General features: G+C 39.9%; 4 protein-coding genes and 3 pseudogenes across 36 annotated transcripts; 3 read left to right on the forward strand and 4 right to left on the reverse strand.

The window, feature by feature from the left end:
• Nucleotides 1-5784: 5784 nt before the first annotated feature.
• On the reverse strand, nucleotides 5785-15498 carry Ccdc110 (coiled-coil domain containing 110). Its single transcript, XM_040731953.1, has 8 exons — nucleotides 15411-15498; nucleotides 14965-15069; nucleotides 11030-11085; nucleotides 10742-10807; nucleotides 9347-9457; nucleotides 9167-9226; nucleotides 6346-8458; nucleotides 5785-5843 (listed from the first exon to the last, which is right to left on the reverse strand). Exons 1-8 carry the CDS (start codon nucleotides 15418-15420, stop codon nucleotides 5794-5796), a joined length of 2571 nt encoding a protein of 856 aa, XP_040587887.1. The 5' UTR covers nucleotides 15421-15498; the 3' UTR covers nucleotides 5785-5793.
• An 8322-nt stretch (nucleotides 15499-23820) lies between these two features.
• On the reverse strand, nucleotides 23821-51506 carry Pdlim3 (PDZ and LIM domain 3). 3 transcript variants are annotated; one of them, XM_005066659.4, is made up of 8 exons: nucleotides 51311-51506; nucleotides 43514-43665; nucleotides 42276-42360; nucleotides 34151-34218; nucleotides 29104-29367; nucleotides 27632-27762; nucleotides 25721-25832; nucleotides 23821-24560 (listed from the first exon to the last, which is right to left on the reverse strand). In XM_005066659.4, exons 1-8 carry the CDS (start codon nucleotides 51401-51403, stop codon nucleotides 24371-24373), a joined length of 1095 nt encoding a protein of 364 aa, XP_005066716.1. In that variant the 5' UTR covers nucleotides 51404-51506; the 3' UTR covers nucleotides 23821-24370. The 3 variants fall into 3 exon arrangements, with proteins under 3 accessions (XP_005066716.1, XP_005066718.1, XP_005066717.1); XM_005066661.4 differs by lacking the exon at nucleotides 29104-29367; XM_005066660.4 differs by lacking the exons at nucleotides 29104-29367; nucleotides 34151-34218 and adding an exon at nucleotides 34557-34744.
• A 17054-nt stretch (nucleotides 51507-68560) lies between these two features.
• On the forward strand, nucleotides 68561-68674 carry LOC121134205 (annotated as a pseudogene).
• A 34636-nt stretch (nucleotides 68675-103310) lies between these two features.
• Nucleotides 103311-404205, reverse strand: Sorbs2 (sorbin and SH3 domain containing 2). 31 transcript variants are annotated; one of them, XM_040731910.1, is made up of 28 exons: nucleotides 403981-404205; nucleotides 379544-379636; nucleotides 265538-265676; nucleotides 197717-197766; nucleotides 191327-191419; nucleotides 187725-187751; nucleotides 187357-187481; nucleotides 167730-167868; nucleotides 163920-164092; nucleotides 158090-158156; nucleotides 157358-157402; nucleotides 155280-155454; nucleotides 152761-152875; nucleotides 146554-146721; nucleotides 145877-145960; nucleotides 144230-144286; nucleotides 138540-138589; nucleotides 135304-135491; nucleotides 131958-133541; nucleotides 129408-129496; nucleotides 128308-128354; nucleotides 125763-125877; nucleotides 125549-125677; nucleotides 124602-124802; nucleotides 111939-112028; nucleotides 111177-111226; nucleotides 107347-107453; nucleotides 103311-105512 (listed from the first exon to the last, which is right to left on the reverse strand). In XM_040731910.1, exons 4-28 carry the CDS (start codon nucleotides 197724-197726, stop codon nucleotides 105451-105453), a joined length of 3990 nt encoding a protein of 1329 aa, XP_040587844.1. In that variant the 5' UTR covers nucleotides 197727-197766; nucleotides 265538-265676; nucleotides 379544-379636; nucleotides 403981-404205; the 3' UTR covers nucleotides 103311-105450. The 31 variants fall into 31 exon arrangements, with proteins under 31 accessions (XP_040587844.1, XP_040587845.1, XP_040587843.1 ...); XM_040731911.1 differs by lacking the exons at nucleotides 379544-379636; nucleotides 403981-404205 and adding exons at nucleotides 233136-233191; nucleotides 294187-294745; XM_040731909.1 differs by lacking the exon at nucleotides 379544-379636.
• LOC121134162 lies at nucleotides 117887-122482 on the reverse strand. The gene is made up of 2 exons (XM_040731937.1): nucleotides 119804-122482; nucleotides 117887-118450 (listed from the first exon to the last, which is right to left on the reverse strand). Exons 1-2 carry the CDS (start codon nucleotides 120200-120202, stop codon nucleotides 118241-118243), a joined length of 609 nt encoding a protein of 202 aa, XP_040587871.1. The 5' UTR covers nucleotides 120203-122482; the 3' UTR covers nucleotides 117887-118240.
• LOC101843560 lies at nucleotides 315442-316491 on the forward strand (annotated as a pseudogene).
• LOC101827898 lies at nucleotides 328220-388860 on the forward strand (annotated as a pseudogene).
• Nucleotides 404206-467280: the final 63075 nt, after the last annotated feature.

Genomic DNA, 467280 nt, shown 5'->3' on the forward strand with positions numbered 1-467280 from the left:
TTTCAACTAGAGCAGGATAGGAAGCTCTACTGTTCCTCACTAGCTGCCACAAATTCTCTCGATTGTAGCATCCTATGTCAGCTCTAACCCGGAGTTCTGCTTTAAAAGATACAATTGTAAGCCAGGCATTGGTGGTGTATGCCTTTAATGCCAGCACTGGGGAGGCAGAGGCAGGCGGGTCACTGTGAGTTCCAGGCCAGCCTGGTCTACAGAGTGAGTGCCAGACAGCCTCCAAAACAATACAGAGAAATCCTGTCTCGAAAAACCATAAAACAAAACAAAACAAAAAAAAGAAACCCCAAAAAAACAAAAACAAAAAAAACAAAAAACAAAAAGCAAAAAAAGATACAACTGTAATTAGCTGTAGCTCACAAAGTTAGGTGAGTAATTGTACTTAGATTTTAATAAAATCTACAAATACAAACCTATTATATCAGTAGAACACATATATGTGTAGAGCTTATTTGGAATTATCTATTAATATGCAACTACAAACTTGTTCCATACCGTTGGCTGTTTGGAACTAGTAAAACCATTTCTGTTTGAAGATCAATGTCACCGATGAATCACATTACATTACATTACATGCATAGGGATGCCTTTAAGATATTTATCATGAACTATTTCAAAACAAATTGAATAATGGTAAGATGTTCTGCTATTTTCCTCCCCCTGTGAAAGCCAGATACATATCTGGCTTAATGTAGCTCTGCCACTGAGAAATATAGATTGAAAGAGGAGTCCTGACACACCTGTGCGGGGTGATTTCCAGCTCTCAGACAGGTTAGTCAGGTTGAAGGTCAAGTACTCAGAAAACACCTTTGTTAGGAAATACTTAATATTTAAAAATATTAAATATTTAGATATTTAAAATTTCCCTTTTCAAATGCAAGCATCAACTGGAACCCATGTTGAACAAAAGCTATTGATAAGAGACCTGACTGTGGTTATGGTAATACGTTTAAACTCTGGCTCTCAAGAACACGAATCTTTAAAAGGATGAGGAGCATGGAAGAGGTCCTATAGCCTCAGAACTCAAGGAAAGGGCAGGGATAGGGCGTTGAAAGGTATAAGAAGTAATGAGACAACTAACAGATTTTTAGAGTTTGCATTATTTTATCAACTTATAGTACAACAAATGCTGAAGCCAGTGACAGGAGCATTAAAGAATATAAAGAAATTCAGATTTTCATAGTATTGGGATAGAACACAAGTTTAATTTGAGGGCTACACTGTTTTCTTCTGATGCTTCTTTCTCATTTTAGTTTTGAAAATACACATATACAGCATTTTGTAGTTTCCTGCAAAACAGCTTTGCTGTTCATTTTTGGACACAAATAACTCAGATATGATGAAGTTAGAGGCAATCGGGACTGATAACTGATGCCCTATTTCTGGACAACTCATACTACCTTCTTTTCTATTATGATGTAGGTATGACGGGTAGTTTTCTTACCCACCATTACTGACTAAGGGATGAGATAAACATTTCATCCTATTAATCTCAGCTACAAAGCATTTAACAACATCATTCAATACTTGAAACAAGGTTGGTAGATGTTGACCAGACTAATATAGAATTAACCAATCTGCCAAAAAAGAAAAAAAAAAAGTAGGGACTAGGCTTGAGCTCATTGACATAGGAAAACACTTCCTGAACATTCACGACCCTGAAAATGCAGGCATTAAACAGACCAACAATTCGTAACTGAGACTTCTTCGTAGCCAAGGACTCCATCATTTGAACAAAGAGGCAGCCCGCAGGATGGGGAAAAACACTTAATTTCTCTCAGTTCAGGTTTAGAAGAAATTACAGAAGAGCAATGGACTGATGCCCTGCTACTGGCACTTAAAATGGTTGCCCACAATGTAGCTTAGAACATTCCCACCAATGGGAGAAAGACTGACCTCCCCCAACCCCATAGGAAAGGCATGTCTTGAACCACACTATGCTTTGTGCTTAGGCAAGAGTGAAGTACCGAAGACGTTTTCTTTTCCTGGACACTTTAGAATTCAACTTCTGCTTGGAGAAATCTTCTTTGCTCCCTTGGACATCAGGCTTGATGGCATCACCAGCAGGTGTTACCAGTCACCCTTCATCACCTTCTGTCAGTGAGCTACAAGACCTGAACTAGTCCCAGAATCTCACCCACAGGGAGGCCAAGAGGAAGATCACTTGAAGCTATCTGTCAAAGGACACCTTGATTGTGGATGATAAAGAGACCTCTGAAGGAGATGCCTTTAAGATTCATGATCCTGAGCTATGGTGTGCTTGGGAAATAATGCCAAAGGAACACCCATGGGTCCCAGACCCTCTTGTTTATTTCATTTGATCCATGCCAGAATCCAGAAGTGAGGAGTCACTTGGTGTGTTTCTTAAATTCACCTATCCTGTCCCGAAAGCAACGGTCTCCATGAGGCACACAAAAGAGAAGCCAACAGGGCAAAAGAACTCACACGTTTTCTTTTGAATTTTCCTCTCATATCTTTGAATGGACCATCTGGCATAACCGGAGCTTGGGATTTTGGCATTTTTTTAAAGTCATTTTGCTTTCAGCAGGGCAAATCCACAGTCTCTGAGAAAAAAAAATCCACCACAGAAGGGCAGACAGAAGACCAGAAAGAAAAAGATCTTTACTAATCAAATTATACATCCGACAGAGGATCATTGTACCCCCTACTCCTCCTCAGAGTAGCTTCTGGCTGTAGGTAGTGAGTAACAATGTGTAGAGACTGAGAGACTTGGGATTTCTTGGCCCTGAATGAGATGTCTCTATCACATCCCTCCTCTCAGGATTCAGGGACTTACGCAGAAGAAGAAGCAGAAAGATTATGAGTTCTGGAGGTGGTGGATGACTCTAAGGAAATGTCCTCCAGACACAACAGGGCAGAGGCACACATGAAATCACAAGACCTACACAAGCTCAAGCCACTCAAAATCTCAGCACATTCCCACTGTAGCCAAGAAGCCATTCCCTAACAGATGCTGGGAGAGGGGTGGTCAGTTTCCATCAATGATATGACACTGGGTATCTCAGACACATTCCCAGGAAGGTCTCATGTTCAGGGGCAGTTGGCCAACAAATTGGACTCCATGATTTTTAGTGGCTTTTTCCTTTTGTGTTTTTGTTTTGTTTTGTTTCTAAGAGAGAACACAAAGCTAGGTGGGTAGGGAAGGGGATCTGGGAGGACTTGGGGGTGTTTGAGAGAATGTGACTGAGAATAAATTTTAAAAAGAGCAACATGAGGAACAAGACATTATAAAGTCAGCTGCAAAGTTCAGCCCTGCTTTTTTTTAATGTGTAAAGGTTGCAGCTCATACCAGTTACTTGCATATGCTTGTGTATAAATGGTCTGTGCTAGCTATGTATAGTGGAACAAGTTAACCTTTTGAGACTTTCTTTATCTGCACTATTTACCAGAAGAAACTACCATGAAGACTGAATTAAAAGCATTTCCCAGGCTGTAATGTGTGCTTAAGCAGTCTATATCATCATTATACATCAAATAATGTGTTATAAGTTAATTTGTTAATCTGAATTTTATTATTTATCACTAGATTTTCAATTATGGTATTTCTAAATAAAAAAAGATAAAGGAGTAGTTAGTGATGATATAATGCTTACTATGAGCCATTCCATGTACCATTCTATTTAAATGTGTTTGTGGTTGTTAATCATTTGTTGTTCTTTTAACAAAAAAAGAAATGGAGGCAGAGAAAGGTTGAATCTCATGTTACAACCAGCAGGGGAAAGCCAGGCATTCTGTCTGCTTAGAACTATTAATTTATCATTATATACATGTTCTCAGGCAACTTCAGCTTTCCATAATTAAGAGGGTTAGCAAATGTCTTCAAGTTACAGTATCCCCTGTACATCCTTTACCAAAATTACAGAACAGGGTAATACAATGTATTTACTTGTAGACAATCAAATATAGAATGTTAACTAGTGACCACACACACACACACACACACACACACACACACACACACACACACACACAAACTAGGAAGGCCTACTTTCAGTTTTCCCTGTGGTGTGTCTTATCAAGGACATTTTTTAGAAACCTCTGGGAGGTGAGTAGAAAACAATAATTATTTCACTTAAAAATCTTTAAAGGAAATCTACAATCCTTACTCTTTAGGAAAAGACTCAAAATTCCATATTATCTAAAGTTCTTGATGTTCAAGTTCTGTGTCTCTCTTACTAGGGAGTGTCCACCTGAGATTCTCCTGTATGAGGGCAAATTATTTGTTCATCATTCATTTACTGCATTCCAGGCACAGTTGTGGCACTGAGATGTAGCAGTAAATGTGGAAGCACATAGCTGGCATTTTAGAGGACAACATTTTCTTAGTAATGAAGCCAGACAAAGTCATTGCAAGAAAATACACAAGTCAATGGCCAGGTGCAGAAGGGGTCCTTAAAGTTTAGCCCAGAAGTATACATTAAAATAATAATAATAATAATAATGATAATAATAATAATAATACAGCCTAGAAAGGTTTATTCCAGGAAAGGGAGGTGTTTAAAAATTAACATCACAATATATATGTGAAAAATCATTGATTCAATAAATGTGTAGTGATATATTATTTATGACTTATTAAGTCTTGACTGAAGATTCAGAAAAAGCAAAGTCAGCCACAAGCCATAGAAGTCAGGCACATACCTTTAATTCCAGCAGCCAGAATATAGGACTTAGTGGTACACACTTTTAATCCTAGGACTCAGGAATAAGAGGTAGGTGGATCTCTGTGAGTTCAGGGCCACGCAGATCTACACAAGAGTGAATCAGTCTAAAAGAGTATCATAACTCACACCTTTAATCCCAACATTAGGGAAGTATGTAAGACAGAAGCAAGGTCTCAGTAGAGGCATTCATTCTCCAGCCATGCTGAGGATAGGTTACAGTCTGAGGCTTGGTGAGAGCTCCTGGAGACAGGACCAGCACATTCAGCCTGAGGCAGAGGTAAGAAGCTAGTGGCCAGCTGCTTTGCTTTTCTGACATTCAGCTGTAAGCTTGAACCCCAATGTCAGTTTCTGGGTCATTTAATTTTTTGTGTTACATCAATGCATAAACAGCATTTGATAAAATTCCACATGGAATTGCAAAGCCAAGATGAGATAGTATGGCCCTGCACAGCAAAGGCAAATTATTCTTATGGAAGACTGGGTCTCATTTGAGACAGGGCAGGGTTCTTCTCTACAATGTAACCTGCTGTGTGCCTCTCTAAGTTGTTTGTGGGAATCATTTGGTGGACCAACACAAACATGAAGATGCTCTGGCCATTGCTTTGAGTAGGAAGATGCTCTGGCCATTGCTTTGAGTAGGAAGATGCTCTGGCCATTGCTTTGAGTAGGAAGATGCTCTGGCCATTGCTTTGAGTAGGAAGATGCTCTGGCCATTGCTTTGAGTAGGAAGATGCTCTGGCCATTGCTTTGAGTAGGAAGATGCTCTGGCCATTGCTTTGAGTAGGAAGATGCTCTGGCCATTGCTTTGAGTAGGAAGATGCTCTGGCCATTGCTTTGAGTAGGAAGCTCTCCTTTCTGACCCGGAGTTTCCTTCTTCCATTCACTTCCACGAAACCACAGAAGAGTGACACATAAGCTTAGAGTCTGAGGCCAGATTTTTTACCGTTCTCGACAATCTAATTCTAGTATCTATTTTAAAGCTAGTTTAAGCATGTATAAGGTCTTTAGAATCACTGGTAAAAGTTACTTTAGTATTATTTTTGTGGGGGGAAATTACTTGGAAGAAAGATTTTAAAACACTCATTTCTTTTGAAATTTATTTACATATCTTGGATGGAAGCCGTTGATACAGTTTATGTGGAATTCCTGAAAAAGAAAAGGAAATGTCTTAGAGATGTGAATGCTAAGAATATTTCTGATAAGGATTTAAGAGCACTTCTCTCTGCCAAAGATGCTGTGCACACATTCAGTGTAGGTAAGTAATATAAGCAGAATATGGATTATATCTACAGAACAAAATTCCTACATGGTTCCATTTTATAACCCATCATATAAAATATCTTACAAGACTAAATTGTGTTCATCTTCATGTTCTCTTATTTCTTTTTAAGGAAGATTTATTTTTATTTTTTTGTTATGTGTGTCTGTGTGCAGGTTTGCAGGTGTCTCTGGAAGATGATGTTGGGTTCACTGGAGCTGCACTTGTGGATGGGTGCTGGGAACCAAACTTGGGTCCTCCGAAAGAGCAGTACACATTTAAACCTCTGAATCTCCTCTCTAGGCCTCCCTTCTTTCTATACTTTGGCTAGTGCCATTAAGCTTGAAAGAGTCATAAGGGTGCCTCTATTTATCTGTAGAGGGTACGCACCTTTCAAATCAGGAGCCAAATGTCTACTCCCAGGACTGGCAGCGTCTTCATAGGTGTCGTAGTTGTCAAAGTAGAACTTCTCTCTTCTTGAAATATAAGCCGACTTTGGTTGACTGTTGTTGTGACTGGAGACTTTGTCACTTAAATTCAGATACTCTCGCTGAAGGTTCCGCATCTCAAATTCCAAGGTGTCTCTCTCATTTTCTATGCTCCGGACGTAGTTTTCCAGAAGCACCTTGTCTTCTGTGAGCCGACTGATACTGTTTTCAAACTTGGTGTTTTCTTGGCTGTGTTGCTTAAGCTCCTCTTTCAGGATCTGGTTATCCGTCTTGATCTCCACGACCATTTTGGATAACATCTCACATTCCTTGCTGATCTCTGCCAAGTTGTTTTTGTAAATGCTTGCCTCTGATTTTGCACTTTTTATTTCTTCCCGGAAATTCTCTTCTGCCGCCGACTGGTAGCTTTGAATGGCCTCCAGTTCTCTTTCCAACGTCTGCCTGGCAGAAACCGATTCTTGTAATGCTGCCTCGAGATTCCGTTTTTCGGTTTTAGCTGCTTCAAGTATGTGCAGAAGGGACTGCTGTTCGGCTTCCGCTAGTCTCTCCTTCTCCTTTAGCTGTAGCATCCCCAGCTTGCTCTCCTTTAGGTCACTCTCCAGTGAGCCTTTGTCTTTCAGGAGTTGGTACATGTTTTTCTCTAGCACTTCTCTTTCATCTTGTAGTAACAGCATGCTTGTTTTCATTGCTTCTATTTCGATATTCATTCTATTGTTTTCATTTTTGAGGATGGCCATGTCATTTTGGGACTTGTGGTCCTTGCTTTTTAGGTGATCTACTGTTTCAATCATCTGTTGCTTTTCCAAAGAAAGTTGACAGTTTTTTTCCTCTAGCGTTTTATGTTGGCCTTGGAGGACATTATACATACTGACGATTTTCTTCAGTTGCCTGAGGCAATCATTGTTTTCTTCTTCTGCTTTGGTTAACTTGGCCTGGAGAGCACTCTTTTCTTCAACCAGAGACTTCAGTTGCTTTTCATAAGTTTCAATCTTCTGTATCAGGGACTGTGTGGTGAAGATGAGGGGCTTCATTTTGGTCCTAAGGGCCAGGTTTTCATTCTCCAGTTCTGTCACTTTTTTCTGGTTCTGCATGGATTCTCTAAGGTAATTCTGTAGGTAATGAATTTTGGCAACACACTGCTCAGTGACACATTTGGCTTTGGGTGTCTTCTCACTTTCAAATGTTACTGCTCCTTGGTGTACCACAAATGGTTGCTGCTCTTCGTCTTTTGCTTCCTGTTTCACTGGGTCAAGGAATGACAGAGTGTGCCTTGGAGCTCGGGAGTGGGATTTTAAATCCATAATATTCTTGCTGGTGATAGGGATGTCTTTATTTTTCTCATTCCTTCTCCCCCGGCATATCTCACCCTTAGATAATTTTTTACATTTCCTACAAAAATGCACATGCAATTTTGACACTGTCTCCCTGAGCGGGAGTAATTTGCTTACTAAAGCCTCTAATTCAGAAATTCTCTTTGATTTGAGGTCTTCACTTAAGTCACCTTCCATGCTTGCTTCCTGAATAAAGTTCAGCTTTGAGCTGCGAATGGGAAACAGCTCATGTCTACCGTGACCCTGCACATTTGTGTCAGCCGGGAAAGTGTGAAGTTCCTTTGTCAGTGCCAGCTCCCTGTCGTTCGACTTTTGAAGTTCTTCTTTCATGTGCTTAATAGAGTGGCAGATGTCATCTAAGTTGTCATGGAATTCATGCTTCAGAAGAGGCATGGTGATTGTGGATTTATCCAGAGTCACAGGGGCAGCTTGGGGTGCCGCCGTCTGAGGAACAGGGGGCAGAAACAGATGAAGACTGAGACCCTTCACGGCGCTAGGCTGATCTGAAGTGCCCACAGCTTTGTTGGGAGGGGAGTTACCTGCTGCAGTTCTCAGGCTCTCCAGAGCTAACCTGTCCTCGCCCTGTATCTGGGGTGAGATATTTGTGCTTTGAGAGAGACCATTATTACTACTAAAGTTTTCTCCCATTGAATGAAGAGTCTTAGGGTCCTCAAAATGATGACTTTTCTCAATAGAAAGTATTTCTTCTTGCTTCTCATTAGGCTAGCAGCAATAGAAAGTGTACTATAAATACATTGTCATTTGCCACATGACCAAGAAATTAAGATAAAATTTCGGGAATATTTATGTGTACAACCATATTGAGTGTTTTATCTACTAATCAAAGAAGGCCCCCTCTCTCTCTCTCTCTCTCTCTGTGTGTGTGTGTGTGTGTGTGTGTGTGTGTGTGTGTGTGTGTGTGTCCATCTTTCTAACAGGGCAGGAACAAAACAGCACCAATGATCTTGAGATCCGAAATTCTGGCTTTCACAGAGTGCTTCCTAATTGCCCTACCTCCTTTGGAGGGGTGAGATACGTGGGCCAACCTCTTAATTTCAGATGTAGAAATGTAGTAAATGCTTTATACTTCAAGAGACTACTAGGTAGATAGCCACAAAAGAACACAAGGAAAACAAGTGTTTCTGCTACTGGGCTATTTGTTAACTTTTGCTTTCATTCCTGGTTTTGAAAGGGTGATTTTAGGGCCACAAGTGTCCTGGAAATGTGATTTCCCAGCTAGCATGAATAACCTTGGCTACACTGGAGTTTTTCTGCAGAGTACAGCCCTGGTTTGTTAACCCCCTCTGGACAGGTAGATTACCCAAGCTGCCTTGAATTTGCTTTGTAATTTTCAGCATCTAGATGAAGTGAGATGCCTCTCATACCCCCCTAAAAGAATAGTCAAATTCTACAGTACAGGGATAAACACACTTCTTTTAAGTTTTTCAGGGCAGGTATTTCCTTATTTTCATCTCTGTACATCCATTGTTCCTGTAAAAAGAGAGAGGACAGAAAGGTGAAAACAAACCAGTTATAGAGAAATGATCTCTAGTTTATCTTAAAAACTTTTAAACACCAGAAGAGAATGATTTTTTTTAAAGAAAAACATACCAAATCCTTTTCAGGATGCATGCTGAATACTAGATTTTTTTCTGAGTTAAATTGTGGGTTTTCTACTTCAACAATACTTTTGTTCAATATTTCACTGATTTCAGACTGTACCTTTGAAAGATAAATTGAGAATGTTAGAATTTGTATTAAGATATGTGTTTGTATATGTACAGAAACACACAGAAAGACACCTTTGCATTTCCTGCTCATAAAAAGTTCTTGGCTGTTAAGAGAATAAGTTAAACTTATTTATTGCAATATCTGCCATTAAAGAAATTTTCAGAAAAGAATGCGGAAATCAGAAGCATTTGTTAAAGCAGTAAAATCTTATGAATGACGTTTCGATAATTTTAGAGGCATTACTTTTTACACTATGAGGAAAGTAAGAAATCCTTGGCATCCATCATCAAGACAGACTGCATTGTGTCACCCATGGCAGAACTTGGTCCTCTGCTTCACTGCAGTTTCTTTCAACACAAGGACACCGAGTCACAGTTGATACTAGGTTGAGTATGTGTTGTGTTTGGTACACCTGACATGCACACTCTATTCTGTTCACTCTGATTTCTCCAGGTGAAGTCTGTGTGCCTTTGATGATGACACCAGTTCTGCCTTTAGCTGCATGGCTGGGTCTGTGATTCAGTATTGAGTCTCTCTCTAAGAGAGTGGTGATTGTGGATTGCTTCCGAACCAACCTGTGGCACTCAGAATCAGAGTAAGGAACCTTAGTATAACCTATTATGAGAATAAAGTGTTCCCCCCCCTCTCCATGTGTCCCCCTTCCCCTCCCTACTTCTCCTGATTTGAGTTTAGAAGAACAAAGACTTGGAGCTCCTTCCAGCCCTTTTACCAAGGTGTGGAATTTGACAGCCCTCTATCCTGGAAAACAGAACAAGGTGTGTTGGAGACTTGTGCTGATGACCAGACTTGTGGTCATATGAATCATATCACCAGAAGTGAGCTGTCCCTAAGCTCTTCAGTGACAGGACGTTATAGAGAACTTCCCCCAGAGCCACCTTGAGCTCTAGTTTAAATTTTAGCATCTATATTTTCAGACTGTGTGTGTACATATGTATGTGTGTGTGAGCGTGTGTGCATGCATGTATTTTCAGTGCCAGGATTAAAACCCAAGGCTCTGCACATGCTAGGCAAACATTCAACCAACAAGTCACATCTGCCCCAGGTAGCATTTAAAATATGAGTGCCTTTTCTTTTTGCCTCACATCCAAAAAGATAGAACATAGCTCACTCCAAATAAATTTTGATCCTGAAACACATTTCACTTCTGATGCATTAGACTCAGCATCTACTTAACAATTGGCTACTGGTGAGTTTAGAGGATGGGTTGGTACCTTAACCTGGACATTTCCTACATGTGGATTACAACAATCATACCATGCTAACGTTCTGTAGAGTCTGAATCCGCAGAGCCTGAAATGACTGCAGCTGGTGCTGAAGGACCTATAATGAGATGTAACAGTGTCAGAAGCGACACTTTCCGGTGACTGACCATAGTCTTCAATTGCTATGATAATAAAGAAAATTCCCCCAGCAAACACCATCCCATGAGTCAGCTAGCTCATCCTTAGCGGTGCGGGCTCATGGAAGGTTTTGTGAGGCTAGAGTGGGAGACCCGGTATTTGCTTAGGAAGGATTTTTACATAATGAATGAAACAGACTCACTTTAAGTGCTGACTGTGGTTGGATTTGGTTTCCTGGTTCTGATACACAGCCACATTCTAAGGAGCAAACAAATAACATTCATTGTTTTATTTCCAAAATTTTATCTTGCAGGAGCTGCTACGGAAAGGACTCTTTTGACTCAGATAAGGAGACAGAGAGGTAATGAGAAGACTTAATTGACACATTTTTTAAAGTCACCCATTAAATTTAAGAACGGCTCTCACTTTAAGAGGCACCTACCTGTAGGGGCAGGGAGATGACTGAGCCAGTAATGATGCTTGCTACTCAAATCTGACAGTATGCGTTTGATTCTGGAACCCAGGTAAAGATGGGAGGAGAGCACTGATTCTGCAAACTGTCCTCTGACCTCCACAACCAGTACTGGTTGGTGTGAGAGACCTGCTGTAGGGGGTGGGGGTGGGGGTAGGGAGTAGGGGGGAGTCTGCATATATGTATGCCCTTACTCATGTTTCCACATATATGTGGTTAATGGGGGGTGGTTATAATTCATGACAATTAATTATTTCAAAATAGCTGGTGAAGAATTTAAATGTCCACGACAAAAAAGAAATGATAAACATCTGATGGGTTAGATACAACAATTATCTTGATATAACCATTATACTGCATATATATAATTAAAGATTTTGATGTATCCATGAATATACGCTAGTCAAAAATGACAATGTATTAAAATATTTAAGAACTTGAAAATGTACATTTCCAGTGTATTCTGAGTTGATTTACTCACCAAGAAAGATAAAATTAGTACGTTTCTTTTGACACATACTAATTTTCTACTTTCTGTACTTGATACTAAGATTACTTCCACAGTGGAGTTTTATAAATTGCAATTCTGTTCTAGAGCCGTAGTTGCCACAAAGTTCTCCATTAAACACAATAGTGTTGTGATTAAGTTATATACAATATATAGCATATTGTGTAATACCAAAGGGGAATAGTAAATAATAGGTTCTTAAGAAAGAACAATGAGATTTTATATACATTGCTCCTCTATATAGCTTCTGTCTATCTCTTCCTCCATTTTTGATCCCAGTATAATTGCATAGTTACTTGTCCCACAAATATCTATTTAAATGTGACTACTCTGTTTGGAATTGCTATTTTTTGACATAATGTAGATGACTTATTTTTTGAAACCTATTTACATGTATGGGTGTTTTGTCTTCATAGATCTCTGTGCACCTTATGTGTGGTTGGCACCCCAGGTCAGATTAGATTCCCTGAATTGGAGTTGTAGTTGTAGATAGCTGTGAGCTACCACGTGGGTGTTGGAAATAGAACCCATGGAACCTCTAGAAGAGCAGCAAGTGCTCTTAATTGCTCTCTAGCCCCTGTAGATGATTTCTTATGGCAGCCTTTCCCAATACACAGTGATGTATTACCTGGAGATATAGATCCAGGACCAGCATAGAAATTGGTGCAGGTGTGGGTATTTTTTGGGGAGTATATTGAAAGCCTTTGTTGGGCGTACGATCACTTTGTTTAAATTTTGAGAGAGAGAGAGAGAGAGATCTCTTTTAGTGGTGAATGAGTAGGAGCAGTTTTGCTTTTTGTCCATTGAAACGGAAATGTGATGGGTAATGTTGAGGGAATTTTGCTCTGGTTGTGCCTACATTTTCATAGGCCATGAGATCGTGCTGTGGGTTGAGAGGATGTGGGGGAGAGAAATGATGTAGTTACCTTGGGGAGGGAGCATTTGAAAAAATTTATTTTGGCAAGAAAGCAAGTGCTTCACATAGCATTCAGCGGCTCAGTTTAGTTAGCTTCATGGTATGACTCAAAAATGAGTATTTTCTTCAGCAGCACTCTGATGATTCAATCGAGCAGCGAGTAGGCGGGAAACAGGACTAATCTTTTATAGGAGTAATAATAGAACCTTTTGTTTTTCTTATGAGTCTTTGACTGTTACTTGTTCCATGGGAAGGTGTTTTTAAAGTCCAATAATGCTTACAGAGTGATATGGAACTCTATGATTCTTGAATTGGAAGGGAATGATCAGAGATCCACGGGAGTCAGCACAGAAACACTCAGCATTTACTAAGTCTTTGCTAAGTGCATGGTCTTGGGAGGCACAGAAAGGGAGGGAAACTCACAACTAGCCCCACCCTTGATGAAGCTTATTATAAGAAATATTATTTATATCCAGATCACATTTTCTGTTTTACATGTAAATGTTGAAAATTTTAAAAATGACTTAATTATCAATGGGATGACCTTTTTATAATAAAGACAAGGGGAATTTATTTCCAAGCCTGCAGGAAATTATGCCATATTCACTATATGCAAGAAGTGTTAAGTGTGTGCTTGTGACTAAAGATGGAGGAGAACAAGGTGATTTTTAAAGTGCTACATAGAGTGATTTTCAAATGCAAACATTAACTTGACTGAGACAGTATTAGTGAGTTCTGTAGAATCCCTGTGAGTTAGAGTGCACTTTGCTGTTGTAGAATATTAGTTTAAGATGTTTAAGTTATATTCGTTTATGCTGTGGAACATTTGTTTAATGATATGAAGATGTGTTGCCTTCTTTTATATTGCATTTGTTTAACTCTGTGAAGCTTTGCCTGCCTAAAGCACCTGATTGGTCTAATAAAGAGCCAATAGCAAAGCAGGAGAGGGATAGGTGGGGCTGTCAGACAGAATAAATAGGAAGAGAAGTGGAGGAGAGAGGACTCAGGGATCAGCCACCCAGCAACACAGCCAGCCACGGAGTAAGAAGGAAATAAAGGTATATAGAATAGAGAAAGATAAAAGCCCAGAGGCAAAAAGGTAGACAGGAAACTTAAGATAAAAAAGCTGGCTAGAAATAAGCCAAGCTAAGGTCAGGCATTCATAAGTAAGAATAAGACTCTGTGTATTTATTTCTTTGGGAGCTGGGTGGTGAGCATCCAAAGAACAAAGAGTAAAAACAAACAAACAAACAAAACAGCTACACTTGGCCATGAAAGTGAGGATATCAGCTATGGAATCAGGCTGCCTGGACATTAAATCATGACCTTATAACATATCGTGATGTATACCTATAAGCATGCAATGGATTTGTAGGGGGCACCCTTAGCATGACACACAGCATGACGTAAGTACTCAAAAATGTGTTCATGATAACAATTCCAGTCAGAATGGAGGGGGTCATATCCTTCCAAAGCTTCCAATTTTGTTCAGAGTAGAATCCCAAACCCTTGTGAAGTTTCTTCTCTACCATACCAATACAACCTTTGCCGTATTGAGGCAGCTCTGTCTCTTCTGACCCTTGGTGACCTCAAAGCTGAATACTGGGCCAGTCTAATGTCTAAACTGTCTGTGATGGTCTTTTGCCTCCTTCCCTTTCCATTTCCTGGTTGCTCAGGGAAGATTACAGATCGTCATGGCTGGTGACAGAGGAACACAGCCGGTGCTGGTCCGTATCCTTCACCTTGAATAAAGTTGATTTCTATCGATTGAGGTGTGGCCTCTCTGGATTCTTCTCTCAGGGTCCCTGTTCAGGCATTGTGTAGGTACTGGAATGACCAAGTTGCAGAAGGAACCCCTGTTCCAAGCCCAGGTTGCTGATCCATCATTTCTTCCATCCTGCTACCTCGCGCTTTACACAGGGAACCCACAGCTGGGTCCTACCCATCAGTATAAAAGCCACCTTACCCATGAGCTCTGGCTCCTTCCCTTGGTGTCCCACAGTGCACCAGAGGGGCGTTGTCACCTTGGGCTTCTCTGAAGGAAGTGAGGTTCCTCTGGCAATTCTACACATCTAAGTCTTGGTTTATTGGAAAGTGCGGCTATTTCAATTCTTAGATTTTGATAGAAAACTCATGCAACTTCTAAATGTCTGTCAGAAACTGAAAAATCAAACCAAACTAAACCAAACCAAACCGAAATAAAACAAAACCAACTTTTTTTTTTCCACCCATAGATTTTACCTGGTCCACTGACTCCACTCTCCTTTCTCCCCTCAGAGGAATTCAGGATTTTGGATGCTGAAAGGAGAACGGAGTCAACTTCATCCTCTTCCTCAAGATGCTTTTCTGGAACAGAATCGAGCACAGCTTTTGGCGTGGAGCTGGAAGGTACCCTGGGAATGTGAGGAAGCGAGGCAAGGAGATTCGGGTCGCCCACACCCTCGTTGGCCACCTGAGGGCGCGCTGGGTCAGGTAGAGACACCGACTCTGCAAGTACGGCTGGAGGTGGTAGCTAGGGGGCAGGCGGGGCCTTTCCCAATGTCTGACTGAGCAGGGGATGTGAGGTCAGGAAGATCCACACTCCAGACACCCCAGAGGCTTGCAGGTGAAGGGACCCGGGTGTGGCTCCACTATCCTACACTTTCCACAGCTTCCCCCTCGAGGACAGCTTCCTGGATCGCTCTTACCCCGGCTCATTTCTGTTGCTTAAGAACTCCCTATCAACAGCCTGGCCCCAAGCATTCAGCTCTGCCGCTTCAAGCCACAGCATCCCGTTGCCTAGTAACGGAGTGGTCAGGAAGCCGCGCCCAACCCCACCCCTTTCCGTGAACTGATGCGGAGGATGTGATTGGTCTTCATTTATCAAAGTACGCTGATTTTCCTGTGCACTTGATAAACCACTTGTAAAAGGCGGATGTTGCCCTGGGAAGCAGAGGTTGCTAAACTGATCGATTGGAAAGCTTGACCTTAAGTAAAAGTTTTCAATTAGTACATATGACTTATTTTGCAAAATCAATTATTTCTGATAGAATATAGTCACTGAGAATTAAATTTTAAATTGCAATGAGTAGAAATTGACAGCCGCTACGATATAATAATTTATTACCTTAAATAAATTATACATGATTTACTTTCAGGGAAGGAAGTTCACTAGATATAATTTCTTGTTTTCTAAAGCAGTGTTGGCAGTCTTTTTGCGGCATTGTGGACAGTTTTAATGAATTTTAATTCTTCAATCTAATACATATCTTAAAGTACTATTCTAAAGAAAATGAATAATATAGTTCATTTAATGCTATGTGTAAGTATCCGTATAGTAACAATGAAATATTATTTGACAACTTTTATTTATGTGCAGTATTGTGGGTGGTGATCGTAAGTGAAATTACTCAGAAATTTTCATGTGATAGCTAAGTCAGAATGGGTGGCATTGAATATATAACACAAATGATAGGTGTTTACAATTTAATCTGTGCACAAGTCTCAACAAAATCTACTTTTATTTTAAGATAACTTCTCAATTAATTAATCTATCAGAAAAATGCCTCCTCAGTAAGGAAGGTTAGTTTTAATTTTTAACATTTATTTATTTTGTGTATTTGTATATAGTATATGCACGTGTGTGTGTTTGTGTACATATGTGTGCTCATGACTGTGGAAGTCAGAGGTCTATGTTGCATGTATTCCTTTATTGAACTCTACCCTATGTTTTTGAGACAGTCTTTCTCTGAACTTGGCATTCACAGACAATCTACACTGACTAACCAGTGAGCCCCAGTGATCCTCAATGCACTGGGTCATAGGCATGTCTTGTTGCTCTTGTGTTTTTATATGTGTGCTGGGTATCAAACCCAGGTCCTTGTATGGTAAGCTCTTCACCGGCTGGCTTCACATGCCATCTCTCCTGAACACTTGTGGGTGTATCTTATAAGAATGCTGAAAAGAAACATAGATAGCCATTAATATTTAGAGATTAACTAACGTTGATGCACAATTACCCTATAGTCCTCAGACCTCATTGAAGTTCTAGCAATAATGCCTTAGGTAGCCGCAGGTCCCAGCCCAAGAGCCTGCAATACATTTAATTTCGATGATCTGTTTGTTTAATATAGTTTAGCCTGATTAGTTTGGTTTACCTTGAACTTCTATGATCTTAACATTTTAGATAATTCTAGACCAGTTATTCTGTAAATTTTTCTGTGTCTTTTGTGGATGTTTTCTAGTGGGTGAATTCAGGTCACGTACCCTTGTCAGGGTGTCAAAATGACTGTCCTCATGGTATTCTATCAGGTGTCAAGCACCTATCAGTGTGGCCTTCATATGGTGACTACTAGTCTCTGCTGTAAAGATATTTAACCTTTTGTTCTTTTTGAACTAAGGAATAGTTGGCTAAAATACTTTGACTTATTTAATATTCCATTCTTCATAAACTTTTGGCTTGCCAAATTTACTTATAATTATCTGTATGGGTGTTTCTTGAGTTATTTAGTAGTCAATAATGGGTTTTATTTTGTTGCTAATATTACTTGCATTATTCAGGAAGAGTTTCTATATTTAATTCAGCCTCACATTGCATAGACAGCAAAGCGTGTTTTGTCAGGATATGATTTCTCTGGCCCAGTGCTTGGATAATTCCTCCAACCCTCCCATAAGTAGTCTGACTTTTTATCGTGAAGTTCATTCCTATAGGATAGAATTAAAATCTACATTGTCATTTTTTTGAAGCTGAGAGTTACAATACTTCAAAATCTTCAGATTTTCTTTTATAAAAATCTACTTTTTTCTGCTGACCAACAGCTGCAGGTTCAAGAATTTGGAATGAACGTAAGAGCACTGCACAAAAACAAGCTCGTCAGATCTATTCTTAGCGATTTCTGACCAGACTACAAGACGTCTGGGGTTTTCAGCTTCATAAGATCTTTTTTTAAACCTGGGATTACAGGGCTATCACTAGGCATAGATGGAATCTACAGCAGTGTGACACTCACCGACTCACTCTGAGGATATACCAATATGATAGTTGTTCCTCAGGCTTGTGATTTGATGGAGAAGGGAGCCTTAAGAAGTCTTTGGTGGTTTTCAGAAGTAGCATTTATCACTCAAGGCTCGATCCAGATCAAAACATCTCTACACGCAGTTCTTACTAAGTTTCTGGCAGTGTTGATTTCAGCAGGACTCTGTCTACTGAGAGATGGGATGCCATGATCTACAAAGGATAATGACCAGCTCTGCCTTGTAGGCAGCTGGTCACTGCTTTTCAGTGGCCTTGTTTAGAGACAAGGAAGTGGGACTGGGTGAGTTGAGTCGGGTTGAATATAGAAAACGTGGTATGCTAAGGGTATTGTTAGAGAAGATCTTGGAGATGGATGGTTGTTAGGGAAAGAGGATTTTTTTGATGAATTAAGTATGTGAGCATGTTTGTATGTTAGGAAGAACCACAGACGAGACTGAGTAGATACACTAAGCTGGAAAGAAATGCGGGTAACAACAATAGGTACGATTTGTGTGGGGAAGTGGAGAATGAGGAACTGGGTTGAACGTGGGCTGCTTTGTCCATTTGGTGAAGATGATGGAGGTGATAGTGAAGACACTGTCTCTGTAAGGAGGTCCTCGGTTCAGGCAGATTCTGTCTGTGGCCTTGTCTGTGGATGAAGAGGCACTGGTCTGTGTGTGAGTGCACACAGAGGCAAGTCATCCCCGAGTTCTTCACCACCTCCCAGATCTTGTCCCTTATCTCCTTAAGTTATTCCTGTGCTGGGGAGTCCTTCACCACCTCCCAGATCTTGTCCCTTAGCTCCGTAAGTCATCCCTGTGCTGGGGAGTCTTTCACTGCCTCAAAGATCTCAACCCTTGTCTCCTTGATCATAAGCAGCTTTCTACTTTTTGGACACTCAAGGAAATCTCCTGCCTTAGTGCACTCTGCAGCATGTTGATTAAAATAGCATATTCCCCGTGCTATATAAATGGGCCATTCGTGCATATGTTCAATGGAGCTAATGCATTTTTAAACAACAAAGCCATGCTCCTGGTTTGACTTCTATCATGAATCACGGCAGAGCCAGAGGCGGTGTTTGTGAGTAAGGACCAGAAAGAAACATCTAAACTGAACCAGGAACCTGGCCACATTGTCAAGGGCAGTCCAGTCTGGAATGATAAAGATGATATCAAATTCAGGTCATTGAATGAGGAGTGAACTAGCAGGGGCCTCCAGCATTACCCAGTCTTCATCTCCCATTCTGCAGATAGGAAAGTTCAAGGCCAGTGGCAGAGTAGCAGTTAGAACCCCAGTCCCAACTTGGAGTTCTTTCCATGACAATCTCAATCATTTCATTACTCAATACCATTGCTTAATATTTTTTATTATTCACACTATTTTCCCTAGCACTTTACTCACAGATGAAATGATTATTATTGCAAAGATAGTAAGCATGGCTTCAGCTTAATAGTGGCATGAATATAAGTCAACCCAACAGAAAGGAATAAAATTCATAGGTTCAAAGGTGTCGCAACATTAGAGCAGTGCCTAAGAAAATAAACACAATTAAATTATATAGGCAGCAAAGGTCCTTGATTCCACTTTCCTTTCTGTTTTTATATTTGTATTGCTTTGCAGTTTTAATTATGATCTAGTCATCATCAGTAATACAATCTTTGAAAATAAAGGCACTAAAATAAAATAATTGCCATCAACATGCAAATGTTTAGAGCAACATTAGCTGTTAACAAAATCACAAAAAACAAAAAGCAATAACAACCTATAGAACTCCCCCAAGAGACAGATTATAGGGTAAGCAAAATAAGGGATGACTTATACAATGGAGTATTACTTACCTTTAAAAAGGAATGACATTTTCTTCCATGCTACAGCATAGATGATATTTCAAAATACTATGCAACAGTGAAAGGAGTCAGGAACAAAAAGACAAATATCGCATGATTCCATTCACAAACAGGTGTCTGGGGTCACAGAGTATAATGGAAGTTGCCAGGCACTGATGCGGGGAATTGAGAATTACTGTGTTTAATGTGGACACGGATTTTGCTTTAGGATGATAAAGACATTCTGGAAATGACTATGATGATTGCTCAGCACTGTAAGCACATTTGAGGCCATTACATTAAAAATTGATGGTTTTATGTCATGTACACCTTACCACGATAAAAAAAAACAGTAAAAAAGAAATGAAGAAAATTGTCAGCTTAGGTTTCGTTAGCGATTGAAGCAACATTCCACATATGGCAATGGAGTAAAAAGGTATCAGAATGCCCCAGAGAGTAAAGGGCACTCGGGGGGAAGGCGGAAACCTGGAAAGGCGAGCATCAGAGAGGGTGAATGTGCGGGTCAGGAGATAGAGGCTAACGTGTCTCTGCTACATGATTCTATTTACATCAAGTTTCAGGTGAAGTGTTTTTTTTTGTGTGTGTGTGTGGCATGATGCGGTGTTCTAGAAGGTTCAGCTGCTTTAGGAGCAACTGGAGTATTTGCTGCAGGGAGAAGTGGGCGCAGCAATCCTGGAGGAGCCTCACTAGCGTGGCTGTGCACAGTCAGGTAGCTGTCTGTGGCGGCGCTGGCAGATGTTCAGGACTTAGTGAACCGCTGGGATGCACAGGCCTGTGGCTACACCTGTGGCGGGAAATCTACGCATACATTCACTCTTCTCCTCGCTCGCTTCATAAAGTGGCGTGGAATCGGAGCGTGACCTGGTGAAAGTTAGTCCTTAAACTCACACCATAACTTTGCCTTTGCCGTGGAAATAGACCACCTGTGTACTTCTTTGCTAGGTGAATAATCAAAGAAACAAAAGAATGGATGGCAACTCCCTATCAAGGCCTCTCTCAGCCACAGGGTGGCACCTCTTTATTTCTCAGTAAGCTTTGCTTGTTTGGCTTTCTTTGGAAAAAGAATGGAGCAATTTTCATCTTAAAATCATTTATATTTTATATAGTATTTTAAAACTATTTTAAAACATTTTATACGATTATTATTATTTGTGTGTGTGTGTGTGTGCGCGCGCGCGCACGCGTGTGTGTGTTCTTTTTAAAGGGTATACACGTGGCACACTGGATGTGAAGGTCAGAGGATGTGCTTTAGGAGTCAGTATCTTCTGTGTGCGTTTCGGGCATCTGACCTCAGGTCATCAAGCTTGCCAGCAAGTGCCTTGACCCGATGGGCCACCTCAGTGGCCCCCGATTTTACGTTTAATTGTTTGCAAAGTAAATCAAATAAAAATGGTTCATAATATTCCCCCAATCTAAAAGTAATTATGATAAAGTGGCCCATCTTAAAGGTACGTGGTTTCACAAATCACTCACAGGAAGCCCTCTCATGAGCTCTGAAGAGCTCTGCAAACAGTTGGCCACAGTAAAATGACTTGCCCTGTCTGGTCGCCAACGCTTCTTGCCTGTCAGTGCCCAGGGAGTGTTTATTGAAGCGTCCCCCACATTGCCCTGTGTCTCCCATCCTGAAAGTGCTATGTAGCTGACGATGACCTTGAACTTCTGATCCTCATGATTTTGCCTCCTGAGGGCTAGGATTACAGATGTGCATCCCACACTTGAGTTAATGCTGAGGATCAGCTCTGGGGCTTTGCGTTTGGGAGGGAAGAACGACAGGAATTGAGCTGTGTCCCTACTCTTTAAGAGCATCTTAAGTAAATTCCATTTATTTCTCCTTTGGTGGCCCCATATTTAACCTCTGGTCCAGGGATGCCTGGTCTTGTCAATTCTCCCACTTTTCAAGAGTCTGGAAAGCAAATCCATTTGTATTTCTATTTTCTCAGTTGCTGTTTTTGGTTTTAATTTTCTCAGATTTTTAAAGTAAGTTACCATTCATTTACTTTCCACCATCCAAAACTTTGTTTTCAGGACAAATTCTTTTTTTAATTTATTTTATGTATGTTTTTTATTTAAATTAGAAACATGCATGCTTCAAATGTCAATCCCAGCTCCCCCTTCTCCCTCCACCAGCCCCACGCCCCCACCCCCAGCCCAAACTCCACATCATTCCCCAGGGAGGGTAAGGCCCTCCTTGGGGTGATCTCCAGAGTCTGTCATTTCATCCAGGGCAGGACCTAAGCCCTTACCCATGTGTCCATGCTGAGAGAGCATGTGCAATGGGCTCCCAAAGATCATTCATAAACCATGGTAAATACTGATCTACTACTCAAAGTCCCAGAGATTTCTGAGTCCTCCTCACTGACACTACATTCATGGAGTCTGGATCAGTCCCCTGTTGGCCTCTTAGTCATCAGTCTGTGGATCAAGAGCTTCCCCTTGTCCAGTCAGCTGTCTTTGTGGGTTTCACCAGCACGGTCTTGACCGCCTTTCTCATCACTCCTCCATATCTGTTACTGGGCTCCAGGGGCTCAGTTCAGTGTTTAGCTGTGGGTATCTGTCTCTGCTTCCAATAGTCACAGGATGAAGGTTCTAGGATGTCACATAAGGTAGTCACCAACCTTATCATCAGGTAGGGGCTATTAATGTAGTCTCTCCGCTATTACCTAGTTTTCCAGTTGGCATTATCCTTGTACATCTCTGGGAATCTCATTAGTGTTAGCTCTCTCCTCAAAGCTATAATGACTCCAACCATTATGGTATCTCTCATCTTGGTCTCCTCTATTCTTACTCTGACTCAGCCTTCCTGCTCCCCCATGTCTTCTTCTACCCTCCTCTTATCCCCCTCTCTTTTTCCTGGTTCCCTCTCTTCTCCCCCCATGTTCCCAATCTGTTCAGGAGATCTTGCCTCTTTCCACTTCTTGAGGTATAATGCATATCTCTTGGGAACTTCCCTTTTTCCCAGTCTCACTGGCCCTGGGACTGTAGGCTGACACTCCCCTGATCCATGTCTAAAATCCATATATGAGTGAGTACATACCATGTTTGTCTTTTTGTGACTGGGTTACCTCCCTCAGGATGGTTTCTTCTAGTGCCATCCATTTGCCTGCAAATTTCAAGATTCTGTTGTGTTTTTCTGCTGAGTAGTTCCCCATTGTGTAAATGAACCACATTTTCTCTATCCACTCTTCAGTTGTGGGCATCTAGGTTGCTTCCAGGATATAGCTATTACAAATAATGCTGTTATGAACATAGTAGAACAGACATGCTTGTTGTATGAATGGGCATCTTTTGGGTATATGCCTAAGAGTGGAATTGCTGGGTAGACTGATTCCCATTTCCTGAGGAATCTCCATACTGATTTCCAAAGTGGCTGTACAAGTTTGCACTCCCACCAGCATTCAGCATTGGACGAGTGTTCCCCTTTCTCATGCTCATATACATATAATAAAATAATTAAACCTGAAAGATAAAAAAGCGCCCAAGGCAAAGTAAAAATAACTGTATAATGGGAAATGTATCGAATTACCGGAAACAAGAAAATTTCAATACTCCTCCAATCAGGAAAAACTTAGGGCCCATAAGAAACAGTGAGGCAGTCTGGGCAGTGTGGGGAGACAGAGGCAGGCTGGTCTCTGTGAGTTTGAGGCCAGCCTGGTCTGCAAGAGCGAGTTCCAGAACAGAACAGCCTCCAAAATCACAGAGAAACCCAAACCTTGTCTCGAAAAACCAAAAAAAAAAAAAAAAAAAAAAAAAAAGAAAAGAAAAAAAGAAAAAAGATACCATGAGGGAGCCAAGGAAGATATTTCAGTCAGCAAAGCACTTGCCTACCAAGCATGGAGGACAAAGTTCAAAGTTTGATCATCAGCACTCTTATAAAGAGACAGAGACAGAGGTGCAGATAGCTGCTTGTAATGCCACCTGGGGATGCAGAGAAGGGCAGATCCCCGGGGTTGCTGGACCAGTCATCCTAGCCAAATTGGCAAGCCCTGATGACTCCCCGAGAGATTGCTTGTCTTCAAACCCAATGTTGATGGCTCCTGAAGGATGACAGGAAGGTTGATCTCTGGCCTCCACAAACACAGTCACACTTGCTCAGCCTCCCACCCCCCATGAACACATCCCGATCCCTACCATACACACAAAGGACTGAGCTATGAAAACTAGCGAGGACACAGATTTCTTAAAATGCTGGTTAGTTTACGTGCTAAGATAGGAGTGGGTTCTCTTGAGGTATCTTCTGATTGCCAATTCACTATGAAATGAAAACCATCCTTCGTGTATTTATTGTGCCTGTGTTATTCAGTGGTACAGCTGTTTGCATATACAACAGAGAAATCCTGGAAGTGTCTTCCTGTCCAGCTCATTGGGAAAAACAGACACAGGCACCTGTGGATTTTGTCAGAATACAAGATTGCTATTTGGCATTACTTACTACAGTTATCAAAAAGCAATTTTGAAGGAAAAACAACTTGACTGCCCCAAATATCCACGTGTTGACACATCCAATGGTTGTATAATGCATGGAAATTGTGGAGCATAACATCGAAACATTATTGCTTTAAATGTCCCCATTGCTGTCCCCAAAGATAAAGAATTGCAAATCATAGATAGTGCTCGTTTTTTGCCACTAGGCGGGCCTTTGCCTCCCCATTTCTTTCCCCCACTACACAATAAGATGCATGCCTAAAAGCCTTGGCTTCAGTTTGGGAGGGGACTGTTGGTGCGCCTTCTGCTAAAGCCGTCCATATCATCCGCCAGTGTAAGTGTGCGTGGGTGCGAGCATGCATGCTTGTTGTTGTCTGCAAAGGACTTAAGCTTTCGGGTACAGAGTGACGGTGTCGTAGCCTTCTGGGGGTCTTGTACGGGCTCTCGCGTGGGTCTCACAGTACAGCTCCCCCTCCACGAAGAAGTAGCCCTTCTGCTTGAGGTTCAGGTTGCAGTCAGCACACACAAAGCATTCAGGGTGCCGGTACTTATCCCGGGCCTTGACAACGGCACCTCTGTGGGGAGAAGACACAGGTACAGACACAGGTGAAACCAGTCCAGAAAGGGAGAGGATGCTGCCATGAGCTCGGCAGTTTCACAGTCAGGATCCACAGTGAGCAGCAGGCATTCGCATGACCTTCCCCTCCCCACCACCTTTCTCTCGATACTGAGGTGTGCAGTCTTCAGAATCTTAAACGTGTACCTTAAGAGAACAGGAGGCTCCTGTCTCATGTGCTGCCCCCAGTTTCCTTACAAGTGGGGGCCATGATGTATGCAGTTACTTTGAGCCATGCCACGGGCTGCACAGTTGGGAGTCGACTTTCTATCCCCGGTCTAGCGTCTACTCTACTGAACAGAGATATCTCACCCCCTGGGTAGGCTCACCTTCACCACAGACATCCGGTTTTTTGTTTTTGTTTCTTTTTTAGGAGCAATAATTACTTTTGGTGATGCCATAAGTTGTATGTTTTCAGAGGCCCTGTTAAACCACCCCCCCTTTTCTTTCTGTCCCCCCTCTGTTCTAAGCAGGATCCCCTCCTCTCATCGCTCTCCTGGATACTGGGAGAATTTTGTCTCTGCTTGTGCTGGGGGAACAGGAAAAAGGGATGGGAGAAGTGGCCACATGAAACACATTTCAGATGACAGGACTCATCTGAAAAATCTGAATTTAGCAAAGGTGACTGTTTACACGTGAGGTTTCTTGATGAAGGAAGTCAACTGTATTTTAAAAATTTATATCTGGATATTTGTGTAATTAAAATAATTGGTCACACAATTGGGTTTAATTCACAACCCAATGGTTCTTGCGTTTGTTTCTCTTCCACAGAGAAAAGTAAGTATTCAAAGAGTATACAGTAATGAAACTAAACCTTTAAAATGGAAATCGAGATTCTTGGATATTGTTTTCATATACACATTTGGGCAGAATCTTTTTTCGCAAAAGTATTTCTGAAGGCACAGGCTGCCTGCTCCCATTCCACGTCAATTTAAGGTTATGACTAAGGCACCCTGGCCAAATAGGCTAGAGCATTATAAATATTCTATTTTTAAGTCAACGAACAGAAATTTAACTTTTCCAAAAATTGCCTTTTCTACCTAAAGGTTTAAAAGAACAAGAAAGGGAAAACCGCCAACAAGACTCAAAGTGAATTCCCGCGTTAAAAGTCAGACGTACACAATGCCACTGCCACACTTGTCACAAAGTGGCATCCTCGGGGCGCTGCCGGCTCCGCCGTGGACTTTAGTAACCGGAGCCCTCACGCTTCTGGTTCCAGCAGGGCGGTCATCTGAAAAACAGAGTGTTTCCATTTACGGTGGGGAACAGCTGGCTCCAGTTTGGACTTGGAGTCTATTTTAAAGTGAGTACTTTAATGTCTATTTTAAAGTGTGCACTTTAGCCCAAGGAATTCTTCAGCTGCATCTGCACCGTGGTTTCAAAGGGAGCAGGGCCCATTGGTGCAGAAGAGACTTGGTTTTGAAACAGGCCCCATTGAAATGAAATGACTTGCTAAATCTGCGACTGGGGACTGTTGCAAGAGGCCTGAAAGAGCAGAGGGTAGCTTTCATGTCGTTTGGGGGAAAATGTCGTAAAATTTACCATCCCAATGACTTTGGAGACTGGGGTTCACCTGCTACCTATCACTACATACTTTGTCACTTTTTCATCGCCTGCAGACAGAAACTGGGGACCGTGCAATCGCCCAACAGGAAGTGCTCTTCCCCTCCCTTTCAACCCTAGACACCTCTTCTCCACTTTCTGTCTATGAATTTGTTTTGTATAGACAGAACCATCAAGATCTCTCCTTTTATGTCCGGTTTCTTTCACCTAGCAGAATGCTTTCAAGGTTCATCATATTCTTGCCTGGATCAGAACTGCATACCTTTTAAAGGTGGAATAACGTTGAGTCCCAGGTATGTTATCACGTCGTGTTTATCCACTCGGGTCTCAATAGGCATCTGACCGTTTCCACCCACTCAGTCCTTGTGAATAACCGGGATACCGTTGTACAAATGTGTGTTTCCATTTCTGCTTTGAGATGGCTGTCTAGGCACGGGATTGATGGCTCATTTCTTAAAGAACTTTCTAAGGAGAAACTGCCCTGCTCGCCACAGTGGCTGCATCGTTTACATCCACACTATGGATGCACACAGTTTCCGATTATTTCTAGAACTTCACCAACACTTAATTTCCATTTTTGTACCCATTCCAATGAAGCATTTTTTGCCCTTTGCGTGACTCTAAAAGGGTAGTACACGTCTTTTGGGGGACAAAAAGCATGGGCAGAAGTACAAACCGGAAGACAACAGAGGCGGGAGAGGGATCAGCTCTGCTACATACTGGTTGTGTGACCTTATCCAAGCCCACTTTTCTTCTGCCTCTGTTTCTCATTTGCCAACTGGAGCAAATAACTTTCTCCCTTCCTGAGTTACCGTGAAAACTTAGTAATACTATATGCAAGGTACTTTGCACAGAGGACGGAACATAGGTTTCATTTCGTGCTTTTTTTTGTTGTTGTTGTTCTTCTAGTTTTTCAAGACAGGGTTTCTCTGTACAGCTCTGGCTGGCCTGGAAAAATTTCCTAACATTAATCCTTTCTGCTTGCTTGTTTGTTTTGAGATAGGGTTCCTCTGTGTACCCCGCCTGTCCTGGAACTCACTCTATAGACTAGGCTGGCCCCCAACTAAAAAATCTGCCTGCCTCTGCCTCCTGAGTGCTAGGATTAAAGGTGTGCCTCACCACAGCCTAGTCATTTAGTGCTTTTTTGTCTCGAGGTTGATAATACTCTAAGGAGTTGGGAGGAAGAGGCTGAGAAATCTTCTGGTATCTGTTGAAAACTAAGTCTTATGATTAATAAGCTATGCTGGCCTTTGACTATGAATAGAATTTTATTTAAATGAGTGGTCTCATTTCATTAATACTTGACTATGTCCTGAAAGTTCTTTCCCTAAATCCTTCTGAGCAGAGACTCACTTGAATAATGACTAAAACCAGTATCCAGACATCCATTCCCTGTTGCTCAATTCTTCTTCCCCTGCCATCCAAGGGTCTTTACAGATACGTCAGTAGATACTAGGAGAAGCTCACCAGGCCCGTCGTTCACCAGTTCCTGGAGAACCCTGAAGGAGCCTGACTGGCGGGGAGGAGTTGGTTCATCCCGATTGTCATGGAGCATACGGTACACATCCGACTGAGGGGGTACTGAGGCTGTGGGTTCACTGAAACACAAATAGAGCTGGTGATGCATCGTCGGGAGTCCATGAGGTGACGTGACAACAAGTATCATCTACCGCTACAGGAAGTGCTGAGCAGGGATTACGCTCAAGGGAGTCTCCAGTGTAAGAATACTCTGTGAATTCACATAGGCATGTGAATTCTATGTCTGGACATCGTAATTTAAAAGTAAGACCTGTGTCTGATTTAATTACAGATGTAAACAAAACTGTTCCCCCTTTTGTTTACAGAAAAGAGACATCAGACACACTAAGGAGTGAGCTCATTTTGGTTATTCTCACTCATAGAAGTTTAAATATTCCCTCTTTTGATATAAAACCGAGTTCCATATAACTTGTCCGTTGACAAAATTCACCTGACTGTGCTTCCAGTAACACAGGGCAGGAACTTCCATCAGTGTTTGCTAAACTGACTAGTCTATTTTTAATAGTCATGAGAGAAGTTTTATTTACTATGCTTTCAGTAAATATATTAATAATGAACAGTTAAAAATGTTGTCGTATTACTTGCTAGGCACTAAATACTTTGCTATTCAACTGTACCACCTAGAAATTTATCTGTGTATATTTTCAACATCTGATATATTTTAAAATAATCATATATCTTTACAAAATGGCTTTCATATTAACTCACTGTGTAAACCCTGAGACAACTCTGAGATATTGCTACACAGCATTCTCAAGTATCACAATAATTTATAGGAAGTGATTTTGTAATACTAAAAGAAGCAAAGGGATTTTATTCCATAATAAATTTCTTTAATTGGAAAAGCTTGGTGGCAAAGGTACTTGGAACAGACATTAATAACAAAGAAGAAACTAGTCAAAATAAAGACTGACGGGAATTGAATACCTTCACTAATAGCTTGAAGCATTTGCTTATAAAAACTTAATGAAATGCAAACATTTTAAATGGCGAAACAATCCTTTCCACACACTCCAATTAGAGGAAGAGAAAGGATCACCCCTTAATAGTGTTTGGACTCCCCTCCTCCACACCCCTCTCCCCACCTTTTCACCTGCAGGAGACAGGGGTAAGATCATAAGCCACTTCTGAGAATACTAAATCAGGCATTTGTAAAGCACAGTACAACTTGCAAAGACACCCATTTGGTCTTTATGCAATTTCATCTAATTTATCACTATCCTATTATCCATGGAGATAAGGTTTATCACCAGGCTTAAATGTTTGCAATAAGTTTTTTTTTCCTTCGAAGCTTTTGCATGGCTTTCTTTGCACCAAGACAGTGTTAGAAGACACCATCAAAGCCGACATCGCCCACGCGTTTAGTCGATAGGCCCACGGTTCAAAAAGACTCATATTACCTCATCGAGGGTGTCTCCCCTAGAGCTGTGGAAACCTGACCCTGAAGTGTTTCCATAATATTGTCATCTGAGTACAGCTGCATGGGTGTGTTAAACTGAGCATGTACAATCTTCACACCAGGAAGTTCCATTTCCAAGGGAATGTTAGGGGCCATCTTAGCTGCGACTTTCAAGTCACCTGGGCAGATGGTACTAACGGTACTGACAGAAGAAGGAGTGCTACGTCCGCTGCCACAGTCAATACCGGAAGGCGTGCTGCAGCCACTGTGTTAATGACAAGGTTACACGGAGGGGACACAGAAAACAAGGACAGACAGGTTAGAAGGAATCAGGACAGAGGTGGTGATCACCTCAGTCTAAACACTGGCTACCATGTTTCTAGAAGGGGCTATGAGAAAAATAAAAACACTAGAAAAACGTAACAAAAGGTTGCAGGTGATGCGGCGTTTGTTGGCTTGACCGTGTCAGGTTAGGGTTAGCGTGTAGAAAATACACAGAGCAGGTAGGAAACAAATACCTACTCTCATTAAAAAGCAAGCCAGTTAATTTAGTTTTTGACAATATTACAGGTAAATGGTGGAGGAAGATTAGCTAGATATCCTTTTGTGTCTCTCAGTTTTATAATTAAGAGTATAAAGAATGGTATTTCCCAAATAGTAACACACTGTGTAGCATGAAGATTTAGGCTAAACATTTCAAAATTAGCACGAGTCAGTCAGAGAGCTAAGCCTTGACTGAATAGTAGTTGGAAACATGGGTGAGGCTAAATAAAGATTATGTTTTTGAGCTATTTTATCAATATCTATTATTTCAATACATTATCTTATTGTTCTCTTATTTTTTAAGAATATACTTTTAAAAAAGTGTTCTGTAACTTAGAACAGGAGCTGGGAACAGTCAACAAATGCTTATCACCGTGAAGCTGATGATTACAGAACAAGTAGCTCGTCTTGGATTATTTGGGTGCTATTATAGGCTAAGGTTTGTTTCCTTTGTGCAGAGGTGTTTCATGCAAGATTTTGGACGCACACATATTTCCATGCACACTTTTATTTCCTTCTAAGGACAAGGTTTAAGGACTTCAGAAATATTACAGAGGTTGGTCCTCCTAGTCAAGACCTGAGGTACTCCTTATGAAATTGAACTGGCAACCAGTCACAACTGACATGCATTTGTTAATTAATTAATATTAATTAACTTGGTACTGGCCTCAGGCATGTAAGTAATCACTCCATCACTGAGCTACGTTGAGCTGTTAATGTAAACCTCTGTTATGATTGCCTGTTAGTGTTGCTGCGACCCTGAGACACATCCATGGAAGTGATGTGATTGTCTTAGAGTTAACAATCCCAGCCGTGAAGCATGGAGCCCCATCTCTGCATTTACTTTAAAAGACTACTGTATTTAACTACAGTCTCACATACACACCAAAACCAAAGGATGCTGGGCAGTGATTTTTTAAAAAATTAATGTTGCACTATGCACACCCCCATGGAGGGCCTCACCCTCCCTGGAGAAATGAGGGGATAACGGGGGGGGGGGGGGAGGGCACGGGAGGAAGGGAGGGAATGTGAGAGGGACCTGGAACTGACTTGTGAAGCAACCTTGTTTCTTATCTAAATTTAAACTGGAAAATAAAATTAAAAAAAATTAATGTTGCAGTTTGGTTAGTTTGGACAGTACTGTCAATAAATAAGTCAAGTTTTTAGGGTCTTGTGTTGCACAATCCTACTTCCTACACCATCCCTTACACTCTGCCTATTGAGAATTTGTTTAAAACCCAGCCAGGACATTAGTTAGGTCACATACCAAAATCCTGTCTGACCTTCACCGTTTTTTTTTCCTTATGCTTGGCACAAGTTCCTAAAATTGACTTTAAATGCTAAAAGAAAGGAAGAAAATTTTCTCTTGTAGAGCAGTTTGGTTGGGATTAAATGCTTTGACGTAAGCGTAATGAGACTCATGGACTTGAAAAATGGGAGGTTGAGACAGTGAGTTAAATCTTGAGGGACCAACATAATGGACTCATTCAGGAAAGATTTAGAACTTACATGGCTTTCTGTACATTAGGCAGGATGCTAGATGCTGGGTAAACTATCATTAACGTGAACTTACAGTTATGCTTTATTTTGAGTTGTAATTAGCAATCCTTTTCTGCCATTAAGGATTGTATATTGATGTATGTGTGCATATGGTTTTAATTTGTCAAAGATTGTGTCTTCTATTTCTCCTTCCATTATCATTTGAATTGGGGTCCTGTGACTAATAAATTAGGGGCCTGTGTCTACTAAATGGAGGAAATGATGTAACGCCAAAAAGAGTGGCCTTTTTATAAATGTCTAGGACAATGTTAAAACAGTTCCTGTGCTGATTTAGCTAAAACAGTTCTCAGGAACTGTAGGCACTGTGGAATATCCTCATGAGTCTAGGGACTCATTCTTAATGACCTAGAATGCAGATGCTATTGTGATCTCTTGAGGCTGTCTTAGCAATGTGGCAGTGTCACCTGTAAAGGGGATGGTGACCTCAATGACTTCACAACCAGGTGGGCTCTTCTACGGACAAGGAACTTCTCTGGGATTGTGTTCAGACTTCTAACGAGGAGGGCAGATTTCTGGATGTAACTTATTTAAAACTACCCAGAAACATTTCATTTTTACATCCAGATCTATAAAAATACCTTGTGCATATTTTGCGTTATTGCTTTGGCTTTAAAATGTCACATCTTTCAATACAAAAATGCGGCCTCTTTAAATGGCTTTGGCTGTGATGGAGCAGTCACATGGAGCCAGAGCTAGTACTAAAACACCAGGCATATTGACACATAAATTCACTACACTTGTTTTATCTCAGATTAAACACGTTGTTCACAGAGCTGTGGTAGCTTGGTATGGAGCCTCTGAGAAAATTCTACCTTGATGAAAGAAATCACTGGGAGGCAACAAAAAGTTCTGAGGCTAGAGCAAGTAGTGAGGGGCAGAGGGAGACAGGAAAAATAGAGAGGTATTTCCTCTAGTCTTTAATATCTGTATTCAGGTACCTGCTATTTATTTATTTACCCATGTTTAAAAGATTCCTTTCTTCAAAATTCTCTTGTATTAAGAGGTATCTCTAAGTGACAAACTCGTGAACAGTTTGAACTACATTAAAGTTAAGATGAGAACATAGAAAAATGCCCCTCTGACTCTTTAATTTTGTACAATCAAATGTGTCCTAGGCCTTTATTAAATATATTTAGCTATAAAGTATTCAATAATAAATGGCATTTTAAACTTTTGTTTTTCAAGACAGGGTTTCTCTGTGAAGTCCTGACTGTCCCAGAACTCGCTCTGTAGACCAGGTTGGCCTCGAAATCACAGAGATCCGCCTGCCTCTGCCTCCTGAGTGCTGGGATTAAGAGTATGTGCCACCACTGCCCTGTGCATTTTTTACTTTAAATGTGGTGTTCTATGTGAGTGAAGGTGGAGTGGTGTAGAGGTAGTGTCCGGGGAAAGGGAGAAGATGGAGGAGAAGACAGGATGGGGAGAAGGTAACACAGAGGACGGTGTAGAGATGAAGATGGACAGGGAACAGTGGCTTCTGAGGCTTCGTGTCTCACAGGAGACACTGAGTCCTCAAGGCTTCTATTCCTTTGTCCAATGCACACAGGATGAGCGCAAACTGTGATGTTCCCGGCTCATTTCTAGGTGTTGGGATGAAACATGGGGCCAGTCTGACAGAGACACTTCATGTGGAAACACAGTTTTCTTAGCATCTTTCTCCCATTCACGTTTCTTTCTGCATCTGACATTTTGAAAACTGTGAGGTCTATTTGGGGACAATCTTCTGACCTTTCCTGTGGCTTACTGAAGGGCCTACACTTAAAAATCATATATTAAGGATTTACTAACCATAGGAGTTACTATAGGGCCAGTCATGTAATTATGAAATGTACCAGTTAACATGCACTTAATAGTGATGAAAATTTCAATAAGTTGGCATGTGAAGATATTTAATTAATCCTAATAAAACAAACAGTGTGAGGGCTAAATAAATCATGCTCATGGAATGAGTTCACCTATGGGGCACCTGGTGCAAACCATTCAGCAATATTTCTTATATTTTTGGTTGTGAGCCTAGCCTTTAACAGCTGAGCCATCTCTCCAGCCCCCATCCAGCAATATTTCCAACCAGTTAGGATCCACCTGTTCTGATCAACAGCTTCCTTGGGTTAAGTAACCAAAGGTCAGAGTGATGGGTTTGAGGTTTCCTAAAGTTGCTATTTTGGTATTCCTTTCAACTGAAGTTCAAGTTCAGTTTCTAGAGAAGATTCTGGAAAAGATTGTGCAGCTATAATCACGTTTCTGATCGACAGATAAAGAATTCGGAGTTTGTTCATTATTATTATGTTTTTTAATGCAGTGTATTCCATGAGAGTCAGCAATACCCACAGTGACTGCTTTCCTTCTCCATCTTCTATTGATTTTCACCAGAGAGAAAAAGCTTTTGTCTCAAGGAGTCTTTCTTCCTTTGCAAGGATCCATACGGATGAATAGTTAGTTGTCTTTATCTAAGGGCTAAATGTGGGTTCGAAGGTGCAAAGAGAAGCAGGCACTGAGGTGGGACAGCCAGAGTCTGTCACACACACCCAGCAATCCCGGCTTCTGCTTGCTACCACCTGGGTCTGGTTTCCTTTTTTTTTTTTTTTTTTTTTTTTTTTGTCTCTGCAGGCTGGGCTTTGCTGACCTGGGACAGGATACTTGTGCCTGCCTCAAAGGTCACTGTGTTCCGGAGGGGATCTGCTGAGCTTCTAGGGCGCCAGTTATAAATACACACGGTGATGGCATAAGATTTCACAGCCCTGCCATCTAGTCAATATTTACCCTCAGTAATGGATGCTATCTGGCCCCTGATCGCTGCTGAGTGAGTTGTTCCCTTCTGCTTTTGAAATAGGCTTCACAATTTTGAAAAGCCACTCCAAACATCTACAAGTTACTTTTCCAGGAGGTTAGTAAGAATTGATTAAAACAACATGCATTTCAAACTTCACAATTTCGGAATTTATGACCTGGTTCGGCCTGGAATTATGAAAGGTTTGGGCCGAATATTGTGCTTGTGTTCAAAGTAGTTCACATCCTGTAAAAAACAAAGGATTGAAGAAAATCCCTCAGTGGTAGCTTGATCTTTGCAAGAGAACTGTGTGGAAAGGATGATTTACCATCAAACATTGACATGACTAAGAAGGGTGATGACGGAACCAGATATATATATATATATATATTAGCCTCGTAGCTACTTAGCATTCAGGAACTGGTGGACCCGACTCCAGAACAATTAGAACCAAGTTCTTCTCTTTGAAAACAAAAGTGTGATAGTACCTTCAAGAAAGCCAAGGAGGAGTCGGTAGGAGCTGGGCTTCTGGAAAGAAACCACGTCATGAAGAACACTGGCCAGGCCTGGGTGGCAGTACTTACTTTTGAGGTGAAGTGGGGATGAGCCCCCGCAGCTGTCCATGTAGCGCATCTTGGATATTGCTAGTTGAATAGAGCCCAATTGGTGAGTTATAGGAAGCGCTCACTACCTGTCTTTTGTCATCAATGTTTGCTGCTGCAACGAAAGGCTGGGCCCTTCTGTTGTGCGCGGTACCAATGGGTTTGAATTCCTGTACATGGCAGACAAAATACACAGAGCCACAGAGCGCACAACACAGCTGTTAATGAACAAAACCGGCAGCAATGCTGTTGTTAATTAAGGCATCGTTACCCACTATAGGATTAGCGAAATGGTTAGCAGAGGAATTCAGGCTCATCTTTCTACCACGTCTCTGCAATTTACACATGCTACATTCATCTACCAAACGTTTGATGCAATGGACTGGTTTCTCATTGGCTATCTCAAAATTCAAGCATTGTCTGACCTTCTCCCTTTCTGGCTTCATCTACTTCTTTTATGAAACTCAAAAAACAGTGTATTAGAAATGAGATTTTTCTTTTATCTTAGAAAATAATTTACTAGATTTAACACCCTCTCCAGCTGAGGTTTCGTGTGTTTTCACCTCTATAAATACCTTTACACTTTTATGATGGTGGTGACAGAACCCAGGGCCCAGCACACCCCAGGCAAGCCTGCTCCCACCACATCTTAAGGGATTTTCTCTCATTTTAAGTGAGAGGATAAAATTCAGCAGGCAAAAGACTAGTTGTGAATAGCTACAGTGAATCATTTAAACTGATCTAGGCACAAATTATTTTACTTTTAAAAATATTTGCAACAAAACCCAAATCATTTATTTGAGTGTGGATGTACTTTGAACAAGCAATGAGAACGAGAAGACTTTATGACAGCAGGAACACCATATGCAGAATTCCTTTTATTGTGATAATTTCACGCATGCATTTAAGGAACTCTTCATGGTTGTCCCTTTCTTGGAGGACAAATGAAAGGAATCCAGAGATGTGATATATATATATTATATTATATATGTATATATTATATATCTCATATATGTGTGTGTATAATTAAAAATAGATTTTTTTACTCTGTTGCCCAAGGAACAGGACCACACAGTAGCATCTCAAACCTTGAGTTTGAAACATGCCCAAATGACTCAATCTCAGTGTAGGAATAAAGTTTTCTCATTTTGAATACACGGATAATTCTCAAAGCTGTTAATTTTTGTCTTAGGAGCACCAGAGGAAACTGGTAGGAATGCTGAAATACTCATGAGATTGTGCTGTGTACAATGATTCCATTTGGCAGAAGTAGCTACATCCATCTTTACAATCTTCATTTTTTTTTCTGTGAATATGCAGTCAGTGTTAAGCACAGGTTTGAAATAATGCATAATTATTTGAAATGTTTCCATAAGTAGGCCTGTTGACCATGTTAAAAAACAGTTATGATGGTGCAAATGGGGCACAGTTTCAATTACTAGCTACCAAGTCGTTTCTCCATCTGCCCCCAATGTCATGACTCCTGAGAACTTGTGATGATACGAAGGACAAGGGTCTTTGTCTCCCCAAGCTGGACACATGTGTTAGCCATATCCTGAAGCTCAAAATGTTTAAGTTGGGTACAACGTAGCCTATGATTGTAGCCTTTTAGACTGACTAATACCTTGTTCATATACCTCTTTTTCCTCTACAAGAAAGCTTGACGCTGAGGCATTGGCTGGGTAAGGTTATTCTTGCTGCCACTCGGTGGAAGAGTATTGAAACCACAAAACATAGTTTTAGAAATATCCCAGCTTTGAGTCACATAAAACTGTGTGCAGACACTTACATAGCTGTACCATCCAAGGGTGTTGTGCTGGCTTTAAATTCGGATTGATCCGGTTTTGTGATTACCATCTTGATTAACTATTATCATGGCTTGAAAAAAAGTGTGCTGGAATAATTGTGAGTAATGACCACACTCAGGGCTTGAGCCTTTGTAGCTCTGTTTGACAGGAAGAAGACAGAGGATAATTGCTCAATTTAGCTTTGATGGACTTCCTTGCTAATTGTAGAGTAAGTCAGTCAGGATAAAACAAGTCAGTCAAGCTTTGTGGAGCCTCATTGATTTTTTTTCACAGAAAGAGGTATATCATATCTTTGAGTTACCCAGCTGATATTAAGTGTGAAATGTCTTAAAAATCTTGGTGAATAGTATGACATTTATACTAGTAAATTTACATACTATGATTGCTTGATTGGGGAAAACTATCTGCCTTCAAGTTTTATTTTGTAAACCTTCAAATAATGAATAAGCATGGATAGTGATTGTTCTACAAATGGACCAGCTCATCTGAAGACATTTGTGCATTCAGAATCCCCAGTCGGACTTCCAAATGGCAGTACACATGTCAGTCAGCTCCAAGCTTTTCCTTTGTGACTTTTAATTTTGGTTTCTCTTTGTCTCTCTGTCTGCCTCTCTTTCTCACATTAGAAATATGTGATTGGTTAAAAGAAAAATCCTCTTACTTTCCACTCACGTCATAAAAGGAGGTCTTTCTAACTCCAGCTTAAAACATTCTTGTTTAGGCTTTGCAAAGCATTAGTTTCTAGGCTTCTAGAGTCATTCCCCAAAGCATAATGAAGTGTATACACCAAAGTTAAACAAGAAATTTAACGATGGTACAAGGAGGCAGCATTCTGTCCAAGTATTACATCATTGTTGATGGTCAAACAGAATCAAAAGACAAAGCCAATTAGACTCCTGCTAGTCCACTTTAATTCCCTTTTTCTCTTTTCTTGGAAAAGCACATGCAACACAAAGTTTTTATACAGCAATCTCTATACCCCTGTGTTTGTGTTTGTTCTACACAGAGAACACCATCAAACAATTCTTACCTTCACAAAAACTAGTCATTCAAATTAATTCTCAAGCTTAAAATCAGGTTTTTAAATGTTAGGGGCTTATGTTAAGGAGTGCTACATTGAAGGAGTGAAATGTTAAAACAGCTGGGGTGAATGTTATGCATCTGATGGAATGCCACCGATGCCAGAAAAATGGGACTCTGGGCAGAAGCCTCCCAAGTCCTAGAAATGACCTCAAAGTCAGTTCCCCTTCAATTTCTTACTTACTGACGTTGTGCATAGACAAAGGATCAAGGCCATTGCCATCTTCATCTGAAGCGGTGTGTCTGACTCATACACTTCATTTCTCTCGTTTACCTACTATTCTCTACATCTTTCATATGAAAACCACCGGAAGGCAAGAAACCAATGTGAGTCAAGCACACATTTGATGGAGTCAAAGTGAGGCAACAGATTGGTATTGTTGCACCTGGAATGTATGAAGCTATCTGCTCATGCCCACCCTTCAAATGGAAGACAAAGCCACTCTGAAACCACTGTTTTCCTCTGGTGATGGACTTCAAGTGTCTCTACGCCCCATTAGAGGAGCGCCAGGGGAAATGTTTATGAGAGCTTGCTTTGTATAGCTCCTTCTAGTTGCCAAAACATTGGAGATTGAAGTTAGTTTTAGGAAAACAAACTGCGGCTGAACATGTCAGTACCTCTTTAATAGGAGGACACAGTTCTTCACAAAGACATGGGCATAATGTTCTTCCTGCTTAGAGAGAGCAGTTTCTTTGTTTCTAAAAAGCATCTCTTTTTGCTTTGAGAGGTATATCTTTGAGTTACCCAGCTGATATTAAGTAGAATGAAATAACAGTTTGCTTGAGAAAGAAAGCTTTGGAGAAGGACTAACAACATGTCCATCTAGAGCAATGCCTTGTTTAGAAAAATTCTGGAACCTTCCCTCAGACTGCCAGACTCATGGGGAGTGAATTCATTAAGTTGCTGGAAACTGATCTGAACAACTTCTAAGGTCCTTTAGAAGCCTGAGACTCAAATCTGAATCTATAAACACAAAACTTCTTTATACTTAGTGATAGCATGGAAAGATTTAAAAAATGTAGCCATTAAAATTTTATATCAATTATTATAATAGTGTAAGGAAGTTTCCCAAGTCTAAATTTACAGGGAAAAACACTGTATATCTCAACGTGCTATTTCTTGGCCCTGGTCTTAAATAATGGAGCATAGTGTTTCACTTTCAGTAAATAGATAGCATCTTTAAAATAGGAAAGAATATTTTATACCATCCCAAGGGTCACAATACTTACTGTAACAATTTGGGTTGAGAAACAAGACCTGGAATTTTCTATCCTTTGTTGGCATTTTTCCATTCACCCATAGTAGCATAGGTCAATAGTAGCCTTGTAGTACACTGATGCCATTTGTTTCCCCAACTGAAACACCTCTGCTTTCCAGAAAGTTGCTCTATTTACATAGTCTCATTAAAGGGGAAAATGTAAATCTTTTTGTAAGGCAGTGTATTACTTCAAAATCAGTGTTTTTCCTCTATATTCAAAGGCCACAAATGTATAATCTGTTAGGAGAAAGTCTCTCTACGTTGTAACCAGGACTCTCAGATGGCAGAGCTACACTGAAATTAAGCTGTCTTGTGGACCAAATGCTTGTGCCATGTGAACTAGTCATGTTGCAATCTGGCTGAAGAGCAGCATGCGGGGAAACCCTTTGATGATTACAAGAGTTGAACTTGTTCTTATCTCTGAGCCCTTCAAAGGCTGGCTTCTCGGGGAGGGGGTCATTAAGAACTAGGCATGACTCGAATGAATGGAATTTTAAAAGACACCATCAGAATGCCTGCTACAGTTGTTAACCTAATCGTCACCTTTTTCACTTAAAAAAAGAAGAAAGAAATTCATTTCCTTTCATTTACTTTTCCCTATTTGAAGAATTGTAAAAAAAAAAAAAAGTATACTCTAACCCTTAAGTTCAGGATATCTGGACTAGTAAAATGATTAACAAGAGGCCAGGGTATTTCAAATTAGAATTATTCCTTAGAAACTAATTCTTGAAAAAGTGATAAAAGTCATAAACTAATGCATGCAGATTTGCAAGCCAGATTTCTTTTCTTACTTCAGCTCAGGAATTATCATTGATCCTTGATTATAAAGAGATGGTAGCAAAACACAGACTCCCATCATGGCTTAAGTACATCTTGGTTTAATAAACCCTTACTGGAGTAGGAGTGAAAACTGTGGTTAAGTGTCACCCAGGGTTTGGCCCATTGATCGAACCTGTTTAGTTCCCCCGACCTTACACCTCATATTGGTGAGGCAGAGTTTTAAAAAATGAGGATACGTTTGGGATAGGAAAGTAATTTGCAAAAAGGTGCATGCAATTCAGTGGTGTGTACTGTGAGTGGAATGGGGGAGTTCCATTCAGTGCATCCTAAAGACTCCGTATTTGGACAGTCAACAGATGTACGCAGAAGGGCCACACAGGTCTCCTTGTCACGTCTGTTGCCTCTAAATGATGAACTGGTGTGTGTGGGAATTAAGCGGGCGTCCACATTACTGCCAAGGGCTGCGTATACACGGCAGTGATGCATCTAGAATGCTGTGTTTCATCCAGTCTCTGCTTGTGCCAGATTAAGTGCTGATTGAGGTATTGCCAGTTAGCAACATGCAGGACCCCACCATGCCAGGGTGAGCCACCAATGACTTTTAGATCTTTTCACTATGTTTACAGGTTGAACATCTCTAATCTAAACCGGGAAATCCAAACTGCTCCCAAAAGAGAAACATTTTGAGCAATGATAAGTGGAAAATTCCATGCCTGGTCCCAACTAAATGGGAGGGCTCATTACTCTGAGCTTATGTGTCAAGATGTAAAAGAGGCAAAAATGAATTTTGTGTTTATACTTGAGTCAATTTGGTAAAGTATCTACTGTGTATATACAAATGTTTCAAATTAACCTAAGGCTTCTGGTCCTAAGCAATTTTAATTTGGGATAGTGGATCTATATTACCTCTCCCATCTTTTTCATTGTTTGCTCAGTTACTGTGAAGAATGGAAGTTTTCTCTGACCTAAATATGCCACTCACCTTCCAAGATCACACAGAACTTAACAGTTGGAGGCAGTAGCTGCTCTGAGAACTGGTCCCGGGGACCATTCCTGGTCATTGCTAGGAAATGCAGTTTACCCTCTATCCCTGTCAAGCATTAGTCTGCAATTTACTGGGTGCTTGCTGCTGGCTATGCCTGCAGAAGTCTCAGTAAGGAGAACAAGAAATATGACCCCTGTCTTGAGAATATCCTATATCCTGCTTGCTTTCTTTGGGACACCTTTTTCTCTTCTTTGGGCTCATAATTTTTAGGCACAGACTCTTTTCCCTTTTAGCCAAAAGCTAGGTCAAGAATCTTATAACCCTTCCCTCTAAAGAATACAAGCTGTGCTCCCTTTTCTGTGTGGGCTGGGGAGGGAGCTCTATGTTAACTGAAATGAAACTTTGAAGATGCTTGATTTATAATGAGCTTTGTAATAGTCATGAGGAAGGGACTCTTCCTTGTCACACAGTGGTGCATACTGCCAAGAAAGTCGGGGAAGCTTCTGATCACCCCTTGGGGATCTAGGGGATAAAACACTTAACTGTAAGCACTCTCACTCATTTGACTAGTCGGGCTTTTGCCTATATTGTTTTATTTAAATCTTCGAGTAGCCCATGAGACGCTTGTACTTGTGCTGGGCTATGTCTATTTAATGAAGAGATAATAGAGGTTTACTGGGAAAAGTAGAAGACACAGAGTTGATGAGTCTGCCAAGAGGAGGGTGCTGATGTGCGAGTTATAAATGTGTTCTCAGACAGTCTTCATTAGGTCTATAGAAAACTGCACACTAGCAATAGCTAGCATCTTACTAGGAAAACTTGTTTCAAAGATGATACTAAGCAGGTGTCTGCATCTCTAAGCCTTGGCAGCTTCTAAGTAGAGGCTCTAAAGCCCTGTTCTTAATTAGATTTTTCCAGTGTCTTATAACTGAGGTTTGATTCGATTTCAGTTGAGGGGGCGGGCAGTCTGAAAGTGGCCTTAGCCAGATAAGCCTTGGTTGATTAGATTAATGTGGTTCAGGAGACAGGGATGCCTCAAGGGAAAAATCCTTTATTTCTCATAAGCCAGCTGCATGAGCAGCATATCTCTGTGATAACAAAATTCAATTCTTTTTGGATAAGGTGACTTTAATTATAAAATGTCAGAACTGAGAATTAAAGAAGGGTGTCAAAATAAGACCCAGGCAAAGACCTTACAGGATTGAAGATTGCAACACCTATTAGATTAGAGTCACCTGTTTCATTCAATGACCCAGCCTGGTCTGTGTTTGCTTTATTTAAACAATTTAAAGTTATTAGATTGCATCATGGCCATTTATTCAGCAGAAATCTTATCACAAGAACTGAAAAGAAAGGAAAAAAAAAAGAAAAGGAAAAGTGGACTCCATGCAGTCCAATTGTTCTGAATGAGAACGTGTGTTTTCCCTCATTTTGTGTGTGTTGATCTGTAGCCCTGGCTGGCCCGGAACTTCCAGTCTATTTCAGACTGGCACTGGCCTTGCAGGCATCTTGCCTCTGTCTCTCAAGTTCTGGGATTGCAGACGTATACCAACACGCCCAGCAGAGAATATACTTGACTTTTAAAGAGGCTATTTGCCTAGGCACTCTCTCTCTCTTTCCCTGGATGTAAGAAAACATGAATCATACAAGTTAACCTCAGAGAGTAGAGCCCAGTTGAAGTTTCGCAGGTGACTTGTGCTGGCTCTTAGGGTTGTCACCCCCCCCCCAGGAAGCTTCCCCACTCTTGAATGAAAATGCTGTGTGATAGCATTTCCTCTTAACTTCATACCTGTGGTTCTGCTTCTAAGTTGATTTTGAAAGGGTGTGCTTTTCCATCTTCAGACACCTGTGGAGACCATAAGCGGGTTTCTGCCCTGCAAACAAAACAGTTTGCAAACTCTAAATCCAAGTGGCACTGCTTTTTGAAAATATACATTATTTCCCACTCCATTTGCAAAAAATACTAGCAACCTTCACTAATTTAAATAAAAAGAATTTAGTTTTTTTTCTTATTCTGTGTATCTCCATTCTGTTAGTTTTATATTTTTCAGTGTCTTTTTGAGGACTTGAGAATGCATTAAGTGCGTGGTGTGGCTTCTGGAGAAGGTATGTCTCCAGTGTGTGTGGGAACAACAGAAGAGGAACACTTGGGGACATACCACAGATACCAAGAGGCGACATCCATGGATCTCTCCTCTTCTATCCTACTAAAGCCACAGCAGGAATCAGGGAGAGACTGGTCACACAAATAGCCATGGCTTGTCCATCTCTTATGCATCTGTGCCTCCGAAGCATAGGCACAGGTAGAAAAGAATCTATTTTACTCCATGAAGGTTATCGGTGGCTAATGAAGTGAGTCTTCTATGCCATTGGCGATGTTTGTGGGTACAACAGCAACATGATAATCACATGAGAACAACCATGCTCTCATATTATTACATCATTGTTTTCAGCTTCATATCAATGCTCTCATACAAGAAGTTGGCTTCAAATTTTAACTATGGGAGGCAGGCTAGACATATCTGTGTATTTACTATATGCACATATATTCTGCACACCTTGTCCCTTGGGATACATCTGTACAACAGGGTACAGTACAAAGGATATTAGCAACCAAACTTAACATGGCCACATTGGGGCAAATCAAGAGATTTTTCTAAGCAGCATCTTTCAATCCTCTTCCATCCCACAGAGCTGTGGTCCAGCTGTTCATTCTGCTTTGTGTTCTCATGGCTATAATTATTCTCATAGTCAAGTCACTGGACTACCATATGAAGAAGCCATTCTTTTGTACTTAATTTTGACATTTCAGAGAAGTTTTTTTTTTGAAAATTGGTTCATCCACACATGCTACATTGACCAATTTCAGTGAATATAAGAACAAAGTGACTTATTCCTTAGGGAAAAAAAAAACATCAAAATTCTAGGTGTCTGGCATGTCTCACAAGAAGATGAGACCATTTAGAGCTCTGGTTCGGGTTCTCCTGAAAACCAGATCAAGTTCTGACCCCATTAGCCGAGGCACACCTGTCAATCTTGAGACACAGTTGATACCCTGCTGCTTTAATTCTGTCCTGTGCATCAGCATGGGTCATGGACTCCGTACCAAAGCCATCAATAGCCAGGATGACATCTCCAGGACACAGGTTGGCAGCTGCCGCCTTGCTTCCTGGGGTGATCTGGAAGATACATCAAGACACCATTTAAAATCCAATATCCAGCAGTATCTTGAGCTTCATACTTAACATTTTTGTATGTTATCCTGGCAAACTTTTCAGTGTTTCATTTGTTGCAAAATCTTAAACCTAATTTTAAAATAAGTTTTAGTTTATTAGTTATGTTAGTGATATTTTATAATGTTAATTTTGTTAATTTTCTCTCATTCTAGCCATATTTTAAGATTCATTCTATCTCTTGTTATCTTTTAAATATTTTCTATAACTACATCTGTGAATATTTCCTTTGTTGAAAACCAATACTTTTTTTTGTTGTTGTTAGACAGAACTTTCTATTTGGAGACAGAGTTTTCTACATTTCTACATTTTCAAGTCACCTGAATTGAAACTACTTAAGCAGCTTTGATATGTTTTCATTTTGACATTATCATGAGGGGGGTAGCATGTATTCGATATTTATATTCCCCAAATTCATATGATGAATTTCTTTCAGAGTGATGACTTCTGGAGGAGAAACTCTAGAACCATCATGACTGAGATGAGTGCCTTTGCAAATAGACCTCTGAAATAGCTTTGTTGTTTTTCTACCTTTTCTGTAGGTACACAAGAAGCTGGCTATGTGAAATCTGGAAGAGAGCCCTTGCAAGGACCCAATGATGTTAGTACCCTAGCTTCAGATTTCCAGGTTTTAGAATTGTAAGAAATGATTTTTCTTGTTGAAAAGCCACAAAGTTTTAATAGTCTATTTCCTGATGTTTATATTTAACAGATGAAAAACTGAAGAATGAGTGCAAAGGTCATTTAAATCAGGGTTTTTGAAGAAAAATTGTGTGTGTTTGTGTGTGTGTGTGTGATCTCTTCCTCTTTCTGTTTGTCTCTCTTTGTCTGTCTCTGTATGTGTATATGTGTGTGCACATGCTCATGTGTGCTGTGGGTACAGAGGAGGGCATCAGGTGGCCTGCTTTATCTATAGCTTCCTTCCTTACTTTGAGACTGGATTGCTTACCGAACCCATAACTGGCCATTTTCCTGCTAGGCTGGGTAGAAGGCCTAGTGATTGTCTTTTCTCCGCCACTCCACAGTGATTGGGTTACAGATCCAGCTGTGACTGAACTTTTCTCGGGTGCTGGAGATCCGAACTCAGATCTTCATGCTTGTGCAAGTTCTCTTCCTACCGAGCCATCACCCCAGCCCAGTTTTTGTTTATTATTATGAGCTTACCACTGTTATTTTGGAAACTGGCAATTGTAAATCAGAATTACCCATGAGTCTTATTTTAAAATTCAAATTGCTCTAGAATAAGTGGCTCATAATATGCTACTCTAGGGTTAATAGTCAATTTGCTGTTTTCTATTTGCTTGTTCTATTCCATTCTGAACCTCTAGAGAGATTCAAATTCATTTAAATAAGTAAAATTACAGAAATAGTATGTTCTCACATACCTTGGTCCCCAGTACTATCACTAAATTGTTTATTGTTCTTACTTAGTTTCTGGGTCATGAATATTTTCTAGCGGGAACCATTGATAAAGCTTGGTGAAGACAACTGGGCTTAGTACATCTTAGTTAGTCCTTGGAGGCTATTTTATAGCTACTTTTCATTTAGAAGTTCCTCTAATCATTTAATATTCTTTCGGTACAGAATGTAAGGGCAGTGCTTTCTATTTTTAAGCTTCTGAGGTCAGAATGCTTCATTTGATTTAAGACATTAAATGAGGCTTAGTGTGTTTGTTTGTAAAGCCTCTCTTAGGTTTAATAATACAGTAGAGCAGACTCAAGTGTAGAACACTAAATCCTGATCTGGAAGTGGCTAACTTTTTGTTTTGTTTTGTTTTAGCTTTGGTTATTAAGAATGGAAAACAGAGATGTGTATATATGTGTGTCTACATGAATCTGTGCTCGTAAGCTGTGCTGTTGGGTAGGTTCAATGTTTGTATTCATTTAAGAAGATATCAGAACTTAAATGTTGAACAAGTAATAAATATGACTTTATATATTGAACAGACATCAGATATCAAAGTTGAATATTTTAGAAAGGACTAAAATTTGTTAATGGTAAACACTAAAGTTAAGAACTTCATCATATCTTTATATAAAATGCTGCATTTTAAAGCTGCTTTCAATTGTTTTAGCAATGCTCAATGATAGACTGAGCAGAAAGGGCTGTTTCGTTTCTGCAAGAAAGAGATCTTTCTAAGTAATCCAGGGCTTCCCGCTGAGCTGAGGGGAGCTACAGGACCATGTCATCAGGCATTTCACAGCTGGCTTGGTTAGCTTTAGGGGTCATCTTGACACAGAGTGGTCATCGAAAGGACAGCCTCAATGGAGAAATTGCCTGGTTTAGATAAACCCATGGGCATGTCTGTAGGGGATTGTCTTGATTGTTGACTGGTTAGGAAGGACCAGTCATTGTCAGCAGTGACATCCCTTTGAAGGTGGTCCTGAACTGGGTCGGAAAATGAGCTAAGTACCAGCCGTCCAGCTAGCAAGCAGCTTCATCCATAGTTCCTGCTGTATGTCTTGGCTATGAAATGAGTTCATAATGCTGTGTGAAAAAGAAGAAGGCTTGCCTTGGCTCCCTCTCCTTTCCTGAAGTGATAGACTGTGATCTGGAATTGCTAAGCCGAGATCCTTTTCCCCCTCTGTTGCTTTTGGTCAGAGTGTTTTATCACAACAATGGAAATGAAACCAGAACAGAAGTCAACTAGGGAATAGGGCTTGTCTGTGAGAATAAATTCACTTCCTGGTTGGTCAAGAAACTTCCAGAAGAACTCTTAGGATCTTCTTTCAAGAAAAACCAAAGAAACTCACAGAGACATGTGAAATAACCACTTTTTTTGTGTCATTGTGTGATAGGATATCTGGAAGGATAATCCATAGAGGGGGCAAAAGGCTGCCTAGGTGAGGCAGAGGGTGGGGGTAGGAGGTGGGGATGTATAACCTTGAAGGCTTGGCCCTCCTGACTGCCTCCATGAGCAAGACTCTACTTTCTAAAAGCGCCTGTAACATTCCACCATGAGCTAAGACTCAGTCTTCAAAATACAATGCAGTTCGAGGTGTTTCGGATTTGAACCATAATTCTCTCTTAAACTGAACATGGCGAGCCTACATTTTCTCTTATACAAAATATAGTGCGTGTGTTGTCTAGAAAACCTTGGGTCTGGTGGTTTATTTTCCTGCCTTTTGATGTGTGCATGTGTTTCTTCAAAGTATACTAAAAATTATTGCATTGATTAGTGGGTTTGTGAAAATTATGGGACAGAAACTCTTTGTCTTAACTTTGGGAACTGCAATTTCTGTTGACGGAGGGAGTAACATGTTACCTTGAAGCAGGAGAGCATAGGAGACAGTTTAGCAGCCTGGGACCTGAAGTCTGGTCATGTACCCCCGCTATCCCTGCTGGCAATAATGCACTTGGCAGCCTAGTTCCTTTACCTGAACATACTATGTACCTCCACCATTCAAAAGAGTGTATTTAGCAACCTTAGAATCTTCTAGAACCTCCCTCCCTCTCTATACCAGGCTTTAGGCCTTCTCATCTCTAAGAATTATATGAGTTTTCTGACCCCCAGTAGCAACCAAATTTAGACAGTTTCTATCTAAGTATATTTCCATCACAAATGTGTGTGAATATAAGGGCTGATTCACCTTGATCTGGCTTTGGATACATGCACAATAAGGCAAAACTGTGTTTCCTAGTAAACTTTTAGGAGTTTTTTACTTACCATCTTAATTGACTAAGCATACAATTAAAACCAGCTACATTATGGGAAGGGACATACACAGCAGGAAAAATAAGTATATGTCCTAACCTATCAATCAACATGGAGAACTATCCAAACTATACCTCTCTTGGTAACCAACTCCTTCTAAATCCTATAAAAGAGGCCCAGAACAATGATTGGGAAGAGAGTCCCTTGTGTAGTCTCACTCATGTGACTCACTGTCAGCTTTGACAACGTCTCCCTCTCTAATCTGTACGTAGAATGAAGTTACTTTTGCAAGTTCATGTGAGCTCCTATTTTCAATTATTTGGATAAGAGACCAAGAAGTTGGCAGTCCTGACCCAGACCCTATCCACTAGCAGCCTTCCCACAAGCTCTGGTTGGAGCTCCATCATCTCCTAGGGAGCATTGCTATCTGGAAGCTCCTTGATACAGGGTGAGGTTACAGCCCAACCTACTGCAACTTCTTTATGCAGTTGAAAACACCTTAAATAAACAAACATTTAATATATCAAACCTACTGAAAAGCCTAATGTGAGCAGTGCAATACACTATGGAGGCTCACTGTTGCACTCCTGGTCATGTGGTTTACTCCAGCTCTGCCACCATCCAGCATCAAGACAGAGTAGCACACTGTCAGTTGCTAGCCCAGGCACAGATGCCAAAACTCTAAGTATAGTCTGAAATGAAGGTGTGTCACTTTCATACCATTGTAAAGTAGCAATGTCATGAATCAGGGACCCTCTGAAGTCTGCATTTATACAGAGCAGGGCAGGAAGTGTACATACAACCTAGCTTGTAGGAGGACAATATCTGACTTAATTGTCTCATGAAAATACTTCTTGTGTATGGAAGGATCATCTTGTGACAGTAAGTATGTTGTTTTTTTTGGCATTTCAGTCTTTTGTGTCCTCAAGAATTTAACCAAACAGACAGTTTCCTTTATTGTAAAGTGATGTTTTGAGAGCACAATCTATCTGTGTTTATGACGATACAGTTTATGTAAACAGTGAGCAAATTAGTCATTCATATTATGACTGTATTTATTTTATAGCATATATGATGTACCAGATAGTGCTATGTATTTTCCAGTGTAAAAGGATCCTGCCCTCAAAGATCAAGCGATGGAGTGGGTTATGCTTAAGTATCTGTGATATAGATATGATAATAATAGAGGATAAAAGGAAACCTGTGATGATACAGTAAATGAAATGACCATGGCTAGAGGAGAGCTTGGGGGAGAAGTTTTGAATAGGTTTTCATAGATAGAGAGGACGGTGGGGTGGTGGTAGAGAAAAGAATTCTGGGAGAAAGTGAAAGTGATGTGTATCGGAAGCTCAGCCATGCTAGGGAGGTCACGAGCAGCCAGAACTGTGGCATCGCTGTCCGTGTACGGAATGAGAGGCGGAAAGGCAGCGGGAAGGAAGTCGCAGCAGATAGTAAAAAGCCATGCTGAAGAACACATCTTCTGTTCCCTACAAACTGGTGATGTCACCGAAGGATGTTGAAGGGGAGGATGAAAGGCCCCTTGTGCTTTTCAAAGATGGATGGTAAGAATATGCAGAGTGAACTGGAGAAGGCAGGCAAGCTTCTAGGCAGGAAGTTATGAGATCTTGAATAAAGATAGCAGCCAGAACAACAGAAGGTAGATTTGAAGGAGAAGAGACAGGACCATTGACATATTGGATGTCACAAGGGACAGTGAAGGGCATTTTTCTCATGTGTAGACTTAGTACGGGTGCTGGAGCTGGGTGGACCTGGTCCTCTACTTGTGATCGTTAATGGTCTGAAGACCGCCTTGAAGCCTCATTCCTCTAATCTGTGAAAGGGAACCCTTTTCTTTTTGCTTTCATAGGGATGCTGTGAGCTTGAAGTGAGTTAACAAAATAAGAGTCTTAGAAGAATGTATACTAAACAAAAAATATAACACTATACACAGTGTTAGCCAATATTTTCTAGAATAATGTTAGTTGTAAAATAGAATGATTCTACAACACAGTAACAGCAGTTATTTTTGACTAACTCCTTCTAGGTTTTTATCCAAATGATTTCTTATGTCTCTGTAATTTCAGTGGACATATTCTTAATACGTTTCAATGAAGTCATAAAAACCCAAGTGAGTGGCCATGCATTTATATCAACAAGAATTCCTGATATACATGACTTTAGAGACAATTAGGGTTGAACAGTTCAGTGTTATCTGTGACCTAGAAGTAAAAGTAATTGAAAAGGCGTACTTTAAATAAATAATGTCTGGTCTATTGTTGAATCAAGTGTCTAGAGTTGTGGTGCAGATTAGACATGAGTTAGAAATCCAAGACAGAATGGCTCTTCAAATAAAATTGTAATTACATCAAATCCATTCACCAATAGCCTTCATAGTCCAAAAGCAGATGTAAGATTGCTTTAAGATAATATTGCTTTTAGTGTCAACAAGCCCAAATTTCAAACACAATGACTCATTAGACAGCTACATTACAGGCTAATTGTAGAATAATTATTTTCTAAGTTTCTTCCAGGGTCTTTATGACATAATTCATTCTTTAGGATTTAATTTAAATATGATTTATTCTTTGTTAGGATTCAAGAGCTCCTGTTATTTAATATGAGCAAGTGAAACTGTGTAAACTAAGCATATTTCTTAGTAGAACTGTTTTCTTTGGTAAATCTATAAAAGGAATTGCTTGGCCCAGACTACGGAAGTATTTGCTGCTTAATTTACTTAAGAGCATTTCTGGGGGTATGTTTTCATGTCTCATATAAAAACACATGTCAGACGTGTTTATATATTGTTGAAAAATGTAAAACAAATCTTCAAATGACCCGTTGCATGCATCCCTATGATACATGCTCTGAGATTTTAAACATGCAGAGTGCTTCCCAAATGATATTGACATACATATGTTGCATTATTCAAAAATATGTTAGTGGTCAGATTATAAAGCATACATTTGTAAGATATAGTATGAGCAGTAAGAGAAGTATAACATTTAGAAAATAAAATCATAATATTTGAAAGTTTATGCCTTTATGTTTAAGATGGCTTGCATGTGGTAACTGAAATGATTACTTTCAAGCAAACGGAGGAACTATCAGCTAGACTAAATAGTGCTTTACAATTATTCTCGAGATTGGCTAACAGAGAAGGAACCCCAGGTTTATTTTCACACCCCTCTTCTTTTTGGGTTCTGCTTTAGATGACATGAAATCAGGCAGTTTGCTTTGCTACTGAAGTCTTATTTTCAGTTATTAGCCTGACTGTTGTTCTCTGTCAGGTAAATTATCGCACAGGTTTTCTTTGTAGTTTGAATTATAGGTAATGCTTCCTCAGCCAAGTTCCCAGCTTTGGAAAATATTTATTCAAAATGCCTGGAAACGGAGGAATACACATTAGTAATATTTTCCCTGTCTGGGCTGATATGAGTGGTTCCAACTTGGCCAATCCATGCAATGCCCTTAGAACAGCACCCTGCTGAAGTTCTCACCCAGGGAAGAAAATTGCTCCGGTGCAAGTTTAGCAAATATCTGCGAGTTCTTAGTACCTCGTTCTCTCTCCTGCATCTATCTGATATGAAAAGAATTGGGGAGGGGAGAGCCCAAAGCATCCCAACCCTGGCACCCTCCTCTGAGCCCAGGGACTTGCACTGTCAGTTGCTCTCTCCTGGAAATGTGGCTTGGGGACCAAGAAAAAGGGATGCAGGGTGTGCGAGCTGACTTGGTCAAATCTCAGCACTGCTTTGCATCATTTCAGCTTGTTGCTGAAGTTCAACCAGGAGCCAGAAGCTCACCTCTTTCCCTGGCCCCTGTGCTACCCTGCCTCCCTCCCCAGACTTCTTGACTATTCTCCTCTAGTTCCAGGGCTACTTGCAGTGCCTCGGGAAGCCAGGTGACCTGTAGCAAAAAATCAGAACGGAAAGCACCTACCCTGGTGATGACCAAAGGCTGGTTGAAGTCTATGCCCCCCGAGAGTCTGAAACCCCAGGGTGCAGGGCCCGGGAGGACCACATTCTGGGGCATGGTGCCTTCCTCCGAGTGGGTCGAACGATGGGTGCACACTGCGTGTTTCGGAACGGGGCAATCCACTTAGTTCCCCAGGCTGCGACCTAGCTGGGAAAGCTGTCGGAGAGTTTTATCCCCACTGCGGAGTGACGTCACTGGCCTCCCCTCCTCCCCGCCCCCTCCCACCAAGGAGAGCTCCAACTTTGGAAGTGAGAGACAGCGCCTGGCCAGAGGAACTTCTAGCTGGGTGCAGTCGTCCAGAACTCTCCCCGCCCAGAGAGGCTTCAGGTTTCAGCTTCCATAGCTCCCTTAAGTAGCACCTGTCCTGTTTATCGTCTACTCGCTCAGCAGTGCACTTTACTGGGAAGTTACAAGCCTTCAAACCACAGCCTCCGTGCTTTCAGTGAAAATAAAACTAAACACAAGCACATCCAGGCAGTTTTGAGTGCGTTAGTATTTTCTTACGTTCTAGCTTTTGGTCAAGTAAAAGTCTTCATTTCTTCATCTGTAAAACGGGAGTAACTGTTCTACTTGTAGGAGTATTGTGAGAATTAGGTGACAATAAAATGAAATGTTTATGAGTACTGCCCTGCACAGCATTAAAAATAATCAAGTAAATTATCTGTGCCTAACCAGACATGTCTCACCTTGTGACATAGACATTTGCTATCTGTGATGTTTTATGCTTGCAATTACCCGTTCTAGTGCCCTGTTATCTCTCTCCCCAAATCTCACAATAGTGGGTTAGGCAAGTTTTGCATTTGAGTTTGGGCTACATTCATAGCTGTCTTCAGCGACAGGTGGACAGCCCAGGGTCTGCAGGTTGGACACGACCGTTTGATACATAGGGGCAAGTGTGAGAATGTAGCAGTTGAAGCTCTCAGTCTGGGTGCTAGAACCAAAATGAGGGTGTCTACAGGAATTCGAATAAAGGGACCCAAAGGACACTCAGACTGGGGGGAAGGACAGAAAGGGTGACTATTCATTGACGGCCTCCGAAACAGGTCCTGGTATGGTAAGTATTGCTTTACCGATGTCTTTGTTTGTCTTCACAAGTTCAGCAAATTGCTATGGTTAGTGTCATCTCTTAGGCTGTGGAATAAAGTCTCTGAATCAGACTAGCTCCCAGAGGATCACATAGCTAACAAACGGAAGAGGAGAAGGAAACGATCCAGATCGGCTCAACTCCAGTCTGCCTGGTACAGAGGTAGAGGTTGTCAGGGGAGGGCAGGCAGCATCCTGCACCGGTTGCAGGATGGACTCAAGCACATCTGCCGCTGTGGGTGCAAGGATGTGGAAAGAGAAGCATGAGATGCTCAAAAACCCAAGGAGGGTCTTGGACTTAAAGTTCAATAGCATAGGGCCACAGTGCCACAGGAGAGCAGGGCACTTTCAATAGAGCGTTCTGCTCGGATACACTTGGAGAAAAGAGAAAGGAAAGTCAGGAATCTGTAAACAGAGTGGCACAGTCTGAGAAAGTGTGGGTCCCAGAATCAAGAATGGCATCACTTTACCCGATATTGTGGGTTGCACAGGTCTCGGGATAGGTGATTGTTCTGTTTTAGGTGTTTCCCAGTGCCCCACCTATGTTGAATTATCAGTAAAATAAACAATATATTCTTTTGATTTTTGTCTACTTTGGATGGGCTAATGATTGCAGAACACATTTCCTCTGTCAGTCACTGGCTAGGTTTTCACATAAACACACACAGACACAGACACAGACACACAAACACACACACTCATGCACACACAAGTGTGCACACTCACCGTTGTTGCAAAAAATGAGACAAGTTGATATTGTGTAATTGTCATTACCATTTGTTTATACCTATCTAATGAACTGGGGTATAGGACAGGTTGGTTACACTCTACTTCTTCATCTTTGTAGCAAATATTTGGTGCCATTGAATCAGAGCTTCTTAAACTCTTTCACTAATCACTCATTTTTTGTCCAAGAAATTTTATATTAATTTGAATATACATACACACATACACATACATATCCATACATGCAATATACATATATATAACATACATACACATACATAATGATATGTAAAGTAGGTATAAAAACCAAACATTTATTGATAATAAATCATAAAGTAAAGAAATCTACTTGTAAACAATTCTTTGGTGTGCATACACTCTTAAGGAGAAAAGCAAGTTTACATGATAACGAGATGGATGTACTTGTTTATTTTTTACATAAACGTTTGAACCCAGCTTGAATTTTTGATACTGCTGGGCATAGACTATATGTTTTTCATAACACCATTTTGCTTTTATAATTGTTCATGCTTAGAACATCACTTCCTATGAATATGTTGGGTTGGATGACACAAATGTTCTGACACGTTTAGGGCCATGCCAGAAAGTATGAACATTCTGTGCTAATTTCAAGCCAAAAATCATTTAGTACTTTTTGTGTTGTTTGAGCCTGTGACTTAGGCGACACACACACACACACACACACACACACACACATATGTATATATATGTTAATTGGTGTTTTTACTGCATGTATGTCTGTGTGAGGGTGTTAGAAGCCCTGGAATTGAAGTTACAGACAGGTATGAGGAAAGGACAGAACAGTGTTTTGTAGTGATAGACTAAGAATGATGATAGAAAAAAATTAAAAGCTTTTGTTTTCTGTGATTCGATGCTTCTCTAAAAGCAGAAAGTTTTTTTGTAGAGTAAAGACACTGCAACTGACAGCACACAATACACTCAAGCTGAGCAGAGGTGTTTCAGGAAGCCTTTATTAGTGTTGCATGGCATGATGGCATGTGTGTTCAGACCCAAGACTATTGTGCAGTCAGGAGTTGCAACACAGAGCAGCCCTTCCAGAAACACTTCAGGTTCATGACATGCTCGCTTTTTCACTAATTTTGGGGCATCAAGTATTCAGATACCTTTAATGTTGCTTTCTTTGATGATCTGCCCATTTCATCTCATGAAACCCATATGAGGTTACAACACATAGCTTAACCAGTTGTGATTTGAGATGAGAGAACATTGGACGGAAGCATTTGCTGTGCAGTCAAGAGGACTGGAGTTCAGGTCCCAGCATCCACTTAACAAGTTGGTCATCGGCTAAGGCCTGCAACCCAAGCTCTAAGGCAGGCAGAGATGAGAGAATGGCTTGCTTGAACTTGTTGGCTCTGAGCCTATCAAGTAGACATTATCACCAGGTTCAGGGAGAGACTCTGCCTCAAAGGAATAGGAAGAGAATTATAGAGGAGGACACACAACACCATCTTTTGACTTCGGTGTCTCTCACTCTCTGCACATTGTTTGGCTGTGGGTCTCTGCATTTGTTCCCATACACTGCAGAAGGAAGCCTCTCTGGTGGTGGCTCAGCAAGACACTGATCTATGAGAAGAGGACAATGTTGTCAGGAGTCATTATATCGCTATGCTCCTTTAGCAGAACAGCAGTATTCCATTTTCCTTAGGCCCATGGCTTATCTGGTCTCAGGTTCTCAGCCACCCAGGTAGCGTCAGGCATGAGTTTCATCTCATGGAATGGTCCTTAAGTCCAATCAGGTATCTGTTGGTTTCTCCCACATCTTCTGTGCCACTATTGAACCAGTGTGATGGAATAAGAGCGTCATAATCAACTGTCCTTGGGAAAGATGTCAAGACATGCTCTGTCAGGCTCGCTGTGGGTGGGCAACACTGTTGGGCAAAGTCTTATTCTTTTGTTTCTTTTAGCTTTTTGAAATGTAGTCTTGTATGTACCTGGCTGACACAGGTATAGCCCAACTCCCAACAACCCTGGGCCTCAGAATCCCAAGTACTCAGATTGCAGCCTGTACCACCATGCCAGGATTCTCCTCAGTTCTTGTCTTTATCAAGGAAATAATTAAGCCAAGAGACATAGGCAGTTTAAGCAGATGTCTATTTGGCAAAGCAAAGCAAAGCAAAATATTCCAGGGAAAGATGAATGGAGCTGACTTGAAAGGTGATAGTGACCCGATGAATCCTGCATTGTAGATTTTAAAAAGATTTCTGTGGTTCCTTCCTTCTTCTGGTGTCATCACTAAGTTCTTCCCCTTGGGTACAATATTTGCCCCACACTAGGATATATGCTCTGGGGTGAAGATATCCCAGTGGTTTTTCTTTCTCTGACTATCAAGATGTTCTTTGATGGGTATGGATAGTCATCATGAAAGTGCCTTGGAATCTGAATTTACGATATGGTTGGAAGAACCTAATTGTAGCTATCAAGTCACACAGGGTAATTTTAACCATCATAAGACAAAGATACCAGGATGTACTATGATTTCTCTGGTTACCTGACATCTGCTTCCTAACCCAATCGTATTGTACACAGTCTCAAAAGGGGAGAGTATCCTCAACCACCTCCTCCCTCCTGCTCATGTCTGCTTAGCTATCTATTTTAAAAGTAACAGTTTTCCAAGTGGCTGAACTGGGACAAGATTAGGAGGGAAAACATAGTATATATATGGGGAGGCAAGAAGCATGGTAAGTTAGGAAGGTGCAAGTCATTTGTCATAGCTAGCGGTTGACAAATGTCAGAGACAGAGCACAGGTGGTCAGTTACCCAGAGGCCACATCAGAGGGGATTTTGCATGGTGCACAACATTTTTAGTGTATTCCATTAGAAGTCTTTGAAGAGTTTTAAGCAGTGGGTATAATGATCAATTTTATACTTAGATATCATCAGAGAAGGAGATAGGAAACATGTCTTAGTTAGGGTTTCTATTGCTGTGAAAAGACACCATGACTATGGCAGCTCTTATAAAAGAAAACATTTAATTTGATAGCTTACAGTTCAGAGGTTTAGTCCATTACCACATGGTGGGACATGGCAGTGTGCAGGCAGATACGGTGCTGGAGAAGGAGCTGAGAGTCCTACATCCTCACTTGCAGGCAACAGAAAGTGGTTGTCTCACTGGGCATGGCTTGAGCATATATGGGACCTCAAAGTCCACTTCCGTAGTGGCACACTTCCTCCAACAAGGCCATCCTAACCTGACAAGGCCACACCTCCTAATAGTGCCACTCCCTTTGGGGACCATTTCATTCAAACCACCACAAAGCAAGTGTCCAGATGAAACTCAATACATTAGTACAGGGGTCAATGTTCATGGGATGCCCACGATGGGAAATAGTGGGAGACTGGGAATTCTTAAGAGGTCTATTGAAATAGTTTGGGGACAAATTTCACATGGGGATTTGGATAGGATAGGAGATTTGGTTGGTTCTCAACCTGTTGTTTGGACTTTACATGAATGGTAGAATTTTCAGTCAGAAGAGAATATGTAAGAAATACAGTATGATATTTCTATTTTAATTGGGAAATATTATATTAAAACTGTTTTGATTGTACTGATTGTGAAATGCCTTTGGAAGATCTGTGCCAGGTAGTTTCCTGGTTAAAAGACTAAGATTTGGAAACAGATTGCTCAGGTCATAGAATAGCTTCATTGTGTTTTCTGGGTGACCTTAATGTGCATTTTTAACATCTATTTAAAATTGATGACAAGTATAGAAAGACAATTACCATATGTCCTCACTCAGATGTGGAAACTATATAGGCTGACCTCATGGAAGTAGAGAATAGAAGAGTAGCTTAAAGAAGTTAGGAATGGAGAATGGAAATGGTGATTGGGTAAAAAACAAACAAACAAACAAGAGAACAAAGAAACAGATAAGGAAAGAAGTTCTAGTATTCAATAACATAATTGGGTAACTACATTTAATAATGGCTTATTATATGTTTCAAAATAGCCATATGAAAGGATTTTGGTGCTTCCAAAGCAAGCAATGACTGTTTGAGATGATCATTATATGTTGAAAACATACATACATTACAGTCTCTTGTAATTGTGTACAATTATTATATACCAATGGAAATAATTTAAAAATATTTTCAAGTAGCAATGATAATAGTTTTGGCCTGCTAGTATTATTGTGGGGTTTGTATGATTTAATACATATCAATACTTAGAACTCTTAACAAGTGTCTTCCTCTTAACGAGTGCCTATAATTCTATCCTGTTTTTTAAATAAAATAACAAAAACAACAACAACAATAATCAGTTGGAAATATAAATCTAGAGCCAAGCTTGAGATGAATATTGTGAAGTCATGTATGCCATGGATGTCAGATGTCTTGTACAAAGCTGTTGCATATTAATCTTCATTTCAAGGGATGGTGTGTATGTCCCCTCACTTTGAACTCACATAGATGTGTGACTCATATGTTACAGGTAAAAATGATACTGTGTGACTCTGAGGCTAAGTCAGACGATACCATGCAGCTGCTTCCTGTTAATTATAACATCCCTGCCTCCAGTCCCAAGCTAGTGAGCTTCAGGGAAGCCTAGGCTGCATGAAGAGATCACATGTTGGAACACATCTTGGTCACTCCAGACTAGGTACTGAACACCAATAAAGATTCCTCTCTCCAGTCTGTCTTAATCCATTTGGGCTGTTATGACGAAAATACCATTGACAGGGGAACATAACAAAATACTAAGTTCTATTTCCGGAGTCTGGGAGTTCAAGACAAGGTACTTGAATATCCTGTGTCTGTTGAGGGACCTCCTCTTGGCTTGCTTTTGCTGTACTGTAACTAGAGGTTCTTGTCCTGCCAGGTCCTGCTGCCCTTCTTAGACTCAATGGCTAGGGCTTCTTATTGGCTAACTTTGTCTTAATTGTTAACCCATTTCTACAAATTTGTACATTTTCACGTGGTCTTATCTTACTGAAGAAGGGTGCAGACATGATACTCCTTCCTCGGCTACATGGCGTCTCCTTGAGGTCTCTCTCTGCTTACCTTTCCCAGAATTCTCCTCATCTCCTAGCCCTGCCTATCTTCCTGCCTCCAGATTGGCCAAACAGTGTTATATTCAGCAACCAATAAGAGGAACATATATACAGAAGGACATCCCCATCACTGTAACCTGTATCTTTTGCTCTACTCTCTCTTTTTCCAAGGACACTAATTTCAATGTGATGCCCCCCTACATCCACAAACCTAATCTAAACTCATTTTCACCTTACAGTTTCTATGCCTTAGTACTCTTAGTACCACTACATTGAGATTAGGGTTTCTAGATAGAACTATCTGGGATTGCACACATTTTGTCCAACACACATGGCTTGCCTATAAGTTGCTCAAGCCTTGAGTCCCCTTAGCTTAGTTTCAGATGTTTTGAATGAAGAGGACCCATTCTTGCTGTGTACTCTTTCCAGATTCTTACCCCATAGTGTGTGGGAGCATAATAAAATGGGTGTTTTCAAGCTTCTAAATATTAGGGTAATTCTTGGACCCAGACAATAGTAGCAGATGCTGAATGAACTTGCTCACAGAAATTAGGTATTCAAGGCATGAACAGATGTTCATTGACTTTGAAAATGAGGAACAATAGAGTGCATTTAGAGTACAGGAAAATAAGAGGAACTCGAATGAGGTTTACAGTACTAACCAGTAACTTCCAGAAGAAAAGTTCAAGGAGAGAAGGCAAGCACCACAGAATGATTGACAGACCAGGCAATTACGAAGTTACTGGAGGGTCCAGAGCCCTGTCAACAGTGTGGACAAAGCGAGTCTGCCATGGTTTGAAGGCTAGTAGATGGAGAGGTGAAGTAAGAAATGCTTTTAAGGATTGTTAATGACAGGAAGGGGAGGGGCTGGGAATGTCAGTGATGGAAATCCTGTCCAAAAGGAATCCCCCTCTCTTCTATGGGTACATGGTAGGCTGAGAGGTTGAAACAGACAATGTCTTTATTAAGAAGCTACACTAGTGTTTCATTGTTCTTAGGATAGAGCCAAACTGCTAATAAATGGCTTTGAGAAACTTCAACTGTTCGACACAGTCCACAGATGTCCTATTTGGTGTCAGCACAGTTCAGCAGTCACTGCACAGAGGAGCAGGTAGAGAGGACTCAGAGTCCTTTACTGAAGTCCTCTATATAGTACTTAAAATAACTTCCTTCTTTCCATCTTAATTTTCTTCCCCTCTCCCTACCTACCATTTGTGTGTGTGTGTGTGTGTGTGTGTGTGTGTGTGTGTGTGTGTGTGTGACTGCTGTTAAGGAAAGAGTATACATTTGGTTAAATTTGTCTTTCCCCTTAGCCAGATCAATTTTTATATACATTAAAACAGATTAGATGCTTATTAGAAATGTAAATTTCTGGGTCCTCCATTCAAGAGATTCAAATTAAATTGTAAAGTCAAAATCCATTGTGGGTGGTCTGTAGACCACACATTAAGAAACTGTAACTCAGATCAACACATGGGGTTCTAATTTCTTTCATACTTATACACACACAGTCTTATACTGTCCCTTCTCTCTGGAATATTTTCTTTTGTCTATAACATCCTATTATTTTTTTAAACTTTTTTTCTGGGAAAACTCAACTGTCCAACTGTTTCTACATTAATCTTTCTCCTTATTTAACTTTTATTATTTTTTGTCTGATGGTAGGGAATCAAACCAGGTCTTCAAATGCCAGGGGAAGTGTTATACTTTTGATTTATATGCTCTGACCTCAGATCTTACATATGGTCAATATAACATTATTTTGAATGTAACTTGCCTTCTACTTAGCCAAACACCTGGCAGTGGGTGGCAGGTCCTGGAGACTAAACAGTGAACAAAAACATGTATCTCAATTTTGAGAGACACGTATTTCCATTAGGATGCCTTTTCCTGAGGATGACATTTACATTCCCTATGAGACACTGGGCTCATTTCAGGGAAAGGATGTGTTCTTTAAAATCTACCATACCGAGCGGGGCACTAGGCTGTTTGTCAGTGATTTTGGGTCTGAGATCTGTTGGACTGGGAAGCCAATACTTCCTTTCATCCTCCTTCTTCAACAGTAGACTGCGAAGGAGAACCTTCCATCCCTATTGTTTATGGCTTCATCTCTCTTAGCTCTGCTTTTCCCTGTAACTGTATTTGCATGTACTTGTTGGGCTGGTTGGACAAACCAACACATTCAGTAGCCTGGGCAGTCAGCCAATACTCCCAAGCCCTTCCCTACATTGTGTCTGACTTCCTCTTTGGTAAAAGCCCATGTGATTCTCATGCTTTGGAAGATTTGGGCCCTTGCGAAATCTCTCCTGGGGAATTAGCCACACTGAAATCCATGCTTTGTCTACCCTCTGCCTTGGCAGGAGCCTGGATTGTTTTGCTCCTTCACCCTCTCACTCCTTGAGACAGTGGGATGGTTCACCTCAAGTTCATTTGGTAGTCTGCTCTGAATTGGCATTGAGTTTTCCCACTGTTTGTTCTGAATTAACTAATGACAATCAAGGGGATCATTAGGATGCTGGGGAACATGAGTTGAAGCTTCGTGGTGGAAGCAGGGCCCTCTTCTGCCCACCAGATCCTGTGCTGAAGTGGCTGCCGCGTTAATACCAGCTCACTTGCTGACTGCACAGTTGTGATGTGTGTGTGTGTGTGTGTGTGTGTGTGTGAGAGAGAGAGAGAGAGAGAGACAGAGACAGAGACAGAGACAGAGAGAGAATTATAACATAGAGAGAAGAGACCAAGGGAAGAAAGGAGAGAAAAGGAGAAAAAAAACAGAGAGAAACTAAGTTTTTAAAGTCTACTTTCCCACTTAAGACTACCAAGGGACATTTGTGTTTTTATCTTTACTGGATCATCCTCAGGTTGGATTTCATGTTGAAGAGAGTATGTCATATATTGCCACCAACAATTTGAGAAATGCTTATTACTAGTAGAACTATTGCTGAGTATCTGATTTGGTTCCAGAGTGATAGACTAGATTAGGAGCTACCATGAACTCTCAGGCAAAGTGCTAAGCAGTGAACATGGCCTTTATTTCTAATTATTAAAACAATTCTGCAAAACCAGTGTTATAATGCCAGAGAACAGGGACTACGGGGAGATCAGGGATCCCTTGCCAGTTGGATTCCAGCATGGCTCTGCTGCTGTCTGCCATGCCCATTTTTCTAGGTCTCCTCAAGCTGTGTCTTGAGAGTACATATGCCCTAGGCTCATTGATCCTAGATTCCTCTAATCTTGGTTAGCATTTGGTGTAACGGTTTGAATTTATGAAAGGCTGTTAGAGCGATCCTACTGAAGTCTTATTTTTCCCCAGGGTAGAGCAACAAAATCCTGGAGGAGGCTGCTCTGAATACTGTTGTATCAGCCTCAGTGAAACCCATGAAATCTGTGGGTAGGAGCCTGGAAATTCCTGCCAGAATGGGTTTCAGACAATTAGAACATACCTGGTCTTCCATTGAATGGTGTTTTACTTGCTGGGGTTAATCAGCCCTTGACTCTCTCTCTGTCTCCATGTTTCTTCATGTGCTTTTAATGACCCCAGAGAACAATAAGAAGAACCAGGGTGCATATTTACAACAGAAACACATCTGAACGTACTCCAGTAACAGAGACCATGTGTTCTGAAGCCTTTCTATTTGGAGTCCGTTTATCATTGCTATAAAAACATTTCAAATGAGAACATAGTGGACATAAAACCCTGGGGAATTCTACACGGAGCTCTGGCTGTAGATGGCTGCACGCCTGGCCTTGGTTAGTGAAGCATGAATGCTAGCATTTCATCTATCATAGCCCTTGGTCGGCTTGCTCCTTGAGCATTTCCACCTGTGTCACGACCAGACCCATGCTGGCCTCTGAACAAATCAAGCGTCGGTGTTCTGCACTAGATATGTCAGTTAAGTGGAGAAAGAACTTAGTTTCACACAGAATGTTGTCTGGTTCTATTTTTTGAAAAAGTCCCTTAACTGAAGATGATAAATGGGTACAATAACTTGTGACTACTTTATGCAGTACACATGTAAATTACATGGAAAATTTATTCTTAGAATAAATATGCCACAATGTCTCATGAAATGCAGGCAGTTTTCTAGTGGTATCAGGGCAGGAAATGAACATTTTAGATTTATATCCTGGTCATAGTTGGAGGGACTATTTTCTGTGTGCTCATCATTGTGTGCTCATCATTGAATTTTAGATGCATATTAGACATTCACGGTATGAATTAAAGGCAAAGTCAGTGAAGGCTTCCAGGCTTAAGTATCCTGTTAAACACATCCACCTCTAGACTTCTGGTCTACCAGCATGGTCTAGATTGTCTTTCTGACATTATCTCCAGGTACTTCTTTGATACTTGTGCATTTGCCTCCTCTGTTACCACACTCATATCATGGCTTAAACTCTCACTGGCATTTCTTAAAAAATCCACCAACTTTCCCCTTGAATATAAAGCCTGGTTCTCCAATCAAGTCCTCCTGTCCTGTCCTGTCCTCTCTGCTCCTTTTCCCTCCCTCCTCTCCCCTCCTCCCATCTTCCCTCCCTTTTTCTTCCCTCCCCTCCTCTCCTTTCCCTTTCATTTCCCTCCCCTCCTCTGTTCTCCCATTCTTTTCTTTTCCTCCCCCCTCTGCTGTCCTCTCCTCCCTTCCATTCCTCCCATATCGTATCTCTTTCCCTTGTCTTCTTTCTTCCCCATTTTCCCCCTTTGGCTGGATTTGAGGTTCATATACCTACTTGACTTTTAATATCATGAAAACATGAAGCAAGCTCTTCTAGAACCCAAATCTTATTCCTCCCCCCTTTCTCCCTTTTCTTCTGGTGAACTGCAACACTATTTTTTGACAAGGCTCAGACCTTAGTGCGGTTTTTTTTCACTCTGTATGTCTTGCACTTTGAATATGTGCTGGGTCACCAAGCACACCTGGGATATGTCAGTCAGCAAGCACCAGGGATCATTTTGTTGCACTATCAGCTCTGTGCCCAAGTCCTTCTCTTTCTTCTCTTGTATTCACAGTTATTTTCACATCTCTTACTCTGATTTTTGACTTTTAGTCTGAACGTAGCTGCCTTTGTAAAATCTCATCAGGTGTAACTACATATTTGTTTAAAATTCTCCAGGGTCTGGTGATACAACTGTAGCTTTCAAGATGAACAGAAAAGCACTTAGCTAAGCTCACAGGAACTTGAATCTGTGTCTCAAGTTTGCTACCCATTTCATACTCCCACCACTCCCTGAATAAAGTCCCACCATCTACAATTCCTTGTGTTTAGCATGTATGGTGTCTTGTGCCTATAATTTCAATACTTAAGAGATTTGGGGGGGCACCACCATGAGTTTGAAGTCAGACTGAGTGCTACAGTGAGTTCTACAATGAGATCCTGACTCAAAACAAAACACATCTGGTGCCTAATGGAACTTAGTATTTACATTCATGACCCACAATCTTATCTGGGTCTGGGATTCATTGTTCACTCACTTATTAAGTCATTGATCATGAGTGATGAATGTGTGTATTTATTCTGCTGCAGACACTCTTTGGTGACTGGAGATGTAGCCGTGAGCACAAACATGACATAAGCCCCACATCCACGAAGCTCACATTCTAGTAGACAAAGACAGTACATGTGTATACAATGAAGTTTTGATCTGAAGGTTATGAAGGAAATGAATTTAACTGATGAGATTTGGGGTGTTAGAGGGTGTATGTGTGACTCTCTAGGCCCTTTCTTTCTCTAGTATTCCCTGGAAGATTCTCCCAAGCATGTCTATTTTAACAGAGATTTTTGCTGGCAGGAGACAAGCCTGAGCTCCAAGGTAACAGCAGGTATGAGGTCTCTTGTACTCAGAGTGCTTTTAATATTAACAAGGACCTGTGCACTGCTTCTTAGAGTCTGAAGGAAGGGAGTGTTAGTGGATAGAGATGAGAAGGCAGCCAAAGAATGTTAGACCTTGTAGGCATGGCAAAGGATCTTTTTTTTAACCTTAAAAGGTTGAGGGACATGTCTTACTGGGTTTGCATTTTCAAAATATTATTGTAGAATGACAAGTTTCAGGATGTAGAGAAACAGAAAGGCTAGAATATTGACTGTGGGGATTTAGCTGCTGTGGAACAGCCTGGCAGGCATTTCTTTTTTCTCTCTACTGATAATTTCACGCATGCATATAATGAATGTGTTTTAAACAAATTCTCTCCTCTCCGTTTCCTCCCTTATTCTCCCCACCACTTGGCCTTCCCAATTCCAGATTCTTTATCTCTCTTTTTCCCACCCTTTTAAACCCACAGAGTCCTCTTAACACTGCCAGTATGTACATGGGCATGGGACCATCTCCTGGGCATACAGAGCCTCACAGGCACAGCATCCCTGAAAGGAACTTTCTTTTCTTTCCCAGTCAGCAGTAGAGTTGCCGCTGGGAGTGAGACCTCAAGAGCACCTCCCTTGTCCCTGCTGGGATTTTGACTGACTTGTTTTTGTGTAGGTCTTACACATATAGACATAGCAGTTGTAAGTTCATGTGTGCCATGGTCCTGTCCAGTAAATAGTGTTTCATTGCAGACACAGAGACAATGAAGAAGCCTTCAAATATTGGGTTGGATCCTGACAGAGATTGAACTTCCAGTTTCCAAGTTCAATTTACAGAATGAGCCCAACAAGGCAACTGAACCTATTTTGTGCTTTTTTTTATAAACTCATGACTATGAAATTCAACTGGAGTTTGTAAACTTCTTTGAAGATTTTCTAACTCCCCATATGCATGGAGAGATAACTTCTTGGGGCTGATTACCTGAAAGTCAATGATATATGCTAAATTGATATGTGTTTTCAACTCTTGGGACAATAACAAATAGTGACACAGTTACTTCTATTCTCTGAAAGTAGGAGAAAGTCAATATGTTACATATATCTGTACATGCAAAAATGATCATCCATTACAAGGGCATTTGTTTCCAGAGTTCTTTTTAAACTAACTTCATTGAATTGTGCTGTCTGCACATACATTTTCATCTAGTTTTTCTATACCTAAGGGGCTTGCATGCCATCCATAGTTGTCTGGGCTTCTGGCTATAGTCTATTTTGGGAATAGGTTGAACTCAGCTTGTTAATATTGTATTTAAAACTTGTGGTTTGTGTTTCTTTAATATTTTTGACTATGGAACTGGCTTGTTGCAGATTACAAATCTCCTAAAAATTAAATTGTAAAATGATTTTAAAGCTATTTTGAGATATTCTGGACAGCTTTCAAAATGCATCCATTGAGTATGTCAGCCGTTCTCAACCTTTCTAATGTTGTGACCCTTTAGTGCAGTTACTCATGTTGTAGTGACCCCCAACCATAAAATCATTTTATTGATACTTTGTAACTGTAATTTTGCTAGTCTTATGAGTCATAATGCAAATATCTGATATGTGATCCCCAAAGGGGTCACAACCCACAGGTTGAGAACCATTACACAATGCATTTGTTAAGGTAGTTTACTGCTTAAAAAGACAAGCAAAAAGCTTTAATGTTACGTTTGTCTACAAGTGAAATATACATGATGAATTGTAAGTTTCCCAGGAAACATGAAATTTGAATGGAGCCCAACTGAAGAGGAGATTTACATCATGACTGCCAGGGAAAAGCAATCTTTAGGAATGCCCTCTCATTCATGTAACACATTTGGTGATATGCTCTTTTGTTTAGAAGAAAACGATATATTATTCTCTCATGGATTTAACTCTCTAACTTACTTGCATAGTTATGTAGGAATGGAGAGATTTTTGAACTAATTTTTTGTGGGTTATATCATTTTAATAACATAATTCTTCATTGATTCCTTGGGAATTTCACATCCTGAACCCTAATCCCACTCACCTCCTTGTTCCTCTATATCCTCTCCTCACCCTTGCAGCATTCCCCTCAAAGGACCCCCCCAAATCAGTTAAAAATGAAACAAAACCTACTTCACTCATCTGTTTTTCCAGAACCTCTTCATTCATTCTAATGGCATTGGGTGCTGACGTTTGTCACAGAGTATATCCTTTTGGCCAACCAGCCTGACCCACAAAATGTTCATGGCAATGAGTCATTGGTTTGGTTCAAGCCTTCTGCATACCATCATCACTGGATCCTCACCAAAACTCTGGGATATCCTGCTGTTGCCCGAGATCCTGCAGTTACTGTTCCCCAGGACCAGTCCCTTCACACACTCCAGCAGGTCATAGATGCAATAGATGTTAGGGCAGAACAGCCCACGGTCCACAATGTGGGTCTGAATGGTCGCTGAGTTGGTTGGTCTTGGCCATTGGTACTGCTCTCCTCAGGCAAGTGGCAGTCAGCTCTCCTAGACACATGCCATCTGTGCCCCTCTCCCATGCCCATGGGGAGGAGTGGGGCCATCTCTTCTGAGTGTGTGGAGGGCATCTCTCTCATGGGTTCCAGGGTCACCTCTCTACTGCAGTGACCAACAAGCTGCCAGGACAGCTATCCTAGGGCCAGTGAGGGGCAGGGACAGCACGGTAGGGCCCTTGGATTTCAATACACATGATTCCTATGATCCTCTTGTGGTAACATGGGCCATAGACATCATCACAGACCCTGGCTACAGCAGGACCACAGATCAGACATGAATGTTGGTGGCAGCTTGGCCAGGACGTCACTATGGCTCTGGTGGCAGCACAAACCACACAGATCAGTACGACCCCAGCTTCAGCAAGGCCTTTGGACACCAACATGGTCTCAGGTGACTGTACAGACCCCAGGCATTCGTAAAGAACTCAGTGGTAACAGGAGGTACAAACATCAATACAAACCCTGGCTGCAGTAGAGTCACAGACTAAGACATTGTGTTTGGCAACAGCCCTGGCACAGATGACACCATGGCGCCAGGTGACAGTGCTGGCCACTCAGATTGGTGTGGCCCTGGTGGTGGCATGGCCCTTGGGCATGAGGATGACCACAAGTTGTGGCCTAGACCCTGGACATCTGTATGGCCTTTGCTGGCACCATAGGCTGTGGACACCAATATAGACCCTGACTATGGTAGGATCATGGACCCTGACTTGGTCCCCGGCAGAAGCCCAAGCCAGGATGTCGTCTTGGTCCAGGGTGGCAAGCAGACCACCAACGTCAGCCCATTCCTCTCTGCCCTCGGTTTTCCAGTTCTGCCTCTTACCACAGCACACGAACCATTCCGTATCTCTTTCTTTCTTTCTCCACCATATACTTGCTCATCATAATGGCACCCACCCGCCTTACACTGCAAGGCTCTGAGCAGGCCATGGATGCCATGAGGACCCAGGCTTCCCTGTAGATGTCTTTCACCTGCCTGAGCTGCAGAAGACACCCATGCGTCCTCACCTTCTGGGGGTCCTAATTAATTTTGAAGGTGGATGAAATGGTGATTGACTTGAAGGACTGGTAGGAAACTTAGTAGGCGTTCCTATGGCTGGAGTAATTTCCAACTTCATTTTATAAAACAATTGAAAATGGAAGCCACAGACCTTATGAAACTCAGTACTATGTACAATGAATATGTACCAATAAAAATACTTCATAAACACATCACAAGAGAAAACAAACAAACAAAAAAAGAAGACACAGAATAATCCTCCCCAGGCCCTTTAATACTGCTTTGTCATTCAACTGTGACAGGAAGCCAGAGCAGTGGCATCAAGGACATTCAGAGTCCTTGATATGTGTCTTCTTCTTGCTGCTGTCCTCTGTGGCCCTCACATTAGAAACAGTATCACCACTGAAGTTGCTTAAGAAAGAACTGAGATTTCCATGTTGTTATATCCTGTCGTGAAATCCAACTTGGAACTTCTTTTTTTTTATTTTTCAGTTTAAATTTAGATAAGAAACAAGGTTGCTTCACAAGTCAGTTCCAGGTCCCTCTCCCTTTCCCTCCTCTCCTCCCGTGCCCTCCCCTCACCCCCCATTATCCCCTCATTTCCCCAGGGAGGGTGAGGCCCTCTGTGGGGGTGTCCATAGTCTGTCATTTCATATAGGGCAGGGCCTAGACCCTTCCCCAAGAGTTCAGGGTGAGAGTGCACCTCACATTGTTGGATGGGAGTCCAAAGTCCGTGTGTATACTCGGGATGAGTACTGATCTGCTGCCCAAGGCTCAATAGATTACCTAGGCCTCCTCACTGACACTCACATTCAGGGGGTCTTGATCAGTCTCATGCTGGATTCCCAGGCTGATGCCTGGGATTCAAGAGTTAACCTTTGTCGGGTCAGCTGTTTCTGGGGGTTAAACCAGCCCACCCCCAGGAACTTCTTTTATTATTATTTTTCTTTCTTCCATTAAGATCTTTATGGGTCCTTTTGGGATTAGTGAACATACTTTAACTTATTTAAGGAAGGCTATGTTGTGTTGTAGAAGTAATTTAGGGAGGTCACGGTGTGTTGTATAAAAGGTGACTTCTCCTTAGCACTTCTCTTGACAAGGATGGAAGGGGCCCTCTGGCCTTGCAACACCTTGATGATTAAGGCATTGCCACTTTTTTTTTTTTTTTTTTTGGTTTTTCGAGACAGGGTTTCTCTGTAGCTTTGGAGGCTGCCCTGGAACTCACTTTGTAGACCAGGCTGACCTCGAACTCACAGAGATCCGCCTGCCTCTGCCTCCCGAGTGCTGGGATTAAGAAGGCTATTGTAATGTTTTATGTAACACCAAGGGGGGGGGAAACAAAGGTCAGAACTGAGATAAATACTTACGACTTTTGAACCTCAAATTTTGTACTAGTCAGAATAAATAAATGAAAGGGTATTTCTTACTATCTTCTACAAACAATTTCTCTTTTGAGGCAAATACTCCCAGTGAAAAGAAAAATCATATTTGCAACTTGGGTGCCCTGTAATAGAGGATTGCTGGACACGTGGGGTATTTCAATAAAGGGTGTTATCATGAGCAAGTACTTTTGGATGCACTAGTCCTAAAAGAAGAGAGAACAAGAGGTTGGGTATATACTCAAAGGTTGTAGCAAGTTAGCATAAACAGGAGAGGTAATTATCAGTGTAGCAGATAGGTGTCATTTAAGAGTAACCATGGCAATGCATGTCTGAATCCCAAGGCTGTAACTGAGAATAAAAGAGGGACAAATAGTGACTTCATGAAGATATCTGTGGAGTTTAAGCACACATTCTGCCACTTAAAATAGTTTCAAAAATATGGTGACTCCAAAGGACAACTTCCTTCACCAACAGTACCTTCATAAATGGCATAAGCAACTGCTGGACATTACTGACCTTAGAACATTAGTAGTTAGACATGACAGTGACAGCATAGTGTCTATGTGGGCAAGCATATCATGGAGTTGATTTAGTCAGGCAAACTGTTTTCCTAGAAACTGTTAGTGTCAGTGCTTTAGTAGATATCAATAGGAATGGTGACAGTGGTTTTGACTTCATGCCCAGATAGCTAATTAAGCATGATCTTGGGGGGGTGTCTTTAAAGGTGTTTCTGGAAGAAATCAGTATTTGAGTGGGTGGGTCCAGCAAAGTAGATGACTTTCCAAATGTGAATAACCAACATTCAATTCATTGAGGGGCTAAAACTTAGAACAAAAAGTCAGAGGAGGATTGGATGTACTCCAACTGCTTAGGCTGGAACATTTATCTTCTACTCTTTAATTACTCATTCAGATCTTCAGATCTGATCTGTGATATCATCATTAGCTGGTCAGTGCTCAAGTCTTTGAGGTATGCTGCTGACTTTCCTGTGTATTAAGCATGTAGATGAAAATCATGGAACTTCCTCGCTCCCACATTATACAAACCAGTATTTTATAATAAACATCTTTCACCCATTGGTATACTCACATGTATTAATGGACATATCTGCAGATTAAATGTGTATATATTTTATGTATAATGTTATTTGAAAATGCTGAAAAATCCAGATATCACCTAGTATATGTTGCCACTGTTGGTATGAACACGTGTGAGATTCACCTGGGAAATTAGATGGGTGTTTAAATAGAGTTGGAATTCCTACAAAACTGAGGTTGTAGAACAAGCATTGTAGTTTTCTGCTTTTAATTGTGGTTCTGTTTTTATTTCAAGTTCGAATTACCTGAGAATGGAATTTTACAAGTGTGGATGTGTTATTCAGCTTAAATTTTAATGTTTGGGAGATGTAGGTACTTAGGAAGAATAGTTCATTAAGAGAGATGGTGGGACATAGTAGAAATCTCAGTACTTGTGAGGCTAAAGGAGGATGATGTTGTCTGAGATCAACCTTGTTTATCCAGTAAGACCATTTCTCCAAAGAGAAGAATAATGAAGAAATAATTATAATTCTTTTCTTTTGTTTTGTTTCAACCTTGCTTGTATGTATCTTAATAATGTTTAAGATCTCTTAAACTTCAAGATGCCCAACGTATTTTATGCCAAGGGTCTTTCATAAAGCAAATGTTTCATTAACATTCTTTCCATAAATGTAGAAGAATAATAAATGGATATAAGTTTTATTGATGTCCTGCAGGCCAGAACCAACTAGATAGATCCTAGGTTATGTTATGTTATAAATACGTAATAACTGTTACTGGAAAATCAAGCATCATCAATTTCCATTCCATCATTCACTCCCAGGGCCTTAGCTCCATGTTGATCATTAGCATCAAACATCACTGCTGAGTTTGGCAAACAGCTGCCTGGTTTGGTTTAAGGCTAAGACCTACTCTGGCAAAGATGAAACTTTACTTGTTCCAGAAGAGATGGTTTGGATTGAAGCAGTGTGGAAGTCTTCCAGAGCGGCAGGGATCAGAAGGAAGGTTGGCAATACATGTCTTGTGAGTTATACCCTCTGGGGCTACAGTGAAATCTCTAGACTCTGAATACTGGGTGACAAAGTGCAGGGTTTTAATCTGTGGGCCTTGACTGTGTATGGGGCTGTGAAACTGAATGTGGACTTTGCAAAAGTTTGATGATGGTAAAAAGTTTCTGAATCTGCAGTGACCACAAATTAATTCAAAATCAAAGGAGAATGAACAAGAGGTGGTCCTCACAGTGCTCAACCATGTTGCATCATGTGACCTCACTGCAGCCTTGGTTCTGAACACACAACACACAGACACCTTGCACCATGCATGATGATACCCCAACAGCTGCTGTCTGAAACATCTAGGCTGAGATTTGAGAATTGACTGCTATGAATTGACTGCTTTTACCGTGTATGCAAAGTTTTTCATTTTTATAGAAACACAATGGATTGATTATAGAAAATGAAGAATTAATATTTTTGCCACTACTCCTCAGGGTGTATTACATCTGTATATACTTGGAATATAGTGTGTTAGAACAATTGATTTTAGAAATTACCATTTGAGTGACTGACTTGAGTTTCATAGAACATCATTAAATCATGATGTGAGTTTTTGCTTGAGATCAACACAGAATTCCCATCAATTTCTGAAATGATCAGTAAAATAATTTGTACTATTTGATACTACATATTTACATAAAATGATTTTTTCTCAGCAATAATGATTATAAAACCCAAATAACATTCAGTATTGAGAAATGCTGAAGCTCTATATCCTGCAGGATCAAATATTCAGTCAGCATTCACATTTATATGAAAAATAATAAAACATATCATATTATTAGTATGTGCCTTATTCTTTAAAAATAGTAAAAGTTCTGGGCGTTGGTGGTGCATGCCTTTAATCCCAGCACTTGGGAGGCAGAGGTAGGCGGATCTCTGTGAGTTCGAGGCCAGCCTGGTTTACAGAGCGAGTTCCAGGACAGCCTCCAGAACAATAAAGAGAAACCCTGTCTCGAAAAACCAAAAAAAAAGTAGTAAAAGCATACACATATCAAATAATTACTTTTAAATAAGCTAGTTCATGATTTATCACTAAGTGATTTGTATACCTATTTAGCACACTTATGTACCCAGGGTTGAATTACAATTTCTCAGGTGAAGAGAGGTCATGAGTAGAAAACATTTAAGAAATTCTGTACTATAATATCAAGATAGTCAGAATTTAAGCACAAGTTGGATATGGTGGTGCATGCCTTTAATCCCAATACTCTGGAGGCAGAGGCAGGCAGGTTTCTATGAGTTCAAGGCCAGCCAGATTGAGTTCCAGGACAGCTGGGATTACAAAGAAAGACACTGTCTCAAAAACAACAATAAATTCCAGCAAGCCTGGGAAGATGCTCCAGCTCCTTCTGAGATGGTATCAGAAGCTCATGACTGCTAAGGGAGGAGACTTACTCTTCTGCAGGGACTTGGTTGGTGGTAGGTTGCTCATGCCCTCATGAGTGGACATGTGCCCAGGTGTGTGAGGTCAGCAATTATTGGACTCAGGGGTTATTAGTAATATTAGAAAAAATATAAAGATTTGAGGTTGTGAGGGAGATGAAATGAGAGGAACTAGGGGGATTTGGAGGGAGGTCATGGTGGATAGGTATGACAAATGTACATACTATAAATGTATGAGACTTTCAAAGGATAAAAAATACATTTTCTTAGGAGCTGGATTTATGATTTAGCAGCTAAGATTACTGAATCCTCTTCCAGAGAACCTGTATTGATTCCCAGCCCCCACATGGGAGTACACAAGTGTCTGTAACTCTAGTTGTAGTTCCAATGCCCTCTTCTGACCTCTGAGGGTGCTAAGCACACAGGTGGTATACAGACATACATGCAGATAAAACACACATAAAGATAAAATTAAAGATCTCTGGGATCTCCTGCTCTAGGGACTGTGGGCAGGTAGACTCACTCCCAGCTGATAAAGCCATCCAGAGTCTACTGACATCACAGTGCTAGTCTCACCTCCACCCACTGGGAGAGAGAGAATCTCAGACTTGCTTGCACCCATTGTGAGATCCGTCGGAGTATTGGACCTGCATGTACCCACTGGAAGAGAACCTTGCATGCGTACCCACCAGAAGAGAAAGAGACCCCACCTGCACGCAATGGAAGAAGGAATGGGAAGACAACAATATAAGAACATATTCAACAACAGAAAAACCAGTGTGATGCCACCAGAGTCCAGGGACTCTACACCAGGAAGGCCTTGACATCCCTATATAGATGAAGCAGAAGAAAACTACCTTAAAAACAGCTTCATGAAGATGATACAGACCCTAAAAGAGGAAATGAGAAAATCCTTTAAAGAAATGAAAGAAAGACAAACAAAAAATTCAAGAAATGGAGGAAAACAGAAACCAAAAATTGCAAGAAACAATTCAAACAATGCAAGGTTTGAAAGCTGAAATAGAGACAATAAAAAACACAGTCTGAGGGAATGCTGGAACTGGAAAAGCTGGGTAAATGATCAGGAACTACAGATGTAGGCATAACTAATAGAATACAAGAGATGGAAGAGAGACTCTCAGGCATTGAAGCGACACTAGGAGAAATAGATTCATTGACCAAAGAAAATCTTAAGTCCAACAAATCCCTAACACAAAATATCCAGGAAATATGGGACACCATGAAAAGGCCAAACATAAGAATAATAGATATAGAAGAAGGTGAAGAAACCCAACTCAAAAGGTTCAGAAAACATATTCAACAAAATTATAGAAGAAAACATTCCTAACTTAAAGAAAGACATGCCAATGAAAGTACAAGAAGCTTACAGAACACCAAATAGAGTGGACAACAAAAAAGTCCCCATGCCACATAATAATCAAAACCCTAAAGATACAGAATAAAGAAAGAATATTAAGAGCACAAAGTAAAAATGCCAAGTAACATATAAAGGCAAACATATCAGAATTACACCTGACTTCTCCATGGAAACTCTGAAATCCAGAAGGTTCTGGATAGATATTCTACAAACACTAAGAGATCACAGATGCCAGTCCAGACTACTATACTCAGCAAAGCTTTCAATCACTAGAGATGGAGAAAACAAGATATTCCATGACAAAACCAGATTTAAATAATATATATCAACTAGTCTAGCCCTACAGAAAGTACTGGAAGGAAAACTCCAGCCTAAGGAAGTTAACTACACTCACAAAAACAGAGGTAATTGATAATCCCACTATACCAAAAGTAAAAAGAAAAATCCACATACCAAATGCCACCACCACCAAATCTAAAACCAACAAGAATTAACACTCAATGGTTCTTAATTTCCCTCAATTTTAACGGTATTAACTCACCTATAAAAAGACACAGGCTAACAAAATGGATATGAAGACAGAACCCATCCTTCTGCTGCATACAAGAAACACACCTTAACTCCAAAGATAGATATTACCTCATAGTTAAGGTTTGGGATAAAATTTTCAAATCTAATGGACCCAAGAAACAATCTGTTGTAGCTATCCTAATATCTAACAAATTAGACGTCAAACTAATATCAGTCAAAGAGATGAAGAAGGTTATTTCATATTCATCACAGGAAAAATCCATCAGAATAAAGTCTCAATTCTGAACATCTTTTATGCCCCAAATACAAAGGCATTCACATTCATAAAAGAAACATTACTAAAACATAGGACCACCAGACAGAAAATTAACAAATAAACAAAAGAACTAACAGAAGTTATGAACCAATTGGTTTTACCAGACATCTATAGAACATCCCATCCAAACACAAAAGAATATATCTTTTCCTCAGTGCCACATGGAACCTTCTCTAAAATCGATCACATATTCGGTAACATAGGAAACCTCAACAGATACAAAAAAATTGGAACAACCCCCTGTATCTTATCAGATCACCATGCTTTAAAATTAGAATTCAACAATGACACAAATTGCAGCGACCCTACAAACTCATGGAAATTGAACAATGCACAATTGCACCATTCCTGGGTCAAGGAAGAAATAAAGAAAGAAATTTTCATGAAAATAAAGACACAACATATCTAAACTTATGGGGTACTTTGAAAGCAGTGCTATGAGGGAAGTTCATAGCACTAAGTGCCCACATGAAGAAACTGGAGAATAGTACACTGGAGAATTAACAACACAACTAAAAGCTCTAGAACACAAAGAAGCAAACTCATTCAGGAGAAGTAGACGCCAGGAAATAATCAAATTAAGATCTGAAATCAATGAAGCGGAAACTAGGAAAACAATACAAAAAAATCAATGTAACAAAGAGTTGGTTATTTGAGAAAATCAACAAGGTAGATAAACCTTTATCTAAACTAACCAAAAGGCAGAGAGAACATGCAAATTAACAAAATCAGAAATGAAAAGGTAGACATAACAACAGACATTGAGGAAATCCAGAGAATCATCAGGTCATACTTTGAAAACCTTTACTCCCCAAAATTCAAAAATTTAAATGAAATGGGCAATTTCTGGATAGATATCAGTTACCAAAATTAAAGCAAGAACAGATAAGCAATTTAAATAGACCTATAACCCCTAATGAAATAGAAGCAGTCGTCAAAAGTCTTCCAACCAAAAAAAGGTCAGGACCAGATGAGTTCAGTGCAGAATTTTACCAGAAATTCAAAGAAGAGCTAACACCAGTACTTCTCAAATTGTTCCAACGACAGAAGCTGAAGGGTTGTTGCCAAACTCTTTTATGAGCTTTAATTATCTTGGTACCCAAGCCCCACAAAGACACAACTAAGAAAGAGAACTACAGACCAATATCCCTCATGAACATTGATGCAAAAATACTCAATAAAATATTTGTAAATCGAATTCAAGAACACATCAGAAAAATCATGCACCACGATCAAGTAGGCTTCATCCCAGGGATGCAGGTATGGTTTAATATATGAAAATCCATCAATGTAATTCACCATATAAACGAACTGTAAAAGAAAAACCACATGATCATCTCACTAGATACTGAAAAAGTCTTTGACAAACCCAAAACCCCTTTATGATAAAGGCCTTGGAGAGATTAGGGATAACAGGAACATACCTAAACATAATAAAAACAATATACATCAAACCATCAGGAAACATCAAACTAAATGAAGAGAAACTCAATGTGATTCCTCTAAAATTAGGAACAAAACAAGGTTGTCCACTCCCTCCATATCTCTTTAATATTGTACTTGCAGCTCTACCCAGAGCAATAAGACAACAAAAGGAGATCAAGGGGATACAAATTGGAAAAGAAGTCAAACTTACACTATTTACAGATGATGTGATAGTTTATATAAGTGACCCAAAAAACTCTACCAGGGAACTCCTACAGCTGATAAACACCCTCAGCAAAGTGGCAGGATACAAGATTGACAACAACAACAAAAACCCCCAATATCCCTACTATATACAGAAGATAAATGGGCTGAGAGAAACATCACCCTTTACAATACAATATAAGCAACATAAAATATCTTGGAGTAACACTAACCAAACAAGTGAAAGACCTGTATTGCAAGAACTTTTGAGTCTTTAAAGAAAGAAATTAAGGAAGATACCAGAAAGTGGAAAAATCTCCCATGATCTTGGATAGGTAGGATCAACATAGTAAAAATGGCAATTTTACCAAAAGCAATGTACAGATTCAATGCAATCCCCATCAACATCCAAATGCAATTCTTCACAGACCTTGAAAGACAATATGTAGCCTTATATGTAAGAACAAAAGACTCAGGATAGCCAAAATAACCTTGTACAATAAAGGGACATCAGGAAGCATCACCATCCCTAACTTCAAGCTCTGTTATAGAGGTATAGTTCTGAAAGCAGCTTGGTATTGGCACAAAAATAGACAGGTAGACCAATGGAATCAAATTGAAAACTCTGATATTAACCCACACACATACAAACACCTGATTTTTGACAAAGAAGCTAAAGTTAAGTTCAAATGGAGTAAAGACCTCAACATAAGTCTAGCCACACAAAACCTCTTAGAAGAGAAAGTGGGAGGTACCCTTGAATGAATTGGTACAGAAGAGTGCTTCCTGAACATAACACCAATAGCTTGGACACTGAGATCGACAATTAATAAATGAGTCTGCCTGAAACTGAGAAGCTTTCATAAGGCAAAGCATACAGTCAACAAGACAAAACAACAGCCCATAGAATGGGACAAGATATTTACCAACCCCATATCTGACAGGGTTGATTTCCAAAATATACAAAGAACTCAAGAAGCTAGTCACAAAAACAAAATAATCTAATTAAAAATTGGGGTATAGAACTAAATAGAGAATTCTCAATAGAGGTATCTAAAATTGCTTAAAGATACTTAAGAAAGTGCTAAACATCCTTATCCATCAGGAAAATGCAAATCAAGACAACTCTGAGATACCATCTTACTCCTGTCAGAATAGCTAAAATCAAAAACACCAATGGCAGTTTATGCTGGAGAGTATGTGGAGAAAGGGGAACACTCCTCCACTGCTGGTGGGAGTGCAAACTTGTACAGCCACTTTGGAAATCAGTATGGTGGTTCCTCAGAAAAATGGGACTCAGTCTATCGCAAGACCCAGCAATTCCACTATTAGGCATGTACCGAAAAGATGCACATTCATATGACAATAACATCTGTTCAACTATGTTTATAGCAGCATTATTTATAATAGCCAGAATGTGGAAGCAACCTAAGTGCCCCTCAACTGAAGAATGGATAAAGAAAATGTGGTACATTTACACAATGGAGTGCTATTCAGTGGGAAAAAAACCAATGGAATTTTGAAATTTGCAGGCAAATGTATGGAAATAAAAGAAATCATCCTGAGTGAGGTAACCCAGTCACAAAAAGACAAACATGTATGTACTCACTCACATATGGATTTTAGACATAGAGCAAAGGATTACCAGTCTACAATCCACACCGCCAGAGAAGCTAGAAAAAAGGAGCACCCTAACAGAGATATACATGGTCCCACAGAGAAGGGGAAAGGGACAAGATCTCCTGAGCAAATTGGAAGCATGGGGGGAAGGAAGAGGGATTTAGGAGAAAGGGAAGGGGAGAAAAGGAGGGGAGAGGAGATGATGAGGGAGCAGAAAGTTTGAGTTGGAGAAAAAATAGAAGAGAGCAAGAAAAGATATACCATAATAGAAGGAGCCATTATAGGTTTAAAGAGAAATCTAGCACTAGGGTAATGTCCAGAAATCTACAAGAATGACCCCAACTAACAATCTAGCAATAGAGGCGATGTTACCTTAAATGCCCTTTCCCAATAATGAGATTGATGACTACCTTATATGCCATCCTACAGCCCTTTATCCAGTAGATGATGGAAGGAAAAGCAGACACCCACAGCTAAACACTGAGCCAAACTCTTGGAATCCAGTTGCAGAGAGGGAGGAGTGATGAGAAAAGGGGTCAAGACGAGGCTGGAGAAAACTACAGAAACAGCTGAGCTGTACAAGGGGGAGAACATGGACCCTATTCTGATAGCTGGGAAACCAGCATAGGACTGACCTAGATTTCTTTATTGTGGGTATCAGTTAGGAGGCCTGGGGCATCTATGGGGTAGTGGATCAGTATTTATTCCTAGTGTATGAATGGATTTTGGGAACCCATTCCACATAAAGGGATACTCTTTCAGCCTATACACACAGGGGAGGGCCTGGGCCCTGCTCCAAATGATCTGACAGCCTTTCAAGATCCCCCATGGAAGGCCTTACCTTCCCTGGGAAACAGAAATGGTAAGGGATAGGGCATTGGTGGGGGGCAGGGGAGGAGGAGAGGGAGAGGGAACTGGGATTGACATGTGAAACAAGCTTGTTTCTAATTTAAATAAAAAGGAAAAAATAAACCATCTAAACAGAAAAAGAGATAATATTAAAGTAAAAAACACAATATCTTTTAAAAGGCAAAAACTTCACAATCTCAGAAAAGGATTGAAATCATAGCACGTTTTAGTTAGGGTTTCTGTTTCTGTGAAGAGACACAGCTTTTATAAAGGAAAACATTTAATTGGGCCTGGTTTACAGTTCCAGATGTTTAGTACATCTTCATTGTGGTTTTCAGGGGGACCTGATGCTGGAGATGAACCTGGGCATTCCACATCTTGATTTGCATGCAGCAGGAGACTGTGGGCCACACTTGTCATAGCTTGAGCATATGAGACCTCACAACCTGCCCCAACAGTGACACACTTCCTTGAATGAGGCCACACATACTCCTACAAGGCCACACCTCGTAATAGTGCTACTCTCTAGGGGCCAAGCATTCAAATGCATGAGTCTGTGGAGGCCATACCTATTCAAACCACCATATGGTATTTTTGTAGTCATGAGGGTAAGATGGGGCATCATATCCTAGGAATATTTGTGCATGGAAAAGGTCAGGTCCAGGCTGGCTCCTCATAAAACTCCATGGCTATGTATACTGACATTAGTCAGATATAATATCGTTACTAGAAATATTTTGTATAATGTCATCTCAAGCTGCTATTAACTTGTCAAAGGGAACCCATTAGCCTCTTATTTGATTGTTTAATAAGCTTATCCCCTGCCTTTGAGAAGCCAGAATATGTTTTTATAAAGTAACAGAGGGCAATTCAAGGAAAAACTGAGTTCTGAAAGCTAAATAAATTCTAAAAAATAGCAATGTAAATATCTAGATAAAGATCGTAAACATTTTTCGTGTCATAAACAAAATAATGGATTTTTTGGTAGCAAAGATATGACTTAAATAGCAAAGCTTGTAGCTAATAGCAGCAGTCAAACATCTTACATAGATTGAAGGGCGATTGAAGAAGCCATGGAAACTTAGTGTTGGGATGAATGCTAGAAGGAGGACTATTATGAAATTTTCTTTTTGGGAGTACTGAAAGAAAATGTTGCACATGTTGGGTAGATCTGTTGTGGAGAGCTTAAATGAGTTTATGAGTCAAAAGTTTAAGTATTAATTAGGCTTTGGACTAGACATAAGAAATGAACAAGAGTATTGCTCATATTTAGAAAGAGGGAGAGAAAATGAAGGAGAGACCAGGAACACAAAGAAATAGGCAGAGGGACACACACACACACACACACACACACACACACACACACAAACACACACACACACACACACACAGAGAGAGAGAGAGAGAGAGAGAGAGAGAGAGAGAGAGAGAGAGAGAGAGAGAGGGAGAGAGAGAGAAGACATCCTTTTATAATTTAATAATGTGGTCTGCAGAAAGTAGCTTGGTGAGAAGGATTAATTGAAGCAGATGGATTCTTTTTTGCCTGGAGTGGAGGGAGGGCTAAAACATCTTGGAGAAAACAAATGGCCCTCAACAGATGGAAGTGATGAAACAGGCTTGTAAAAAGCCTTGTGGAACAATTCACACACAATGGGAACTGAGAGAGTATTGTAACATAGAGGGCCATTGAGCAAGAGGACAGCAGAAAGGCCTTGAGGATGCAGCAAGGCTCAAATGAACAGTAGACATGTGTTTGGTCTGCTGCAAAGAGGACCTGCTGTTTAAAAAGCAGAACCTGCTGGTATTGTACGTACAGATGAGTCCCCAGCGTCACTGCAAGTAACAATATGAATTTTGGGAAAGGACTTTCAGTCTCAACCAAGTTATCATCATGGAGACTGCATTCTTGGTTAAGTTTTGCTGATTCTCTATGCAAGTGGTTCTCAATCTGTGGGTCCCAACCCCTTTGGGGACCAGACGATCCTTTCACAGAGGTTACATATCAGATATCCTACATATCAGATATTTACATTATGATTCATAACAGTAGCAAAGTTAAAGTTATAAAGTAGCAACAAAAATAATTTTATGGTTGGAGGTCTCCACAATGTGAAGAACTGCATTAAAGGGTCACAGCATTAGGGAGGTTGAGAACCACTGCTCAATGCAGCCATGTTCTATCTGAGACCCAGGGCTTCCACTTACTGCTCCCATTGCACTTGTAGATGACCATGTAATATTATAATGTCACCTCTGATACTTTTTCATGCTACGGAATCTGGATCTTACTATTTCCCTGCCACTATAGACAAATGCACTTTTTTTGTCAAGGGAGATTATTTTCATTTTTCAGTTGTTACTTGTCTAATGTGGCAAGAAATGTCTCTATTGTCTGGGAGCATATTTCTAGTTGGTCACTGTCCATGGCTCCTAATCTCTTCTTAAGTTTAGTCTTCACATACAACACTTTCATCCTCAATGGTTCTTCAAGGAAAGGAGCTGTCTTACAGATGGCAAGTACAGGGACTAAGATTAGTCATAGTTTGAAATCTCATACTCTCCCAGAGACCTTACATTCTTTTACCCCACACACCTCAATTGTAACATTTAATAATACATGCTCAATAAAGTTTCTGATGGATAACTAATTCAGATAATGAATGAAAGCATAGATGATAGTGATGGGTTCATAGAAACTCAAATGTTAATTTTCCCCTCTCCCTTTTTTGATTTCTGTATTTTCAGTGATCAGTGCAGGCCTGATGTCTACTGTAAACTCAATGAACTTTCATTAACTCCAAGTGTTGATGTATACTATAGACTTATTGAATTCCAGTTATATTTCTACGCTCTGAAGATGCACTTTAATTCATTTATGGATGTATTTAAATTCCCATTTTATTGATGCAGAAATTAACTCAGAAACTGTTAGATCCTTCCTTAGAAAAGCTTGTTAAATGATGATGGGCCTTCAGTTATTTGTAACTCTGATATTTGTGCTTGATATTAACCAAGATTCTACATGTTCATTCTACAGTTTATAGAGGATGCTGAACCTTTGGAAGTTTCTTTTCAGTGCTGATCTACTCCTCTCAAAGAATCCTAAAGTAGGTTTTCATATTCCCTGTACTTCAATAGCGTTGTAACATTACCATGAAAACTTAGTTCCCATAACAGAGTAGAGTTAATTCTGTCCTGTGGTCTGCTAGTGTGAACATTCATTCAAATGTATCTCTGAATTGACTGAGAATCATTTATCCGACATCTACTCAATTTTTATTTGTTGTTAAACTGAAAGTTTAAAGCCTGTAGCCACCCTTGACTTGATTCCCACTACTACTACCAACTGCTGTTTCATGAACTCCTATGTGGTTACTCTAGATATGAAGTCCTGCAGAAGCCACGTTCTTCCATGGACAGACATGGAGTCATAGAGGTGACTAATTTGCACGTGGTCGGACAGTCAGCTTCCTAACTCAGATCCTACTTGGAAAAACAAGAGCAATGTGATGAAACAAACAACAAACAAAAAAGTTCTATAGTAGCTGCTCCTTCGTTGTTCTCATGAAGTAAAGAACTCTGTTAACCGTCCCCTTCTGAGCATGTTCATCAGCTGTACGCTTAGTGCCCTTGGGTACTGTATTTTGTGGAAAAAAATTATAGAAACTTTTGAAACGTTTTTCCCAATCTAAGAAAAGACCTTTCTAGTGAAAAGGCACAAAAGCACTCTATGGCAATTTCCATTTAATTATTTCTGATTTAAATAACACCATTGAGTTTTGCTTTGAGCGAAAGAACAATGACATGGCCAAAAACTACTGTTACTTGAAAGTGGTATTTTTTTTAAAAGAAGATGGAGCGCCGAGATAAAAGGAGACGTGTCTATAATATATTGTACTTTAAAATTAAACAAAGAAGCATCCTCCCTCCCTCCCTAGCTCCCTCTCCTCCTCTCTCCCTCCCTTCTTCTTTCCTTCCTTCCTTGAATCACTATGTAATTTTTCACTGTGTATAGAAGCTGGAAGATGAATTGCTTTGCAGGAAACAGGAAGTTAAACAAATACTGTCTTAGACTGAGTGTCATAAACAATATTAATTATAAGTGAAGAAAATGCAACTCTAAAACATCCAATTTGGTTGAGTTATAGTGCATTGATAGATGGAATCCAATTTCCCTTTCGTTTTATTTAAACTTATCTTGTGGTTCCTGAGCAAAAGGCCTTGAATTGAGCAAATATGATAAGGAAGAATAATGCATACAAAGTACACATTCTTTCCAAAACTGAAAAGAACATGCATTCCTCCTCTTCTCTATCTCTCACAACTTGGCCAACAAAGGATGGATTGTACTTGGGAATAAGTCAAGAATAAAAATCATAAACTTCAAGGATGCTATGTGGAAAACTAATCTTTTTATACTCCAGTTTTCCCTTAGAAAAGCTAATGTTGATGGTAAACAAAGACACAGCTATCTCCCCGCCCTGATCAGGGCTTTCCTTACCATCCTTCTCTCCATTAGCATCCTGTTGTGGGCAAATGATGGTGAAATCTCCAGACTTCTGCAATTTGGGGATATGGTGAAGGGCTAGCTGTAAACTTCTGATTAACAATAATCCAGGGATGTCTCAGAAGTGTTCAACCCAGAAAGAAGAACAAATAGAATCCAATTAGAGCACTTGGAGTAGAAATAGTTACCTATAAGTAAATGGCATCATGTATGATATACAGTCCTTAGCATGTGGATAGAGTTCCAACTGCTCACTATTCTCTCATTGGAATATTAAAGGATTCTGAGTCCTGTGCACTTTGGGGAATGGAGATAGATGTCCCCTTCCATCAACATATCTACATGCATGCCACCCACTGAAGCTCTTGAGTGCTGCCTTACCCTATGTTTTATTTTACAAGAATGAACATACAAAGAAGCAGAGGACCTAGAAGAATACAGATTAGGGTCTGGATCTTTTTGCTGAAGGATGGATGATAGCAAGCAGACTTCATGGAATAGGGTAGCTATGTGTGAGAATGTAGTATCATTCTAGAGATTTCCATGTTGGCATCACTTTGATAGCTGAATTCTGTCTCATTCCCAACTCTAGGGTGGAGTGACACATTCCTGGAACCCTTAGTCATTGTCTCCGTCATGAACCTGCTGCTCTGAGAATCAAATTCAAGTTAGCAGATCCTAAACACTGAACACAGTGTTGTGTTTATGCCCTATGTCTCTGAGACAGAGCCCATTCTGGTCCCAAGTCTACACAGGTGACCACACCTTTCCCCTATATCAACAGGGGAGTGTTTGCTAAAGCTTGCTCCTCAGGACTGGGGATGCTGGAAATAAAACATTCCACAGTGGAGTTGACCCAGACAGTTGCCAGACACCTTTGGGATGGAAACACTCTCCAACAACATGGTTACTTGTGAATCACAGGATCCCAAGTTAACTGTATCACAGGAGTGCTTTGAGATAGTGTTTGATGTTCTGTCTCTAACATTAATAGCCTTGCTTGGTGTTCCCCACTGACCAGCCTCCATCCTGGCTTCAAATGCTCTTCTTTAATCAGTTAACAAAGATGTCATCAAGAGGCCCCTGCATTGGAAAGTTTACATCCCTTTCAAAGGTGCAGAGAGGACCATTATTTTATGTTGTTAGACTCATGTGAAGTAAAGGGTATTCAAAATGTTCCAGAGATGTAATGAGATTCCATGGAGAATGGATCCTCACATAATGAAAAGAATGTTGCCCAAATATAAACACTCACTTAAAACCTAACTAATATTTTGCATTTGGTTTTATTGAGGTAAAATTTAAATACAGTAAAAGGCATCCACTTAGAGAGTGCTCTTCAATTTATCCAAAGGGAACAATGAGCTATGCCTTCACTTTAGTACAAGCCCATGAAGTCACTGTTCAGATTTAAGATGTAGAACATTTTCATTGTCCCAGAACATTCCCTTCTGTCCTTTTGAAGCTCTCTCCTCCTCTCTCTAGCCTCGAGCAGTGGTTGATCTGCTTTTTGTCACTGCTGACTTGATTTGCATTTTCTGGAATTTTGACCAGATAGTATCCGGCAGTGTGGACATTTCTGTTTCTCGTTTCTCCTATCCATTGGTGGGTGGCACAATGATAGAGATGGCTAGTCTTCATTGTCAGTGTGACTGGATTTAGAATTGCCTAGGAGACACAGCTGCAGGAGTATCTTAAGGGTGTTTCCAGAGGAACATAACTGAGGAGACACACCCTGGATATGGGGAGCAGCATTCCGTGAGCTGAGGTCTCAGGCTGAATAAAAGAGGAAAAGAGAAAAAACCCAAAGAACTCTGGTGTTCATTTTTCTTTTCTTCCTGATTGCCAGCAGGATGTAATTAGCTACCCAGCTTCCCCTTGCCATAGCTGTGAGCCATTCCCACCCTCTTCTAAAATGGTGGACTGTAGCTCCTAAATCATGAGCCAATATAAGGCTTTTTTGTCAGGTATTTTGTCACTGCAATGAATATATTGAAAATGCAGTGATTTTAAGATTCACCCATGTGGTGAATGTATCAGTTGTCTACTATCCCTACTGTCCTGTAGTCTTTCATTTTTGCCAAGTAGTGGCTGTTATATGAACACACCAACACTTGTTTATCCAGACCATTTGATGAGTATTTGGTTGGTTGATAGATTTATTTTAAATTGTGTGGCTGTGAACATTGATGCATGACTTTGTGTGGACTCTTATATTCATTTCTTTAGGCCAATATCTAGGAACGGAGTGACAAGATTCCACACATGTATATTCCTCTTTGCAGACTACCACATAGCTTTCCAGGGTGGCTTAAGCATTTAAATTCAGTGTTTGAGTTCTAGTAGCTCCGTATCTCCACTATCATTTGGCATTTCCCTTCTTCTCTATTTTTTTGTTAATGTTTTAACTTAGCATATAAAATATTGGGTTTCATTATGACAGCTATATAAAACATTTGGCATTATAGATATACATCACCTTTTCATTCATGTAGAATGATTATTGTGGATGTAGATTGATTATGTATATTCTAAATAATCCTATAATTTTTGGCTGTTGGTGGATGAAGAGGGTTTTTTTAATCTATCTTTTCCTTTGCTCCTTTATGCTAAGTTAAATCAGACACTAGGAATGGGAAGTAACATTCCCCAGTTGCCTGGACACCTTACAACTCACTGTACTTGTGGTTAACCAATGACATGATATTTTTAGGATTCTAATCAGAAAATAGTATTTACTAAGTACATGAATTAAAACTAGGGAGGGATGAAGAGGAAAACATATTAAAAATCACGTATGAGATAGGGGAACTCAATTGCAATGTGACAATTCTCACGATGATGCTAATGATGTTTACCACACCACCATCTTCAAACCATGGCTGCACCTACAGATTTCCAAGGCTGCAGGCAGAGTGAATTTTAAGCTAACCTCTAGCATGTTGTCCTCTAGGTTTTATATGAGACTAAAAGTCGTGAGAAGTAGCAGCAGATGTGACTAACTTTCTTTTTTTGCATCTATGTTCTGTGCCTGTTTTGTTACTGTCTCTACCGGGTAGTAACAATCAAATACATCAGAGGAGAAGTGAGACATGAGTGGATACTGGGGTCCCTTCTGGCCATAGCAAAGGCTCTAATAAGTCTTGAATTCTGTGTGGATTGGTGCTGAAGAATCTGTGAACTCCAGTGGAAGGAGCACATGTAAGCATGGAGGGGTGGGGTGAGGAGAGAGAGAGAGAGAGAGAGAGAGAGAGAGAGAGAGAGAGAGAGAGAGAGAGAGAGAGAGAGAGAGAGAGAGAGCTATTAAAGACTAAGAGCAAGGGAAAAACTTTCTAAAAATGCAAAAATGTTGAAAGGAAAATAACCTCTCCTTTTCAAATCCCTTATTTTTGTAATAAAAATAGAACAGGCTAATTATTATAATTTGTATCATAGATGTCCCCTAAAGCCCACAAATGTGGTAAAATCTTGATCCCCAGCTTGATAGCCTTGCAAAGCAGTGGATCCTTAAGAGTTGGGAGAACCTACTACAGTTGTTCTGCCGAATGGACATAGTATCAAACTGCTCTCTAAATCCCTCTATACCCATAAGTTAGTGCAGCTCCCAGAGCCCATAAGAGAGTTCTTTGTGTTGTGGGCAGTGGTTAGCACAGAACCTCACAGTGCTCAAAGTGCAGAGAATAACTGTGTGCTCAGGATCTTCTGGACAGGAAGGACTGCTGTGGTTGCCTACACAAGACCTGTGCAAGATAAAGCCAGTCAGCATTCTGGCATGCAGGTGGGAAAGGCTCATGAACCCTGTGCTGTTTTATGTCATCTTGACACAAACTATAGTCATCTGAGAGGAGGGAGCCTCATTTGAAAAAATGCCTTCATAAGACCCAGCTGTAGGCAAGCCTGTAGGGCATCTTCTTGATCAGTGATTGATATGGGAGGGTCCAGCCCATTGTGGGTGGTACCAAGTGGGGCAGGTGGTTCTGGGTTCTATAAGAAACCAGACCTAGCAAGCCAGGGAGTAAAAACCAGTAAGTAGTTCTTCTCCTTGGCCTCTGTATCAGTTCCTGTCTCCAGGTTCCTGCCCAGCTTGAGTTCTAGCCTGGCTCCCCTCAGCGGACTGTGATTCACGATAGGTAAGCCAAATAAATCCTACTCCTTGAGCTGCTTTTGGTCATAGTGTTTCATCACAGCAGTTAAGAACCCCAATTAAGACAGAAATGGGTACCGGGATCATGGGGTATTGCTGTGACAGACCTGACCATGTGTTTGGGGAAGGACTGTGCAAGGACTTTGGAACTTTTAGGTGGAGAAGCCTTGAAGTTTTTAAAGCTAGGTGAATTGTTATGAGAACTTGGACGATTAGAAGATAATGTGGAGAACAGTGCAGGCGATGGAGGCCTGACTTGTGAAGTTTCAGAGAAAAGCAAAGACTCTGTGAGGGATATTAATATTTTGAATCTGTGATTCTGGTCAGCTGGGACTGGAGAATCAGCTGTACCAGAAGTACTACTGAAGTACAACAGTTGCTTTCCTAGGGACAGTTGATGCTGGAGAGCTGGAGCTGAGAAGTTAGCTGTGGTTAAGAGATCAGCGTCACTGAAGTGAAGTTTTCTGAAAAGAAAGTATTTCCTTGGGGTCAGCACACAGAGCTGTGTTCCAGACATGGTCAAGGCTGTACTCCCCGTCCACAGCTGAACTTGGTAGTGTGAGAGTCACCCAGGTGTTACTGGCTTTGAAGGCATGAAGAGGTCACGGGAAGCAGCTGAGGCTTGTCACTTTGAGAAAAGGCTGGCATTCCCAAAGGTGCAGCCAAGTTGCAGTAGAAGACCCCAACATTATGGAGAGGCCAGTACCATGGGAGGACCACCAACAACAGCAGCAGAGTGGAGTGGAACCAGCCGGAGCCTAGAAGACAAGCTGTGCGTGTTGCTGAGGGTTGAGCTGGAAATGACCCAGGCTTTTGGAGTCCATAGATGGTGAGTCTCAGACATTAGATGTTTAGTAATTTACACTGTTGGAATTTGGCTTTACTGTGATTTGATTGAGACTATGGCCTGGCCTGTTCCTCTTGGAATAAAGTATTTCACTGATTTCGATTTTATAGGAGCCCACAGCTGAGAAACTTTAACTTTTAAGTGTTTGGATTTTTAAAGTCTGTAGGAATATTTTATATTGTGATGTTGATATTAATATGTGATCTTGATGATGAGCAAGAAAGGAAAGGTTATGGCTTAACAGTGATGTGTTTGCATTTCAAGTTGACAAGGGATAAATTGTGCTGGCTAGTTTAATGTCCGTTTGACACAAGCTGTAATCATCAGAGAGGCAGAACCTTAACTGAGAAAAATGCCTCCATAAGATCCAGCTGTAGGCAAGCAAGCCTGTAGGATATTTTCTTAACCTGTGATTGACATAGTAGGGACCATTCATTGTGGGCAGTACCATTTTTGACTGGTGGTTCTGGGTCCTGTAGGAAATCAGGCAGAATAAGCCAGTAAGTACCATTTCTCCATTGTCTGCGTCAATTCCCTGCCTTCAGGTTCCTGCCTAGTTTGAGTTCCTGCCTTGGCTTCCCTCAATGAACTGTGACTCAGGAGATATAATCCAAATAAATCCTACATTCCCTGGAGTTGCTTTTTATTATAGTATTTCATCACAGCAGTATTAACCCTGGATAAGACATCTGCAAATGAGGATGTACAGACAATTTCTAGCTTCTGGAAGAGGAAGAGCCCATTTTTTTTTTGGTTTTACTAGACAGGGTTTCTCTGTATTGTTTTGGAGGCTGTCGGTCCAGCCCGGCCTCGAACTCACAGAGATCCGCCTGCCTCTGCCTCCCGAGTGCTGGGATTGAAGGCATGTGCCACTACCGCCTGGCCAGAGTCCATTTTCTTTTAAGGGTGGGACTTCTGTTGGGCTTACCATGCTGCAGTGGTTGGCCTCACACTCAAGACTATCTGGGCAGCACAAATTAGACTACGGGGTTGGTGAAAAAGGAGTAGAAATTGGGGAGTTGGGAGGCAAGGAGCATCTGGGAGGAGTGGCAGGTAAATATAATCAAAATATGTTGCATGAAATTCTCAAAATTATTATGAAATGTTACATTAAAAAAGAGGTTGGGCCTGGAAGGAAATAGTGTGGTCATCAGGTGCATCCTCTTCAAGGAGGCCCTCAGCTCTTCTTCGTTCTCTCTCTCCTGTCTTGGCCACATGGTTAGGTTAGGTAGCTGCTTTTGTTTTGTCCCACACTTCCGCTGTGTGATGCTGCCTTGCCACGGGCCCAAGAGAAACGAGACCAAGTTATCTGGGGGCTAGAATACATGAAACCATGAGCCAAAACAGCACTTTTTATTTTTATAAGTTGACTAGCTAATGCCTCTGCATGCTATTGCAGTGGCATTTTTTCAGGCCAGTCCCAGAACTACATGTGTACCCTGTGGTGTCTGGTGTGCTGGTGCCATCTATGCCTTCTTAGCTAATGCTCAGCTCATGTGGGATGGAGCTGGAGAAGAGGAGGGTAAGTCTAAGGGTAGAAGCTGTTCTGCTGTTTCCTGAGGTCTGTTTCCCTTGGATTCAGTTACTTCCTTGCAGGTAGTAACTCCAAAGGGCAACCATGGAGATCCTAGAGTTGTGAGATGGGACACTACATAAGGGATCTTTCTGTTCACAATTCTTTGATGAATTTAAACAGTCATGCCTTCAAGGACATAGCAGGGAAACAGGATGAAAAATCCTTCCTGATGTCCCCACTCTGATTTTTGGCAGCCTCAGTGCTTGCAGACAGGCATCTTGAAGGAGAAAGATGATGGCCCATAAAAGGTTAATTGTTTCCATTCAGTCATGAAAGTTTAGCAAAACATAGTTTTCCATGTTAGCTTCCATCCTATCTGGCTTCCCAGAATTGCACCAAACTTAGCTTTCCCTCTTGAAGATTCCCCACTTTTTTTTCTCCAGCAAACCCTGTAGTACGTTTTGTTACCAAGATCCTCGAGGTTTCCATGCCTACCGGTCCTGTTTTCCCAACTAGCTGTTCTCAGGCTGGCAAGAGGGAACTGACTTAAGAGCAGAAGCATTGCAACTTCCCAGAAGATTAACTGGCCATGAGCGCTCCCACAAATCCTCGGCTGTGTTCTCTGTTAATGTCAGAGCCATGGGCGCTCTTCGTAAACGTGCTGGTTTCCCTGCAGCTCTCCACCTGAAATGTCACATTCATCAAAACCTCGCCTGCAGCCACATCTTCCCAGGTCTCCCTTCTGACCACCCAGGCACTCTGGGCTCCAGCTGCTCTTTGGGTGAGTGTGATCTCCACTCCTCAGAGCTGCCAATGAGAACAAATGATCTTCGAGCTCTCTTGGTGATGATGCTTCCCATGGTGTTTGACGCTCAAGACTAAAAATAGCAAGACGAAAGCCTGGCGTGTTCTCCAAGGAGATAAAGTCGAATAACATAACTGGATTATTCTTGGTTATCTTGCAGATATCCGTGTGACCAGACGTCTGCAAATGGTGGTGAGGTCACTTCTTAGTCGCCTCCTAATCTGTTCGGCAGATGGCCTCTGAAAACATTTTAAGAGGGTCTTATTTATTTTTTTTAACCCCTCAAGGCAGCCAGCAGTGTTAGAAGCTTGCACATTGGATTGTCGTTTTTTATTTTCCCAAGTGACTTCCGGTTGCTTCTTTCCCCCCTTTCGTTTCCCCATCTCAGGCTTTTCTCTTGGGGGAAGGGTAGCTGTGCTCTTTCAAAAGTGGTTGCTAAGAAAGACTCTCTTCTGTTTATAGGCTCTGAGCAGATCCTGGCAGCTCAATGACAAACATGGTGCTGTGTTTGCAGGGAGGGGTGGAAGGAGGCCAACCATTAGCAGCCGGGAGCACAAAGGCCCACAATGAGGCCTTTGAGAGTGTTGGCTGGCATCGTGGGTCCACAGATGCTTGATAGAATTCAAAAAGGTGCTTGCCTCATGCCCTCGGTGACAAATTTATTTCCACAAATCAGCCAGGCTTGTATAACTTGACTGGACCATCAAGGAGCACAGCAGGTTTTCTTGTTTGTTTGTTTGCTTTTTTTTTTTTTTTTTTTTTTTTTTTACATCTCAAGGAAAATTAGGTTGCACAGGAGCCAAAACTCAGTGTTGATTTTATACAGTTTCAAAACAAGTGTCTCTTGCTCTTTGGGGCAGAAGTTGGAATGTCACAGTCTAATTCAGGCAACCTAAGGATAGGTGTAGCCTTGTTTGCCGTTCTTGTCTTTTTGCTTAGAGGACTTAATTCCATTTTTCCTTTTTTGAGACAGGGCCTCACTTATGTAACCTTGGCTGACCTGGTACTCACTATGTAGAGCAGGCTAGTCTTGAACTCATAAAGATCTACCTCTGCCTCTGAAGTTCTGGGACCAAAGGCTGGTGCTACCATGCCCAGCTTACTCCACTTGGTTGTTTGCCTTGAAACTGGTGGTCCTGATGGTGTTGCAAAGAAGAGAGGAGGATGGTGTCTTTCCGTTTAAGGCCATTGCGTGAGTGAACGGTGTGGTTTGTTTCCCAGAGTGCACATTAGAACTCAGTTCCCAACTGAATGTGTCAAGGTGGGACTTGGAGGAGGTGGATAGGTCATAGGGGAATTTGACCTTGTGAATGGATTAATGCTGTCACTTTAAGGTCAGCACCGTGGGAGTGCATTAGTTATCCCAGGAACAGGCTTCCAATAAAAGGACAACTTCATGTGTCAAGTCCTCCCTCTCTCCCTCCTTCTAGCTCCCCTTCTCTTTCTTCCTCTCTCCTATCTTCCACCAAGAGATGTCACAGAGAGAATGACCTCACCAGGTATAGTCCTTGATCTTGGCTTCCCAGACTCTAGAACCATAGACAACAAACCTCTGTTCTTTATAAATTCACTCTTACCTTAAGTATTCTGTTATAGCTTCACAAAATGGACTAGGACTGTGGACATTTGGGTTCATTTCACAATTACAGTACAAGTGGTTGCCTGAGAGAGGAGCCAGGGGCCTATAATGATGCTATTTGAAAATGAGGTCCAGTGGGAATGGGCATCTAGTCTTCAGTTGGAGAGCATCACAAAGCCTGGTGATGGCTGAGGTGAGTGAGGAACAGGGGTAATCAACTGGGTACCAGACATTCTGTTTGTGAATGTCAACTCCTTCAACACTCATGTAGTCCTAACACGAAGGATTTATTTTCTGATTCTCAAGACTTTGTTGGATGCACACCGGATGCCAGGCATCAGAACAGGTGGAGAGTATATAATGGTAAAACCAAACCAAAGCATGGCCCAATCTCATTCTCAGAGTAGATACGTGTGCAGAGAGATCATGATATTGCAAAGCCTAGACTTGACTAGATCAGACAGCCACAATCTTAGTGAATCAGGCAGTACAGGGCTCAGACATGAGATGCCATCACTGACCAAGAGTCCATCCAGGATCAGTTGTACCTCAGGAGCACTGATCCAGAGACCAGAGTTGTCAACCCACTCCCCTGCGGAGGCTAGAAGAGATGCCATTTCACCTTTCTGTCTTCACACCACCACCTATGTGTCCCTTGTGCTGAGATGAATTTGAGAAGGAAGAGAATGAGTCCAAGTGAGTGTACTGTAAGCTTTGTGAGTGTTTACCAAAGCTAAATTGTCCTAAACTGGAAATATCTGAAGAAATATGATTGCTAAATTCACTGCTGCCTCGCTGAATGGGAGTTCAGAGGGTCACACGTTATGTTTACATTTGTGTAAGTATCTCGTGCAGGAAATCCATGGAGACAAAGTAGATTAGTGTTTATCAGGGCTGTGTGGAACGGAAGTGGGAGTGACCGCTAATGGGGTTGTGAGGTTTTCTTTTGGGGGTGTTCTAGAATTAGATAATGGCAAAGACTGCACAGATGTGTGATCTAGCCTGTGACTTGTAGCTCAGTGGAAACAATAAGTAGATTGGTTAATGAACACAGAGAAGCCAAGATTTCCTTTGTATGTCTGAAAAGTGAGATGAATGAATCCCACTATATCTGACAGTTGTTAAGCAAGCAACTGTCCCAGAGTGTCAGATAAAAGTCCGTGATTCCATTTACATTATGTCTACTCAGAAAGTAAGCTGACCATCCTGCTCCTTCCATGCCCTAGTGGCACCCCGCTAAAGCAATCTCCCGACTCCCACCCTGTTGTACTCTGGTTTAATCAGGGCTTCCTTATTTAAGCACTTAACGATCTTTATTTGAAAAAAGTCATCATTTCCAAACTTTCCTCATTTAATTCTGCCCTATCTTTATAAGCCTGAAAGTTTATGATTATTACATGTCTTTTGTAAAAACTGTTTTGTCTAAGTCTTTTGATCTCTCGCTGATCAGAACCCTGTTGTCTGCCTGAGGTTCTTTCTTGAACAAGTTGGACACTGGTGTTTTTGTTATTTATCCTATTATTCTGTAAGTTTTGTGTCCATGACAGGGGACCTGCATGGCTCAGGATGGCCCTCTCTGAAGTACTCAAGTATGTGTAGAGAGACACACAATTTACAAGTAAAAACACACAAGATACTTCCATTTGTATCTTGAGCTTTCTCTATATTTTGTACAGGTTTTTCTTAATCCACTTTGTGAGTTTTCAGAATCCTTCTGCTCTCAGTTCAAAGTGGTATCCCCCTCTTCTGCTCTTTCCTGTTTTAGCTAGACATGTTTGATGATTCTTTTTTTCTTTTTCTCATTTTATTTTTTTTAATTTAAATTAACAACAAGCTTGCGTCTCCTGTCAATCCCAGTTCCCTCTCCCTCCCCTCCTCCTCTCCCCCCATCACCCCCACAATCCCCCACCCAATCCCCACTCCATTCCCCAGGAGGGTGAGGCCCTCCATGGACCCCCAACTGATGACTGGGAGGCCAGCGTGGGACTGATCCAGACACCCTGAATGTGGTTGTCAGCGAGGAGGCCTGGGCAATCTATGGGGCCTTGGGTAGTAGATCAGCATTTATCCCTGCATTCAAATGGACCTTAGGTGCCCCTCCCACAGTGAGGGATGCTCTCTCAGCCTGGACTCTTGGGAAGAGCCTAGGCCCTGCCCTGAACGAAATGATAGATTCTTTCTTTTCTTAAATGACACTTGAATGGACACAAGGTTCCATTTTTTTTAATGAGTCAAAAACTCGGTTTTTCTATTATCATTATTCAGTTAGATATAATTTTAATAGGAGAATTGCAAGGATAGACCAAAGAAATTTTGGCTGGAACTATATTGGGAAGACGTATAGGAGGGGAGTGTCCCTCCTAGGGAAGACTTGGTGTTGTATTTCCATTATTTCTTAAAATGAATAGTGCTTTAGACTGCACTAAAATTTTGATTATAGATATTCATTATATGCATTTGGTGTGTGTGTGTGTGTGTGTGTGTGTGTGTGTGTATTTGTCGTATATAACTTCTGAAAGCCAGGGTAATTAAATAGCTGTATTTTAGGCTTTTGGGGCATGTATGCAACAAACATTTTACTTTTTTGATATTAAAGTGTGTCTTGATTATAAAAGTTTAAAGTTATAAACATACTTTAATCACTGAGCACAAAACCCCATGATTTTTGTGAAATTTTAGTCTATATTAATTTTGTATATATTCATTTGCTCAGTTGTAGCCTATGAAATTACTGGTATTTTACAGTTTTTTATTTAAGAAATTGCATGTTTCCTGGGCAATAATGTCTGGGGGATACCTATACACACAGCACACACACCTTCATGTTCTATGTGCATATGCACATAGTAAACACGCATTCCTATTTATAAAAACAGGAGATATTATTTGTATTTTTTGACTTAACAATGTATTGAGAGTATCTTTACACATCATTACCTTACAATGATTAAATTTTAAAATGTTAATGTAGTATTCTGCTGCCATTTTATTACAAAAATAATATCAAAATATCTACCAGTATTAGGGATTTTTTGGTAGTTAGACTTTTAAAATAAGCATGTAATAACATGTAACATGGAAATATATAAACTTATAATGAAAATGTGAAAATTTTTGTTCCCTGTATTTTATTAATTTCCATTCCTGTAAACATGGTATAAAGCCAAATTTTTGCCTATCTGCCAGTTTTCTAGGTGAAAAACTAATTTATTTCCCCTTTTGTTCCTAAGGCTGGATAGTTTTTCAGATGCTTAGTGGTTTTGTGCTTCTTTAGATTTCGTCTTTAAAAACATGCTTCTTCATTCATTTGTTGCTTACACTGGATCAATCTAGCCTATACAAGCATCTAAACTTGCAGTCTGGCCTCTGGTTACTCCTCCCCTCCTCTCTCCCTCCTTTCCTTCCTCCCTTAATTTCTTCCTTTTGAGATAGGACTCATAGTGTAGCCCAATCTTGCTTTGAGCTAACCATCCCCTGTCCCACCTCATAAGTGCTGGGACTCTAGACATGTACCACCATGTGTATTTCTGGTCACTAATTCTAACATCGAGTTTCTGTTCTTAGAGTCAGTTATTAATACATTTCTTTTAATCTCCTAGTATCGGTTTTCCACACAGTATTTCTAACAAAGAGTTCACAGACAGTTTAGAGTGGAGAGATCTTGATGATTTAGTTTTCATCACATAACCTGAGGATGCTAGCATAACTCTCTAAAACTAAAAAAACTTTCTCAATGTTACAGCTCTCATGAGGGCAGAATACAGGATTCCATAAGGTAGGTTACTGGCCTCCATAAACCCTCAGCCTTCCACAGCCTCTTATGGACCAGATCTCTGTGGAGTAACCATCAAAATAAGGACACTGGCCAATAGAACAGTATTCAAATTTCCTTTTAATTTTTTCTCTATGTCTGAATTCTGTTTCAATGTTCCTTCTTCCGTAAGAACTGATTGGTTTACTGTAAAAAAATTGCAGTGTATTTTTCCTACAATATCTTGCTTAAAAATCTCTTTGGCTTTTGACACCTTGAAGGTCATATTCTAATCCCACTTTTCAATCATCCAGCCTGATTAAGCTGGCTGGTGAGTCAAGAGGATCTAACAGCCAATGTAGTAACTTCAAAAGGAAAGGATAGGGATCTAGCCTTCAGTGCCAACTGTGTGTTGAGTTGTTTTTGTATTTTATCTCATCTACTCTCAGATGTTATCTTTATTCTACCCATTATACAAGCCAACTGACACTCTTGCCAGTTAAAAAGAAAGTCAGATCAAGTTTGAAATCTACACTTTTCAGGTGGTTAGGAGGCATTATGTTGATAAAGTTAGAAATTCATTGTCTTTCTCTTTTAAAACTTCTTTGAATTTAAAATAGAATTTTGCAAATGCCAAATTCTAGGATAATCTTCAAATTATACATCATCATGATCCATAAAAAAGGAGGTTTTGTATTTGAAGCTTGTATGATGATCCCTTGTTGTTGCTTTAAGATGTGTCCTACAGAGAAAAACTGTGGCTCCTGAAGTAGAAATATTATCCATGATTCCATTTAGAAAGTTGGCCACCTCATCTATGTATCATCTGAGTCGAGAAGTTTGCTGTAGTCAATACAGCTGTCTAGCAATTTGTCTTTGACAGTGAAGGAAATACCATACCCATGAATGCATGAGCAGATGTCTGCTAAGCTTTTTGCCGTATCATCATATCATCCGACAACTGACCAAAGGCTTAAAAGTGCGTGTGTGTGCATGTGTGTGTGTGTCTGCTGTGTATGTGTTGAGTGTCCAGGAGCTCTGGATAAGACTGAAAATTCCTAAGCATTGTGAAACGTAGCCATTAGTAAGTAGAAAGGGGAAAAGCATGGTAGAAAGAAAGAAAAAATATTTGAGGGACCTAATTACAAATTTGACCTATTATCAGTGTGTTCCTAAGGAGTAGGGTAAAGATAACCTACCAGTTACCATTTATTTATATGTGACATCAGCTACCTTTTTGTGCTAAAGGATTAGGAGAAAATGCCAATAATTCTAGGAGAAGCATGTTATCAGCAACTCTGATAAGTTTTAGCAACAAGTATATAGAAGCAGTTAGTGGAGGGCTTTCTTATTAAAAAAAAAAAGGGTAAGAGATTCTCACGTCCCCAGTATGACCTATAAGGAATAGTGGGTTGTAAATAGATAGGCATTTATGTGTACTTATTTTCATTTTGAATTGTACATGCTTTATTGATGCTGAGTCATCAAGATGAGGATTATCCTTGGAATTGCGGGAAAAAATGTTATGTCTTATTGTATCTACACTTCTGAGTCTCAGCACTTAGTAGATGCCAGTGGCATTCAGCCAGGAATTGTCAAGGCAGAGAGCCCTGAATGCAAAGTTGTAGTAGAATTTTAGTTTTAGTGACCCATTCTTTGTATGAAAGTTCATCTTAAAAAAAAAAAAAGCAATGGCATTGTTTCAAATCTAGACTAATATCTTTAGATAGTGATAGTAGAAACAAGTGCTGTCCATTAATGGTGTTTCATAGACGCCCTCCAAACAAACCCAGAATATTTATGCCTATCTAATCCTGAGACCAGTTTTCCCTGGTATAATTAAAGAAGGGCCAGCCAGTAATCAAAAATACATACAACTCCTTGCTATTTTCTCCAAGGCAATGTTTTTAGGACAAGAGTTTAACTCCTTTATATTTCATCATGTCCTTAGCTATGTTTTCACATGGGTAAGGAATACTGATATTTTACCATTATCCACTGTCATGCTTGTATACAATATTTGTAATTACTTGTACTATTTTATCTCACCTTAATGCTTCATATGGGGCTCAAAGTCACACCTCTGAATGGGATCATTCATAGATGATCCAATGTTTCTGTGCCATCCTCTGTTCCTTGTAGAATGGAAATTTTGCGCGCCAATAGTCCCCTCTGGAGTCCCTTCTGAATGCTTATTTGTGTTCACATTTTAAGCAAATGATCAAGCACACAAGATGAAATGAGGGGGAACAAATAGTCTGAACTTATGAGATCAGGGGCAGACTAAGGAACCTGAAACAACCTGAAGTGTTATGGGAAGAGCTCAAGGTTCCCATTTCCTGATGGGTCTTTGCCTCTTCAGCACACAGCCCTTTAGTGTGTGTGTGTGTGTGTGTGTGTGTGTGTGTGTGTGTGTGTGTGTGTGTATACACGTACACATGCGTGCATGTACCTGTGTGTATTCTTCGTGTAGAGGCTCAGGTGTCTTCTCCTTCAGTCAGTCTTTACTTAGCTTTACTTCGTCATGCTTTTCCCTTCCTTCCTTCTTTCCTTCCTTCCTTCCTTCCTTCCTTCCTTCCTTCCTTCCTTCCTTCCTTCCTTCCTTCCTTCCTCCCTCCCTCCCTCCCTCCCTTCCTCCATTCCTTCCCTTCATTCCTTCCCTTCATTCCTTCCCTTCATTCCTTCTTCCTTTCTTCTCTTTCCCTCCTTGTATCTCTCTTTTGAGAATCTCTCGCTGAACTTATAGCCTAGAGCTCTCCAACTGGCCAAGCTTCGTAAGTTCCAGGAAACCTACCTCCCCAACTTTCAGCACAAAACCATGCTGCCTTGTGGACGCTAGAGATATAAACTCAGGTCTTCCTCTTTGGACCCACGATCAATTTCCCACTGAGCCGTCTCCATAGCCTTCCATATGCTCAATATGTCTTTTCTTAGTTATGGAATTATGACTTGGAAATAGATGTGGTTCTCGTTGAGGGAAAGTATGAAGTGAAGCTTGGTGCAGTAAATGGAATGCCCATGTCCTCCATCAGATTCGATTGTTAAACCCCGTTATGATGTTATATGGACAGGGAGCCTTTTATAGTTGGGTGAGTAATAGAGTAGAGGTATTAGGAATGGCATTGGTGCCTAATAATAGGGGATCTGAGAGCTCGGTTCTTCAACAAAGGGCACAGAAAGGAAAGAGTTATCTGTGAGGAAGGGTGCTTTCTCAAACATCACATCCACTGCCACTTTGATCTTGACGTTGTTCTCCTCTAAGAGGAGATGAATTTTACCTGCAGACATCATTTAGTTCCAGTTTCGTCATGTCTCCTGACTTATCTTCCCTTTCCTGACCATATTCCAGCCTCCCCCCAAGAATTGGGGAAGATGGCTGTTTTCTGGTAGAGGATCTGGGTATGTCAGTTATTGGGCCGAAGATAGTAACTATTACATTTGCTAATTCAGGATTAAAATAACCTCACCTAGTATTTTATAATACAAATCTCCCTTAAACATCAGAGTTATCCTAGGGCAGAATTTATGGTCCTCAATAGTAGAGATAGTTAGCTTGATGATTTGCTGTAGAAGCCTTTCTAGTCATCGTGGGACATTATTGGCATCCTTGGTCTGATGACACACTAGATGACACACTAGTGATGACACCAGAGGACAAGAAAATTCCCATTCTGATCACCACAAATGTCTGCCTACCTTGCCAAATATCCCAATGGAGGGACAAAATATTCAAGTGAGATGAACCATGGGAACACATAGAAATGTTTTATTTCTAACTTTTCTATGATATGTTATTTTTTCCAAAATAAGTTGTTATCTGTTCTGGCAGTGTTGATTCAGAACTTGTGCCCTTTGTACCTTCCAGGAGGGTTTGGCTGTTAAACCCAACTGCTCTGCAGTTTCCACATTTATCAGCTTAATATTTTCCTTTAGCCACCATTAATCTGGAAAGATGCCTAATGTGTTTAGGGGGTGATAAATAGTATTTTATTTTTCCTTCCCTTCCTTGGTAAAGTCTTAGGATTCCATTGGGTTTTACTTCTAGTTATACCCAAGAAATTCTTGGCCTTGGAAATTTGAGTTGATTATAGTTTCATGAATCCTGGGTATCAAAATTGACTTTTCCTTCTTAAAAAGGCTTTGTTAATGTCAAATTCAGTTAATGAATCAACTCTAGAGTCCCACTCAAAGATAGTTGCAGACTATAAAAGAGTGTGTTCAGTTTGGTCCCAGCTTGTCTGCACATACATGCGATCAGACTGGATGTACAAGCACACCACACACACACAGACACACACACACACAGACACACACACACACAGACACACACACACAGACACACACACACACAGACACACACACACACAGACACACACACACAGAGACACACACACACAGAGACACACACACACAGAGACACACACACACACAGAGACACACACACACAGAGACACACACACACACAGAGACACACACACACACAGAGACACACACACACAGAGACACACACACACACAGAGACACACACACACAGGGACACACACACACAGGGACACACACACACAGAGACACACACACACAGAGACACACACACACACACACAATAACCTCTGGATAGATAAATTTCAAAGCACAATATTCACTCAAGTGGGATTTGTAATGTTTCCTCCTTTTGAACATTACTATTTACTTTTTTTGTACAAAAGTGTCTAATGATAAGTTTAAAAAATTAAAAATGCTCTAAGGAGCCATCCTGGAGCTCTCACAATGTAACACAAGGCTTGGCACCTGTCTAAGAGTGTTAATAGTAACAAGAGTTTGACTGAAATGGCATTTATTTTTAGAAGACACAAGGATGACTGAGTCACCCATCATATTTTAGGGGAAAGGTTGAAACAAGAAACCCCAAAGGAACAGGTGAGGATTTGCTAGGCTGATTTCTGTCTTGTGCTCCAAGTTTTATGGGTCAAGATATATGTATGTGTATGAGCTCAGATGGAACTTTCCTGAGCTCCTGAGGGGCTGAATTTAGCAGTGAGCTAAGGTTGTGAGCCTCAGACAGTCACCCAGCAGAGAATGGCTAGTGTATCCGGGGACTGTGTATATTTAAAAGCTGTCCAGTGAGCACTCTGTGTTCCTAGAGCATGTTGGGCTTGCCTGTCTCCAAGTAGCTTGAATACCAAACACTTCCCTGAAACTCCATTGGCTGCTGAGCTGACTCATAGGCCCTGTCCTCTGGAATCTTGGTGAACCAAAGCTCACAGACACAGTTCCTGTGTATTTTAGAAGCCCAAGTGAACTTTCCTTGGGGAGTTACTCTAGTGCTGTATTGGGTGCCTACTCTTTTTTTTTTTGAGATAGGGTTTCTCTGTATTGTTTTGGAGGCTGCTCTGTAGACCAGGCTGGCCTTGAACTCACAGAGATCCACCTGCCTCTGCCTCCCAAGTGCTGGGATTAAAGGTGTGTGCCACCAACGCCTGGCTTTGGGTGCCTACTCTTTCTCATCACATGTGCTTAGGAAGATGCTTGTTAAGAGGAGGCTGCCGTAGCAGAGTGTCTGTGAAGGGGAAGAGTGGATGAGTGGAGAGGGTTAATTCTGGCTGCATTGTCTGATCAACGATGTGCGTATCACAAAGTTTGGGTGATGCAGAAGGCAGCACACAGGCTTGGGAGACAGGTACGTCAGGCCCTGAATCCAACTTCTACCATGCCACCACATTTACACAGCAGAAGCCATTGAGCCTCTCACAGCAGCTCTCACTTCCGCATCTGTAGAGTGGGCACAGCACAGACTTCCTCCTAGTTTCACTGTGAGGATAAGGACATAGACCATACGTATGAATGGCTTGGTGTGTAGCAGTCACTTAACTTTCCTCTCTCTCTGGTCATTTTCCAGATCTGTGGCTGACGATTAGCATCAGTCACACTTTTTCACAAGCCAGTTTCTGTAAAGGGACAGACAGCACTTCGGTAGTGGAATTGGAGTGAAAACCAAGAGTGTCACAGCTAAATTTACATTACAAAGATACAACACATATCTGTCAGTTTTCACTGATGAAAGTAAGAATGCCAGCATAAAAATGATGGATAATTTTCTTCTAATATAACATAAAATGGAAATAAAGGAATTTGGGTGAAACAACATTTCATTTAATTAAAGCTAGGGATCCTAGCATCAAATTGATGGCTGCTGTACAAACCATTCTCAGCTGGTAGGATATCCAATACCACAGAACAGACTGAATTTGTTCCATAAGCAAATCCCTACTGTGGGACATTCTATTTCCAAGGTCAATTTGAACATGGGCTCTGACCCTCATTATTAGTGAGGAGTAAATTATTTGAAAACATAATTGATATATAAACAATCCTTAAAGAGTTACCATCTGGAGAGGAGGCTGAAAACTCCTTTAAATAAATGGACTCTGAGATGTTGCTAGAGTCCTTAATCGTTTGAAATAAGACAAGTCTCTAAATAATATCCTCCTTTGTGGCCGAAATCTGGAGAAGAATGGGAAGAAATCATCAGGCCACACAAACTGACCACCTACAAAGAGAGATCAGGCAGTAAGTAGATATGAAAACACATGGTCACTTAAACAGATTCTCCCAGCTTTTGAGCAAGTAAGAACAGAACCGGCCCGTTGCCAAGGGTGATACAGTTAAAGCAGGGCTCAACATTTGGTACATAGACATCAGCATCCCTTCCTGTTAGCCTTCCAATGACCTGGGTGGACAGATTCAGATGCTTAGACTTCAGTGACCGACCAGTGCTCGGGTGAAAATAGTACTGCAAAAGTTTTGTGAGGTTTAGTCTTCCCACAAGGGAGTGTATCTCAGTGGAGAGCTAGGGACAGTCAGAAATTACCCAGGGGAATAGAGGAGACCAGAGTGGCTGTTGAGGGCAATAAGACGTGTTTAATACTAAGGACCGTGAGAGGACCATGTTGTTGAATATTTGACAGATATGGATGTGAGTTAAAATAGAGGGACTCTATATTTTACTTGTGTGACAGAAAAGCATGATCCCTCTGCAGCAGCAGCTTTGAAATTCATTCAGAGACCAATGATGGTAAAGTTCTTTAGGAGAAGTACTTAAAAGTTCCAAAACAGGTGCTCATAACTTACAATGTTTGTAACTAACTTCTTGGAAAATAGCCAGGTTTGAGGCAGGGGTATTTTGAGATGTTACTTTAGCTGAGGAGCAATATTTAAGTAAACAGGATTTAGCAAGTGGCCTTTGGTGGTAGATTTTTAAAGTTCTCCTCTTAGTTGATGCAACCATGTATTTCTCCATTTGAACTCAGGACCCCTGGAAGAGCAATCAGTGCTCTTAACCTCTGAGCCATCTCTCCAGCCCGTATTTCTCCATTTGAATATCAAGAGAACATATTCCAAATGTTTTAACTTATTTCTAACTAATACATTTGAATAAAACACAGAGTTTACATAAATGCCAAAGAAAAGTGGAAGTACTTTCAAGCAAAATTTATTAAGTATCTACTCAAGAAAAACACAATGACCTTTGCTTGTAAGAATTCAAAGTCAGTGACCTTAAAGCCAGGTAAGAATATTTTTTTCCTTTTAAAATCAGATACAGAGAGTAGAAACAGCAAATTTTCTTAAATATAACAGGCAACAGAGTTGAAGATTTGTTTTCATAAATGGTATGAAAAAGTAGTGTTCATTCATCAGCAAAGCTGTGTGTGGCCGACTGATTTCCAATCCCAAGTTTTTCTAATACAAAGCTGACTGTGAACTGGACAGTTAAGTGGGTTTCTCAAAAGTATGTTCTTTTTTCTCCCCCGAAATGATGTTCCTCTGTAGCCAGGTTTATGTGCGTTTTAGATTGGCTACAAAAAGATCTTTTCAATTCATAGAATTTTGTGTAGCTGCTATCTTCCAGATTCACACTTGCCTGTGGTCTGTCAAGATATCACAAGGGGAGATCTGCTGAAAGAGTTTAAACTCAGTTTAAGTGCAGGGTAAGACCAAATTGGGAAATCCCTGTTTCCTGAACAAGTAAATAGTCTTTACAAAAAAAAAAAATTCAACCACGTATTTACAAAATGCTAGTGTCTATATGTTGTGGGAGATCAAGCATTGCCCACAGGAGGAAAGCCATAAAAAGTTTTGTCTATAAGGTGCTAAGGATTCAAAGAAGAATAGGTATTATGCAAATTCATTTGAAATACAAAGCTGAGTCTCAGGGTGTGGTGGAACACAGGCACTGTGAACCCATTAAATCTTTCAGGTTTGGTATCATTTTGTAGAGCTGTTTGGGGGCAGAAAATACAACCTGAATGATTTAACCATTATATCTAAAAGTGCCTAATTTATTATTTCTAGGAAGTATTTTACACACACCAGAAAAATCAGGCTCAACGTATATATTCCTGTCTGTAAATAGAGTCAGGATTCTGGGTTCCATAGAAGAAAAATAATTATTGTAGTAAAAATAATTGTATTGATCATAATCCTTGCTAAAGCCAGCCTTAACACTTCAGGATGCTCCTGAAGTACTCTATAAAATAATGTGGAATTCTTTTACATTTCCATAAAATGTACAACACAGCATATGTTTTATATGTCCTTATACAATCTAACGTATAAGTGTACACACAGTGAAACTTACCTATGGGTATTACTTTCATCTCTTTGCCCCTCTTACTAACACTGCTTTTAAGTTTTATCAGATAAATAAACACTAAGAGCTCATTGTCCACGATGCTGATGATTATATTTTAATATAAAACAGCAATGCAAATTTACAACACGATTTGTCCTGCAGTGTGGCTAAACCTTCATGATAGTCATGACAGTGACCAAGGGATAACTTAATCACTCACTGTTTGCACTTCTAATAAGTACACACACAAAAATGGGCAGAAAAAGACTCCTATGTGAGAACTTAATGCAATTAACAAAAATCACACCCATCCCAATTAACTTTCCTACTCATTCTAGATTTTATGATCACTGTGCATAAAACAATATATGAGAAGTTCAGGCAAACAATAGCTGAAGCATAGTTGTCATATAGTGTAAACCAGGGCACTAGGCAAACTCGTGAAAGGAAAATATACTGCAAAGCTGAGGGTGAAAATGCAAGCCACAGCATTTGAGAAAACAGTCTTCAGGCTTCCTGAGGACAGAGCTCCTTCCAGAGAGGTGGGAATACAGCCATGAGACCAGAAAGCCTCTGGAGAGTCTCCCTTCCTCCCTTCCTTCCTTCCTTCCTTCCTTCCTTCCTTCCTTCCTTCCTTCCTTCCTTCCTCCCTCCTTCTCTCCCTCCCTTCCTCCCTTCCTCCCTTCCTTCCTGCCTTAACTATTCCACTTTTTAAAATTATGACGACTTTCATTCTGATTCCATACCACAAACATTTCAAAGTTCAGGGCAGAAAGCAGGAAACTGCATTTATAAGTGTAAGTTTGCCACATTTCCCTAAAGCTCCCAGAGGCAGTCACTGCTGGTGATGTGGTGGCAGCAGTTAGAGATGGCGATGGCCTATTGGAAACCATAAGGCATGACAGCGACTGGCCTGCTGGGATGTTTCAGGTGAGTCCTGCAGATGTGTTGTTGAAATGTGGAGTAAGTAAGGAGCAAGGTGATTCACAACCTCTTGACATAGTTTCCGGGAAAGGTACCAAAGAATTTGGTTCTTCTTGAGGTTCCTGAAAATAGAAGCAATAAATGAAAAGGTGTGTAACAGCAGGGAAATGTCAGTTACTATGTCTGCTCAAATACTTTCTGTTTACAAGGGTTCACCGAGGGAGCAAGCCCTAAATAGTGTGGAAAGGAATATAGAGAACTCACTTGATGACAATAAAAAGTGGGCAATTTAAGTGTCCTGCCTGAGGTTGTCGTTGTTTCATTTGCATAAGTGATAGATAATCCATCACATGGAACTAAATGGGGACGTCCAGCCTCCCAGTCTAGAGAGAAAGACAACTGTGCAGAGAGCTGGGTGGTAGGACTCAAATCACCACAATGCCAAACAAGGAATAAGAGGTAGCTGTAAGGCTTGCATTGGGACAGGATGACTGATGAGCAAGGGATCCATGCAAGAGTAAGGGTTGGTTCAGGAGCAAGAGGCCCCCTCTGTAGTACACATGGCCACTACATGGGACACCACCCATATCACAAGTGTTGTAATCTCATGCTCAGTGCTACCTCACTCACTACAAAGGCACTGCTATGCTTCTTAACAAAATACAGAATTCTGAGCAATTTAAAAAAATCTAAATTTTTAAAAAGTAGATTGATTACTACTTGTGTAGGCATGTGGAATGGAGTTCACCCACTGAGAATTATTTCTAACATGGGCAGTTACACCGAGAGCACGCATGGCTATTCTCATTGCCCCCTTTGGTTTCATATGCCACAATTCTCTGGATGGTTTCTGCAAAGTCTGTTTAAAAATTATTTTGTGTTTTAGCATAGCAGATTGGGTAGGGCCTCTGAAATTTCATTTCTCATTAACATTCTATAATTTATTGGTTTGTTTACAACTCCCTGAAAACCATATATGTAAACTACTTCTTTTTATGTGGGGATTAACGGAAATAATACAACCTAAGGCATGTGTCTGCCTACCTGGTCTCAGTTCTTTTATTATCTCACTACTGCTGGACTAGTGTAGAGAAAGATTTCATCCCCACATTTTAATTTTATTTTTTGAAAATTTTATGTATATGGGTGTTTTTCCTGAATGCATGTTTATGCTCCAACTGTGCACAGTGATTATGGAGGTCAGAACAGGTGTCAGATGCCTGGAAAATGGAGTTATAGATGGTTGATGGAACCCAGGTAAACTTAACTCTCTCCAGCCTCCCCAGTTCTCCCCACACATTTCCTTGTCACCTCTTTCCTTTGTGTCTGGGTGTATACTTTTGTCTAGCAATATTTTCTTAGAAGACCTTATGTTGTCTCTTCCTCATCTCTTCCTCCCCCTCTTTTTGTGCTGGGGACTGGACAGTTAACAGTGGGGGATGTCAAGCATATACTCCATGGCTGAGCTTTCAGTCTCCAAGATGGTAACTCTGTGGTCTTGCCTTTGAAGTGGCAACAAAGGTAGTTCTTCCTTTTGCTAATTGAAGCTGAAGAGGGTACCTAGACATTTAGAATTGGCTACATGAGTCCTAGCAAATGGGTCAGCTTCCTTTTCATCTTGTTCTCCATCAAATGACATTTCCCCTGTTGACAGCTAATGTTTTCCATCAATCAGAGCAAAGCTTATTCCCACCTGGGAACATTTGGTGTGCTTTTGTAATTGTTATTGTGACATCACAGTCATTGCTTATTGGTGCTATTTAAAGAAATTTTCCTGGTTGGGTTCAAATAAAACTAGCAAAAAATCACATATATGTATCACAATAAGTGCTACAATTTATTAAAATGCAGTGTCTTTAGGACAGATAGTAGAGAATGAATTCAAAGAGAGATTGGCTGTCTCAGGGAACCGTACAAGTGAGCAAATGTAAACAAACTGAATAAATGAGCACATACCCACGAACCATCCATCATCGCACTTCTCCATCACATCAATGACATCACTTTCTCTGAGTTCCAGCTCGTCTTCATTCCTAGGAGTATAGTTATACAGAGCCTGAAACCTTAAACAGGACAAACGGGCACATTTAATTTGCTTCATATCTTCATGAAGTTATAAAAGTTAGTATAACATTCATTTCAGCTCTAACATTCCTATCATTAATATACTGTGGTAGGAATGTTAAGTCTTTGCTAAACATGTAAAGTCAATGGAAACAGATTCTCACGGGAATCACCCCCACTTTAATGACGTCTCAAAACCTACAATGAAAGATATTCAGGGAAGATTATAATTTTTATGAGTTGGGCAATACCATTTTTATATTTGTAGGCTAGACCTGCATTTAAATTGTCTATACATATAACATTTGTCATCTGGGTGCCACATAACAAGATAAATGGTATTTGTATTATATTATAACCCCATTAAGAGGGATTGCAGAGTTAGCTAGCCATAACCATAAATGAATAATGGAGGCTTGGAAATGGAATTCTCAAATGGTTCTATATTGAGTTGTACAAAATATTTCACACATACATTTTTAAATGGTGTAGGAATTATTACAAAGGGAACACTATGCATTTATCATAGGAAATCCTTTAAAGAAGCCAAGCTTTACAATAGGAATCAGGATTTGAAATGTGAAGACTTCATGCAATTCACCTATGACCTTGAATCATAGGTGAGGCTTTATGCCTGCCATCCCTGACCTGGCCCAACTAGTGGGTCATATTTAAAAATGTGTCTGGAAAAAGAAACTGTGCTTGAGTTAAAAGTCTCAATTATTGAAAGGATGTCACCACTTTTTTTCTTGTCTGAACTCTGATAGAGAGATGGGGACATTGATCTGTAATGTGTTTGAACACTGACTCTTTTGACATTGACTTTTATTATTATTAAATTTAGTGGTTATCAACATGGACCAGCACTTGGGAATGTAAAGACTGACATTTCAGAGGTTAAGAAGGCCAGGAAGAGTTTGATATGCAGTTAATGGGAAATTTTCATGATATCACTTATCTGTCATTGGTATAATCAGAGGATTAAAAGGATTGGTAAATTTGTTTCTATTGCTTTTTATAATTGTCATAGTTGTGCCAATGTAAGAAAACATTAATAACATTCTGGGGGCACTTTGGATTTATTTTAGACCACCATTAAAAAAGTAGGTAATACTGAATTCTACTTTAGAACAAGAATACTTTATTTCTAATTACTTTATTAAGCTAGAAAAATCATATTTTGGTAGAATATTCTGGTACTTGAATTCAAACATTGTGCTGTAAATGTACAACAGCTTCACTGGCTCCCTCTCTGTTCTTGAGTGTCTCCTGACCATGGGGATACATATAAAGTTGACTTCAGGGAGTTGTAGGAAAGAGCTTTGCCTTTCTGTAAAAACCACCATCTTCCATAGCTTGGTACCCAACTCAGAAATCCCCACATTAAAGATTTCTTCTCTAGGTAATAATGTTCCCTTCTAGTGGACAATTTTAGCCACTTATATTCTCTGCACCCTTTGCAGTTTCCTGAGGTCTTTTGTTGGGAGGAGCTTCTGGTCATCGATAGAAACAGAGCCAGACCCTAGAAGAGGTGGCAGGTAAGACTGTCAGAGGCCACTTCACTAAGATGTTTGCTTGGAGCCAACCTTAGGAGAAGAGGAAAACCATTTTGCTGTTTGTGTTGGCTAGCATCTGAGGCTGTTGGTGACAGACATGGAATTTCAACAAGGGTCCTTGTCCATTTTCAAGCTAGAGTGACATGCTCATCCCTGGCTGCTATGTTGATGGATGTACTCTATAGTCGCTTTGGGATTCTCTGAACTCTTCTTGTCAGTCTCTAGCCTTAATGGGGCATAACTCCAACCACTTATAGGCATATTTAAGACCACAAACACCAGGTGCTTAAAGACTCAGAGGGTCCTCAGAGCTAACAAACCAGAATCGGCATAGAGGCCCAGCTCATTTTTATAGAATGAAAGCCAAGTACACTTGTCAGAATTTATTTACCATAGTGATTTAATTAGATCACACCAAAAAAGTTTTTATGGAAATATAAACAAACCTTCTTGGAAATATTTCTACCTCTGCTGATTCTTAAAATCAGTGTTGTATGACAGGAAATGCAGTCCAATTAAATAAAAAATACTGCTTTGAAATTTGTTGGTGAAATGGTGGTGGTGGAGAGGTCAAGAATGCCTCAAACATAAATTTGTCTCTTAAGAAATGCTGAGTCAAACTCAAAACTATGGCTCGCACCTTTAATTATCCCTAAACTGAACCATAGCAACTTGACTTAGGTTTCTACTTTTCTTCACAGAATATTTTTCTAAATGTATGTGATGAGCTAACCTTCCATAATCCCTCTAATTAAGGCAGCAATGAAACATAAATTTGATAAAGAGTAAGATCTAAAGAAAGGCTTGAAAAAGTATTCTACGTGTGGGCTCTGTGATATTAGAATAGTCCAGTGACAACAGTTGCCTATGACACAAGAAAGTACAACAGAATACAACTTGTTCATATGCCCTGGACTCTGTTTAATTGAACATGCTACCAATGTGTCATCACTCTAAACAGCTCTGGAGTCTATTTTTTGTGATTTAATCCCGTCATTCTTTGCACATGTAAAGGAGCAACAGAAGCCTTATTACAAGTCATTTTTAAATTTTTCCAGTTAGGTGAGGTTTGTTTGGGATAAAGACATGTTCATAAGAACACCTTCCTGGTCACACTGTGCGAGAGGTGCCTTTGGAGTGGTGAACAAGGAGGGACTCTTTGGTGCTGAAAACACCATTTCCACACCAAAGCCTCCCCCAAAGAAGAGTCTTGGTCAGCAGGTTTCTGGAGAGAGAAGAGCTTGAGCAGAAGGCTCAGTCAGAAGCACAGAGAAAGGCTGAGGACTCAGGCCATGGCTTCCAGAGGTCTCTTTTGACTCAGCATAGGCAGGAGCCAATAGGAAGTGGATAACCTGAGTATCTATTGTAAACTGGGCCCGAGAAAGACAAATGGAGCTCTTAGAGACAATGTGTGATACCTGCAGGTTGGTTTCATGTATATATCGGGAGAGGGGAGTTTGGAAGGAACATTCAAAAAAGGCTCATTCTCCGTGTGGTGGAAATTATATCACGTATCTGAACAGCAGGGAGTGCTTTAATACTGCTACTTTCAAAAGACATTTTGAAGCATGGGTTATAATTTTGGAATTATACTAGTAAGGTAGAGCTTGGGCATATTTTTGAAGTATTCAAATAGGTGGGCAAACAATGTTAGCACACAGGTTGTCTGCCGTTAAAGTTGAGGTTACCAGTTAGCCAGCCAGTGGATGAAGAGACGGATTTATACATTGTAGGAGTCACTACAACATTGGAAGGTTTCCCTTTGTTATTTATTCATTTTATACGTGTTTGGTTCACATGTGTGTATCTGCACCCTGTGAGTGTCTGGAACCCACAGAGGCTAGGAGAGGCTGCTGGGTCTCCTGGAACTGGAGTTATAGTTGGTTGTGAGCCCTCATGTGGATGTTAAGAATTGAACTTAGGTGCCCTGGAAGAGTAGCCGGTGCTCTTAATAACGAAGCCATCTCTGCAGACTTTCTGTTTTCTTTTGAGCATTAGCATCTGATCTGACTGACAAGCAGAACAGTGTGATTTCTTGTGCTGGACACCTTATGTTCATTGTTGGATCCCTCTCACTTACAAAGTCCTATGGTCTGCTGTAGGTACACCTGTTGTCCATCTTGTGGGTCAAGGTTAGTCTTGGATTTAGAAGAGAAGGATACTTACGGTTCCCCCCCACCTTGAATGTTGTCATGAGTGAACGCAGGACGATGTGGCTGAAATGAAATGATTTTCAATGTCACCAGTGTCTGAACAGGTATTGTTAAAAGGCAATTTGGGTAATAGCATGATACTATTCTTGACATTTAATATTTCCTGCTGTAAAAAAACCAAGAGGAAGTAAAAACAATCCACCAAATAAAGGGTTTCTGTACGCTTAATAATTGAGTATTTTGAAAGGTGCTTTCAATCAGAATACCCAAGGTTCAAACTTTTGAATGCATCCACAATCTGGTCTCTTCAAGCTTTAAGGGAAAGTTGAGTCCCATTGATTTTTCCAAGGTCAGGAATGTGGCAAGAAGGAGGACATTGATTCACAGGGGCAGGGAGGCTGGACCCCTTCATTCATCCTCACTCTCCAGCTCGCTCTCTCTCTCTCTCTCTCTCTCTCTCTCTCTCTCTCTCTCTCTCTCTCTCTCTCTCTCTCTCTCTCTCTCTCTCTCTCTCTCTCTCAGACAAGCAGGAGGAAGCCACATCTAGCAATAACCACACTTGCTCCGAGCTTTTCCTTCACAGACGACATTGGCACATATGGTACAGATGAAAAGGTCAGTAGCCAGACATCCCATGCTGCATTTGGATTTCAATTCTCTGCTCTCAATGTGGTAAGGGTTAGGGGAGGGAAGCACATGCAGTTTTCAAAAGGGAAGACAGAGAACTTTAAGAAGACTGCAACGGACAATTTCCAGGTAACATATAATGCTTTACCTTAGAAGAGAAATATTGGTAGAAATCCCCAGTGCACTGAACTCTCAAAAGAGTTTCCTTTCTTTTTAAACTAAGCATCAAGACCAGTATCTGTAATAGATACTTATAATATTGGAAATGACGAGCCTTAGCATCCTGCATAGCCACACAAATACTTCAGAGAATGAAATTGAACACATTTGTTGAAAATGGAAACTCAGTGTGATTTACATTGATCATTTGCATGTTACATTTTTTGGGAAATCTACACATTTGACCCAGACACATTTCAATCGTTTGCTGCTAACTGATAGCTACCTGCTGACAAGTCAGGTCTGGGCTCTGATAATAACAGAATTTAGTTGTATTAGAGCTGTCTTCAGAGTCCGGATCAGAGCTTGGATACACACAATGATAACCTAGAAAGATTCCCCCTGAAGTTGTTTATAGACACTGGGGTTCCCTCCAGAATGAGTCTGTTGATCAGGCCCCTTCCTAAATTTATCTCCCGTCTCTAATCCACATTCTATATTTAGTGCAGATTAAGTATTTTCACTACCAAAACTTGAAGCTTTATTAATTGGTAGCATTTGTTAACAGCATTCCTATAGTTTTTTTCCGACATCTATGTATGTATAGAATATGCAAATTTAAACCTAAAGAATAGATAAGCATTACTGAACAGATGGACGATTTATTCCTATAAATCGATATAAAATTCATAGTATTTAAAATTATAAAGTGATATTATTAAATATAAAATATTACAAGTATAAATTATAATCGTTTTAAGGATAATGAAGACTAAGCTGGGTGTGGTGGCAGAGGCAGGTACATTTTAGTGAGTTGAGGGCCAGTCTACAAGAACTACATAAGGAGTGCCTGTCTAAAAAAAAAATAATGAAGACCAAACCATCCTCTATTTTTTGAGATTTTTTAATTAAGGAATTTATTAATCAGTTTAAATATATGAAGAAGCAAGTGTAAATCTTCCATATGTGTGTGTTACATTTCCAATTCCTCTCTAAAAAAATTGAATACCACTTAAAATCACCCTGTTAGTTAACTTAAAGCAACCTACAATTTGAAGTTTATAGTCCATTATTTATTATCATCTTCTGATAATCTTACATAGTGCCTTTGATTCTTCAGTCTTCAAAATAATTTAAATGCATTGTCTCTTTGTTGGTTAGTAAAGCTGGGGTTTAGCTCTAAGTGTGAGGGTCACTTAGTTCCTGGGGGTGTGAGCCTGCAATTTCCTGGATTTTAATCATCTTTCAAAACATGTCTTTCTCCTTGCTTCCCACCCTCCAAATCTGGCCTTCCCTTTCCCTCCCGAATCATCAGTTACCCCCATAGTATTCACATTCTCAGGCCAGAATATAATCCCTTTATTACAGAGAAGTTGTATACCTCATAAAACTGTGACTTCTGAAAACAAAGCCCTTCTTTAACAGGAGTCGTCTTTGGATGAACTGCTAACTAGTGTGGCATGTTTCTGAGGAACATTGTGTAATCCCAGTATTGGAGTTAATATGTTTTACAAGGTCTTGGCCACTAGAGGAATAGTAGTGTTAATGGTCCCTTATGGATGTGCATTTGTTGCTGTTGGGGACACTGTCTGCTATCGACCTTGGACATTCAGCTCAGGTTCCTCATTCTAACATCAGAGTGAGATAAAGGCGAATATTGCCCCCTCATGGAGTCCATAAAGCAATAGATATTTCATCGGCTAGCTTTCCTTTGCTATGAAAAGATTCCTCTCCTCAGACTTACACACTGAATAGTCAGAAAATCACTTCCTATTATGTATCTTAGTCATGTGAAAACCACAGTGGCAACATTTCAACCTCACTTTGCACATTAGTTAAACCTGAAACCTAAAGACGTTGGATGGTTTACTACAGCAAATGACAAAAAGGGATGGTAGGAGAATTTTGATTCCCACGTTGAATGAAGTATTACGATAGACTAGATAGACTAGCTTGGTCAAGGTTAGCATCTACATTTGTCCTTAGTAAGGATGTTTGTGGTTCCTGTGGGATTGTATTCAAGCAAAGTGCTTCCAAATGCTGTCTTTGCTACTGTGTTTGCACTCTATTGCCACCTAATGGTAAGCAGTGGTGGTAACACGTTAAAAGTTGTTTTTGCCTTTGGTTGACGCGGGTCAAATTCCTTCAGTGTTGATAAATCGTGGAAGGATATTCTGAGACCCACCGGGTAATTTGAAGTAGAAAATGATCTGCTTTTCCTACCATGCCCTTCCCTCTCCCTCATTCTTAAGTCTCAGAAGAAATGATCGTTAGCCACCAGTGTGTTAGGTCTGTGTGCATTTCTATTTTAACAGCTTAGGAATTTTTATCCCGCATAGCGTCTCAGCACAGCTGAGGTAAATATAGAACGGCACACACTTGCAGCATTTGGAGAGGCTGACACAAACTGAGTATAAGAAGGCAGCTTTCAGTTAACAGGTCGCCGTGACCATATAGGACATTCTGAGCAAGGATTATACTATGATTATATTTCCTCGGTGAATCTCTAGCATTCAATAAAATTCTGAAAATCTGATGATGCGTCATGCTATTTCCACATTCTAATCATTGAACTTTTTTCTTTTATTTTCTCTTTTTGGTGTCACTGTGTGTATTAACTGTATGAAAACAGCGGTTTCATTAAGAAATTTCTGTACATATTACATCCTTTGATTTTTCTTTTTTAATCATTGTAAAATGGATACAATGTAAAATGGACACAAAATAGGCAGGTTTTGAGCACATGCTATTTTTCACAGCCAGGAACAATCATAAAATGCTGCTTATAATGAAGCTGGTTGGAAATCTACCCTGGAATCTGGGATCAGCAGACTTCACACACCACTGCAGATGGGAGTTGAAGGCCAAGTATTTATTTATACTTCTCTCAATCTATCCCAGGAGAATCCGCTATATGTTAGAGACTTCTTTAAAAAGCATGTGTTGTTACTTTCAAAACAAATGTGGAAAAATCTCTGCAAGCATTACAAGCTGTTACTGGGTTCCCAAGTCATCTTTTCTCAGAAAACGCTAGTTGTAGTACATACCAGCCAGAATTAGCTGGCTGTAACTCCGATAACTAACAATCCCATGCTTATGCTGATTGGCTGTTTTCCCTCTGAGATTATGAAGGTGAAACACAATTCTGCATAAATCAAAAGAAAGGAGAACTTTCTGCCCTCAAACACATTTATAAGATGGAAATATTGGCAAGGTGACGCAGAACATGCCATCTTACCCATGGGAACTTATGGATGAGATCCATCAATTTTTATAAAACTAACTTAGTCTCTGTCTATCCCTGTCTGCTCTCTTTCCTCTACCCCCAAGTTTATGTGTCAGCTCTGGAAGGCTGTTCAGTAGAGACTTAAGGATCTCTACAACAAACTGACATTTCCCTCTCCCTATAGCAATACAAGTCTTCTTCGACAACAAAAGTAGGTCTGACTATGCAAAGCAATGAGCGCAAGATGCCTTACGTAGAAAACGCTATCTACATTTAGGAACACTAAAAATTAAGCCCGGAGAACTGGAAACGCAGAGCATAGCTGTGTGGCAGGCAGGCCAAAGCTAAATCAGGGTTCATTAACTTAGACATGGTGAAAGGAACCTTGAAGTATGCATAGATGGAAATCCCCGGATTCCTTGGCTGCCTTCCCCAGAGCTCAGGGTGCCATTTAGAAACCATCATTCTCAAGTTCTGCAGATGTTACAGGACTGAATAGTTAAAGGGGGGGGGCGTGCAACTGACCTCAAAGCTCGGTCAAACCTGTGAGGGAATTGTGAGCAGGCAGACTCCAGAGGGCCGCCTTACGGGGGGCAGTGTGGAGAGAATGTGGCATGTTACCGCCTGAGCAACAGAGTCTTTTTGAAATGGCTCGCAGCTGAAAACAAATCCATAGCAACTAAGAGACATTGGAGCTAACGTGACTGAAAGCAGGTCAGCTTGGCAGACCACAGGCAGCCCTTTAGCTCTCCACACTGAAAACAGTGACTGGAAAACAGCACTTGAATATGAAAATGAGACAGATGTGAACTCCTGTCTGTGTAGTGAAGCATCTATCTGAGAGTGCCATTTTGGAGTTGAGAAACTTGACACATACAATAGGGAAGCACACAGCCCATGGCTCCTCGATTGCTAGTCATTGAACCTCAGGGGACTCCTCCTCAGCCTCACTTTACTGCCCAGTCACAGCAAAGCCACCTAAGGAAGAGGCGGGGTGGCCAGGATGACCATTGCAGGTGGGGGTGTCCGACCCTACCCTGGTAACAGGTGTACTGAAGGGCCTCTTAGACATCACTGGGCTATGAGGCGGCTTGCCCGGGACAGATGTCTTGCTTTTTAAATCAGCCTAGAAAAGCCATAAAAGTGAGTTAGTTCTCAATTTCCTTATGTGGCCTGCGGGAGGAACCTTCTTGGTTGGCTGTTTTCCATGCACACACAGTATGCCAAGCTCATGACTTACTGGCACAGCAGGGGCAGGGTGGGGGGGGGTTGAACTGTCTGCACACAGCTGCTGTCTGCTCCATGCAGTTGCCACCCTCTGGGCTCAGCTGCCACTCTGGTAGGGGACTCATGAGCAGAGGGAAGCTGGCAGGGTAACGTGTCTGAATGTAATGTAGGTGGCTAAGAACACACGTCAGAAATATTATCTCCTTATTAGGGGAATGCTTAATAACCGCATCCAAAACACTCTTCAGGCCATCTGTTTTTGTATTCACCAAGTGGCAAGCAGTGATGAACCAGGTGAGATAAGAGAAGACTTGGCCTAATGACTATCAAGTTTTCTGGAAAGCTTTAGGTTTTTTAGAGGTAAAAATGTCCTAACGAACTTCCTAAGAAGAAAATGATTTTTTTTTCTGGTGAGGGTGGGGTACTGTGTATTGCCCGGCTCCAACTACTTTTAACATGCTCTCAAAGATCTTCACTATGACAGTGGACAGGAGAGTCTTGCCATGAGTTTGCTTTATTTTTCTTTCCAGGGCAGTCAGGACCTAGCAATGCAGGGTCTAGAATTTGACTGGAATTAAGATAACACTAGCAAGACTAAAAATACTTTTGAGTAAAAGACTGTAGCTCTAGCTTAGACTAAAATTTCATGGTCATTAGTGGTCACAGTCTTATTCTCTTGGGATGATATATGGTTATCATGGCTGTCTAAGGCTGTGGAAGAGGATGTTTGATGCTCCCCTGTGTCCATACCTGTTTTTGTCTTCACTCATGCATATGGTCATTGAGAATAGACCATTGTTTCTAAACTTCCTTTTACCTGGCTGTGTTCATGTGAGTTAAAGAATAGTTGATATGGGTTAATAAAAATGTTATTATAATGATTTTATAAATACTGTTCTATGCCTATCAGAACATTATTTTCTTTTGTGTCAATGCTTTCTTTCCTTGTAGTGAATGAGAGATCCAAGACCAAATCACAGCTTTTTATATTTACAAGCACAGATGTGTTCAGTCAACTTATACTCTTCTTATGAGAGTGAAATAGATTTACAGGGCTTAGGAAACTCAGTGGGGGGATTAATGTACAACAGTTGTTCCTAAATATGAGATAAATATAAGAGACAAAAGTTTGCTTTCCTGAAATTAGTCATTTCATATATATATTAAAATATTCTTTTAAATTAAAGTTATTGTGAATACTTCTAGTCATACATATTATTCTAGACACATTGATCCCAAAACACTATATGAAATGATCTTGGCTCTCATGGTAGAGATAAACCTCTTTAAATTTTAGTTTTTTCCTTGTTACTATAATGATGGGCTCAATATCTCTCTAGTTTGGAGAGGTAAGATTCTAGAGCAGTGGTTCTAAACCTGTGGGTCACAACCCCTTTGGGAGTTGCATATCAGCCTGAATATCAGATGTTTACATTACAATTCAGAACAGTAGTAAATACAGTTATGAAGTAGCAATAAAAATATTTAATGGTTGGGGGTCACCACCACATGAGGAAGTGTATTAAAGAGTTGCAACATTGGAAAGGTTGAGAACCACTGTATCAGAGATGGCTGCTTTGTGGTCAACACCAAAGAATCATCCTTGGTGTATCCTGTGGAAGACGGGGCTCCAGACAAGTAATGTTGAGGACCACCTGATCTTAGGCTCTGTGAACTGGCTGATGGGTGGCATCATGTCTACTGAGAAGTGGCTGGATTTGGCCATGCTGATAATGTTAAAAGTTAGCAGTCACAATTTGCATAACTTTTTAGAGCTTGTCAGACAACATGAATCTCAATGCATATGCCTGCTGAACATGCAGTAAATTGAGCCACACTCAAGATGCAGTTACCTTTGATTCTGGTGAACTTATCTCCTGTTGATGTGGGTATTTGGGGAGGAGAGGAGGTGAGGAGGCCTGGGTGGGCTGAAAGAGCTCACAGGCCAGGTCAGAGACAGAGGCCAGAGGAGAATAACGCGGAGGGGAGGGAAACAGACAGCTGGGGAAAGGCGTAGCAGTTCGATCTTCCGAAGCAAATGAAGGTGGCTTAAATGTTGAGGAAAGACAAGATGAAGGGACATGGTCTTAAGACAGTACCTTCCACAGCTAATAACTTGAAAATGTTGTGAAATATCTTGGGGGAAGTGGTATTAATGTATTTTTGCTTTGAAAGCACTGACCTAGCCTATTAAATTTTAATTTCAAAATTTCAGTGGGTATGATTTTAGGAGTGTGGATGGTCAGAGATAACAATGCCTGTGCCCCCCCCCATCATGAAGGCAACAAAGTACCTAAAATTCTGCAATGACATACAAATTGCCTATAAAGTTGGTTAAAATAAGGTAAACAGTCACACAGCTAAGGAGTTGGAATTTCTTGGAGTACAGAATGAACTGTCTGCTGAGCCAACCTCAGAAGGATGAATGCTATGCCTAGGATACTGTCTGAAACAGGCAGATAACACATCCTGCAAATGAAACCACATGTCTAATCACACCTTCAAGATGGTAATATTGAAGGGGAAATTTGATGTTTACACAACAGACTTAGCTGCACACTTGGCTTATGACAGTGAATTCTATCTATCCTTCAGCCGTGGTTTCCTTCCTACAAAGTTGTGGCTAGTTATTTGGAAACAGAGGAATCATGGAAGGAATTACTTGTGTAATACCACCAATACTTAATGTACTACAAGCTTTTCTTTTTATTTAAAAATTTCAGAATTTCTAGATAATTTTTACTTGCTCTTGAATTTAGACAATTCACATTTGAGAGATCAACTTATTTTTGAGAGAAAAGTTCATAAACTTAAGGTTCAGGTCATTACCTCCCTTTATTGATGGAAACTCCTGGCCAAGGTCCTATGTAAGACCAAGTTTCAGGACCCAGGACTATAAGTAGCTACCAATCTCAAGAAAACAACTATTTCAGTTGTGTGACACTTTATTTACTTCATTGTTGTTTTGAAGACTGCCGTGTGCCATCTTGGAATTAGTCAAACCTGTCTATCCATCAGCTTTTCACCTCTAAAGTGGGGATAACCATATTTCCTAGCTCTCTGAAAATTAAAAATGTTTGGCTCTGAGAATAGCCTGACACTAAGAGTTAATGACTAGCTATCATTATGAATATTAGAAACATGATAAGCTTCAGTACATAAAAGTTAAATTTATAGTGACAAAGGAGTAATGGAAGCGTAGAATTGTACTATACAAATCCCCATCATTTCAATGAACTATGTTGTCCTTGCATATTCCTTCCACCCTAGAATTTCCAATGCTTCTATTCTGCATGAGGAAGCCCGTTAAGGCATTGTCAGAAGTAGATATTTAGTAATATTAACTTTTCTGGCTAATTCCAAAACTGGTTAGTCCTCAGTAATTAGGCAAAATTAAATACCTCATTACTGGTTTTTGCTGCACTGATGTCTTCCTTGGGGGTCCTAGGATGTGTGTGAATGCCTAGTGAATATTTTAAGCAGTCAGGGTCCTTATCTTCTTCCTCCTTGATGTGCAGTTGTGACGTCACCTCTGCGCTGCTGTGGTCACACCATGTGACATCTTGCTCTTGAGATCCTGGCAGCCATCTTTGGCATGTAAGCCCCTCACAGATTTCCTCATCTTCCTCTCCAATGACAGGAAGAGTTATAGGCAAGGCACCCACATGGGTGCATGCAGAGGCCACAAATTTATCACCTGGGACTTCACGGATTTTGGAAGGGTTTGAAAAGCCCCCTCTCTTTTTATTCAAATCTGTAAGTTTTCTTTGAGTGTCCTCTGTGGAATCCTGGAGAGACATCGTATCACCACGCTGGGCCCCAGCTGAGGTGGTACTTGAGTGAGGAGAAGGTGACAGACAGTGGGGTGACTGGAGTGGTACAGATGCTGGAGCCAGTGACAGGGGGAGATGAGAGGGCTCCTCCTTAATTTCAAGGACGACCTGGTGTAGGATGTTTGGTTTGGCCTGGTCAGATGGCAAGGTTAAAGTACTAAACTTCTCTAATTCAACCAAGAAACTGTCGAGGAAAGAGGATGGTGTCGGGGCCAATTGGTTTGCTGGTGGACACCATTCTGTGAGGGATAGTGGCTCTCGGGCAGTTCCCTGGAGGGCTCCTTTCTCTGTGCCGGGCAGAGCATTGTATATGGGAAGACAGGTCTGTTCACTGGAAGCCGACTTATAAATGAGCAGGAGTTATGAAGTAAAACAAAGAAAATAACAACACGTGAAAATACAACAGAGAAATACAGGAGAGGTGGGGTGGTGAGCCTAATTTTAACAGACATAGATGGAAGATGCTTAGATGTCTACGCTGGGAGAAATTACTTGAGATTTAAATGCATGAAATCATTTAGACTAATTGTGTTAGTTAGTTTGTTTGTTTTTAGAGACAGGGTTTCTCTGTATTGCTTTGAAGCCTGTCCTGTAACTCGCTCTGTAGACTAGGCTGGCTTTGAACTCACAGAAATCTACCCGCCTCTGCCTCCCAATGCCGGGCCTATTTAGACTAATAGTAAACCTTACTTGAGCAACTAATCTCTGTTAGTTTGGAAGGTATCTTAAGCATCAAAGGAGGAGACAGAGCTTCCTAGAGATCAAGAGGGCAGACAATGGAACCCCAGGAGGCCCAATGTTAATCAACCTCTCTGAGACTGCATCGACTCTTATCTTTATTTCAGATATAGCTGGGCATTGTTAGCACAGAGAAGTATCAAGTAACTCAGCATTGTTTTAATCTCTGAATTTATTTACCGTTCTCCCTCCCTGGAGAGGTACTCACTCCTTTGATTTTTACAATTGTCTCATATACATGGCATAAAGTATTTTAGATTAGTATGCATGAACACATGTTTAAGGGAATAAGTGCTAAAAACATATTTCTTAATCCTAGAGTCCCCTGTGATCAGAATGAAGCCAATATTGCAGAATTAGATATGAGATGCTGATGCAAACTCATATTCTAAGCTTGATATTTTATGTAAGCATAAGAATATAATTTATGAGGCTGGATTTTATGAAGCCAAATATATATCATTCTTTATATTTGAATATTACTGATACAATTTGAATATTTAAAATAAAACAACAAATGCAAATTCAAAAGGAGTACTTCCGGAGGGGCTGCCAAGTAATTGATTTATCCTGCTCTCCCCTTGCTGGACAGGAGGAACAATGCTGCATGCTGTGCATACAAAGGCCATGAAAGAGGCTGTAGATGATCTTTAGTTTAGTGCTTTCTAGATAGCTGATTTTGCTTTATGAGGCAAACAGTCTTGCAGAAGAGGTTGCTGGAAATGCATGTTCTATTTGACTGTTCAGGATAATACTTCACACACGCAGCCTGTGCTCTTTTAGTCATGGGCTTTGCTATAGCTAAGTGCACAGTATTCCCCACTGAAAAGTTGACTTAATGTGTTCTATTGGAGGATAGAGCACTTATTTAAGTTTTAAGGGAAATATGATGGAATGTCACCATAAGGTGTCACAAATGACACCAAGTATGACACAACCATGTGTGCCTATTACATATGATTCAAGTCTGCTTAGCCATTGATCTGAAGTCATACTGTACATGTGTTTTGTGATGAGCTGATTGCCGTACTGGTCCTGTAGATGAAGTTTCATTTGATAGTCCCAAGGACTATCAAATTCTCTTACTGGCTAAAACTCGATTTTATACTTGTTGTTGCAAGATTTGATCTTAGTACTTAGATTTTGGAAATGAGTGAAACTGATAGTAACTCAAGGTGAATATCTTTTTTTCCTCATTTGGACAGAAATATTATGTGCACAATAAATCTCTAGGTTTCACTATCATCATTGTGACTATAGTCTCCATTGTGATCTGCTACTATTGACTTGACTGTCAATGCCCTTTGAGCCACCTCTATACATGTTAAAAGGCCAAAAGAGCAAATGCTTTAAAATGGACTTGATAAGACCAAAAGTCAAATTAAGTGTTAATTTTGATTAAGGAGTACTTACATCACAACACATACTTACAACACAAAATTAAAGTTATTCTTTTAAAATATAACTTATTTCTTTTTATTTCATTGCATTGGGGTTTTATTGTGTATGTCTGTGTGAGGGTGTCAGATCCCCTAGAACTGGATTTACAGACAGTTGAGAGTTGCCATGTGGGTGCTTGGAATTGAACTGACGTCCTCTGGAAGAGCAGCCAGTGCTCTTAACTGGTTATTTCATCTTAAAAATGGGGGAGATGGAGGGAGGGGAGAGGGAAGTGAGGGAGGACTGTGGTTGGTATGTAAAATGAATTAAATTAAATAAATAAAAAGGATTGGAATTGAATTCTATTGTGCCAAAATCAGAAATAAGCAAAGTATAGTTGAGTCTTTCTCAAAATAGAAATACATCAAGTTATGTAATTTGAATTTGACAGAGTGATTCAAAACTCATCAGCATTCCTTTTCTCTATTTGCACATATAGGTTAAAAAACAGGAGCTGTGTCTTGTTGCTGCTTTTGTATATCACTATTTCTTTTTCCTGACCAGGGCAACACTACAGGAATTTCCTTCATTAAGTCAGGATATCCATCATCGGATAGATAACCAGTGGAGATGAAACTAGAATTTCTTTCTAATTATGGATGAAAACTTTGATATACTTTTCTTTTGAAACAGAGGAAGACAATTAGTTACTAGTGTAACTAATACATTCCTCTATTAAAATTTGGTATTTGTACATTCCTTGATTCAAAATATGGTATTACAACAAAAAACATGAATGGCATTTAAAACATATTCAGAGCAAAGACCACAAACACTGACTTAAAATATTTGCTTGTCATTGTTAATTACAGCATATGGGAGAAGTTCTTCAGTGCTAAGAAAGCATTTGTAGATACATGCTGTTCTCTTCTGCATAAGTTTATTTAAAGGTTCGGTCACTTGAGAGTCATCTGACAGTTGTTTTATGAAAAATGAATGATGGGTAAAACTTATGCGTATTGATGAAGATTCTCCCCCCCCCATTACCAATAGAAACTACTGAAGGAAGTATGTTGATCTCTAATCTAAATGCTAAATTTTAGAACCTTCATAATCAAGATAGTGCAAACTGCTCAGTTATCCAGTGATAGAGACATTAGGGTAATTAATTACCCATGACTAGAACCCATTTTTTGAAAAGGATTAGAATGAATAATGCCAAATACTAAGACTTTTTTTTTACGAGACAGGGTTTCTCTGTATTGTTTTGGAGGCTGTCGGTCTACTAAGACTTTTTAAAGGAGGAAAATATCTCAACTGAGACAGATTCATAGGTAATTTATTTACTATACAGAATAGCTTAGGTCCCTGGAGACCCTGACTGAAAATTATCTTGACTTTATCCTTTCACAATGTTTAATGGTCTGGTTTTACACATCCTTGCCTTGATCTCAACTAAAATAGTTAACATTATATAACCCAATACATCCCTTTTCACATTGGGAGGCATTTGACAATATTTTGGAAATAATTCACTGGTGATTTAAAACTTTTATATTTTAATATAACTGTAAAGGTGAAAGAAGCCCATACATAAACCCCTAAAATAGCTTATAATTCAACAGAAAAATGAGGAAAAATATTTTGTGACTAAAGGAATTAGAAGGATAGTTTTAATCTGATGGACCAATTCAAGAGGGAAAGCCCTTTTCCAAATTGTATTGAGAAAGATAATCATTTTCAGCTGGTGAATTAGTGGAATTTTGGCCCTAAAGCTAATGAGAAAAAAACTGACTATTTTTAATAATGTATCATAATTTTGTGCAAAATTATAGACCTCAAATTAAAAATGTCTTATGCTATGTAGAAAATGCCTTAAGACTTTCATAGACTATTGCACACTTAATAATTACATAATGATACACAATTTAGGGGTAGATTTTTCTATGTGTAATGTATATACACCAAAATACAGAGATGTATCAAGAAATGCTGATAACATTTCCTTTCTCTTTATGCACTTAAACTTGAAAATGGAATTAGCAAAAATGAATACTAAGTCTTTATCCCAGAATCTACTTGAGGAAAATTAACTTAGATTTTCTGATCTGGAACTCATGAATATGGACATAATATGAGTTTGTTTCTTTTCAATGACATGCTGTTATGATGGTCCCCCAAATCACCCACTGATAACAATATCCTGAGAGCCCAAGTTCAGAGTTAACATGATAGAATGGCTGCTTACCTTATTGGAACTTAGGCTGTGAATTCTATCACTAGAGTAGCTGTGGGGTAGAGGAGGGTCAGGGTAATCGTCAGCACCTTTTGCGTTCTTCTTGATGACTTCTACATAGGAGACAGGGAAGATGCCTTGCCTGCTGCTTCCTGGAATTTTACCTTCATACCAGTTTTGATCGACTCTTTTTAGAAGAATAATCCTATCGCCCTGTAACAAGCATTGGGAAATGGTGTTATAAGTAGAGACACTTAGATTGTCAGCATGGATGCCTGTTAAACCTTCCATTCATGACATTAGAGTCCTAAGGATGCTTGGTTAATGGGAATGGGATTATACTGATAAAAAATAAAATGATCTGCGGAAGTTATTTCAAAAGGCAGATGTTGTGAGAGATGCCACCTCAATGAGAGTAGACTCATCTACCAGATCAATGTGATTTGGAGGAAGAAGGAAGTGTTTCTGAAATGGGTTGCAGCAGCCATCCCCTGGAAGCCATGAAGTGGAATGGCATACCGCTTTCCTTTAATTTGCATGTCCTGAGAATTGACAAAGAGTGAATAAAAAGCAAGGGGCAAAGATGGTGACCTAGAATAGCTGTGGAGTGGGCTAACATTCCCCTGCTCTCACCAGGACAGGCTAACACCAGCATCCATTCTGATTGATGAGTGGCTATGCCATTCAGGCCATTTGAATAGAAACGTTGACTTTTGCAATAGTAGGCATTTCTAATCACTATTATGCTTCCTGCAGTGGGCAGGCTAAAGCCAGATAACTTTATTTAACTCTTTACTCAAAACTACAAGGGGGGCAGAACAAAGTTAGCAAGCTGTTAATTAAAGAGCAAACCTAGAAGGTACAGCTAGAAGGACGTTCTAGAAAACAAGTTAATCTATCTTGTGTTCAGAATTGTACAGTCTGTGAAAAAACCCCAGTGAAGAACACAGCCAGGTCACCTTTCGCAGGGAGAGTTCCACATTTGTGTCTGCATTGAAGTTGTATTTGGCTATGGCTTCGCCAATCTCTCCAGGCTGGACCGGGGGTGGTGGTCTGGCAGGTTGTGCTTTTTCTGGAGGTGTTAGTTTCTGTAATGGAGAACAGTTACTGGTTCTTAGACTTGTGATGACCTTTGGAACAGCATCCTTCTGGAGGTGAGGAGAAAGGACGTACCTCTACGTATGAGATTGGAAAGATGCCCACTCTGCCGTAGTGTTCCCCCTCATACCAGTTCTGGTCGATTTTCCTGAGGATGTAGACAGTATCTCCTTTCTTAAATGATAGCTCCCTGGAAGAGACATGACCAATGGACTCTTTCTGTATGAGTAATAATCTCATGATTGACATTGCATAATTATCTGAGAAATTCACTCCCCACATGAAAGCATCTGCCAAGCCCAGTTAGATAAGGATTTTCCTTACAAATTTTTGGAAGTCACTTATGTAATCTTGGAAATGATTTTGAAGAGCAAGTATCTGGATCACACCCTGTATAAATTGCCTCCTGCAATGACATGATATTTGAAAGAGGGGACAGATTATTGTGACCTTGCTAGTCTATAGTCACATACAATGTTTATAATCTAATATTTTGGCTTGTAGCAGGAGCATTTCTAAACATCAAGTTAATATTTTTGAATGTGTATGGAAATTACAGGCAATTAATTTTAATATGAATATAGAACTTTTCTACTTAATATAGGCATGCATTAAGGATTCTGGATATATCCAGTAAAGAGAAAGTTATATTATTCTCTAGTTTTCAAAGCTCTGCCCCTCTTATGTCAGAGCTAGAGTCCCATTTTGATAAATTGGCTGTATTTTTATTGCGTTTAAAATACTGGCTACTGTGGACCTATTGGAAATGAGATGTCATCTCTTCTATCTAAAATTGAGACATTTTGTTGGGTGAGTTAGTTAGCTTTAGTTTTAGAATGATTAGTTTTGAGGTGTTAAATAATAAAGATAGCTTTCAATGCATATTTAATATATATCTTGTTCATATTATATCTTTTTTGCCACTTAAAGGGACTAAAACTGGCCTGTTATGCAGTTTCAGAGGTATTTGGGTGTGTGAGTCTTGAAAGTTACACAAGTTGCCCATCACCCTGATTTTTAGGTCAAATGCAGAGCTACATTGGAGGTGACGGGTGTTCTCTTTATACCTTCTGAGAAAAGAACAAGAGGAGGACCATTAAGTTATAATAAGACTAAGCTATTTAAGGATGAACAGACCCACTTTCTTTTTGGGCTTCTGTGGGGGTTGGCGAATCTACTTCCCCAAAAGCTCTCATGGAGTTCATTAGACAGACCACCTCATGTTTTCAGTGACAAGTGGAATGGTGCAGACAGAAAGGCGCCTTGGCCTTTCTCTCCACAACAACATGGGAGAGCAAGGTTCCCTGACTCTCCATCAGGGAACCCCAGAAGAGGATGGGGTCCATGGAAGAGGGGCGTGGCATGTGGGGCAATCTGAAGTCAGTGATGCCGCCATAGTCCTGGTCTCTTCTGTGATGCATGTCATCTTCTCTTTGAAGCTCATTTTATTTATTTTGCATTTATCTGAGTGTGCCGGTGTATGTGCACACACATAATACCATGTGTAGAGATCCGACAACAACTTGTAGGTATTGTTTCTTCCATTATAAGAAACTAGAGGATCAGGTTGGCAGTCTTGGTGTCAAGAACCTTTACCCACTGAGTCATCTCATTGATTCCAAATCTTGTGGGCTTTTTTACTTTTATCATTGATGTTTCAAAATACTTTTTTATGCATGTATACAGTGTATTTTGATCAAGCCAACCCCCGCTCCTTCCATTCTCCTGTCTACCATACCCTCCACCTTCCCTTTCAACTTCATGGAACGCCCTTTGAGCTTTAGGCAGATACCCTTCTGGTAGGACATATTAGGAAAATTTCTGATGGCCTCTCACAAAGAATAAATTAAATGAATGTCTTTGATGTCGTTTTCTCATAACGTCTTACAAAATGTCACATCATGACCTAAGAACAGTAACTGGGACTGGAGTACAGAGGAAACAAAATGCTGTTATGCTGTGGTTTGTGTCTCGAATGCTTCACGAGGGCCCTTTGTTATAGGCTTTTTCCCCAGCTAAGCATTACTGTGAGCTTGTGATAGACACTTTGAGGTGAAGCCAACTGAGAGGCTTTCTGGTGATGGGGGGAGGGGCATGCTTTGAAGGGACATCCCCCTCCATGTAGATCTACTGTGTGCTTAGCACTAGTCTTCCTGATTTACCTGCCTTGCCTTTCAGGTGAAGACGTTCCCAAAGAAATGGGCTGAAAGAACACAACACGGGACTAGGAAAACATCAATGTTCAGGGAGCACAGAGCAGGAGCAGGGTTTTCCTTAGACGCTCTAAGCTAAGAGACTGGGCAGTCACTACAGGACCATCTGTGCGCAGGTTACCATCTATGGACTGTCCTTGATGCAGCTGAACAAGTAAATGAGGTCAATCTCCTCTCTCTAGGTAGAGATAGTTGCTCCCTATAACTTGTAAAAAGAATTCATTTTTGACAGGAAAAATCCTAGAAAAAATAATCTTTATTCCTTATTTTCCTATTCTGAATTCATTGTGCTCCATTAATGTGAGTCTTATTTGTAACACATCTCAATGATACACACACACACATATATACCTCCCTACAACAGTAACATGAAATTCAAACACATAGTGAGTTTTTATTCTACTTACTTAGATGTCTGAGCTTTGAAATCATAGACAGCTTTTGCAGGCAATTTCTGAAAAGAAAGGTAAATATTTAGCACTAATTTAAACATTTTATATTTCATATAAACAATATAACACATGTAAGTGATATGTACAAGTTACAAATGTATCAGTTAGTGCTACCCTTAGACTAGTGAGCTACATGGGGATACGGTAGCTGATTTCTTCATTAGCATTTGCTTCAGGAACTAAAGCAGATTAATGCCACAATAGGATAAAATGCCCACCAAGGATTCTGTCCTAGGTGTGTCATTTTTGAATACCACAGACATACAATTGTGGAGGGCCAGCTGCTCTAACCTTTGTGGGTTGGTGCTAGTCTGTCTCAATCATGATAAAAGAAACAAAAGAAACAAAGGGAGTTTTACATTCTTCACTGATTATCTAGGAAGTAGTAGCCCAGTTATCAAGAGGTTAATTAGCCAACAAAAGAGGAACGGGAGGGTTCAGGAATCCTTTGGCTTACCTTTTAGTTATGAAGTGATGCCCATGCCTACCCTCAAACTCCGGGGCCCACAAATATACTTGAGGAACAACATAGTCATATGAGTTCTATTTTTCCCACCAACCAGTAATCTCTTCACCCCTTCTCTCCCCATTGTGATTCTCATGACTTCACAGAGGTCCCACAGGGTATGTCAGACATCTGTCAGTCGGAGCTCGGTTTTTAGTTTCCTTCAAGCCCTCATGGTCCAAGGCAGTTAAGAGTAGGTGGTTAAGCTCTGGCTTAAGGTGATGGACCAGGAGCCGGTGGTCTATAAGAGCTTCCTCTCCAGCAAAAGTACTTATGTAGAAACTCTCCTCCCTCCACAAGGTAGGCTAATCAGAACTCGATTAGTTCATGGCTATCAGGCCAAGACTCAGAAAGGCCTCATTGCCCAAAGTACATCCCAAGTTGGGAGTGACTGGAGCTCAGGCCCTAGACACAGGCTCTAAGCAGAACTCCTTCTAGACTCTTGTTGTTGCTGTCAGGCCTCATTCTGAATTCTCCCCTTGTCTGAGGTACACATTTGACTGGTAAGTGCTTTCTCAGAAGGTCTTTTACAAACTGTTAAACTAAGTACCTCTTTTTCTGGAGTTCCTCTTCGTTCCCGTGATGCACTTCTGCCCAAGTCAGTCAAAGTAGATGAGTGGCTTCTAGGCGACTCGTGGTCTGTTGGAAATGATAAGGCGAACCAGAATGACATGTGGTTTCATTGAAAGGTTAGCCACTTTCCCCTGGTGGCAATTACTTTACCCCCCAAGTTTGGAGAGGTGTCACTAGCGAGAACATGGATGGAAAACTCATAATTAACTGTAAAGTATGATATAAGACACACATGCACATTGAAAATGTGAAACAAACAACAGAAATATTATAATCACATAGAAAATACTATCATCATATTGCCAATTGCACTGCAATCCTTGGTGTAGATGATTCACAGTTGTAGGGGTTTTCATACTCTAATTTTATCATGCTTAATATTTCTATTCCTTTTTTGGTTCCAATATAAAATTATTATCATAAGATATATAAAGAATTTAAAAGTTACACATTTGTAGAAAGAAACGTTATATCAAATGCAATTTAAGAAGTAATGATGAAATGAAAGAAAGTGTAAGCATGACAGGACTATGGTCATATTCCCCACCCTCTGTGTATGTGTGTGTGTGTGTGTGTGTGTGTGTGTGTGTGTTTTTCTTTCTGTTTGTAAATTCTCGTTACTGGGTCTTATGATTTTATATCCTTTATGCCTTTTCCTTGTACATGAATGTTCAACTAATCAGAAAGTAAATTATTACAGAAAACAAAATGTTAACCAGAAAGTCTTCAGATGAAATTGCCAAATTGCTTATGGTATATTGAAGTCTTGTTCACATTAAAGCAAAGTATAAATAATTACATTTGAAGATTATGACTGTGAATTTCCCTCTCTTTCTTAAAGCTTGCATAGTTGTATGACTTGCATGAGGGAATGTAACTAAAGTTTGCCTATATTCTGGCGGCATCATGGAATTTTATCTGTGTACCTGGGTCTAAGTTTAAAAAATATTTATTCTCTTTAGCACATTTAAGTGTGTTAAATAATACAAATAATTAAGGTAAATTTTATTTATGTACAGTATAATTTTTTCAGTGTTTCAAACTCATGTTTTGATAACGTACTATGCTTATGTGGAGGATCATAAAATTGAAGAAGGTAGTTTAAAAGATTGGATGAAACTTTAGTATAAATAGAAACTAATTAGAAATTCTAAATAATTTATTGAATTTAAAATTTATAAGCCTATTTATAAAACAAATTAAATTATTTTACTATTATGCTATTCTATTTCTCAATATATCATTTTATTATATATATCTTTGTGTATGGGTTTTTAGATTTTTGTCTGAATGTTGTCTGGCACCATGTATGTTCAGTGCCCTTGGAGGTCAGAAAAGGGCATTAGACTCTGTGGGATTGAAATTATAGACAGTTGTGAGTTACCGTGTGCACACTGGGAATGGAACCTGGGTCCTCTGGAAGAGGCAGGAACAAGGGTTCCTTACCACTGAGAAATCTCTCCAACCCTACTTACTCTAATTTATTGTTTTCCAGCATGTTGTACAGTATAAATTAAAGTGAAGGTAAATGGTAATAAATAAAATATCCAGTAGTTACTATGTTTTGTTTTCCTTTTCCCTTAGAAATTATATTTTACATTATATATTTTGAGTTAATGGGGTCTTGAATTCTCTTGTCATTATTGTAATCTGTGTGACACTGAGAAATTATGTGCTCTTTGCCTATCAATTCCTCTGCTGTAAAACAGCACTTAGAATAATACGTATCCATTGACTTTTGGGGGTTTAAATTAGGTGATGCCTGTGGCAAAAGCTCCCCCCATATGTATACACAGACACACACATGCTGAGTGGGCCCTATATGTGTATACACACACACACACACACACACACACACACACACACATACACACACACGTGCTGAGTGGGGACGCATTTCTTTGAGTGAACAGGTACAATGTTCTAACGTTAATATGGAAATCAAGAAAGAGGCTGGGAAACTACTAACTTTGATTAATAATCAATCAAAAGATATCTTAGGGATGCAGATATTGAATTATAGGATGTTAGATAACTGAGGAAAATGTCTATTTTGTTAGGAAGTTGGATTCTGACATAATTTAATGTGAAAATGCCCAGAACCGGATTTTAAAACCATTATAATTTCCTGTTTGTGAAGCATGTTGCATAGCATCAGTGCAAATACACGCAGGCAGTAATGACATATGACATGAAGACTTGACATCTCATTTGTCTTCTCAAAGTCCTACTTGCTTTAACCCTAGTATTAAGTGACAAACTAGGCCTTTATTTTGAAGTGAGCAAATGTGTAGGAATTGATGATTACTGTCAGTCAACACATGAACATCAAATACCACACAGGCAAATGAGAACTACCGGGTCAGACACGTCTGCACAACACAGGTTTGCTTTGTAACACATAATGACGTCAAGTGGTCTCATGGCTCAGTAGCGGATGAGAGGTGCAGGATGAAAAAAAAAAAAAAGAATGAGTGGGAGGATGGCAGCTGAACCACAAGGGAAAGAGAAAGAAAAGTTCATCCACCTTGGAGACTCAGTGCGCTACCATAGTCCTGTGCGTGGTAGCCGCTGTTGACTGTGTCCACGTCTGGGAAGGAGGCACTGTGGGCCATCCTCACACAGTCATTTTGGTAGAGTGGACAGTGAATAGCACCATCTTGAGGCAGTGGGTGGAAGGGCTGGTGCCCGGCGCTCCTTCTCAGAGCGTTAAGGGATGAATTCCTTTCAGGGATCTCGGGCAACAGTTCACTGATAAGCCTATGCAATATACTGTTGTCTGGAAGGCTCCCCCTCCGTTTCTCAGCCTTGATTTGGTCGCAGATGTCCTTGAGGGCAGAGTCCAGAGCCTCAACTACAGAGGCTTTGCATTTGGCCTGTTCAGTCTGTTTTTTGGGAGTCACATTCTTTTTCCTGCGGAAAGGCACGGGGCTGACTAGAAATGCAAGTTTAGATAGGCCAGGGTCCATGTCTTGCCTTCTGGGCTGGTCAATGTTTTCATGCTTAGCTCTTTCGTGTTTTAACATGGTGGTAAATCGAGTGTAAGAGGCTGGGCATCGGCCTTTGCAGGAACTGATGAGGTGCCGGTGGTGGTGATGGTGGTGGTGATGGTGGTGGCTGGATCCATAGAAGCTTTCAGAGGACGTGAATGAGAAATGGTCAAAATCACTTTCACTGCAAAAGGATGACCCTTCAACGTGCACATAGTCACTATGGTCAGACACAACTCCATCTTGGTCACTGTCGGAAAACTCTATGTGTGTTCTGGGATGCTCGTCGCTGGTGACTTCGATGTGGATGGGCACTAGGGTTTTAGATTTGCAGTTTCGCTGACCCTGAGAAGGCTGTCTACCCTGAGTTTCTTCCTCCAGCAGAGACTCAATAGAAAACCGCCTCTTGGGACACAGACCATTTTGTTGGGGTTCTAAGGTTACAGGAGACAACATCTCATCCCCCAGATTGGGCATAGACTTGGACTTCTGTATCAGTTTTTCAAATTCTGAAATGCGGGTGGGTACCATGTCCCTGGGCACCTCCTCAGTGGAAGATTGGCTCCACCCATGCAGCAGACCCCTGTGCTGCTGTTCCTTTTCGTATTGCAGTATCCTGGACTTTACAGAGCAAATTACCTCCGAGTTCATCAAATCCTTGCGGTTGATGCGATGCATTTTCTTGTACATTTTGAGGAAGCCCGGGGCATTATGGGCTGACCTGTGTTTGATTCTAGATCTGCTGTTACCGCACACTTCCTGGAGGTAGGGGGAAGTCCACATCATGGGGCAACCTTCTTTGGAGTCGTCCTCGCATAACAAGGAACCCATACTTTCTGACTTGGTTTTAGGGTCTGGGAAACTGTCACAGTCATCATTCAGGAGATCATCACAGCTACGTGATTTGATTTTTGGGGACACGGTCTCTTCGGTGCTACTCCAGATCTCTGCATTTTGCCGGGCCATTTGCCATCCATTCTTGAAGGTGATGGCCCTTTGAGAGTCCCGGGGGACATCCAAATGCTGTCTATAGGCGCTACAGTACTCTAGCTCCCTAGAGGGGGCGCCATTGAGCCCTGAGTAACTGCAAAGGGGTGGACATACTTTGCTATCATCCCCACCTTTCAATCCAGAGCAGCATGGCAGGAGAAAGACATTTGGAGAAGTTAAAAGGTTCGCAAAGAGAGGAAAGCATGTCAGTCTTAGCACAGCAAAGAGAAGGCAGTTAGCATGGTTTAATCTAGGCACCTTCACATACATAGTTTCAATTAAAGAGGAATATCTGATGCTAAAACACAATCATAGTTTTGAGTGCAACTTTGCAGATACTACAGTAAACCAAGCCACACAGGAAATGTACTTGATGTAGCTAACACATTCCTACTACATAACTCGACTGTCTTTTGGGCAACAAGACATGCCCAATACATAACTCTTATCTATTAAGCTAACAGCGTGGCTGTCTCTATGACAAATTTTTTATGAATTACAATATCCCCTGAATTCTCCAAAAATTGGTAATTCATTCAGTTGATATGTGATGCTTTGGAAAGGAACTTGATTTAACTCTCTATGGTAAGAAGAATTCTTAAACTTATCAGGATCCTTTTTCATTTTGGATTGTATCCAAGAGTGATGGATCCGTGGCATTTCACGACTGACTTGTTACTTAGGTTATTTGCGGTGTAGATGAGTAGAATATAGATAGGATGAGAGTTAGGTCCTAGGCAGCCCAACCGTCCACCTACACAGAGACCAGTCATCGTAAACAGTCTGTCTTTTGCACACCAGCTACTGCTTTGCTTTAACCACCGTATGGCAACAGGTTCAGTGCATACTATTGTTAGATGTCCCCCACTCTGTCTTACTTCATGGATGCCTCTATCACAACTCATTGCTTTTACATGTTTTGAAAAGCTATTCTCTTCTATTTTAGCTCTCAAAGACTAGAGGAGATTATGGGGCCCCAGATTTGGCATGCTACTGAGTCAATAAATCATGGTTCAAAAGAAAAAAAATACCCAAATAGTCTATCAGAGACCCAAACAAGCAACTGTGTCCATTTGATGCTTAGCTTACTGCATTTCCAAAGAGAAGGCCATCTGAAGAAGTGGCCAGCCTTCCTTCCTTCATCTTTTTCTCTCTCGTGTATGTGTACATTTAAGTAGAGGTCAGGAGACAACTTGTTGGGGGGGTTTGTTATCTCTTTTACTATATGAGTCCTGGTGATTACACTCAGGTTGACCAGCTTGGTGGCAAGGACCTTAGCCCACTGAGTCATCTCATTAAGGCCTCTCATTTCTAAATTTTGTGTTTGTGACATCAAGCCAATATGTATTTATTGTAAACTATTGTGGACCACTGTGTTGCTTGATAGAATGTTATACTCTACCATACAAATGAAGGTTGAATGAAATAGAGCAAATGACTAAAGGCATGCCTTAAATAAATTACTTTCTAATCCAGAATTTAAAGTACCCCATTGCATGTTTTAAGCGAAATTTTTCTGTTGCTGTTTGTAATTCTTATTCTACAAATTTAGTTATCTAAAATAACATTAGAAAAATTGCCTACGTAAAAGCCTATAAATGAATTTCTACAAAATGACAGTAAATTATTTAATACTTTGAGTTTTTAAAAAAATAATAAATTCAATATATTTTTGAGAAAATAGTAACAAATGTTAGTTTGAGCTCTTTAAGACACTAAAATGGTTTGCCAACTTAAATTGGATTAGGTAGGAGTAATGGCTTTGCTGCAAGATGGCATTTGCTTCAGGACACAACAAGTAAAACATGTATAAGTCACAATCATGGGATTGACCCTCGCGTACTCTGGGCTAGATTGTGAACTAGCAAGCTTTGTTCATTTACTGTGGCTCACCTTGGGCTCTTGAGGGAGAGGAAGGAGAAGAACTAATGAATGACTTTGTAAATGTGGAGCTTGATCCTGGGAGGTCTGCCCGGCCAGGGCTGGTCCTGCTCACGCTCTGATCCCCCAAGCCTCTGGGTGGGCCCACTGCAGGTTCACTCTTCCTCCGTTTCCTGAAGTCACCAGCCATGCTTGCAGAACTGCCAGAGGGAATCAGTGTCACTTTGTTAGGGACCGGAAGAGGTTAACACATTGTGCAAGAAAACCGAAGCTACATTAGATAAGGGCTTAACATCCGACCTACACACAAAGCTGCGTGGTGAGAAATTTATCCCTTTACATTCACAAACTTTCCTTAGATTCATCTTTAAAAAGTGTATTAACTTCATTTTTAAAGGGAAGTTTCAAGTTACAGAATATCTGATTGGACTGTATAGGCTTTTCTTATCTATATGTTCAACTGACTGTGTACTGGAAATATTAAGAACTGGATGGCTACTGAACATGTACAGACTTGCACTTTTATTCCCCATGTGATCCATTATATTAGCCACTTATGTAACATTTACTCATTTTTATCCATGTGTATGAGTGTTTTACCTGCGTATGTGTCTATGTGCCATACCAAGTGCCGGGTGCCGGTGGAGGACAGAGGAGGGCACAGGATCCCCTGAACTACAGTTACAGATGGTTGTGAACTGTCAACTGGGGTCTTTTTAGGAGCAGCAAGTGCTCTTGCTCACTGAGCCCTTTCTCTAGTCCCAACAACTCGTTTTAATAGCATTTGTGTTTCATTAGGCATTGTACATATTTCAGAGTATATAGGAGACCACGGGTAGGTTATATATAATTGGTTTTTTTGAGACAGGGTTTCTCTGTGTAGCCTTGGCTGTCCTGGAACTCACTCTGTAGACCAGGCTGACCTTGAACTCACAGATCAGCCTGTCTCTGCCTCTTCAGTGTTGTGATTGCAGGTGTGCACACCACTGTCTGGCAGTGTAAATATATTATGCCATTTTTAAGACATTTCTGAGTCAGTAAATTTTGGTATCCTTGGTGAGTTTTAGAACCAGTCCTCTGCAGAGATCAACAGACACTTGAGCAGAGAGCTCCTCTATGCCACTCCTTCCTTCCTGAGCATCTTTCTCTTTACATCTTCTATGGGCATGAGTAACAGCTAATGATCCTATCTGCATATGCCATCTCTCAATCTATCTTTTATATATAGGGTTCCTGCTGTCTGTGACACACTTTAGGGGTTTGTAAATGTGTAATGGAATGCATCCATCATGAACGTGCCTTGTAGAATACTTTTACTCCTACCAAAGATCCCCTGGATATTGTTTTCTCTTTGTCTCTGTTTCCTAAAAACCATTGATCTTGTTTCTATGATCCTCTGTCTCCAAATGTTACATGGGATCAGATAATATGTAATCTTTTCAGATTTGTTTCTTCCATTTAGTAATGTGCCTTTTTATCCAGCTGCTTTGTGGGGTTGGAGAGATGACTCAGTTCCTGTACCTACACTTGGCAGGTATTTATATATTTTGTCACAACTATCTATAACTCCAGTTCCATGGAATCTAGTGCCCTCTTCCTGCATTCAGACACCTGTATGCACCTGGTATACATATATGCACTCAGGCACACATATATAAAACAAATAATGTAATCCAGGCTGACTTCAAACTCACTATGTAGCCAAGGATGACTTTGCGTTTCTGATTGTCCCGTCTGTACCTACCAAGTGCTGAGATTACAGGCCTCTTTCACCATGCCTAGTTTTTAATGTGGTATTGGGGAATGAACCAAGGGTTTCATGCATCCTTGATGAACATCCTCCCAGCGGCACTATGTCTCCACATTTTCCCATGACTTTTTGTCACTTGATAGCTTATTTCTTCTTATTGATGAATCATATTCTATAATACAGGTGGCCCAGAGTTGTTTACTCGCTTACCTAAGAAATAACATCTTTGTGGACTCTAGGACTTGGAAATTTTGAAAAACAATTGTAAACATTCATATGCTGGTTGCACCCTCTCTTTCTCTCTCTCTCTCTCTCTCTCTCTCTCTCTCTCTCTCTCTCTGTGTGTGTTCATAATTACCCTTTAAAGTAAAAATTGCCCTGCAGTGAACCTACTGTTCTTGGTAATCTGGTGTTATGATTCTTATTTGTTTCGTATATATTTCGTTTTATGTATTAAGGAGAGTTAGTCATCTAGCAAAAAGTCTCTTTTACCTAAAAAGATGATCTTTTGCTTTCCTAATGTGTTTCAGAATTCCAATATTTTCTATTTAAATCATGAGTGATTAAAAATCTAGTCAGCAAGTAAGCTGTTAATGACATGTGAAGCAACCTTGTTTCTAATTTAAATTTAGAAAGAAAAAAAGAAAAAATTTCCATTAAACAATTGTAAAAAATGATGTTGGTGGTTTATAAAGAAAGGGAGATTTTTTGATCATAGTTTTGAGTAGGGTAGTATTTAAAAAAACATTTATAAATAATTGGATACATGCTACATACTGTCTTCCAAGTCACTGTCATTATGTAAACAACCATGATGACACTGTGCAATATTAATTGCTATTGAACTATACCTGAATTTTAGTGATAGTTTCAATTAACATATGTGCAGCTGAAATGAGCATGATAGTTTCAATTAAGTATGATATTTAGAACCCATCATAGGAGCTTAGATTGGTCGGTTCTGAGGTCAGTTATGACTAGTGGTGAGAAGTTGTTTTAGTCTGTTTTCTGTTTCAATCTGTTACTGAAGCTTAGTGTCTTCAAAGATAAGTTGTTGACTAGTTTTTAACTCATGGTGTTGTCAATGGGTTGAGTATACTTATGGACATGGGATGCCTTGAAATATAGTGAAAACATTTATTTGTGTGATCAAAGTATAATTAAATAGCAGTAGTTTTTAATTTATAAAATGCTTCTAAAGCAACATCAAGACTTAGTTATTTTCAACCCTCATTGGAATAAAAGAGGTTGTGGGAAGCAAAGGCATCACTGGGCAGAACTGACCCCTGTGAAGGATGACATTGTCAAGTTTTAACAAACTCTTGGATGTGATCATATAAAGTGATATGCAAACATATAAATCAAACATGAGGTCTGGTACTTAAATAAGAACAAGAGTTATGTGATCTTCATCAGTATTTCACTAAGGAGGATTACTATTGAGGAAGTGACTGCTGGCATAGAATATTTTGTTAGCGTAATGTCATGAGATCCTTACCTACTGGGTCTTTCCAGGCTTCTGTCAACGGAGGACTGATAGATGGAGGCCTGTTAAGATAGGACATCAGTCTCAGGAAAAGAGTTACAATAGCAATTTTCATTTATTTGTCACCATTGAGTTTTTCGTTCTAAAAAGGATACTCTAAAATTAGAGTCTAAATGTAGTGATCAAAAGAGTCATTTATTGTGATTACAAAAAAATGTCTTTCCTAAAGGATAACATGTCTTTGAGTTCCCTTTTAACAAGCTACACTGCATTTCGTGATGTAACACAATCAAGACATTCATTTCATCAGGAAGAAAAAGAAAAGAGCAGAACCAGTCACATTATCATGAGGAACACTGAAGTGAATGAAGAACCAAAGGTATCTTCAGCATTGCATTAACTTCAGGCTCTCAACAACTGCTGAGATAAGTAGGCTCTTTCTACATGAAGGATTGGCTTTATCTGCAAGAAAATATTTGCAGTTATCATTAAATCCTTATAAAATGTGAAGTTCTTTAAAATTTCATTGCTATTGCCAGGTATTACCTTGAAAATACAGCATATAAGTGAAACTTGAATGTCCTTGCTCTATAAACACACATATTCATAAAATGCACAGAATTTGATTGAAAATTAACCCAAATTATGTGGGACTTCAGCCAGGTACAGACTTATAAATCTTGAGCACTTGAGTTCAGAATTAATTTAAAATACATGACTGAGTGACTCAAGATACACTCCTTTAAATGGTATGCTTTACCTGTCTCATTCTGAATGTACACTACAACCGATCCCACGCAGAAGCAGTAGATAGAAAGCTCTTATTGTGCATGGCTGTTTCTGAGACACTTGCTGCAATGTCTACATTACAAGAGAGGACTGGTATTGAGTTACTGAGGGGACACTGCAAGGTAGAAGCAGCTGTATTGTAACCTATTCCCAAGGAATATACTTTTGGCTTTGGTCATGTTCATTGCTTAATTCATTATCATAGATGAACTTTGGTTTGTTGAAAAATCAAGGTTATATTTTGAAAATGTTTGCCTAAAATGGTCAACTATAAAGGCAAGAGTTGATTAATTTTATCTTAAATTCCTATATAGAGAATTTTAAAATCAGGATATTAAAAATCTACTTAGATGGAACGGTAGCTTAATTTATAAGTGATTCCTACTATTCTTTTTGATTGACTGGTAAATACTATCAGTTTCCCAATGAAACACTAGATTATAGCTTTATGAATTTTATGTAGATCAGCTTGACCTGCCTCATGCATAATATTTTGCTTTAATTCTGTATTACTGATTGAGAATGGAATCTTACCCATAAAACAAAGGATTTGTTGGCATGAAAACATTCTTTCCTCATTTTGAACAGGAAAAGCATATTTAATATTTATACTTCTTAGAAAATTCTTACATTCCTATGTTCTTACATTCCTATGTTCTCAACAGATATGAGAGCAGAAAATTGCTCTACTATCTGACAAGTTTACATAATTATTTGAATTTGTCTGAATTGGATACTAGAAAATAAGGGAAACATAGTAAGGAAGAAAGAAAATAAGTAAAATAATATTAGATAATTCTACATGTTTGCAGAAGTGGTATCAGAGGGCCTCAGAGTATCACTACCTGTGGGTCACAGGTTTTTTTTTTTTTATGAGACAGGGTTTCTCTGTATTGTTTTGGAGGCTGTCGGTCCAGCCCAGCCTCGAACTCACAGAGATCTGCCTGCCTCTGCCTCCCGAGTGCTGGGATTGAAGGCGTGCGCCACCACCCGGCTGGGTCACAGGTTTTATGGGACAACCTGACCACTTAAAGGGTCAGATTCTCTCAGATTACTCCTAATAAGATCACAAATATGAGCTCCCAGTTATGATACACTTGGAAAATACTGCAATATGAAATAAAACTGTATGAAAAATTGATAATGTATGTTTCTGAGTTAGGACAAATTGATCACTCTTCCTTGTCCTGTTTTTCATAATCCAAATAAGTTAAAACAAGTTTAAGCCGGGCAGTGGTGGCGCACACCTTTAATCCCAGCACTCGGGAGGCAGAGGCAGGCGGATCTCTGTGAGTTCGAGGCTTGGCTGGACCGATAGCCTCCAAAACAATACAGAGAAACCCTGTCTCATAAAAACCAAATCTGGGTGTCAGTGAGGAGGCCTAGGGAATCTATTGAGCCTTGGGCAGCAGATCAGTACCCATCCCGAGTATACACATGGACTTTGGACTCCCATAGAACAATGTGAGGTGCACTCTCACCCTGAACTCTTGGGGAAGGGTCTAGGCCCTGCCCTATATGAAATGACAGACTATGGACACCCCCATGGAAGGCCTCACCCTCCCTGGGGGAATGAGGGGATAACGGGGGGGGGGGGGTTTGGGGGGAGGGCACAGGAGGAGGGGAGGGAATGGGAGAGGGACCTGGAACTGACTTGTGAAGCAACCTCGTTTCTTATCTAAATTTAAACTGGAAAATAAAATATAAAAAAAAAACAAAAAAAGTTTAATTTTTTAAATATTTAGTGTGTATGTGTTTGGGGTGTGTGTGTGTACATACCATGGTGTGTGTGTGGAGGTCAGAACATGAGGGAGTCAATTCTCTCCTTACACAGTATGGGTTCTGGTATCAAACTCATGTCACAGCTGAATCACCTAAAAACTATGCTTTGGTTTTCTGTATCGTAAGAGGAACTTCAATTATAAGGTAATAGAAATAGGCCAATAATGAAGGCAAAATAATTATGGCACTCCAGATGAGAAAAAGAGTCCCAAGAAAAGCACTAGTCCATTTTACCAAACACAATCTGTTCACCATTTGCATCCAATCACTATTTTAACAAGTAAAGGTCATTTCAAGGGCAGACAGACATTAACTCATTCTTTCTGCTAAGAAACTATTGATTCAATTTTGAAAACAAGTTTCTTAACTAGCCTTTAAAAATTTGTTTCAAATTAGCAAAGTGTAGGTTTCATTCTGAATCTACAAATATTCAGTTATATTTGATTTGAAAAATATGCCATTTGTAACATATGCTTGATTTGATCAATGATAGCTTCAGTATTATCAAGCAATTACAGTTTTTACTAGAAATGTCATATAAATGTTATTAGAGGCAGAATCAAAATATTTTATGGGAGTATATGCTCTTACATTTTGAAAGGCCATGTTCTGAAAGGCCATGTTCTTAAATTAATAACCTAGTTAACTATGCTATTAAAGTCACTAATGTCTCTCAGTCCCCCAAAATAAAGAGACACAACTAATTTAGCTATCAAACTGTTTTTTTAATGCAGTGTTTTGGCCACTACCATAACAGAAAAAGTGCATTAAATTTATTTCAAAATTCAATGATTACAAAAAAATAGTTTCTAAAAGAGCCAAGCTTTAAATACATCCATCAGGGGTGGTAAAAAGTGTGGTTTAAAGGAAATAGTTTTGAAACAGGGCTGAACAATTAGTGATTTATTCTCTTGGCAGCCATCTTAGTAGGTGACTATATATATAGTCCTTAAAGTTATTCCCTTCCATTTTTCTTAACTAGAAATCCAATGAGTTGAACATGATGTTTCCTAAATTCTGTTTCAAAATCAATGAGTCAACTACTTTGAAAAAAGTTCCAGAAATATTTGATCAAAATACCTGAGGAATATTTACAAAATGTCGATTCATTTATCTAAACACATCAACATTGAATTTAAAAAATGGAGCCAGGTGGTGTTGGTACACACATTTGATCCCAGCACTTGGGAGGCAGGTGGATCTCTGAGTTTGAGGCCAGCCTAGTCTACAGAGAGAGTTCTAGGACAGCAGGAGCTGCAAAGAGAAACCCTATCTCAAAAAATGTAGCTATATATGATAAATAATATCCCTCTCCCCAAATGGATTATAAACCAAAGTTCATCAACACAGTAACATAATTTTGGTGTGGAGAATACAAGAAAAATATTTGATTGAATTGAATTTCAAAATAAATTCTTAGGATGTCCATATGCTGCAATGGTAAAACATACAGAATAGAATTATTTGTTTTATTTAATTATCTTTAGAGAGCTGGCTTAGCTATAAAATATGCATCTTGAAAAATTACTGAATACAACACTCCCAAAAGTTTCTGATTTCTAGATTTTGATTTTTATTTAATAAAAAATTTCAGTCTTGTCCCTGTTGTGACACACACAATGATGGTTATTAGATAATCAATAATTTGAACTTGCAGATTAAATCTTTGGAAATTTGAGTATTTGCTCTTCCAACTCCCTGACTGCAATCTGTCATCCCTGTGTGTCAGGACACTGTGTGTCCTCAGCTTGAGTTCTTGGCTGAGAGCTTTACAATGAAAGTAAGATTCAATGCTGCATTCACTTAAGAAATCACAGCCACTACTGTGACAAAATCAGTTGACTGTGTGCTTCTCTTCTGCCTGGCTTCTTTGGAGTGTGCCCACAGGAGGCTTTTATCTGCCTGATAGTTAACACAGCAATGACATATCTATTGTGTCTTCTAAGTGCTTCTCAAAATAACCTTCTGGTTTCTTTGTAGAGGGCCAAGTTTGGCTTAGAATCCCTTCTATTCCTTTACATACTGTATTTTCCTTATACAGGTTAAAATTTATGTGACCTGACATAAATTCTTCACCTAGGTATCTGACTGAATTTCATAAACATTATTATAATTGTTTAAAAAAAAAGGTTGCCTTAGTTTTAGTTCAGTGTTTTGCCTGCATGCATGCCTGTGAACTACGTGTATGACTGGTGCTTGTCGAGGCCAGAAGAGGGTATTACAAATAGAGTTGTGGATGGTTGTGAGCTGTCCTGTAGGTCCTGGGAACCAAAGCCAGGTTCTTCTATAAGAGTTAGTAGCCAGTGCTCATAAATCACTGAGTCATCTTTCCAGCCTCACCCATAAGCTTTTGTCAGCAGAGAGTTCAACTAAGTCTTATTGCACATGGCAGTGATTATCTGCTGTAGTGGCTGCCTGATTTACAATACCAAGAGTTAGTGATATCTGTTAAGGCGTGGAACTGGGAAACTGGAATACCCATGCCAGGTATTCGTTATCTCTATTCTTGACCGATAGTAAAATCCACAAGTCACAAGTATCTAGTGAAACACAAGATTAAGAACATTTATTATAAATATAAGTAATAAGTGTCTGGTCATGTAAGAATCAAAACTTTGTTTTTAAAAATACCATGTTCTTCTGTCTGTGTGGGTGTAGCATGCTTGCCACAGCATGTGAGGTCATGCTCTCTTCATGAACAGTGGGTGGGTTCCAGGGTTTAGGTCAGGCTATTAGGCTTTCACAGCAAATACTTTTACCTAAGGAGCCATCTCCAGGGCCCAAGAACCTCAACTCTTGAGTCTGCACCTCTAAGCCTTCTAGAAGCCCTTTAGGAGTACCTTTCTCAGTTTATGAAAACGGGCAGTCAATACATGCTCAGGTTCAAGAGCTGGGTCTTTCATGCTGCTAAATATTTTAACTGGAAGTAACAGTTGGAAAAATCCATCACCTGGAATTCAGAAACAGTCAACCCCTTTGCGCTGACTAGATAAGGGTACTGCATGCAACACAGTGATACAGAGGGTTTTCAAAACCAGCTTGAACAATACAGGAAACTATTCAAAACATGCACGTCCAGACTGACGGGAATGGAGGGGGAAAGCTGGAAGGAGAGAAGAATTTGTCTTTACCTCATTGGAAACACCGGAAGAATGATCTTGAACATAGTCCAGAGCCTTTTTAGGAGGCTGGGGGTAGATACACCACATAAGCAGAAGTGGAGAGATGGGATGGATGGAGGAGAGTCAATGGCAGCGAGGAATGACATGTGGAAAAGGTGACAACAGTTAGAAATCGAGTGCTGATGGCATCGCATACACATAAAGAGTGACACGAATGGGAACAAAATGGCAGCCTAGGAGGAAGAGTGCAATGCTTGTAAATATTCCCAAGCACCGTGAAAAGCTGCTTGTGTCCAATTAGTAGATACGTAAACTTAATTCGTCAAATCCAAACGAGCACTCTTGGTCTTTGGCCACAGCAGATTGCAGGTATAATTAAGGAGACATCAGAGGAGTAAGTGAGAACATGCAGGTGGGTGTTCTTGTGTGGCTGAGGGGGATTGCAGAAAGTGATGGTAATTTGCGCTCAACACAGAAATCAGTACAGTCTCTAGAAACTCTTCCCCAATAATAGCAAACACATAAAGCAAAACAAGAGAGCATTTTCCCAATGAAGTAAATTACATTTTAATAAGAGGAGACACCAGAAAAAAAATAGGAGGAAACAATCCTCTTATTAGGTAATAGAAATGTCAGGAAATTTTGTTTTATATTCATTTACAGTCACATTTGATTTAGTTCAATAAGAAATACAATGAAGCTACTTAAGACTACATTTTAATGGATTAAAAGGGCTCTCACAGCCATCCAGTAAGGAATATGTGATCGGTATATTTATAAATCCTTATGTGACATGGAGAAAGAACAGATTCTGAGTTTTTATAAAATTGCTGGGCAGTGTAACTGACATGCTGTTCAATAGCTTAGGGTTTGTAAAGATGCATGTTCCAGAAAACATGAAACCCACAATCAATTCCTCAATAGAGATTCAATGATTAAAAGAAATAATATGAAACCTGAGTTGACCCTGCGTCAAACAGATCAATCAGATCCCATGGGGGCCAAACTGTGGGTTTTCAACATGGGAGTCTGGCAATCAGAGATCTATTGGTGGCTCAGGAACAAAACTATCAAGGTACACAGGGCTTTTTAATTCTTTCCTTTTGTTATATCTCTTCCTTTCAAAGAATCATTTTTAGTGGAGATATTCTGGCAATACTTTATAGTGGAAACTGCCCAAAGATTTTTATTGTTGTACAAAAGACCTAGATTTAACTTTGACTATTTTGGGCAAATTCCTTGACCTTTTTGGTCCATTTTCTCGTTTTATTTATTTATTTTTTTGAGTTGCATCAGGAAGATGCACATCATTGGCTTGGCACATCATTCTTGAAGATGGCAGGTACTTGTTACTGTTAAACTAGACCAAAATGCACTGTGCACAATGCAGCTTTCCCCTAAACTAACTCAACACGATAGACATGCAATGAATTAGATGTGATTCTAGTGCATGATTAGGAGAAAACATACGGGAAGCGAATGAACACCTTCAGGCATTTGGTACAAGAGCGAATTTGCACAAAGCCGGAGCACAGGTATTTTACTCATCCAGCTTTTGTCCTTGACGTGACACGTCTCCCTCCTGACATGATTATGCTTTAGAAACCAAACAACATCCTCCTATTTGTCTTATAGTAATTGTCTAACCTCACTTACCGGACGTCCAAACTCCAGTTCTGAAAAGAATTTATACCAGGGCTCATTTTCTAAATCTATGTCATCTGGATTTATGCGACCAGTCTAGAGCAGATGTGAAGGAAAAGGGAAGGAAAAGGCATACTGAGCGAAGTGAGGGAAAATGCCGTGTGGTATGAAAACACACGTGCCCGCATCCACACGCAAACACGCATCGACTCATCCAACAAACCTCAGCAGGACAGAATGGAGAAAGTGAGGTACGATGAGCAAAATGAGGATATGAAAATGAGGGTCCGTGGCATCGCCGGGGTCCCTATTGCCACCATCGGCATAGCCTGATGCGTGAACTAGGGGAAGTATCCTCGTAGTGACAATGGGGAAGGGTGGCAACACTAGACTGTGAAGATAGGTCCAAACAAGGTGCCAAGGGGCTCTCCTGGATTGGTCAGTCTGCTGTCCCCGAGGTCGCTGGCAACTATCAGTGGCAGCCATGGTCTGCAGTGTGCAGACATTGCAGATGGGGAGGGCTGGGAGCATGGAATGGTGGAGATGAGGGTGCCTGGGAGAAAGGTCGGGGTCTAGGAGCAGGAAGAACCCCCAGCAGAGACAGGATCTGGCCATGTCTTGGCCTCGGGACAAAGGCTGAGCTCTGCTTCCCCACAGCATGAGAGGAGGTGAAGAAGGAAGGAGCTCACCCGGGTGGGAGAGAGAGCTGGGGCGCTCGGAGGACTCTGACGGGGTGCAGGGACACAGCTCCGGGGCGGAGGGGAAGGGCTACGCAGGCCATCTGTTGAGGGTGACACTGAGAGAGGCTTCCGGTTGGGCTCCTTGGGAACAGATGTTGGAGTTGTTGGGAGAGGGGGCTGTAAGAGAGAGGGATGAGGAAACACTGGTTCGTTAGACAGGGGCTCTCGATGGAACCTGGAGGATACCAGCTGCCATTAGTCCTGGAGACTGACAACTTCAGGAAGGGGCTATGGCTGGGCTGACCACAGAGACCAGATTCTTTAAAAATGGCCTACCACAGCAAAAAGATCTCAAGGTCACAAGTTTCTCCAAAACTGAAGAAATATCCCATTTTTTATTTCAGTCTCCTTATGCTGACTTGGAGCTAAAGGGAGGGTATGGGTAAAATTAGGGTTTTCACAGTAGGTAGGGAAGGGAAGGGAAAGAGGGTATGGAGTATAATTGACTTGCATCTCAGGTAGTTTATGAATGTTGTGTATAAGATAGAAATGCTAGGGGTGTAAACAAACAGTTGAGAAACAAAAACAAATACAATTACTTTAGCAATAGAACACAGATAACCAGTCCTTCCTTAACCCAGGGATACCCTTAATGTCTTTTTACAATACATACCCAGCTAGATGGTGTCATGCTGATTGATTTTCTATAAAAATGATACTTGAAGTACCATATATGTGCATAACTACTTCTTTGATATATCACATGTCCCTAATTAAATGTGTATAGTTGCATGGTACAATATATTGAGTGAGAAAAAATTCTAAGAAAAGTTACTTGGTTCCTTAAAGGCCACTTGTTCTATCCAAGAGAAAAGCTCTGATGCCCACACTACCGTCCAGGAGGTCTGCTGAATACCGACTACCCAATCCCATATTGTTCTCTTAGAATTCTTATGGATCTCAAAGATTCCCACTGAATATAATTCGGGGGGGGCATTGAAATATTCCACATTCCAAAAATGACTACTATTTTGTCATGAGCTTATTGTAGTGTTTCATTGTTATAACATTTATAATGGTTTTATTAACCCATCTTGGCCTATAGTGAATGGCACATTATTACCATGGTATTTTCAGTGGTGTAGTTTTAAATTTTAATATTTTTTATGGTAGAAGATAGTGGTATTATAATAACCACACACAATTTTAGAAAAAAATTGAGGCCTCATAGCAAAATAGTGCAGAGGCCAAGCTTATTGTAGGTAGGGTAGTGATGACGAAGGCCACAGAGGAACTCTGGGATATGCTTGGGACAGATGCTGAGTAACACTCTTGTATAGTGGTTGATGGCATCCCAAAGTGTGTGTCTGGATGGGCACGTGAAGGAATACATGTATACACAAAATCCTACATTCTTGGTCAAGAATTGGAACTGTCCTTTTCGTGTTTTACTTTTGGTTATGAGGTTACTTTTTTAGCATAAATGAAAATTAAGCTATGCTATTAGAATGAGAAAATGCAGAAGAAACTCTTGAGATATTTACCCCAATATATGTCAGTGTTACTTTTGGTTTCCACTTTAAAGTTAGCAGTGCAGTCTGTAGAAAGAACACCTTCTAGTAACCTATTCCGTTGATTAAAAAAGAATTTACAGTAACTATTTTCCATTGAATTAAAATTTTTGATTCAATAGTTATGAGTGTTAAGATTTTGTTAGTGATAAAGTGTTACTTTTCTCCAATTATTTAGATGATGTCAGCTGCAGTGTGTAATTACTTCATGACATAACTTTTTTTTTTAATCTTTGAACAGTTAACATTAGAGAGAATTTACCAGTAACTTTGTGCTGTTTGGAGGGGTGTACTATTTTCTTCACAGGAAAGAGACCTCTAATCTTCCAAGCTCTGTAGTTCCTGGTGCTGCACACTTAATGGCTTTGAGTTCTCAATTTTAAAACCTAGGTATTCAGCTACAGTGTTTTATTTTGCTAGGGGAAGCTAGAAACTCTGGAAAAAGCTTCAAAACACTATGAACAGTAGGGGGCAGCAAATCTACAAAACAAATAGAAAACAAGCTATTTAACTTCACCGTAACTTGGACATAAAGAAAATCTGTAACAAATGAGTAGACTGCATTCTCCTTTGTAGAGACATATTTCTATAATAGAATCTGGGGAAAGGGAGGCTATATCCATCATTCTTCTACAAACCTTAAAATAGCAATTTCCCATTATTTAATTAAATAATTGATAACATTACATAATTATAAAAATTAATAAATCCCACTGTTTAACAAAGCTTTAGTCTACAGTCACATTGAGCAGCTTGCTAGAATCTGTGCAAACAGGGACAAGTAATCCTCCATAATTCCGGGATGCAGTGGGTGGCATACATTTGAGTAGAGCCTTTGTTTTACAGGCTGGGTGTGGTGGCACACACTTGAAATTACAGGCACTCCGGAGGCAGGGACAACAGGGTGAGTTTGAAGTCAACCTGGGCTACACAGAAAGACCTTGTATCAAAAGAACACAAAATAAAACATCAGCAAAATCACCCTCAACAAATAGACTCCCTTCCCCCTATCCAAAAAGAAAAAAAAGAAAGGAACATGGCAGACTTAGAACTGTCTCTTTGCTGTGGTTGATCGATTGAGTTCCTTTAGTTACAGTCAAATGTGTCCTGTTACAATCTAAAGAACACAGAAACACTACGATGGCTGCTAACACACATTTAGGCAGTCAGATAACGGAAGCATAGGCATACTAACAATGTCACTACTTCATCATGTTCCTCAGGTCAGGGGAATTCCTCTGTGAGTATGCACCCTTAGGAATCCACCAGATGACAGTTACCCCCCATGTAATTCTCACATTGGCAGAAGCAGCTGGTGGCTCACAGTGGCAAAAGGGAGTTGACGGGCATCCTGTTTTATTTCAGGCCATTTTACAAACCTAGCAACCTTCTGCTTAATAAGAACCTTATCTCTGGCGTGAGACAAAGTGCTTCAGATATGCTAAAACCAGAGCTTACGTGTGATTGTCCTTAAAAGGCTCCCTAGAATGGGTAATTTTTAAAGCTTCCCCAACCCAACTTAAAAGGCTTTAGATGCTTTTGAGGTCAGAGAGCCTCTCTTTTCAGTCTTCTCACTGAGCACACATTCTCTGTTATCCTAAACACACTGGAGAACCCAGGGGTTTGTTCTTGTAAGTGCTTTCAGTGGCTGTTAAGCTTCAAGGCACTGGCCTCTATGCTTTTCAAGGGGTTATTTATTGCAGAGGTACCACATGCTGGGCATTGGGTTAGATGTGGAGGATAGATAAATGCTGTGCTAGGTGAGGAGCCTGCTTTCAAGGAACCTAAACTTCATAGTGAGGAATCCAGACAAGTGAACAGGCACATGGTAAGGATGTCGAAGTGGGATATCCTGCATGTATCCAGCAAGGAGAGCTACAAACCCACTGCTGAGAGTGAACAAGCCCCTAAAGAAAGTGTACCTCTGATAAACCTGTGTGTGTGTGTGTGTGTGTGAGAGAGAGAGAGAGAGAGAGAGAGAGAGAGAGAGAGAGAGAGGAGAGAGAGAGAGAGAGAGAGAGAGAGAGAGAGAGAGAGAGAGAGAGAGAGAGAGAGAGAGAGAGAGAGAAGCTTTCTACAAAAAGAAGAGAGGTGATGAGAAGTGCTTCCCTTGAAAGAACAGAACATGTCAAGGTCGGATGAGAGGGGGCTGAAAGCCCTTTGTATAGTGGGCAGGGAGTGGGCATAGGATTTTGATAGGTTTTATTTGTTATTCTTTTGTTTCTTAACAATTATATTAATAGTTAGATTTTGCTCTAGGGACAAGAGAGTCAGGAGAAAATTTGGGACTTAAAGGCTTCTTAAAAATGATCTGGAGACTGGATTCACTAATCAGGGAAACTGTGTTGTGGTAATACAGACAACAGACAATTGTGGACTAGAAGGGATACTTGGCCATGACATTTCTCCTTGTGAGTAGGAATATAAGTTCATAGAGAGTGAGGGGGATCCAAGAAAATAGAACTGAAAAGAACAAAAGGATGCTCTCAGAATAGCTCTGAGTAAAAAGATAGGAGATGCATTCCTAAGACCTTGAAATCCATTTGATGTTATGTCAGTTACTCTTAACTAGCAAGCCAACTCTTTCCTACAGCCTGAGCCTTCAGAACCCTTCACTGCTCTTTCAAACACCCTTGCCCAATTTACCCTTTGGGTTTTTTTTCATGAATTTAAAGTGGAATGAATTCAGGGTTGATTTTTTTAAAGTAAGTCTCACCCAATGAAAATGATATTTTAACAAGGCTTGCCAAAATTCTATCTTTGACACTCTTATATCATTTGTGGCAACACTGGCTTCCAACAAAATGGTTTAGGAGGTATAAAAATGTGAGCCCTCCTTTCTTATTTCTTTCAAAGCTACTACTTCCTTCCACTCATCTTTCCTGTGGCTGAAGAGATTTATCTCAGCTCACACCCCTGACATTCCCATCTCCTAAGACCAGTTAGAATACTGGGCTTGCACTATACTTACTCTGAGTCCAGCTTTCCCATAAAGTAAGTACCACTAAGTTATTATAAGCTAGCCACTAATTATATTATTCTCCAAAACAATCAAATTATGGTGATGGTGACCAGTAGATGATGGTTTCCTGCTCATAGGAGCCAACACAGTAGTGATGAAGTTTGCCTAGGCTGAACTGGTTGCAGCACATGCCAGCGATCTGGCCACGTTGCATTCAGTTAATGCTGTTTCAGTCTCTTGATCTGTAAAATAGGAAGTTTGTGCATTTGCTTTATAGGGTTGTTGGGAACACTACATAAGATAAAGGGACTATTACTAATTGTAGATACTGGAAAGTAGTAGGTACCCACTTACAGATGCTGTTATTACTATCACTGTTGCTGATACTTTAAAACAAAGTGTCTTCAGTGCTCTCAGTCATAGTGAGGGAACCCCATAAATGAGCTCTAATGGGGAGAATTCTTTAGCTATGCTTGCATTTTAGCCAATAAAGGGTTTCTTATCTTCAGTCATATCATCACCCCAAGAGCCCCATAAATCACTAAAGCCTCTCTATTATAATTTAATATGAGATTCATTATTTTGCATTTTTCAGGATTAATATTGTATTCCATTGAATGGAATTTCACTGTCTTGCTATTTAATCAGACAACTTAGTGAATGGGTTATAGCCCAGAGCCTAGAACCAATAATGTTCCCACCTTTTCAGTTTCTCTGTTGCTATCTTACCATGCAAAGAATTTTGAATTATTTGAAGAAAGGCAGTTGAATTATGTGATCGGAAGAGTTTTGAACACACTGCTCAAGAAAACAACCATGAACACAGGGTTTTAAACTCTAAATCAAGGATACTCAGGTTGGGTGTGGTGAGGCAACAGGGTATCTAACTAAATCTCAGGATTGCCCTTGTAGTCTATGTACTAGGGTGATGCTCTGTTGGAGGAATGCACAAAGAAAACACCAATGGTTTATCTGGAAGCAAGTTTGGACACACAGAGGAATTGCTGAGTTTTAAAGTGGTCTTGAGGGCACTGATCTCTGGGGAGGAACAAGGGAAGCCAAAATGATGGATGAGAGGACTCAAAGAGAAGAGGGCCACAGAAGAAGCTGCCGTTACCTTTCGTGGAGGCAAGTGGCCTTTTTCAAGTTCATACATCGTTTAGTTTGTGTATGAACAAAATAAACAAAAAAGACTGTAAAGAAAAATAAGATCTTGATCCATTAAAGTGGTAACCAATCAGGAAGCTTGAGGTTTGGTAGCCTGAGAGGGATTTAATAAACACCAATTAAACATCTTGTTAGGGAAAGTGTGGTTTGGGAAACTTTACTCTTAAGTGAAAGAAATAAGAAGAAAGCAACATAGAAGTCAAGGGATTCATCTGCCTAGGTCTGTACATCAGAGACATGGATTCATGGTTTTTCTCACTGGCAAGCTAGACTAGCAATTATGTGTTTCATGTATAAGTGCTGTGACTCGGCACAGTTAGCTATATGCCAATGATAATGAGTCCTACATATATATGCTACTAAAGCGCCTCTTTCAATTCAGAGATAAGACACAGAAATCATGATCAAACACAAGTACAACTCCTCAAAAATACATAGAATGGGGTGAAATTCAGGTTTACTCAGAAACCCTGGAGGCCTAGCAAGCTTGCTTTTTGATCAATGACAAGTGCTTACGGGTCTTTCATGCTGCAGAATGGATGACTTTCCCGGCTCGTATTCAAAAATACTCCTTGGCTCCGATCGAAATTTTCTGGTGTCCACCTTTCTGTCTGGAGGGTCCCAATCATGCCTATAAATGAATAGCAAGCCACATGTTGAAGCAATTTTCTGTGCATAAAGTACCCATGATATATTACTTATAGTTAATTCACAAGGTTAACTTCAGCAGAATTTATTTATTGATTGTGTGTATGTATGTACTGTGAGCATGCACACAGAAGAAAAACTTTTGGGAGTCAGTGCTTTCCTTCTATCTTGGGTTCTAGGGATCCATGTAGATCTTCAGGCTTAAGTAGCAAGCAATTTCTCTTGCTGAGCCATCTCTCCTACCCTGGGAGAGTAAAACAAGCAAACCAAAACAAAACCCACATAATCGAAAACATATCTCTGGATAAAAATTGTTTTACTTTAACAAATATGTTCAATAAATAAATTGCTTAAATTAAACTATCCCTACTAGTTTATTTTTCCTTCTATTTTTTAACCTGTGTGACTATGGCTGTAAAAACTCACAGAAGAGGTTTGCAGACACATGGATGGGGGCTTGTTGCTAGACCCTTGGGTCCCTAATGACAGTTGTGTGTGTCTGAGTTTAAAATAAGCGACAGTGTGCTCCATGGAGCTTTGCCAATCTAACCACCTGGTGGCCCAGCTTCCTTGATCCAGAGGGACAAGGACTACTAGACATACCATGTTTGATCTTAGTTCTTGTAAATGGCATCTGAATATGGGTGTGAGAGTTACAACTGCGTCACTTGGGCAGGCATGCATAGGGACAAGCAGAGTAATGTGGGACACCCCTTGGTATGAGTCTTGCAAACACTCGAGGCCAACATCTCTCTCCCTGGGAGCTGATCTTTTCCTTGCCTTGATTCCATCAAGAATCTGTCAAGGACTCTAGGCAAGCACATTTTTACAGAAGGACTCAGGACACCAAGCTTTTCCGGGCAGCTACAACTAAATCAGAAAACTTCCTCCAGAGAGCAGGAAGGATTATTAAGTGCATATTATTACTTATATTTGAGAAAAAGGAGGTTTTTTTTATCTTTTGAGTTAGGAAATTGTGATTCCTAATGGAATGGGATGATATTCTTTCTCCACAGAATGGTAGACACAGAAGGTCTCTAAGAGAAAATGAGAACCAAGTCCTAGGTGCAGAGTTAATCAACAAGCTCTATCCAGCAGAGTCCCACACCTTCCCATTTCAGTTTTCTTGTTTGTGTGAAACTGTGTCCTGTTTGCAGTCTGAGCAGCAGAACAATAACTAAGATGGCATGTCATAGAAAACACTTGAAAGCCCTGTATAGAAAAACCAGTAATTATAAACACCCTTTCCATTACTGCTTATTAATTACCAGTAGAGGTAGCATAGGATTTGTCTATTGGGGAAGCTGAGGTTGAATCTTGGCTTGGACTCTCTATCTATACAAGTGGAGCAACTTACTGCAAAGTTCGAGCCTGTTTCTTTCCTGTAATGCAGAACATGTCCCATTGGGTTGTTATCAGAATAAAATGATGTAGCATAAGGAATGTGCTTAGCCCAGTGTTTGTCTCATAATCAGCTGTCGGTGAAGGTTACCAAGCACTAGGACCGTGAGCTACAGTCCAACTAATGTGACACAATTGAAATGTGTTCATAAAAATTTCTTTGGGTGTGAACAGGCTATTTGAGAATATTTCAGTGGAGAAATAAAAATTAGAATCAGTTAAAATAACTGACAGAAATGAGTCACAGACACTTGTTAAAGATGCCTTATTTAAGAATATTCAAGAATAATTTTTCTTGGTTTCTAAGACACCTGAAATTTTAAATTGGTGAAAATGAAAAAATTAACAACTTAGTCTCTCTCAAATGTGGGCCAGCAAAAGGAATCCATGTCAACTATTTCTAGTTACTTTATCTAATTTTATATGTATTTTTATTTTGAGGCATAATGCTAGTGTGTAGCCCAGCTCTGGCTTAGAAGTTACGCAGCTCAGTGATCTTGAATTCTTACCTCATCGCTATAAAGACTGAGATTACATGAATGATGTACCACACTCTACCCCTTTTCAGCTCAGCATTGGAACTGGACTCGGAGTCCAGGGTATGGGGAGCAAGCTGCTACCATTGAGCCACATCTCCAAGGACTACACCATTGTGTGTGTGTACATGTTTTACTATTTGTAGTACTCAGACAAATGCTCTATTTAAGAACTGTATCTGTGGCTTCTTTATTTCCTATATGCACTTATTGAACAAAAAATAGAGTTTGTGCCCCTGATAAATCAAGGCTAATTGTGAGCACTATGAGAACATGGCCAAGACTTCCCGGAAAGTGTTCAACATGATCTCAGTAGTGATATCCCCTATGGACTAATACAATAAGTCTTTGCATATATTTGCTCCACAACACTGGGCTGATTCTTCACCGAGTGCCACTATGGGTTGGTTTTTATCCTAAGAGAAGCCATTTGGGGGGAAGGAACCTTACTTTTCTGCTGAAGATTGATCTCTTGGTCGTGGCGGGACATGTGGGGGAGGCACTGGGGAGGATGCCTCCTTAAAAGCGTCGGTGCCATTGTCTGAGTGACTTTTGGAAAGAGGTCTGTACGTCTGGGTCTTCGCAGCAGGGTGTGACTGAGCACTGTAGGGCGAGTTGTACAGACCTACCATGCAAAAGAGAAAACCGACAAGACAAGCAAATGACTTAAAAGGTGCATTAAGTTGTTGGGCTCTGCAAAATAGCCCATGGTTTTTCAAAAATTATCAACAAACATATTCATAATATGTACATTAGGTGGTACACTGTTTATTACCTTATCAACATTACTTTATGAATTATCACTTATTAATTAAATGCCAATTTATTTTGCATGCAAGTACTGATTATAGTAAATTATCCATTATTGTAGAATTAATGAAAATTCAGGCTATTCAGTAAAAATAAACTTACAGGTGCTCAGCAACGTTTCTTCCCAATCATAGAAACTAACGCCTTATGTAAACTTTCAGAGGAAGATTAAAATAGCAGCTAACACCTTATAATACTGATGTACATAAGACAGTTGATATGTTAATTGCAGTCCAACAAATATAGAACATGCTGTTTGTATGAGATGCAGCTCCCACATGGGACAGGGGAGTGTGGACCCACCTGAACAAGTTGATACAAGAAGACATGTGATTGAAAAGCATTTGGGGCAGTTAATAAAATTCAATGGAGAAAGACGGAAAATATATTGGAGATCTTAGGGCACTAGAATTGGGCTTGAAGGATTAGTTTTGGTGAGTAGAAAAGGGTGGCAGGAATAGCATGCAAGACACAAAAGTCGTGACTTGTTAGAAAATAGAGGGTGGGTATAGGTGTTTTGTTGATTGACTGAGTGATAAATCTCCCCTGGCTTATAGCGTAGCATAACTGAACTTCAGCTTATTAATTACCAGTGAGACAGACCCATTTCAATATTTAAAAAGTATAGAAATTCTGAGTCTCTCTGAGTCTCAATCTTGGCCTAAGTCTGTCTGTGCTTTACTGCTTCTCTTAGGGGTCTGTGTGCATTTGTTTCTGTGACAAGTGACTTTAGATAGCATCTGCTCGGAAGTGCTTCTGGGTCAACTCCAGTCAGACCTGAACTTGTGAGGTGAATCAAGGAGGTGAGTTAGTGTACCAGGACAGGATGAGAGAATGTATTTTAGGAGACTTCTGAAATAATATGGGGATACACAGTCTAACTCAGAGGTCACCAGCTTGATATTTTTTAAGCCATTTTTCTTTCTCATTTATCTTTGGAGTTGAGCAGCAAAATCACCTGTTAAAGGAATGGTTGCTGGCCATTAGGTTTTAGGGAGGAGAGAATCTCATGGAGTTTTCTTTGAGGGTGATAAGAGGACCCTAAATGAAGGCACAGTGGCTAGGTTGGATAGAATCTCCTGATGTGATATTTAGGAAAAACTGGAGAAAGGGGACATATTTTAGGGATCTCTCACACAAGCACGAAGATCACTCCACAAGAAACCAGCACATTCAAATACAACTGGAATGCCCGGAGCTGAAGTCATTCCACTGTGAGCACTGGCATCTCTGAGTCAGAAAAGTGACCCAGCCAGAGGGAGACTTTCACATCTTTCAATGAATGGTTCCATTTTGGAGTGAAAGCCTGGACATGGTTGTAAAACACTTTGCTTGACTTGTTTTGGGGGAATAATATCTGAGAGGTCTTATGCAATTATAATCACCCTTTCTTCTGATAAAAAGATCTTTATTTTGTTGTGTAACCAGGTCACAGTCTGTTCTTTTACCCTGTCCCTTCACGCTGTGGTTAAACATTCCTGAAGCTGAGAATAAACCAACAGGGTGGGGGTGGCTGATGCAGAACAGTGTTAGTTCCCATTTCCAGGAAAAAAAAAAAAGGACGAATCTTTTGTTAGGCATGCTCTGGGAAAGGAAACAAGCCATCCTCCTCATCACAGGAACTGACAACATGGTGTGGGGGTGGTATGACGAAGGACTGGGGCTCTTCCCCACGGTGGAGTGTGACTAGTCATTGCAAGCAAGGAAAGCCATCCTACCTGCGTTGTATGTGTAAGGAGTATTATACATGTCTGTATCTTCATCTAGAAAATGAAACATAAACATGATAATCCAGATTCTGCCTCCTTGTCACTAAGGCAGAAGGTCAGAGAAACAACAGAAACACAACAGCAAAAAAGCAATATATATTTTTTCTAGCATATAATAGCACTTTGTATTTCCAAACGTTGCACTCTGGGGCTCCGCAGAGTGACCGTGTTGTCTATAGAGCAATGTCCCTTTCTGACCGGGTCAGACATGCAAAACTGGTCCCATTGTCCCCACTTCCCTAGGCAGATTCTGTGTATGCTGTATCAGAAAGTGCTTTTAAGGTCTCTTGCCAACTGTTCTGAGTGGGGATCAAGAGAAGTCACCACATACTCCTGTAGTAGGAAACAGACATGGGCAGAAAGGAGCGGTAGGGGGTCTGGAAGTGAGCAATATCCCAGTGTGGATGTTAGAAAGAGATGCAGAGTGGTGGGCTGAGGCTTGAACATCTGGTAAACTCCAAGGATGCCTCTTAGGAGGCTTCTTGATAGCTCATGGTTAAGGCAGAGACACATATCTGTGATTTAGGGATACAAGGAGAACAGGAGACATGATGAAAAGAAGGGGCCATCAACTACTGACGTCTTGGTGTTTTTGCGTGAAGAAAGTCTATACAAAAGTTGAGTACATATCCTTCAGCCCATAAGCACTTGATGAAACAAAACACAGAAGAGCATACATACCCGGCTTGTGTACCATGTGAATTTGCTTAAACATTGTCTTGTACCAGTCCTTTGGCCGGTCAACCGTCTGTCGAAGAGAACATCCAAGAATCAATCACCAACCCTGTTAGGTTTGGGCTTAAGGCTGCTCAGGCTATGATTCACCTGCTGCAGTCTCTCTCTCTCTCTCTCTCTCTCTCTCTCTCTCTCTCTCTCTCTCATAGCTGATGTAAAATAAAAAAAATAAATGGCAGATATCCTACTGTGACTGCGAGTCTATAATCCTCACTGGCCCCAAAGCATTTTACCTAACACCCTAAGTAATCAGGGCTATAGGTGGCACATTCTGAATGATAGACTCACATAACCAAAGGTTTGAATATTGAATCTTTCCCCCTTCCCCTGCTATCGACTAAGACAACTTGACTCCAAGCACGTGCTATAGGCTACTCATCAACTGTGTGGCATGGGACTGCCTTTTCTCCCTGAAGCCTGTAACCTTGTGGGCCTTACTTGTCTATAACTCTTATAATAAATCCACCTCAGTCCCAGACCTCACACTCTCAAGTCATTACCCCAGAGGGAAGTCTGCACTGTTAATATTTGATATTTCCATCGGTAGATTTGCATTTCTATTATGACTTGATGGCAATTTCAGCAAAATATACTGATGCTTATGCAGTTTGTAAGTAGAGTATCTCATATTTACTGAATTGGAACATTATATGTTATGGTTTTATTCATTCAATTCAGAGTAGTAGATAGTATTTGATGAAAGTTCAGCTCCTTTTGATGATTAGAATTAGTGTTAGTATATGTCTGAAACAGGGCTTCTCTATGTATCTTTAAGTGGCCTTTAACTCCTTAGTCTACCATGTGCTGGGATTGCATGGATACACCATGGACCCAGCTTATTACTGTGTGTGTGTGTGTGTGTGTGTGTGTGTGTGTGTGTGTGTGTGTAGGACAGAGGTAAATCTCAGATGTTGTTCTCAGAAGAGATCCTGGACTTTACCAATGAGTGTAGGCAGCCCCAGGGATCATGCTGGGTCCACCCTACAGTTCTGGAATTAAAGTGTGTGCCACAATGCCATGCTTATGGTGTTATGCATGGAACCCAGGTCCTCATGCTTGCCCAGCAAGAATTTAACAGTTCCATTTTCCTAGTCCTTATCATTAGCATTAAAATATTCTATTGAGTGTTCTGTGAAGACATTTAAAATTTTAGCAAGGGGATATTTTTTATTCAATCAGTAGATTTTCTGATTAGCTTCAATGAAGAAAAAATTAGCATTTACTAGTCTAAGTGACTAAAATACCAAATGTTTCAGACAATGCAAAGTCACACACACACACACACACACACACACACACACACACACATATATATATATGATTTCAAAGCTTCTATTATAAGACATTGGAGTATATACAACTTTTGCCTTGCTAAATTATAAACACTATGAGAGTAGGTATTCTTTATGAATGCCAGGCTTTAGGTGTGTTAGAAGCAGCATATTACAGTACAAATAGGAAATTAATATCCAAATACTAAACAACATTCAAATCCTGGAGCCTTTAGTTACTACTTAATGCTTTCTAGAACTAGGAATCTGAGAAAGTTATGCAACTCTTCTTTCTTTGGGTACATGTGGGGGTCATGTATGTACAGGTGTGCATGACCATGTGATCATGTAGATGATAGAGACAGATGTCAGACACCCTCTGCTTTGATTCTCTGCCTTATTCTCTTCAGTAAGGGTCACTCACAATGTATGTTAAAGAGCTTACAATAGTACTTCTGTCATAACAAATCTCAGTAGCTAAAAACAGCAGGGAAACTCCAACATCTGTGGAGTGAAGAGCTGAGCAAACCCAGCTTATTGGATACAACTCTGTCTCACAGGCGGTGAAATGTACATTCTCTTTTCTAACTGTAGCGCAACGATTTGCTCAGCGAGATCTTCATTTCAACTATATCAGTACTAGTTGGGCAAGAAGTTAACCATTTTGTGTATAGGTAATTTAAGAGCATCAGATTTTCCAAGGCCATTGTCCTTATTTAAATATTGGTTAGATTATGCTGTGTTTGGCTGATGTCCCTGGGAACCCTGTTCATTTCTGAGGGGAAATGGCGGCAGTGGGGGGGGTGTCTGTTGCGGGAAGGGGAACTTCGGTTGATTTGGGATATAATATATGAGAGCGGAATATAAAAACAAACAACAAAACATTGGTTAGGATTTGTAAGAGTGGAAACTGTTTGGTGTTTTGTATTGACTTTTATATATGTGGTCACTGAATTTTTCACCTAGAAACCGCTAGGCAGCATTGGCATTTATTTTGACGTCTGGAAGTAGACAATTCTGACAGTCATTAGGGATGTAAATGAACATCTGTTCTGTTGAGAATCACATATGCCTTGTAGGCCTCTTCTACAATGGGGGCTTGATGGCATCATGATTAAATATATGGCCAAATGATGGGAACTGGTGTCAGAGTTACCTACAAAGAGGCAGGAATCTGCTGCTGGCTGCTTCAAACAGAATAGTGGAACCTGAGGGGGTGGGACTTAAGTCAGTGTGGCACCTGCCATGTAAGTATGACAACCTGGGTTCCATTAAAAAGCTGGGCATGGCAGTGGGCTCCTGTAAACCCAGCTCTGGGGATGCAAAAACAGCTTCGGGTTGGTGAGAAAGGCTGGGCAGCAACTGAGGAATATACCCAGTTTTCACCTCTATCATTTCTGTGCACACCTGTGACCCGTGCACACCCATGCACACATAATGCATATACAAATATATATATATATATCAAATATCTGTACATATATCTCTAGGGGACCATTTATTTTTCTGAAGGCAGGCTTAGCTTTCATTAGCTTCATTTATATGATACCTTTATACTATTAGAGCAACAACCACAAAAGGAACATACAACTGTAGATAAAACTGGTTTCTCACTGTACCTGGACACAGCCAATGGGGACAGGGAGGCCAAATAAGGAAGTTATGTTGCTGTATATGGCAATGCCTCCTGACAGACAGCATTGTTGTCTGCACTTGCCAGAGGGCCTATATCAGGCAGGATCTCACAGTTAAGCCATCTGTTAGCTTTATATGGTGAGTACAGAGAAGCCAGAAAATGCCCAGTCGCCTGGCAGAGACTGAAGCTGTTAAAGCAGGGACTTACAAAGTCAGGGTCCCTTTCTAAAAGGAGTACTATGAGCACTTTCGTCCCTTTTGCCGATGCCATTTGGGAGCATGTTATATCTCACATTGAGATTAGGAATGCAGAAGTCCACACTTGGGAAATTTGCTTTTGGATGTGTCCTTCAAAAGCATCTTGCATAGACTAACTCCTGGGACTGTGCTATGCAACTGTCATCCATGACCTTATCAGAACAGGCTTCAACTCCCATCTTCTTCTAGCTATGAAACATCAGCACTGTACACTCACTTAATATGCAGACATGAAAAAAGACATTTTCTGCATACCACACAAGCATAATCCTATTCTACTTTTGTCCCTGATAGCTCTAAAATAGCCAAACAACTGTTATATTTGGATTAGAGAGAAATGTTGCATGCAACTTAACTAGCCAGGCTCCTTACACAGTCCCATGGGCTCTGAGCCCTGGAGATTTTGTTACTGTTTTTAAGACTATGGCAGTAAAAGGCTGATGTAGACATCCCAGCCATAGAAGAGGCACTCTGTAAAACTGTCACCCATCATCACAAGGACTCAAAAGTATTGAGTATTTCAGTTGTTTTACAATATCCTGTTACCATGGTAACAGTTATCTACGAGGATACCCCGACATGGCACACTGTGACAGTGCTAGTTTTAATGTACATACCGAGCAGGAAGCTGAAGCAATTTGAGTCTGATAATCATTATTTTTACATGAATGAGGAAAGAAAATAACCTTGGATATTCTTGGCCCAGGCATGGCAGGATTCAACATTTATAAATACAAATCTATACTTGGATGTGTGATTCGTAAGGCTGCAAAGCAGTAAGCACGAACAGGATCCTCCTTGTAAAGTTTTAAAGGTCTGAGCAAGTGACACAGAAAAGGCCAGGGTTCCTTTTAAGGAACTTCTGCAGTGGCTAATAATTCTCTTTGAATTTTCTATAAGGGAAATTACCACACATGCTTAGTGGATGAATGTGGTTGCTTATCATTTGGCAGCAGATAACATAAACCTTTTAATATTAAGTTTTGTCTATCATCTCCAACATCTTAGTTTCCCCCACCCCCTGGAAACCTAACAAAGCAAAGACTTGTGAGTCAAACACACCAGATTAAAAATCCATAGATATAAAGAATGGGCCAATTACATGTCCATTTTTACCTATCATTTACTAACTTAAAAACACAGTCAAAGATTTTAGAGAGAATCTTTCAGACAGGCTCTATAACTGCACAGAAAGCAATGATCTCTTAGGTTTTGAGTACACTGTGTCTCAGGGCTAATAGGCAAAATCCATGACACCATTCCTGTCTGAGTCACTGTCCCTTCATTATCATGGGAAAATTCAAATTTAGTCATTTTGAGTCAGAAACTCTGAAAGGAAAACAAATGTCAAAACACTGCCACCAGAAACATACAACTGTCATTAAATGGAGCAGATTAGTCACAAGCCCTAGGATTTTCCTGTCACTTAAATATGATCATTCCAACACAATTTTTTCGAGCTTTATTTGTCACATTCAACATTCTTAACAATCTGAGAAGTCTAAATCCCAAGTGCATACTAAATGGATATACTCTTTTTTGGATTCAGCTACAACACCGAAGCCAAGAATAATCAATTCTAAACTCAACGTCTGTATATAAAACATGATCACTGCAAATTCAAAAACAGCTCGTACTTCACTCTTTCCAAGTTTTCAAATGTTTTCTCTCTTACCATTACATCTGTCCCAATATCCTTCACATTCTTTTGCTAGGTCCCTTACTGTCCCTGGCTCTCTGCGTTTCCATTCAGCAGAAGCTACTCTTGGTAGCACCGCAGCCCCTTCTGCGGGTACACAGGCGACGTCTGTCCTATGCAGCCCCAGCTCCCTCTTCTCAAGCCCACCGAGTTCACCTGCAAAGACGCCATGGCTCTCATCCAGGCTCCACGGGCTGCCTTCTCCAGTACCACAGACCTCCTCGTGCAGCGGACGTGGCCAGCACTCAAGCTGCCTGCATAGGCTCTGGCGCTGCGGAGGAGCCTTGCCAGAAAGGGCTGCCCCTGCACACTGAGTAACGCTTTGGCAGAGTTTAAAGGCTAAAAAAAAAATGCCCTCAACACTTCGACTTATCATCCAGGGAGCTCTCAGCCGGCTCAGCTGAGAGGGACATGCAAATGTTCCCTTTTTCTTCCCATGATATTACCTCCCTTTGCTCCAATCACCTCACCGCCCAAGTCCCAGTTCAGTTTCCCATCCCCCTGGTGTGAACTCACATCCATTTCAAGAAACAAATCACTTTTTTTAAATTTACAGTGCATGTGGGAATTGTATGCTGTGAAAGGACTTACTCCCTTCACCCCCTTTCTCTTTTTCTCTCTAGGCTTTGCCTCTCCTTGATAGAAAGCTAAAGACAAAAAAACCCACAAAGTCGTTATTTAAGACGACCCGCATTTTCATGATTTCCAATTCAAACGGAAAAACAGATTGAGCAGTTGTCTTCACTCCACGGTTTCCTCCCTCTGCCACACAGCATGGTATTCATGGGAGCTCTGATGGCTCAGACAATCCTCATGATAGGCCCTAGGAATGCAACACAGCATGCACAATCCGTCCTTTGTCAGGCTCATGTGCAGACCCAGAAAGACACACATGCCGGCTGGCATGGCTTACCGTTCTAATGGCCGTGGGGATGCCAGACTCGTCCACAGGGCCGATCCCTGGGTAATGCGGTGCCTTGATAACTGTCACTCTCTTCTCTTCCTCTGAGGATCTGTAGAGTGGGATGGAACTTCCCATGGTGCCATCCAGAGACTGGGTATGCTGGGAATACGCTTCTGCAGAATCTGTGTGGAGAGTACAGTGACTGGATGCACAGGCTATAAATTAATGGTGCCTCTTGTACATTGATTGTCACCCATAATAGAACCCCCATTCTACCTCTATGCCTTTACCCCATCCCATCCAGAAGAGGATTTTACACACACACACACACACACACACACACACACACACACACGAAAGCATATATATATATATATATATATATATACACACACACACTATATGTGTGTGTGTATTCACCATTTTACAAAGAAGTGTGAGGGGAAAAATATTTGCTAAATAATGTGTGCAGCCATGTTGGGGGGACACTGAATGTGTCTCACCTCACCTTCCTTGCAGTAATTTTGAAGGGATAGGTCGGGGTGGGGTAAGGGTCACCTCTACAGATGAGGGGCAGAAGTTGAAAGAAGTGAAGCCTTACGAGTAAAATACACGCTTTTCAGTTATTACAATTTATTGAATTTTATTTAATATTGTTGATTTTATTGGAAAATACCAATGCCATGGCTTTTGTCCTCCGAGACTGACAATTGTCCTAAGGACTAAAGTTACATGAGGCTTATTAATTTTCCATCTTCATGTTAATGTTACAAACATCTGGAATACTGCCAGAAGTAACAGAGAACATACATGCGCACTACCTAGTCTGCTCATTCCCAGTTAAAAATACAGTTTTGAAAAAAGTCAACATTATTGGCAGTCACATCATACAATAGTGATGTGACTTCCTACTGCTTTGAGATTTCAGCACTGGGTGAACAAGGCTGAGCCTTCATTTAGGTTCTGTATGACCTGTTTTAGCTGGTCTGCCTCTGAGTTCTTTTCTGTGGAAGTTGAACATTTTTTATGTTTCAGGATAGCAACTGCTGATTTTATTCATTGTGTGTGCGTAATTCATTTTCAAATATGTTTTACAATTAATATTTTATTCTATATAGATAGTATAATGAACTTTTATAATATACAATAATGAATTTTTATAATATACAATATCCTGTATAGATAGTATAATGAACTGTTTTATCATGCATATAAATGTATTTTTCACAAAGACATGTAAATCATTACAAATAAGCATTTTATGACTTTGACTCATTTTCACAAAAGTATTTAGTGTTACACTCTCTCTAGGCCAATATCCATTATATCATTATAGATGTTATAATTAAGATCATTTTCAATTTAATTTGCAACATAAAAGCATTTTAAAGCATTTTTGAACTGAATAGATGAGTCTAGGAATGAAACTGTTTCATGTGTCAATGGTTACTCATACAAATTCTGTCTTCCCAAGCTATTCTAAATGAAGTCACAGTGTTGACTTTTTAGTTCACCCTGGTTGACTTTTTAATTTAATTCCTCAAAGGCTTTGAGATAGCCACAGTGCTAGGATTTTTGTCAGCAGCCAATGTTTTCTGAACACATAGGATTGCTACAATCCTAGCCTAAGAAACAGTATCAAGTCTGTCTTCATGGATAGTTCATATGACTGTACAAACACACAGATTGTGCAATGAAAACAAGTTATTTTTATTTCTCTTATATGGCCTGCAGACTGTTACATTTGCAATCCTTTGTCTTTGACTAAATCTAAAGTTCACCTAAGGTAGGGTAGACTTGTAAATTCCACTCCCATCATTGCCGTGGTCAATTGGAATTTGTTCAACGTTTATACAGGAAATTTCTTTCCATGTTAAACAGTTTATGTATAAAATCTACTCACTGCTTAGGTCTAAAGTAAAAGCCTGTCTATACTTGAGTATATATATATAATTTTTTTTAATCTGGTAGACTGGGAAAACTGTTCACTAAGACAGACAATGGGAAAAAGAGTCACATTTAATATTTAGTGAAATGTTATGGTTGAAACAATTTAGAAAGTTTCATTTTCATGTCTAATAATGCATAATTACAGTACAAACCCTTGAGGTACTGGAGTCTCTTACAAAACTGAGCTGTGGACTGGTTGTCAGAGAGAAAAATTTGGCACAAGCAAGCTCTTCTTTCTTACACTCTAAAAGGAGAGCATTACAAGCTTCACAAATGGCTCCCAGGAGTAGCATTAGAAAAGGCACAAGTATAACTAGATTCTTCTTTAATGAGTCCCGTGACTACACTTAAAACCTTTTAGAAGTTTTGTTGGCCATGGATGCTGAGTTCTACAATAAGTAGGCTTGACATTGACATAAAGTGTTCTTTAGTAAACTTCTGGTGTCATATTCATTTAGAGTCAATGTGGGAAGAGGGAAAGGTGTCTGCAACCATCTACAGAATGGTATACAGTTCTGTGTTCTAGAGTTTTCTCTCTGTTGTTGACCTGCAGTGGCTGCAAGATGGGCCCTCTCTTTTTGCCAGGTTTGTGTTGGTATGTTCTCCTTTCTGCTCTGTTGTTCTGAAAAGTTTTAGGCTGTTTATATCATGGACATGTTTTCAACCTAACTTCACATAATGGTTCAATTTGGTAAGATTTTTTAAAGAACATTTTGGAATTTTTTACATTGAATTTTTAGCAACTAAGAAATTGTTGTTACACTATTTTTAAACTATGCTAATATATTTGCAGGCGGCTCTAAAGAGTCCACAAGACCCACAAAATTATATGCTTAAAGTTTTGAAATGAACATTTATATGGTCATTATTTATATAAAACATGTAAAATCTATTTACAGGTTAGGTCTAAAGTCAAGACTGGTCTATACTTGAGTATTTATATATTTTTATTTGCAGAATGGGGAAAACTGTGTCTACTAAGACAAGCAATGGAACAAAGAGTCATACTTAATGATTATTTAAGAAATAATCATTTTTTGGAGAACTATAACAAAATTTTTAATTGGATTTATATATTTTATTTTATGTAAGGAGGCTTTGCTTGTGTGTGCTTGGTGTCCTTAGAGGCCAGAGGAGGGTGTCAGATCCCTTGGAACTGGAGTCAGAAGGTTGTGAACCATAATTTGGGTGGTGGGAATTGAGCCTGGGTCTTCTGGAAGAGAAGCAAGTGACCTTAACTACTGAGCCATTTCCTCAAACCAAGGGCCATGTCTTTGTCTAATTTTTAATCTCTCAATGGTTAAGAACTTGTCGCAATAAACTATAGAATCTTCATGGAAGGGAGCTTTCTTTTGTTTCCTACTGCCCCAATGCAGACTGGTGGCCTTAAAACCTCAGCTTGATAATTTGTGATGGTGTGATCCAGGACTTCACTGTGTTACTGTAACAGATCCCTTTTACACTGTTTTAATTGTTAAACAATTTTCCTACAGCTGTAACTGAAGAATATTCTAGAATGAGAGTTCTTACACAAAGGAACAAGCCAGCTCAATAGGAAAGTGTTATGTAAGTGTTTTCTGGGTCCTATAAGCTCCTCCTTCTCTCAATAGGTATTTTCCTGTTCTTTCTGCTCTGCCTCTTAACACCAACTACCATTCTTCTGGCTTGCCTACAGATGGAACTGTCACCTCCAAACAGCAAGGGACTTTTTTCTACAATGTATGCCCTTCTGTTCCAATTCCTCTGAACTTAGGGTCACCAGAGGGAGTGGTGTTGGTCACTCCTGCCTCAACTTCGTTACTTTATTTCTCTTGTGATATATAGTTGTCTTGCTAAAGTTGTCATGGAAACGATGATTGTAGTACTTACCAAGTGATCTGCCATGCTGCATGATAAGGCTGGAGTTGAGTGAGGCTGGAAGGGAGTACGCAGAAGGGGAAAATGGCCTTTGATAGTAACTCACTGGACTCACAGCACCACCAGAGTTGCCATTGATGGTTATCTGGCTCTGAGAAAAGCACATGGACACTGTTATAGCACATGATTCCCTGTAAACATCACCCCTTTACTTGGCAGCAGGAATTTCTAACTATGGGGCAGTCATCAACTACAAAGTTTTTATTTAGTTTGAGAACTGATGCCAGAGGGACAGAGAACTTTTTTTTGTTTGTTTTCAGTTTTCTCCATCCTGTCTTTTATTTGCCATTCTTCTATATTATCAGAGGGCATGGGAAGTGATTAGGAACAGTGAGAGCAGCTGGCCAGTAGGCAAACCACTCTGCCTTTGGAGATGCCACCAACAGGGGTCACTGCCAAACAGACGAGGACAGCCTGGCCTTAAGTAGTCACAACTCTCTCTCACACAACTCTCTGCTTGGTGGGTTTGAAATGAATGCTCTCTGAACATTCATTTCAGTCAAAACACCCTCTAATGAATCAATGTTTCCAAAACAAGGTGACTAACACAGAAGACAAGTGTTTGGATTTGTGAGTCATGAAATGACCTATTGTAGCAGTCACATACCTAGTAAACCATTGTACGGATGTTAAAACACTGACTTCTCCCTACTTCAACTTTACCTAGCATTCTGATTTCCTAATAAGTTCAGTTGACTTGTTTACATCTGAGTATTTTGTATTTCTAGTGCTACACGGAGCTTTTCACTGAGACAGCTACACTTATGCTACTTTTGTGGTTGTTAAAACATGCAACTTGGTATTGGTGACCTAGTAAATAGTGAGAGGACATGTGTGTGGCTGAATTGAATCAGCTTAGATCATAGAAGTGGAACTCAGGAATATTTTTACACAACATACCACTGAGCATTATGCAAACTGAATAATACATGCAAATGAGTTAAACATTAGTAAGAATATTTAGTTAAAAGAACATTACAGATAAGTACATATAAGCATGAATAGGCACAGACATAGAGACTCAGAATTTACAAATTTTTCTACTTTTTAAAAAACAAAATAAGCTTTGATGATAAAAGTATGAAACATAAAAGGTGGCTGTATATTTATGACCCCATTCTTAGATTATTATGCTTTCAAATGACACAGAAGAAGGGTAATTTACTTAGAAGTCATGTTACACTGGGTGGTAGTGGTGCATGCCTTTAATCCCAGCGCTTGGAAGGCAGAGGCAGGTGCACTCTATGTATTCAAGGCCAGCATGGTCTACAGAGTAAGTTCCAGGATAGCAAAGGCTACACAGAGAAACCCTGTCTCAAAAATAAAAAAATCCTATCACATAAATCCTAAAATCATTAAATATTCAATTATAAGGACTGGACTCAAATATTCTTAAGCTATTAGGAAAATGTTCTTACTTTCTAACTAGGTATATGGTAAGGACTTTGGACCAGTACTTCAGTACATAACTCTGATGCCCAAGCTACAAATACTTTTGTCTTTTTTTCTAAAACAACTTTGACATGTTATGATAATGAATGTAAAAAACAGAATAATTTTTATTCAAAACTAAGGTTTCTAGTATAGTTGAGTATCCCTTATCCAAATTCTTCGGGGCAGAAGTAGTTCAGACTTTATATGACTTTGACTGTGAGATATTCATAAATACATATGACATTGCTTTTTGGGGGATAGAACCCAAGTCTAAATATGAAATTAATTTATTTTAATAGACAATTTATATGTATAATCTGAAGGTAATTTTATAAAACGTTTTCAGTATACTTGAGTTTCTTTTTAATCTCTATATATTTTATGTATATGGGTACTTTGTCTGAATGTATGTCTGCACACCAGAAGAGGGTATCAGATCCTATTATAAGTGGTTGTGAGCTACCATGTAGGTGCTGAGAATTGAATCCAGGTCCTCTTTTAGAGTAGGCAGTGCTCTTAACCACTGAGCCATCCATCTCTCCAGTCCCTGAGGGCTTTTTTAAAAATCACACATCAAGTCAGGTGATGCTTAAAATGTTTACAGTTTTGAAAAATTTTAGAATGTGGATATTTGGATTAGGGATAGCAAACCTACATAATGCTTCTGCAATGTGAATTATTTTGATGTTTCAGTGGCACCAATTACAGATAAAAGAATAAATATTGAAAGATTTAAAATCATGTTAACTTAAATGCCTTATAGAAAATCCATGTGCAGTAAATTGATAATTTGTACTAGCTTCAGCTACAGCACCTCTTATGGTGTACAGATGATATGTAAGATGTATAAATGAGGACCCAAAGGGGCCTTAACTAAGAAACTTTTTTTTGTTGTTGTTTAAAGTACTGATAAAATTTCTTAACGTTGTTAAAGATGTAACAAAAAACCTGTTTCCAACTCAGTGGGTAAGACATGGGAGGGACCCATACCTGAGACCAGTGACTGGTTATCTGTGGCCAGGGGTTTGTTCAAGTTATTTTCAGAAAACAAATTTTATAACCAGCTACTTGATGAACAATTAAGTCACCCCAGACAACTGAAAAGAGGTATTTTTAAAAATTTTTTCTGTAGTTGTAGAACTTAAAAATAAAGATGACTTATGGCATTTCTCTGTGCATGCAAATTAAAGTTTTAAAGTTTTAGGTCTTAATAGTATCTGACAACTATGTAGCACAGATATAGTTTCCCCTTGACAGAACCAATCAGGAGTTTATGCTGGTAACAATTTCAGAAAGTCTCTTTCTCTCTCTCTCTGTCTGCTCAAAGTTGTACATCCTTCAATGGAAGTCACAATCTCTCCATTTTCAGTGACTGAGAATCTGCATTATAAAAATTAGCATTTTAGCCACACATTAGCTACTGATTAGTGATTGCTAAATGAAATTACATATTTCAATAATGTATATATATATGAGAACTAGTTATATCTTGCATAAATGAAAGATAAATTGTTGAGATATAAAAGAAAAATGTTTCATAAATTTCAAGGCTCAGGAAAAATATTTCAAAACAACCTCAGGCCAAATTTCTATAAGACCGGCTAAGATTGTTTACTTCATTCATTCCCATAGTGACAGAAGAGTTCATTAGAGGTGGCGGTCATCAAAAGAACAGAAAGAACAATTAGTGCTGTGCAGTCAGTCAGAGTCTCTCATGGGAGAAAGACAGTGCATAGACTATTAATCCAAGACACAGTGGTGCGAGTCTCAGAGGAAGGGTCCTGTTCCGGGTATTAATGGTAAGTTACAGTGGTTGAGCCATTTTGGACTTTGATCATCATCATTCATTACAGTTAATTTACAGCTTATTTACATTTCTGATACAGTGCCTTATAAGTAAACCACTTTACAGCCTACAAGAAAAACAACAAACCAGAAGCAGACCATTTTAGTGTTACCATAAATAACACCTGTGTACAAGGGAATATCAGTAAAAAATTTAGCATCAAGTGAGCTTAATGAGGATAACTCCAATAGCTTTTCCTAACAGATGGTACAGAGTTGGTTTGCTAATCGACACCTATGCAAATAAAAATGTTCAGCTACAAAACCCAGATAGCAAACAAGTGCAGTACTTTTTAAAAAAAATGGTGGAGGCAAAGGAAGGAAGGATAATTCCACGAGTGGCAGCAGGGATTGCTAAGGTGATGCCATGTGTCACAGCAGATCTCTGACCCCAGGTTGGGGAAGGTGTCTCAGAGTAATCAGTAGTGTCAGAGTTTCCCAGCTGTCGTTCAACCAGAATGGCTGTGGAGGACTCACTCTCACACTGGGAGGAGTCTGTGACATGGCTGTGTGTAAGGCTGTTAGGGTTGAGGGCTCCAGATCATCTGGTGGTGGTGGGCTGGAGCCATTTCCTGGTGAAAAGGGGGTTTGGGAAAAAGCAGTCACAGGCAGGATGATGACGGGGCATCTGGCGTGTTTACTCTGTGTGTCTGTCAAGCTTTTACCTCCAACACATCGGCACTTAAGTGCTGATTTTCAAGCTGAGTTTGAGGGAAAAGAATAAGAGGGAGTATAGCTCATTCAAACCAGTAAGAATATCTGTTTTGCACCATGACAGAGAGGGTGAATCATTGGCTTAATGTGAAAACACTAAAGAAATACATTCACGTGGATTAGTTAGCCAACACGCAGTATGGGAAAAAGCGAGGAAGCGTGAAGAATAGGCATCCAATGCTTCGGGGGAAAGGCCCTTGTTCCTGTAATACTGCAGTGCAAGCTTTGGTAAGGACGAGAAAGCCTTGACAGGATGGCACTTCCTCTTCATAAGTTCTCGGGGTTCGTCCTAGTGACAGTGAAATGATATCAGGTTGTCCGTTGCTTGGCAGAACTTTAAGAAAAATCTTGGGGCCTAGTTCTTCCTATTGCTTCTCCACTGTCAAAATAGACCCCCAGTAAAAGTCTATTTGTCTTACTTTTTTCCCCTGGCTTCCTATTTAAGTCGGTTAAACTAGAAACAACTACATGGAAAGGGGATTTCTGTTCCATTTCTACTCAGCAAGTCTGTTCATTGGTTTCACTAGGAAATACAAAAACAATTGTATTTTTAAATACGCTAGCAGTATTAGCCTTAGTGCTAATGTACAAAGATAATTGAAAACAAAAATTGGCCACTGACAATGGTTAGTTAGTGTGGACATGGGTTAGTTGGAGCTGTCTTAGGAAAGGAGAAAGAAATTGAAGAGGAAATTGAACGTTTAAGAACTCTTAACCTGCGTGAAACCCATAAGTTTGAACACCAGGAGAGAAACAACCAAGCAAGGAGAGAAAAGGTGCACATGAAAAGTTTTTGTTGGCAGCTGTCATATATGATGTCAGATGTGATGAGCATCAGACTCAATGAGAGTACAAGGAAAACAGGAGTGTTTTACTCCTTTTCCTTCTTACCTAGAGGACACTTTCTCTTCCTTCTTTTGTTGTGTGGGGTGTCTGAGGTATATAAGATGGCTAGAAATATTATGGGATACTAGCACAAAGATAAGAGAGTGAACAGGACTATATAAACTCAAATGGTCTAGTAAAGAGTTTAATGACACCCATTGCTATTCATGGCCAACCATAATTTTCCAAATAACTGATGTCATGCAGCCTGTTGGATTTATTAAAGTCATATTTTCTGTCACTTTTAATTAAATACTGAAAAGTCTACTATTTTAAAAGGTTGGGTCATAGATCACTTAGGAATTTGCTGAAAAATATTGGCTCTTAGAAAAATATATTCATTCATATATGCATAAAGTTTTACACAAACTCTAGGGGCTCATGGATATGTTGAAATACATCTTTAACTGAACAAAATTAAGAAAAATCTAAGGGTGTATTGGAAGACAAAATTTTTCATTCTTGTTTTACCTAGGCTTAATGATGTTTTTGTTTGAGCAGATCCACTTAAAATACAGAACTTTAAAAGCCACATTTTTTAAATCTCTAGATTTAACTGATAGAAATCTTAGTTATCATGACTTAAAAATTTCAATAGAAATGAATAGTCTGTATTAGTCTATGTTTATAATTATAAATTTTATTGGAAGTGAAGTATGATATGAAACTATAATTTTTTATTTAATACATAAATGTTTCTTCATGTCAGAATGGAATTCAGTCTCAAGCAGTTTTGGAAAGTACCAGTAAAATTGCTTAATGCAAAAACAGTTCCCTTAGGACAGTTTCCATATATCACGATCTTTTCAGTTTTGCCTCTAAGCCAAGAGACAATGCATGTTAAATAAGGGAAATCACAAACAGTCCTTAAGTTGTCCATTCAGAATGAGACTGTTTTTCCTTTATGATCAGAAAGACTTTGACTGTCATTGAGTTGACTTGTTCATGTCTTTCAACCTGACACATCAAAAGCTGAAACATGTTCTTCCTTACATGGTCATTGATAATCTCAACATGACTGATTGTATGGACTCTCACACAGGGGATGTTATTTATGCATTATTAATCTTCCAAAGAGAAAGACCACAGAAAACAGAACTATTCTCCACTCTTTCACTGCCTTCCATCATGTTCACAATTTTGAATCTTCATAGGTGTGTACGTGTGTGCATGTATACAGGTGACATGAAATTCACCCCTCTTATGAATTATCACTCTTGAAGTTTCTGTAACTGAAATGACACAATCCAACAGTTGGTCAGCCCCGGAAAGCTTTGAAATACCATCCTGTAAAGATGTCAACAACTTTTTAAAATATTAGCTGACATCCTTTTACAAGACCCTGACCTCCATGTTATGAAACACCCTCTAGACATGAGAGGAGAGAAAACTATGCAATGTGTGACACTATTCCCGGGGAGACATGAACAGCCCTTTATTTAGCCTAGACAGGGACACGATTACATATCAAAGTATGGGCATCAACTTGGTGAACCAATGAATTTTATTGAGGTTACTTAAAGGAGCAGAAATGACTCAAAGACACCTGCATCATCCAAAACCCACGGAGCATGGGTGACAGTTCAGGAAAGCTAGAAACATGGAGTGCCCTGCACAGCCTACAGGCAACTCAACATGTTGGACAATGTCAATTGGGCGGAGTCTCTTCCAGGCAGAGTGGCTGGTTTCTGTGTCTTCCACGTGGCCCAGATTGTCTGAGAGTATTCTTTGCAGCTTGGTTACCTGAGCCTCTCCTAGGCAGCTTGGTTTGTTTGAGAGTGACACGGTAGTCTTTACTGCTTATATAATCTTGGGGGAGGGTGGGGTTTAGTAAAACTTGCCAGTTTTAGGAACTTCCTGATGTTGTTTGGAGGTTTTATATCCTGTCTTAGTGACTTTCCCCTGCAGGATAAAATGCTTCACTTCCCTTTAGAACACCACCCTGTTGTCTTACCTATAGACACTGTCTTAAAATATCCTGTTTTTTTTGAACATCCCTTTCACCACCTATGCCTGAAGGAGTTTCCCTTCACAATAAAAGGTTTTAACATTGGAGGAAACTGTACAACCTCATCTCTTACATGTCTCCCCAGAGGAAAGTAGGATGGCTGGTATGGTTGTGGACCAGAGCCATGACAGGTCTCCTAGTAACCCTGACAGAGACCAGACCTTAGTTTCAGTTCCTTGGAACAGGTCAGAGCTGAGCAAGCAGTTCTCAGGAAAACCGCAACTTAGGGAGAACCAATCAGCAGGCACCCGTGGCCCTTTCTGGTTCAGCAGGCCGCCAAAGCCCCTTTCCTGGCTCAACAAGAGCCCCCAGTCTTCTGCTAGCTAAAGAGAGCTTTTTCTACCTTGGCTCTGGAAAGTCACTAACCAATCAGGGTTCCCTACCAATCAGCTCCAGATTAATTCCTTCTCCCTAGAATCCCCCTAACTCTACTTAAAAGGACCTTGCGACCTTCTTTGGGGGTGGCCATTTGCTACCCCAACACTGGATAAATCATTCTTGCTTATTGCAAATGTAACTGTTGGTCTTTTCTTGGGGGCTTCTCTCAGACCCTAATAGAAAGCATGACAATAGAGAGGACCAAAAGCGTGTGTAAAAGAGGGAAGTAAGTATTTTAACATTCTGGATTAGCTTGTACTAGGAGAAAATAGCTTCAAACAAGAATGCTTTTCCCACTATCTACTGTATTCTGTGACATGCAGTTGACTTCATAAAGATTGGTCAAATTGCTTTGTGTCTTCTTGTGTTCAGGACCATGTAAGGTGAATGCATTTGAATTGCTTGATAGTCTAAATTCATGGATGTCATAGGTGAGAAAAATCAAGGTTGTGGCTCTATAGAGAATTAATAAGGAGGCTAGATAATTGATGACTCAGTAGTGGGAAAATCTGATGGATGGGAGCACTATTAACCTAAGTGCCTATCTATAGCAGATAGGCAATCCAAATATGCAAACCTAGTGGGCATTAAATAGCAGGGACTGTGACATAAGTTTACATTTGAGAAGCTGATATTGTATAAGATTAATACTGAAGGAAAAATGGGAAGGAGAACCTACCAACTGTGGATCTGCAGGGACTTGTATAAGCTGTTTAATTTCCCTTAGCCTCTGTTTCCTCTTATGTCAATTATAAGCATTAACAAAACTCATCTCTTACAGTGAAGAGTGAGATATTAAGAATGGACATACATCATGCTGCCTCGTGTGCCATCATAGCTGTTCACAAACATCACAGTTTGAAAATGATCATACTTAGAAGGCACAGTAATGCTCTGCACAAAGCCAAGACCAAGAGAGAGGGGACAATGTAAAATTTGTCATATAGAAGGAGAAGATGGGTCACCTCTTTTGCCCCCTGGGTTAAACATGTGGAATTTAAAGAAGGCAGATTATGACTCCATCTAGCAAATGCATCTAGTAATTAGATCTCAGAATTACTTAAACCCTATATTGCTGCCTTATAAATTAATAGGGCTCCCCATTATGTATATTCAGGAAAGTGCTCACTGCTCATCTAGTAGAAGACCAAGTAGAAGTGCTTATACAATTTCTAAATTCATACTGATCTACCACCATGCTAAAATGTTCAATTATTTTAACACACACACTCACTTAACTGGAAATTTGCCAAAGACTTGTTCAAGTATAAATATAACAAACCTAGAAAGACATTCCAGGATACTGACTGGTCATATAATAGAAGACATCAATGATTTGGCTGGCCGTGGTGACAGTGTACAGAAGTGTGCTCTGCATTTCTGTGTTCTATCTCCTAATGCTGCTGACATTTATGCATTAATGTCTGTGTCTTACTTAGGGTTTCATCGCTCTGATAAAACACCACAACCAAAAGCAACTTGGGGAGGAAAAGTTTATAGTTCATCATCCAGAGAAGTCAGGACAGGAATACCAGACGGGAATCTGGAAGCAAGAGCTGATGCAGAGGCCATGGAAGGGTGGCTCTTACGGGCTTATTGCTCTCTTTCACTTGCTCAGTTTGCTTTCTTCTAGCAGCCCAGGGGTGGAACCACCTACAGCGAGCCAGGCCCTCCTACATCAATCATCAGTCAAGAAAACACACCACAGGCTTGCCCACAAGCTGGTCTGGTGGTGGCATTTCTCAATTGAGGGTTTCCTCTTCCAAAATGACTCTAGCTTGTGTCAAGTTGACATGAAAGTAGCCATTGCACTCTGTCTTCCTTAATTCCCATATATTGATCTTAGGAGCAAAAGAAGAAATTTGTATCTCTTCTGTATGGCACTGATAGAGACTCGTTTTTGAATTCTCAATGTTTGTGTAGTAGAAGTGATATGTTCTGACAAATGGTTGATTATGTTACCCCACAATGGAAGGGCCAAGTTTATCCTTCAGAAGCAAAGGGCACGGCACTTACAAATAGCATAGAAATCCTGAGTGAGGCTGTTTGTTTTCTTTACTATGCATCTGGCTTATATTTGTATTAATCTGACATGAAGAAGAAAGACAATTTTAGCAGCAGAATATTTGTTTACATTAAAGGGAAATATATTTCATTGTGGTCTTTCTGTATATAAACTGTAGGAGCTATTATTTAAAACATGTAGTCTATGAAAGTATATGTCTAACTTGTCAGGTATGGGGAATAGCCCTAACAGTAGTTTATAATCTTTTTAAACTAATTTTCAGAGTTTAACGTATATGTAAATGAAACTTCTAAAATATTGAGATTTACTTTTCATTTCTTGGGTCTGTTGATTTCTTGGGAGACCAATTCTGTATAATTGTATATGTATCGCTGATTCATAGAGTGTAGCTTACACGCCTTGACATTTACTATGACTTCCTGCCAGAATGTTGAGTGTGAAAGACCATTAAACAGAAAATGAAGTACATCCTGATAAGAAAGACATGAAAACTAAATGTCCACTGAAGGAAGACTAGATTAAGGAAATATGATGTATATTATTATGGCCTATCTTTCAGTCTTCAAAAGGAAGGCAATTTTACCATGTATTTTAACATGGATAACCCAGAGGGCATTATGTAAGTGAAATGAACCAGTCACATAACAAATACTTCACTATTCCACTTACATGAGGCATCTGAAAACAGCCAGGAGAGATATAGTGGTCAGGGGCTGTCAAAGGGGACATGAGCTGCTATCTGAGGTGTAGAGTTTCATTTAGGCAAGACAAATTCTAGGAATTTTCTATATGAAATTATGTCTAAAGTTAACAATAGCTCGTGGAACACTTACAATTTGTGAAGAAAGGCCTGGGGAGAGGACTCAGTGGATAAAAAGTACTTGCTGTGAAAACAAAGACAAGAGTTGGGATTTTCTGAACCCACACAAAGGCCAGCACTTAGGAGATAAAGATAGGGGATCCCTGTGGGAAGCCAATAGCTATACTAATATGAGTTAGCAAGCTCAAGGTTCAGTGAGAGATTCTGCCTCAATAAACAAAGGGAAGGATAATCCAGAAAGACTCCCAACACATGCCAGCATATACACCTGCCACATATATGAACTGCAATAATACTGTGAAGAAAGTAGATCTTATGTTTTCTTGGCAAAATTAAAAATTGCAACAAGTAGAGCCACATTTTATAAGGTGATATAAGACAACACAATATAGCATACTGCTAACCTGATGAAATAAGCTTTCATTTATCTGTTAAAAAAAAAGTTACTGTTGAAAACATCAATTTACTTTCCTAAACTGTTACATAGTTTGGAAAACATTATTTTAAAATAATAACAGCTTCTGCATGTTGGGGAATTACTATGCAGAAGGCAGTATGCCAAATTCCCCACACATATTATCATACCTCCTGAGAAACCCCCCAAGATGAATGTTGTTATTAACCCTATATTATAGATGAAGAAACGAAGTTCAGGGAGGGACATAATAGCACCTTGAGAGAAGCCATGACCTAATGGGTCTCCTTCCTATCTATGCTAAGGCCACACGTACATAGACTCCTGTCTCACTTCTAATCTGTAGCGTGCGTTCAAATCTCAACTTACTTGTCCTATCAACAATATTTGAAGTTGCTTTTCCTATCCTCCCATGATTGTCTACCCTGGGTTTTCCTCTCCTTTTGGAGATACCAATGTCAGTTTGCTTGACTGGTTCTTCCTTTCCAGATTTGCATAAGCTCAATTCTTGGGTTTCCTCCATCCATGTTGACTTCACTGTCTATTTGCTACAAAAAGCATCTGTAAGTGGGCCACTTTTTCTCTTCAACCAGGACCTTTGCCCTGAGACCCCAACCCTCTCATCCTACACTCTGCTACAACTTGTGGCCATCTTGCCGACACCAGTGACTTTTCCCTAAGCCTGCTTCCCCTGCTGTCTCTTGGTCTCAGTTAATGGCACTAGGCTCTTCTCAGCTGGGGTCTAGCTTGACTGTTCTCCTCTCCTACGTGATTTGTAATCTGCCCCAGAAGTTCTATTTGCCCTACTTTCAAAGATTGCTCCGCTTTCAAAATAATATTCCCATGATTGGATTTCACAACATCTCTGATGCCTCCACTCAACTTTGAACTGCCATCTTTCCTGGACCTAGTTATTGCAACAGCTTCCTAGCTGGCTTGCTTGCCTTCCTCCTACAGTTTCTTCCTACTTGAGATGCTGGAATGATTTGGTTAAAATCTTCATTGAACCATTATAGTGGCAGCCTCCACATCTTCTAAAGAACTCCCATTTTTAACAAGCCTATGGCCAAAATCTTTACAATAGTTCACAAGGACTTCTGTAATCTGGTTTTTGTTACCTCTGAATCAATTTCCTGCAACTCCATGCCCTACTTATTCCCATTTTCCTCCTCCCACAGACTCACAGCTTTTATAATGCAGGTTTCTTTGCCCAGAATATTTGTCTCCCAGGTTGTTTTATCTCTTGAGTGGTTTCTATATGACCATCTTGTTTAATATGGCATATGCTTCTCACACCACAGTTTAGCACAGCGTAATTCCTGTAATAACTCTTTCGTGCAGGCAAATTTACTTGTTTTATCACTTGAAAATTACATAGCAGACATTAAGCATCAGTGGCTTAACATAGAGATTTGAGAATAGAACCTTGGTATATCAATAAATCAATAGTTAGTGAATGAATAAGAGTGAGGTCTTAAATCTTAACTTTGAAATCAGACTAATAATGTGGGATTACTTAATGAACTCCCATTGTCTAGTCTGGATAGTGATAAAATCATTGAAAAGAAAAGTATCAAAGCTATATTTTGAAACATTAGAATAATCATTTTGAAGATCCAAATCTTGGGTAAATCAAGTAGTTAGGAATGTTCTTTGTGACTTCTCTCCCTGCCTCCTGGATAAGTGTACTGTTAGAACTAGCACAGTCCTCCATTAGGGAATTAGGTTGATTTTGCTTCTTTAGACCTTCCTGGGCCCCCAAGTCCCAACTAGACATACATGCTCTTTTCTGTGTATCACAGTCTCATGTATTCCCCTTGTCATCAGTGAATGGTCATGGTGTCTGTGCTCCCTACCAGACGGATGCTACAGAAGTAACTGTCTGTGGTATCTCGGGTACCTTCTCAATAAACTGTAGGCAGTAATAGTACTCCTTGTAACAGTGAAAATCACTAATACAAATGCATTAGAATAGTGGCTGCATACTGTTGAATCTTTTTTTTTTTTTTTTTTTTTTTTATTAATATTTTTTTATTTTCCATTTTAAATTTAGATAAGAAACAAGGTTGCTTCACAAGTCAGTACGAGGTCCCTCTCCCTTTCCCTCCCCTCCTCCCGTGCCCTCCCCCCATCCCCCCCCGTTATCCCCTCATTCCCCCAGGGAGGGTGAGGCCCTCCATGGGGGTGTCCATAGTCTGTCATTTCATATAGGGCAGGGCCTAGACCCTTCCCCAAGAGTTCAGGGTGAGAGTGCACCTCACATTGTTCTATGGGAGTCCAGAGACCGTGTGTATACTTGGGATGGGTACTGATCTGCTGTCCAAGGCTCAATAGATTACCTAGGCCTCCTCACTGACACCCAGATTCAGGGGGTCTTGATCAGTCCCATGCTGGATTCCCAGGCTGATGCCTGGGATTCAAGAGTTAACCTTTGTCTGGTCAGCTGTTTCTGGGGGTTCAACCAGCCCAGTCTTAATCCCTTTGATCATCAGTCCTCCCTCTCTGATACTGGCTTTCTTGAGTTCAGCTCAGTACTTAACCAGCCAGTAAATGAAGTTTCTGTTTCCCAGACTCTCTGGCAATAGGATTGTAGGCTGGCACTCCCCAGATCTATGTCTAAAATCCATATATGAGAGAGTACATGCCATGTTTCTCTTTTTGTGACTGGGTTACCTCACTCAGGATGGTTTCTTCTAGTGTCATCCATTTGCCTGCGAATCTCATGATTCCATTATTTTTTTCTGCTGAATAGTACTCCATTGTGTAGATGTACCACATTTTCTCTATCCATTCTTCGGGTGAGGGACATCTAGGTTGCTTCCAAGTTCTGGCTATTACAAATAAAGCTGCTATGAACATAGTGGAACAGACATCTTTGTTATATGAATGGGCATCTTTTGGATATATGCCTAAGAGTGCAGTTGCTGGGTCTTGTGGTAGGTTTATTCCCATTTTTCTGAGGAATCTCCATACTGCTTTCCAAAGTGGCTGAACCAGTTGGCACTCCCACCAGCAATGGAGGAGTGTCCCCCTTTCACCACATCCTCTCCAGCATAAATTGTCATTGGTGTTTTTGATTTTAGCCATTCTGACAGGAGTGAGATGGTATCTCAGAGTTGCTTTGATTTGCATTTCCCGGATGGCTAAGGATGTTGAGCACTTTCTCAAGTGCCTCTCAGCCATTTTAGACTCCTCTATTGAAAACTCTCTATTTAGTTCTGCAGCCCACTTCTTAATTGGGTCCTTTGCTGTTTTGGAGACTTGCTTCTTGAGTTCTTTGTAAATTTTGGAGATCAACCCTCTGTCAGATGTGGGATTAGTGAATATTTTTTCCCATTCTGTGGGCTGCCTTTTTGTCTTGCTGACTGTGTCCTTTGCCTTACAGAAGCTTCTCAGTTTCAGTAGGTCCCATTTATTAATTGTTGAGCTCACTGTCTGTGCTACTGGTGTTATGTTCAGGAAGCTGTCTCCTGTACCAATTCTTTCAAGGGTACCACCCACTTTCTCTTCTAAGAGGTTCAGTGTGGCTGGATTTATGTTGAGGTCTTTGATCCATTTGGACTTAAGTTTTGTGCATGGCGATAAACATGGATCAATCCGCATTTTTCTACATGCCAGTCTCCAATTATGCCAGCACCATTTGTTGAAGATGCTTTCTTTATTCCATTGTATATTTTTAGCTTCTTTGTCGAAGATCAGATGTTCGTACGTGTGTGGGTTAATACCCGGATTTTCAATTCGATTCCATTGGTCTGCCTGTCTATTTTTGTGCCAATACCAAGCTGTTTTCAGGACTATAGCTCTATAATAGAGCTTGAGGTCAGGGATATTGATGCCTCCGGACGTTGCCTTGTTGAACAGGGTTGTTTTGGCTATCCTGGGTCTTTTGTTTTTCCATACAAAATTGATTATTGTTCTTTCAAGGTCTGTGAAGAACTGTGCTGGGATTTTAATGGGGATAGCATTGAATCTGTAGATTGCTTTTGGCAGGATTGCCATTTTTACTACATTGATCCTACCTATCCATGAGCATGGGAGATCTTTCCATTTTCTGAGGGCTTCTTTAATTTCTTTCTTTAAAGATTCAAAGTTCTTACGATACAGGTCTTTCACTTGTTTGGTTAGCGTTACCCCAAGGTATTTTATGTTGTTTGTGGCAATTGTAAAGGGTGATGTTTCTCTGATTTCTCTTTCAGCCCTTTTATCATCTGTATATAGTAGGGCTACTGACTTTCTTGAGTTGATCTTGTAACCTGCCACTTTGCTGAAGGTGTTAATCAGCTGTAAGAGTTCCCTGGTAGAGTTCTTTGGGTCACTGATATAAACTATCATATCGTCTGCAAACAGTGAAAGTTTGACTTCTTCCTTCCCAATTTGTATCCCCTTGATCCCCCTTTGTTGTCGTATGGCTATAGCTAGAACTTCAAGTACCATGTTGAAAAGGTATGGAGAGAGTGGACAGCCTTGTTTTGTTCCTGATTTTAGAGGAATTGCGTTGAGTTTCTGTCCATTTAGTTTGATGTTGGCTGTTGGTTTACTGTATATGGCTTTTATTATGTTTAAGTATGTCCCTGTTATCCCAGATCTCTCCAAGACCTTTATCATGAAGGGATGTTGGATTTTGTCAAAGGCTTTTTCAGCATCTAGTGAGATGATCATGTGATTTTTGTTTTTCAGCTTGTTTATATGGTGGATTACGTTGATGGATTTTCGTATGTTGAACCATCCCTGCATCCCTGGGATGAAACCTACTTGATCGTGGTGAATGATTGTTTTGATGTGTTCTTGGATCCGATTTGCCAGTATTTTATTGAGTATTTTTGCATCAATGTTCATGAGGGATATTGGTCTGAAGTTCTCTTTCTTGGTTGTATCTTTGTGTGGCTTGGGGATCAAGGTTATTGAAGCCTCATAGAAAGAGTTTGGCAAAGACCCTTCTGCTTCTATTGTGTGGAACACTTTGAGAAGAATTGGTATAAGCTGTTCTTTGAATTTGTGGTAGAATTCTGCACTGAGGCCATCTGGACCTGGACTTTTTTTGGTTGGGAGACTTTTGATGACAGCTTCTATTTCCATAGGGGTTATAGGTCTATTTAAATTGCTTATCTGTTCTTGATTTAGTTTTGGCAAATGATAGCTGTCCAGGAAGTCATCCATTTCCTTTAAATTTTCGAATTTTGTGGAGTACAGGTTTTCAAAGTATGACCTAATGATTCTCTGGATTTCCTCAGAGTCTGTTGTTATGTCCCCCTTTTCATTTCTGATTTTGTTAATTTGCGTGTTCACTCTCTGCTGTTTGGTAAGTTTGGACAAAGGTTTGTCTATCTTGTTGATTTTCTCAAAGAACCAACTCTTCGTTGCATTGATTCTTTGTATTGTTTTCCTGGTTTCTACTTTGTTGATTTCAGCCCTTAATTTGATTATTTCTTGGCGTCTACTCCTCCTGGGGAGTTTGCTTCTTTGTGTTCTAGAGCTTTTAGCTGTGATGTTAATTCTCTGGTATAACTGTTTTCCTGTTTCTTCATGTGAGCACTTAGTGCTATGAACTTCCCCGTAGCACTGCTTTCAAAGTGTCCCATAGGTTTGGGTATGTTGTGTCTTCATTCTCATTGAGTTCGAGGAAGTCTTTAATTTCTTTTTTTATTTCCTCTTTGACCCAGGGATGGTGCAGTTGAGCATTATTCAATTTCCATGAGTTTGTAGGTTTTCTGCACTTTGTGTTGTTGTTGAATTCTAATTTTAAGGCATGGTGGTCTGATAAGATGCATGGAGTTATTCCAATTTTTTTGTAGCTGCTGAGGTTTGATATGTTGCCAAGTATGTGGTCGATTTTTGAGAAGGTTCCATGTGGTGGTGAGAAGAAGGTATATTCTTTTTTATGTGGATGAAATGTTCTATAGATATCTGTTAATCCTAGTTGGGTCATTACTTCTATTAGACCCTTTGCTTCTTTGTTGAGTTCCTGTCTGGTATTCTTGTCTAGTGGTGAGAGTGGTGTGTTGAAATCTCCCACTATAACTGTGTGGGGCTTTAGATGAGATTTAAGTTCTAATAATGTTTCTTTAACGAATGTGGATGCCTTTGTATTGGGGGCATAGATGTTCAGGATAGACACTTCCTCTTGGTGGGTTTCACCTGTGATGAGTATGTAATGACCTCCTTCATCTCTTTTGATTGATTTTATTTTAAAGTCTAGTTTGTTAGATATTAGGATTGCTACCCCTGCTTGTTTCTTGGGTCCATTTGATTGAAAAATTTTTTCCCAACCTTTAACTCTCAAGTAATGTCTGTCTTTGAGGGTGAGGTGTGTCTTTGAGGGTGAGGTGTGGGAATCTTTTATTTATAAGTTGCTATTATTGTAATTGTTGCAATTAAAAAATCCATTTGGGCTCTCAGACTGAATATGCTGGCACACACCTATAATCCCAGCACTCAGAAGGTAGAGACAAGAGAATGGTGACTTCAAGGCCAGCCTGGAATACACAAGACAATATTTACAGAACAATTGTGCTATGAAATGAACTTTGTATAAAATGAGTGGTGTGAGGGAATATTTTAATAGATTTGTCCCAGCACTCAGGAGGCAGGTGGATCTCTGTGAGTTTGAGGCCAGCCTGGTCTACAGAGTAAGTGCCAGGATAGCCTCCAAAGCAATACAGAGAAGCCCTGTCTCGAAAAAAAAATTCTTCACTGTGGGAAGGTGAGGGGAACCTTGGTGTAAGTCCTATTAACTGTTGAAGGTTTTCTACTAGAAAATGTTTGTCTTCAAGGACGTTTGTGTGATCTCCAGTAACTCAGATACCAGAAAGCCTACATAGGCAGCCGTGGCTTCAGTCCGGTCACTGTTGCTGCCAAGATCCCCTTAGCAGTAGCTACTGTGTACTGGTGTCTTCTCTATTCTAAAGAGTCTCTTGTCTTTCCTCATCCTATGAATAAAGAATTAATTAATTGCTATCCTGGATTCTATTTTAGACTCACAGAGGGGTTATTATTGATGCTTCATCAAATAGCAATAAAGCCTGGAGAAAACTGTACAGTTTTTTTTTAAGTTTATGATGTCAACACAGTATCACTCTGTGAAGAAGCTGAGGGAAGAATTCTTTTCCCTTTGATAGAGATGGTAGGTGTGTCATTAGAATTTTACATATGTGGAAAAAATGACCCCCCAAAATAAGTCTAGGTAATAAAATTGGGTTAATGTGCTTTCTGAAATGATCAAGTGATGAAATTTTAGAGAAAATTAATGTCAATTTGCAATAGAATCAATACTGCTTGAAATTAAGATAAATCACATCATGATGGAGAATTATCTAAAGAGATGTATGTTTAAATAAGGTTAACCTGGCTTCCAACGTTCTGACATGAAAAATCTGTCTTTGGTATCTGCAACTACTTTAAGCTTGGATGTAGTTTACAGTGCTTTAAGTGATAGCTTCTTAATCAACGATTTCCAAGAAAAATATAGAAAGAACATAATTTTTGTATGAAAATTCTATATGCATGTATTTAAATAGAAAGATGCAAAGAAATTGGCTAAGTTCAGCCAGGTTTGAAATAGTTTCTTTCTCCTTTCCCTTCCTGTTTAGAAACTAATAAAACATTAAGTTCAATACAAAGCTCAAACCCAGGGAGTCAGGGGCTCTGCAACACACACAGAGGAGACCGGCAAGTGTAATGTACCGATGGGGACTGACAGGTCTCGGCATCTGCAGACGTTTGTCTCTCTTGCTGAAGAGGCATCTTTTCACTCTCTGGAGGCAGTTCGGGGAACTGTTGGTGACTTTCAAGCTCATGTCCTGAATGGGGAGCTATGTGAATGGAAAGAGATGCTGTGTGTGTGTTAGGTCCTGGGTTAGGGGTTGGTGAGCAAGACCTTTTCAGAAAAGATGGAACATCAGTGGGTTTGGAAAACTGTAGTGTTTTAGAGGGGGGGCTACTCCCTGGGTCCTGGTTATGGGTTAGTTTCAAGGTAGAAATTCTTCGACTTTGAGAATCTTGCATGTAGTCCTCTTGTAGAAATGGGGTGTTAATGTCTCCAAATAGTGCAGGAGCGGGGCCAGAGGCTGCTGGTAGGGGATTAGTGATTTTCTGTGTGTACGATATAGTGGTGTTGGATTCCTCAGAATACACTATTGTCTGGTTAGGATCTTCACTGGAATGCATAGCTCCCTGGAGAGGCTTAAGGTTAGGAAGGCTCTCTGTACACCATAAGCTTTCTGTGTTAGTCACTAATGAGTCTGAAATGTCACCCTTTGTTTGATTGGTTATCAAGGACCGGCAAAAGCTCTCTTTCCTGCTTGGTGGAAGGGGTGCCTAAATGGCCAAGAGTGTTCAGAAAGAGAAATGACATTGAAGGAAAAATAGAAAGTCCAAGTTAGTCATGAGAGGAACATTGTCAAACCTGCCCTGAAGAAACCCATACACACTATGTGCCCTCAACAGGCTAAACTTCAACAGTCACTTTAGTCCTGGAAGAATGCTTTATGTATTATTATCAATATTTTCTCCAAGTTGGAAAAGCTATTTTAGTTTAGAATACATTACAAAGATATTACTTCCATTCACACTTTTAGAAATGATTCTAAAAGTGAACATATTTTATCTTGTCCTGTCTTTAGAGGTCCACAGTTTGTTTAGTCACATGGTTTTCAGAATATTTTTCAAGTCCAGTTGTTACTAACATCTCAAAGGCTCAGTATTTGAATGACTTACATTAATTCAACACATAATGTATTCCTGACTCTCAAACTCTGGGATCCAATATACCAGCCACCAGAGCTTTAATAATGAGAATTTATCTTAAACATTATGGTAGAAACTGGCCTACTTTTATAAGCTTAACTGAAGACTAAATCAACAACAACAACAAAAGAAAACCTACCTGTGTTGAGCTTAAAACTCATGCCCCATGTTGTACATGTTAGCATGCAAGGTAAAGCGTATGGAAAAGGCAGAGGTATTTTCAAGCTAGCACACTAGGAATGAGGCCCCCGAGAGGACGAGGAAACAGAGGTCTAGGCACTAGACACATGACAGGCAATGAGCTTTAATTACCTGGGTTGGTGACTTTTTGTCTTGCAGGTTTGGTCTGACGCTTCTAAAACCTTTTGCTGCAAGAGAGGAATATGTGGCATCTCCGTTCAGTGTCTCTGGGTTTCGATCATTGTAAGATCTCCACGCTTTTATCAGGGGAAAACAAATTGGACACAGAAATATCTATGTTCACTTACATTTTTTTGATGTGTTAGAAAATTGATTTGTCTTTCTAAAATCAAAATGGTCTTGATAGGATTGTAATTTAGTATGCATAACAATGTATGAAATTTAAATCGAATATGAAGTCAATTGATGTGGCTATGACTACGTTAAAAAATGTCCTTGGAACAAGCACAATAGTTATTCACAATATTTTTTTTCTGTACCTGAGTCTGGAGACTGAGAATCACGCCCTGAAAGAAAAACATTGTTGAAATTAATATGAATGTGAAGCAATTCAACCCTCCAATAAAAACACTCGGCAAGTAACAATATACATTGTTTTTGCTGATATTATCTCAGTCCTAAGACAGGATACACTCAATGTAGTAATGATACGTTTGTGAGTGATTTTTAATTTCAAGGGGCTTATCATTTGTTAAATATCTACAATCTATAACTAGAACATATATCAAATACTAATTTTCACCCTTAACACTATTGCAACTGTGTGATTTTTAAGATGATTGTGGCCCAAGGTGGGTGCATGAATTCTGAACACAGAATTAAAGGACTGAAAAGAACCTGGTCTGCAAACAGTGAGTGCTTTTTAGACTTTTAAAGGAAGTCACCAGATCTGTAGCTGCCTGAGGCCCACCTGTAACTCACTGTGTTTAACTGCTACTTTAGATAGAGACTAATGTTTCAGTAGCTTGTTTTTTTTGTTTTAAACTTTTACTAAAGGCAGATATATCTACTGTACAAGGTAATATTTTCCCATTGTACTTTAGAATTAAAATTTTCTTAGTGTCCATTCCAAGTCTTTCTTTATACAAACATGAAAGCTGTTAGTTTGTTTCATTGTCTTTTAGCTCATAAGCTATGGAAAATAAATCATAGTAAATGATTTATTTAACCATATACCGATGGTCAATTGTCTCAGAACTATATATGAACAACTGGGCGAATCCATTTGCATTGTTTTTGGTCTATTGGACCTATAAAGCTTTGTTCTTGGAAAGGATTGTACGAATTCCTTAGTTTCACTGCTGTTCAGCTCCTGGATTTCCTTTCATATGTTCCCTGGGACCATTAGTAAGTTGTTATTAGTCAATGACTCTTTATTTTCTTCCCAAATACTTCAGAAATATCAATTTAAAATTTATAAATACACATTTGTAATAATGCTTAGTGGGTTGAGAAATGCAAAGTTTGTTTTTTATAAAATATTTAAGATCGAAGAAAAAAATGTGGATTGACTCTAGCACAGGTGAGTTATAGAAGAGGGATGTATTCTTACCCATTTCATCTGATCATAAATTAGAATAAAAATGAGTGTAATCCAGTAAAAATAATTTGTAGAATTAACTCGTGTCATGTTTTCTGGATTCTACACCCAGAGTTTAATAGAGCCATTAATTCAGTTAAAGAGAGCTTGAGAGTAGGAGGTTTATTTTGCTCTTGGTTTGATAAGACTAAGCTGGACAAAAAAGACATGAAAAAAGTGCCAAGGAGGGAGGGCCATGGCAGTGAAGCAAGAGCAGCCACGTTCGTGGAGGTGCCAGGGATGTAGTTGAGTTAGGGGAGAAAGGGTGCAGTGAGCTACATTGTAGGACACTTGGAATACAGGTCCTCTGCTTGACAGTTTCTAGACGGCCAGTTCGGTTTCCTCACAACAGTGACCACACTGTGGGATTATAGAACCCTAAGATATCAAGTGGGGGGACCAGCAGACAGTTCATCCTGACTGAACCACATGATGTTGACAATGGCAAACTCTACTGACAAGCCCAGGGACGAAACATCAAGATGAGGCCATGTCTTAATAAAGGCTTGAGTTGATGATTTTAGCATATATCGCAATGAATAATTAACTCTCTAGTGATGTTGAAACATTCGTTATTTTTTTCCCCACATAAGTTCTTGTGAAGGCTGCTACGCAATGGGCTTGGTCATGCAGGATCCTGATTCTTTTCTTTAAAATGTCATTAAATGTTTTTCAAGAGTTTGCATCAGTATATGCAAAAAATTCTTTTAAAAATTCAAGGGACTGTTAAAAAATTCTTATTTCTAGGCAAGAGCTACTAATTGTTCATTATTTAATCAACGAACCAACCTTCCATTCTCTTGCCCTTGGGTGCAAGGAATTGAACCAAACGGCTGGTGCATACTAGGCAAACACTGAGCTATACCCATCCCTCACTCTCACTTTAATTATCTTAAATTTTGAGACAGTGTGCTCAGATGCATCTTAAACTCACTGGGTAGTACATGCAGCCTTGAACTCTAAGTAGCTGGAGTCATAGGCTGGTGCCATCAGGGTTGGCTCAGCTTGTTTTTCTACTTTTGACTGTGAAACATTTAGTCTTTTCCCAACAACCTGAATGGTATGAAATTGTTTTTTAGTACAGTTTTGGCTCTTGAAGATGCAATCTGTAGTTCAATCCTATGCTATCCTTTTTTAGGTTATTTTTTATAAATAATAATATGAATTGCTAACATGGTGAGTCACTTTCTAGCATGTGCATCAGTGGTCACACCTGAGATTTTACTTGGTTAAAATGCCAATGAAATCCATGGTTCAGGCATCCCAATATGATGTTCCTGCCTTTTATTTATTTTACTTTTCATCATTCTCATGAATCTAGTGTAAATACATCTTTTCATATTCATACATGCATGAACAAACATATTCACAGTGTTTTTAAACCCAAATGAGATCAGATTACATACATTACAATGATTTTATGGAAAGAAGGGTAATATGAGACTCCTGACTTGACATTTAAATTTGGACCTCCAAGTCCATTTGGGAGTTGGGGAAGAAGGTAAAAGTCACCTTCAAAAATTTGTTTTTCTTTAACAAAACTGGGTAGGACATCTTCAATACCAATTGACCACTAAACTGCTTACAGAGGACTGAAACACAGAATGAGATTTAAAATTATTTAGCAAGACTATCACTTTCCTCCTGTTGCTATATAACTAATTAATCTTGAAAATAAACCCCAGAAAATCCTAGACTGCAACCACATCAGCCAGTTAACTAACCAGTTAGCAGGAGGTTTGTGCTACTCCCTTAAGGGTCTAGGGACAGGCTGGATGCCAGTTGATTTTACACAGCTGAGACTCTCTGGATGAAGTCTGTGTCACAGGTGTAGGCCAGTCATTACAGACATTTAGTGAAAAGAGAGCTACTTCAGGGAATGCTGGCACGCCATATCCTCAATTGCATTCTGGAGTATTTTTTTATCCGTGGGTTCATATTAATCTAAATTGATCAAAGTATGTATTAGAGAGATGCAAGAAGGTCTGTTTTCTGTTTGCAATTTTTGTGGAGAACCATATTAATAAAGATCTATGCTGATCAAGTCTTTTTTCCTAACCCTGAATTCTCAGTTACTTTAGTTAATGAGATAACGAAAACAATTATTAGCAATTGCAGTTTTACATAATTTTGGGAAGAGACTGATGCTTTCCATTGTATTTTTTTTGGTTTTACAAGACAGGGTTTCTCTGTTTTGGAGGCTGTCGGTCCAGCCTGGCCTTGAACTCACAGAGATCCGCCTGCCTCTGCCTCCCGAGTGCTGAGATTAAAGGCATGCGATTCCATTGTATTTTTAAATGTTTGCTTTTAACAAGGTTTTGGGTTCCTTTGGTTTTTTAGTTTTAGAACAAAACTATTTTTGGGATTAGAAAAAAATAAGATTGAGTGGGGTATTTGAGAGGCATTTAAACTCTCTGTACACATCCTAACAAGATGGTTTTGGAAAGAGAGAGGTGAGGCAAAGCCGTTCAAATGTGACACTGTGAGTTAGTGATGTTATACCTGCAGCCAATAGGTTTGGAGAACTTTGAACTCTCTTCACAGATGTTAATGTAACAGACATGGCGGCACGTTTGTGAGCACACCCACCGCTATCTGGAAGCAAAAAAAAACGATATAGCAGAGGCCAAGAAAACAGAGAGCACATGCAATATCATGCATTCTAAGTGAGATGTCTCAGATGGTCATGAGAAAGGTGAGCAGTGGAGCATTAGTAATCATGGATCAGACCTGCAACTTTCACTCCCAAACTAGAAGAGACAAAGTGAAACAAATGTGAAAAACCAGGCATCTGCTCAGAGATGGACAGCAACGCTTTACAAGGAAATAAAATGTTTTATATATTTAATGTTCGACATTTTTACTTAATGATATCCTAGAGACCAAGCTCAGTTTTGTTTGCACCATTAGTATTTAATGCACAGTAAATCTAGAAACAGCACAGCTAGATTTTGTAGTTATGGGTTATCTGCATTTCAGCCTAAAGTGCCATGTTACATATATTCATGTAAATAATTAGCAATCATAACCAGGGATGAGTTACTTCATATACACAAGTCATAAGGAGACACACAGCATTATGCAATCTCATGTCTTCCCACAGTTCTGAAATAGTTATTATAATTGAAATCAAGGGCAGCACTGACATACACGGTGAGATGAGCTCATTTTTCAAACAAACAGAATCTTTTGAATAATAGCTAGGGCATAATCTATATCGGTGCTAAGAAAATCAAGATGTGTAGTGAGAAATGTGTAAATGCACCAACCATTTTCCATGCTATGAGAAATTGAGACTTCTAAATCTGGATGCCCAGTCTCCAAGATTGAAAGGTTAGAGTTCTATTTCTGAGTAGAACTCTGACTCCGCCCACATTCCTTGGTAATATAGCATGTGCAATAAATAGTTCTACATCTTTCCCTGCTGCTCATCAAAGCAACCTCAGCTCTTTTTGAAGGTGAACATACACGAAAACAAATCAGATAACCAACACTGTGAGAATATTATTGTGAAAGTATAATTGTTGTATCTTGTCATATGCTTTCATAAGTCTTCATAGGGAAAATACCCAGCCTACTGATTAAACATGAGGAAATAGAGATTTATAATTATGTGTTAATTACTGGTAAAAATCATAAGAGTGAGGTCAATAGACCACAAAATTGGTATAACTATTCTAATATAAAATCTGACTTCAATTTATGATTTTTTAAACACACAAACCATTAGACAGAAAACCTGAGCTGAAACACAAAATGCAAATAAATGAAAAGAATAATTAAAAATAACTATAGCTAGAAACCAAGAAAGAAAGACACAAATGGTACAAAATTACAGCTGAAGATACCTTCAACAGAACACCAACAGCTAGTTTAAATTTGCTAAAATCTTTTTTTTTTAACATACATTGTCTGGTACTATATTTTAGGATATAGTTGGGGAAGACCATAATGTTGAAGAACATTGTCAAAGTTACAGAAGACATTCAAGGTAATTTTCATGTCAAGCTGATACAAATGTGCCACCGAGGAAACTGTAATGTGTCTTGTAAGTTTTTTTGCTGTTATTATAATTTTTTTCATTTTTTTAAAATTTAAATTAGAAACAAGCTTGCTTCACATGTCAATCCCAGTTCCCTCTCCCTCTCCTCCTCTCCCACATCCCCCATGTATTGAGGCTGAGACAGCATCCCTCCATGTGGAATGGGCTCCCAAAGTCCATCTGGATGACAGGGATACATGCTGATTTATTGCCTGAGGCCTCCTCACTGACACCAGGTTCAATCCCTTATTCAGGTTAGCTGTTTCTGTGGGTTTCGCCCACCAAGTCTTAACCCTTTTGCTCATCACTCCTCCCTCTCTGTAACTGGGTTCCAGAAGTTCAGTTCAGTGTTTACCTGTGGGTGTCTGCCTCTGCTTCCTTCAGCCACTGGATGAAGGCTCTAGGATGGCATACAAGAAAGTTGTGATCACAATATCGGGAAGGGCATTTAAGGTAGCCTCTCCACTATTGGTTAGGTTGCCAGTTGGTGTCATCCTTGTAGGTCTCTGAACATCTCACTAGTACCAGATCTCTCTTCAAACCTATAATGGCTCCTTCTATTATGGTATCTCTCATCCTGCTCTCCTCTATTCCTCCCCTCTCCTCTTCATCCCCTCTCTTTTTCCCAGCTTCCTCTTATGACAAAATATTTGGGAAAATGTATCTCATGCCATTGGACATCAGGTAGGACACAGGATCTTGTCACTACTGGCTGGTCTAAAAGGGCTGGGTAGTCAAGGGTGTTGAAAATAAAAAGTGACATCACTTTTAGGATTTTATTTCCTGGTTCTTTTAACTTTTAGTCTAAAAATGAGCAGAGATGAAAAGATAACATCTCAGAATGAGAACAGGAGAGACATGGTTTAAGCACAGGATTTCCAAACTGAGTGCTGAGATGCTCTGTGCCATCTCCATGAATCCACAAGGATGTCAGAGAACATTGAAAAAGCTTAAGTAAACAGTGGGGTACTTTAGGAAATATTAGATTGAAGTAGTTCAGAGTTTCAATATTATAGGTTATTGTTGGGGAAGTTCTGTGTATATGTCAATAAAGCACTGTTGGCCAATAGGGAAGCAAGATAGGTGGGACTAGGAGTCCAGGAGGACTCTGGGTAGGAGAAACACAGGAAGTCAAGATGTAACCGCCATAGGAATAAGAGGTCCGGAACTTTGCTCTGGTAAGAGAAATACTTAGATAAACAATTATGGGATAAATACTCAAGTCAGAGCTAGCCAGTAAGAAACAAGCAAGGCCAACAGCTTCATAATTAATACAGCATCTTGTGTGTTATTTGGGGACTACAACGTGGCAGAGCCCAGGCGACTGGCGGATGAAAAACCAAGCGGCTAGCAAGGAAAAGGCTCTCTTTTCAGGTTATATTTTGATCCCATTGTATTTCTAAGAGCTAGATTATGGAGGGTGTTGGGGAAGTCCTGTGTATATGTCAATAAATTACTGCTGGCCAATAGGAATCTAGATGGGAGGGACTAGGAGTCCAGGAGAACTCTGGGAAAGAGAAACACAGGAGCGTCGAGATGTAACCGCCATTGGGGTAGGAAGCTCGGAAACCTCTCCGGTAAGAGACATACTTAGATTAACAATTATGGGGTAAATACTTAAGTCAGAGCTAGCCAGTAAGAAAAAAGCAAGGCCAACAGCTTCATAATGAATATAGCCTCTTGTGTGTTTATTTGGGACTCATGCAGATCTAGAGCCAGGCTGGTGCGGCAGAGCCCAGGCGACTGGCGGGGGATAAACCAAAGCAGCTAGCAAAAGAAAAAGCTTCTCGTAACAGGAGGGTTGCTATGTTAAAGAACAAGCGTCCTATGAAAGTCATTTTGGATAAGTGAATGAGAGTAGTTATGTACAATTTCATTTCCTGCTCTGATGTCTCTGAGTGACAGGCACACAAATACCACTATTAAGGAATTGTGGTTACACTAAAAGTAAATTACTATTTTTCTTTCAATCCACATGTATTTTTATCAAATGACTTAAATTGTTAGAACATAAATGCTTATTATATTGTTTGCACCAAAATTCTTAATAAATAGAATCACTAGATTCTTCATTTAGGCCTAGATGAAAAAAAATACCCAGACATTATCACTATGAGATAAAAAAAGTGGGAATCTTTAGGCTAAGTAAATGGATACTCTTTGCTAACACTTATTAAGGGGCTTATTTTTAAAAGCTGAGGATGTAAAATTAGTAGAACAGACAAACCATTAGAAATTATTATTGTGTTTCCACTTGCATGTTGATTTTGAAGACATTTTTAAGAACTTGATATGAGGATGCTGTCTCCTACACATAGCTCATTCTAAAACAACCAAATACTTGTCTCACAGACATCCATGAACCCCCCAACCTGGTTGGATACCTTTCCACTGAGCTTTAAGATGTCTGATTGCTGTTTCCACTTCTGGAAAACACTTAGATGGGTAAACCATACTCTATGAATTATCTTTCCCCCTTTTAAGGATAGTGAATTCTCATGCATTAGAAAGTAGGGCCTCACCCTCTTTGGGGATCAGAGTGGAGATTGGGTGGGAGACTGGGGGAGGAGGGAAGGGAGAGGGAGCTGGAATTGACATGTAAAGCAAGCTTGTTTCTAACTTAAATTTAAAAAAGGAAGAAAAAAGGGAAAGTAATAGGTCACAATTGCTATGAATTAAGATAGGTCATAGTTTAGGCATTCTAAAATAAAAACATGAAATTCATTCTCCTTGGATACTTTGTTATGTATCTGATTAAAAGACTAGACTTCGAAGCAGTTTTAGACCTTAGTGACTGGCAAGTAGGGTTTTTTTTTTGTATGCATGTGTGTGCTTCTACAGGCCAGGGGTCAAAGTTAAGCTAATCCTCATTTCTCTCTCCATCTTAAAGATAGGGTCTTTTATGGAGGGCAGAGCCCACTGAGGAGGATTGCCTAGCCTGCCCAGGAAACCCTGGATGCTTGGGATATGACTGAGCAGCAAGCATTTTGCCCAACTGAGTTATCTCCTCAAACCTGGTATATAGAGTTTTAAGAAACACTGTATATCATTAATAATGGACAGGTGAGATGAGCCAATTTTAGTTACTCAGGAATCAATTATTTCTTTATTATGTAAGTACAGTGATAATAATTTGTTTCTGAAAGCAATATTGGTCATCTATATTTTTTAAAGAAGTGTGTTTTTATTGCAACATCATAACATTACTCTATAACCTTATGCAAAGGGTTTCAACTTATATCTGAATTTGTATGTTTCCATAGGTAAATCTACACCGGCAACCTGATTCTAGACACATTTGTGCCCATCTAGAGTCCCGATCACTCCTTATAAATGAAAGGTTGTTACACAGGTTTCTATTCATGCTGCTTAGCAGCAACTTGGTTCACACACAAGAGAGTTAAACAATCTTCCAGTTTCTCTGTGCCTACTTTGTTACTAGGATGCAATTATATGAATGGGAAGATCAACTGTTGAATGTGTTGGACATAATTGCAGCATTTTTAGTACAATTATATATGCATATCTCTCATAATGGGAAAACCCTATGTGTAGAACTTAAATCTTCAGAGGCGATACCTCAGAAGTAGTGAGAAAACCTCACGTCTTCACGTGAATGGCTTGCTGGAGTCATTCAGTATGGTTCATCACAGTGCATTTCACACTATACGTACAGAATGATAGCTGTTATTAGTCAGAAGAGACTGAAGAAGGCGAACGCATTCCCACTTGTAAAAATGCTCCTACTTGGCTCTCTGAGAAGGTCATTACTTCTTTCTCCAACACCATGTCTCGTTTGCTGTTCTAATGGTCTATCTACATGTGGGCTCTGTCCTCAGGAGCAGGCTGACAGTGTTCTGAGGCCAGTTTGAGCAGGTTTCTGCTAAGAAGATGTCACAGGGAGGCAGGCCTGGCACTTGTCTCCACACTTGATCTAGGGATTAAATACTGGCTCTTACCAGCCAGTTGTTAATCCTTCTTCTAGACACAAGGAGCCTGATGAGGAAGAATGGCCCAGGCTTTCTTTTGGCTCTACTATGGGGCGGCTAGCTAAAATAACTCAGCCATGAGCTATGACACATTCAAAGGATTTCAGTGAGAAAGCTGTTTTCTTTAATGACTGCATACAAGTACACTGTGTATGAAACTGTGGACAATGAGGGAGGGTACAGGTGAAATTACAAGCCAAATAGATCTACTGTGGGACCAAAATGACATTTTATATATTTGCCTTTGAGCCTAACATATTTTAAGTAAGAGATTTCAAGTGTATAAACACAGCTTTAAGAGTTAATCGAAACAAAAACAAACAAGCAAAAAGTCCAACAATCAGAAAGGGCTGAGGTAATGGCTCAGTTGGTAAAGTGCTTGCCACACGAACATTAAGGTTTCAGTTTGATTCTCCAGACTTAGACTTAAAAATCTGGGCACATTGGCACGCACTTGATACTTCCAGTAAGTAATGCAATACAGAGACAGGGGGAGACCTGGGACTCACAGGGCAGCTATGCTAGTCTAATCACAAAGTTCTAGGTCTAAGAGAGGCCCTGATTCAAAACCAGGGTGGATTACAAAACAAGGAACAATACTGCAGGTTAGCCTCTGGTCTCCACACACACACCCATATACATGTGTACCTGCTACATAAACACACAAAGAAAATCAGTAATGGCAAATAATAAAAAAAATCTTTGGGATGTGAGATTCGGATACGATGAGAATGTAATGTAACTCTCCGTATACCCAGAAATCCAGTGTTACAGTTAATACCGTGCTATGCTAATATAGGACCAAGGTGGTTTAAAGAGGAAAGCTAAAGAACTAACTAACTAAATAATAAAAAAGCATACCTGTATTCATTTTCACCTTGAAGGGTTTGTTATTAAGGTCTTCAGTTTTCCTGTAAGGGGGGGAAAAAGAGGTGATGCAGAATTTGCATAATAAATCATGGGACAAAAGGCTGTGAAGTGTTTTGGGTGTACCTGACACAGAGGTTCTCAACCTTCATAATGCTGCGACCCTTTGATACAATTCCTCATCTTGTGCTGATCCCCAACCATAAAATTATTTCCATTACGAATTGTAACGTATTATCTGTTTTTTGATGGTCTTAGGTGACCCCTAAAGGGGTTGTGACCCACAGGTTAAGAAGCACTGACTTATGAGTAATACAGCATTATCATTAATCTTGCTTAAGACAAAGTTTAATAAGGAGGGCAGAATTTATAATTCTATTTATCTTATGGTTTTCATTTAGTGGTGATCACTAATGGTTGAAAAGGGAGACCTACCTTCCTTCCTTTCTGTCAGGCTTTGTTTTTTTCTTTGCTGTAGGCTAAACCCAGCCTTATGCAAACCAAGCATGTGTTCTATCCAGTGAATTATATGTACAGTCTAAAATTTCATTTTGAGATATTTAATTTCTATGTCTAACAAGTGAGACCTCATGATCCAAACTCGGTACACAAAGGAAGCTGTTTTTTTTTAAACAAATATACATGTGACTAATTTTTAAGTATCATTTTTCCAGAATTTCAAAAACATATGCTGGTATCTTGAAATCTTTACCTTTTAGATGTGGATCAATTTTCATAGGCGATATACTTTTAAAAAGTCATTTCATCATTATTTTCCTTTTAGTTTTCAATGCATGCAGGTAAAGAAACACTTTTCTGGCTGTTTTTTAACCATGTTTCTGCACTCTGGCATATTTCTAAACACTGGACCTGGCAGCCTTATTGCCTTAGGGTAGGGATGCCAATGAGCCCAGGGGAGAAGGCAGTGGTCTGTCCAGGAGCTTTGAGAATGTTCCTCTCAATGTATTTATTTTAAACTCAGTAGCAAAACTCTCAATATGTTCCCCTTAAATGGACAAAATAAATGGAAAAGTTGCCTCAAGGGATGTCTGTGACCATGGCTGAGGCAACTTCTAAAACCAGAAGGGGTAAACAATTCCAGAACACGAGGACTGTAAGGACATTTCCCAAATTCAACCTCACCATGCCTTCAGGAACAAGGCAACATACTATGCTGAAGACTGAATCGGGTTTTAAAGGGGGATGAGGAAGGCAGTGTTAACACCAGAATAACACTGATTGATGAAGAGACCACTGTAGAAGGTAGGCTGATTCTCAGACCACAAGAACTGCTAATGTCTGAAACAGTGTTTCTACACCAAGGAGAGAATTAACACTGATACGTTTTACTACAATTCAATGTAGAGATTTGCAAAACATTGGACTCTCAGACAGCAAAGCAGGATTAAGTAGAACAAAGGAAGGCGCCAAAAACCCTTGGGCTGCTCATTTTTAAAGTGATGTATCCTGTTACTTCTAAGGGTAATTTGTTAGTTTTTTTTAAACATTATATTGTTTTAGTTGTCAAAACATTAAATGACTAACTTCCTAATCAGGCAAGGCAGTTTTGAGGTTCTTAGAGACTAGCCTGGGTGTTTGCATGTTTATGAACCACCTGAAACCTGAAGGCTTCTTGGGTGACTAATAAAAATTCATGATTCAGTCTCCCTTGTTTGCACAAAAGCCCTTAACAATTCCACCACTGAGAACTCTTGAAGCAATTTAAGCTACAGAGAATCCAATCTCTTTTGTTCTGTTCTGAAAAAAAAAATGTCTTTCACTGCACTTGCATAACGAGCATAGATTATTCTGGAAGGCATCAAATTCCTGGAGTGTTTGCATGCTACTAGAAGACAGCACTTCAAGCATTTTCTTAAATTGGAATTGAACCAGGGCCAAGGCTATGACAATGGGCCGTAAAATATAAATCATTTACCCAAAGAAGGCAAGTCTACAGAACGAAGAGCCCGGTATATTAATGGGTCAAAAGAATTTTCATAGGCTGTGCAGGGCCATATTTACTTAAATCAGTTCTTTATAAGGGTGGTAGGAAAAGCAACACCATACACCAATCCAGGATATGCATGGCAATGAGTGTGTTTTACTTAGAGGGGGACTAACTTTTATTTCCGGTGTGTGTTTGTACTGTTGGTTGACACTTCAGCAGCGACATGATAACACATTGAAATCTTTTAATTGTGCCTTTCCATTATCAGGACCTTTGTTTTAAATGTTTAAGGAAGAACAGACTGTGCAAGTGTTCTTCTGATTGGGGGTCCTAAGAGGTTTGACCACATACCAACACAACTGTGGTCACAGACGTAAACAATTATGCTTTAATTTATTATTCATCATCATAACCAGTCCTGCATTATGAAGCAGAGCAGAAGCAACCTCTTTCCTCCAGTTTTGCCCAATAATTCTGTGTAAGTCATGCTGTTTCAGCAGAGCTGAGTGTAAATATCAAGGTCACAGGTCAAGTGAGAGAGCTACCTTTGAACTGAAATTTAAGCTGAGGCATGGTCCTAAATTTTTTCCCATAGAATAATTTTAATCACACAAATGGATACAGCTATTTTGAAGGAATACATTGGTCATTCACATATTATTTTGATGTAAGTACATGAATAGTCTACACAATGGGAAAGCACTGTGGAATGGTAGCTAGCTTGGAAATGTATTTTAAATATTAAGATTATAATATGTTATACCTTAAGGTTCTACAGCAGATTCTAACTTGAATTTTATGTGTTCTTTGAAGTGCCCTCTTCTGGACCACAAGCCCTAAGTGATCAATGCATTTCCCTTTTCTCTGTCTGTGGCGAGATAAGAAGTATTCAAATTGCTCAATCGGCTCACTTCTCAATTATAGCCAAATGGCTTAATTCAGGTTGACATTTAGCATTACTTATCTGTGAGAATATGTCAACATGCTGCCTTGAAATGTTTACAAGAAAATGCCAATCAGTTCATTCTGTCCTTTACATTTCCTTAGTTTTTGAAAACAAAAACATACCTCAAATCCCTTTCTGAATACTTCCTCAAATTGCTCCCCTCATATGAGATATCAACTCTTCTGTCTCTAAGTGGGCGGTGCAAAACTCATCACTATAGATATAAGGGCAGGATGTTCCATGCCTAAGAATGCTACCTCCCACTCTTACTGAGCTAATGAACCCTGAGGATGGGCTCACAGCAAATTAGGCACTGCAGTGGGGGTCAGCGCATTCAACATCACTATTTAGGAGTGAAGAGAAGTAATTTCAGGCTTTAAAGAAACAGAAGTTCATGGAGCCACTTATGACTTTTACATGAACATATATCATTCTTTTAAATATTATTAAATTGCCTGGTATCTAGAAAAGAATTTTGAAAAAAGGATCATTGTTTGAAGGAATTCTGTAATTATTCTTTGGGGGATGTTACCATGTGAGCCACTCAAAACACGTGCAGATTTTCCAAAACATACATTTTCCATAAAGTTGTGTGAAGAAAGAAGCCAGTGATAGGCAGGTGATACTGTGTATTTTCCCAGTGCGTCAAAGTCAGCAATAGGGGCTGAGAAGATAGCTCTGTCGGTAAACTCTTTGCTACACAACCATGCTGACGTGAGTGTGGGTCCCTGGCCCTCACAGAAAGTCTGGGTGCAATGATACCACAGCGGAATGCTGCGGCTTCCTGGCTCTAGGTAGCCTCAACCACCGATGAAATCTAGATTCAGCGAGAACCTAAAAATTAAGGTGGAAAGTAGCTGAAGAAGATGCCAACTTTAACCTCTGGCCTCCATAGACACATGTGCATAACATGGGTATGCACATGTACACACATGCTTATATCATATATGTATATATAGCCTACACAAACATGAAGTCAGCAAAATACTCATTCAATGAATGTTCAGTTTATTTTGCATGGCCACATGGATATTGCTCCAGCACCCTACTTTCCCAGTGTTAACTTTTATGATTCTTACAGAAAATTATGATATACCCCAAGTGCCTGAATTGCACATTTTCCCCTCACTATGATAATCATTTGTTCAAATTAAGAGTACAGTACTAGGAAAATTACATGGGATTATGCTATAGAAACCAAAAGTCAAGTGAATTCTTTGAAAATCAGAATTCTCAAAGAGGATCTGATGAGGCAGGCACAAAAAAGATTATATACAGTGAATTAGAATAGTTCCTTAACATATTGACAGTGCACTGAATAGTTCTGGAAGGATGGTGGAGTGGTTTAAATGTAGTTTGTGTCTCCTAGAGTTTCATATATGAGATTAATCTCCACTATTGGTTATTTAAAAGGGTAGAAACATTTACTCTAGGGTTTAGAGGTGGGATCATTGAGAAGTGATTAGAATAAGGTCATTAGGATAGAGCATGCACAACTGAATCCAGGTGGCTTCCAAAGGGAAGGAAACAGATATGAAGAGTCACAGACAATACACCTACTTTTTGTCTCTTGCCATGATGTTCCCTTTACACCTGAAATTTAAGTTAAAACAAGCACTGATCTTTGCAACTTTCCCATTCTATGACACTGTGTTACTGGGCGCAGAAAATATCCTACTACAGAGAAGACATGGGCCAAGAAGGACTGGGTTCAAATTAGGTCTACCTTTAATCACCAGTACAATGTAAACTGATTGGATCTCATGATCATCTTCAACAGCTGCAGAAAATCAAATCCACCTTTTCCCTCACTGACCGGGGTGAATGCATACATCCCATTTACTAACATCACACTTGTTAAAGCAGACCATCGCCCTTGGTTGTTACAAGAAAATAACCTTAGCCAGGTGGTGGTGGTGCATGCCCTTAATCCCAGCACTTGGGAGGCAGATCACTGTGAATCTGAGGCCAGCCTGGTCTACAAAGCAAGTTCGAGGACAGCCAGGGAAACACAGAGAACCCCTGACTGCCTCACACACATACAGAGACAGAGTGAAGAGACATATTTGTTGGTTCTGCAGAGGGCATGCACACGAGAGAAGACAAATAATTGTGATAATGTTTTAGTTTTAGCCTAAGTAAAGATGAAATCACTCAAGGTGGCTAAAGCAAATATGATTTGATGGAAAAGACTACCTTCTCAAAACTGACATGAAATAAGTCTAGGGGATTTAATAGACTGTGGGATTAGTGTAACACAATTGTTTTCAAATGTATAAATCAACTGTGGTTTTTTTAAAATAAAAATTAAGATCGTGATCGTACTGTGCTGGAATGTTTGCCCACCGAATCATGTTGAAAGCATCTTCTTTATTTATACACATGACATCCTGGTAGGAAAGCAGGTCTAAGCAGCCTTTGGAGGTCTTCAGAGAATGCTGGTGAGGAGTTGGTGAGGCCACTGGTGACACCGTAGAAACACTGTGGTGGGCTGTCAGTCAAGCATGAGCAGATGAGAGAAATACTATTGGCAGGCACTCAGATTGCCTTTCAGTTTCAGATAATTCGTGACAGTGGACCTTTGGGTTAATGATCTCAAATAAGCCAAGTTTGGGTTTGCACTGACAAGGAGCTGTACAGATAACAACCACCACTTCTGTGTTTCCTCAGGGATGTCCCCGGATTTAAAAAATACAACATTCAAGTGTGACTATTCCTTAATGCTGTGTTATCAGTCCTCACTTGGAGGGCTGTAAATAGGTAATGCTAGAACAAAGTGCTTTAAGATTTCTCTGTAAGAAGACAAAATAGGATTTTACATTCATTGCCCTTTTATACAGAAAAATGCCAACCCAAACAATTCACTTCTAGTTCTTAGCCAGGTCATGAGTTCCCAGCATGCTTCACTATTTATACCTAATATAGTCCTTCATACCTTGCCACTATTTACTTAAGCTGCCTGTCACTCAATCCACCAAAAATAGACAAGGAAAACATCCAAAATTTTCCTTAAATTGTGCACTGGAGAACAGTGAGGTTCACTTGAACAAAGATTTGTAACTCCATAGTTACTTGACACGGTTGTTAAATAGTAATGTTAGAAAGTTCTAATAAGATGTTTGGCATATTTTAATTTATACAACTAGATCTTATTTGCTCTCATCTTTATTAGTGATTTGTGCTCTGACCCATCTACAAGAACTCTGGACTATTCTTTAAATCCTTGATGTTTATGACTCTTGGAAAGGTCAGAAAGTTCTCTTTTTAGATTCCTAAATGCATGAGGCCATGAGCTCTTCCCATATGCAATGACCTGGTTGCTGTTTCAGAGGCACTGAGGCGTGGGCTCATCTACCACAGCATCCAGAGACTATTGTACTATTGTGTTCCAGGCTCACAGATAGAAAGGATGTCTGTCTGGAAACTTGTGACAACTTGATATTCACCAATCTCATAATTTCTTTTTCTAATAAAAGTACAATTGTCTCCTCATTTTATTATAGCAGCGAGTATTGGAAACTCAGACTCTTTCAGGATCATTCATGCTTGCTCTAATTCTATCACCAAATGTCTGAGAAAAGCAAGCACTTTTCAGTAAAACGTAGATAATTTGTAATTTATTCTGTTATCACTAACATGTTGGCTGTCTGTACTTCCTGGTTACAGCTGAGGGTCAGTAACACCATTGATTGGGGAAGAACTAAAAAAAATATTGGCAGCTCAAAAAGTTAGTTCTTTCTTACAAAAACAGCAGCTTCACAAATAGATGAATGCACACATGCACCCACACTCACAAACTTGGGCACATAGTACACACACATATATGCGCATGCACACACACACACAGAGAATCAGGGACAGAATCCAACAACTCAAGTTTTAGGTAGCTTTCAGGCACATACTCTTAATATAACTTTTTTTAGCCTTATCACTACAGTGTGTGTCCTGTTAATCTGGGCCAGAGAAAAACCAGAAAACCAAACAACCATGTGCATATGTCTGACTTTTAAATTAATTCTTTGATTGGAATACAAATGAGTTTCATTGTGACATTTTCAGACATATATGCTATATTGGTTTTGTTCTTATTGAAGGCCCCTACTGCCTTTTCCAGTCTCTTCTCTACTTTGGACTCCTTTTCATTTTCTCAACAGCCTCGCTTCTGCTTTCTTGACACATATAAACCTTTCTCTTCTGTTGTTCCCTATTTCATATTAACAAAACCTAGAAATTATAGTAAATGTAAATTTATACAACAAAAGACCTGTTTTAAAACACAAAACCACAGGGTTTTTATTACCTGAAATATATTAAATCTAGGAAGGTATGTAGTCAAAAAAATATCCATTGAAGGTTTATATGCAGATCACTAAGCTTATTAACTGGTTGCATGTCCCAGACAGAATCTAACTGGAAGCCAATTTTAAATGAGTCACTCATATATTAAAATTCACAATAAGAAGATCATTAAAAGATTCGTATTTCTGATAGGACCAGGGTTAGAGGGGATATGTATTAACTGAAGCCACCAACAGCTGGGATGTCCTCTTAGTGCCAACTTAACCCCAGAAATAAGGTCTGTCACACGTCTTTCCACTGGGCTTCTCGATTGGAGAATTTATGTCTAAGATAATATCCATTTCATAAACCTACACTTTAAAAAAGGAACAAACTGCAGCCCATAAATTTACATAACCTTATAAAAGGGACACTGGAAGCAACAAGAATTATTATTTTTTTGGTATTCTGTTAGAGTTGACAGCAGAGAAGTCCCTTGAAACTAACAAATCACAACTCAGTTTACCGTTCCAAATGTCACATTCTTTGCACAGCTATTTAAAGAGCAAAAATCTACTGATTTTAAGGAAACAGGGCTAGAACATTGAAGCACATTGTATTTTGGACCAATATTTTCATCACATTTTGTAACTGGCAGAGTCACTATGTCATCACTTTCTAAATTACAACTCATGGGGAGCCCAGCGGCATTTGAAGCAACTTTTTTGTGTGTGAGTGACTGCTGTGCTAGGCTTTGGAAACCATTACCAAAGTCTGTGACACAAAAATGTCAGCTTGTTCCCCTATTTTGAAAAAATTGGAATTAACGTGTTACAAGTTATGATTTAATATACTTGGCTATATTTTAATGCTACCCTATGACACGTGTATCATTAAGAAAAAAAGCTGGTAGGAGATGATCTGGATTAGAGAGAACATGAGTATGAAGTATGGAATGTTTACAAGGAAAACTTATTTTCCTTCAAAATTATAGATGAACAACAAACCCAGGAAATAATGCTCAAATGCGTCCCTTGGGTCTTATTTTAATGGCCTGCACAGAAAACATCAATTTGTATGCAGCAAATGGATTTTAAAGGTTTCTGTGTAATTTAAGTACTTAGAGTAGCACTCTGTCAAAAGAAACTTCCAGTATCTTCCAGTGCTAAGCCAGGTCAGACTCTCACTGGGATATTTCAATTTCTATAATGCTGTATCTAAGCTCCAATTCATATGTGACTCATACTCATTTCCCATGCTGCTCTATGTTTAAGAAATTCGTTTTCCTCAAAGTGGACTCCATTTTTCCTACATCTCCCATTTCAGTGTATGGAATCATTCATTCTTCATTCATTTAGTAGCCAAACATTCCAAGAGCTTGTTTTAGTGCAGACCCTGTGTAAAGTAAAACTTGGGGTTTCCCCTAGATGTGGCACTACCTCTTTGCTATGTATGTCTTCAGACACAAGACAGAAGATAATTTACTCCGGAAAGAGTACATTTGAAGTCCTGTGGTTCATCTGGTCTAGACAGTAGAGCTTGAGTAAAAGGTAAAAGCATTTTTGGTCCTTTTGATTTACATAAGTAAAGCACAGAATAAGAATAGTTTAACACATAGGATGGAGGAGATGGCAGCCAATAGTCAATGGATGGTGAGTTGGAGGCCAATGCTATTGGTTACTATCCCTGGAGAAAAATGAACACCTAATACATGATCTTCTGGTTGTACATGGTTGGAGGTGCTATGTTACATACCAGTGGCAGCAGATGATTTTCATCCCTTGTCTTAGGGTGTTCTAGGCCCTTCTTCATTGCACTTTCAGTGGTTAGGCCCCTTCTCTGGTCCATTACTAGGAGTACAAAGTGAGCCCTTGAGTAGCTCTCAGAACCCTCCAACATCTGTCCCACAGCATCCTCACAAATGCACAGAACCGAAGGAAACCCATGAACATGACTTTCCTTAAGTTTGCATATATTACTACATGGTGTTCCTAATAAAACCTAGTAAAACTACACTGTCATAGATAAACACAAAGTCAGGAAGTCAATAACCTGGGCCTTACAAAGTGAAGACATGCCCTATCAATGGAACAGTCCATTGCGACTGTTCATATGTTTATTTATCTTGATTCGGACCTATTTGTCCAGCGAGGAGGGAAAGGAGCCCTCATGGAAGTGAATCACATTTCAGTTATAATTGCCGGAAGACTCAAAGATGAAATCATTTTATTCAGCTGAACCAACATTATAAAAAGTAAATTACTTCATATATATATATATATATGGCATAAGGCTAATTTAGCTATTTTGAGCATTTCCTGGAATTATCTCACCCATTCTTTCTACACTGCATTATGTCCATATCTGTCTTTGTTCCTTTCTGGTACTTTCCTGGTCAGGTTAAGAAGAAGGAGGAGTACAAAGCATGCAACTTTGGTGACCTTCAAATCTTTAAGGCAAAGAGAAAAGGTACCATGAAGAATAACATTTTAACAGTGAGCATCACTCCATGATTCAAACTGTTCTGGTGACTATTTAAAATTATCCTCATCACTAACTTGTATAGTATCCTATTTCCCAGGATAAGAATTTTGAATATTACTTCTTGTTTTCAAATGTTTATTTCTATACCTATTTGTGTGGATGAATGCACACACACACACACACACACACACACACACACACACACACACACAGGTTTTCAGTATAAAGGAACACTTATAAGCCAGAGGTCTCTCTTAATTTTTGTCAAAAGTTTTGATTCTGTCCTTATAAACTAGATATTCCTTCAATGTTTTATTATTCAATAAAAGGAAGCTCAACTTATAATAAAGTGGTTTATATGTCCCTGAAATGAAATGACAGATTTAAAAGAAGGGCTGACATTCAGTATTAGAGTAAAGATAACTTTCGGTGCCTTCCTTTTTCTAGTTTACCATGTATTTGTAATGCACTATGTTACTTTTAGAATGCATTTTTACTAGTGGTTAAAGGAAATTAAAGTAGCATATGAGCAAATTATAATGTATACACACAGAGAGAGAGAGAGAGAGAGAACACTTCTTACATTTAAAACAATGTAATAGAAAAACTGATGTACTTTTCTCTAAACATAAACCTTCAATCCTGGTCTTTTTTGTTTCCTTGATATCTCCAACCTTGTCTCTCCCCTCCAAACCCAATTTCCTTGCTTTCCAAAGCTCAGTTGAAGCATCAATTTGTTATGCAACTGTAACAAGGTAAGCCAGAGGGAATTGTTCTATTAGTAGTTAATATCTCCAAAACATATGCTTAAAAAAGCCTACATTTATCTGAAATTTCAAAATGAATTGTGTTTCCTCTACATTATCACTTAATTCACCCCTTCAATGTGATGCCTGTATACCACAGTTTACCACTGAAGTAGATTTTTTTGCTTTGCTCTGTGTATGAGTTACACAGTTGGTCTCATATGGTTAAAGGCTCATCTCATACATATGAGTTCTGTACTGGTATGGTATACCAATGGTAAACTGAGCATGTACTAGTCCCCTGTTCATATTGAACAACGCGAGCCAACAGAGATGGGGTGAAGTAAGTGATGTTGCCTAGTGGTGTTTAGAGAAACCTGGCTCTTGAGGCAAATAATGGTATGTTTTCTCAGATGCAAAACTGAGTTCCAGTTCTGTTCTTAAGTTGCAAATGAATACATGTAAAACCAATTAGATATTTCGGCATAATCTTGAAACTAACTTAATGGATTCTACAATTAAACAAAACAATGATGGTTTGATAATTGACTTTTCTTTTAGATATTTAGTGTTTCAAGTTCAATGAGGATCATGTGTAAGAATTCAAAGCTTGAGCTTATATTTCACATCACGTGATATGATGGTTTAAAGTCAATAGGATTTACAATCACCATGAAAATAAACTTCTAGATACATCTCTGAGGGAAATTTTAGATGGAAATAATTGAGATATGTAGGCCTATCCTGAATGTGCTTGTCACCATTCCACGGGAACGGGTCCTAGACTAAATAGAGAGAAGATGATGAACTTGGCATAAGCATTCATTGTTGCCTACCTTCTGATGTCATGTTCAGTATGACCCGTTAGTTCTGGCCCCTGCAGCCCTGGCTTCCCCATCATGATGAGCCCTGCTTTCAAATTGTGAGCCTAAAAAACCCTATTCTTCTTTAAATGGAGTTTTCAGGTACTTTATCACAACAGGAAGACATGTAACATTTTATATTTATTATCTATGTCTCAGTGTTTCCATTGCTGTGACAGAAACACCATGACCAAAAGGAAAGTTGGGGAGGAAAGTGTTTACTAGGCTTACACTTCAGCATTACTTTTCAGAACAGGAACTCAAAACAGAGCAGGAACCTGGAGGCAGGAGCTGATGCAGGGACCATGGAGGGAGCTGCTTATAGGCCTGCTTCCTGTGGCTTGTTTAGCCCACCTTATAGAACCCAGGACCACCAGCCCGGGGATGGCACTACCTACCATTGGCTGGACCCTCTTTCATTGACCACTAAATGAGGAAATTTCCTACAACTGGATCTCATCGAGACATTTCCTCAACTGAGGCTCCTTCTTCTCTGATGACTCTAGCAAGTTGACAATCACCTAGTACAATCTCTCTATATAATTGCATATGTAATATATCATCTCTACTATCTATAATTGCATATATACTCATATATGGAGTTTACATATATTTACATATATTATATACACATATATACATATATACACCACACACATGGACACAGACATGGACATATTGACTCTGGCTACATTGCATCACCCCAATAAGTTCTGAGTCAAAGCATCTACACATGTAGAGCAGCGAGATAAAGCATCTGGGGTTCAACCACCCTCTTCCCTGTTTTCACCCCTCAGCATTTTTCTCATTATTTCTGCCCCACTACTATGTGGTCTCCACCCCTTTCAGAGGTAATTTTTAACATATGGTGGGGTTTAGGCAATTACACTAGAATCAGTCTCAGAGTCAGATATGTGGATTTCATGAAAAGGCTAGTTAACCTAAATTATAGCTGTCTCTCCATTCCTGAGTTCCTACTGCAAAATGCCAGGCTTGGAGTACCAGTTGCCTATACCTGCACCAATTTATGCATTCCCCATAGGCACATTACCCAGAGCTTTGGCCCACCCTGCTATCTCTCTGCAAAAAGCATCACCGTTGCTAGATCCAGTGACACGGACTTGAAATACTAAGCAGAGGCAGGAATGTTACAAGCTCAAGCGTAGCTTGGGCTACAGAGTGAGTTTAAGACAATCCTGGGCCTTTGGTGAGACCTAGCAAAACAAAATGAAAACAAAACAAAAACGCAAGGAGGTAAAAGGATAAAAGCAGTATTGGGGATGCTGGGAATATAGCTCAATGCTAGAACACCTTCCCAGAATGTGCTGCCGAGCATTTCCCTGCTTTGCAGCCTCAAAAGCATGGACATAACATTTGACCTATGATTGCTTTCACCATATTCATTCATGATCAGATCTTACAATATCTACCTTCAACCCATAGCCAGAACCCAAACATACACTATCCGATTCTCTGTCAGCATCCTGTAGCTTGCCTCTGTCTTATTTTAGTGCCTGTGGCCACTTTCCCTTCTTCTGTGTATACCTGAATCTGCTGTTTGCAGATTGGAATGTTCAGATTGATGGCTATAACATCTGATAGAGAGCACTCCTTCTGTTCAAATACCCCCAACTCATGGTCCCATCTCTGCCATGGCCTAATGGGGCCTCCTTGTCCTGGATGCTCACAGTAGCTAGACATATTGCTACCATCCTTCCTTTTTGCCCAGTCTGTTACAGAATCTGGAAAACTTCACTGCACACACCGAGTCCACTACTATCACAGAGTTTTTCTCTCTGTCTAGGGGACTTCTATCTATCTTCAGCTTTGTCCTTTCATCCTTTGGTTTAATGCTCAGAGGATGCCTGCCTTGGTTACTTTTATACTGCTGCGATAAAACACCATTGCCAAGACAAGCTACAGAAGGAAGGGTTTATTTGGACTTATGAATGCAGAAGAATGAAATTTCATTATAATGGGAACATATGGGAACAAGCTTGGGAGCTCACATCTTCAAACCACAAGCACTAAGCAGATATAACACACTGGAAGTAGACAAAGCCTTAAGTTTTCAAAGTCCAAAACCAATGACATCCTTCCTCCAAGGAGGCTGCACCTCTTAAACCCCTCCATAAATGGTGCCACTAACTGGGGACCAAGTGTTCAGATACTCAAGACTATGGGGGGTGTTTATCATTCAAACCATAACATCACCTTATCAGAGGGACCATTTCTGAACACACCATCTGCCTTGCCTTCCTCCTCATTTCCATTCTTCTGTGGAAGTTTACCTACAGAGCACTTCTTACTGCCTTGCATCTTACATGTTAGCTTGTTATCCTGTTTCTTTCACCATCAAAATAGGGCCCCAATAGGAGAATGTGATTCAGAGGCAGGAAACTCAGTCATGGGGCAGAAGTTGCAGGGAGGAACTGCCCTCATTCTGGGAATGGCTCCACACAGGGTAGACTGGGAAAGAATGAGTAAGGTAAAGTGCTAAAGTCAAGATTTCTTTTCCCTCTAGGGAGTTTGAGGAGTTAGCCATTTTTAGCACTTGGGTAACTATGGAAATATTACTGTGGTAGAGACGTGATTCAGAGAAACTTAAAGAAAGTAGAACAAACCGTGTTCCATTATACAACTAAAATTGTCAACTGGGCATCATGATACAAGCCCATATTCCCAGCACTTGAAAGGTAGGGAGATCAGAAATTCATGGTCACCCTTGATTATACAGTGAATTCAGGGATAGCCTGGGCTACAAGAAATTCTGTCTCAAAGAAATGACACTGTCATTAGCGACCTCCCTGTCATTCCAGAGTAGCAGCATGAATTAATTTTGCAACATGTTGATTGTGAACACCATTATTTGCCATTGTGAAATTAGACACTAATTGATCTGGTGTTGAATTCTGATCATGGGCATGGATCTAGTAAACACTGGGGCAAATCAGTGAACTCTAAAACCACTGCCTCCCTCTGTGACCTTCATTTTGAATTCTGTAGTGAGATATTAACACCTATCACTTATCTTTATATGTAATGAGAAATTGGCTATGTGGATGAGGTCAGGTCTTATATCTAATCTCCTTGGGGTTTTGTTAAAAATATAAGTGATGAGGTATTGTCTTATTAAAACAACACGTTTGCATTTTAGCAGACTTTCTTTTTTTTGATATTTTCACTTTTTTTTAAAGTTACATTATGATTTAATCTTTTCATAATCTAAGTCTTTTTTTTGGGTATTTTTTTAAATTTTATTTTCCAGTTTAAATTTAGATAAGAATCAAGGTTGCTTCACAAGTCAGTTCCAGGTCCCTCTCCCATTCCCTCCCTTCCTCCCGTGCCCCCCCCCCGTTATCCCCTCATTTCTCCAGGGAGGGTGAGGCCCTCCATGGGGGTGTCCATAGTGTGTCATTTCATATAGGGCAGGGCCTAGACCCTTTCCCAAGAGTTCAGAGTGAGAGTGCACCTCACATTGTTCTATTGGAGTCCAAGGTCTGTGTGTATACTTGGGATGGGTACTGATCTTTTAGCAGACTTTCTACAACTTCTTTCAAAATGAATGTCTCTAATAATGGACAAGGTCAGCAGGTTGGAACTCATGCTATTTTTGAGCAGTGCCTTGCAGAAAACTTCAGAATGCATCACCATTCGCTCACTAGACCCACTGGATGCTAATATTTGATCTATATCAAGATCATACTTGAACTTCATGAATACATTAAGCCAACACCGAGTAGAACAGCAGCAGACAGTAAAAATTTAATGCAGTTCCTTCTGTAAATTTGCTTCAGGCCTTTTCCACCTCACCATCACCCAGTACTTGTTACCTAAAATTTTCACAAAAACATGCTTTACGATAGCAAAAAAAAAAAGCAGTAAATCTTTCTACCTGAATATCTCAAACAGTAATTTTAGAGTTTACCTTTAATACATCTTTAGAATATTTGATTTCATGTAACAACAAGTAACTGTGTTATGAGTTAAGGCCTTATAAATCATTTTGCTAAAGTAAATCAATCATAGCAGAATGTCCCGTGATAGGTTTTTAAGACATATCCAAGTTTTCTAATGAATGTGTGCCAATATTTTCAAGTAAAATGATTTGCTTAATCATGATTACTTTTAGAGGTATTTGGTTATATACTTTGTCCAAAATGAGAGCTGATGTTAGAACTAAAGAAACAACTTTGCACGTGGAACTTAATTAGCTTTGTCAAGACCCTTCCACAATTTGCAGTTGGATAATTTCAGAAAGTCACCTACTCTGGCCCTGAGTCAGACTGAGTTTCCTTGTCTAGAAATAGGGCTGACAATGGTGCCAGCTTCTCAGTGTCATGGGAAGAGTCAGTGGATTTAAACACATAGAGCACTTAGAAATGAACCCGACACACACGAGGTCCAAAGTGCTACCTCTTCTGCTAGTAAAAAGTGAACACCTCTTAATGTTCAAGTATGCACATATGCTTAAATTATTTTAAATATGGAATCCTCCTTTGCCTTGGTCATCATTCAAATGAACTCCCCAGTCAGGGTTTCTCTTCTCATAAACAGTTTTCAAGAGAGTTGATTAAGTCATGGATTAGAGAGATGGAATGAATTATCCTGAAGCCATATTTGTTTCTTTACTGCACAGATGGCCAAATAAAATTTGTGTTGATTGCACCTTCCTTTGGCTCATTAAGGCTTTGAGAGAGGCAGCTCCCTGGGAGTGAGTGGGAGCTGGTTTGATTGACGGATCTCCTCAGTGTACCAGACTTCACAGGCAGAGAAGATGCCTACTGGGAGAACACGTCAGTGAAGGCCAGGTTGCCATGACGCAGTCCACCCCTGTGTAACAGATGTCCCCTTACATGAAAGAGGGGGAAGAGACTTCAGCAAAGGCAGTAGTAGAATGGCAGAATGACTAGTGACTCCAAATTATAATTAGATTTTCAGCAGCAGAATAAATGGTCCAATCCTTGACTTTCTTTCACACAAAATTGCCCATTTGGGACATTTTGTGCTCGTTTGCTCAGCCGTCTCATTCAAAAACAGGCTCAAGTGTTTGTAGGATATTGAAAGATGTTAATGAGTAGGTGTGGGATCTGTTAGCTTTGAACTTACACGTTATATGCATGAACATTCAGTCCCATAAATTATTCCCTGGGAGTAATCTTTAGTGAGTTGCTAGGAGATGGTCAGTTCATGTTTTCCTTTGATTATAGGGCATTACTGCTACTGTCAAAATGCCAAAATAAAATTAAAAAACCCACAGTGATCACTTAGCATACTGTTTTCCTGTTACTTCCAGTAAGATATTAAGACTCAGACTGTTTTGAACAATAGGAGGAGACGAAGAGAGCCAAGAATGTCTCTGGTGTCAGAACAAGGCCATTGTTCTCCAACAGTGGTTCAACATTCAACAAACACTATTTGTTTTATGAGAGTATTCTTTTATTTACTTATTTCTTAAAATAATAGTATTATGCACGGTCGTAAGATGATGTGCATTAAGGTTCCCTACACATAAATTAAGTGCTTACATATATGCATGTAGTTTTAGGTCAAAAGAGATGACATACCACCAACTGAGAAATACAAGCACATGAAGCAAGTTAAACTAAGAGAGGAAATAGGAAAGGGGAAAATCCAGAGCTCAATTCACTGCTTCCTGTAGGTTCACTTTTGAGAGACATCATCTGTTTTGCTAGTAGCCAGTACAGTAAGGTAAATACAGTGACAATTACTAGCTGGCAGACCTAGAGTGAGTTACATGTTCTGCTTCAGTTTTCACAGTCATAAACAGAATAGGATCAAGAGAAGCTGGGGTGAGATAATGTATGCACCTGGCATAAAACATAATAAAAAAGCCACAAGCTTCTGTTTTCCCCTATGACTGTCAGCAATATTTTATCATAGTCTGAGTGCAACTCCACAGTCTCCAAGTGTGAGGACCTACCATATGCAACTTCAAATAATGAGAAAGCCAGTGACTTCACTTGTTAGATAAATAGGGTGAGTTAACTGATGTAGGAAAAATCTGGGGACTCAAAGGGAAAGTTGAAAACTGCTACATTGCTAGTTTTGTTTATTGCTGAATATTACTTTACTTAATAATTATAAACTTGCTGTATCTGCATGCATGCTCCTCGAGTTGGGCACTTACTGAGTGTGTGCACAAGGCTCTGTTTATTCCATCTAAACATCCTATGCTTTCCCAAGTGTCAAAACCAGAAAGTGCATGTTTCTGTAAGCAGGTCTTCCAGATCCCAGTGCTTAATTAGATGGGTGCCTGCAGGTCACTTTCTACCTTTGAGGATTTCCTCATTTGCACAATGGCAGTCAGACATTTATAATTGTCCTTTTGTGTAAGTTTACAGGCCAACTGTGAACTATGAACCTCTTCCTAGTTTGGCTCTAAACTGACTTACACTGTAGAGTCTGTTATACACAGGAAGCCGCTGGATGATTTACTTGGCTCTGTAAAAGAGTTGCACTTCCTATTAAATGTATTGCCAGATTCCATGGCGCAGCAAGTTTGCCCATGAGAGATTCTTAAATAGATTCTGGTTTTCAGAAATTTACCTTGTCTGTTGTCTGTTGTATCAAGAAATGTATGCAGTAATGTTAAAGTCGGTCATTAAGTTCGGGGGAGCAGCACATAGCTGGTAGGAGTTGCCGTTATGAACTAAATCAAGAATGCTCCAGGAAGAATTAAGTAAACAGCCTTGTCGGCGTTATTTTTTACTGAGTCTCTCAAGTCAGCAGGAAGCATACACTACAATTAATCATTCAACATGCTCAAGTTAGGGCACTCTACACTAAGGCATTCAAGACCTCCCTCTCCTCTCTCTCTCTCTCTCTCTCTCTCTCTCTCTCTCTCTCTCCTATCTCTCTCTCTCTCTCTCTCTCTCTCTCTCTCTCTCTCTCTCTCTCTCTCTCTGTCTGTCTCTCTCTCTCTGTCTGTCTCTCCCCAGCATCTGGTTATCATGGTTATCAGTTTTGTGACATACAGAGTAACAGTTATCTGGATCATTTTCTGGAACTCCATCCCTCAACCTACTTTTTAATTGTAAATAAACCAAATGAAGGCAGAGGGATAGAGTGCCATGCTACAGGAACATTTGTCTTGATATCCCGGTGACAGGCTTAATTTGGCTGTGACTAACTTAGCAGAAGGTGTTAGATTTAGCTGTAAATGAGTAGCACTTGACAAGGTGAGAAATCTTCCTTCAATTGTTGAAATGGCCCAACATTTGTTCCTAATCTACGTTTGGAAACAAAGCCCTAGTAATATGCCACACAAATCCTTTTCTCAAATATAGTTAGGCTATGCAGCAGGGAGAGCCAACACCCTCAGATGCCCAATCCTTCCCTTCTTACCTTATTTATAGCTATCTTAACCAGACACATGGCTTTACCCAGGGTTCAGTTACAGCTCTCAGGTTCTGTGACCAAATTTTAGCCAGTGGACCTGAAAGGAAACCACGTGGGCCTCTTTTTTCAAGAGCCTATGGTCTTTAAAGACAGGCCACGCTAGCCTCATTCACTTTGTTCTTCTGGCTAGAATGTAGCCATTTGGGTCTCAAGTGGGACATTGGCCATAAAAGGAAAGAGAGGGAGCTAAAAAGGACAGATATAGAAAGTTGATGTAGTTACTTGTTCAGGGTCAGACAGTCTACTACCATTCCTGCATGGACAGAGAGAGTGGCCCAGTGAATTCAGAAGACTTTGTGAATCTTCTAGTGCTTTTCTGGGGCCCGTCCTCTCTTTGAGATCATATAAGGAATAAACAATGTCTAGGGTGAAACTTTTTGATGCTTCATTCAGTTCCTCAAAAGTCACCCATGTTCCTGGGAGTAACCCCGATAAACTCACTGGTATCCCAGAATGACTTGGATGGCATGATTTTTTGGCCTGTCAATGCCGTTTCTTAAGGAGTGACAAGATGTTTATGTCATCTAGGAAGGTCACATAATGCTGCCACACTAGCCCTACACTACCATTTTACACACTTACACACACACACACACACACACAGTGGGCAACAACGTTTTCTCTTGTTAATACCACTGTGGCTTTGGGTATCCAAAAACAGCTGAGTTTTTACCCACAAGAAGTGTGTAGTACCACAGGCAGAATCTAGAAAACCCCCATTAAGTATATATTTATGCCTGATTATTAGGAAAAAGACTCCAATTTTAGACTGAATTTATTTTCCTTTAAGTCAGGGGGTCTCAGCCTTTCTAAATCTGAGAACCTTTCTTTAGTACAGTTCCTCTTGTTGTGGTGACCCCCAATCAGAAAATTATTTTGTTGCTACTTCATAACTGTAATTTTTTACTATTATGAATAACAATGTAAATATCTGATATGCTATATGACCCCTGTGGGGGTTGTGACCCAGAGGTTGAGAACCTTGCTTTAAATGATCACAGGTTGGCTGAAATGTTCACTTAAACTTACTTCTGGTGGAGCTATTACTTAACAGGTGTTGTGAATGTAATTACTTTCTCAGCCACAGTCCCAGGTCATGGTACATTTCCTCCCTTCCTCTCTTCCTTTATTTCCTTTATCCTGTCCATCATCCATCACACAGACTACACATTCCCTGAGAAGACCTATGTCTTAATTCATTCCTTGAGGAGAAGGAGTGTGAGATCAGCCACATAGAAGCAGTGCTTTGAAAGCTTGGATTATGGTCATATGGCTGACATGGCTTCCCATGACTAGAGACAGACTACTTTTGCCCCCTGGCTTCAGGCTTCCTATCTTCCCAGCACAACGATCCAAAGTTTCCTTTTTAAAAAATGTTTTAATGGCTTTTTTGTTTTATTTCTTATTTTAGAAACAGTCTTGTTTTACATATCAATCTCCCCATTCCCTTGCAGTCACATTCTCCCATGTCCCCTCCCCCCAAGCCCCTCCAATCCACCTCACCCAAGAACCTCAAGCATATTGAGGCATTCCATGGGGCATCATCAAAGTCTGTCACATCATTTGGGGGAAGGCCTAGGCCCTCTTTCGTGTATCTGGGCTGCAGTAGTCTCCCTCCATAGGGAATGGGCTCCCAAAGTCCATTTGTGCTTTAGGGATAAACACTGGCTCCACTGTTAGAGATCCTGTAGACTTCCCAGGCCTCCTAGCTGGCACCCACATTCAGAGGGCTTGGTTTGGTCCAATCTGGTTCCCCAGCTTTACCACTGGAGTCTCTGTGCTCTCCTAGATCAGGTCAACTGTTTGTGTGGGTTTCTCCAGCATGGTTTTGGCCCCTTTGCTCATTCCTCCCTCTCTACAACTGGATTCTGAGAGTATGGCTCAGTGCTTAGCTATGGGTTCCTGCTTCTGGTTTGATTTAATCCAAAGTTTCCTAATCCGCTCATTTGGTGGGGCTGTCCAGAAGACAGTACAAGACAGGGCACTACTGTGAGCTCAAAGGTAATCACAAGGAAAACAAACCTAATCTTCTTAATTTTCCTCCTCTTTAGCTGGATAGATATGAATGTTCGATTTGTTGTCTCTCTGAGAACAAGATAACCATGGTGACTGGGTGGATCTTTGTCTTAACTTCCTGTAAGAACAACATATCAAATAGCAGGGAGGTTTTGAAGCCTAGATAAGAAACTTTTTGGAGCAGGCTGTGGAAGTCTTACCTTTTCCTTTTGGTCATTTTCAACTGGAATTTTGATAGGATGTGAAAAGAATGTAAGAGGTTGGAAACCAAACATAGTAGAGAAAACATTTTACTTTGTTATGACCAGACAAAAACCCTAGGCCATAACCACAATGAAACTAAATGTTCCACTGTAAAGCAGAAGAAAATACCCAGATCTTTCTGTATGGCCAAGAGGAAAACACAAGCTGTTTCAGGAGACTGAGTAAATCACTTGAGGAGTTGCTCTCTGCCAGACAACTGTGGCCTTCTTGGAATTACAGGTCTTTGTCCCTTGTAATTAAGCCCTGTGTTGCTCAACTTCCAAATAATTTAGCAAAATTATCATGTGAGAGTCCATCTCCCCACCCTTGCCCCCAAAGCTATTTTGCTATCAACGTGTAGCAAAATATAAGAAATTAGTGTTTTTGTTTTGTTTTGGTATTTTTAGATTTGGGCCCAAACAATAATTGGAACACCCCCCATTCATATACACATGATACCCGTGAAATGGCTGTGGATGAAATGGCTGAGGATTGTATGAGATTTAGAACAGATGATGCTTCTGAAAAATCCACAAATATAAGTGGAAAACTGACCATTCTATACCTGGCCACAAGATGATATAGCTGCTGTGACCATTGCAGGGAGGAAGGGGATGAGGGTTCTATGCTTATCTCATGGAAAGGGTCACTTCCTACAGCAAACTTCAAACACACAAATGAAAAACCGTCTGTAATTCTTTGGCTCCTAAACTTAGCTATAAGAAATGACACTTCTGTTAAATTCATGTGGGCATTGAATTTTAAAGTGGCACTATTTGGAAGACAGTTTCTGCAATTCACTCTGAATGAGTTTAATGTGAAGCAGCTGTATTGCCTTTTGGGGGGTATTTTTAGAGGCATCAAAACCATTAGGTTTTGCAGAATGGTATTGGACAATGACTCTGTCTCTGGCCTATGATAGGTGCTAGGGAAATCATCAGAAAGGGACCCGTTGGGTTCTAGGACAGGATTCTGAGGAAGCTTTCTGGACAAATGAGTGGGGCTGAAGCTACCCAAAGGGCCCTCTTCCTCCATCACTAAAGTACCTGGAACCGGTTCCTTTCCCTTTAACTAAGCTGAGTACAGATGGTGCTGTTAATATTGAGTGTCCACTCCCCAGAAGCAGAGGGGTTTCTTAACATTCCTTTCATGTTGCTCAAATAGTACCTAATGGACTCAGGAAAACAAATCGGTTTTCCGAGGTTCAGTATAGTTTTAGTAGTTGAAGTGGCTGCGACTTGAGTTTATGTCATCATAATGGAAGGAAGGAAAACATCACATTATTCCATCCACATTAATTCACTCATTCATTCATTAAAACAAGGCCTAACAATGTGGCCCAGGATGGTTTCAAACTCACCGTATAACAGCCTGAGATGGAACTTATGATCGGCCCCTTGCATCTCCCGAGTGTTAGGATTACAAGTGTGCACCACTGTGCCCTGCTCACTGGATATGTTTTTAATGAGCTAGAACTTGAGTGTGTGAACAGTGAGGAAAGCAAAGAGAAGAAAACCGACTTATTAATGCAAACACATCCAAATAACCAGGAAGAGGAGACACCCACTGCTTTAAGTACAGCTCTTAGCGGACTGTTTCCTTAGAATAAGTCCTCATAGTTATCAACACACAGAATTTGTCAGAGTTAAAACAGAGAGTATGCCTCATCGTGATGTAAATATTAAAGCTCATCACGTGAGAATTTCTTTTTCAGTGCGTATCTTTCTAGTTAGCTATCTTTGTAGGGTCAAGGAAAAATTGACAGATATCATAGTCAGAGGGCAAGATGTTCATATTGTCTCAATGAATGCCCAGGCACTAGGTTGGAAACAGGGGCAGGCGGGGGGGGCAGCTGCAGTATATAAACCACAGACTGCAGCAGGATCACAGCTATGAAGTCCCCATCATTTTCCTTACTTTAAACTTTCCTTGATATTCCACACACAAAGCACCTAAGTCGTAAATGGCAGTGATCTTCAGTGTCTTCAGAATCTGCTTGCTAACCTCAGATATTATCATTCAGATGCTAAGATATTTGCTCTCCATCCTGTAGGCCATTCATTCCAGCTAGACAGCTGGGAAGGCCCAGGATGTGAGCAATTAGCTTTTTCATGTATTCGATTTGCAAATGGAAGTCAAGTAAGGGGAAGATCCTGAGTTCTCCGTATTGCCTCTTCTTTACTAGGTTCTTTAGATGGTGCTATGTGTTTTGGAGGGAGAGTACCATAGCTTTCTTTCTTAAGATGTGCTGTGACAAATTTATATATTTTACTGGGTGTGTGGTATGTTCAAGCAGGGTGACACAGACCAAAGGAAAACTGCTGTCTTCACAGCCCTGGGGAGAGGTCTATTCAGTATTACTTACTTCCCAAAGGGCTGTGGTATTTGTGGAGCTGTCTTTCTGAGCATGGTCCTGATGAGCCTGTGAGTGGTCAGCTTGATGTATTGAGTTTCACTTTCCCACCCCTCATTATCATCCTTTACCCTGTGGCCATAGCATTCTTCCTAAAACCCAGCCACCTTGTGCTGTTCTCCTCCATTCTGACTCTCCTCCCAACTCTCTTCTAAGGAATAGGCTTCTAGGAGTTCTCTCACATCACCAGCTCACTCTCCACTTGCAGTATCAAGGCTCTCATCCTGTTCGGCTGTCTGTCTGCTCTTTTTGAATGTTATTATGAACTCCACTTTGGTTCCCTAAATTCAGACATATAATTTTGATTAGATATATAAACTTGATTTTTCCAAATCATCTACATCTTTCTTCCCCTTTTCAGCCCCACTTTCTTTCCAGGGTCATGTAGCTCAGGCGGCTCTTGATCTCTCAATTTGCCTGTCTGAGCCTCCTGAATGCTGAGATTCCTGACATGCTATCTCACTCAGCTCTACCACCCTTTCAGAGTTCCCCTCCCCACACATCAACTACCCTTTATTTTTCTGTTCTTGGAAATATGCTTATTCAGCAAAGGCAGGATGCTCGGTTCCTTCATCTCTGTCTTCTCCTCTGTGTTTTTGTGAGACTAAGGATGTTCTCTTTCTCACCGTTTAGCTCTGCTGCTTCTGGTTCAGGACCTTGCATACCCTGATCCACTCAGTGTAGCCCATTGCATACCTTGATACCCGGAGAGCATTAAGCAATCATCATGTGCTGTCATTTTATATTTTGACTAAAAGCATCTTTCCCCCAAGCAATTGCTATGAATCTTTAATGAGTTCTATAAAAAAGACTCAGATTTATTTTTGAGCATTTCTTCTGTTGATATTTATACTGAACTTCAGCCTTTTGTGGGTTAACAGTTATGAACCGTGCTCACCTGCTACAACTCAACAGTTAGAAGCACAGAGCACCACACTGAAGGTATTCTAGTTTAGAATTGTTAGCAGTGGTGATGGGTAATTAAGCCACTTAATTGTATTCATTGGGAGACTGCACTAGACAAAGCTTCTAACTGTGGCTTTCTAGCACCTCTAGTTGGAACTCTATGGCAGGAGGATGTGGATTCCAGCAGAACATCATTGAGCAAGTTGATCTAGAAAGTCTCAGTTTTCTTTCCACGTAAATTTGGGAAGAACAACTTGGTAAGGTGCCTAAGAGGACATTAATCAAACTGTTAGCTGCATAGGCACTAATATCATGAATATTAGTTGTGACTGTTATTGTACATGTGATACTACTAACGCTGTTGCCTTCAGGATTCTGGTTTTTATCTTTAACATTTTTTCATCACACTAATCTTTTGGTTGCCTTGTCTCCCTCTTCCTTTCTGTCTCCTTTCCTTCCTCACAACACAGTAGTTACAGGAAAATTTTCAGGACTTTGTCCTCTATCTCTCTTCTTACACTGGGGTCTTCAGGACACTTTCTTGCCTTTTAAGTACATATTTCATTTTAACCTCCATTAGAATCTAAACAGTACACCCTGACCTGACAGGGTGCCTACCCTGTACCAGACACTGCCCTGGGTCTAAGGGGAGTCACATTTATTTGGATAAGTCCTTGTTGGCAAACACATGACTGATTGAGAAAACTGGTATCTTTTGTGAGATTTATCCCCCCTGACCCCCCCGAATTGGGATTTCTCCCAATGATTCTTTAAAAAAAAACAATAAACATTCTTGATAATTATTAAAATAATAAACATTCTTATAAGCACATGGTAAAGAAGACCCTGATATCCTCCTTCCCATACAAATTAACAACTCCTTACTCGAAGAGAGTGACTTCATTTCAACATGCTCATTTAAATAATTGTCAAGTTTTGCTTATCACTTCATCTTGTCTTTATGTTGTATGTGTTTTCTTAAGGGTAGCCATGCTTTATTTGTTATTCAGGGTTTTTTTTATTCAGTATTTTACATATTTGCTAATGAAGGAATAGAATATTATAATCTGATTTTACAATTATTCAAATTTTTCATGGTCCCTTTTTAGAAGCTCCATGCTCTATATATACATAACCTATAAAATTTGTTTGATATGAACTTTGTGCTGCTACATTAGAATACGTGCAGCTTACAAAACCACACTTCACACAAGTGCGTGTGCGCACACACACACACACACACACACACACGGTACTTATTTACTTGTTTTTAAATACTTTTCTCTGTAAGTATTAATATATTAAAATATTATGAAAAGAGACAGAGGAAAAAATAGAATGACACAAATATAGTATGGGAGCCTGGCCCTGGCCCAGGACTGCAGAAATAGAAGGGAGAGGAATGTATTTGGGAGGAGAGTCCACTTTTAGGACACTTGAGAATGCATCTTTAAATACAAAATGCATTTCTGGAAAGAACATAGGGTCCTGAGGGTACAGCATCTGGTTGCCTTGTTTTAAATTTACTAGGGCAATTATAGAGAATCAACAAAAGCATGAAGGGAGAGGAAACCTGCGTGCATTGGGACAGACCAGGAATCCCAAACAGATTATCTCCCCAGAAGCAACAGCATCAAAAGAATACACACATGCTCCTCTCTTCTCACTGCTGGACACTGTTACCATGGTTACCGAATGAGTCACTTCAGTCAGCACTGATGGGATTGTAAGTACCTTCAGCAAAACACGTTCTTGTCTTTTCTGGAAAGTGGGTAGAATATTAAGGAAAGTCCACATGTTATCTAATGATCCCCTTGTTTATGTAGTCATGACAGCTAGCCAAGTCAATGCAGAGTCAATATACTTTGTTAGTATCTTGTCATAATGGTAATGATATATAGAAGTAGACATAGAAGAATTTTATGTCCTATTTTATGGTACTTTTGCATTTATAATGAGGAAATTTTACTTGGTTAAATCAATTCTTTATTTTGAAATTAAGGAAAAATGAGCAATTTTGTTGCTAAATTACCAAATTAACTCTTTTCCATATCTTAGGTAAATGACAGAGAAGAAAATGTTTGAAGAGATTGACTCCATTTCAACAAGTTCTTTAAACATTAGGAAGCAAGCCTTGCTGTAATTAAATAATTATATAATAAAAAAATAAAGTATCAGAAAAAATCATCCTGAGTGAGGTAACTCAGTCACAAAAAGACAAAAATGGTATATGGATTTTAGACATAGAACAAAGGATTACCAGCCTATAATCCACACCGCCAAGAGAAGCAAGGAAGCAAGAAGAACCGTAAGAGAGACAGACATACATGGTCTCCTGGAGAAGGGGAAAGGGAGTTAGAAGAAAGAGGAGGGGAGAGGAGGACATGAGGGAGCAGGAAGATCAAGTGGGGGGAAGAATAGAGGAGAGCAAGAAAAGAGATACCATAATAGAGGGAGCCATTATAGGTTTAAAGATAAATCTGCCACTAGGGAAATGTCCAGAGATCTACAAGGTTGACCCCAACTAATAATCTAAGCAATAGTTGAGAGGCTACCTTAAATGGCCTTCTCTGATAATGAGATTGATGACTACCTTATAAGCCATCCTAGAGCCTTCATCCAGTAGCTGATGGAAGCAGAAACATACACCCACAGTTAAACACTGAGTTGAACTCTGAATCCAGTTGCAGAGAGGGAGGAGTGATGAGCAAAAGGTTCAAGACCAGGCTGGAGAAACCCACAGAAACAAGTGGCCTGAACAAGGGGGAGCTCATGGACCCCAGACTGATAGCTGAGAAACCAGCATAAGACTGTTCCAGACACCCTGAACAAGGATGTCAGTTTGGAGGTCTGGTTAATCTATGGGGCCTCTGGTAGTTGATCAGTATCCCTAGTACATGAATGGACTTTGGGAGCCCACTCCACATAGAGGAATACTCTCTCAGCCTAGACACATGGGGGAGGGTCTAGGATCTGCTCCAAATGATATGACAGACTTTGAAGATCCCCCATGGAAGGCCTCACCCTCCCTGGGGAGTAGAAAGGGGATTGGATAGGGGGTTGGTGCGAGGCAGGGGAGGAGGGGAAGGAGAGGGAACTGGGATTGACATGTAAAACAAGCTTGTTTCTATTTTAAATAAAAAGGGAAATATAGTATCCTAAAGTGGTCGCTGGTTTGCTTATTTTATGATAAAAATGATGTTTACTCCACATTTTGACAGAAAACACTGCTTGACTGCCATTTTGAGCAGTGTTTGTCTGCGGGTGGAGGTGACGATCCTTTTCTAAATGTCTAAGTCATAGGAATACAATTGACCTAAGGATTAGCTGGCCCTTATAATACAGTCTTACTTAGGGTTTCTATAGTTGGGATAAAATACCATGACCAAAGCAACTTTGGGAGGAAAGGGTTCATTTGGTTTACACTTCCACATTGCTGTTCATCACTGAAGGAAGTCAAGGCAGAACTCAAACAGGGCAGAACCCTTGAGGCAGGAGCTAATGCAAAGGCCATGGAGGATGTTGCTTGTTGTGATATAATCCCAGCAGCCACGCTAGTTAGCCATAGAAGCTGGAGGATGGTGGTGTACACCTTTAACCTCAGCACTAGAGAGGTATGTAAGACAGGAGCTCAGGGGCTCATTCAGGGATTCAGTATTCAGTCTTTGGCAGCCAGGACTGCTCTTTCAGTGGCTGGCTGCTTTGTTTTTCTGATCTTCAGCTTGAATCCCAATATCTATCTCTGGGTTTTTAATTATTCATACAATGCTGCTAACTGCCTTGCTCCTCATGGCTTGCTCAGCCTAATTTCTTATAGAGCCCAGGACCACAAGCCCAGGGATGGCCTCACCTACCATGAGCTTGGTCCTCTCCTGTTAATCAATAACTGAAAAAATGTCTTATAGCTGAATCTCATGGAGACATTTCCTCAAATGAGGCTCTTTCCTCTCTGATGACTCAACCTTTTGTCAAGTTGACATGAAAAACCAGCCAGTATATGCCTTGCGTTTAGGATTAAATAGTGGCAAACACAATTTCCATGTGCAACTTCTTGTAATTAATTGACTTTTAGTAAGCACAGACAAATTAACTTCTGCAGGGATTACTAGGCTGTTCAATTACAAAAAGAAAAAAGAAAAATCCCACAAAGCACAGTACTTGTGTTTTCCCTCTACACAGTCAGACCAAGAGGGTGCTTGAGGTTCTGTCTTTTGTTACAAAGATCCAAGGTTTTATAGAAGCCTGTGTCCTTGATTCCCAAAGAAGTCAGTCGCTGTAACCTGGACAACTTGACTCCTACCTTTGTCACCCAGGCAAATGTTTTAACTACCTGTCACTCAGATAGGAGTTCTTATCAAAACCAAATCAAACAAACACCCTGCCTCTCCCCACAAAAATGTTTGTGGATGGAAATTGTCTTGAGAATTATTTAGCAATTATTTGTGATGCTGGAAATATAAGTGGCTCTCTAGATGTACCCCGACAGGCACTTCTTACAGTCTCAACTATGGAAATGTAGGTGTTAGTAAGATTAGTTTTTGGTCAACTAGCAAAGTCATGTCTAAATCTATCTGGCTGACCAAATGTCTCCTTTATTCACCTGATCCTTACAAGCTGAGCCAAAGCAACACAGCTATTTTAACCAAAGAGACGTTCCTAATCCTGAACTTAATTATGGTGATTCTAAGATCAGGAAGACAGTAAATTAAGATGAACGATATTTACCAGGTGCTTATGAGACCTCTTGGGTGTCTTAAACAGTCAGTCAACAAATGTATTAAGTTGCATTGTTTTGATGTTTTGGAAGAAGATAAACTAGAGACAAACCCTGGTGGTGGGTCTGCCTGCCCTTTGAGGAAGCCATTGTGAAACAAAAAGCATGGCTCAAACAAAACAAAAATCCTCTTAAAAAGGGGCTGGGAAGATAGCTCAATTAGAAAAGCATGGAGAACTAGGGTCAGACCCCCAGCACTCACCCATAGTAAAATGCCAGGAGTGATTTCCTGTGTTATAATCCTAGTGCTAGGGAGGCAGGGGCAGGCAGAGCCCTTTGACTTACTGGTCAGTCAGTCAAACTAGTTGGTGAGCCCAAGTCATTGTGGAATCCTGTGTCATCCTGTGTTAGAAGAGGCATACAGCATTTGTGGGGATGACACTTTGGCTTAATTTGTGGCCTTCGTGGAGATGGAGAGAGAGAGGGAGAGACAGAGAGACAGAGACAGAGAGACAGAGACAGACAGAGAGAGAGATCTATAGAAACTATTTCTTATTTCTTATTTCCTTTTTTATTTTCTTGCATAGTAATATATGTTTTCCCAATATTAAACAATAAAACTTTGTTCAGGGCACATATACTTAACAATTAAAAGTCTATAGAGTTGACATAGGGTAGCTGGGGTGAGTACCATCTGCAGATATCCCAGCTACTTGGGAAGCCAAGGCAGAAGAATTGCAAGTTCAAAGCCAGCTCGAGCTACAGAGTGAACTCAAGGTTAGCCTGGGTAAATTATTGAGGCCCTGTCTCAAAAGAGTAGCACCAAAATCTGGGGAATTTTCTCAGTGGTAGGGAACTTGCCTAGCATGTGTAAGACTCAAAGTTTAAACTCCAATATAATGCAAAGTGTAGGGGCTACGGGGAGACGTAGCTTTTTCTTTGACCTTCTCCTAATTGCTGAGAAGAATCTCCCCCTCAAGCACAGCCCTCCTTTGGATGGGCCGTTACAGTATTTCCTTCTGAAATCTCTTCCACATTCAATTTTCCAAATAAGTGAGGAGAGGGCCCTCCCTTGCCTGCCTTAAGTTGGTTTGAGGAGAAGATTGGCCTTCATCATCCTGACAAATGACGGTCACAATTCTGCAGCTTTGGGAGAAGGTCTTTCAGGGTCAAGAGACCTTGTTTCCTGTCTGCAAACACAGGGAGTGGTACAGGTCTTCTTCAGTTTTCTGGGAGAGTGCTTTATGACTGTCTCGCTTTTTCTTTTTACTTAGTTTAATGACTCATATTCCAGATGGTTCTGTTCAGTTTTAGAATTTTCACAATCCAGTCTGTGCTGGTGGTAGTGGGGTGGGGGGTGGGGCACACCAGCATTTCATGTACAGTACAACTTATGTAACTTTTCTTCAGGGAGCTGAGGGAGAGATAGCACACTCAATATTAAGCACTTCTGACTTCTTTAGCATAAGAAGATAACGGATTTCACTAGCTCATCCTTGGGGGTGCTATAATTTATATATTTACTGGCTAATTTCCCCTATAGCTAATGGGTTTTTATTATCAAAGAATACTTTTATGCTATTGAAAAAGAGTCAAACAATGGATTGTGAATCTAATATGCTAAGGAATGGGGAGAATATAATCTGAGTTTTTAAAACATCAACATGTATTTTGCCAACAGGAAAATATCCCCAAATATACATTTTGTCACCCAGGTGGTGAGCTGTATTTTTTAAATATTAATTTCTTCCACATACAGTGTCTTTGTTTTAAAGAAGAGCTGCTCTTCTTTGCTGTCACTGACTGGGTGGAGCCCTGAGTTGGGGGACCGGAGGCCTCCCTGTGAGGATGTGGCCCCCACCACTGTCACTCAAAGAACTAAGTCACCTTCCTTTTATCTCTTTTGAAATACATCCTCATCCACTCAAATGGAAATGCTATGGTTTGGCCTTTAACCATTTCCCAAGGGTGTACAGGATCCAATGTTGGTCACTGTGCTGTGGTGCGACTGAGAAATTAGGAGACGTAGAAGAGGTGAGCCAAGTGGGAGGAAGTGACGTCATTGGGACCCTGCCCTCAGCCAGGACAGTGGGACACCTAGCTGCCCCCATGCTTCATGCTGCTTCTTGCTCTCTGTGATGTAAAAACACTCCCTCCACCACATGTTCCCTACCATGATGCTCTGCTTCAACACAGGCCCAAAGGCGACAGCAAGGCTGAAACTAACCCTTGCAAATTGATTAGCCCACATATTTTTGTCATGACACTGGAAATACAAGTAGCTAGGACACTATCGGGATGATAGAGAAAAAGTATCAAGCTATATGCTTCAGCAGCGGTTATGATTTTGTAAAATGTGATAAGCATTTACATCCAGGGAGTTGTTAGAGAATACCAGTGACATTGTTATTTCTGTCACTCACAAGACAACCTTTAGAAAATGTCTTTTTAGTTCTTCTGAGACTAAATATCAGAGATCCCTGTGTGACTGCTCTAGGCATTGGCATAGGATCCGTATTGCAGCAGTTGCTTTACATTGGACATCTCAGAGATAAAGAATTGAAATAGCCCAACTTATACCCTACTGTAGAGGTAATAGAATTGTATAGATCCAGGCTTTACTTTCTGTGAATCCCAACTTTTGGAGCTGGGCAGCAAGTACTTGGCCTGTATGTTTCTAAGTTAACAGGGATGTTAGGTATAGCAGGAGAAAGTTGGGTCATTAGATCTGTGTCTTTGGAGGGGATGGAGGGGTATTAACTATCACGATCTGGAAAGAGCTCCTTCCCTTTCCAGCTCAGATCAAAGTTCCACCAAATTTTATTCTTACTGACAAAATGATAAGTTAATTTAAAAACAATCATGGGATATATTTCCTGACCATTGCTATGGAGACCATTGAATAGGTCCCATCTATTTATAGGATCTTCTTGTGGTCAAGCATCCACACACTGGATATGGCTTAAAGCAGAGTTTGGAAAACTCAAATGGTGAATTTGAACCCCTACAATCAATGGTATTGACCATTTGCTTGACCAGATGATACAATCTTGGTGATTCAAATACAGGGACTAACACTGCACAGTGAAAAGAGAGGAAGAATTGGACTTAGAATAGACATTCCTCCAAATGGAAAACATGTCATATGATTAATGCTGACCAAGAATTTCAGTGGGCTCTGAAAGCACCATAAGGCAAAACAGCTACCTCACTAATCACTTCCTCTCCTATTGACTCGGCAAAATATTTATAAAATGCATTCTCAGTGTCATGCCTAATTAGGCCTCTTGGTATTCATTTTTCAGTGAGATTAGGAAATACTGTCTATCTTTCTATTTACTTCTGTCTATCTACATCTGTCTGTCTGTCTTTCTATCTCTAATCATCCATCCATCCATCCATCCACCCACCCACCCAACCACCTATCATTATTTTCATACTGCAGAAGACTAAGATTATTATTGACTGCAATAATGGAAAACAAACCCTACAATATTCTGCCTATGTCCTGATGTGTAACCTCACTTTTTATATTTTTTGTGGTCTTTCTTGAGAAGCATGCGCATGTAAAAAACTTGATTTACAGTGGAGGAAGTAACATTTTTCCATTACAAAATGAACCACCAGGAAAGATGGAAAGGTCGGTGGAGAATGATGATCTTAGGAATTGTTTGCAGGTCACTTCCTTGTTCTGCAAAGCTAGAGCAATCTAGGGGCATGTTAGGATGTAGAAAACTCCATCTTCTTGGAAGAATATCTCCAATGTAGTGTGTGAATAGGAAGGTCATTGAAGTATGACAGAAAGAATTAAAAAACCAAATGATCTTTTCCTAAGGAGATTCATATAATGAGGGATGACTAGTCCTCCAGTCCTCTGCATGATAGTTTTGCTCAGAAATAGCTTGGATAAGATGCCTAACTCTTTCACTGGATCCTGCAGAATGGATTTGCTGTATGGGAGATGAAGGGTAAACTTTGAACTTGTAATAGATACTTTGAAGCTGCTTCCAGCTTGGAGATGACTCCATGTCTAATAGTGGCTGTTGTTGGGTGAGTCTTTCCAGAAGATGTTGAAGTCAGTATTTCTAACATTTGGTATCCATGAAGGTGGCCTTATTTAGAAGTAGCATCCTTGGAGATACAAAGTTAATTGAGCAGGGTACATAAATGCAATGACTGTTTTCCAGGGGGCTGAGGGGGAGAGATATTGAGATTGATGTGGAGTCAGTCATGAAGGATGAGTACTTGTGTGACTACAGATGCAGAGACTATGCTATTGTCACCATGGTTCTGGGATACCAAGAAATGATAGAAGCCACCAGATCTTTGGAGGAGGCAAAGGAGGATTTTTCCCATAAAACAGTTTTAGAGGCAACATGGCTCTTCTACCTCCTTGACTTCAGAGTTCTAGACTTGGAAATTGGTGGATAATAGAGATAGCAATTTATTTTTATTTATTAGAAAACTAATTCACTGGTTGAAGCATAGACTCTAGGCCTTTCATCATTAGCAACCCAAGGATTTAACTAATTCATAAGGATGAAAATTAAGGGAATTAACACTGTATATGAAGGCAGATTTGTGAAGACTCCTCAGTGGTAAACTAGACAAACAGTATATATTTCTCCATTTCAGAGGAAGAGAGAGTAAGGACACCAGGGAGTTAGTAAGCAAGCATCCAGAAGCAGGAGGTGGTAACATGATAAAGAAATGAGGCCCCTGTACTTTTCAGTTTTGGAGCCCAGTTGAGACAATGGTTGAAAATCCAGGAATTCACAATAGAAGCTAATAGAGGCTTCCAAGTGCTCACACTAGGTATATATGTGGTACGAAATGCATTCCATCTATTGAAAATCATCAGTGAACATGAGCCAATGCTAACAAGTGGAGAATATTAGGGTATGGTTGTCATGAACAACAGTGGGAATGGACTTTTTTAATATTTAAAATAACCCACATAGTTTTTTAATTATCTGCACTAAATTATGTCTTGATAAATCCTGAACATTAAAAACGTTACATAACACAACACAAGTAGACCAAACAGAGGTGAATATTGGGTGAATATTCTTTAAATTTCCAAAAAATTTACAAAGATAGCAGAGCATTAATGATGGGAAGAAAACATACTTGGAAATATTTTTAAATTAAGATTTCTTGTGGTAGTTCTTAAGTGAGGGGTCTTAGAAGTGAAAGGTGATGAGGTCACCATCAAAGGAGGTCTGTGACATGACCTTGATAGGTGCCTTTCCCCTGAGTACAGGGGCAAGGGTGTCTTTGACCTGGCTGAAAATTAAACATATCCCTGAAGCCATTCAGATCTGTACAAGTAGTCTCCTTCCCGACTCGCTCATATTCACAATTATTCACCAGTCATTTAAACCATTGGACTCTTTCCTTCATATGGGGTCTTATTAGAACAACTACTGTGAGCATAAGATTCTTGGCTAAGGGCTAGAGAGTGGGGTATTCAGTTTGGGGTCCTAATATTGGTGGTATTGAACAGTGTGGAGGAAATTAAAACTGGGTGGTGTTGAGAAGGATAAGTTTTTGTTGTTGTCAGAGGTGTGCCCAGTGCCACACTGTGGAAAAGGAGACGAGCATAAGGCTGGACCATCTCCATATTCTTTTTGGGTGGAAGATGGGTCAGGCCATTCATTAAAGTGGGTAGGGAAGAATCACATAGACCACAATACGCTTTGAATTTTCTAACAGTTTGTTATGAAGAACATGGGTTAGAATCAGTCAGTTTTATAAATTCAAATGGCCCTTTTAATGAAAGTAACATCACTTGAAGTAGATCTCAAGCAGGGCATGATACCATATTTCATAAATGTCCTCCAAACTGCAATTTGACAACTAAACCCTATACTGCCTGGGGTGGGACAGAAAGCTGGAATGGACAATCCTAAGGGTGGAGTCTTTGTACCTATTGGTGTCTGTGTGAGAATGAAGACAGTTTTGGGACCAGGGTGGAATTTGTTTACCCTTTCACTGCTCCTGAGACCCACACAAGATATTTCTTCACATGTGTCTGGGATGTGAGTTGGTGGCAGAGTGCTTACTGAGCATGTACAAGGCCCTGGGCTCCACCCCAAGCACTCCTCAATAAACAGACACAATCACTAAGCAAACAGAAAGTTCTCCTGAGATCTTGGCCTTGCCTCCCTTCCTCTGATGTCCTCGAGGGGCTTCTTCTGAATTGGCTTAAATACAGGTGTCTGTTCATAGCCCAAGGTTGACATTCTTCTGGGAATGACAGAAGTAAAGGTCACATGGAGGTCAGGTTTACTTACATTCTTTGGGTCACTATCTTATGTCCTTAACTTCATTTAGGGTTTTTGTTTTTTACTAAAATACATGCATTTAAGTTCTTCCCAGCATCATGAGCCCCAAGCCCAGGCCAAGTGAGGTTCCCCATGAGGGCATCATACCTTCTGAAGAAATGTACCCAGATCAGAATGGTATATGAGTCTGTCCTATTCTGGCTCTAGAAGAGAAATGTTACAATGAATAGGTGAACAAGGCCTGCTTAACAATTGCAAAATCACCAAAATAGCTGCAAGATCTAACCAAGCAAAACCTAACCTTATCAGAACATATTTTGTTCTTTACAAAGCTTGATGTTCACTTCTCCAAAAGACCAAAAAAAAAAAGCTGAAAGGAAACCATGCAAACACATTTATTATTTTGAGTGTATTACAGATCATGATTACTTTGTACTCAATAATTATATGAAATTAGTGAGCTAGAGCTGTTTTACACTGGGTCACATTAGATGGTTATGAAGCAATGATGACTGCCTTAGACTGAGATGTTTTGCAGATTCACTCACTTCATGGTCTTTATTACAAAATTCTTCTTACAAAGATTTATGTGGTTGCTGATCGGTGTTTTAACAAAATGGAACCATGAAGTGTAGTAGTAGCAAGTTCATACACTCCACACCCAGGACTCCTCTGGGATTTTCTAGTCCATTTTAAATATGTGTAGAGTGGGGCAGGACAGGAGAGATATACAGATGCATAGAGGGAGGCAATTTTTTGTTTACATTATGAAATAAACCTTCCCAAAGAGCTCTCCCTGTTTACCCCACTGGGTGCTACCATCCCTTTGCCTCTGATAAAGCCAAAGGATTACTTTTTGTTACCTGCCATAAAAATATCTTTCCTTTGTCACTATGTTTTCAGTCATTGAGAAATCACCTTTTAGGGATGGATCAGTCTCTGCCATGTAGAGGAGTACAATAGCTTATCTGACCGTGTAAGGCTCTCTGATGTACTAACAGAGACGAAACATTCTCTCCTGTCAGGTAAATCATAAGATAGTTCAAACAAGTGTCTCGGTTTTCTAACTAGGATGTTTAACCCTGCAGCAGAAATCTGAGACAGAGTAGGAAGCTACAGTCATGGGAAATGGTGTGAGTATTTTGTAGCTAAGGGTACCTTCGCTGTGGTATTCCATGCTCAGCATCAGCCTGTTTTAAGGGCTGTCTCTGTTAATGGTGAGAAGCAATGTGTGTTTCTGTAGATCATTCCCTTAACAGCAATAAATACTTCATTTCTGACATTCTAGGACACTGGCTTCAGATGAGTCACAGTAAATTATTTCTCCCTTCTGGCCAGATGCTATTTGCGGCATCTGCAAGTTGGGAAGAAATCGTTTCTCTCCTAAAGGGAACTACTCTGATGAGAAGAAAGGGCAACTATGCTCTCAGGCATGCACATGCAGCCCTGTGCCAAATGCCAGATCCCCTGCAGTCTTCATTCTGTTTAGACTACCTGTTTGCAAATAGCATTGGATGATTAATCTCGCTGAAACTGCATCTGCTTCTCTATTAGATGTTTGTTAATCCCTACATACATCACTGAAATCTTTTGTAGTATGTGGGTCCATGATTGTGTTCACTTTTGTCCCTTAAACACAGAGTAGACAAAGACAGCCTACTAATAGATACCTAAAATTCTGCACATGTGCCTTAATGAAGAGCAACTCATTTAACAGTAATGATTAATAGACAATCCTGGGAGATATGTGGACTCTAGCATTTTAATACAATTCTACTGCCACTGAGTTCACCATTAGACAATTAAAGTATTCCTTGCAGCTGGCACTTACCAAAATTGCCATGTCATAAAGCTCTTTCTGAGGCTCTCACCTTAAACCAGGCAATGCTTACAATACCAGACAAGAAGGGGCCTGCCACTTTCCCCCCATTTACAAATCGGAAATAGAGCCATGGCCAGGTGCCAAGCTATTTAGACCTCAGTGGTAGGATGGTCTTCCTCATAACAGCCTACCTCTAAAAACAGTGCACAGATATGGAGTCATCCCCATGACCTGCTGTAATAGTCTAAGTAGCTTTTGTCAACATTGCTTCTTACCAGCGTGCATATAGGGACAGTAAAGACCCACTTTTGATAAATTTTCAAAGTCTTATCGCCCTTAAACAATGATTTATCATCAAGAGGTGGTGGTGTAAATCTAGTCTTTATGAAACAACAAAGCAAGCGTGCAGCTAAGGCAGCCGCCCACTCTAAGTCAGAAGGGTGCGTTCTCATAGAAAGGCATTGCTGTTGTGTGAGTCTTGAGGGCATTGCTGAAGCCACATGAGAATCTGGCCAGTTGTGGGTTCCTCATCAGAGAAAGTAAGACTCAAGGGAAGTAGGAGAAGAAATGGGGGTATGCAAGGAAGGGTTAAAATCAATGTCATCTGGGACTGGACAGATGACTCAGCAGTTAGGAACATTGGCTACTCTTCCAGAGGACCCAGGTTCAATTCCCAGGACCCACATGGCAGCTCATAACTGTTACTCCAGTTCCACAGACAAAACAACAATGGACATGAAATAAAAATATATTTAGAAATGCCATCCACGTTAACGAACACATTATGTTTCATACCTGTAACAGTACAGAAAAGAGGATCCAAACAAAATACCCTTTCTAAATGGGGGTAATGCTGCTTAGCTACAGGTATGTAAATGAGCCAACCCCATGGGTTTTCCATAGTCATTCTTGGGGATCTTTAGTCCATAGCCATCCTAATACACCCACCTGCAAGCAGCAGGCCCCTCTGGGACTTTGCCTAAGGCTGACTTATTTGTGTTTGCTACTTATTTTCTGCAAATACACCAGGGTGTCAAAAGATGTCACCTACACAACATCTCATCTTCAGCACAGACTTGGAAAATCAAAAAGTGATAGTCCATACCAGGGTAAAGAGAAATAGTTTTCAACAGGCAGACAGGATTGACCTCACCCAATGCATGCAGACTCGTTGGTCCTTTTCTCCTTACTTATTTTTCTCTTTGTCTCACTGTGTAGCTATCATGTTATAGTTCCAGGTTAACATGTCAAGTGAAGTGTGAATAAAATGCCTTAGCAATGCCCATTTCAGCTGAGTTGCTAACCAGCAGCACTTGGGAGTGATGACCAAGGTGGGGATTGAGCATTGATGCTTGCCCAGTGCCGCCCCTCCCTTCTCTAAGTATGCCTAGTGCTTTAAAAGCAACTAACACCTCTCGCTGTTAAGAGTGGGGAGGGGGGGTGTTTTCCAATGATGGTTCTAACTGGCAATTGAACTTAGAATTTCCACTGCCTTTGAGTTTCAGGTTTGGAACTTAAGACGGCTGCTGACAAAACAGCTGCACTGACTCAGCTCTGACCCTTGACCTCTCCCCAAAACTGGTGGGGAGAGGGAGATGATGGAGGCAAGTGGCCCACCAAGAGCTTGGGGTCACCTCTTTCCTCAATCAGTGTCAAACCTTTACCTTCCGTGGGCTGCCTGAGCTGTTTAAGAAGAGCTGGGCTGGTTAAGTAATATCGGGACAGTTCAGGAGACACTAAATTCAGATTGGAAATGTGCAAAAGAAGGGACTGTTATCAAAACTCTCAGTGTTCTAGAGGGTTGGGTGCAGTAGCCTTGATTCTGACATATGGAGAGAGGCTGTGTGCATGCAGCCTCACACTGGTTCAGAGCTAACACCTTTGTGGGGATTAACATTTTACACAGCCAGAAAGGGTGCGAGGAAGTGAAAAGCTTTTCCCACTGACAGAACATTTCTACAAAATCAAGCTCTGTCCATCTCTGGAATACCAGACTTATGCTCAGTCCCTAAGGAAAGCTGAACCAGTGCTTCAGGCAGTCTCTGTTCAGTAAATAAGCCGGCCTGTGCTCCTCTCTCCTCTTGGTATACAGAAACAGACTGTCTTGGCCCCCCTAGGAGGACACACAAGTAAAGTTGTTTACTAGTCAGAACGAGTGTATTGGCTCCTGGATGATCTCCACTGAATGTGGCTTTAGGGACTATATACTGCAGTGCGAGAAAAGGAGCTCTGAAAAGATAAAATAACAGTGAAAACTGACAGCACGTTCTTGTGATTTCCATGTTGTCTCCTTCCCCAGCCTCTACCTATGCTTGTCATTTGCTCAAGGATGGCTGTCAGGCACAGCATTCAGCATGCAAATACTTTGCTGACTTGGGAGAGCACATTATCCATATTTTAGGTCAGGGAGTACTTACATTCTTTGACCTACTGTCTTATGTCTTTAATAATGATGCCTTGGCTAGCACCCCACGTAAGAATATTTTTGCTAAAATATACAGAATTCATTTCTTCTTCGCAGCATGAACCAAGTCCAGGCCACTGAGGTTCCCCATGAGAGCAGCATACCTTCTAAAGAAATACACCCAGGGACTGGAGTGATGGCTCAGAGGTTAAGAGTTCAATTCCCAGCAACCACATGGTGGCTCACAACCATCTGTAATGAGATCTGGTGCCCCCTTCTGGCCTGTGGACATACATGCAGACTGTATGCATAATAAATAAATAAATACAAAATTTTAAAAAAAGAAATGCACCCAGATCAGAATGGTATATGAGTCTGTCCTATTGTGGCTCTATAAGAGAAATGTAAAGCACTTTCTTTCTCTCTCTCTCTCTTCTCGTGTATGTATGAATGATTGTGCTGTTAATCTTCGAAGGTTATTCAAATATTTTATGAGAATTGGCTGTTTTTTGTTCCCTCTTAGAATGCCAAGTGTTTCATTTTTACACAGAGCTGATGACAGGCTAGACATTCCAACAGCAGTTTAGTTAATTTAACTAATTCCTATCAGTAGAAGCAAAGTAATGGGACTTGGCCCATCCCAGCCAAGGGATTTTCCTTTTCCCATAGCGGAGAAAGCAAAACAGACTATGAAGTTTTGCAAATGGACAAGTTTAGAAATAGTTCTAAGATCCTGCATTGCCAAGTGTTTCATAAAAAACTGTTTCCTTTCTATTTCATGCCAAAAATGTCATCTCCTGAATATATTTTTCCCATATCTGGCCACATGTCCAAGATTTTTTTCTTTTCCAAGAATAAATAATTTTTTTCTGGGCTATAAAAATGTCACTTGGTCTATCAGATTAAACACGTCTTTATATAGAAAAAGCATTTGAAACATCCCATCAGTGGCTCTAAAGAGAGATTCTTGCTTGGGATGATTTTGTGAATTCAGATGAAATGAAAGGTTTTAAATTCCATCTGAGACTTTCAAGTTTCTGACTTGTTTCATAATGCTGCCTACTTTTTCTTCTAATGCCCTTTTACTAGAAAGCATTAAATGAGAATTAATCTCTGTCTCTGACCATAATAATGCCTTGGCTAATGCCCCTACAGAAGGGTACTTTCTGGGCTCCATTTTCTATTTGCATAGTTGAGAAGATTCAGCTGCCAGGGTTTCAAGAACCTGAGCTTCTAAAAAGCGTGAAGTTGCAAATTAGCTGTCAAGTTTAATAGAGAGTAAACGGAGCTGCCTAAAGCTAACCTGATTCCACTCCTTCTCTGGTGTCCTATTGATCCTGCCTTAGGTGATACACAGAGCCCTGGAAAATAGCAACGAGTATGCATTTTTCTCCTCTACCTGCTCAGTGTGGTAATTACATTTGCAAAGCCAAAAGCTGAGTAAAAAGTCTTGGAAGTTGGAAGCAGGACAAAATGGAAAGATGCTTGAAAAAGCAGTAATATTTATACATCTGGAATGTGCTAAATATTCAGAGAGAAATAAACCAAACGTGTTCTGTCTCCTACAGCTATTACAGATGTGATATGCTACAGATTTAAAGTCTGATACTTGTTATTGATGATTAACCCATGGTCAGCAAGCCCATGGGGGGTAAAATGACTTCAAAGTTGGCATATAATGTCATCACCAGTTAGCAGGCTAATGTCATTATGATTGTTTTGTTGGTGTGTGAAGGGGTGCTCAAGGATTGGGGGGGGAGGTTCTAGTTCCTTACAAATGGCTCCTTCAAAATGTCATCTTTCAAAAAACTTATTATCCCCTTTAAAGCCTAAAACTGCATTTAGAGAGTACATAAAGATGAGAATGTACAAAAATTCCTCAGATCACATGCCAACCTGTTTTTGAAATACCACACAGCTGCTTCAAGTAAACCAACATCTCTCAAAAATTAGCTATCTATTGAGAAACAAGAAGGTGCGGCAAATTATCCTGCTTGTCTTCACTCTACTGCCATCCTGCCAGAAATCCTACCAATCGCCTTAGTATCCATCTCTCATGTCACTTTGACATATGCCTTCTCCACTCATGCATAGGAAATGAAGCATTTGCATTATGGAAATATCAAGCACCTGAAAACACTTACGTTCTGTTGAACCAGGTCTCCCATGACAAAAATGATAAAACCGAACGCAGCAGATGTGCCTTTTAAGAAAAGCAACGTTAGCATCATGATGCACCAAGTCCGAAATGATACCCTTCATTGGTTGCAATTGGTTTTGCGTCGGCGCTATAAAAAATAGATGGTGGAAACACAGAGCTCTGGACAGAAACACAAATCCTCAGTGGGAGGGGAATCTTGTGTGGAAAGGGAGCAGAAAGAGGTGGTGGTCCCATCCATCAAACAGAGGCTCATCTCATGCTGACAAGTGAATGCACATGCAGTATAAACACACTGTCAGGGCATTCATCACCGTGGGCAGGGCGCAATGCCTGGTTCAATTTTCATAAGTGGCAGGAAGCTAAACATATGCACTCCTGCTAGAAGTCCTGTGGCACAGAAAAGTGAGCCTGTGGAATGCCACTATAGAGTAGGCAGGCTGGGCTCTTTATGGGTGTTTGGGTTTTTTTTATTGCTTTTGCCCCAAAGATAATTTTCAACACCAGAATGCCCTGTGGCTGTGACATACAGAAAGCCAGGAAACAGTGTAATAAAGACTGGAATGTCAGGCTGGAGAGATGGCTCAGGGGTTAAGACCACTGGCTGCTCTTTCCAGAGGTCCTGAGTTCAATTCCCAGCAACCACATGGTGGTTCACAACCATCTATAATGAGACCTGGTGCCCTCTTATGGTATGCAGACAGAACACTGTATCTATAATAAACAGCAAATAAATATAAATAAAATATTTAAAGGGGAAAAAAAAAGACTGGAAAGTCACCGGTCTATGCTACAGCAAGGAGCGATGCTGAGAGGCCTGAGTGTGTAAGAGCAGCTTAGATGAGAACCACGTACATGTACCAATGTTTTGGTTTATACTCTGAGCACAAAGATGTATAGAAAATGTTTGAAAACTACAAAACTGAGACTTGTGGTCTGTTACTTGACTAAATACAACAATGTCTGTGATCCTAAGTATGCAAAATATGACCCAAAGTCATCAACAAAAACATTAGCTGAAGGGCTGAGGGTGTGGATTTAATTGGTACAGTGTTTGGCATGTAGCATGAGGACTCAAGTTCAGATTCTCAGCACCCATGTACAAAGTCAGCCGTGACTATGAGGCACCTGTAATCCCTGCCTGGGATGCAGACACGGGAGGATGCCTATGGTTCATCAGCCAGCAAACCTAGTCTAATAGGTGAGTTTCAGGGTCAGTGAAAGATCTTGCCTCAAAAAATAAGGTGGAGACGCAATTGAGGACGATACCCAGGATTGATTTGTAGCCTCTACATGCACATGCCCACACACTGTCCAATTTTTCTCTCTCACACAGAAACACACATACACAGACAGACAGACACACACACTCACATACACACACTCATAGACACACACAGACATACATGTGTACTCAAAAGGCCATATGGAATCTTTACCACTCTGTAAGAAAGTGTAAAGGCCCATTTGCTTCTCTGTACCTCCTACACTTTAAGTAGAGGTCATGCCTGAGACCAGCCTTTCTTCTCACCTCCGTTCTGCTCCTTAATTTGTGGTCTACTCTGGACGCAGCGTGAAGTAAATTGAAAACGCACTTCTGTTTTCATTATCTCTTTTGATGACAAAACATACCCTGGTCAACTGACAGGAGCAAACCAGGCTTGGCCTTCCCGGTAATCATTAAGCATTAAGATATTCATCTTCGTCACCCCACCCTGTGCTCCACTTGATCCTGGTCAGTATCTATTTTGTCTTATGTCTTGCTTTTCCAACCCCTTGTGTCTGGGCTGCCTTTAGCCTTTCCTGAGTTGGAGATTTGTCCTGATTTTCTCAAGTTCCCTTCCTTGGTTTCTTAGCTTCTTTATATCCAGTTTAACTTGGTCCATTGGCATGTTTTTCCCATTCATTTTTGGTGAAGACAAATGGCTAGACCTCTGGGTCCTAGTCCTGTGTCAAACATTTTTCAGTATGGAGTTTGAACAACTCTAAGGTTCTAACTTTTCAAGCCTGTTGGCTAACTTTTTATGGCCACTCAGTTTCTAAGGTATGCAGAAATAAAAAACCAACCAACCAACCAACCAACCAACCAAAGCAAAGCAAAACAACACACCATCAGCATGACTGTAGATATGACCTGACCTGGCTTAGAAGTCTCCTGTGACTATGCAATGGCCACCTAACTTAGCACAGCACAAAGTAGAAACAATGACAACAGAGATTTTGTAAGTTGCTCTTCCATTCATTCATTGACCATTCATTCTTTCAGTATTTATTGCATCCTTGATTTCCAGGCAAAAAGGACCAGAAGTGTCCAGAGAAAACTAGGGTCCATGCACACATGGAGTTGAAGTTCCAGTGCAGTTTACTTTGGAGATCAAATAATGTTATTCCTCAAATCTGCATACCATCGTGCCTCAGATGTGGAAAATTCTCAAGAGCTATTAGTTATTGTCGTAGCCATAAAAATAGATGCTTAGCCAAAAGATTTAACTGGATTAGACTGAAATAATAAATATAGACCAGGGCTGAGGCAATGACAGTGTTTGCAAATATGAAGACCTCTGTTCAAATGCCCAGAATCCACATAAAAAGCCAGTGTGGAAGAATGTGCCTGTAATCCCAGAGATGTGAGGCTGGGAGGGACAGGAGGGTTCCCAGGGCATAGCCAGAGTGTGGGGTTCAGGTTCAGTGAAACACCCTGTCTCAATATATAAAGTGGACAGGGACAGAAGAAAGCAGCAGGCACTACTTCTGTCCTCTTTATGTTCTTGCATGGATGTGAACACAATTCCCACATTCTCACAAAACCCAAAACCTGCTATAGTAAAAAGGAGAGAAAATAAATGGAATCCGGGGAAGAGGAATTATTTCCCAAGCATGACTGACACTAAGTAGGCTCCAAGTAACTCCTAAGTGCTGGCCCACACTTGTTTATATGGTGTTGCATATCCAGGAATATAGAGGGCAAACCTGTTCACCCACTTTGCACACCTGCACAGCCCCCAGCAGCACATGGGACACCTTTAACAGATGAACCTCACAGCAGCTTATAGCTTTGAGCCCTTTGGCTCTGGCTGGAACTGGCTCAGTTTCCTGAAGAGATATCTTGTTTACTCCCATCAACCAAAGCAACCTAGATCTGAACTTCAGATCAGAGAGATGGCAGGATGGAGGTTCACTATGTTTCTCTTTATTAGGTACATTGTCATCTCTAAGTTCATCTTCGTTTCTTATGTTTCATAGCATCATGGTGAGATAGGCTGGTTTTGCAGCTTGCAGCTTAGAGGAAATTTGTCGTTAGTAACCAGTTTGATCTCACTTTATTTGGCTATGCTAAGAATTGTAGGATCTTTTCAGTTATCTTTCTCTTTTGCATACCCGTTTAATTATTAATAGCTCAACTGGGGAATCAAACTTTGGTTTCCCTTTGGTTTTGCAAAGATTTCCCAACTAGCTTCCCTATGGCTACCTAGTATGACCGAACCCAGATAATTCCTTAACATATTCCAAGAGTGGGTATTGCTGCTGTGTTTTCTGTGACTTACTTTGGTGATAAATATGAAACCACACATATAAAAATTATGTGATAATTCATTGCCTCTCTCATATATTATCATAGTATTATGTAACTCCGTAGCTTCCTAAAACATTAACCTAATGTATTACTTTCCATAACTGTCCTCCACATCCCATGGATTTTATGTTAGACAAGGATCAGGTGCCCATGCATGTTGAACAATGCAAGCTTTGAGATGTGGACTCCTTCTCCCTTTCCCCTCATTTTTATTATGCCTTCTCTACTTTTACTTCCTAAAAGTCCATGTGGTTGATGCTGTCATAGAAATACCATTATACTGTGATCACATAAAAGATGGTAGCTTCAAACAGTGTTCCCCACAGTATTAGCTATTGCGTTTACAGGGAACTTGTTGTAATCACAGTAAGCCTAATGTAACCTTTCCCAGATTCCTTAAAGTTACTGGTAGGTTTTAAATCTAAATTTGTTTCATTAGATCAGTAGAGTATCAGTTCACATTGTATGTTGGTATTGATAAAAACCTTTGGCTATTTTTCTATTCTGTATTACTAAACAAAACCTGAAGTTTTGATTGAGATAGGAAAGACCTGATAAATTATCAATGCTCAAGCTGTCTTTTCTTTAGCTCAAATCAATCAAGGAAGTAGTGTCATCTTGGAACCCATGCAAGCAAGTGATAATGGCAGCAAGCCTACTAAACTGAGATGGTTTTGAACTGTCAGAATTCCAGAATGAACACATTTTTCAAATTTAATAATATTTGACACACTGGCAGCATAGACCTGTGATAGGTGAAAACAAGCTTGGTATTGTGGTAAATGGCCATTAAATGATGCTGAAATTGATTCCTAATATTATTAGGACTTTCCTACACCATGAAGTAAAGTTTTCTTCTTAACCACTTCTGCTATGCTTTGGTGATTCTCATTGACAAAGGCAATCCCAGAAAGGAGAGACAGCTTAAGTGTTGGGTCAGTCCCTTCGAGGACTCCTGTTAGTCATTCATCAATAAGGAAATGAAGAAGAAATGAACAGACACCTGGAGCCCAGCTGAGGGCAGAGAGGACCAGGTTCACATTGTTTGGAGATGAGTAGGCATACAGAAGTATTTCCTCACTATCATTCATGAGTAGTTGAAGTAGGAGCCAGACATGAAGGATACAGAAGCTGTTGCACAGATCAAGTAGGTGGTAACAGTACCTTCCTGAACCTGAACAGATAGGAATGCAAGTCTAACCAGAAACATCCCTAAAGCAAGGAGGGATCCTAAATGGCCCTACACTTTTATTTTCATACAGTTTTGGGTAGGTATTTTGAAAAATACACAGATCAGTTCTGTAGTACAGTTATCTTCTAAACTAATATTGACAAAGACAAGGAAGGCAGAAGAACATGGTAGACACCTCCCTTATGGCACCTTAGTCCTCAAGTAGCACTATTTTGACTTGATAAAGGAAAGATATCCCAAATCTGCTTAGTGAGTAGCCATACCATATTTAATGTGTGTGTCTCATTGGACACTTAGCATAATATCTGAGAATATACAGTTATATATTATTCTTATAGATAAAAGCTAAACAATAGCAGCAAATAACATTCTCTTTTTGGTTTCTTGTAATATATTAATTTTTAGTCCAATATGAAGACTTCAACTCAAGCTGCTTGGAGAATGCCTTGATGAAGGCCTGTCCTATTGATCTCTATGCCACTATCTTTTGGCCATGACCTTTACCACCACATTTCAGTCTTCTGGAAACATTGGGGGAGATCCAACTCTCAGAAAAATGTCTTCCTGCTCTATTTTTGATCTTCCTATGCATCAGCAAAACCTTAACCACTTCTCTCTACACTGTGAATTATGGAAAAGGAATCCCGAGGGAAATCAGAGAAGGAATAACAAGCTGACAGACACGGAGAGGGAAAGACCAAGTGGCTTTTCATCAGGGTTCAGTTTCTGTAAGATTTATGGCAGGCCATGTTTTCTCTACACTTAAGTAGCTTGAAGGGCTATAGAAAGATGAATGCCTTGCGAGATAACTCAAATACATTTACTTATGTGTGAGAGTGCTCTAACACCGTCATGAAGCATGTTCTCAGGGCTGTTTTACACAGTGTGATAAGTTTCTCTGGCTCTCCATAGTCACTTTGATCTGACTAGACTAGAGTACGCCAGTGGGAATGGAGCCTGGATCTAGTGGCTGGGACAAGCTCTGAAAAGCTAAGGTGACCATGATGGGACTGATGTACTGCCAGGAATATGAAGGGTAAGATCTCAGTATGAGGTTTAGGCCTTCTAAGACAACATTACTTCCCTTCAGGCAACAACCTATACTAGTGGTTACCTCATTGAGGACTAAATCATGTACTCTCAAAATTCCTGTGATGAGGGCTGGAGAGATGGCTAAGCAGATCAAGTGTTTGACATATAACCAATAAAAATAAAAACCCAATTGAGGTCAATATACATATAATCCTAGTATTGGTAAGTTTGAGACAGATGGATCCCTGGGGCCTACTGCCTGGCCAGTCTACCCAAATCAGTGAAATGCAAGTTCACTGAGAGGCCCTGTCTCAAAATATGATGTAGAGAGCAATTGAGGAAGACACTTAATGTTAACATCTGGTGTCTACATGCACACACACAAATACATACCCACACACCCACATATGTGGAGACAGACAGACAGACAGACAGACAGAGAGACAGACAGACAGACAGACAGACACACACACACACACACACACACACACATACACACACACATTTTCTATGGTGGAAACCCTGACTCCAAAATACCTCAGAATGTTACTATGTTTGGAGGCAGGCCTTTAGAAAGATGGTTCAGTTAAAATGAGGCCATTGAGGTGGACCTCCTTCCAGTTTACCTAAAACCCTTGTAAGAAAAGGAGATGTGGACAGGGACAGGGCAGATGCAAGCATGCAGATAAAGACTGTCCTCAGACAGTGGGGGAGCAACTCTCTAGGGGGCACACACAAGACAGGAAGAGAAGCTGCTGGGAAAGGAGAATCTGCTGACACCGTGATCTTGAACAGCCTCTTGAATTTCTTTCTGGCTTCCAGAACTTCGAGTGATAATAATGTTTAAGCAAAAATGAGATAATGCCAAGCTGAAGTTCTGAGCAAAAAAATGCAATATTATTGTAGGTTCAGGAAGTTGAATTTAGAAACAGGCTATGATCTGATTGGACTAGAAGACTCTTGTCTAAGGGTGGTGGATCAGGTTAATTGGGCTCTTGTTCTCAACCTTTCTAATGCTGTGACTCTTTAGTAACAAGTTCTCATGCTGTGATGACCCGGAATCATAAAATTTTTTCATTGCTGCTGTTATGAATTGTAATGTAAATATCTGTGTTTTCTGATGGTCTTAGGCAATGCCTGTGAAAATGTTGTTTGACCCTCAAGTGGTCACTACCCACAGGTTGAGAACCACTGACATTTTTAATCACCTCTCACAGGCAGCTGGAGTTGCTAGAATGATTAGTGCCTTGCTGGAGTCCACCACACCCACTATAGATGAGTCAGACACAGAGGTCAGGTCAATGGAGTCTCCTTGTCCTTTGATGCTCACTTGCTCTATCCCTGGAAGAGCTGGGCTCATCTATGCTGTGGTAAGAGCAGGCAACAAAACTCGTTTTTACTTGAGGCACACTTTGTAAGTTTTCAGTGGCTTGCTCTGAGGTAGGAAGAATTGCTCACACTTGAACTAGGAAATCACTATCTAATCAAAGACTGTCAGGACATGTGATCTTAACCTTATTAGTTGGTACCAAGTTGGATTTCTTTTCTTTTGTTTTTTCAAGACAGGGTTGCTCTGTGGCTTTGGAGGCTGTCCTGAAACTAGCTCTTGTAGACCAGGCTGGTCTCGAACTCACAGAGATCCGCCTGCCTCTGACTCCCAAGTGCTGGAATTAAAGGTGTGCACCACTACCGCCTGGTTTGGTACCAAGTTTTAATGAAGGGAAATGTCATTCAGGGCATCTGAGTGTGCTAAGTGAAATTTTTTTTTGAATAACTACCTGAATTCCTGGTCACTCCTATATTCACCAGGAGAACTCTTTAATTGTGCTGACTTTGGTTTATGCACTATGTTCTTGAAGATAGTAGAATTTACTTTCTGCTACTCTTATATTTCCATATTTACATCTATTGTGGGACTTGGAATATGGCGTGCTGGCTATCAGGACTCTAACACCCTTAAGGGTACCCAAATGTCCCTGTATATTAAAGGAAAGTAACCTCTGCAGCTGAGCGTGGCTCTCCAGACTGTCTAGTGCCATTCCCAAGGAGCCTAACACTTACAGGAAGAGGAGGCTTGCAATGGATTTTGTATCTGTCTTTTATTACTAATGAGCTGTTAGTCATACATAAAAGTAAATTGCTTAATCATCTCAAAAACAATTCTCTCATAAAATGAGGTTTTGTTGGCTAGTGTACCCATTAGTTTTAACAATCCATGGTGAAAAGTAATAGCTGAACTGGTGGAGTAGTTCAGCTGTGTCTGTTGACTATAAGATTTCCCTGGGCTCCTTCCCGGACATTCTGAGCCCTACTGCAAGCAGCACGTACTTGATGAGAATGAGACTCCCACCTACAGTATTCTCTGAGGAGAAACTGTCGGGAAATGTAGGAGAGCCCAGTGAGGATGCTGTAGTGACGTGATAACAGGAAGGGTTGTATGTTTTGAACTTGGCTCTGTGAACTAAAGGTGTGGCTCTATTTTAAAATGCATCTTTAAGGGACTTGGAACAAGATCCCTTTCATTAAGGTGTTGCCTTGAAGAGAACACAGAATTCCATAGCTGTCAGTAGCAGTCACTGCAGTTGGCTACCCACTGAAGGTACCACCCTGGGATGATTACCTAAAAGCCGGTCCAGGGTACCTGGGAATGCCACAGCTCAACAGTCCAAGGAATCTCTAAAGCTGTTGCTAAGAGCAGCCCCAGCATCATGCTTGCTCTGAGCTACCGTTGGCAACAGCAGAGACTGGCAGGGAAGGTTTAATTGCCTTGACCTTCCTGCCTTCCTGATATCCCATTGAGAGTCAGCCTTAGGGGAAAAGATGAATAGTCTTTGTATTGTATTAAGAAAAAGAAAGGAAGGAAAAGAAGAGAAGAAAAAAGGAAAGAAAAGAAAGCTAGATAGCTTTTCATCTGAAATCCTGGTAGGACTAGAAACAAATGAGTCCGCTACACAGACTCTTGATTCCTGCCCAGTTTGGCTCAGAATTACAGAGGTCAGTGCATTAAATTGTGTAGCCTTACAGCACATGGACTTTGATGCCAGTAGTAGCATTTTATGAAAGGAAAAACTAGAGACAAATTAGTTCAGAGCCTGCATAAAGGTACATTTGGTGATGCTAGGGAATAACATCAAAACATCCCAGAATACAATAGTTCACGGATTAATGGAAGGTTTCTCTATACACTGGCAGGCCAGTGTATAGAGAAAAGGAGGCCATGGCCTCAATGCAAAGGCGAAGAGGGAAAAAAATGCATGCTCACTCGCTATGTGTCTTTTAAGATCCTTGTAACCAAAACTAATAGAAATTAATCTCGAGGGATTATTGCTCACCTGCTGGGTGCTATGGCTTCAATTTCTGTCTCTAAACACTTGCTGAACTGGTTAGGAAGTTGACGCACTGGGGAAGTAGTTAGCCTAGGTAGTGACTGTTTATAGGAACATGTAGAAATATCACCCTCTGGTCTCATGACACACTGAAGAGAGACATTATGTTGAGGAGGGCTGAGGTTGGTCCCCGGAATATCCTAGTAGCTGAGGTTAGAGTCCTTACTCCACACCCACAAGGCATGCTGATTCAGATGAGATTTTTTCCCATTAGCTACTGTGACAGTATCTCTAGACCATAAAAGGGAAAAGATGATCCTAAAGCATGAATATTGAGGATCAGCCATGGTGATTTTGCTTTCCAGGGGACAAGTGACATCCAGAGACAGTTTTAATTGCAATTACAGAGCTATGGAGAGGTGTTAACTGGCATCTCATAAAGGATAGGATGCCACTAAATTTCCAACAGTGTGACAGAGAATCCACTATAACAAATAACCATATCCAATCAAAATGCTAATAATGCCGAGGATAAGAAACTTCATCCAGAGGACCTCCGTGAACACAGAGCAAGAGTTTAGCCATACATCATGTCATCTAGCTCCAAAACAGGATTGTCTAGTTGGTGCACACTAACACTGTACACTTATTAAAAGTGAAATTAAGTAATAATATTATTGTAGCTAGAATTATTTTCATCTATCTATGTAGCACAGTAGGCTTTTGAAGACTATAGTCAGCGTCATCACTCTGTGTCATCACTCTTAATAAGATGAAGGGGCATCCATCCAGATCATGGCAGTCGAAAGCAGTGCTATGCTGAGCACAGTTCTTTTCAGAAAAAAAAAAAACCTCGATACTGTGAGTAGCAAATGACCTTAAAGTAAGATTAAAGTAAGTCATTTAATTAAGTCTGGCTGTGGTTCCATTTTATATTTGTCTTTCAAACTGTTAATAAACGATGACCTGCTTAGTCGTGGAAAAATGTGTAGCCTGAAGAGTTTGTGTCCTTTTTGAGGTGAACAATGGATGTGTATCAGACAAGAAAATATTGCTTGTCTTATATTTAATACTTTCTATTTAAATGGGCATCCATAACCACACTTAGGACTGTTGAGGGAACTTAAAGCAGCTACTGAGATGAAAGACATTCCTTAAGAGGGGAACTTTCTTCAGAGTCACTTAACATAGCCAGGAGTAGTCTGTGGGTTGCTACATACAGCACATTAGCCACAAACAATTCTCATCCTAGGAAGTACACTTACTGCAATTACTGGTGCGTAATGAATATTTGATCCTAATTAGACCTAATGGATGAATTATAATTCTGTATTTGCCATGGTGTGTGTGTGTGTGTGTGTGTGTGTGTGTGTGTGTGTGTTTGGATACATATGAAAAGAAAAAATGTCTGGGGAGATTGAGTTTTGAATTGTATTCATTTTAATGTGACTGCTCAACATTGTTCATTTCTCGTAGTTAGTTAGCAATGATGAAATGATGAAGAGTTGTCTGGGAGTCTCATAAAAGGCAGACATGTTTAAAAACCCCATTGGGAAGATCCCAAGTAGTATCAGTGGAACACATTATGCGGTGAGTAAGACAGGTTCATTTTCTTTAATTTGTTTTATTTCCTTGGGAAGTTCAAGTTTAAATTTATTTTATTTCATTGGGAAGTTCAAGTTTAAAATGTACTTCCTACAAGACATAATTTTATGAATTCTAAGTGGGGTACTAGGTAGAAATTTGACTAAACAGATTCATGGCTGTTTTTCAGTTGTAAGAATTCCCTAGGAGTAAAAAGGGAACAATTTTACTCTTCTTTTAGTTTCACTAGGATAATACACTCCTCAGTAGGAGAAATATCCATTAAAAGGAGACACTGAGATGTGTAACTAAAATTCTTTCAAATGGAATAGGAAAGCTCAATTCTGATTTTTTTTCCCTCCTAATTTTCTCAAAGTCATAGCAGCATGGTAGATGAGTTTTGGTTCAATGTTATTCACTTACTGTTTAAATTTTTTTCTGTGGGAAATATAACTTCATATGTAGTCATAAAATCCTTCATGATACATTCATAATTTATATTATAATCGTGTAATTCTACAGTTTTACCAATTGTGTAACATTATTCGATTTCTGACACTCACAACTTTCAAATCTTCATGGTTGAACACCAGGGAAATCAAACATCCAATGCAGGTCAGTTGTATGTTAGATGCCTCTGTCCCTGATAGTCATTTAGGAATAAGCCTTCCTTCACACAATGCTCCACCATTCCATAGGTGCTCAGAGTCTACACACCAACTAAACCCAATGTGCAGTAGGGAAGAAAGGGGGAATATAGAGGATATAGGCATCAGGAGGAAGATTGATAGGGGACTGGATCACTTTCACTAGCTGGGTATGGACGTGGATGGGTGTGATTTGGCCATGTTCCCAGAAGAAGAGGAAAGGGGGTTCATTTAAAAGCACAGCATCACCTCTGGCAATTCACAAGGAGAAAAGAGTCATCTGTCTATGTACTTGACAGCTATAAAATCAACACTCATTTCTCTCCTTCAACAGAATGTTGATCTGAGAGGCAGTTCTGGCTCAGCTGTGTGTCAAGATGATCACCCTGTAGCTGACCACAGGGCTTGCCAATCAGATGTCCTGCGTAGGTCCCCTTCCGGCTCTTCCCATAAATCAAGGTCTTTGTTTCACACGGTGACTGACATACTTGTTTCCCCTCATACCAATGGATGAGATTTGATTATTGCCAACCATGCTTCATTTTCACATGGGGAAAAGTCAGTGTAACTTGGAATTAGGTCATGGATTCCATTGTCCTCATCTGTTCCTTTAAACCTTCCTTATGCTCTAATCCTTTAATATAGTTCTTTATGTTGTGGTGACCCTCAACCATAAAGTTATTCTCATTGCTACTTACAACTATAATTTTGCCACTGTCATAGACCATAATGCAAATGTATGATATGCCGGACAACTGATATGTGTGACCCCTGTGGGGACCATGACCCACAGGTTGAGAACCACTGCTGTAAACTATCTGTAGGTTAAATATACAAGAAAACAACAGGTCCCTATGACATGTACAAATGTGAGGACTTAGCCATAAAAGTCAGCTTTGTAGTCACAAAATATACTACTTAAAATATGGTAAGAATACGGGAACCTTAATATTGCCAGGCATATTTTACAGCAGATATTAGGTGGAGATGTCACAATAAAAATGGCATTGAGCTTGCAAACAGCAATGAGCTTTGAAAGCCCAAATGCAATTAGCAACCTGAAGCTCAACCACACTTTAATCCAGATTACAGGGGCCAAAGTTCTCACTTTAACTTTCTAATATTTTGGTATTAGAACTTGAGCGATCTTCAGACCTTGCTCTTAAGACCTCTCCTTTTGAAGAAAACATCTCCCTATTCATGCCTCACCAGGAATAAATTCTGATGCTTGTTTATCTCACATGCACTTATCTTTTTTATTTATTTATGTATTTATTGGTTTATGTGGTGTGTGTGTGTGTGTGTGTTGATGTTAGAGGTTGACTCTGCATAACTTCTATCATTCTCCGCTTTAGTTTTCAAGGCAGGGTTTCTCACAGAACCTAGAGCTGATCATTTGAGTTAGAAGGGTTAGCCAGTGAGTTCCTGAGATCTTCTCATCTCTGTCCCCCAGTACTTGGGTTACAGCACTATATTGGCAGTTCTGAAGATTTGAACTCAGATCCTCAGGCTTGCCCAGCAAAGACTTTACATACTGATCCATCTTCCTATGCCCTGATTTTTTTTATCTTGATTGTACATCTAATCACACTGACTTGAGGAATTTAACTAGGAGCATCAGGGAAAGGTCAGAAGTAAATTTACATCAGTTAGGATGCAAAACCAAAAGCAAAATTTAAAAAGCCCCCAGATTTTTACAAGCGTTTTCAAAGGGCCATAAAATCCAGGCAGTTTAATAGGAAACAAATGAAGACAACCAGGAATTTTAATAGTGTGCAGATTATCTGGATCGCTGGTTGGTAGAACAGACAAGAAATCCCTGGAACTCCTCCTTCACAGCTTCTTAGAGGGAGGGCGCTCAAGCAAGGGCCTTTCCAGAATGCGCTTATCTCACTCATTGCTCACATTAGGGCATGTAGCTCTGTGAAATTTAAAGATTATTTTTAACCATGTTCAAACTTTCTCCTTGCCATAGCTAGAAGTCAGCCATTTGCATACATGGGTTTTAATCCTGCAAACTTTTCAAAATAATGAGCAGAATATGAAATTGTGTTCTTCTGGTTCAGGACCCTGACTTGAAGCAGGTTACTATCTGGATAGAAAGCAGGTCTGTACACTAAAATTATACTTCTTTGCGCTGTCCTAAACCTTGAGCAGTGTGTCCTGGTGACTACTGCTGAGACATTGCATACCTTTACAGGGTCATCCTGCAGAATTGGATTTACTGTATGGCTTTAAAAGCCATTGACATCCCATTGGGGCTAGTCCCTATTTATTCCACTGATTTCTTGCTGGGTTGCAGGAAAAACCTAGGAATCTACTCTTTAGGAAGGTTCAGTTTACTTACATATGTTTCAAGGTGTTATCCAGATCATATTTTCCCCTTTGACTTCAATGGCTTCTCTTATGACCTAAGATATCTAGATAACTTAAGGTTCCTTGTCAATATGATTTTTTTCCTGTAACACATGTTGATGATGATGTTGAGTCATAATTATCTTCAAAAATGAGATAAATTATTCACTGATGGGAAGAAGATAGACCAAAATTTATACAATTTTGTGAGGTGTGTGCATGTGTGTGTGTGTGTTCACATGTGTACGTGTGCATGTGTGTGTAAAAAGCATATAATGGAGTCCCAAATTCCACTGTCAGTGTTTACACATGGCAACCTCTAGAGCCCTTTGTCCATGTTCCCTCTCATTGATACCATTACTTGGTATTCAGAAACTGCAGGAATGCTGCCTTTCTATTGGAGTAGCTCTTTGATTTGTCCCAAGTCCTCAAGAGATGCTTGGACTTGAACAGTTCTCAAATTTGGATATGCAGGAGGGAATGACTGTGCCCTGTCATAAATGAGAAGGACGTCAGTATTGCTAAGTTTAGAAGCCTATCTGTGGTACGTCAAAAGTCTGAGGGGAAGATAAGAGCTTTCTTAAAGACATGACGTAGAACTGAACAAAGCTATTTCTGTTTCATACGAAGACAGTGTCACTCATGTATCAGCCTTTAAGAACTGACTTCTCTTTCTTTTTGCCTCAAATTCTCACAATTCCATTAGCAGTCAGGCTTCTATATCCCGTTTTTATGTGTAAGGGGGTAAGGTGTTTCGTTTGGCACATGCAGAAACAAAATAAATGTGTGTGCCATGGAGGGAAAAGGTATTGTCCAAGAGCTTTGTTGGATGACTGACTTCATAGTGTGCACATTAAATGGCAGTCGTAGGGAAAACACTGGTTCAACAGTTCACCTAAAAACACCTCATAATGAATGAGTGAGCAGAGAAGACTTACATCTCTGAAGTAAATGAGTTTCCTAGAGGCTGATAGGAGTCTTTCTCCACCGCAGTTAAAAAAAAATATGTGGAAAATGGACTCATTCAACAAGATCTGATTGTGTGTTAGATGACTGCTCTAGAAGTTATTTACTGCAATAAATATTCAGAGATCAAATGTTATTTGAACAGAAGTAGGTAGGAAACCACTACTGTAATTCTATTATTTGCATCCAATTCTCATATTGAGAACATCATGTATTATATTATGTTTCCAAAGAATTGAAAATTACTTTTAAAATTACTCTCCATGATTTGGCCAAATATGAGGAAGGAATACTCAAAAAATTAACAACATGCCTATATGGCTCACTTTTCCATTTCAGGAAATGTGAAAGGAGGTATCGGTGCAGAAAATTACTCTTATTCTGAATAATTTGTCAGTATGTTTGAAAATTGGAAATATTTCATTCCAAATGATAGCTGCTTTCATTTACATAGTAAGTTAGTAGATATAACACCAACACAATATTAATACATATATAAATACACACACACAGACAGACAGACAGTGAAATAGACAGAGACAAAGTGAGTGACAGAAACAAGAATTCCCTTGCAGTCCTGGGGAGACACCATTGTCTACCCACTGCTTGCTGAACAAGAGGACCTGAGTTGGATCCTCATAACCCAGGTAAAATATCTGGGAATTGTGGCACATACTTTTAATCCCAGCACTGGGAGACAGAGACAAGCATCTCCCTAGTGCATACTAACTACCCAGCTTTGTCTAATAAATAAATTCCAGGCTAGTGAGATTCCCTGTGTCAAGAAACAAAGTAGATACTCCCTGAGAAAGGACAAGGCAGGTTGGCCTTTGGTCTCTACATGTGTGTGTACGTACACACACACACACACACACACACACACACACACACACACACAGTGATTTTTTACATGAATCATAAAGGGTGGAAATGAAAAGCTTACTAGTAAAACTAAGTAGTGTGTTATAAGTATCCACACTTAATAGCTTTTGGTGCTTTAAGCAACACCATTCTCACTGAATGAAATGAGAGTCCTAAGTAGTGTTCTGCCATTTGTTTCTTCATATTCTATATAAATGTTTACTACTAAATATGAATCGCATGGCATTTGTGGTTTTTAACAGATCAGATTTATCAAACAAGAGTGCTATCATTTAACACTTGTCCCACAGCCACCACAGGAACCCTCAGTAATTCTCAACAAAGTGATGGTTTAGTAGGAGAGTCTAGGGAAAAGCGTTCTCTAACATAAGCAGCAGAGCAGGCATTGAATCTGAGCACCAAGCAAATCTCACTGAACCACACACCCTTTCCTTAAGAATGAGCTGGGAAATCTTTCCAGCTTTGCCCTTTTCCTTAGAAAAACATGGGGCTATTTATTCGTAAATGTGATGCACTCAAATTTACCTTCATGGCTTTGATGGGATCATTTTGGGGGACTACAAATCAAGAGAATTTGGTAGATGGAACTGTATATGCAAACTTCACCTACATTTGGCAGAATACTGGCAACTGCAAGAGTTTAGGCTGGTGGAAGGCAAGAAAAAATGCAAAGAGAAATCAGGATACTCCTCAGGAATCCTAGCCAAGGGTGTTGCAAGAGCCTTGTAACTAGGGCAAGGGGAATTCTGAAGAATCAATGAGTAGTGACTAAGAAGGGGTGCAGAGAACTTCCTTCGCTTGTCTAAGATTCCAACCCTGTATAACTGGGTGCTCTCATTAACAAGATATACCCTTGGGTGAGGAAAGAGTAGGGAGGTAGGCAGAAGAGAGGACGTTCTACAAGTGTTGGTCTGGAGGTTTTCAGCAGGCATACAAGAACTATTTGGAACTGTAGTCTGGGTCCTAAGAGACAGACCAGAGAGAGACCTGGAAAGTTGGAGATCACCATGGAGGAAACAGGTGAACTCTGGGAAGGTTAAACCATTTAGGCAAAGAGACAGAACTTAAGGGAGTAAATGTAAGTTAGGAATTTAAGGTAAGAAACATACGGGAGTAGTTGTAAGATTAGGCAGAGAGAGAGACACCTGAAAGTAGAAATCAGATGTTGTAATCAGACCTGAAGGAAAACCAGGAACAGAAAGAAGAGACTTTTACAAAGTGCAGACACTCATCAGTGTTTTGAAGCCATACTCACTCACAAATATGATTTCTCATTATGTAATACTTGGTTTCTCAGCATTAATAAACAATGACATAAGAATTCAAAGTTACTCTTCATTTATGATTTCTCATGTTTCGTTGATTATTGTACTGTTAAGGCTAGGTGTGGTGGTACAAACCTTTAATCCCAGTACTTGGGAGTCAGAGTCAGGGGAATCTCTGAGTTCAAGGCCAGTCTGTTCTATAAATAACTCCCAGGACAGTCTGGGGCTACAGAGAGAAATCCTGTCTCAAAATAAAAAACAAAAACTTTAAATAAGCTTCATGAACATTGCCCATGATGGAATTAAGACCATGCCAACTCAAAATATTCCCCTCTGGTATATTATTTTTAGTTAAAGACACTTGAATAATTGCAGATACAAAATCACTGACTTCCCTTCTTCTTATTAAAAACAAAGTATTCAGGCAGTGGTGGCACATGCCTTTAAACCCAACACTTGGGAGGCAGAGGCACATGGATCTCTTGATTTCCAGGCCAGCCTGGTCTACAGAGCAAGTTTGAGGACTGGCTACAAAGCTACAGAGAAACCCTGTCACAAAAATACCAAAAAAGCAAAGTATCTTTATTTGCAGATGATATGACAATGTACATAACTGACTATAAAAATTCCACAAGACACTCCACAATTGATAAAGACTTGTAGCAAAGTATTTGGGTGCAAGACTGACTCACAAAAATCAGTGCCCCTCCTATATACAAATGAAAAATGGACTGACAAAGGAACCAGAGAAATGACACCCTTCACAATAGCCACAAATAATATAAAACATCTTGGGGGGTAATTTTACCCAACAAGTAAAAGACTTATATGATACAAAACTTCAAGTCATTGAATAAAGAATTAAAGGAGATATCAGAAGATGGAAAGATCTCCCATGATCATGGATCAGTAGGGTTAACATAGGTTAACATGGTAAAAATGGCCATCCTACAAAAGCAATCTACAGAGACAGTTTAATCCACATCAAAATTCTAACACAATTCTCAGACTTTGAAAAAACAACATTCAGATTCATATAGAAACACACACACACACACACACAACAACAACAACAACAACAACAACAACAAACAGGATAGCTAAAATAATCCTGAATAATAAAAGAACTGCTAGGGTATGACCATTCTCAATTTCAAATTGTACTACAGAACTACAGTGACAAAAACAGCATTGTATTGGCACAAGAATAGACACATCAATCAATGGAATCAAACTGAAGACCCAGACATAAATCCACACACCATGGACACCTGAAATAGAAGTTAAATATATATTATGCCACCTATTGTGTCATTTTGTCTTTGTAAAGAATATTTGGGTGCTTTAAGTAGAAATAAAATCATCTGTCACCTGAGAAACAGCCTTCAAATTTGTTCTGTATTTAGGATATATCTCAAACTTAAGAAATGTAACTTACAGGGAGAAGTTTTTTTTCACATTTTTATTCAAATCTTAAGTATATAAAATGAATGATATACAAGATGCTATTAATTTAATTATAGCTTAGTATATAGCTCTCTAATTGTAATCTCCTTCCTCTCCTTAATGACATCCACTACATAAATTTGACAATCCATATTTCTTTACACTAGTTTGATGTATGTTTCTAATAGACACTACTTTTCAAATTAAAGCAATTCTTTCCTATGGCTTATGAATAGTTTTTAATATTAAAATCCTATACTAGGTTCTATTAATTTTTCCACATGTATTGAATCTTTCTATAATGGAGTGTAAAGTTTCAAATCACAAACTCTGTGTGGATACCATCAAATAATAAAAGGGCTAAAAATAAACAAATTAAGTTATATACAAAAAATCTTGTAATGGTATTTCATTCAATGAATATAAAATTGTTTAAAACATTAAGTAGTTATCTAAGTAATATACTTTATTATTAATAAACTCCTAATTCATTCTTGGTCTATAAATACATTTTTCAATCAGTAAGTGCAGTTGAGTGCTAAATGTACTCATTTTGAATATTCACTAACAGTGTGAGAAGGTCTGCTATGAAATGTGTCTTATGACACATATGTCCTTATTCATTCAGGATACTGATTAGAAAAAAGATATCTGTGAATACATGAAGTTACTGTGCATTGTGTAGATATAAACGACTGGTAGCCTTCTGTTGAATTTCTACAACAGAAATAGATAAAATTCTATAAGAAGGATAAATATCTCACAACAGTCAAGTATTCCGCACCTCAGCAAGCCAATTATCACTTTGTTTCAGGCTCATCTGGTGCTGGGGCTCGCCACACAAGACAAAGAAAGTAGGTGCCAATTTTTAACCAAACTCATAAAATTAATTACATTCAGGATGCTAATCAAAGCCAATATAAATGGTAACATGTTTTGTACATAACTAGCTATCATAAAATGAAACAACAACCCAAAATCTTTTTAAATAGCTAGGGAGATGGCTCTATTAGTACAGAACTCACCACATAGCCATGAGGAGACTTAAATTAATAATGTAGAATTACAAATATTCCTTGTAGAAGAAACTCAACCTTTTGTAGGGAAAAGAGTCCAGCCAAAGAAACACACCTCGAGCAGAGTCAAAGAAACACACTTTGTCCCTGGAATCAGAGCCAGTGAAAGAAATGCACCCTGGCCCTAAAACTAGAGCCAAAAGGCTAAACAGGACCAGAGAAAGAAATACACTTTGTCCTGAAATTAGAACCAAATCTGACCCTGACCCCGTGCAGAAAACTAACCAATCCCTGAGCAGGAGATCTAGCAATCCTAAACTAAGGAATTGAAATCTGACCAATCCCACCCTGGAAAACTCTGTGCCCCCCCCCCCCCCAAGAAGCCCTATATAAGCCCTGTGTCTGTTCAACTTGTGGCTGTTTGTGCTACCCTGCTGTCCTCTGCTACTCTGGCTAGAGCAGAGCAGGACTGTAACACTTTTGGCTGGGGGTAAACCTCCCCCCTGGACAACTGAAGTTGTTACACTTTCTGAGGAATGGAGCTCAACTGTAACAACTTTACGGGAAACCCTCTCCTGCCCCAGCAGAGTTGATACACTGGGGAAGCCTTTCCCTGAAGCAAGGCTGTAAGCTGCTATGCTTAATGGGACCTGTGGTATTCCTTGGCTCCTGAGTACCAGAATACCTTTGTATCCAGGTTGTAACACCCAGTATTCTGTGACTCTGAGTGCCAGAGTACCTTTCCAGCCGAGCTGTAACACTCTTTGGCTCCTGAGTGCCATAATCCATCCCTGTCCATCACATCTGATCTGTTGAAATGCTTACACCTCTATACCGTAACCGAGGCCACTAAGAGAGAGAGAGCCTTTGAAGGTTTTATCCCCTCTGCTTCAGATCTGGCTGTTTGTTACCTGGCAAAGGCCAAATATCCCCACCAGGGAGCTGCCTTGCCTTGTCCATGTGATGGATTGTATTCCCTGGAACTGTGAGGCAAGATAAATGTTTCTTCCCAGAAGACTTTTTTATCCTACATTTTTCACAACAATGTTAGCCTGGTCTATAAAGCAAGTTCCAGGACAGCCAGAGAAACCCTGTCTCAAAAAAATCTAAAAAATAAAACTAAAATAGTACAATATGGAAAGGGCAGGTGCCTTTATAGGAAATGAAACCTATTGAGTTCTGCCTCAGCCAAGTGGTCAAATACACCATCAGCAGCCATATGTTCTATTGATACCATGTACCCATATGATCTGATAAGAAGAGCACTTGCTCTGAGGTTTCCCTCTCCCATGCAGGTGAGCCCAGTTTAATTACAGGAAAAAACACATGACAAGGTTCAATAAGACAGTCTACAAAATACCTGACAAGTATTCCCCAAACTGTCACAGCTCTCAAAAACAAGGAAAGAAGCTGTCATAGCTAAGAGAAGCCTAAGAAGGAATGGCTAAATGTAATCTGATAATCTGGACAGGATCCCAGGACAGAGGAAGGTCACTGGGTACAAAGGAGGAGAAAGCATGGACTTTGGTTAAAATAATCATCATTAATGAATTATATTAATTATAGTGGAATACCATTTAATATGTTTTACTAATAAGCATGGAATGTAAGAACACTTGTCTTCATATTTCTTATCTAAGAATAAATTTGTTTGAATTAAAAAATATAAATAGAAATCTTGTTCAGTCTATTTGGATTTTATTGTGAATCAGTCAATAGCAGTTATAAAGTACAAATCTCCTGTGATACCCACATTCCCATCTTGTCCTAGGTCAAGGGCTGTGGGCTAGTTCTGTAATGTATGGGGATCTTGAAACCCAGAGTTAGCTATTTGAACTACTTCTCTCCATCAGCAGCACAATACTGATGAATTTGCAAGAGAGATTTCTGTTTCTCCTAACAAGAGACAGGAAAATATAAGAGAAGGTCTTTGGAGAAAGAAAAAATTATAATGGGACCTGAAGAGTCAGGGGAGTTCTTTGTCAAGTTCCTAGGAAAAGGCAGTCTACTTTCTCCTCCAGCCTGGTCCTTTCCATTCTTAGACCTAGGTGGTAGACCAGTTATCCCACATGTCCCAGTGTGTATAGGACTGATTCAGAGGTTCATTTCCATCTCTTACTCTACGATTCATCAGGAGAAATCCCAGGAATGAGAGTGACAATGAGAAAATCCAGTATAACTTTATAGTACTTCCTACATTTCAACAAGGAATATATATATCAGTGTGAAAGACTGTCTTAGGAGACTGCGGACACTATGATAACTGTGGGATATGGGAATTTAATGATTAAAGTTGTTTTTAATTCCTCTTCTCTCCTTCCCTTCTTCCGTTTCCCCTTCCTTCTCCTGTGATAGTCCTGAGGATCAAACTCAACTCAGAGTAGCATGCATAGATGTTCTATCATTGACTTACATGCTTAACCTCTGCACTGTGTCCTATTTCAATATTTCTTATTTCAAATAATTTTCTATGGTTGAAATTGATAACTTTTATGAAGATGAGTGTATTGTTTGTGCTGTGCAAATAGTCCTCTTTAATCTCTTGGGAAGGACTGTCTGATCTTGACCTGATCTGAACCACATTAATTTTTTTGCATTTTGCTTAAGAAAAGAAGTACTATATATACATTTAGGCTATTGTAATATAGCCTTATGAAATATATAAGTATGAAATGGCTCATTTCTTTCTGGTAGTTAATTAAGTGTAAAATGATTTTTAATTAGGAGATATTTGCATTCTTAAACGACAACTGAAGTCATTTGTGAAAAAGCTGTTTAATGATCTGGAGAAGCATGTGCATATACATAAGCTTGGCATTTATTTTCGGTATGGCATGTTTGTTCTTTTCTGTATGAACATTATGGATGATGGACCTGCCTGAAAGACTAAACTCCTGTGCCAGGGTGCATTTAGTAGGATGCTTCTGATTGTTTTACGTCATTTTCTATAGGACCTGGATTTGAGCACCTTCTTCTCATTTTGCTAATTTGGGAATATTCAATTCTTATATGCCCATAAATCTTATAGCCAGAATAGTGAAGCCAGAGATAAATCTACATATATTAATTGCAAGTTTTGCTGTTGCTATCTTATAATGTTTTATGCTTTATGTAGTGTCCGGTAAACAACAGTGACTTGGAAAGTCATCAAGATGCAAACTTCATCATTAATAAAAGTACAATTGGTTAAATTTAAAACTGACTTTAAAGTTTCCAAAAACATGTTTTCTGGAATTTAATTTGATCAGGAGTCTGTATTCATAAATGTCAGTAAATTCAGTCAAGCTAAATCTTTATTGAGGTCACCAATTCATTTCTCTGAATTCTCAGATGGGGTCACACACTGTCCAATTAAGAAAATGTCAAGTTGAATCTTAGTTTTCTGGAAGACTTTTCATTTTATGATGGCCTCATAGTCATGAAGACTTTGCTAAGACTGACCCATGGAAGTTCTACAACTATGTGAGTCTACAAAGTGGTCCTATTTTTGTTGGAGATTATTTACTCTGTCTGGAATCCTAATGCTTGTTACTTTTAATGAGAGAAATAATACCAAAAATATTTTGACATTCAGCCAACAAAATTAATATGATCAACAAAGGAATGTTTTCAGATTCAGGGTTTGACCACTTTTGTTTCTGAGGTCACAGATTTGCTGAAAGAAGTTTGCAAACCCATTCTCCTCTCTCTTCCCTCCAGTATCCCCATGCACACACGCACTCGCGTAAACAGACACACACACACTTAAACAACCAGGTCTGTTCTCACACACAGCAGCTCTGGGTTAGCACGCCTTTCTGAGAGAAGCTGACTTCACTGACTATTCCTTTATTCTCAGTTTACATTACAAGCAAGAGTAGCAAACGTTTCAATGCTCTCAATGTTCCCTAGGAGTGTATCAATTGAGCAGGCAGGGAAAAAATCTGGGGGAAGTTTATTATTTTTCCACCAATATATTTGACACCACCTTTGGAAAGTGAACAAAGGGCACACTGTCAAGAGGACAGACCTGGACAAAATGTTACTGTTTGTTCTTCACAAGCACAGAGGTATATTTAAGCAAAGAAAGACATTCCATAGCTCTCTGGGGACTTCCTTCCTTTAACTGAATTATACCAGCATGTTCACACCACCGTGATTCAAGCTGAGCTGAATTTAAAATGCAGGCTGGTATTTGCCAACGCCTAAGTACCACAGCTGTAGAAATTCATTTTAGACTTCAACTTGTTCTGAAATAGTCATAGACTATATAGAAAGAAATGTGTATACACATGAAAGTAGACTAGAAGTCATGGAAATAAGGAATGTTCTTGTTTGACAGCTTCTGTCCACACACAACAAAGCCTCTAAGTCATCAGGAGTCACCTGGCTTTGGATTAGGTTTCCAATCCAGCTTGCGGACACTCATGAAACTTTTGGCAAACATGGGCTGAGTTTCGAGCAAGGCTGGGTAGAGCACTGTGTGAGCCTATGTGAAACTCAGGCCTCAGTTAGGTATCTCCTAGAGTTTCCCATTCGAACAGTCCAATGCTTCAAAGTGAAATAAACCGGAGGGACACAAGGAAGAAGGGTAAATAGGACATCGCATGACTCATCAGCATGGGATCCCAGTCTACCATCTTGAAAACTGACTTTCTGATGTCTTTGACTTTGCACCTGCCCTACCGGCACTGTTCCTGGCTCTAGGAACAAATCTGTAGGTGGTAGTGCTCACCACGACTTCCCACTCCTAAAAGGGACCATTGCTGATCTTTGGTAATAGAGAAGCAAGTTGACCGCTTACAGAAATAAGATGACTGATGTGTTCATTATAGTGTAGATTCTAAGAGGCCAAATAGCAAGGCAATGAAGCTGACCCATTTCCAGGTTTTCCTACCATAATCCACACACTGGAGAAGAGAACTCCATGTGCTTCTACTTGAGGAGGAACATTCTCCCTCCCATTGCCTCCTTCAAGTCCTGAGTGCTGGCCATTGGCTTCCTCTCTTTACAAGGGTCACAGAGCAGACTGCATCAGCCCTGTAGAGTCACAGTCTGAGACCTCACAGCCTCTTCCTGACTGGGTTAGGCTCCTAGCCTCCAATAGAACAGGGGCAATATTACCAGGGGTATCTAGAACAGTAGCTAACAGGAGGCTTTGAGGATATTCAATGCTTTGAAAAGAGCAGGAAGAAAATGCAATGGTGTGTATGAGGTTTCAAAAATAAAGACAATATTTAAAACTGATTAACGTTTAGTAAAAGGGTTAAGATTCCATCCCTTTTAGGGAGCATTTTTTGTTTGTTTTGTTAAATTTTTCATTCCATACATCAAAGAAGTTTCACTAAAACTTTAGGCTGCTGAAGATTTGGTTTTTTGATTTATTTTACTTTTCTATTTTTACCTTTTCTTTTCTTCTGCTTTTTTATTTGTCCTATTCTTTTTGTTACTCAAACGATCACTAGACCATTTCAATACATGTTTTTCTGTTTTTGTTTTTAATCAAAAGTCTTTTGGTAAAAAGCATCATGGAATGCCAAGGAATACAGTGTTCATGTTTTTAAAAGCAACAATTAGGACTCAAGGCACATGGTAATTTGGGGGAAGCAGGAGACTCCAGTAGGGCTTGACAGAATTGGTTCTGTGAACTCTTTGCTACTATCTTCTAGATAGCCTGAGCTGTGAATTGTCAGAAATAGTGGTTCTCAAAATGTGGGTCACAACCCCCAGGGGTGGCCCAAGACCATTGGAAAACACAGATATTTCCATTTCATAACAGTAGCAAAATTACAGTTATGAAGTAGCAACAGAAATAATTTGATGGTCGGGGTGGTCAGCACAACATGAGGAACTGTGTTAAAGGATCGCATTAAGAAGGTTGAGAACCGCTGTGTTAGATAGTCAGTGTGTTGAGAGAACTCTGCAGGGGCACATTTTTCTTTAAATTGCAGGTTCCTTTAGAAATAAAATCTAAATCATAGAAGCAGCAGAAGCTAAGCCAGCAAATTACCTGAAGGAATAACTATCAAAGCATTAAGGGGAAAGAAAGCCTTTTTAACTGAACATAGTAAATACTCACAATCAAAGTAAATGGTGTGCTTGAGGTTAAAGTCCACAGATCAAAGTGCTTTGCAAAATGTCAAGTGCAAGCATAAGGGAGAGGGGGAGGAGGGAGCCAGACCACTATCCAAAAAAATACTCACTGTCCAAAAAACCCTGTCAGAAAATTCACCTCACGAGAGAGTTAGCTTAGCTAATTTACTGTCCAAAAAACCCTGTCAGAAAATCCACCTCATGAGAGAGTTAGCTTAGCTAAATTTCAGCCTGGGGAAGCGTTCTCAAATTCAGTCACCCCAAAGTATACTAGGGATCTAAAACCCAACAACAATAATGATGATGATGATAATAATCCAGTCCCCCAACAACTTCTCATTCCACACCAGCCGTGAATAAAACGGTTAAGAGGAGAGCACACTATAACAGAGCCACTTGCCATGCATCAACAGTAATAACTAATACACCATCTTTACTCAGATGGGCTGCATCTTGTTTAAAGAAAGCCTTTGGAAAGTTAAAATAAGAGCAGTCTAAACAACAAAATGATGGTGTCTCCAGGTCCTCTCAGCTCTGTGGCAGTCATACATAATGAGACCTCTGAAGGCCGTACTCAGGAACAGGCGGGTTGGTGCCGGCAGCCGGGGCAGAGGGCTTTAGGCAAAGTTTACAATCACACTCACAAAAAATGCAGGATGCTGCTGGCACATCCAAAAACACAGTGTCTACCTGGGAATCCCTCGGCCTCCCCCTATATTCACTAAAAAGTTCTCTTAGAGACACTAGTCATGACCACACCAGCAGAGAAGTCATCCCAGAGTTTTAAAAAAAAAAAACAAAACTTTACCTTGAAGAGGCTGAACTTCACAGTTGCTCCAACAGAGGAAGCAGGAGCCAGCTGCCTTTTCCGTGTAGAGATTGTTTATTTAGCCCTTTTTAAAAGGTCTTGACCTCCAGAGGTTTAAGATTAAGTCCAATCCAAGTGTCTGCAGGGAGGAAAAGGGGGACCGGGGGTCAGGAGAGAAAGCAAATGAGGGAGGCAAAGAACCTCAGCTGCTGGGTGGTGCTCCGGGCCTGAGAGCATTTGAGCTATTTTCAGCATTACCAGCAGCTGGACTTGTCTGCTAAGGGATGAAAATGCCTTGCCCGAGTCACCACCCCCACCCTGGGGGGGAAAGCCAACACAAACCAGGAAACCCACAACAACTTGGTTCATTGTGCAAATATTCATTGAAATTTTGAGGGAAACTGCCAGTGCTATTGAAAACACACACACACACACACACACACACACACACACACACACACACACACACACACACGCACGACTGGATCTTAAAGGAACATGGCACCTTGCGGCTGCAACCCTGAAGTTTTCAAAAGGTTTACCTGCTCAGTAGAATGGAAGATGGTATGTCGCATTGGCAAGGGGATTTCTGATTACCTCTCCTGGCTTGCTCACAAAGGTTCTCAAGGCAACACTTTAGATCTCTCAGCTAAACATCCTCTACCAGCCTATTCTTAAGACCACAGGCAAATGGTTTCTTTCTAGCAGACACCTACGTGTCCACTTTAACTATGCTATTTTTGAAAGCTACCGGGTTAAGCTGATGACATTTCTTATCTATTGGCTAAGACTGGGGACCATCCAATGACATGATGCAAAGGTTTCTGCCTCCACAAGCCCAATTGTGGGAGGAGGAATCATTCATACTGGGTCACCATGACAGACAAACTTACAGCTTTTATTTGGTTTCCAGAATGAATAAAAGCAATCTAGAAGTTGTATTCATTCATGTAACATATGTGGCAAGCATTTCTCAGCTCACTATAGGCTGGGAACTCTGAATACAAAAGCTTGGCATTTAAAGGTTTACTATGCTCAGGCTGCGAGAGTTAGCGAAAACAGAGCCGAGGTCTCTTTTTACCAAGACTGAAGGAAGGGACTCTTTCCATTAGGCTCCCACTCTGCCACTTGTCCTATCTTGCTTCCCATTGCTGTGATAAACACCATGACCGAAAGCAACAAAAGGAAAGGGTTAATTTTAGCTTACGGATCATGGTTCTTCCCTGAGGGAAGCCAGGGCAGGAACTCAACTGCACAAACCTGAAGCCAGGAACTGGAGCAAAAACCATGGAGGAATCATACTTACTTACTGGCTTGCTCAGCCGACTTTGCTGTGTAAGCCGGGACCACCTGTCCAAGACAGACGCCACCCACAATGGGCAGGGCCCTCCCTCATCTATCACTGATTAAGGAAACACTCTACAGTACAGGCTTGCCCACAGGTAGTCTCTCCATTAAGGTTTCCTCTTCCCAGAAGACCTTAGCTTGTGTCAAAAAATTAAGTCACACTTCCACTAGGAAGGAAAGGCGGTGGCCCTGTCAAGCGAATCCTGCAATGCTTTTTTTTTTAAAGCCTTGATTCTAAGAAGATGGATTTCCCCCAACCCCCCCCCCGTGTATCCAGCAACACACAAAAATGTAAGCGTTCAGAAAGCAATGCTTTACTCTAGAGCTACAAGAATTCTCCCGCCGCTTTGTGGCTTGTTTTGAGGCAAGAACAAAACCAAAGCCTTCCTTGGATTAATGACATTGGGAATGGCTTTTAAAAACATAGTGGGCCAAGTGCGCTGCAGAGTGGTGTCATGTGACTCGTTTAAGCAGTATGGCACATTGGTGAAATATTTTAGCTGAGTTCACCATATACTAAAATAATGCAGATATTATAATTTAAAAAGCCTATGGCTTAAATTCAAGATGTCTAATTATAATCTTAAATAAGGTTAGTTTTGGTTTTAAAATATTTACCAGTTTTAAAATACCATTATAGAATACTGCACTTTTTTTCTGCTTGATAAACTGGTCATATTTTGGCCAAGTGTTACCTAACCTTCCAGCTTAAAATGAGTACTTGTTTTACTTGTTGAATGATAAGTCTACCAATAAAGATTTGAGATCTAGGACAAGTTTCTTAAAATTATTTTTATCACAATAGTTTATTTATAAAAAGAAACATGTTCTTTCAATGTGACCCCATGAGAAACTATAAATGTTAATGAAACAAATAAGGATTTGACTACTAAATCAGCTATTATTTTTAGTTCCCTGCTGCCTGCTTTCCACACCGATCCCACGGGAAGTTCATACTCTCACCTGCATGGCCACGTTACCTCAAAATCTGCACTCAAGGAGGTTATGGGCCTGGTCCCTGCCTTCAGTTAACATCAATCCTGTGTACACTGTGTCTCTCCAGAGTCCCCTTTGTTCCCAAAGACCCCGAGCCAGGATCCAAACAGCTCCTTTCAACATACCCAGCATCCCAGAGAGCAAATTAGACTTAAAGCATATTTTAAAATGGTAAAGGATGGTCGATTCTGATTTTTCTATGTACCTGTTGTGACTTTTTTCTCAACGGCAATACTAATTACATTCATTCGTATTTTCTTTTTAAAATAAATCAGTTTCAAATAATTCATCAGTGGTTATGTGTAAGTGACCCTCTACCATGGTCTGGAGATGTGCGAATAGGTAAACTATCTGGGCAGAGATGTGTGCTCTAATAAAAAGGTTGGACCTAGGCATGAGAAGCCTGGTGAATCTCCAGAGTGGGGCCAATTGCCTCAGCAGTACCATTCTGCGTAAGCACAGACTAGGCTTCAGATGCTAGAATAGGAATAATATTTCCAAAGGAGGTAAGTGAACTCAGTGTGGAAGAAAATGTTGAAAGGCAGACCACTTGGCCATCTTCTTTTCTCCCTCCAAATATTTGGCAAGAGTCTAGATGGTTAGAACCGTGCCCGCTAAGACACATTTTGTGTAGACTGAACCATCCTAGTGGGAGAATCTTTTTAACTCAAATGACACCCCAATCAGAACCACTGGTAAGGCAGACACATGGTTTGGAAGAGAGAGAGTCTTTTTATTATCCTTTCCTATGCAGCTGTTCCATCCTAAATAAATGAATATGCTAGTTTAGAGTTTTATAATCTCATCAGCCTTTCAAATATACTCCTCACTTTTGCAAGTAGCCCCAGAGTGCTCAGTGTTTTGGAGAACTTTATAAAAATAAATCCCCCAGGAAAAGAACATCTGGGCTCACACTGGCAGCATTTAAGAGTTTCTACTCCGGCTGTAGCTCTGTGGCATGGCACAAGCCAGAACATAGGTGGCTCTATGTCCATCCCCTATTACAGCAAAACAGAGACAAACACCCACCCCCTTCCCGTTTTCCGCTTGTGGCCTTACTTTTCAAGTGTTTTGTGTGTGTGTGTGTGTGTGTGTGTGTGTGTGTGTGTCAGGGAGGGTAATTTTAGAAAAACTTTACAAATATGTAATGGCTGAAAGCTTGATGGCTAATGTGTGGCTTACATTCAGCAATTATTTTTAGATAGTGTGGTGATTTCCAATAACTTTTCTGTACAAAGTCTTCAGTTCATGTAGATTGAAGCTTTTAAAAATTCTCTTCTCAAGAGAACTTCAGACTTCTCAACCGATGCCTCATCAAACCCTGTTATTCGGGAGGAGCTTGGGAGGAAGGAAGCGAATGTCGTTTTCCCAGGAATATTGTTTTCAAGAATTCACCCCCTTTGAAAAGTGAATTGTGTTGCAGATACCAAAAGCTTTCATAGTAGCCTTCCTAGTGCGTTAGCATTGTCTAATCCAGGAGAACAATGTTTCATTCTCTTAGGAAAATGCTTTAGGGCTTGAGGCACGAATTTCAAGGATGTATTGAAAAGGATGTCAGTCAGATTCTTTTGCTACAGAGGCTATAGAAATCTGATAAACTGAATTAAAGGAAGACATGAAAAGAATGTAAAACACAGCTGAAGTTAGGCACAGTCATTTGCTTCAGTCATGATCATCAAAGTGAAGTGTGGGCCCGAAAGGCATTGCTCTTAGTTTTATTGTGCGCTAAGCACCCTTCAGGTCATACTCAGGTCTGCTGGGCACTGAAAAAAGCATCAATGCCCTAAGTTGGGAAACTGAGGTCCAAGACAAGGGCCTGATTACTCACAGAGCTCTCCTCTACACTTGAACTCTGAGCTAATCTCTAAGTCCTTACCAATGTCAGAATGTTTCCATTTGGTGTCACACAAGGTCCTCCGGCTACTGTACTATTTGAAGGTTGCCACATCATACTTCTAATTACTTCCACTGCCAGTTTGTTGATGGTAAGCTTTGTTTTTCAGAAGATTGTTTTGTACCTGTATGTAAAATTATACCTTGAAACTGGGCTTTACCAACTGAAGCTAAGATCCTTAATGCAAGGTTAACCAACTATTACCAGGCACAACAAGTTTTGTAAAAATTTCTTAAACTTTTGTTAAAACTCAAGTTTTCTAGTTAAAACGTTACTGTTTTGAAAGTCACTACTTGAGGGGCTGGAGAGATAGCCTGATGGTTAAGAGCTATTGCTATGAGACCATGAAGACCTGAGTTTGAATCTCCAGGACTCACCTAACAAACTTGGCGTGGTCTCATGGATGCTCTAAACCCCAGAGCTGGGGGGAAGAATCCACAGCACATTCCTGGGGCTTGCTCAGCTCTAGGTTCAAGGTGAGACTCTGAGTCAAAGCAATAAGGCACAGAGTGATTGAGGGTTCCCAGTGTCCTCATCTGGCCTCCGTATACCTGCACATGAGTGTGTGCATACACCATGTATGTATCACACACACACACACACACACACACACACACACACACACACAGAGAGAGAGCACAAGAGTCAGAGAGAGACAGAGAGTATAAATTCATTAGTTGACTACACATTTAAAAGGTATCCATGCTGCTTTTTAATCATGATTTAGATTTTCTTAGCATTTAAATTCTATTTGAAATTGACACATGCAAAAGTGGCTAAAAAATACTATGGTAACTGTTGAGCCTCCTTAAGATCATGCAGGATTTGTATCTTGCATCTTTACCTCTATTACCCTTCTTCTAGCTCTCTTCCTTCCCACTTCCCTGGGATCTGAAATGTGTCACATGTAGGGTCTTGACATACATGATGTCCTTGGATCAGAACCTCTGCATTCTCTGTTCAGCAGTTCATGCTGTGCAGAAGTCACCATGTCCTTCCCGGGAAAGGCCTTCCACAACCCATCCAGATAGGTAAAGTCTTCTCACTTTTAACTCTGGGCCATATTCCTCATTCCCTGCTAGGTCAAATCAAGGAGCATTTATTGAGTGACTGACTTATTAGTGCTTTCCTCCTACATTTCCCCCTAGTCTTCCTTCAGTGTGACTCTCCATGGGTGTAGTATCTGTCCCCGCCATAAAGTAAGGTTTTACTGGCTTGTTGGATAAATAAATGATTAAAGGAATTCTTCAAAAGATATCAAGCAACCCAAGCACAATTTTCTTACATATCTGCCTGAACTTGTGAAATGAAGTTTCTTATGAAAAACAACCCCCTCCAAAATCCTACTGCATATTCTACTTAAGCAGTTGCTTCCAACCACAGGGCCTTCTGGAATATCTCTTTACACTTACATATTTTGCTAAGAAGCTTTTGCAAGAGGCAGGTGTCACATTTTTCCCACAATGCTTAATGAATCCTGTTATCTCAATAAATTTGTATTTATTTTTTTAAATCAATTTTAAATCCATTGTTCCTACACACACAAGTCATGCCTCCAGATTTTTCTAAGACCCATCTGACATTCCGTTGAGGTGGAAGAATCCTTCAGATGAGGTTCCTAAGCAATATTTCTTCTGATTAAAAGAAAGATCCATTATTCTGTTTTATTAGGTGGTTATACCATTTGTTTCTCTGCAAGCCATGCCTCATGTTTATATGGCAGTTTGTGGACGCTCAGTTAGGCAGAAGTTGTACAAGCAATGCTATCAACAACAGTAATGCCAGTCTTCTCCACATAGTATGAAAGCCTTTTTCATTTGTATTGTATATTGGTTAGAACTGCAAATGAATTGCTAGTCAATAATTTAGAAACAAGAAGAGAGGAAATCTTGTCTTTAGGTAAAGGGACAAATCTATGCCATTAAAAGAAAAGCAAATTTGGCTACAGGTGAAAAACAGGAATCTAAGTTTCACTGAAGTCATTCGTGGACTGGACTTTACTGTGTGCATTCCAGATGGGGCTAAGTAACCTTTTGTGACATTGGACTCAGGAGTACTTGGCATAGGCTAACAATGCTTTAAAATATGTCATCTTGTTTATATTCTTTGATAATATGTAAAACACGCTGTGGGTCATCATGGAGCATGATTGCTGTATTTTCTGATTCATCCAATAAATGAGTAAATTAAACAAACAATCCTTGGTATATTTCAACAATTATCATTATAGTATCATAAAAGTTCATTTTGTATGCATGATGTTGCGAAGTATAAGTGATTATTTATCCCTGATTCCTGGCCACTGGTTCTGAGGCCCTTGGGATCTCTTTGCATGCTATAGGGGTGACTGATATCTGCCTACCACTAGGAGCTTCTCACTGTAAGGTCTATGGCAGGGTTTGAGGGTTGGGATAGTCAGCCTTATTCTCTGATCTCCAAGGAAAGCAGAGGGACTAAGAGGTTAACTGATCACCAGTGACCAATAATGTAATCAATGGTGTATGTCTAAGCAATACAGCCTCCAGGGGATAAAAAGGACAGGACTTAGTGTGTTTCTGGACAACTTACCATAGGAAGGTGTCTGGAGGGTTATATTCCATCCCCACTCATACCCTAATGTGTGTCTCTTCATCTGTACCTTATCCTATATCACTCACAGCAAACCAGTTAACATATATCCCTGAGGCCTTGATTCATTTCTAGAAAATTAACTGAATAAAAGAAAGGGAAGTGGGGATTCCAATTTGTAGTTGATAGTTCATAAGCTGGGTTCAAACAACAACAAACAAAACAAAACATGCCGTTTGTCTGGGACGGGCACCTGAAGGTTGGGGAGCTTAAGGACTGAGCACATAGCCTATAGAAGAGCAGTTCTCAACCTGTGGGTTGTAACCCCTTTGGGGTTCAAAAGACCCTTTTATGGGGGTCACATATCAGATATCCTGCGTATGAGATGTTTACATTATGATTCAGAACAGTAGCAAAATTACAGTTATGAAGTACCAATGAAAATAATTTTATGATTGGGGTTACCACTGTATGAGGAACTGTATTAAAGAGTCACAGCATAAGGATGGTTGAGGACCACTACTCCAGAATCTGATTCTATTGTCTAGAGTCTAGACTCCAGATAGTGTCAGAACTGACTCAGAGTAGAGGATGGCCAGCTACTGTCCACTGTGAACTGGGTGGGTGCTGGCTGGTGGGAGAAATTCACACCTCTGTTGACGTCTCCTAAGTTTTATGTGTTGATTATTATTAAATAAGTGTATATTAGAAACTGAGACTGATTTTTCCCACTATATCACACACATATGTCATACACAGAAAGATTGTCTGTCTGTCTGTCTGTCTGTCTGTCTCTCTCTCTCTCTCTCTCACACACACACACACACACACACACACACACACACACCCTAGAAAAGTGTCTTTGTAACTCATAAAGGTCAATTATAATAAAGACACCAGCATATAAAAGTTAGCAGGGCTGGTGGTGCATATGGGAAGACCTGGAGGAAGAGCAAGTTCAATGCCAGCCTGGGCTCATAGCCAGATCCTGCCTCAAAAATAAACAAACAAAAACAAAAACAGACCTTATTAAGCCCATAATCAAAACTTCTCCCCACATGAATGTAAGTTGGACATATGAGCATTGTCCGTGTTGACTTCTGTAAACAAACACATGTTTCTGTGGCGCGCTGATGTGCTCATCCACACAGGTACTGGTCTCCTTGCATCAGTGCTGCCGTCAGTCCTTTAGTCACAAATGCGACACACAAGGTCCTGGTGCTCAATGCTGGGGACCAAGTCATCTCTGGATTTTTACAGCATCTTTGTTTACTGCAGTATACCTACAAATGCTCTCATGGTCCTGGTTCCATCACAATAGGAAACCACAGAAATGAGCCCTTTGGGAGACAATGCTAAGAAATGAGTAACCTTAACTCAATTTTACAAAAAAAAATAATAATGGGGTGGTTGAATATTCCTTTATACCCTCCGGGCTGAACTAGTGTAGACTGATTTATGGAGACAGGCAGGGAACGGTGTCCAACCTGCCACTATGTGTCCAGACAGCTGCAAGACATCTTAGTTTTAGAAAACAGTCACATTTTTACCCAGCAGCCAATACCAGCATTTTCTCATCAAGCTATTATTTCTTTAAAGATGATTTTGCCTGAAGATCCTCCTCAAGTCTATTTTTTTTTGCAATCAAGCCAACATCCCATATTTACTGCACTTGTCAACATTCCATGTTCACTGCAGTTCAGAACATGCTCATGGGCGACACCGTTTTGCACACACCAAGAAACCCATTCTGCTTTCTTCATTGTGGAGGAGTCTGGAGAGTGTACCTGTTCATAGGCTGGCTTTCCCTTACTTCCCTTTATTCACCCTTCTAATAAGCTGCACGACATGGAAAACATCACCCACACACAACACACACACACACACACACACAAACACACACACACACACACACACAATAACAACACAACACCTCCCCAGAGGGTTGCTTTTGGTTCTGTGCCATTTTGCCTTGTACCTTGTACTCGTATTATGACTGGGATGACCTCCTGTACCATTAAGGGCCAGATAATAGAGGTAAACCCAGACCAGATGGCCTTTGCTTGAATTCCTTGTCTGAAGCAAATCCAGCTTGTCAAAGGCTTTCAGCGATAGCCTGTTTCTTGAAGCTGGACTCAATGAACACAGCCACCTAAGAACAACTTTATTACATCAGGCTGGCTGAAAGATAGCTGGGACTATTAGACCTGCTATTAAGATATCATGTAAAAATAGATTCAGATTCAGAAGTGCAGCTTCTAGATATCAACACTGGCACTCAAAACTGCCACCGCATTAGGTTGCAGGCCCACTAGCACAGAAAATACAGTCAAGATGCCTACAGCCATAACAAGTTCAATATTTGATATACGTTCCTCTTTTTTTTCTAAATATAGTAAAGTGTTTGGCTCTTCTAATCACTACGGTTAATGATCAGTGATGCCAAGAGGACTGAGAACACAGCAGTAATTGTCAGGAAGCCCAGAACAGGAACCCAGTGTTTATCCTGTTCTTGGTAGACATGGCCAGAGCATTCTTCAGAACACTTTGAACAGGGTCACTTACGCAGCTTACCCAAGCTTTCAAAATCTAAACTGAAAGATGGAATTTTTCTGTGTTACAGAAAAGACAGTTTGAAGACTCATTTCTGGTCAGTAACAACAGTTCCACATATGCCTTTCTGAGAACAGTGAATGCTGCTACTCATAACTGAAGTACAGCTATATTGGATTAGGAAGCCCATTGTTTCCAAGAACTAAATACCTATGATGACATATGCAGGAATCAGTCTAAGGATTATTGGTGTTTTTGTTTGTTTGTTTCTGATGAAATACTTTAGTTGAAGGAATAAAGATAAATGACAATACATTTGATCTCACAGCAGAGAGTCACACGTGTGTCTTGGTCTTTATATTGGTTATAAGAACCAAAGACCCTGGCTGCTATTATAGAATATGACAATTGTTTCTGACTATTATGGTCAATTTGATAATGTATGCCTTAGATGTTGTCTTTGGGTTTCTATAGCTGTGATCAAACGCTGTGACCAAAAGCTACTTGAGGAGGAAAGGGCTTATTTGGCTTATATATCCCAAATTACAGTCCACTGAGGGAAGTCAAGGCAGCAACTCAAGCAGGGCAGGAACCTGGAGGCAGAAGCTGATGCCATGGAGGGGCGCTGCTTACTGGTTTGCTCTCCATGGCTTGCTCAGCCTGCTTTCTTATAGAACCCAGGACCACCAGCCCAGGGGTGGAACCACCCACAATGACCTAGCTGCCCCCTACCCCACACCACTAATTAAAAAAATGTTCTACAGTCTTGCCTATAGCCCCAGCTTGGGGATGTATTTTCTCAGTGGAGGTTCCCTCATCTCAGGTGACTCTAGCGGTAATAAGATGACATTAAAAACTTGCCAGGACAGATGTCTTAACAATAAAATAAGAACCATCGTAGCATTGTACTCCTTTGATTGTATGCAATTCCAATGAGTTAACAAATGTGGAAAGCTGTTCAGACAGTGTTGGCTCACAGCAGGTACCACCTAAGTGGTGGTTGTTTCTGTGGCTTATATTATCTTCATCACTTTGGTGACACACAGTGCTGTATTAAAAATATGGCCTCTCAATAGAGTTCTGAGTTAAAATTCTGCTTCTGCATTGTTTAAAATCCTTGCAAAGATGGTGCTGGAGAAATCTACATAAGCAGTTGACTTGACCTAGTGAGAGCACAGAGACCCTAGTCATAAACCTGGGGAACCAGCATTGGACCGAACCAAGCCCTCTGAATGTGGGTGCCAGCTAGGAGGCCAGGAGTGCCTATGAGACTTCTAACAGTGGATCCAGTGTTTATCCCTAGAGCACAAATGGACTTTGGGAGCCCATTCCCTCTGGAGGGATACTATTGCAGCCCAGATACAGGAAGGAGGGCCTGGGACCTCCCCCAAATTATGTGACTGACTCTGATGGTCCCCTGTGGAGGTCCTCACTATCACTGGAGAGTGGGTAGGGGTGGGTTGGGGGGGTCAGTGGGGAGCATGGGAGGATGAGAGGGCAAGGGAATGGGGGATTAATATGCAAATAAGAGTGCTTCTAAAATAAAAATCCTTGATTTAGGTACATCTGAGCCCCAATTCCTTCACTTTGGAAATGGCATATAATTCTTGACCTGACAACATTTTATAGAGGACTGAATACTCTGCAGAAGAAATCACTCCTGGCACACAGTAATCATTAGACCATGATTTTCAAAAGAAAAATGCTTTCTAAATGTCGTAATTTAGTTGCAAAATGTATGCATTTTTAGTTTGCTGATGGGAAAAATGAAATGAATCAGACATACCTGGATATTGAATTTAGTTTTCTTATAATTTATTTCAGATAGCTCACATTCTGGGTTTTGTTTTGTTTTCCTATTTGAACTTTAAGTAAGAGTTCACAGAATTGTCCGGTAACTGGATTAAGAAATGCTCATCTCGTCCCTAGTTTTGTCCTGCAGTTGATTGGATAGTCTCTTTAAATCAATGACATTATCATCTCATATGTTAAGAAGAAGGCTGAAGTGAAATGCTATTGGTATTAAAAGGAATGGCTTGGAGAAAGGAGAAGTGAATCTGTTATACTTGTGGCAGACTTATAACCCTGTGCATTGTGTTACAAACACACACTAACCTATGGTGGCTGACTATAATTATAACTAATGATAGCTGAAGTCTGTCTCCTAAAGCGGTGATTACATTGCCAACATGAGGACTGGAGTCTTTTAGAGTCAGGCAGTGCTGTGCTCCGGGCTGTGCTTCCACAGTAGCAAACCATGCTATTTCAGGGGAGTTACTTGATAAAATATAAAATGCAGACAGCAGTGTCTACCTATTTGAGAGCCTTTTGAGATAATTAAATGAGGCTGTGAAAAGTGACTCCAAGTAAATGTGTGTTGTAGAAAGAGATTTATTGTCATGGTAGGTGTTTGATTTTGTCCTAATGGACTCTAAGCCTTTTGAGAATGGGACCTTCTTTTTCAAAACTTGAATGTAGGACCAGTGAGATGGTCTAGCAGGTCAGCACTTGCTGCCATGTCTGCCCATCTAAACTCCATTCTTGGTTCCTACATGATGGGAGAAGAGAACTGAGTCCTGTAAGCCTTGTTTGCATGGGCTGTAATTATGTTTATCCATAACCTCCCATTCACAAATAAATAAATAAATAAACAAAAACAACAAAAACTTGAATACAGCTAGCTCTTTGTATAATGTCCAGTTACCAAAGGTGATGGGTAGACATATGTTCACATAAAGGGCTAACATGAAAGGAAAATTAAAATAACAGCAATAATGAATGAAAGATGACTGAAGTAAAAACAGGTATTGGCTAATTAAATAGAAACATTAGAAAGGAAATCTAAAAAAAAGGTAAATAAAAACCATTTTCTTCACAGGACTTCAAAAGGAGAGGTAATCTGAAAAGGACAGATAAGTTATCACATTGATGGTCATACAAACAACAGCTTAAAGTGGAATTGTGTGTGTGTGTGTGTGTGTGTGTGTGTGTGTGTGTGTGTGATTTCATTATTTTGTAGAAAGATTGAAATTACATTAGGCCCTTGATTTCTCCGAGTCCTCTCTGCTCTAGTTAAAATCAGAAGCATTTTGTACAAACCTCACTCCTAATTCTGTCTGTTCCTCTACCCCATGCCGTGTTTCCCCTACCAGTGTCCCCACCTTAAGAACTCATGGCTTTTTACCGCACAGTGAGACGCATCCACAGATACACTTCGTATGTTATTTGTAAGTCAGCACTTCACAAATCTGGCATGTTCTAGAGACTTCCAGGACCAATTCTGACTTTGGGCATCGGTCACTTTTCATGTATCCCAGGCCAATGAGCCTTCAGAATTTGAAACTTAAGAGTGTGAAGGATGATTATATAGGAAAACCATTACTGAAGGAGGGTCTGAGGAACATTGTTCCTTTCCGAGATAGAAGGCCACAAACGGCACCAGTCTCTTATTTGGGATAGGCTAGTGTTCCCAAAGGTTCCCGTGGGTTTGTGCCACGTGTACTGGGGCTGCTCCAGTGACAACTGCCGCTTGCTTTGCTGGGGAGCAGCCTTGATTGACACTTGCTGTTAAACCCTGATGAACTTGCTGGGCACAACAGCCAGTTCATTTAAGTATCCGGTGCTAGCTTTGATGGAGCAACAAAAAGAAGCTTCTCTGGAGAAAAGAGACACCAGTAGCAGAGACGGTGAGAACTGCAATAATTTGAGACAGGAGGAATAGAATATCTTCTAAAGAGAAACAAAATTTGGAGTGCTGAGGTTGAAAACAAGGCACATTTAATGAAGACTTTAAAAGGCACCCGAGTAGGGCAAAATGATCCCAGAATCAGTCACCAAAGGAGACAATGTTGTGTAGAATAATTAGAAAAAAGTGATTCAAGACATGAGGTAATTCTGGAGATAAATTAATTCTATGAATATAAGGATTACTTAGTCAAATGCTTCTGGAAACAAAAAAGAAACTCACAGTGGAAGTAACTTTATAGCATTCTGTTGTGGTTTGTTTATTGGTAAGTCTAAAAGTTATACTGTGTGATGAATCTTACCTGCAAAACAGATAAGGAGATCAAAATTTAGATTGTCCTTGGCTTTGCATATACAGTGTTGGGAAAAGGAAGGAGGAACTGGAAAGGCCAGGATAAACGGTGCCCACCATTTTCCCCATCCTGAACTGTAAACTCTGGCGGCTCGACCATCCTGTAATGTGAACTATATGTTCGTGTTACTTGATTAGGATCTGCCCACTTGGCCTCTTTCAAAGACTCCTACACTTTTAAACACACCTTTGAGCCTCCAAAACAGACCTAGGCACCACGTTCTATTTTGAGTGGCTACAGAGGTACTGGAAATTTCAAGTTGTAACAAACACCACGACCTATAAACTTAAGAACATGGACTAGTGTATCCAGGGTTCTTGGGTTACAGGCTGTAGGCTCCCGATACTGTTTCAGGTGTCTGACTTACTGATTCAGACCAGGTCAGGTCATCTTTGTTGTGATGTTTCTCTTGTCCTTACAGTTAATAGAAAAACCAATGTTCTTTCTAATCCTCAAAATCAGCTTAAGGTTGGTTTTTGAGGACTACTTTTATACCGCCCTGAGATGAGATGCAGAGGGAATGAGCTGATTTCCTTCCCGTTCTAACTAACCATGTAGAGAACTCCCCGTTCTCATTATCTCGCTCATGTTATCTCACTCAAAGTTTACCGTTTCCATGAAGGAGTCATGAAAAATAAAGACATAATAATTTCATTATTTATCAACATGCAGCTTTGCAACTGAATAATAAAAAATATTTATAATGATACCTTGCACATTATATAACTACAGAGACTGTGTTTTGTAATATTTAGCAATTATGTACAATTTAATTGATATAATTAATTTCATAAGGGATTATGTAAATATAGCTTAACAAATAAACTATTTCACTTATTTTCTATTTTCATTTAACTTTTAAATGGGTAAATTTATATTGTATCTTCAGAACATACTCACTTGTTACAACAGAATCATTTGAAGGAGAAATAATAATGTGTCATTCTGATTACTGATACAATATTTGATGACATTCCTCTTTTAAGAACTTAAACATCGCTGGGTGTTTGTGGTGCACACCTTTAATCCCAGCACTCGGGAGGCAGAGGCAGGCGGATCTCTGAATTCGAGGCCAGCCTGGTCTACAGAGTGAGTTCCAGGACAGCCTCCAAAACAATACAGAGAGAAAAAAAGAACTTAAACATCATGAAAATGGTCAAGATGAAGGCTTGTTAAGCAGTTTATAAATCTTGCTTCTGGACCATTTTCTCACCTTTTTTCAGTGTATTTAGAAACTTCTTTTGACTCTGAAGTTTCTTCCCATACAGTAACCATATACAATTTGGACTACTTTGAAGTTAGAGTAAGGGAATGCATGACACTAGCTTTCATTGCTATTTGTGTTTTTCTGAAAAGCAATGTACTTATCATACTGCAAAGGGTACCTGCTAATTTTGAAGCTAAGAAAAATGTCTCTAATTTCACAGCTTCTAAGGAGATATGGAGATTTATTCCTGATTACACTTATCTCTACCCACTGCTATGGTGGTTATATTAATTTGTCCTAAGAGAAACTGAAACTGGGATAAAAATGTAAAACCCATGAACAATGGAGGAGGTAGACCAGATGTATATTAAGATAGTGTCTATACTCACAAAGACAAATTGCAACTGAAATGTTCTAATGCTCTCTCACTTACATGAAATCTCTGTGTCATTTCATCTGTTTGATGTGTTCTAATAGCTTACTGTAGGCTGTTAAGAATTATAAAATTAAGGGGTTACTGCAAGGTACCCAATAAGATGGATGCCTCTAAAATTGCAATGGTTCTCACATGCAAGGAGCCAATATAGACTCTAATTTTATTTTTGATTTATATAGCCAGTTATACTTATAAATGCTTTCTCCACAGAGAAGGAGTTCTAACATTTGAATGCTAAGAATGTTAATAACCCTGTTCATACACTAGTCCCTTGGACTGATATAAAGTGCCTCTTGGTTCTCAAAGAGTCTAAAATATGTTTATTCCTTAACCACTGATGAGATTCACTTAGGACCCAGCTAAATGGGTGCTCACATTTGCCTGAAATGAGCAATATTTGTAACCAGGCATTGATTCTGTACCACTGAAATTGCTGCCATCTCCCATATCTCACAAAGGAACAGAAGGGGTGACTTGGGTACTCATGAATATATTTCATAGTGTCTGACTTCGGAAAAATTTGAGTTATCAATTAAAGGTCATGAGTAGGATATGGAAGCAACTCAAGAAAAATCACTGTACTTTTAAGGATATAACATGTTTGTGTTTATTAAAATAACCTTCTTTGTAAACAACTTTAATGTCTTGATTGCTAATTCTGAAAGCATGCTGATTTTAGCACAACTTTAAAACTACATACCTCTACTTAAGCTAGAAAGAGCAAACCTTTGCCACATGCCACCACCACTATCTTCCAAAGGCATGTATAAATCTATCACCTACATGCCAAGAACATGTTGCAAGCAAATTTGCCAACATAGTAAATATCTATCACAAATATGTTTTGTTTATGCAGATTCATACATTCAGGCCAACCAAGCCTGAGATACAAAGTGTAATAGACCTACAAATAGACCTTAGCAGAGTCAAAGCTCCAAGGGGATATGGGATTTCTCCTGCTTACATAGTATGTTGTCCTAGTTCAAGATGAAACTTAACTCACAATGATGAAAAGATGCATGAGCAGATGAAGGATGAACACAGCTAGCCAAGGGCATGCCTTATAATGTGAACTGAGCACTGAAACCTTGTAATAAGGGGGACCACATCCATGCATGCCAGGCAGGTTCTTCTACTAAGCTACACTCCTTTTTCTTCCTGTAAAGGGGGCAGGATGAGTTCTTTTCCCCAGTACATTAATATTGACCTGTATAATGAATCCTATAGAAGTTAGAGTTCAAACTTGCTATTTATAATAAGAGAAAAAAGATGAAGACAGTGAGATGGGTTTTCTCCCAAGGAACATGCTTTCCACAGACCCAGTATTCTTCTTTAGATTGGTCTTCTTTAGTCAACAAAGGGAAACTGTTTGACATGTGCTTTGGTACAAGGCTGTTGATTATTTTTGAACTCTGTTTGAACTTATTTAGCTCCAAAGTAGAACTAATCATTCTTAATCCAGGGTAAATCTTCATTGCCAGCAAACACAGGGGGCTGCTGACATTGCACACAGAATGTCAAGTTAACAGCTATCAGTTTCCCAGTGGTATGTATAATCTCTTAGTTACAGCAGATTCAAATTTTAAAAATAAATGGAACTGATAAAGCATTTACATGCAGATGGCTTAATTGTTTTCTATTGCTTTGTCTTATAACATCATAATTGGCTATCTAAATGTTAGTCAAAGCCTCATATATTTTCTTTGGCTCTTTGGTCCTTATTTTGAATTTTTCAGAACTTGAATTAGATTTTTAAAGTATGGATATGACTAGTCTACAGATGTAGCTCAGTTGGGATATTGCTTGCCTAGCATGTAAAAAGCCCTGGGTTTGAGCCCTAAAAGCCCATAAAACTGGGTGTGGTAGAACAGGCCAGTAATCGCAGGATTTGGGGGAATGAAAAGAGATTAACCAAAAATTCAAGGTTATCCTTGGCTGCAGAGGGACTGAATGGCTTGTCTGGGATACATGAGGCTCTGCCTCAAAAACAAGTAAACAAACAAAAACAAAACAAAAATAAGAAACAAAAAATAATATAGATAAGCAAAAAAAATAAGTAAACTTTTTTAAAAGCCTATAATTTCAGCATATATAAAAATTATCTTAGTTTTTGATCTCCTACTACTTTTTTTTCTTGGATTTTCAAGACAGGGTTTCTCTGTGGCTTTGGAGGCTGTCCTGGAACTCACTCTTGCAGACCAGGCTGTTCTCGAACTCACAGAGATCCACCTGCCTCTGCCTCCTGAGTGCTGGGACTAAAGGTGTGAGCCACCACTGCCCGGCTCTATTTCTTTTTATTGTTGAACTATTTGGTGTCTTTGAGGGGGGAAATCAATATTTACTTCTGAAAAAGTTATTTTCATAGAACCCATGTGCAAAACTATAGAAAGTATGATAAAATGCAAATTGCAACATTTTCTTTTGGCTTACCTATAGTTCCCACAAATAGATAGTCTTGAAAAACACTGAGAGCACAGGGTTTGGGACATCAAGGATTCATATCTGAGTCTCACTCTCCCCATATGTGTGACCCTGTGCAAGTTGTCAAACATTTCTGAGGCTATTCCCTCTTACATAAGATGAGAATAATCCCTTTGTGGGAATGTTTTTGGGACTAGTCAATGAGAGATGTTTGAAGAATTTGTCATGCTACCTGATGCAGCATCCGATGAATGATCAACTATAAGGATATTTAGTGCTATTTTACCTCCCTGACTAACCCTGAAGAAAACAAAACTCCAGTACCCCATGAACTGAAGACTAAGTTTTAGATCAGCCCAAGAAAAGTGGAATTAGGCAGGTAAGTCAACTACAAAATGAGCATAGGCATTTGTAAGCATGTTCTTTAGGCTTAGAGCCTAGCTTCTGCTAACACAGTTAATCTCAGTTCTTCGAAAGCAGTGCTTGTATACATTCTATCCCAGTGTTGGCTTTTGTTTGTTTGTGGCCTTTCATTTGTGCACTGGAAGAACAGTGGGACTTGCTGAGAACAATCTAGTTAGGACCAAAAGATATGGAGGTATACAACCCCACTGCTAGATTAGTTTCTTTAAACTTTACAGTAGACTATAGCAATCTAAGAACCAAGTGATCCTTGAAACCTAGTAGGTTTTATAGCAAGTATTCTTTTATTTGTTTGTAGAAATATATTTTTATTTGTTTGTATAACTGGTTTATAGTCTTTTGTTCTGGATCTGGCCAAACTTAATTATGTATCAATAGTTTCCCACAGCCCCGTGATTCCAGGAGCAGTCAGTTTTTAACCCTAACATGACCTTAGTGACTGGTTGGCAGCCAGTCTTGACAGAATTAATCCCCATTATACACTCACTATACAGCCATCTCATTCTATTCTAATAGTGACCCTCAAAGGTGATGGCCTTCATCCGTAAGTAGGGGGTAGAGCTCTAGAGCATGCCAAGAATCTGTCCACATACACTGAGTTAACAATCACAGAGCTGGAAAGAGTCCCAAGTTCCTGTGACTACAATGCCTTTGTGTTCATCCCCACAACACACCAAGACTCATTGACATTTTTGTTCCTACCTTCAGACCCACCAGGCAACCTCCTGTGCTCTTTCCACGCCCTGCTGTCCAGCATGCAAGGTCCACTTCATCCAAACCCTGCCTTTACCTTGTGCTTGCCTGAGTCTATGTGTGCCCTCTGAATGCTTGGTCACTTCTCTCTGATGAGAAAACGGTCACTGTCCATGAGACTGTGACAGTTCCCAGGTGCAGAACTCTGGCTAGTCACTACTGAACTCACACAGTCGGGAGAACAGGGGTTTCTAGGTACCTATCTTCCAAGTGAACTCACTCTTACATAATGGCAGAAGTACTGGGTAACACATTTCCCTCCCTCCCTTTTTCCCTTCCTCCCTCCCCTCCATCCCTCCTTAACCATCTTACTTCTTTAATTATATTTACTTATTGTATACACATGTGTTTGTCAGTGCACATGTGTGTGTGTGTGTGTGTGTGTGTGTGTGTGTGTGTGTGTGTGTGCGCGCGCGCTCATGTGCTCCTATACCTCATGCGGGACGTCAGAGGACAACTGGCAGGAGTCAGTTCTCTCCTTCCACCATGTGGATCCTAGGGCCCAAATTCAAGCCAACAGCCTTGGCAGCAAGTGCCTTTACTGCCCCCACCTTTTTGTGAGGGGAGGACAGAGTCTTGCTATGCAGCCCAGGCTGGCCTTGAATTTGTGACCTTCCTGTCCTGACTCCTCCCAGACATTGTACTCCCAGGCCTATTCCCTTCATGTAGGCAACATCAGAGATCTCATTGGCCCCAGAATTTGTCTCACTTCTTCCTGATAGCTGAAGTTTTCCTAGCTGCTTACTGGATGCCTTTATCAAGACATTTCCAGCAGGCATGTCAAGTCTTGCAAGTTTAAACTCTCACCCCTTTCTTCCCACTTTCGTTAACACCATCTCTCCTGTTACCTCATTACCCACAAATCTTTTCTTTCAAAACACAACAAAAAGTAATTACAATCTCCACATCTATGCCTCCATCTGGTCTCTCCTTAAATTTGCACCCAGCAATTAGGATCTCCCTCATTCTCTCCTTTATTGGTTATCTTTTTGCAGAGGTGGGAATTGAACCCAGGGACTTGAACCCAGGCCCTCAATGTATGCATTCTGCCACTGTCCATTCTCAATCACTTCCCGAGAAGTTTTCAATACTAGATAGAATTAGAAAGGGCATGGCCAGCTAACTTGTATTAGCACAACAATTGAGACACTAGCTTTAAACATCTGGAAAGGAAGAATGAAAGAACCTATTTTATATGGCCATGTCCATCTGCCAGAAAGAACAATTCCTTGATATCTCTGTTTACTTAGAAGTACGAACTTATGGTACTGGTATGCTTGTTGAGCGAAAATGTTGGTAATGGTTGTAAAATCATTGACTTATTTCCCAAGAGAATGTAGTGACCAATGAATTCTCTGATCAATTGGAAGTAGTGTTTCCCAATGCCAGTCACTCAAGAAGTCATCCTATCTTATTAGCCAGAAAAAATATTCTCCCTTATTCTGGGATGCATCAACTAGAACATATGTAGATTTCTTGGAAATGATTTACTTTTAATTAGAAATGGAAATACTTGAATTTCAAATCAACGCTCCTCTTAGCTCTTTCTGAACTCGAAAGCTCCTTTGGTTAGATGACCCAATGGATGGCACACACTCCATGTGTCAAAGTCCTTTTGGGTCCTGGTCATTAAGCTCCGGTCCTTCTTCTCTGCAGGCATTTTCTGTACTATGGTCTTTCAGGACCTCTGCTCACAGACTGGGTTAGAAGCGGAGGGCAATACATGACAAAGGAGTCTGAGAACCAGGCAGTTCAGGGCTAGAAGATTCTGTAGGGAACAAGTTGATGATCCTAATCTTTGCATTCCTCACTGTTAAAACAATAAGTAGCAAAGCCCCAAAGGGAGGAAACAGGGTTTTGAGGGCATGTTTTTCTAATTTCTTTCAAAGGAAGAGAAAAATTGAGGGTTTCAAATGATTATGATGTAATACTCCATTGCATGATAACCTACAGCTCAAGTCAAACGACTTTACTGGATTGTGGTTATTATGAGGCACTGAGGGACCACTGGGTCAAAAGGAGGGTGACTTTCCAAATGACACCAGGTTATTTATTACTCTGATTATAGTTTGCTTTATTAAATGAGGGTGATGGTATCTTCCGTCCTGATAATAAATCTAAAAATTACTTTAAAATGTAGCCCGAATACTTTACACATTGTAGAAGGGGGCTTTGTTTAATTTAAGGGAAAATGTCATCAGTTATGTTAGTTTTATAGAATTAAAGCTCTGGTAGAAAGGAAGCCAATGATATAATCAGATTTCAGAGCTCATCTTATCCGAAAAGATGCATTTCCATGTGAAGTTAGAGAATTCAGGATATACCTTCAGTGTGTGAGGTAATAATGTAAAAAAAAAACTTTTCCCCCTAAACAGGTATACTTAAAAGAGGTTACTATCACTTCTTAGGTAAAGCAGATTTTATTTTTTCTTAATTCTCAAATATCACTACCACGAGGCTAGGTTGTTCTGGAGATTAAGTTGAGGGGGAAGTTGATAGCGTGTTAAATGAGCCAAGCTATTTTTCTATTGTGTAAGGACTTCCTTTGTTCAAGATACCTTGAAGACTTCAAAGGATTCCTTAGACATTAGCTTAGTGTTTTACATAAAAAGGACACCAATCCAACACAAAATTCCCCTAATAAAAAGAATATCTACAGATATATGGACCATATTAATTTTCTCATGATGAAAGTTGCGTGGAATCAGTTTTCACTACTTTGATTTAACTTTCATAGCTACTGTATTTACAGACATATAAACCTGTATGTCTATAATCTATTCCATCTAGTATCCACCCATCATTTACTTTTGGCCAAGCCCACGATGGAGTAATCAGTGAAAACACTGTTGCTTCCTCATGGAATTTACTTTCACACAGGATGATTAGAAATATATAGAAAAGCTTCACTAAAGTGGCATAAGAATGCAATGTGCAAAGTAGAAGGAGCAACTAAGCAGATGACTTCGTTAAGTTTCTTTGGCAGAAAGATCACAAAAGTCTTTCTCTGAGTCCCTTGTCTTCAGAAGTACCTATTCTTGGTATGTTTGTGTTTATAAGTCCCTGTAAAAGTTAACACGTGTAAAGCCCTTAGGATAGATAGTGTGTGAGGTAATGATGTAGGCAGCATAGGGCAAGCACTGGTTTCTTACTCTCAGCATCCTCTGTATTGATCAGGTTGGATCATTTTCAGGTATTTTCTGCAGCATGGCTGGAGAGACGTCTTTGTGCTAACAGCACTTCCTGTTCTTACTGATGACCCAGATTTGAAGCCCAGAACTGACACCCCGCAGCTCACAACTACTGGGACATCTAGCTACTGATGGATTAGATGGTTTAGGTCTCTGCAGGCATTGGCACACATGAGCACAAACCCCCACACAGACACAATTAAAAAATAAATCTTAGCGTGTGTGTGCGCACACACACACACAATTTCTGTAGCTTACCAAATACCAAGTATTCAAGCTTTCATTTTCTTGGGTCTACTTGGAAGCTGTTATTCTAGTTGCTTATATAAGGTCTTGCAGCTTTTACGGGGTTTCAACTTAAAAAGATCTCCTTAAATTGACATCATTTCCTAGCTTAAGCTCTCTAATTATACTCCAAAGCATAAGAAGAACTATCTTAAAATTTGTAGTGTTTAAATTATCTTCCTTATGCTAGTTTAAATAGAAGGCAAATGCGAATTTGTTCCTGTTGATCTTGTTTTCTCAGTGGGTGTGAATATAACCAGACGCCTTAGAACGAACAGAAATCACATTTCCTCGTCTGAATTATTCATGACACCCAGAGTTACATATGAGCTTTACCCAGGTCCTGGCAGTATTCCTGTGTTATGAAATTGTTGAAGCATGGGGCCCTTCTTCAGGAAGACTATATTTTGCTTTAAAAAGAAAATAGTACTTTTCCCTAAAGTTTTCGTCTCCTCTGTTTTGTAATTTCAAAAAGTTAAGAAATGTTTCTTATTGACTTTTAAAAACTATCTGGATAGAAACAGCCTTTTAAAATCACATGTCAGCGTTAGTAGAATGTAGAGGAAGATCTGATCACTATGGACCATTTATTCATTCAGTGAATGGTGACTAAAGACCTAGTGGGCAATCTGTTTCCTGAATGCCTTCAGTGTTTCAGCTCCTTGAGTTTTGCTTGTCACTTTTGTTCTGTCTAAGCACTGTTGTTACCTTTCATTCCTTTTGACATTAGGTACTCACATGACTTTCCTTTACCTAAAAGTGTCTAACCTAGCACACAAAACTGATTGGCTCTACCATTTTCCTTTTGACCACCATGTTACATAAATTTCTAGATCTATCTGGATGTGGTAACAAATGTCTGTATCCCCAGTATTCAGGAGGCAGAGACAGGAGGATTCGGGATTTGAAGCCAGCCTGGGTTACCTAGTGAGATCTCTCTTAAAAATAAAACAAGGAAATCAGAGAGATTGCTCAGTGGTCAAGAGCAATTGATGCTCTAGCTGAGGACCCATGTTAATTACCTTCTTGCACCTATGCGATAGCCTACAACCTTCTGTACACCCAGGTTCCAGGGGATTTGACACTCTCTTCTAGACTGCATGGGTACTGCATGATGTCACATACAGACTAAATGCAGGGAAAACACTTATACACATAAAATAAAATTAAATAACTTTTTAAGAACAATAACAAAGAAAATCTAGATCTAGGTTTTAAGGGACAAGTTCTTTCAAAAGGTGCTTACTCCTATTGTATAAAATATTGTATTTATGTCAGTAATAATATAGCTGAAAAATTACATGTACTTGTTTCAGAATGTACTAAACCTTCGCCAGACGACACAGTGAGCACAAGAATAGCCACAGTTATTGCTATCCAGTTCCTTTTCCATCTTGATAAGCCACAAAAAGTCAGCCCTCTTTTTCAGCATCCAGTGTGGGCTTCTAATGAGTTGTTTTGTGTTTTGTTTTGTGTTCCAAGTTGTATCAAGTATGGCCAAAGGGTGTAAAATATTCAATATCCCAAGAAAGCCAGAAGTAGATGAGCCTAGTTAATAGTGGAGAAAAATTCCCCATAGTCAAAAGCTTTAGCACATTTCCATCTACGGGGATGACAACTCATGACAGTCACTTCCTTGGAGGTCTACATGTTCCTACTTCCTAGGCCAGAAGTAGGCCCAGGGACTTTGTAGAGGATGATAAATGAACATTCAAACAAAAGCATTTTCTCTACCGTGGCCAGAAAGTATGTATTTTTTTTTATTCTGTGCACTTAAAAACTTTACTAGAGTGTGACTGGCATTTGTATTTCCTGTTCGGGATTTTCTATGTGTTGATAATCTTGATCCAAAGCCTATTTTTGCTGTAGTTTGTTGGTCTTCATGACGGATCCTTACAAACACCTTTGCCACATTGAGAAGAACATGGAGAGGATATGGAATCAGAGACATTTATGCTGCCCCATTCTCAAATATAACAATTCCAGGAAAAGCAAAAATGAGGAGAAAGGAATCTGAAAAGATTTCTTCCATGTTGGTTGACCTAGACTCACCTTGGTAACCCCTAAGAACGTTAGCTCGAACGTGCTGTTTAATTAGTACTGCATAAAACTTAAGACAAAGGATATGGCTCATTACAAGAAAGTCCTTTTGAATATTTGCCCTCCTTTGTGAACATTTCTCAAAGGAAAAGTGGAGAAAATGAATGTCTATGCTGAACAAAAACACCCAAACCAAGAAACCAGGCACCTGTGCATTTTTAAAGTTGCTCAAAATTTCATGGAAGCCTTTTCCTTAGTTGATTTTCCTTTATTTACCATATTTTAATAAAAAACTTAAGAACTATTAATAAGGCATCTTTGGAGGGAATGGGGATATTTTAGGCTATTGTTTAGGTTGAGGAAGCAAGACAGCTTTTTGAGTTTTTCTCAAAATAAACTTTTCAGAGAGCAAGCAAAAGCAATGCTAGACCTACATATATCTGACTCATATAGGGACAAGAAAAGTAGTACCTTTTGGCCAAATTTCCTATTTAATGAATTAGTACATTTCTTTTTTGAAGATTGGAAAGCGTGACATCATTCTATATAAGTATGTCACAATGTATGCCCTCCCCAGCCCTGTCTCAGCCAGTACCCCATCCTCCAACCAACTAACATCACCTTGATTGAACTTAAACTGAATCAGGACGAGTTTTAGAGATGGATGGTTACAGAAGTGTGCTCCTTTAGCTGAATATGCATGTCTTAGCATTTCAGAAATGATTTATAGATATTGTGGAACAATATAATTCTCAACATGGATAGTTTAGAATATACATATCTATACAAAGAAAAATTTATGACCTTTTGCATAAAATTATCAAATGGAGTCATCTATTATAATTCCTTACTGCAAAATGCAAGGGTCATTCGTTATATTACCAACTATTTTTATGAATAATATAAACCTTCAAATGTTACTTAAATATAAAATATAGAGAATGATGAGATTGTTTCCTAAACTCCAATAACTGTATATGACTCAAGATAATTAAGCAGTCTTTAAGGTGAATATCAAGCTTCACCTATATTTAATTCTTGCATCCTATACATTAATATCAGCTGGAAGATAGCTAACACAAGCCTTTAGAAGCCAGCACAATCACAAGGAACTTCTACTTAACTAATTTCCATTAGAAGACTCAAGTATGCAATAGCTATTAGAATGGCTAGAAATATGAATTTAAGTATTCCCCTGTATTTCCTTTCTTATTTGAAACATCTGGCTATTTTGAGCTTTCTAATCTGAGCTACTTTGTGTACAAAACATTCATACCAAACTAATGACTACTTTAGCCTTGAACATGGGGATTGTACATAAAGTTCGTGATGTATCACTCCCATGGATGACAGCATTCCAGCAATTTCCCCACAAAAATGGTAATTAGAATTTTCTTTTCAAATAATAATTATGCCATTATCTGAGGTAAAAGGTAAGTTTCTATTAAAACCAGGTATACAGCTAGAGTCGCACGCATCCCCAACACACACACACCTACGAGCTCACCTTAAGGGGAAGGGGTACCAGTGATTGCCTGTTGAGGGGGGCCTGTAACCTTCAAGGTTTATTTATGAAAATGAAAAGAAACTTGGCTACTAGATGCTGCATTCCAGTTTCTTCACCCCCTTCACTCAAACACTCCTTTCTTTCTCAGCTTCAACATGATAAGCTGCTTCCTAAGTATCTTACATTGGCTTCCAGTCAAAAGTTGACAGAGAAAATCCCAAATAGGAATTCTCACTTATTTTTATTTTCTCCTGAAATTTGTGTCAGTTTGTTTAAAAGTTACATTTAGAGATTTTTCTTTCAGAAAACGACTAAAACAAGATATCCATTGCTTTTCTCAAACTGTGATCCCAAGAGTGACATTTTCATATCTGAGAAACTGACACCTCTTTTATTTTATTTTATTGGCTTTTTAAAAATGTTCTGAGTTTCTCTGATGAAAGATAGTACTAGGTCAAGGCTATATGTATAGTAACTAACGAAGCCCGAACTTGTCAACATAATGTCTGAATGCTAGGTTCTAAATGCCTTACAAAGTACTGTAGAATCAGAGACCAGGAGGACTGGGAAAACCTGTCAGCAGAAGATAATGCAAGATGATGCTGTGGACAGAAGGAGAGACATGGGTTGCTAGATGTGGTACAGAAAACTCTGGGGAGGCGTCCTTGATGGGTTCTCCAGGGTCCATGAAATTGACTGGTGCTGCTGGAGGAGTTAACGGGAACGTCTACAGTGGAGGGTGTCAGCATTTGCCAGGGTTTGGTCGGGTGTTTTGGAAATGATAAAATATTTGACTTTGCTAATAGAAGAGTTGGAAGTGGCAGAAGCTGAGTCTAAAACTAGACAAAGAAAAAAACAAAACAGAACAACGAGAGAAGGGGTGACAGACAAGGAGGACTCTCTGAGTTCCGTTCTTAGCACAGGTGAATTAACAGCTGCTGTGTGCTGCACAGAAGTGGGGGGAGGGGGCAAGGGGCAGGGGGGTTCCGTTTTCCATAGCTGCCACCTTAAATGGCCAGCAGTATGAGAAATCAGAGCCAGGGTAGTGTGTGTGTGTGTGTGTGTATGTGTGTGTGTGTGTGTGTGTGTATTCTCCTGTGAATTCACATGTTCTTGTCCCACCACAAAGGGAACAGGACACACTACCCAGGTGTGCTGTAGGTATTTCTACAGCCTGGTTTAAAAGTTACCTCAGGAGGAACTAATGGAGAATAATTTTCCTGTCCCAGGTGTGTTCATAGTGATAATTGAAGAATCACAAAAAAAAGGAATGAAATTGAAGGGGGCTCTTTTTTTTTTTACCATTTGTTTTGTTCTCACTGAATCATTTCCATGGCTGAAGATTTTAGTCATTGAACTTGACTTAACGTTAAGTCTGTTCACTCGCTTTTCCTTGGAAACTAAGTGAAATTCAATCATCTCAACATTTTATCCCACAGGACATTTCGCACCCAGAGTCATGCTCACATGCATCCATAGCCAACACGTGTTCACGTTTCTCTGCAAGGTGATTCTTAGTCTAAATCTTTATATCTTGAACAGACAGAAAGTTATTAAAATATCCCCCTTTATTATGTTTTATGATTCGCTCTTTAATGAAGGTATGCTAACATATGAAACAGGTCATTCATGTTCACATATATCAGTGAAAACATCCCAACTAACAGGGTTAGGAGACTCCTTATGCAATCTGTATTTTGTGAGAAAAAGATAGTAAATAATGAATCACTTCTTGGAAAAGAGATCTCAGTTACCATGTATTTGAACTTTTATGATAAAGTGCGTCTTTAGCTGGTGGGGGTGTGTTATCAGAAGTTTTCAGCCAAATAATTTTCAGTAAGTATTTTGCACAGCATTATGGCTAGTGTACCATTTCTCCGTAGAACTGACTTAGCAAAGCCTGGAATGGTACTAAAGCGGAATTTAATCATTTCTTGGCCTTTTTCCTTGCCAGAGACTTTTATTTGGCTGACCAGTTTCAGCTCATAGTACCAGCTTGTTCCTAAGAGACTATCCACCAAAGAAATGCTCACGAAGGGGCAATCCCCCTTCAATTCAAAGTCTGTGCCACTTTCCCGCGGCCGGTGGCCGCAGACATCACTCCCATTATTGGTGTGTGTACCCGTAGGAAGAATGTGATGTTTTTTGTTTGTTAGTTCCACCATCCTGTGAAATCTATCTACTTGTGAGAAAAATTATGCAAGAAAAGTTTTCCTATAGCTATACTTGAGTTCAATGCGGAGAATTCGCCTCTTTTCTTCCCCTGGATTCTGAGGCTGGGAGTATAATGGGGGTGTTGTGTTCTGGGGTAGCCTGGCATGCAGGATATTGCGAGAGGAGGTGTGAGTAACTTGCAGCACCTACAGTGTTTGCTCTATAACTGCCGAGGACTAAATCAAACAGCACACTGGGCCATTCGGTCTAGAATAAGCAAGAACAAAAATCCACTAGTTACGATGACCTACATAGGACACAGAATTCCTTGCTTTAAAAGTGTGCATAGGTGTTAAGAATTAAAACATTTATGAGGCTTAAAAACAATCGCTGCACAGCTTGCATGCGACCGGTTTACTATGTAGTCCTTTTAACGTGTCAAAGGGCAAGTCACAAAAGAATCCATTGTTCTGTCGGAGAGAAAGGTTATTGGCTATCAGGTCTATCCAGAAAGACAAGCCATCATAGTTTGTTTAAAACAGTAAATAGTTATTTTAAATCCTAACACAAAACACCAGCGCCTTTTTCATTATCATACAATTTCTGGAACCTCTACTCACCGAGTTAACTCTATCTTAGACACTATTTTGTGGAAGTAATGTGTGTGTGTTTCTTTCTTAACTTCTGATCATAAAGATGAACGTTAAAAATTCAGGTTAAGTTTTTGCCTCAATTTCTTTTTTTATGCTGAGCTTTCGAAAGAGGGGGAAAGCTTACCTCCGTCAGTCAAGTGGGATGCCCGGAGCCCCTTCCTCAGCCTCAGCTTCAGCCTGCTGGAGCCGATGCTCTGAGCTAACAGTCTGTCCACAGGAAGCAGGTGAACCCGAGAGCGTCCGCCCGCGTTCCAGCCCAGTGCCCATCCGAGAGCACACACCTGCTTTCCCAGACCCGCGGCTCCCAAGCAGCAGCCTCGCACAGGACCCGTGCTAGCAGAGGGCGACACCCTCTTTTCAGAGCTCCAGCTCTCTCAGCTGGGGAGCTGCTGAGATAACTGTGCGGGGAAGGCTTGCCTTCCCGAGACAAAACCTTTTCCTGCTGCTGCCCGCGAGCGGATAGGCAGCATTATCACCCTACATTCCCCGCTCTCCAATCAGCTAATTGCAACAGCAGTCAACAGCTTGTCGCAGGGGCAGCTTGCAGGCACACGTGGCTGCGATGATTGTGCATTAGCATGCCCATTGTGGCTCTCTTTCTCAAAATATTTTTTAAAAAATTGCTACTGCCACCGTGAAGCTCGATGCCACACTGCTTCCCATAAGTAAAATGGCTGGTCCTCTTAGCGCTGCTGCGACAGCTCATTGGGTTCCACAGGCTTTTCGTAGCCATAGCAACAGCCAACAGACAGACTTAGCAAGCATGGCTGATCATGTGCGGCGCACGACACAGCTTGTTAATTTCTTTTTATCAAACTCATCATTTTTTTCGAATGCGGGGGGCAGCTTCTGTTACCTTTCTAAATGTTTCCCTGAGAGCACAATCGCCTGGTCCTCTGGTCCTCTCCCCAACCCCTGCCCCGCACAGCTTTTCTGGGGAACTTTTGTTGTATATGTCAGTGTTACACTGTGAGGTCGAGGAAGCAAAGCTGTATTCACATCCATCCAGGTTAATAATATGCACATCGCCGTAGAGGCACTAATTGGAACCATGGGCAAAACCAGGTTCGACCTTAGAGTCCTAGAAGGGGCTGGAAGGAGAATGGCAAATGGGGGCCGCTGTGGTTTTACTTTCCAATGACAGTCTTAGAGCCAGCTTATTTCAAACAAAGCCCCGCGAATTGTGTGTCTAGTCCAAATAACAGTCTCACCAGAGGAGCGGGCTTAATGATTCTGAATGTATTAATACCTTAATCCGTTACACAGTTTAAAGTAGCACTCTTTTTGAAAAGTACTATTGCTGCTCCTACAGAAAACTCTCTTTAACTCAACTATATTTTTAATTTAAAAACACTTTTAAAAAATCCAAACCAACGAGAATTTAAGCATTGCCTTCAAGGCCGGAGTATGAGTTACATTCCACATTTTCTAGAAAGCTGTCTTCTCAGGGTGTCTCCCATGGTTAATGCCATTAACAATTTGACTCTTCTAAAACTTCACCCCTCCCCAGACTTTTCTGCTCTTTAAGTACTGTCACCAGTCATATTCTATTTGGTATATTTTCAAAGCACTGTCCTACTTGCTTTTGCTTCTAGCAATCTGTTTGAAATCGTGTGTTAACACTTTGGACTTGTAAACAGACAAGTTTCATTTGTTGGGAGACATTGATCTATGTTTTGTAAGTATTGTATTTTCCTGCCCAAGTTAGCATTCCTACCTTCTGTAGTCACTCCCAGGGTCAATTATGACAGGAATGCTGTGACTTTGATTTAGGGACTCCATTTCCTCTTTCTGTCCAAGCAGGTCATATTTGACTTGCACAGGATCAGTATGTCCAGTGACAAAGGCTTAGTGGACCTTTATGCTTGGTGACTCTTTATATCATCACTGGAGTCACCCTATGGTAAGTCACCGAGCTCACTAAGTCCTGAACTGGCCACTACAATTCCTTGAGCATCTCTGCTCTTCAATCTCAAATGTCAACATCTTGAGTGGCATAAAAAAATCCATGCTAACTCCACCCCTGGATGTTTCTGTTTCCTGACAGGTTCTTTACTGAACCCGCACCCATCCACCCAAATACTTTAACCTCAGCTCCAACCTGCCTCTTTATCCATGAACATCTTGTTCAAATAGACACCTCACCAATGATACTCTCAAATAAAGTCCACCCTGGTGCTCCTACTGTGTGTGGGATCAGTCTTTATTGTCTGGGGACTTGTCATAACTTTTTACTTATTAACAGTTTCTTCTGTCACTGCCTGAAAGCCAATCTGGCTTATATATTTTTTCTTTCTACAGTTGAATATTATAACTTCTCAATGCATATATATTCTTGAATGTAAAATGGAATCTGACCTTGTTGCCTTGGCTGGTCTCCAACTTTTGAACTCAAGGAATCCTTCTGCTTCAGCATGTTGAGTAGTGTAACTACAGGTGTATGCCATAACATGTGGCTTCCTAAATATTGAATGATGGCCTACAACACTCTCTGACTTGATGGGCACTCTGCATTTCAACTCAGTTTTGGAAATCATACATTTATGGTTGTTACCATTTCAGAAAAACTAAAGTAATTCTGATTACATGATGACACCTTATAAAAATACCAACAAATATTTGAATTTTAGATTTGCCTGTAGTTTGACATGTCTGAAAATTTCTTTATTCTACCTACATGATTGTTTAGTTGGTTATAAGAATCTCCAAGTCATTTTCTTTTAAGATTCTGGGGGTCGTCTTCCTTTATGGTGTATTTCCGGCATCCGTTACACCACAAAAAGTTCTTGCTCCAAAGAGAGTTTGAAGCCCCCACATTGCATGGCATGGAAAAGGCTGGTGGGAACTGAAACCAACTATTTGCTATTTTGTGATCCCATGGTGTCATTTAAGCATTTCTGTTGATTATGAAAGAGTTGTCCCTTGTCAATCACTGGGGATTGGTTCCAGAACAACATCCTCTCATCAAGGGTAACATAATCATCAGATATTCAAGTACTTTATAGAAAATGTGGTATTATATACAATCTATATCTAATTCAATGTAAATACTATGTATTTTGTGGCATATTACTTAGAAAATAGTGTTAAGAAGTCCGGATATGTACCTTGGGTTTTTGTTTGTTTGTTTGTTTGTTTTTAATTTTTTATGAGACAGGATCTCATTAGCCCAAGGATGACCTTGAATTTGCTATGTTGTTGAGGTTGAATTTTGAACTCTATATCCTCCTGCCTCTGCCTTCTAAGTACTAGAATTATAGGTGTGTGTTACTATGTACCACACCACACAGAAGCATGCTGTGGAATAATCCTTGTGTGCACTGTGTGAATATATGTTGCTGTGATTGATTTAATAAACAAGCTGACTTGCCAATAGCTGAACAGGATACAGTGAGAATGATGGGATGAGGAAGGGTGGAGTCAGAGGAATTGCCATCCAGCCAGAGAACAAGTTAAATACACAAAATGGGCTAAAGGTAAAAGTCATGATCCCATGTGGCATACAGACTAATAGAAATGGATTAAGGTGTAAGAGCTAGTTAGTAACAAGCGCTATGACTGGGTATTTACAATTAATATGAACCATTGTTGGAAGCAGCTGCCTGGTCATGAAATCTCTGCCTATATAAACAATTTGTGAGTGCCTTTTTATTTGTAATGGGCTGAATCTGATGATATTGAACCTAAGGCTGCAGAGGGCTTACTAAGTATAGCTCTGTATAAGGGGGCTTGGGTCCTCATTGGCTTTTGCTTTATATCAAAACCTCTCTCCTCAAATTATGTCTGAAGTGGTTTACCAGTCTCTCTCCTGTCTTAAGGGTCTGTTCTAATTAACATCTCTAACTCTTCTTCTGGTAAAAGTGCGCAGGCTTTCAAGAAGAGAAATCTGTACTTTCTAGCCATCTTTTGTTATGAGATACGATGTCTTACAAATTGCTAATGCCTTGAACCTGGTAGCAAAGCCTTTAACAAGGAATAAAATGTAGTACTTGGAATAGATATGGTTTTAAGGTTAAGGTTAAGTGATGGGACATATCTTACTTGTACATTTAAAAATGAAGATTGGCTAAATTATGGAATAACAAAGGTAATAATATTGTTCTTATCAAAGAGCTATTTTGGTTAAAAAAAACCCATTGAGAATATTCTGTATTTTCTTGGAAAGAATTGCTGTTTCTTTGCATTTGCTGCTTCCCCATGTCTTGCTTGTAAGCCACTTATCCACTGGTTCCCAAGTTAAAATCCATCTTAATCGGGTTCCTTCTTCGCTGCAAACTCAATGAGAGCATTGTTTCTTAGATCAACAACATGCTCCTCGGGCACACCTATCCTAGACCTCCATCACTGGGTCTACCAAAAGATCCCGTCTCTAGTGTAACAAAGAAACTCCTTGTAAGACGTACTGTGGGGATGAAGCTGGAGTGTGGTTTGTTTAATGGACTAACAGAGTTTTATAAAGCTCATGAAGAAATTCCTAATTTCTAATAACAACTGGAATGGGCCAAAGGTTGCTCCACAACCTTACATGCTCAGCCAATTTCACAGTGACAGGAACAATGTGCATCCTAAGTGGGACCATGATGGGAAGTGTGTAAAGTGCCACCTTGGATAGGATTAGGAAGCAAACTGGGGAGAGTGACATTCATATGTCTGACCTCCAAGACCAAAACCAGTTCAGCATAGTGAAGGCTTCTCATACATCTACATACCAAATAGTTCAAAATTAAGAAAATGATCACAGAAGAACAAAATCTTACCACAGGAGAAATGATGAGAATGCCAGTGTCGGCAAGATAAAACTTTTAAAAAACTTGACATAAAATAATGTGCGCACTTTCTTGGATGCTCTTATGCTGGCTTAAAAGAAAAGAAAGTATTAAACCTATAGACTTTTCAACATGTAAAAAAAATAATCTACACATATTTCACTACTGTGTGTGCATCATAGAAGACTATCCCACAAGAAGTAACCAGAGCTCCATCACGATTCTGCTTCCATCCCAGAATAAGAAGTTGTGGGAAAGGTGACAAGAGTTGCAGGAAGTAGAGTTAGCAAGGCCTAAGCTACCCTTGGCTGCCTGGTAATAACAGCATTCCTGCAGACAGACAGCCTTCCAAGCTCTGGCCGTTGCAAATGACTATGATTGCAGCAGCTGAAAAGGGAGCTTCATCATGCAGTCTGCATTTACATGTGTCAGAAGGAGCTGGGTGGGGTGGGGTGTGTGTTGTTATTCAATAGCAACAAAACTAACCCACAATTATAGTATCCACCCACCTACCTCTGATTCCGAGAACTAACCCATTAGCACAAACCAGAGACCAGAGACCAGAGACCACTGTGTTAAGCCCCACAGTGTGAATTTGAAAGTAGTGCAGGTAACCCTGTACCTGAACTCACTGAGAGTGACTTTTGTGTTTTCTTGTAATAAGCTTGAAAAGTGATCAGGGAAGAGGAGAGTAGCAGCTGTCCCTTCCTTGTGAGGGAGTCACACTTAGTTTCAGCGAGGCACTCAGAACACATCTGGAGTGTATCTGGAGTGACATTTTCCGCTTACCATGGTCCCTGGTGGAAACAATGCCTCCCAGGTAGTCCCAAGCAGTGTGTCACACTTCCAGCTCAGGAGCGGCCCCAAGCTGGGTCCTCCCAGCAGTGTTGAATCAGTAACGAACCATCAACTTCAGCAAACAAAGTCTGGCAAGAAGCACTTTAAAACAAATGCTGCTGGTTTCACCGGAGCCCTTGGAACAAACTATGAGGGGCAGGGTGAAACTTGGCAGGCTTTGTCTAATGCTGAGGAGGCAAAGGGCAACCAAATCTTGCAGCAGCCAAATGTGCAAATGCCCAGAAAAGTAAGAAGCATCACCTTTTGCCCTTCAGAGATAAATGCTTCTGATAGAACATTTCTGATATCAATGTTGAGATTCAATCATCAAAGTAAAATGGAACCAAAGTACTATGCACTATCATATATGTCTCAGAATCTAGTAGTCCAGGACCAAATTAGAAAAATAGCTGAAAACAACACAGGATGCAGTCAATTCACAGGAAAAGGCCTGCCAATGGCAACATATACAGCCAGAAAAAATAAACTGTGTGTCCTGCTAATGTTGGTCAAGTACTCTACCATTGAGCTCCATCTCCAAGTAGGCCTGTTTCGAGGACTTTCCAACACCCTCCATCAAGCACTCCTGATGTCTCCTTATCATGCCCTAATTAAAAGTGAAGCTTGCAGATGCTGTCTTTTAGCCAGGCTCATTATAGCCTCAGACAACAATAAAAGATAGTGATCTGCTGTTGATGAAGAAGAAGAGAATAGATTAAGGTAGGCAACCATCATCAGATGATATTTGTCATTGGTCCTAAGACAGCATCTCTCATTGTCATGGACACCTTCATCTAGTGAACTGCTAAGGAGGAGGAGGAGGAGGAGCAGGAGCAGGAGCAGGAGCAGGACCAGGAGAAGAATAACATACTGATAACCTTCTTGCTGCCTTGAAGTAAACCTCTGTGGAGACATATATTTATATGTATGTCTTTGTGTGTGTGTGTGTGTGTGTATTTATGTATGTATTTATGTTTGTGTATAATATTGACACTGTTAACTAGATTATGGAGTTCTCAATGACAGAATCTTTTTAGCTTTGCCTTCATCCTATTTCCCAAGCAGGCCTTCAGATACAAAGTCAGCAAATGAACAGAAAAAACGAGCGAGATTAGATGGGTCACTGTTAAGTTATATATTCCCTGAATACCATTCGTCCATCCAATCAAATGTTTCCTTTTCTCATTCTACTGTTGTGGAAAATTATCTTAAGGTGTGTTACATTTGTTTATGCTCTGGGACATTTGTTTAATGGTATAAAGATGTGCTTCTCTTGTTTATGCTGCATTTGTCTAATTCCGTGAAGCTGTTTTTCTTTGCCTGTCTAAAATACCCTACTGGTCTAATAAAGAGCTGAACATCCAATAGTAAGGCAGGAGAAAGGATAGACGGGGCTGGCAGGCAGAGGGTATGAATAAGAGAAGCAAGAAAGGAGGAAGGAGAAAGAGAGCAAGGAGAGGAGGGTGTTATAGGCCAACTACCCAGCTATGCAGCCAGCTGCAGAGTAAGAGTGGAAGTAAGGTATACAGAAGTAGAGAAAGGTAAAAGCCCAGAGGTAAAAGGTACATGGAATAATCCAAGCTAAGAAGAGCTGACCTGAAACAAGCCAAGCTAAGGCTGGCCATTTATAAGTAATAGTAAGTCTCCTAATAAGTCTCTGTGTGTATTTATTTGGGAACTGGGTGGCAGGACTCCCCCCCCAATAAAAGAGTAAAGAACCCAAAGAGAAAAAAAGATAAACCAACAACACTTTGGCATTTCAGTGTGGGACTGGGGCTACAGAAAAAGAAAACCCAACAACATCCCACATACTAAGAATAGCATCAAGTGTGAGGTTATTGAATCAAGGATCACACTCTGTGTGTGTGAAAACATAAGCCAATCTCTATTCCTATCACAATGGGATTTCCCAGAGTTATTATGTCCAGGAAGCAAAGGGAAAATGATGTCTATGAGTTTTCATGAAGGTCTGTGCTTGAGCTGGTCCAAGTAGATGAAGGGGCTGGGACACTCTGATAGGCAGAAACAGGATTTCCATGTTTAGGAAAGCAGCAGACAGTACAGAGGCAAGAAGTCCCCAGGAGGTGAATATAGTTGCAGCTTTGGATTAGTCAGGATAGGCGATGAGGTTTGATCTGTGTGATAGAGACTTTATCTCCCAAGGAGTGGGAAGCCACCTTGCACTACATTTTAATGTTAACCTTTGTACAGATTTATTTTTAATTATGTGTATGTGTATTGTGGGGTGGTATGTACACAGAGTATATGGGTGCCCACGGAGACCAGAGTGTCAGGGTCTGCAACTGGAGTTACTGGCAGTTGTGAATCACTAAATATGGATGCTTAGAACCAAAGCTTGGGGTCCTCTGCAAGAACAACCAACTTCCAGGCCATCTCTCCACCCCGTATATCATGAGATTAAACACATACACACAGACACAGACACACACACACACACAGACACACAAGATTTGAGATGTATGTCATTATTCCTAGTCTGTAATTGTATTTTTAGAAAGAAGGCCTTGAGGAACATTTACTTATTTTTTTGTTTCACATTTAGGCCATTTTATTTCATTTTGCATGTTATTTTTTATATAAGATTTTTTATTAGCAATGGCTGCTTATCATAATTCCTTTTGTTAAGACTTTTTGGCCTATTTGACAGTTGATAAAACTCAACCATACAACAGTTCAGTTTCTCAGGGAAACAGGGAAATTCACGTATATCTTTAAGTGACCCATCTGTGACCCGCCACATTGTATGTTCTCTTAGAAACTATTATTTAAGAAGAAAAATCAATTTGTATGTACATTAGTCTATCTTTAGTTGCCCAGGCTATTCTGTCTTCAAATTTAGTTGTGATATTTGAGTCTGTTCAGATTATTTTTTCTTCTTTTACCCCCTTTTTAAAAATTTAAATTAGAAACAGGCTTCTTTTACATGTCAATCCCAGTTCCCTCTCCCTCCCCTCCTCCCCTGTCCCCCAAGGACTCCCTATCCCATCCCTTTTCTACTCCCCAGGGAGGGTAAGGCCTTCCATGAAAGATCATCGAAGTCTGTCATATCATTTGGAGCAGGGCCTAGACTTGTCTAGGTTGAGAGAGTATCCCTCCATGTGGAGTGGGCTCCCAAAATCCATTTGTGTACTAGGTATAAACACTGATCCACTATCAGAGGCCCCATAGATTAACCAGACCTTCAAACTGACGTACTTGTTCAGGGAGTCTGGAACAGTCCTATGCTGATTTCCCAGCTATCATTCTGGGGTCCATGAGCAACCGCTTGGGGGAACATTTACTTAGGTAATACATTTAATAGAACAATGCACAGGGCTTTATATTTTGGCTGCTTTTATTACCATCATTGTTATCAGACATCTGTTGGACACCTTCTCTATGTAAGGTATTTATTTTAGGTGCCAAAAATTTCCAACACAATGAAAAACTCAAACTATGAGACATACTGATATTTTATGTTCCACTAAAATGAAAAAGAAAGAGAAAAATGCTGCCAAAGGAAGTATAACACAATGTTCTTTTGTACATTGGAATTTTTATTACTGTTTGTTGCAAGAGCTTTCTCAAATGCATTTAGATTACATTTCCCCATCTATTACTCAGTTTACAAGAAAGACTTGAAGTTATTAGGTGAAGATATTCCTAAAATTCTTTACGTACAGATTTGAACTGATCTGAATGGCAGTATTCTCTATCTACTGATTTTCAAAGTTTGACATTTCAGAATCAATAGAAGTAAATTACTGGGTGTGGTGGGAAGGAGACTGGTCACCAGTTTAGAATGTGGACTGTTCTTCCAGGGAAAGGGGTTCAGTCCCCAGAACAGATGGATAAAGAAGCAGGAGGGGGGAGGAAGAGAGAGGAGGAAGAGGAAGAGGAAGGATAAGGAAAGATGAAGAGGAGAAGGAGAAGGAGAAAAAGGGGAAGGAGAAGAAGAAGAAGAAGAAGAAGAAGAAGAAGAAGAAGAAGAAGAAGAAGAAGAGGAAGAGGAAGAGGAAGAGGAGGAGGAGGAGAAGGAAGAATAAGAAAAGAAGGAGGAGGAGGAGGAGGAGAAGAAGAAGAGGAGGAGGAAGAAGAAGAAGAAGAAGAAGAAGAAGAAGAAGAAGAAGAAGAAGAAGAAGAAGAAGAAGAAGAAGAAGAAGAAGAAGAAGAAGAAGAAGAAGAAGAAGAAGAAGAAATAATAGTAGGGGTCCAGACTGTATCACTTAACAATCCTAGGGCACTAGTATTCTGAAAGCTTTCGAGAACTCCCCACTCTCCCCTGCCCATTTTTTGAAACCCTTCTAAGCCAGTGACCTGCTTTTGTTTTCCATATCTTCTTGCATTTGGTGAGTTTTATTGGATGATCATGACAAGACTGTGACAGCTGTGGTCTGGCTGAAGTTTTTCTTGTTTTCTGGGGACTGAGAGTGCAAAATGGGTGTGACTTAGCATCTTAGAAGTATGGTAAACTTTGTGAGAGAGAAGCTAACTGGGAATATGGCAACACTGAGAAAGAAGACTTTAAAAATATGGTGATGATTTGCACGGCAAGGGAATCAGACTTCCGTGCCGCACGGCATGGGGGATGCTCAGTGTTTTAACAACTCACTTCAGGGCTGGGGAGAAAGCTTCCTTCGTGAAGTGTGGGCATACAACTTTGAGGGATGACCTGAGTTTGAATCATGGCACTCACACTATACACCAAAACAAAACACCTTCTGTAATTCAAGCACCAGAGAGGTGGAAGACAGTCATATCTTGCCCAGCCTAGCAAAATCAGTGAGCTACAGGTTAGAGAGGCCCTGTCTCAAAAAATAAGTCAGAGGGCCAGAGATATGACTCAGTGGTTAGGATTGCTTGCTACTCTACAGAGAACCTGAGTTTGTGCCCAGCACCTACATGGTAGTTCACAACTGTCAGTAATCACCGTTCTCATAGGCACCAAGCACATGTACACACGCAGGCAAAACACTCATACACATAAAATAAAAGTAAGTAAATCCTTAAAAAAAATAAAGATGAAAAGTGATTGAGAAAGATACCCAAAGTTGGCTTTCTGGCCTGTACATGCATACAGCCACCCACATACAGATTTCAAATTCACGATACAAACGGTGTTCATATTGTGTTCTGAATGAGTAGCAGCAGCAACAAATCCATGGGCTTGCCCAGTGTCACAATTCCACTATTACTAAGTTAAAAAAAAAAAAAACCAATGGCTATACCATCAGCGATGGGAGAGAACTGGGTGTGCTGGTTAGGGTTCTCTGTGTCCTGGAACTTGATCTACAGACCAGACTGTCCTTGAGCTTATAGAGTCAGAGGCCTGCCTGCCTCTGCCTCCCAAGTTCTGGTATTAAAAGTGTGTGCCACCACCACTCTGTGCTGGTTAGGTTTTTGACAACTCCTCAAAGTAATCCATACAATTAAGGAGGCTGTTTTCTCTCTTCTCACTCCTTCCTAGAAAGATCCTTACTTTGGGGGAGGCCCTGCAGCTTGGTAAGGAATGCTGCACAGAATCCTGGGAAATCTGAGCAGACAGTCCTTCCCCCACCCACCACACAGCCCTCCCCCCACTCACCACATTGCATCATCCCATCATTCCCTCTTGCCCAGTCACATTTCTATACAACTGTCCATTCCTTATTGCATCCTTAGCATAGTAACTTTCCCTAGGTCTTTGGGTCTTCATTTCTGAAGGCTCCCATGACACACGAGACTTTGATTAAATGCAGTCTTACAACTATATCTCCAGGTTAGCAAATGTTAACTGGTCTTTGTCACCTAAGTGACAGCAGTGACTCTGCTGGGTGAGGAAGTGTACCATCCCCTTCCTGCCTCCTCCAAGTGGAGGAGAGAAAACATTATTCCAATGCAAAGACTGGGTTTCTTACTAGCCACAATCATTCCTTGAAAACCAAACTACAGGCTTGCTCCTGGGGTGAAAGAAACAATTTCTATTTCTAACCTTTCTTTACGCGGTGGGGAACTGCACTGTGAAGAAAGAAAAATCGGTTTTATTTCCTATCAGTTGCAGTGAGGCACCTCCCTTGCTCAACAGCTCCTCTCTCAGCTGTGGAAACGTCTTCACCTAGCACTCCTGCAGAGTGAAATATCCCAGGTCATGGCAGGGAGTCTTTCTGCAGTTAATTAAACCAGCTGGCCCTCCAGCCTTTAAGTCCTCCCTATACAAGCCAAACAACTTCATTCAAGTAAAATCCAAGTGGGAAAGGCCGTCTTTGCTGGGTTTTAATCAGATGCCTCAGTAAATTCAGGCTCAGGGATGGAATCTTTTTCTATTTACTTTGCCACATCAATGCTATTGTCATAACAAACTTGCTTGCTTGGTGCTCCTGTGCTATGTGAAGCAGGCCAGTTTCTCTGAAGGTTTTTTTTACAGAGAGGATTTCTTGAAAATGCTGTTCTATCTTGAGGAGCCCAGAAGTGCACTCACCTAGCTGAAGTATGGACACTCATTGACCACTAAGACTTGTTATTCAGGTTCTGCCGGTCTGTGGTAAACACACACCTAGAAGCCCAGAGCAGCATGCCAGGACCTCAGAGTTTAAAACATATTGCTTTAAATATGTTTCTCTTTGCTCTAATGTTATTTACATACAAGCCATTACATTTTCTAAATGAAACAAATCCTTCTTTTGAGCTAGTGAGTATAAAATCTATTGAATGGAATCATTCAAAACTTTTGGAGTCATGATTACCTTCAAGGCAGGACTTCTGAATGTTTTCAGGGTAAAGGGAAGTACAAAGAGCCAATGAAATTGGACGTTTATTCAGCTAGTATGTTTTTAGTTCTGTGATGTGTCAGGCATGGAAATCAAGTGACCTAACACTCAAACTGGAAACGACAAGATTTACCACGAGATCTGTGTTTATAGATACAACCATGTGTTTCAAGTTAATCGGCTCCCTTGTTTATAGATTGAATCCAGTTAGGGCTCTGTCCATCCACAGACTATTACAATGATCGAGTGCAGAGAACAATGGCGCATGGAATGCCATTTCTATCACCACTCTGTCTGCTGCATGTCTCCCCTCCCCCACAGTACCCTCATCCTCATCAGCACCAGCATCATGTCTGCTGCCTTAGGTTGGTTTTCTAGAAACCCATGAAAGAAGACATTCCTGAAGGATGTTTAGGTCTGTAAAGGAGCAGGGTAGAGAAAACTGGGCAAAGAGGAAAGGCAGCCTCTGATGAGACTTTATAGCAATGGCTTAGCTTGTGTCTTTGACAAAAGTCCTGACAGATGCACCTTTTAGAAGAAGGGTCTCTTTTGGTGAAGGGTTTAAGGGATACAGTCCATCGTGATGGAGGAGACATGGTGGCAGGAAGATGAGGTCACATTGTATCTGTAGTCAGGTAGGAGGGAAGACAGACAGAGAGAGAGAGAGAGAGAGAGAGAGAGAGAGAGAGAGAGAGAGAGAGAGGCAGACAGACAGACAGACAGCAGACAGGGACAGCGAGACAGATAGGGACAGAGAGAGAGGTAGAGAGAGAGATAGAGATAGAGATATAGAGACAGAGGGACAGACAGGGACACAGAGAGAGAGATAGAAGAGATAGAGAGATAGGGACAGAGAGACAGACAGGGAAAGAGAGAGAGACAGAGAGACAGACAGACAGGGACACACACACACACACACACACACACATATATATATGCATATATATATACATATATATATGTATGTATATATATATATATATATATATATATATAGAGAGAGAGAGAGAGAGAGAGAGAGAGAGAAGAGATCCTGGTGCTATAGGCCACATTTAGAGTCGTTCTTCCCACCTCAGTTAATCACTCTAGAAACTTCCTCATTGAAGTACTGAGGTTAGCCTCCTAGGTGGTTCTAAATGTCATCAAGCTGACAATCAAATTAACCATCACAGGGTTTAACAGATGCCATAGGCAGCTCAGGGACTGGGAGGACTCTTCCAGTTTGTCCAAAGTAAAGGCCAGACCCCATAGGACTGGATAAGTGAGCACCTTGATTCTGAATCGGAGATGTGGGGGATGGTAGCATCCATTAATATCATTAATGCAACCTGGGCCTCGGCATGCCTTGAAGCAGTCCTTACTGGCACACAATCATTCTATTTTCTTTCCAAACCACGAGAAGAAAGAAAAGACCCGTTGCCATGATAGGAAACACCACATTATAGTTGAACCCTGAAGGATCCCAAGAGGCCTTGAATCTACCATCTGCTGAAATGGCCCAGAGGTACACATTGTACACTGATTCCATCAAACTTTCTCCTCTCCACACCAATTGCACTGTAACTTCCATTCCACTTATTAAATGATAGATTCCCAAGGAAGGGGAGGGCTTTGCAGGTCAATTGGTTAAAGTATCACTTTGTGATTAAGCTCTCCCCAGGAACTCTATCAAACATTATCCAGCCCCAACTTGGTAGACCAATCCCTGTAAAGATGCATTCTTAACCTGCTGTGGCTGAACCTACTGGTCCAGATTGTCTATTGCCTTTGTTCTCACTGATGTGCAATGGGAGATCACAGATGAGAACTGATCTATCTTCCATGGACACATACATGCTTTTGAACAGTCCTTAGTTTTGGAATGTGTTCAGTTCCTAAACCTTGATCCTGATTTATAATTTTCAAAACCAGTACATGGCATTGTTACTTGGACTCCATTCTTTTTAACTTTTGAAAATTTTATTTAAATTAGAAACAAGCTTGCTTCACATGTCAATCCCAGCTCCCTCCCCACCTCCAGCCCCCCAACCCCCCCATTCAATCGCCACTCAACTGTCCAGGGAGGGTGAGGCCCTTCATGTGGGATCTCCAAAGTCTGCAACATCATCTGGAGCAGAGCCTATGCCCTCCCACCATGTGTCCAGGCTGAGAGAGCATCACTCCATGTGGAATGGGCTCCCAACATTCATTAGAATGCCAGGGATAAATACTGATCTAGTACCAGAGGCCCCAAAGATTGCTGAGGCCTCCTCACTGACACCCACGTTCAGGGGGTCAGGATCAGTCCCATGCTAGCCTCTCAGCTATCAGTCTGGGGTCCATGAGCTCTCCCTTGTTCAGTGAGCTGTTTCTATGGGTTTCACCAGCCCATTCTTGACCCCTTTGCTCATCACTCCTCCCTCTCTGCAACTGGTTTCCAGGAATTCAGTTCAGTGTTTAGCTGTGGGTGTACCTTTGCTTCCATCAGCCACTGGATGAAAGCTCTAGGATGTCATATAATGTAGTCATCAATCTCATTATTGGGGAAGGGCATTTAAGGTAGCCTCTCCACTATTGCTTAGATTGCCTATTGGTGTCATCTTTGTAGATCTCTGGAAATCTCAGTAGTGCCAGATCTCTCCTCAAACCTATAGTGACTTCCTATATTATGGTATCTCTCATCCTGCTCTTCGGACGTTCTTAAGCTGTGCAATGATCCCATGGGTTTTATATCCCATGTAGGAAGTCTTTGACAAATATATCTCATGCTGTTGGGCCTCTCCCTCTAGGTGGCTTCAAGTTAAAACACTAGTGTGCAACCTGTATGTGTGAAATGTATGATGTGGATAATCATTAAACCGAATCTCTCATAATCATCCACTAATACAGGGAACTCTTTTTTATTTCAAATGCTAGTGACTGATTCCATTTAGACTTCTGTACAACCCAGTTTTGTCTCTGGTCAAAAATATTAATGGAGACTCATTTTTGTGGAAGGGTTTTTTTTAAAGTGCTACTAACGTGATATCACACACACACACACACACACACACACACACACACACACACACACACTTACTAAAAGCATTGGCCAGAACAACACAAAACTTTTAGGAAAAGAATTTTAAAGTGGAGAAATGACTTTATTCCCCCATCCCCCATACTCAGTCTTACTGAGACTCACAAACACACTGGGGAGTGAATTAGAAGGATTGGATGGAGCAGATGGAGCACCCTGCTCCCCAAGTGAAAGGAGATGAGCTGTTTTATAAGTTGCACCCTTGGTTTTTGACGCACAGTATTTATTTATAAAATGTGAACACCTACTCTAAGCTCATGCACTGAATTAAAATAGCTGTGAAAACATATCATAAAGAGTATCAGCTGTTTTTCATTATCAGCTAGTTACCCAGTTAAGCCATGATTCCATATGGCCCAGAATTATGTTTTCACTCAACTTTAAAACAGATTAAAACAAATAATCTCATTTTCAGGTTCAGATCCCTGGTTGAAATGACTTCACTGAACTGGACTGGGGAGGAGCATGAGCAGGTCAGCATTCCTGCATTGTTTGTCTCTCAATCGAAGTTCGAATGCCAGATTTCCTTAGTTTTCTCAAGGGCCATCAACCCTAGCTCTGATAGGAGTTTAAGAGGCACCATGGTAATTAGAAATCATTTGGTTATGTCTATATTGGTCTTTTTTTCACATTAAAGCTCACCATGTTCACTTCCCCCACATACCTTTCTATTTCCTTGATGATTACTATTCACCTAGATGTACAGATTGAAAGGTACTTAGGAAAAAAAAATGAAATTGATTTAACACATTCTGTGTGTCTATTCAACTGCTTAAGTGCATAATTTAGAGAAAGAACCACTATGCTCTGAGAAATTTCCCAATAAGGAATTCTGTATGATAACCATGCAGGAGAAAGAGAGCAAGCACAATATAGACTATAGGTGATGCTTCTTTTGCTCTGTTATTATTGTTTTGTTTGTTTTTGATTGGCCAGTGTGCTATCAATGAGTTATACCTCCAGCCCCTGGGTTTTTGAGACATGACCCCATTGAATACCTCAGAACTTGTTGTGTAGCCCAAGCTGGCCTTGAACTTGCCATTTTCCCACTGCAGCCTCCTTAGGTGTATGGTTATAGGTGTATATGTGCCACCACTCCCTTGAGAAAGCACATTATTTTTAACCAAGTAGCTCCATACATGCCTAATATTTGACTTAAGTCTGAAAACATAGAAGTTTCAGGAGGAAACAGGTGAACAAACATATTCATAAGCATTGAAGAACTCAGAACATTGTCTTTAATGTTTTGGGAAAGGCCTCCTTTTGATCTCTTAAGTGTAACCTTGGTCTGGCTTTCAGGGACTGCCTTTCCAGGAGAAAGTAAAAGTGCCTGAAGCAGAAAGAGGACTGTCTCAGGCTGGGGTCCAGCTGTTGCTAACACTTCTGCTTTGAAGGTCTAACATGACTATCTTAGCTTGCCACTGTTCACTGGGGTTGCATGGTTAATTATTTACCTTTCTCACCAGCCCCTCAGATTCTTTTCTTATCAAACTGCTCTGTCTAAACTCCAAACAAACAACTCCCTGAGGCCATTAGTACTTCACCAAACTGGATTTCTGTGACGTTGGCTGACCATCTTTCTGTTCCTTCTCTCATGATCTCTCTTGTTCTCAGTAAGCCAAGGATCCTTGGTGCTGCTGCGTGGGTGTTTGTGGTTTACTGGGTCTTGCCTCTTTTGATTTTCTTTTTTTTTCTGAGCCTGCAGTTTAGATCTCCTACTTATTTTAAGAGCTATTGTGCCTCTCCATTTCGCAGAAACTTTCAGATTCTACCTGATAACGAAACCCCTTTGTTCTGTTCCCAAGGTTTTCTGCTGTGTGAGGATTTGGACCACAGCCTCTGGAAGAGACTTAAGGCACTTATCTAGACTTTGAATGATTGGAAAGTTAAAAACAATTAGACAACCAAGTTGGTATTTGGGGCCTTTCTTTTCTTTCCTCCAAGACTCCCACAGAAGCAGATTTCTCTGGCCAAATGTGGCAGAAGAAAAGTGTGTAGGTGGGATGAAGTCAATCTAGCAGGGGCTCCATTTCTGCACAAATTTGCAGTCTAGGTACCAAGCTAGTTTCATCTTAAAGTACACTGCCCTTCACTTCTTTAAATTCTTGGGCAGTGTATCTGTTATTAGACTATTTCAAATCATATTGGGATACAAATGGGATTCTGGAAATGAAGTCGAAAATGAAGGGGAAATATGGGTGGCACCCAAAAGGATCATGCAATTTGTCAGACATCATATATCGAGTCAACACTTCCTTTCTCATATGTGAGCCAATCACTCTACAAAGGATTCAACTAAGAACTTAAGAATTGCCCAGAAGGGTCATCCAGATAACAACTACTACCGAGGAACGGAGGGAGCCAGAGAGAAGTCCTGAGTGGATGGGTGATATTGCCAGACACAACCATGAGAAGGACTCCAATGCTTAGCCCCATAGGAGTGGAAAAGGCTTTCCCAGATGACACTCAGAGGGATGGCAGACCCTGGGAGTCTGAGTGTGAATTTTACCCTGGTGTGTAGCAAATATATACCATAGCTTTCTCCTGCAATCAAACGTTTATGTCCTGTAGACAGCTTCCCTACAAAGACGGCTTCTACCCAGATTAGCTAAATATGTCTCTTTGATTCAGATGTATGCTGAACCCCACACCCCTGTTCACCTGCATATGATAAGCACTTTGAGCTTCTGGGGTACTGTGGCTTCTCTGAGATCCAGACGTTCTGACCCCAGCTTTTCTGTGTCTGTGTTTCTGTTTGTCCACATATGCGTCCTTCGTTTTTCTCATGGCCCCAATCAGGTAGAGTCCCTGGGACTGTGTAAGGACTCGGTACCCACCCTCAGTGAATTGTAGTCTAGACATGGTTGAGTCCCCAAACCTTGCTCTCTCCACTCTGTGACACCATTAGTGGTTTTAAAGTCAATTCTCTGAACCTGGCACACTGTGTCATCTGTAATCCTAGTACTCTAGAGGCTGAGGTAGGATTATGAGTACAAAGACAGGTTGGACTATACAGTGACATCGTGTTCCAAAGCATGAAAGCAAACCAATAGGGAACTAGGGACAAACTGAGTCAGACTGAAGTTAACAAGACTGCAATTCTCATTTCTACACTAGCATCAATAACAGTGCCTTGTTAACCTGATGGTAGAATAGATAATTCCCTCAAAAGGAAGAGTTAATCATTGTGTGCGGCTCACACCAATGGCTCAGTACATGTTTTAATTATAAACTATGTTTTATTGTTATATTCTCAACCCTATCATGAAAAGAAAAGAGACTTTGATGAAACTGAAACTTAGGGATATTTGCAAAGTAACTACTTCTGATGTGTTCTACTTAGGCCATGCTAGTTTCTAACAGCTTTGCCAATTTATATGTAATTATGCCTTTTCTTACAATCCAGGCAAGTAATGAGATTTCAAAACTAGCAGCCATAGTCTGACTCTACATAGAAACACTATATGTGATAATGAATATATATGTATATATATGTTATATGCGCATATCATGTATAACTGTATTGTATTCTTAAAATTTAGGATTTTTCTTTCCTTAAGAGGCTCAGACCCAGTGTATATAAATAGTTAAAGCATTCACCTTCTCAGATCAACTCTAGTGAAATTACTAAACAATTGCATTTACCTACTTAATCTCTATCCATCTTGGCTGCTTACAGATGGAGTTGCTCTTGCATTTTTGCCTTAGAAGTCAAAGAAAAAATGGATTTATGACAAACAAGAGGAGAGGTGTCACCTTGGTACAGCCATGATTCATTTTGGTTATCATTTATCCCATTTTTAAATAATTACTTTTTATTTATTTGTGCCTTACTCTTATCTTTATCCCAAACTTAGATTGATCTTTATTTGTTCAGGTGTGACTTTTTTTGGTGGAAGATTTACCCAGAAGCATATTTGCATTTGGTTACCTTTAAAACCTTTCTTTTATGAATTGAATTTGTTCCAAGTATTATTGTGGAAAATAATGGGCATTTTCGACATTAAGAATTTTGAGAAAGTATTACTCTCCTTCCATATGTGAAGAGGTAAGCCACTTCTCAACAAACCTTGAGTCTGAATTCACATGTCATGATGAAGGTTAACATGGTCTTGAGACTTTACTATTTCAATAAAAATCTATTTGCTTCTCAAAAATGGGAGTCCAGTAGAATTTATATTCGTAGGATCTTTCCTGTCTGACTGTGATGGAGGATTAAGAGAACCATTGTATCTAGTTGGAATGTGTGTGTGGTCTTACACTTCCCTTAATGACTAATTGTAGAGAATAAGGTGTAAGTTGGCCACAGGGGATGATGTCATCACTTTATCGTGCTGTCTGACCATAACTACCAGTCACATCATGCTAAAGCAATGCAAACATGACAGTTTGGCACAGTAATAATAGCAGGCTGATAAAGTAACTGATTGGCTTATCCATAGCATTCTTTTCACGGGTAGGTCACTGTCACTACTTTTGTTCCTCAAAGTCTAACAATGGTCACACATTCTGGAAGCTGGCATTTCAAATCAATCAAGTAGCATCATGTACATAGTGGCTGGGATTATTTCCCTGTAATACCTTGTTTCTGTGTCCAACTATTCCAAATGTAAGAAATGAAGCACTTAGTGTAGTAAAACCCCACAATTAAGATGCATCTTTAATATGTTTTCCAAATCGAGTGGTTTGGAGGAGAAATAGTTTGTGTAATAAGTTACAAATATGTATGAAATATAAATAGATGGTCAGTTTATGGTTTGGTAAGTAAAGACTACATCTTATATGTAAAATAGAATTTTAGCATCTAACTCATACTCTTTTTAGTCATGATTCATGCAGGAGATTTAATTCAGGTAACATTCCATGTTAATATTAAACATCTAATTAACAGTTCTCACTAATTCTCAACTAGTCTTTATTTCAATTAATGAAGAACTAAAATATAATAGAATGTAACACTTGAAGCCAACTGACATTTCCTCATCACCTAAAGAGTGTGTGTATTCTTTATCAGACTGACAGTTCAGGGAGTATAAGCCTATAGCCAGTGATACAGTTCCTGTCATAAAATATGTGCTCAGCAAATAGCTCTAGAATTAATCTATGTATGAAGTAAATATAAGTTATGGCAATGGAATGGAGAATTTATAACTATTCAGATAATAAAACAATGGCTACCCAGATTTTACAACAGGTATTCTGTAAGTAAGAACAAAATATAAATTATATTAATTTATGACTCATTGATGAAATAAAGCATACACTTTGTCTTTATGTACATTTCCATCCCATGCTTACTATGTCCTCATTCTCTTTGAAGTTTAGAATCACATAAGGAAAAAATAAATACATGTTACTCTGTCCTCAGTATAATGTGAACAATACTAAATATCTATTCTCCTTACCAGTTATTTGCTAATAGCTCTAAGGTGAGGACTACTCTTCATGGTGCCAAAATAGTGAATGTACATATTTCTATTTAAGATAATTTAACCCCTGGATAGACCTTATAAAAATTTAACTTCAAATTTTTTGAAATTTATTTCAGAATCAGCATATATTTGATTTGTTTTGTACATAATAGAACTAGTCTTAGCTGGGTGGTTTATGGTGCATACCTTTAATCTCAGCACACAGGAAGCAGAAGCAGACAGATCTCTGAGTTCAAGGCTAGACTGGTCTATAGAGTGAGTTCCAGTATAGCAAGGGCTACATAAAGAAACCCTATCTCAAAAAAGCCAAAAACTAAAACAAAAAACTAATCCTTTTTCGTAGTAGCCACATTATTGCTTTTCAAGGTAATTTCCAATGTGTAGATGTTTTCCAAAGTAATAAAGTACACCTAATATTTAGATGTAAAACACATTAAAGGATGTCTTCAAAAGCTAATCTTCGCTCTCTCCTTATGTGCAAATGCTTGGGGGTTATCTCTAAACTACTGCTCCAGTGCCTGTCTGCACGCCACCGTGCTCCCTGCCATGATGATAATGGACTACACATCTGAAACAAGAGAAAAGGAACAGTTCCGTAAACTCTTTATTGGTGGCTTATGCTTTGAAACTACAGGAGAAAGTTTGAGAAACTACTATGAGCAATGGGGAAAGCTCACAGACTGTGTGGTTATGAGAGATCATGCAAGCAAAAGATCAAGGGGATTCGGATTTGTAACATTCTCATCCATGGCTGAGGTTGATGCTGCCATGGCTGCAAGGCCTCATTCCATTGATGGCAGGGTGGTTGAGCCAAAACGTGCTGTAGCAAGAGAGGAGTCTGGAAAACCAGAAGCCCAAGTGACTGTGAAGAAATTGTTTGTTGGTGGAATTAAAGAGGATACTGAGGAACACCACCTTAGAGATTATTTTGAAGAATATGGGAAAATTGATACTATTGAAATAATTACTGATAGGCAGTCTGGGAAGAAAAGAGGCTTTGGCTTTGTTACTTTTGATGACCATGATCCTGTGGATAAAATTGTATTGCAAAAATACCACACCATCAATGGTCACAATGCAAAAGTTAGAAATGCATTGTCTAGACAAGAAATGCATGAAGTCCAAAGTTCTAGGAGTGGACGAGGAGGAAACTTTGGTTTTAGGGATTCTCGTGGTGGTGGGGGCACTTTTGGACCAGGACCAGGAAGCAATGTCAGGGGGGTTTCTGATGGATATGGAAGTGGATGTGGACTTGGGGATGGCTATAATGGGTGGCAATTTTTGAGGTAGCCCTGGTTATGGAGGAGGAAGAGGAGGATATGGTGGTGGAGGACCTGGATATGGCAACCAGGGTGGGGCCTACAGAGGTGGTTATGACAACAATGGAGGAGGAAATTATGGAGGGGAAATTACAATGATTTTGGAAATTATAACCAGCAACCTTCTAACTATGGCCCAATGAAGAGTGGAAACTTTGGTGGTAGCAGGAACATGGGAGGACCATATGGTGGAGGAAACTATGGTCTTGGAGGAAGTGGTGGAAGTGGGGGCTATGGTGGAAGGAGCCAATACTGAGCTTCTTCCTACTTACCGTGGGCTTCACTGTATAAATAGGAGAGGATGAGAGCCCAGAGGTAACAGAACAATGTTAAGGAAACTCTTATCTCAGTCATGCATAAATATGCACTGATGTGGCAGAAGACACCAGAGCAGACGCAGAGAGCCATTTTGTGAATGGATTAGATTATTGAATACCATTACCTTAATGTGGAGGAAGGATTGTAAAAAATGCCTTTGAGACAGTTTCTTAGCTTTTTTTTTAATATTTTATTTTCCAGTTTAAATTTAGATAAGAAACGAGGAGGCTTCACAAGTCAGTTCCAGGTCCCTCTCCCATTCCCTCCCCTCCTCCCGTGCCCTCCCCCCAACCCCCCCTGTTATCCCCTCCATGTGAGGCCCTCCATGGGGGTGTCCATAGTCTGTCATTTCATATAGGGCAGGGCCTAGACCCTTCCCCAAGAGTTCAGGGTGAGAGTGCACCTCACATTGTTGGATGGGAGTCCAAAGTCCCTGTGTGTACTCGGGATGGGTACTGATCTGTTGCCCAAGGCTCAATAGATTCCCTACGCCTCCTCACTGACACTCACATTCAGGGGGTCTTGATCAGTCCCATGCTGGATTCCCAGGCTGATGCCTGGGATTCAAGAGTTAACCTTTGTCAGGTCAGTTGTTTCTGGGGGTTAAACCAGCCCAGTCTTAATCCCTTTGATCATCAGTCCTCCCTCTCTGTTACTGGCTTTCTTGAGTTCAGCTCAGTACTTAACCAAGGGAGTCTGCCTCTTCTTCGATCAGCCACTAAATGAAGTTTCTGTTTCCCAGACTCTCTGGCCATAGGATTGTAGGCTGGCACTCCCCAGATCTATGTTTAAAATCCATATATGAGAGAGTACATGCCATGTTTCTCTTTTTGTGACTGGGTTACCTCACTCAGGATGGTTTCTTCTAGTGTCATCCATTTGCCTGCGAATCTCATGATTCCATTATTTTTTTCTGCTGAATAGTACTCCATTGTGTAGATGTACCACATTTTCTCTATCCACTCTTCGGGTGAGGGACATCTAGGTTGCTTCCAAGTTCTGGCTATTACAAATAAAGCTGCTATGAACATAGTGGAACAGACATCTTTGTTGTATGAATGGGCATCTTTTGGATATATGCCTAAGAGTGGAGTTGCTGGGTCTTGTGGTAGGTTTATTCCCATTTTTCTGAGGAATCTCCATACTGATTTCCAAAGTGGCTGAACCAGTTGGCACTCCCACCAGCAATGGAGGAGTGTCCCCCTTTCACCACATCCTCTCCAGCATAAATTGTCATTGGTGTTTTTGATTTTACCCATTCTGACAGGAGTGAGATGGTATTTCAGAGTTGTTTTGATTTGCATTTCCCGGATGGCTAAGGATGTTGAGCACTTTCTCAAGTGCCTCTCAGCCATTTTAGAGTCCTCTATTGAAAACTCTCTATTTGGTTCTGTAGCCCACTTTTTAATAGGGTCCTTTGGTGTTTTGGAGACTTGCTTCTTGAGTTCTTTGTAAATTTTGGAGATCAACCCTCTGTCAGATGTGGGATTAGTGAATATTTTTTCCCATTCTGTGGGCTGCCTTTTTGTCTTGCTGACTGTGTCCTTTGCCTTACAGAAGCTTCTCAGTTTCAGTAGGTCCCATTTATTAATTGTTGATCTCACTGTCTGTGCTACTGGTGTTATGTTCAGGAAGCTGTCTCCTGTACCAATTCGTTCAAGGGTAACACCCACTTTCTCTTCTAAGAGGTTCAGTGTGGCTGGATTTATGTTGAGGTCTTTGATCCATTTGGACTTAAGTTTTGTGCATGGCGATAAACATGGATCGATCCGCATTCTTCTACATGCCAGTCTCCAATTATGCCAGCACCATTTGTTGAAGAAGCTTTCTTTTTTCCATTGTATATTTTTAGCTTCTTTGTCAAAGATCAGATGTTCGTATGTGTGTGGGTTAATACCCGGGTTTTCAATTCGATTCCATTGGTCTACCTGTCTATTTTTGTGCCAATACCAAGCTGTTTTCAGGACTATAGCTCTGTAATAGAGCTTGAGGTCAGGGATGGTGATGCCTCCGGACGTTGCCTTGTTGAACAGGGTTGTTTTGGCTATCCTGGGTCTTTTGTTTTTCCATACAAAATTGATTATTGTTCTTTCAAGGTCTGTGAAGAATTGTGCTGGGATTTTAATGGGGATTGCATTGAATCTGTAGATTGCTTTTGGCAGGATTGCCATTTTTACTACATTGATCCTGCCTATCCAAGAGCATGGGAGATCTCTCCATTTTCTGAGGGCTTCTTTAATTTCTTTCTTTAAAGATTCACAGTTTTTGCGATACAGGTCTTTCACTTGTTTGGTTAGCGTTACCCCAAGGTATTTTATGTTGTTTGTGGTAATTGTAAAGGATGATGTTTCTCTGATTTCTCTTTCAACCCTTTTATCATCTGTATATAGTAGGGCTACTGATTTTCTTGAGTTGATCTTGTAGCCTGCGACTTTGCTGAAGGTGTTAATCAGCTGTAAGAGTTCCCTGGTAGAGTTCTTTGGGTCATTGATGTAAACTATCATATCATCTGCAAACAGTGAAAGTTTGACCTCTTCCTTCCCAATTTGTATCCCCTTGATCCCCCTTTGTTGTCGTATGGCAATAGCTAGAACTTCAAGTACCATGTTGAAAAGGTATGGAGAGAGTGGACAGCCTTGTTTTGTTCCTGATTTTAGAGGAATTGCGTTGAGTTTCTGTCCATTTAGTTTGATGTTGGCTGTTGGTTTACTGTCTATAGCTTTTATTATGTTTAAGTATGTCCCTGTTATCCCAGATCTCTCCAAGACCTTTATCATGAAGGGGTGTTGGATTTTGTCAAAGGCTTTTTCAGCATCTAGTGAGATGATCATGTGATTTTTGTTTTTCAGCTTGTTTATATGGTGGATTACGTTGATGGATTTTCATTTGTTGAACCATCCCTGCATCCCTGGGATGAAACCTACTTGATCGTGGTGAATGAGTGTTTTGATGTGTTCTTGGATCCGATTTGCCAGTATTTTATTGAGTATTTTTGCATCAATGTTCATGAGGGATATTGGTCTGAAAGAGTTTGGCAAAGACCCTTCTGCTTCTATTGTGTGGAACACTTTGAGAAGAATTGGTATAAGCTGTTCTTTGAATTAATGGTGGAATTCTGCACTGAGGCCATCTGGACCTGGACTTTTTTTTGGTAGGGAGACTTTTGATGACAGCTTCTATTTCCAAAGGGGTTATAGGTCTATTTAAATTGCTTATCTGTTCTTGATTTAGTTTTGGCAAATGATAGCTGTCCAGGAAGTCATCCATTTCCTTTAAATTTTCGAATTTTGTGGAGTACAGGTTTTCAAAGTATGACCTAATGATTCTCTGGATTTCCTCAGAGTCTGTTGTTATGTCCCCCTTTTCATTTCTGATTTTGTTAATTTGCGTGTTCACTCTCTGCTGTTTGGTAAGTTTGGACAAAGGTTTGTCTATCTTGTTGATTTTCTCAAAGAACCAACTCTTCGTTGCATTGATTCTTTGTATTGTTTTCCTGGTTTCTACTTTATTGATTTCAGCCCTCAATTTGATTATTTCCTGGCGTCTACTCCTCCTGGGGGAGTTTGCTTCTTTGTGTTCTAGAGCTTATATGGACCCAAGAAACAAGCAGGGGTAGCAATCCTAATATCTAACAAACTAGACTTTAAAATAAAATCAATCAAAAGAGATGAAGGAGGTCATTACATACTCATCACAGGTGAAACCCACCAAGATGAAGTATCTATCCTGAACATCTATGCCCCAAATACAAAGGCATCCACATTCGTTAAAGAAACATTATTAGAACTTAAATCTCATCTAAAGCCCAACACAGTTATAGTGGGAGATTTCAACACACCACTCTCACCACTAGACAGGAATACCAGACAGAAACTCAACAAAGAAGCAAAGGGTCTAATAGAAGTAATGACCCAACTGGGATTAACAGATATCTATAGAACATTTCATCCACATAAAAAAGAATATACCTTCTTCTCACCACCACATGGAACCTTCTCAAAAATCGACCACATACTTGGCAACATATCAAACCTCAGCAGCTACAAAAAAATTGGAATAACTCCATGCATCTTATCAGACCACCATGCTTTAAAATTAGAATTCAACAACAACACAAATTGCAGAAAACCTACAAACTCATGGAAATTGAATAATGCTCAACTGCACCATCCCTGGGTCAAAGAGGAAATAAAAAAAGAAATTAAAGACTTCCTCGAATTCAATGAGAATGAAGACACAACATACCCAAACCTATGGGACACTTTGAAAGCAGTGATACGGGGGAAGTTCATAGCACTAAGTGCTCACATGAAGAAACAGGAGAACAGTTAAACCAGAGAATTAACATCACAGCTGATAGTTTCTTAGCTTTTTAATTGTTGTTTCTTTCTAGTGGTCTTTGTAAGAGTGTAGAAGCATTCCTTCTTTGATAATGTTAAATTTTTAAGTTTCAGGTGACATGTGAAACATTTTTTAAGATTTTCTCAAAAGTTTTGAAAAGCTATTAGCCAGGATCATGGTGTAATAAGACAACATTTTTCCTTTAAAAAATTTAAGTGCATGTGTAGAGTTAAGAAGCCATTGTACATTTATGATTTAATAAAATAATTCTAAAGGAAATTGTGTAAAAAAGCTAATTTTCAATCATCTTACAAATAAATGGAATGAAATGAAACACACATTTAAATATAGAATTGTTGCTTAGCTACAGAAAAATGCCAGATCCTTTCATTTCAATGGTGTTCAAGTTTTAACTGACCTATTTGGTAGAAAATAAAATAAAATCAATTTTCATATTTAAGTGAACATATGGCATTTTTCCATGAGCACTCTAAATTACAGAAGAAAAATAATTTGACCAAAGACTATTAGACTATAAATATAAATATTAAATTTTGTTGCTTTTTTTGCAAATTTGAGCAATGCCCCTCCCCGCAGTGGTGTTCAGTTAACAAGTTACAGGGAAAAGTGTGGGCTGATTTCTCTCTCAGCAACCGTCACAAGACACTTGAGCCAACTTTCATATTTTTGAGAAAAATACGTATGTGCAAAAAACTAAAATTATATAAATCTAAGTAAGCTTGCTGCTTTTCAAAATGTCCAGAAAAATACTAAATGTATGTAGGTTGTTGACTTCAACAGAAATAACCAACCACTTGTTTCTGAAGAAATACAAGTCCAAACAGACACCATCGGAAGCCAAAGCCTTCCTTACAAGTGGCAATCCCATTTTCTTCATAGGCACGGCTAGACTGGGGAAACTGAATTTCAACTATGTTCTTGAAACAGTTTATGTGGAGGCTTGAATGTTTCTCACTTATCAGAGAAGTCTCTGGCTTCAAAACTCTACTGCTAGATAATTTTAAAGGCATTAAAAAAACACCCTCAGATGAAAAGAAAAGTACAAGAAAGACTCTTCATAGAGTCCTTCATCAAGTGCAACTGGGTTGGAAGAAAATATATGCTTATTCCTGCCCTTTACAACCTTAGAGGATTTCACTTCCCTTAAGCAGGTTGAGGCAGATGATCTTTCTTTAGAATATGATCACTAATATATGCAATTTAGTCTGTAGTCAAGATGGTTTATATAAATGCAATTCTTCTAGACATATGGAAATACTTTTGGGAAGCCCATACATCTTCAGACAGTTAATTAACATAAGAGCATTGAAATATAAAATCATAATGCAAAGGACATGGATGACAAATCACTTAGATTATTCTAAGATTACACAGACTTGGGGCCAGTGGCAGTGAAACTAGTATTTATCCCTAGTGCATGAACTGGCTTTTTGGAGCCCATTCCCTATGGAAGAATACTCCCTCAGCCTAGATACAGGGGGTGGGCCTTGGTTCTGCCCAACATGATGTGACAGACATTGATGATCACCCATGGGAGTCTTCACCCTCTCTGAGGAGTGGATGGAGGGTGGGATGAGGAGATGGTGGGGGGAGTGGGATAAGAGGGAGAGGGGACTGGGATTGGTATGAAAAATAAGATTGTTTTAATTTAAATAAAAATTAATTTTAAGAAAGATTACATAGACTATCTTCCAAGGGCACAGTGTCCACTTTCTTTTTATTTACCTAGTATCATCCTGTGTAGCCCAGGCTAGCCTTAACTATTTTAATCCTCCAGCCACAACCTCCTAAGTGGTGGGATTTTAGGTTTAAGCCATTATATTGGCTATTATACACATTCTTTAATGATAAAAACAATTGTTTGATAAAGAAAATAATGTGATGTAGAATCCTTTGGGTTTTTTTAAAGGCAAGTGTCATCCAGTTCCTTCCATTGAAGTACTGGTTTTAATTTGGAGATGGTCCCTAACAGCTCATCTTCCACTGCCCCCCCCAGCCTACAGATCGCCATTTTCTTTGAAATCGCACAATTTCCTTTACATTTCCCTTTTGAGATTATTTCTAATAGATCATGCTTTTGTAAGGATTATGGTACTTCTAATTTGTAAAACTTGGATGAACCCAGTGTTTCCTCACATTCCCTCAACTGTGTCATGGTAGAGTGTGTATAGGGCTCAAACTACACACACTGGAGTTTGGCTCTTCCTACTCATCCCACAATCCTCAGTTTCCAGCTGGAGTGGTCTCAGCTGTAATTTTGCTCCATTCCTGTGGTTGTAAACCATAGTAGAGCCTCTGCCAACCAGTTTCTTACTCCACAGGCTGCCTCTACTTCCTCTGCGGGCAGGCAAGGCCACTATTATGCCCATTGGTGGCAGTTTGCCACCTAGGTCTGGCACAATTCAAGTCACAGAAGACTTGGTTTCCTCACAGACTACCTGGAGGGCTCAATTGCAAGAATCTGGAATGCACAAAAATTCAATAGTGACCACCACACAGCAGTGAGGAGTAGATGCTTTAAGATACACAGCTTGGTCCCATGTGACCTGACAGCCACTCATGTTTTCTTTACTTTTTATTCATTATTGCTCTTATTCATGTGTGTATGTGTACCTTCATGGATTTATGTGTATGTCATGCTGTCAGTAGCCATAGAGGCCAGAAAATGGTGTTAGATCGCCTGGAGCTAGTGTTATAGGTGGCTATGAGCCACCATGTGGGTGCTGGGAAGCAAACCAGTGTCCTTTGCAAGAGTAGTAAGTGTTCTTATAGGACATCACTTTCACTCTGCCATTTAGACACTGGATCTTCAAGGTCTTAATGCCATGCACTGGTATTTTGTAAGATAGGGAAGAACTTTCAACTCTCATATTACATTGTCTGAGAGAGATGAGGAATGGTGAAACCTATGCTCCCTTGTGAAACTGTTTTAAAACTGTTAGAAAGACGTTGAACCCAAAGACAAATAAAATAAAATATAAACTCAATGATTTAATCTGCTCAAGGCAGACAAAGTGGACATTTGGATAAGATGTTAAGACTCTGCAAATGAATCTACATCACTTGGTTCAAGATGAAAGTGACAAAAGGTGGTCTTGAAGATGTTAATTATGGGGAAGAGATGACCTATTCATAGCACTGGTTCTTCTTGTGCAAAGTATAGTTGGGCAGACTCTTACCATATGAATGGTACTGCTGCTTTGGGGAGGGTCCTAATTCAGGTGTAGGATGGGAATTAGAGAGGGTCAGGAGGAAGAAAAAAGCAGGGGGATGAAGTAAGTTATTTCAGTTACTGTGACAAAACACCATGATGAAGGTAACTTATAAGAAAAAGTGTTTTAAGTTGGGTTCATGGTTCCATAGGGTTAGAATCCATGACTATTATGGTAAGAAGCATGGTGGTAGGCAGACAGGCATGGTACTACAGTGGTAGCTGAGAGCCTACATCTTGATCCACAAGCGTTGGGCAGAGAGGTAACAGGGAGTAGTATGGGCTGTTGAAAGCCCACCCCCAGCAACACACCTCTTCCAAAAAGGCCACACCTTCTAATCCTTCCCAAACAATTCCCAACTGTGGACCATACATTCAAATATATGACGGGGGGGGGCGGGGGAGCATTCTCATTCAAACTACCACATAAAGCCTCTTGGGGCCAGGTGACATCTGAACTGTGTCTTGCATGGCCAGTAGACATCAAGTGGAGAAGTGTGGGAAGCAGAGTAGGCAATGAATGAGGTGAAGAGAGGCAGGAAATATGTGGCCTGGAGGATGCTGCTGAAGAACAAAGGTCAAAGCATCCACTGGGCCTTTCTTCCCAAGCCCTGGCACTTGAACTCACCCCTTGTAGGTTATGAAAAAGCACTTGGAGGCAGGTTAAGAAAGCAGAGTGAATAGGAAAATGCCAGTTAGGCAGCTGCAAAGGATAATGTCCTTTGAAGTGTCTATAGAAGGGGATAGTAGAGACAGACAGTGGGGCTATGGAGAGAACAAGATGGACAAGGACAAGTGCTCTTCATCACAGAGTGGAAGGAGATGAGTTGGTTGGTTAGTATCTCTTGCCTTTCCTCCCACCCATTCCCTTCTCTTTCCTTCCATTCTATTCTTACTTCCTTTACCAGAGGTAGCTGGCATCCTGGGATAATATGTTTCTTTCTTGCTGGACAACAGGACTTCATGTCCTACCTCTGCTCTGAAAAGAGCTCATAGAAGATGGGAAGACAAAAAAAAGAAAGGAACCCTGTTACTTCTCAGCAGCGATGAGGAAGCAAATGGATATGGCAGTTGGTGGAGTGAGCTTTTGCCAGGACCGCAGCATAACCCCTTGAGAATATCTTCGGTGCTACAGACAGCTGAGATCTTTGGCAGGAGGTCATCAAAATTCCTGAAATTGGTTTTCCTAAATGCTAGCAGTAGTGCCTCTGGCCTTTGCTTCTTTAGTGCTTACAACAGATTCCATACTTTGCTAATTCCTTGTGTCAAATCATTTTCTGATTTTAAAAGTCTCCTATGTAGTTCAGAGGTAGGGTGTTTGTCTATCATCTGCAAGGCCTGAATTTGATTACCAGCTCAAGAGAGAAGGAGAGGGAATGGGGATAGGGAAAGGGAGAGGGAGAGAAGAGAGGGATTCTGGTTGAGGTTCAGAGACCACAGAACGCTGACCCCGGTTTTCAGCTTCTCATGTAAGTTACTTCTCTCTATCTGAATAAATATCCTTGGTGTGATTCCTTTCCATTCTCACAACAGTATATGAGATGACAAGGGAGCTGGTAACACACCCAAGAAGAGCAGCTGGAGGAAGAGGTGCCTATCATATACGAAGGAAGGCAGGGAAACTTAGGCTGTGACTAAAAAGTCAAGAATGTTTCGTCATGGGAAAATAAAAGAGTAGCTAAAATGTGATTGGTGGAGAACAAGGACAAGGTTCCTGCTTTTGCAGTTCTGATTGTACCAGATATCCTCAACAGAGAAATAAGGCAAGGAAAAGAAGTAATAGATGTGTGAGTGGGAGCAAGAGAACCCAAGTGCCTCTGGTCACAGAGGACAAATTATCTACAAAGGAAGTCTCAAAAGATACACATGAGCTATGGAGCCAATAATTGAGTTTAGCAAGACGACTGGAAATAAACTAAATGCATAGAAATTAATCATAAGTGTACACAACAGCAATAAAACTGATTAGAATAAGAGAACAAACACATTTTATCCCACACCGCTAATGAAGTGCCAAGACATTTCAATGGAGAAATGATTGTCTTTTGAACAGATAATCTTGGAATCAAATATGTAAAGAGTGAACATTCTTGAACACTACCAGGGTGGTTGGAAAATGAACTGACAGCTTAGAGACTGTGGGTTTCTTTTGGGAATGATGATGGTTAGCAATGACTGTACAATGTAAATCAGATAATCATCACTGGACTACATACTTCTAAATGATTACAATGATATTTTACAATATATATATTTTACCACGTTAAAGTTGTAAAATATATAAGAATATATAAAGGAGTCAATCTTTGAATATGGGTTACAAAAATTCTACATTCTACCCATACTTCATGTCATAGAAAAATTAACATATATAACATAATCAAAATATAAAGCTTCTATGACTATTACCACTAAAGAAACTTAAAAGAAAACCATAAACCAGAAGAATACTTATAAAATTTAATGTACTGATTCCAGAATATATAAAGGATTTTTACAGATCTATATTAAGAAGAAAGCAAAGAACTACGTTTTCAAACTAGACAAAAAGTTTTAACTGACAGTCCATCAACATGGAGGTAGAAATGCAAACAACACAATGTTTTCAATGCCACTACTCAGAGAAACACAAGTGAAAACCACAAGGAAATAACTTACTCCTTGCTGTTATTCAAAGAAACGAAACATACCATCTGTCTGAAAACCTGTATGTGACTATTTATAGAGACTTTCTTCAGCATAACCCCGAAACACAGATATTTCTCATCTGAAGATGGCTAAATAAACTATGTTATATCAATACAATAGGATACTACTCACTGTTATAAAGGAAAAACAAATACTACTGATTTGTGAAAAAGGGATAATGTTCAAATGTGTGTTGATAATAAAAAAGCAGACAAAAAGACATGTTCTATCAATATAGCATTCCAGAAAAGGCAAAACTAGGGCAAGCAGCTTGAGGTTTGTTGGGTAGGGAAGGAAAATGAGTATCAATGGCTATGAGGATGTTTTGTAAGAGTGCGGAAAATGTTCTAATCTTTCTGTAATAGAAGTCTTACAATTCCATCTAATTTTCAAAATTTATGTGTATACCTTAAAAGAACAAATGTTTATAAATTACATGTTTATTATTTTCTATGCATGTTTCTTTTTTTTACGTGTCTCATGTAGTTCATTCTACATTCTGTTTATGTAGCCAAAGGTGACCTTGAACTTTTTATCCTCCTGCCACCATGCCTGGTTTACACGGTGCTGGAAATCAAACCCCTAGACTTTGTGAATGCTTGACAAGTATTCTATCAACCGAACTACATCCCACCACATGTCTTTAAAGTGACTAAGATCAAGACACACTAAAGCCTTGGCAGTCTTTCTGAGGTTAACCTTACTGGGAAAGCCTAAATGGGCAGCCATAGCACATGCTCAATAAGGCATAAAGCAAGGTAGAGGATAGAATGAGGGGGCTGTTCATGAGTCTGTCATTAATCCAGTCCAGTGTTCAAACACAGGGACATTTGGAAGACAGGGCAGAGGACGGAGTTGGTCCTCTCCAATAACACTGGTGCTTGATGATTTTATCTATGATGTTTAATTTTGAGAGCAAAAATAAAGTTCTACGCATAAAATAAAAAACTAGAAAAAGGAAAATTTGGTAAAATTTTATTGTATGATGACAACTGAGATGTTGAAAAGTGACACATGGTGGCGAGAATGACTATGAGCATGCTTTTAAAAAAATAATAAAAGGGGATATGGAATGAAACAATTAGAAAAAGCCTAGGATACGAATTTATACTTACCCTGTGTTTAGTAATAGCTGCAATATTGACATAATTTTAATTTTTCTACTACTTCATACCTAAGACTTAATAATATTTGTCCCTAGGATGAGAAAAAAAATACCATGTTCGTTCTACCTTTGGTATTAAGGCAAAGGAGAAGACATACATTGCTGCTTGGGAGCAATGATTTGAATTGATCTGCTTTTGAAAATACCTGCAATGTCTTTTGGATGGATGCACCAATATCTCACTCTGCCTGGTGTGGAGGTGGCTACTGAGTGCCAAAATGCCGATGCCATAAAATCATGTCACACACATGCGTCATGGTGGACAATTTTAGTTCAGGTTCCAATCTTGAAGGCTCTGTGGTCCCTGTGTCTGCATCAGCCAGACAGATCTCCCCCTCCTTCACCTCACCAAGTTCTAGCCAGTTCCCCGAAGAAGGACGAGTAAGTGACTCATCATGGCATGTGTGAAATTCCCTTCACTCTGCTGCCCTTCCCAGGCTGCTGTAGATGGCAGTGACAATTATAGTAACCTTGACTCCATAAGGAATGTGACAACTTGAATCTTAGCAGTGAGTCATTCCAGAGCAAGAATTTGTACCCTAGGGCCTGAGCTGATGACTGAATTGTGGAAGCATTGGGTACCCATCTAAGGAGATTTATTCATGAGACAGAAATGGACTTCCTAACAATGAGGAAACATTTTTTCAGATATCATGTTGATTGATTATGTGTTTGTCTTAAGGACCAAACCTGGGACTGAACTATTCTATTTGCTTTACCACACAGTCATATTATCTAGCCCTCTGGTAACCTTTTTGATGACTATTCTTCTCAAATAGCAAAAGGGCTGCCCTCCATATGAGAACTAACTGGATCTTGGAATCCCATAACTTACCACACTGGTGAAGACTCAGGAATGGTTTGGCATATTCTCTGGGATCTAAATTCTCCAGAAAATTAAGACGGTCCAGACCGAGGGTTTCTGCCTACCCTTATTGTAACATGTTTATGCTGTGTTCTGTTGGTATCCATGGGAAGCCTGCTCTTTTTTTGAAGGGGAACAGAGGAGGAGTGGATCTGGAGCAGGGGTGGGGTGAGGAGGGGACTGGAAGGAATAGAGGAAGGGCAAACTGTGGTCCAGATATATTGTATGAGAGAGAGAGGAATAAAGAAAAAAGAAAAAAAGAATCTTCAAACTGGTTACCAAATAATCATAGTTGATGTTGGGCTACCAACTTTGATTAAATTCAGGGGTTTGGTAGGAATGACACTTTAAGTACTGGGCTTAAACATCCAAGCTACAGGAATATCATGGAATGAAAATAGAGAAGAGAATGTATATTCATTAATTTTTTCATAAAGCCTCTGAGATTGAGGCCAAGCACACAATAGCTCCTGTGTGATTCAGGCCTTTAAGAACACTATGGGATAAGGGCTATAGCATGTAGGTAACAGCCAACCTATAAGAATTGCCAAATGTTACCCAAGGAACTATAATATTGGAGAAATAAAAAAGAAATGGGGTGGTTAGCCAAATGATGCTGTTTTAGATCTCATAAAATTCCATCGTAACATACTGTCTTAAAGTTTTAATTTGTAAATATTTTTCATGTTCATAACCACTGTGACTCTTCAATTACAAGTTGGACCCAAGAAATCAGCTTGAATGCAAGGGGAAATTTCAAAGGAACATAAATTTATGAAAGATGGACTTGGAAACTAGAAAAATGATATAAATGAAACATTTCATTGATCAGAGACAAACCCAGATTTTTAATGTCTAGTATAGAAAGACAATCCCTGACAAAAGCTTTTAGTGTTTCATCTGATAATTAGGTCCATTGGGTGTGGGCCTTGAGCTTAAGCTCCATTTCTACTAATCATATTTAGTGCATATTTGAAGTTGACTGAGACTTTTAAAAGAAGACTCTTGATGAAGCAGAGTGAACTATCTTCTGTAACTTTTTTACCACTATGGCTTATTTGTATCCAATATTCACATTGTGACATAATGTGTCATAGTGACTTGACCATGACAAACTTGTCTAGAGAAAACTGGTTGATTTCAATATGATGATGTCTTGATGTCAACTTGACGGAGTTAGAGTAAGCTCTGTCCATGTCCCAGGAGATTTTCTAGATTAGGTTAACAGAGATGAGGAGACCCATTCTAATGTGGGCGGCATCATGGGCTGGTGTCCTGTACTGACTAAAAAGGAGAATAGGAACTGAGCAAGGAAGAGCAGTCTACATTCTCTATCTTAGTGGGTACAATGAAACCAGCTGCCTTAAGCTTGTGATGATCTGATGGACTGATCTCCCAAACTGTAAACCCAAATAACCCCTTCCTTCCATACATTGCTTTTGTGAGGCATCATGCTTTGGTCATGCCACATGAAAAGTAATGAATTCAGACAGTGACCTTCAATCATGAACGTGAGAGTGGGAGGACCTCTTGAGTGGCTGATCCTCAAGAACAAGAGTCTCTGGATCCTGTTAGGTTAGGGTCCTTTCAGGTGGCAGAGCATTGTCTTCCTACTCAGAATTTGGTCTAGGTCTTTGCTCCTTAATGTGCTCCTGTTGATTCTGGATTCACTCCAGAGAACAAGAACTCTCTACTGATCTACTGTGAGTTCCGGCTTGAGATTTTGAAAGACTTAGCCCATTGTATATTTGAAGTAGGATTTTCCTTAATGGAAAAAAAATCTTTCTCCATTATTTCAGTCCAATTGACAAGGAGATAATTCATAAATTGAAAGTGACATTCTCAACTGACTGCTTAAACTGGTTGAGCCGGATCATCATTTTTCTCTTCCTCAAACACACATATTTGAGACAATGAAATAAAAATGCTTCAATGCAGTGAAAGGATAACTCATTCATGGGCCCTAAAATTCTTTCTCCTTAATAAACTGCACATCTCTATAATTAGCCTTTTTGATGCTGTCTTTGATTTTTGATGATTCAACTCTCCTTGTTGAATAAGACTATAGCCCAACATGCCAAGCATTCCTGGCGGCAGGCCTGGGTATTTACCTAAAAGATGAGAAATTAGCATGCCATAGTTTTGATTTTGATTAATGTGCCAGTATAAGAGGCATTTTTCCATGTGGCTGTCTTCACAGGAGACTGAGGGAAGACAGGGTGGTTGATGGGTTGATGGCCAGACCACTTAATTTCTATCGAGACTAAAAAAGACATAAAGAGCAGATCTAGGTTGCCAGGAAACAGAAGCTGGGCATTTGGTTTGGAAGATGAGAAGGACAACTGGATGGCCAACACAGTCTGCTCTAAATGGAATGAGGGCTTCTGTTAGGCTTTCTGATCCACATGTACCACGGTCATTCCTACAATTGCAGAAACCTAGCATTCTCCATGACCATGGCCATGCTAATTCATACTTGGTCTCTGGCTTCTGATGAAACAAAACTCTCTTGTGATATAAATGTGAAGCAGAGGCAGATTTGAAGATCCCCAGGAGACCTTGCTTCTCAGCTGCTCACAGTCATGACTCACCACATTTCCTTTTCAATCTGGGGGATGCTAAACGAGACTTTCATGTGGGATGCACAGTTGGTGAGGTCTGAGTTGGGGAAAATAGACACCTTGAGCCATCGGCTTGCCACCAGGCCTCAGAGCATCTTTTGGATGCTGAGACACGATGTGGGAACCTAAGATTCTGTCTCACAGACTTAGTCCCCATGTTAAGAGGCGAGCAATTCTTTGCTTAGAAGTTACTGGAGGGAAAGAGAACAGTTTCTTCACCCATGTCAAAACTCAAGCAAATACACACAGCTCCTTGGTATGGTACTCTTGTCCTTCAGATATGTGTACTCCAAATGATCTCTCTGTGTGTAGACACAAAAAGAATAAAATAAAAAAGATGTGATGACTTCGTGCCATGAGTTGTATTCTAAAACAAGACAAGCCCGCCTTTCCTCATCTCCTTTGAGCAGCACTAGTAATGTCTGGAGTGCCTGTGCCGACGACCATTGCACTCTGCATTTTATGTTTTATCTAGTGTTGTCAGAATAAGCTCAGAACATGTGATAGTCAAATTTAGAGGTGGACTTGACTAAATGATGCCCATATGGCTGGTAAAACCTTTTGAGTGTGCCTGTGAGGGTGTTTCCAGAAAAGATCAGCATTTGATTTAGTAGACTGAGTGAAGAAGATCCACCCTCACCAATGTGAGTGGGAAATGGTCCATCTGCTCAGAGACTGAATATAGCAAAGGGGCAGTATGGATTCACTTTCTCTGTTTCCCTGGGATCAGCTGTCTTCTGCCCTAGGATATTCTTTCTGGGTCTTAGGCCTTCAGACTTACACTTATACCACTGGCTTTTTTGGGCATCCAGGTTGCATACAGCAGATCATGAAACTTCCCAGCTTCCACAGGGCATCATCTATAATAAGAATGTCTGTGCCCTGAAAATCCCTCATGGAGGCCCTTGCCCTTCCTGGGGAGCAGAGGGGAGTGGAGTGGGGGTGATGGGTTGGGAGGATTGGAGGGTGAAAGAGAGGGAACTGAAACTGACATGCGTAAAAAGTTAAATAAAAATATATGGAAAAAATAAGAGTATCTGTGTATGTGGTGTGTGTGTGTGTGTGTGTGTGTATGCTGTTTCTTTAGAAAACCTTTACTAATACACATGCATGTATCAAAAAATCTGTTCAGAGACATGATAAACAGCTTATCTTTTATGCATTTTGCCTTTAGTGCTGCTAAACGTCAGAGAGTCTCCATTTCCTCAGAAATTAAGGACTCCACTTAAAAATAGCACCAAGACCATGCTTTCCTATTTATTTATGTTTATTTAAAAACAGAAATAAAAAGGGTCTTCTTAACACAGTTCCAGTCAAGAAATATGTTGGTTACAAATAGTAAGTAAATTTCTCTGTGACCACTTTCAAGCGACAGCTTCTTCAGTAGGGAGATAGAGAAAGGGGGAAGGAAAGAATACAGAAATTTTTTCAACAGAGAATTGCTAGTTCCCAACTGTGAGTGTATCACCCCTTCCTTGGATGCCAGATAATTCTCCTATAATATTAAAGTGCTTTCTGTAAGTTTCAATGGGGTTTTGAGCTTTACAATTAAGCTATTTTATACACAGATAATGTGAAGGTACCATAAAGACTGACAATGATGCCTTGTATATTTATAAACACATTAAAATCATACTGTAAGAAAGACCATAGCCTGTTTACTTTCTTCAGAAAACAACAATAAAACAGCGATTGTCCATCTTTTCAAGAACCAAGTGCTTGAAATGATCTACGGCACAGTGGCCATCTTATTATGTTTTCGTGTCACCAGCATTATAAGAGCTTTAAGTATTTTCATGTAGATAACTGACTACTACTCTCTGAAGACTCCTGAAGAACTGTTTTGAATTTGTTCACATGGTAAATTTACTTTCAGCTAAACAAACAAGACCAGATATTAATAGAGACACATTTCTTCTTCTTCTTCTTCTTCTTCTTCTTCTTCTTCTTCTTCTTCTTCTTCTTCTTCTTCTTCTTCTTCTTCTTCTTCTTCTTCTTCTTCTTCTTCTTCTTCTTCTTCTTCCTTCCTTCCTCCTCCTCCTCCCCCTTTTGTCTAAAGACATACATGGACATGCAAATGTGTCTATTTGGGGTCACTTTCATGGTATACAGACATTTACAAAGTGCAGCTCAGCACAGAACAGAGCACACACAAGCACTTTACACAGAGAGTGCCAGGCTCCATTAACTGCTTGAAATCCCTGGGGGGAAATGTCATTTCATTAGAGCCTCTTGGCTGCTAATCAAGGGCTTTCCATTTCCTTAAGCATATTGATTTGGAAACAACTTTCCTTCTCTGAAAAACAAACAGTTCAAGAGATTCTTTCTGAAGGAACACCTAGAGAACTCATTTTTCCTTTGGTAAGTAGAAGCATGGTAAAAATTACCTAGGATTCAAGCAGAATGGAATCCTGGCATCTTTTCTCTAATGAGATGTTACTGACCATACCAAATCCGTGACATGTCTTAATGACAATTGAAGCCCTCCATCATCTCTATTTGTCAGACTGACAGTAGTGATTTACATGCAGAATAAATACTAGGTCAACATTAAGATACCATTTTGACTTAGTCCCTTGCAGTAATTATAGTGGGTATCAAAAGACAGCCAGGCACTGCTTTGGGCCATTTGGTTTGAAGAATAAATCACACTACATTTTAATGTGTATTTGTAATTCCAGGCACATAGTCAATACTTAGTAAATGCAAGTGAAATATGAAACTCAGTGTGCAACACCACAAGGTCTGTCCAAACTTAATTCCCTCCCAAAAGTACAAAGTTAAATAAACACTAGGATACAGACCAGTGCATGTCTCACATTTTCTTCTATTACTCTTTTCATCTAATGCCCATTTTTGAAGAATTACTTTTAAGCAATTAAAATACAAAACTCATTGACAATGCTTGTTATGTATGTGCACATTCATGTATATGTTTGTATGAATGTATATGCACAGGTGTGTGCAGGTACAAGAAGACAGTGTCTGATGCTGTGGAGCTGAAGTTACAGGCAGTTGTGAGCCTCTAATGTGGATACTGGGAAATGAAGCAAGAGCAGCAATGCCCTTAACCTCTGAGCCATGTCTCTGCCTCTTACATCATGGCTCTTAACTAGGAGTCTCCTCACGTAGAATAAAAAGAAGTGTCATGCACTACAAAGATCATAGGGTTCATGAACAGGCTGCATTCTAACTCTGCTTTCTTCCACATAGCCACCTGACCCGTCCATGTTACTTTGTCCATTGAGTTTTAGCCTTCTACACAGATTCCCAATAAGATCACCTGAAAATCAACTACAGGCCAAGTACGTAGCCTGTAAGTTTTCACTTCCCTCTTGGTAAAGCCCAGTCACAATATCTGAAATTATGACAAAACAGAATATAAGACTATGCATTAATATCCTGATGCCATTGTTTGGCTTGTGGAAGCTGCAATGACAGAAGTGACTTGTTCCTTTCCCTGGACTCTACATTTATCACCCCTCTCATACACACAGGTAAAATGTTTGCTTAGACACTGAATGTTTTCTATTTTGGGGGACCCTCTAGCCACTATTGTCCTCACCCTACAATATAGCATTGAAAGTTAAAATATTCTTGTTGATGTATACTTTCCCATTTCCCATAGTTACCTTTGTTGCCGCATTTTTTCTCCTTATGTGTTGGAAATAAAGATGCTGCGGTAAAATAAAATATCTAGTGTTTTTTGCACATCATGGATTTCAACTTGCCACATGACCCTTCCTCTTGTTCCATAAATTGCCTGTTAGCCAGAGTCAGCATGAGAACCAGTGGGTCACAGACTAGCCTGCAGCTCATAGTGGACCATGAAGGGAGACTCAGTGAAAGAACTGTAAAGAAGCCCATGCCATTGTGAAGAATGAGATGAAAATAAACAACAAACAGAAAGGTGAACAAATTCTGACCTAATGAGTTAATTAGTTTCATATGATAATTAGAGAAGTATTCAAAGCCATGATAAAAGAAAGCTGGGAATCCAGCATGGGACTGATCAGGACCCCCGGAATGTGGGTGTCAGTGAGGAGGCCTAGATAATCTATTAAGCCTTGGGTAGTAGATCAGTATTTATCCCTGGCACACAAATGGACTTTGGACTCCCATCCAACAATGTGAGATGCACTCTCAGCCTGAACTCTTGGGGAAGGGTCTAGGCCCTGCCCTGGATGAAATGACAGACTATGGACACCCCCATGGAGGGCCTCACCCTCCCTGGGGAAATGAGGGGGTGTTGGGGGGAGGGCACGGTAGGAGGGGAGAGAAACGGAGAGGGACCTGGAATTGACATGTGAAGCAACCTTGTTTTTAAATTTAAATTTAAAGAATACAAGACAGAAAAAAAACAAAAACAAACAAAAAAGAAAGCACTAATTTTCATTTTCTTGTGACATGTTCATCTATTTCTTATAATAAAAGCAAAACAAAGCCAAAGGCTTCAAGAAGAGTCTACATGTTTATAACCCTTTCTAGTGATACCTGGAAGTAATTATTAGTTCTGGAAAAATTATTTTTTCTAATCATCTGGAAGAATCTATTTATACATTCTAATGAATTCATACAGAGTTTTGGTGAACCTAAAAGACTAATGGGATTAAATATAAGAAAATAGGGGAGTGAATTGCAATTAAAACAATAAATCAGCTTGTTTTTTATTGTCTACAAAGAGGTTTCTCCTAAGACTTTAAAAAAATAGAGCACAGGCTGTAATAGAATTTTCTTCACTCAGAAACATTGATAAAGTAGGATGCAATAATGAAGAGACCACAGTTTCTTGCTATTCCTATGGCTGGAAAGTAAACACCTTCAGTGGGCATTTTTCTCCAAAGAGATAAAAGGTTGATGTTTGCACACCACTCCTCATCCTCCTGAGGCTCTGCTCTATGTCCCACCCCTCCATAACCACTCCCTCCATCTCCTGCACACTCTGTTCATCTGGGAGGCCAATCTCCCAGAACTCTGGATTCTCTGACTACTCCCACCATAACTCATTGTCCTTCCTTGACAGGAAACCCTGATTTTTTTCCTCTGTGGGGTAACTGTATGGCCACCTTCTTCTAAAAGCATCTTCGGCTCATGGCCCTGATCTTACTTGCTGTATGTACATGTATTCTAGATGTTGCTTTATCTGTCATTTTCTGATAGACAGACTAGGCTTCCTAAGATTGCCATGCATTTTTAAGTCCCTTTTGTGTTGGTAGTACCTGGGCCATAATGGGTAACCCATAAAGAATGGGGAGTAAATGGAACATAAAAGCAAGAAGAAATGTGGCTACTTAACAAAACATGAGGTGCTGGTGGCTGTTATTTCCAAGAACAGGTGCTCATAGATAATGAGCCAGTAAAGAAGCAAATACTGTTAGTCATGCAGAAAGATGAGAAGAGGAGAAAAATGACATTGAGTCAGTAAAATTTTAACCATGTTCTAAGGAGCCTTTCTTTCATAATTTATTAATCTTTTCTCCCTCTTTGGAGGTTGCTTGAAGGCATCCCATAAATAAAAGGTCAATGGTGATTTTATAAGCACTTACAGAGATTCTGGGAAACTTTCCACCAAATATGAAATAGGATCACCCAGAAAAACAATGAGCAGATGAAGAACAAGAAGAGGAATAAAATTGGCTCGCAAATAAGGAAGCAGCTGCTGAATCTGTGAGATCCAGAGTATGCCGGCATTAGATGAAAGAGTCTGAGAGTGTGTTTCCTCTAGATATTTCTAGAGCAGGTTAAGATAGTAAACAAACCAGCTATCGATAACTGCAATTAATGAGGGAAGATGGAGACTGTAGAGTATGCCAGAGGGTAACAGAAGCTGGGAGATGACTATAACAGTTTACCTGGTTAGTTGAGGCTTCTACATGTATAGTATTTAATGCCAAGAGCTCACTGAGTGGAGGAGTCATGGAAACAAATGGAAGAAGAACCTTTGGGGCAGGTGGGGTGTGCCAGAGTCTGAGATCACAGGGAGTTCAGAGTGTCCAAGAGACCCAAAAAGAGGTCGGTGTGGGCGGGATGTAGAAGCAAGCCATTCCCATAATGAGCATGGAGAAGCAGAGCAAAGGCAGCCAGGCAGTGCTTTACAGGTCAAACGCTGGAATCTGGATGTCCTTCTTGGAGTGAAAACAGATTTATACTTGGTACATAACGCTTTGCCTGCTGTGGCAGAGACTTGAAAACAGGGCAGTGATTTGAAGCAGGGCAGTGAGGACAGTAGCTTGAAAGAGGGGTGGTGGTAGCATGAGTCAGATCCTGGGAGTGGAGATGGGAAAATTGAAACGACAGTGATTATTTGGCTAGAGAAGATGGAAAAGAGCATAATTTCCATAAACGCAAAAAATTTGAGTAGAAAATTGCGTGTGCACGAGGAACTGTGCTGGATAAATTTTCAGCTCAATAGCAGCATGGAGGTGAGTGGGAATTGGGCCGTGAGTACAAACGAGGTGACAAGAGACCAGCCCGAAAAAAGTCAGGCTGCACAGTACCTTCATTATCCGCCATGCGAAGTGGCCATTGATGTTATACCCATAAAAGTGACGTAGTGAATTTAACTTTGCATATCTTTCACTAAAATTCCAAGAATTCCATGAAAGGCCATGGGTGGGACCTCAGTTCGCCACTATGGCATCAGAATGTCCCAAGAGGTCTCCTTTGTGAACACAAAGTGCAACCAGATCCCTCATATGACACCAGTAGCAGATCATTTGTAAACAGCCCTCTCTCCCTTATTAAACCCTTGGCCATTGAAGGCAGCATGTGAATATGGTTTATTTCAGACCTTTGGGAATGCTTCCCTAGCAAGTTATTCACAATGTACAAGAAACACTTATTTCTGAAATGGTTTTACCTTGTTGTGCATCTTTTTCACTCTGGGAAGCTCTGGGAATGCTGTCATTCGTCCTCCTGCCCTTTACCCTCAAGCCCTGCTCTTGGTTCCACTGCCAAAGAATATTTAAATATATACTTATATATATATATACACATAAATATATATGCATATATTTAAATCCATGATGTCACTTTTATGCATATAGCCTCAAGTACATCAGGCAAGCAGTGGGCTGAGAAAGAGTGGTAAAAAGCTCTCCTGTGAATTATGTGTATGTTATTCTTGTGTAGTTCAAGAATAGAATAAATGACTAATTATTCCACATGACATTGGCATTACACTTTTTTTTAAGCAGCAGGCTAAACTAGGAATGATAAGATATTTGTTTCTCAACACTGTGTATAATCTGAATAACAATGAACCTTGATGGAGAGCATCTATATTTGCCAGCAATGGGTCCACTTGCCAGCAATCTGCCCAATACAGAGGTTGAAAAACAGATAAAAATAGTGTACAATCCTAGGAGCTTATGTTAATTAAGTTGGGGGAGAGTGATAAGAACACAGACAATTTCAATAAGATGCAAAGTCTTACTATTCACATTTCATGGTGGGATCATTACCTGTAGCCTACCACACTAGCAGCTGGCAATTCATACATAGACGTCCACATGCAACTATGGTAATTTCTTTTCCATTTGGATAGAGTTTTTTATGAGTTAGTTTCATAAGTAGCAGTATGATCAAATAAGGTTATAATCCCATTTTCAGGCTTCTTATCAATCCAGGGTCCAAAACTCAGTTATAATTCTTGTTTAGAATCTTCAACTAATTTAAATGCCATGTTTTGTAGATTTTAGTCAGAATTCAACCTAGAAAATGCTACTGGGGTGTGTTCCTAAGAGACAGAAATGTGCTGCTCTGAGAGAAAAAAGATCAGTTGTTAATTTTCACATTTGTTAGCCCATCAAATTTATTGTGAATTGAATGCCAAGACCTCTTCACCATAGGCTTTTTACTCTACCTGTCTCAGTGTCATTGTTCCATTTAGCCAGGCTGCTTTCAACAAATACAGTTTAGTTAGCTGTGGCATGAGCGTAAAGAGAAGATAAAGATTCCTACAAGACACAGATCACTCCTGACAAAGCCCTGGTACATGCTTTCCATCCTCTTCATTTTTGCTGCACAAGATAAGGGGAGGTATGCAATGGGCGACTCCTGTGGTATAATTTTAACCCCCATATCAATACACAGAGGCCTTTTCAAGTTATAAAAAGTGTGCCATTCCTGTTATCAACTGGAGAGAATGAGGTCATTGTTCTCATAGCCCAACCGTAAAAACCTGGCATGTACCAGAAGGATGAAACAATACCTCTGGCTGGAAAAAAACACAAAAAACCCTCATGTACCCAATGAGATACTTTTTAAATTGAGCAAGATCACACCGAATAGAGAATTTTCTCTCCAACACAGCATTTAATTCAAAGAAAAAGATTTCAAACAGTTTGCTTGTTACCTCTTTTCACAGTACTTGCCTTGATTGGTGACCTCTATACAGCAGAAAAATTAGGACAGACATCTATCTAGTTTTGATTATTGCTACATTTGTTTTTATTATTTATTTAATTTTTGGTTTTTTGAGACAGGGTTTCTCTGTATTGTTTTGGAGGCTGTCCTGGAACTCGATTTGTAGACCAGGCTGGTCTCAAACCCACTGAGAGCCACCTGCCTCTGTCTCCTGAGTGCTGGGATTAAAGGCATGCACCACCAACACCCGGCCTATTATTACCACATTTAAAGATTTAAATGCCTGGATTGGCTGTATCAATAAAGATTTAAGGGATTGGGAAGTGGGCACTTGTAGGAGGAAGTCTGATGCCGCCATTAAACATGTGACTTACTAAGTCTATGCCGCCACTAAACATGTGACTTACTAGAGGCGCATACAGATGAGGTAATAAAAGGGCGGTTTACCACACCGCTAACCACACCCACTTTAGGCAGGACTAAAGACGTATACGGCTGGACGTAAAGACGTATACGTACGTAGGCGGAACTACGTCACTAGCCAGGCCCACTTTTGGGCATGGCTAGGGGCGTTACGGGGGAAGGCATAAAAGACAGCGCACAGGAAGTCTCGCTCTCTTTTCCTGGAGTTCGGCTTCCGGTCCAGTCGCTAGCTGAGATCTGCTGGGCTTCTCGGGGTTTGGTATCGTGTGAGTAATTTTCTAAATTAAATACTTAGCTTCCCTTTCAGTAACTGTGTGTCGCGTATCGTTACAGCGTCCGTAAAGCCAACAGGCACTGGCACATAAATGAAGGATTGACTGAAAGAAAGTAACTTGGAATGGGTCAACAAAATATCCCATAGGAAGAGGGTGGTAGATGAGAACAGGAGGAAAATCTTCCCAGGAGCTGATATTCCTTGGTGGTCGATAAGTTGTTCACCTTGCTCTGCCTAGCCTCTCTAGCATTCTTCCTGCCTCCTCAAATGGAAGCCTGGATTAGACATTACCTGAGGGGTCTTTGGGTTCTGCATTTTTTTCTGTCTTTGATGTGGTTGCCAAGATGGAACAATTTAGAATTCCTTTTGTTTTTCAAAGAGAATATTTCACAGAAGTTTAATTATCAACCTCAATCCCATGTGAGTGAAACTGAAGAGAGGTAGTGACAATCCTAACTCATGGGCCGTTCTGCAGGGGAACAAGAAAGGGTGGAAACCCTACCAGAGTTCAGGATTCCTATTGCTCCTGGTCATTCTTTTACACTGTTTCAGTACCTCTACCCTCACTAAAACCCTCACATGAATTCTACCATACTGCAATTTATCTTTGTTTATATGGTGAAGTGACACACACAAACCCTGAATTGAAAAATCACTGGGTTTACTGTTTTTGATTTCTCTCTCCAAATCCAGGAAAGACTACAATAGAAATCAACAAAAATAGAGAAAACCCTTAGGGGCATTGACACCTAATACTGTCTACAGTACAGTATTGCAGAACACAGTTTAAGTGCATGCTTTACCATAGGACTTAACTTCCACAGACGTCTTCTACATTACAGCTTAGCTCTGAAGACGTTCCTTCTATGCCAAGCATTTCATGTCTTAACTTTCCAGTGTGACATTTGGTTCTAGTTTCCAAGAATTCCATTTAAATGTGGCACCAAAAAGGTTTTAAATATAGCTCCATTTTTTTGTCAGATACCGTATTATGAAAATGCCAGTTGATTCTGTTTCTTTGTTTTCATTGTTGGGGGTGGGTCTGTGGTGGTGGTAGTAAGGTAGAGGCCAATCCCAGCTATATCTTCCAGCCTTTCCAGCTCTTTCTTAACTGACATAACATCCTATTTCTTTTATACTGGGATTCTTATTTCAGTGACAACACAGGTTTGTCTCTAAGGCATCAACTGTCCAGAGACTGGTTTCAAGTGACACGACCTAACTGGACTCTTGGCCATGTACATGCTTAAACTCTAACCCAGGAAATGCTTGCCATGGTTTGTACAAATGGACACGGGAAATTCCACAAGGCCTAGAAATCCTCAAATATGCAGTCATATTTGAGAGAACGTTTGGTGGTTTTCTCTACATACCCCAATACCTACACTTTGTAATCATTGAACTGCTTTCTGACGTTAAGAGAGGTGTAGTACCATCCAGTTAGTGCTGTGAGATACTGGTAACCATTACCAGGGAGTGGTTGGAGGAAGCTGATACTCGGTGAATAACAGGCTGAATACTAACCAAGCCAGTGTGCTCCAGCTTGCATCAAACAAACCACATTTATGTTTGCTGGGAAGCCAACAAGGAGAACTTTTTAAAAATTGGATTTCATTTCACTTCTAACTCAATTACTTGAAAGTTACTAATTGCTTGAAACAAACTTAATTAAAATAAATTACTTTGCCTCAGCAACCAGTTTTGCTTAAATAGAACTGCCCACTGATGAAAAACAATTAGACATTTATACACAGATGCCACACTTAAACAGTTTGACTTTATAAAGAACTGCGAGCCAATTCAAGGTCATGGTTTTCCGTCTTTTTCTTTCCTGTCCCATCATGCATACTAGAGGCAGCAACAGATTCAATTAGCTTCTGTGGTTGCTCTGTTTCAATTCACTTTAGTGCATTTCATTTAATCAATTGAAAACAATATTTGTAGTAGGAAGAGTCAATTTCATTCTCACTTTCTCTCTTTTCTTTCATCTTGAAACTCTCAATTCTCAACTGTGTAATTCGTTATATTTGCTGACAAATATATTTGTTTCCCATATTGCTAGTCAGCTAGAAACCTCCGAATGAGATGCAGACTCTTGCTACCTAAGAATTTATTTTATTGGCATGAGTGCTACATTTGGCTTTGCTAAATTTGATGAATACTCATTTGTTAATCTGCATGGCTACTTTCAGGAATGATTTACTGGAAGAGTTGCCATTATGGAAACAATTAAAGCAGGACTGTGGGTCTTGAGATAATAACACTGGCAGCATTCTAATGAGTGATCTCATTCAGGTGTTCCGTGCACACTAAACACAACAGGTCTTTTTTCAAGGTAAAAACAGACTGCCTCTAAATCACCTATGACTAACCTAAATTCTAAGTTATGTTAAGATGACCCAACTCATCTGATAAGAAACACAGTTTAGAACTAAATATGCAGCAGGGTCCCAGAGATCATTATATCATTATTGAATGATTTATGTGCAATCTTTCATTTCCACTATAAACAACACAGTGAGTGAGATTTCTGTCCAAGGCACCAGGTAGGCAAAAAATGTTCATATCTCTCTTTTGTTTGTCAACTTAAATTTGACTCAAACCCTTGGACTTGCAGAAAATGTAGCCTTGGTTATTTGTTTTGCTACATTGAGAATTCCCAGTTGTGCAAGGAATTTCTAGGCCCAGAAGCTCTGAAGGAAGTCTCGTCATTAGTACAAATATAACTTCCTACTGACCATTTCTAAGTTACTTTCAGGTGTTGAAATGCCTGTTGCTACACTTGGGTCTGGAAGTCTCCATTGAGGCTGGGGTATTTAGATATTGAGAGAACACCCTCCATAGGTAGTCATATACAACCAACTCCCAGAACTTGTACCAACTCTACAAACTACTAATTGGATATCAACCTTCTGTGTCTTAGTTGTCAAGAGACCATTCTTTTAACTCCTCCAAAGGCCAAATCATTCCTCTCTCTCTTTTAGAAACACCTACTTAATCTTAATTCACTTTAGCATCTTGCTATAGTTCTAGAATAGATCAGGAATGGTTCCAGGGTCCATGTGTTGAAATCTTGTTCTATAGAGTAAATAACTAGGATATGGCTGAATCTTTATGAGGTGGAGACTGGTGGGAGAAAGACCACTCACTAAAGTTGTGCCCTTGAAGGGATATTGGGACCCTAATCTTCCTGTTTGCTTCCCTCCTGCTAAGAGGTGAGAAGTTTATTCAACCTCACACTCCTACCTTACTACAGGCCCCAAACAATGGAGTCAATTGACCATGCACTGAAAGCCCTGAAATTTCAAGCTAAATTAAACTTTTCTTCTTATAGTTTGATTATCCAAGAGTTTTTAGTAATAACAGAGAACTGACTAACACACACTCGTATAAAACACAGAGAGCTAGCTGGGCGGTGGTGGTACATGCTTTTAATCCCAGCACTTGGGAGGGGAGTCAGAAGCAGGCGGGTCTCTGTGAGATCTACAAGAGCTAGTTCCAGGACAGCTTTCAAAGCCACAGAGAAACCCTGTCTTGAAGAAAAAAAAAGTAAAATTACAAAACAAAACACAGAGAGCATCTACTTCTATCAGGAAATGCAACAGAATAGTAAAGTATTAAAAGCTTCTGTTTCTACAAGGCAATATTTACCCACTAGCATTTCAGGTAAGGAGGACTGGTTGGTGTTGGGTTGAGGGGCAGGGACAGAAAAAAGAAACAATACAGACAAATAAACATTTAAATAAAGCATGTCATCACTATTAAATGTGTTTTTGTTTAAAGTGTGTGTGTGTGTGAGTGTGTGTCTCCTTTTATCCTGCGGATTCTGAGGGTCAAACCTTGGTCTTCAGGATGAGCAGCAGGAGTCATCTCACTAGTCCGACTATTAAATATCTTGATTACTGAACAAGTGCGTCATCTTTGAGCCATCACCTACTGCAATTTCTTTCTATGCTGAACTCTTCCTATAAACACAGGTTAGTGAAACAGAGAAAAGCAGAAGATGCCCTGGCAAAACTCACTGGCTAGAAATGTGTGCCCAAACTAGAAGCAGGGGGCCCTGTGTGGAGAGTGCTATTTCTGCATTTGCATAGAAACCCTTTGTCACTGGCAGTGCTCAGACAATTTGTCAGACTAAAAAAATGATGTTCAGTCAAGATAGGCAATACACAGTGTTCTGCTGTGGGCTGAATGTGATTAGAAACAAAACATAGCTGGACTCCAGCTTAATTCAAGATTGATGCAAAATGAAGTTGTTTTGCTCCTAGTTCCATGAGAATGAATTTATTGAGAAAACATTTTAAACGTTTAATTTTATTAACATTCTTAAAATAAAAGATAACTCTATATCATGAGCATCCTTTTTGGTTTTTAAGACTGAGGAAAACTAAAAGTTAAAAAAAATCTTCCTTAATTGTTTCTTGAGAAAGTAAGAGATGTAATTAAATGTAACTAATATGTGATAATTATGGTTTACCACTCTAATAATTGACATTGTTAGCAATCATTGTGTTTCCAAACTTTTCGCCCTTTGTATAGGCTGAATTTCCACTTTTAACTGTCTTTTGTTTGTTTGTTTAGTCTCATGTAGCCTAAGCTGGCTTTGAACTCACTATGTAGCTGAAACTGGCTTTGAACTCCTTCTGCCTCCACTTCCCCAGTGCTGGAATTACAAGTTCAAACTGCCAAGTCTGACTTTTAACTGCCTTTTAAGTGTGTGTGTGTGTGTGTGTGTGTGTAGAAATTATATCGACCCCCTGGTTATTATATAGCTCCTGTGTACTTCAAATGGGCATCAATGAGAAGCTAACTTCCTTGTACAGTGGAATAGGGAGGTACATAAAATCTTTGGGAGGTAAAAGACACCACAGTCTCACACAACACCACCTGCCTCACAGGGCCTCACAGAAAACCTTGTACCTCTGCACCCTACCTTTTTTCTGTATGGGCTTCTAACTCTTTATCCCAACAAAGAACAGTCCTACAAAATAATTGGAAGCCGCAACCTCTTTTCGGTACTATTTTTCAAACTGTTTGACTCTGATCTCATTTGAACTCTGATCACAATGACTGTGCCTTTAATGAGATCAGACCACCATCCACATCAGAGGGCTCTGCCTAGCAAGCTTCTGAGGTCAGTGTGAGTTTGGCTGCATGGATCACTCAGGGAGAAAGCACAGCACAGGAGTCCCTTTACTCTCGGGTGCCTTCTGCAGGGAATTACTCTTTTGATGAGTAAAATCCAGAGAGTGGCTGGGAAGTGGCACGTGCCTTTAATTCTAGCACTGGGGAGGCAGAGACAGGTGGATCTCTGTGTGTTCAAGGCCAGCCTGGTCTACAGAGCAAGTTCTAGGACAGGCTCCAAAGCTACACAGAGAAACCCTGTCACGGAAAACAAACAAACAAAATAATAACAACAACAACAAGAAAGAAGTCCCAGGAACTAGTTAGCAGACAGTATGGAGAGAAACCCCATCCATTGAACACCTGTCAAGCTGGGTTTGGAAGCGGTGGAGGAAATGAAGGGAAGCAACATTGATCATTCTCTTTCTAAGTTTTCCCATTTGTACACTGGGAATAACTAGACCTTGGCTGCATTTTAGGGAGTCAGTGAAAACAATTTTTCAAATTGAAAGTTAATGCAAAAATTATCAAGAAAGCAATTAGTGGACAATCTTTGAATCAATAAAATCATGCACTTTTTTTCTTCCATGCTTCTCTGGTCTGAATGTGCCACCCATCCCCCCAGATTCATGACTCAACATGGGGCACATGTGATAGAGTTAAGAGCCTGTATGTGGTGACTGAGACACTGGGGCAGAGACTCATGTTTTGAATTAGTAAAGACTGCATGGCTGCCATCAGGATGCCACACCCTTGAGGCATGACTCGAGTCATTTTGATACTTAGCTCCCCAGCATTGAAGCAGGCTTCCTTTGTGCCCACCATCTTAGTCAGTATTATCTGTCTATGCTGGTTATAAGGACCTGGTGTGTAGGTGGCTATAGTCTCATTCTCAGGGCTGTCGTTAATCTCTGAGGCTGCAGTGATCATCAAAGACAGCTGTGTAGAATTCCCTTTGAAAAAGCACTGAAATTGAAGTAAGTTTAGATTTAGGGACTTTATGTTTAAGAAAGAAAACAAAAGGGCAACAGATATCAAAATAGCACTTCTGGTTGGTTTGGACTTAGCCTCATTTTTGAAACCTTCAATAGAATGTCTGATTTCACTTTTCTCTGGGGACACATGGAAAGAGGAGTTAACCAAGCCACTGGCTCTTTCCACGGGCAATCGTTACCAAAGAAGTGTAAGGCATTAGCAAGTGCAGATAATTCAGGCATCTGGGAAATGGCTTATAGCGCTGGATACCTGGGCTCTGCTTGTTATCTCAGATCAGCCTCTGGGCCTATGCTGTCTACTTCCATTTCCCTTTATTCGTTCAATGAGGATAGTAGCATCTTCATAGCATTTTGTTTGAGAATTTTATAAGGTGTTCACATAAGCATCTTCGTGCATAGAAAGCACCAAACAGCAATGAATGGCCAATGATGGTGACAATGAAGGATGGCTAGCCACCAGTGAATGCATTCCCTAACTTTCCTTGATGCTGCAGAATAGAAAGCAAAAAAGAACAAAACCTTAAGAAACTGATCTTGTGTCAGCAAGATGGCTCCACAGGTAAAGGAATGTTTAGCCAAGGATAATGACCTGAGTTTGATTCCTGAAACCCACAAAGTGGAACGGGAGAACTGAATTCTGAAAGTCATGACCTTCCCTGACCTCCACAGGCATGCTATGGCACACACACACACACACACACACACACACACACACACACACACACACACATTAAATCGGTGAAATAAAAGAAACTGGTCTTCTTTTACTATACTTTGTCTGTGCAAACAGGATCCACTCAAGATTTTTAAGTGGTCAGCCTAGGGAGAGAAAAACCAAAAGAAAGACGGAGGGAAGGTGAGCACAGAGACACCTTGTTTCATCCTTGCCCAGTGCCTCCATATTGGCCCATAATATGGCAGCCTCAGACCTCTTTCATGTTGGGAAGCATTGGGAAAGGAGAGCTCTCTCTCCTATTTCATGATTCCTCTTGTTCAGGACAGTGGCTGATAGAGCTAATTATACTCTCAATACCTATGATTATCTGTAGTGGTGGGCCCCATTGTGACAAGAATTGGTGGTTAATGGTCAATCAACAAAAGGAAAAGTGGACATATCTGCTTCCATTCACTAATGAATGTCCAAGTCCTTAGCATACAGTCTGGCAAAAAGAGGACACAAAGCAATTATTGGTTGAAAGAGTAAATGAGTACTAGCACAAAAGGAATTATATATGTATATGTAAATATATAATAATCCATGTATGTGAAGCCTATTTATGTATGCATGTATATAACCCTCTATTTATGTGTGTATGTATATGTTATCCACCTATGTATATATAATTTATATAATCCATCTCTCTATATATAATCAATATATGTATTAATGTGTATATATATATGTGTGTAGCTTATTTATCGTCTGTCTATCTATCTATCTATCTATCTATCTATCTATCTATCTATCTTGTGTATTCATTTCCCAATCAGCTTTCCCAGAGAAAGACTCACAGAGTACCCAGCCAGATACTCTTCTCTCATTAGGAAATCCATCATTTTCTATGCCACGATGACCTCTTTTATGAGCTGGTCTTAAATCTTCTTTGATAGATGAGTGAATTTCAGAAGCCTATATGGGTCTTTCACCTTATGTGAACCAGTGGTAATAGGAATATAGAAATCTATTCTTAATGACTTCTGCTTCTATTTTCTTTCCCTGAGTGGTAGCTGCCAATTCTACTTCACCCTTGAATTTCCAGTTGATAACGACATAAATTCATCAGCATATGAAATTTCTTAACATTATATTTAAACTGCTTGTGTGTGTGACAGCTTTAGTTATGTTTTCACTTAGACACTGAGATCAGATTCAGAGAAAACAAATACAACTTTTCTGTAGCTAGGTACTGATCTGAGAATGGGTTCATTAGATAATACATTTTACCTTTGCTTTTATATAAAAGTATTTGAGAGAAAGACTTTGACCATGAACCGAACCTTATACTCATTATTGACTCTGTACATTAATCAAAACTGTAAATCCAAGTCATTTGTTCCCTAAAACAAGGTATTAAAAAATACCATTGTTCTAGTTTTACTGCTGTCGCTGTGACAAAATACCCTTACAAAAAGCTACATAGGAGCAGTAGTATTTATTGACTTACATTTCTAGGCTATAGCCTGTCACTCAGTAGAAGTCAAGGCAGGAACTTCAAACAACTTGTCGAATCACATCCAGCCAAGAGCAGAGAGAAAGAAATTCATGGATTCTTTTTGCTTGCTTATGCTCACTTTCCTTTCTTCGTTATTATATATAGTCCAGAACCCAAGCTCACGGAATGATTCTGCCCACAGTTTGCTGGGTCTTCCTATGTCAACTAATAGTTCAAACAGTCCCCCCATCGACATGTCTGCAGGCCAACACAATAAAGGCTCTCTCCCCAGGTAATTCTAGATTGTGTCAACTTGACAGTTTAAACTAACTAGAATTAGATTAGACTGATACAAGTTTAGTATTATATTTCCCCTTATTTTAGTTATGCAAAGCAAAAGCAATTACTTTTATGTGATTTTTTTCTAGTTTACATTAAATTTAATTTAATTAATCATTTCAATGATTGCTTTCAGATATCGCCCTTGCATCAGTCACCCTGGGTTATGCTGTGGAAATGACCTTTCTCCTAACAGAGGGACAAGGCCATTTAAAGATCACTTACTTCAGTCCAAAGTGAAAGAGCTGTGATTACCTTTTTGCATACTATAGAATATTGAGCTTGGCATAATGCTGTATATACATGAGTATTCATATTTTAAGAATTTTGAATCTTGTTATTTTTATTGCTGATATCTGGTTGGGTAGACTCAGAAGATTTGGTAATGAAAATGTGAAAATGTGTAGGAGTGGCTCAGAGAGAATGTGAGGTCATCATGTGGGGGGTCATCTGAAAATCTAAGACCAAGATGCCCATGTTAAACTATTTGTTCTATAAGATACTTGGCTGGGAGGTTAACAGTCCCCTAGTTAAATCAAAATAATGATATAATGGAGCTTAAAGGATCTGTTGTTCCACATGTTAAAGTCAGTTAAATTGAAGATTTTACATAACTTGAAATTATCTTAAATGAATTGGTCACACGATGATAATTATGTGATGTATTTGCACAGGTGATATCTCACACATGCATCTTGCTTTGCTTTGCTTTTGAGAAAGAGTCTAAACATCATAGACTTCCAGCCTCCCAAAGTTAGGGTTGACATCCTTTGCCAATATGGCAGGCATTAGCATGATTTAGCCATTTCATAATAGATATATATTTGTATATGGCATACAATATGATATATATCTCCAATTTTTATTTCTAGGTTAAAAATAAGCAAAATACAAAAAAATCCAATAAAACATTTCCTTTGGAGACAAGTGTTTTAACTCTCCTTGTAGTCAGCTCCTATCGCTTTATAATTGAGCAAATATTTCTGTTAAATTGGCTGAAGCACACAGTTAAAAGGTTGAGAATGATGTCTCTCTTTTCTGTGCTCATTCTGTAAATTATGTATATAATATGTAACAGGATTGCATAATTGTCTACATCTGAATTAGTATAATGACTACCATGTGGAGAAGACAAGTAGGACAGCCTTTCTATTTTCTCTTTTGTCTGAAAGCCCTCTTCTCTCTTAAGAGGAAGGCTTTGCCTGAATTCTTCCAGGATTTGACCTGGCATTTGCTTATACACACATAGTTGCTCATATGCACGTAGATACAGTTCTTGCCCTGGTGAAGCATAAATAGCATCCTAAAATCTGTGCCCTGCCTGTCTATACTTGCTTTCTTTTGCATTTACTCATTTAATAATATGACTTGCAAGACGTTTAAATCTCAGAACACACATTATTGGTTATTTTTAAAGTTATATAATATGGAATTGATATGCTTAATCTAGAATCCTCCTCTACCACAAAGGGGGGCCACTTGATTTCTTTTCTGGTATGTTTTTGTACAAAACAACAACAGCATTCTGTGTTTGGTACCCTTCTCAATACAGCTTTTGACTTTAGTGTAAAATGCTAATATGTAATAGAATCTTAGAAGAAACTGCAAAGTTTAAGGCTTAAAATAATTATCTTTTTAAATAAAATTACCTCATCCATAAACAGGGAGTTACTAATCTAGAATTTTATCAACACTGGTGAGAATTAGCTGGTTGTAAATGAGTGTGTACTTGGTGCATTTGATTGCTAAGTATCTTTAATCCTATGGTGGAAGGAAAGGACTAATTTGAATATCCAAAAAGGGGCTCAGTGATTGCATAATGGGTTTAAAGTCTTGACTTCAGTCTTCAGCACACACACCCAAAACAACCCAAAAAAATGAGCAAACAAAAAAACCTTGATGAAAATATAAGAAGGAAAGAACAGACGAGGAGGAGGCTGCAAAAAGATATAAAAATGATGAGTCTCTAAGGGGAAAAGACGCCCGTCATCATTTCTCTGGCAGAGCTCTTGTCCCAGGGAGCCATCTTCCTCTGCTCACGTAACCTTCTGCAAGGACATATTACAGGCTGATCTAACAACTGGTAGTTTATTAAATGCACATGTGAAATTGGCTTAAATGAAAGGTCAAAAATAGAAGCTAGCCCAGAGCGGGTGTGGAAACTATAATTTGCATTAGCAGTACCGTCCAGTGTGAGACAAACTATCCATGGCCCCACAAAACTGAAATCTAAGAATCGGAAAATATGCCAATACGGTTAAAATAACAAGCAACTGTTTTAAGTGGTTAATTGTTGTAGCTCTGGTTGTAGTTTACATTATATCCAATGGAGAAATGTAATGAGCCTCAAGTGAGAGGTGTGCTTCAATACAAGAATAAAATGATAGTGCACAGAATTACATTTCTTTTCAAAAGGGCTTCCTAGGGGCAGATATAAACAGCTGTCATAATGTCTTAAGCTACCTATAAAAAGGGTCAGAAAAATAAAACCTTTTATTACAATTTCAAGTCTATTAAAGGCATTAGCTTTAAAATTGAAGGATGGCCTTTCAAAAAGGCTTGAAAAAGAGCCAAGATAAATATGAAAAAGAAAATTTATGCAATAAGGCTAATGTTTGCAAGACACTAATTTTAATACATATAACAATTTGATTCATGTACAAACCGTCTCAAACATAATTTCTCTGATTCAGAATAAGCCAATGCCCATATAGGGTATATTCATATACCACATTTGACATAATTACTAAAAGTACAACTCTCTTGGGGCTGGAGGAATGGCTCAGTGGGTACATTGCTGGATGAACAAAAACAAGGATCTGAGTTTGGATACCCCCAGAACCTATGTAAAATTCTAGGAAAGTTAATATGTGATTGTAACTGTGGAGCTGGAAGGGAAGGAAGTAGGTTGTCCAGCCAGTGTAGTCAAAATGGCCATGTGTGGCTTCAGGAAGAACTCCTGTCTCAAAATTAATACAGAGAATACTGGAAGAAAGAAAGATGCACTATACTGATTTCTTCCTGGCCCTACACACACACACACACACACACACACACACACACACGGTGAGAACTCCTATCACCTTAAGCACCCACATGCCACAAACACATAAAAAAATGAATACACCTAACTTGAATCCACAAATGGATAGTCAAATAATTATATACTGAATGATCAGAATTAAGCACTCATTGCTCATTACAAATAGATGTGGAAACAATCAAATATAACAGTTCTACCAAAGCTAAAATAAAACATCATCTTAAGAGCTATGACATTAAAATAGGAACTAGAAACTAAACAGGAAGACACCCCCCTATTGTCATTGCTTTCAAAGATTATGATATACACAGTTAAGGCCTACTACCCTTCTCTATCCCTGTTTGGGTTTTCCACCTGACTAAATCCTGCCTGTCCACTGGATGAAACAGCTTTATTCATCAACCAATGGGAGAAACATATATTCGCAGCATGCAGAAAGATATTCCCCATCAATACAGCACTTGACTGATCTTAATCAAGGTCACGTCCACAGACATAGACCCCCATTTATGAGCTCAAGTCCATTGGCAATGAAAATTCAAAAGTAGTCCACGGGTTACTGCTCAAGTTCTCATTATGCCTTTTCTCTCCATCATGCATAGACTCAAGTGAAAAAGAATCAACTAGTTATTTTTACAACCACTTGTCACGCTCTTTAAAATTTTTAGAAAAGAAAAAAGTATATCTAAGTATATATAAATGAACTTGAACGTTTGGCTTTATTTAGGATTCTTTTAGAACATCCTCAGCATTTATGTAGAGAAAAATAAAGTACCACAATGAATGGCAACCTATGTTCCACACAGGCCCCCTCCATTTCTATTATATTTTGGGGGAAAAAAAGAATTAGGTCTTAGTCACTAAGCTTCCATAATGTAAATTATCCAGCATTCAGAAACTTTCATCTGATTTGCAGACACCTGGGGACCTTTGTCATCTTTTCTCTCCTAATTAAATACTCCAAGAAAATCCACATTACTAAGCATTTCTCCTCTTCCAAGTTACTGGACTCTTTAGTAATCCATAGGACATGTTTCCAACTCCAAGTGTTCACAGGCAAATGCCATGAATTACAAAAAAACAGAACCCATCACCCACAGGCAGAGATGAAAAATTTTGGGTACACTTTGAGAATGGCCATTTAAAATGTTTCAGATCAGGTGACAAGGGGACACCATGAAGCTCAGGGCACCTTAGGCTATGTTCAGGGAATGTGTTGTGGATGTCATGTGGTCTGCATCTGCTCTGTTTGCAATTGATAGAGACAAATGGGGAATATATCCTTTGGCCTACGAACACACATGGAAAAGAAATTGGGACACTGGTAACAAGGAAAGGCACAGAGGGACTGGGACTTATGGCATGTACTAGATGAATGACAATATCTGGGCCTATTTGTCTGCAGCAAGCAGGGTGACAGAAAGGGGCATTCCTACCTGCAGGGATTTCAGGCTATGCCTTAGGAGAGTTTCATGTAGAGTGGTTCTTCCCAGATGGGATAACTGAGGTTAGAAGTTAAGAGAGAAATGAATTCTCTGTAACAGGGGGAGCCTTCCAGCCAGCACAAAGGCAGAACAGTCTCCCTTGAAAGGTTGTGTGTTGGGTATACTATGAACAAAACCTGGACAGTCATGCTGTGAGAAATGGGAGAGGTTCTTGGAGGTCAAGGGGTACTAGTCAAAAGAAGGCTAAGAGCCCATGGGACAAACTCAGCTGTTGAGAGTGTACATAAACCCACCTTTATAGACATTCACTGTTTAAAAGATGAAGGGGCAGTGCCAACTTTCCTCTAGTGGGTTGCATGGAAGAGAGCACCCTGTGTGTCAAGGAAGCTTTTGAGCAAGCAAAACAACAGTCTTTGAAGAAATATACTTTCCTCTTTTATACACTTCTGAATCTGATACAAAGTTTGGTTTGTTTGCAATACTGAAAGCTCAATGCTTGACCAAGAACCTGGGTGTAGCTCAGGATGCAGCAATCTTAACTTCATTGCTATTTCAAAACATGGCCTTGATTACAGAAGGTTTGACTCTGTAAATGCACACCATAGAGTGCAGATTTATACACCAAATATTTTGTGGTGCATTAAAAATATTTTCACAGGTGATTTGAAATATTCTATTTTAAATATTTTAGCCAAAGGAGCTACTGTAACCTGGTTAAACAGGGTGTTCACTGTTCTGACAGAAAACCACAGCATCATGAGATTTCTGCAAAGCCTGAGGTATCTTGACTCTCAGCTATTTGCAGTTGTTGCAGTTAGGATAATTTTCTGGGGGGTTATTGAGACATGGTTGTTGACCTCCTCAATAACAAATGAACCAAATATACATGTGGTTTTCTTCCTCCTTGAGTTGTTGAATACAACTTTTTGATTTTTTGTTTTTTAACTAAATCATTACAAGTTAATTACAGTGCATTGTCCATGTGTACATTAATTACTATGCTTTTCTACTATAGCTGAAATAAGGATGAACTATGTAGAAGCTGACATTTTGGATTTTATTTTTCTTCTGGGATCTGATATATTGATGGTAGTCCTAAGCCATGTGTGTTGGGTTCTCCCTATACTTAATATGATTCTCTCATGTATTTGGTTAAGACTCCCAAAGATCAATTACCATGGAACCTGTGAATGTTTTTGTAGCTAGAGAAATGGTCTAGATGACTTTGCATGAGCCCTCCATGAAATCATGTAGATCCTCATAGGAAGGCTGAGGGAGTTTTGATTAACATGTAGAGTTTTTATGAAGGGGAGAGCAGAGAGTAGAATGATGAAGGCACAAGCCAAGGAATGGAAGTGGCCACAAAAGCTAGAAGCAAGGTACTGTCTCTTCTCTAGACTCTCCAGGAATGTTGTTCTTGAATTTGAACTTATAGCTTTGAAACCTGAAGAATAAATTTCTGTACTTTAAGACACTGGACTTGCTATAGCATCTATAGAGAATCAATACAGTGTTTTCACCTTTGGTCAGAACCTTTTTCTGACTCCTAAAAGCTGTCCTTAAGATAGTCTTGGATGCCCTTCTCTATCTCTTTGTTCTCAGTCTCTGCTAAGTCTTCAAGGCTAAGCTTCCCACAGCGTGGTCTGAGCAGTCACTTGTCTCAACACCAAATGCTACAATGAGGGGCACCAGTCGGCTCCATTGCAAGACACAACCCAGAGCAAGTCACCCACAGTGTGTTACCCCTGAACACTGTTTCCTGATGGTTGGTTTCAAGGGATAAATTAAAGCTGTTGAATGTGGTACCAGAACAGGGCTCACTGACCTATTTCCCTCTGCCTTGAATTTTGTGTCTAGCACATGATTCCACATCCATAGCTTTAACTGTTAATTTGACACAGGCTAGAGTCACCTAAGAAAGGAACTGACTACATCAGATCAGCCTGCGGGCATCTATGGGAGATTACCTTGATTGTTAATTGAAATGGAGGGGGGGATCCCACTGTAACCAGCACCATCCTTTAGGCCAGCAGTTTTCAACCTGGGTGTCAAATATCCGTTTCACAGAGGTCGCCTAAGACCACTGGAAAGCAAAGATATTTACATTAAGATTTATAGTAGAAAAATTACAGTTATGAAGTAGCAGTAAAATAATTTTATGGTTGGGAGTCACCACAACATGAGAAACAATATTAAAGGTTCGCAGCATTAGGAAGGCTGAGAACCATCGTCTTAAGCTGTTGATCCTGTGCTGTATAAAAAGCTAGCTGCCCTCGATCCAGCTAGCAAATAGCATCCTCTATGGTTTCTGATGTACAGTATTTGCTATGAGCCAAAGTTGGAGGTAATGTTGTGTGGAATAGGATTTTCCCCTGATAGATGTAATCCTCATCTCCTTCCATCCCCGCTGACCCTCAGTGCTCACTTAGGTGTTTATCAGCCATAACGTGCCTGCCTCTTTCCTCTGCTTGCATGCCCCTGACTATGCGTGCCCTTTCCTTTCTTCATATCTCTTTCTGTAATTTTCTCACTAGCCTGTTGCATTTCAATGCCTTTGTTTTTCTCTTTGCTGAAAAAAAGGGAGTGGGGAACACTGTAAGGCCAGGGATAAAAGTATCCTTTTATGTTTCAGTATTAAGTACAATGTGATATAGGTAGTTGATTGACGAGATAAACAGAATAAACACAGATCTTGTTAATTGCTCAGACATTTTATTACAGATTAAGGAGTTCAGATGAGCTGTCCCCAAGAGCGCTTCTATGTCTGAAACACTATGAGTCTAGAGTCTGTGTCTGCTAGTACAACTTTTACCCAATATGCAAAAGTAAGGGAATTTAATGAATTTTCTAAAGAGGAACCACTTTTACATTTTTATGTAATTTTAGATGACAAGTCTTTGTTCCTCCCTTCCTTCCTTTCTTCTCTTCCTTCCTTCCTTTTGTTTCCTTCCTTTCTTCCTTCATTCCCTCCACTCTCCCTCTCTCTCTGTTTTCACTCACCGCATAGCTTGTTTTCCTCCCTTTCTATTTAATTTTTATAGAATATATTTTGATAATCTTTTCCCCTCCCCAAACTCCCCCCAGATTCCCCTCACCTCCCTACTCACTCAACTTTATTCTCTCTATATATCTATTCTAACTTTATTTTTATCTGTCTATCTATCCATCCATCCGTCTATCTCTTTTGCAAAAAAATAGCACAAAACACTATATTGTTATCCTGTGTTAGCAATCTTAATGAAGCAACACAAACTGGAATATTCAATTGCTAAAAGTAATTAACTGTGCCTACAAAAATATAAAGGCTAAGCAGAAATAGAGAATCACAGTGATCTCTAATGTTTTCTGTTGTATAGGACTGTGCATTATATCCTTAAGAGTCAAAGATGAGACATGATCAACAATATCAGCAACGTTGTTTCTTTTTAACCAGAGCTGCTCATGTAATTAAGAAAGATTTTGATTGTATACTGATGTTCGTAACAACATTATTCATAATGGCTAAAATGTGGAAGCAGCCCAGTGTCCACTAACAGATAAATTGACTGTGAAGATGGTATTATACACATACACATAAAAATGTAAATACACTCTTAAGTGCCTGAGCAAAGGCTAAATTCTGACATGTGCTTCAACATTGATGAACCTTGAGGAACTTAAATCAGTCATACAATAATATTATATACTTCAAGTTAGACCAGTTATCCAGACTAGTCAAATGCACAGAGACAGGAGAGTTGAGGTGGGAAAGGGGAGTGGGGAGTTGAGGTGGGGAAGGGGGTGGGGAGGAGTATAGAAGTGCAATCCTTGATGGAAATAGATTGTGAGTTTGGGAACATGAAGGGACACTGGAGGCAGATGGTGCTGGCTACAATGTGAATGTCTCATACCAGTGGACTGCATGGTTGCCATGGTTAGCTTTTATATTATTTATAGTTTGCCACGATTTAAAAAGAGAAAGAAAGCAGAGAACTTTGTCATGTAGAAGGACAACTACAGAATCCAAAAGTAAGAATGAGGGACATTCATAACACGTTCTTCTCTGGCCCAAATATACAGACAAGTTGATACTAATAGCTAATAGCATTCGTCATTTCTTGGCCTTGTGACCAAGATTAAGTGGGGGAGTTGCTGAGAGTATGTGTGGAGCTGATGGCGTGACTGCCTTGACATGACATTCAAAGGATGATGGATGTGGAAGGCCAGGGACAAAAGGATTAGAGCTCATGGATTAGAAGACGGAACTAAGATTTCGGTGCATCATGAGGAAGGAGGATACACAGAGAAGCTGCCATACTCAGGATGTGGGCTTCCGAGTGCTGCATCTACTCAGATGAGAGGGGCTGATGTTGCCCAGTGGAGGTTGCTTGAATCTGGATGGACAGGTTGGAATACACCAGACGAAGCAGCCTCTACCACATGGAGGGTGATGTGCCAGAAGCTGGGTTTGATATTGGTAGGAATCCACTGACAGGGCTGTTGCTCAGAAGACTTCAGTATTCTCTCTGATACTGACAGATACTGGGTTTGCTTGGCACCACATTCACGGATGTAAAGTTAGGGCTTGGTAGACTCATGGAAATGTGCACATTTTTAAATGGCTAAAAAAGTATGGGGACATACTAAAGTAGAATATACAAGAAAGAACTGAGCAAAAGGACCAATGCAGAAGAAAACGTTGGCAGGGGCTCTTGGAGAAAGTGGAAGCAACCCTTGCCAACTGCTTTAGGCTGCTGGTGTATTTGCATAACATTAAAATTAAAGCCTGACTAATTTTCCAACAAATTACTTGGCTCCAAATGTAAAAATTAAAAGGAACTAGTCATTCAAAAATTAAAACATATTTTTCTTGCCTGTATATAATCTGTATGTGTCTATTCTGTACTCTATTTTTCATGAATGGCTTTAACCTAGGGCATTTCTGTCCATACTCATTAAGCTACATATTATACTGAAGACTTGACCAAGAGCATCACAAGTGTGCAGATGTCTTACCATGCAAGGCACCAATTTCCCCCTTTAATTATTTCCCTGTCAGAATCAATCTCTCTCTGGGGTCTGCTTTTGAGGCTCAGCCAATCAGCTTCATTGTGCTGACATAGCCCAGCTGATGCCAAACAGGACTGCTGCTGAGGTCCCCATTAAGGGAACAAAACACACAGTCATCCCAGACATGGCACCCCGCTGCTGCAGCAAGCATCACCATGACTTGAAAATCACGGACTGCCAGAGAATGAAGGAGGCCTGGAGACTTTTCTCATGTCAGTCTAGCAAGAGGACAGTGATTGCCTGGTGAGCTAGGAACAGATCTGCATCTACAAATGCCTCATGATTCCCATATCTACCCCCATAACTCCCTCCAGTGTCCTCCATCTCTCTCCATAACCCATTAACATATGCCTCCCAACCCACTATGCCCAATTAGTGCTGCCCATACATGCAAAGGTGTGGGTCCACTGAATCATAGGATACCTCCCAGTGGTCACATACTCATAGAAGAATGGATATCCTTCTCCCATTATCTGTCAACTGCTAATAGCTCCTCAGTAAAGGATGTGGTCTAGAGACCACCTCTCTGCTCTTTTTTTTGAGACAGGGTTTCTCTGTGTAGTTTTGGAGGCTGTCCTGGAAATAGCTCTTGTAAACCAGGCTGGCCTCAAACTCACAGAGATTCACCTGCCTCTGCCTCCCAAATGCTGGGATTAAAGGCATGCACCACCAACATCCAGTCTCCTGTCTGCTCTTACAACATCTGCTTTCATTACTGTACAGTAATATTGAGTAATATTGCATTTCAGACTTGATAAAATCTGACTTAGCTGTGTGCTCACAAAACCCCAAGATCTAGAAGAGTGAATTAGACTTCCAATGAACCGAATTCTTCTATCTTATATAAAAAAAGAAAGTTCTCTTGAATGACAGGGCAACTCATGATGTCAACAAAGCAAACATAATCAACTAATCTAATCAAGATCAAGAACAGAAGGTATTCTTTTGGATGTACACTCTCTTCTGAACTCCATGAATTCAATAATTCCCTTATATATTAACTCTGATCCATTGAACTATTCCAAGAGGACACATAACGTCAGGCACAGCTGTCCACAGTCACAGCCTGTGGGACAATTTCAGATTTTCAGTAGCCATGGAATAACAATTGTGTTCCAAGTTGCAGTGATCATGGTGTCAGGATAACACCCATTGCTCAAGTTGGGAAGCCTGAAAACTTTGTCCTATACTTGGCCACTTGCTGGCTTTGTGACCAGATCTTAATGTTCATATCCCCAGACAGTACTGGGAACATGACTGGTACATGTAAGACAGAATAAAATGAAGACCTAGATTCCTTACTTGAACAACTATCTTAATAGCAAAGATCTATTTTTTGTATGTGTGGTGTGTGTTCCCGGCATTTGGTTATGTTTGCCTGGATGAGCATGAATGAGGTATTGTCACTTGAATGGGGGCAATGACCCAGTCAGTGGCTAAACCACTGAGGAATACCACTCCCCTCCTATGCACTGTTTAATTTTCGATAGCTCCTCCACCAAGGGCGGGGCTTTGTGAGTCCTTCCCGATCCCTGATGTAATGTCAATGGACCCAGTCCTGCAAGGAAACCACTGCTTCTATGAATCATGGATCCACTATCTTTTTGAGATAAGTCCTCTCACTGAAGCTGAACTGTCTAGCCAGGAAGCCCCACTGTCTCTGCTGCCTTAGTGCTGGGATTAAAGGTGCAACACAGCTACCATTGGCGTTTACATAGGTGTTGGTGATACGAAATCAAGTCCTCATGCTTGTACAGCAAGACTGAACCATCGCCCAGGCCCCAAGAAATTTCAATAACAGTGGCTTCATCACAATGTAACATTAATTTCCTTTTGGAAAAGTAACATGTAGGAAAGCTATAGGGTTAAACAAAACATACTTTGAACAAAAATATAGCTAACTTCCAAATGTCTCTGGACAAATTCATTATCAAAAATGTTTGGTCACAAATTCATATCACAAACTCCATTTGAATTAAAATTAAGAAAGAAAACTCACCAGTAAGATTCAGTTAGAGGGAATAAATTCTATAATAAGGTTTGAAATCCCAGTAAATAGGAATAACTTTAATTATTCCTTTATGAAGATGAATTATTAGCAGAAAGAAAGAAAGAAAGAAAGAAAGAAAGAAAGAAAGAAAGAAAACTCATCTACATTCATCCTTGTGTTAGACACAATATCATGCACAACAAATGGGTAAGTGGTAGGATCCTGTTCATGGTGTTTTTTTTAATGGAATATATTAGGGGAAGAAGATAGATTTCAAATGACTCCTAATAAGGAAATAGCCTTAAAATATAAGCATTTTAATTCATTGATTTGTTCTTCATTGGAAACTGACTTTCAGGTTTAGACAAACTTATGGCCATGAATACATACAGCAGATTCAAGAATTAACAGGTTTATTACATTAGACTGTGGGCAGTGTAATTGTGTGGTTGTAACGGAGGCAGCAATTGATGATGGTTGTGTTAAAGCCCTCACACAGAGCATGGATTGTATCTTGAAGTGGCATTCACAGCTGGAACAGGCTGTCATGTGCACTGAGCTCCGTGGGTTGGAAACATCAGAGGAAAGGAAAGGAAATGCCAGCAATGTTATGTTTTCATTTCATCAAGGACAGAAACATCAAAAACTAATTCTGCATGACAAGGTCAAGTTCTGGCAGTGATGAAAGAGTAGGCCTTGACACCCTAAATAATTACAAGAAGCGGGCAGAGGGGAACTCAGAAAAGGGGAAAATGCCAGAAAAAGATGGCTGTAACATCGTACTGAGTTTAACTCAAACCTCTTGTAAACTGAAAAGATAAACCTTAAACAATGGCAATTACCCAAGTTCCTGTAAGTTTTGAAACACAGGTGCAATGCAGCTCACAACAAAGGCTGCATAGTCACATAGTTTTCTCTCAGCAGGTAACACCTGGATTTTGACATAGGAAAATCCCTTGTCTCCCATTTCAATTTACTGTTCTTTTGCTACTGTGTGGTATTCTGTGAGCCCTGCAGGATGGTCTCCACTGCCATCTCTTATGCACATGTCCATAGCATCTGCCCTGCAACAAAGACCCAAATCTTCAGAAGATGCTGCGGAGAGCAAGTCCTTTCTTGAAGAATGATGGCATGCATCACTTGGGGACTAGTGGGCAGTGTTGGTACACTGCTCTCAGCCTTTCCTAGAAGTGCCATGATACCCTACTCCGAAAACACTGCTTATGTAGCAGGGGACAATTTACACATGGCAATAGTTCAATAATTCAAGGGATTCTCACACAATGTTCACAATATTGTGTGTTATTGAACCACTGGGAAAGCCTTAATCTTCTGTAGCAACTGGAAGTGTGGAAGGCTGAGGAATTACGTTCTGAGCTTCTTTATATGTAGCCATGAGTAAATAAAGTCAGAGAACACAAATGTTGTGTTGAGCCAATGTGCTAGAATTTAAAAAACTAACTATATGATGAGTTGGTGGCAGGGCTAACATCCTACCTAGATGGACTGATATAGTATCATGACTCTTTGGGCAAATACCTCATGGTGATGTTTTGCTGAATATTGTTCTATTAGCATCTTACTTACTTTTGAAAATAGAACAAAGTAGTTAAAGATATATCTACCTGCATCATATCTAACAACATTCCTTTGTATGTTAAGCCACTGACATGCTAACATGTATTTCCAAGTAAAAAATCCAGTTCATTGAATAGAGGGAGAACTTAAGGCAATCATTCCTGATTGACTGATAATAGAAGCCTAGGTAGGAAAGGAATAAATTCTTGGCATGTCAAAGATAATATTGCTTGGAGTGAGTTAGTGGCAAACACAAAAGATGAAATGAACAAAAATTAAACAATCCTGGCATCATACTACATGCTAGTTTTTAGATTTTGCCTTTATCCATGGGAAAGGAACAAAAATGTGGTGTAAATAAAATGAAGAATTGTGTGTGAAGTGTTAGGTCAGCATGGGGTGATGTCCAGGTCTTCAGGAAAAGCAAAGAGAATGTAACTAGGATACTCTGAGCTTCGCTGTAGAGCAACATATTGTGAAATTCAATAAAAATGTATGGAGCATAAATCTAAAAGCTATTATGTCCATACAATTGCACAGCATTTTGCATGGTATATTTAATGGTAATATCCTGAGCCACTCTTGCCTAGGGGATGTTTAATCGAGCTGCACAAAGAAAGTGGTCTGCTTTGTTCCTGGAAGCAATTCTATTTTGCTCTTATTTCAACTGGGAAGATGCTTTTACAGCTAAGGGAGCCTACAGAAGCCTACAGTCCCTTTCATTGATAAAGTACTGAGATGATACTTAGTCCAGGGCTGTCTGTTCTGGACCAAGGGAAACAGGAAGCAGAGCAGGCTCTCACATGGGATGCTCTTGTTGTAAAGAGATGGCATAGTGTTTCACAACCAATCCCAGATTCCACAACCAGTGGGCAGATACCAGCTGCAGCTGATCCCAGTCAGAGATCATGTGGGATGATCCAAGCTCAACTGGATAGAAACTGTTAATTGGATGATTAAGAGTTAGCAGTGGTCCTCTGATGAGAGAAAAATTGGTAGTTGTTCTCATTACCTGTCCTATTGCACTTCTTCTATACTAAAGTGTGTTCAGGAATATTGAATGTCTTTCATTTCAAGGTGGAGATTCAATCACTATTGAAAAGTCTTATTTTTTTTCATTTTGTGAAACATGAGGTTGAAAATATATCTAAGAAGCAAACAAACTAATTATATCCCTAGGAATTCCCTGAGTTAAACTCATTTGGTTGAGCCAGGGTTTGATATTCAGGGTTAGAAATGAGACAAGAATCTTATTAGCAAATTTTATGTCAATTAGGCGGGCAGTGGTGGCACATGCCTTTAATCCCAGCACTCTGGAGGCAGAGGCAGGTGGATCTCTGTGAGTTCGAGACCAGCCTGGTCTACAAGAGCTAGTTCCAGGACAGCCTCCAAAACCACAGAGAAACCCTGTCTTGAAATCCCCCCAGAAAAAAATCTATTTCAATTAATAGGTTTGTTCTTATTTGAACTCAGTAGTACGTAAAAGTCCAACAGTAATTTACCTTAAAGGTTTAGCATCATCTTCATAATTGTATGACTTAAATGATTTATTCAATGATCATTCAACAAATGGTGTGGACTGGGCAGTTAGGGAAGTTGAAACTATAAAAAGTAGTTAAGATGCTACCCTAATTTAGACAAAGACAGATGAAGCTGTTAGTGGTGGAGGATAACTAAATGTTCATGCTTTAAAAGTAAGAGAATAAATTAGAAAGATGGAATTTTGAATTATAATAGATCTACCCATCATGTTTGAGACCCTAGCAAATAATCAATACCTGTAGGCCAATAGGAATTAAATTAAATTTTTGGCAAGTTTTCTTTTTTTAAAGCTCTATTTTGTTTATATGTGGTGTGTGTGTGTGTGTGTGTGTGTGTGTGTGTGAGTGTGTGTGTGTATAACACATGTATGTCGATACCCTCTGAGGCCAGAAGAGGGTGTTGGATCTCCTGGCTAGAGTGATCGGCAGTCATAAGCTGCTGGATGTGGGTGGAGGGAACTGAATCTATATCCTCTGGAAGAACAGGAAGTACTCTTAGCAGCTGAGCTGCCTCTCCAGCCTCTGGACAGGCTTGTTATCTAAGCAAATTCAAATTTGATTTATATGAAGGTTGAAGAATCCAGCTATGAAAGTCTTACTTAAAAGCCCTTCAAAACATAAAATGATTGGGGCTATGAGGCTGCAGAGTTGATTGCCTTGAAGTGGTAAAAGCCTTATTACTCAATAACATAAAATGATTTAGGAAGAAACCAGGAAATGACAAAGGTAGGTCACATGTCAGGATAATAATAAAGGAAGAATCACAACAGACAAGAAAGGCAGTTCAACCAGAATAAATGTGAATTATAGAGTCAAAATTGTTCTATTTGGAAATGTGGGACTATATATATTAATGGCAGAAACTGACTGAAAATTGTCACAATGCATTTTGTGTATTGAAAGAGTGAGATATCAAACATTTCAGACCAAGAATGTAATTCAGGATACTCAACACATCAATGCTTATCTTACATTTGAATCATTTCTGTTTCTTCATGGTGAATATATCACTAGCATATATATATATGTTTGTGGGGGTGTCTGTGTCACTGCATTACACTATATCCTCATAAATGTGTAGAAAAACTGTGTGCCAACAAAAAGTGCCCATGATTAGTCCTGAGAGATGATAATGGTTATGTAGGGGAACTGCAAAGCATCCAGGTATAAATTAAAGATAGGAGCAGTGGCTTGAGACAGACAGAGAGAGAGAGAGAGAGAGAGAGAGAGAGAGAGAGAGAGAGAGAGAGAGAGAGAGAGAGAGAGAGAGAGAGGAGACATTGGGCTAGAGAGATAGTACAAAGAGCATTTGCTCTAGAGGATACAATACCCTCTTCTGGTGTCCACAGGCACCCCATGTACATATGTGCCTGAACATATGTACACAAACAGATATACACAAATAAACTAAAGAGCATTGTCCATGTTCAAGATACTTCTGAAGTTCCTGTTAATGTCTTTATATGTATTTCAGTTCACTGCTGGTGAAAGCAAATGATTCAGTTGGGTTTATGAGATATTCCCAGCTGTGACATTCATTCTACGGCAAAATGATGCAAAGCTCCTTTCTAAAGTCATTATGGCTGAATTGGAATCTGCCTTTGGCATCTGCTAGTTGTATGTTTTTACAGAAATTATGTAATGTCTCTAAGTCTCCAGTTGTTCATTTGTGCATATCCTATTCCTTGGAGAACTGCAGAGCACTAAACCCATTGAAGGTTCTCAGTGAGATGCCTGCCTGGAACATTCTATATATGAGACAATTATCAGCCAGCCACCATGCCATACTATAAAGGAACTAAATGTACATAGCTTATCTTTTGCAGTCATTATTTGAGAGGTATGAAATAGGAAATTATCTGGCATTTCTGAATTTTGAATTAGAAATCCTTAATCTTCAGAGGAAAAAATTTTGCTCTTTTATATTACTGTGGAGCATGCAACATTGTGTCTGATGCCATTTTAGCATATGGTAGGAGGTTCTATAATTCTTGTCACCAGGATGGAACAAATTATTACTGTTCACTTTTGGCTGGACACACAGAAGTTATCCATGGTCATCTAGGACAATATTGTGGAGAAGGTCAAATTTCTGGTCAGTGTGCACACTAAATTTCCTTAAGAGTAGCTACCCCTACATAGCTGCCAGTCTTCCCTCTCCCTTGGTCTAGTACAGTTTGGGAAAAGTATGAATAAAAGAATGAACATAATTCCATTCTTATGGGCTTTTCACAATAAATTTAGCAGTGACTGATAATTCATGAAATCCAGGTAATGCTACCATGCCCTGCATTTGTAGTTGTGAGGACCTAGGTCTTTCCCATAGTCTCTTGTCTTCCATCACAACCTTGAATCTGATAAAGATGGCTCTGGTCATGAAGGAATTAAGTTCAAGGGATCCCTCCGTGGGAGGTACCAAGAGTAATAAAGTCACTAGGGCATGTAGACAGCAAGCCGATAACTACAATGCTATGCTTTGAAGATCCCACTTGATGTAGAAAACTGCTGGCCTGTGTGATTTTACCTCCAGGATAATTTCAAGAAAACTTATTCCCTTGACCATAAAATCTAGAAAGTACTACACATGCACCCAAAATTACTTGAAAATGGAAATTTTATTTACTAGAGAACTGTGGCCTCTTATTATGACCTCAATTTTCTAAATTTAATCTTTGTGCATTATAGTCTTATTAATTAAAGCAAACACCATTTATAGAAGAGAAAGACTGGTGTAAATATCTACTGTTCCCCAAGTATAACAACAGCAGGGTCGCAGTCTCCATGTACGAACTGTTGACACTGGACTTGGAGTATATATTTTTGAGGATGAGGTTATACAAGCTCTCTGAAGTGTGTCCCACCTCAGTCCAGTGAATCTGGATGAGCTGAAGAGACAGAAGTATTGTGTAATGACAGTGGCTTCACTATGGAGAGATACCTGCCTTATATGATTCTCTACCTGTATATAATGACCCTAAAACAGTAAGAAATGAAAATCTTTTCTCCAAATTGGCAGTTTTCTGCAATTATTCTGCAATGCTGTCTTCTGCACAAACTCAGGAGTAGAAGCATCAGGTGTTGGGTAAGGCAACCTCAAGTCTGCCCTTAGTACTGTGAAGTGGACTTCAAGTTTCAGTAACCAAGAAGGAAAAAAAGTGTGCAAACATAATAAGAATTTATTTTTCCCATAGAGTCCTAGAAAAGTTTCAGTCTTCTATAGAAACTCAATCAAATGAACAGTGCAGCCATCTCCAAAAGATAAAGAATGAGATGGATGTTTTAAAATAGACTGCATCTTCCCAGTGGAGTCCCTGACCCAAATCTTAGGGATTCAAGTCCATGGAGAACTAGGAAGCAAACTCAAGGAGTCTACAATATAATCTTTAGGATGAGGTTGCTTTCAGTGTTGTTTATTCATTCATAAAAGCATGCAATTATAAGTATAAATGCACACATATTTTAAATGTGAAGAGAGATCTTTAAATATGTTTATTTTATGGCAGTGTTTCTCTCTTAAGTGGTACTGAAAGTTGTATTATAATCAAAGTCCAGATATATGTTATTATTCTCATAAATACTATTAATGCAAAAATACCGGTGTCTAGAACAAAAGAATATCCATTCTTTTAAAGAAATAATTTAATCATTTATCTTATTATATGGGCATTTTCTGAATATATGTTTGTGTATCATATATGTGAGTTACAGAAGGTTTGTAAGCCACTGTGTGGATGCTGGGAACCAAACCCAAGTCCTCCGGAAATTAACAGCTAGTACTCTTAACCATTAAGCCATCTCTTCAGGCACAGAATATAGCATTCATGATACAAACAAGTCTTTTCTGAAGTGTAAAGACACATTGTTAAATTCATCAATACTTGGATTTGAATTAGGTCTTAACTATCCCTTCTTTGTATCAATATAGTAATAATGACATTATATAACTTTCCAAGTTAAATACCTACAAGACAAACAGACTAGTTAGGGTATTTCAACCAAAAATGAATATTCTTTGCTGTCACAAGACCACCGTCTCCTCCGAGCTCCACAGAGAGATTAGGGTTTCAGGAGTCTTTCTCATATTCAATGTGAATCTCAGGAGGCAATCTAAACTACTATAAGAATATTCGAACTATTGTAACTATTTGTAGTAAATTACACTGTTTTCGTTAATCTACCTTAACTAAGCAGAGCAAGATATATTTCAAAGAAACTCTAGACTTTCAAAGAACTTTGGGGAAATAATTGAAAGTAAATCTCTGCAGGTCAGTAAGATATGTGGAAGATGGAGTGAAGCATTGGCCCCTTAACTGATGACAGGTGCATCATACAGCACGAGCCCCAGGCTCAGGCAAACACTGTGCTGGTAGCAGGTACCATGGGAAGAAGGGAATATTCACTTTGGCTTATGTGAAGTGTTTATACAAAAAACCCACAGTCTGTTTCAGCCATAGAGATGCTTAAAATGATAGATGCTGCTTATTTTTTATGGGCAGCGAGTTATTTTATACATCTCTAGATTTAATATGCCTCTGCTTACAAATGTGGGATGTTTTATTATGTATTTATCAAAGTTTCTTTGCATGAACACTTTTCAGACTATGGAAAGTTAATGAGATCATTTGCTAAGATGTTTGGATTCCAACAAAAAAGGCTATTCAATCATTTTAAAAAGAATTATTTTGACATGAACTGAATATTCATTGAAGCTACTTATAAAACTGCCATTCACAAATCAAGGCTTAAGAAAAATACTTAAAGTATACCAACAAATAAATAAATAGTGTTCTTTGAAAATGAAAATTTAGTATTCATACACAATGGAAAACTATTCAGTCAAGAGAAAAATGGGGTTAAAATTATTGCAAGAAAATGAATAGACAGAATCTATAACATTAATGGGGATTACAATTTGTTTAGAAAGGAAAACACTTCATGTTCTTTCTCATGTACAGAATCTAAAGAATAATATAGGTAAATATGTAAACCAATATGCTTGTGAATACAAATAACAGGAAGAAAAGAAAACAAGGAAGACTAAATATCAGGGATTAAGGAAGGACTGAATGAAGGTAATGGACATGAGCTATGAAAAGGGAAATAAAGATAATTGTGTCTCTGGTTCTATATTCTGTCACAGAACTTTTGGTTTGGACAATGGATAAGTACATAAATATATTTCATACAGAAAGTATACAATTTAATGCGAAGCAGCACCACAGCTTCAATTCTCAATAGTTTACTCATACTTCACAGAAGCTCAATTAGTAGTATAGACTTTAGGTCTGGTTAATTTGGATGCATGATTATTTTTCTTCATTAGAAAGTTTTTAATAATAAAGTTTATTTTAAAGTACTTAATTAAATTGACTATTCTTAATAAAATTGCATACATTTCTGGGTTAGATGCATGGCTGCAATACATATGGATATGATAAAACTCATAATGCTCTATATACATTCCATGTCTCTCTCAGTATTTGCCAACCCATATGTATCCATTAGCTACTCCATCCTACTTCTCTGGCAGGGCAGTGTGTGGATTTAGATGAAGACATATTATAGACGCAAACTGTGCTCTCTGTATCTCCTCTCATCTCTTCACTCTCCCTCTACCACATGTATGTGCACAGCTACCTAAATTGAAAAATTATTCTATAAATATTTTCTATACTTCACTTATTTTCTCATAACATAGAAGTTATAAACTTTACTTAACTCTCTTTGTGGTGTCTTCTGTCTTACAAGGCTTGATCAATTAAATTTTGGTTTATCTCTTGAATTTAAACATTGTCTTGGTAAGTTATGTAAAATATGTGATGAATAGTCTTTCTATGGATGATTTGTTGCAGTATTTATTAGCCATTCTACTAAATAATTTTTCTCTTAAATTGTCTTGAGATAATATAACTATATATTTTTCTTGTGTGCAATTTAAATAATTTCTTACTGCATTTCCCTTCTATGAAAAAAATCTTTAAAATTTTGCAGAATAAACCCAGTTTTAGATAAAAAACAATCTATGTACATTAGAAACATGTCAGGGCAACATGAAATAAGGATGCACTTAAGGAGAAAGTAAATCTAACCAAGAAGCAAGCCAAATGGAGCAAAGAACAAAGCAAAAACGAAGAACAAAACAAATGGAGTGCGAAACTGTGATGCTCTCAGTCATGCTGGGGACTGGGTACAAACAAATCAGATTTGTCAGCAGCCAGTGGGATATTGTTCCACCTTTTGGTAACTCAATTTCTAGTACTCCTGAGATGGAAACAGAACAATTTTTATTATCTATGTGCCAAGTTCAAAGTTATTTCTCACTAGGATCTCCATAACAGATCCTCTCTGGAATCTACTGTCAAAGTTGTGGGACCATAGCCTAAGGATTGGTGTGACAATTCTGTGAGGTTCATTATGTTTGTGACTTTTCAAAACGACACTAAGGTTAGAATGAAGTTCTTAGGTGATCTTAGGCATCCTGCTCATGGTTGACGCTGATTGTCTGATTCTGTCTTCTCACATAGTCAGTGGCTATTTACTTGATGAATTAAGGAGGATAATGTTACACCACCCACAAGGATTTACTTCCTCTCAAATAATCATGACATGTTTATACAATACAGCTGGTTCAATATAGTCCCATCTATATTGGCTTTTAAGTAATCTGGGTACTGGGTTAGAGGCTCTCGGAGAAAGTTAGGATGACTGCAAATAATACTATATTGTTGCTCCAAAATATATCTATATTACCCTATAATATATACTTTAAATATGATAAATCATCTCTTTTCTGAAAATACTCTTAATTTACATGTTCAGTTGATCTAGAAAATGGCCTGACCTACCGAGGACCTCTGCATGCCTGTGACAGTTGTATAGCTTGGGCTCTTGTAAAGCTCCTAGCAGTGAGATCAAGACCTGTCCCTGGTGCTTAACTGGCTTTTAGGAGCCTATTTCCCATGCTGGATTACCTCACTGAGTCTTGGCAGGGGGAAGAGCTCAGTCCTGCCTCAACTTGATGTGCCATGGTTTGTTCAAGCCCATGAGAGGGAGGCCTGCCCCTTTCTAAATGAAGATGGATGGAAAGGGAAGAGAGTGGATGGGGAGATGGGGGTGGGGATAGGGGGGGAATGGGGGATAGGAGTAGGGGGTTGGGGGAGACTGGAAGGAGAGGAGGGAGGGGAAACTGCAGTCAGCATGTAAAATAAAAATAATAATATAAAGGAAAAGAAAACAGCCCAATCTGTCCTAAGTAAGGTCTGGATTTATTCCTTATAGTCCGGTTCATGCCTGATACCCTAGGATACCATTTCAATTCTCAAAAGTAGCTATATTTGGATATTTTTACCATTTTATACATTCCCAAAGCTATAGCTGTGTGGACCTGCCTCTCTCCAGGTTGGCCATATACTCAATTCTTTACTTGCCTCTGGTCTTGCTTAGCATCAACCTGTTGTTTACTTTCCAGTACAAATATATATTATTTTCCTGCCCTCAACACTTTCAGATATGCATATTTAATGCATTGACTGTGACTGATACTTATATGTTTTTCCTCCATTTTTTAACATTTATTAGAAAAATCTCTATGAGATTTTGTGCTTAGTAGTCAGGATGTCAGCAAACTTGACATGTTTTTCTTTAGTTGTTCACTGTTCTTACTTAATTGGTACAATTGAAGGGTTGCTTACATCTTTTCTTCCACAAACTTAATTTTTAATTTTTTTATACAACTCAGAAGCCTGGAGGATGCTAACTCTTAGCTTAACATCTTAAACTACACGATTGCATTAACTATATTCCAAAAATACCTCAAAATCACAGTTAGAGAGCCTGGACCTGGAGAGGTGACTCAGCACCTAAGACATGTGTTGCTCTTACAGGGGACACGGATTTGATTTCAAGTACCTACAGAACAGCTCACAATTGTCTATAATGGCAGTTCCAGGAGACCTGACACTCTCTTCTGACCTGGTGTAGGCACCAGACACATATATGGTACTCAGACATACATGCAAGTAAAACACTAATACTTATAAAAGCAATTTTTTATTGAAAGATAAAGAGTCTAGTTTTCTATTGCCCACTATGGTGAATAACTGGTATGCTTTCTCTATGGTTTAAGATATCACTAATAGAGGACCATATTTTTATTATTAAGGTCATTTCACTTTCTTATATATTGCTGCTCTCAGAATACCTATATGGTAATTTACCCTAAATAAAGAAATGAGGAAAATGAAATATAACAATTTTGACCCAAGAAGAAAATGATAATAAAATTAAATGTGAACATTATTTTAGTACATTTCCTCTAATCTCCTTTTGAGAAAAAACAGATTAATAAGAAAGTACAATTTGACATTAGTGATATAAATCTATCCTCTCTTGCAGAAAAATCTGTGCTTTTTTATGAAGAACTAACTTTTGTTTATTTCAAACTTAAGCATGTCATGTTGACAAATGGGCAGTTATTTCATTTGTTGGCAAAGGAATATTTTACATTTCTTCTGATTCAACAGGTAGTAAGGAAATGACTGATTTAAGTAGGTCAAAATCTCTAGGCTCTGTGAAAATGGAATGTTGAAATGTAATCCCTACTCAGATAGCTTAATAATCAGTAAACCCCAAGTAAGTGTTCTGTAACAGTTCAGTTTATATTCTTTTTGTTTGTTTGTTTGTTTTTTTGAGACAGGGTTTCTCTGTATTGTTTTTGTAGGCTGTCCTGGAACTCGCTCTGTAGACCAGGCTGGCCTCTAACTCACAGAGATCTGCCTGCCTCTGCCTCCTGAGTGCTGGGATTAAAGGCGTGCACCACCAATGGCCAGCCAGTTGATATATTCTTATGGCCCCTAGAGACGACCTCCCTTCATCTCTTAAGCATTCCTAGCAAGCACTAAAGAAGAAAATGGGAAGGTGTAGAAACCAAGATGCTGTCTTTAGCTAAAATAGCGTGATACCTTCGGCATCTTAGGAGCTTCACTTTTTCAAAATCCTGCAATTCCCTGTGCTCATAATAAACGAAAGTAAACCTAGGTATATATTTTTTGTCCTGGAGGCTATTGAGAAAACAAATTTGATTCATATTCTAAACATCTGACAGGATGAACAATTTAAAATGTTACAAAACAAATAAAAGCATTAGGCACACACTAACCTGGGCTAAATGCTACTTAATGAGCTGTTGGGACTGTTGACATTAACACCTATGATTGTGCCACTTTTGTTTTATGGACATAGTGAGCCCTTCTGGATGATGACATTTTGTAATTCAAACAATGACTCATGGAAAATAAAGTTTTCACTTGCTAAAGCGCTGTAGGATTGAATTAAGAAACATCTTGCTGTGTGGAAACGGATGCTGTTTGAGCAGCATCACAAAAAAACTAAGATGAACTTTAAAAATGTACAAGGATGTTTTTCTTGTGCCATCTAATTGGAAAAACAGAAGCAAACAAATAAAATAATGTTCCTGGGACCCATTCTACAGTTATGTCCCATTACATAAGAGAGTGTTATATAACACAAAACCATCATTATCGCATCAAATTATGGAACAAATAAAGCCAGGTTTCCCAAGATGGTATCAAATAAAGTACTGCAAATAAGGCTCTCCATGGGACTGAGTGTGGGTGACAGTTATGTTTGGCTGGGGGGCAGGGCTGGCAGTAGCACCGAGCAACAAGACCTATCCCAGGGGTTTGAACTGGCTTTTTGGAGCCTACTCCCTATGGTGGGATACCTTGATCAGCCTTGATATGGGATGAGGGGCTTGGTCCTGCCTCAACTTGGTATGCCAGACTTTGTTGATTCCCCAAGGAAGGCCTTATCCTCTCTGAGGAGTGGATGGGGGAATGGGAAGGGTAGGGGTGGAGGGACAAGAAAACGAGGACGGGAAACTGGGGTTGGCATGCAAAACGAAAAACATTTTTAAATAAATTTTAAAAACCAAATAAGGCTCATTTTGCTCATAACTCAAAAATATTTATGTCCCTTGCTTTACACTCACCTAAAAGTCTGTGGTAAAATTTTACCCAAGGATTTTTCACTAAATGATACTTTAAACTTTAAAAAATTTATCATTTTGTGTTTATGGGTGTTTTGCCTACATGTATGTCAGTTTACAACATGAATGCCTGGTGCCAACAGAGGCTTTCAGGTCCCTGGAACTGGAGTAACAAATGTTTGTGAGCCATCATGTGGATGCTGGGAACCAAACCAAGGGGCTCTGGAAGAGAAGCCAGTGATCTAAACCACAGAATCATCTATCCAGCTCCAAATAAATATTTCTTTTAAGCCAAGTCGAAACCAGTGTGGTTCACAAAGAATTCACCATGAGCTTGGACTCTGCTCTTCTATGTTCTCAATCATTATGTTAAAAGTAAGTCTTAAGAAGTCATTTACCACTAACAATTTTTCCCATGTTGTTTTTCCTTTTGAGGTTCTGGTTAAACAGGAATTTAAAGAACATGGCAAGTAGATGGCCGTTTTCAACAAGCCAGCAGTCAGAAAAAAAATCAGTAATTTATTAATAGCAAAATTGTGGTAGGTTGTTATTCTAGGTATACAGGTGAGTGTCCAAAGACTCACTTATTGCTCTGAATTTCTTCCCACTAACACTTTATTTTGAGCTTTGAAGGTCAAACTAAAACCATGCCCATGTAGGAAACAACTTCATCTTTGTAACACAGTGCTGTGAGAAACAATTAACTCTAAAATCACACTGAAGTTCGTTGCTACCATTCCTCATAAACATATACACATATCTTAACATTTATAACACAGAGACATTAAATATGTACAACTGTTGACATGCAAATGTTGTAGATTTTTAAAGAAGACCTCTACAGAACAAAGTAAGTGCATATACTACAGTTCCTCCAGCCTAAGCTTCTAAGGATATACCAGTGGATTCTTTTATTGCCGACCTAACAGGTCAAAGGTGCAGAATTCAGCCACTAGCAAGTCAATGGAAAACTGTCTATATAGCAACTTGCTGAAAGATCCATTTTACAGTAGGAAAATTATAAATACATATATAGCATTCTCTACTCCCAATTTCTGAACTAGAAACTACCACATGTACTATTGCACTCATCGTTGCTTCAGTGTGCCTCAGTTGAACAGTTTGTTAAAGGGTCATTTGAGTACCCCGGCAAAATTTGCATGCTTCTTACTTCCTCCATTCTTAAAAGTACACCTTTATAATCCAGTCTACAGAATTACCACTGTGCAATACTAACTTTGAGAAATGACCCAGGCTTGTTGTTTTGTAGCAGGTTATGGGGCAACATTGCTAGAGTAGTATGAGCCAGCTGGTTTAGGAATCAGTAGCCTCTGAATGTGCGACTATCTGAAATTTGGTCCTGAAAGGCACTATTATGCTATTACCATGGACATACAGTTGCAGTAAATACTGCGGAAACCTAGGCCTGAAAGAATCTATTAAGTTAACATTATGCATTCTTGGGGTTTTGAGGTTTCTGAAATGCATTCATCATTCAGTCCCAACTGACGTTTATGAATACCACAGAACCAACTATCAGGCATCTTTGTTTCATTTTTCCTGCCTCTCCCTTTCCCGCTTCCTGTCTCACCATCTTTATCTAAACTCTGTAATTGATCCTGACTGGTTGATTAACATTTGAAAAACAGTGCTAAAATGTTTACACACCATCACTTTGTAATTAATAGGAAATGGTTTTCAAGGGGCTGTTTGACGATGTCTACTGGTGGGGGAAAGCCTACAAAATGTCTAATGGTGTCATTCCAATATCCTTCGGTGGTGGTATGTGGCAAATGGATTGTAGAAGAAGACTAGCTGTGTAATAGATTATGACTCCAATGACTGATTGGAAAAACAGTTAAGGAAAACAAAATGCTGTCATATGAAAGGACAGGATGCCCTGTGGACCAAGGTCATAGATACCACCTTTCATTTGATCATCATGCATGGCAGATGAAATACTATGTTTTTTCTATTTACCTTGTTTTAATCTCAGATTATACATGAATTTTGCATTGAAATACATATTTTCTCTTGTGCTTTTGAAAAAATAAAATTCTCTCTCTCCCCCCGTCTTATACAGGTTTCAACAACCTTCCTCTGTAATGAAATGAGTGGTGACTTTAACAGAGAACTGAATGGAGCACTTGTTTTGAAGGTGTATTTGCTCTGTATTACTGCAACCTCACCCGTGGCTTACCCAACACCCAAGGAAGTGTGAATGTTGGGGATGTCTGGCCTTTGGTAAGAAGCCTAATGATGATCAGCTTCAAAGACCACACTCTGACAGCATAGGAAAGTCATTGTCATGGAGAAGAAAGCCATGAATTGTGAAATTAGGCATGTCAGATGAAAAATAAGCAGATTTGGCTGTAGTCACACACTGATGTTTGATGTCTGTTTTTGTGGTTGTTTTGCTACATTTCTCCCACTTCCCTTCCTGCTTCTATCTCCTTTGCCTTTTTTCTTCCTTCTAGAATTATTTATTGAGTATTTTCTATGTGCTGTTGGGAAAAAGAATGTAACAAATCTCATGGGCATTAGTTTGAATGAAAGACGAAAATTAATCAAATAGTTACTTTGCGGATGTGTCTTTGCAAAGATAAATACTACGAGTGAAAGGAACACAGGCCCTTAAAGGCGTTAAACAAACAAAGGAACTCAACTTTGATGGATGTGTTGAAGGTTTGACATCATACAATCAGGAAAGCTTGGGTGGGGAGGACCCGCATGTGTTCTGGAATCTGAAGAATGCAAAGGAATCTGAAGGAGGAAACGGCATACACAAGTCCCATGGTCAAGGGTTTATGTGAACTTATGAACATATGTGACAAGAAAGCAGAGAACTAAAGGGCAGGTGGTTTCAGAGAGTTTGGATAAGGAGGGGGTGTACTGGGCCAAGAAATTACTGAAGACATTTAAAATGGTGTGGCAGGATTGTCTTTTCATTTTTAAAGAGCTACTAATCATCGACCAGAAGAAAAAAAGAGCAGATGCAAGGAGTCTTAATGAAGAGTCCATTTCAGAGTCTAGACTGGAGACGGTGGACTTTTGTGCAAAAAGAACTGGAAATAAACTAGAGAAAGGGGGCATTGTGACACTCTTGGTCCACTTGCAGCTAGACAATCTATAGCAGTGGAGACCCTCAAGGTAGTTACTGGAAATTACAGCGAGGAGAATGGCTTCCTGTGACTGTGACCATGCAAGTTTCACTGCTCATCTTGACCAGCTTCACCTTTGAGTTAAATTCATGAAGTCACTTGCTCAGGGAAGCACAGGTACTTTGGGAGCCCATTCTACATGGAGGGATGCTGTCTCAGCCTGGACACATCGGGGACGGCCTAGGCCCTGCCCTGGATGACAGGACAGACTTTGGAGATTCCCCATGAAGGGCCTCACCCTCCCTGGAGAGTAGAGTGAGGATTGGGTGGCGGGTTGAGGGGAGGGTTGAAGGGGGTGGCAAAGGAGGGGAGAGAGAGCGAGCTGGGATTGACATGTGAAGCAAGCTTGTTTCTAATTTAAATAAATAAAAAAACAATTGTCATTGAATTGATCAAGTTAGCCATGTGATGTAACAGATCTTCTTAAAGTAATTTGCTAGGCAGAGAGGGTGTGGCTCAATATGGCAACAAGGAATTTGATGTCTAAGATCTGACACTCAGTACTTTTCATTGTCAACAGTGGTTCTCACAGGTGGTAGCTGTATGTCCTGGGGGAAATTTTCCATATCTGGAGACATTTTAGATTATCACAATTTGGGAAATGAAAGCTACTCTGATGCACATGGCAGCCCCTCCCAGCAGCAAGAAATGATCTGATTCCAAGGGTTCAAAGTGCCAAGGTTGGGAAATGTTGACTTTTCAAAACAGGCTGATAAGATTTCCATTTTTCCTGACATGGCAGACAAAACAAAATCCTTATCTTCGTCATGGAAATGAAATAAGAAACATTTTAAAAGAAAGAAGTTGACCTATGCTAACAACATAGGCTATTTGTAATGCAACCAGTATTTACCAAGTGTAAAATCAAATAGAAATGCTTGGTAGAGAATAAGACAATGCCTAGTATGTTTTTTGCAGGTTTATTAATTTGTAATGTTTCTTTCACTGTAAACAGTTTTGCAAAGCATTTCTTTGGAAACTATATTTGTCATCTCTCAAGCAAGCCAAGCTATTTGATCCTATTAGCAGATAATGCAGATCATTTTCTTTGTACATTTAAAGTTGGAGAAAGAAATACTTTTTTTTTTTTTTGGTTTTTACGAGACAGGGTTTCTCCGTATTGTTTTGGAGGCTATCAGTCCAGCCCGGCCTCGAACTCACAGAGATCCGCATGCCTCTGCCTCCCGAGTGCTGGGATTAAAGGCGTGTGCCACCACCGCCCGGCGAAAGAAATACTTTTTGCATGCTAAAGTGTATTTATGGTCTTAGCATTCAGCAATTTTGGTTTTCATTGGATTTTAGGTACTTTTGTTTTGCCTCCATACTGGATACTTTCTGCTTGTTTCACCAGATTCCTTTTGCCTTTGTACACTGTTTGTGGGTGACTAGTCTGTATCTGTTTCAACATACACTTCTACTTTCTGGCCTCAAGGGGCATTAGACAATAAAAGATGAGAAAGGAAAATAAGGTGTGTGGGGGGGTCTTGATTTTCCCTGAGTGGTCACAGTAGTCTGGTAGGATCCCTCATAATTCATTTTTATAATTCATTTTGGTCCTTTTTACAACTCTTTTTTTATCATTCAACTCAGATTAGAAACAAACCCCATCATATTACAGTGTCTTTTGCATTTTAATTGATAATATGGTTATGTCATTGAAAGTAATCTTGTTCCAAGTTCTCACTAATATATTCAACTTTAATTGTTTTTCTTCTAGTAGTATAATGACTACAATTTATATTTCCATGGCTTACATGTTCCTTGGGATTGACAAAAATTGCACATTTGATCACCTAGTAGCTTGTATGCAAACGATGCATACATTTATGCCAATTAGGATGAATCAACAGATGTGGACTTGGTACCTAAGAGTCCTCATAGAACCAAAACATAAGACTGAGAAAATTGTAACTGCCTAGATAATAGATGATTCTTGATGTCAGTGAAATATTTACATAGCTATATTACAACAAGGGATACAGGAAGACTCACAAAGAACTCAATCTTTATTGTAGCCAAAATCTCCTTTTTATGAGCCAGCAGCTAACCCATCTCCCAAAATGTTAATTCATTATTGTTTAATTCGATCTCCCACTTAATCAGAAATTAAAAGATATTGCTCAGATATTTTATTCTATGTTCCGTATGGAAATCAGTCCTAAACCATCCTATTTCCATAGTTACAGGATACAGTGCCATCAACCCACAGCATCTGATGGGTACCATTTTCAAGACCCTCCTGGAAAATGGAATAGAATTTGCGCATATGCCCTGCACACAGTATCTCACATACTTCAGACCCTCTCTAGACCATTTCTAACACCCAAGACAATGTAAATGCTTTGTAAAGGCTTGTTAGGCTGTTTTGTTTAGGAAACAGTGACAGGAAAAAATTCAACACATGTTCAGCACAGATTCAGCTATTTTTCTTGAAAACTTTTAATCCATGGATACAGACGGTTCCTGGGGACACACAGCTACTGCTGTGTAGAATTCATAATTAAGTATCTCTGTGCCATGGCTTTTCATCAAGGCAAACATCCTCAAACATCAAGGCAGCTCGTTACATCTACAACTACAAGTAAACCCCTTAAGATCGCTGTACCTTAGCTTCAGGATCTGAGGATGTGATTTGAGGCATTTAGTGACAATTGAAGGATACAATATATTGTCTCTGCTTCTCTCTTTCTTCCCTTCCCTGCAAGAACAGTCAAAATGAGAAAAGTAAAATGCATCATTTAATTTGAAGCTATGTTACAATGACTTGGACTGATCCAGTGTGTACTGGAGATCCTTATTTCCATGGTATCTTACTCCTTTGTTTCCAACTTTACATAATATGAATGTCTGGGAGATCTTCCCAAGACAATGCACACTGGACGCTTAATGAGAAATGCATGCTGAAGTATATATGTGAGGCATTGGCCTTGCTTTTTCTATGTCTTCCTTTGTTTCCACTGCTCCAATGACAGTAAATGATTTCTGTTATACTATAACACATACAAAACAAAAACTGCTGCTACTGTGAATTATCATGCAAGAGTGAGATGTAACCCAGCATATCATTTTTCATCAATCTCACTCAATATTAATGGTGATGTGCAAGGAAAAAAATACATGAACTACTATCATTCTTCATGACTGCTACAAAAAGGACTTTTAAATTCACTCTTTTTTCCAGCTCTTGAATGGCAGGATAAAAATCAGAGCCCCAGCCAGTTCCCACATCTCTGATGTGAGCTCGCATTCTGTGCGCTGGCTGACCTAATGGAAGCCTGAGGCAGATCAGTTTACTGCAGCACAAGGTGGTTCTGTGCTGAGACTTGTGTACCTCCGTTTGTAGCGAGTCCAGTCATACACTACACACCTACTTTGCCTGTAACTGGAGACAGCTGATGCACAATGGTGCTGAAAGAAATGTACTTTTCAGCGAGGGAACTTGTAACAGATCCCTTCAGCATCTAGAGCTGCCACACAAAGTATCCCCATCCCGTCCTCCTTAGAAGTGCCCGGGTGATGGGAAGTACTAAAACTGGAGGGTGTGTGTTAGAGCGGGCATGACCACTCAACATGCCCAAATGGGATGTAATTTAAATCTTCAGTCGTTGTTTTTTTATTTTTGAAAGAAAACTGGCAGCCTGAAAGCAGTTTCTAAGAAAATATTTGTGAGGTTTTACCAGATTCCCATAAGGAGTTGGGACAGTACAGGTTTAATACATAAATATTGATGCTTAAATTGAATTCTACTTTTCTGATGAGAAGGTGGGTGGGGTGCTGTTATTCTTTTCCTGATAAAACAAAAAAATCCACTTCCCATGAGTACACAGAACGTGGTAGCCATGTAGACAGGATATCAGGTGCTGTACACAGAGACCCCTTCATGAGATTCCCTGTCATGAAGGTCTGAATAGTAAGTATAAAAGGAAGCTATGGGCTTATCCTTTGACAAAAGTCCATCTGTGTTGAGGCAGAAGAATTGGAGACAAATGTCACCTTTCTTGGCAATTGCCAGCCTAACTTCTTCAATGAGCAAGCAGGTCGCAACAGATAAAGAGGGAAGCCATAGCCCCTGCCACCAGCTGTACTTTGTATTGTGTGTGCTTTTCAATTTTTCATGGCTCTTGTTCTCATGGACACTAGACGGCTCTGTTTATCTCTCCCTTGGCAGCCTTAATCTCCCTCCACTCAACTATTCCCAAATCGAGGATAATAGCAATACCAAGAAGCTTAGCTGAGAATGTCTGCAAGGACCTAGACTCATGATAGGTCTTACAAATATACAACACCACTTCTAAGCAAATATGATGAAGCTGTAAGTTAACCATTCCCTGATGGGAGCCTGCTTGCAGAAGCAAAGAAGAGTCACTCAAAACTTGTGAGATGTTTGCATCAGAAACATGGATCTCATTTTGGGAGTGAGTACACCAAGATAAGGGAGGGAGAAATTATGATTTAGTGTTTGAGGAATTTAATTAACATGTAAGAAATGGAAGCAAATCCATGGGGAGACATGGGTTTGTAAAGATCTGGAGTTCTTAGGCCATTGTCTTCTCTTTGCCAGAATGCAGACCTGTCAGTCAGACACCAGGCTAGCTGCTATTTTAAATGAATGGTTTATGTAAGATAATTTTCAAGCATTCCAGAATTCCAAAGTGAGGATTCTAGTTCTTAAAAAAAAAGAAATGAAATAAGAGTCTGGCAAAACAAAGGCAGAGACAGAAGCCTCACTTTTTCTTGCCCCACTGGGCAGTCTAATGATGCTCTTAAATGGATATACACAGCATGCCAGTGATGAGCATAGCCATGCTACAAAGCTGCTACAGTTAAATTCATATGAAAGATGAAACCACGGCAGAAGTAAATCATCATGACATAGTCTCACAGTTTTGCTTTCATCTGTGAGATGATAACAGGCATATTCTTTACTTTTCTGGTAAGCTCTGCGATTTGCTGAGGACACATCCAAATTTTATCTCCCAGAAGTCATTGTGCTGTTTTGAGGATGAACACTTCCTCTAAAGCTAGTCATCTTTAAATGCATGAATGTTATCTTGGATTTGAGATGAATATACTCATCATTTTATAGCGAGATTGCAAAGAGTGTTGAATAGGATGTGAACTAGTAGCCAGAAATCACTACAGGCATCCTCAGATACATATACTTGCTAATTTATATATTAAACTACATTTTGGTGATATTTTATAATTAGTATACATCAATATTATTTTTGCATTTTAATATTTCATTGAGTAATGAATGTGTAAGACTCAGGACTATATCTATAGATAAGGGATGGATAGACAGGAAAAAAGCAGCCATGACTCCAATATCACAAGGTTTTATGGGGTATTTTAAATATCTTCCACGCAGCTCCCAGGGAAAAGACCCAGTTGTAGTTTATATCACATTAGTGTTTGAAAGCTAGCACCCTTCCAATGCTATTTTTACAATGGAATATTTCAAGACTTTTGAATTCTCTCAAAGTTTTTCTCCTTGTTCCCATATCATCTGATTCTGAGACTACAATTCATGAAATGTGGCATGATCTGTTTCCTGAATAGCACTGTTGAGTTCATAAACAATTTTTAAATCATAGTTTCTAAATTATTTCTAAAAAGAGGCTCACATCTCAGAGAGAAAAAGTAACACCAAGACATGTAAGAATTTTTTAAATTAATTAATTAGTTAATTGATCATTCATTTATTAATAGGACATATTTTTAAAATCCCAAATGCTGTGAAATGCATGATTCTGTGAAAACTCCTTTTAATATTATGTCTTTTGATAGGAAAGATAATTTCATGATTTGTGAACCTAGAAACATACTGGTTAGTGAAAACAGCACAGAAATGCTTTACAATGATAAAAATATCTTCACTTTATACAACATAATTATGGCAGCAATTCCACACATATCTGTATACATTATGGTAACATTAAAGAATGTGTAAAGAAGAGTTTTCATTTCTCTTCAATAAGGGAATGGGGGAGGGGAATAAAGACTGAAGGAGAAGAGATAGAAAAGAAAAAAACAATCTCTTAAGTGTTTGCTAAGCAAATAAATAACCCACACTCAATACTATGTAAAGAGATGAGAAATTTCATCCTGACAAATGTATAGTCTATTATGATGAGTGAACATTTACTGCTGAAATTATTCCCAAAATTGATGAAGACAACTAGGTCAAATTTATTCCTAGGACAACTAAAACTGTGGCTTTATCATCCTTGGGACTCCATTACATATACAAGTAGAGGTTTGTAGATCAGCGTCAGGGTTAGGGGTCAGTGGATAGAAAATGAAAGAGGAAACACCTAGGCTAAGCAGATTTTTGCCAAACTATTTAAAACCAAAACAAAAGTCAAAGGACCTTGCAGAAGACAGGCCATAGTGATAAGATATGAAGGGCAGGAATCAGGAACTTGGTCAGATAATAGGATGATTAGATATCAGGAGTGGAAGATTTTTACTCTATTGACTGCCAGAATTTTTGACAAAATGTGCCAGGGCAAAACTCAAGGTCTGAGACTCAAGTGGTGCCTGGATAAAGTCAGGTAAGAGACAGTCTTACTCAATATGAAGAGAAAGGAGAGGATGTATACATGAAGAGTCTACATTTATAACAAATAAGGTAAAGTTTGCTTTTATTATTTTATTTAAATTAGAAACAAGCTTGCTTCATATGTCAATCCCAATTTCCTCTTGTGAAGTGATCTAGAAATTTAATGTATCTGGGAGAATGTAAATCATTCTAATTTGTTATTCAGAGAGAAGCTAATTTTACTATATAGAGAACTTACTATATTAAGAATATAATTTTGTTAAGGACACAATGTAATATATAAGGATAACCACTAATAAAAGCAAATTAGGACACGTAATAGAAAAGCAAATAAGGTAAAGTAAAAATGGTGGAAAACAACATGCTGAAATGAACTTTCCCCTTCTCACAGTGTACCTTAGTTTGGGAATGTCCTTTGAGTGTTAACAAACAGCACCTAATGCCTTTGTAGACTAACTGTCGGACAAAGGGACCTCAAATTCTAAAGAAAGGAAACTGCAGAAAACTTAAGCTTAGTAGAGAGAGAGGAATAAGGGGGACATTAAAGGATAGCAAGAGATAAAAAGGCAAAAGAGGACTGACTACTGAGAACCTGGAGAATACTCAGATACATTAGCAGATACAAAAAGGGACGTAAATTTTAATGACCCACACATAGTTTTCAGTGTCATTCTGCAGCTGTCAGCAGGCAGGACTGGCTGACTCTACCATCTTCTTTATTCTGGGTGAGACAGATAATGCTGTGTACCTTGGCCAGTGACTACTGTCACCATTTAAAAAATAAAAGTAAGAATCCAGATGCATTAAAATATTAAGTTAGCTAAAAATAGGTCTATTTCAAATCAACAGCTCCTGCTGAACCAAGCCAACTGTGTGGGCTTTCCTCTCCAGACAGCTCCAAGTCCTTATTGCAAAATGGGAAGAGAAGGGAGTCAGAGGCACTTGAATGTGACATCACTGCTGGCAAGCCTCTGAGGCCAGCCTCCATCAACAGCTACAAGTAAGGCCCAACCCAAACTAGATGAGGCCAAATCCTTGCCTGGTCATTCTGTCCTACCATGATCTGTTCTCTGAGAAACACATACCATACCCTAAAAGCTAATAAAAATATTCTCTAGATTTCTATCACCCATTAGAAATATAGCTGCCAGTTTCACTTTGCCAATTAACCTATGATGTCTTCAGTTCTCAATAACCAACTGTTTAACAGTCATGGGGGGAAAAACAGAATTCATCAAAGCCTTCTGGTTCAAATTCCATCTAAAAATGTCTCCCTCTGCTAAAAGATATCTTTGTATGGTTACAACATGGAGAAAGTGTGTAGCTCTCAGACAGTCAAGACTATGATGGGCATTTGCAGCTTTCAGAGACAAAGTTGATTTATCATCACTGTTCCTGTTAATGACTGGTTTCCTGGAGGAAGACCAGAATGACTTACACCAGAGGTGACTTCAAAGGCAGAGAAGAGTGCAGGGTAATTATATTTTCATGTGTTGGTGAAAACATTGCCTACCCAGTGCTCTTATGTCTGCTTGAATATTACCGGATTTGAATAGTATTACTGCAGAATTATTAACTGTTGTGTTTACCTTAACCTTTGAGGGAGGGTAGTGTTTAAATGATCTTAGTGAGTCTATTTGTTTGTGAGCATGTTTGTGTTTCCTTAATAAAGAACATAAACTGAATGACTGATACAATGGAAATCATCTCACATACATGGAGGCCGGAAGGTTAGGGGCAAGGCTGTGGCAGGGTGGCTTCCTTCTGTGGCTATGGGGGCAGACCTGTGTCATGTCTTTCCCTGCTCTCTAATGGCTTGTCAAACATGCTTGGCATTCTTTAACATGGAACTACATCACCCCATTCTTGCCTTCATCTTCACAAGGTGTTTTTCTCATATGTGTCTGTGTCAAAATCCCCTTTGTTTATAAGGTCTTCACTTGCGCTGGCCTAAAAGTCTGCCCTACCTCACCAAGACCTCGTCTCAACTAACTTACTTAACAGCCGGTTTCCAGAAAAGATCACGCCCCGATACACTAAAGGTTAGGATTTTAAAACATGCATTTAGGGGTAGTGGATACAATTTAACCAGTGCAGGGGTACTTTGATAAAAATAGGTCAGTGAAAATATGAGATTGGGATCTGTACTGAAAAGATGATAAAGCTGAGCTGCATGAGTTGACCTCAAACTGGATTTTAGCTCTCATTGTATCTGGTCTGATGGACTGCGTAGTTCCCAGAGATTCTGCTTTTCTTCTAAATCAAAAGACTTTGCTTCAAAGCATGTATATATATATATATATATATATATATATATATATGCTACAGAAAAAAAAAACTATAGCAAAGATGTATCCTCAATGATTTCTTAGTGGGTTCATTTCAGTCTCTTTCCAGCTGGTGACTGTGCTGACTCCTCTTTTAGCATTTGTGTCTGTTTTTCCTCATGGCCAATTTGGTACTCAGAACTCACAACTCTTTGCTTAAGCATCTATAGGAAAAGCAGTCGTGAATACTAGTCACTGGGGTAAACCTTCCTAAGCCCTTACAGACAAAAACATGTGTAGGCACTTTCCCAGTCACCCAAGGACGTCTATATTCTATTGGTAGAGCCAACCAAAGATACTCTTCTAGAATAAAAAAGTCCAACATGCCTTAACTTAGAAAATGTACTGTCTTTCTGAAAGCCATGTGAGATTTCATATAGAAAAAAAATATTGGAGAGAGCAAGCAAAATAGTTTTGAACATTCAATTCAGGCCATAAATGAAAACGTGATCACCTTTCCATAAATACTGTTTATATAGTCCTCCAAATGCATTCTACATTCCTATAAGTACAAGGACATTGATCATGACTCTTACAGTGTGTTACAGAATTAAGCAACTTTTGCATTACTTGTAGTTGGCAGTGCCTTTCATGTATCAAATAGTTTCTGTCTCTCTATATCAAATCCAATAATTATAGATGTCAAAATAGACTAACAACCAAAACTAATGAGGAATGTATCAGTTGCCCAGTGGGTGGTTGAATAAAACCTAACCCAAATTAAATAATGGAGAGGTGTTTGTGTCACAAAGCCACAAGGATTTAATCCAAAGCAGCTATTATTTCCTCATGCTCTGTCCCCTCTTAAAGGCCAGAGTTTCTGTGGCTAATGCAGAATTTTTAACGTATTATTCCCTGTCTTTAAGATGAAACTAAAGCACATGTATGGAAGATAATGTCGTAAAACAGAGGTTTCTTAAATTTTGTACCAGTTTACTCTGCCCTCCTATGTTTCTTGAAATCTGAGTTCCAACATGTTCAAATGTACCAAGTGCATAAATTGTGCCCATTGTGTACCAACATTATTTCAATTGTAGTGATGATGTCAGGGCATCAGATCACCAGAACAAGCCGTGACAGGAAAGGACACCATTTCATTATTGTGTAGCCATGTTTTGAGTACTCAAGCTAACTCCTTAGACATATGAACTTTAACTGTGGAAATTTATAAGTTCATTCCACACCTTCATCATCATCATTGAGAAATAGTTCAGTTAAAGTCCAGTGAGGTAAGCTGTTTTTGAGATGTGGGACATTGCCAAAACGTATTTTACTCTCAGAAGACTTAAAAGATCAAACAAAGATATAACTGGAAATCAAAGCAAATCACCATTGGGGAACATAAACAGTAAACATGGATAGCCACTGTTTGGAGGTGTTCCCTGTTAGAGGATGGCTGTGAAGTAGCCCTCGAAAGATTTAGGGTGTTGAAGGCATAGGCCTCCACTAATAGATCTAATCACTGAAGCATAATCGAGACATGGAGATGTAATCTAATCAATGGGTTAACCTACTGAAGTTCTTTCTGTAAATTTATTTAATTTTATTTTACATTCCAAACACAGTTCTCCCTCCTACCCCTCCTCCTGCTCCACTTGCCTTCTCCCAGCTCAACCCCATCCATTCCTCCCAACGGGTAAGGGCTCCCATGGGAAGTCAGCTATTGATAGGCTCTTAATTTGATGATATTATGGGTAGATGGTAGAAAATTTCAGAGGTAGGGCCATGTTAGAAGAAGTTGGCAACTAGGGGTACACTATCAGGTCCAACCAGTAGACCATGACCTCAAACTTTAGTGATCAGCTTCAGGGTTAGAGAATTTCACATCTTCATTGGACAAGAATTGAGAGAATAATTCGTTTGTTAAAACATTTGTCTAGGTCTGTCCTGAGTCAAGTTATGTAAGAGATGCTTTGAGGACTATCCACTGATAAAACTCCTGACTTAATAGTTCACCAGGAGATGCCCGATTAAACCATGAAACATAGGCTATCACTTCACTCCAATAAGAAGCAAAGAGAGACTTCCCTCTTGCTGTGCCCCTGAAACAGCAATCTGTGCTCCTGCCTCAATGCAAGAAACCCAAATCAGTCCATATCATGAAGCTGGAGGACAAGCTGGCTTCTGTTGGCCTGCTGAAGGGAGAAAAAGAACAGGAAGAAGCAATTGAACACATTGACAAAATATAAAATGAAATAGACAGACTTAATGAAAAATCTAGTGAGGAAATTTTGAAAGTAGAGCAGAAATATAACAAACTCTGCCAGCTATTTTTTCAGAAGAGGTCAGAATTGATAGCTAACATCCCAAATTTTGGGGTAATAACATTTGTCAAGCATCTGCAAGTATCTGCACTGCCTGGGGAAGAAGACGAAGAGGCTCTGCATTACTTGACCAGAGCTGAAGTGATAGAATTTGAAGACATTAAATCAGGTTACAGAATAGATTTTTATTTTGATGAAAATCCTTACATTGAAAATAAAGTTCTCTCCAAAGAATTTCATCTGAACGAGAGTGGTGATCCATCATCAAAGTCCACTGAAATCAATGGAAATCTGGAAAGGATTTGTCAAAACGCTCAAGTTAAACACAGAATAAGGCCAGCAGGAAGAGGCCGCACGAAGAGTCAGAGAGCTGCTTTACTTGGTTTACTATTGACCATTCTGATGCAGGTGCAGATGAGGAGAGGTCCTCAAAGACGATATTTGGCCCAACCCTTTGCAGTACTATTTGGTTCCTGATGTGGATGATGAAGGAGAGGCAGAAAAAGAAGAAGAAGAAGAAGAAGAAGAAGAAGAAGAAGAAGAAGAAGAAGAAGAAGAAGAAGGAGAAGGAGAAGGAGAAGGAGAAGGAGAAGGAGAAGGAGAAGGAGAAGGAGAAGGAGAAGGAGAAGGAGAAGGAGAAGGAGAAGGAGAAGGAGAAGGAGAAGGAGAAGGAGAATTAGGAGGAGGAGGAGAAGGAGAAGAAGAAGAAGAAGAAGAAGAAGAAGAAGAAGAAGAAGAAGAAGAAGAAGAAGAAGAAGAAGAAGAAGAAGAAGAAGAAGAAGAGAGGGAAATAGGGAGAGAAGAAGTAATGAGTGTGAGAAAGGACAGATCCATCAGCCAGCACTGGCCTTCAGTCTTGTTTGTGTTGGTCTGGCGTTGGCTCCTTCTTGTATCCCTTTCTGTCAGGGCAACTGGAAGATTATCTATGCCTTCTGGTCTATTTCCTCTTCTGTTCTCAGTTTCAACTTACTAAAAAGCATACTCATCACATTACTCCTGTTCCAATACTTCCAATGACTTCTCACTTCGTAGATTTTAGAGGAACAGCTAACACTTTGTAGCTCCTGAAAACCTGAGAGAGTCTGTCATTCTGATTAATTGTCTCTTTGTATCTCTGTCTCTGTGTGTGTGTCTCTTCTTTCTCTGCCTGTCCTGTCTCTCTCTGTCTCTCACTCTCACTCTGTATGTGTGTGTATATGTGTGTCCCTCTCTGCCCACCCCCTCAATATTCTACCTCAGTGTTCAAATTCTATGCATGAACTCCAGGTTACACAATTAACTCAAATTTCTTGTCCTGGCCTCTGTGTCTTGCCATTGCTACCATATGCCTGGCCATTTCTAGAACCCCACTTGTAAGCATCCACTCTGATAGCTGTCTTTTGCTTTGGGCAAGATATTCTGTCACTTTCACTCTAACTGCTTCTAATTTCCCTGAGCATTCCAGTATATCAACGCCGCCCATCAGCACAGCTCGCCAGAAACTACCTTACTACCCAGCTGCATGGACTCTATAACCCTGGTCCATGTCTTCAATTTTTCCTGGCTTGCCCTGCTCCTTTCCTTGTCGCTTTGTCTATAGTCTGGCTCTCTATGTCTGCTTCAAGGCATAAATATGACCCAAAAGCTTGCAGACTTTCTGGTAGAACTCAGTTAAGTATTTGGCTATGTATTACAAGTAGATTTCACATTACTTGGCAATTCTAACCAATTTCCTGATAAACATTCTTTGTAAAATTATTTATTTTTAGGCATATGCATTTATGTCTGTGTCCACACATGTTTTTGGCGCTATGGAAACAGAAAGAGGGCATCAAGTCTCTTGGGATAGGAATTAATGGTTGTGAATCACCATGTAAGTGCTGAGTATTGAACCTGGGTCCTCTGGAAGTGCTCTTAACCATTGCTTTGTCTCTTCAACCCCTTGGTAAACATTCTTGTTCACCTTCCTCACTACACTTCATGTTTGACACCTTTTTTTAATCTTTAGTCTTTCAACTTATGCTCTTCTCACTATGTGCATCCGATCAATTGATTTTGTTTTCCATGTTACTTCGTAAGAAAATGGAAATAATGAAAAATTTAACCTCGTTTTCTTTACTAAATAAACTCTTTACCTAAATTCTTCTTTTCTACTGCTTTATTCGTCTAAGTGTCTTTTTACAAGGCCAACTGACTCATGGTCTGATTCACAGTCTGCTTGTTCTATTACTCAACCAATTTCCCATGCAGTTATTTACGTAGCCCCCAGATGATCACTTTCTTCCTTCTCATTGGATTCATCAGCTGAAAGATGGGTGGGCCCTTGTACCTTGAGTGTCTACACTGAAATGAACCATGCTTGATTTCCTCAGCTTAAACCACCCCCTCGCTGTTACTCTGAAGAATGGCTTGCATTTTCTGTCTCCACTTCATTACCTCTCTCCTCTACACAGACATTCCCGTGAGGCCTTTGTCTCCATCATTCCAGTGGAACCATTCTTCAGCAATAGCCACCAACACAATCTCCCTGATCCAACCCAAACACATATTTAAAACCCTGTCCTAACTTGACCTTTTGGTGGCTTTTGACCTGGATGACCGTGTTTCTTTTTTAAGTGTCTAATATTTTCTGGGCCATCACGGACAGTCTGAGTTTTACTGAATCTCACTCTCACTTTTCACATTCTCTGCCTCGAGACCTAAAGCGGGAAGACTTCAGCACTGGTCCTTGACCTTTCACCTACTCTCTCCATTGGCGATCTCAGGTGATACCATGGTGTAGACGCTGTATAAAGACAATGACTCCTAAACACACATCTCTAGACCCTTCTTCTCAGCTCGTCTCCCGATGACCAACTTACCTCTTGAATGACTAGTAGAGACTAAAACTTAGTAGTGCCTACACAGAAATACTAATTTTTGGCTCCACAGAATTATTGACCTTTGGAATTCCTCTCGTGTTCCTCGCTCATCAGCACTTTGCTCCTCATCACACCCAATCAAGCCTGCAGGCTCTTTTCCCACAGTACACTGGAATTCCATTCCATCTTTCCACATTTACAGCCATGGCCTTCCCACCTCTACCCAAGCCTCTCGTTCTTCACCAAGCTTCACCTTTAAATCCTCACTGGCCTCTACGATTCCGTTTCTTCCTCTTCTGTGTTTTACTATCAAACAATAGACTCCAAAAGCAAGCATATCTTTCTCCTGCTTAAAAGCTTATAATAGCTTTTTCAGCACAGAACCAATAAAATCCAAATTCATTAACTCATTACCAGGATGTGTGCTTTTTTGGGGGGAACAAGGTCTCCTGTACCCCAAGCTAGCCTCAAACTATGTAGCCAAGAAGAAGCTTGATCCTTCTGCTCCTACCATCAGAATGAGGAGATTACAGCTGTATATTACCATACCCAGTTACCTTGTGCTGGGGACTGAACTGGGCTTCAGAAATGCAGACAAAGGAGCTACCCTGACCCCTTGACATTTCTGGTCTTCATACTCTGATCCAGGATACTTCTTTCAACATTATCTTCACTCTACTCCAAGGAGGGGACACCACTCTGTCCCTGCTCTGGGGGTCTTTGCCTTTGATCTTCCCTCTGCTAAATCACCCACCACTCCCTGTGGCTTTGCTCGAACGCCTCCTTTCTGTCACTAAAGGGTTCTCTGCCCTGTTGCTCTTCAAAGCGGGTTTTCTGCACACCTCTCTCTGAAGTGCTACAGCTCTTCACTCTCTAACTCAGCAGTTCTCAGCCAGGAGAGATTTTTGCCTCCTGGGGGAGTCTTTTCACAAGGTGAGAGTCATTTGCAGTCATCACTGCCAGAAACTGTTCTAGCACTAAGGAATGGAGCCAAAGACACGGCTAAACATCTTATGATGCACAGAACAGCCCCTCAGGGGGAAGATTCATCTGGATACCACAAATGCCAACCGGACTGGTGCAGGGAGTCATGTATGACTGCTTTATTACCATCCCTTCACTGACCAGTACAGCGAGAGCTAACATTTATTTCAGATTCGCATGTACCATAACACTGCTTAGAGAAGCTACTCTCACTAGCCCCACATATCTGCCATGGTAAGAGGAAGGTCCTATTTTCTATGTTAACTCTGATAATACTGGGGCATGAAAACGTGAAGGTTCTTTCTCTAGGTCATGTTGGAGGGCTGTGATTTGAATCCAGACTGTCTGGGGTGGCTCCTTTCACCCTTATATTATAGGGCTGTGAAATTATATTTTTCCTATATATTATTTGTCTTCTCTCTCTACTATGTAATCTCTATGAGGAGAGTGGATTTGTTGGTGTTGTTTACCCCTCTTTTTATCCTCTCTGTCTAGACATGTAAGCTGTCAAGAAATCTTTAATAATGAACAATTCTGAATGCTTTCGCAGTCTCACTTCACAGGATCTTCTTAAATAAAACCGACTTCTCAATTAACGGCATCCTTTCTACTGCTGAGACATTCTGTTTTCTGTCTCTCTAATTTAGTCCATGCTCTTTGTGAGGTCAGGCTTTTCTCTCTTAATGTTTTCACCAGCACTTTAACAACTCTACCACTTTCCAGCCTTGCCTCAAATCCTACATAATACATTTTAGGTCCACAGATTCACAGTGTAGTTCTCAAAGAAAATTACTTCAGAAGGTCAAAATCTTGTTACTTACTTTAAACAGAAAAATAAGACTAAAACTAAGCAATACAATGGTAAAAATTCAATTTTATATTGAGAATTTTCATATGATGTTAATTATATTGCTAGTGGAAAAAGAGAATGTGAGGAAGTTTTTTGTAAACAAGTCCTTCATCCCTTACTCAGGTAAGCTTTTTATCTCTTCCTTAAATAGTGTGGAGTTTTCACTTGTGTCATCACTCCACTTCATATCTCCTTTATTTCTTTAAAATTTATTTTATGTGGATTGGATAGGTGTCTTACTTACATGTGTGTATGTGCACTTTGTGCTTGCAGTACACACAGAGGCCAGAAGAGGGTGCCAGATCCTGTGTATCTGGAGTTAATAGCTGCGAGCTGCCATATGTATTGCTGAGGATCCTCTGGAAGAGCTGTCTTAGTCACCATTCTATGGCCGGGAATAGACAGTGGCTTGCACATAGTTTCAGAGGCTTAGTCTATTATCATTGCAGCAGAGAGCAGGGCAGCAATCAGACATAGTGCCGGAGCAATAGCTAGTATCTACATCCTGATCTACAAGCAGGGAGAGAGAGAGAGGCAGAGCCAGAGCCAGAGCCAGAGCCAGAGCCAGAGCCAGAGCCAGAGCCAGAGCCTGAGCCAGAACCTGAACCTGAACCTGAACCTGAACCTGAACCTGAACCCAGCATGGGCTTTTTGAAACCTCAAAGTCCACCTCCTGTGACATACTTCCTCTAACAAGGCCCACACCAACTTCAACAAGGCCACATCTATAAGAACCTATGAGTGCCATTTTTATTCAAACCAACACAAGCTACTAGGGCTTTTAACCTCTGAACCATCTCTCTCTCAAGTTCCTTTTTTATATTTTCTTCATCCCTAGCCCTTAGGTCAATGTGTCCTGACACTCCTATCTCTTAAATATAGTTTATTGTCCCTATTGTTTGGAGAGTTAGAATTCCTTGATGACTTGGTGGTTTGTTGTGTTACTTTGGAGTTGGGGTTCCATTCTGTATTCCAGGCTTGCCTTTAGTTTCAGTGCTTTTCTAACCAATGCCCCCAGAGTGCTAGGATTGCAGGCATTTGCTGCCACACCCAGCCCTTCCTTTATTCCAGGGACATTACAATTGTGGTTCTTGCCCTCAGTTCATTTGTAATATAGATGGGAGAAAGATACTGTCTATTTTCATCTTGAGTCTCCCTTTGTGATACAAGCTAGTTTATTGCCAGAGAGAATTGCTAGAGAATGTCACAGTTCTTCAAATGGCTCACTGTGTTTCTGGGAGTGTAACAAAAACAAAACAAAACAAAAACAAAAACAAAAAAGCTTGGCCTGTGGCTTTAATATGAAATGTCCCTCCCAGGCTCCCATTTTGAATTCTTGCTTTCTCAGCAGGTGGCACTGTGATGGCCAGCTCTGAAACCTTTAGGAGTTGTGGCCTGTCTGCTGGAAATGGGCTGTTAGGAGTGGAGTTTGAAGATTTTAATGCAGGCCTCAGTTCTAGCCTTGCTGTCTGCCTTCCAGTTCATCTCTACATGAGCAGCATATGCTACATGCTCCTGCTACCATGCTAATGTCTCACTGATGGACTCCAGTCCTCTGAAACTTTGAGCCCCAAAAATCCCTCCTCCTCATATTGTTTAATCTAAGTGTTTTGGTCACAGTCACACAACCGTAAGTAATAAGGCAACTTCCTCCCCAGAGGACGAACAGAGTGTTGTATATTTCATAATCAGGACAAGAGAAAGGATACTGAACAAATAATCTGTGTGGCATCATTTGTATTTTTTAATTCAATACTTGGTAAGAGGGATCACCATTGTGTTTAAATAGTTACCTATGTGGGACGAATGTGTGTAGATTGGGTCTATCCTGCCTCATGAGAACCTGGTTTTACTGGACCTGGTCCCTAGAAGAACACTTCCTCTGTATCTCCTGCATTATGGACTCCAGTTTCTAGCTCTTGTCCTCTGCATCTTGGAACCCAGATATTTAGATATAAACTACCTTCTCGATGCTTTTATCAAATACCCACTTGCTTTCTGGCAATTGTTTATAGACTGACTAATAACCCAGAGATCCCAGGAAGAACTTTGGAGTATATGACAGGTATCAGATGACTAACAGGCATCAGCATCTCATTATTCTTGCTCCCCTTGCCTTTCAAGTTCAGAGCAGATTTTGTGATGTTTCTAGGAGAACTACATCACTCATAGACCACCACTACAACACATCCAGAGCACATATACCCAGAGATGCTCTTTGGATTCTTTAAGTTCACAATGTGGAAAAGCCCCATAGTTGTGTAGAATGTGGTATTCCATAAAATGATATACTGCTCCCCTTTAGAGTAACTGATGATTGAAAAGAAGAGAAGTGTTCCTTATTAAATGGAAGTATCTTTGTAGTTCTTAACCAAAAGCCAAATATGGCACTACGTCTGGCATTATGGAATGGGGGATTCAGATGCAAGGCCACAAACAGCCCCACTTAGAATTCATTCTTCTAAATATGTAAACAGTGTCTGTTCAAGCTACAAGAAATATCCATTTAATAGGTTAAAAAGGGAATGCATAAGTAATGGTGTAAACGCTGTAGTAATGAAACAACTGTGGGAATCCTGATGGCAAGAAATCTTAGGGGTCAAAAGTGAGTGGCCTGATGGAGGGATATGTAAACCTACAGCATTCAGAAGAGCTTGGGATGGGAACTGTTTGGTAACTCTAATAGTTCAAAATGTGTAGAACATAGGGCAAGGGTGTAGAGACATAATAGCCAGCTTATCTATTGAGAGATAATCCAGAAAGACAAATTCATCCATGAGGACAATTGGAGTCTATTCTGAGCACACAGGGGGATCTAAGAAAAGTTTAGCAAAGCTGTTAACATGAGTAAATATGTCTTTGTAGTTGGCATTTATGTAGATCCTTGCTAAGGTGGGGCCTAGAGATCGTTAGAAGGTTATTGCCATAGCCATGACAGAACAAAGCACAATATATTGCCCCGATGATTTTTCTGCTATTGTGATAAATACCATGACCAAAGAGAAAAGGGTTCATTTGGCTTGCAGGTTACAGGTCATCGTAAAAGGGAGCTGAGTCATGAACCTGGAGGCAGGAACTGAAACAGAGATTATGGAAGGAGACCACAGGTGGAGACAGTCAGTCATACTGACTTGCTTTTGCTTCTGCTCAACCAGCCTCCTTACACCACCCATGCCCGCTGGCCCAGGAGTGCTACCTCCAATAATGGGCTAGGACCACCTCCATCAATTAGCAATAATAAAAACAAATGGCCACAGACTTGCGTACAGGCCAATCTGACAGGGGCAATCCCTCAACTGATATTACTCTTCCTAGATATATTAAATCTACAGCCAAAAATGGCCATCATATCTATGAATTGATGCAGTGGAGATGATGGCTCATCTACAGAATGGGAAGAACATTGAAAAGAGCAATAAACCCGTGTATTGTTTTTCTAAATGTTGTTATTTAAAAATATGCAAGGCATACAATTTGAAATCCAAGTTAGATATGGATACAAAACTACAGAAGAATTGCTATACGGCATTCCTGGAGCAGTTATGTTTCAAGATATTTTAATTTGGTAGATAGTTTTCTGATTAAAATATCAGCAAAGGGAATATAATACAAATCAAAATAAAGAAAGATATGGAACAGTATTGCATCTCCCTGGCCACTTAAGTCTCCTTAAATAATACACTCATTCTTTCAAAAATATATTGATGGAATAAATTCACTAGACACATGTTAACCATAGTTTGTAAATAGGACATGTGTTACAACATAGACTTTATACAAATTTAGAATATCAAGAAAACTTGCAGTTAGCATATTATCTCATGAAATGGATGAAACACTTACTTGAATTACATAAAACACAAAATTATAGCCTTCTGGATTGCCCTCAAGTCCAGAAATACTCTTTTATCAATAACTGTATGTTTGTTCAATGCAAAGTGGTCAGCCCTGAAATCATATACATACAAACAACAAAAACAGACTCAGTGGTGTGTGTGTGTGTGTGTGTGTGTGTGTGTGTGTGTGTGTGTGTGTGTGTGTATAAAACAAATATAGCTAAGGGAGAAAAAGGCTCACGACTTTAAAGTGGGGGGGATGGGAGAGATTTGAAGGAAAACAATGGGAGGGGAGGGGCTGGACGAAGAGAAGGAGGGGCAGAAGAATAAATTCTATTTTAATTAGAAACAGTATTTTAAAAAGTGGGTTTGAATGAAAAAGTCAGACACCTCTCCCTGGACATTAGACATACTGATAGCTTACAAATTGATATTCTAATGTTTAAATACCACAGACTCGGGATAAGCATTGGGACAAAGGTAAAGGGGTACCTTTGTCTATAAGGGTCATGGTCCTTTATAGCTTTTCCATTTTTCAATTCTATTTCTGTCCTTTCCCCTCTCACCTCAGCCTGAACAATGCAACCTGAGCATATGGTTAGATTTCAGTAAGAATGGTAATCCCCCTGCTGTAGTAATGGGATACTTCAGAACTCTGACCACAGGTAAGGAAATCTCACAGCTCTCAATTCACTTAACCTGGAATGAAAAGGTTTTGTTTTTTCTAGTTTCTGAATTTTCTTTGCTTTTGAATTTCTTAATTTGCCTCTAGTTTCTAACTCTGGAGGTGATGCCATACGTTTCTCTACCAAAGTAACACATTCAACTTTTTCTTGCCCAGGTTAGAAAGGCACACCTTGACAGAGTGATGAAGGTATAGACATTATTAGCCAAGTCTGAAGCAAGTCCAAGTGCACTGCTTCTGTTGGCTCATCTACAAAATGGGATTTATAAAACCTCTCTCATTTGAGTTTTTAAAAGTATAATTGAACCCATTTATGTGATTTGCTTAGAACATGGCCCAGCACAGAGCAAGTTCTATCTAAAGACATGATTGTTAATTTGAATGTGACTGTGTTTCTCTTCTTTTTATCATCATCATCTTTTTCATTATTGAAAACAATTTTCAAATGCAAATATATTTTGACCACATTCCTCCCCTCCTCTAAGTTCCCTCCAAGTCTTTCTGGTCTTTTCCCCCACCTACCCACCCAACTTTAAGTTCTTTCTCAAAACAAAAAACCAATAAACAAAAACAAAAACTTCCAAACCAAGAAAGCAAAATAAAATAACAAAAAAAACCACCTAATTATAATCAAATAAAAGCCCACCAACAAACCTGTGGAGTCCAATTATTTGGTTGATATACCTAGTGACAATCTATTAGAGAAAACTGATTTTTTCCATCTCCCAGCACGTGTAAGTGACGTCTCAGTTGTTAACATTTACCCTAGTGTCGAGGTTTTCATCCATCCATTCATGTATGTCAAAATAAAGTATGATGAGATAAAACAAAAACTATCACGTACAAGAAGGGCAAGACAAGAATCAGAGACATAGTTGCTTTCCCACTCAGGCTTCCCATAGAAAGCTTGGAGTACATGATAAATTCAAGGCTAGCTGGGATTATACAAAAAGAACCCATTTCAAAGTAAAAATATCACATAGTCGCCTGACAAGAGATGTGGGAGTCTATACAAAGACCGTGAGACTTCAAAGAAAACACTGGATTTGCAATTTATTTAGAAACTGAATTGTCAGTGCCATCATTATCAAAATGCTCACTGGGCAGACATGGTCTGACATGCCCTGAGATGACTGGAAAAGGGAGAGGAAGGGAGGAAGACATTTTCTTCCAAAGGGTAAATTTTCTTCTAAAGGGTAATTGGTTCTGCCAAGAGTATTTTGAGAATGAGGTTTGTAAAGTCTACTTTGATAAAGACTTGGGAGGTAATCTCAGCTTGATAAAGAAATGAAGTTGGGCCTAGAGTAAGTTATAGTTTTGTCAAAGGTGGTGGGAGGAAAGGTTAGGATAATTGACGGAAGTCTATTTCAGTTCAGGATGAAGATGGGAATGTAACTTTTTAATAAGTGACTTTGAAGGGACTGTTGAATCCATTCTGATGTTTACCTCATGTCTGAGTGTGCTGAACAGAGTGACCAAGAAGTGGTAAAAGCTCTTCCCAGGGGGACAGTAATCTGTTTTGAAAAAGCATACGTGGAGCCACGATAAATGCACATCTCTATTGGATACTGTGTGTGTGTGTCTGTGTGTGTGTGTGTGTCTGTGTGTGTGTGTGTGTGTCTGTGTGTGTGTCTGTGTGTGTGTCTGTGTGTGTGTCTGTGTATGCATTGAGGTCAGACCACAGCCTTAGTTGTCATTCATCAGGAGCTGCCCACCTTGTTTTCTAAGACAATGTGTGTCTTTTCCTGGGGTTTAAAATTCAGCTAGACTGTCTGGACAATGAGCTCCAGGATTCTTCCTGTTTCTACTTTTCAGTGCTAACTTTACCGCAAGTGTGTCCCATCCTGACAAGGTTTTGTGTGTGTTTGTGTGTGTGTGTGTGTGTGTGTGTGTGTGTGTGTGTCTGTGTATGTGTTGTAGTGATGGAACTCAGGTGTGCATACCAATGTTTACAAACAGGCCAAGCTCCTAATCTCAATACTTTTAATTTTTAATGTATATCTTTACTTGTTGAGGGGTTTTTAAATTAAAATAGCCTCTTTTTCTCTAACAATGAACAGGCTTTTGAGAGATGCTGTGTTATGACCTGTGTCATCAGTCAATGACTATCACTGTTCTGTGGTGTTGGGTAAAAGGAACGTGAGTGTCTCTGTGAACTGAATATAAGTGGAGCAGAGACCCAGATGCGACACAAAGAAGCTGAGCATCTACCCGATGAACCCACTGAGGTGTTTCCTTTGTGTCTGCTGAGAGGAAAACACCATTGATAGTGTTTAAAGCAGGGAGGGAAGCAAGGAATCTTAGCCCGACTGACTCATAGGTCATAAACCCAGATTCTACCTTCAAATGATCCCTCACTGACGTCATCCTAAACAAAGCAAGGCCAACTTTGGTAGCACTCCATTACCTCCCTGAAAGGGACTTTAAAACTGGCTGTTTCTGGTTGTTCACAGGTATTTCCATCACGTTACCCCTTTGGACATGTAAGAACAAACATATCCTTGGCTTGGTCCACAGTCTATACAAAGATTTGAGGGGGAAACACAAGTAGAGAGTTCAAATACTTATAAGGGATGGAGAAGGGTTGTTCATAGAAAGCTTGGATATACTTTTATATGTTCTCTGATATTGAGTAGGGTTGATCACCATAATTCATGCCAGAGGCCTTCATCTGACTCTAGAGGTCCAACTTATTGCCCAGCTAATGCCACAGCCTGCTCTCTCCACCACTATTAGAAGCTAACCTCCACTTTCTAGGAGATAACAAACACTCTGGCATCCCTTTGTCCTGGTCTCAGCAATCCTTTCCACCACTGCACACTCTGGATTTGGCACTCTTAATCGGGATGCATTTATTAGCTTTTCTTGGGGATCGACCCAATTCCTGGGACTAGTGAGAATGCCAGGACAAAGTGGCCCAAGATGCTGAGTGCTACTGAACCAAAATAATATTTTCCTGACTTACAAATTTACGTTTCTTTTCAGACTGGGTTCCTATATGTAGACCAAGCTGGTGATGAGCCTATGATCCTCCTGCCTCTGTTTTCTGAGTACTGGGAAAATGGACATACACCATCATGCCTGGCTCAGACTCACACACGTTATTGTCAGGTCACTTTATCTTCATGTTACTTTGGTAGGTGGCCATTCAAAGTTAATGCAGCAGTATACTCCTGAGAAAGGAATTAATGCCTTACATAAAATGTAGTTTATCCTAATCACAGGGGTTGATTTGAAGCCATATGCTCTTTTCCTTGGAAGAACTCCAATCTGGTAAGGAAATAATTATAAAAATAAGGCAGACAGATGGTCATAACTTCTATAAGAGCAAAAACTAATAATTTTTCATGGTTTACCTTCATTTAAAGTCCTCAGCATGGCATTGGGATTAGAGATTTACTGTCCAATTAGACTGAGGTCTTCTCTAAATCAGATCATTCCTAAAGATGAGGGAGTAAGTAGAGCTAGTTGGAAGTTGGATATGATCAAAGAGGCATATGGCAGTAAACCTGAAAATGAAGAGTTGGAGAGGAAGAGATACCCATGTTTGAAGGTCATCCTTGCTGTGGGGTCATAGCTCTCTCTGATGTAATTGGAGTCTAGCTTACACAGGGCCTGAGCAAATTTTCACAGATGCTGTTCTTTACAATGTCCCCTTACTTGCCTTTTGACAAAAGTTGATGTTAACAAAATTAAAAATTTGCTTTGTCTCTTAAAGTTAAGTTCCTTTTTCTTGGGTTACTCCCAGGTGGTCAGTTCCTGCTACATCATCAAAAAAATGACTGCTTATGGTAAAGTTCCTTATAGGTAACCAAGAGGAAGCAAAAGCAAACAAAGCACATGTTTGTCATGCTTTTCTCCGACACTGCTGCTTGGCTGGGATTTAGATGTTATTTTGGACCCTCAATCCAGCATGTTGTGACTTAAGCAGGCCCCTCTGTGGGCATTTATCTTTATCTCAGCATCATGGACAGTGTTTCCCACACTCTGTACTTCTGAGCTAGCTCTTCTCCTCAAGAGTGCCTTCTGGTATAGCATTCCCACCATTCCTTCTTAAATCTTTGCTGTCTACTCAGCAATGTCTACTATTCACCTGCTCGCAGGTCATTACAAAACACAACCAGGTAATAACAACATATCGTATTCTTCCCAAGGCAATTTGCATTTAAATAGGATTCAAGGGCAACAAACTGAAAGCAATGATCTGAGAAGGGAGAAGTTTGGTATAATATGAGAGATGCAAGAAAATAGGGGAGAGTGGAGGCAGATATTGAGATGCCATACGTCTTTCTAAGGTCTCCACTGGAAAAGCTCCTATTCTAAGAAAAACTTTTTAATAATAGTTTTTTAGTTCTTGAGATTGTAATATAATAAGGTAATTTTCTCCCTTCTCTTTCCTCCCTCCCTCTAACTGTTCCCATGTGCCTTCCCTCATCTCTTTCAAACTCATGGCTTCTTTTGCTATACATATATACAGATGCACAAACTCCTAAATATGTGAACACAGCCTCACAACCTGCTCAAGTCCATACAACGTCACCTCTTTGTATATGATCTCACAGCTGACTGCTTGGTATTGGATAACCAATTAGGGCACTCTTTCCCCGGGAAGGTCATTCCTCCCACCCTAACATGAAAGGGGAAGTGCAAGTCTTCCTTCTCGAAGGAAGAATTTTGTCAGTGTCAGTGAATGAGGATCAACCTGCACTCATCCCTTCACGATAATGCCTTTATTTTATTTACAAGAACTATGTATGATTATGCGAGTTTCTTATAACTCTCCTAAGCCAGTCAAGTGGGCCTGGTGCCCCCAGTTTGCACAGGCAGTGGGACTTTCTGGGGTCAAGGCCACACCTCTAGTTTTACACCTCTGATACCTGTTGGGAAATGCCAAGTCCTTGGCTTTTATACCACCTCCTGATGCCCTGAAGTGCCTCATCAACACTGACACTACTTCTCCATGGTTACTTCCTGCTTTTTCTTTTCCATCTTTCCATTAGCAAAAACAGACTTGCAGCATCTTAAGTACAACTTCACTTACAGTCAAGTACAAGAAGCTGTCCTTAGGTGACCTCATGTGCTACCAGACAGCAGGTTCTATGCCCCATTGTCATTCATCAAAGTTGATAGTGGACTCCCTGTGGTCATTCAGTCAATTGTTACTTTCTCAAAAACAATGTCCTTTAAAAATACTAAGAAACAAGATTTTCCCACATAGGAAAAAAATACTCTTAATTTACTCTATAACTGCTTTTTGGATATTAGAAATTAGAGTCTAAATTTTTCATTCCTATCATTAATATATTGTATGGCTTATGATTATTAAGCAGTGTCTTAAAAAATATTGGCCCTAAATACTGTTGACTTGATTGTCATACTCCATAAGAGGAATCATTCATGTCTGAATAGAGAAACCCAAAAAGCCAAACTCTGTCGTGGTAATATAATTGGTGATTTTACAGAGACAAATAAACTTAGTTCCACAGACAATAATTAGATGGATAAAAGTAATAAAATACCACTGGATTCAGAAATGTAGAAACTCTATCAATGCTTTAACATCTAAAAAAAACTTTCACAATTAACTGCACAGAGAATCTGCCTTGCTTCCACAAAAGGTCAGCCCTGCCAATTTGCTCTGAAGATTACATTATCTACATGTCATGCTTTTTGGAGACAACTACAAAAAGCAGCATAGCATTCCTGGCATTTGTGTCCAGGCTCTGCAAAAACAGATTCTCTCTACTTCTCTCAGGCCACCATTCCCAACCCACTGATGCATGACTTGAAAAGTCCTATAGAGGAGGACACACAGCTTAACCAGTGAAACCTTCCATGTGATCAATAATTTACATCTTAGGCATAAATTAAGTACCGTGTAATATATAGGATAAATAATCGTGTGAGTTTAAATACAGGGAACACCATGGAAGTCTCAGTGTTATCTATTTCTGCTAACATAGCTGATGGGACAATAGACAAAAGACACCCTTAGAAATAAATGCTCCGTGAAGCAATCCCATGCCTCACCTAATGCATGTTTCTCAGGGGTCTTTTGTTACTCCTGAGCATATTGAATTATCCTTCCAATTACCTTGGCAACTAAAACAAGGACCCCTCATATGCTGATGACTTTTAGATGATTGCACTAGCTGCCAGAAACGGATGATAATTAAAGTATTTTAATTATTAAGCAGGGTTGAGAAGTGTTTATTTTTTTCAATAAACCTTGTATCTTAATCACAGAGCGATCCAATTACTAGCCGAATTCTTTTTCTATGTTTGATCAGCAGTTTGGAGCTTTTTGTCTCTAAGGCTGGTAGATAATTACAGAAATTGCAACACCCTTGAAGACACATGGCCCCCATCCTTCCCCTCCTGCGTTCTTAGTTATGAATGTAGCAGAATGTGATGACTGAAAGCCGCAGTATTAACTAGCTTACCTTGAGAACAATAGCAACATTAACAAAGGGGCTGTCCTAATAAAGGGTCTGTGCGCAGCCCACTTAAGCAATGGAAAGTGTCCCTTTATTCTGCCTAGCACTAGCTCAGCCAGAGGTTAACCATTTTAAAAGCAGGCATTAGCCGGAGAAGAAACAAAGCATTACTAGAAAGCAGACAGCCTCCCCAGCACCAGCCTTCCTGGTTCTTTCTTAAAAATCATCGGGGCTCAACGTAAAAGAACCAATACCTTCAAGTGAGAACATTCCAGCACAGGAGCGTTGTCTTGGTGGCTGCTGTGCAGAATGAGTTGCTTGGGCATCTATCCCTCTCTTCTTAGACACGGGGCGGCTCGGTGGCTACAGCCAACATAAGAAGCCTTTTGCAACATATACGCGCTGTTCATCTGCAACTGAAGGAGACTAAGCAGCTGGGCTTGGTACTGCTTGCCTGCAGGCATTGGATCTTTAGACCCTCTTCATCTGATTGGCTGCTTCCTAGTCTCACCGCACTCCTCTGCCTTAACCTTTGGCTATGCTCAATATATTTCCCCTAGGGATAAACACAGAGAATTGCCCATTAGGGAATCTGTGCCAGGTTAAATTGAGCTGGTTTAAAGAACCCGTGACACAATTCTCTATGGTTGTGTTTACGCTTAATTGTCCAGTCTTCTATGTAATCTACCTACTGAGGGGAGGTGGATATAATTTAACAGGAGTGGTTTTATGTTTCCTCCCTGAAAATGCCATGAGTCTTACACCTGCATAACACACACCGAAGTGATCAGGTGGCTCTTTGCAGCACAGCTTGTCTGGATAATCAACCTTAAATCCAAACAGATGGAGATGACAGAAAATATCAAGAAGGTTATTAAAAAATGCCAAGAGATGCAGTTGGATAACTCTACAGAAGCTATCTCAGGAAACTGTTGTGAGTTATTTACACAAAATGTCTTTACAATATTTATGATTTATTTTGCACAGGACTGATTAAAAACATGAAAATGAATGCCAAGTCTTTATTAACATATAGAGAAAACATAACAGAAAAACATCTTTGCTTTCTTAAAGTATTAAAACTGAGAAAAGAACCAAAAAGTATACCTTATCAGCTATGTATATATGTGTATATATATACATACATACATACACATATACATATAAGTATATATACATACATACACATATACATATATGTATATATACATACATATGTATATACAGTGGATACACACACACATATATATGTATATATATACATACAAGGTTTGGATTGGTCAAGAACTTCAGGTATTGAAAAATATTCATATATGTATACATATATATGTATTGTGTGTGTATACATGTGCGTGTATATGCACACGCATCAGATGAAAGGCTTTAGGATAGAGATAATTAATTGACCACACACATTTACCGTTCTTTCCCTCTCAAAACCCCACCAAAATGAGCACAAAGATTTTACTTGGAAAATCTTTATTCAGAAGGACAAAATAATAGAGAAAAATAGCAACCAAAGCCGGGCGGTGGTGGTGTACGCCTTTAATCCCAGTACTCGGGAGGCAGAGGCAGGTGAATTTCTGTGAGTTCAAGGCCAGGCTGGACCGACAGCCTCCAAAACAATACAGAGAAACCCTGTCTCGTAAAACCAAAAAACAAAAAAAACAAAAAAAAACAAAAACAAAAAAAAAAACAACCAAATTTAGAAAGGTAAGAAACAGATAGGCAGGTGGTTAGAGGATTCAGAGAGCACTGAATCTTCAGCCCGCAAGGGGCAACCAAGAAGCAATAACATTTACAGCTGCCAGTCTCCCTTCCCTACCCCATAAGCTTTGACTGATGGCACACTTGATCTATGAAGGTTGGGCTAAGCCACAATAGATGACACCCAGGTTTTCTGGCATACATATGTTATCCCAGCCTTCAAGATGCAGACTGGAGAGCCACATCTGAGGCCAGCATGGGCTGCCTAGTAAGTTCCACATTAGCTTAGGCTACATCGAGAGACCTTGTCTCCCAAGACAAAATACAAAAAACACACACATTCATGCACACACCTTGAGAACAGCAGGTGGTTTGACTGTATACCCCTTAAAGTAGAACATTGAAGCTTTATTCTCTGCAGAGATATGAAACAGAAGGTCTCTGAACACATATGAGTGAGGATAAAGGTACCAAACTGAATAAACATTGAAGATAATGGGAAATGGATGTGCATACAACTCCTAGGTCTTCCCTCCCCTATTCGGCACAAAAGAGACAGGGATCAAGATGTTCACTCTACAGAACGATGATTTGAAGAATATTTTCTGTGAAACATGACTTTCAATAGATAAGTACTGTAGACTGACTCTAGGGTCTTTAAACATGGTACACTTGCTAAATTGAACAGGCTGTCCTTAAACTTGTAACCTTTCTTTCTAAGCTGCTCGGGGTATAGGTCTGAAACACTAGGCCTGTCTCCAAAAGATAAGACTTGCAGGCTGTATTCCAGAACGTCTATTGCTTAATCCCACCTTAATAAGCTCTTAATGAATTTTCAGTGTCCCATTCTTACATATAAGATGATCAAATATCTAATATAAAAGAAGAGAAAGGAACAAAACAGAAATAAACAATCAAGTATGAGAAAAGAACAGTTCATATCCATCCTTAACACCCTTTAAGAAATGATATGTATAGGTAGTGTCTTAGCCTGTTTTCTCTTCCTAATACCACAGTACTAAGTTACTTCAAAAAGATAGAGACAGATTTATTGTTGCCCATATTTCTGTTATAAAACTTCCTGGTATTCTGGATACTATCATCCCAAAGGCAAAGGTGTGATTTTTTCAATGCTCCATATGCATGAAATGGCTGATATGAAAAGAATAAAGATGTCTCAGAGGATGTGATAATAGTAAAATGATGCACAGTGAAGGACCCTTGGAAGCATTTCATAGAATAGCACAAAAGATGAATAATTAGAAACTGACCCAAATTTAGTACCATAATTTGCCAAAAATAGAGTAAAGAAACACATTCAAAGTTGTATCAAGAAAGAACAGCAAGTCTGTGCTAAGAAAGAAATCATAATGTTTTGAAGTACAGGCTACCAACTAAATATTAGTTTAAGAATTCTATTTCCCTATACATTTGCAGTTGATATCATAAGAATCTTTAGTAATAAGAAAAATGTTTCCTATGAAAACAATTTTTCATGGTCTCAGCTTGCCTGGTCATGTATACAAGCCTCCTTCACCACAGCAGTTATATCGTATACATGAAGAAAAAAAAATGCTGGTGCCTGCCTGTAATCCCCATTACCCAGCAGACTAAATTAGAAAGACTCCTTGGTTCAAGGTCATCATGGGCTACATTATTTTGAGGCAGTCTGGGCTACACAGTGGGATCCTGTCATAACAGCAACAGTAATAACAACCAACAAACAACACTGAATATCTACAAGAAATACCGGAAATGTGAAAAGACCTTTAATAGTGGGATCTAAATATCAAGTTGGAGAAGTGGTCTTAAGAGCTTAATAAAATGTCAAAACAGAAAAATTAAAATATAAAACTAGAAATGTAGTCTTGGGATCCAACATAACAAGATACCAAGAGAGAGTGAAAAACAAACAAAACAAAAGGAATAAAATCATTGCAAAATAACTCAGCTGCTGTCTAGAATGGAATAGTGAAATGAATGTACATGATTGGTGATGTGAAGGCTCATAATTCAGGACTTTCAGAAAAGTTGGGGGCATAAATTTTGTCCTTTTTAAAAGCAACACTGTATATTGATATAAAGTATCAAATATTAAAATGGAACATTTTTCTTAATAGCAAGACTAAAAGCTGAAGGCAAAGTGAAAATGTCTTTAAAGCTCTGAGAGAAGTGACTGGTTGCTTAAATTCCTATACCCATCTAAACTATCTCTGAGTTCAAATGCAGTAGTTTTGGGGGTTTATGAAATGCCTTTAAATCTTTTATTACAATAATCTTTATTGTGAGTTTGTTTGAAAGTGTGCCCCGTAGACATCATACACACATGGTGGCCATGACAGATAGACAGAGACAGACAGAGACAGGGAGAAAGAATTTGAATATCCAGAAAAGTGGGATCCAACAAAATAAAAAAAGGTCAAGAAATCTCTTCTTAGAATGGTTTGGGGTAATATTTCAAAATATATACTATGTAACAGAAGTTGTGTGCAATCAGTCCATATTGGAACAAGACAAAACTTTCCAGAAGTTTCAGTCAGATAGAATCCGTATTTGGTATGTTGAGAAAAGGTTTGTATAATTGGGAGAGTACACTAAGATTATTAGCAGTAACTAAATGAATAGCTGAGTAACAAAGAGAAATGATTGGCTGAGAAAAGTTTCCATAAAGCACTTGTAATCCTCCTCGGTGTAGTTTCTCTACAGCTGTAGTAATGCGAATACTCACACAGGCAGAAGGTACACCAGTAAAAATTAAAAAAGGCAGCTTTCCTAATCTCCCTGGCAACCTCAGCCAGGGGTGGAGCTTTGTGCCACCGCTGCTCTTCCCTGATGGCATTTGGTCTGGCTTGAGCTTGTGCAGGTCTTCTGCACGTGGTTACAAATTGTGAGTTCGTGTGTGCGTCTGCCCTCCTTTATGGAAAACACTGTGTCCTGGAAGTTAACTCTGGCTGTTAGCAATCTTTCTGCCCCCTATTCTGAGCAAATCCCTGAGCCATGAATTCCTTATAGTTTGCTTTGGGGAGAGGACCTAATTTCCACAGCTTATCTTGAGAGAGAAGAGTTTTGTTATTTCTAACTCTCTTGGGAGGAGAATTGAGCCAGAAAGTCTGCCTCTGCCTCTGGGGTCTATTCTTTTTAGCTGTAAATACAGCCATGTGTCAGTCATCTGGGTACATACTTTAATATGAGGTGTTAGATAGTGTTTTGTGAATGTCATGATGTGAATACTTATAAATGGTATGCCCTACTACACATCTAGGCAATACGGGATAGCATGTTGTTGTACGGTACTGAGCCCTGGAGCTGATTGTAACATACCTGTAATTGTGTGTGTGTAAACATATGCAGCCACATGCAGATGATATAAAGAAGAAATAAAAATTGGTATGTCTGTATAGAACACTTACTTGGAAGGAAACACAAAGAACTAGACACCACTGCTGATGAGCCAGAGACAGAACTGTGGGTAGACCTTGGCACTGCCATCCACAGCTGTAGGTCCCATGAGCATTATAAGCACTTTGGCTGTGCAAACTTTTCTTTTGTCAGTAATAACTAATTTGTTGTAATTTTTACTTCATAAACTTTTAAAGTTGTTCAGCCTTTTAAGTTTCATAGTAATACTTAGCTTAAACTTCAAATGAATCATACAGCTACACCAAATACTTTCTCTTTTCCCTTCTCCTTACCTCCTTCCTCCCTCCCTTCCTCCTTTCCTTCCTTCCTTTCTTTTCATGCTTGGGATTGAAGCTAGAGCCTCAAGCATGATTTTAAAAGATGTTCTGCTATTGAACTATATCTCCCCTATGCTGTTTTTACTTTTTATTTGGGAACAGGGTCTCAGGAGACTGCTGGTGTTGACCTTGAATGATGTCTCTAAACCAAGCAGACATTGAACTTGCAATGTCTTGCCTCACCCTTCTACACAGCCGGGATTATAAGTCTGTATCTACATCCAAACCTACCTGTTTCCTCTGTTCATAACCTCGCTGTATAAGATTTCTGTTACGTTTTTACTGACTTTTTATTTTTTGTTAAAAGCTAAGACACACCTAAATATGCACTGGTCTAAGCCTACATGTGCTAGACACTGCTGTCTCTTCACTTGAAGGTCTCAAAGACAATGCACACATGGAGCCGTTATCCCTAGTGATGAGGATGCTTCTTCATGAACACCTCCAGAGGCTGTCTGAGGAGGCGTAACTTTTCAGAAATGTGTCCTTGGTAACTGACTTCATTTCTCTCCTTTCTTTTCTTTGCCATAGACTAGTTTGCAAGCAGAAAATAAAGCATGAACCTTCTCTATTGACAGGAAAGCTTTTTATGCTGAGGGTACATGTTTTAAACTTTTTAGAGGATATGTTGAGCCTTGGCTGAAGCATTTGCCGAGTTTTCTTGAGTGGTACTCTTTTCAGTTCTCCTGTCCCTTGCTTCTTCTCCATCTGTATATTCCCATAGTGTGCCAATCACCCTTCAGAGGTCAGCTCCTCTGAAGCATCACTGGGACCTACTTGGTAGCATCCTCATCCTCATCTACATTCGGAAGTTTTACATCTCAGCACAGTCTCATTGGTTTCTTTAACCTCCTTGAGCTTAGCGATCCACTGAAGTCATTGATGAACCTGCTGAACTTCTTATTCTAGACTCACTTCCTGTAATTTTTAGTGACATCACCCCAAGCCCAAGTCGGGAGCTGCACTCATAGGCATTATGATCTTTTCAGAATGTCTTTAGTACCATGCCATCATGGTACATTCTTTAGTTGAACCGATAGCTAGGCAAGTATCCTTTTCATATAGTGGGAATGCTGCTGTAACTCCCTTTTTATTGATTGGATCAGAGAAGGGGCCTTTGGCCAGGCATGGTGGCATACTCCTTTAACCCCAGCATTTGAGAGGCAGAAGCAGGCAGATCTCTGAGAGTTCGAGGCCAGTTTGGTATACACTGTAAACTCTAGGACAGGCAGAGCTGCACAGAGAAACCCTGTCACAAAAGAGGGATTTGGATAGGTAAAAATCATATCCATGTTTGGGTAGATATTACGGATTAGGAGAGGATGTGCTGGAGCCTTGTCAGCATGGAGCAGAATCCTAGAAGATTTTCTCTGTTTTTCTGAAACTCTTTTGTGCTGGGATTAAAGGCATGAGCTCTGTTTCTCTTTTAGACTGATTCTCTCTCATGTAGCCCTTGGTGTCCTTGAACTCTGAGATCCATCTGTATCTGTTCCTGAGTCCTGTGATTAAAGGTCTGTGCCACTCTGCCTGGCATTTATAGCTTTTTCATTCTGATCCTCAGTGGTCTTATTAGATAATACACAATATATCACAACAGACTTTTTAAATAGACGACAGCATATTTCAAAATAAAGCAAAATATACAAGTATAGTAAATACATATGTCAGTAACAAAGTTGCATTTATTGCTTTGCTATTTCTTTGACAAAATACCTGATATTTATTGTGAAAGAAAGATCTACTATGTTCATGATTTCAGGGGTTTCACTACATTTGGGCAGGGGTGAGTGAGTGGGATGGGGTGAGGTGTGGGGGCTATGTGGACTGCCCAAATCATGGCAGATGGGATGCAGAGCTGAAAGGGGGCCTGTGCAAGACAGAACCCCAAGGACACACGTGCTGTGACTCATTTCCCTCAGTGGGGCTCCCCCTCCTTTTCACCACCTACCAATACTGCCATCCTATTGCAAAGCAATCCATCACAGGGTCAATACAATCAATCCCTCAGAGCCCTTGCAATCTGGTCATCTCTGGAGATGCCACTATAGAAACACCCAGAGGGTGCTTCACTAGTCTTCCAGACATTTTTATCAAAGCAAGTTGACAAGACTGACCACCAATAGTCACCATTTCAGATATTATCATTATCATTATCACTATTATTATTTTTCCAAGAATTACATGACATAGCTATATAGCGTGCACTATAATGATTTGGCAAGGAACCAGGTTTGTTTGCAACACTGTCACCACAAATGTGTGGGCCCAGAAGTATACCATGACCTTATGATGGTTAATAGGAAACTTTCTGCTTGATTTTAATTTTATGAGAATACCATTATACACATGGTCCCTTTTGGGTGAAACAGAGTGTGATACCAGACTGTATTTAGCCTGAAAAAGCACCACATCATTTCCTTGGCACAGCAGAAGCTGCACAAACTTAGAAAAGTCACACAGTATTTTTAATGTTCACAGGTGGAATTGCAGCAACAACCATGGGCTGTTGTTTACAAAAGTGATGGGCATGAATAATGCAGACATCCTGAAACATTCTTTCCAATGTTTAGTCCATCATTTACCAAATGAGTAAGCCTTAGGTAGCTCATATAAACATTTAGAACCTCAACATTGTCAACCTGGCTATCACACATGAAACAAAATACCTATAGACCCTAAAATTATTCTTTAAATGAAAAACAAACTTAAAGAAAATGTGCTAAGATATAGCGGAGCTCTTCATGAATTACAGCAGCATTCCTTTATGTCCTGATTGTAATTCTTCCATGTGTCTCTTTTTAGATACCTCACAGTGTGACAGTTTGCGTGTAACAGATTTTCTTGTAGGCTACTTTGTTTACTGTAGTAAAGTATAGAAACCAGTACAAGAACCCTACATCTGATCATTTTATCATTTACTCTCTACTTTTGCAAGATAAATTGACTTCTAAAATTAAACGTTTTTAAAAATAGAACTATCATATAATCCCACTACAGTATTTCTACACATATAGCTGAAGGAGTCAATGTCAGTATACTATACTGATGCCTGCCCACCCAGGGTTATCAAGCTATAGGATCTGCCTAAACATCAACTCACACATGACAGGATAAAAATAGCTTGGTGCTTACGCATGATAGAGTATAATGTTGGCTATAAGGAAGCATAAAGTTACGTTGCTTGCAGGAAAGTGAGTATCAGTGGAGTTCATAATATGCAGTGAGATAAATCAGATGCAGAATGACAGAACCACATGTTCTCTGTCCTATGCTGTAGAACCTAGAGGGGAAGAAAGATGACATCAACATTCATTGCTACAAGAAAGAGGAAGGGAGGCTGGAGGAGGAGAGGGGGTTAAGAGAGGGTACTAATAGTATTAGTGGTAGTGGACAGGGACATTCAGTCTTATGCTCCCACCTGAAGCAAGCAGAGGAGCTCTCTCAGAGACCTTCACTCAGGCAAATATGGAATTCTTTCCTTAAGTTAATTATTTCAATTTTTCATGCAATCCACTTTGGTGATATTCTTTCTCCTCCCCTAAGTTCTCCCAGGACCTCCCCACCTCCCTATGCACTGATATTATGTGCATTCTCTCGAGCTTTCTCTCAAAACCACACCAACAGAAAACAATTAAAAAGACAAAACAAGAAAACTATTTAAAAAATCACAGTGAAACAGAGCAAAGCAAAAAGTGCGCCAACCTGGTATACATAGAGTCCATCTGTGTGTGGCCTGCCCCGGAATGCGGTTGATATGTTCAGTGACACTCTATTGGAAAAAAACCTGATTTTCCCTTTCCCAGCAGTTATCTCTTGCAAATGGCTTCCGGTGAGAGGTGGGGCTTTTGTCCCCGTCTTCTCAGTGCTGGGATTTTAACTGGTTTGTACCTGTACAGGCCTTGTGGGTACTGTCACAGTCTCTGAGTTCACATGTGTATCAGTACTGTTGTGTCTGGAGGAGGCTGTTTCCTTGGAGTCAACCAACACCTCTGGCTCTTACAATCTTCCCACCTCCTCTTATGCATTGATCCCTGAGGTTTGTGGGGGAGACGTTTGATAAAGAGAAGCCTCATGCACAAGTAGAGACTTCACCCCACTCCGACTAGCATTCATGGTACTGGAAGGTACTTTGCAGGTTATCAGATGAGAAGAGCAATCATCAATATCACCAGCTATAGACCCTGCCTGCAAGATTTTCTGGTGCAGCAACAGCACAGGATTTATAAGAATAACCATTTGATTTCTTTTTTTTTTAATTTAGGTCCATTCCATGAGATGGAACTCATCCCTGACACTGTTAAAGTAGCCAAGGGCCTGAGACAAGATAGGTCATGGGTCCTAAGAGAAAACCCTCTACTGTTCTTCTTAAGGAACACAGCAATAAAATGACTCCTAAGGACACTTTGCTCTACCCATGTGTCAGTGTGTCACCCAGTCTTCACCAGAGAAGCTTCTTATAGTAGACGGCAAATAACAAAGAGATGCACACCTGGACATTGTGCAGAGAGGGGGAGACTTGGGACCACTCATCCCTAAGTTTGAAGATGGGATTCTTGACTATGTAGCGAAATAAAAATTCAGGAGGGCACTGTGTAAAGCAGGGTTGGAGAAAATTTCTTGTTTTGGGGAAGTGTGTGTGTGTGTGTGTGTGTGTGTGTGTGTGTGTGTTATATGTATTTACATGCATGTGTAAGAGTGTATGACCCGGAGTATATCCTTGGAAGTCCGAGGAGGGGATTGGGTGGTTTGTTTAATTTTTTTTTCATCACTCTCCATCTAACTCCTTGGTGGCACAGTCTCTCTCTGAACCTGGAACTCAGCAGGCTAGCAATCAGAAAGCTCCAGCAAAGCAAACCTTCTGTCTCCCCCAGTTACAGGTGCTAGGGTTATAGGTGCATACAAGAAGATGCCCAGCTTGTAACTTGGGTGCTGGTATCGATTTGAACTCAGATCCTCATAGTTGTGCAGTAACGGCTCTCACTAAGTCTAAGCCATCTCACTTGCCCCTAGATCTGTGGAGATCTGTGGAATTTATTAAGAAGAGCTTTCAAGATAAACTTCTCTCTCTCTCTCTGTCTCTCTCTCTCTCTCTCTCACACACACACACACACACATGCACACACACGTAGGGAACATGGGAGGTAGGGAGGGAGGGAGGGAGGGAGGGAGGGAGGGAGGGAGAGAGAGAGAGAGAGAGAGAGAGAGAGAGAGAGAGAGAGAGAGAGAGAATAGTATGTACCAACATGCAGGTATAGCTTTCTCAAGACAGAATCAGGTCAAGTGTAGTTGGACTTTATTGTTAGCAGCATTACAATTAAGTGCCTTTAGAGCAGCTATACATTTTGTTTCTCTAGCTTTTGAAGTCATGCCATTTAAAAGATTTCTGTGGCACCCGTTTCCCCTCCTATAAATGAATCACAGGGCTATTCCTAAGTATACTGGATAGGAGCACTGACTGGAAGAACAGACTGATAAGATAAAAATACAGGTCTTAGTAGTTAAGGAATCCATATTGTACTAGGTTACAGGAGAGCTGAGGTACATTTTTATGCACTTATCCTTTATAATACAGTTTATAAGATGTTTTAAAAATTATGAGTTTGCAATTAGGAAAGGACTGTGGTTAAACTTGAAGATCACGTATACTGCAGCCTTAAGTTTTAAACACTGCTAGTTTAACATGCACATTGAAATAGCTGTACATATATAACTATTGTCTCTATGTAGGCAAACTTCAGAGTGAGTTTTAATTGTGCTAGGTTCCTGACTTTTGACTGGTAAAAGACTTTGTCCTAGTTTATATCCTGTTGCTGTGGTCAAAAGTAAGTTGTCATTTTACAGCTTATAGTCTGCCACACAAGGAAGTCAGGGCAGGAACTCAAGGCAAAAACTAGAGGCTGGACCTGATGCAGAGGCCATGAAGGAACACTGAACACTGCTTCCTGGCTTTCTTTCCATGTCTTGTTTACCCGGCGTTCTTATAAACCCCAAGACCTCCTGCCCAGAGGTGGCAGTGCCCACTGTGGCCTCAGCCCTCTCCCATCAACCATGAATCAAGAAAATGTCCCACAGACATACCTAGAGGGAAATGGCCCACAGACATGCCTAGAGGGAAATCTGACAGGGTTATTTTTTCAGTTTAGATTCCTCTCCCCAGATGAGCCAGACTTCATCAAGTTGAAGAAACACTAATATTCATAAACTTCAAGTAGACTATGGAATACAAGGCTCTTCTCTTTCTCGTGTCCCTTGGGTTTCCCGTCATTTTGTCCCGCCTCAGTAGAAGAGCTGTATATAATCTAAGTACATGTGTGCATCATTGGGAGCTCGTGGCTGGGCTCCCCAGTTCTTATCTTCATTCAGAGCTCAGCTGAGACAACAGGCTGCAGAGTAGATGTCAGACAGAGTCCACTACACAGCAGAGGAATACATACTCTCACAGGGACGAAGGTAAAAGAGGAGGCCTCTGTGCCACTCTACATTTTAGGATGGTTCTATGCTATTTCTAAAGCCTCTAGAACACACAGCTTTTCCTGGGAGATGCTTTCCTATCCAGGTGACTGATAAGCCCTGTTAGGTTGCCTCTTATAGGAGGGGGCAGTAGTATGTCCTTGTTATCTATCAGCCAGCCTTTTACTTGTTAGCAATCCTTTTAAAATTTCACATATATGAGTTTTAGGTTTGAATGCATGTGTACTAGGTGCAAGCATTACCACAAGATATCAGAGGAGGGAATCAGATCCTCTGAGAGTAGTGGTTAAGGGCACTGGCTGCTCTTCCAAAGGGCCCTGGTTGATCCCCAACGCCCATAAAGCAATTCAAGACTGTCCAAGGAATATGATGGCCTCTTCTGTCCTCTGTAGGCACCAGGCACACATGAGGTACAGACATAGATGTAGGCAAAACACCCATCCACGTAAAATAAAAATAAACCTTTTCTTTGAGAAAGCAACTGATTAGCTTTTTATGTTATATAGAAATGAAATAATTATTGCAGACTGCCTGGTTAATTCAATTTGTACGTTTAGAGCAGATTTTAGAGTATACAGAAAAGGAAGCGCTCAGGTTTAGAAATATAAACATGGACTGTCAGCTCAAATTCCAAAAGCCAGAGAGCCCGAGTCCACTTTTGAGACCTGGCCCCTGGCCTCCCCAGAGCTCATTCTGTTTCCAGTAGCTCCCTTCTCTACAGCCTGCCATTGATTTTGTCTGCTCACGTAAAAGCCATAGTCAACTGCAGATCTCAAACACAATGGGCTTGGCTGGTGTCTGGTTACCAGGGCTGAAACCCACTTTGTTTTAGAATTGCCTTCACAGCTAACCTTATTGGGCTAAATTTACCACCTTGACCTACTTCGTTCATTTATTTTCAGGAAAATGAAGATTTCTAGGGCTCAGTCCCATGACAATACCAGTAGACTAGAGCCCTGATAAAAAAAAATAACTCTCCTCTCTATAAGCCAACCAGTTCATATTGGCTCTTCTGGGCAATGAATGAGGAAGAAAAACACTTATATCTGCCCAAGTAACGCTGAAGAATGGAAACATTTCTGCTTCAAAGCATGTTCAATGTGTTGCTTCAATCTCTGATACAAATAAGTCATCCTTCATCCAACCCTTCTATTAGTTTCGTCCCCTTCAGGTACCTTTGAGCATAATTGTTTCTTATTGATACTTGGCCTCAGCTGAAATAAAGAAGATGGGGAACTAAAAGAAGAAATTGAACAGAATTGATTTTACCCAATGCCTCCTCTGTATCCTTAAACTTTGGTTCGAGGATAGAGAGAAGCTTTTGCTGCAAGAAGCGTAAGCAAGGCTCAACCATACACCACTTGGTGTCAGTATTAAGGGGTGGGGGTGCCTCGGTGTGTTGAGGCCAAGGTGTACCACAAAGAGATCACAGCATACAACAGATCTCATATGAGAGGTTGATTGGGGTTGGTGAGGTGCTGAAAGGCTATCTCAGAGTGGGAACATAGGAGCGCGATAGAGACAGAAAGGATCAAAGACAGAGAGCAAGAGAACTTTCTAGGATGGTTGGCAACTAGTGATGACTAATGATGATATAGCTGCTGAGTCATTAAGACCCAAAGGGGCCAGGCGGTGGTGGCGCACGCCTTTAATCCCAGCACTTGGGAGGCAGAGGCAGGCAGATCTCTGTGAGTTCGAGGCCCGGCTGGACCGACAGCCTCCAAAACAATACAGAGAGACCCTGTCTCGTAAAACCAAAAAAAAAAAAAAAGACCCAAAGGGAAGGCTGGGAGAATGTCTGATTACTAACATGGAGTGAAAGAGAAAGAAAGAAAAAAAAGCCATGGTGTGTTTACTCTGGAAGACAGCTGACGGGTTGAGAACCTGACAAAATTGTCAGTAAGCATCACTTTCCTTTACAGCCATGCTCTTCCTTGTGTTGTTTTCCTAGATGGCTGCCACGGTTGGATAATATGGCTAAAAATTCACTCCCTTCTCTTTAATACATTATATATAACTTACCAATAAAGCACATATCTTCATTGTTTACCTGGACACTGTTTGGTCAGCTAGACTTCAAATTCAGTGACAGCTTTTACTATTTTATCACTAGAAATCTACATTGTTTATCATTTCAATAAAACATAATTATTTGTTTGCTCATTTATTTTTTCCCTTGCTGGAGATGTTCTGAGATAGGCTGGCCTGTAGAACTTTAAGGGAATTCTCCTGTTCTTGCCTCCCATATCAAGGATTATAGATATATGATACTTTACCCAGCTGTGATTTCCACAGACTTAAAGATCTAAATTGGATGATGTCTCATGGACTTTTTTTAAAAATCACTTATCTAGATACACATTTTCCTCTCTGTTTGACGTGAGTTCATATTCCTTCTAGCACCATATTGAAACTAACTCATCATTTCATTGAGCATTCTGATACCTAATGTTCTTCTTTCCTCTGTCTACATTAAAATGAAGCTAACATGAGGGAGATGTGATCTGATAGAAGAATATATCAGTACCTAGCCCAAGATCTTTCTCTCTTCTGCTCTTCCTTCAAGTACATCAAAACTGTCAGAAACTCTTGGAATCAGGGTTCCAATTCCTTTGTAAATACTTTTATATCCATGAGCCTCACTTTTAGGTTGTTGAAGGACTGAGAATGAATTTTTGCATAAAGATGTTGTGACAGGCAATTCAGAACTCTCTACATCACAGGTGTAAATAACAAGATGTCAAACGATGGATTTGAAATGTTCCTTTAGAAGTGAGGTGTGAAACTGGAGGTGCTGTAAAGAAAGCCTGCTGTTCCAGCAAAGAATGAGTGAGCATAGACACCAACTTTGTGTGAAAGATAAAATAATTTTCTTAGACATATAACTGAACAGAAAAGAAAGTTAGAGAAGGTTCCAAAATAAGGGAAAATGAAAACCAGTATCCAAACAGCAAAGGATGTCAGATTTTGATGCTAATCCATAGAGGAATAATATCCCCCAGGCAATAAATAAAATGTAAATATAATTTTATTATATATAAACAACAATGAAGAGCCATCATCTTCCCCAAAATGGAGTGAAAAGGTGCTACCAAATTCTGCTGCCTGCTGGGGCTGGAACCTGCCCCTATATGTTTGCACAAGTTTTGGCTTGTTGATGGTATCCTTTGTTGAATCAACTTTGCTTTTCAAAAGTTGGAAGCTTAGTCGGGTGGGGTCCTCCCCTGAGGTCACCTCTCTATTCCATTTAGCATCAGACCTTGCTTTAAATGATTTAGGACTCAGCTCCCACCTGACAATCCCTGATGCTCCCTTTCTTCTCAAATTGTACATTTTGTCTTTCTTTTTATCTTACTTGTTCTTCTATAATTGTAGGTCTGTAGAGTAACCACACTGCATAGTCAATACTAGGTTATCTTGAAATCTCTTCAGCCAATGACAATAGTCTAAAACTGGTCAATATAGCTACTGGCAGATTTGGTTTTTGGACAAGGGCAGGAAGAAGCTACATTCTTCACCAAGTATCACAGTAATAGTCTAGTCTCTAGTATTATTCCCCTCTGAATCCTCCTGAACTTGACCTTTACAGCCCCCATTGTTCTCTGCCTTACTATTCTGTCCTACAAGGATGACTCATTAAGAACCGGTTAAAGCACTGAACTGCTCTTCCAGTCCAAAATCCAAATCATCCATATTTCTCCAACAAACAGCATGGTGAGGCCTATCACAGCAAGACTCCATTCCTAGTACCAACTCCTGTCGTTGTTACATTCTATTTCCCCAGTGGTCCACCTCCTCCAACGAGGCCACACTCCTAACGCTTCCTAAGCACTCCACAATCTGGGAACCAAATATTGAAGTGCATGAGCATATGAAGGCCATTCTTACTCAAACCACCCAGGTGCTTATCCACTACCATGTCCAAAGGAAATTCCATTTCCAAAATTCCAAAGGCAGAAGGGACGAATGGTTATTAATGGTGACTATTAGCATACCAAAGCACATGTTGGTATTCAGGCTCCCTCAGGTATCTTAAGTACCTGTTACACATTGCATAGCCCATGCTAGCATCCTAGCCCTTCTCATCTCTTCCCCTACTCTAAATACCCCCAGCTCACCTCCTCAATCTACTTATAACCCTACTGTTTTCTCTTCCCTACCCTCCCATTCTTCCCCCTTCCTCTGTCTCTCCACTCTGCTCTTGTTTCTTTCACAACTTAGGTTCACTATGCTGGCCATGTTAAGTCTACTGCTTTCTCTCTCTGCTCTGGATTTTTCCAGATGCCTCTGGAGGGTTCTCTTCCTCATATCTACAATACAAACCTTCCCCTTAACCATATCATGGAGTGGTCATGTGGCCAGTTTATACAGCCAACAATTTTTACTGTTTCAGTTTTGACATCAAAATTACCCACAATAAGCATAGGTTAGGGACAAGTACGGTTTGCAAATTTAAATGACATTTGTAGTTGAGGAAGTATGAGCAACTACCATGCCAGCCATGCTTAAGGCCAGTGAAAGCTCGGGGGTCTCAGTAAACTAACCCAGGTAGCACTGAGCAAGATAATGCATTGTGAGTCACAAAAATAAAATCATTTTAAAGAGTTGATTATGTACACAGGAAGAGAGGTTAAAAAAAAAAAACCACATCAGTGACTCCAGCAAGAATGTCACCAGGCAAGTCAGCTAAATCAAGAAACTCAGAGAAACCAGAGAAACCAGGAAACAAGACCAGGATTGTCAGTTGAGTTGAGCCTCAGTTCCATCTTCAAGGGGCCTTATCATCTTCAATGGCATCACAGAATTGTCCTACGTTGAGGCAAACAAGCTGGGGGATTTTATCACCTCACTAGCCAGTCATTTTTGGCTAGGTCATATAAGAGGACAGGCATAACCTGTGTTTCCTGGCCAAGTGTTTCCTGTCATCTGATAACAATTCACTGGAGAGAAGGGAAGCCAGCAGGGAACTGTCAGGAGATAGCAGAGGATGGGTGTCCTGCCTGGCAAAGAGGGAGGAGGGCTTTTGAAGTGTCCATGACAACAGATGTGAGGAGGGCAAGATAAAGCCGGAGAGAATAGAAATGGAAATGTTCAGAGAAGTGAAAGCACAACATGGATGTCTAATTTGTATCTAAACAGGGTTCTAGGAAAATCAGATTTATGAGAATGACTGTCAATAATACATAGCTTACCTTTCATTTTACTTGAAAACTTACAGCCAGTGTAGGGTTCCTAGTATGTATAAAAAATAGTAATTTGTAATTAGGTAAGGGTTTTCCAGGAGTAGCAACATGACTATTCAGACTGGAAGGGTACAGAGAGTTCTGAACAAGACAAATGTGTCCATGCTTAACTCACATTAAAACTGCAAAAAATTAAACTAAACATTCAAACTGTAATGAAGGAGGAAAGACAGTTTACTTACTGGTGGAAAACAACTAGTTAAATATCGCTCTTCATTGGGAAAAAGAAATGTGGAAAGATAACCGAGTGATATCTCAGAACTGATGAGTGGGACAAACGGCCAATTAAAATGCTGACTAAATAGTTCTTACACAGGTTGAGCAGGGGTGAGAGTAACCACCTAAGAGCTCAAGACACAGGCACAAGGTCAGCCAAGGTCCGTACCATTAAGTCTCAAACGTTTCCAGTCTACCATCTGATTATTTTTTTCTCCATGAATGTATGTATAGAAATAGTCTTTTAAAATGTAATATGCAGACCATCACTTTGCTCTTAGCAACTATTCATTACTTTAACATTCAGTTTTGCTGTAAGGTCTTGTAAGGAAAGAGTCCATTATCATCATGGCAGGGAGCATGGCAGCATGCAGGCAGGCACTACAGCAGCAGCTGAGAACTACATCCCCATCCACAGGGAAAGAGGAAGATGATCCTGGGCTTGGGGTAGGATTTTGAAACCTCAAAGCCCACCCCTAAGTGACATAGTTCCTCCAACAAGGTCATGCCTCCTAATCCTTCTCAAACAGTGGCACTCCCTGGTGACTAAGAATTCAAATACATGAGCCAATGGGGGGCATTTTTAATCAAACCACCATAACTTCATTTAAATAAGACATAAATGTATTATACTTCCAAGGATGCCAGGGGTACATAGTCAAATTCATTTAAGGAATATTCAAATAATATTTGTAAATGGTATATAGTCGTGAATGTAAGGCATTAGAGATAGTTGTGCCCTATGATAATTATAATAAAGGTATATTATTGATATGTGAAGTTTTGCTTTCCAAAATATTATAGGATGGCTATTATGGAAAATGCCTCTAAAATGTGAAATCCTTTAAAATATGACCAAAAAAGTATTTGAATATTTAACTGTAAAACCACATAAGGGGAAGTTGAGCAGAAAGTAAAGAGGTGAAGTTTCTGAATTTCTAGATGTCAACAGAAAGCTCCAGAATATAGGCATTCAATAAGTTTGAAGCCTGCCCATCAACAAAAGCTAAAAACACCATTCTATAATAGACAAAGGCTTTAGTAGGGAACCAGTAATGAGATTTTACCACAAACCTAAGATCCTCGAAATGCTTCAACTTTTGATTTTTAAGCGTCGGAGAGGACGACATTTTCTCTCAATGCTGAGAAAAAGCAAATCTAATTCTAAACACTCCTTTGTCACAGCTTGTACTTCCCTAATGCCATGACATCTCAAAGTGAGGCAGTAACGTAACAGCCCAGGACAGAGGGTCCTCTGGTATCTACATTAGAATGCAGCCCCTTTCAAGAAACAGTTTCCCAGTGAAGCTACAATGGGTGATTTCACCAGAGTTAAGCTAATGAAATAACACTTGAAACTCAAAAGCAGTCTTCATTCCTGATGAAGTTAGGCTAACAGGCATTTCTCAAGTCACTTTCAACCTGGCTTTGTGTCTATTCCATGTGGCTGTGTCTCCAATAGAAAACATTTGCAAACTAGTATCACAGTAATCTCAAGCATGAGCAAGTCCTTGCAGAATTTTCCTGATGCTTTTTTGTTCCTTTAGCTGCAAACTAAGTAGTGTTTGATGCATCAGAATTAACATGACGGAAACATGAAAAAGATTTAGTCCCTTAATTTCAAACAAAATAAGCAGCTCATGCCCACAGCAACCAAAGTCTCATCCTGCTTGGAAGATGATCAAGGCTCAGGCTAAAGACTCAGTATCCAGTAATTGCCGATTTTACTGGAAATGCTTTCTAAGAGCCATCTGGTCCTCAATCCTACAGAAAATGAAAAGTATATTTCAGAGATGGGATTGAATTAAAGGTCGTGAAGCTTCCATCTATTATTTATCAATACTTTCCCAGCTGTGGGAAGCAGACTGGTTACAGGATTCTGAGATGTAGGTGGCTGCGTTTCTTCTGCTTCAATTTCACTGTTTTATCAGCAGAAAACATCCAGGCTTTTTGAAGCAACAGCAGAAATAGAAAATGGACAGAATGTAAATCACCATGAACGGCTTTCAGCTGGACAAGTGAGTAGCTCTCCGGATTCTCTCTCTTTTTTTAAGCTATGACTCGGCACTTCTGGAGAAGGAAATCAAGTGTCCTTTCCAGCTAGGACATCCTCTAAGGGTTCATTAGGTGGTGGAATGAAGCAGAGTCTAAGGGTCAGGGAAGGAAAGAGTGTGTTCATGACACCAAGAGAAAACTATTTCCTCCCATACAAGTATGTCCAAAGTCAAACTGAGGAAAGCTGAATTCAACTCAAACCAAATAATCAATTGCAAGGTACATTGTTGACTTTTAAACTAAAACCATTTTTATTTTTAAATTTAAATTTAAATTAGAAACAAGGTTGTTTCACATGTCAATCCCAGGTCCCTCTCCATTTCCCTCACCTTCTCCCATGCCCTCCCACCAACACCCCTCATTTCCTCAAGTGGTGAGGCCCTCCATGGGGGTGTCCATAGTCTGTCTTTTCATCCAGGGCAGGGCCTAGACCCTCCCCCAAGAGTCCATGCTAAGAGTACATTTCTTATTGTTGGATGGGCATCCAAAGTCCATTTATACGCCAAGGATAAATACTAATTTACTACCCAAGGCTCAGTAGATTGCCTGGGCCACCTCACTGACACCCACATTCAGGGGGTCTTGATCAGTCCCATGCTGGATTTCCACCCATCAGCCTGGGATTAAAGAGCTAACCCTTGTCAGGTCAGCTGGTTCTGGGGGTTAAACCAGCCCAGTCTTAACTTCTTTGCTCATCAGTCCTCCCTCTCTGTCACTGGGTTCCTTGAGTTCAGCTCAGTGCTTAGCTGTAGGAGAACTGGCTCTGCTTCCCTCAGCCACTAGATGAAGGTTCTGTTCCCCAAAATCTCTGGCCGTGGGATTGTGGGATGGCACTCCCCAGATCTATGTCTAAAATCCATATATGAGAGAGTACATACCATGTTTATCATTTTGTGACTGGGTTACCTCACTCAGGATGGTTTCTTCTAGTGCCATCCATTTGCCTGCAAATTTCAGGATACCATTTTTTTTCTGCTGAATAGTACTCCATTGTGTAAATGTACCACATTTTCTCTATCCACTCTTCAGTTGAGGGGCATCTAGGTTGCTTCCAAGTTCTGGCTATTGCAAATAATGCTGCTATGAACATAGTGGAACAGATGTCCTTGTTGTATGAATGTGCATTTTTTTTGGATATATGCCTAAGAGTGAAGAGTGGAATTGCTGGGTCAGTAGTAGGCTTATTCCCATTTTTCTGAGGAATCTCCATACTGATTTCCAAAGTGGCTGTACAAGTTGGCACTCCCACCAGCAGTGGAGGAGTGTTCCCCTTTCTCTATAACCTCTCCAGCATAAACTGTCATTGGTGTTTTTGATTTTAGCCTTTCTGACAGGAATAAGATGGTATCTCAGAGTTGTTTGGATTTGCATTTCCTGGATAAACCCTCTTTTTTTCTGACACTCTTTAAAACTAGACGCTAAATAAATCCTAAGAGTATCATTGTATAATTTCTTTCTGAACTGTCAATCTTTTTGAAGATCCAATTGACGATGGGTTGTTCCAAATCTTTATGGTGTGGGATTAGTTATCTTTCATATCAATTGGTTAAAACCATGAAGCAAGCATCTCTCCTTGTATATTTTGTTAACGTCAATTCCTCAGCTAGGTTTTTATGATTTAAGGTAACTAGTTTTATATCTCTTCGTTTACCTCTCTCAGATTCATTTAGAATCTGGGATATAATACATATTTTGTAACTATTTGATAAATGGATCAATTAAATGACAATAACTAAAAATCAAGCAAACTATAACTATGTAATTGCCATTGTACTTGAAAACAATACTTGTATAAAGGATAATGGTGTGTGTGTGTGTTTGTGTGTGTATGTGTGTGTGTGTGTGAGAGAGAGAGAATGGGTATGTGTGTGAGAGAATGGGTATGTGTGTGTGTGAATGGGTATGTGTGTGTGTGAATGGGTATGTGTGTGTGAATGTGTATGCATGTTTGAGAGGGAGAGAGAGAGAGAGAGAGAGAGAGAGAGAGAGAGAGAGAGAGAGAGAGAGAGAGAGAGAGAGAGAGAGAGAGAGAGAGAATGGAGGCCAGAGGGATTGATGTCTGGTATCTTCCTCCATCTTAGTTTATGAAACAAAATTTTCTCACTAAATCTGGATCTCATTGACTAGGCAAGACTTAAGACTTAATAGTCACTGAGGCCAGAGACCATGTCTCCACCTCCCGAGCACTAGAATTAGAGGCGTGTTCCACTGCACTGGCTGTTTACATGGGTGCTGGAGACTGCACTCATATCTTCATGGTTGCATAGCAAGCACTCTGAAAACTAAAACATCTCCCCAGGGCTATTTTACATTTCAGTGAATACGTTATGAATTATTTTACAATGAAATGGCAGAAGCCCACAGGGGCTATAAGTTTTTGTTTGTGTTTTGTTTGTTTCTTTCTGAACTCACCTATCAGAGTTAATGTGCAAGCAGACACTTTTGTCCCCTTATGACCTGCAGCCATTCTGCTTTGTTTATAAATAGCAAGGCCAATGCTGGTTACTAAAGTCTAATGTTGGGGCAGAGAGATGGCTCTGTGGTTAGGAGTACATACTGCTTTTGTAGAAGACCCGAGTTAGGTCCCCCGCACCTAAGTCAGGCAACCCACAACTGTCTATAGCTCCAGCTCCAGGGGGCTTCCCCTTTTCTGGCTTCTGGACACACTTGCGCATACATGGCATACCCACATATAGGCACACAAGGCAGACTCCCTCGGTTAAGTACTGAGCTGAACTCAAGAAAGCCAGTAACAGAGAGGGGAGGACTGATGATCAAAGGGATTAAGACTGGGCTGGTTTAACCCCCAGAAACAGCTGACCAGACAAAGGTTAACTCTTGAATCCCAGGCATCAGCCTGGGAATCCAACATGGGACTGATCAAGACCCCCTGAATGTGAGTGTCAGTGAGGAGGCCTAGGGAATCTATTGAGCCTTGGGCAGCAGATCAGTACCCATCCCGAGTACACACAGGGACTTTGGACTCCCATCCAACAATGTGAGGTGCACTCTCACCCTGAACTCTTGGGGAAGGGTCTAGGCCCTGCCCTATATGAAATGACAGACTATGGACACCCCCATGGAGGGCCTCACCCTCCCTGGGGAAATGAGGGGATAATGGGGGGGTGTTGGGGGGAGGGCACGGGAGGAGGGGAGGGAAAAGGAGAGGGACCTGGAACTGACTTGTGAAGCAACCTTGTTTCTTATCTAAATTTAAACTGAAAAATAAATAAAAAAAAGAAAACATATGAAACTAGTGAAGCCAACAGAAAAAAAGAGAAGTACATATGAATAAAATTTTAGAAAGATCTGATGTTATCCTGGAGAATAATAACATATAAAGAGAAACAAGTAGTTAAAAACATTCTTCCCAATTTTTCTTTATTGTCTCCTACTACTTTAATTTAGGAATTTTTAATATAATTTAGGATATCTTTTGTATTAGCTATGTGATATTTCTTTTTTAATATGTTTTTATTTAAATTAGAAACATGAATGTTTCACATGTCAATCCCAGCTCCCTCTCCCACCCCTCCTCCCTTGTCCCTCTACCAGCCCTCCCAGCCCCCCACCCCATCCCCACATCATTCCCCAGGGAGGGTGAGGCCCTCCTTGGGGGGATCTCCAAAGTCTGTCATTTCATCCAGGGCAGGATTTAGGCCCTTCCCCATGTGTCCAGGTTTAGAGAGCATCCCTCTATTTGGAATGCGCTCCCAAAGATCATTCATACACCATGGTAAACACTGATCTACTACCCAAGGCCCCAGTGATTTCTGTGGCCTCCTCACTGGCACTACATTCATGGAGTCTGTCCCCTGTTGGCCTCTCAGACATCAGTCTGGGATTCAAGAGCTCCCCCTTATCCGGTCAGCTGTCTTTGTGGGTTTCACTATCATGGTCTTGACCCCTTTGATCATCACTCCTCCATCTCTGTCACTAGGTTCCATGAGTTCAGTTCAGTGTTTAGCTGTGGGTATCATCGGGGGAGGGTAGAGGGAACCAGGAAAAAGAGAGGGGGATAAGAGGAGAGGAGAAGAAGGCATGGGGGAGCAGGAAGGTTGAATCGAGGTAAGAATAGAGGAGAGCAGGATGACAGACACCATAATAGATCAAGTCATTATAGGCTTGAGGAGAGAGCTGACACTAGTGAGATCTCCAGAGATCTACAAGGATAACACCAACTGGCAAACTAAGCAATAGTGGAGAGACTATATTAATAGCCCCTCCTTGATGATAAGGTTGATGACTACCCTATATGCCATTCCAGAACCTTCATCCAGTGACTGATGGAAGCAGAGACAGATACCCACAGTTATGTGATATTTCTTAAGGCATATACTTACTCTGATCTACTATATGTATAAGATAATACTTTTAATATTATTATAATAGATAAAAAGAATTTCTGCAACTCTGTTGCAGGCATGGCAGCTCACACCTACAATTCCAGTTATGTGAGAGGTTGAGGCAAAAGGATTCAGAGTTCAAGGCTAACATGGGATACAGGAGGAAATCTTGCCTAAGAAAGAAAGAAAAAAGAAAGGAGGGAAGGAAAAAAGGGAGGAAGGGGAGGGAAGGAGAGGGAGGAAAGATGGAGAGATGGACAGAGTAGAGTCCATGTTTTTGGACAGCCTTACCTAAGGAAGTAGCACCTAGTTAATATCTAAACACTGAGCAGAAGGAACTATGAGCAGCATACACTATTTGATTCTGAACAGAAAGGCTTAAGGGTGAACAATTTGATGCTTATTTTCTGTCATTGGCATACAATAACCACAATGAAAGAAAGGAACTTGTTTGTCCTAGAGACTGTGCCTTCAAGGGAGATGCTGATGCACTTGAGACAAAGGGGTTGCCTGTTTCTCTTGCCATTGTTTATTCTAGCCTAAGGGTCAGCATAGAAGACAGGCACTTATCTGTGAGTAAGCCACAGGCAGGCTCCTGGGTTTCTGCTGTCAACCCTAGCATCAGCTAGAGTGCCAGGTACATATTAGCTACCCTGTAAATAGTAGCTAAGCAAGAGTGAATAGATGTTTCTAGAGCATACTTTTATACCTTAAAATTAGTAAATTCTGCGTCTTTGCCTGTTTGATATTAATAACATTGGAAAACCTTTGGGACATCATCTACTATGATGTAAAATTTCTTCTGTATTATGGTTTGGTTGAAACCCTGCCTTTTTAACCCTTTCATATATATATATATATATATATATATATATATATATATATATATATATGTAAAGAACCCATCATAAGAGTTTCAGTGAATTTACTAAGATGAACCCAAGAACATTCCTTAACAAGTATGCTTTTTATTAAAACTATAATTTCAATTTCTTCACAAAGATTACTACATGCCAAGACATGAAAAGATACCACATACCTGGTTTTAATTTCTGTCATGGAACCCAGAGTTCTTATACACCATTTTACCAAAAGTCTAATTGGGACTTGAAATTTGTAGAAAATTTACATTTCCTCAGCAAAGGGAGTTAGTTAATTGGGTATCCCTGCCTTTATTCATGTCTACACAATATCAAGAGCCCAAAGTATGGGCAAAACAATTTTAATACATATCAAGAAAGGCAACAGAAATACATTTGGTATGTTTACACAAACAGACACACACCCTATGTCCCTGAGAGATTTTAGTACATGTGTAAATTGGTTACAAGATTAAAAGATATTTTATGGAAAGACAAGAAATTCTAGGCTGTGATGACCTGGGTTCCACTTCCAGCTGAGTAATTCTACAAGGTGTGGTAAGACCAGACACTGCAAGTGGACACGGTCTACACCTAGTGATGGAGTATCAATGACATAGCACAGGGGCCCAACAATCCAATCTCACCTCTGACATTTATCTGGTGATCACTACATATTAATTTACCTAACAGATAGGTGAACTGAGTTTACAAATCACTGTGATTGGTTAGGGTCAAGACTAAGTGTTCATAGTAAGTGAATCCCTTGAAACTGTGATGTAAAAATTTTAAATTTCCTCTCATATAGCATTCTTGTCTAGCTGAGTCATGTAAGCTTGCAAAGAGCAAGGTTGCTTCCATCCTGCCAGGAAACCCTCATCCCCTCATTGCATAGGGAGAGAAGAATTCAAGGACTCTTGGACTCTGTTTGAAATCCTTGATCTGATAAATGTCATTTCCCCTCAGGTTCCTACCAGTAGGACATAGTCAGAGGCTGCCATCACCTGCAAAGGCAGCTCAAATATGTCCCCAGAACACCAGTTATGAATCGGGGTGCAGTGAAATGTGTAAATAAAACGAGGGCATAGCCGGGCGTTGGTGGCGCACGCCTTTAATCCCAGCACTCGGGAGGCAGAGGCAGGCGGATCTCTGTGAGTTCGAGGCCAGCCTGGTCTACAGAGTTACTTCCAGGACAGGCTCCAAAGCCACAGAGAAACCCTGTCTTGAAAAAAAAAACCAAAATAAAAAAAAGAGGGCATGAATGCCATATATAACTTCTGATTTTATAAATATATGCATACACACACACACACACACACACACTCTCTCTCCCAGGTCTCACCCAAACATTAAATTCCCGCCACTGGGACACATTCACTCACCTTCTACCAGAAATACCCTAAGTACCAGCTGTATTAGACCCATCTCAAAATCTAGGTGTTTTTGACTAATGAATTATTCCTGAGAAGTCTGTTTCCCAGTGTATGAGAACCAATCAGCAAAGGCAGAAGGTACCAAGTGGCCAAAGAAGACAGATGTGAGTCTCCGGCTGGTTCACTGCAGCAGGTCCAGTTTCCTCTGCTAGTACCTGTGTCCTCATGTCCCCTCCCTAGGCCCCTGGTCTTACCTTTTTCAGAAAGCCCCATTTTACTCAGTGTTCCAGTTTTATTTCTGTTACAATGATAACATATCCCAACCAAAACCAGCACAAGGAAGGAAAGGGATGATTTAGCAGAGAATTCCAAGTTATAGGCTATCGTTTCAGGGAAGTCAAGGCAGGGGCCCAGGCACATAGTCACACCATAGTCAAGAGCAGAGAAAAATACATGCCTTTGTCTAGCTTTCTCCTGTCCTATATAATGCTGAACCTCCTGCCTGGGAAATAATGCCATCCACGATGGGCTACATCTTCATCTGTCAATTAACAATCAAGACATAGACATGGCCACAGTCCAACCTGATTAAAGAAAAAGGTTATTTTCCCAGGTGATTTTGAGTTGTGGCAAGTTGACATTTAAATCTAATTGTAACATTCAATGTTTCTATGCTAGTATCTGAACTGGATACATACATATATGTGTAACATTACACATACATATATATGCATTACATTATAGCATATGTATACAAAATATACATATTTTACATATATATATATATTGCATTTATTCACTTAAGGTCAAATTGTCATGAGCCTTAGTATGACAGGTTTGTGATTTCAAGAATGTAGAAAGCCTTATAGACTGTTACTGCTCTCTAGTTAGTCTGAAGATGCCCTCCCCACATACCCAGAACTCCTTATAGACTGTTACTGCTCTCTAGTTAGTCTGAAGATGCACTCCCCACACACCCAGAACTCCTTTTTACAAATACTTCCTATGCCTGCCTTCTTTTCTGACTCCCAGGCTGTACTTTCTATTCTGTTTCAAAGGTGCCTTGCTGAGGAAACCTGAAACTTCGAACCTGAGTGCAGAAGTAACACTCTTAACCTAGTCTAGTCTGTTTTGAATATGGGGGCAGGATGGTCCTTGAGAAAGACTCTGAGAAACAGTAACTGTTAGCACACTCATGCTTGAAAAATCAAAGATTTTTGTAACCACAATGATTTGATTGCATCTGTGCTGTTGCCCTAAAGAATTCAAGAAACACCTCCCTCAATGCAAAAATATACAAATTCACAATCTGGTACAATGACTTTCAGTATGGTAGGTTCGTGTGGAATTTTGAGATATAAGTGATAATTATTTTATCAAACCAAGGATAATTCTATACTTAATCAGACAGATTTCTCACCTCATTTCCAAAACTTGCTTTCTATATCCTGCTGAGTTAGTAGACAGAGTCCATGTCCTGCTGAGTTAGTACTCAGAGTCCATGTCCTGCTGAAGTAGGACACAGACTCCTACATGTCCTGCTGAGTTGATACAAAGACTCGTACATGTCATGTCCTGCTAAGTTAATGCACAAGCTCCATGTCGTGATGTGCAGGGTCTATGTCCTGATGAGTTAGTTAGTACACAGGCTCCAGGCTCCAGGTGGGAAATTACTTGCAAGAGAAACTGGCAACCCAGGTTAATCTCTGCAGTTTTCTGAGACCCAGTTGGAACCCGGAAAAGAGAGTGAAGGCCTCTATCCTCAGCCCTTTATTCCCCACGCCTGTATGCACCTGTAGCCAAGCCCAAAATTGGTGCAGCCAGCAGCATAGGTGCCTAGGTATCTCCCTACATCTGTTCATATTAGCCATCACAAGAACATTGCAAATCATCTACATTAAAGACTTGGAGACACAGTGACTGAATGATCACCAAAGTATTTTGTAGTAAGGTCAATGTTACAGAATAGAGGAGGAGGAAACTGGATGAGTACCCAGAAGCTGCCATCATAGCATCAGGCTTCCTTACAAGCAAATATTTGCTCATTTGCCATTTAAGGGTAAAATACTGTTGCCATATGTTGTTGTTGACAACCTTCAGAAATTCCTCCATGGAGATATGTACAGTTATTAATTCCAGTTCAGTTCTTAAAGTTCCTGGTTTGCTAGAGCCAATGGCTTAATTTTAACAAGACTTTGACTTATATGATATTTCATTATTATTTTTTCATTCTCGTGGTTAGCTTTGTAATATTTCAATAATGTACTATCTGTCTTTGATATAGATCAGCTTTCTTTTGCTGGGCATAGATATGACTTTTCATTATTTACTAGCGTAGTTTTTATTACTACATCACTCATAAATTCCTGATGCTGACAACCACAGGAGAGATCCTTGTCTTTATTTTTCCCTTTACTTAATATCTGAAAGAAACTTTTATACTTTCCTTTGCTGTGTATAAGAGTTTTAGGGTTATTTTAGGAGCAATAAACATCTAAGTATCTTCTATACTCTTTCTTTTTGAAAAATTATCAAACTTATTTATCAACAATAAGCACATGTGGGCCCTTCATAGGGTAGCTCCCAATCCTTCTTTGAGCCCAGGGTGGCTAATGCCTGATTGATTCTTCCTTTCCTGGGAATGAGTTTTTCCACCATTTTCAAGACCCACATAATTAACTTTGTGGTATAGGGATTACCTTGACGATCTCCTACTGTGAGAGAGACTTCATCTGGCAAGACCACTCAAAGGCACATTTCACACTAGGCAGGTGATCATGATGTCACCATATTCAGACAGTACTGGGTCTCAGGCTTTTGTTCTTTTTAATCCCTCAACCTTCCTGACCACTGTCTCCTAAAACTTTGACATGGATACCCTGTCCAGCATAAAACAATCTGTGTATTTCAAGATGCTTTTTTCCACCTTCAGTGGTAATTCTTTCATTCTTTAATTCCAGCACTCTGGAGGCTGAAGGAGGCAGTTCTCTGAGTTAGGGACCAGACTGGTCTACATAATGAGTTTCAGGCAAGGCCAGCCAAGGCTACACTGTGAGACCCTTTCTCAAAAAATAAGACCAAGCAAAAGCTGTTTAGATTTTATCCACAAATCCCATGTTGTTATACTCCCTTGATGTCAACCGACTCTTACAGAGAGTTAACTTAATTCAGAATCACAATAGGTCACTGCTGCAGTGGCTTCAATGTCACTACATTTTATAAGACATGTGATTTCTACAAGGAGAAGACAACTAGAGGAAATCTGACTCACAGAGATACATTGCTACATGAGATAAATTTCTTTGCATGGCACCTGCTTTCATGTATAAATGTGAATTTGTTAATGCATTACCCAAGCATGAGCTTATGAAATTACTAAGTGTGAGATGAATGTTTCATGAATGGATATTGAAAGGTTCATTTATATTCTGAGATCATAATGATGGTAAAGGGGACATCTGTGTGAACCCCTGTGATGCATAAAACGTTATTAGAGACATGATGGTCCTCATTCTTTTCTTCCATGGATTTTTCTAATATAGTATATAAAAATAAAGCTTTTCATGGGAATTAAAATGAAAGAGCCCTTTCAGAGCTCCAAAAATATTACCCAGGCTTTGCCAAGACTAATATGCTCAAAGTTTCCATGAAAGGCATAATTTCTTGAGAGTTGTGTCTGTTCAGATGTGTAAAAAGTAAAATCACCTGCTTAGTTTAACACTCTTTGCTGATCACACATGTCAGGAAGGTTGGTTTGTTCGATCCTATTATTCTTACGGCTACTGAATTCATTGCAATAGATTTGTCTGTATTGGAGCTTTCATCTGGTTTGATATTAAATGATAACAGTATGTTCTGTTTAAGCAGTGCTTCCACATTTCTGAAGTTTGGCAGATACGGTTACTATTGGTTTTTTTTTTTTCAGTTTTGCAATAAAGGAGGAAAAGCAAAGAGAAGTAAAGTAAAAATAAAGTCACATATCTGACAGGTGTTCTCCAAGCTCAAGGATTTTTGCTTACTGAAGTCCATCTCTACTAATACAGCACGCCATAATAAATGTGGATGACATGAGATAGGTTGCTTTTAATGTAACCGTATTGAAAGGGGAGATTGTTCTTCATGTCTTTTAGCCTTAGTTTTCAGGACTGGGACTGGCTGCTGTGCATAGTTAAAAAAGAAAGAAAGAAAGAAAAAGTTCTTGAAAATGAGGTCAGATCTAGACTTGGAATCTCTGAGTCTACGCAGGAGAACTTGAAGAGGAATGGGCTGGCCAGGGCAGTGACAGTAACTAGGCTGCCTCTAAGAGATAGCATCTAGGTAACCAACACTTCTGCCTCATTAGCACAATTCTACTTTGGCTTTGTGTGAGATTTTCCATGAGGTCCTCGGTTATTGTCCTTTGCTGGGGAGATCTGGCAAGTGATATTTAGTGACCTCATTCCTTTGAAACTTTGGGCTTGAGCCATAATTGGAGTTCGCAAAATGGAAATGGCTTGAGGGGAAAGGAAAACATGGGATCTATGCTCATCAGGGAGGTTGCGAAGTAACAAATTAAAAATGATCTCCTTGGGGTTGAGTCTGGCTAGCCTTCTTAGGTTCAGTTAGTAGGTGGTGTAGTTGTAAGTAAACTAATTAGAAAAAGAATTTATCAAGCATAGGAATGTTAGATTTGGTGGGTTGTAAGCTAAATTAACTCTTATATAATAATCTAGAAAAAACAATTTTCCTAGAAAGCAGTCATTTATATATAGCACAATCTATGCAAAATACATAAAACTTGCATTGTATTCTACTTGAGTACATTGTCAGAAAATTGTTCACCATGCCTATAGGCAGAAATAAATTTCAAAAGCATCACCAGACACTGACTTAATTAAAAGGTGAGAAACCTGGAAATCCCTAGAGTAATAGTGACCTAATTATAAAAGTATTTTTCTATGTATTGTCTCTTGTAGAATCAGATCAGAATTGCTAAATGTAAAGAATTAATTTATTTCAAGAATTCACCTGTGAAAGCCAGATGCACAAACATCCACACAAAAAGGTAAATGAGTGTAAGGTGTATATGAATAAAGGGAAAGGAACCATAATACACACAGTAAATACTTATTGTAGTATATATCTGCATATAAAAACTAAGGTTTTGCTTTGCATTCAAATCACAAAAAAGTGGTGCTTCAATACCTTGGTATGACAAGATGTGTACATTCAGTAAAATTCCATCTGGGTTCATATTTCAGACTTTCTGCATCGTTATGATCTTAGGCAAAGGTCTTCACCTTCCACAGCCTGAATTTCTACATATGTGTAGTGGGGTTGGTACTAAAACAAGAACAGATGTGCTTGGCATTCAATAGCTGATCAACAGTGGCATGCTCCCCCTCCTCCAACTGGTATAATTGATACATGTGATGGAGAAAGTTTAGGCATCTGGTGAGAGCCAATTTACTAACCAGGAGCTCCAACCTCTTTCTTCACTTAGATTGGGCTTGGCATTTTCTTCTAGTTGATCTGTCATTGGTATTATGTAATTTCTTTGCCCAAGGTAGCTTCTGTTTGTTTAATGAACTATAACTGACAACTGTGATTTGAACAGCACAACTTCACGGCACACAATTAAGTAGATAATAGTAATTCTTGAAATCTATGTCCTTTATAGGTAATAATGGTTTCTAATAGAGTTATGGTTTGGACACAGTAAATGAGAGCAGAACCAGAGAGCACATATGTAATCCCAGCACTTAGAGGCAGAAGCAAAGTATGGCTTGAGTCCAAGATTCAAGATGATCTATAAAAGTATAACAAGACTCCATCTCAAGAGGAAAAGTGATAGTTATCCGTCACCTTAGAATGCTTTTGGTAAGCTACAATGTTCCCTGTCCACATTACAAAAAGTCTTCAAGGTGATATAGAATTTCCATTTGAAGAATTTGCAAATTGCTTTTTTTTAAATGATGTTGACTCTTAGTAGGTCACCCAGACTCCAAGGTAGGTCCCATTCCCAAGACTACTTGGACAACACAAAAAAAACCCTCTAGACTCTGTGTGGGGAAAAGAACTCTTGAAGTTGTGTGAGTATGAAGTTGAGGGTGGGGAGGGCTAGGTATGGGAGGAGCTGGGGAATGGGCGAATATGGTCAAAATACATTGTATGGGATTTGCAAACAATTAACAAAAGTAGTATTTTAAAAATTCTCTGAGTAATACATAGTTGTGTAAATGCACCACATTTTCTTTATTCATTCTTCAGTTGAGGGGCATCTAGGTTTTTTCCAGGTTCTGACATTATAAATAATGCTTTTATGAACACAGTTGAGTAAATGTCTTGTGGTATGATTGTACATCCTTTGGGTATATGCCTAAGACTGGTATTGCTTGGTCTTGAGGTAGATTGATTCCATATTTTCTGAGAAACCACCATACTGATTTCCGAAGTGGTTGTACAAGTCTTCAACCCCACCAGTAGTGGAGGAGTGCTCCCTTTACTTCACCTTCTCTCCAACATAAGTTGTCATTGGTGTTTCTAATCTTAGCCATTCTGATGGGTGTAAGATGGTATCTCAGAGTAGTTTTGAGTTGAATTTCCTTGATGACTAAGGATTTGAGCACTTCCTTGAATGTCTTTTGACCATTTGAGATTCTTCTATTGAGAATTCCCTGTTTAGATCTGTACTCCATTTTAAAAATTGGATTATTTGGTATTTTGATGTATAGACTTGAAGGCAAATGGGTGGAACTAGAAAAAAACATCTTGAGTGAGGATACCCAGACCCAGAAAGATAAAAAGGGTATGTATTCACTCATAAGTGCATATTAGATGTAAAGCAAAGAATAATGGGGCTATAATCTACAAACCCAGAGAAGCTAGGTAAAAAAGGGAACTCTAACAGGGGCACACACGGAGGGCCCCAAGAAGGGAAAATAGATGAGATCCCCTGGGTAGCTGGGAGGTGGGCGGGTAGAAGGTAGGGGGTGGGGGATGGGAACATGAGGGGTAAGAAAACAGAGTTGGGGGAGGGGTGTAGGGGGAGACCAATGAAAGAGATATCTTGATAGAGGAAGCTATTATGAGACTAGGGAGAATTCTGGTGCTAGGGAAATCTCAGGAATTCACAAGCATGACCCCAGCTGAGACTCCTAGCAATAGTAGAGATGGTGTCTGAATGGGCCTTCCCCTTTAATCAAATTATTGACTGCCCTAATTATCATCATAGAACCTACATGCAGTAACTGATGGAAGCAGCTACAGTGACCCACAGCCAAGCACTGGGCTGAGCTCCTTGGAGTTCAGTTGAAGAAAGGGAGGAAGGATTATATGAACAAGGGGGGTCAAGACTATGATGTGGAAAACCACAGAGACAGCCGACCTGATCTAGTGGGAGCTCATGGACTATGGACTAACAGCTGGGGAACCTGCATGGAACCAAACTAGACCCTCCGAATGTGGGTGACATTTATGTGACTTGATCTGTTTTGGGGGGGGGCATTGCAGTGGTACCAGGACCTAACCCAGGGGTATAAACTAGCCTTTTGGAGCTCATTTTCTTTGGTGGGATACCTTGCTCAGCCTTGATACAGTGGGGAGGGGCTTGGTCCTGCCTCAACTTGGTATGTCAGATAGAAGGGCAGTACCCCCTCTGAGGAATGGATGAGAGTGGGAGGAGGGAAGGGGGACAGGAGAAGGGGTGGGAGGGAGAACTGGGGTTGATATGTAAAATGAAAAACAAATAATTTTAATTTTAAAAATTCCCTCTTATAAGAATTATTTTCAGATTTGACTTTGTCCTCTACTCATCTTAGATTATGCCCCTACTTCTAGAAAAATATCTGGTATTATGTGGCTAAGAATGACAGGTGACAGCTGACATGCCATTACATTGATTTTTTCCCCCTCATTCTTTAAAAACTTAACTTTTTAGCTGGTGCATAAAGATTGTTCATGTTTAAGAGATGTGGTGTACTACGTCAGTTGTGACTTGTAAAAATAGAAACATAACAGTTTAAGGCAATTTACCTTGAGTGTTAGTGTAATAATCTATGCAATTCACCTCTGAGTGTTGTTAGCACTTTAAGATGTATAAATATAGCAGTCCCCTTTACACTGTGGTTTCATTTCCTGTATTTGTTGTCTGTGGTACAATGTAGTCTGAAACCATTAAATGAAAATTTTAATAAGCAATGTGTAAGTTTTAAATCCCATGCCATTCTGAGGAGTGTAATGAACCTCAAGCCACCCTTCTCTGTCCTCCATAGAACGGGAGTTCCCCACCACTCATTCATGCATCCATGCAACCATGCAACCATGCATCCATGCATCCATGCATCCATGCAGTATATACTCCCTGCCCACAAGTAGCCTTCTCAGGTATCAACTGCAGTAGTGTATGCATTCAGATAACCCTTGGATTTGTTAAATAGTCATCCCCAAAGCCTGCATAGTTACTTGTAGGAAATGTTAAAGGTTCTTGACTTTATAGAAAATAGAGGGGAAAAAGTCTACATGGAGGTTGTTGAGAACTGAAGTAAGAACAAAGAGAAAAGTCACAGTGTGTAGAGCATCCAGCCCTACACCTGGTTTCAGACATCACTGGGACATTCGGAACCTGTCCTACCAGAGATAAGGGAAGTATGTCCCCAAGTAAATAATTACGTAGCTTGTTTCCCATTCTTAAAAAAATGTAATGGAATGGAAACATAATCAGAGTAAAATGAACCTGGGTAGGAAATCAATGGAGAAGTTGGTCTCCCAGACTTTTACTAAATCTACTAGAATTGTAGCTGATACCTCTTGAAGGGGCTACCTAAACCTGAGGCAAATTGTTATCAGCAGCGGGGAGAACCTTTGAGTCATTGTGTCATGAAGTCAATGGTTACATTTGTGAGAATGGTCAAAACTGTACTTTAGAATAAGAATTATATTTAAATTATTACATAGTTTACTTCAATATAGGTTATAAATGGCAACCAAGTTAACATTGTGAGGTTTTTATTTAAATACTGAATTTCTCCACAGGGAGTAATATCTTTCATCAAGCATAGGGAAGAAACTTCTCCCTGCTCTGTTTGATTCCATATCACTGACCACAACTAAATTCTGCATTTTTAAATTCATGTCATTTTAAGATACAGAAAAATGTTTAAATAGCATAATTTTTAAAGATTCTCTTTCCCTACAAAATGTTTGCCTTTTGTTGATTTTGAATTGCATTTATTTAGTGTGTGTGCATGATTGTGTCTGTGTGTGTGTGTTGTGTGTGTGTACACACTTGTGTTGGGATATGAGGAATGTACATATAGAACTCACAGGAAAATTTTCAGGAGTCAGGTATCTCCTTCTACCATGTGAGTTCTGGGTATGGAACTCAGGTGGTTAGGCATGGTGGCTAGTGCCTTTATACATGGAGCCATCACTCTGGCTTGTAAGTTACATCTTAAAACTACTTTTAATATGAAGTTGACCAGGGAATAGAATTTTTAAAGTTTCTTTGGGGTCAACACTCTACTCTTTTCCTTCCACTCTCTCAACATTGAATGCACCTCTAATAATTTCTATTCCTTGTGAACATACACCACAAACTATCTGTCCTGATTATTATACCACATTTCACTTTTAACAGCATTCTCTACATTTTACTTGTTATGCCATTCTCCCTACTACTGACAGTCTTTAATGTGTCCTCCACTACCTGTTTGTACCCACAATCTAGAAGGGGTTTCTCCTTCATTGACTAATCAGTATAATTAACCTAAAGCAGTCTATATGGTGAGTACAATATGGGACCTGTACATAAAGCTAAAGGTGGAACTAAATACAAGTGAAGAGAAATGCAGATTTTTCCCATGAACCTGCTGTGTGGAACTCTGGGAGCTTCACAGGTATTGACTTAGACAAAGGTGAGAATCAACAAAAGGAGAGTTGTCAAAGGGATATTTTTTTTAAAAATCTATGAAGGTGAGATTCATAATGACTCTAGTACTGACTAGATTCAGCAGGGTGATATGGCTTAAAACTACCCAGGGCTCTGGTCCCAACATGCTGTAAATTACCCGAGTTCCCAAAATGTGTGAACATGTGCAATAGTAACACACACATTCACATGAATTCTTCTGGAACCTCAGCTGAGTGTCACCGATGATGTAAATGGCCTAGTCCTACTGAGTTCTGTTTATTTGAGGGAGTCCCTTGGAAGAAAAGAAGTATCCAGATAACTTGAGTTAATTGTGGGCATTGCTTTAAGTCATGGTGAGAAAGTGTGAGCCTTAGTGCAACAGTGTCCAGCAGCCAGCTGTCTCCATCTCAGTTCCACACACCTTGTTCTGGGGAAGGGAAAGAAAGGAGGGTAAGTAGAGGGACAGGGGTGGGGACTTTGCCTGCCAGGAATGTGAATTTGCACACTCCTTCCAGAAAAGGCTGATGTGTCTGTGTAACTGTATAACTGTCTTCCTCCAGGTTGTGCTACTACCTAAGAGATTAGGTAATACAGGATGCAATAACAGAACATCAGCAACTCTTAAATCTATCTGGGTAATAAGACATAAGCATCTTGTCAAAATCTTTTAAAAGCCACTGGGCAAAGGTGTGTGCTAACACACTCTTCAAAGTCAGAAGAAATATGTGTGGCATCAGAGGGAAAACAATGGTATGGTGCAGATACCTAGAGACCAGGCATATTTTGCTAACATTATGCTGTTTCTCTGTATTCCAGGTTCTGCTGCAGTGCAAGGCCAGCCATGATTATACAACAACTTAGAAAAAGTGAATGAGTAGGAAGAGCATATTCTCTCTCTCTCTCTCTCTCTCTCTCTCTCTCTCTCTCTCTCTCTCTCTCTCTCTTCTCTCTCTCTCTCCTCTCACTCTAATAAATTATAGAGTTGTTGCTAGTACTGACCATTTTTCAAAGCTGTTCAAAACTGAATTTTTAGGGCTGTTTATGAACTAGCTAAGGTCTTTCCTTTTAAAATGATACTTCTCCTTTAAGCCAACCTGTCATAAGCTATCTACTTTCTTGATAAAGAATATCCTCATACTTACAGAGAAATCTGTTATCTGTTTTCAGATTCCAAATCTGAATGCTGGCTTACGAATTTCCTCCTACCCAGTTTTTCATAATTCTGAGACCAAAGATTTACTACTTCCCACAGCAAGCAAAAATATCTAATATATATATGTATATATATGTATATATCCACAGCAATATATATAGCATATATCTTCCACAGTAATATATAATATATATGCACCTTCCACAGTAGTATATGTATAATATATATACAACCTTCCACAGTAATACATATAGCATATACACTTTCAACAGTAATATATATATATAGTTTATACCTTCCACAGTAATATAGAATATATATATATACCTTCCACAGTAATATACATACACGTTCCTCAGTTTCCATCCAGTTAGCTATGAATATCCTCTCTCCATGTGTACTGTTACTAGGTGCCATTATAATCAAATAGACTTCAGAAACAGAGTGTCATTGTAAAATTCTTGCAGGCCAAAAAGCAATAGCAATATCTGTATTTCAGGAGTCACCCCAGGCCAACAACTGAAAAAGTACCTCACATCTGTCACTGGGATTTTTTTTCAACCTTTATTTTCTGGGAGGAAGCTTAGAAAACAGTAGGTTTCCATATGGCTTTTCCAAATATTCTTTTTTATTATTAATAAATTTTTAAAGTTTATTTCACATACCAACCACAGTTCCCCCACCCCTTCCTCCCCTCTTGTTCCCTAGGCCTACCTCCTTTGTACCCCCTCCCCCATTCACTCCTCAGAAAGGGTAAGACCTCCCATGGGGAGTCAGCAAAGCCTGGCATATGAAGTTGAGGCAGGACCAAACTCCTCATCCTGCATCAAGGTTGAGCAAGGCATCCCCCCCCGAGTGAACAGGTTCAAAAAAGCCAGTTCATGTATCAGGGACAGATCCTGGTTGCACTGCTAGAGGCCCCACAAACAGACCAAGCTACACAACTGTCACCCACATGCAGGGTTATCTAGGTTGGTCTCGTGCAGGTTCCCTTATTCTTCGATAGATAGGATTCAACATAGTAAAAATTGCAGTCTTCATCAGAAGCAATCTACAGATTCAATGCAATCCCCATCAAAATCCCAACTTAATTCTTCACAGACCTCAATAAAACAATATTAAACGTCATATGGGAAAACAAAAAAAAACCAAAATAGATAAAAGAATTTTGTACAATAAAGGCACTTTTAGGGGCATCACCATCCATGATTTTAACCCCTACTATAGAAGCATAGTAATAAAACCAACTTGGTATTGGTGTACAAACAGGCAACTGGATCAATGGAGTGTAATCAAAGACCCTGACATAAATCCACACAGCTATGAACACCTGATTTTTGACAAAATTATACAATGGAAAAAAGAAAGCATCTTCAGCAATGGTGCTGGCATAACTGGATGTTGGCATGTATAAGGATGCAAATAGATCCATATCTATTGCCATGCATAAAACTCAAGTCCAAGTGGACCAAAGACCTCAACATAAATCCAGTTACACAGAACCCAACAGAAGAGAAAGTTGGAGGTAGCCTTGAACACATTGGCACAGGAGACTACTTCCTGAATACAACACCAGCAGCACAGATACTGAGAGCAAGAATCAATAAATGGGACCTCCTGAAACCAAAAAGCTTCTGTAAGGCAAGGGACACTATCAGTAAGACAAAACAGCAGCCTAGAGGATGGGAAAAGATCTTCACTCACACATCTGACAGAGGATTGACCTCCAAAATATACAAAGAACTCAGGAAACTAGAAATCAAACAATTAAGTAATCCAATTTAAAAATGGGGTGCTGATCTAAAAAGAGAATTCTCAACAGGAGAATCTCAAAAGGCAAAAACATTAAAGGAATTGCTCAATGTCCTCAGTCATCAGGGGAATGCAAACTAAATGGTCTTTATATTAGTTATCTCTACTCTCCCACCCTCCACTGGCCCACCATTTCACCCTTATTTCCACCTAAACCTACCTCCCCATTACTCCCCTTTCCCCTTATCATACCATCTGTGTTCTAGCAAGTCTCTTCCCTTGAGCTCTTTCTTGGCCTTCTCCACCAATGGTCCCTTTTCAGTTTCCTGGATTCTACATGAACTACAAGTTAAGCACCTAGTCCTGAACACTTGGCACTAAGATCCGCATAGGAATGAGAGCACGCCATGCTGGTCTTTCTGGATCTGGGTTACCTTACTCAGTTTTTGTTTTCTAGCTTCACTCATTTCTGAAGACACTACCCACTTTGGTCACAGGACATAGAGAAATCTAGTTGGTACTGATTAGAAGCTTCTTCACTGATATCTACTTACAGAAATAGGTGAGGAACACAGGGCTGTAATGGTGACTCAGTGAAATGCACTAATGGAGTAATGGCAGACACTGCCATTATTTACACAATTGGCTTATTAGTTGCATCATCTTAATCTCTTTGAATCTCATTTGTTGTTTCTAGAATCATTAGTGGCATTATCTCCCTCAAAACCTTTTGATTTGTATTAGAAAAATGTCTGAGATTGGCAACCTGGAACTCCAGAGAAGAAGGATAAAGTTTTACCTATAGTTGTAGCTGTCCAAAGCTACCTCACGACACTATTACACAAGATACCAACAAGTAAGCCAGTAGAAACACTGTTTCTGGGACCCCTCCCCCCACTTTGTGACCATATATTCCCTTCTCTTCATATTGAAAATATAAAAGACTCACTCATCCTAGTCAAGTTTGTCCTGATTCTCATCATTCATATGCCAGACTACAGTATGAAAGACTCTAAAAACCCAAAGTTAACTTCTTTCAATCTCCACAATCTTAAAACATATGTTTACCATTATTTAGGCATGATAAGAAGACAACAGCAAATACATAACTCCCTTTCAAAAGATAATCTACTTACCACAGACAGCAAAAGGAGGGACATGACACACATGGGGATCCACAGGGAGAAGCTCTTGTGGCCAGAAGAAGGGAACAAGAGGAAACACAGTACGGGTCTCTGCTACAGTGCTCATGGGATGGGAAGCATAGGGTGAGGGAAGGCAAGCAGGCTTGGGTTGGCTAGTTCAGGTCTTTTCACCAGGCTCTGTATTGTTCTTTGCTTGGTAACTGGTCAAGGAATGATCACAGCAGAACAGAAGCTGAATCTGACAGCCCACACATAGGAGGATTTGAATTGGCTCATTTGCATTGGATTTGCTCTTCTTCAATGGGGAGTCACATACTGAGGTGGGGTGAACAGTCCCTGAGAGTCAGCAAAGGTCCCTGATTTCAAAGCACGAAGACAGAAAATAAGAACACATGGTAATATGCAAACATTCTTCAATGTCAAACGTGTGGTAAAATGGAAAATGCCTACCTGCTATTGCCATCCAGAAAATGAAAAGGAAATATGAGGAATAATTAATATGACAAAGCACTGTTCCACTGAAAAATATGTTTTACAAGCTGGGCTTTGCAAGATGCCACCCTCTTGCAGCTATAGACTTGTGGTCAGTTTAGATGCCTGGTGCCATGGAAGACAATCCTGTGGTTTTTAAATCTTCAACCAACCTTCCTTAGGCTCAGCTTCCAGGATCTTCTATGATTCAATTTCTGAATAACTTCTTATCAAAGAATTCTGGACTTATTTCACAAACTCTGTAGACTTCTAGCAGCTGTTAAGCTACTGAAGGCTCTTATGTTTCCCTCCATAAGGGACTTTTGATTTCCATTTTCTTGATAAGTTATGGTGGCTCAAATTAATGAGTATTCCTTTACTGCCCAGGCTTGGGAGCATGCTCTGTTAAATACTTTATGGATTCATTCATCACATAGTTATTGAGTGCTGGTTATGTGTCAGGCAATTCTGTAAGCATTTAGGATGCAGCAGTGTACAAAACAGACAGACACTCCCTTGGGTAAGCTTAGGCAAAGTAAAAATACATTGCAAGTCAGATGGTGACGAACGTGGTGGGGTTAAGTGCTACAAAGGCAGGCAGGGGCCCTGGCCTGCAGATTTAAGTCAGGCATAAGGAAGAGTCTTTGCAGAAGCACCTGTAAGCAAAGACTGGAGGATACGCTGGAGAGAGGAGGGCTGGATACAGGAAGCTAGAAGAGGCTGTAGAAGGAGAAAAGCGACAGCTGAGATTTGGGGTGGCGGAAATGGAGAGGGTGGGTGTGGTCTGTAACAGTGATGAGAGAAAAAGAAGCAAAATGAATGATCGACTCTCCGCTCCAACAGACTTGGTGATGTCTTCAAGGAGAGGTCATCCACCTAGATTCTACCACACCAAAGAGTAAATTCCCCGAGTTAAGGTTCCCATTGCTATGCATCAGCCCCTGGCACAATGAACAATAACCAAATGATATTATCTACTGGTAACCCACAAAACTAAGGAAAGTCTCCACAGTTATCCTCACTTCTCATCACGTGCTGTGTGGTTGAGGACCAGGACAGGCAAGGCTGAGTTTTGGGAACTGGCTAGGTGGGCCTACCTCCGACCATCTGTTCTTTTCAGAGAAGACTCAATAAAACTGTGCTGGAACCTAGAGGCATCTGCAGTGGTCATCAGCTAGGATCCTGATCAGAAGGGGTCAGCTGTGGGTTTAGGTTGAATGAGAGGGAGTGTTTGACCCACTCCGTGAAGATAAGAGGATGAGAAGAACTCTGTTTTGAAGTTATGGATTCTCCTCCTCAATTTATGGAGATGTGTTGAGAGAGGGAGCCATGGGAGAGGTCAACCCTGTCTGTCTGAGTTCTCCAGAAAGGGTCATCAGCTCAGGCTCACAGGGCCACAGCTCCCTTAACACTGTCCTTTCCTGAAGCCACATAAGAAACATTTCCCCTTCATTAGGCTTTCAGGGAAAGAGTCATGAACAAAATGGACATGCAACACATGTGAGACATACTATGATTCCAGGGGTAACTGCTCAGAACAGTGGGCATCATAAGCTGTTGTGCAGCAAAGGCAGAAACCAAGAAGGAAGACTGGCCAGTAGACAGGTTTCCATGGGAAAGAGACTCTGTGGAAACCAGTGTGATATGTAAGTATACACATAGCCCAGCACAGTGTAAGTGATGTGTACTCCATTTCATGGGACTGAAAATAATTCTGTCTCTAGTTTCATAGAAAATAGAAGTGAAGTATAGGGGAGCAGAAAGTAGCCACAGGGTATGGATATACAGCTTAGAGAAGGGGAAACACTGAGCCGGAGAACATGAATGGGCTTCTGCTGTGAGGCAGGTACATAGCCATGTGTGACTGTCTTATTGCAGAGGTCGCACATGTCAATAGCTATGACTTCCACCAGCATTGTCGGGAACATAGGTCCTATAGGCCAGGAAGTCAGACAAAGTTAGCATTCATTCTCTCCCACTGCAGAACTTCTATAGGCTGTTTTTCTACCCTATGAGCAGTGGGTTGTTCTGCAGACATCGGAAATATGCTCTTATGCATAAACCCATGGAACCACCACTGTGTAGTCAGCAGAAGAGGCCATAAAGGCTGTGTGTGTGTGTGTGTGTGTGTGTGTGTGTGTGTGTGTGTGTGTAGTAATAGTAGTAGTAGTTTAGCACAAGAGCAGAGTTTTTCTCTTTCTCTTTATAAATTTTTGACAGCTTATTTTCCTGTCTTGAGACTGAATAAATCCATCTGCAAATTTATGAGTCTATGATAACCATTAATGTCTGATGATAGCTTAACCCTTAGAAAAATGCCTGTGGGCTTAAAATATTCTGCTCACAGGTATTGAGAGAGATCTCAACACATAGGAAGACACTTAATGGAATAGATCAAAGTGCTGGATAAAGGACCCCTCTCCTCCACACACCCCACTACGCAGCATGTGGGGGGCATTCTCTTGGCATTGTGGTGGGCAGCTGAGATGTCCTTTAGAACAAGACATGCATGGGCACACCCCTGACATTTCAGGTCTACTTCATGTATTCTCTGATGTGGCTGGGAGTGTTCGCCTCAGGCTTCCTAGGGCTCTTAGCAATACATACAGAGAACAATAGCGCTCTCTTGTGGCCAATGCACAGAACTGGAATTTATTTTAATGCCCCCCCCCCGACTCTGTCTGTGATTCCCAGGACTCAGCTGCTTGCCAAAGTGAAAGAAATGATTGACAGAATTCACTGGATAAAATCCAGACTCAAATAATACTGGTTTTGTATGACTTATCTGGGTGGTTACAGCTGCGTACTCCTACTCAGCCTTCGGGGCAGTGAATCAGACATGCACTCCATTCATAATTCAGTTTTCCTCCAGTCAAATTCAAGACGCTTCTATCCCACTAAATCTTTTCATCAGCTAACTCTGCCATCAATTTCTCTTGTCTACCTCCCAGATGAGAGTGAGTGCCCTTATACAAAGGGGGAAAGCACAAAATTCTGAATAAATGTGTTACCAGTGAGGAAAAAGGATGCCTCTTTTGCTACTATTTAGAACACTTCTTTGAATTTCTGTTTTAGGATTTGCCCCAGACATTCAATCTATGTCTCCTTCATCATATTCTTATGTGTGAATGTCTATACTTGAAAATTGTACTATTTCATATTATATTAAAATTATGTTGCATAGTTACAGTGAAATTAAATTCTAGGTAAATTAAATTCAAGTTATATTGTATAATATCATAGGTGATTTATATTAAAACTATATTATATAATATAGGTAAATGATATTAAATATATATGATAAAATATATAATTGTCTGAAAACTATGTTATATTATAATATGTAATTGTCTCCATGGAAGGCCTACTATACTAAAAGTCTCATTGCAAAGAAAATGCATGGTTTGTGACTTTTGGGAAAACTCATGCTTTTATCTTCATGATTCTTCAAAACCTGTGCAAGCCACCTTTCCAGAGCATTCATGTGGTACAGCTAGCTGCCTTTGCACAATCATCCTCACAAAGATGTGCTCAGCAGAGACAACACAGCACAGTGTAATATTTTGGTCCTTGAACAACGAAGGGGAAATATCCCATGAGATGCAGATACCAGTTTGCCTTCAATCACTTTCCAGGCACTAAAGCTCACAGCAGGGGGTCATCATGAGGGACAACTGAGAGGATCACCTTCCCAGGATGTGAGGTTGAGGAGTGGGAAATGATATTTGCATTCAAACCGTGTAACATGGTGATTGTGGTTTTGCCCCAAAATAAGAATATTAGAACTGAGAGACAAAACAGAAAATACCTTCTATGTGCCAGCAATACAGGACATGAAGGATTATGACTATTAAGAAAAAAATTATTTAATTCAGGCATTGTTGTTTTTATTGATATTTAGCATCTAAGTAGATATTGGATATTTGGTAACTATACCAAAGTATTTTACATCTTGACAAATGTTGATAATGTTTTAACTTCTTAGTTATGGGAAGAGTCAGAATAACAGAAACTTTGACCCTGTGATAACCCAGAATGAGCTGGCAGTTTAATTAGCATGGATAATTAACATATTTCAGGGCTCAGGACACCCATCTTTGCTCTGGTAGGCCCTTAAATACTAGGGGCTCAGTTGGCTTTATTTCGTTCTCCCCATACCTCCTTCTTCTGCCTTCTTCCTCTTCCCTTCCTTCCTTCCCCTCTTCATTCTTACTTCCTCCTTTTATTTTTATGTACCCCTTTTTTTGAAACATCACCTTGATAGATAGCCCAGGCCGGGCTTGAAATCACAGGGGGCATAGACTAGCCTTGAACTCACAATCCTCCTGCTTCAGCTTTTAAGTGTGCTACCATACATGACTCAGTTGTGAGATTTTTTTCATTTATGGAAAGATGAAAAGGAAAAATCTTTTTGTTTTAATTTTTAAATTTGCACTTATTCCACTCATCTTCTGAAAAGATGGTATCTAAACTCAGTCTGCCACAGCTTCCCCCTGTGAGCATCAGGACCAAATTTTGACCAGTGTCCTTTGCTCCTCTGGGCATCCTTATCTAGCAAGCCTCTGTTGGGGCTACGCTATTCTTGGCCTGGCACTGACGTATGTACTGTCTGGACTCCACTTAAGAGACCGAAATAGGTGAGCTTTGGTACTGCGTAGTCATTGCTCTTTTCAGACTGAAGTTCACACACACTCCCAGAAACTAAAAGTAAGATATCCACACACTTAGGGTGAAACACAGAGCATCTAAGGCTAAGATAAATAAATATGGACAGGGAAGTCATGAAATACAGCATCTGAGATACTGATGTCAAAATTCTTCTCATAGAAAAATAAACCTTAGTTAGGTTGAAATGTCAGAATCTCTGTTGTTACTGCTGTAGTCCCAGGATCTGCTAACCTAGGGAGGGGCTAATGTCAGGTTCAGAGGGAACAAAATGGCCTAGACCAGTCTGGTTTCCTAGACCTTGACAGAGAAATAATATACAGCCTTTTAGTCAGGAGAATTGATATTAAAATTCAAGGAGAATGCTGGCTGGTTTGTTTGTTTGTTTGTTGTCAACTTGAAAAAACTAGAGTGATGTGGGAAAAGGGATCCTCCATCAAGGAATTGCCTCTTTGATGATGTGAGAAGATTCAGATAATTTTAGGTGGTGCCACTTCTGAGGTTGTGTAAGAAAGGTAGCTGAGCAAGCTAGGGGGAGCAAGCCCATAAAGAGCACTCCTCCATGGCTTCTGCATCAGTTCCTACCTCCAGGTTCCTGCTGGAGTAACACCCTGACTTCCCTTCATGCTAGACTATAGGGCAGTGGTTCTTGACCACTGGGTCATGACCATTGTAACACATACATTTCCTGTGGTCTTAGGAACTGGGACACTGTTCAGTAGTAAGATTACAGATATTAAGTAGCAAGAAAAATACAGTTCTGGTTTTGGGCTCCTAAGACTGCCAAAAATATGTTCTCCAATTTGGGAACCACCGATGTAGGGTATAATATGAAATAAACCCTCTTGTCACCAAGTTGATTTTGGTCATGACACTCTCATAACAACAGAAAGACAACTAGGACATTTATACCTCATCATTGCTTCTGGGTTCCATTTATTCAAATCCAAATTCCCATGATATCCCTCGCCCATTCTCATTATGGCATTCACCACCCCTCAGCTCTTTATATAGTGACATGCAAATGTAGGCAAAATGACCCTAATCTGAAAAATCTAAGGCCAAGCTCCAAAGTCTAAAACATTTTGAGTGCTGACCAGATACTGCTGTGAAAAAAATTAACCCCTGACAGGTCATAAGCAAAACATAGACACTCAGAAAATACTGCACAAAATCATCTTTGAGCTATTGGAGAAAAAAAATATATATATATATATACATATAACATAAACAAATTTTGGGCTTGGGTTTGTGTCTCATTCCCAAGACAATACACTATAGTGTTTGTAAATATTTCACAAATCTTTTTTAACAATTTTTATTTTATGTACATTGATGTTTTACCTGCATGTATATCTGTGTGAGGGTGGCAGATCCTCTGGGACAGGAGGTACAGACAGCTGTGAGCTGTCATGTGGGTGCTGGGAATTGAACCCTGGTCCTCTGGAAAAGCAGCCAGTGCTCTTAACCACTAAGCCATGTCTCCAGCCCCATTTTTCACAAATCTTATGAATAACTAAACTTTTAATCAGTTCAGTTAAGTTTCTAAGTGCAGATTTGTCGACAGTGTTTGATGAATGAACAAATAGTTCACTTCTGGGACTTTGGGACTATGGAGGCTTTGATCACCTTTGAGGAGGTGAACCAAACTCCCGACCATCCACATGTTGACTATCTAAACAGAATTTAGCTTCTGCTTAGGATGAAGATAGCTTGAAGAAGATATCATCGCCACATGGTCAAGATACAGAACCCAGGCAGTCTACAAAATTGTAATCTTAACTTTCCTCGAGTGCATTAGAAACCTAAGGTTGCAAAGTACACCAGAGTTCTCAACTCTGAAGAGAGTCAAGCTTGGAGAGATGGGTGACACACAGTGTGTCTCCTGTAGAAGGGCCTGCATGAGGGGCTGGCAGAGAGACAAAGCTATCTTCAGAACGGGGTGGAGGAAAAGGTCCGAATGTTCCACAGAAGCATAAAGATGAAGCACAGGCTTGAGCACTAAAACTAAGGATGACCCTCAAGGAGGTGTGTGTGTGTGTGTGTGTGTGTGTGTGTGTGTGTGTGTGTGTGTGTGTGTGTGTGTGTGTGATGTTTATCCACTTGATACTTTCCAGTTTTTGTTGCATATTCAAAGCAATATTGGAGCAGGAAACCTTCTATCCATCTGTCCCTGGTAAAGGAATATTGCTTCTAAAAGAAAATCATGATGTTTGTTTTAGAGGTGATGCTGTAAAATACCCAGGTATAAAAACTCTTACCTGCCACAGGCTCTGGGTAGGTTTTTAAAAATGCCACTATATAGATGCATAAAAACCTCATCAACACCATCTGCTCTTAGGCACCCACACTGGAGGAGTGAGGAGTGCCTTTGTCACCAGGCTTGCCCAAATATCTCCTCACCTCTAGCCTCTACCTGGTGCTGCTCAGATTCTCTAAGTCTCACAGGGAGAGGGGATTCAGACCTTAGCTGCAAGGGAGTCTAGGAAGTGTAGATGCTATGGTTGCCATTGAATGACTCTCTAAGTGAGTTAAAATTGGAGTTGAAAATCCAGCTGATAATCCAATAAGTCATTCAACTAGAAACATATTATCAGATTCATATTTTTGTCATAGTGGCAGAACAATTTTACCAAAACAAAACTCATGTACTCACTTGTTGGTTGTTCTTTTCTTTGTTTGATGTACTTCTATCCTCTTTTATTTATATGTCCCACTCAAGCCTTGCTCTGTGTTCCTTTGTTCTTCTGGGTGTCCTTGTTGTAAGACTGAATAACATGTAGTTGACATTTGCTTTCAGTTATTTAGTAAATGATCCTTTTCTGAGAATTCAGCAAGTACTGAATTAGAAATGATTATTATTCCCATGGAAAAGCACATACATGCTTATGTTTATCTTCCTGGGGCTCATGGGAGGAAAGTGCAGGTGTGATATGTAGGAGCCCCTGGAGGTGCAGCTGTTTTGCATCTGCAGCTGGTAAGATATATGTGGTTCACAATGCAGAGGACGAGACAGAGGCCGATCTAAGATACCACAAGTTCCAAGCCTCTGCATGGGTGGAATATGTGTTACTGGCAACTTGCTACCCTAAAAGTACACGTTATCATCTAGAACCATGTTTGGGAGTGCCTGGCAGCCTGCGGAGACTGCTTGGTGCATCTCCAGTCCGCATTGCACAAATTCCTAGAACTTGTGCCAGCTAGGGGGAGAAAAACAAACTAACAACCAAGGTCTTAGGGTGCATTTTTCATTCCCTTTTTACAGCTAAAAAGATGCTAGAGGCTTAGAGGAGAATTTGCAGTTGCAGAATAACAGCCAAGAATGGAGTTTAGGAAGAATCCTTCCAGAGATGCACTGGTCTTGGATGGAGCAAGAGAAGAATTCTGTGCTTTCAGCTGCACAGTATGACCCAACACTGAGTTGGGGGGAGCTTTATTTCTCCAAGAAGGGAATGAGATGGTGGGGCTTGTCTGGAAATCTCACTCCCCTGGGATCCTGGAAACAGAGAGGACATCACATGGCAGACTGGTTGGAGGAAAAAGGAGCTTTTTGCTTGTTTGGCTCCCTTCTGCCTACCCCCAGAGCACAGTAAATCTTCTGTGGCTGCTGAGAGACTTGAATTTGGCACGAAGAAAAACTCCTTCTGGTGATTAATGTGTTAGACGGTCTCCTCATTTCAACGGCAAGCCAGCAGAAGACAGCAAGTGAATAAAATTGTTCCATATTCTCTCTACTTTCTGGTCTCATTTCCTTGGAGAATGCTGTCTTATGACTTTCCCTTTTATACACTTCTGTAATCCTGCCAAATTAGCATACATTAGGCACATTTTTCTGCATGACGTGAGGGATCTTCCTTTCGCCTATATCCACCTGTCTTTGTGTTTGGGGTGGTTCATAATGAACACATTTTAAAATGCATTCTTTGTCATGTGTATACTGTTTTTCTTTATGTTGCAATGCCTTGAACACTCCTGGATGTTGAAGAGATAAGCTTGTGCTCAGAGGTGAAGAAACTCAGGCAAAGATGTCTCCCACTCATCTCCTCCACCCCCACATAGAGAGCTCTGGCAATGAAGACATCAGAGGGCATCAGTCAGCTTTGCATCACTGTGACGAGATACCTCACTTACTCAAACAAAAAGAAGAAACATTGAGGCTGGGCGTTGGCTCAGTAATAAAGTGCTAGACATGTAAGCATGAGGTGCTGAGGCTGGATCCCAGAAAGTATGTCAAGTACAAGACACAGGAGTATATATCTGCAGTCTGAGTTGGGGCAGTGTGTGGGGACAATAATCTTCCTGGAGCTCTCTGCCCCCTCCCTGGCCAAATGTGTGAGCCCCAGGCTCAAGCGAGCTCTGTCTCAAAACTTAAGGTGGAGAACAGTGAAGGAACACACCTGATGCCAATCTCTGGCCTCCATGTGCAACTGCACATATGTGTACATGCAAGCATACATGGCATACACACAGGAACACATACATATACTTGAAGATAAAGAAGAAACGCTCATCTGGACTCCAGTTTCAGGGACTCTGCTTCTTCTGGGCCCATGGGAGGTGGTGCATCATGGCAGGAGTGTGTGGTAGAGGAAGCAGTCCACCTTGTAGCAGTTGAGAGAGGTGAAGAGAGGCCGGGATCACACTTCCTTAATATGCACATGCTAAATCCATTCCCACTAGTTGCCAGCTACTCTGTTGTCTCTGAAGAGCACCACAGGCTGGAAACCAAGCCTTCAACAGATGGGGCTTTTGTCAGGGACAGTCAATACGCAAGCTATGGCACTTGAGCAACAGCAACTGCAGGGGATGACTTAGTCTGAGCTTTTCTCATGTCAAAAGACAAAACCTTCCAAAAAGAGGCCACTTGTTTCCAGATATCTCAATAGTGAAGATGAACTCATCTGACAGAATAACATTGTGGCTGATACCACTTTCAGGCAGACATTACCACAGACTACCAACTATTCTTCTGAGGGCCTGTATGCCTTTACTTCCCGTCACTTACTCGCCTATAAGCCCATTTTTTTTCTTGGGATCTGGAAGCTTCTAGATGTCCCTAGGTTCGAGGAAACCACCTCTTATGTCAGTGAATATAAAGAGGTAATACAGAAAACAAAATATAGAACATTATCCAAAAAACAAATGACCCAGTAAGACATAACCACAAAATAGAAGGATTGCATCAGGGAATTCATATATAATGGGTCAATTTGAACAAAACCCTTAAATTTAATTACCAACAAAGGATAATTACATAACAGAAACAATTACATAGTAAGAGGTGAATATAGGAAAGAAGACATCAAAAATTGATGAGGTTGAGGAAACTGTCATTCACATACCAACTCGTTCATTGACTAACGTGTTTATTTAGAACAGTTGTTCTCAACCTGTGGGTTGCAACCTCTTTTCAGGGCCAAATTACACTTTCACAGGGGTTGCCTAAGACTACTGAAAACATAAATTTCTATATTACAATTCATAACAGTAGCAAAATCACAGTTATGAAGAGGCACCAAAAATAATTTTGTGTTTGGGGATCATCACAATATGAGGAACTGTATTAAAGGGTCACAGCATTAGGAAGGTTAACCACTGATTTAGAACAAACTTTGTGGAATGCTATATAACATTTCAGAAAACAAAAAAGGAACAAGGTTATAAGAAGTTGTAACTAGAAACTAGAAAGTTTGCTAATTACAGGAAAACAATTTTAGAGATAGGGTTCAATATTTTTATTGCACATATGAGAGAGAAGGTTAAAAGGTGTCCTCTTCTAGAAAAATGGAGAGATGGTACTGGCAAGATTGCAGATTAATGGATGGTAAGAATGACTAGAGTAAACACAAATGGTCACATTCTTTAACTTGACAGATGGAGGACATGGGGAAGGACTCTGAGGGCAGATTGACCAGAGCCTAACACACCAGCCTTCTAGAAACTAGAAGGCAGGGAGCCCAACATACAGATGTACCTCAGACAGCTGACTTGAGTGTCTCTATGGACAAAGGAAGTCACTTCTTATTGAACCTTTTATCCACACCAGTTGAACTAGCAACCACTACCCAGCCCCTCCACCCAGACACACACCTGGCAGGACCAAAGAAGGAAAATAAGACAACAAAGTAAACAATGAAGAGGATGGGAAAAGAGAAAACTTAGTTGTCTGTTTATTTAGTCATCTAATTTTACTTCGCCAATACAGTGTCTATACTTGGGGAACTGCTCGAATGAAGGGGGAAATGATCTCTCTACTCCATCTAGTGTTACATTTTGAAATGGCATCCATCTTGGCAATTCTCACTTCCTAGTTTCCTAACCCAGAAACTAAATGAGGAACCGGATCAAATCAAGTTCTCTGTGTGCAACTGTGTGAAGTATTGCAAAGCAAAAGATGCTAATTTCCTAGCATCAAATGAATTATCCAAGGCTGTTAAGGTAATCATTACATCTGAGGCAAGGCAGCCAACTATATCATGCCTCCTTGGAAGCATGCCTCAGGCTGCCAAGAAGAGTGAGAATAAACATGACTTAGAATGTGGCCCTTAAAAGTCAGCTTCAGCATTAGATGATTGAACACATTTCTGTGGGATTCTAGAAGTAGAAGATAGCAGTGAAGGACAGATGGAAAGGAGGAAGAAAGGAAATGGAAAGGAGGCAGCAGATACAATGGAATCAGAGGACAGAGGGATACTGAATCCGTTAGATCACAACAGACCCCTAGCTCTCTCTCTCTCTCTCTCTCTCTCTCTCTCTCTCTCTCTCTCTCTCTCTCTCTCTCTCTCTCTCTCTCTCTCTCCCTCTCTCTCCATGAAATGCTGGCCTCTGCAGCTATGGTTTCCACCTCCCCTGAAGCGCTGGTCTCTATCACTCAGGGTGGTAACAGGAATTTGTAAGCAAATGTTCTTCCTTATGTCAGACAACTCTGATGTCCACCCAGAAACTGACTTTGAACTATAGCAAGGTACTCCCACCCCCATGGAAACAGAAATAAGGTATTTCTGCCTTTCCTTTGGTTGGTCTCACACATTTGTACACTCTCCCTCTCCTTTAGATCCTCTGCCTCACACTGTCCATGGCAACCAACTCCTAATCTTTCACTTCAAGCTGTCTCCCTCTAATGTTCTCATAATGTCTGTAATTCCCTTACCATCAAGGCCCCATCATTTTGCTTCTGGTTTGATGTACTGTCTTCATAATGTTCCCTTACTTCTGGGCCAAATCATGGCCTTCATGACTTTAAAGCTGTCTCTCTTAATACAGGGCATGCCTGAAGGGTGATTGTGTCTGCTCCTTTGCTGAACCTGCTACACCTGTTACTAACAATCCATATAATTTCATTTCTAGTGAAAACAAATGGATGGACTCAGTAAAATACATTGCCACAGGTCCATGAGCTGAATAGTTGTCATATGCCAAACGTGTCCCTACAATATTTTATTTAATCTGCACAAAAGTCCTCTCTAAAGTAGATATTATGATTATAATTTCTCACATGTGAAAAATGAGGCTTCAAAAGCTTAATGACTTTGTTCAAGGTCACAAGTTCATGTCTTTCTCATTACAAAACTCTGCTTTGCTCTAATGGACTGTGTGCCTCTTTCTATCCAAATGCTTTGAAGTCAGGACCAATCATGATTACATATTTGGGACCCTTAGTCTCTTTCCTATCATTTTCTCTAACACAGTATTACATTAATGCAACAATGGTGCAAAAAGTATAGAGTGACTGGAATGGTCATTTAAAATATGGATTCCCAAGTTATAAGTTCATGGGTCTCAGTCTGTGGGTCATGACCCCTTGGGGATCAAACAACCTTTTCACAGGGGTCACCCAAGACCATTGGAAGACACTTGCCTAAGGAGTTTACCATTTAAATTTTAAAAATTGTTACTCTTAATCTTTCCTTCTGACACCTATTAAAAAATAGCATCATAAAAACACAAGAAGCTTTATCCAAACACATGATTTTACGTAAAGCCTCATGTGGACCTAACCAAGGTCTGGGTGTAAGGTCTGAGTCCTGTTCCCTTCATCACTTGGAGCCTAGACTCCACCCAGTGCTGTGCTTCCTCTTACAGGGTTTCTCTGGATTCCAGCATGACTGGTAAAGCCACCCAATGATCTGGCACAAGGAGACTACAACCTGGGTAGCAAAAGTGGAGCATTACTTGTATATCAACTGCATACAAACTTCTAATTCTTACTTCATTGACCTCTCTCTCTCTCTCTCTCTCTCTCTCTCTCTCTCTCTCTCTCTCTCTCTCTCTCTCTCTCTCTCTCTCCACTGCATCTTCATCTCTTGGCCTTAATTCTAAGATAACAAATCCATGTCTGGATTCCTGCTAATCTGACTTGCCAACGGCATGGAGAAATCCACTTTAGAATTACTTTATTATGACCTGGAAGCATGTATACACAGGAAGATTCATCAGAGTCATTGTTGCAGCTCTCATAGCTGCTAAAGTTATTATTGCCACTGCAGCAGTAACCTTATTCAACTTAACAGCAAATGTCAAGTCCTATATTCAAAACATCGCCACTAAATTACAGAAACAAACCCATACTGACCCACAAATCCCTAAGAGTTTTGATGCCCTTGAAGCCACTGCCATGTGGCCTGAAGAACATCAAGAATATCAGGCCTTAGGGATTGATTCTCTTGTCTCCGCCTCTCCAAGAGTAGGATTGCAGGTGTATAGCTTCTGCTAGCTATTTTAATGTAGGTACTTGGGATATTATGACCTCAGGTCTTTGTGATTGTGTGGCAAGAACTTTGCCACCCATCCCAGCTCCACAGCTCGTATGCCTACTTTTTAATTGGATTTTATTGTTGGAATTTAGTATTCTGAGTATTAACCTGTTATCTGATACTTTGAAAGTATGTTCTTTTGTCCTCTGGACTGTCTTTCAATCTCTTGACAGTGTTTTTTATGCACAAATGTTTTACTCTGTATGAAATCTGATTTATCTAAATTTTTTCTTTTGTAACTAATGTTTTGGTGTTTTATCCAAGAAATAATTGTCAGATTCAAAGCCATGAAGGTTTACTCTTGAGTTTTCTCTTAAGATTTTTATAGTTTTAGCTTAAATTTTTGCATTTATTAATTTATTTAATGTATATATGTGTGCATGCATGTATGCATGGGTATGGGTGTGTGTGTGTGTGTGTTTGTGTGTATGTGAGGCACACACTTATGGAAGTCTTAGGAAACTGGTGGGAATCAGTTCTCTCCTTCTACCTTCTCCTGAATGAGTATTGGGATGGAACTCGGGTCATCGGTGTGGTGATATATTGCTTATGATTTAATAAAGTCGCTGAAGATCAGAGAATGAAAGCCCCAAACCACCAGAGAGCTCTTACCTGTACCAAGACTGGGGAGATCCTGTCCTTAATGTGGCTGGAGACTAATTGCCCCAATCTGAGACCCTGTTCCTATTTTATATATCTCTAATGCTGGAATTAAAGGTGTGAGCTCTGTTTTCTTTTAGACTAATTTACTCTCATGTAGCCCTAGGTGGCCTTGAACTCACAGAGATCCATCTGCCTTTGTCTCCTGAGTCCTGGGATTAAAGGTGTGTGCAACCACTGCCACCCTATATGGCTGTGACTAGCATTGCATTCTGATCTCCAGGAAAGCTTTATTAGATCATAAACAATATATTACCACACATCAGGATTGACAGCAAGCATCTTAAGTTTAAGAATTTGAATCACACAGAATGGAAAAAGTTTTTAACAACTATACATGTGATAGAGGACTAATATCCAAAATATATAAAGAACTCAAACATCTGGAATCAAGAAAACATATAAACCAATTAAAAATGGGGTACAGATTAAACAGAGAATTCTTAAAAGAGGAAGTTCAAATGGCTGAGAAACCCTTAAAGAAACCTTCAACTTCCTTAGCCATCAGGGAAATGCAAATCAAAACTACTTTCAGATTCTTATCTTACACATGTCAGAATGGCCAAGATCAATAAACAAATGACATCTACACCAAAGACGCTTCATTCCACTACAGAACACTTGCCTAAACATATCATTGCTGCCTATATTCATAATAACCCCAAATTGGAAACGATGAAGATGTCTATTAGTGGTTGAAGAGATGGAATGTGCTACATTTACACAATGGAATATTTACTCGTTTTTTAAAAATTAAATCATGAAATTTGCAGAAAAAATGGATGGAACTAGGAAAAATAATCCTGAGTGAGGTAAACCAGACACAGAAAGACAATGTGATATGCAGTCACTTATATATGGATGCTAGCTGTTAAATCATTGATTAACTAGAAAGCTATAATTTGTATAACCACGGAGGTTTGGTATAGAACAAGGAGGTATAGTTAGGAGGAAGGGATCTCCCTGGGAAAGGAAATTAATGAATAGATTATTATGGATGAATGATGGGTAGGACTAGAACAGGAATATTAAATAGGAAGCCGGAGGGAAGAAGGGGGAAGAGAGGTAACGCAGGGAGGCACAGATAAAAATTAAAGGCTACTTGGATTATATGGAAACCTAACATAGCAGAAACTTCCTAAAACATATACATATATGATGTCAATCAAAATGAAATCTCAAAAAAACAGGGGAGACAGAGCCCCAACTGGTCATCTCCAGTCATCAAATGAAGCTTCCAGTGCCAAAACAAAACAAAACAAAAAAATGTTGTGCCTAATTTTCTTGGCCAAAGAGGGCCCACGGGAATCCCCAAACAACCCAGGATATTGTAAAGGCTATTGGTGGCTTTCTACAAACTGACTCTAAGACCCTATTGCTGAAGATAACACTTATACAACTCAATGAACATGGAGAAGTCAAGGTGGTACTGATCTAGAACCTTCCCCCCATGGACTACTACTCGTGGTACTGGAAGGCACTCTCCATGCTATCAAAGGAGAAAAGTAAACATCAACCCAGCTACAAAGCCTTTGATCTACAAAGGTGACCTGACTGCAGGATACACTAGTACAATAATTGCACAAACTTGTGGGAGTGACCAACCAATATCTGATTTGAGTTAAAACATATTTCCTGAGATGAAATTCATACCCAGCACTGCTTGGGTGGCCAAGAACCTGAGACTAGATAGGCCAGGGACCTAGGGGAAAACCAAACACTATTGTTCTGCTAAAGGATCATAGCAATAAAGTAGTTCCTATTGGTGGTCTGTTATACTTACAGTTCCTTGCCTTGCTGAGTCATCATCAGAAAAGCTCCTTCCTGCAGCATATGGGAACAAATACAGAGACCCACAGCCAGACAATATACAGAGAGTGAGAGACACTGGAACACTCTTCCCTAAAAGGGAAGTCTCCATCAAATCCCTCTCCTCAGAGCTCAGGGACCTCTGCAAAGGAGGAGGCAGGAAGAATGTAAGAGCCAGAAGAGATGGAAGACACCAAGGAAACAATGCCTTCTAGACACATCAGAGTTGGCACGCACATGAACTCACAGAGTGAGGCAGCATGCAAAGGGCTGCAAGGGTCTGCAACACATGAGGTCTTAGAGCTGAAAGGACAAGTGGACTCATGCCCTCATCCCTAACCCAGAAGCTATCTTCAATTGATAACCACTTGAAAAAGAAAATTTAGTTTCCTCCAAGGGAGTCTCACTGGGGAAACAAACCACTCTTAAGGGTAGGAGCTGTAGATGGTCAATACAAAATGAACTCAATGGCATCTTTGGAGGTTCTTTGTCTCAAAATGTTGTCAGACCTTTAAACACACACGTGCGCACACATACACCACACACACACACACACACACACATGCGCACATGCACGCAAGTTTGTGCGTGCACACACATGCACATATGTACACATATACACAAATACATGCACAATACCATATAGGTCCTTTGAATATATATTGTGACTTCTGGTTTTGGATTTTCATGGGATTCCTATGTGGGAATACGTGCGTCTCTGCATCTGTTTGTGTTTCTTTTGCTTTTTCCTTTCTTGTTTTCTTTTTTCTTTTCTTTTTTTGGGAGGGGGTTGGCTGTTTTATCCTATTCTGATTTGTCTTGGTTTCGTGTCTTATTTTATTCGTTACATGCCTGTTTTCTCAAGAGAGGCAGAAAGGGTATTCTGGGGAGGTGAGGAGAAACTGGGAAGAGCAGGAGAAGGGGAATCATGAATCCTAATAAGAATGTATTATATAAAACTTTTCAATTACAGAAATTAACTTTCTTTTACACATAAAAAAGAGCCACTTTGAGTTATATTTTGTATATAAGTATCCAGTATTATTTTTTGCACTTAGATATCCTGGGGTTTGGGGAGGGGGTGTTTTGTTTTGTGCAGTACAACCTGGAGACAAACTGTTCTTTCTCCACTGGCAAATTTTGTCATCCTTGTTTAAAAGCCAACTGAGTACATATAATAGCATTTATTTCTGAGTCTCCCTTGCATTATGAGAGTCTTTAAACTTGGGTTTTCATGACAGTAATTGCCATTGTTTAATTACTGACATTTCTGTCAGAAGTTTTGATATCCATGAGTATGAGCCCTCAAGCTGTGATCTTTTTAAAAATAGATTTAGCTGCTGGAATCCTTGAAAAATCCACAAGAGCTTTTCTATATCTATTTGATGTTTCAAAGATATCAGCAGGATTTGAAAGTCTCTACTAAATCTGTAAATCACTTAGAGTGATATTGTCACCTTGATAATTAGGTCTTTCAACCCACATACATTGAACGTCTTTCTAATTAGTTTTCTTAATTCTTTTAAGCAATGTTTTTCTAATTTGGATATATGAGTCTCTTACCTCATTGGCTAGGTTCCTTTAGAGTGCTTTATTCTAACAGAAGTCTGTTCAATTTCCTCTTCCTCCTGCTCACTGGATATGTTCTTATGCCAAACTGGTCAGTATCTACTGATTTTTTTTTATCTTGTGATTTTGCAAATTTTTTGGTCTACCAGAATTCTACGGCATCTTCTAGGTTTCTACATGTTAGATCATGTCACGGGCAGACAGAAATCATTTTACATCCTCCTTCCCAATTTGAATTATTTTTATTTCCTTTTTTCTTCCCAAATCACACTGGCTACAACTATGTAGGCCAGTGTATCTAAGTACACAAAAGAGAAGGTCAGTCTCAACCACAAGCTCTGTGCAGCAGACAGTGGTTTCTTTCCAGAAGGGAAGTTCAAGTGCAGCCCCACTTAGTAGCAGGAGTGAGAGTGAAAAGAAGGAACATGCCATTTCCTCTCTCCTTGAAAGTCTTGCTAGGTTCATGGTTTAGGTTGAGCTAGCTGAAGTGTGATGGGCAGAAATGGAAGAGACTTTGGTGAGAAATGGAAGAAAGGAACTGTATCTTTACCTTAGAGCAGTGGTTCTCAACCTTCCTAATGCTGCAACCCTTTAAGACAGTTCCTCATATTGTGGGGACCCCTAACCATAAAATTATTGCATTGCTATTCCATAACTCTAATTGTGCTATTGCTATTAACTGCAACATCTGGTATGCAGAATATCTGACGTGTGACCTCCAAAGGGGTCGTGACAGGTTGAGAACTGCTGTTTTACTGAAAGAGCTTAGAAAGAACGACGTGCCCTGCACAGTCTCAGATGAGGTAAGCAGGATGAGTCCTTTCTGGAAAGTGACTATGAAAGGGGACTGTGAACAGCGTTGGCCAGGACTGTCTAGCTGTCTAAAGTTCTGATTGGCATAGACATCACACTAATGGCCACGAGCTGTTTTAATGTGGTAGAGACACAGCTTCACACTGCCTCTCTGCTTACAAGTCAATGAACACGTTGATCTGAACTCCTGTGACAGGCTCGAGAAAGAGTAATTGTGTGTGTGTGTGTGTGTGTGTGTGTGTGTGTGTAGGAAACTGAACCTATGGCCTTGTACATGCTTATCAAACACTTGACCACTGAGACCCATACCTTGTCTCTTTCTTATTAACCCACCTTTTCACATGGTGACATCGAGAGGAAAGTCTACTGTTTAATCCACAGTTTCAATTCTCTCTATATGTGGTAATATATGATGCAATGATTTGACCCACATATTCCAATAAAGTGTTCAGAAGTCTGGACCAGTATAGACACTGCTTATGGAAAATGAAAAGGATAATCAAGTCTTCCCTAAAATTATTACAATACACTTGTCACATTGAACCATTTAGATAAATTATTTTAAAAATTTCTCTGTGGCAAAGGGCTATTAAATCATTCTGCTATTGTGTTATTTATTGTATTCCTATACATTGTCACAGTATAGGTCAGAAAGTCACAGGCCATCACTCATAAAAGGGCAGATTAGAGTCCTTTATTTTTGACTAACAACCAAGAGAGGGACAGCATTTCGGGACTCTTGATGCTGAATCTCAAGGATGCAGTTGTTTTTAGAGGCAAAAGATTAAACCGACCACAATCACATCAATCTGTGATGATGGTCAGAGTGACCTCGCAATGTCTGTTTTGGCAGAGCATTGCAGTTTTATCAGGCACAGCATGATAATTTATTTTGATTTACACCTTTATCAGTTATTTTCATTTATGTTTAATTTGTACACACATGATCAAATCAGTTCTTACACCTGGACCATAGTCAGGGTTGTGGAGAATCTCAAATGTGCTGCCAAGGTGCCAAGGCAGTTATGGCTGTAGAGGCAGGTAGAGGCTGAGAAGTATCTAAGTAGATATAAGAAGGAGTCAGGACAAAATGATGTTACCTTAGTCACTTCAGCATTAAATACAGTCTGATGCTAAATTTAAAAAATGTTTACAATGAAAAGACTAGACTTGTTACTAGTTATACGGTGCCCTTGATTACAAAAACTGTAACTTAAACAGTTGTAAATACTCTTTATAAAAACACTCCTCATGGGGTCCTCCTTGTTTCCTAGTTTCTCTGGTGGTGTGGATTGTAGGCTGGTAGTTCTTTGCTCTGTGTCTTATATCCATATGTGAGTGAGTACATACCATGCTTATCTTTCTGTGATTGGGTTACCTCACTCGGGATGGTTTCTTCCAGTTCCATCTATTTGCCTGCGAATTTCAAGATTCCATTGTTTTTTTTTCCTACTGAGTAGTACTCTATTGTGCAAATGTACCACATTTTTTCCATCCATTCTTCGGTTGCTTCCAGGTTCCAGCTATTACAAACAATGCTGCTACCAACATAGTTGAACATAGAGCCTTCATCCAGTAGCTGATTGAAGCAGAAGCAGGCACCCACAGCTAAACACTGGACCATACTCCTGGAATTTAGTTGTAGAGAGGAAGAAGGGATGAGCAAAGGAGCCAAGACAGTGCTGGAAAAACCCACAGAAACAGTTAACCAGACCTAGTGTGGGCACAGGGACCCTAGTCGTAAAGCTGGGGAACCAGCATTGGACTGCACCAAGCCCTCTGAATGTGGGTGCCAACTAGGAGGCCTGGGCAGTCTATGGGACTTCTCACAGTGGAGCCAGTGTTTATCCTTAGTGCACAAATGGACTTTGGGAGCCCATTCCCTGTGAAGGGATACTATTGCAGTCCAGATACAAGAAAGAGGGACAGACTCTGATGATCCCTGGGGAGGGCCTCATTATCCTTTGGGAATGGATGGGGGGGTAGTTGGTGGGTCGGTGGGGGGGGGCATGGGAGGATGGGAAGGTGAGTGAATGGAGGGATTGATATGTAAAATAAGATTGTTTCTAAAATTAAAAAGACATTCCTTATAAATACTCTACTTTATTGAAAATTATTATTATGCACAGGCAGAGCAAAACAATGTATCTGTAGTTTAATAATCTAAGCTTTCTGACATGGCTTAAGAGAGACATGGGGCAGAGGGGTGTGACAGAGAGTCAGGGCCACGTTTTTCACTGCAAGGAGGCATGTTTTCAACCACATATGCAGCTGAGAAATTCCTGTGGGGGAAAATGGCTGCAATCGGAGCAGAAATGGCTGTACCAAGTATATTAGTTTTCTCCTGCAGGGCCTTCCTTCTGGAGTTGACTTACCTGGCAGTATGGGAAGCTGGCAGTGTAGCCTTTTAGTAGGAAACTATCAAATAAATAAGTAAATACTAAACCATAAATTACTATACTGTCACTTCTAGACTTTGTTACTTGTTGTTTGTCTCATCATTTTCCAGACTCGTCATATAATTTATATTATTATAGTCTCAAAAAATGAACCCATTTAGACTGTGGGAAATTGGAGAGTTTGCTAAGTTAGCAAAATTAATGGGATTCTAGTTCTATAATCTTGTGGACTTTTGTGAATTTCCAGAAACTTGGTTATGGGGAGCACACCAGAGAATACTATTCAGACATAGTCTATACCCAGTTGGAAGTCTTTATTCCAGCTGGCTGGGACTATACTCAGGTATTTGGAACCTAAGTGTAGCACTGGGTTTTTAGAGTAAGGGGATCTTAAAATATCAAAACTCAAATCCTGGTATCTCACTCAGCAGCTGGCAGGGAGGGGGAGGGGTTGCACAAGCAAGCAAGCAGTTTAACAGAAACCAAGATAAGTTAACTGGGTCATCATGATCATAGGTTCCAGAATAGAGTTGTGTGGTTTTCCATGGGATTCTCCATCAAGAATATCAAATTCTAGTCAAACCTAAAATGGATGTAGTAAGAATATAAGATGGAGGAATGACTGTACTGTACCGTGTTGTCATGTTCTCCCCCTGGTTCTATGGGCATGAGTCAAATCATCCTGTTTTAAGGGGGTATAGTTGGTCCTGAAGACAAGCAACTTAACTGAGTTTGTCTCTATTAGATGCAGTTGGCCTTGCAGTTAAGGGTACAGAGTCCCACCATTAGCCTGATCAGAATAAGAACCAATGGCTCAGCTAACACTGACTTGGGGTGGGGGGTGTCAGATAAATGAGGCAAACAGACTGATACCAATTATCTGACTTATGTCTCCTTCTCTTTCTTTGAGGTTTTCTCTGATCATGTTTTTTTTCTAATTACCCCTCACTGATTGCCATGGAAACAACAGGTTTCTCCTAACCTTCCTTGTTTCATCAAGAGAAGATCTACTAAGCCTCTTCAGTTTTGCAGATCTATGTCTGCTCAAGTCTACTTATTCTTTCTAGTATAGATATGTAATCTTCTAACATCCCTAAGTTCAGGTCAACTTTTTTTTAACCTTAATTCTCTAAAGGTTTGGTCATTGACTAGGATGAACATAGTATTCCAGGTTAATGATCTTGGGTCAGTCTTATTTTTAAGGGGTCTGAAGTCTGAATGACAGTTCATATGTCATTGCCCTCAGGGGCCTTTTAGAGGGGGGATGTGGACAGATGGATCCAAAGGATGACACCAGCCACTTTCATATTCCCTGCAATGGAGAGGATAATTGGGTAGAGTCCTTTCCAGGAAGGTTCCAGAGTCTGGGCAGGGATTCTCTTTAGCAAATCAAGTCTCCTGGCTGGAACTGGTAGGCAAGTTGAGAGGTAGGAGATAGTGGGATTCCTTCACAGTTTGGTCAATGACTTGTCAAGCCTCCTGCAAAGCCCACAAGGACTTTGCCTGGGGATTATCTCTGAGGATGTTGACCAGTCTCTAGGACCTATTTGGTTAGTCTCCTTATGAGTTTTATTCATTCTTTGTATCCAACCTGAATTCTGTGGCCTATATTCACAATATACCTTCCAGTTAATACTTAATACCTTTGATTTTGAGTCACTGGGGAGATAGCTGTGCAGTTAAAATGCTTGCTTGAGGACCACATTTGGGATTCCCAGAACCAAGGTAAATGCTAGGGGGATGAAAGGGCTTGTCTTACAACTCTAAGGCCCAGAAATTGGAGATGGGATATCCAGAGCAGACTGACCAGCTAGCAGTAGTAATGAATTTTGGGTTCAGTTGAGAGACCCTGCCTCAATGAATAAAGTGTAGAAGAGTCAAGGAAAATATCCCAAATGAACTTCAGGCATCTATGTATACATGTACATATGCATTCCCCAATATGCACATACATTCCAAAACATATACACCTGAAAAGGAAAAAAATTATTTATTTAAAGCCATTTACTAGTCAACCAACATTATAGCTAACCTAATATCTGTAAAGTATTATAAAGCAGAAGAGATTTTGGAGGAAGTATATTTTACTTATCTAATGATGCATAGCATATCTCTCCATTTCTAAAACAGTGGCACAATATTTTACAGCATTTTGCAGTGCTGGCAGGATTTGTTAAATAAGATCATTCTTCCTAGTGACATTACCCACAGTAAGCTGATAAAGACTGGAGGACTGTCTCCCATGCACCCAGAGAGTTAATATTAGCCTCCTCTCAGCTGTTCAGGGAGAGTGTTCATTCTGTTCCACACATCCATTAAGAAGCTAATCTGGGCTTCTTATTGCATAGCAACTCAATTCCAAAGAAACCTAAGGGAGGTTGGCGTTCCAAGAAGATGAATCGCAAATACTGAAACACTTATCATGCCTTAATAACCAATTCAGAATCAAACTTTGCTTCATGCTGATA

This window comes from Mesocricetus auratus, unplaced genomic scaffold, assembly GCF_017639785.1.
Source record: "Mesocricetus auratus isolate SY011 unplaced genomic scaffold, BCM_Maur_2.0 Super-Scaffold_100026, whole genome shotgun sequence".
NCBI classification, from domain to species: Eukaryota; Metazoa; Chordata; class Mammalia; order Rodentia; family Cricetidae; genus Mesocricetus; species Mesocricetus auratus.

Coding starts and splice junctions, on each gene's coding strand:
- Ccdc110 (XM_040731953.1), bottom strand. Junction 11,086..14,964: donor GAGTGGAGTCAGTGGACCAG/GTAAAATCTATG, acceptor TTTGCTCCTTAG/AATGTGGCTGTGTATCAGAA. Junction 9,458..10,741: donor CTCTACAGAACGTTAGCATG/GTATGATTGTTG, acceptor TATCTTTCAAAG/GTACAGTCTGAAATCAGTGA.
- Pdlim3 (XM_005066659.4), bottom strand. CDS start 51,403: ATGCCCCAGAATGTGGTCCTCCCGGGCCCTGCACCCTGGGGTTTCAGA. Junction 27,763..29,103: donor GGGGAGACACCCTCGATGAG/GTAATATGAGTC, acceptor TTTGTGTTTCAG/TGAACCCACAGCCTCAGTAC. Junction 24,561..25,720: donor AAGTGTGGCAGTGGCATTGT/GTACGTCTGACT, acceptor TTCTCCCCACAG/AGGTGCCGTTGTCAAGGCCC.
- LOC121134162 (XM_040731937.1), bottom strand. CDS start 120,202: ATGTCTCTCCAGGATTCCACAGAGGACACTCAAAGAAAACTTACAGAT. Junction 118,451..119,803: donor CAGCAAAAACCAGTAATGAG/GTATTTAATTTT, acceptor TCAACATTTAAG/CCACCTTCATTTGCTTCGGA.
- Sorbs2 (XM_040731909.1), bottom strand. Junction 133,542..135,303: donor CTCTCCCTCAAGAGCCCAAG/GTGAGCCACAGT, acceptor CTGGATTGAAAG/GTGGGGATGATAGCAAAGTA. Junction 125,878..128,307: donor TTCAAAGCTCAGACATCTAA/GTAAGTAGAATA, acceptor TGTCTCTTCCAG/GGAGCTATCATTTAAGAAAG.